This window comes from Sturnus vulgaris, chromosome 1 (genome assembly GCF_052056855.1).
Source record: "Sturnus vulgaris isolate bStuVul1 chromosome 1, bStuVul1.hap1, whole genome shotgun sequence".
NCBI lineage: Eukaryota > Metazoa > Chordata > Aves > Passeriformes > Sturnidae > Sturnus > Sturnus vulgaris.
In genome coordinates this window covers 151,187,074-151,626,863 of record NC_142243.1, presented here as the reverse complement: position 1 = coordinate 151,626,863, position 439,790 = coordinate 151,187,074, and the positions used below count along the sequence as shown (strand labels likewise).

The following is a 439,790-nucleotide window of genomic DNA, read 5'->3' as shown; positions in this document are numbered from 1 at the left end:
GGTTCTTTGGTTACATGAAGGACCATGCCAGTGGCTTTACCATTCTCAAAAAAACTCATAATGGATCAAGATTAGAGTTTAGGATTATAAATACTTTATTTCAAGAGAAAAAGTGAAGACTGAAGGCCTAAGACTTTTTGATTTAGAAAATAAAGCTAAGAAATAAAGCTAAGAAAAGGTTGGAGAAGAGTTAAAAGGGATATTTTTCATGAAGACAGATGATTTCTTTGTTCTCCTTAGCATTTAATTCTCCTTCTCCCTTGGGTGTGACCTCTTCCATCTTAGTATCAACAATCCACTGCATTAATATGATGTTTGCTCCTTTTTCTAGATGATTTATGAAAGTACTCAATCTTCAATTCCCTAATTAAAGTTGACCTTGATAACGACAGACTAGATGGACATCAGGGAATGGAAAGCAAGTAGGAGGAAATTCTACTTGGTGAGGGTTTCAGGGTAGGAGAAGTTTACATGATGAAAATTGAATATCTGAAGTAAGGGAAAGTGCTGAAGTTCCTGAAAATTTGGTGATGTGTTACAATCCACCAGAAACCAAACAGCTTAGCCTATGTCTAGCAAAGATGTGAACACATCATGGTCCACTGTTTATCAGACAGGAATATCTGGGATTCCACACCCTGAATCTGCCAGAAAGATGAATGCAAGTTTTCCAGTGAATATCAGTTTACCTAGAAGTGTGGTCTTATAATACACAGTGCTTGTGAATAGTAATGAAAAGGCTCTTAATTTAGATGACCACATTCAGGAAATTAAAATAGGATTTGTGAGTAAAGAATGGTCTTTGCCCAGAAAGCCAGACAATTGTATTGGATTTGCCATTTGACACTTTTTCATCTGAAATTTTTATTACATAGACACAAAATGGTACAATTTGTAACCAGACTAAGAGTAACTAGAGTAATGCTGAGATAAAATCATTGATTTGAAGGATGCCATGGAAAATAAAAGAATCATATTTATCAGGGAACACACTAGAGAGGAAGGATATGAGACTTTTAGCCCTCATATTCAAGGAGAAGTGCACGTGGCCTCAAGTTGTGCCAGGAGAGGTTTAGATATTAGAAAAAACTGCTTCCCTGAAAGGGCTGTCAACCACTGGAAGCAGCTGCCCAGTCACCATTCCTGAAAGTATTTAAGGGATGTGTAGGTGGCTCTCAGGGACATGGTTTAGAGGTGAGATAACAGTTGGACTAAATGTTCTTAAAGTTTTTTTCCAATGTAAAGCAATCTATGATTCTGTGATCTTATGGTTGGTATTTTTAGTCTGCTACTATAATTTTGAAAATATTGCCTGCTGTTCTTAAAAGCAAAAAACACCTAATAAAGCTTAATATCTTGGGGAAAGTTATTAGAAGTCTTGAACTCCAAAAGCTGATGCATCAGTACCAGATAAGAAAGTGAACAGATTATGCCTGGATTGAGTGATAATAATTTTTAAAAAAATCTTAAGAATTAATCAGATGATTTTGTGGCAATGAAATAGTACAATCAATCTCCAGCAAAACTTCTGCAGAGTGCTGACACAGGTTCTGTAGCCTCAGGTCAGCCTTGGTTTGCTCAGTTGCAGATTCCATCTGGCTAGCAAGTTTCCTAGCTCGAATCATAAATCATTAAAAAGTTATTCTGTTATTCCAAGCACTGATGTTCCAGTTTGTTGATGCTCTTCCCATGCAAGGGCACAGCACAGCTAAACAGGTCATCGTTTGACTTATGCAGCACTTCTGTGAGGCTGGTGAAACGTTCAGAATCACTAATGCCCATTTTCTGTCCACTGGCAATGACCTCTCTGTGAGAGGCTCAGAAAAGCACAGCTTGTGCTGAGAGGTACCACTAGGAGAAGCTGGAATCTCTGCTGTTGCTTGGTAGTGTTGTGGATGAAGACAGTGTTATCTGTTAGTTAAGCATGAAACGTTCAGGGTGACCATATCTCTGATATTTTATCTTTTCCACCCATTCCCAGCAGGCATTGAAGATGTGTACTGGAATTTCCTGGAGACATCCTGCATTCTTGCAGCCTCCCTTTTCTGGTAAGTGCTTCATTAAGTGCTTCATTAATGGCCTCCATTGTAGTGGTTCTGTACACCAATGACATCTCCCTCATGGAAATTCCCAGATATGTGTAGGAATACAAGTGGAACAAGGGAAACAGAAGCAATGACACTGTAACAGCATCATGAAAAGCAGACTTGAATGAATGTACTGGACATCTGACCAGTGCTCATTACCAGAGAACCCCTCTACCATGTCCTAATGTGCTGAAAATTCATCAAGATGATTTTTGATGGGGTGGAAGATGAGGGAGGTGAGCACACAAGTTGTCATGCACAACCTTCAACCTTCACAATGTTTTTAACTAATTTGCCAGAGCTTTACTTGCAGGTGCTGGTGTTAATTGATGCTGTTTCTACAGATGATTCAGTGGGCTGTTGTTCAGGGCCAGATGGCTGCTGGGGAACATGGAGGGATGAGAAGGAAATGTCAGGGTTGTACACACAACAGAGAGTAAGATGGGTCTCATGTCATAAAAATGGGTCCAAACAAATAAAGAACTCTATCTTCCTGGCACGCCTAGTAAATAGGGCTGAGTTGTTTGGTACGGTTGAGTTGTAGAAGGCAGCAGACAAACCTTGAACATACATCAGTAGTGCAAAGTTTCCTAAACAAGGGGAATGGAGTGACTTTCAGCCGTGATATATTTGGAGAAACCAGTGAGTGACTAATGGATGAGTAACTGCATGCTGGCTTAATTACAATGGATTTGTGCGTGTTGATTCTTTGTGGAGACCTTTAATATGTGCCTTAATCTTTCAACCTACTTCTGAGCCTCCCCTTTGACTGTTCAGATCCTCCCTCTACCTCTAGCATGTACTCTGAAGTACATGCAAATAGCAAGCAGGAAACACCCTGGGCCATGAGAGGGACAAGCTTGGCTAAATCTGTAATATGTCCCTCAATAAAATTCAGAGTAAGTGACTTTGTCAAGCTCCTTCCTCTTTCTGCTTTGTTTCAAACACAACCACATCAGCTGCATTTTGCATCTTGTCTCTGGGGCAAGCTGCATCCTTAAGTCACTCCCTGGAGATAAAAAAATGAGTAATGCCACAAAGAGAGCTGGGACTGCAGAGGAAATCTGAAAGTAAATGGAAAATGTTAATGGGTGGCTGCAAAGCTGCAGTACCTGCTTCAAGTGTAGGACATTAGGCAGCACTGAAAATCCCCAGCTCAGAGTGGCATGCTGTCAGCCCATGCACTTCAGAGGACCAGTTTTCTCTTGCATCATATTTTTAAACAGTAAATCACAGTGTATAAAGCTGACTCTGCCATCAAATCAAGAGTCAGATAATCCAGCTATTCACTTCGAAGGAAGCCTCCTTGATAATTAACATAAATAAAGTCTTTGAGGCTTGTAGGTGTCAGAGCCAAGGCTCAAGGGAGAAAGTGATAAAGGCAGGCAACTGTGGATGGCAAAACAGGAGGATCATTAAAAGGGTTGGAAACAGACCTGTCATACTTAATTTTGTTGGCAATTTGGTTATTAAAGGAATTAAAGTTTGAGGATGTTAGAGAATAAATGGCTTGTTTTACAGTGCTGTGAAGGAAGCTGCAGACTCCAGTATGTCATACTCATCTCTTTTCAGAAGTCTGGAGGAAAGGCTGTCCTGTTGGTGACTGTAGTTTGCTCACTAGGCTTTATCTTTGGAAGTGAAAATTGTCTTATCAATGGCTCAGATTTTTTTGTTCTTCCTCCACCACACTACTTCTGTGTCATATAAATAACACCTGGGACTAGTTTGAGCACCAGTGAAATTCCTGAAAATCCTGAGGAATATAATCAGTGATATTTTTCTGGGGAAAAATGATAGAGCAGGTTATAGAGACTGATTCCATGGTGGTAGAGGGTAGTGGGGCAGTGCAGGGTTAGGGCACCTGAAGCAGAGAGAGGAAATGGGGGACTTGTCCCTCACTCAGACCTGTTGGCCTCTCCTCTCCACTTGTAAAGTGATGGTGATGTACACAGACAGGATCTGGGTGAGGTACTCCAGTTTGGGAACACCAGTTTGGATGACACCTACTTGCAAGAGCACCTCTAATCAGGAAGGATGTTTGTAAATATCTCCTGCAGCTGCGGATTTGTAATGAAAGGAGAAGCAGCTGTTTCAGTCCCTCTGAGGACTTTAGTGCCTATACAACCCTCCCAGCATGAATACCTGAGATGATTGTTCTTTTTTGGGGTGCTTGGAGACACCATGGATAGAGAAAGATGTCACTGTGACCTTCAAATATCATGTGAGAAACAGTCAAAATTGACATTTTTTGGCCTTTAAATATTGCCTGATGATTTGTGAGCCCTAGATGGCAGACAAGAAGATTTTTCCTTTTTCCCACCTTCTTGAAATTATGAAACACCACCCAAGGGCTCTGGATATAGTCAAAAAACAAACAAGACAGAAGAGTTAATGCAGCTGAATGTAACCAGCCTTAGTAGCAGGAAAGAAAACCCACAAAGAAGGGCTCCAGCTCACAGGTGTCTGTCAGTCTCCAAGCTCTGTCTCATCTGGCTTTGGAAGCAATCCAATTCAAGGGCAAAACTGGCAGAATGTGCTTGGGAAGGTGCCCAGAAGCAAACAGGCTGGTGCCAGCACCATCACCAAGGCGTGGCAGGGAGGTGTCAGGCTAGGCTGAGGCACAAGTGTACCAGGGAGGATCAGGTAAGAGTTTGTCTGGCTTCTCTTTTACTTTTTTCTCTCTTTCATTCCTTTATTTTCAAAGAAATCCTAGGAATCATTAAAAGCAAAAATAGAAGTTTTTTGACCTAAAATCCCAAAGGGAATTGATTTTTTTTTCCTGCTTTGAGAAAGATTGCTGGTGCTGGCATTATACAATAAACTTCTCTCAGAAGCATTGCTATGCCTGTGAGGAGTAGAGTTTTCCTAGAAGAAAAGTTATTTCATTTTTTTTTTCATTCAATGTATTTTAAATTTCCTTTCTTTAATTTTTTCTTGGTGTACTTCAAACTTTTTCCAGGGATTGCTGCACATCGGGTACTATGGGAGAAAATAGCAGCTTTTTTAAGTCACGAGTTAATTATTTAATATTTTAACAGTAGAAAAACCCTTATCTTTTAGAGAGAGAATTATGCCATTTTTTGTGAAGCTTTTTTCTGTTAAGCTTCTGAAAATGGACAGAAGATGGAAAACTTGAAACCGAAACCTATGAAGCAAGGAAAAGTTCTGCAGTGTATTTCTATGTCGAACTGTCTCTGTTTTCCTCTCCATGACACACATCATGGTGTGAATTTTCATGAGGCAATTTCGTTAATTCAGAGTGACATCATCCCAGAGCTCTACTCTCAATCCATTCCTTGGAGGACTTTGGGTGACCTCTCCTTTTATAAACCCGAACTTACCTGGAGTGAAGGTCTGTCAAACTGTCCTTCATCCAGCAAGAGGACTTCAAAAGGGTTTATGGCTGCTCTGCATAGTGGAAGAGCTGACACCTTCATTACAAGGTGGCTGTAACCATTAGGTAACCTTATCAGAAAAGCTAATTTATAAATGCTCTGATAATGGTGACAAATGTTAATGTTCCACTTTTTTCTGAATGCTACAGAATACTGAACGGAGAGACGTCTGAAAATTGTTTTCTGTCTGAGATTTCACTCTGCCATGGAAGTCTTTTCCAGGACAAGAGAGCAATCCTGAAACTATTAATAGCAAAAAGAAAGGAGTGTAATATAAGCAGAAACAAGGATGGCTCAGAAACAAGAGACATCATCCTCTCAAATGTCTGTAAAGACATTCTAAGGTCTGATTTAGGTTGTCTTGGTTTCACTTAAACTTCTTTTCTTTAGTGGTTTTTACCAGCTTGATGTATCTGAAGCCTGGATTCAGCCCATGGGAAACATAAAGCTCAAACCCATAGGTGGGGCTTAGGCATGAAAGTCAAGGCTGGCAGACATCAGGCCTTGTGCAAATATTGGTGGAGAAAGTAATTGGAGGTTCAGTCCCCAAATACCATGACCCATATGGGACAGGCATATGAGAACTGCTTTTCTAACATGGTGCAAAATTATCACAGAAGGAACTTCACTGTGGACCCCAAAATCTGTGGCAATGATGTGAAAAAATAAGACAGTCCTTGCCATACAGGTTCTAGGGATATGTGAATCATCATAAATGCAGGGACAGAACATGAAACAGTATCTCCAGTTGTAAAATCTGATTGCAGTTTTATCAATGCAAACTTCTCAGCTTGAAGGATGAGAAACATAAATTTAGTGGTGGAAGTTATTGGCCTCAAGCAGGGGAAGAGAGGAGAGGATGGGACCAGGCAGATCACAGGTGTTGAGGATCAGAAGCTTTCATGCACACAGGAAATGATTGTGGTATGGAGTGTGCTAATTCAGAGGGAGAAGTTCAGATATGCACATAGTGAGAAAATTAAAGATACAATTCCTCATGGATCCTTTGACACCGCAAATTAATATTTATTTTATTGCAGCCATTCTGTGTGAGCTAAATTGATTTTACCAGAAAGTCTCCAACAGACATTCCACTGACTTTCCTCTAGGCAATGAAGGACAGTGACATGAAAACCTTTGAAGGTAGATGCAGGAAAGTGATTCTCATTTGAGGTGAGACTTTGGTTCAGATTCATCTTTGAAATGAAAAAAAGGCTTTTTAAAGTCTTTTAGTCAGAGAAGGCAGGGTAGAGAAAGCAAATAAATATTGATGAAGAATGAAACTGAGCATATAACACCACATTCATTAGGTTGCTCTTTCCTGAGCTTCTGGAATGTTTTATGCATTTTAAATTAACCAGTTTAGCAGAGGCCAGGTTAATTCCTACCACCTGGAAATGTGCACATATGTATGTATGTATTGAAGGTCTTTCTGGAAGCAGGAGGTATTCATCCAGTGTATAATTTGCTCTGTAAATTTTAATTTTAAATTGAAAAATGTCTCATAAATAATGATTTGAAGCCTCAAGAACATGAGGCCAACAGTGATGTAGAAAAACATGAGGAAAACAGACGTACTCACATGCAGAGAGAAACAACCACAACAAGGTCTATGGAATGAATTAATTAATGAACCTTATGGCAACGTTGTTGTACCACTTATGTCCCAGTCTGCAGAGAAAATAATCCATTAAAAGTTTCCTGTTGAGTTCTCTGACAATTTTTATGGCAAATTTCTGTTGAAAGAAGTTCTAAACATTTTTTTCCACAGATATGCTTTTATGTCAGCTTTGACAGTGACTCCTTCTGTTGCCTTAGGAAAATTCCATCCATTGACCAAAACTTTGAGCGTTTCTGGGGTTGGTTTGCTGCCTTTGTGAAGGCTGTCATATTTATGGAATAAAGTGGTTGGGTTGTGCTCAAAGTGTGTACAATGGGAAGTTATCCATGAGACTCCTTGTGCCCACAGCTGTCTTTGTTCCTTGATAAATGAGGGCTGCACCTGCTGTTCATGGTTAATCTCAGGGTCAGTGCTCCAAGCTCATACACATCAAAGCTCCTTGGGTCTCTCTGTTCCTTTGTGGGTTTCTTGGAGTTATTGGTCTGGTTGTGGCTCAGGCTTTACCTCCTTTGGAGCCTGTTCCAAACCACCTTGTTTGGTTAAGGGGGTCAAGTGCCTCCATCTGAGGTCTGCTCAACTGATAGTACACATTTACAGTCTGTTTTGATATTATCCAAGCCTAATAAAAAATCAGAGTATTTTCTGATCAGCTTTCCAGTAAGAATTAATTTAGGTTCTAGATGCAAACTGTGACAATGTTAGAAGCCCTTGGATGTTTTACCAGTTTTACTGCTAGCATTACTGTTGGCACATCACTCCCCACATGGTTGTGAAACCAAGCTGAAGTCAGTTCTGACAGAGCCCAGCTCGTTGCTTTCACCTTGAAATGAAAGTCAAGTTGGAAAACTGCTGAAACCAGCTGTTTGTTGCAGCTTTTTCACAGTGCCTGATTGCTTCCTGGATGTGTGTGATGCTGGAGTTGGCACGCTGGCATGATCCTGCCTCCTCAGCATCAGGCCTGGGGGGAGCACAGCAAAATTTAACATGAAAGAGATACCACCACTTATGTCCTGTGGTATCTCAGGCTGCTGTTTGCCTTCACTCTGTTTTTGGTCTGTTTCGAGCAATGAAGCAATCCCTAAAAATAAAGGGGATTTGCCTGTGCCCAGAATTGCTGCCTGTTGCAGTTACCATGGCTGGCTCCTGATGATTTCAGATTCATGTAGCTTTGTCACTCTCTACAACTCCCTGGCAGGAGGTTGTAGCCAGTTGGGGGTTGGCCTCTTCTCCCAGACAACCAGTGAAAGGACAAGAGGAAATGTCCCCAGGCTGTGCCAAGGGAGGTTCAGGTTGGGCATCAGAAAGAATTTTTTCACTGAGATTATGAAGCGTTGGCATGAGCTGCCCAGGCAAGTGGTGTGGTTGGTCACCCTAAAAATGACTGGACATGTCACTTAGTGCTGTGTTTTGGGCTGGATGATGCTGGAGATCTCTTCCATCCTTAATGGTTCTGTGATTCTAAGATTCTTTGAAAAGCTACACAAAGCTGCTGTGCACACTGCCTTTTGCTCTGACTCGTTTCCTTCTGTTGGCATTTAGGAGGTCCGTGTGCTTTCCATTAGAAGAGAGGTGTTTGATACCAGAATGTTGGGATATCCTGCATTGTACAATCACTCTCATTTCTCCTATATTATACACAAAAGGAAATTAACCCTTTGGCATGAAATGATAATAGTCACCACAAAGAGCACAGAGATCTCACAATGTTAAAAGTACAACCATTTAAAGATGAGATTCCAGCTGAAAGCTGAAAGCTTCATGTGTTTAAGTCCCATTTTAATTCAGATGTGTTTCCTGACTTTCATGAATATCTGTGTTATTTATAAGCTTTTGCTAAATACTGTTGATGAAAACTTTTCAATCTGTGCACTGTTTGCAAACTGTTCCTTTCAAATCATCACTATTCATCATATGTGTAAGCTCACGTGGTCTGGTTCTTTGCAACCTGCTTGGATGCCTGAGACACATTCATAAGAAAATAATGAGCACTATTTCTTCAGTGCAATCTGTTTAGCATTCAGAAACATTTTCAGACTGGGAGACAGTTCTCCAATTCAGAACTAAGAAGGAGTAGAAGGAGACCTGTTGAAAAGAAGTGCTCTAAGTTAGAATCTAAATTAGATTCAATTATTCTGAAATATATTCATGAATATTTTACTTAATCAAAAGTATGCAGTGAAATATTTAAAAAGGTACGCCTGACCCAAGATAGAAATAACTTCAGTGTTCAGTATGAATAATGGCAGAGACTTTATGTGGTTGGATTTCTTTCTGCACTCGTGTTATGCCCTTGGACAATACCAGCATTTTTCATTATTGCAATACCTGACACCACAGAGATGCATAATCTTTACCAGTGAATGTGCTTGAAGACCCCAAAATCCAACAGCAACAAAACATGTGGGTGTCTTTCTCATTTTCTCACTTATGTTAGGCTTAAAATAAAGATTAGCCTGACCAGGTCCAAATTTTCCCCAACTATTCTTTCACAGAATACCAGAACTGGAACCAGGTTCCTTGATTCCCAACACCATGCTCTGAATTAGTTTTAAATGGCACCTTCTAAAAGTTATTAATTTCTATAAAAATCACTATAAAATATGAGGGGTTTTATTATTAGAAATGATAATTTTCTTAAGACTTACAATGATGTAATTGAGTTTTGTTAATTTTCATTATCTTTCAGTATTTAATTTCATTCATAAATTGCACAAATGCTTTTGACAATAATTTTGTAATGGCAATAATGTGGAATACCAAACATACTTTTTTTGTAGAAATTTAAATTTACTCAATTATCAAAAGAACTGCATTTATGCAGCGCTTTTGCAATTTTTTTACCGAAAGCTGTCTTTGCAGAAATTCTATAACAAAAAAAAAAAGGGAAAAGGATTTCAGAAGGGAAGCATTACTTTTTGATAGTTGCTTGAAAAGAAGAAAGAGATTATAGTGCCAGAAAATGAGAGTTGTGTAGTGCTGAGGTTTCAAAAATGATGTGGAGATCGTATTGAAGAAGATGACACAGAGTACAGAAGACACATAGCTGAAGAGTGGAAGCTGGACAGAAAATATGCTTTGGTATGGTAATCTCTTGAAATCCTCAAAAAGTGAATCAGGGCTCTATTTTAATAGAGTATGAATGATTTATACATATCTCACAACCTACTCTCAAAAAACATAAGCAACAAAACCTAAAACGTTTTTAACCTTTTGACACGATCAACTCCACATAACATCTCTGCTGTGAAACTTTAATGTTCTTTCAGGCTTATCTCCATCTGCAAAATGATTATGGCAAGTACCTGAACCTCTTTAGCAAGTCTTACAACAGCTCTTTTTATTTGTTCTGCTTTGTGGTTTCTGCAAGTAAAGTACACAGTCAGCACCATTTAAGGGGGCCGTTTGAAGTTGGATGCCTTGCACTTTTTTTTTGGTGGCAATAACTATATATACCCTAGTAAATAGAAGATATAAAAGCAGAAGTGTAAGTGGAAAACCTTGATCTATGCAGGCTTCTGAGAAGCACTTAGGCATTAAATCAGGAGGGAATAGTGTGGAAATCCTGCGTATTCTTTCACTGTTCATTTCCTCAGTACCTAAAAATATTCCTCTGCTTCACCATTAAGCCAGGTGTGATGAGGGCAAGCACGAAAGGCAGAGGTTGCTCTTCTTTTTCAGAATGAAAATATCCAAATAAATCAGTATGTACTGACATACATAACCGAGGATCTGGGTTGTGTTCAAGGAAGCTGTGAGCTGGGGGTGGTTTCTTGGAAGTGGAAGAGGATTTGTGTAGCTTTGGAGAAGAAGTGCTATTTTGGGAAGTGGCTCTTTCAACTGCAAGGAGCAGAGAATTTGGAGACTCTCATTGCTCCAATAAAACTCAGTATCCAATAATTAGCAAATCCTTGTTAGCAGGATTTTTCTCTGAATGTGTTCTGCATGTTTGTGTCTTCTGTGTTATTCATGTACAGATGAAGACTATGAAGATTATTCTTTTTTTTTATTCCTTTTTTTTCAGTGAAACAAGTTAATCAGTACTATTTTTAAAATTTATTTTTCCCCTTCACTGTTCTCTCTCAGCTTCAGTTGATAGGTTTCCAATCCTGCTTTCTCATGTCCTGTAAATAAAACAAAGGGATGAGAGTTGGAATATTTCTGATGCACTTATATAAGATGCACAGGGAACAAATTCCAAAGGACACAATCACAGATGTCCTCAGTATGGAAGACTACATTTTTTTGGCTTAAGTTCCAGAATTAATGACTGTGCAGTTAGTTATTGTTAAAATTGGATTTACTGCCAAGTTTGTTAAAAAGCACCAGTAATTAATACTGAAAATATTTTCTTCTCATATAAGCTAATGCAGTCATATCTTGGGAGTCAACTTGCATCATGATTTGATTGCTATAGCCCAGATTTTATTGGCATCTTTAGTTATTCTGTTCAAATAATTGTCTTAGTGTTTTCATTTGATCAGTTAAATTTTTAGTTACTGAAAAAAAAAAAGTTATTCTGATGCCAAGTAGATGTATTACAGAAACTGATAATTTAGTGAAATGACTGTTCTGGATGATAAGCATAGCTTGGAGAGAAAAGCTAAGGACCACAACAGTCAAAGATGCTCTTTGGAGTAAAATGAGGCTCCTTCACCACAGAATAATGAAAGAAATGGGACTCGTTATTCAAAGAAACCCTTCCTATTATGAGAGAGGAAATTATTACATTTTTATCAGATGCTAACAAGGAAAAAATGTCTCCTTTTCAACCTAGTTTCTTGGGAAATTATAAAAATTATAGACCCAGAGAACCATAGACTATTCTGAGTTAGAAGCGACCCACAAGGATCATCCAAATCCAATTCCCAGCCCTGCACAGGACAATCCCCAAGAGTCACACCATGTGCCTGAGAGCATTGTCCAAACATTTCTTGAGCTCAGTCAGGTTTGGTGCTGTGACCACTTCCCTGGGGAGCCTGTTCCAGTGCCCAGACACCCTTTGGGAAGAACCTTTCCCTAATATCCCACCTAAGCCATCATTGTCAGGACTGGACTCCTTGGATTCCTGTCTGTGGTCACCAGAGAGGAGAGATCAGTGCTGCTGCTCCTCTTTTTGGTAGAGAGCTCTTGAGTGCTACAAGGTCTCCCCTCAGTCTCCTTTTCTCCAGGCTGAACAGAGCAACTGACCTCAGCCTCTCCTCATGAGCCTTCCCCTCAAGGCTTTTCACCACCTTTGTAGCCTTGCTTTGGATGCTAAAGGAGGCAAATGTGGTCTGCAGGGCTGTTAACAAAAACTCGTGTTGGGATATGCAGAGAAAGCCACAGGAGGACTCAACTCAAGCTCAGACAAGATTATAACGAAGGTAGAAACTGTAGATCCCCTCCTCCTTTCTCTGTCTGCTCACATGAGGACGACAAGACTCTTGCTTGACAGAAACCCTTGCTACATCCTGAGCAGGGGCACGTGGCATCATCAGCTTTAAACTGATAGATTTTGTAACTGAGTTTCAGTGTTCTTTTCTTTTCTTTTCTTTTCTTTTCTTTTCTTTTCTTTTCTTTTCTTTTCTTTTCTTTTCTTTTCTTTTCTTTTCTTTTCTTTTCTTTTCTTTTTTCTTTTTTCTTTCTTTTCTTTTCTTTTCTTTTCTTTTCTTTTCTTTTCTTTTCTTTTCTTTTCTTTTCTTTTCTTTTCTTTTCTTTTCTTTTCTTTTCTTTTCTTTTCTTTTCTTTTCTTTTCTTTTCTTTTCTTTTCTTTTCTTTTCTTTTCTTTTCTTTTCTTTTCTTTTCTTTTCTTTTCCTTTCCTTTCCTTTCCTTTCCTTTCCTTTCCTTTCCTTTCCTTTCCTTTCCTTTCCTTTCCTTTCCTTTCCTTTCCTTTCCTTTCCTTTCCTTTCCTTTCCTTTCCTTTCCTTTCCTTTCCTTTCCTTTCCTTTCCTTTCCTTTCCTTTCCTTTCCTTTCCTTTCCTTTCCTTTCCTTTCCTTGTTGCTATTATTGAAAAACTGGGTGATTTTATGACTGTCTAAAGTAAGGGTAAGACTTAAGATCCCAAGTCCATCTGTCTGTGGTCTAATAACTCCCAAGAGTCAGCCAAAACTCTTTATTGAACCTCATCTTTGGATTTGAATTGTATAGCTGTGTTTCTCTTCTTGCTAAAACTTTGATGAATCTCCCTTCAACAGCTGCATGGAAGAAATATTTGATGGAAGGCTCAATTTCAAACTGATGCAATAGACTCCAAACTATCTTTCCAGAACCAAGGTCTTGCTAATTGCCCTATAGCTTCTTCTTAATGTCTGCAAATAAAACATTTACACAGGTTTCAAATTGCTTCTCTTGAAAGCTGGATATTAATTAACTTTGTTCCCATGAAAGCACTTTAAGCATCTTTGCCCACTCACTTTCTTATTTGTTTATGCACTTGCACTATAAAAATAGTTCATTAAAAGAAAAATGGAAATCATGTTCAGATGCAGAATACAGTCTCCTCAGTTACTGAGCTTGAAATGCTGCCATAAAAAGCAATGCTTTCTGATGAGACACATTTTGTAATGTTTAATGAAAGGTAAAATGAAAACTTAAAAAAATGATAGATCATAAAAAATCCCATACTTAACGCAGCACAAGGGAGAGAGATTCATGATTCTGGTGCATGCACATCTAGGAAGGGATTTCTGTGGCATATCTGCTCTAACTCAATCGACTTTGCAAAATCTGTTTTAGGTGCAGAGTAGCAGTGATTCAATTTTATTTCTTCTTCATGTACCACTCAATTCTCTCCCTTTTGTAATTTTTATATACATATACACGTGATGTGTGTCATGTACATATGTGGTTGTCATATTCAAGTAGCCAGCAAGACTGAGCCTTCTCTGTCCCAGCATCCTCTAAATTTCTACAGATGTGGTTTTTTCCTTGGATTTTGTTTTTTCTTTTGATTCTTTGTTTATTTAGCTAATGACTATGGTTTTATTTGAGATCCATAGAGTAGGGCATCTCACAGATCCCATGGCCAAGATGGGTAAAAGATGTTTGAAGTAATTCAAAACTTGATTTGACAGGAACAACCTGGTCTTTGAGTAGGAGGTTGGATTAGAGACCTTCAGAGGTCCTTCCCAAATCAAATTATTCTGTGATTCTGTGATACTTTATTTTCTGTAGGCCAGGGACAATGCTGGTATAAAGTTGTTACCAAAAGTATGTTACCTGTTTGATTTAGTTTGAAGGTGAAGAACTCAGCAACCTTTGCCCCAAATGCAAAGGAAAGAAAATAAACTCTTCTGTAGGAAAGACATGAATGGATTGTCTCAATCCTTATAATTTAAAATTAATAAGGAGACGGTGAGATTTAAATTGTTCAAAAGATATTAAGTGAGTGGACTTCAGAGACAACTGATTGATGATAAAAGGAGGCAATAATAAGATTATGAATAGTGTAGTAGTTCTTTTTGCTCAGAAAGTCTTTTGGTGAAACTGAGTGAAGTGTGAGGGCAAGATTTTGGATCTAGGTTAGCAGACTTATTATTTGGCTGTGAAAGATATATATCCAATCTTGTTTTGGATGACTAGTGACAAATTCAGTCATTCTCTCTTATTCCAGTCACCAGAACAGAAAAACATTTCAACAAAAATCGTCTGCTCAACTAAATGAATTGAGCTGTGTCACACTGGGAAGGCCAGAGTTCCTATGTCATATTTATCAACTTTTTTTCTCTAGTATCATATGTAAAAAATCCAGGTACTTTTTCTAAGTCACTATAGGCTCCACATTAAAATTTTTCTCTGAAAAATTCAATGCATAATTAACTAAAACTATTGCAAAAGCATTTCTATGAATTTACCTATTAAATAAACATGGTCTGGTAGTCTCAAAGGCCAGATTCTTTCCAGAAGAGAACCTCAGGGAGACACTGAGGGAGAAGTCTGGATACAAAACTATGAAGGGGAGGTAAAGATTTTTAAAGGAACTAACAGGTCTAGAAAATTATTGCAATGGAATATGAGAACTTTATAATTTATAATTAAAAGTTATAGCTTATACTTTATAATTAAAAAAAGAATCATTACATTAAGAAGAATATACAGCTATTCAAAGCTAATTCTTACAGCTCATTGCATCTGTTGTTTTCACCAGAGATAAAAAAAATACAATCACATCAGCAGAAGTAAAAGTGATGACAAAATGACTGGGGTTCATTATCAATGTAGAGAAGTATTGGATTAAAATATAAAAGGATTTCTTCTCGTGAAGACTAGAAAAACTGCCACAGGATGAAAAACTGGCACAGGATGAAATCTGGAGAAAGGATTTGAAGTTTTAAAGGTCTGTTGTAAAACCAAGTCTTCTCGGCAGAAAACAAAAGAGAGGGAAGATGCACACCTTTAACTGGCTCCCAAAGATTGTGACCCACCAGAACCAGGCTGCCAGTAGAAAATATACTGGGATGTTTTAGGTGGAATTTCTCCATATCCAGAGGGAAATTTTAGCACCATTGCAACTGACCTGGAATACAATTTATATCTCTCATAAGAATTATTCAAGAGGGCTGCTAAATTTAGATTATGGTTACTAGAATGGAAAAATAGAGATCCTATATTAAAAAAAAATAAAATTAAAAGCATCCCTTCTTCTGACTAGCATAATTAAAGCTAGAAGGGGATGTAATTATTGCTTATAAATATCTACAACCAGGTAAATTCCAGGAAGAGATAGAAGCCAAAGGACAAGTAGAGTACAAATTGACCATAAATATGGTTAGACAGGGAATTAGAAGCAGCCTTGGAGGAAGGAGATTAATGCAGATCAGCTGTTCTCTTGGAATAGTAGGTACAGATCACATAACTAATTTTGGAGTTTGATAAATGCATGACTAGTGTGATATGACATGACTTCCTGTGGTGATTGAGGGCTGGAACTGATTACCCAGGAGATCAGTTCCTAAGTGGATAATTGGTGGAGGGAAGAGGGAAAAAGCCAAGCAGCACATAGAATTGGGACCTGGATAGAGAGAAAGCCGAAGGCTGGAATTAATTTACCCATTTTGGAGGTAGATATATGGCTTAAGAGAGTCTTTTATGTTCACCCAGTAGACAACAAAGAGGAATCAGCACTTTCAAAGGGCAATCCATTCCACCAAAACAGCAGCATATAAAACCAGGGTATTTATCCAGTGCCACCTGCTCTAGGTGAACCTGCTTAACAAGAGGCTTGGTCTAGGTCATCTCTGAGGTCTTTTTCAACCCCAGCCGTTCTGTGATTCTATGATCCTGTGAGTTATCTTGTGAAGAGAAGGATCTTTTCCTAAGTCCTTCTTTGTTGAAAAAAGCAAGAACATAAAAGGCAATCTTACAAGCCTAGATTTTCAGTGGCTGTAGTTAGTTGAAATGAATCTTGCCATATCTAAAGAAGAATGTGTGAATAAATGGGGAGATATAGAGGGAGATGTGAGAAATTCTTCCACAGAGAGGAAAATGAGGGCAGTGATTTAACCTAATTTCTGTAGTTTTATAATAACCTTGATATTTATTCAACATATAAGTTACATGTGCAAGTGATTTCCTTGGCAATAGAAGTGAATTGATAATGACAGTGTGTGCCTCAGAGAAGTCCTGTTAAAGATATGTGTTGGAAGAGTTGAAAGGTGAGCACTTCATCTAAGTTTATGAAAATCATTCTTTTCTAATTTTCTGTCAATGTTTCTTAAAGCTACAAAGCTGCTGCTACCTAATTTTCAACTAATTTAGTCTGAGGAGAAATGGAAGCTTATATATATATATATTAAGAAATTAAGTTTTGAACCAACTAACTGTCCTCTACCACATTTACTATAAATCCACACTTGTTTCTTATGTTAATCTGGGTGCTAAATTCTTCAAAAATCTGCAGTTTCTCCTCTGGTGTATTAATAGAATTATGGGTTGTATTGGAGGAGACCTTAAGGATCATCTAGTTCAAATCTCTGGGATATTTGAAGGGGGTCTGTGACGCTACCACAGAGAGAGCGAGAGACTCACATCTGACTCCAAGGATGTCAGCAGGAACAGAGAGCTTTATTTTCATTACATGTCTATTTAAAGAAATCTAACAGTGAGCATGGATTGGACACTGATGGTAAGACCTCTTGACTCCATTGGTTCCATCACAATGTCAATCAATGCTCGCTTCCTCCAAAGAGAAATGCGAAACAATTGTTGTTTAGAAGAAAGTGTGAGAAGAATGTATCAACAATCAGAAGGCCAGAAACACCAGGGCAACAGGGGTCTACAAGAGGCATGAAAAGGGACTTCTGACCTGGGCATATAGGGGTAGAAAAAGAGATGATGTATTTAAACTGAAAAAGAATAGGTTCAGATTGGACATTAGGGAAAAAATCCTATTGTGAGCATGGTGAGACACAGGAAAATGTCCACATAAGCTGAGGATGGATAAACTGGCCAGGCTGGATGGGGCTTTGAGCAACCTGGTCTAGTGGAAGGTCATCCTGCCCATGGGCAGGATGGTTGGAACTGGATGTTTTTTAAGGTCCTTTCCAATCCAAACCACTCTGTGATTATTCTGTGATTCTTATAGCCCTTAACATCTCTGGCCAGAATTCCTTCTATAACAGCATTACTGTTTCTAACCTAGTCCCTGGCTGCTTGGAAAATTTCTCAGTATTCTTTCCAGATTGCCTGTACTCACTTCAACCCTCTGCAGGCTCCGTGTTTGTGTTTGTGTTTGTGTTTGTGTCTGTGTTTGTGTTTGTTAAGGAGTATCTCGTTGATCCATACAGGTGTCCTGGCATTTTTTTCCCAACTTCTTCATCAGGATGTGCTGCTCCCAAGTTTGGACAAGGTGATCCTTAAATGCTCATGAGCTTTCTTGGGCTCCTCTTCCCTCCAGGGTTTTATTCCATGGTACTCTACTAAGCAGATTCCTGAAGAGGCCCAAGTCTGCTCCCCAGAGGTCCATGGCAGTGAGCTTGTGCACCCTCCATGCTGCCCTAAGGGTCTTGAACTCCCCAATTTCATGATCACTGCAGCCAGGGCTGCCCTTAAGCTTCACATTCCCCACCAGCCCCTCCAGTGCAGTCCAGTAACCTCCTGCACTGCTTATGCCCTACTGTGTTGTCCCTCCAACAGATATCAGAGTGTTTGAAGTCCCCCATGAGGTCTGGGGCTTGTGAACATCAGACTATTCCTACATCTACTTGATCTTCCTGTTTGGGTGGCCTGTAGCAGATCCCACTATAATGTCACCTGTCCCTGCCTTCCCTTTACTCCTGATCCATAGGCTCTCATCCATCCCCAGGAGAGCTCCATGTACTCCAGCATGAACTCCATGCCCTTATTGGCATAGAGGGCAGCACTGCCTCCTCATCTGCCCTGTCTGTTCCTCCTAAAGAGCCTGTATCCTTCCATCCTCACACTCCATTGTCACGGGAGCCATCCCACCATGTCCCTGTGGTGCCAATAGGATCACAGCCCTACAGGCTTGTGCACAGCTCTACCCCTTTTGTTCATTCCCTGTGCCAGCTCACTGGCTGGAGTGGCTGGAATTCCTTTGTGCTGCTCTTCAGGGGCTCTGCTGTTGACCTCTGCAGTCTCTGGGAATCTCCTGCTGGCACTGGCATCCAACTGGTGGGATGGATTGAGGCCCTTTTCCCCTACCCTATTAGAGGCAATTACTACAATACAGAGAGTGCACTTATAACAGTGATTTGCAATTTCCTCCAAACTACACACACATCAAAGCTTGTGAGACACATGAATGAGTAATTTCAAATGCATGCCAAATTGGGCAAAAAGACAAGGGGCAAGATCAATAGCAAATACCAAACAAATGGAAAATGTTTCTTTCTTATGTAAAGGAACAGTGATTCTTAGCAGAGATCATTAAATGTTGCATTGTTCCTGCCATGCCATGCAGATGAAAGAATTCTATTTGATTTCTGCAGGGAGTTGTTTGTCTGGGAGTATTCTTTTCTTAGCTGTGACCAAAAGCCAGTTCAAAGTTACTTTGAAAATATCTGGCACACAAGCACACACATGCATGACCTTTGTCTTTTTGATTCTTCTAGAGGTCACACACTTCACCTGCATATTCCTACCTCTCACGCTGACCTAATGCAAACCATTACAATGGAAGAACTACTGATATCTCCAGGCTGAAATACTGATATCAGCTGTTACCTTCTCCCAAGGCAGATGCTCATAGCAGTGGTTCTCTCTTGTGTCAGGTGTCAGAAGGCAACAAACAAAACTTCTACCATTGCCTTTTACAGCTGCCCTCACTTTGTCACAAACTCTGTGTAGTCCCAGCTGTAGTGATACAATCCCTCATTGTTGAGTGGGCTTTTCTCACCAAGAAGGTTAAAAATCACAAATTTCATGTTCTGGCCATCACAAGGGACGCCTCACCTATATCACCCTTCCAGTGAAGAAAATGTGGGGATTTTGTCATTTTAGAGATGAAGGAATCCAATAGAGATGTACAAGGTAGTGTTGCTACCTCCACTCACGTTACTGTTTCCATTTCCCTCGTAAGCAATAATTGATGGATAGAATCAACATAGAACTCATTCTTATGCCCCGTGTTTCAAGCACTCACAATACAGCAGGTAACACACAGGGTTATCTCAGCCAGAGTTACTTGTCCTTAAAGAAGTGGATGTCCAGCTGGCTTCCTAGCAATTGGCCATTACAAGGGAATATTCACTGCATTGAATTTACTGAGCCTGGGCAAAGTTGGCTTGGTTGGGTTAGTTTGTTGGCACATTTGCATTCTGCAGCAGACAGAGGTTTGTTTTAATTACTTTGAAGTGTTGCATGCACACAAATCATTACCAACCATTTGCTTGTAACACAGACACACAAGGGGAAGAGCTTCTGCCAAGCCAGTATGACTGGGCCAGTATTTTACTGTGATTGATACCTTGCAACTGAAAAATCAGAGGGCTTTATTGCTATTTTGATTGTTTTTGGCCTCCCAACTGCCCCTACTATTCTGGCTTATATATTTGACCTGAACATCTGCAACAGAATGAGAAAATCAGAGGACTCCCGTTACACAAGCCACCCTCCATCCAGCACTGGAGCTGCATTGTATTTGAAATGTTTAGAGCAAAGGAAGACAGATTAAGTAGAGTTACTATAAAAAAAAAATACAGCTGGTGTTTAAAGTATTCCTAAAGCTTTGCAGAGTGGTCATTAATACCTAGTTAGAGTAATGGAATATCTTAGGTTGGAAAAGACTTTTAGGAACATCAAGTCCAGCTGCTAAGCTAGCATTGCCAAACCAGCTACTAAACCATGTCCATAAGTGCCACATTTACATATCTTTTAAATAGCTCCAGGGATTGTCACTCAGGCATCTTCCTAGGCAGCCTCTTCCAATGCTTGACAACACTTTCAGGGATGAAATTTTTTCCAATATCCAATTGATAGCTCCCCTGTCAACTTGATCTCAACTCCTTTTTCCCTATCACTTGTTACTTGGGAGAAGAGGCCGACACCCACCTGACTACTGCCTCATTTCAGGAGATTGTAGAGTGCAATAAAATCCCCCATGAGTATCCTTTTCTTCAGGCTAAACATTCTCAGCACACTCAGATTCTCTCTGATCCTTTCCCAGCTCTGTTGCCCTTCTTTGGACATGCTCCAGCACCTCAAAGTCTTTCTTGAACTGAAGGGCTCAGAAGTGAGCTCAGGATTTAAGACGTGGCCTCACCAATTCCAATCCAGGGAGGTGATCACTGGTCCTGCTGGTTCCAGTGTTGCTGATACAAACCAGGATGCCATTGCCCTTCTTGACCACCTGGGAACACTGCTGGTTGGAGATACTTGTGAATGGACAGTGCCTGGGGCAACCACCAGTAATAACTGATATATAAATAGAGTCTGTGTTCAGACATCTCATCTGCAGTCATGCCAGTTGTACAGATTAAAGTGTTGTACCCACTCAGAGCAATGTAAGTGGTTCTGACTTCTTTCTTGATAGATGAGACATAAAAGTTGGCTGACACAAACAGGAGGACTAGATGGAATGGAAAAGGAAAAGCTTTTGCCTGTCACAATCTGTAATAATACAGCTCAGCTGTGTGCTCCATTTTCAGTCTGTTGGTAGCAGAAAGCAACACCAGCTCCAGTTTACTGCATAGGCAATCTCTGATGTGATAGCCATGAATTTCACAGCCTCATACAGTTTTTTTCTCACAGCCTGCCTTTTTGTAGGATTTGAGCCACTTTGGAGAGTGATTGAGGCCAGACTTAGTGCAGAAGCTGAGGAGATGGAGTCATTTGGGCTGGACCACTTCATCGTTTTTGGTGAGATGGAAATGGTCAGACTTAGCACTGCATAATGGATTATTGCATTGGAACTGTGTTAGCTGACTGTGTGCATCCTCTTAATCCTTTGCATTTTGTCTTTGCTAGAATCCAGGTTTGGTTAAATCACTGCTTGGTAAGAGCATGAACAGACTGTAGCTGCAGGCAGGAAATGTGTTGTACCAAATCTGGCTGGCAGAGGAGCTGCTCTGTTCTGGAGCAGCAGCAGAATTATCCAGAGCACCCAAAGTGAATCAAGACGTTGTGTTTGGGCAAATTAATTTTATTCTCAAAGTAACTGAGTCACAGCAAAATTCCTTAGCTTGCTTGAAGCACGCCACAGCATGTAAGACGTGAGGGTTCATAGGAGAATTTTGATTACCTAGTGGTGGTTAGAGAGCAGCCAGAACATGGTGGGGCATGAGTATCTGGAGACATCTTGTATGTTATGATGTTTAATGTGATGTACAGCATGTTTCAAAATGTAAACTCTCAAATCAAACCTTGATGTGTCTGGCTATTTCAGATCTTAAATCTTTAGAAGATTTATCTTTGGCCTCTCACCATATTTTAGCACTTCAAGCTTACTTTTCCTCATTGTCCTAGCAACTTTCAATGATGTGACAGGCATGAAAACTCACAATTAGTTCTGTGTAAGTCTTTCCACTAATTCCAATAAAAATGTAAATCACCATTAGCAATTTCTTTGCATGGTTATATATGAAAAAGAAGAGAATGGTACTGCTGTTTTAATAGCCTAGAATGAAAATAAGGGTCTACTATGCTGATCAGAGGTTTAAAATAAATGTACCTGCTCTAAAATCTAGGCAGCAGTTCACTGTACAAGTATGATATTTAGTCACAGCAGGGTGGTCAGGCTTCTGGGGATGTTATAGCTGTGTGAAGGCTAAAAATAGAGATGAGTTAGTACCAAAGTACCAACCTGCTTTTTCAGTGATGTGTACTCAAATGTTAAGCACCTTAACCTAGTGCCTTAGAGACATGTAGCTTGAATATTTATTATATGCAAAGTGGTAACAACATTTCATGTAGTGAATGTCTGTGCTAGAGCATTAGCTGGTGGTAGAGCTCTTGTTCACCTGGGGAAACAAACTCTCTAGATCAGTTTGAGCTGGGTTTATGTACTCATGCAATCTGCCTGTCCTTGGGTGGCCTCCAAGCTGTGTGCAGAGCTTGAGGGGAGAATGGATGGGAAGCTTGGAAGAGGGAGGGCTGAGGTTGGCTGAGATCATTCCCAAACTTGCTTTTCATCAAGCAGGAGCAGGATAGCCACAATGTGCTCCTGCACAGGGACAGCCATGCCTTTAGGCTCTGATCTGCCTCCTGCAGCCATTACCTCTGTGTGCAGCTTCTGGCAGGACCACAGGCTTGCAGGAATTGCAGGAGAGATATCCTGAAGGGCTGGAGCTGATTGCAATAATAATCCTCCTTTAAGGAAGACAGAAGTACATTTGCCCCCTCTTCTCTGAGGCAATCTTTAAACCTCTGTGTGCTCTTCTCCCCACCGTGGTAGCAGAACGTTTGGGCTGCCTGACTGTAATTAGCACTTTGCTGCCAATACAAAGTGAGGAGCAGCACTTTGTTGATGGCTCATGAAATTATGTGGGATAGAGCAGAGCAATGTAGGTGGTTCTGACTGGAGCTGCCAGGACCAACTAGCAAAATTACTCTTTCTGCAGAAAATGAGGAAAGGGGAGTTTATTCCATGTTAAAAAGCAAATTACAAAACCTAAATTGCTCTTTTTTGGAGCCTTCATCTGGTATGTTCGGGTGAAAACAGAATTATACGTGTTCTGTCTGGAAAGAAATAATTTCATTTTACCACTCCACTTTTTATGAGAGCAGGAGATAGGACCTGATTTGGGAATATCTTGAGGAAACTGCCGGGCCTTGGACAGATATTATGGGTCCCCATATTTATGCAATGGGAACCCCAAGGAATGTGCTTTAGGAGTAGCTTTTTGTGTCTTTCCAGAGGCACTACTGGAGTTTCAGAAATACTAATACTACTTACTACTTGTGGGACCTGAGTTCAACACATGTACTGGGGAAGGAAAGTGCTGGATTCATTTCTGCAGTGATCATCACCTTTTGTGTTTGCTTTGGCAGACCTTTCAGGGAATAAACACATCACTACCTTGTCACAGGATGACATTTTTCTCCCAATATTGACACTTAAGAGGCACTTTACCATTTTCAAAGAACCACAAACGTATTTAACTTGAGCCTGAATGTCAGTTTTTCTGCCTGGTCTTTAGATGGATCTGGGTTTATTTGTTGCTTACTACCTAATTTTTTACATTTCTGTGATATGTCTTGTTGAGGAAAGGGAGCTTTTGTGTCTTCAACTGCATTTCAAAGTGAAGGTTTATGATACCCAGTTGCATCTTTTTTGTGCCTGTTACCTTTGTCCCATCTCTTGATGAGGACTACAACATGGTACCTGCAGGTTGATTCTGTTTTGGTGTTGGGCTTGCTCCATTCTGTCCAGAGTTTCCTACAGATCCTAATAAATCCCTACCTTTCTTCCCACAGCTTCTTTCAGCTCGGCATTGGGACTTTGTTTCTATTCATGTGTGGCTGACACTGGATATGGTTAGAGGATGTTTCTGTGGAGTCCTGCTCTATAATTCTTACCAGCTACTTAGAGTTTGCTTTCAAAACAACATTTTCTCCCCTCCCATAATTTGTGAGCCTTTACAGATTAGAATAGAATAGAATAGAATAGAATAGAATAGAATAGAATAGAATAGGACTGTTTCACTCATAAGTGGGGGACCTACAATAATCATCTAGTCCATCTGCAAATATTATCCCTGATCCAGCCTGCCTGCTAATGTAGTGAAACATATAGGAATGTAAGCAGGAAAATGAAACTTCCTATTGGATTTCCACCTTTATTCTGGTTCACTATGAGGTCTCCTGTGATGGTTTTTCAGTTTGTTTGTTCCCTCCACCTCATCCTTTTTACCTCTGTGGATTGGGGCAGAGAGGAAGGGAGAGGAGTATTTATCATGAGTAATGAACAGTTCTGAAAACTCATCCCAGTTGGGAATGATACACCAACAGCCATGCAATGTTCCAAAAGCATCACTGGAGAGACGTGAGTGCTGTGGCTGACTCTGAACTCTAATCTTCTCTATTGACCTGCACTGACTTGATTGCTGCCTAACTTAGATGGTTGAAAACATTCTGCTCTTGTTAAGCATTACAATGGATGCCCAAGTAATAATTTTATATATGGCCCTTTCTTCCACAGCAATAAGTGGGTATTTTAGAATTCCTGTGTCTAATGGATGTTATTAGGATACCATAAGGTGCTTTGCTGCCTCTCTTAGAGGAGCTGTATAATAGCTGAGATTGATGTGTGTTGACAAAAGAGATCATACCCTGAATTATTATTCATATTACAGTGAGATGTAGAGTGCTCAGATCCATTGTATTAAATCATGCATGAAGTTAAAACAAGAAAAGATTGATGCTTTTTGCAGTCTTGGAATAAAACAAGCAAAGGATAAAACAAAGACAGGAGGAATGTTACCTGGTGATCATGAGATAATCGTGGTCACTGTGATTACTGGGCTGTTGAAAGAGTGTCCTCATTTTTCACGTCAGAAACTATTTGCAGGAATTATGTAGCAGAAATTTTAACATAAAGAATTAAAATGGAGTTCTTCTGTATTCACAGGGAACACTTCATGAAAGGGAAGTATCTAAATTTGTTGAATAAATTATTCACTTGGAAGTAATTGGCAGCCTGACTTTTTCTGATGTCCTTCACAGCACTGAGGTATGAGCTCAAAGACAATCAGGAGCAAATTTAAGCTTAGCTGAAGTACAGCAATCTCCACTTAAATTGGGTGTTTCAGTGAATCTTCCAGCAGGACCTCTCTCACATCATTGTGATGGCACTGGAACTTCATTACTTCTCAAATTAACTTTTTTTCATGAACAGAGAAACAATAAAGACTAGCTTCCAGTGGACTAGTAAGGAGAAGTGTATTCCTTAATTTTTAGTAAGAGTGAGACCAGGTTGCAATGACTGGTAGGTGGGGTCTCATTCAAAGGCTTTCTAGACAGTCAGGCAATTGAGACACAAATTTGAGCTTGTATTCACTTACAGAGCACATCGTCTTTAGCTGTGTTTTCTCGAGAAATCAGACAGAAAGTGTCAAAATCTCCCCACCATTTCTTCCAGTCCTTGCAATTTTATTCCTCTCCTGTGCATACGTGGTAGTGATTTGAGTGGCTGAATTTCCTAAATTCTTTGTAAGCTTTCTTACAATGAGAAGTATACATTTCATGCCTTGTACTCACATTTGTCCTGTGTTTTTTGCCACATGCTTCTTCTTGAATTTAGTGTCTGAAGAGTAGCAATATAAAGAAGAAAAGAATAAGAGGATCAAGGTCTAACCTCAAGTTCTAAATAGATTTCAAAGGAAAGGATGAATGAAGGGTGAATAAAGGGTGAGAAATGAAGAAAGCAATCTGGATTTGAGGTCAGGATTTTGTCAAGTTGCCCAGTAGTTTTCTTATGGGAAAACTGGGCATCAACAGTGTAGTGTATTTCCTAAAGTTTTTGACTGTAAATTATCACAATAATTGTAGAAATGGAGATGGCTGTAGTATTTAAAGGGCTTGCAGAGAACTAACTGGTTGCAATGACAATGGTTGGAGTTATTAACAGAGTTCCTTGTGGAATATGGGGTTATATTGGTTAAAGTTCTTGAGGGCTATGCTCACAAAGGCCCTGTGGAAAAGGCACAGCTGCAGGCAGGAGGGTTGGAAGTTGGCAGAGGAATGAGAGGCGATTATGAGTGAGGAGAGTCAGTGACAGCTGGAGTGAGACTGGGGTTGGCCGCAGGAACGCATGGACAGCGTATGAACGAGAACGGATGGAGGGATGGGATGTGTGGACAGCAGCACAGGAGCTGAGCCAGCCAGTGGGGCCCTTCTTCTGCTCAGTTCTGTTAGGCTTTGGTGTGGTTTCAGTTATGTCCAGTGGAAATTAAAGGTATAAAGATATAAAGAGGAGCGATTTCTGCAATAAAGATATTTCCTTCAGATGCACAAGGCGGTCCGTGGTGCTTTGTTCCACATTGCTACAGTTCCTCAAAGATATTTACTGAGACTAAGTGCTGGTGAGAGCCAGGGAAAACAGCAGTTTGAGTTTTCCCAAGCTACTCAAAGGAAAACAGAAAAGAAAGAATTAATAACAGTTTAGCACTCGGTGTTGTAGACAAAAAAAGTGTGTGAAGAACGTGATGTTTTAGTAAAAACATGTTTACAAGAAGTGTTACCTTCCTTAAACCAAAGAGTTTATCCTATCCTTAGTTCAGCAAACCAGTCTATAAAAATGTGCCTACTCCTGCAATAAATCACTTCTTCTGCTTTCTAGATGAAGCCTGTGTTGCTGTATTTTTCTGCTGCTCTCTAGCCTTACAGCGACAACTAGGCCCGCTTGATATTTTCTCAGCTGGGAGAGAAGATAACCAAGGCATGGCTCAAACACTATTTTTGGGTGACAGGTTCCACTCGTTGTGCTGCTTCTGATCAGCACAAAGCCGGTGGTGAAGGACTTCAGCTTTTTTTAGGGAGGCAGAACTGGGCACAAGGGCTGTGTGTGTCACAGGCTATTCCATATCAGTGTCAAATGTGCATTCTGCAAAGCTCCTGCTTGTTGGAACCCTGGAAACTGGGAGTTTTGAACTTTCTGTGCTGACCAGCACTGACCCCCAGAAGAACATTGCATTTGACCTGAGGACATGGAGAAGGCTTCCAAAATTGAGTGACAGAACTAGAATCACTGGTGTGTAGTTTGAACGGAAGAATGCAATATCACATAGTGAAAAATTTAGAATTTAGGGTTTTAGAATATAGTAATAGGTATAAAGCAAGATGGAGGTTTTAGGGCCAAGGTTTCTTTCTTCTTCATCTTCTTCTTCATAAGTGTAGGTGGTACTTTTGTGATTGGATAAAGAATTCCTCATTGCAGGTCATAGATGTTTGGTTATTGGATCAAAATTAAAAATAATTTAGGTATTAGTTCTTAATTGGACAGTTAGGCCTTAAAAGATCTTGTAACAAGAGAGATAATTCACCATTTTAGCTCATTAGCTAGAAATGCTGTAGCACCCACTGTAACTTAGGTAAGAATTAATAAACATTTACGTCCGAAAAAGAAATTCCATCTCAGGAGCTTTTAATCCGGACTCTGGCAGAAATAAAAAAAGATAAAATGTGATATCTGCTTGTTTTGACTACCCCTCATCAGAGGCATTTAATAACTGTAAGGGCATATGTATAAACAGAACTAGGAATTGGTAGATATTCCTGCGACAGACCTCCATTTACAGGTTTAGTGAACATTTCACCATGTTTGTCACACTGAATTAATTATCGATAGCCCTTCCTTTTATGTTCCATCCCAATTAAGGGAGTCAGTCCAGAAGAGAGACATGCATAGAAGAAGAATAGGCCTTCTCATTTATGTGAGAATAATGCAAGAAGTTTGATTAATGTGAATTTAAATTGTGTATGAAAATGGCTTGTTCCCACTGCTGCTTGCATTCAAAATGGTTTGTGGCAACACTCATTTTTACCTCTCATTGATGTCTATCCTTTAATTTGACCATTTATTTTACCTTGCCGTTACAGATCAGGTCTAGATTTTGGCTTCAAATATTTCCTATTAGAGAAAAATCTATTTAAAGCTGTTGTGCTTTACTAGTTCATGTGAACCATTGTAAAACTGCTTCCTCAGTCCACATTAAGTGTGGAATGCTGTATAAGTTGCACTAAAGCAGGAGCTCTGGCATGTGCTGTCACTTCCACTAGACATTCTCTGCCTTTCCCTTGTGTAATGCTTTTCAGTGTAGTGCTTGAAATCTGGAACAGAGTAGCTGAAATAAAAGGTTTATTATGGCATTTTGGGAATTATTGCTGTTTTCTGCATCTTCAGTTCCTCCCTTTGGGCCCTTTTCCTTTTGTGCTGTTTTTCCTTTGTTGTTTGAAAGGACTGGTGTTTATGTACACAGTCATGTCTTCTCAAGTGTGCTTGGGGAAGGAACTTCCACCAGCTCCCTTGAGAGTGTGGAAGAGGAGTCCTCCTCTCCAAGCAGTGACTTTCAGAAAGTGGCTGGAAATTTCCCTAAGGTCGCCTTGTTCATCCTTGCCCACAAGAGTTTTAATGCTCTAAAATCTACCTCTGAAATATGACAATCCCTGGCTGACTTTCCTTTTTGCAGATTACCTTTTCTATAAATATTACTTCTCTCATCCCAGATCTCCTCCCATTAACAGCTATTAATGTCTTAATAATGCTGGCATTCACTAGGAAAATGCACTTCTGTCACATTCTCACATTCAGATCAGAATGGATCTTTTCTTTTTAACTTCAGATAAATGATTTTTTTTTTCCAGGAGATGCTTGCTATTCAGAGATTGTATTTCACACTGCAATTGAAAGGGATTTAATGATCCATTTATAATAATTAGAGCTGTCGTGTTTTTGTTCTTAATATATTTTGTGAATGACTAACTGCAGCACCTCCCATCTGGCCCCTGTAATGCTTGATGGGGCTCTTTCCTCCACCAGGTCTGGAAAGTTCCATAAAAAGAGTAATTTCAAATAATGAAAGTTATAAGGGTGATGTGTAAGTCTTTATATATAGACACACCTATTCAAATCATTTGTCATGCCATGGAATTTCTGGAATAAAACTATCAAAATGAAAAGCATTATGCTGTCTTCCACAGTTCAGTGTTTTATTTACTCTCTGACCTTATTTTTCAATAACATTTTAGGTCTACCAGACCTAACACAACTAGAAATTGTAGCCTCAGGCTGCATTTGCCAGTCAAATAGCATGACTGTGTTATACCAGGGGAGTCTATAATGGTATAATAGCTTCATAGCCAGAATAAAATGTAATTAATCATCTATTAAGAACTGGAAAATAACTGTAATTGGTCACCCTGTATAGCAGGAGCTGGTTAGGCAGAGAATTAATGAGTTTAATGGTAAGTCATTTCTTTCACCACTTTACCTACACATCTTACTGTAGTCATTTACTCATACATTTATTCATCTTTTCATTCATTCATTTATGCTCTCAGTATCAGCTAAGCATCAGTCTCTTGATCTTGAAATCCTTGCTTTCTTTTATTTCTGGAAGTTTTCAACATGTTACATGGGCTTGTATTTTGATGCTTCGATAAATGGAATATGAATGTGCTAATGGAAGAATAACCCTTTACCTGATTAATCACACTCTAAAATTCAAAGGAAAGAATAATTAGACAAGGATGCCAGTGTAAAAGATGAATGCCAAATGGCTTTATCTGCACCTAAGGCATGCCAAACCCTGATGGTTGCCTTCTTGATAAAAGAAAGTCTATTTCCTTCTTTTGGATTTCAGTAGTGATTGAACTGATTGTGTCAAATTTCTCTAATGAAGCAAGAAATACTGGGAACTGACACAGGCATTATAAAATGTTCAAGGAATTGGAGACACTGGAGATGAATGTGGGTTGTGTGAAAAGGAGAAGTAACTTGTTTCAAAAGGGAGGTTGATCCATTTCCAGAACAGATTCCAGAATGGATTAGATGATGTGTGTGTCCTGCTGCAGGAGGTTTGTGCATCTGGAGACTGAAGAGATCCTTCCAAGGCCTGTCTTACTGAGGAGGGAGTGAAGGAGGTGACATATTTGGTCACAGAGCAAGAGGAGAACTTCAACAGTAGCCTCTTGAACACAACTGTGGAGGTGAGGTTTTAGTAGACAAAAAGAAAACTTTTCTGAGATAAGGGACAGGTACACCTGGACATCTGCTAGTTGTGTGGATTCTGAAGAAAGGTGTCCTGGAGGAATTTCCAGAGCAGATGCAAAAGCTTTCAATAATTTAGCTCAGATCTAACAAGAAAACCAACACTCAGATATTTTGATGCTGTAGCAAGTGCTCAACATGCATATTAATTTGGAGTGTTGCTGGATCCTTCAGATACTGGCTGGGACACAAAGAATAACCACAATGCAAACAATGAGAGGCACCAGCAGACTTTATTAGAATGTTCAGGCACTGTCTTACATTCAGCCAATCTGAAGCAGATGAGCATAAATTGAATTTCATGCTAACTTGCTTTGGGCAATGAGCACCCGAATTTTTAATTAATTTTTAGAGAATTAAGGTAACTTTTTTTTTCCCAACAAAAATAGCATTATTAATCTGCTCCACAGCCAGCATATATGACAGGCAATGCTGATGGTGTCATTAATGATATTGGTGTAAAAACTCCATGGTGGCTGTGAAGGTTGGCAAAACCACTAATAACTAAGTAGCTTGATATAGAAAAAATTGCTAAAAACACCAGAATTGAAGGACTTAGAAACAAATAGATGGGGATGGGAGGAAAACTACTGAAGCTGGAAAGAAGAATGAAACTCTATACTGTGAAGGTGGTTGAATACAAAACCAGTTTGCACACAGAGGTGGTTGAGTCTCTATCCATGGAGATATTGAACCCTCAATTGGACATGTCCTTATGTGACCTGCTTTAGCTGTCCCCACTCTGAGCAGATTGATTGGACAAGATGATCTCCAGAGGTTCCTCTCACCTTCCAACTTCAACTGATCTGTGTGATTTTCTATGAAATTATGGTTGCATAGAAACCTTCACTTCTGATATTTGCTCATTTTTCAGTTCTTGATTTTGTAGCACTCTAGGTATTCTACTGTCATGGGTACATGTGCATGTATAGCAATGGGGAATGTGGACATGAACACATATATATATGAAAAAAAATAGTGAGTGCAGTATAACATCTGACGTGTAATTTGCTCGTCAGGCTTGACTGCCAGCCCTGTGAAGATTACTTTTTTCCCCTTAGGACAGAGTGTGGAGAAAAGCTCTGATTTAGGAAGAAGAAAACAAAAGTTCCTTCCAATGTCTGATTTCTGACCTTCAGCACAATCTTGCAAAATCCTCTGAGTTTACACTGTGTTTTGATAACACTGGAAAATCAACATCTATGCATGGAGTAAGGTATCCACACCAGCAGGAAATGCCCAAGTACCTGGTATTGACTCATTCCTATGCTCTGTTCATGAGAAGAGCAAGGAATCACTCTAAAACAAAGCCATGTTGGTCCATTCACCATGTCAGGATATGCCTGAGGAAAGGTTTTCTTTTTGGCAGAGGTCATGAGATAAGGGCTGAGGCAAGAAGGCAAGCACAGCCCCATGTATTTGTGTGTAGGGTGTTTGGGTTGCTCTAGCCTGTCCTTGTATCCACCTTCCTCAGCAAGATAGATCCACAGGGAACTGAGCAAATGGCTGTCTCAAAAAGGGAACTAACTAGGCAAATAACTTTTCAAAGATAGACAGCTGAGAGATGTCCTGTAAGCTCCATCACCTTTTCTCTTCTACGAGAACCTGTTCAAATCTAGACTGGATCAACGTTGACCAACTTCATCTGGGGAGAAAATGAATGCATGACTAGGTCCTGCTTGAAAGGAGACTCTGTGTCCATACAGAGATTGTTGCTCTCATCTTTCATTCCGACCAATCTTTACCTGACCACAGTGAAAGATTGGTGTGCAGAGCATGGACTGTGGGGCTGCAGTCCAGTCTATGCATTTTGTTCTTTGGGTTATAGGAAAAAAAAGTATGAAATGCATTTACTGAAGTAGTCAAGCGGCATAAAAATATAAGGGAAGAGAAATGTGGTTTGTATCTTCTGATTTTTTCTGTATTTTTCTGGTGAACTTTGAAAAAATGGAATGTATTGAAAAAAGATGAATATTTTTTATCTTCAGAGATGTGAAAAATATTAAAAGGAATGATAAGCATGTCCAGAAGTAAAAAAAAAAAAAAAAAAAAAAAAGAAGCTTAAGCAAAGTTAAAAAAAACGTGAACAGAAGTCCTTTTAATATTAGTTTATTAGTTTTTTTTAAACTGGGGCCAGGGGAAGCCAAGTATTTTTCAGGTACACAAAATAAATAGAATTTTTAGCTCATATAGTTGAGAATGCTGCATGAATAAGGGGCACAACGCTGCTAGAACATGGGATCTGAGTGCCTAAGCCACAAAGGAGATAAGGAATAAACAGCAGCATCTGCAGACCGGCTCAGTGCCATGGAAAGAGAGACAATCCTGAATTTGAATGGGGAACCAGATTGCAGAAAGAGCCTCATCTGGTCTTCTGCAAACATTGAACTCTCAAAAACCAACAGAGCTGTGAGTTCCCATTTGGTTTTATTGTCATTCCCAGTGAATAGGGGGAGCAAAAATGGCAAGAGAGGGAACAAGGATGGTACAGAGAGCTTTTAGAAAGTACTTAGAGGGCTTTGGAGTTAGATGAGAAGGGAGTCTGAAAAGAAATAGAGCAAAGTGTATCTCATCAACTGACAGAAGGTTTCACAGAATCATAGAAGAGAGAAATGCAGAGAGAGGAAGGATGTGCAGCTTGTTCTGGTGAAGCTGTGGAGCCTAAGCTGGCTGCCTGGGAAAGCAGTGCTACCTGTTCACAATATTGCAGCATTTTACACACGAACAAAACCAGAAGGAATAATATTTTCCAATTTCAAATACTGGGTGTCCAAAGAGACATCTAAGGAGAGTTGTTATATTATGTTATATTGAACTAGTCATCATTAACAACCAGACTGATTTAAAACTGTTAGCAAGGATGTGGCAAGGAGCTAGGACAGTGTGAAATGTGAGTCAAGATTACAGTTTTCACAAAGATAAAGGAGAATAAAACTTTATGGCACACTAAGCAAGGGCCGTGAAAGAAAAAGCATGGGGTGAGGATAGGGAGGGTAGACCTTGAATCAGGAGAGGTGTCTGAGAAGCCCTTGAAAGAGAGAATAGTAAAAAAAAAATTAGGAGTGGCTGTCTATATCAAAGGAAGTCTACAATCATATATGCAGAAATGAAAAAATAAAATCTGAATTCTGTCCTTGTGTAATAATGTTCCAAAATACATAGTAAAATAATAGCATTAAAAGCAAAGAAAATGTGAAAGAGTAAAGCATTGAGTGAATATTCATTAAAAGAAAAAAAAAATCTTTTGCCATTAGAGATTTGCACAGAGTTGGGCTGTTGTGCTCCTGCTGTAGTTGCTGCAGTTCTTGGACTGAAGTCCAAAACAAAAGCACAAAAGGAAGATCCAGCCAAACTACAGCTGGCAGATTATTGCAGATTCCTGGCAAACTGCTGTGAATGTGCCTCACTTGCATTTTCTTTACAACCTTCACCAGCAGCTACTTCAGCCTCTCCAGTAATGAAGTTGTGACTCTCTCATTTACACCTATTGAAGCTGTTCCATTTTAACATAAATAATTATTCATTGGAGCAGGAATTAGGAGGAAGTGACCAGCATCCCAGGTGAATGCCCAAACTACTGTATTATGGAGAAATTCCCATTTTCTCTTTCTCATTAGGTCTTAATTGAGCTATGCAAAGCAGAGCAGTGTCAACAGAAGTAAATGAAATGGCTCTGTCCCAAATAACCACAAAAAGCACTGAGGAGGGCACCTCCAGAGAAGGTGAAAAGCCTTTATACATTCATTTGAAGCAGAGCTTTAACACTTAAGATGTAGCCACATGAGTACAGAGTTTTCTTGAGTCAAGTTTCTTCATTTACACCTGGGGCACAAATTGGTTAAATTACAAATTTACTCATCCATAGCAAATAAAAATATCTGTGGGAAGGGCTGCCTTCTGTCACAGAATGTCTTTCATTCTTAAGAATTTCTAAGAAAGAGAGAGAGAGTATAATTCATGGAGACTTTCCAGCCACCTGCAGAAGTATCAGCAACTTCTGTTTGCTGACTCTTTTTCACAGATGAAGAATATAGGTTTAAAAAGAAACAAAATAGCAGGATACAAGTTAGTCAGATTGATACTGCTTTAAATATCAATGTTTCATGTGCCAGTTGTACCTCCAGTGCTTTGGTACATTGCCTGGAGAACTGTGAATACCTTTGCAAAAGATAAACCAAAGAGCACAACAAATAAGGTAGTTTGTACATTTAGGGTAGTTAACTAAATAAGGTCGTGTAAAACTTACATTAACATGCAGCCGTTCATCAACATTTTGAGGAGAATCAGATGTAAAATCACTATTGCTGTGAAAGCCAACTCTCTGGGAGCATGGCTCAGTGAGAGATTGGTACAGAGTGCATCTATCAGATGGCACAGCTGAGAAAAAGGCCCTGGGGGTTCTGGCCACAGTGGCCAAACATGGGTGTGCCCAGGTGGGCAAGGATGCCAGTGGTCTCCTGGCTTCTGTGTCAGCAGTAGTGTGGCCAGCAGGAGCAGGGCAGTGATTGTCCCTCTGTGCTGGGCACTGGGGAGGCCACAGCTCGAGTGCTGTGTGCCCCTCACTGCAGGAAAGATTTTGAAGGGCTGCTGCATGTCCAGAGAAGGGCAATGGACCTGGGGAAGGGTCTGCAGAGTCAGTCCTGTGAGGAGGAGCTGAGGCAGCTGGGGGTGTTTATTCTGGAGAAAAGGATGCTCAGGGGAGATTTTACTGCTCTCTACAGCTCCCAGTCAATCTCTGTCCCAGGCAGACAGTGACAGGCAGAAGGAGAGGAAAAGGCCTCAAGCTGTGCCTTGGGGAAGGTTCAGGTTTGATATCAGATTTTTTTTTTTTTCACTGAAAGGGTTGTCAAACATTGGAACGGGGAGGTGGTGGAGATACCATCCCTGGATGTGTTCAAGAAACAGCTGGACACGGCTTTAATGTTATTTATTGCTTAGTTGAGTTGGTGGTGTTTAGTGAAAAGTCAGACTTGATGATCTTTTCCAACCAGAATGATTCTATGATTTTATGATGGTCAGGATTGATGACATTGTTTGTACATACCTCCAGTACTTCAACGTCTGTCAGATTCCTGTGCCTTTCTTTCCCCTTTTTATCCTGAGTGCAACTCAGAGATGCTGGATGTTTGTTGTCAGATCAGCTTCAATTTGGCAGCCTTTAAAGAACATGAGACAAAGAAACCTGCATTTTTCCTATAAAAGCCATCAACCAAGTACATACTGGAATTTGCCTGATGATCAGGGTAGAAAAACAGTATTTTTCAGAAGGTTACCTTGATTTTTAAAATGGATTTGTTGTTGCACATACCTCCTACACTTTCATTTTCAGTTTCTCATAACAGCCTTACAAAGCTTTCATCAGCCTTCCACTGATGTGTTCATTTAGAGCTGCCCCATGTGGTGTAGATGCTTTTTCCAGACAATGCCAGTGACAAAAAATCAGATTTGATGATGAAGGCAGTCAAGCAAAGCTTTTGCAGTAGCTTGTTACTTCTGGGTTATGGTACAGAAGAATTGATAGCAAACCCACATTTTTGGATAAAAGGAATACTTTTCTCAGAGAAAAAACACAATGATTTTATGCATTTGATACTTTTTGTTGATTTTGAACACATGATACCCAACAAAACAATTGCCCTGAGCCCACTAAGTAGTTAATGCTGAGGGCTACAGAAATCAGTTGGTTAGGTGGTATCATGCAGGAGGAGTGAAAAGTTTTGCCTTCTGAAAAATGAGAAGACCTGGGAGTGCTCTGTCAGTATGGCAAGTCTCTTTGCTAGAGAAAGTTCTTGCATGCCACAGTATCAGGATATTGCTGGCTGTGTGACAAGCTTTGGAAATAGTTTTAAACGTTGTCCAGAGCTGACTGCTGCATGCAAATTTATGTAATGCACTCAAGAACGTGCTGTCAAAGACATGGCATGTGTCCCTCTTCCATGACGAGCAGCATCCTACACACTGGAGTAGGACAAAGGAACTTTTCCATTCTGCACCATGATGTGGTGGGTGAAAAGGCACTTAGATTGCCTGAAGTGAAAAGCTTTTAGTTGTCTTTCTTTCTTCATCTACTGAAGCATTTGCTAGCTTAGTCTGTTTATGGTCACGCTTTCTATGAATTTTTCATTATAAACAGCTAAAGGTTTAGTAAATAATTAATTGCTTCTATAAGCATCTTACAGACACAAGCACCTGGATAAGAAGCACTTTTTAATTATGAAAAACTGTAGAATGGGCAACATATTGGGCTGCTGGGCTTTCTAAAAGCTAATTTCAGAATGCTTATTAAAAGATAAGTTATAAATTAACCCTTTATGGGTAATCTTCAAGAAATAAAATGAGCATTACAAGGGTTTGGGGTAATTCCTCTATGTATCTTCTTTGTCTGACCACGAAAATAGCTGAAAAGGTTCTGGTTTGTAGCCAATTTCAGATCAAAGTATGAGCTCTGAGCTGTCCTGGAACTGAGAGTCCTGTGAAAATTTGCACTGGAGCTCTTTGGAGTTGTGCATCCTTTGGAGGTTCTGGGGGTGGCACAGTTGGAATCTTGGTCTGGAGAGAAAGGAGCAGCTCTGGCCTTCCCACAGCACTGCATCACCCAGAAAATGAGAAGCTGAAACAATCCTTGCCCCTGTCTGTGCTCCCTCACTGCAACCAGCTCCACTGAGCCATGCTTGCCTATGAAACCTGGGAATTGTCCTAAATAAACAAAAATCTCGTGACAGCAAAGTGAGTGCAAAGAATTAGATCACAGGAGGAAAAAAAGAAAGTTCTCTTAAAAGAGCAACCCAAACCTATCCCAACTAGAGGTCTGTCCCAAAAATGTTTCTGCCAGAACCCAGGTCTTTGATTGACATAGACTTAGACAAATACTCAGTTCACTCCTCAATCCCATTCAAAGGGGCATGTGGTGAACTCAGTACAAAACATAAGATTGCTGCCAAACTTTTTAAAAAGTGTTTAAAAAGTAAAATATTTTCATGACATAGATAAATAGCACATCACTTATGTAAACTGAGGGTTTCACACAATAATTTCAAAGTCTGCCTGTATTATTGTAAACCTATTCCATGATAACCATTTGTTTCTATGTTAAAACCAAACCATGAAATTGTTTAGAACCATTTAGAAACAAAGCTGTCCTGCCTGTCTCACTCACCCAAATGCATCAAACTGGAAAGCACAAAGAATACCAAATCAAACCCACTTTGAGATCTAGCCCAAAATCCCTTCTGCCATAACAAAATCTTGGCTAGACAGAGATTTAATTTAGCACCAATGCTAAGGTCACCTCCTTGCTCACATTCAGAGAAGGAATTCAGCACAGGCACACCCATGGGAAAAGGACAGTAGCTTTTTCCAGTGATTCTTTAACTCTCTGGTGAGGCTCTGGCACAGGCTGCCCAGAGAAGCTGTGGCCACCTCATTCCTGGAAGTGTTTCTGGCCAGGCTGGATGGGGTTTTTAAGCAACCTGGTCTAGTGGAAGGTGTCCCTGCCCGTGGCAGGGTGTTGGAATGAGAAGATCTTTAAGGTCCCTTCCAACTCAAAACATTCTGTGTTTGTCTCCACTGTAAGCCAGGGTTTCTCTCAAGTGGAATTCCTAAGCTTCTGTGGCTACATGGAAGGGGCAGGGATTAGAACCTCTTTCTGGTGTCTTTGATTGTGAGATCAAAGCTGTAGGTTGTGGAAAACCAAGGTGTCCTTGCATGTTTTGAGTGCCTGCAGTGGCTTCAGCCTCATCTTGTGGACTCGATATTTCTTTTACAATCAATCTTCTTCATACGTTGATAAATGGAGGCTGTTTGAGAATCTAAGGGGAAAAATGTATAAAAAAGGAGAAAGGCTTCTCTCACATGTCTGAAAAATAGCTTCACAGTCCAACAGCCTCCTCTCCCTCCTCCATGCTCCTTCCCTGCCTCTCAGCACATTGCCTGGCTGCATTATTCCCGGTTCAGCTCCCTGCTCCCCTGCACCTTACCAGTCACCTTGAGCAAAGTCAAGCGGCTGCAGAAGTCACGCAGGCAGGTCAGTACCTGGGCTCTCTGCACTCAGGGGACAGATCCTGCACACAGGCTTGGCTTGGGCTGCTGTGTTGGTGCTTCCCTCAGCATCTCTCCTGCCCGAGCTAAAAAACACGGGGTCAGATTGATGGGGATATCAGAAGTGCATTTTCCCAGAGGTCAACTAAATCCTGGTAATGTTGCAATGCTGCAGTGCACTCCTGCTAATCCAATCAAAGAGCACAGTGGTTTGGGCCCTATCAAATGTAGTTCGAGGTAAGCATGTGAAACGTGGCTGCTCCTCAGCTGTTGGCAGCTTTCCTAAGTGCTGAGGATCAGATCAGAGCAAGAAAAAAGCCTCCCATCTCAAAAAAGAAACTTTCACACAGACACACACTTGGAAAAAAGATGATACTTAGGTTCAGCTTTATTTGCCAGGCTTTTGTTTTCCTCTTTCTGATTTTAAAGCCTATTTGTTTTAGCTCCTTATTATTTATAAAATTCTAATAGATTTGTTGTTTTATTTTAATTGTTGAAATCATGTCTGGAGTGGAAACTTCTGGTTTGTTCTCAGGTGTGAGCAGACTGAATATATTGGGGAAATTCAAGACCTTTTTAAAATACTCAAACTGAGTGTACAGAAAGGTGATATGTCAGAAAACATTGCTCATTTCTGAAAATCTTAGGTCTTTGCCTTTGAAAATGGTGCTAATAACACCAAGGCTGTGGGTTCAGTCCCCATCCAAACCATTCACTTAAGAGTTGAACTCTCACTGTGGGGCCCTTCCAGCTTAGAATCTTCTGTGATTCAGTAAAGACATTGATCTTCAAAATATAGGATCAAGGAATACAAGACTCTGTATAATTAATCTGCTATTGGTTAAGTACTGTAATATTTCTTCTATATGAATTGAATGCATCGAACAGTAAATGCACCAACAAAAATTCACACAATTATTGACCTGGTTTATTCCATATTAAATATTAATTGCAGCTTCTTCATCATGTCCTATTGAAGTTTCCTGGCTGTGTGAGAGATAAATACATATTTATCTTTTACATAATGCCATGCAGAGAGAACACATCATTGATGGACACACTTGTTATTTCTCATGCCAAACACTCAAATAAAAGCGAATTAAAAGTACCCTATAGACCTATCTGCTACCCAATTTAACCCCACCCAAAAGAGAATTTTTTGGCTTTGGAGAGTGGCATCTCTTCTCTTTGCATGTTCTGGTCCCCAGTGGAACACCTTGCAGTGAGGTCATGTCTCTGTGGCTGAATTTTCAGGATTAGGCTTGCTATGAGCAGGGTGTAGTGGACCTTTCTCAGGTGGTTCCAGGATATGGTGAATTGTTAATTACCTGTGAGGGGATTACCCAGGACACAGATTAACTCTACTGTGGCTGCAAACCACTGAGGCCAGACCTGCCTGAGCTGGCTCAGATCTGCAGCCAGCAGGACTGTGCTGGCTCTGTGCAGTGGATGTTTGTAGGTCTGAGTTCCCCTGGGATGTCCAGCTGCTTCAGGAAGGTTAAGCTTTAGCCTAATTTGTTTTTTTGCTTGTGTGTTACCTTGCAGAATAAGGATACTATTGCAAATCACTGTCATGGTAATGAATTAATAGTATTGAAATCCAGCTAAACCTAACTTATTAATATAAAACCTGCTTTGAAGGAAAATTAAGCCCTGAGCTAATTATTTAAGACTTGATTCTTTCTGTTTCAGAATCTTGATATCAGTTTTCTCATGCATTTAATATTCTCATCTCCTGGTTTGAAAGCACTTTCCAGGTTTCTGCAGTGTTTTTGCACTGGTGTGGTGTATAAGAAGTGAATCAGCTCCTCTCTGATTTATTTGACATTCCCAACTCCGCCTGAGCAAGTGTTTCTTTGGAATCTGGTAGCTCTGAGTAAACTATGTTCTTGCCAGTGTTTACTGAAGGGATTTGTTGACTGGGAAATGAAGCTATTTCTTTCACATTGATTGTAACTCTTGCCAGCCACTGTTTTGAACTGTGTTGTGTTTTCTGAAGAGCTCATTACCCTGGCCAAGCCTTTTGCTTCACTCAAGTGCAGCAAGTCTGCTGTGTTCATCTCAGTTATTTCATAGAATATCCTGAATTGGAAGGGTCCAACAAGGTTAATTGTTATGGTTTTTTGTTAGCTTGTTATTCAATACTTTTAATTTTCTTCAGAACTATAGAAGAGTTGACCATGAAAGCTCTGGTTATCCCAGGGCTAAACCTGAATGGCCCTAGAGCAGTGGATAATACAGCAATCCTCATTGTCCATGCAGACGTGATGCCTTTTGAGCACACCCAGGCACTCTCATGGCTGTTCCAATGCAATGATCATAGAATCATAGATCAGAAAGGTTGGAAAAGATGTCCAAGATCATCAAATCCAACCATCCAGACTAGATCTCCCATCTTCTGGTCTGTTGCACTCCCCCAGTGCTGGCTCAGCTGCAGGAGTCCTGGGGAACCAGGGATCAGTCTTGTGGTCCAGCTGAACAACCATGGTGGTGGCAAAGGGCATGAAGCTGGAAAAGCAAATGTTAATTCATTAAGGGCAATGCAAAGCACTTGTGTTAGGCAGGAGCCCAGGATTAGTCTTCAAACCAGACTCCCCCTCTCTTCCATGCATGGTTAACAAAACACAATATGTGCTGCTAGGAGAGCAGCTACATTAGACGTTACAATTGATTTTATCTTTCCCTAAAGTCTGACTCTATCAAGGAGTGAACCCACATGTCCCAAAATCTGAGCAATCTGAGGGAAGCTGATTTCAGCAAAGCTTGTTTGTTTGGAGCTGTCTTTTCAAAGAATGGTCTCTTTGGTGACATTTAGTTTTCTAAGTATACTCCAGAATGAAAGATGGGCTTTTCAGGGAAGGAAAGCATTTAAAACTAAATTTTCCCCTGACATATTCCATTCTTTGCCTGGGGTAAGATACAAGAGCAGGCACGGCAAGTCAGAAGTCCCCTCTCATTTTTTAAAGAACAGATATTATGGTAACACAACCTCTGGTTTATTCTTGGGAGGAAGTAGCTGGGCCAGCTTTAAAGTACTGCAATAGCCATTCATGCACATGATTTAAATTATCCTGTTCTGCTGACAAGATGAAACCTACAGGAAATGGGTTTTACTTGCTCCTTAAGTAGATAATTTGGGGAGGAGACGGGACGTGAAATGAGGGAATCTGACAGGAACAGCAGTTGAGATGGTGACAAACTTCAGAAAAAATACGTTTAGTAGGCATTCAGAAAGAAGGAATTCTTTACTTACAGAGTAAAGATTACATTTGCAGATAATATCCCTTGAATGCTGTTTTTTGTTTTGTGTTATTTTCTGACAATTTTGTGTGTGAAAACTTCCTTATCTGCTCCCATTTTTACTAATTCTTTGAGCCACAGGGTACGAAAAAGGTGACAGACTTGAATTCAAGGAATAAAGGATGAGTGTGGTGCAGAAATCACCCATTTCTCAAGGCCAGATACAATACAGTATCTAAAAGATTCGAGGAGTATCCAAAGCATGCAGAGTGAGGAGGGGTCTGTCTTCCCTGTGCTCAGCATGCAGCTGTCCAGAGCAAGCGAGAAGATGCTGACAAAAGGGACTTTAAAACCTTGGCTATGCACTGCTTGATTTAGAGCTGCAGAGAGGCACCTCTGTTCCCTCTGAATCCAGCCTTCAGCCATCCCTTGAGTGTTACAGCTCCTTCCTGGCTTTTCATTGTGTTCAGCCAGGTCATGTCTTTCTGGTTTCTCCATTTTCATTTCCCTCTCAAGTGCAGAAATAGAGTTTTTAGACATGAGGGAGAAAGAAGGGAAAGGATCTTTCTTCACCCAGGGATGAGGGGCTGGAAGAATATTTATTCTTGCACAAGTCAGGATAAAGCACATATTTATCTCATCTGTGATCTGTATTTGTCTAACCTGTTCTTTAAAAGCTCTATAGGAGGAACTCTCCAAATTTTCTGAGGAATTTCTACTGCCCTTCATTAGCACAATCTATCAGTCTAATGTGAAACATTGACTCTGCAAATTTTTCTTCCTTGGCAGGCCGTTTCCATAACCTTATGTGGGCTGGGAAACCATTGATATATCTCTCTTTAACATTGATAGATCATATCATGATTTCCTAAGCAAAAGAAAGCCAGTTTTCCCACAGGCCATTTTTAAACTTGCTATCCTTGCTATTTTCCTCTGGACTCTCTCCAGTCTTTCTACATCTTAGTGGATGCCCAATCCTAGACACAACACTCCAGCTGAGGTCTTACCACCAAGATAAAGCAGAATAATCCTAATTACCTCCTGTGTCTTCCATATGTCAATCCAGTCAGGGATGAGATGTGCCTTTTCTGCTGCAGCAGCACATTGTTGAGTTCCTGTTTAGTGCTCAGCTCTCCCCTTGACTTCTTTTCTGCAGCACTGCTGCTTTACCAGTTATTTCTTATTTTACATTGGAATTCTCCTTCCTAAGCAGAACACTTATTTATTGATTTTTGTTTATAGCAGAGCAATTCCTCAATATGCCAAGACCATTTTTGTTTGTCATCCTGCCCTCTGGGGTCCCTGCAAGACCTCTCAGCTTGGCTTTATCAGCAAATTTTATGTGTCTTCTCTATTATATCATCCAAAGTATTTCAGGTAATATTGAATGAGCCCCATGCATGAAAGACCCCCAGAGGAGCCCTTGTAATGCTGAGTTATAAATGCAGCAATTTATAGTTGAAATGCTGCGTTTACCTGAATCCAAGACAAGCCTGTGATCTCAGCATCACGCTTGTGCACAGGGTTCATTAAAGAGAAAGGTTTAATGACTGGACACAACTCATTAACTTCACCAGGGCCACAGCCAGTTCCTGTGTACAGAGGGAGAGAGACAAGGGAGGTTGGAGTTTGGGGTTTTTTTGCATCTTCTCATTGGAAAGAAAGAAATTATATGTTCTCATCTAAGGCAAAAGATGATAAATATCTCTTCTTTAATAGAGGGGTGAGGCTCCTTCAGCTGCCTCACATTTATCAGTGGGAAAAGGCCAGGTTTTGTGAAGCAGGTAATGCATGGCAGCTTCATGTCCTGCTGTCTGTTCTCAAAACAGCTAAGATAGACTGACTAAACAAATTTTGAATGCTTGACATTCTCAGGGCAGAAAAAATATTATCAGGAGTGTGGATAAATATGTTCACAATGATGAAAAAAAACATTTTAGAAATATTCTCTATCCCGTCTTCCTCTCAACTGCTTGTAGGACGTTCCATGAGACTGTAAGAAAGCCTCAGTGAAGTCAGCTGAGAACATATCTACCACTGCCTTCTCATCCAACACTTGTGCTGCCTTGTCAAGGAGGAAATTTGGTTGATCTGACATGATATATTATTTTCAAATCCCTGATGGCTGTTTTCTGTCAACTGTTTTTTACCAAAGTGCCTGTAGATTTTTTCAGTGACTCCTAGAGGCAGCCTGAGGATAAAGGTGAGGATGACTGGCCTCATGGTTTTGGATTCTCTTTATGTTCTCTCCTTTCTCTGCCTCAGTGCTCTGGCCTCTCCTGTGTCTTCCTCAAGTCTTCAGAGGTGATTGCAAGTGGTTCACAGATTATTTTGGTGAACTCCTTCAAAAATCCTTTGAATTACATGACACCTTATGAATTTCAATAACTCTATCTTATCTACATACTCTTTAACCTACTAATTTTCTGTTGAGCTTTGTCCTCTTATCGTCTTTTTAAAATTAACTGGCTTAAGTAGCTGTTCATAATTTTTTTAACATAGTCTGCAGCAAAGCATTGAATTCTTCAGTCTTCTTTGGATCATGTACTATTTATTCTCATTCCCTGTAATGTAATAGATCAGTAATTTCCTATGGTTTTTCCTACTTTCAATGTATTTTTTAGACCTTTTTGTGTTACTCTTTATGATCCTTTCAACCCTCAACCCATTGAATCTCAAACCCTCACTGAGGTTTTTATCCCTCATCCTTAATGATAGATTTTTTTCCCTTTTGTGTCATTATTTCTTTTTCTTAGTTTATTTTCGGGCCCTAAAGTACTCCTGATGCAGTTGTAATGGCTTCTCACTGTGCTCTCTGTCCTTCCCCTGTATCAAGATAGGCTGCTATTGTGCCTTTAATACACTCTCTTACTGTAACTGCCAGCTCTTCTGCCCTTCTTTATCCCTTAAATTATCTTCCCAAGAGACCCTTTAGATGAGTTCCCCAGGCTTGCTAAAATTTGCTATTTTAATTTTTTTTCTTTTTTGGAAATCCATTATCCTTACTCTTTTTTCTTGGACACTTTTTTCTTAGAATAGTGACTTACAGCCTTTTCACCTTTCAACTCCCTTTTCAGGTTCTTTTCCACTTCCTCTCTACTAGACATAACCAAATCCAAAATACTTTGTCTCCTTATAATTTCCTTTACTGTTCCATATGTTCCTGATTCATTTCAAGGATGTTACAGATAGTTTGAACCCACCATGCTCTCCCAGTAAATATTTGGGCACTTGATACTCCTTATTGACACTACAAGCTCTCCCTCAGGCATTCAGTTCACACAAGTTGAATCTCCTTCCCTTACTCTCTCTCACACATGGAGACAGCAGCAAACATGCAGCACTTCTGAACTCTCTGGGAAATGCACACGTTCTGGCACAAAATACAAAACCCTCTTTCCTTCCTGTCCTTCCAGAATGTGCTGTCCCCACTGTAAATATATTCCAGTTTTCTTGGTCATACCACTGAAGGATGGGACTTTCTTGGGGCAACACCTCACGTACAGCAGATGTGTTTGAAGTTCCAGGACTGGAGTTAAGATGCCAAAAAATCTTCTGCCTCAGATGGTGGTCCTCCCAGCCCAATAACCTGCATCTACCCATGGTCATGGAAGATGCCTAATGAAAGAATACCAAAATAAAGGAAGAATAGGCTGATGTGGCCCTATTTCTGTAGCATTTTCCTCCACCTTCAGGCAGATGCCAGCTTGGGTTTTCCAATGCTACTTTGAGTTTAACAGGCCCTGATAGTCCTTTCTTCCACACAGTGCCTAATTGCTTCTTGAACCTACTTATAAATTCCAGAGCATCTTATTGTGATGAATTTCATGACTTAATTATGCACCGTGTGAGCAAGCACTTCTTTGTGTAAATCTCCTGGCTGATGATCTCATCTGGTACTCACCAGTTCTTGTGTAATGACTCCATGCTGAGTCAAATTCTGTTGTCTCCACATTTCTTGGTTTTCAAGGCTAAAGACTGTCATGGATCAGAGCTGTTATCTACCTTTGATCACCTCTCTTGACTTTTTCTTTAGTAATTCAGATTCTTCTGTACCTTTCTTAGATGGGATAACCACAAACACATACACTGCATTGGCAATACAAGTAGCAAAGCTGTTTGTTTTGGGTGTTTTTTCTAGACCCACCATCCTATTTTATTTTATGTTTTTTAATATTTATTGACACAGAAATTTATTTTTTTTTCAGTTTCTCTCCCAATGTCATAAGATCATTCTACAATGTCTTGCAATTTTTATGACAGCATGTGACACCACATCTGCAGTAAAGTTTGTTGTCCTATTGCTAAAGATTTTTCATCTCTAGTCAACTGCTGTCTCTATTGATTGTGCAGTTTTGTCTCTATTGATTATGTGGTTATTCTGGAGCCTCATATCTACTGACTTTATTATTTTAAATTTTTTTTTAATCAAACAATCTAAAAAATTGATTGGGAACATATGCTACTTGTAGGCACTGTAGACCTGTGATCAAAATTCTTGAAGTGCTTTTCTAGAACCCCTCAAATAATCCCTGTGAAGTAGAAGAGATTGGTTTTATGTGTGGCCACTCAAGAGCTGCTCAAGGCTGGTGCTTTCAGTAATCTGCAGCCTCACATAGCTCTGACTTGCATAAGATGCACTTAGTGATGGAAAAGTCTTTTTTCTTTAAAAGTTCATGTAGTTAGTGTAAAGGACACTAACAACAAGGAAATTATTATCTTTGCTTTGAGGAACCGGGGCATTTTTTGCAGCTGTGGTTGCAAGCAAATATTTAGCAAGTGGGAGGCACTACAGAGCAAGTCCCTTTATCCATCACATTACCCTAATAATTAAATTGTCAGCCAGGGAAGTCAGGCATTAATAGGAAAAAAAGATATGCAATCAAACAGTGGCAAAAAAATTGTGACTACTCCTCTAGTTAAGCCTATAATTTTAAAAAATCATTATGTTTGCATAAGGCATTGCTTAGAACACAGATTTTTAAAAAATGGGTTTTTAAAATAATTTTTGTGTTTTGAAATAACAAGAAGTTATTTAACCACTCTCCATTGTTCCTGTGACCCTGGGAAACAATTATCCTAAGAATTACTGGTAATTTCTTTACTGTGGTTTATTTCCAAAATTAACTCCAGGGGTGTTTCCTAGAATCTCCGGGCACCTTTTCCTCCAGGATGTAAATCCACCTGATTGTCTGCTTCTCCTGAAGTGTCCCTGTGGGATCATTCTCCTGGGTGTTAGATTATAGGGAGAAGTCACCCAGCTGCTCTGATCCGTTTGTGGTGAGACATAGACTGCTGTCCTCTGTATTTTTTTTTCTGAATATTGGGTTTTACAAGGGTTTTTTCCTGCTTTCTGTTTCCACTGCTTGTGGTTCAGATGTAGTGAAATGGGTGGCTTGGAAAGAGTCACAGAGTCTCAGTACAAGATTATGAAAAATATAACGGTGAAGTGAGATATTTGCCCCTGGATGGTGGCTCTGCCCTAACTCAAAAGGCATCATCTCTCCAAAAGATAGCTTTCTTTTAATTCTCTCACATTAGCTTTCAGGATCTGTCCTGATAAATGTTGCCTGCCTGTAAGGATGGACTTTGGGATAAGAATAGTTTACCTCTGGGGAAGAGACAAACCCCACCCATTGACATTTACCTGGGATTGGTAGAGACAGGGAGCACCATCCTGCTTGGCCAAAAGCTCTTTAACCCAGAAATCTCAATGGTGTATCTGATCCAGATGAAACCACTGGCCACAGAAGGCTGAATGGTATTTGTGAATTCACCTCTAAAGAAAAAGTCAAAATTATCATCAATCCTTGAAATAGTCATGAGAAGATAATAATATCTGCTTCTATATTTTGACCCATATTTTTCTACACTTGGACTAATAGAAGACTAGAGCACACACCACACACTGTGAATAGCTGGAGAAGGCTGATTTCTTTATGTTAGTACTTTCTTTAATGACTCCCTGTGGTAAACGACATTGTGGCTGTCATCGCCTTTGTCCTCTTCCAACCAGGCCCAGACAGAGAGGAGTGCAAGGCTTTAGTATCCCATTACCAATTTCCTGAGCAACAGAATGCCAAGTTCCAATTTGTGTTCTAATTTTAACTACAGTATAGATTTTTAAATAAGTTTCAAGCTTCCTATTAACATGATCTGTCTGCTCCTTTGGTGCTCTCTCATCCCATTCTGATCGACCCATGAATGGGCTCCCTGTATTATTCATTGTACACTAAATTAAGCTTTTAGTGTTAAAGGCTTTCAAGTGTAGCTTTCTTTCTGTAGAACTCATTACCTGTGTCAATACACAAAGCAAAAGCACTTGATAGATTTAAAATATCCAGTATCTTCCCTTTTTTACAGCTGTTATTATGACTCAGGAGCATCTGTTATTCTGCTAATATTCCTGATTGTCCTGATATTAATTTCATTACACAGCAAGTGTGCACTATAGAGTTCCCAAGCGTCTTTGTATCACATGAACTTTAATTAGACTTTAGTTTTTCTTGAAAAGGGTTAGGCAAATGAAAGTTATCACAGCTGGTCATGACTTTATATACCTTCAGAAACTAGGAAACTTGTTTTCATCACCTGTGGAAATTCAGGAATAGTAGCATAGAAAAACCACCAAAAAAAAGCAAAAATGAAGTGAAGAATTCAATGGTATACTGCTGAGTTTTGTTATTGTCCTTGAATTTAGATTTTGTGGGGAAACATTTGAATAAGTGTATAATAGATTCTTAGCTTCATTTCCCTTCACTGCTCACTGAGGCACCCCACAGAAGGTGTCACTCACAGATGTGTGACCCTCCCATCTCTGTGGCAGGAAGAATCAGAATTATCTTGATTATATGATTATTAACCACTCAGGCAAGACTTCCTGAAAATGACAAGAAAGGTTACTTCTCTCAAAGCTGTTGTTCCAAGCCTGCTCAGAGCTGTGACTAGTAATACCCAACATTTTCTTTCCAGCTCCTTCAGTGTAAAAATTACATGTCCATGCTTCCTAGGTGCAGTGTCCTGTCCCTTTACAATGCTACCACTATGGGACATACATTAAACTGAATCACTGAACCCAAAATTTTTAAAGCCTTGATTATTTTATACAGGTAGGCTAAGTGCAGTGATTTGGCTTCAACGTACTCCTCTGTTCCCATTGCCCAAAGAACCAATTTCCAGCAAAGCCTCACAAACCATTTTAGCAGCTCAGCAGAAGCTGTGGAGTCGAAAACTGCCATGGGGAAGAAAAGGCCAGCAGGGCTCAAAAGGGGACTGAGAAGATGCTAAATTCTCTGCTCTGGGAAAGAAAAATTAATGGAACAACACCCTCACACACGTCCCTGTGAGTGAGGTTTTCTTTACAGGCACAGCATGCAAGGGTTATGGACATTTGGGGGTTTGCTTCATTTTCAAAGAAAGCTGAGATACAAAAGGGCAGCTTGCAGAGCAAATGAACACAAGCAGTTATCTCAGAACTTCAGTCTGCTGTGATCCAAAACTAAGCCCTCCTGGGTTTTCTGCCAAGCCATTTCATTCTGTTAGTCCAGGAATAAACTCCTACTGTACAAATAATGGACAGCCAATGTCTTGTTTAATTGACCTTGTTGTAAATGCCAAGGAACCAAGCAGAAATTGAGCTGCTGCATGTCAGAGGGGACCAGGGCATGGGAAGGGCAGAGCTGGTATTTAGACTCAAAGTATGAATGAACAGGAAAAGCAAACCATCTTCCTCATCTCAGCTACTGATGTGAATTCCTTTTTTGTGAAAGAAGGAAGGACCATGGAAAAAAAGGTGCACTAAGGATGTCTATGTAAGGTGGTTAAAGAATACAAATCTTCAAGTTTATGCCTCTGGGTCACGGCTTTTTGTCTCACTAGTGTCTGTGATCAGACACTTTTGCAGTGGATTAGTTTTTTCCAGAAAGGCACATACAAGTTCTTTCTTCACAAAGATGGAATTTGTCATAGAGACAGAGATGTCAGGGTTTGCCTCCTCCCAGAAAATTCAAGTCCCTTCCATTTTTCCAAGTTAATAGCTCCTCTAAGACATTGAAATGGTTAAAGCAAAGGCCAACTTCCTTTTTATCTTTATTTTTTTTATTTTTTTTTTTTAACAAATAAAACTTGGAGAAAGAAAACATTAGGGGCTTAATATCTGCATTGTTTGGGAGTTGATAGTCAGATTCCAGGAGCTTAAATAGATGACCTAAGAGAGGATGTAGGTGTAATGCATTCTGTAGTACTGGGTAATGTATTCTGAGCCTCTTGGCTCCAGGGGAGAGAATGCTAAAAAAAAACAAAATCCAAAAAAACAAACCACAATCAAAACCCCAAACAAAGCCCAGAAAAAATCCTGGTGGGGAGAGAAGTGATTTCAGCACTGTTGCTGTTGATCAGCCCCTCCTTGCTTGTCCCCATCTTCACTCCTGTACCAAGGTGAAAACAAAAAATCCATAAGCCAGGAGTAGTGTCAGCGTGGAACATCTTCCAGGCTGCCTTTGTCTGCTTGCTAATAATGAAAGTCTATTTATAGCTCAGTGCAGAGCAGGGAAAGTGTGCTGTGGGTGACAATGTGATATGGATTTCACAGTCCATCAGTTTAGATTTCAAGTCTGCAGTCCTCTCTCGAACTAATTGAGAAGTCAGACACTGTTTTGGGATGTTACAGCAATGCAAAATAGGGCGCTTGGTGCTTGTTTTGCGAGCATTTGGGGTCAGGTTGACTGGGGTGACATCAGAGCACTCTCAGATCAGTCAGGATTTTCACAGTGGCCTGAGAAAACCCATCTCAGAGAGAGGGTTTGCATGCTGATCATCAATGTGCTTGTGGGCTTAATATCTGTCATAGCCCATCACTCCATGTTAATAACCAGTAGAAGTCCCAGATTAAATTGCAGCTGGCCCTGGGACCAGGCCCTGCAGAAACAGTGGGAGCACAGTTGCATCCATGCAGCAGAACCCCCAAACCTCTTCCTTCTGCCCCTCCTGGACCTGGCCATTACCAGTGCCCCATCCCCTCAGCTGTTTCTGGGGTTTCACAGTGAAAATGTGCCAAACACAAAACAACAACAAAAGGAAAGGGGAGGAGATGCTTTGGCACAGCCCAGCTTCATCATTCCCCCTTTGCTGTACTGGCATAGTTGAAGGGTGGCATCAGGACATAAATGTGGCTACTGGGAGAGAGATGTGGTTACCCTCAGGGAGGAAAGGGGAAAGCTGGGAGCTGGTGAGCAGCAGATTGCACCTGTGGCATTGTCTTGAAAAATAGCTCCTGCTCCAGAAGAGCAGCTTCTGAAGTTGAAAAAAATTGGAAACAGTAATAGAGGCAAAGAGGCTGAGTTGTTTTCCTGGCAGAGTGAGAAACAGAACTTGTGTCTTTTCCTACATAGTCAAGTCTGTCATTTTGATCCACTGATGAATGGATCATACCACCACCTTATAGGAGCAGAAATACACTTGGCCTTTCTGTGGAGGTGCAGAAGAAATGATCTATAGGGTCTGTGCCCCCTCTCATGTAGGGCCACAGTGAACCATTTCCCAAAATGTGCCCAGCCTGCTGTGACCATTGGTGTGGCCATGTGGGTGGGTCTCATCACATCTGCAGCTTCATTACTGTCCCAATGCCACAAGGCTGATTGTACTCAAAGCAGTGCAAATGGAGCCAGATGAACAGAAAAAGGAAATACTCAGCTTGGATACTCCATGGTCCTGAATAACTCTGAAACTGCTGGAAACAAACTGCTGTCTCTTTGTGGTGCTGGAATTTGGGTGCTTCTTCTTATTTCTCTTGCTACAAGTCCAGTCCTTTGGGCTAAATTCCATACAGCTGCCTCTTTCTAGACATGTTTTCTTCCAGAGCTGTAAGACAAATGTCTGGATGAGGCACTCCTGGCTGGTTCCTAGGCTTTTACCATTGCCGTTTCAGCTGGCAGCCACACAGAAGATGCCAAGAATCACAGGTCACAGTGCCTTTGCTTATGTCCAGGCACTGAATACCACTCAACTCTGGCAGCTCTAAGATGTGGTGTCTATGGAGTGAATGCAGTGCTTAATTTTAAGCCTACAGGTTTCAGAGTTTTAGGATTTGCTTTTCAGGCTTTTCCCTCTTGAAAATCTGTCTGATGTTATTTTAGGCAGACCATATGCTGTCTTAGGGCAGGGAGAAAGACTACATGACCTTCTGAATTTTGCCCCCTTTTTCTGACAAGAAAGATGATGATAAGTCTCAGTAGTTTCACAAAAGAAGAATCTGTCTTAAAGCACTGCAAAAGCTTTATTTAAGGATTACTTCCAAACTGGTTTGCTTTTCACTAATTCTTTAAACACAAGGTATCACAAGCTCAGTTAACCATTTATGACTGCAGCAATTGCTGATCTCAACTTCATGGTCAACTCTTGAGGAATTTTAGGGTCCAATGGGATCCTGTCTGTAATTCAGTCTACTTGACATAGTCCCAATATCTGAGAATAAAAAATTCTTGGGTCTGGGAAAAGCAAGAAAATTGTTGCTTAGCCTCTTGACATTCCTAGCTTTCTCCTCCTGCTCAAACACACCCACACAGAGTAATTTTTCTGCCTTGGGAGGAACTGCTCTACAGCCAGTAGAGTTATGAGTTTGATGAATTTATAAGGCCAGTAACTGATAAAGCCTCTGCACCTTGGATGGTGTTTGATGAAGAAGACTGTGACTTGCATCCAATAAGGGGAAAATTCGGGATTATCCTTGCATCCTTGCTGTCTATGGCTTGCCATGAAGACATTAAGAAAGGAAAAAGGATAGCTAATTTAGTCAGTGAGGCTAAAAATACACTCTTAGAAAATGTAAGAAGCAAATTCCCAAACTGCTACATGTTCTGATAAGAAGTCTAAATACAGAACGTTGTCCTTTGTCAAAAGCAGTTTGTTTCTTCCCTTTGCTGAGCAGCCTTTGGGTTCTGCTTTTGCACTGGGTAAAATGAGACCTGGATCACCTGGTGATGACTGTACCATGCCCTTTCTGCTGAAGAGCAAACAGCCTGCTGCATGTGAAAAGTACAGCAGCACGGTTTTATCAGCTAAAAAATCTGCAGTTAGCAGGAGCAAGGTGAATAACTGTATGGATTATTCCAGAACTGGGAGGATGTTGTGATAATCCTCAAGCATGTGACATTAAGAGTCAAATTTTGCCAACATCAAGTACAAGATTCATCATTTGCATTGACTCTTCTCTGTAGTTACAACTGCTATTTGATCAAAGTAACTTGGTCTTGTTCCAAGACTGATTTGATATTCAGAACCCTCTGCATATCTCTCCATAAAAACAGTTGTTTGAGTGCATCACATGATAATAAACACTCCTGATTTCTTTATTCAGGCCTTGAAACTCCAGCCCATCACACTTTTCCACACAGCAACATCAGAACACTTGCGTCCCTTCTTTTGAAGTCTGCATCCAGAGAGTCTTCAGAGGCCACCAGTACCATCTGCATGTTTTACATATAGATACCTCCTCATAAACAGAATTCTCTTGTGCACTTTGATTTTAATTAACAGGCTGTCACTGGGACAATCAGTCTAGAGCATCAACAAAGAGCTTGTTAGAGCCATCAGACAGATACAGGGCTGGGCAGTGTGTACAGAAATCAAGTGTAGAGCCAGGCTGGTACAAAGACAGAGCACAGTGCAGAGCACAAATGTGACAAAGGTCTCAGAGCCACTGCAGTAGGACACTGTGCTAAAAAGCTCTGTTCATAGGTCTATCACTGTCACTTTTGGAATTACTCTGAGCTCTATCAGCTCAGACACTATAAGAAAACCCAGAGCTCGAGCAAGAATTTATGGATTCCATAGGAGATTGTTTCCCAGCCAAAACTATCGGTGATAGTGCACAAAGTGGGGCAAACAGAGGTGGGGGTAGTAATTTTTTGGCTTTGTCAATTTGTTTCTTCCTCTGTATGTCTTGGAGGATGTCAGTGCCTTATTGCTACAATGCACAGATGCTTTGGCTGCTCCATAAGTGTTTCTCTTGTTATAAATAAACTCCTACTCCTAAGAGATGTGTCATGGGGAGGCAGAAGCATGCTTATGGGGGAGAAAAAATAGGCAAGGACTTCTGATGATGTTTTTGGTAAGTTTTTTGAAAGCTGTGTGTTGCAGAGTCGTGTGGAAATGGTGATCTGATGTACTTAGCACAGGGAAGATGTGTTGGCTCAGCCTCATCAAGGATAAAATAACTTCTTTAATCTACTCAGGATCTTGCTTTTTATTGTATTTTGCAATCTGCCAGTGATGAGGGGTGAAGGGGAGAGAGGTGAGGGGAAACCTGGGAGAGCTGGCAGTAATAACAGATCCAAGCTTTGACAGACTCTGGTGGAATAACTTAATTAACTAATGGCCTGCATAGAGCTGTAATGGGATCCGAAAACAGAAAGCTTTTAAGCAAAACTTAAAGCCAACAGCATCAATAATGGTGAGTGGAGGGCACTTTACTCCCTGTGTTTTTTTCTGTAAGAATGGTGACACAGCCCCTCACCTACTCTCTATCCCTAAAGGCGTTTCTCCATCTAGTGTCCCTGGGCAACAATTACAGCCAGTTTGAGCCCAGTGTCCCCTTCCTGCTCCCATATGGCTCTGAGATTTCCTCATAAACACACAGAAGCATTGAGCAGAGAGAAAGAAGATGGCTCTATGGAGCTGGTCTGGGCTGCAGACACCTCTGGGAATGGTTCCACTCACTGGCTGCTTCTCTGGCATTTGGGGGTGATTTGCTTTGTCTTGTTATCATGGAGCACATGTAAATTTTGATCTTTCACTTTTCCTCATCCCTTTGAAACTCCTGCTCTCTCAAGTCTGACTATTTGGAGCTGCTTTGCCAAGTTGATCTGAAAGTCAGGGTTTCAGGCTGCTGGAACACACCCTTGCCTCCATGCATTTATTTTAAAGGGGGATTTAGTGTATGGAACTGCCTGCTGCTCCCCAGCATATCCTGCAAACTTCCCTCAGCATTATCCCAGCCCCTAGGGTACACCTGTGTTCATGCACACTGCTGAGAAGTCCAATGACATCTTTCAGGCAAAATCATGTCTAAACCAGGTAGGCCAGCAGAACTTGTCATGTCACCTTCAGTACTTTTCCTCTCTGCTGAGCTTTTAATGTGAGTAATTATGCCACAGTCTTTATCTGCACCACTATTATTAATTTTTTCGCCTCTCCTCCAAGCACAGAACCCCTGAGGCCCTGCAGCATGCACATATGGTGACACATACCTCTGTTCCAACAAGGTAGGTGGTCAGGCTGTTCTTCCTCTTCTCCTTAATTTTCTCCTACATCCATTCCTCTTTTTTGAAAACTGAAAGTTTCAAGCTTGTTATCACATTTCCCTCTCAGCACCAGCTTTTTCTGCGAGGTCAAGCGCAGTTCGTTCTGCAGGCCTGTGGGAACTTGCTGGGCATCAGCAACAGCAGTGGCAGAAAGAAAGTGTGGACAGATGGCTTTGGGCCGAATCTCCTGCCTGTCAATGGCTGGCAGCTCCTCTGATTTCTGTGGTGCTTCAGGGAGGGCAGGGCACTGCCAGATTCTGCGCTCAGTCTTGCTGATTGCACCTGCCAGGAACAACATATGGTCCTTGGTGCTTCCAGAGAGCCTTGAACAGGAGATGGTTGCAGGTCCCCACTGCCACTCGAGGCTTGTCTGCTCCTGCTGGCTGGCACCAGCTGAAACACCTCACAAAAAACTGCCTTGGAGTGCCCCAAAGGGCATCCCACAGTCAGCCCAAAAGGCAGTGAAGTCATCAGGGAATCAAAAATACCGAGGCTTCACTTTGTCCTACTTGACACCACTTCATCAAACATACTCAACATCACTTCATTTTGGGAGCCAGACTGTGTTTCTGATGGACATGTGACACCTGAGGATGATGTGCTTTCTGTGCCTGCAGATGAGAAGAGGAAAGCCATGGTAGAGCATGATCAGGGCAGTACCATTTCCTTGCAGAATGCCATTCACCTCCTACTTTGGGACAAGTATTCCTGCTGAGTGTCTGTCAGTTTTACACATCAAATCAGGAAAGAAAGCTCTTTGTCCCATTAGGATGCAAGAAGACTATTAGATTGGTTCACAGTGCATGAATCCCAGCAAAATAGCCATGCCTTGGAGCTTCAGGAGCTCCAGATCCTTACCCTGGGATAGGTTAGGATACTCTCAGCTGTGTTACAAAAAACTCATTTTTAAATGTGGGGAGGCTTTGTCCCTTGCATGGCTTGGCAGATGTCCTTGGAGGCTAAACTTCTGTCCATCTGGGTGCAGCACAAAAATAATACTTTGTTATTCCATGAAAATGATCTGGTTCTGTAGTCCGCTCATGGGAAGAATAAATCTACCAAATTAATGGAATTTTGATTCCAAAGTTTCATTCCACAGCTGATCACAAGACAGCAATGTCCATAACACAACCACAGGGACAGATACTCTGTGAAGGAATAGCAGCCTCAGAGGACAGCTCTGCTGAGGTTGGTTCATATTGCACACAACCCTACAATAGCAAGAACTGAACAGCTTCATAATGTGGATAAAACTTGCATCAATCAAAAGTGTGACTGTGGCTCTGGCACATACCTAAAAGAGCATTTGATTGAATAGCATCAAGGAGTTTAGCATGAGATGACTCCAGAGCCCCAGGGGGATTGAGTTATGACTATGGTGTAATTAGTACCTAAGTTATCTGATTTAGAGTTTGCTCACATACCTGTCTCCTGCTGTACTCCCCATGTCTGTGTGGACTGCATATCTCCATCAAATGAAGTCGTGTGGCATCCTGGGATTAATCTCTCTAAAACCTACTGGGAAGACAGTAAGATACTCTTTACATTTCTGGCTGGGATGAACAGAGTTGTCAGTATGATACCTTCAGTTCTCTAGTCCTGAATCTGCTTTATCATGTAATTTACTCTCTGCAAAATAGTTAAAACTCCTGATTTACTTTCCAATTTTTGCTTGTGTTAGGCAGGGCACCTGCCTTTCTGTACTGAGATGCAGAACTTAGCACAATATGGCTCAGATCTCAGGTGGATGAAGACATTTCAGCATAAGATATTTCAGCATAAAGAGATGATGACAGTAATTGTCTGGATCAGAGCGATGGAGACCCTTTGTGATAGTCAATAAAATTTCCACATGCCCTCGGGTTGTCATTAGGCAAACAGCTTTGAAAGCAGCAAGGAACCTAGCCATTCTAGAAAACCCAAAAATCATTAAAAAGATTAGTAAACAGTTAATCACAATTTCCCAATGAAAGGTGAAATGCTAATTATTTCCCCCTAATTACGCTAAAATCTTCAGAGGATTCAAATATTGGCATGACCTATAGTTTACTGAGACCCAGATGACACCCACGTACCACCTAATTAGCAATGACTTCCCACAGAAGGCACTTCTTTGAAGTATTAAATTTTCCACATGCTTTTCCATATTAACACTGCAAAAATAACCTTCCTTACTTGCTACAATAGGGGATGAGTCAGACACATCATTGCTTAGCATCAGAAACCTTCCTGGACCAGAATAATCCTTGTAACACTTGCTAATGAGTGAAAGAGGAGGGGGCTTGTTCTCATCTCCCTGTCAATGGGAGCTAAGTGTGCGTAGGGAGGAGAGAACACAATTAAAATCATTGGAATAATTTGCATTAGATACATATTTTAATGAATACATACTAACCATCAGGGAATAATTACCTGATTTTATTAGCAACCAGGTCATACTTTGGTCCACAGCCCTGCACCCACAAGCTATGACTTACCTTGGTTTCCAAAAGGCAGCAATGCTATCCAAAGATATTCAAGGTGAGCCCACTCTCCTGGGGAAAGCAGGGCAGAAAATGAACCACCAGTGTCAGACCTTTGTGTGTCCCTCAGCTCAACTCTTATTTTCTTTCTGCCCTAGTAGGAGACAAGAAAAGTGGAACATCACAGACACAGAGGTCATGCTTTGGATTCACAGCCTTATGGAGCAGCATCTTCTTTTCCCATGTGAAGCCTACAGAAAGGAAACAGGGGAGTCAGTTTGTGTTCTCCCAGTATTTGTCATCTCCACAAGTTGTTCAATTTTGTCTAGGATTTAGTCACCAATGAACAATGTGAACAAATCATTCTCATGACAGCACAGAAATACAGAGACTCTTATGCATGCTTGGGAAGCAGGGGGTAAACAGGTGAAACTGGAAATCCAACTGTGTGGAAACATACATGTCTTTGCTGAAGGCATTTTTTAATATAAAGAAGATTGACATTTCTTGCAGGTTTGTGTTCTTGGTTGCAGCTACCGGTAAAGAAAAATCTCTTGGTGTATTAGACACTGCCTGGGGAACTAGCAGGAGAGAGAAAAAGTATGAGTGAAATAGGCTAATACAGAAAGTTTGTGCTTACCTCCCCGAGCTCTTTTTTGTCTTCCCAAATCTGGTTAATACAGGCAATAAATAAAGCTACAAGGAGAAGACACTTCACTTACACAGCTTTTGGCTTTCCAAAGTTACAGTCTGACAGAGAAAGTGCTTCATGTTTGCACTGTCTGCTAATCCCAGCGGCACTACAGGACACGGCACAGCAGCCAGTGCAACTGGGATCCTCTGTGCAAACATTTCCCTTCTGCAGGGGACCTTGGTGAGGTGAGGTAAACACAGCAGGAATTCGTTCTGAAATATTATTGTCCTATAACCTGATATAGAGTAGATTCATCTGCCTTAAATAAGATCATCACAGGTAAAACTCCACTGGAGGGGAATGGGAAGTTTGAACAACAAAGTAGATTGTAGTTCAGTGTGGGATCTAGCCTTGGTTTCTCATATAAAGAAACAATACATGTAGAACCCATTCCAGGATGACAAAAAAGAAAGAAAGAAAAAAAAAAAAAAAGCTGAGTCTCATGGTGAGTAATTTTTAAGTTCCAGACATTGGAATCCAAAATACATATTATCTAAAAGTTAAAAAAAATATTGATCATTCTTCTGGGTTTTGTTGCATTTGCTTGACATTATCTCAACCCACCTGAAAGTTCTTGCACTTTTACCTTTCAGTTCTGTCCCCCATTGCAAGGAGCAGAGCACTGAATGTGTACCTGTGTGGTGCTCAGCTGCTCACTGAGGTTAAATCCCAACATCTAAAAGATAAATCTCTGGGCTGTGGCATCCTGGGCAGCCCAGAACCACCACTCAAATCAGGTCACTAAAGACTGAGATCCTTCAAGTGACATTTCATAGAATCACAGAATGGCTGAAATGAAGAAAGACCTCTTGAGATCTCCTTCAACTCCTCTGGTGGAGCAGGTGCTCAGGACTGTGTCTGGTTTGGTTTTGAATATCTCTAAGGATGAAGACTGCACAACATCTTCAGACAGCCTGTCCCTCTTTCCTTTCTGACTGCCCTCACAGTGAAAAAGTCTTCTCTTATGCACTTTCTTTCCGTATGAAATGTGCATGAGCTCCTCTGTCATAAAGCTGGTGAGTACCTAAATTCTTATGGGATATCACAGGGAGAAAAGCATGTAGATCAGTAAAAACAGATTCCTCTGCTGCTTGGTGGCTGCTTATTTTAGTCCTAATCTTGTAAATAGTTCCTCATGTGGTAACTGGAAGTCATTTGCTCTGTCAGGTTTCTCTAGCTAGATGTGCACTCTTTTGTAGGAAATAGAGAACCCGCACTTTTAGGTAACAATCTACTAAATCCATTATTAATACACATTAAAAAATTATATTCTCAAGAAAATGTGATTTGATAGAAATGGAATCCTACCATCAAGGATAAACAACAGCACATTGGGGCTGGCACATCCTTTACCCCAAAGCAAAGCAGAAGCAGAAAAATAAACCATATTTCACCTTATATTTGAGAGGCACTTGATGCTGGCAGTTGTTATAGATTTTACTTAACATGGACATACCATGCTGCTGTGAAGAAGGAAACAAGGATTATCCAGGATTATGGATTATAAACTAATATTGGTCCTGGAGAGCCTGTCCCAGAGACAGGAAACCTCTTAGATATTTTTCAACCAGTGACTATGGTTTCTTCACTGGGCTAATATTTCTTCAACAGATTGCCCTGGGCAGAGCTGGGTTCAGTAGACATTTTCCTCTACCTGAAAATCTTAGGATAGCACAGTCCATTTCAGCAAACCTGCTGCAGTTTAGAGTCAGTAATGAAGGTGATAAAGGATGCATTTTTTACACTTTTTTACATATTAGGCAAATGGATTATTGGATGTGTTATCAGTTTTGCTCTGTAGCTTGCACAGTCCTATTTTATTGAGTAATTTACATGACATATAGGAGTTGTATTCCAATAGATATTATTTGAAGCTATTTTTCATGTTCTTTGACTTCCTCTTTTATCTTCCATCAGCAGAAATGCTTACACCTCTTATACACAACATCCACTCACTTATTTCAATTTACCCCTCACGCTAAACAAAGTACTTAAAGAAAGAAACAATTGTTTTGAATAATTAGCATCATTAATCCTTGCCTGTTGATACCCGAATTGTCATTGCAGCCCATAAAATTTCTTAGATTGCAGCTTTCATGCAATGCATCACAAAACACTTTACAAATAATAGCTTAATGAAACATGAGAGAACAACAAATCATCACCAGAGCAAAAGGACATGTCATAAAATCTTTTTTGAACAATGCAAGTGCTATCAAACAATTTAAAACCAGATACAGCCTATGCTCCATGTACTTCTCAGCAGAAGGAGATTCTGTACATGAGGTGCATAACAAGTAAGAGCTTTTGCAGGATCAAGCAAACTTTTCTGTGGCAGATTTTCCTCTGGTCTAAAAGGATGCTCATAGATTTAAGGGCGAAGATTGTACTTCCATGTAGGATTTATTTTCTAAGAAATATATTATTTATTCATATCTGAATTTAAGCAGGACAGGAATTTATATTTTAACCATGTACCTAGCTAAAATCCTTATATGTGGCCTTTAGTTTAAATCTGAGCACATAATTTCCAAAGTGGGGGAAGCAATTTTCAATTTCTGAGTGTCCTGGTGGAGCCTTAATGCAAAATAATCTGGGAACTGTACAGTCAAGGACATCCTACCTGAATGTGTAGAATATATCGCTGATCTTCTAAATTTCAGGGAGTTATTTACAACCAATGGAAGAAAACATGAAGCACTTGTTCTTCTAGATCTTAAAAAAACAAGAGAGAAGGCAGAAAGTGACATAAACCTGCTCTTTCTATCTGTTACCTTGTGTGAAGGCAGATCTGAACCACAGTCATAGATGAGTTGTTTCTTTGAGTTTCTCTGCTTTGTTGAAAGAGGTGAAGCAGCCAAGATTCAGTGACAATTACACCCTGGCTAAGCCAAAACTACACCAGGATCCCTGATCCATTCTATTGGATAAAATACTGATGTCGTGTATCTTTTTTATGGGAAGAAAGTTACAAAGGGTTTTAAAATCTGAAAGATTTCTCTCCGGAAATAACTGAAAAATGCTTTTGATTTACAAGGCATGCTGAAAATACTTCCCAGAGGCTGCAGACTGGTATAACTGTGGACAACCTTGACAAATAGTCCCACAAAGAATTGCAGTAGTATCTGTTAAAAAATGCATGGATAGTATTTCCAAGTCCCACATTAGACATCAGTAGCCACCACTGAGCAATCTGCCTTCAATAAGATAAAGGCAGTGGGAAGGAGAGATGCTCAGAATGATCTCGTTTGTCTTCCCCATTCCCTGTTTAGGTGTGATGGAGTCTGGCTTTCCTGGGAATGGCTGAACACCTGCCTGCCCATGGGAAGTGGTGAATTAATTACTTATTTTGCTTTGCTTGTACATGAAGCTTTTCCTTTACCTATTAAGCTGTATTTACCTCAACCCACGAGTTTTCTCACTTTTACCCTCCCGATTCTCTTCTCCATCTCACTGTGGAGGAGTGAGGGAGCAGCTGAGAGGGGCTGAGTTGCCAGCTGGGGTTAAACCAGAACATTATGACATGGAACTGGCTCCTCATCAAAATTATGTAACTTAAATGGGAAAGCAGCAAGAGAGGGCATGGGTTCTAAGTCAAGAACATGTGGGAGTTCTGCTGAAACAGGGTTTTCTTGGTGTTCTAAAGCAACTTCTATCAGCACTATTAACCTGAAATTACTGTGGAGGAGCTGGAGTTGGTTATGAAACTTGGTGCAACAGATGTCAATTTAATTGACTTTTCTGTGAAACTGGTGGATGATTTTATCAACATTCCAGGACACAATCTTCTTCTTAAATTCCAAGGAATTGCAGGACACAGAATATGCCAGAAATATGCCAGCACAACACATCAGTAACACAAGATGGAGAACAAGCACCCTATAACCATGAGTGGGCTCAAGTACATTCAGCAGTGTGATATAATCTGGAGCTGCTGCTGTTCTCCAGAAGGGGTGGAGGATATGGGGGTAGCTGTGACATAACTAACATAAACAGATTTTCTACTTTTATAGGTTGCTATTGTGCTCTACACTCACACTGGATACACTCAAGTTTATCCACTTGAATTTCAGAAATAATGCCTCATTACAAGCATAAAAGTAAGGCAACAGGAGATTAAAAGCATTTTAACAAAGTCAAGGACAATGAACACAAGGAGTTGATCTATGATATGGAGAAAATTCTCCCTTTCCCCCCCACTTTGGGTTTGAAAAACACTGTATATATGTGTCCTTCCATTGAGTACCACATCAATTAAAATATTTTATATTCTTTTCAAATTACTTTTTAAAATACATGAGATTCAACATCATCATAAAAAAAGTTTTGAAATAAAGAAAAAGAAACCCTCTTTGTAATTAAAGTATTTATGAAATGATTTGAAGAGCAACACACTGGAATCACAAGGGTGTGGTATAGGCACCTAAATCCTATCCAGCACCTACTTTATATTGTAAACAGAAATTTTCTGGTGTTGATTCTTATCTTTTACAGGACAGGGAAAAAGGAATTAATATTGAATAAAAACTTCTTGTTTTCCTCTCTGGAGTGAAAAGGCCATTGAATCTTCTGTGTGACAGGCAGCAGCCGTCTTTCCTTTTACTCGCAGCAACTGGATGTCACATCACTTCAGGGGATTAGACTCATTATGAACTTGTACACAGAACTGAGAAAATAACCTCATCTATCGTGTAACAATCCCAATAATTATCTGTGCACCCAAAGCACTTCCCTTCCACCCACTTCTGCAGATGTTTCTGCATTTGAAAATACCAGCAAATTCCTATCTTTGCAGAACAGCACAGGTCAGCTTAGAGCACTGGCTCATCAAGCTTAATATTCTCTTTGTTTTAGGGGTCAAGTGTAGATTTTAAGGTGAAAGAGTGACAAATAATCCATATGACAACAGGGAAATTTCCTCCTGCCTTCTCTACCCATTGACTTACATGTGAAAACAGGACAGGAAAATGAAAAACAGCTGGGTACTAACACGACTTCTCTAAAGCAGGCACCATGCAAGTCACTCTGCTGGCACAGCTCATTCTCCATCACCACTGGAATGATCAATGGATCATTTCTTTTTCCCTGTCCTGTAAAAGATAAGGATCAACACCAGCAAATTTCTGTTTACAAGATAAAGTAGGTGCTGGATATGATAGGATTTAGGTGCCTATACCACACCCTTGTGATTCCAGTGTGTTGCTCTTCAAATCATTTCATAAATACTTTAATTACAAAGAGGGTTTCTTTTTCTTTATTTCAAGACGTTTTTGTTGTTGATGATGATGATGTTGAATCGCATATATTTTAAAAAGTAATTTGAAAATAATATAAAATGTTTTAATTGATGTGGTACTCAATGGAAGGACACACCTGTGACAAGCAACTGGAAATGGGTCAGAATATTGACATATCTGGGCTGGTTTGCTGGCATGTGACCCCCAAATATACCATTCTCCTTCTGGAGACAATCATGACTGGTGCATTCCTCACCTTAACCATGGCAAAAGCTAAAAATGGGTCAGAAAACCCTGAAATCTCCTCAAAGCTCTTACATCCAGGGAAACACACTTTTCCTTGTGAAAGGGGGGCTTGACCCAATAATCCTGGCTTTGTAGTGGCACTGCTACATGCCTGCAAAGCCTGGGGAGTGCCTTGCCAGCCTCTGAAACAAATCCTGGGATGTCAGAGAAATCCTTACCCAGGCAAAGGTCTCATTGACATCGATGCCCACTTAGTCAAAGATGGTGCTTCACTGGGATATGGGAGATGTAAAAATATCTTTATTCTGCTCTATCCAGCCAGCTTTGGGGTGACTGTTGAAAGGGAAGTAAAAATTTATGCAAATATTAAATAGGGAAACAAAATTAGAAAAAAGAAAATATATATGATACTTAACAAGCAAATGCCTGTCTTTATGAGAAATCTCAGACTGTTTACTTGAAAATAGAAAATTTGTTGTTCTCTTAAATAATTTTATATTTACTTGTTAACACCTAGTTAAAGTTCCAGAGGACTTAGTTTATCCTCTTTGTGTCTGACACATACAACAGCTATGCAAATAATTGGCAGCATACAGATGTTTATCTACATTAAAACCACCTGAGAATTAAAACTTCTGCACTATGAATTTCTCCAGAATCAACAATATTTTTAATTCCCACTTTCCTCTTCCATCCAATGTACTGAGGCCATCACATGTTTTTAACATTGGTTTAGAACTGCCCTGTTCATATCTGCAGAATAATGAACCCAAAGTTTCATGGACTCACATCAGACAAAGTATCTTCACAAAGAATACCCCATGGATGCTAATAAAAATCAATAAACCATATTGAAATTAATAAATTGTGAAGGGCGGGGTTTATAATCCTGTTTGTACACTGCATATGTCAAGAAGACATCTTCCAACATCTACAGCCTCTCCCGAGAGGGTTTGGCTGGGCTTATGTGGCACTTTTCAGTGAGATCAGTCAGGAGTGAATATAAAGTCTGGTCTCACTAGAAGAAGTCAGGGGCAGTTTTAAGTAAGCAGAATGCAATTGAATGTGATTATATTGCTATGAGTAGCATAGATATAGATATTCACATCTATTTGGGGAAAAAAAAAAAGCCTCAAATGGGTGTTAAAAGCTACCAGTCCTGGCAATGGACATGAAATGTGTCTCGGTACTTATTTAAAATACATATATGGGAAAGAGAGAGAGAGTGCTATTACAGGCAGGAACTGGGGGGGCTTTTTTTAGCTCTGGCATTAATTTTTCACCCTGTGTTCCTTCTTTTCAATTTCTAGGAAAAAAAAGAAACAGATATAACCATGCAAATGTCCCTGTGCTCTGCCTCCGGCTATAAGCTTAAGAATTAAAAGCTTAACAACGCTGAGTTGTAGACAACACCCCTTCAATACTTTCTGGCTCAGTGGCTCTGTGAAGACCTCTTTGAAGGTGCAGCTCTTCAAAAAGACTCTGAGGCAGCACAACTGAAATGTTTGCAGCTAAATATAGAAATGCACTTGCTTTGAGTGTGGCTGGTTTGCTTCAGGTACACCTTTGGAGCTGCATTTATAGATACAGTATGGATTTTAAGGAGAAAAAGTGAGGGGTAGGAGCAAGAAAGCAAAGAATTAGACACTAAGAGTGCCTGTTGAGGGGGAAAAGGCTCTGACTAGTAAAGCTGGGCTACAAGTCAACAATTTGATGTGGCCATGGAAAGGAAAACACATGATAAGACATAATAGTCAGAAGAGAGGATTAATTCACCATAGTCAGATGCAAACCCTATGACTTAAAGCACTCGTTAACTACTGTCTGAAAACACTGTATACAGCTCTCCACACCAAATTTGAAGGAATACATCTTCAGAGCAGAAAGTGTAGAGGAATAATAGGAATTATTATGTGGGAAGGAAGGCAGAGGTCAGTGGAAGGTGGGGCTGGGGTCTGATAGAATCAAGTCTCAGGGCAATAGTCATTGATGGAGCAATCTTATTATTTTAAACTATTCCTACCCCTTTTTCCCACTGGAAAATAGCCCTTTTCAGATAGTAGCAAACAGGGGTGATACTTCTCTGTATGATTTTTCTTTTTGGGGAAGCCTTGTACTCTTAGTTGTGATTGTGTCTAGGTCTGGCAGCAGATATTTTAAGGCAGGTGAAAAAAGTGAAGCTGCTTCAGGCACTCACATTGCTCACCACTATTTCTTATCAGATCCCCTTCTGTCTGCAGCAGCAGAGTTTTCAATCTGCTGAGGGGAAGAAAAAAGGATGAGGCAGGTGACCTCCAAGAGAAATGAAAAACAGAATTTCTGGGCATTTTTTTCTTTAATGGAGAAACCTTGACAAATCAGAGACATGGGCAATCACCAAACACATGATGTTCAACAGGGGAAGTGGCAGATTCTGCAGCTGGGATGGGAAGCCCTGGATGTACAGACAGACTGGGGAATGAGAGACTGGGAAGCAGCTGTGGGATGGGATCTGGGGATCCTGGCCAGTGGAAAGTTGAACATGAGGCAGCAGTGCCCTGGCAGCCAGAAGGCTCAGCCCTGTCCTGGGGGCATCAGGCACAGCATCACCAACCTGGCAAGGGAGGGAATTGTCCTGCTCTGCTCTGCACTGGGGTGGCCTCACCTTGAATATTGTGTGTGTGGGTTTGGGTGCCTCAGTATAAAAAACGTGTAAAGCTGTTAGAGAGTATCCATCCAAAGGAGGGTAGTGAAGATGGTGAAGGGTCTGGAGGTGAAGCCACTTGAGGGATGACTGAGGACACTCGGTCTGTTCTGCCTGGAGGAGATGGAGGGCAGACCTCATTGCAGTTACAGCTTCTTTGTGAGGGGAAGAGGAGGGGCAGGCACTGATGTCTTTGTGGTGACAGTGACAGAACCCGAGGGAATGGCCTGAAGTTGTGTTGAGGGGGTTGAGGTTGGATATTAAGAAAATGTTCTTCCTCCCGAGGTGGCTGGGCACTGAACAGGCTCCCCAGGGCAGAGGTCACAGGCCAAGCCTGACAGAGCTCAGTGAGAATTTGGACAGCACTCTCAGCCATGGTGTGACTCTCGGGACTGTCCTGTGCAGGGCCAGGAACTGGAGTCGATGGTCCTTGTGGGTCCTTTCCAACTTGGCATATTCTGTGTTTCTGTGATTCAGTGTTGTCCTGGGGCACATGTGGGACCAGTAGTATCAAAAACAGACATAAGCACTTGCCTAATATCACACGGAATTGGGTTCCTGGCTTCTTTGACTGGTATTTACACTCAAACTTAAGAAACTCAAGAGCCCAAACTCAAGAGACCTCACAGAGTTACAGCAATGAGCCACAAGTTTGGCAGTGGGTCTGTGGGTTTCTGAATGCATCTCCTCTGCAGTACAATGAGCCCTTCACCCAGATCTCCTAATGATCTGTATCCCATTTTGGATGGTAACTGTGCAGAAGCAGGACCCATTCAGATGTGCAAACCACCCTTCACATCATTATGCCATTTGGCACCTTGCTCTGGTTCAGAGCTGACACATCCTGCCTGCACCTTGCTGGTGGTTTTGTGTCTCTGTGTGATATGCACTATAACCTCCTTTACAGCAACCTTGTGTCATTCCTATTCACACCCACATATTCTCAAAGAATGGTTAAAACCTCTGAAAGTGCAGAGAATTTGCTGTAAAGGAGTAAATAACAGACGACTTGGCTCGTCACACTCTTCCCATAAAAGAATAGGGGCCATCAGGTGAGGATCATGGGAAACGCTGAAATCAATGGGAAATGATTCTTCATGGAATGATAGGAGACCTGCACAATTCCCCAGAAGGGGTGTTTGTGTGCAAATCTGCATGGGTTCAAGGGAAAAATGCTTGGAAGAAATAATAGAATTAGAATTAGAATTAGAATTAGAATTAGAATTAGAATTAGAATTAGAATTAGAATTAGAATTGGAATTGGAATTGGAATTGAAATTGGAATTAGAATAGAATAGAATAGAGGAAAGGAAAGGAAAGGAAAGGAAAGGAAAGGAAAGGAAAGGAAAGGAAAGGAAAGGAAAGGAAAGGAAAGGAAAGGAAAGGAAAGGAAAGGAAAGGAAAGGAAAGGAAAGGAAAGGAAAGGAAAGGAAAGGAAAGGAAAGGAAAGGAAAGGAAAGGAAAGGAAAGGAAAGGAAAGGAACTGTTAGAGCACAAAGGAGACAATGCTTGCTCTTAGCATTCTTTAGTCATCTGTTAGCAAAAATGATTTTCTATGCAAATTAATTCCCCTTATCAAGGAACAAGTGGGAGCCAGGACAGTGGTGATCAGGGAATGAGGTGGAATCAGGGAATCAGCCTCTGTGTCTGTGTGTCTGTCCTGCCACTGCTGGCTAGGCCCTTTCCATGAACAGTTTGGCTGTCCATATGTCCTTCAATTTCCTTGTGTTTCTGTGTGTAGGTTGAAACGTGACACTTCAAGGACTATTAAGGAGTGTTTTTACTAAACAGTGTACTTTGTGTCTGGGTGGTTGTTTGGGTTATTTTTTTTTGGTTGCTTCACTTCTTTAGTTTATTTTGGTATTTGTTATGAACAAAAAGTTCCATTACAGTTAGTTGCCTTGGCTACTAATGATTTTCTTTAATCATATATATCTCCTTATATTTAAACATAGCACCTAATCTATCTGTTTAGTGTTGCTTAATGTGACAAGGCCCTAAGCCACAGTGAGCTGCTGGTTGCAGCTTTGATTACACTAATGGCATCTCCAGTTTGCTCTTGGGGAAGTGATAGTTTTTCTGGGAGCAATATTTAGCAAAGGAACTTGATGAGATCACACTGAACCTCACACTCTATTGGCAGTGCAGCATGGGAGGAATTATTCTGGATTTACTCTGTGATTAAAGAACTGAGGGGAGCTATGTCTGTTTCCAGGTGTCTGATACACCTGGAGCTCACAAGGTTATGGGTTTCTGCTACAAGTTACAAACAACAGGAAAAAGGAGATGGTCAGCAGTGTTGGCACCCCACAGTGCCAGCCACCCAGAGTGTCTCCAAGCAGATCCTGATACCTGGATAAACAGTGCAGTCATTTCCAAGGGGAAAGCAAGTTAGATGACAAGATATGTGTGTTCACCGTGATTAAATCCATGTCACACCAAATGTCTGTAACCAGGCCATTGTTCCTGAGTCCTCTGGCCAGGCCAGAGGTTTTAGCAAATGATCAATTCTCTGTCTTAGAGCTGTGTACTCAAGGGAACAAGTATTAATGTGATTAATGTCCAGGTTAACTTAGTGTCAGTTATGGAAAGGAAAGATCACAAAGGAGTTATGGCCTGATATATTCAGTGGAAGAGAGACTAAGGGAAGAGTTTGTGTATGCAGGCACCTGAAGTTAGATTTCTACCTTGGTGAAGTGACACTGTAGCCCCAGAAGGGAGACACAGATGTTGTTCCAGCTGAAGTCAGTAGGAGCCAGGGAGTCTTGGTGCCTTAGAAAATGAAACCGTTTAGTCTTAGTAAAGGGAGGTGAAAACAAATGAGACAGCATCTTTTCTTCAAAAGAGCGCGACAAAAGTTGCTCAGCTGGTGCCTGGGCCCTCCTGCCAGCAGCACCTGTGTCACCAGCTCTGTGCCTTGGCTTTGTGCAGCCCCAGCTTCACATCATTTGAAGAAAAGTGTGAAAATCTTTCTGTGCAGTTTTTGTCTGCTGGGTGAAATTATTTCCACTAGAGTAGGCAGGAGCAATGTAAAGGCTTTCCTACCTATGTGACATTTCTGTATCACTAATACAACTCATTCATCATGCTTAGGAATAAACACAACATGTTGGTGAACAGAAGCAGAGACTGCAACAACCAGACCCTGGAGTGTGTTCAAGACTGGATATCTGCTGTTTCAGGTAAGACTTGGTTTTCTATCTGTCCCCTCCAGAGCAGGTTTGGGGAAATCGTACATCCAGGTAGAAGCAAAACCTTGAGGGTAGAGGCTTCATATCTGCTCCTCCTGTTTTTCTGTCTTCACTCCTTATTCAATAGGGACAGCAAGGCCTTCTCTCTGGGCAATTTGGTTCAAGGCCAGGTTGGATGGGGCTTTGAGCAACCTGGTCAAGTAGGTGCTGCTCTTGCCCCCATTGGAAGCTGGAATTAAATGATATTTAGGGTCCTTTTGTAACCCAAACCATTCTATGGTTCGATGATTTGGGTGCCTACAGTCAGCTAGGACAAAACCAGGACCAAAGCATATGTCAGTCTTTATCCTGCGGCATAAATATGTTTCTTCTCTGAACTGCTATGAAATGTAAATGCACATAATTGCTTTTAAATAAATGTTTTTGTGCAGGTATAAAGGAAACCTTAATGCCTGCAGCATTGCACTTGTGATGAGCAGCCCTTTCAATAATTAAACAACAATTTATATATGTACCCAAGGAAAGAGGGCTAGTAATAAGTTAGTGACAAGCTTTTAGGGGATTAATATATGAACATTACGTTAAACATGCTTTAATTTTAAAAACACTCAGGCTGCATCTTTCTATGGAGCATGTTATTAAAATTGACATGATTGACTATTAACTACAGTACAGAAGTACACTCATGTCATAATTCATGCTTTATTATCCAACTACAGGTAAGTACATAAAAATTCAATGTACTGTATTGCATCTTATTTAGATCGCTGTTGCAGTGAAATATAAAGTATCACTGATAGATTTGCTCCAGTAGTAATTCTACAGTAAATTATAAACAAACTCAATGAAGCAAATCTCTTGCAATTTATTTAACATGATATTTTTCATTTATATTCAAGGTTCATTTTTGCAAATATTCTACATCTTTCAAAGAGAAAAAAAACCCAACCAACCTAACACTTAATCTCTTAGGAGTACTGGATTAAATAGTTACTGACCTAGAACCTCTGCATTTAAATAAGCTTTATAGAGTGCCCTTCATCTATTGTGTTTAAAGATAAAGACTACATGAGAGCACACATAAGAACCACCACAACAAAGGGCTGCCTGGTTCATGGCCCCAGGGAAGTTTAGAGAAAGGATATTTCAAACACAACCAGTACCAAGGGAGTCTTTTCCTCCTCGTGTGTAGCAGTCAATACCCTGACTGACTTCACCCAGATCATTGTACTTAGCAGCTTCATGTATCCCCTGTAAATATCTGTAAACCCCATATGGACATTTTCCCAATTTTAGGTACAGCTATCTCCTGTGGCAATAAGTTGGTCGTTTGGTTATGAGGTTTCTGAAAAAGTACCTTCACTGGTTTGCTTTAAGTTAACTGCTTCTCTGTGAAACCTATTCCAATGCCTCACCACCCTTTGGATAAAGAATTACTTCCTAATATCCAATCTATATCTACCATCTTTCTGTTTAAAGCCAGTCCTCTTGTCTTATCTCTCTAAGCCCTTATCAAAAATCCCTTTCCATCTCTCTTGTGTCCTCTTTAGGCACTGCTAGGAAACTGTAAGATCTCCCCTAAACCTTTTCATCTCCAGGATGGACAATCTCAATTTTTCTTCTGTTAAATGTGCATTCTTGTATAATTCAAGTATTCCTCTTGCTGTTCCTGGAGTTCTTGGGAGTTTAAAGGAGATGATATGAGGGCAGGCTTTGGCACTGATTGTCCATGAAATAGTAGCAGTGCACTTACAGACAAAAAGAGGTTTTCTACAAAAAGAGCTGTACCAAATGGAAAGATGGCTATAGGCACAATTTTTCACCCATAAAGAGGTGATGTCTTTACCATATTCCTGCTTTAAATATCTAGATAATATAGTCTAGGTAAGAGCACCACAGTTACGTAGGGATTAAATGAGACCATGAATTTGCAAAAATTGTTGTCTCTAAAAACATGTCAGCTAAACAAAAACTTTTACAGATCAAAAGAAATATGAAGCTCCCACACACCCCTCCAACACCCTACAGAGGAACCTGAGAGATCAGCATCAATGGTTCATCTTGATGTAGATGAAGCAGCAAGATGATGTTTTGGGGCTACATTGATAAGAACTTTGTAAAACATGACCCACGAATCATCAACAGATACCATAAATGATTGTTGTCAACCCTGGCTGTTTGCAATAGCAATTTTACAAAAGAAATCCCGAGCTTATAACTAATGAGAAGTGCTGAACTGATAAGGTAAAGCCTGCTGTCCCATCTGTGGCTGTTGAGATTAGTTGTAAAGTCAGCTGCAGTGCTGTTTCCTGAGATCTGTGGAAGTTAAGTGCCAAAATCCCAGCAGAATTCCATTGCAAATAGGCATTCCAACTTCCTTGGTTGTCTGGAAAATCCCATTCCTGGACCTTTATAGCAGTACTACCTTTGGCTGATTTCTGTGTTAAGCTGAATGCAGAAATGAGCTGTGGACATTTATTTGAGAAAAGATATAAAAAAGCTTTCAAAAAAGTATGCAGACAACTAGTTAGTCTCTGTCCTTAGAGACATACTTTTAATGTTCATTTATTTATTTTAAAAATGTTCTTTTCTGTATGTACAGTAATATCATTATAACCCACTCGATTCAATTAGCAGCACCATGAAAAAGGGATGGAGGTTTTAGTTTGATTCAATTGTAAGCAAATGAAGCAATAATAAACTCCCAATTAGTACTGAGGAAAATAGGCTGAAAGATTTTTTCTTCCTAGCATTTCACTGTAAACAAAAATGTGTGGCTGGTATTCAAGAGGAAGGAAAATACAATTTGAAGACACTTTAAAAACTTCAGTGATTAATGTCATGCCAAGTGACTCATTAAAATTCCCATAAAAATATGACCGTGGAAAAGAATTCTCTTCTGAAGAAAAATCAAATGTAATTTAGAAGAGGGAAAGAGAAAAACAGGGGAAGAATTGCCAGCCAAAATCAAGCTAAACTCATTTGCCACAGAACATGTTTCAAGGGGTACGACCAGACCCTTGCTGAGGGGATCAGGCTGGCACTCAGGAGTTCACCAAGGTCCCAGTTTTGACACACACAATTCATGTGACATCTGTCAAATTGCTTATTGGTGTTCCAGTGTCTCAGGAATGAAGTGGAGATGATGACAATTCCCTTCTCTCACCTTTGGAAGGTGTTGCTGATTTTGTTTTTCTTTTGGTGGCAAATGTGTAGGAGATTCAGGACCAGGAGATTAGAACACCTTTCTTGTGGTTTGGTGGGGCAAAAAGTGGCTTGGCTGCAAGATATCAGAGGTGACAGAACCTCTTCCTGCCAACAACAGGTTTTGGTCATCAGATCCCCAAGTATCACATTCCTACTTCTATAATATGAGTTTTATTAATATTCCATATATTCACAAACCTGTCTTGTAGCATTACAGCTTGAACAGATGCTGGGCTGCTGACCTGCACTGCTGGTTGTCCTTCAGGGCTCTCTCCCCTTCCTGGCGTCACCACTGCCAGGGAGCACATGGCAGGACCAGGTTTTGTCAGGAGCCTGGCACTGATATATCCAGCTCTGAACACTCAGATGTTTGCATCACAGCCCCCAGCAGTTGGTAGAAGGTTTGACTTTCATCGTGTTGTTCAGCATACATGCTAATTTGTGTCTGACTTCAGCAGGCTCTATTCTATTTTTGAACCGAAAACATATCTTATTAAGGTGACAGGTGGTCTGGCACAGCAGAGACAGGTCTGCTGCTTGTGGCATAAAAACCCCCAAACAATAAAATTTTATCTTTATTTCAACTTTCCTCCTTGTTTTGTGAATCCTCCAGTCTTATTATCCTTGGAGAAATGGTGATCACATTTGATTTCCCAGTGGTTTGGTTTTTTAGGTTTTTTTGTTTGTTTCTGAAGAGAAAAAAGTCTGTTTTCTAAATGGTATCATGTACTGCAGATGTCCTGTGAGGATTCAATATGGGAGAAATGCTTATAGAATTCAGACTGCAAATAGGGAGGGGAGAAGGAGAGGGACCAAGTGCTATTTATAGCCTGCATTCAATTAATCTGGGCTACATATTGTGACTAATTGTGTCCAGTGGCAGTGGACCTTGGCACTTGGGCTGGAAAGCCTAAACTGGGCTATCCACAGTGCTCTTGAGCAGATACATCATGACCTTTGTATATCTAAACAGAGCAGCTTTCTCAGACTGCTGGATATGGCCCCAGGACTCTCAAGCTACAACTGACACCAGCCAAGGTCTGTTGTTGGCCACAGAGGTCAAGCACATGGCACAAACCAAGCTCTGAGACATGTGCCTGCCTCCAACATGATCCTGGCTGTGATGGTCCTTGCATCCTTCCTGGGCACTGGCTGGGAGAGCTTGTCACAGGCTGCAAGCCCACTGGGGTCATGATAAAAGTTGAAGTGCCAGGGATGATGGGAGCGCTGAAGCGCTCTGTAATATGAAAAGTCACTTAGCTGTCAGACCAGAAGAAGTGGCAGCTTAGATACTGATCTTGAGGCCAAATATGGTTGACACAAATAACTCATGCCCCTTGTAAAGTGAAATTTTCCTTCATTAAACATAGATGCATGCAGTGCAGTGTTCAGCGGTTTGCTCTTTTATATCCAGGCTCTGATTGTTTTATTTTTATCCTTTAAGAGAAATCAGATGTTAGAGAGGAAGCTATTCTTAGGCTGACTGTGCAAGTGATCAAGCCAAGCATATCCATATAAGACAGCTGCTGGCAAATGCCAGTCTCGGGTTGTGCTTTCATTGCAGAAGCAGCAGTGTGAGTGCTGGGCATGCAGACATGGCACCCTTGGGGAATAACAGAGGAGCTGTCATCGTGCTTGTGGTTCTCATCTCAGGTCCTTGGCAGTGTAGGAGTCTCTTTATACCAATAATTCATAAGAGAAAATGAATTCCTTGATGTCAGTGCCTCCTCTGCACACCCCTACTGTGGAGGCTGGCTGCACCCGCACTCTCCCCAAGGTGATAAATTGTGCCTGATGATGCTTCTTTGAATTAGTAAGAAGTCTCTGCTCAGTGCCAGGTTGGTGAGCACAGACCCAACAAAGAAAGTGGAGTCAACAACAGTCTGGTGGTGCTCAGGCTCTGTTCCCCACTTGTAATTGCCTAAGTCTCATCAAGGAAAAGTCTGTGACATGGTGGAGACTCACTGCTCTCTTCTCTGCTCTGCAGGAGCAAATCCCTTAGGATCTGGTGTGGGCTGCCGCCCAGAGAGGTGGGGAAATGAACTCTGTCAGTTTGTGGGTCTGAGATGGAATGAAACACTCATAAAAGGGCAGGCTTATGGTAGCAATAGTTCCAGGATCCCTCTGCTGCTCTGGGCTAGATGTTGTTTCCCTGTAATGAAATACAGAGATAATTGTTCCTGACTTACTGACTCCAACAGTTCCTTTTGCCTATTTGGGGTAAACTCCATCTTTTCTCAAGTGCCCATACTCTCTAGCCCAATGAACCTCTGTTCTCATTCTGAGATCAGGTTGGATGGGCTCTGAGCAGCCTGGTCTAGAAGAAAGTGTCCCTGTCCATGGCAGGGGGCTTGGAACAAGATGATTTTTAAGGTCTCTTGCAACCCAAACCATTCCAGGATTCTATCATTCTATGATTTGGGGTGTTTAAGTATTGCTGCACCAAGAAGAAATCCAACAACAAATATGAGAACCTGTCCCCAGGCACTGGGAATGGGCTTTGTTCAACATCTGGTTTCTGGTTGACCCACCCTGACCCACCCCAGGGCTGTGAGACCAAACACACCAAAAACCTTCTGCACTGCAGGGTGTCATGGGCCAGTCTGTCACTATGTGCATGGTGCAGCACGAGGGATGCTGTGGCTGCCCTGGGAGTCTCAACACTGGAGCAAACAATTGGTCCTCAGAGTTTATAAAAATAAAGTGTTGTTTGTTCTCTTGCTCCTGAAGAATGATTGAGGATATCATGCCCTGTTTCTGAGCTAATCATAACGAATCAAATCAGCCTAGGTGAAAATAATTAAAAATATTAGTGCTTCAGCAAGCCCACACAGGGCCATATAAAGGGTCTTATATATTTTCTTACTAGAAATTCCATTGCTTTGGCTGGGTTTTTTTATTAAACTCATTGTAGCAGCAAATCAGGCAGGTAAATGTGGTTGTAAATTTGCTCAGAGACATGTTTAGCTTATAAAATACAGACTACTAGCTGTGAAGATTTGCGGTATTTCAAAACCATTGCTACCTTTTCATAGATTTAAAGGATTCTAGTTTTATTGAAATCTCTTTTTTTTTTTTTCATCTGAAGATTTTCAGAGTCTCACCTCCATGGATTAAAATATTCTTCTAGAAACATGCAAAAACGGGAGGGAAAAAGAATGACAAAATAGGTAAAATAAAAGAGAATAAAGGAAAATCTGGAATCACTTGAGTTTCTTTATAGCTGAATGTTTAACAATGCGTGTTAAAAATGTCATTAGTGGTGAGCAGAGTTTCATTCTATCATCACTTCATTGCAAATGGTTAAACTGGGTTTGACTGTGCTCCAGTAACACTTGTTTGCTTTGTGTGGCTGAGTGGTGAAATACTGGAGCTCAGATAGTGCCCAGGAGGCAAGTGCTGTGCCAAGCCCAAATTACTGATGAAATTTGCTTTAAGGTTTGAGTGAGGAGGGATCCAAAGGCAGCAAACATGGGGAGCAGCAGCTCTGCAGTGCTGAAGTTCCCCAAATCTGAGTCCATAGGGCACAGCTGTGGTTGCACTGGTTTTGAGGACAGAAGGACAGCAGGACAGGAAATGAGTGAGGAGCCGAGGCCAATGGAGTCATCTTAGAGGGGAGAAGAGAATGAAGCCACAAAGATGATGACCAATCCATTCCTACTGCTCTTGTTTTACCACTGATTAAAAAAAAAAAAAAATTGAAAAAAATTTATTATAGAAATGACCAGACTCCTCTCCTCTAAGTTACATTTTTCCTTTGGGGACAGTAGCAAAAGAAAACCAACCAAAAAAAAAAAACCCAAAACAAAAAAAACCAACCAACCAACCAAACAAAAAAAAAGCAAAAAACAACAAAAAAAAACCCACCAAAGAATTGGGTTGGGTTTTCTCATCTTGGAGGAAGAGTCTGAAAATAGAAATTACTCTTGCTGCAGAAAGTACCAGAATTACTACTCCCCTTCCCAGGGTATATAGAGCAAGAGGTAAATGGCTTAAATCATAGAAAAATTTTAGATTATTAAAATGTTTTATAACAGTAAGGATAATAAAGAACTGGGAAAGATGGGAACAGTATGAACAAATACTGAGTGGGAACAGCTTATGTGCACCCAATCCTGCTTTAAGGAGGAGACACAGATTATACATGAGTTTGGTTTTATTTTCTATAACCAAATCTTCCTAATTTGCAAAACAGTTTGGTGTTTGGCTCCAAGGATTACCTTTAAAAGCACCAGACTAAGAGATTCTGGGCATTTTTGGTAATAGCTTCACAACTAACTACATTAATAGGAGTTAATAATTAATGTGTCTAGTCAGCTGACAACTTACTTATTGGCTTTGCCTCTGGAGGGTCTGATCCCATCACACACCAAGGTCTGGGTGCTGAGAATTAGTGACTCACCAAAGTCAACAAAAGTCAAGAGTCTTCATTTATGTCCCTGACCATGCCTTAATTTCCATTAAAATCCTTAAACACTTTATTTATGTCTAAAGATAATATCATATGAACCTCTTAAACTACTACCCTGCTGATGACACTTTTTGAAAATTGCCAGTAGAGATGTATTCTTGTCCCTTAACTGGATACAAAATTGTTTTAGATTAAATTGAATTAACCTCAGTTTCTTCACCCTAATGAATGCTATATTTAACCTGCTTTTCATCCAGCCAGAGGTTTACCCCTGTGCATGTGAATACTGATTATTCACATAACCAGTCCTGCTGAAGTCACTGGGTGACTTGTACGAGCCTTGCTTCCAGAAACAAACTTTCAGGCTCTTTTCCCTCCATAGTTTCAAAATGCAATCCTATTTTTGGATTCTCAGTCTACAACAACAAAAGAACGTGCTCTTGATTTTCAAAGGGACCATTGGTCGACTCACCATCCTTCTTCCTCCAGTGGTTCCTGGGGGTACTTATTTTGTATTGGATAAAAGCCAGAGATCATGAGCTTTTCAGTTCCTGGGACTTCCTGCATGGACAAGTTCCATCTTATCTTTCAGAAAGCCTGGGTAATATCTGCCATCTCTTGATCTGTAATGCAGGGAATTGGCAGAAATACCTTTATCTAATTGGATTGTCTGATTCTTCAGAGTCTGACTGATTTGGGTTTCTCTCTCTCTCTCTTTTCTTTTTTTTTTTTTTTTTTTTTTAAGTGTGAGCCTTGGTACCTAACTTTAACCACAGTCAGAGGGGCTCCAGGGGTTAAACTGCATCTTTCAATTTCCCATTGTTTTTTATTTAAAGTCTTCCTGTTTTTTCTGATGAGACTTCTGCTCGTTAAACTCACTTCTGCAACTACATTTCTCTGAGGTCTTTTACTGTTAGTTCTGGAAACCACATTCACAGGTGGAAATCATCCTCCCCCTCTATAACCATATCTACAAGGGAAAGTGCCAACATTTTATTTACTTCCTGAACTGGCTCTTTTGTCTAGTTAAATGAAGCCTTTTCCCATCACCTTGTAACCTGCACTGTGCATCTGCATGGTTTCACACAGATAATAAAAGCACTCATCTCCATTTATCCGAGCCCTGCTATAAATCTCCACGTCGTGGAGAGTGCAGCCTTTTGGCAGAAGCAAAATCACAGTGCAGCTGCTCACTGGAAAAGAGCATTACCTGCTGCCCACGTGCCTGTTCAGCAGGGGATGCTGAGAATCAGCTCCTTACCCAAAGCCACCTCTCTGCCCTGTGTCTAAAAACTTCTGAGATTCCTGTTAAGAGTCAGGCAGAAATTGTGAATTTATTTGAGACATTGAAAAAGAAGCTGAAAAGAGAAGGTTATTGATTTAGATTTTTACCTTTTGGTAAGAGTTTTGGTCTGGTTCCTCCCCTTCCCTCCACACATCCCCACAGGCCTGAGCTGCTGCCAAACCACTTCTCCATTGCTAAGGTTCTCCACTCTTTCTGATCTAGATGGCAAAGGCACATAAAGATGCCCTTAATGCCATATAAATTTGAATGAGTTTATTTTCTTTGCCCTGCTGAAAGGCCCTTTGGCAGCCTGAAAGGCTGAGCACTGGTCAGAGGTTTCTCCCTCAGAGCCCTGGTCTGGTGTTGGGGCACCCTTTGCACAGAAGGCAGGAAGATGGGGAGAAACACTCAAAAAGTTGAAGGATTTCCCCAGTCAGAATTACCAGGTTCAGAAAACTCAAGAAGTACTGCAGACCAGGAGAGTGAGGCTGGGCCTTCATATTCAGAACATACTGTAAATTTGTGCTCTATAGAGGAGCCTTTCCATGGGCACAGCATGTCTGTGATCTGTTTCAGTCTCTTTGATGCTTCCAGAGTATAAAACAAAATATTGTAATTACTCACAATGTTTTTCCCATTGGACACCATGGAGTCTGCTCTAGGCCACAAGAAGTATCTGATGCACCCAACCCTTTGATGCCACCCTGGAGTGCAGAGCCCTAGGAGAGGGTCATTCCCTATGGCTCTGCAAACTATTTTATGGAGTCACTGAAAAGATTTCCTAGCAGGGAACAGAAATCTTCTGACTCCCCATCCTGATTTAGCAACTGTCCACAGTACCTCTCTTTTCTGTGTATCCTCCAGCAACCTGGGCAGGTGGAAAATTCCTGGGAACTACAAAGTTACAGGAGTGAGGCACTTCTGTGGAAGGGAAAGGAGGGTGCTGTGCCCTTGATGGGCATCTGGCACACACTCCTGGGTGCCAGCAGTCAGTAAAATGTGGCAGCATTGCTCTGGTTTGAAAATGTCTGCTGTGCTCTGTGTCCTACATCTCACTCAGTCACCTCTCCTTTGCCTTGCCTGGAGAAAGCGTGTCAGCCACAAAATAAACACACACACAGCTCATAGCATCCCACTTTGCATTCCTGTAGCATCCTCCAGCAATCAAAAATTCACTTCCCCAGCCACAGGGGAATATTCATTCATTTCTGTCATGTTGCAGATGGGGAAAATGATGTGTGCAGAGGTGAAATGGAAAGCTGATCATGTGTCTTCCTCCTGCCAAGGGCTATGCAGGGAGTTATGTCTGAGCAAAGAGAAGGATCTGTTTGCCTTGCTGTGTGTGCACTCACAGCTCTTGCTCGTCCCTGCTCTGGCTGCTTCTTCCTGCATGTTGAACATGTTTGCCTCCAGCTTTTTGTTCCCCTCCCAGTTCTTCTTCCAACCCCATGCACCTGTACCATCTCTCACAGTATCTTCTATACAAAATTCAACTGTCCTGAACTCGTCTACTAGGTTCCCTTCAAAGTTTCACATTGGTATGCTGCATTAAATACATTAAAAAAACCCAACCAACCAACCAACCAACCAACCAACCAACCGTCTTGTTTTTTTTGCCAATATGCTAATAATGTTATAGTTTTGATTTGCTGAATTAAATATACTCATTTTCTGTTGTGAGACAGAACCAGGAGCAAAATCAAGGCAGGTCTAAAACTTAAAAAGGATATAAAAAACTTTATTAACTACACAGAGAAAGAGGAAAAAATCAAATTCAGAATAAGATCTTCAGACTACCCCTTCCTCCCCTCTCTTAGCTTTCATAACAACAAAACAAACATACAAAAAAACCTACTTCAGTCAGTTCCCAACTTAAATAGACTTTTTCAGTTTACTTTAAAAAGAGAAATTTCTTCTTGTCAGGCCAGAAGAACTTTTCCATAAGGAGAAAAAACCCCAGTTTTCTCGTGGTTTTACTTTTACAATTTGCATCTGCTGAGAAAAACTTGCAAGTTGTGAAGCTCCTCCCATCTTCACAGCTTTCCTAAAGCTGTGCTTATGGGCCATGTTAAACTAATGGGGTATTTGCTTTTAAAAATAAAATGAACTTTTTAAAATAAACTGTTCTAAAACAAAAATTCTCTTTATTTCTCTTTCTCTCTGTTCATGCTTCATCCTTAGAAATAAAAATTTCCTTTTTTCTTTGAGGCGAAGAATCCTTAACACAGGTGCTTTAGTCAACAATCTATTAAACCCAAAAACCAAAATCACCCCCAACCAAATTCCAACCCTGTTTCCCTTTAACATCTTTCTGTCCCTGCCATTGGAGTGATTCCATTTGGTACCAAAGGAAAATCTCCTGTGTTCAGCATCTCCAGCAAATCCAAAAGTGTGTGCACATCCAGTTGGGTGTTTACCACTCAAATGAAGAACATGAATGCCAGTGAAGGAGAGGGACTCTAAAACGCCCTGGCCTGTGGTGACCTTTGTCTCTTCTTCTAGATCATATTAAATATTAATTTACTTGAACATATAAGAGCAGGCACTTCCAGGCTCTTTGAAAATGTTAATACAATTAATTTGTCATCCTTCATTGCTAGAAATATTCTTATAGCTCTGGCTAATAAAGATCCCTCTGAGAAAGCAATACTTAGAATGTACCAGATGACAGGGCTGTGTTGTATGTATTAAATAGCTCCAAAGGGCATGCGTCCAGAAAAAGATGATTTTGCCAGAGAAAAACTGTATTTCCAACCCTCTAGTTTCCTTATGAAGAAACAACATCTTCAGCACAGGGCCAAGCAGCAAGACTGGGAAGGTCCTCTCTGTGTGGGAAGATGAGAGTGATCCCCACAGCAAAGACTGTGTTGCCCACTGGTGAAAAAGTTATTTAAGAGGACAACCTCTGCACTATGGACCTGGCATCTACCTATGTACTGCAGGACAACAGATGTGTTAAACTCTCTGCCACATCATGTTTTCCAAACCATCACTGGGAGATCTCTGCCCCACTGCAGCAAGTGAAAACCTCAGTTATAGGCCAGGACCCATCTGTGCCAGGTTTTGCAGAGCTCAGACTGTCCCAAGGGTTTATAGGAAGTGGCATTGCAGTCTGCAGGTGCTGCTGTAACACTGAGCTGGATAGTTCAGGGACTGTCCTCAGCTCATGGAATTTGGCAGAGCTGACCCCTAAGGAATTTGGTAGGGCCCTGGACAGACTCTGGGCACTGTGGATGTGTGATGGTTCTTTGGGACTAGCCAGTGTTACATGGCAAACACCTCTCTCCTGTTACTTCTCCACAAACCACCATAACATCACCAGCTCCATCCCATTTTGCTTTTGAGAGCTTAAAAGTTGACTACCAAGAATTATATGGTCACAGTTTTAAATTTAGTAAGGTTTCCTTTAGCATCTATAGTTGGAATCTCTATGAAAGCAGCAACCACAGCATTTTTCCATTAAGTTCAACGACCATCTAAAACCCTAAGTGAACTTCCAAGAGATAAGTCAGTGGCAAGGTACAGAGACCCAAAGGGCAATTAAACTCATCCTAAACTCTGAATCCCTTCTCTTTTTCTTGAGGACAGAGGGACACTTGGACAAATACCTTTCTAGACTTTTGAGACAGGTTGAATTGTTTTGCAGTTCACATTGCTCTTACAATCTGTAAGGCTGCAAGGGTGCAAAGCAGCTATAAAATGCCTACACTCCGGGGAAACCTCTCTATGTAGGCTCACAAATGGTTTTGCTTCTGATTAAACATCTCATCAAAAGTGAACTGCATCAGCTATTCTTGAGGGACTCTGCATTAGAAAAATTCTAGCCCTGATGCAACCTCAGCTGTTTCTCCTCAGCCAACCAGTCGCTGTACTTAAAGAAAAGAGATTGCAGCTCAAGCCTTCTCCAATCTAATTTTAAATTAATTGGCACATGGTCCCTTCTGGTCTCCACCCAGAACGCTCCCCATATCATGTCCTAATCACTGTCTGGCTGCTACTCCCTCATCTTCATTAGAGTGACACACCAGTATTCCTGCAGCCACCTTTTGCTGTCTGGTTTCAGGCAGTGACATTTAAGCTTTAATCTCAGAGTTAGTGGTCATTACTTTCGTCTTTAATCATCATGAGAGACTAATGAGAGGAGATAATCCTTGTATAAATCACTGTGTTACAAGAAAAGCAGTTGATTTTTTAGAAGACTTAAAACTCAGAAGACATTCTTGGTCAAATCCAGAAGTCTGTTTACAATAATTTGGACTGAGAAAGGAAGAAGTCAATTTGGTGTCCTGAATCCCCACAGCTAAACAATTAAACTTTTTAATAATACTTCATTTTTCTATAACAGCATCTTCTACCTGAATGTCTTCTATCTTTGTACAAGGTGCTTTTACTGGAGCCATTTACTGAAATGAATTTTATGTTTTCCCACTCCTGACTTGATTGATGCTCTCATCCTGTTTAACATGGAGAAGCAGAGGTTCTTCAGCAGGAGCACCAGGTAACACCAACACCCTGAACTCGGATCATGAGTTTATTTATCATATTTGTGCATGCTTACCCCAAAGCAGCCTGGCTTCTGGCTACTCAGGCACTACCTCTCTCTCAGTGCAGCATCCCGGGCCTGGGAGGCATTGGAGTGAGCAGCTTGCCTGGCATTTTTTGGGAAACTCTCCCCTGTGCTCACACCTTCCTTTGTGGTTTTTGGAAGAACCCAACGCTGTTCTTGAGATTTCTGGGTGCTAGAGAGCATGAAAAGCATTTCCTGTGCAGGAATACTCTAGATTTAATGTGCTTGAGTGTGTATGTGTGAAGATTTTAGAGGGTCCCATCCACTGTTTTTAGTAAACTGAGGCACAGAAGAGCATGGTTCCCTGTAACTAGCCTGTGCTCAGCAGAATGTCATAAGCATCTCTGTTTTAGGCAGGCAGAGGGGTTTAAAGCCATGGGCACCTCAGTTCAGAAACCCATTCCCATGATTTGCAGGAAAGGCAAAGGGAACTGTACAAATAACAAGGAATAGTTTTAGGGACTGTTAGTCACAGGCAGTAACCAACACTATGACAAAGACTTTGTCTCCTGCCCTCCCTCCTGCCAATCCCATGCTCCTTTTGTGCAGTAACCAAGCAGAAATCCTGAAGACAGCTCCTCCCTCTTTGGGAGCTGGTCTTTTCTTCTTTCTCTATTTCTTCAGCCAGCATTCAATCCCCCTTGGCACGTCCCAAGCCTCACTAGTGTCAGCATTGCATGAGCTTGATGGGAAAAAGACACTCCAAACTCTGAAGACTGAGAATCTAATTACTTCAAAAGTGTCTTTATGCCATTATATTCTCATTAAAATAGTAATTTATCACTCTTCATTGTACTCTTAATGATGCTTGAAAATAATGGGCTTGAATCAATATTGTGCCCAGTGCAAATGTGGTGGAAGAGCAGGGAGGATCTTAGCAAGGCTGATTGCATTTCCATTATTTTTGGCTGATCTGGTGTTTTGACAGAGTATCTGCATCCAGCACAAGCTCCTGCCTTGCAGGTTTACCCTGCTAAGGGGCTCAGTGAGCCTCAGGAGTTGCATGTCCAGTGATGGATATTGATGCATCTGGGGCACTTGAACTAAGGACATCTGCAGTGAAGAGTTCGTCTGTATATACTAAAATCCTCCTTTTTTGCATAGATTACCCTGCTACCTTGGTTGTTGAATAGATTTAAAAGCAGCAGCAGATCCTTTGAGCAGCTGTAATATCAGTGTAATATCAGTGTGGGGTTTCACACAAAGTTCATCTCCCAATTCCCTCTGCTTCTCTGTGTGCAGTGGAAGTGTCTCTAGAAGGTGGTGTCGAGTCAGAGTGCAGAGCAGCAGCTCACGAAAACCCAGGAATATTTCTGCACTAATGGCACTTTTCAATGCTCTGATTGCTTTGACTTTGAAACCTTCCTCTGGAGAATGGCTGGGAGAAAGCCCAGAGCAGCTTGAACCCCACAGAAGGTTCCACACAGCTTGGCACCAGAGTGGCTCCAGTCAGGGTCTGTGCAAGAAGCCCCTAAGCACTTTTGGAGAGTATTTTGCAAAGGCATGAGAAATTACAGAGATTTATTCTACTCTGGCACTAGTCCCATCTCTACCTGTAACTATACCTTTCAGAAGATTGATTAGGTTTTGCTTTTTAGTTTCCCATCCAGTCCAGTCACATCAGAGTATTTTCTTCCTTCTTTCCACTCCCTGAGTTTCATTTTTGATTCTGAGTGTGGCACTGCAATGCTAATGCTTCCCCTGATAGAAGGCTTGGAAAGAGAGGCAGCAGAAGTGGATGGTGGGGGAAGATCTGCTGGCAGAGATGCCAAAGCTTGGAATATGGAATACCAGAGGCCTCCTGACAGCATCCTATGGGAGAAGAGACACAGTTTTAGTTTATGATTCACAGACTGAGGAATAAAAGTGATATTGTCCTAACTATCTGGTCTGACCAGTCATCTTCCTTAGCTCCATCTCTGTCAGCCTGTAGAATGAGCCAAGGGCTATTTCTTGCTTCTGTGGGTGAGCAGCGTGGCCATGTCTAAACTGCTTGTTGGAAATATCCCTTGCTCCTGCTAGCTCCAAGGTCAGCACAACTTTGACTGGGAAAGAGCTGCCAAAATTGTGATGGACATCATGGCAACAGGTAAACAGGGATGGGCAAGTCTTTGCCAAGGCCATGTTCAGTTTAGCCCTGCAAATGTGGGATGGTTTGTTGGTCTTCAGCATCCTTTTTATGAGATCCAAACAAAGAGAACTTTTTTTTTTGCAAAAGAGAAAATTAGTGACATATTAAGTAAATCCTCTGACAGACACAGACCTTCACCTCACATTCAGCCTGGAGAAGGGGCCTTTACATCATGCTCAGGTGTTTTTTTTGTGTGTGTGAAAACCTCCAGATGGAAGGTGCCAAGAACCTTTGAATTCAGCTGTGTGGTGGTGGATAGTCTCCAAACCTGGGAAACTATCTGGGCAACCACGCTGCAGCTGGACATGGAGAATTTGAGTGTATAGGAAGGTAATCAAGGGTCTATACTGTACTTAAAATTTAATTTTTTTTAGATATGTGACTCCTAGTTCACCTATTCCTGATTTAGCTGACCTGTTTTTGCTTAAGGAAAAGTAATATTGGGGAAAAGATGAACAAATTAAAGACTTTAACTTATCCCTGCTCAACTTAAGTTCTGTCCATTACATGACCTGATGTGCTTTAGAAACTTTTCAGCTAAAATTTGGGTTTAGCCAAATGCTTCCTAGCAACACCAAGCCAGGTAAATGACACACAGGATGCTGCTGGGGCTTTGACTCAGCCAAATGAGAGTAAATTAGTTGCTCTGCTATTCATGTGTGCATCTTCCCCAAATTTCAGTTAACTGAATGCAGGGAACAGTGTTTTTTATTTATTTGTTTATTTATTTATTCAGTCCTTTAACACAATTTGTTGACCATTGCTAGACTCAGCTGTCTCCCATTTCATAACTAGCTGCAAAGGAGTATTCTGTACAAGCAAACCTACTTCTTCCCACATCCATGGTTAAAAAGCAAATGAACCTGTATATCCACATCTCCAAGAGGAAGGTTTTTTTTCCCATGTGAAATCTGATATCCTAGATTTTGAAGTACAGCTTCACTAAAGCTAGAAGAGAAGTTTTAGGAGGATGATGAAATATTTATTCCAGGTTCAGGCTTTAAAGTGTGAGTTATGGTTTCTGGAGTGTCCAGGGATACTTTGTGATGGTGAGTATTCAGGGTAAATGGGGTAGGGATATCTGCTTCATGATTTCTTATCTTACAGCCTGATTTCTGCCTTCTTATGGGAAATATCTTTGAGCATTATGGGAAAATGCATATTGATTAATTTCCCAATGTATAGCCAAGCTTGTCTGCATTCTCTATTTTTTCATTAGTCACTAACCATTTCTATTAGACAGAGCATAAGTTCCCAGATCATAAATTCAGGAGAGGAGGTGGTGTCCCTTCCTGCTCTGCAGTGGGATATAATGGCTTCTTTGCTGCAACAATAGAGAAAGCATTTAAAGTAATGTCCCTTATGGATAGTCTCCAGCACATGGAATGACTATTTTTTTTAACATCACTCAGTATATTTAGCAATGAAAGAGAGAAAATTTGAGCTCTTCTTTTAGGAAGACCATGGTTTAAATAAAGCCCAAAACCATAGTTTTTTTTTCCCTTGTTCTTTTTGTGCCTTGTCACTGGAGTCTGTGGAAGCCAAAAATGATCATATGCAATTGATGAGTCCTCCCTGTCCTGTGCACAGCTTAACCTCACCCTAAAAAAACACCTCTGCAGCATCACCTGCCTTCAGCAGATCCTGTGACTACTGTACACAGCTGCTGTTGTTTCTGACTGGAGTTACACTCCTGATGTCTCTGTGAACAGCAAAGCAAATACATATGGGAACAGCAGTGTATAGAATCCCTTCCCTGCCATGTTAAAGTAGTGGGAGCAGAGAAGGTAAAATATTTAGCCTCCAGATGTCTTTATTTGCCAAAATAAAATTTCTTGCTGTAAAATATCTATAAAATGTAATTAAAATTGCCATTTATTTTTCTCACTGTTGCTAACATTGCTGGCAAAATTGAGTCACTCAGTGCTGCCAAATATAGCATTCCAGGTGTAAAACACTCTCAGATGTTCATGACATTTTGCACGTAAATACTGAGTCATTGAGAATGATCTGGTACTATCCATATGCCTGATACAGAAATACTGCCATGAGTGGGAGATCAGTATACACACACAGCAGGATAATGTTTGAGAATGAAAAAAAATGTTTCTGCATAGTTTCTAATAGAGTTACAGGACTTTTCATGTACTGGTACTTCTCTCAAGACTTTTGTAGAGGAGGGTGACCACAACCTTCCATTCCCTTGTTTACTGCCCCATTTCTGAATAGCAAGATGGAGATTTCTTTGTCATAGTGTTTCTTTTTCTATTTTTTTTTAGTGTAGCTGTATGAGGGACTGGCAAACCTGAACTGCTGATGACATCTCAATATACAGAAGATAACTGTCCAGAGCCTGGTACCATTCTATTCCAGCCACCTTTTCAACCTGACTTTTGGCTGCTGCTGCACCAGGCAGCAATACAAGCTGTGTTTTCAGGCATCATAATTTCCTGGAAAAATGGATGTGTTTCTGGAAAGCATATGGAATGGTGCACCCTGCAATTATGCTAGCTCTGGAGAGAGGCAGTGCTTTCTGGAATATAAGCCACTGAGCTCTAATGAATAATTTGTGCCTGACAGAAATTAGTGTCCTCACCAGTCACAGGAGGAAAAAACATCCTCTCTTCCCACAAGTGTGTGAGTTTGGTGTCAGGCTTGTGCTGGACCATACACTCTGGACAGTTCTGTGCTTCAGTGAGACCCATGAGGGCCTTGGATCCAGCTCAGGCACCTGCACTGCCTTCTTGGTATTCCTGTCTTCCTTTATCCATGTGATGGTTGAACCTCCCATGCTCTCCCACTCTCCTATTCCTTTCTCATTTGAACCAGTGGTATTTCATCTGCAGACTTTGTCTTAGTCAATAAAGCAGTGGATGGCCAGGCACATTATACCTGTTTAGAATGGAAAAAAAGTGCTTAACTTCCTGTTTCCCTCCCTGTCAATACACTGAATTGTGCTGAAGCAACATCCCTGACCTCCTTGCTGTACAGTTTTCTTTGCTTTCTCCCTGCTTTCTTTTGCCACAGGGCATTTCTTCTTGTCACCATCTTTTGCATTGCATTGTGTACTCTGCATCTCCACATCACTTCTCCTTCTACCAATTCTTTATTTTTATTTTTTTACCAAGTTTCACTTTCTGTTTATTCCTCTTCTGCTTTCTCCTGCCCCTGAATTTCCCTGATGTCTTACCTTGTGTAGGACAACTTCACTAGAGGCATTTATAGGTGCTATCAAGACTTCACTAAATTGTAAGAAGGATGATAGAGTCTATGTAAAAGACCATTAAACTGGAAACATGATTTTCTTATTTTGGATGAAAGACAGGAGCACCCCTATTTCCCTGTTCAGTTCTGTGTTCTTATCTGTCTAACTCAACAAAATTAAATTATTAGAGAGGCTTGGAATACATTTATAAAATAAGTAGAATGAGAAGAGATGGATGAATGGAACTCACCTTTCTACACTACAGAAAAATTAAAATCTGACCACTACTAGCAGAATTTTGCATAACATCTTCTGGGGTAACATGTCCTTCAAGTTAAAAAAAATGTTGCCTGTTTTCCCTTTCCTTTTAGCTGGCCGATCTCTGTGCTCAGAACCACTCAGGTTTTCTTTCCCTCCACGGACACCAAGAGCAATGAATCAGAATTATCTTGATATCAACCTTTTAGACACTTGAAGGTGATTAACACACAGTCACAGACCAAATGATTTCATTCTTCCTTCATCATCCCTGTTTTCAGCACCTGAATCACTCCTGTTGCTCCGGGCTCCCTGCAAATTGCCAAACTCTTTCCCACAGAGCAGTGCTGAGCAGCAGGCACAGTTGTCTTGCTGGAGCCTCCCCCCGTCAGGTTCAGTGAATAATTCCCCCAGGGGCCCTAGAAAAATGATGATGTATAAGAAGTCCCTGAGTGCCATGTACCCTGTTTGCAGCAGTGTCACAGGGTTTGAGTACAGAATACAGGCACTCTGAAATCTGTTTCTGTGTACAAGTCTCTGGCATCTCCACAACAGTTCCCTGCAGGGACTCTCCAGGCTTGCATTAACAGCAAGTGCCTGATTTCACTCAAAAGTGAAACTGTGAACAAAGGTGGAATTCAGCCCAGATGAAGTCCTACCTTTTTGTGCCCACAGACAGCTGTCTGCCTGTCAGCAGGGTGTCTTAATTCAGCCACTCCAGAGGTGTGGCAAGGATTGAGTACCTATGGAAAGCCATCCAGGACTGTTGAAGCTACCTAGAGAATATCACCTCACCTCTGGACACCAGTCCCAGCAGGCAGGATTTTCATTAGGTTCTGTTTTGTGTCTCTGGGTGCAACTGAGCTGAATCCTGGTGTCTGCTGCAGGGTGAGCTGAATCTCTTGCCAGGAGCTGTGTTGACTAAGGAGCCATAGAGTCCTGTGGAGGTGTTTCTGCTACTGTGCAAGTTAGATTTCTGAAATCACATTTCATTTAGCTGATGGAGGTGCCTTCAGCACATGCCTTTACTGAAATCTGCTTCCCTTTGAGGTGCCCTTGATTCCTCTCCCTGTCAATCTGCAGTTTACAGATCACAGGGCATCACCCAAGTGCTAAAAATGTGCACAACCCCATGGACAATGAGCAATTCCCCCATTTGCTCTGCTCTGTCATTATATTGGATGGTTCCTCACAGGGTACCCAGGGCTCAGCTCCATTGTCCACACATGGAGGATAAGTGTGGTTTGAGCTGCCTCTGGATGTTTTTCTGTCCAGGAATATGTGCATGCTGTTTTCTCTGCGCACAAGGAAATGTTCTCCTTCCAAGAAATGCATCTGTTTCAGAGTTATTTATAATGCTGAGGCTGTATCATTCCCTTGGCACTACTGACTGGGTAAACAGGTACATCTCAAGGAAGCAGCACTGGTACTTTAATCACCATTACATTAACTCAGAGCTGCAATAACCTGGAAAATTAGGCTACAAATGTTAAAAGAAAAAGAAAAATCATTAAAATTTAAACTAAATGAAAAAGTTACAGTCTACCCAGAGGAGGCTGCTGAAAGTCATGTAGCTATATTTCTACAGTGTGAGAAGCTGGAGAAGTCACAACTTTAACAATAATGATGGAGCATATTTGTGGGAAATATCAAAGATTTGTGCTTCCCCCTACTAAGTAACATTCTCCTGTCTTCAGCTGGGTGGAACAAGTCTGTTTTTGACAAATCAGTGTTGGATGTTTCTTTATCACTTTCCTTGAGGTACCTATGTATCAACTGTGTCATTATTTGGTCCATTTTCTTTCCAAGCATCACAGTTAGGCTGACTCACCTGGATTTCACCTTTCTTTCCATGATATCATGGTTTGCTCTTTTTTTCTCTTCTGCTACTTTTCCTCCACAAGATCTTAAAGACAATCTCTTATCACGCAGTGTTTCCTTTTGGTAGTTACTGATATACCCTGCAGCACAGCTCTTCAGTCACCTATGGCTTGAAGGCACTCCACTTACTCAAATAATATTTAACTTACGCTGACCTGCACTTCTTTCTCTGCCCCATTAATTTCAATTAAGTTGATAATCTGATTGTAGATGGTTTTGGGTTTTTTCTTTTTCTCTTTTCTCTAGTCTGGTTGAAGAAAAAAGGCACTGTACCAAGTAAGAAAGATAAAGCCATCACATAGATTAAGCAGCTCAGATATATAGTTAGAGACTTAAATAGCAATAGCTGGTCATGAATTACAGGGAGAAATTCTCCCCAGCCTAGATTGTTCCATTCAGCTGGAAAGTGTTACTCTTCCAAAGCTAAAAATGACATAAAAGTCAAGGATGGTCTAAGACTTTAACAGTGCTTGAAAAGAAGGGAGGAGCTTGGATAAGTAAAAGCTAATGTGAGTTAGTACAAGGCTGGCACTTCCCCTGTCTCACAAAAAGTCAGGGAGACAAAGGTGTGGTGACAGAGTGAGATTTCTACCTCTAAAGGATGAAAGGATGTGAATTTATGAATATGAACTTAATACCCTTGCACTTAGCCTAACTGTGGTTGTCATACTTTGTTCTGAAAGCTTTGTACCTTAAAGGAATAAGTAAATAATGATTTGTGTTGAAAGCAGTGGCTTTTGTCACTGCAGATCTATGCAGCCAAAGGCAGGTAAAAGTCAATTTTACAGGGTCCAAGTACTTGATGGACCTATTTTAGCAGATAAAATGAGAACTTGCAGGCTCTAAGGAAGATTTTGGGCTGGAGAAGGATACCCAGAAAAGCAATGTCATTGTTTTCTTGGGAGTATTTTGGGGAGATGGGGAAGGAGTCAATCCCTTCACCCACTTACCATGGGACTGAAATCCAGGGACAACCCAGCTAAGAGCTTAGACTGATAAAATTGCATATGTGTAGGGTGAGTTCTCATGTAATGAACACTCTTTATGCAAGAAAGACAGAAACAGTGACCTTGCATCACTCTCTCTAATCGTACATCATTATAACTGGAAATCAGAGAATCACAAAAGGGGTTGAGTTGGAAGGAACATCAAGGATCATCTAGTTCCAAAATCCACAGTTGCTCAATTGTGCTTTGCTTCAGTGTGGATTAATCTTTTAGACACCAGATTGAATTCCTCATTAAGATACTTGAGGACTGATTAATTTGTTTCATAAAGACTCAAAGGTAATACTGAGGAAAATTGCACTTGAGGTTGGGATATCTCTGTATCTTTGATTATCCCTTTATTTACACTGTGGACTTCTTGAGGCAGAGACTGTCTAGGTGTAAATGCAAAACGACAGCAGTTTTGGCCCTGGAAAAGAATAGAATTGAAGTTTTAAAAAAGATTGTAAAAATTTTCATAAGCAGTAAATACTCCTCAGGTTTCAGAAGGATAATTTGCCTGTTTTTGAGCCTGTTTCATTATATGAATTTACTGTCCTTGTACTATGAGTCCTCAGTGCAATAGCCTCATCTTAAATCCTACAGAGATTATAAACTCTTCAGTGCAAGGGAGACTTTTATTAGAAACATAAACCAGCAAACATTCTACTGGAGCCAAGAATTTCTTCTCCTTACTTCATTATGTAAACAGCAACAATAATAACGATGAATTGACTAAAGACTGTACAACAAAAAATAAGTCAGACTAACAGGTTGAATTTAAAACTGATAACATGAATTTGATTATCATCACAAACTCCTTACAAAGACACAGATCAAGATGTGTCACAGTCTCCCAGGAAAAGTGTTAAGCCACCTGTCATTTGTGTTCTTTTTGGTCAGATTAGATAATATTCTGTATGGAACAATCAATCCTGTATTAGTCCAATGGGAATGGATAGTGATTTTCATCTGTAATTTCAATTTCAAAGATGGATAGAGTGTATTTCTTTGTATAGAAAGTGCAGAAGTTTGTGAAGGGAGTTTTATGCATCTCCTGAGACAGCAGATATTTGGCTGGAATTAGAAAAGCAGAGGGCAGGGGCAGGAGGGGAAAATGATGGTGATGCCAAGAGCTCTTTATATTCAACTACAGCTGGATCAATTGTTGGTCTGCTGTTGTCCTGATAACAGAATCGAGTTGGTAAGGGATCAGACCTTGGACATTTTGTCTAAACAACGTGAAAAACAACAAGTAATGAGGAATGAATGCAGAGGCTCAGGCTGAAGGAAGCAGAGGAGATGGGGAAAAAATAGTCTGGCCAAGAATGTAAATTGGATGAAAGAAAATAAGCAAAACCCAGTTGAAGCTAGGAGAAAACAGGTGAGAAACACAATCCCACCAAGGAAAAGCTCTAGAAACATAAAGCAGCCCTGCCAGGGGTGTTGAGACTGTCAGGAAGAAAAGCTGCAGTACAGATTTCTCAGGTCTTTTGAGATGGGCACAGAAAAGCTGTGCCCTGCTTACGTGGAGGTTAATCCATGCATTCTAGTGGAGTAAAAAATTATTGATGAAGAAGGTGGATGTCTGGTTTCAAGGACCAGAGACCAATTAATAAGAATAAATGCACTTTTCATCTCCAGAACATGCAGAAGATTGTGCCTGTTGATGAGCAGCTACAGTTTGAGATCTAACCAAAGACCTGATATGGATGCATCTTGTCCAGCTTGTCCAACCCTCCACAAAAGATAAGGAAAACAGCTCCAGCAGATAACTGCCATCACAGAAGACGTGTTTGAGAGAGTACTAAAAGAGAGCAAAATATCTGGATGTCAAACATAAGGCATTTATAGATCTTCAAGGATCCCCACACTGATTTAATTGCTGTTTGCACACTCATCAATAATGATTTGGAGGGAGATGTTTTTTGTGTCAGCTCATACAGTCCCAGAGTCCTCCTTCTGTGTGGCAAATTTGGAAGAGGATGGGCGCTTGTGAATACTTTCATATGAACATGATAAGGCACTCAGATGGAAAGGATGAGGGTTCAGCTTCAGTCCAGTGTGCCCTGGAGGCCACCAAACAGCATTTGAACATTTGCAGGAAAAAGAAGAAAGCTGGAACAAGTGAGCATCTGCTTGTGCTTGTTAGCTGGTTTAGTTAATGAGAACATAGATACTCTCCTTCCTCTAATTACTTAGCTCGAGTTGATATCTTAATATTAGCATTAAGGATAATTAGCAGCAAGTTATAGTTTCAAAAGACAACACAGTAACATGGCAAACAGAAGAAGGCCAAATTTGTACATCCTTTTACTTTCTCAAAACACAGAATGTGATGTGGTCCAGTGAGCCCACTGAAGGGGAAACTGTCATCTCTAAAATAAGACATCACCACACCAGTTAAAGCAGCACTGTAGGAGAATGGAAGCCTGGGGACAACAGCCCATCTCCTGAGTACATCACATACACTGTATCAGCATCAGAGAGTTTTGCAGGCATTTTGACTGCAAAAGACAGCATACTTTTAGAGCAGGGAGGAAGATATCCAGAGCTATGTTACCAAACTGCAGTATTAGGTCAGAAGAAGCCACAGCACAGGAAGATCAGAGTGGCATTGTGTCACAAGGCTCTGGGCTCAGCAGGGTCAGTCAGTCCCTATGCAGAAGGGAACAGCAAGGTCGTGCCCCACACCAAAGGCTGAGTGGAGGCATCCAGGGATTCATAAAGTGTTGCCTCTCCTTCTACATTCTGTAGGTGACCACACAAGAATACATAAAACCAAATATTATCACTAAATCAAGCATGCAAGAAGGTGCTTTGTGAATTTCTGCTGCCAAACTGCACAGTGCCCTGGAGCTCTGAGCTGTGCTGTGAATCACACAGGACAGGGATGTGGATGCAGCCCTGAGCAGCCTGCTCCACCTGACCCTGCCTGGAGCAGGGAGGCTGGACCTGATGGTCTCTAGAGGTCCTGTGATTCTGTAATTCTGAGTACGTTCATCAAAAAGTTCCTGGAAAACTTCCAAGTCACAAGCTTGGTTTATTATTTACTTATTCATTTGTCTGGTTTGGTCTGTGGCCTGGGAAGTCTCATTTAAGGATTTTTTTCATATCTAGACTTTTCTCTCATAAAAGGAGAAGAAATGTACCAAGAACTGGATAGGTCCAGGAAACCAAATTTAATTTTTGGAGTTCAAGAAGTGTTTGGACAATACTCCTGGGCACATGGTATGACTTTTAGGGTGCTCTTGTGCAGGGCTGGGAGCTGGATTGATAATTCTTCTGGGTCCCTTCCAACTCAGCTTATTCTTTGATTCTGTGATTCGGTGAATTCATATGCAGGTAGTGAGCCAAAGTACGTGATATTTAACCTTTCAGTTCAGTGAGAAGTTTCTTGGTCAAAGACTTTGGGAGCTGTTCTGTGTAACACTTTCAAATTTATGAATAGAAATGAAAGAAACTGCTGCAAAGTCAGTGTCTGCTTCATGGCAGCCTGCACCCACACAAAGACTGGAGTACTGTAGTGAGACAAAAACAGACAGAAGGAAGAGTTCGTTAAGAGGATTATGTGGTGAAATGTTCTTTTATTAGGTTTGTAATACAATGAAAGGTATAATTTACAAGGGCACGTAGTGACAGGAAAGGAGGGAATGGTTTAAACTGAAAGAAGGTAGGTTCAGATTAGAGATAAGGAAGAAATTCTTTACCATTAAAGTGGTGGGGCACTGGCACAGGTTGTCCAGCAAAGCTGTGGATGAAGTGCTCAAAGCCAGGCTGGATGGGGCTTGGAGCAACTTGGGACAGTGGAAAGTGTCCCTGCCCATGGCAGAGGGCTGGAACAGAGGATCTTTGAGGTCCCTTCCAACCCAACCCATGCCATGCTATGTTTTTTTTGATTCTATGATTTACTGACACACAGAAATGCAGGAAGAACCACATAATTGCAATGAGAGGCAGGTGGCTACCCAGGAAGTTGAGATCAATGCAAAAAGTACAAGAAAGCACGGCAGTGTAGCATAAATTTCTGTCAAACAAACCTTCCATTAATCCATTAGGTTAGAGAGGGTCTTTTGTGGTGATTAAAGGCTGCAGACATACCCTTGGAAAGTGGGGAGATTTTAAAATCCTCCTGCTCATCCTGTGACTGGGAGCTAAGCAGCAAGAGAGCAGCCAAGGAGCAGCCACCTGATGTGAGTTCAGTGATGCTTTGGTGCCACAGATGAGCTGATGGGAGCTGCCAGGGCTTATCAGATGGTTGGGGCCTACAAGTGGCAACATCCCAAGAAATGTCTTCTTCTAGAGCTTTCTGTGACAGGTCTTGACATATGTAGAGCAGGAAGACTTTGCAGCCTGGTTATTCTGATTTCTGCTGATACAAGTTGAAGCATAGGCTTTGCACTTTACTATCAAGGCTTAGTCAGTCCAGACTGGGGCTGGTTTGTCTTGCCCAGGCTGAGTGGATTTTAACTTTGTTTTTTTAGCAACAGTAATCGTCTAGCAGCCAAGCAATTATGGTCCATGTCTGTTTTAGATCAGCTTCAGTTCACAGTGATAAAAAAGTTAGAGTGCAAATTGAACAGCCTGTAAGTTTGAAATAAAATATGGTGTGAAAGATTGCAGGCATGGGATGATAACAGAGATCCCAAACTGTAAGCACAAATCTTAAAGATCAGTCAGTGGTCACTGCAGAAATGCAGCCCTATGTTGCTCAGGTTTTGGAGATAACAAAAAGGGAAAAGCTGCATAATGAGCATAATTAGAAAAAAAGAAGGTGTTAAGAAAACGTATAAAAATAAACCCTGGCAGACCAAAAACTGAGGAAGAGCAAAATATCAGCATCAACATCACACACCTCCCAAAGGAGAAGGTGAAGAAAACCCCACCACAAATATTATACTGCCTGTGACAGACACATTTCAGGGTATTGGCAACGTGTCACAAGCCACCTCCCATTCTTCCTGAGTAAGGATGAGAGGGTCAACCATAGGAGACAGACAGGCATTCAAAGAATGAGCACAAATATTAAAAAAAAAAAAAAAAAAAAAAAAAAAAAAGAGTTTTATTTTGGTTTAAATGATGAAATCTTTGACTGGATTAATAATGGATTCATAGAACTCCAAGTCCCTGTGAGGTATGCTCCCTCCTTGCCCATAGCAAGACTCTGAGTGTGACAGCTTAGAAGTCCATCATCAATTTATAAAAAGTACCAGTGAGCATTCTGAGCATTCTGAGCATTCTGGTTCTTTCCTTCTGGTTCTTTCTTCTCCAGTTCCCTTGGCCTCACACTGGAGATGAGTTAAGTTGTGGTCTGGAGAGAGATTGTATGGGAGATTAAATCTGATCTGTCTGTTCTGCACAATGGGGATATATTGTATGAAGTCATAGCCAGCAAAAATTTACCTGTGCAGACACTGTTGGTATTTCTGGCTACCTTCCTGTCTAATTTATTATTTACCACAAAAGTGTGAACTTTGGTGAGGGAGAGGGCCCTCTGCTTTTCCTCTTTACACCTGCTTTCAAGGTTCTCAACTTCTGTCTGCAGCAACATTTAGGCAGGAGCAAAATTCTTAAAAAAGCAGGAGAATAAGTGCCCCTTCCTTGTGCAAGCAGTTCACGAAGTCAAACCCACATAAAAAACTCTCAGTGACTTGAAAAGAGAATTTGTGTATACATCATAATTTTTAACATGATTACTGTTCATAGATGCAATAGGTCACCTAGACTTCTTTTGTGCAGACAGCAACAAATCTGTAATTCAACATTCAGTGTGCAACAGATGCAGCTGAAATTCTCATTTTCATGAGAATAGAGGACTCTGATCGGATTTGTTACTGATGTCTGTAAAGGTGCAAATGAAGGCAGAAAACAGAAGAGTTCTGCTCTGAAGAGCCTCTGCTTGTATAAGGATGTTGTTCGAAGGCAGTGAGATCTGAAGATGTCTCTGAAAATTATGCATGGTTTTCTCTATTGTATGAAAGCATCCCATAAGCTGATTATCCCATCTCCATTGTATTTCAGTCTTCAGTGCAATTTGTCTTTTGCTATTCCTCACATTTACTTTAGAACAAAATTGTATATAGTGTTTCTTTTGAAAAACTGATTTTTTTTTTTCTTTTTAAATTGTCTTGCAAAAGCCTTTTTTTCCCCCCACGTAATCTTCCGAGAGCCATACCCACTTGTGCCTGAGGCAATTTCTGAATATTTAGTTTTCAAAGGCAGGTGAAAAACCAGGACAGAGCACTGGCTTGAGAGCCTGAAATGTGTCTGAGCATTTGTTGCTCTGTGTGTGTCCACACAAGCATGAGCAAGAGAGTGAGTGTGTGGTTACCTCATGGGTTTACTGCTGATGTTTCTGAAACACCAGAGAGGAGTCAGCAAGAATCACGTAGCCAAAGGATCACAGAATGGTTTGGGTTGGAAGGGATCTTAAAGTTCATCTCATTCCAACCCTTCTGCCGTGGGCAGGGACACCTTCCACTAGACCAGGCTGCTCCTGGCTTTGAACACTTCCAGGGATGGGGCAGCCACAGCTTCTCTGTGCAGCCTGTGCCAGGGCTTCACCACTCTCACAGGAAAGAATTTCTTCATAATATCTTGTGCTGGTCGGGATCCAGCCCAACCCAGCACATAGCTAATCTAAACCTCTCTCCCATGTCTATCTGCCCATGAGAAAAGGTAGATCCTTCAGTAATCCTCTGCACTGACCCAGAGATGCTGACTGCTGCTTTCACAATGCTTTTCAGATATTTTTAAGCCTGTATTTTAAAAAAAGATATCATTTTAATTTACACAGCCATGTTAATCCAGACATTCATGGTAATTTACACAAGCTGGGGTTCCCAAAAGGTTTTGGTGAAAATGTATTGGCATATCTTAATTATTTTTGTTTGACTCCCAAGCCAGAGAGTCTGTTCCAAGCTTTGATTCAGGAGAATTTTAAACATTAATACAAAATGTTGAATTGCTTACTTTGCCCTGTGAGCTGCTCTCATTAGAAAGAACAATTGATTAAAATAACTGCTTAGGCATTTCCATCTTTCTTTTTGCTGTTGAAAACTCCCCACCTCAGCAATTCCCTGCCAAAGTATAAGCACATATCTCTCATCTGTTCACTTCAGTGTGAGTTAGTGAGCTCTGGACCAAAAAAACAGAAAAACACATCAGGGATGAAAAAGTACGTAATTTTAAATGAAAATATAAATCAATAGCCCATTTTCACAAGGATTGAAGAACTTGTCTTATGGACTGTTATCTGTGGAAAGGACCCCAGCAGAGTAAATAAAAAGTCCTGCAGCAAAGAACATAATCTCTTAAGCAACTAGTTTCCATAGTGCTGTGCTTTGCTCAAATCATCATGTTAACAGCAAAATGCAGTATTTTATTTGATTTTTATTTCCAGAAAACTCATATATCCCAGTTTTGTTGCTTTTTAAAAGTGACACTGGGACTGCTGAATCTTTACAGACATTAAACATCACTGTCTGGAAGGATCTGTTAAAACACAGCGTGGGAAGTCATTCTGGTCCTTCTGAGAGAGCAAAGCCCTGGGAGCCTCCAGGAGCATCCTCGTTGGAGGCAGGGCTGGCTCAGGACTGTGTTTTCCAACATTATCATGTGCCATCCAGAGCAGTCAGGATAAATTAGGTTTTTTTAAGAGCAAAAACAACAAAACACCAACAAACCCCGCCCCCCAAAAAAAACAAACCAAACCAAACCAAACAAAACAAACAAACAAAAAAACCCCACAAAAACCCCAAATCAAACCAAAACAGAAAAAAACCAAAAACAAACAAACAAAAATACTTTTATGACAAGAAAGAGGAAGAGTCCAAAGGGTTAGAAAAACACAGTCCACACCAGGCAGGGAGCTGGAAGGCAGCATCAGCTGGGCTGCCCAAATGGCTGCAATTAACCTCCTGTTGAGACTGGTGTGGATCACCTCCCCTCTGCTGCCTCCACATCCTCCCCCAGACTGCCTTTTCTGTTTGGGTTGTAAATGTTTGAGAGGCTGTTGTTCAGTGGTATTTAGACTGTGCCCAGCATGATGGGACCCAGGAGCTTTCACAAAGTCCTGGTGGCCAACTCGACCACGGGAAGGTTGGGGGCTGCATGCACTGATCCTGCATCAGCCAACAGCTGCACATTCATGCTATGAAACCGTTCTTGCTCTTTGTGTTTGGGTGTGTGAATTGCCTGAAGCTGGCCTTTAGAATTTAGTATATGGCTTTGAATTTTTCATTCCTGGATGAAAATGTCCAAGAACAAAAGTGAGTGTGTTCTCATTAGCCCTGATTTTCCCAGATTGATAAATAGACAGAAGGAACATGTACGTAAGCAAGTTACTCTTCAGAGTCATAATTTGAGGAATATTATGAGTCCTGTCTGTGCTGTCCCATGTTGTTTGGAGTGATGTGGTTTACTGTGGTTATTGCTAAAAGTCAAGGCTCATCTGCTGCTACTCAGAGATTCTTGCAGCTCCCTTGGCCTCCATATCTGTGGCAGAGTAATCTTCCTAACCAGTTGATGCCTGTGAGAGGCTACCTGGAGCAGAGGCTAGAGAGTGTTAAAGGAATAAAGCAGGTATTTGTAAAAAAGGCCTTAAACAAAAATCCTTGGGCAGTACAAGAGCCCGGCCAAGGCTACACCCAAGATGGACTCCAAGTCACGAGTTTTCACACTTTTATAAGTTTTGACATATTGGGGTTAATTGTCCAATTACACCTTCAGGTTATGCAGTCCCATCCTCCCAGATTGCTCTCCTCAATCTGCTGTTGTTTGCACTTTCTGGGCCTGAAGCTGCCATGGTGTCCTCGGTTCTGGGGCTGGAAAAGGATTGTTTTGTCTGACTGAACTGTGAGGAGAACTTGCTAACACTTTATATGAAGTTCAGAGTTATATACTAATGCAGTACAGAATCAGGAAAATATGAAAGCTAAAACTTAAGGCATCAGAGTGATAGATGAGGCAGGTGGGTACCATAGCCAGAAGGATGATATATCCTCTATTTATTTGCAGGGAAGATGATGGACCTTTCAGAATACATAGTGTATAGGGAAAATTGGATATTCACTTATCTCCTTGTAAACACTCCCCTACAAAACCAATAAAGTCTCTTCAGTTTAAGATCATGGACTCTTCAAACCAGAAGAGAGAGGGCACTGGTCTCTCCAGTGGCATCTGTGACAACAGACATTGTCCTTGGCTGTGTAACTGAATTCTCTCCATGCACAGTCCCATTGTGATCAGCAATCCGGGCCTGGCAGGTTGCACTTTGAATAGCTGGCTTCAGTATGGAAAAAAATGTACCCAAGCATATTTAATTTATTAGTGTATATTCAGCCTGATTAAATTCCAGAAAGTTTCTGAAGTTCTCATGTTTCCTTGCTGGATGTCTGCTACTGAATTTATCTGTTTCTGCTGGTGCTGAAAAAAGCCCAGATCCTGTAGCAGTTCAAGACAGAAACAAAAATAAATAGGCTCAGGAACCACTCTAAGGCTAGACCCACTGGTTGACAGCAATTGTGAATAGGTTTGCTTGCCGCAGTAGCATGATTTAGAAAACCATTGGAGACAAGACTGGTGCAAACATGACATTCATCAGTACATCTGAGGAGAGCCTGGAAATAAGCACTGACATTGCTGAGCATCTGTCAGTGGGTACATGGAGGCATTGGCCACATGGGAAACATCTGCATCTTCTCCAAATGCAGATCTGGGAAAAAAAATTAAAATTCTGAAGATCAGGCTTTTCTTTTAAAAAGACTCATGGGTTTGAGGCAGCACAGACCAAAGCATCTCTACTCTCAGGAGATCCATGTAATTCTGATGACCCTGACATGGGACTACATTATGTGAAAGCAAAGTCTGGAGGTGGCAGGACATGGAAAAGGGACAATGCAGAAGAGCTGGGCATATGTGATATACTGAAGGGCAGTTAAGCAACACCAAATAAATACAGCCAAAAAATACAGCAAACTGTGTCTGGTTTAAGGACTTGGAAGAACCAACCTAAACTCAGGTGCCCATCTTGCTGCAGCAGTGCTATCAAGTAGCAGGAGGGATTCACATCATGCCTTCACCTGGTGCTGTGTAATGACTGCTGGTGGTGAAAGATGAATAATTTAAGAAAAGATTTTCCATAGTGAATCACAGGGAACAGTAAATACTATACATAGCCTGATAAGTGGCAAACAGCAAGGTCTTGCAAAACAGTTTTGAAACAAGTGAAGAGATAACACGAACAGAGGCCTTGAATTAGACACTAGATGCTATGTTTGGCAATGTACCATAAGTTCTATGCAAGTTAGATAAATCAGCAAAAAATGTGTTCTTAAGATGAACTTAGGTCACTATAATGTGAAAACCACCCCTCTAGAGCTTAGTCTGTCCACTTCCAAGTGAGACCCTGACCCAATGAACACATACAATGAATTTAAAATGCACTGTGTATCTCTTAAATAATTTAAACCCTACCTGCATTATTGTCAGCTCCCAGATGTCTTAGTCTGGGTGATCTCATGGCTTTCATTCCTCACTCACATTGCCTTACTCCCTTTTGGCACAGAGCTTGGAGTGCTGTCACTAGAATTAGAGCTGTTACAACTTGCTGCACTTTCAGCATGATCTTAGAAAAGTTCTACTCCATGCAATGGGTGTTCATAATGTATCTGAGTAATATTTGATAAGGCTTGAAGCACCTTTCTCTCAACATTCCTCACTGTAGGCTATCATATTTCCCTGGACTTAGGCCACTCATCATCCCATGAAATTAGGATATAACATAAATGACTGGGCTTTCAGAAGCCAAACATACCCAGAAACCCCATCACTGGTTCTGCAAAAAATCAGACATTTTCTACTCAGATGTTGAAACATAAACGTGGGGCATTATTGTAGGAATCAACACCTTAATTGCAGGACACATAAAATGTGAGTATTTTGGGGCCATTTTCCCCTGTAAAAAGAGAACAAATACAAGGTAAAGGACAAGCAGGGCACAGAAGAATCAAAAAAGTGCAGGATGGGTGAAAGATAGATGGAGGAGGGGGATTCTTTAAAGATGGGCACTTAGAGTAAGAATACTCCTCTCTTTAAAGAAATGAGTAGAATACAACACATTCACATGTGGTTTTTTTGGGCATTGGAATCTGTTCAGTCCCTAGGTGCCTGCAGCAATGCTGACCCTAATCTCCCTCTTATCTCTCTGTAAGATTTCTAAGCCTTTCAGTTCTCCTGAGCAAACAAGGTACCTGGTCCCTTCTTTCTCTGCTGTAGCAGGTTGAGTGAACCCCTCTCGTCAGGAGGAGGAGGAGACGATTTTGGGAATGATAAAACAACGAGCAAAGCAAGAGCTGCCAGGGAGGCTGGTAAGTGTGGAAGTGATGAGCTTCTTATTGATTGCACAGGAGTCTTGCTTGGAGAGATGGCTGGAAATTTTTACCTTTGAAAATATTGCACTGAGAAAGCTGAGAAGACAGCGGGAACCAGTGCTGATAAGAGAGATCAATGCAGAGCATGGGTGGAATGAGGTTATTAATAAGTAATAGGATTCAACTTGGGAGCTAATGAAATAAAAAAAAGACATTTTCTAGTTGGGGCATCTCACAGGCACTTGATTGCTATAGCAATGGCAATGGAGAGATTAGGAACAATGAACTGTACAGCAAAAACGGGCTGAAAATCCCTCCTCGTGGAACATCTAGTTAAAAGAATGGCTAAAACCAAAACAGTTTTCTAGAAGAGATGTATTTCACCGTATTTAACAGGGGCTGTGAACAGGAACCTGTGATTTTTGGAGCATGTAAAAATTGAAAATTATGCTTGCAAAAAAATGACAGATAAGTTTGCAATCTCAATCCTTCTGGTTATTATGAACAGTGTGACAATTTCACACAGCTGGAAACTGGATGTTTAGCTTTACAGATTTCTTCATCTGCAGAGACTGTCTCCCACTATACAATATGATCTTTCAGCCTTTGTCATCTTTCCCTGAAGGACCACTTGGTATCATCTTGACAGGAAGAGGGATGTAGCTGTGAAAGATGTTGCTTCCCTCCACCTTCATTGAATCCCAACACAGCTGAAGGAGGGTAGACTTAGCCTGGATGTCAGGAAGATTAGATATTAGGAGAAATTCTTTACTATGAAAGTGGTGAGATGTAGGAACAGGTCACTCACAGACTGTGGACTCCCCTTATCCCTGGAAGTGTTCAGGGACAGGCTGGATGGGGCTCTGAGCAACCTGGTCTAGTGGAAGGTGTCCCTGTCCATGGCAGGGAGTTGGAAGAGGATGATCTTTAAAACCCTTTCCAAGCCATTCTATGAATCCTTGAATGTCTAGTCTTCCTATTCCGTCCTCTAGGGTGGGTGCAAAACTGAGGGGAGGTCTATTAAACTCTCTATCTTAAAGATGTATCTACAACTGTTCTGTATATTTTCTCATGACATTTCTTAGGATTTTTCTATAAGTAAAGCATGCTTTTAGCTTTCCATGATGTATTTGTCTTGAGATCTCCTGTATCTTCTGATAGATTACATAATTGCTACTAAAATAAACCAGCTTATCCCAACACATACAGAACTCTAAAGCCAAGCTGCTAATAATAACCACCATCAGATTTTCACTATCAGGGAAAGGATTCAGGAGAAGTTTAAGCCTGATTTGCCTAATTTCCTTAAGGAGATGTCCAAGATCAATGAATTGAACAAAGAAATTGATGGGACACAGATGAGAATACTGGTCTTATTTCTGCAATATGAAATTGCAGATAAGGAGGAAAATCCCCCAAGGAGATTATTACACACAGGGACTTTGTAAACTTGGGGTGCTACCTGGTGGTTTTCTAAGTGAGGAAAGCATTTCAGGTGCTTATTGGAGTAATGGGGAAAGAGCTGGCATTTGTATTCTAGTTTCAGTCATGCTGCTTTCCCAGCAACTGGGAGAGCACTCAAAAACCTGTGAGAGACCAGAGGTACAATGCTGAGAGGGAATCTGTGTGTGGCAGAGGGTGGAGGGCATGTTCCCTACCCAAACTACAAAACCTTCCACAGCTTGTGAGCATGAAGAAGCTCTTCAGGATTGTGCTGTGAGATGAAACTTGCACATCTAAGATGTGGGTGCTGGTGGCTTTGCAGGTGTGTGGAACCAGCCAAATTCTTGGGTACTCCAAAGACGATTTGTTGTGGTGCTGCTATCACAACATAGCCAATGACAATGGTCTTCTGGGAATGTTTTCTCACAAAGTGACAGAATAAGATCATTAGACAAGAACAGCTTCCCCCACCATCCAAACACTTTTCAGTCAGCATCTTATTTTTATGAGATGATGGTTTGATGTTAACCTTAAGACCACAGAGATATTTATTTAGTCTGCTTGCAATGTGGGAACCGCATTAAGACATATTATGCTCTTGAGTCTGAGCATTTGGAGATTAAGAACTGATCTGATATCTGCTAATTCCTTCCTTTTTTAATTTTTTTTTAAATTTTTTTTTAAATCTGTCATGATGGAGTGGACCAAATGTCCTGTGAGGCACCAAGAGTGCTTGATTTTTAATTATTTAAAGCAAGTTAGAGGTGTGGCTTAAGCCCAACATTGCTCTGGTATAGACAAGGGGAACTAAAATCCCTGTGTTTAATATACAATTTATACACACCTCCACTATACAGGGGGTTGTTCATTGCTCTAAAATGGCTGAAGATCACCTTAAATGATGCTGATAACCTTCCCTGATTCCCTTGGATATCTTGACCCTCGATTCAACAATTCCTGAGAGGGAGATGCTTAAAAACTACCCTGGCCATGGACTTAACTGAGGGTAATAAGATACACATTGTACCAACTATTTAATCAAGGCAGCAACACTCATATGGTCTAGTTGCCAAATGAGATGTCTAGACAGGGTAGTGGGCTGGGCAGGATGTGAAATGAGTAATAATTCAGGCCTGAAGCTTAAGGATGGAAATGATCAAGGTAATTAATGACAGTAGCCATGGAAAAATGCCTCCCTGTCACTATGGTACACAGTTGCTCAGGTGAGGAGCTCAGCCAGGGGATACAGTGCAGGGCCATGAAGGAGACAGAGAGCAGGAGCAGGACTCTCTGTATCTTGATCAGAAGATAATGTCAGGAAACAAATATTGTTTCAGTGAGGCCTCCTTTTCACAGGAATGATGTTCCTTCCTGACTCACTCTAGGCTTCTCCATGCCTCTACTCTTTTCTACCAGAAACACAATTATCAGGAAGGACAGCCAGCAGAAGACTCCATTGAGAGGGGGCCCTTTCCCCTGAAGATGTTCCCAGGGATGGGGAATGAAAAGCTACTCCTCCTCCACAGCTGGTGGGTTCACATGGGGCTTTTACAGCTGCTCTAGAGAAAAGTGTCCCTGCTCATGGCAGGGGATAGAAAGGTCCCTTCCAAACCCAAACCATTCTGTGACTCTATGATTGTGTGATTCTATGTATTTGTGCTTTTATCTCCTTTTCTGAGTTACTGATTGAATGTGCTAATAGCATCTAAAGCTATCGAGAGGAGCTGATATTTAGTTATTATTCAAGCCTATAAGAAAGGAAGGAAAATGTATCTGAAGATGATTAGAGAGCTCCCCTTCTGCCCCCTGACTCCCTAAGAATCTGCTGTTAATAGCTTTAACTTCCCTTCCCATTATGCTGTGATAGGATTTGCCTTTCAAAGCACTCTGACTAGATAAGACAGTCGGCTGCTGAATTAGAATAAGAAATACAGGCACACAAAAGATGTGTGGGTGTGCCAAGACACACGACCTTGATGGCTAAGGTAGCCCTCATCAGAGGAAACAAATTCCAAAAAGCATTCCAAATCTTACAGGGAGAAATTGCCTCCTTCTCAAGTAAATTGCAAGGATCAGGAGCAGGAGGTGTGGTGGGACAAAGCAAGAAAAGCTACAGACCTGAGGCTCAAGGTCCATGAGCTAAGAACAAGATGGGGTGCTAAACTGTGCTAAGAGAAAGCATCTTAGTGTTTGGGAGACAGTGCTGGTTTGGGTGACTTTCGAAGCTGAAAATAAAACTGTCGGTATAGACAGAGATATTTTTAACAGACCAAAGATGTTCATCCTACAGAAATTAATGAGTGCACAGTTCTACTGAGGAGGAAAACCCTGTGTTTCTTCAGAAAATCAGGAGGAAGCAAGACTCTACTGACACTTGAATTTGAAGCTTTGCATGGAATTTTGAACAGGGACAGGCTTCATATTAACTTTTCTTCACTTTTAAAAATGCTTGAATGGGTTGTTTGCACATATATAGTGAGTGAGCTTCACTGGATCCTCAGCTGAGGAACATATGGAATGCCCAAGAGGAATATGTGTGGGAAGTGTCCTTTTTCCTTAGCCACACATAAAATGGGGTGAAGACTATGTACAACTTGTAGAATTGTCCTGGTGAATTTGAAACAATCCTCATCTTGATTCTGCCTCTGTTGAAATCAAGGGCAGCATCATCATTGCTAATAAGCGACCAGAATCAAGGACTTCTGGGATCTGGAAGGATTTCCCAGGGTGGAGCTCTGTGTTACAGTACAGACATCTGACTTTGGATAGCAGTGAAGATTTCCTTGCTGCTTTACTTCTAAAACTCACCAAAGTGAACAGAAACATTTCCACCGAGAGTAATTTCTGAGCACAAGGGCATAACAAACCCAAATTTTTAGGAGGGTCTTCAAACCTATGGATAATATAATTACCTGGATTGGTGTTATGAACCATACTGGAAAAGCTCTAACTTTAAATTTTACTCTCCAGGAGAGCTGAAATTGTCTCCATGACCAGCTCACATGGCAAAAAAGTCCTTGTGCCTTTGAGGGACAGCAGCTTACCTGGAGAAGCACACAGCTGTCTTAGTCCTGGCATTGTGCTGGAAAGCTGCTATTTTTCCAGTATTTGTTTGTCCTGTGCAGTGAGATATATTTAACTTCCATGAGAAAAGCTGTTTTGCTTTACATCTTAACTCCTGAGTGCAAAGCAATTATAATAAGAAGGAGAAAAATAAATAAAAAAGTAGGCGAGGGGTACAGTCATCAAAATTCCTTTGGAGCTGGCAAGTTGAATTCAGAAATTCCACAATGAAATTAATAGATATTCCTCCCACATGAACACTTGGGCTAATGGGGGCATCTGCAAGTAAGGGTGTCCTGTTCATTGGCAAGGTCACTGGAATGTCACCAACACATAAAAATTCAGGTGCTTCCAGGCTTGGTGGATTAGGTGCTTATTCTAATAACTCAGTTCCTTGTATGTCAGGAGACAGAGTGGGGAGCCAGTGCTGCAGCTGCAAGCAGCTTTTGTTTGGTTTAAAGTTGGTTGTCTCTTGGCAAAGAGTTGAACACAGTCAGGGTGAGGCAAAGGGTCTGTTGGTATTCCAGATTAAGTAAAATCAGCTGCTAAGTGTTGAATCAAAAAAAGCAGCTCTTGGCTGATGGACTAGAAAAGACTTAAAAGCACAAGTCACAAGTGCCAAGATCTCATACCTCATGATTCAGAAGAAATAAAAACTGCTGCTCTATGGCATTCAGTGGTACATTAAGTGTCTCCAGGACAGCACCAGTGATCCATGTGGGCAGGATCAGCAAATTCTGCATGGGATATTTTAAGATTTTTGGTCCTAAAACAGGACCAGTTGCAATTCTTGCAATAACAGCTCTTTGACACATCAAAGAGAGGAAAGAAGAAATGTGAAGGAAAAAGTGAAGGATCCATTAACTCTTCAGTGACCTTTCAGTAATAAGCTAGGTAGCATAATACAGCTTAGATCCCTGGGCTCCTAAGGATGAGGAAGAATTGCTAGGTGAAATTTGATTAGATTAGAGATTTATTGGATTTTACAAACCCATCAGTATCCTAGCCAAATATCTCTGCTGAGGTATTTATACCCACAAAGCTGCATGGGTAAAAAAAACCCAAATGACATAACACAACAACTCTCTCATTTTCTTGATGCTGGGATCAGTAAATGATACAAGACCCTGAAACCTGATCCAAGAGCTTCTCAAAAGCTCCTGCACTTCTCAAAAATACTGGCTGAATGTTGTGCCTGAAACCAGACCAGAAAGTCAGTAAGCCCCCATGAACTCTGTACACCACAGGGACAAAATTTTGAAAGGGTTTTTGGCTCCTCATTGCACTCTGCTTAGCCCATAACAGGAGCATATGGATGGAAGCCTGAGTGTAATGCAGTTATTAGGCTAAGTTTAATTATGGCATCTCTACCCCACCAGAGAACCTACCTGGTTTTATTACAGACTCTAAGTTGCAGGTGACACAAAATTGCCCAGTGGTCTGTAGTTACCTTAAGGAGAAAATGGAGTAAGAATTTAATTCTCAGTAGCTCATGGATAAACTATCTCCAGTTTTCTTCAGCTGAGACAAACTGATTGGGGAAGGTCCTACAACATAACTTGTCTGCCAAAGCTCTGCCCTTGTGCTTGAGCCACTCCAGAAGAACTCCTCAATAGAGATATATGAAAAAACCTTATATTTGTGTTTAGATTATCTTATTCAAATTGAGGAAACAGCTGGAAATTGCTGCTCTGATTGATTCCATTTGAATCTTTAGAGAAATGCTTTACCCCACAGATCCAAAATGGAATCTCTTTTGTGGCAAATGTAAAGTGAAATAATGCTAAGAGCAGCCAGACACAGTGAAGTCATTAAATCTTCCACACCCCAAATCAGCCTGGTTTTGAGAGGTTTAAATTATGCACAGCAGGTAATCCCATCCTTTAAATCAAAGGAAATGCCTTCATTTACTCGAAACTTGGTGTAAAATAGTAAAATTTAAGAAAATAGTGTCTGGGAAGGTTGGGATCTCCCTGACTAGATTTTTGAGGGGATGTTCTCTAGCCATAGAGGTTTTTTATTGGTTGTTGATAATTTTTTGTGGTTTTGTTCAGTGAACCGTGGTTCTGATTTTGGCAATATCACCATGTTATCATGCTTTATTTGATTGAGTAGACTTGAATGGACTTTGCTCCTATGGTAACAAACTTCTAGCTGGAATTGTTCTTAGCTTTTTGAAAGTGCTATTAGCCATTGTTCCCAGTGGCCTGGTTCTCTCTGTGACTTTGGCTTTCCAAGACTGAATCTCAAAAATGTCAAGGTTACAGTGGGCAAAGGGAAAGTGAGTGACGGGGAAAATGAGATCAAGCCTTTTTCCATCTTTTCCCTAATCCTGGCCTAGACTGAAGCAAGCCCAGCAGCAAGAGGCTGCTGTACATCCTGGTACATCCTGCCAGCCTCAGTGGTCCCTTGTGGAGGAGGGTGTCAGCAGGATCTTTGTGCCCACCCTGGTCCCTCTGTGTGGCACCATGGTGAGCAGAGCTCTCGCCGTGCCAGCTGCTGCTCCTCACAGACTTTATCTCTGTGCCTGCATCAGCCACCCAGGTGGAGTTACAGCTAAGATTTTGGCAGTATCTGCAACTCTGAGCCTGTGTTTAAGGTCACATTTCTGTAGCTGTGCTTGCCTTCATTTAATCTTGTTTGCTCTGACGTCAATGCAAATGCAGCAGCAAGCCCAGGCTGTTAGATGCTCTCTCTATTATTATGTTTTTTTTCTCTTTTCAATCACTACTGGCTTCTAAAGATTGAGTTAAAATTACTATGGGGAGGGGTGGGTTGTTTTAGCAGTGCAGCAGCTATTGTGTTGGCATATTCTACCCAAATACAGAGTATCTGCATTTAATAATTCTGTTCAATTGATTCTTGTTATAACAGCCAAAAAGCTGAGTTCACTGTGAGCTGTGTGTGCCTGTATCCTGGTGTGATTCAGCCCTGAATGCTTATGTATTAGCCTTGCCTATTTTATACATAAACAATTTACTACCTTCATATGAATTAAATTTTCATGACACAGATTAATGAATTCTGCCCACCATCACATCCTACAGCAGTCTCCAAATGGTGCAGGGATCCACATGTCATTGAAATGTAGCCCTTCCCAGATCAGAGCACAGAAACTGAACAACATTGCAGCACTTTAGGACCACTGGGCAGAGTGGAATACACCAGACACTGTCCTGCTGAAGCCAGAGGTAAATTTGGGTTAGAGGTTAGAGCGATTTTCTCAAGCAGTGCAGCAGATTTAACAGACTCTCAATTCCTAAAAAATATCTAAAGGACATCCCTTGATTGTGAGGCTCAGAGATATTCAGTGACTTGTCTCTGGCTGTGGACTAAGTCCATACAAAAGGTAGAACAGTTCCTACATTCCCTGCCTGCCCACTGCAATCCTTCTAAAGCAGCCTCTGTTTGAAGAGCAAAAGGCAGAAGAGCCAAATAATAGGCTTGAGGATAAAAAACGTGACATCAAAATCCTTCAACATCCATGTCATTAATGGATCAGAGGATGGGCTGTCGTTGATTCTTCTGGCCTTAAATGCTACAGCATTCAACAAGGAAATGATAAGTTTTCAGGGAATTGGAAAGCTGCGGCCTTTCAGGTCATGTTTAATCATTTTTTCATGAAGAATCTCTATTTGTAAGATCCCTGCTGTCAAAGCATCAGTGGATTAGCAAAGCTAGAAGGTAATTCTGCTTTAACATCAATACTGGTATAACACTATATGCTACCACATTCTAATAGGAACTTGTGAAAAATTTAAGGAGTGAGAGTCTGAAGTGAGTAATAGCCGTAGGATGTGGATAAGAAAATTATCACAAAGGGAAGAATTCAGGGCCCATCCCAGCCATTAAAGAGCTGGAGTCTCCTTTGCAGGCTCCAGAGCACTGCTGGCTCCCTGATCTGAGCTTCTCTCCTTTGCCTTTAGTCAGTGGAGCCACAAAGTCATCGAAGTGGGACAGGATCTCGTGGAGGATGTCACCTCTCAGTCTAAGTACCTGCTGTCTGAAGTACCTGCTGTCAGAGACTGTGAGCTGGTCATTATCCAGCACTGTGGAGGGTGCCTTGGGCATCCACCTCAGACTGGATTTTAGCAGCTGAAGGGGGCAGAGCTGGCTCCTGTCCATTGTTCACAGCCTTCAAATAATCCCCAATGCCTCCCCAAAGCCTTTCCTACTATAGACAATCCACAGTTCTGATGAAACTCAACCTGAAGCAACCCATTGGGAGCATGTCCTAGTGAAAACGAGACAATTCTGGGCTAGAAACAACCTTAAACCTTTCTGTTAGAGATAAAAATGTGTTTTTATCTCTTTTGTGGAGATAAAAATGTGTTGCAGCAAAGGGTAAGAAAGTGAGAGAGGAGCTTTTAGCCTCATAACTGGACATTCTAGAAGATTTTGGCAGTGAAGCCAATTGTATTAAATTGTCCTTGTCAAAGGGTGCATTCAAAGCTGCCCTTACTACCAGACCATGCAGTCATGTCATTTTTTCACTTCTAGCCTGATTGGCCAAGAGAAAGCAAAAATAGGAACAATTTTAGTAGGACAAATGAACCCCCAGTTCTGTGGGGAGATGGGATATGTGGACTTGAGGGTCTCTAAAGAAGTGAATTTTCTACCCCATATGTTTAAGAAAAGCAGTGGCACTGCTGACACCTCCTTTTCAGAAGACAGGGATGCTCATTCTTCTGTTCTGAATGAAATATTGCCTGGCAGAGCTGAGAAAAGGTGCTTGTCTCCCTGGGTATTTCTGAGTGCAATGGATGAGTGGCACCCAGAGAAGAGGCAGATTGAGTGATGGCAGAGCTGCTCTCCCTGACTCCGAGGTGCTGCCCTCTGTTATCAGTGGGATAAGGCAGGGGAACACATCAATTCCTAGGCATGAGCTCCCACTGCAGCAGAGAGCTCCATCTCTCTGGATTTTACAGTGCCAAACCCTAAATTAAGAAAAAGAAAATACAGCAAGGGAAGAGCTCAATCTCTTTGTCTGCAGGTTCTGCTCGTGCTGTGATCTTTGTGGGCATATAACATAAGCAGGAGCTGGTAGTTAGCAGGAAATGCTTCATTTTTCATTTCTGCTTCTCTTCCCTCACAGCAGTGAGAAGATTTAGGTTGTTCTGTGATGTCAGACACACACCCCCTGGTCAGCAGTGGTCCAGCTGCATGGACAGGCCTTTGCTTCTCACACAGGCTTGTTGGGATGGCAGGGGTTTGGAGATGCTCAGAACTTCGGGAAATCAATCTCCTTATTCTAACAATTGACACTAAGATTTTTCAAGCTGAAGCTGGAATTTTGAGTTACAGTCTAGATCCTTAAATAAGTTGGCTGAATTTTAGGAGTCAAATCCAGTGCTACTGTTGAAAAACAGGCAATTTATTTATATCTTAAGTCTGGATTTAGAAGTCTTACATTAGTTGCTCATTTTTTATAAATTTTTGTTGTGATCTAAATAAGGAACAATGTCCCTATTTACAGGTGGAAGTTGGAAAAGTTAGTTTACATGACTTACCTGTCATTAGGGCTGGAGTTCTGCATTTCCCCTCCTTTCCTTCAATAAGAAGCTTCCCAAAACTGAAGTTGCTCAGTAAAGCTTGGGAGGCATATGGGAAATCTGGAGACTCCATGGTTTGGAAATGGAGTGTGCCTGCAAGGGACAATCTGCTGTGGGTTTCCTGGAACTCAGACTCAGTCCTCACGAATTCCAGGAGGAGCTATTGAAATAATAATAACATTAGGAATAAGAGTGTGCCAGATTGTATAAAATTGGGTAATTTCTCTTAAGATCCACCAAATTTTATGAACAAATTTGAAATGTTTTCACAAAGCATTCTTTCAGGTTAATTATTGCAAATACTAGGTTATGCCCCAAGCCTTCACTCACCTGCAAAATAAAACTCAAAATGAAAGAACAACTCGTCTACAAGCAAAACTTGACATAATTTTCAAGTAATCACAGATTTTTTTGGGCTTTGGTTATTCAACAGGTACCACATTTTATAGAGCAATTGTTTTCTGAAAATTAGGTTATCTGGAATTGAACCTCTTTTGGAAAGTAATGTAGCTTCATTTCCCCTGTTGCTGAGTAATTGATACTCTCTAGTGCCCTATGGTTCAGGAGAGGGAGTCATTACAAATTTCCAGGTGAAAAACACAGTCACAGAGGGAAAAACATCTTCCCTGCCATCCCATGAGCAACTTGTGGTGGAAAAGAGATTTTTAAACCAGTTCCCTGATAATCAGCTGGTTTTCAGGGCACTCAAATCTCTTTTCTTTATTCTGTTTGGAAACTCTTCCTGCTGCCACTGCTGTTTTAAGATACCAGTGGTGCAAAGCGAGTTGTGGCAGAATGAGACATTATCTCTGGATCCTGCACTGAGGAAACACAGCAAGAATTTATTTGTATGAAGCTCCTGTAGTCACCTTGGTACCTGTTTGTTCTGGCATCCAAGACAGCCAGGTGTGATGTTAGCACTGTGTTCAGTACTGATGATTATGAACACGGTTATGTTTTATCTTTCTCAGCCCTCTGACCTCCTCAGACTCACTGGCTCACAGACAATATAACATTCTTAAATTTTTTTAGCAAAGCAAAAGATGATTTAAGTTCCTGACATTGCAGGTGTGATAATGATGCCATCTGACAAAGTGCAAGGCTGCATATTTAAGGCTTTTCTGGGAATTATTCAGGTGCTGGCTCTGTTTTCTGCATTGTTCATTCATGATGAACTGAGCTATTTGCTGTACATACATAATCTGCAGTGCAAGCAAAGCCATTCATCCCTAGATGTTTAAACTGAATTGTTTCTCTCCCCTGATGAATGACAGCATGTGTAATGGATCTCCACATGCCAGAGGGGTTTTCAGTGGCAGAGCTTCAGGCATCACATGGAGAATTAAAGCACACTGAAGGCTTGGTGTTTATTTTGGAACTGAACTAAAATAAAATCCACTCTGGGAGAAGCTTTCAGCCAGATAAGCTAGAGGATTTGATCTGTGAACTTCCTTTCTTAGGTATTTCTGTCCTCCCCTTTGAACTGCAGCAATCAGTTGATACACGTGATGATGGGAAGGAAAAGCATCAGAATTGTGTAACATCTGCTTATCACTACAGATTATCCTGTAGCAATGAGATTAAAGCTTCTTGTTATGTAGGAAGAGTTTGGGATTTAGAGTGGTGGTTTTGTGTGTGTGTGTGTGTGTGTGTGAGCTTGTTTGCTTTCTTTTTTAACTCTTATGAAATGTACTATCAATTTGGTTTCATTGAGCAAGGAGAGGAAACCTCATGAGGGTGACTAAGAAAACAGGGATTTTGAAAGGAAGTGAAGATTCATAGGATGGTTTGGGTTGGAAGTGACCTTCAAGAAAAGATAATTCCAACCCCTCTGCCATGGGTAAGGACAACTTTGCTAGACCAGATTTCTCAAAGCTCCATCCAACCTGACCTTGAAAACTTTCAGATTTTTAAAGGATTCCCTTTAATCATGATATATCTATAATCATGTATGCTACCAACCAAATATTACCTCCTGGCAAGTATATCCACGAGAGGACTGAATTGGTGAAGTATTTGGGAGCCATATGGGGAAGTGACGTGCTTAAAGTAGTGGTTTGGAGCTCAAGCCCTGCAGAGCTTTGTGACAGCACAACAACCTGCTTCTTTTCCCTGCTGACAGATTGACTCCCTGGCTAAAGTCCAGCTGGTTGTCAGGTTCTCTAAACTCATGCTATGTGCTTGGCTTGCTTTGGTTCCCCATTTTGGCCAGGTGTGTGCCAATAGGAAACCTCAGGGTGCCTGAGGCTGCTTTGAATCTGTCTGATTTCATCAGATGTAGAACAATACAGGTGAGGACCAATACTGGAAAGGAACCTCAACTCAATGCCTTCTCTTTATCCAGTCATCAAGTTGGTATACAAGGTTTCTGTAAGACTCTTCCAAATCTCACTTTTAGCCTACAATCAAGTGTTTATTGCCCTGCAATGAGCAGACTCCTGAAATCAAAATGAGTTTAAAATAGTAGAAGCACCTGTCTCTAGGGACTTAAGTCTGAATACTAAGATAGCTTTAGAGGGACATGAGATTCCTGTTTAAAAGGGACACCAAGTTTCCTAGATCTGAAACCATTCCATGCCAATTTGCCATTTGGGTATATTGTAAATTTAGTTAAATAGTGGTAATGTACTATGGCACTTCTATTTCTTCTGTCCCATTACTGTGCAGTTTATATCAGAATGATCAGCAAGCTGAGACCAGGAAGAAAAGGGTTTAAATTACATGAAGGCTGTGGTTTCTAAATAAAGGCTGGTGGTCCCTTTGATAATACCACTATCATAATACTTTGATCCAGAGGACCTGAAGCAGTCATTCTTTACATAGGTCTCTCATTGACTGCAAAGGGAATTTTGGGCACAGAGCAATTACCTACACAAGATTGGGCCAATTACTTAATTAAATTTTAAGTGGGAGTATATACTAGCAGATGGACATTTCTGGAAGGTACTGAGTAATGTGTGCATGGGAACAGAGGACGTAGCTTATCTTGCACATTGGCCTTGGATGGGGTTTAAGTGTATTAACATTAAGACTCCAATCAGATTTAGGTAGTGTGTAAGATTTCTCCAAGCCTTCTTAACACGTCTGAATTTTCCTCAGAAGAGTGCAGCAGAGAATGAACCAATCACTATTGTCTGAAACCAGCATGAGAACAAAAAATGGTCATGGGTAGAAAGACACATCATCTACGCAGGTTGTTCTATAGGCCTGGCTAGGTGGCTGGGTTTTAGATGAGTACTAGATTTTTAAAGGCAAGTAAAAGTCTTTTTAACCAAAATCTTTTCCAAAATGATAATGCATTGATACTACGTTGTTTGCCTTTTCCTTTCCCCTTCCATATCTCCATTTTCATTAGAGCTTTCATTCTGTCCCATTGCTTTATATGCCTATATTTTAGTACAAGGGCTTATTTATGTTTATTTTATTTCACTTCACATTTACAGAGCCATGAACAGCCTTAAATGTTTTCCTGGAAACAGAAAGAAATGGAAAGGGCAAGATGAGTATCATTTTTATTCACAATGATACTAAGCTTGGGCATTTTAAAAAAAATCCCACCAATAACAGTGAATAGGAATTAGTAAAACAGACTTAATTAGATGAGATGAAAGGAACTCATGTTCTTTATGGAGGTGGAAAATCAGGTTAATATTATAATTTAATAAAATATCTTTGTGATAATAAGGGCTAGAAATCTGAGATTGAGATACAGCCAAGAATATTGTTTATGTCTCTCCCATAAAATGTATAGTGTGTACAAAGACCAGAGTGGGAATGCAAAAGTTACCTTAGGGAAGAAGAGTTCCTTGTTGGGCAGAAGCAAGGACAGACCCCATTTCTGATGCTGCCCATGAGTCTGTCACTGCCTGTGCAGGATGGAAAGTTGAACAGCAAAGACCTGTTTGCCATGAGATTCTTATATCATTGACGATAATGATTATTGGTTATTGATTCTTATATTATTTCCCAACCATGCCATAAAGTTTCTCTGAACAAGGGCAAGTAAATAACTTCAGGTTGGCCCCATCTGCCATTTAGCAGTGTCTTTAGTTAATACCCCAGAAAGTGAGTTTTTGAAACTGAACAATATCCACAGTATCCTGAACAAATCTTAGCACGTTTCAGGGTATTTTCCATTGACACAAGCAAAATCATTATCAGTTTGTTGGTCTCTTTTTTATGGAAAAGTACCTCCTGAAACTAGGCAGAATTTTGGTGGAAATGAAGGAACTTACTCTGCCCTGTAAAGCACATGTCAGTATATGCAAAAGTCCAGATCACAGAATGTCAGAGGAAAAGAGAAGGACCCATGCCTGAACCTGGACTAGCAGCTTCCCCAGACTAACATTTATCCTCTGGTATTTTCCATCTTCTTTAGAGGCCCTAAACTTGCTTTAAATCAGTGAGTGCAATGTGCAGTCTGGCCCTACTCACTGCCTAGAAAGGACACAATATTTGGGACAGAGTAGGAAGAGGAATGAATGTTTGAGTTGCACTGGTGACAGACATGGAGGAGACAAGCCCTGATTCCTCAGCTGTCAGGCTAATTTATTCTCTAGATATGGAAACAAAATTTGCCCTTTATTTTGGATTACCCTGGGGCAAGTCAGTTTAAGGAGCACAGTGATTAGGATTTAAGGTTAAGAGGAGTACACATCATGGGACACCAAGTTTTCACTCTTTTCAAACTTCCAAACATTGCATAAAAACATAACTGAGGATTAAAACAATATAAGAGAGTGATCTCCACATATATTTGTTTCCTTTCAGAGTGCCCCAATGGCTGAAGAAAATCCCAAGTATAACTGCACTGTCAGTGAAGTCACGATTGTGAACTTGCAGCCTGAGAAAAATCCAGTTCTCCTCCTGGCAGGAGGGAAGCCAGGAAGTGATCCTAGAAACCTTGGTTTCCAGCCTCCTTCTCCAAGGATTTCAGAGAAGAAGCTATGCCAGGGAGAGAAAAAATTGTGTCCAGAAAAGGTGAAAAATGAGGGAGCTTTGTCTCCCAGCCTGCATCGTGCAAATGAGTTGTATGGCACAGAGAGCATTACCCTGAAGAGACCAGTGAAGTTGGCTCCTCTGGAGATCCCTGTGGAAGTAAAAGAAGCCCAGCTCCAACAGATTATGAGCATCCAGAGAGAAGCCCAAATGGCTGCCCAGAAGCTGATGGTGATCAACTCCATCCACAATGAACCCCATGTGAAACGGGTAAAGAATCTGGCTCAGGGGGAGCTGGGAAACCTCCAAAAGATAAAGCTGAATGAGAAGGCTGCTCTGGAGAACAAAGATGATCTCCTACCCCCTAAAAGCAGCAAACCCCTTGGAGAAATCCAAATTATTTTGCCTTCAGAGACAACCTCTAAGTCGACTAAACAGGCAGGTGCTGAGGAGGCTCCCAGGACACTCTGCAAGCCACCAATCCCCCTTGTCCAGGTGTCTGATGTGCAGGGCGAGTCCAGCAGCCCTGACAGCATCCCTGATCCCGGCCAAAACGCTTCTAGGCGCCGATTCAGATTAAAACACGTGAAAGAGCAGCAGGAAGACACCGGGAAAAACAAACCCTTAAAGGCCACAGAGCCAAGTGTGGGAGAAGGCACGAAGCAAACTGCAGGTCAGAGGACACAAAAAACCCTCAGTGATGCCAGCAAGCTCATTGAAAACGTGTCCAAAAAGCAGAAGGAACGAGGAGCAAAGCAAAGGGAAATGGATGAAGCCTCTATAGTGAGGAGGCACTCTCTTCGAAGGATGGCCTTGGGAGACATCATCCAGGTGGATGATGACTGAGTGTCACAGCACAGATACCCAGCAAGGTGGTTTAGACTGACTGCTTAGATAGAAGTCTTCAGAAGAGGGTGTGGAGACATTACTAATCCACCAAGTAAAAATAAGGTGGTGCTGTTGAACAACTCTGTCATTTCTGAGGTGCTCAAACAAGTGGCTCAGAGAAAATAAGCTTCTACTCTGCTCAACACTAGAAAGGCCTTGGAAATCCTGAGCCCAGAACGGAGTATAACTTTTCAAGACTCATGGACCATGCAGAAGAATCTTGATGTGGACTGGGTGGAGGGATCAAGATGAAAACAGGAACCTAGAAAATACTGTGTCTGGGGTTTCTGCTCCTGAGAATACTGCCCTTGCACTCACAGCTGTGGCAAGTTTGTTTCAGAAAGACAAGATTAAAATTCTTCATATATACTGTTGGCAGAACAAAAAATAATTGGTGTAAGCTTAGAAAGAGACATTCAAGTCAGAAAAGGAGAAAAACTTTTAAGGACAACAAACACTGAAGAATATTATTTACCAAGATGGGAATCTCTGTCACTGAAATTTTTAATAATGCATTAGGCAAACACCTGCCAAGGATGTTTTCAGATGAATTAATCCTTCATTCACACACAAGGGCTGGATGATCTGTAATGTCCTTCAATCTCAATTTTCTCATATTGTATGGTTTATCTTTTCAGTTGTCCACTTGCAGGACTACTAACTAAGCAATGTAGTGCAAAAAGGTACAATAAATGCAGCTTTTTACTTTGCACTGATTCTTCTTCCTTGTCTTTCAGCTCATGCCAAGATATTCGTGAATTCTTCAAAAAGCAGCAGAGGCTTATTTCTCTTGGTTTCTTCAGGCTTCCATTTGCTGTTTCACAATTTCTTGGTAGATGGAGAAACAGCTCATCCAAATATTTTTTGTGTTGCCTTTTTTACCTTTTCACCTTCGGTCGCTTTTTAAGATCTTAGTCATCTTTTAAAGATTGAATTTGGGGTTTACGTGAAATATGGAATAAACCAAGCGTATGAAGTTTCGACCTAGTCCCCCTTAGAATCTTTTTAGGGAGCAGAACCTATTTCATGGGGTTTAAGATATGTATTATGACAATTTGGCAGAGATTCTAACATGGTGTAACTATTATTAGTAAGATTAACATGCAATAAAAACTGTTTTAGAAATGATTTTTACAGCAAGAATTAGGATGTTCAATGATAGTTCACTTCTTTGGTTTCTTGGTTTGTTTTTGTTAAAGGTGGACAAATTATCTTAGAACCTGAGACTTAAAAAGAAATGATGGTGAGACTTGCCATTAAAAACTCAGGAGTTGGTAAAAATACATGGATGTCTAGGAAAACAGAAGATGGGTAGAAGCAGCAGAACTCAGCCTTTAAAGATTCTGGTGTTGGTGGGAGATGAGAAAAGAAGACAGAGCAGACAAGGGCTTGAAAAATATTTAAGTATTCTTCTGCATTCCAACAATATCAGAAAATGTTAAACTTTTTTTGGATTATTTCCTGATTGCTCTCTTAGTAAGAGAAACTCCACAAGCCAGAGATTCTTTTGGAATTTGTTCTTGAGTGTTTCTTGCTGAAGAGAAAGCAGACATTGCCAGGATTGAAACTCTGCCCAGGCCTGTCACAGCAGCAGTAGCTGTATTTATACAAATCAGTCACCCTGTGACTTGTCACCACCTTTATCTGTCAATTTTCTGTGCTGAGAATACCTGGGGAATGAGGGCTCACAACTATGCAGACCAGATAATTCAAGGTGAATAAGGACTTTTGTAGTAGTTGAACACATAACTTGGAATTAAAAAGAGATGTTAAGTCAGGAATTTAAAAAAAATATGAGAGGTATGTCCTCCTTGTGATAGCTGGGCAGTCAGGAGAAATAATAATTTAACTAATAAACTCAACTGCATCTCTGACTCACTGTAGCTACTAAATTGTGAATGTGAAACTGCAATTCCCATGTGTTCTGTTGGCATCTAACATGTTCTCAGCTAGAAAGTATTCCAGACAGCATTAATGGGATATCCAAAGAAGATGCTACTAAGATTTGCAGTTTTCAGTAGAAGAGGGATGGCATGAGAGAGCAGCTGACTTAGGCTGGGCCTGGCTCACCTCAGAAGCTGCTGCCTTTTGTTAAGCCATGATGTAAGAAGGTCCCTCAAATGGGTGTCTGAGGCCACCTGGTTGAGTCTCCTGCCTTGGAAATACAGTGACAACTCAACCAGGATGGACAACTCCTCCACCTGTCTGTGGGATGGCCCCTACAGGTGTCAGAATGACTTTCTATTCCTCTACTCTTTTACTGAGCTCTTTTAATGCAAGTAAATGCTTTAAAACAAATTTTTAAGGAACAAGTGATTAGGTGATGCTTTAAAAAATGTCAGCCAATGAGACTGAAAAGAACTTAAAGGTCCCAACTTTCTCCTGTGGCTGCAATGACAAATTATTGTTGGATGCACTGGTAGAAGACTTTTGATTGGGAAAAGGGACTAAAAACTTCTCTATCTCCAGCATAGCAAGGTCATTGAGGAAATGGTATCTCCAGGACTCAATATCCAACTTTACATGGAATTTCATGCTCTTTGTCCAATGCTTCAAAGAGCATCTTCACTTACCGGAAAAATGTCAGGGGACTAATCTGAATTCTGGGAAATTTACCTTCCACGAGACAGGCAAGAAGTTTGAGCTGTAGTTTGTAGAACGTTCTTAAGGAGAAGGACAAAATATAAGATATAAATAATTTAGCAGAAGCTGAATCTTGAGAAATTGATGTAAGAATTGGGTTCAGCATTTTAACTCCAGCTGCTGTCCAATTTAAATGCATTCTGCCCTGACTCTTTGCACTGCCTAGACCTCCCCCCACCCTCTTATGCTGGCACTGCTTCTCAAACAGCAGCACAATGATGTGAAACAGTGAATTTAACATTGAAAATTCCCCCCAAAGATGAGTGTTCTACTGGGATCTACATCAGGCTGGATTTAGTGAGTTGTTTCAGTGGTGCTTGAGTCAGCATGAAGGAGATGAGGACAGGGAAGCACACATTAATTCTCTTCACTGGTTGGGCTTCTGTCATGCTGAAGTGTATCTAAATTAGACTCTAAAGGCAGTAAACTACTGCGTTGAAGTGCCAAGGGTCACAGTGGGCTCTGTGACGTGCTACAAATACTTGGAAAACCTGGCTCCATCCTCAGACTTCTGAGACTGAAGAATAATCGTGGCTTTGCCTTAGAAATGCCTGTCCAGTGTTGGCTGCTCCCCTCCCTGATCCAGATCCCTTCTGGATCTGTTCATTCTTCTGCTTGCCTGTGGTTTTAAATCTATTCAGTGTGAAAAGTGATGAAAGTCATGTTTTCCATAACATCAAACTGGATCAGTGTGGGAGCACCAGGGGACCTCTGGTACTTACACAAACATGATACCAGGATGCTCCCAGAGTATTGCCCTTTTCTAGTAAAATAGGTGTGATTCAATGCTACCTAATGCTTGCTAGTGTGTGAAGTGAGAAATGAAAAAGCAGTGCTGTGCACACATAACATTCTGAGGCCAAATGCCATTTCAGAAGAATCCCATTGGAAAGGCAAGATTAGGGCAAAGAAGGCCATGTTTTTTCAACTTTGGCCATGTCAAGGTGGGTATCATGGAAGGGGAACTAAGCTCTGCTCCCAGTTAAATGTTGTACATGGAATATCAGTTGCTTGAATCAAATCAGTTGCTCTGTCTTCAGACTGACATCAGAAAATGACTCAGGAACTTCAAACCAGTATTTGAACTGTGGATGATGCAATCAGTGACATTTAATTGATCTGTAAATATGTTCTCAAATATTGAGTATAAAGGAAAAAAAATGTAGCAACTTAGTAATGAGGGGATCCATTCTTACACAAATAAATTTAATAAATGAATAAATGTGCTTTAGAGATTCACATCCATGTCTCTGTTCAGTAGGTTTTTCCAAGAGAAAACCTCTTTGATTGCATATTCTATTGCTCTTGCTTACAATGTTTGTGCAACTCAGGAACCCAGTGGGTGATTTCATTTGTGTAGTGCAAAACCAGTTTCTATCCCTTTCCCCTAGGCTGTAAAAAAGCAGGACACAAAGATGGTCTCCACTCCAGAGACTTTTTAGCCTCAATGTAAAATGAAGAGGTAGTGGGCAGACACAACAAACAGTGACAAGTGGCATAGTGAGAGCGTTTTCATATCAGTCATGAGCAAGTTACAGACTAATGTCACAATCACCTAATTTAGGAATAGCACATGTTTCATAAACAGCACCTTCCACCCCCACAGAGTCTTACAGGCCTCACAGAACAGCAGGATAACACTTGCTGGGATGAGAAAAAAAGGGTAAATTCTTGATTAATTCATCCACCTCTAGAGCCAGACATGGTCCCTCACTGGAAGTGTGAAGAGATAACTGGATCCCAGAGATAACTGGACCCCAGTCACGACTTGTAACAGATGGGCACACCATGAAATTGCCAAATTTGGATGTCTTGGATGTCCCCTACTACATGTAGAAATGTCCCTGAAGACACTGCCTGTGTATTTGTTTGCAGTTCTTTCTCCTTTCAGTCAGCAACAGGATAACTCAGTCCTGGATGGAGGGAAAACAACAGAGAAGAGATTCAGAAAAGATTCAGAAAGCTTTTAGAGGTGAGAACATGAAAGAGCACACTTCTTTATAAAAAAAAGGATTTTTAAAAATCTTTATTATTGGTTATTATTGGATTCTCTTTGTAATTGCCTTTACATTTTATGGGATTGCCATATGGATTTTATGGAGGTTTACAGGAAATGACAACACAGTTGCCAGTCTGGAGGAGTCTGATTCAGGCCCACTAATAATGAATCAAAGACACTGCACCAGGTTCTGTCCATGCACTTCTCTGGGGTGAATCACAGGGAGCAGGATCCCACTCTGGAATCTGTGATCCTGCTGGCACTGACTGACTTCCAGTTTAAGAAGACATAGGGTTCTTTCCAGAAGAGCTCAGTAACTAGAAGCAGGAGGGGAAAACCTGCTATTGAGACAAAAACCTTCTAAATTGAGATTTCTAGTTATCAGTGTGGGGCTGGGATACAACAAACACTGGCTCTGATTGCTCCTGTAACCTGTGCACACTAAACTAAGGAGAACAGCCTTACAATTTCAGGAACGAGCTGGCACTGGGTTTGCCTTTGAGATCCATGTGCTAATGCTCTCAGGATGCTTGTACCAACAGGTGGCCTTAATTTTCAGTGCGTGAGAGACATGATTTTAAACATAATATCTTCCTCTGAATATTCACCGAGGCCCTGGTGGTGACATGCTTTCAGGCAATTGCAGCAGGAATGTCAATAAAAGGAGCAGTGCTCAAAAATCATTAGCAGGGAGTACTTTCAACTTTGTTCCTTGAATACATTGTCTTCTACCCAGGCAGCTTGCTGACACTTCTATCTCTTGAAATTTATTGTAACAGTGGAAGTTGAAATTGGCTCAGTTAAAATAAAGGATGTGTGGAGCCACCAGCTAAACCTAGAAGCAAACCCAAACGAGCTGTTAGAGGTACAAAACACACAGTGCCTTTTTACTCCTCAAATTTATTTTCCTGCTAATTCTTGGTGAAAAGAGGGACAGAAGCTATGAAAGGCCCTCTAAGTGTTCCTGGTCCGGTAAGGAACAGAAAACAGCATGCAAGCATCAGCCACGTTTTCAGAGCAAGAAGTCCAGTAAAGTTGAGATGAGCAAAGAGTACAAGAAGCCTTGGTGTAATAACCAAGGCTATTTGTGTGGCTTGTAGTTGATGGGAATCAATCAGCAGCACTTGAGTGAATTTCTAAGGTAACCTTTTTATTTAGGCCTCCTGCAGTCACACTTATCCAGCTCCTGACAGACACCTGACAGGGGTTTATTCTGGATATACTGCACTGTACGTTAGAGATGAGTCAAATACACAGGGAGAGATAGCTCAGACTGGAGGCACTAAAACACCTGAAAAGCAAACCCCAGAATGTCCTAGGTGGGATTCACTCAGGTTGTGTGAGCTCCATCCTCTCTACAACACCAGCTTCAGGTGACTTGGCTGACTTACCTGGCTTGTGGTTGTTTCATCTAGGCTGCATATTTTAAAATGTAGGTGCAGACTTAGCATGAGAATATGGGGGAAAAATTACTGCAAAGTTGTTGCTTGATGATTAATTACTCAGTGGAGAAGGAAGTGTGGTATTCTTGTTGATAATTTGCTGCAAAATCAACGTTTGGGTGGAGCTTTTTACTGTTTATTTGCATTTCTATTTTGTCCACTGAGGTAAGGAAAGGAAAATCCCTTACCAATTACTGCCAAGGGCAAAATAGATTTGAAACAGGAAAACAAACAAACAAACGAACAAACAACATAAAAATAGATTCTGACAGTGAGACAAAGGCACAAATATTCAAACAACACCTTCTCTCCTCCCAGGGGTCCTTCCCAGTCCCCCTCCTCCCCTTCTCTCCTGTCTCCTCTGCCACATGGGGCACAGGGGTGGGGACAGGGCTGCAGTCAGTCCCTCTCAGCCCCTCTGGGACACTCCTCCCTCCTCCCTGCCCCAGGCTGGGCCCTCTCCTGGGCTGCAGCTTCTCAGGAACAGCTGCTCCCCTCGGGGCTCTCCACGGCAGCAGCTCCTGGGGATGTCAGGTACACCCAGAACACTCCAGAGCTGTTCCAGGATGTCCACGTGGATGTTAAGGGATCATGCTGTGTATTTACTGTCTCCTCAGATGCCACTTCTTAGCTGTGTCTTTTGCCATCTATGAAAAGTCCCAGTGGCCACACCAATGCCACTGGATGCACAGAGAGAATTCCTGACACTCTTCCCTAAATACAATTTCCAGTGATAATTCATGGTCTATTCAGAGAATCACAAAACCATTTAGGTCAGAAAAGACCTTGAAGCTAATCCAACACAACATCAACCCAGACCTGCCAAGTCCACCATTACACCTTGTCCCTAAGTGCCACATGTACCCAACCAGCAGAGCAACCTCTGCATCAGGGCCAGAAGGAAACAAAGCCAAGCACTTTAATAACTTCTTGGTCCCAACAAACCAAGACTGCTGTATTAGGAACAGAGGTGTGGAAGATTTTTTTTTTGTTTTTCCTCTTGATATTGAGCATGCATTTTTATGCTTCTAATTCAATTAATGCTTTTCCATCATCACGTTTCCTCTGTCCATGTTTTTTTCATTTTAGAGATGTGTCAGAAGAAGGTAATGAAAATGTAAGCAAGCCAGCATTGTGTGGGTGGGAAGCAAACTTTGGTGTTAAGTTAAAAATCACAGTTTGAGGTCTGGGTGCACTTCCAAAGGTAATTCACTTGGTAAATCAACCAGTTTGTCCTATCATCAAGCTGTCATTTCTAAGCAGTGCTGCAGCAGGTTACTGCCAGAGCCTATTAAGCAAGTCATTATTATTTCAGCCCCATTAGCTAACGGGATACACCTCTCTGCCCAAGGAAAGATGTTAATCAGCTTTGCCTTGAAGCACTATATTCAGCCTTTTGCTTCTGAGATATCACTTCCTACAGCATTACTAAAAGTCAACTCGAAGTTAGGGGTAAAGGGCAGAGTGTTCAGGGATGAGATAACATGAGCCCTTCTCCACCTGACTCTGGTGGCAAGTAGAAAAGACAGGCAAGGGAGCAGGAGCTACAGATTCCATCATGAAAAGGATAAAAGCACAGTCCTAGTTTCCAAGCTAAACATGGTGACCAGTTTGTTCCACCTGCCTCCCTCCTCTTTCAGTCACTTTTGCAAACTGAATACATGCACTGAAGTCATTTGGGTGATTTTAAACTTTGATAATTTCCCCGCTGGTCTTAGTAAGAGAGACACACACACACAGAGACACACACTCTCTCTCTCTCTACAGGTTCCACACATGCCCAGACACACAGACCACGGCAGAAAGAGATTACTCTTTTTTTTTTGGTCAACATCCCCACAAACACATCCAGTACTCATAGAAACATGAACAAAGATGGTTCAATCCTCTCCTCCCCTCTAGCTGATCAGGATTGAAGGCTGCTATTGAAATACACATCCACAATGTGGATCTCACCAGCTGCCACCTCCCTCCTACTCAATGAGCAGCCTCTGAACCTCAGAGTTCTCCAGGTGCTGGCACCAAATCTCTCATCCCAGTCACCAACCAACTCACCTGGAAGCTCACTGGTACTGAGATGTGAATTTAGAATAGAGAGGACAGCTGGAAGTAGGATTTCATGAGGATGTAGGACAGATTGTATTGCACTGTCAACTCATCAGTCACATGGCAGCACATATCCAGCTCCTTTCTCCTTTATTTCCTGACTTTTTTCTCCCTAGTTCAACTTAGTACCTCCCTTTGCTTACTTTCAATTCTTCCCCTAATCATCCCATAATTAATTTTGCACATTTACATAATCCCCTTAAGGTCTTACATCCTAAATTTTACAAAATCTTGAAATGCTCTTCCCATGTTAAATCCTGTACCCCTTTATGCAAACAACCTGTTCAGGTGGCTCGGCTTTCTGTGGGCAGAATGTCGGTGGCTGTCTCCTCTTGGTGGGCTCCATTCCAGGGAGATGTTCTAGTCCTTCTCCTTCGAAGATCTGCTCATCACTCTGGTGTCATTGGTCAGGTTTTCAACATGCAGATAGATGCTGTATCTGTGCTTAACATTTTGTGCTCCATTTGCTCATCATAAATATTTTCACCTCCATCAGCATTTAGCATCTGTCTAATGGTCTATTTTTAAGGTATCTGTGCATAGTTTCCCAATTTTTTTTTTTACCAATTTGCTTATTTTTCATGAAGTTTGAAGAAAAAAAAGGGGGTTTTAGTTTTTCAAACATCAGCAAGTGGCTGTGTCCTGCAGGGTTATTGCAGCAGCACTCCAGTAGATGGCTGGCTTCTGTCAGGAATAAAACTTTCCCAAGGAAAATGCATCATGCAGCAGCACATTTGCAGGAAAGAGCAGAGATTTATTTCCTTCGGCTATTGATCAATACAGCAGCTCTCTTTTCACTCTGGATTCATTAATGAAAACAACCCTGTGGATCTCAAGGAGGACAAATATGACAAAGCAAAGCAAAGCAAATTGCTGACATGAAAAGATTCACAATGCTCTAAAGAAAAGCCACTAAAACTGGTTCAACTCTTCTTTTTAAGGACTGGTACTGCTAATCACAGAACCACAGCATCTGCTGGGTACAAAGGGACACACAGGATCATCGAGTCCAGCTCCTGGCCCTGCACAGAACCATTCCCAACAATCCCACCATGTGCCTGAGAGTGTTGTCCAAACACTTCTTTTTACTCTGTCAGGCTTGGGGCTGTGACCCCTCGGGAGCCTGTTCCAGTGCCCAAACACCCTTTAGGGGAAGAACCTTTTCCTAATATCCATCCTGCACCTCCTGGACACAACTTCATGCCATTTCCTCAAGTCCTGTCACTGTCACCAGAGAGAAGAGATCAGTGCCTGCCCCTCCTCTTCCCCTCACAAGGAATTGTAACTGCAATGAGATCTCCCCTCAGTCTCCTCTTCTGGAGGCTGAACAGACCAAGTTCATGTTCTTAACAATTTTCTGGAAAAATTATTTTTATGTCATGCTAAAATAAGTGCTGCTCCCCTTCCCTAGAACCAAAGGGAAAAGGTTGAGTGTATCTCAGCAAACAGATTTGATTTGTCTCAGTAGAAGGAAAGATTAAATAAGAATGGTCGAGATGATCTTATAGTTCTTGAGCATTTAGACACGTGAGTTAAAGTGAGTGTGCTCAACAGTAAAGAAAGCAAACCTTCAGAAACTGGAAGCTGTTGGACTCAGGTTGCTCCAAACACAAATGTGCTCTGAAATCTTTCAGTCTCATTGCATGCAAAAGTAGGTAACCACCAATTCTTCCTAACTCTTGAAATAAAATGGGGAAAAAGAGCTCTGAGTCCAAGTGTCATAAAGGACATACCTGGAAACCCATCCAGAACTGACTCACTGGTACCATCACTGCTGTCTCTGCAATAACTAAGCTGACAAACAATTTGATGTTTGCCACTGCAGTCAATAAAGGGACAAAGTTATAACCAGGGAGCCACAGCTGTGTGGTGAATCACAGAAAATCACAGGGTTTAATGGACTTTTAGAGACTCCCACCTAGTCCATGTTTCTGCTCCATACAAATCTGTTCTAGTAAAGCTTTTTCAAATTCTAACTCCCACCCCCCCTCAATCTATATTTTCAAGAATAAATATTTCATGACTATTTCTTTCTGTTTTTACTCTGACAGTTTATCTCCCTTGAGACAGCTGAAACCCACTGCTTGTTGACCTAACCCAGATGGGTATGCAGGAAAATCTACTGCCTTTCTCCTTTCAGCAACCTCCTACATATTTCAGGATTTCTGCCATGTCCACCCTCAATTTCCTCTTTGCTAGGCTAAACAATCCATTCCTTTCAATCTGTTTGCTTAGGTTATGTTTTCCTAACTTTTGAGCATTCATCCAGCTCTCTGAATAATGCCCAGCTCAGCCACTTTATTCTTGTAATTTGGAGCCCAAAGCAGGACACAGCCTTGAGTGTTGTAAAAAGCTGATGTTTAGGAGTCCTGGATAAACAACTCTGAGTCTGCAAATGAAAGCACCTGTTCTGCCACATGGCTGTTGTCACTAAAACATGGACTTTTTTTTTTTTTTTTTAAGTGTAATGCTCTCTCCAGGTGAAGAGGTGAAGGGATTAAACCTATCTGCCTGTATTCCAAGTAACTCTCTAGGAATTTTGATTTGGAATGTGAACAAACCCATGAAAGCAGATTGAAAAATGTACTCTGAAAAGTATTTTGAAGGCTCTCTTTCACATCCTAACTGCACCTCAGGAAAAAACAGACTCATAGGTCCTCCAAGGGGGTATTTTCTGTCTGATGGTTGTCATCTTTGATAAAGATAGTCCCATTAACCTCATAGACAATAGCTGTGGGTTGCTGTGGGCATGGAAAAGTGTTTTAATCCTATGAGAGGGAGAGATTGGCTAATGTTTTAAAATCTGATAGATTATGTTCTCTTTTAAAAGCCTGGTATAATCCTCACTCGTGCAGCTTTGTCAGGTTCTCAGACTGATAAATTTCGAGATCCAGAAGTCTGTGACGTCCCATTAAAACAATTTATTTACCTTCTTTAAGAAGTAATGGACGAGCAGATACAGGGGAAGTGACATAATGATACTTTATGACTTATACTGGCTTTTGGTAAGGCCTGATGTGACATTTTAAGATATATACAAGGAGTAAAAGATGACAGGTGGATGACAGATTGGAAAATCACTCCCAAAAGTATTAGTCAGTTTGAATGGAGATGCTGAGTAGGCTTATAGCAGAGTCTCTACTGAATCCACAGTTACTGATATATCTTCATTAAAGACTTTGATGAATGAAGAGAGTGAATTTTAGTAAATGTGCAGCTACCACCAGGGGGAAAAAAGTTGAGAAAAAATTATTTCTATTTATTTAGGTCTATTTATGAATGGATGACTATGTGCAGCTACTGACATAGACTTATATACAGAGACTCATTAGAGAGGTGTGGAAAAAGCAGCAAGGCTGGAAAAAGCTTTTGAGGATATGAAATGAGGGGCAACTCAATAATGCTCTTCAGGAGAAATATTTTAGTGTGGCATGTTGTGATAGGTCTAGGAGTAATAGTTTAAAATTAAGTACTAAAATAATTTCTGATGTCAATCATTACCCAGGTTAGACAGACTTCCACTGGGATGGTCTGACTTAGCAAGTTCTCTTTGTGGGCAAACCCAGCCCATGAGGCACTTTTATCTATTCACAGTCTTACTCCTGCAGAAGACTATTTGAGCAGTAAATGTCATGTGAGCAACTTAAAGACATTTCTTGAGCTAGAGCAGCTGTCTGAGACCATCACTCACATGCAGTGACACTGTGCCACCAGGGAGGTTCCAGAACTCTGAGTCACCTGTGAAGGCAGCTGAGGCCAGATGACACAGATATGGGATGGAGTAGAGAGACAATTCTAGAGGAATCCTAACTTTCTATAGAGTAATTAGTTCAGAAATAAATCACTTGCCAAGCGAGATTTTCCTTACACTTTTCCTTATCCATGTAAGCCAGGTTTTCTGTTCAGACAAATCATCAAGTGCCAGATTGTGCCACTTTGCCACCCAACTTCCTGCTAAATGGAAGCACCTTATGAAGCTGTTTATTTCCTCAAACCTTGGTCACACTAAACCACAGATAATGTCATCAGGGACTTAAAGCTGTAACTTTACTGGAGCTGAACAGAAGCTTTGCTCCTTGAGTTGTATGGATTTCAGTCACCCATTCACATGGAATTTATGGTTGCTCTAAAATACAAGGAAATGGACAATGAACAAATGGAAGCTTCAAAATCTCTAAGACTCTTTGGTCTCAGTGTCCTGGTGGGATGCACATTTTCTGTACAGTGTACTGAGTTCTGCACACCCTCGCTGGTGGCACTCAGGGAAGGAAGCTCATGGATGCACTGTGTAGCATTGCCACTCCTGGGAGTTTAAATGACACTGCAGACTCCTCCTGTGGCTGTGTTAAAGAGAATGTAACTGTGCTGCTGTGCTCACTGAAGGCATCTTGGTCACACCTACAATCATCACAAGATGTAACACCTACTCCTCAGTTTGGGAGAGGAGCTCTCAGCATTGACAGAAGAAAGAGAATGTCTCAGGTTCCCTTTGATACTATGAGTTAGATCCTACAGAGGAGACATTTTTGAAGCTGTACTGAACAATTCACCAAAATTAATGAATCAGTTTTTGGCTCCATTGTAATATTTCTTTTCATCACTAGTGAAAAAATTATAAGAAACCCACAAAGAATGTGTTGTGATGGGGCTTTTCACCAGACCCACAAAACTGTTGGATCAGTAAAAAGAACACAACAAGCTGAAAAGACCAGGCAGAGATTAATGTCCTGTCTGATGAAACAAGAGCAATTCTTTAACTGCTCTGACATTTGGGAGGGCAAAGATATGGTAAAGGTCAAATCTGCTTTCCCATTTCTCAACTGCACTTACTGATCATGATTGATTGTTGTGTCTGGTGCTTACCACATTTGTTGCTACCAGAAAAGAGTCTGGCCTTGCCCAAGTAGTTCCCAAGTGCAGTCCCTTCCTTCATGCATATCATGACAGTATACTGGGAAAACCTGAAGGTCAGACAGTTATTCTGTGCATGAGGTAGCTTAAAGGACTTGGTAAAAATTGCATTTCATAAAGAAATCTAGAAAGAAGATCAGATTGCATCACAAAGTTTTGCCCTGACATAAACTTTAATCAAAAATCCTTAAAATCAAAATTTTCACGTTAAAAATACTGACTGAGAAAGGGAATTTGAGGTTTTTCATTTTATGTTGATGCTCCTAAGTTTCTTTCCTTGTTTTATTATTTCTACTTCTTTGTTTCATAGGACAATTTAATCAATCTTCTCATACACACATCTGTAGTTCAAAACACTGGTGTCCAATCCAGAAAATCACTGCTGTCTTCTTTTTCCTGTTGTCTGACTATTTATCCTCCTCCATAACTTCTTGGACTTGTCTTGTTGTACCTTTTTTTTGTAGTGACTGCCAGTGGGGATATGCATGTCCCCTAACAAAACTACCTTCCTTTTCCACCCACCTCTAAGGTGCATTTTATATCTAATTTACTGCAGGTAACTCCCAGATGTAGATTTCCAGCAACAGGCAGCAGAATTCTACTGCAGAAAAAAAAATCTCATTCTGGAAAGTATTAATGGGCAGAAGGATCAATTATTCCATTGCAATTAAAGCCTGTGAGATTTCATTTGGAATGCTGGATGTTGTTTTGGGCCAAGATTCTGAAGTCTCTGTGTTTGCTCTTATTGCAACTTCATCACTGCCCGCATGAAAAAACAAGAATGGGTAATGGCTTTAGCAATGTAGGGAGTGTTCTCATCACACCTTTCACCTGGGTCCCAGTGAGGCAGCAGAATTTGCTGAGCAGTGAGTGCAGAGGGGTCAAAGACCTGGTGAAGGGGGTGAAGCAAAAGTCTGATGAGGAGCAGCTGAGGGAGGGTGTTTGTTTGGGAAAGGAGGCTCAGGAGGAACCTTATCACCCTCTACAATACCTGAGAGGGGGGTGGGGACAGGTGAGGGGCAGTCTCTGCTCCCAAGTAACAAGCAAGAGTTTGAGAGGAAATAGCCTCAAGTTGTGCCAGGGAAGGTTTAGATTGGATATTAGGAAAAATCTCTTCCCAGAAAGTGTTCTGAAGCTTTGAAACAGGCTGCTTAGGGAGGCTGTTGAGTCACCACCCATGGAGGTACTTAAGACACTCGTCGATGTGTCACTCAGGGACAAGGATTAATGGTGGAGTTGGTGCCCTGGGTTAATTATTGGACTCGGTGCTCCTAAGGGTCTTTGCAATTCCGTGATTCAGTGACACCTCCCTGAGGGAGTGCAGCTTATCAGATCTCAAAGGAACAACATCCCATAATTTACCTGCTGAACTCGTATTTTGCTTTGAGCAGTACCTGTGCTTTTTCAGTCTGCATTTCAGGGAAAAGTTCTATATCAAGTTTGGGAAGATGCAAAGGTTTCTGAGAACAATAAAAGACATCAGGAACACCAGAAGCAGATTGTCTTTTTAATATATGCCACTTTCCTGGAAAGCAACTACACCTGGTCAGCAAAAGTTGGGAAATGATGCCTGCCTGTTTTTCAGGCTCTCCCTGCACTGCAAATGGCAGCCTTTTACTTTACTTGGAGCTTCCTGCAATGCTCAGAGCTTCACAGTCATCAGAAGTCACCTGTGGAGTCTCTCTGGAGCTGGTGTGACCAGATCTTGTCCTAGAAAACTAACTGAATAACAAGAAGGTTAAATCATCTAATAATAATAAATCATTAATGTTGGAAGAGAGATCAATCAACTGTACATTGAAACAGAAAACCTTAAGGCCTTTGAAGGAGGAAACAAAACTGCAGATGAAATTCCTTATCACTAAGTATAAAATGTGTATACAGAATGATAAATTTTGACCCAGTTGTTAGAAGATGTTGAGATTACAGTAGGTAGGTCCACAAACTATTCAGTAGCAGTAAAAACAGGAATATGTTGCAATTATGAGGAAAAGAACTGAGACCAAAGCAGTAAAAACTAAGTCACTGCATGTGCACATCATGACAGGAACAAATTATAACTCCTGCCCCTGTTGCTTCCCAAACAATTTCCCACCTTTAATACAAATAAACTGAAATTTGCAAAGGCACAGAGAAGAGTGGCAGGGATAATTAGAATTTTGAGGAGGTTTTCACATGAAGGTCAAGCAAATGAGCTATACCTCATCCTGCAAGAAATAAAGACTGAAAAGGACTATGATAGAGGCTTAATTAAATCATGGATGATATGGAGAGTCAGAACAAAAAAGGATTGTATTCTAGCCTAATAAGGGTATTAAGGGTCATCAAGTAAAATGAATAAATGCCAAATATGTAGAAGGAGTTGTTCTTTTGCACAATGTGGCAAAGTTTTGAAACTTGCTGCAGGATCAGCTTGTGTTAATTCAAAAAGGAATTATGTATTTTACGAGGGAAAATTACTGGAGCGAGGGAGATTATTCTGGAGAGCTTTATTGTAGATCACTCTGTTTTTCTCTAGGAGTGTCTTATTAGCTATTAATGAAGTCAAGATTAGGGACTAAGTGCAATAATGGTCTAACTCTGTAGAGCTCTTCTTATAGTCTTCCAATTTCTATATCACATAGAGCATCCCACAGTCTCCAAAATCAACCATTAAAATCATTCTTGTGGCTTGCCACTCTGCTAAGTGACCCCACCACCCTGCCCTAAGGTGTCTGACATTCACTCTGAGAAATTCAAGCTTCTTTAAGTGCTGCTTCAGAAATCTGTTCCTTCTCCTTCCAGATTTTCCATCTGCTCATATTTTACATTATGTCTGAAGACCAAACTTGCACTGTCGATCACTCAGCTATGTGGTGTATTTATATGGACAGAAAAATCTTCAAAATTGCTCTTCTCCCTGCTTTCACCTCAAGCCATCCCTCCTTTCTGATAGGAAAAACCTAAAAAACAAATTTTTTTTATGCCTCTTTTCTTTCAAAGTGTCTCTTTTTTATTTTCCCAAGACTTATTAAATTATGTCATCTAATGTATTAATATTTCTTTAGAGGCACCAAAAAGAAATACATCAATATTTTAAATTGGACAATGCATTTCATATTCATAGGGGTTTTTTGACCATGTTGCTCAATCTGTAAATTCACAGCAGCTAAGTGCAAATGTTACCATCAACATTGACACTGACTTTTCTCTGTATTTTGAAGTCCAATGGAAAGGAAAAAATAAGCTCTGCCTAGTAAATATACTATTCATGAGTTATGGATATCCATGCAATAAATTTGTCTATTATTTCCCTTTGACCACATCACCAGCTTGATGTCCTTTAACCTTTCTTCCCAGAATAATTGCAATATTTCAAACCTAGGAAAAATACCATTCAGTTGCCATTTAAAATAAGTTTTCCTGTTTGCGAATTTCTTCTTCATCTCTCAAATTTAATCCTTTAAAATTTCCTTCTATATTTGTCTTGGCTTGAGGCCATGAATAAGCCATATTCAGCCTAGGTCATTATTTTTGTCTTCTGTATATAAAAATCTGCAGAACTTTATTTTCTGGAAGTCATAGGAGAAGAAATTTTACTTTATCTTTGGTTAAAATGTGATTTTTTTCCTCTCAATGGGATACAAAATATAACTTATGGACCTAGGAGCTACCAAGATGCAAAATTGTTCCCAGTGGTAAGTTATTTCTGCATTGAAAATATTATTTTGCATTGAAAATATATGGAGAAAAACGTTTCAGAAATATTTCTGGGCTTTTAAAATGGCTTCACATAGGAGGGCAGAGAAGGGTGTTGTGAGAATGGGAAATTGTGATGCAGAGGATAAACAGCACCAGCCTCCAACCATTTAACAACATATAATCTGACAGGCTAATAGAGTGCAAAAAGGGAATGGATGATTAGCACTTGCTTGGGCTGCCCAGTTTCTTTGTATTTTGAGTTCTCCCCTCATCTCAGCTGTGCACAGTGAAAGGTTTTTCACCCACAGCACCACTCCCCCTCGTGTCTCCTTTGTATCTGACATGCACAGGCTCCCATATCTGATTTACTGCTGCCATGCTGTGGGTGACTTCAGTTCCAGATCTCCAGTGTGGCTCTAGAATTAGCCAGGGATGCCCAGAACATGAAGAAATTTTACTGGTGTGGAGCTGTTGCAGGATACATCAAACACTACAAGCTGGAGAGCAAACAATTTCAGACCAACAGCTTGAAAAGGGTCTTCTAGCACAAATAAGAGCCACAGTGCTGACTGTGCTATCAGAATAAATTTCTGTTCCTGTAGGTGTTGTTACAAGGTCATGAGTGATGTCAAGATCATAGTCACAGAATCCTAGAATGGCTTGGATTGTAAGGGACCTTAAAGACAATTTAGTTCCAACCCCCTGCCATGGACAGGGACACCTTCCACCACTAGACCAGGCTGCTCAGAGCCCCATCCAACCTGACCTTGAAGGCCAGGACACAAGGACATGGAACTGGTGAATTATCTCCTCCAAAAATATCAATCTTTTATATGTGCATAAATATATTTATGCACATATAAATATGTCATAAATATATTCCTTCTTTTCTTCTTCTGGGTCTCTTTTCCCAGGTAAAAGTGGAAGGATCAGAGGAAAACAAAAATCAAGTTGTATCAGAGTAAGTTGTGATTGGACATTAAGAAAACTTTCTTCCCTCAAAGAGTTGCCAAGCATTGGAAGAGGCTGTCCAGGGTGGTGGAGTCACCATCCCTGGTGGCACTTAAAAGTCATGTAGGTGTGACACTTGGGGACATGGTTTAGTGGTGAACTTGACAGTGCTTGGTTAATGGTTGGACTTTATCTTAAAGAGCTGTTCCAGCCTAAATTATTCTATTATTCTATAATTCTTTAATTCTTGCTCCTGCTCTGCTTGTCTCTAATTAAAGAATAATTTTATTGCAAAGCAATAAAAGCTTCAAAGAAATAGACTATATATGTAAAAGTGAAATTATCTAGAGAGGCAGTGTATAGTCTGTATCTTTTCATTCAGTCTGCATTACATTCTCAAGAAGAAAGAAAAAAACGTCATTCTGCTCATGTTTAAAGGTGAAGTGCAGACAACAAAGGATTGGTGATGTTCAGCATTGAGTTCTGTCCTGAGCATATGTGAGGCTTTTGAGTTCAGTGAGATGGGTGTTTGTAAATGAATTAGGAGGACTGTGGAATTCCAGATTCTTTGATGATTGTCAAAATATTAAAAGCTAATTGTAGGAGGGGAGGGAAGGTGTTTCACTGCACTGAGATGGAGGCAATGTATTTAGGTTTTACTTTCAGCAGCCCCAGCCCTGCCCACTTTGCCTGGCCTCAGTGAAATTCCAGGAAAGAGGCATCGATGCTGATTTACTGTCGTACAAGGAAATGTGCAGAGCACTCCAGGCCCTCAGCTGGAGTTCAATAAAGGGGAAGAAAACTGTTCCATGCTAGTCCTTCAGACAAGCTTCATTTTGCAATTCATTGACTATTTGAGCCACTGAGTCACAGACATTTTCAGAAGCAAGCCTTTCACTGTATCAATCATTAAAAGTGTTTTGATTTCAAATGTGATGTGAGTTACTGTCATCTCCAGAACTCAGCATTACAGAAGTTTATACTCTATAAATGGAGAGGAGAAAAAGCCTTTAATTGTAGACCTGGTAATGTCAGGTCATCAGTCAGGAAATGTCATCAGTCATGAGCTGGACTCAGCCTTCCTAGTGGGTCCCTTCCAGTGCAGAATATTGTGATTGTGTCATTCTCTAATGTCACCAGTGATCAGATTTCAGATTTCAGAAGCTACTAAATCTACCAGTAGTCCTAATTTGCAATAAATAAATAGGACCTATGTAAGGATGTGATAACTTTGTCCTCTTTGATACTGATATAACTAACAAGAATTAAATTATATGTTTGGTTTGTGCATTGCTTTTGCAGACTATTGTAGAGGGACCCATGTGATATATCCCATTTATTACATATAGAGAAGTTTGATCCACTATGCATCCTCTTCATATGTCAGCCCAATGAAAGGCTTAAAACAGTTATGTTCTACAAAATGAGTTTCAAAAGGAAACCATAAGGAAAGATTTCTCCTTTTGTCTACCATATCATTTTCTGCCCCACATTACATGGAGGAGACAAAAGCGGTCTTATAAAATAATAATTTTTTTTATATGGTTAAGTATAAACTTATAAAAATCAAAGATTAAAATTTTATAAAATGTGATTTTTATCTTAAAAATTATTCAAAAAATTATAAAATGTGAAAAAATAATCAGAATTTGGTGCCTGAGAGATGGATAAACAAACACTGTGCTTTAGAGAGATGGAGAACTATGAGACTACCCTTAGCTAAGTCAGGAAATAATAAATACTTATAACAATTATTTGTGTGAGTTATCATTGTTCTTACAACCATTTTATATTAAATAAGATGTAAGCGTAGCTGCAGTTATCAATACAGGAACAAATTATATGTGACTCAAGAGTCAATTGTTTTTTCTGAAGAGTAGGAAAGAAATATTGAAAGTTTTTCTCATGTGATGGCAGATTTTTCCATTTTTCTTACCATTTCCCTTTACTCTTGAAGGTGTTATTCCAAAACTTACTGTAGGATTAGAAAAAAATTTGTTTTTAAATTAACTTTATGAGCCTTTTCTTCACTAAACTATGAGGATTCCATAATTCATGACTTTGTAATTTGCAACACTGGATGAAAAGCTGCATGCAATGCTCATCCAACAGAAATCGTGTATGTATCAGGATTTAGGAATTACAAATCCTGTAATTCACTTACAATAAAAAAGTAAGATAAGAACAAGATCAAAAAAGAATACTCTCATGATACGTGAGTCCTATAAAACCTATAGAAACTGAAGTGTGACATGCAGCACAACAATACAAAATACATTCTTCTGCAGAATTTGGTCTTTTCCTTTCATTGCTCTCAATGGGTTTTTGGCATAGAAAATTCTACACTGCAGGGAAGAGAATATTTCTTTGCTAGGTAGACTTTTTCTTAAGAGAGACCATTTGGATCTGCTTCATGCCTTGAAATGTAAGCCTTTAGGGACTATAATACAGAATGTGTGCAAGACAATGTATATAAAGATAAAAAAGGCACAAGAGTGTTCTCCAGTGATGCAAATCCTTGTTTCTTAAGAATTTATGAGTTGCCAGCACACAGCTACTGGTCTGAGCCTTGACAGCATCAGAATTTTCAGGGAATTTGTGTAAGAAACCTGCCAGAGCCCTGAGACATCATTAATTGGACAGAAGATAAAGCCAGTTGTATCTGTGATCAAACTGGATGTTAGAGCAAGCAAAGGCACTGTGATTTGCAGACTGCATAATTCCTGGGAGTGAACTATTGCAGGATATGTTGCCACAAAACATTTGTACGTAATATTTACCTGGAATCAAACATGGCTGGTAAATTTACCAAAGAAGAAAGGAGTGTGAGCAGTTCAAGTCACACACCATGTCTTTGTGAGGAAATCCCTGTGCAGCAATCACAAACCGAGACACCATTCTCGGGGAGCATTGTGGAATGATTACTGTTTTCCTACACACCTGCTGAGGCTTCCATTCCTGGGGATAAGATATCAGGCTACACAGACCTTCTTCTCCATGCAGTACATCCATCTTTTATATTCCTAACCCCAGGGTTAGGTTCCTAACCCCAGGGTGAAAATGGAAATCAAAGGCTCACAATCAGAACAGAAAGAACTGAAAAATGTGGGAAAATTGAGTTATGTACCTGCACATCGATGTTTGTCACAATCCTCTGAGCTGCTGATTCAGGGCTATTTCCAACAGAAATTCTAATAAGACAGCATCTTGAATTTCGATTTACATGTTTATGCTTCTTCCAGACCATTGGAGACAAAGTAACTGCAAAGAGAAATGATTCTGTTAATCACCTTGATACACTGTAAAGAGAAGCAACAACTTTAACAACTGAGCTTGCTGTAAGAACGTTGACAGATGATAATTATGTGCAGTAGATGAAATACTAACTGCTGCAAGATCTAAATACAAACCAGGCCACTGCTACAGACCGAGGGAGGATATTAAGTTTTCTTCATTGTACACAGCACTCATCTGCCATACAGCACTTGGTTTAATCTCTTACAACAGATCAAGCTAATGTGACAGCCAGAAGGTGCTTGTTTGAGACAAAATATTCTTGGGAAGGTGAAGCATTAGGGAGAAAACCACCAGCATCCCATAGGCTCGACATATTTACATCAGGTAAAGATAATATTTAATAAAGTACTGGGTTGGAAAGTGAGGCAGTCTGAAGAAGAAGTTATGCAGAAAGCCAGCATAAAAAACATAGCACTGTATTACGGGAAAAGTTTTGCTTTGCTTGCTTCAGTCTGGAGCTGAGCAACCCCCTGCCCTCCCTTTTCTTTTTATAGAAACATTAAGGTTTAAAAAGACCTCTAAAATTGAGTCAAGCCACTAACTCAGCATCACCAGATGCACCACTAAACCATGTCCATAAGCACCACACCAACAGGTTTGTGAACACTCCCAGGAATGGTGATTCCATCACGTCCGTGGGCAGCCTGTTCCAATACCTGCCCACCCTTTTGATGCCATTTATAAGGACTGGGATCAATTGGAGACAGAGAATTCCCTCTCAGATTTATAGATGCATATTCATCATTAAATATTTCATCTGGTTTTTTTTGTAGACCAATAATTCTAGCTGATTCTGATGGCAGAGATGTGAATAAACCATGCAACCACTCCAAAATCTGGGCAGAGGTCAGCAAAGACTGAGAGTCCTCAAGAAACCTTTTACCTTCCTGCACTTATGAATATTTTCTTTCATGCCTCTGAACAGATTGTCTAATAACCTGTGCCTAAAATTCAATTCTGTCAAGATATTTTTAACAGCCACACATTGAACACAAACCTCAAGTCCCGATTCAGTAAATACAGAAAAGTGCTTTGGTGACTCAGGCTCTAACTTGTATTGAGGTAGAGATCCCTGCAGGAAACCTGAAAGGGAAAAGCAAAGGTCATGATTTTTCGATATCCACATAGAAGTTGAAGAATATGTTATGTCCAAGGAATGGAGGAACAAAGAGATTAATTAACAGGTCTCTTAAAAAATGCCAAGGATGTCCATGAGTTGGTCTTAATAACATATAAAAGATAACAAAATTACACTTTGTCTCATTGGCAGTAGCAGGTATGAGACTGGGCTGAGTAAAAATAAAATCACTAGCAAGAGGAGTAAGAGAAGACACTGCAGACCTGCCTTTCCAACTACCTGACAGGGTAGAAATCTGCTCCATTTCAGCACATTTCAACTTAATATATGTATAATATTGAATGCATGTTTCCAGAAAATTCTGAAGTTTAGCAAATTGAATTCTGTCAATGATTTATCTTTTCGAAGTGGAAAACTGTGTGGACAGGTATCTGCAGTGCTCCTTCAGCTTGAGGGTGAGCTGTAACACAACAGAAAGGGGCTGTTGTCTGGGTCTGTTGCTACCACGTAGTAGACAGACAAAAAGACCCATCAAATCTGCAATCTGCCATCACAGCTATGTGGGTTTTCACAGATCTGAGCAGCCACAAACCTGCTGACACCTAAAGCCTCAGTCCCGCTCTGGGAACTTACAACAGACACAGGAACATCTTTACAACCTGCTGTGGATCCTGACCCACTGATCGGCTCTGGATGCAACTGTGCCCATGATAGAATCAGAATGCTTTGGGTTAGAAGGCACCTTAGAGATCATCCAGTTCCAACCCTTGTCATGAGCAGGACACCTTCCACCATCCCAGGGTGCTCCAAGCTCTGTCCAACCTGGCCATGGACACTGCCAGGAATGGGGCACCCACCACTTTTCTGGGCAACCTGAGAAAACCTGTTTACAGCCATGCTAAAAAAAATGTATGGACACTGATGACATGCTTTGTGTATCCTTTGGGCTCTTTGAGAGCTTCGGTTTGGGACAGACATCAGTTCCCCCCCGGTGGACACCCACCCCGAAGGGACAGCTGTGAAAGGCTCTGCCGGGGCAGAAACTCCGGGCTGCGGCAGCAGAGGGACCGGGGATGTGTCTGGAGGGGGGGATGAAGGAAGAGTGGCTCCAGCTCGCAAGTCAGAGCTGAAATTCAAGCAAAAATATCCCAGCTGAAGGCTTTTTATTTAGCCAGTGATCTCAGGGAGGAGGTAAAAGCAGAAACCACCTGTTTGCTGGGACAGAACGGGAGTTTCCTCCCTACACGGCGGGGACTCGGAGCACATTTTCGAGGAGCACATTTCTCTGCCCCTCGAGCCGGGACCCCCAGTCCCCTTCCCCCGAGCCCGTCCCTCATCGCTCCCACCCCCCTGTTCCCCAGCCCACACCCCCGGACGGGTCAGTCCCGGCCCCATCCCCGGCTCCATCCCCGGCTCTCCCCGCCCAGCGCTTCCCCTCCCCTCGCTCCTTAAACCCGAGCCCGCCCTGCCCGGCTCTTCTCGGCCCCTCTCCGGCACCGCCGCCGGCCCGGTCCGGCCCGGCTCCCCCTGCCCTCCGCTCCATCCCTCTCCTCTCTTCTCGTGCCCGGAGGATGCAGCGTTCTGCCAATCCCCATCACTGACACGTCCCTGTGTGCGGTGGCTCGGGGGTGTGTGTCTGTCCGTGTGTCTGTCCGTGTGTCTGTCCGTGCGCTCCCGCCCATCCCCGCCGGGCTGACAGCTCCGGGTCAGCAGCCGGGCTCCAGGTACCGCTGCGGGTGGTGCCGTGTCTGTGCAGGTAAGAGGACATCGTCGGGTTTGCAAACCTGGCACCCGGGGCACAGCAACTGAACACAACCTCTGCTTTTTATTTTCATCTCTTCCACCAGCAGGGAGGGGCATCAAATTCAGAGGACTAATTTTTTTTTTTTTTTTTTTAACTATTCAAATATGCAGGAACAGGGTCTGCCTATTGCAAAGGACATATAAGAGGAACTGTGTTCCACTATTCTTAAGCTGGATTTATTTATTTCTCATTTAGTTAACAAAGTTTTCAGGCCAGCATCTGCTAGGTGAGTTGGTCACCTGAATCAGGTCTGGTGAACCCTCAAATTGGTATTGGCAGATGCAGGAAACTTCACTGCAGGTGATAAAGCAGCAGCTGAGGGATGTGTAATGGCTTCACTGAGGAAAGCCATCAACAGGAGGTTGACAGATGTCAAGATTACACTATAATCACTATTTTTAGGATTGGCTCTCCTAACATAAATACCTCGGGAGTTTGATGACCTTACACCTCCTTGTATTCCGTCTTTGTGTTGGTGCAGTTTCTATCAGTATGTGGGAATATATTGCCGTGTTAACAAGATCTTTTCTCCATATTTATTACAAATGTGCTGTGCATCACCTTCTAGCTGTAGCCTCTAAACCTTCCTCTAAAGTGCCTAATTCATCAGTTCCTTCTCTTCTGAGTTTTTACATAGCTGGAGTTCTTCAAAGTGTAGTGACTGCTGGCACTTCACAGCATTAGCATGCACGTGGTGCTGTGCCTGTTTGTACGTATTTTGATTAAAACCTTAAAATAACACAGCCCATCTGTGCAGTGTGGACACTAATGGGATCATTCTCAGGAAGATGCACCTGCAAAATGTATCTGTGTTACTCAATATGCTCAATTAGCAACCAGAATTACTTTAGGTGCATGCCTGAATCACCTTTTTCTGTTTGATGAATGACTGTTTAGACATCTGTTTTGAGGGAGTTTGTATAGACACAAATTGATAAAATAATAGGGAGAAGTGTTGCCAAATAGGTCAGGCAGGCAATTGAAAGGTTTGTTCCACTTCAAAAGCTATGTGACTTCTTTTTTTTTTTTTTTTTTCTTTTTTTTTTCTTAAAGAGTAGGAATTTAGTGGTTTTAACTAAATTTTCAATCCTATCAACTATTATATATACTTCCCATTAAGATGCTGCTATTCTGAATATACAAATACGATTGTCTGGACAGCTGGGACAGTGTCCTGAGTAACTTCCAGTTAGACATATCCAATACATGCAAATAGATTTTATATCAATGAAGTGTTTATAGACTATTATTGCAACAGAAACTCCTGCATGTGTGTTGTAGATTAACTGTGCATCCTCAATAAGTGTCTTGTGTTCTACTGCTTCTAGTAAAAGGCATCGTTGGATGTTTTGGCATCTTTTCTGGTGAAATGGAGAGGAGTCCAATTCTGAGCTTAGGAATGGCAGCCCACTAACTGATGAATGTCATCTGGTTTTGTGGAGAATTACTCCAAGTAACTTGCAGTAAGGCAGTCCTCTGCACGTTGTGGAGCAAAGGGAGGAACCCGGGTCTTTTGTCTTTTAAACCAGCAGATGACAGTGCCTCTCTCTCCTGGGATCAGTTTGGGGCCAAATCTTGTTCGTTTTAACAGAAAAGAATATTCTCTCTGATTTGAGTGATTGTCTCTTGAATTTGAGTGAGACCTGTGCCATGAATGAGTTTGGGTTGGAATAGCACATGGGATGGAGGACTCATTGCAGGGGAAGTATCTGACTCATGTTACTCTGACTCATGTTACTATGGTGGAAGAAAACCTCCCCAACGGGGACCTAAGAGAGGAAGAATGAGGTGGAAGGATTAATTTAATTTTTTGGTTTGTGGGAAGGTTTTTATGAGCTCAGAGACCCAGACAATGTGTGGGTGAGCATGTCTATAGCACCTACACATATACATAAGTATTTTCTTACTTCTTCTTGCATTTCATACAGTTTTAAGGCAAACATCTTGGCTACATGCCAGAGCTAGCTTTTGATTCTGGAGATTATGATACTGAAAATAATAGGAATAAAAGAACACTTTTGTTTCCAGCATGTGATAGCTTTCTTGCTAAAATATATTCCTGAGATTTGTTCCATAATTATCTTGGCTTCAAAGGATATTTCAATTTTTCATACTGTAACACTTTCTTCTAAAACTTGTTTTGATTAATAACTGCTGGGTGATCACAAATCCTCCTGTTTAAAGACCATTATTGAATTCTTCCCATTTCTCACAATGAGGAACAAAACCTTTAAAAAAACCTCACATTATATCAACATCGTGTCTGTACCACCACACCTGAATGAGAGAGGTGGTACTTGGCTATTTCAGCTCTTCAGGCAATGCCAAATTCCCCAGTCATTCTTACATGAACTTTAATTATGTATTGTCTCCTATGACACTGAAATATCTCTTTCCAGGCTTCCCAACCCTATTTTCCATTGCAAGGAAATGTAGTGGTTCATTTTTGTTTCTAAAGCTGCCTCTTTAGAAAAGACTGATTTTCAGACTGAGTCTAAAAACAGGAATTTTGGGTCCTTACTGGGTGCTGGACACTTTGTATTCGGCACTACGAATTATTACAAAGATGTTTTGGAGCCTAAGAACTCAAGTTTAGGGAGTGAGGAAAGGAAGAGACAGCATCTACAGAAATCACTGAACTGTAACTGAGGAATTTGGAACATTTTTTTTTAAATTCTGGTAGCATATGTAGGTACAGCAGGAAAAAACCAAGAAAATAGACTTATTGGAAATTGGTCCTCTTTGGACACAAACTCATTCTGGCAATTTTCTTCATCAGGGATTTCATTTTATTTGGTGTTTTCCTCGAGGCGTCTTCCCGTTGCTGCTGGAAGTTTAGTGATTCCCTTCAGTGGAAATCACATCAGGCTTCTGAAGCTGGCAGGAGCAAAGGTTGGCTGAGATGACTGTCCCAGCTCCGTGAGCACAGCCAAGCAGCAGAATGTCTTCTGCAGGAAGAAACTTCAGCAAAGATCTCCTGGTGTGTTTTTGTGAGACTTGCAGGTCTTAAGTCTTGAAATTATTTCTCAAGGTACATTCAGACTTGCATTCTCCTTTGCAAGCGAGTATGAAAACTTGTAAGTCAATAATCATAACATTTCTTTTACAGTTTTTAATTTCAATTTCTGTTTAAAATATAATGCTAAGTTTTAGGTTTTTTTCAGTGGAGAGAAGATCTTAGTCCTAATGTTCTTGACTTATAAATGTCAAGAGTCAGTAAATTACATGTGAAGTCAAGGATTTTTAACTCAAAATTGTAGCCCACTGATGTGTAGTCAGGAACCACAGACTGAGGACGTTGCACTGACAGCCTTTGGCAAGTCACTGAATCTGTGAACAGTCAGTTCTTCCAGCTGTGAATAAAAGATAATATGAGAAGGAGGTTTTGCATTAATTGGGACCTTAAGTTCCTAAAAATAGCCCAGAAAAGTCAGAAGGTTTATGTAAATTCAAAGCATCCCGATTTCTTATTAATTGAATAATATATTCTCTAACAGTTGGCAAGATTTCTAGAATTTGAGGGTTGAAGAGAAATTAGCTTGAGCTGATTTTTTGAAAAGTATAGAATCAGAGAATAATAGAACTGTTTAGTTTGGAAAAGACCCCCTTAGACCATCAAGTCCAGCCATTAACCCTTCACTGTCATGTCTCCCAATAAACCCTGCCCCCAAGTGCCACATGCATTTTAAATACCTCCAGAATGGTGACTCCACAGCTTCCCTGGGCAGCTTCTTCCAATGCTTGACAACCCTTCCAGTGAAGAAATCCTTCATAATCTCCAATCTAAGCCTCCCCTGGTGCAACTTGAGGCCATTTCCTCTTGTCCACCCCTGTCATGTGGGAGAAGAAACCAGGCTCCTCACAGGTCTTCTGTTCAGAGATAATAATGGAGCACCAAGACCCCTACAGCCCTCATTTTCTGTCTCAGGACTTTTCCTTCACATGATCTCCTTTGCCCTTGCTGGTGCAGGCTGCCAGGGGTTGTGATCAGCAATTACAAACCCTGGGCTGGCAATCACAGCAGAGGAGCTGGGGGCCAAGGTGGGGGGATCATCCCCTGATTTCTTCTCCCTGCTTTACTCCTGATGTCCAGCTCCACCAACTAGGCTGAAAGAATTTATCACGTGAAAGTGAGTCACGAAACAGGAGGGATAGCTCTGCTTGTGGGACAAATTGCTTATTCCTTTCTACTCTTAATATGAGGGTGGGAGTGGGCTGATAATATTTATTTTTCAGCATCACTAAAAGGTGAATTGATTAGCTCCTACTTCACCCGGAAAGAAAATGTATGCACACACTATTACTGCCCTGAGGAAACTGTTTCAGTGTTGACAGTAGGTGGGTACATCACTACTAGGGACTTGTGTTATATCTTAGGGATTTAATCTGGAGTGGAGGAAAAAAAAAACAACCCTTCTCTCTAATAACCATTAATGATATACAACAGATATGTTGTTTGGTGGACAAATAATTTCACAAATCAGGTGGTGCAAGCAGTGAGATATCTTTTGATTCCTTGTGCTGCTAGCTGCAACCTAAAAAAAAAATGGTTTAGGAGATCATAGTGGGCTGAGTTGATATTCTTTATTATATTGAGGTTTTCATGGCAAATACTTGCTATCTTTGTGTGCACTAACAAGGGTATTAGATTTAGAAGACTTCTTTCTGTAAAGCAGAATGAATTATCTCTAAAAACTTCCCATTTCTCTCCCAGTATGGAGGAAATTCAGCAGTGAAGACTGGGCAGGTACCTGTGAGCTCTGGCACTCACTTGCAAACTCTGCAGAAAAAGGCAAAGCAGCCTGTCCTGGGAGCCCACGGAGGAGTCACAAATCCCACCCCAGGGGGTGTGGGGCTGCAGAAATGGCCAAAAAGTTCCAAACCTGAACCTGATGTGATCATGTGTCACAAAGCTTCTCCAAGCTGTGTTAGCCTTGGTTTTTCATTAGGAATGAATGGAACTGAGTTATGGTTCGTGTTTTGCAAGTGCTGTCAGTCCTGATTATGCAGTGGTGTAGATTTCCTCTGCTTAGGGAGTGCTGTTATCACAGAGCTCATCTACTATGCAGTAGATGTAAGTTATCCTTCTCCAGCTCATCAAAATCTATTTACTTTGCATTGATTCAGTTCCTTAGAAATTAATCCTTGATTCTTTGCAGAACAGAAAGATCCCTTGAGTTTGGCTTAAGCAACTTGATTTGATTATTGTTATGTCCTGAATATTGATTCTTAAGTGATTTTAATAAGAGATGTCAAAACCAGCATATTTCACCTCACATTTGAGGGCAAGTTTAAAGCATTGACAGATCTAAATATTTTTGGACGGATGGTCTTTGTTCTAAAGTCAGCCAACACTTGGTTGTGGTTTGACTGTTTATTGCCCAAGTGCAATTTTTTCAGTGCTTAACCATGTTGAAGTATATGCCTATTGTCAGCACCCAGGTAATTCCTTCCAGACCAACCTGGTTAGCATTGATTACCATAGGAAGAATTATTCTGCATATTGATTGCAAAGATTTTCTTTAAGCTGTAAAGTTTAGAAGTACTGGGGGATTTCTGTTGGCTCCATGCTTAGTGTAAAACTAATTACCTCTTGTATGACAGAACTCCATTAATTCCAATTTCACCAGCAGATAAAGGCTACAAATAATCTGCATGGACTGTCTTGATTGCCAGTACAATTCTTAGTGATGAAACAACACCTGATACATATTCTACAGCACTTCTTGTACTGGGCATTCCTGAAAACCTTGATCCATTTCAGTGGCAGGACTGTTTTTCTTCACTGTAAGTTAAATACCTTAATGAATCTACAAGGAAAGGAACACATGGTTTTCAATCCATTCTAATGGTTGATAAAAAAATGTTTTTCAGGGCTTCTCTTTGCAAAATATACCAGAAAATCTGCAGCAAACCCCACTGACTAGGTCTAGACAGGGTGGTCAGGCACAGTGCTATTAAATTCTGACTGGGAAATTAATTCAGCACTGGCCAACAGGCAGCAAGGCACAGGTCTTCTGTAGCACCTGGAATTTTTCTGTTCCTGTGTGAGCACTGACAAAGCTCAGATCTGCCTCATTTCCATGATCTGCAGCAGAGCAGCCCAGGATGCTCATCTGAACACAGGTCCTGATGGTGCAGCTCTGCAATGGAAGTCACTTCATATTCCTGCAGCAAGAGAAGCAAAAAACCCATTCCTTTTGTAAAGGACAGTGCTCTAACATAGATAAATCTGCTCAGCTGCCGTGGGAGGCTGGGGCAGGAGTGAGCTGCTCATTCCTCACAGATGGGCTGACAATCCTTGCTCAAGTCTGATATTTCATAAACTACCTCGAGTTGTTTCAAGGCCATTTCCCTTGTCTTGCTTTGCTGCTTAGTTATGGTACCACCTCTAGAGTGTTTCTGAGAGTGGTTTTTCTGTTTTCTGGAGGCTTTTCTTAATTATATGGATAAGTACTTGGATGATTGATTCCTGAAATTAAAACAGTTTACAACTGGGCTCATATTGTCTTCTTTCTTAGCCATCCCTTAGGTTTATTACTGTACATTTTCTGTTCAGCTTGTACTCAAGCTATTAGTGTATATTTGACTACTTTTTTCTTCTTTTAAATTTGCTGTTCTGCCTTTGCTTATTTTTATTGCTGCCTTTGATTTTTTTTCTCCTTTTCAGTAGATATTTCTACTGCCATATTTTCTTCACTGAGCATCCTTTTCACTTCCCTTAGCAGCTGTTCCCAGACTATGGGCCATGACCCCAGGCAGGCTGTGGCAGTTACGAGTGGGCTACAAAATTAAGTTGCTAATTTTGGACGTGGTGACACAGGGAAGTCAAAGAGCTGTTGGTTTCCTTCAGCAGTTTTCTGAGCTGACTGATAACGTGTAGGAAAACAGATAAAGCATCAAGTACCCTTATACCAGATTCCACTGGTATGATAAACAATTTAAACCTATTTACTCTTGCTTCAATTTCTCCTCATTTCCATGTCGATGGTTCTGCTCCCTGTGCCTCTCCCAGAGAATGTTTTTGAAGGCAATAACCTCTAAGGCAGGTCCTGCCCAGCCAAGGAAGCCACAGAGGGTGCACTGACTTCTTTTGGAGAGTTCTGGGAAGTCTGTCCCCCTCGTTGAAAGAGTTGCTGGCAGTTTTGTAGATTTTCAGGATTCAGAAGAGAAAAAAAAAACAAACAAAACCAACCAAACAAAAACCAACAAAGCAAACAAAAAACAGCACACAAACAAACAACAAAACCCACAAACCGAAAACAAAATAGATTAAGAAAAATCCACCAGAAATAAGCAGGAACAACTTTGGTTTAACCATGTCAGGTTTTCTCTTTGCTCTATGCCTTTTTACGTCTCTTCATTAATGACTTGCAGATGCATCATATCATCATAAGGGTTCAATTCCCTTAAATAATTGCAATGGCCCATGGCATGGATGGACATAAGATGGGATGAAAAGCTGTGCCCCTAGTTTGTGCAGCATTTAACCACTCTTGGGTCTGTCTGCCTCAAGCAGAGAGGCTGAGTGTGTGTGGAGATGGGCCTTTCCTGCCCAAGATGTCATGCTGGGTCATCTCACCTAGTTTTACATATCTGGTTTTGATCCTCACTTTTAGCCAGAGATCTCTTGCTGTCTTAAAAATGGTGGAAAAAATACAAAATTTTTCAGGTTAACTTGTCTGACCTGTTTGAAATAAATTACTCCCTAGAAGTGTCTATCTTTATGGATTATAGAGGGCTGGGCAGGTGGTTTACTCAGATATAGACAACTACACTGTAAAACTCTGTATTTGGTCACATGAAACCTCATAATTTCAATAAGGCACAGCAGAATCTTGGCAGGACTGGTTCCCCACAGCAGCCTGGAGTGGCCATGGCTGTTGACCCAATATCAGTGGCATCTCTGTCGATAAATTGAAAAGTTTTGTATTGATTAAAAAAGCTGTTTGGGTGAGCAGGACGGTCTGGAATAGCTGTAGAAGGGTGATGTGACTATTTTGTCCCAGATATCAGGTTTAGGATCTTTCAGGATATGTGTGATGTGACAGTGATGTCATATAGCTGAATGTCAGACATGCAAAGATGATAGAGGGAGCATAAGGCTGTTGGACTGCACATTATCTTTAAAAATCTTTTCTTTCTCTTGTCCAGGGCCCATGGAAGAGGAGGGATTATACTGACTTTGGGAAATACCAGCCTTTGGGTTGAGCTAGTGCAACTTTAAGATAATTCTGACATGGAGCCAGTGTTTCTCCTTCATTGAAACCCAAATAATTGGTGGAACATGGCAGGCAATAATTTCCTGTGAAATGGACACTTGCATAAATGATCATTTCACTTATTCCTGTTACAAATAGGACAAGGTTTGTTAATTCTGATTTGTCATTAAAAAGCTCCACAGAGCATGGATTTTTTCTTTTGTTAGTCCTATGCTGTCTGCAAAAACTTGGCCTATATCGACTCGAGTGTCTCAATTAAAAATTGGCCTTTATCTATGGAGTCTCTCAATTAAATAGCAGTATTATGAATACTCTTGATTCATGCCTAGGTGGGAGGATCTGTGCCATTGTGCAAACAGCTTTTCTGCCTCATTACCAGCTCTTCTTGTTTGGCTAACTTGTTTGCCTGATCAGATGATAAGTGCTAATCCCTTCCCTGTTCTGTGACATGATGCTGAACTGGATGGCTGCAAAGCTCACTGGAGAGTTTTTCTCCTTCAACACCATCAGGAAGAATGGGAGATTTGAGGAGGCTATTAGCCCCTCTGGATCTTTAATGCTGTATGCTCATGGGATTAGTGAAATCCTGTCTATTACAAGGTAAATCTTCCCACACGAGGATCAAGTGTGGTCAACAGGGCAGCCTTTGCTCCTGTCCCAGCTGAGATAATGTGGGACAGGGAGCCCTTGCTTTTGGTGCAAGTCTTGGACAGCTGAACTCAGCTTAATTTTGGCTCTGTCACAGTAATTTTGTACAAAATTAACCATAGAAACCACAGAATGGTTTGGGTTGGGGGAAACCTCAAAGACCATTTTGTTCCCAACCCCTGCCATGGTCAGGGACATCTTCCAAGTTGCTCCAAACTCCATCCAGCCTGTCCCTGTACACTTCCAGGGATGGGGCATCCACAACTTCTTCATCTGAAATCCACCCAAGTCCTGATTGTCCTGATTCCCATCTAAAAAAATGGCATTTTAAGGTGACAGATGAGGACTCTGGTTATAACCCTATTTGTCTCACCACCTGCCTGCATTTTTTATTCATTGTCTAACTTTCTTAGTGAAAAACTCCATCTTGGTAGCTTCTCACATTGCTTGGGAGGTGAGACAAGGGCAAGAGCAGCATCCAGACTCCTGAGCAGTGTACAAGTGACTGAGAGGGTTCTTGTAGGTTTTACACCAGGTCCCTGCTGTCCTGCAGGATTTTAAAGAGTGTCAGTGATCAGCATTTCATGCTTCTGGAATTGCTGCTGTTTCAAGTGTGTTGCCTGCAGTCAAGAGCAGAGTCTTCTTCTCAAGAATTTGAATGATTATTGGGTTAATAATCATTTAAACCACCTAATTCACATCTAAGCAGCATTTTCACAAGTGCTAGGACTTATGCAATCTTTTCTTTCATAGGAGATAGTTCTTCTTAGCTTATGATTTATCAAAAAAGACAAGCTCGTGGCCTTCTTTGAGAAGTCAAACTGAATCACAAAACACTCTGAATTTCATCCCCTGGAACACAAAATCACAGAAAGTGCAAAGAATGGGAGTTAAAAGCTAAAAATTGCAGACGGATCTTGTAAGGTGTTAGATACCAGGGGCAAACTTTTAAAAGTTGGTGCTACTATTTTCCAGGAGAATGGAGAAATATGATGCCTATTTCTTATTAAATAAAAAAAAAAAAATATTAGTCTGATACCTGAAGGAGAGTAAAAGTTTACATCTTCCATTAGTGGTCACAGAATATCTGAGCTGGAAGGGGCCCACAAGGATCACTGAGTCCTGCTCTTAAGTGAATGGCCCACACAGGAACCAAACCCACAACTTTGGTAGTGTCAGCACCTGGCTCTGGCCAGCTGAGCTCATCCCAGAACAATTTAGAATGCTGCCACCTGGAATTAATAAAATAAAATATTAATTAATAATATAGAAATAAATTTATAATAAAATAAATTCTGGGATAAAACCCTGGAGAATGCAGGCATCGATCCTGCTGCCTCTCACCTGCTCTGCCATCTGAGCTGATTCCCCACCACTGCTGCCACTGTTTTAGGAAAGTTTTAGGGTGAACCATTGCAAATGCAGCTCCCTTTGGTGACCATGCACAAAACGTGGCAGGTATGTCTAGTTCAGTGCCTGCTTCGTGCTTGCAGGGGTCCCAAAATTCAAACTTTTCATGAGAAAACATGTTGATAAAAATAAGTAATTTTCTCTATGGGTGGGTGTTCAGGGATTACTTTATATTCAACTCTGTATTTAAGGCTCAAAGATTCTTTTACTAAGGTCCTTCATTTTATCACCTGATTCTGGGGAAAGGCCTCTGACCTTGTTCACACTGATGCTTTCTTAGACAGTAAAAATCAATTCTTTTAGATTTGTTTTAAACAATCTACAAGTAGAACAGGAGCTAGTACAAAAAAAAAAAAAAAAAGAATTTAATCTTTCCCATGGGCTTAATGCTTTCTGGGAATAAATCCATGAAGCCTAAGAAGAATTCTGTCACTAGCAATTATTTACTGTGATTTAAGGTTTCATCAGTGTCTTTGATGTTATACAGACTTAAGTGGAAAATGACTCCCAATTTATTGATGCTCTTATTGTGTTGTCTGTATTTAGGGACAGATTCTGTCCTTCCAATAAAAATTTATGGAGTACTTTAATCTGCTAAGAGGTGCTGAGAGACCAGTGGGACAGCCTGAACATTGATCCTTTTGTGAGTTGTGCTACTAAATCAGCAGAGCCAGCACAGACTAAATCACATATCTCAGAGTGTGATATTTTAAAAAAACGATTGTCTGTGCTGGCTTCCACTGATGTGATGAATTCAGATAGAATACTTGAACTATTAAAAATGCATAATTATAAAAATTTGTAACTTCTAAAATGCATATATTTTTTAATGCTTTCAATAATTGTCAAAACCTTTGATTTAAAATTATGATTTGGTTTTTCTTAAATTGTATAGGACAATATTGTAAAAAAATAATGCCTTCAGACTGCTCTCTGTGACAAACCAGGTGAGCTGGAACATTTCTGGCCATATCCTTCCTAGGCAATTTAATCAGGAAATACTTGAAATCACAGGCTAGAAGCCACTGACCTGCAAGTGCCAGGCAGCAATCTGAAATAAATGGGTATCAGCAAACACCAGTGAATCCCCCAGTCCACGGGTGCTGATGCTGGGACCAGGACAGGCTCTGGTGGATCTGCCAGCAGAGGAAAGGGCTGGAAGCAGTGCCCAAGTGTTCCCCCAGCCAGGCAGGAGCTGAGGGCAGCAATCATGGGAGGCACCATGGCCAGGGTAGCCCTTCCTTACCATCCTCCCCTTCTGCTTTTGTGGTGGCTCTGAGGCTACTTTGGTCCCTGGGAGGGGTAGAGAAGTTCCCAAGTTCTGCCCACATCCTGCCCGTCCCTGCCTGTTTACTTGCAGGGCTGGAGCCTGCAGGAAAAGCATTCCTAAAGGCAATCCTCAGCTGCAGGACACAGCTCAGCAGTAAGGTAGGTCTAAACGTGCCTCAGAGACACGTGGAGGGAAAAATACTTTTCCCGCCCCTCATTCTTTTCCTAAAACCAGAAACGAGATGATATCATCCATTCCTAGATTAAATCTCTGAATTTCCCCTAGAAATGTTCCCTTTGCTGTGAGATTCACACTATGCAAAGGCAATGCTCCTATTTATAACTTGTGGCTGAAGAGAAGTCTCTCATTAAGTAGAAAACCATCTTGGAGTAACTGTTAAAAGGATTTCAGTGCTTCGGTAACATTTATTTTAAGAGCTTGTCCTCTGCAGAAAGGTGGGTCAGTCTCAGCATCAGGGTTTGTGCAGCTTTATTCCTACTTTGCACTTGTGTATGTCCCTTGGAATTTAGGTTTGCTGGGATTTTTTTTTTTTTGTAGTTGTTGGTTTTGTTATCGTTTTTTCTTTTTGATTTACACTAATAGAGTCGCAGCTGCACATCAGGATGGAGCCAGGCTCTGAGATATGAGAGATTTGCCTCAACAAAAAAATAATTGGTTCCTGCAATTTGGAATCTGATGAAACTGAAGCGTGTTAAGGTTGAATACTTAGCCTGCTCTTGCATGATCTTTCCAATAACTCATGTTCCTTTGAAGTCACTTCATTGTCCTGACTTTGCTGGGTTTGAATTGTTGCCAGTGAAACTGAGTCCTCCTGGTGTAATTCATAGGCAGGAATCATAAAGCTGACACTCTTGCACATTGGTATGTGGGGAAAAAAATAATCTTTTTGCCCCTAGGATGTTATTAGGAACAAGATGACAACTTGTGAATATTTTCCAGGTATCATAATGCTTTCATATATTGGAATGTTGAATAACATCAGTGATAACATCACAGCAATCTGTGACATAGTGTTTCTGTAGCCCTGAATTGCAACTCTGTTCTAGCTTTTGGTGAACATCAAAAGTTTTAATGCTGAAACTTTTATTATAGATTTTAATACTATTTATGTATTTCAATACTTTGAACCTTACAAGGACTTTACTCATGAAGAACACAAAAACAGGGAAAACTGTGTTCTTATGGATATCCAGTGGCATTCCTGTGGATATAACTAAATACTTTTAAAAAGTAATAGACTGGCTTTTATGAATAGCATCCCAAAGCAAATCTTATGGGAAAAAATCTAACAGTCTATGAAGGATTTATTTGTGCATTTTGTTTTATTTACCATGGTGAACATTTCATAAATAGTGTAGTTACAGGCAAGGTAGACAAGCTGCTTCATGAGAATAAATGAATCAATACATCAAACTAATGCAGTGGTGTGGAAAAACACCAAGCAGCCTATTGTCAGTGAGAAGGGACTTGGGAGTGTGAGACAGGATGTGCTTTTCTGCAATAAACATTTTTCCAAAGACTTCAGAAGTGGAAGTTCAATATAAAGACTGAAGATCTGCATTATGCTCTCAATTTTTTGTTTTGTACACCTTAGAGGGAAATAAAATTCTGCCTTCTCAAAAGGGAGGCCAAATGTGAGGAGACAGTGCTGCTCTCTCTCAGACTTGAGAGTCAAAGCTATGGTTCATGTGGATGGGAGCACCAGAGACAAGAGTTAAGCCCACACCAGTTCTCTGCTCAGAGGTTTGATTGTAATACAGGGAACCAGCAGTGCTCTCATCTGTCTCACACAGACATTTCAAATGTGGGGAAATCCCTTTCAACAGATAGATGTCAAACCTGCCAGCTGTACTGTATGGTGCCAGTCGTACAGAGAAGACTGTGCCATGGAAAGGCATCATTTATGTGAGATGAATTAAGTACAGTGGCTCACCAAAGCTTTCGTAGCCCATGTAATGTTGAAGGTTTGTACCTTTACAGCACTTGCTAGTGAGTAAATGCAGCAAGACCAGAATTCCCATGCAGCAAACCATAGAATACCAGAGTGGTTTGGGTTGGAAGAGACCTCCAAGATCCTCTGTTTCCAATCCCCTCCCATGGACCTTCCACTCCACCAGGTTGCTCAAAGTCCCATCCAAGCTGGAAGAATTCCTGGGATGGGGCAGCCACAGCTTCTCTGGGCAACCTGTGCCAGGGCCTCACCACCCTCCCAGGAAAGAATGTCTTCCTAATACCTGATCTAAATCTCCTCTTCAGCTTAAGGCCATAGCCCCTTGTCCTGTCATTACATGCCTTTGTAAAAGTTTATCTCTCCAGGCCTAGCAAATTAGGGTTCTTATAGATTATTTCCTTTCCCATCCCCTTTATAGTGTTTTGGGGAATACACCAGTTATTGCTCACGGTGTAATTCTCTTGGATGTCCGATTTGCCTGAGAGATGTAAGTATTTGTGCTGGTATGGCATTTCACTGGAAATGAAAGCCACAGTTCAGCAGTTTAGATTTAAGCCTGTTGAATTTTTGAAAGAAAATTCCTTCCCTGAATCTGGGAGTAACCTCAGCAACCCACATGCCGTGCATGCCAAGTGGGAGAGGGTGTGTGGAAGCTGAATGGGGAGCAGGAGAGCATCAAAAAGCCTGGAAATTGAATACATAGATAACGGCTGAAAAACGCACTTTCTTACGTGGCTTTAAAAAGTCTTTCTCAATAAAAATACCGTGAATGCAGTTGCTATAGCTACCAGCAAGGTTTTGTGCAGAACTTCTCGAGGTACTTGCTGTGCAGTTGTACAGAAGTTTTTCTCAGTCTGAGGATTCAGTATCACCTTGTATTTAATTTTTCTCCATCTAACCAGGCACTGCTAAGCACCAGCTGTGTTTTCAGTTTCTGTACAAAGCAGAAGACAAGGAGCTTAAACATTTTTATTTTCTTTTTGTCTTTATTGTGCAAGCGAAACATTGTTGATGGAGCTGAGCTAATGTGCTATTTAATTTCTTTCTTTTTTCTCTGTTTGGGAGAGAGAGAGAGAGATAGGCCAAAAATCAGCCAATAGCATTTTGGGCTTTCATGTTTACCTTAGTACAGAAAAAAAAAAATTCTTTCATGATTAACCACCAGTCGAGCAATTTGTTCTGGGCCCTAGAAGTCAGGAAAAGGTTTCAGATTAAAACATGACACTGCAAACAGAAGAGAAATGCATTCATTTTAGAGATCAAGTGCATCAGGTGATGGTAGCTGAGCACTCAAACAGCTTTCTAGTCCTACTGAGGGAATGTTGTCTCATAAATCCAAACCAGTAGTTCTATAGATCAGGAAAAGTACTGCAACTTTGTACAAGGTATAGGTGACATACTGGAATTGTTAAGAATAATTTTGGACTTGTGTTGGCTGGGAAGTTAGACTGCACGTTATTATCTCTTTCAGCTGTACTCATCTATAAATAAGCATTGGTCTCTGAATACATTGACATGAATATGACAAACTTTCACACATCAAATTAGATCTCATATGTATATGGAAAACAAGTTATAACACCTGTTTTAGCTCTTAAAGAACAGACTGTCAGTCTTGCTAACAAAGACAAAACAGCAAAACAAGCACAATCACATCCTTTTCTTCTTTTTTTTTTTTTTTTTTTTTAAATTTGGTAACACATAGATTAAAACAGTTACTCTTTAGACAGCAACTGTGTTGGAAACATTTGCTTATCTGAATGTTATGTCAATTCATGTGCATGTCTGCCCATGGCAATGTATTAGTACTTTGGTATTTTCCTTGGCATCAAGAGGAAAAGAAAGCAAAGTACCTTCTTGCTCCTGAGTGGAGCAGGAAGCCCAGTGCCAGAAGAGATGTAGAAAGGCCAAAGGGCTCAGGGCATTCTGTACCCTTTTTGTGCCCTTTATTTTTCTGGTGAGGGCTCCTGAGCCTCCCTGCAGGCAGCAAAGCATCACCTGCTGGCATTTGGGTCAGCTGAGCCTCAGGGCTGGCTCCACCCAATCCAATTCATGGATAGAGAAAACTCAGAGTGAAGTTTAAGCCTTTACACAATCCAGGAGTGCCCCATAGTTTTGGTTCCCATATTTGTTATAATTCACCCAGAAACTAGACTAAACTCTGCACAGAATGTTCTTCAGCTCTCCCTGTGGAAACTAGTGTTAAAATTCAAAAAGACATTGCTTTTCCTAGCTCCATTTTGGTTCTTCTTCCCAAACCTTCTTTTCTTGGACAATTTCATCACTCAGGTCAGGGGATCTGTTTAGAAGTCAAGATCAGCTTCTTCTGTTCCCATTAGGCAAAGACTTTGCCCTCAAGTCAATTAATCCTCTGCCTCTGAACTTGAAAATGTTTCCTATCATTACCTTTACCATCTTTATCTGTTGCTGATTTTGGCTGAATTTCTTATGTCACCTTGACCAGATACACATCTGCTGAAATATTGGTATCTGTTGGGAAACCAATATCTAAATCTTTGCTCTTTGCCTAAGCTTCTTTTACTGTGTCTGGGGAAAATAAGCACTTCTTGTGAGAAGTTAATTTATTTTACTCTTCCTCATAAGAAAGAAATAAAATCAATCTGGATATGGATTTTTTCTTTCTCCTTTGGAGCTTAGTATAAAACCATATAAAGTGTTAGTTAGACACCTACAGCCTAAACTTATATGAGATAAATCCTAGACAGAGCTCTGCTATGTCTTACGAGAAAGAGTACAGTCTGAGACTATTTGAAACTAAGCTTTAAAGTCCAGGAAGGCACAGATTTAATTTGTTTTAAGTTCTAGCACTGCTGTCTAAGTAGGTATCTCTTTTCCATTTCTACAACTTTTCCATGTCCTTTCTTCTCCACCAAATTTTCTAATTTTGCTTTTGTTATTATTTTCCTGAAAGCACTCTACATCCTTATCTATTTCAAAATATCCTCTCCCCAGCTATCAAATAAAATCATTGATACCTATATTACCTATGCAATGCCTCTCTCTTCTTTTAAGGAAAAAATTCAGGATATTGCATATGGAGAGGTAGAGAAAAGGGAATTAAGTAATTTTTGGAGTTTCAGGTCTTTTGAAGACAGTTTGAGGCACTTCCTCCTACAGTTATTTGTGAAAATTTAAAACATGAAGAAAGTATAATGTTAGGAAGACCTGAGTGTGATGTTGTTTCATGTTTCATTCATATGATCTGTAAATTCCCTTTTTTCTTTCATGACCCATTCCCTTTTTGCTTTCTCTTTTTCCACTGCTGTTTCTGAAACTTGTGTGAAGAATGAAAAGGAAGGAAGCAGAGTGGAGAGGATGGGACAGGGTGAGAGTTGAAACAGCCCAAAACCCTTCCAGCTAACGTCAGAATTATTGATCTGACACTGTCACACCCCTTGCCATAAGCACAGACAGGCAGACCCAGCTGTGGTTCAGGGGTAGCTGAACATCTCTCATCTCATCTCTCCTCAGCTCCTCAGTGACAGCCCTCTTGTCTCTGTCAGAGCTGTGTGTGGGCTGTAGAGCACAAGCTTTTGTATCTTATCCTTTCTGTGTGAGTGACACTGGTGAAGAGAGCCCTTCCTGTTAGAAAATAGGGATAATTTACATGTTTTCTCCAGCTACATCTTTTCCTGTTTAATTTACAGCTGTCAGACCCTTATTTGCTGTACTACTCTTCAGTGTCTTCAGATCATCTTCTGTTTTCATAGAATCATAAAATGGTTTGCGTTGGAGGGGACCTTCAAGGTCACCTAGTCCTGACCTCCCTGCCATGGGTCTGGACACCTTCCACTGGACTGGGTTTCTCCAAGCCCCATCTAACCTGGCCTTGAACACTTCCAGGGATAGGATATCCACAACTTCTCTGAACAACCTGTGCCAGTGCCTCACCACTTTCAAAGTAAAGAATTTCTCCCTAATATCCAATCTAAACCTGCCCTCTCTCAGTTTAAATCCATTATCCCTTGTTCTTTCACTACATTATCCTTGACAAAATCCCCCCTTCAGCTCTTTAGGTACTGGAAGGCTGCTATAATGTCTTCCTAGGGCCATCTCTTTTCCAGGCTGAACAATTCCAATTATCTCAGCCTTTCCTCATGGAGAGGTTCTCCATCCCTCTAATCCTCTCCATGGCCCCCTATGAACTCTCTCCTACAGGTCAATGTCCTTCTAGTGTTACTCTAAGTGGAGCAGAAGAGCAGAATAACCTTCCTTGGCCTGCTGGCCACTCTGCTTTTGATGCAGACCAGGATATAGTTGAGTTTTTGGGCTGCAAGTGCACATTGCTGTCTCATGTCCATCTCTTTATCCACCAGCATGCTCAGTTCCTTCTTGGCAGGGCTGCTCTCAATCCTTTCATCCCATCTTATTTAGTTTTCCATCTTACAGCTCTGGGGGCAGAAATGACAGTAAAAGTGACAAGGCAGGATTTTCCTGCAGGTCTCCTTCTGCTGGGATCATGGTAAAGTCATGGAAGGATTCACAGTCAGTGATTTCCTGTGTGTCACATTCAGAAATAGAGAGGGGTAAAGTGTGGTTTTTGTCTCAGTCTTGTACTTAGGATCTCTGACACTTGATAAACTCTGCTTCTGCTTGACTCCCCTGTGTTCCCCTAACCTGCCTGTCTGTCCCATGCTGATGGTGGCCACAGTGGTGGGCAGAGATGGCTGAGACATCAAAGATCCAACTTGTCTTCACTCAAAACTGCCCTGCACTGAAGAATGCAGTGCATTTTCATGCTTTCTTTTCTCTCATTTTATAGGAGTCTGTGTTGATGGCGAAGACATTCACAATGCAGAACTTTGTGGTCAGAGGAGATGATTCTTCCTGCCTCCTCTTAGCCCAGCTCCTTTCATAAGAAAGAGAAACCTTTCAGGTCTGAGCCAAATTGAGACTAGAGGCAGTCATTTCCAAGATTTTCAGTCTTAAATTCTCCACACAACCTCCCCACCCTGCAGACACCTAAGCTGGGTAAGGTGTTTAACCTTAGGGTTCTGCTGTTGGGGCTTCAAAGACTTACCTCTGCCTTAAATGATTTGAGTTATACAACTATGAGAAATTAAATGGCAGTCCTACATCAGTTCCAGTACCATCTTTTGTTTTGGGTCAGTTCTCAAAATACAATGTCAACTAACTGTGAATTGCTTTCTGCCCGGGGGCCCTGCTGCAACAAGGAGGTAAAGACTGGCCTGTTTCTAGAATACCTGGAGAGAAGGGGTTCCTTGCAAGCTGCCTATATCTGTTCAATTGTCCTTTTTCACTCCAGTGTTTTAAAAGAGAAATGGCCATGCTTGTTCTCAGTGAAGGAGAGCATGGAGATTCTCAGCTTGGTTGGGTTTCAGACAGTGGATACACAGTGGGAGTGCTGGATGGAGAGGGAAAGGTTCAGAGCTGAGGATGCAGCCCTGCTATCTGTGCCTCCACAAGTAATGACAGATATCTCTTATTTTCATGGCCTTTATTCACAGGTCATTCACTTTTCCTGGTGTGTTGGTGTCCACAGTAGAGTTCTGGGTTTCATTACAAAGGTCAAGGCCATGCAAATTAGACTATGAAAAAGCTCTGCAGTACAAAATCTCTTAATCAAATGCACTTGTTTCTGAACAAACTTCCATTATATTAAATGTCCATCATATTTTTGGAGCATATGGAGGAGGAACTCACCCACGTGGTTCAAGAAGGAGGCATTCACATTCCTGTATTTGGGAAATTTTCTGTCATTTGGATAGTTCAGCAAAAATGTTGGGAAGTGGTAGGTGAGTGTGTGGTACATCTCCAATTAGCATGGCCCTGTTAATAACCCTGAGAGTGACAGACAATGGGTATGAGCTCATTTCTGGAGTTTGTAGGGATTCTGGTTATCCAGGCCATTATCATAAGGCGTAGAGCATGGAATGCAAAGCAATTCTTCCTTGCCCCAGTTAAGAGTTCTGGGAAATGCGTTCAGCAGGCTCCTCTTTGTTAGAAAGTATGTTGCCTATTTTCCAAATAGATTTAGGCTGTTACCCCATCCCAATTCCTCTGCTCACTAACTATATAAAGCCATTACATATGGGTCTTTTTACTGACATAATCCTCGACTGTACTAAAAAAGAAAATATTACATTTCATTCCAAGAGCTGTAAGAACTTCCATGAGGATATAAAAAGCAGGAAATTGGCCCTGTAAGAGTGGAGTACTCTCATATTGAATAGCCTTCAGGGGCTCCGTGTTGAAGGCTTCTTCCTAATAGCTAATGTAGGTTGGAACAGTTCAGCCTCTGCTTGAGAGGAAATGGGATTTGTAGGACTTTGCCAGTACAGGTTTACAGGGCTTAGGCCAAAGGACTGGTGTTCTGTGACCCTGTACAAAATCAACATGCTCCATATATACTGCACTAAGGAGTCTGAACATGCAGTACTGAGGAAAAATCTCAGGGTTCTCCACTCCATCACAAACTGTTCCTACCATAATGTTTCTGGACATCATTTGTCTTTGTCTTGTTTGTATCACTCCTCTTTAATCTGGACACCCTGCAGAGAGATGTGGAGGTTAATTTAAATGTATGAAGCTCTGGGAATAATGTTATTTATTATCTCAAACATCCAGTGTGTCTTGTATTATCCTCAGGTGATGAATTTTCCATTTCCAGGATGTCTGCATGCTGCAAACCCTGCTTCAGCAACAGCATTGGAGATATTTCAGCATTGTGCTGGGTTTAAAACAAGAAGACAAAAAAATATGGGCAAAGTTTTCTAAGCCTTGTGCAATATAGTCATTATTAGGATGGGTGAGCTGTGCACCTGCTACTTGGTAATGTAGTTTGGAGTGCGTTTTCCCCCAAGAGCATTACTAAATTTTAAATGTATCTAATAATATTATTGTGTTAATATCCACAAGATTCAAATAAATTTGCACCCCAAAAGATGAGCCACTGCAGAGGCAGAATATGGACCAACATGGTTTTGTAATTGACTTGCAGTCTATGTGTCTTGTATTATATATTTGAGAATCTTTTGAGGGTAGAAGATGATAGTGCAAATTAGATTATGAAAAGTCAACTGACCTCCAAGCATCCTGTTTTGTTGCTAGTTCCCTGGTCCATGCTAAAGAGGTGCAGGCTACAGCTTTACAGAGGAAAGTAAGTAACAATTAAGGGGAAAAATTGGCTCAAATAAAATGCAGCCCTGAGACACTACTTTGCTATAAAAATTTAAAAAAAAAAATCTAGAAATATTGAACCAAGGCTTCAGTTTCAAGTTAAAGATATTCTTCGTGCCTTTGCCAGTGAATAAATAAACATGGTGAGAGAAGCTGTCAGTACAAGTGCTACAGGTGCTGGTGCCTCGTTCTTGGGCAAACTGTTTTCAGGCATTGTTTTCCCAGATCAGATATGCAAAGCTTCCTCTTATCAGCTCTTCTAATCCCTTCCACCTCACACATACTCTGAGACACTTCCCGTGGGTTTTTTCCCTGATAACTCTTTCAGTCAGGATTGCCAACATGCTTGAGTAACTGTGTTTTATACAGAACCAGCCTTTTAGATGTAGATCTTATTTTTAAATTCGAACTCCTTGTTAGCTGAAGTGGGAAGAGGTCACCCTTTATGGACTTGGCTGGTCCATAAACACATTTATTCATAGGGTGCAGTGGAGATTTTCCTGACAGTCTGGTCAATGATGCCAAAGGAGAGTCTGTCACACAGATTTTGATAGCAGGTTACCTTGGGGTTTTCTTAGATAATCACTAGAAAGATTTTTAAGCTTGATATGCAAAAGTACAATTTAAATCTAGAGTCACTTCCTCTGGGCAAAACACTGAACAGTTATACTTGGGGATATTGCATCAAGGTTTCAGCCTGCAGACACTGAGTGGCTGCAGCAGGCAAAAATACTCTGCAAAGTCCTCTTCTAGCAGTGAGGGTGTTTTAGAATAGCAGCGATTTGGCAGACAACCAGTAAGGGCTTGTTTTAAAGCGTCAGTGGTAAATGCATTTATGAGGGGTCAATTTGTGGAATGCATGATCCAAGCATAGGTTAAGGAGTCAAGAGTAGCTGAATTCTAATTCTGACCTTCTCTCAGGGCTCCTTGTGTGTGCACATGCAGCACCACAGAGGTTAAAGGAACATTTCTCAGGCTGCAAATTGGGAAATGCCCATGTTGAGTTAATCCTTGGAGTGTGCTGCATGGCCCTCTAGGACTCTTGGTTACACTCCTTTTTAGGATTTTTTTTTTCCATTCAACTTCTCTTTTGTTCTCTCTCCTGGATAGGTACCTGTCACTTAGGGAACAGCTATGTATTATTTTTCCCCTCCTAAATCATCAGTATGTACTTTATTTCTCGCACAATCAAACACTTCCATTTGCAGCAATATTAATCATTCATGGGCCTGGGCAGTTCCAGCACCAAGTACTTTGGGGCAGTAATAGAGTTCAGCTAAGGCAAACAAATCAATGGGATGGAGTGTTCTGCTGTTCTTTCCCACTGCCCTATTTCATCTCCCATAAAGCTGATAGACTGCTTTGGCTCACGTTCATGTTAACCATTGCTCTGCACCTGATCAGTTTTTTAGGGATTGGGATAGAAGTTGCCCTTAAAATGTGATATAGCCCAGAGAAAATGTGGATGCCCCATCCCTGGAAGTGTTCAAGGCCAGGCTGGATGGGACACTGGCATCCTGGTCTAGTGGAAGGTGTCCCTGCCCATGGCAGGGGTTGGAATGAGATGAAGTTCCCTCCCAATCCAAACAATTCTGTGATTCTATCATTGCAAATGAAGAGAAGAAATGTCCCACCCCCTGCAGCCTCACCAGCACTCAGAGCAGATGTTGAAGAGTTTTTTGCTAGCAGGGTGCATGAATGGCTTCATCTAACATACTGTGGGTCTGCTGACAGTCTCCTCCTTGATTTCAGCAGACTTTGGCTCAGTAAGTACCTCAGGAACAGCTCTGGTGTTAGCAGAGAATTTTCTGCTCTATTATTCACATGGGTTTTTAAAGAATGTCCACTGAAATCAATGTCCCTCTTTTCATTAACTACAGTTGGCTTTGGATCAGGCCTGGGAAGATGCACATCTTCCAGAAATGCCATCGGATGATTTCTTTAACAATCATTGAACAAAGATATACGAGTGCATGGGATGATCAGCAGGGAAGAAAGTCCCATCTCTCTTTTATACAGTTGGCTTCCTGCTCATATCAGCAATAATTTAGATAATTAAATTGCTTAGTTCAGTAGTTGGAAGAGGCACAATCAACAAGCTGACTCTACTAAGATGTCAGATGTATTAGTGTGCTGGGTTTTATATTTGTTTTTCTTTTTTGTGTGCGTGTGAAAAGCTGTATAATTGGACACTGTCTTTTTCACCCCCGGCTAACCTCTTCTTCAGAGGAGCATACCAAAGACATTTAAAATCACATTATGAATGCCAGCATAGTTACAACATTTATATGGCATATGGTGATGTTCAGTGGCAGCAGACGAATGGATGAAATCAAGCACAATAATAGAATCAGCCCCCCTTGAATTTAACAGTAAGACAAACAGTTCAGTGGTATAATTCAGTAAAATGCAAGTCAGAGCTCAAATGTTTTAATGAGGAGTCTAAAATACATAACTAGGCATACTTTAAACATTGAACTTTGATTCAGTGGTCTTTGAACTTTTGCTCACATGAGATATAAAAAGTTTTATTAAATCACACTCCTTAAATGCTCATCTTACTGTGACTCCAGGTTTATTTTGTTTTGCTTTATGAATATTTGTGGCTGAATCACTCCTCTGAAGAATGAGGGAGATCACAGAAAGTGTTCTGTGTTGTTCCATCTCTAACTCACGTGGGTTTTGCTGTTTGTGGCATCTCTCAAACCAGGACAGAAGAGCAGTGTCTGGAGAGGCTGAGATGGGGTATATCCAGAGCCAGTGCAAATTGCTTCTCCCAGAAGTGCAGTCAAGTTTTCTTCTCTGCCACATTCTCTGTGTCTGTCCCCCTCCGTGTCTTTTCCTTTTATTTTTTCAAGATGCCGCTCCTAAACAAACAATTTTGCTTCTTATTTTCCACAAAGAAGTTTTTCATCCTTGTTTTCTGAATCTCAGTGCTGAAGTCTGAGTTCTCCTTTGGCTCTTTTTTTTTTTTTTTTAATTGATGTTTTTTGCCCTGCATTCCTCAAAGAGTATTTACTTTTTGTTCAAATTTACATTTACTTATTGTTCAAAACTAGAGAGACCTTACCATGGATTCTAACTGACCTAAAACTCTGCAGTAACCCCCCCAAAAAGCCATTCTGAAGATGAAAGTTATATAGAACTCATGCCTATCTTTTGCATATTGTTTGTTCAGCTGTGAGATGGTATGAATAGCTTTATGCTGTGCTTGTATTTTGGGTATAGAGGGCTCACTCTAACATTCACCAGCTTCTCAGCCAGGATGCCATTCCCACATCATGTTTGCATGTAGCCAGAAGTATTCACTTCTTTTTTTCTCATTAAACTATTAAAAATGGAGCCTCAGACACAGAGTCCACAGTTCAGTAATAAACTCGGACGTGATAGGATTTGTCAGTTCTTTTTGCAATATCCCTTAATGCATCACGAGGGAATCCCAAAGTGATGTTTGTGAAATAAAAAGAAAGTGGGAGGTATTTTTGAATTATGTACGTTGACTTAGGCCTCTTTGAGCAAAATTATTCCCACATGATAGGCTGAACTAAAAATAAAAATAAATCCATGTTGGTTGTTTGGAAATAGGGTTAAATAAAGATAATTTCTTAGTCTTGGATCACTCTGAAACCTAGACTGTCCCAATTTTGGCTCCTTTTTGACCATTTATCCTGGAAAGGGAAATAAATTGTGATCAGCTGCTGCAATTTCAAATTGGGCTCAGTATCAAAGGGGATGACTGAGGTGGGAAAGAAACATAACATTTTTAGCCCATTGCTAAAAATATTTTATTTCCAACCTTTCTTCTAACACCTCTGAAGATTTTGTTGCCATGACATGAGTCCTGTGAATGTGAATGGGGCAATTTTCTGTCACTGGTATATTTGTACATAAAGTAGTTGCAAGTTAAGAGACTTGGTTCAATTCTTTGTGCTATAAAAGTGGATAAAATGATGTATTTTGGCCTGAATGCAAGAATAATATTGAACCATAAACGCATATTAAAGTCACCACAAATTATGATTATAGATTTTAAGCAGATGTTCTGATTTGATTTGTGGCTTTTCTTTTCCACTATTTTTAGCCTAAATGGCTGTTCTGAGACACCTTGCAGCATTCAAAATGCAGAAGTGAGTTCTTGAAGTGTTTTGGCAAAGAGGGGAGACGAAAGAGGCCTCAGAGACAGAGCCCTCAGGCCAGGCCATGGGGAAATTCTTCTTCTGGGGCAGAATCCCACAGGTACCAAGGGAGCCCCATCCACCAAGCTGCATCTGCTGCTCTCAGAGCCAGGGCTGTTCTGCTGACTGACACCAGCTGGTGCTCTGCTCCTTTTATCCTGGCCTCATGTGGGTTAGCAGCTGGCCAAGACTGTTTTTAAGAATGTATTTATAAAACTTCACAGCCGTGCAAGCCCAGCTACAGAGAAAGGACGTGTTGAGCTCGGCGCTGGAAGTGCAGGATGTCACTTGGCAGATCTGATTTCCCAGCTCTTGCTGCTGCCACCAACCTGCTGTCCCATCACTTGTACCCAAAAACAACGTTTCCTAAAAAAATCCAGGGGAGCAAAAACCTTGGGCTGAAGGCTCCCACAGATATTTTAAGTAATGCCTGTCTTGATCCCTCTGCAGGCGGCTGCCTGATTGGTATTTCAATAACGTTCTTATTTAGAAGGAAATTCTAACTCCTGTAGGGCACAGTGGTATTTTCATGCCTTTTTTACCCTGCAGCCTTTTCCAGCTGGCTCAAACCTGAACACCTCACTGTCTGGTAGGGACATCGTCTGGCTGAGGTGTAAACTACAGCATCTGATTTTGTACTTAGGATTTGTACATGAATAAATATGATTTTTTAAAAAATCTTTCTTGTATTTATGTTGCACTGCTGGCAGATACTTCCAAATTGTATTTGCAGTGAAGGGTTTGTTATATGTATTCCTTTTCTCCTTGTCTGCATATGATATGGACTTCTGAAAATAACCTGTTTTTTTTTATCTTTTGGAAAGAGCCTGTATTTTTTTTTGTGGGGATAAGGATTTATAGTGACATCTTGACAACTTCATAAGGTTTTTCCTCTTTTTAATTTCCTAAACCAGCACGACATGCTGAGATACATGGTAGAGATAGGCCCAACATCTGACTGATCAAAATGGGTTTTGAACAAATGCTGACGCCACCATTCTTCCTGTCTGTGATTCCCACAGAAGCTTATTGCTTTGAAAATACCCTAGAAGGAATAATTGACCCTGCAGCAATGAACTACATCAGACAGTGTCCCCTTCATGACTTCTACCCAGCCATCAACAGTGAGAAGCAGACGTGCATGTTAAAAGACTGAGAAGGCACAACTTCCCCAAGAAAATGGACAAAGAAATCATTAGAATGCTTAAAGAGGAAAAGAAGGAATCAGGAGATGGGAAGAAGTTTTTGAAAATAATGCCTCAGGCAGTGAGAGCTGCAGAGTGGAAGCTGGTTTCTACCTTCTATATGTGCAAACAGTAGATCAAACTTCAATGACTTTATGATATAATAAAAAAATAATAAAACAAGAGCAGTAACAGATTTTTTTAAAAAGTGTCGATCTAGTGTTAGAAAATACAGCTTAACTTTTAACAGCTCAGCCACTTTGCCTGGCTTTTCAGAATACCTTCTGACTTCAGTGACTCCACTCAAAGTCAACTCAAACCAAAGACCTTACACTGAAGATAACCCTGAGCTTTTGCACATCTTTAAGCCAAATAGTGGAAAGACATGTTTTGAAACTGCTGAGTTTGCTCCTACAAAGCAGGACTGATGGCAACAAATATATATACATGAAAACAGTGATGTATTTTTAGCATTTGTCATTTTTGGGGCTCCAGAACTGAAAGCAGTGATGGGTGAAGTGGCAACGGGTTGTGTGTGATTTGTAGTGGTTTGTATCTGGGCTCTGTGTTGTGTATCTCCTAATGATGAATGCGTGGGAGGGCCAGGTCAGGAATGGTTTCCACTCCAGTGCGCTGATTGTGTAGTTGGCAGTGGGCTCAATTAAAGTATAATAATCTGGTAATCTCTCTCCTGTTTCCATTCAGCTGCTTCACAGTGAATAGAGCCAGTGAACGAGTATAGCTTTTGAAAAGTAGGTGAACTCCTGCCTCTTTGTCTGAGCAGTTTATGTCTAGTCAAGTAAAATGACAGGCAGAAGAGGCGACTCTCCAAAACATTGCTCTCATGACTTGCATCACTCCTGCCGTTTGTGTTGCTGTGAGATAACACTTGCTCTTTATTTCCCTTTCTAGGCTGCGGGTTGGATTTCCAGCAAGCTTCACACTCCGGAGAAGAGAGGAGCTGATGTGAGAGAGGAGATGTGGATATGTCCATGATGGGAAGATGCTGTGTGTCCCATCTCTTGGTTCTTCTCACTCTGGTGTTCAGCGGGGACAGAACTGAGGCACAGAGAGCAGGTACGAGTTCAGTTTTCTGCCTCGTGCCCTGGAGCTGCTGGGGCCATCAGTTCTGGGAGCAAATCTATAAACAACCCAGGACATTTACTGCTGGAAATACACAAAACAGACCTTAGGGATGGAGAAAGCTCAGGGGTCAAGGCTGTGATTTACCTGGGGTCTTTTGTTCTGTTTTAGGATTAGAAAATTTAGCTCAGCTACCCACAACAAGAAGAGCAGCTCACCACGGTTTGCTCTGGATGGGCTCCATCTCCCCCACACTGGCATGGAGATCACTTCTTCCATTGCCTCCTGTGGGTGTCAGAGGACACCTGGTCAATCTGCCTGGCTGTGACTTTCCTGTGAGCTGAACAGGGCCAGGGCACTGTTCATACCCTCCCTTGGGTCAAGATATTTGAAGGATATGTTGATGTGGTGCTTAGGGACATGGTTTAGTGATGGGCTTAACAACGTTGGGGTAATGGTTGAACTTCATGATCTTAGAAGGCTTTTTCAACCTAAATGACTCTAGAATTCTATGTTTCTCTACTGTCTAGTTGTTAGCATGGTCTCTGGCCCAGCTTTTGGCCTGGGCTCAGGAACACTCTCCCCCAAATGCCACTGAGTGCATAGAGGATGGTGTAGCTGAGGGACTGTTCTTACAGGGATTCTTGACAAGGACATGTTTTTTGTGTGGCATCAGTGATGTCACACCTCAAATTAAAAATTGTTCTAGACCCTTACAATTTTTATATAAGAGTCCATTTTGAGATGGAGGTTTTCTGTCTCTTTTTCTAAGAAAGCTGCTATTCTATGTAGGCTTGGGTAATTTATGAGAAAAGGCTTTTTTCTTTCAGTTTAAGGAATAGCTGCTTTACAGCCTTCTTATGTGATCTCTCCATGGGTTTTTGGGTGAACGTTACCAGGAATAAATACTTAGTAACCAAAAAAAGGGAAATCTCACTTTTTTACCCTGCTTCTGGACCTGTCACAGGCAGAATATAGTGAAGCCATTTATATGTTCATTCTGTGCTTACTTTAAATAATTTTAGGCTTATGGCTTGTTTGTGAACTATTTTTAAAGGAAATATTGCAAAACAGTTGGTTCAGTGTCTGAGTATATGAACACAACTCCTTGAATCATGCTCCCAGAGAGCATTTTGCAATTACAAAACTGAAATTTTACTTTCTATGAGTTATCTCCCATATTCCCTTAACATGAACTGAATTGTTTCTGCCAGTAAAAAGTACTGTTATGGCATTCTTGGAAAACAATCAATTTTGTCTGGCAGTGGACATTAGAGTGCTAAAAATGCAGATTAATATTTACTAAAAGCATTTCTGTTGCATTTCATCTCACTGCCAGGAGGTTTGTAAGCAAAGAATCACCAACGCAGAAAAAAAAAGATCCTGAAAGACCATCTTTTTCCTCCCTGCAATACTGCCTTGAATAGGCATCACTTTTTAAACCTTAACTCCCTCTTGTTTTAAGGCTCATTGCCCTTGAACACAGACAGGATTCATTCTGTCTGTTCTGTTTGTTTTGAAATTGCTGTTGTCTCACCTGCTGAGAGTCATTAAAATAAGTAGCAGGAAGGTCTGTACCTTGTGGGTTTTGCTCTCTAGTTAGTCTCACCTAATTAACATTCTTTCAGGCAGAATAGATTAATAAAATAATGAATTTAGGAAGGAGGTGAGGAAGTGTAAGCTACTTTCTTACTTTTTACTGTGAATCTTTTATATTCTCCCAAAATCAAGCAGCACCACACTTGAGAGTCCAGCTGATATACACAGATGTAATGTAACTCGCATGCCATAATATAAAATGATATAAACCATCACCTCCACTCCCAGATTGCCTTCAAGAGAGTTTTCCCAGACAGACTTTTCTTGCACTGGAGTTAGAGACAAGCACTCCCTCACGCACAAAATGCCACCACAGAACAATCCCACATGCAGGTTTTGGCTGGGATACAGTTAATTTTCCTCACAGTAGCTGCTCTGGGACTGTGCTTTGGATTTGTGCTGGAAGCAGTGTGGATGACACAGGGATGTTTTTGTTACTGCTGAGCAGAGCTCACACTGAGCCAAGGCCTTTTTTATTCCTCCTCACACCAGCCAGGAGGCTGGAGGAGGACAAGAAATTGGGATGGGACAAAGTTGCAGCCCCAAATGACCAAAGGGATATCCCAAACCACGTAGTGTCATGCTCAGAAATAAAACTGTGGGGGGACACTTGGCTGGACACAGTCCTGCCTGGGGACTGTGAGTCAGTCAGTGGTGAGCAACTCTTTTCATTTGCATCACTTCTCTTTCTTGGGTTTTATTTATATCTCTCTGTTATTTTTCTTTTCATTACAGCATATTTTATTTTATTTTATTTTATTTTATTTTATTTTATTTTATTTTATTTTATTTTATTTTATTTTATTTTAATTTTTTAAACTTTCTTCTCTCAATCCATGAGTTTTCCCCCTTTCACCTTCTAATTCTCTTCCTCCCAGTCCTGCTGAGGGCAGTGAGTGAGGGGCTGTGTGGTGTTTAGTTGCCAGCTGGGGTTAAACCACAGCAACAGGTTGTTTCCACAGAAATCCCATGTGGATGTACTGATCCCAATTCCATGTGCAGAAGTTGTTCCCACAGGCCCTGCAGCATCTGGGATGTGCTGGGATGTGCTCTGCTACAGAAGTCAACACAGCAGCAGGTGATGCTCATTTCTCATCACCTGCCACACTCCAGGGTTCACATTCAATCACTCTCATGGTCATCATACAATGCCTTGGGCACTGAACTACTCTTTTATAATGCTTTTACTCTTTTCTGAAGGCAAATCCTCTCTCTGTAGCTGAGCTACCCATTCCCTCCTTTCCAGTGCTGTGGGTTGTTCTGGAATTCTTCCATTCTAGGCAGGGTCACAATCCTGGGATAAGCAAAAGAGCCAGAGCTAATTTGTGTCAAAATCTGAGTGTGGGAGAAGACTTTTTGACCTTCCTGTAGGTTCAAATGCTAGAATTCAGTAGGAAATATGTAATTTCACCACTAGTTCAAACATGCAGTTGTACTTTTTGGAGCCATGAGACAAGAACTGATGGAGAAGTAATGGTTGGTGACTGTGTCCAAGCTGACTTTGTAGAGACTGACTTTTCAGTCTTAAAACTCATAATTTATTAGGGATTGTGTTCTATAATAATGGCTTCAATAAATATAAGTATATATATGTATATACACATTTTTTCCAGTTGGGGCATTATGTTGATAAATCGTGGGCATCAGTGGCAGTTTTATGGATCTACTGCTTCCTGACTTGCATGTACCCAGAAACAGCTAAAAAACATCTCCTAAGGGATCTACTTTTTTTGGCAAGTGTCTGACAAATATACAGCCAGTCTGGATTGATACAGAGTAAGCAAGTTGCAATTAAAATAGCTTTGTGCTTTGGATTATACAGCCTCATAGTGCAAATATCTTGGTAGGAAGCAAAGGGATGGTTGTGGGGATAAGTGAACTTTTCCCTTACAATGCAGCTTCCCTTTGTTGTTGAGGAATACATTCCAAAATTCAATAAGTCATACTTTAGTCAATAGTCAGTGGCAGAAAGCCTCAAATTTGAAATAATTTTGTTCTAGACCTGCTATACGAACATATCATGCTGGGCAAAAGAACTGCTTCTAGCCAAACATAAATGAAGTATAACATTAATGCCAGAGGTGACACGAAAGCTTCATTACTCAGGGTCAGGACTGGCATAGGCAAGGTCAGGACAGGGCTTTTGATCTGTCCAGGTCATTTCAGAGCACTGCCTGAGCAAAGGCACTGCAATGAAGCCAGAGAAAAATATCTTCATGTACTTGCAGGGGTGTAGCTGAAGGACTGAGCAGAGGTAGTTAGAAGCAAAGGAAAGGAAAGGGTTTGCATTTCAAAGTGAAGTCTGTGCTGCTCTGTAGATGTCCTGAAACTGATGAGGTGAATCACAAGGAAGAAGGGCTGGGAATCTGCTCGTCCTCTGCAGGACAGGGAAAGGGTTTGCTGCCTCCTCCAAACTGCTCACTAGGGAGCTGTGTCTAGGGAATATTTGGTATATCTGGGTCTCTGCATTCATCTCCCCTTGACGATGTTTTCTGCCACTCTTGCAGGTTGCAAGAGTGTTCACTACGACCTTGTCTTCCTCTTGGATGCCTCCTCCAGCGTTGGAAAAGAAGATTTTGAGAAAGTTCGTCAGTGGGTGTCTAATTTGGTGGAAACTTTTGAGATTGGCCCGGACAAAACCCGTGTGGGTGTGGTGCGATACAGCGACCGTCCCACCACAGAGTTCGACCTGGGAAAGCACAAAACCCGCGAGGAAATCAAAGAGGCTGCACGAAAGATTCAGTACTATGGGGGTAACACAAACACTGGAGATGCTCTCAGGTACATCACCACCTACAGTTTTTCCAAAGAAGCTGGTGGGAGGCTTAGTGATCGAACTGTTAAGAAAGTGGCTATCCTTTTGACTGATGGAAGGAGCCAGGATTTTGTCTTGGATCCAGCCACTGCAGCCCATCAGGCTGGGATTAGGATTTTTGCTGTGGGTGTTGGAGAAGCCTTAAAAGAGGAACTTGATGAGATTGCTTCAGAGCCCAAGTCTGCTCACGTGTTTCACGTCTCTGATTACAACGCCATCGATAAAATTCGGGGGAAGCTGAGGCGGCGTCTCTGTGAGAGTAAGTAAAGCTTTCCTTTCTGCAGAATTAGAATAGGTTCAGTTAGCATATAGATATGAAAAGCTGTGATTGTTTTCTTTCGTGCTTATTCTTCTTTATTTTGGTGTCTTCTACTCAGTTCCAGTCTGTAAGAGATCACTGTTCAAGGCCTGGTTGGGTGGAGCTTTGAGCAACCTGATCTAGTGGAGTACTGCTCATGGCAGGGATTTGGAATTAGGTGATCTTTAATGTCCCTTCCAACCCAAACTGTTCTCTGATGTTATGATTCTATGATTTTACTACAGGAGATGTGGTGGCTTTTTCTGGCAAGTCAATATTAATTATAGATCAGCTTCCAGAGTAAACCACAAATTCCCTTTTGGCTGTGATATAGTTCAATTACTTTATAATAATTTGGACTACTGAATATGAGCAGTGACATCTTATTTATACCCAGATTTTGGTTTACTTTGTGTAGGACCCCTTCCCCCATTATTTTCTGGCATTGTACTGTGAGGAGAATGCTCTGGGTGCTATTGGAAATGATCCTTAAGGAAGCAAAAAGATGTTTGTGCTTTTCTGCCTTTCAACATCTCAACTCTACAGACAACTGGTGCTCTCTAGTGCTCTGGCTGCCAACAGCATAAGCATTGGTGATGTTTTGAATGACTTTTAATGGAGAAAAGAGTGGGGGATTTGCACTGCATAAATGACCCTGATTTTCCAGCTCCTTGGTGAAGAGGATGGGAATGGCATTGTGGCTGGTATCTCCCAGCACTTTTACAGGAACTACAACCACACAGCCTGTTCTCCTTCCACCACTGATAAATCACTCTCTTGTTCTTAGTGACTACATGAAAGATGCCTGGTTTTGCTGCTTTTTGCAGTGTGTGTTGTGATTACTGTGAACAGGCCTTGTATCTAATGTGAAAATCTCTTATTGCTTTCTGTAACCTCCTTTTGTAAGAAAAAAGATCTGGGATTATGTAGGGTCCTGAAAGAGTGACAAGTGCAAGCAGGCAGAGTTAGTTGACATTACCCAGCAATATCAAGCTGTTACTGCTTTTTTAGCCTAAACATAAATGGGAAATGGATGGTGTAATCCCAATACAAATGGAAGACATGGGGAATAATGACTGTAATGCAGACTGAATGAGCTTGTTTTTTTTCTGTGAAAATCTCGTGCAATCATACACACAATTGGGCTCTAATAGAATATGGTAAACCCTTCTGATTGGCACACTTGACCAACCCAAACAATTTCCTGTTGCAGCTGCTGAACACCAAAAATGTGATTTTCCTTTGTAATTCTGTTACTTTCCTTTTCCAAAGCAATCATTTACTCTGCTTTGTACCTGGGTCATCATTTGTTGCCTGCTTAAAAAAATCTTTTACCTGCCTGTCAGAGTACAATACCATCTGTCTGTGGCTTTCTGAGCCCATCCTGTGTCCACACGGGCCATAACACTTCTCATTCGATTGCAAAGGATCACCAGGAACATCCTTCATCCTGGACACGATGACAGCCACTCCAAGGTGTTTGCTTCTACCTGCACTGGTGAGCTCAGTGAGGAATGGGGGCTGTGGTCAGTTCATCACACTTCTCTGCTGCTCCTTCCTCCTAGAGGGGAGGACTCCTCATAGTCTTTCCCTGCTCTGGCATGAGCTCCTTCCTCCACATGTCCACAGGAGTTTTCTCCAGCATGGGCTGGATCACAACCTCCTTCAGGCATCCCCCTGCTCTGGTGTGGGGTCCTGCAGGGGCTGCAGGGGAATCTCTGCTCCCCCATGGACCCCCATGGGCTGCAGCTCACCATGGGCTGTGCAGGGGAACCTCTGCTCCAGCACCTGAAGGATCTCCTGAGCCTCCTTCTGTACTGGTGTCTGCAGGGCTCTTCCTCTCTCACAGTCTCACTTCTCACCTTTGACTGCAATTTCTCCTGCACAGTAACTTTTTGTCCTCAAATACACAATCCCAGAGTCTTCCCAACATTTTTTTCTTCCTACATTTAAAACAGGGAAAATACTCTTTGGCAGAATCAGTGTTATCATACTTACTTAATTTATTGTTTTACATGCAGAAGGCTATTAAGAGGCATGATGTTTAGATCAGGTCTAAAAAACCATGAAAATCTTGCTGAAACAGAGGATGAGGTAATGAGAGCACCTGCAGCAGAAATATTCTGTTAGAGATCAGTTAATTGTTTTGTTATCTGCATGTGTGAGGTAGAACTGTTTTGGGGGGTGAGAGAATGGAGATGGAGAACAGGACCAAGTGATTTCTTGTGCATGTACCACTTTTAAATTCCATGTTAATGCAGTAGGAACAGGAAAGGAGTTCACTGTGATGGCTTGGCCTTCGACATGTTTAGAAGATCAAACTTTTAACAACTATTGCAGTTAACTCTCAGTGGTTTTAATGACAGTTCTGCATAAAACACGAACATACAAACCACGGGGTGGGTGGAAAACGTGACCAGGGCACTTGCCAAGCTGCTGTTCATTTTGTGCACATTCTGAGACAGAAGCATATATTGCCACAGCCAGGCTCTGGCTTTAATAGAAATAATCCTGTGTAAGCTCCAGGTAGACAGATGAATCAAAGGGTAGAAATGGGAGGAAGTTTTTTCTGTACTGACCACTGATGGGTCCTCCGGTCCTGGTACTGCTACTGAAATGTGAACTGCTGCAAATGCTGGATTTTATGCCAGCAGCTGTTCAGAATCTCTTGTCTCAGGTCTCCCTGGACATCTGGCCTAGACTCTGTCATTCCATCTTGCTATATTTGACTGAATTTATTGCTAAGAAGATGTCACTGAGTGCATTAATAGCATTTTAGCTCTCATTTGGTCTTGTGGCAGTAAGCATAACATAATCAAAAAATAACATGTCTGCCCAGTAGGACATTGTGGCAGGGGGAGATATTTTTGCCACACATCTCCATTACCTTCTGGACTATAGTTGGCTGGCAAGAATGGGTGATGCTTTCACAAAAAAGCAGGAGAGATACATTCTGCTAAAATTCCAGAGATGCTACATGCTTCCTAAATACAGTTCCTGCTTTTATGATGTAGGGATAACAGCAGCCAGCTATGGAATATTTAAAAATATACTAGACCAAAGGACTGTCATCACATGAATCTCAGATACTTTGCAAACAGGAGATGAGGCTGAATTGTTTCAATAATTGTTTGGTACCAATGGTTTGTCATTGATTTCAGTTGATTTAGTGGGGTCTGTGATAAGATATGAAAAGCAATCACATGTCCAGACGATTCCCATCATTTATATTTCTATTTTTACACGTCTTTGTTGACTTTGAGTAGTCTATGAAGTGCATAAAATATAAGACATATGCTACCACTATTCTGTTACTGATGATGAAGGGCTTCCAGCCTTCAAAGCAACACCTTGAACATCCGTCAAAAAGTCTGAAAGCTTCAGAAATGTCTTTTTTATTCGGTTGCCTTTGCCCAGGTTCATGATGTATTCACAGAAGAGAATAGGAAGCTGTTTCTTCTTGGCCTTTAGTGTTAAAAATACCTCATGCACAGAGACCATGACAAAGGGTAGGCATCTGAATTGCCATATCTTGGCTGGCACTTTCTGACATAAGTACAGTCAAATCTCACAGAAATACTGAAATATTGGAACATATCAAGACCTAAGGATATATTGCACATTTTGCTGCTTAAGAAGATGTCCAGATTAAGTGCAGGTACTAAGAATTTGACCATCACTTGAAAATCTAGTGACTTTCAGATGGCTTTGGAAGTCTGTTAAAAGTTCAGCAGACAACTGCTGCTTTTTGAAAAGCTGCAGCTGGGCAGTGACCCAGCTGATGTCACCTCTGATATGTCCTGCTGCTTCTTGATGCTGCACTCCCACAGCTGTTGTGGAGCCCTTCTCAAACTGTAACAACTCTGTCTTCCAGCAATCATTCATGGTACAGGATGATCACTCATCCTTTCATCACCACATTTGCTGGTTAATTGCAGTTTCCCGTGAAGACATGAAAGGTCTGACAGAATTTCCAACTGATTTATCCTTTATTTGAAACTAAGGGAAAAAATCCTTTTCATGGATGTGAGGAGACAAAATGTTTGTTTAGTGGTGATATTCTGCCATTTAGTTGAAAGACTATCTGGCATCTTTTGGCTCCAGGAAGCACAGCAGAGATATTCATATATTCTTTTTCTCTTACAGAACTTTTTATTTTCAAATAAAATGTCTGAAACTCTCATATCTAATTTTCCACTTGGTCCAGTTATTACCAGCTTAGAGAGAAATGGTTCCAGAGCTGATGTCTTTGAACTGTGTGAATGAGCTGTGGCTGCTGGCTGTACCCCAATTTCTCCACAGATCATGCAGAAGTGACTGGTTTCCCAGCTGATAACTACAGTTCTGTTCTGGCACTGTGTAAACTCCACATCATTTAAATGCTGCATGTCCAAAGAAGGGCATCAAAGCTGGTGAAGGGTCTTTATCATGAGTCCTTTGAGTAGTGGCTGAGGGAGCTGGGAGTGTTTAGCCTGGAGGAAAGCAGGCTGAGTTGGAATCTTATCACTCTCTACAACTCTCTGAAAGAATAATGCCTTAAGTTTTTAGCTTTTATATTTTTTAGATCCTGTACTGCATTAGTGTATAACTCTGAACTCCATGTAGAGTGTTATTGAGTTCTCTTCACATTTTGGTCAGACAAAACACGACCTCTAGGCCTGAGATCCAAGGACATCCTCAGCCTCAGGCCCCCAAAATTATAAACAAAAGTGAACTGGGACAAAGAGCAAACTGGGGGAATATGACTTCATTACCTGAAGTTGTAATTGGAGGATTAACCCTGATATGAAAATAGACCAAACTTACATCTGTCTGAAAAACTCATGACCATCATCCATCTTGGGTGTAGCCTCTATAAGGCTTTTTCACTGCCCAGGGTTTATCTACTGAAGGCCTTTAATAAAGACCTCTTTTATTTTCAAACTCTGTCCAGCCTGTGTTCTAGACAGCCATTCCAAGGCATCATAGCCAGGTGGGGATTTGTCTCTTCTCCTGGGTAAAAAGCAATAAGACAAGAGCAAATGGCCTCAAGTTTCACCAGGGGAGGTTTAGATTGGATATGAAGAAAAAATTTCTTTACTGAAAGGATTGTCAAGCAGTGGAAGAGGCTCTCCAGGGAAGTGGTGGAGTCACCATCCCTGCAGGTATTTAAAAGATGTGTAGGTGTAACACTGGGGGACATGGTTTAGTGATGGACCTGGCAGTGCTGGGTTGATGGTTGGACTCAATGCTCTTAAGGGTTTTTTCCAGCCTAAACAACTCAGTGATTCTAAATAAATTCTTATTTTGCTTGGTACTCTGAAATGAATAGGTTTATTCTGAGATTTGCAACAGAGCTGTTTTATGACCAGCCTCACTTCTAAAAAAGAAAATCTTATTCTTCCTAACTTCCTTCTCCCATCTGCCAGCACATGCATTTATGTGGCCCCACCATGAACTATAGCAGGAAGCCAATGAATATTTTTGTTCCCTTTCCCAGGTTAGTTTTTACTTAGATTTATTTCACCATGCTGTCCCAGGGGAGGAACTGCCACAAGGTGAGAGCAGCTAACTAGGAGCAGAAGGTCTGGATTGTGTCCTTTGGTGCAGTGCTAGCTCATATCAGCTTGATGAACATCAGTTAAGGACTTCAGAAAACTGAGGAAAGTCCTTCATGTGCTCCCCATGCAGACCTGAGCCTGTGGTCTGGTGTGCTCTGGTTTATGCTGGGCATGATGTGGATTGCTGAGCAGGTTTTTCCCATTCAAACTCCACTTCTAGGCTTCAGCACAACTTGCTTGCCTTAAATAAACAGCTCGCCTAACAAAAATATCCCACTGCACGTGGATCTCTTCAGGATCCTGTCCCATTTTCCTTAAACAGCCTTTCCAGTAGACACAATTGTTGCTGTTTTACTGCAGCCCCAGCTCCTGTTCAGGGAGGGAGGGCAGAGTTCTCCCTCCTCAGACTCACTGTGTCTGGCTGGGAGCATCTTGCTGGAGCTGTTGGTGGGAGGGATGAGCAAGCTTGCCACCATCTTCACTTAGACACAGACTGTCTGCCAGTGCCTCCAGGCAGCACTTTGATATTTCTGTGCACACGGGTAGCTTTTCTCCTCCAGAATGGATGTTAACTCTGTTAGAGCTTCAGAGAGTGATTTATTGATTTATTTTCATTCTCTTGTAGTTTGGAAAAAGCAATGTCTTAGACATTGCCTTCAGGATGAGGATATTTCAGCATCTGTGTCCTGATTTCTTCTTTATGCTGAGGGAGAAAAGATATGAATCCAAAAGTCATCCAAAACCCAGAGTTTTAGAAATAAGTGTATGACAGAAAATGGTTTTACTTCTTTTCTTCGATGCAGTTTGTGAGAAAAGGAGTCTGTTCCAAACCTGCAACTTCATGCAGACCACTGAGAATATTAATATGGGACTCTGAAGATAGGAATATAATAAAATGAGATCAATTAAACCTTTTGCACTTGCCTTTCTTATCTCTAGCTTCTTTCTTTAGCAGTTACAGACAAATAGTAGCATCATAAACCACAGGCAATCACTTTATGTAAAGCAGTGAATCTCTGAACTGCCAACAAAATCATTTCTGAAATCACAAAATCTGACTGGATGATAACATCTCCCCTAGATTGTAATAGGTTTTCTTGCATTTCAGACAAGAAAGCTTTCTGAACAATGTTTGATGTACAGTAAAAATAATTGTAAAGGCAAAGACTCAGATAAAAGTAAGTCCCAGATTCAGAAAGAAATATTGAGACAATCAAAAAAACCATGGGTCTCAGAGCCTTATGAAAAAGTAATGTGTTGTTTGGAGAAAAAAAAAAAAAGAGGGGAGGAAGGTGACTATGGAAGGCATTTCTAAATAATGTAGACATGAAGGAGAAATACAGAAATAAGAGCAGGCAAAAAGCTGGAACATATTCCTATGTGCTGGAAGTAGCTGGTTTTTCAACCCTGTCTGCAGCCTGCATTGATTTTTCAGGAGCTGTGGATGCTCAGCACTTTCAATTTTCAGCTGGGGAGCCCAATACTTCTCCAGCTGCAATCAGAAGGAGTTTTTCTGTCTCCAGTGGAGTCCAAATGATGGGGTAAAAGAGATAACTCATCCTTGGGGCAGCACTGTCTCTCTTGGTGTTTGATGGACTGCTGAGGAATTCTCAGCAGAAAGAATAACCTCTGAAGATGACCAGATGCTCAGCAGGAAACAAGGGCAAGGCACTCAAAAATCTCAGAGTCTTTAGGTTTAGTTAGAGGCTTTTCTGCCCAAGATAAACACAGCAATGAGGAGAAAACTCTTGACATGTGGCCTTCACAATCCAAAATACTTTAAATTTCAGCAGATTTGTACAGTCAGGGCTTTCTTCCTCCTTCATTTACAACCCCTAAACTGGCCTCAAACTGAAAGGACACCAGTTACTTGAAGTCTTAGTGTTCTAAGCCTGCTTTGTGGTTAATTTTTATGCTTTATGTGACTATTCACATCCAAATCTAATGGTAACTCCCAGCAAAATCTATAAATGGAGTAGATCATTGTCTGCTGTGGTTAGGTGCACCTGCACATTAAAGATTTCCTCTGCTCTCTCTCTCTCTATTTGGGGATGTAGTTCTTAGGATAGGGAAAGTCCAGAGAGGTGTTATGGAGATTTATTCCCAGTTCTCCTGATGGTAGAATTTACAGGAAATGATAGAAAAGGTTGAATCTCTATCAGAGCATGCAAAATCCATGCACTGTATTAAATGTATCACAAGATATTATACTCCTAAAACCCAGTGGGTTTCCTGAAACCCCCAGCTCCTTATAAAATGATTAATTCTGTAAACCCACTATAGCAATGGTGAGCTTGGTCTCTCAGGCTGGTGGGATTTTTGTGTTTTTTTGCTCCTGGCTCCATAAATTCCAGCCTCAAAGTCATGTGAGGAGTAACTGCAATGAGAGCTGCAGATCCCGTGATTCAGCCTAATGAGGGAGTTTGGCGGTACCATGGGAGATCTTGGATTTCAAAGGATGCAGTGGTTGCTGCTCATGGGCTGCCTGCGACACCTGGGAACAGGTTTGGCACAAAAACTCAGCTTTCTCTTCAAACAGATTAACCAGAAAATTTGTGACCTTTCATGGTACTGAAGTGTATCAACTGATAATTGAACTAATCTTAGAAACAATTTCACAGGCAGAACAGAACTAATAAACTGTATTCAGAGCTAGATACATTGACACATTAACACCTGGAACAAAATGGGTAGGACCACCTACTTTTAAGATCTGGGATGAAACCATTGCTTCCACTCCTGTGTTCAGCTGAGCTGTCTTTAGAAGCCTGTGTTATTTATTTCTGTGACCAAAACAAAGCTGGGAATTTCAGTTTTAATGGCTTATTTTGAAGCTGTAGGTAGATCATAAAATCATAGAATGGCCTGGGATGGAAGGGATCATCTCATTACAATCCCCTTGTCATGGACAAGGACACCTCCCACTAGACCAGGTTCAGGACTCCATCCAACCTGGCCTTGAATGCTTCCAGGGATGGGGCATCAGATGGATGAACAGATCTGTGACACCTGTAAACCTTGCATAGTCTCTGCAACAGAGGTATTCATGTTATTACTAGAGTTCAAACTCAAATGATACAATGATTTTCATTCTTACCACTTGGTAATATGAAGTGGTGCATCCTCTCTACTGTGGAAGTTTGTATATTCTGCTGAATTTCAACTTTTTGCCTTACCTTGCCTTGCCTTGCCTAATAAACTAAGCAAACAAACAGAATTGGATTCTAATGTACCAGTCTGTTAAGAATATTTTTTCCTCAGTGGTAGAGCTTCTGTGGTTTAACTGGTGGGCTATTTTTGTTAGCAAATTGTAGGGTGAGGGATTCAATCCCATCAAGTTCCCTACAAGTTACACCCAAATACCAAATTCTTTTTCAAATCAGTAGGCTTGTTTATGATGCAAAACAAAAGCAGTGGGACTTCTCTAACACCTTGGAGAACTGCTTTTTGATAAAGTTAAGTTAATGAAGTTCTTTAAAATGAAATTAAGAGATTATTGCAAACTCTACTGTATTAATGTACTTAAAAATGGTGGAGAATAGTTCTAAGTTCTGCATAAAATGCTTTGTGGCATGCTGTATATTTTGTGAACTGTGAGTACTGCTGCTAATCCTGGCCAGAAGTAGGGAAGGTGTCTTTCAAGTGAAGTAGTTCAATCGGATAAGGTGATTTTTGTCACTTGCTATCCTTGTCTGTTGAACATCAGGATCATGGGGCATCAGGTTCCTAAACTCCATTCATTTCCTTAGGGAGTAATAGTCAACATTCAGTGTCAGTTTGGCTATAACTTCATCTGTACTCTAGGAAACACAGGAATTTATTTATAAAATGCACATATATATGTATATATTTGAGTTTGTGCATAGACCTATGTTTGTTTCTCTATGTATAAACTCTGAAAAACAAATCTGTGTCCTTTCAGCCTTTCAGACTGAAGTATCAGTCTTTTTCTACAGTGAGGCAGATAAAGCTATAACATGTTAAACCTCTAGAGAGGATGAAATACAGGAATTTTTACTGCAGAGTGACTACACACAATCAAGCCAATCCACCACCTCTGGGTGAGACTTTACTTAGCTACATTGTCATAAGAATCACTGTGCTTTGTCCCTCCAGGGTTTTTCAGCAAATTGATAGCATATATTAATTCTGTTTATATATTAGTTCTACATGTACTGTAAAAACCTCTCTGATTTGGCACTGAAGATGCAACACCTCTGTCAGAGGTTGCAATATTAATGTGACACAGGTGGGATGGTGCAGCAGAATTTTAGTCACTAGTGGTAAAACTTTGTGGCAAATGACTCTAATAGCTTAGATCAAAGGGTGTTTCAGAGTTGAAGATTGATGTTGGACCAGAACTGAAAACCATAAGTAGAATTAACAATTAGGTGTCTTTGGCAAGATTCATATAATCTAACTGCAACAAGCTGAAAAGTATTTGTCTGTGCTCTTTTGATAGTCAGTGGAAAGGAGTGGACATCTCAAGAGAATGTTTCATTCATTTTGAGGATGACTGAGACAGGTGACATGATTCAACCTTGGAGTGCCTCTCTCTTTTCATTCACTTTTGAGAGAGCTCAATGGATTCTTTGCTTTAACAACCAAAAGCAAAAGAGTTGAACCTTTCCCTGCCACATTCTGGGAATACAATAGTGTTTGTTTCCTTATGCCAGTGAATTCAGTCTGCTGGAATTGATATTACTGATGGATATTCAGGTCTCTGGATATAATTTACGTTACTGATGGATATTCAACGTTGTGGCAAGCTCAGGTGGATGTGCTGCATTTCCCACCCAGCTCCCTGATGCTGCAGGGTTTGTGCAGTCGAAGGAGACAACGTCAGTTCAGAGAGCTGTTATCAAGTATTGCCATATGCTTAGGGTCAAACACTGTACTGCCAAATTTATTAAATCCCTAAGGGACTACTCCAGTGAGAAGAATGGTTCCCTCTCCCTTATTTAGGCTTCTGCCTAAATCTTGTGATAAATTGGTTCTTGAAGTTAACTGTGCTGTGATATTACCTGCTGCAGTCTGTTGACTCATTTATAGCAAGGAGATAATGCTTTAAAGAACAAATAATGGCTGCAATACAATTAAGAGTAACAGAGACAGCTTTTTTAATTACTATTATTGAAAGATACCTTTGTTGCTAATAGCTTTTTTGTTGTTGTTGTTAATTGAAGCGTGAATCCACTCATGCTTAATGATCTTTTCAGTTCTCACTGTGACAAAGTCAGACCCCAAACCAAACTGTACTTTGCTGGAACCAAAATGGAAAGGATGCCAGCTCAGACCAGCTTGAATGTAAACCAAACCCATGTTGCTGGTGCATCCTGGTTGTCTTCTCATAGACAGAAGCTAAAAATTCACTTGGAGGACGTGGTGAACAAACCCAGTGGAAGAACTGCTGTGGTAAATTCATCTTGCTATAAATGGGATTGAAAAGCTGACTTTGAGCCAGTGGAGTTCTGAGTATGGGTTAAGGTAATTAAACAATCATTCTTATCTTATTATTATCTTATAGAAAAAACAGAAATGGCTTTAAACTGAAAGAGATAAAATTTGGATTAGATAGTTGGAACACTTTGAGGGTGGTGAGGCACTGGAACAGGTTCCAATGGTACAGGACTTTGGTGTAGCAGAAGGTGTCCCTGCCCATGGCGGGTTTGGAACTGAATGATCATTTAGGTACCTTCCAAACCAAACCATTCTATGACTCTATGATTTATTCAAATTTTCCTTAAATTCACTCTGGGTGCCTTTTGCAGAAATGTCCATGTGAATGGCACCTCTGCAGTAGAGTGCTGGTTTTGGCTGGCATGCAGTTAATTTTTCTCACAGTAGCTGGTGTGGAGATATGTTTTAGATTTCTACTGAACACAGTGTTGACAATGTAGAGATGTTTTTGTTATTGTTGAGCAGGGCTTGTCTGATGGCATACAGCATGCCTTGTCTCAAATATTTTGACTTGTATATAAACATAACACATATAAGAAGGATCATGTTAGGGAAGGGATGTGCTCAGGACTAACAATCCCTCGGGGACTGAAATGATGCAGACCAGCCTTTGAGTCACAGATTTCTGAAACCTCAGTGCTCTCTGCTGCAGCACACTGCACAGACCAGGCACTGTGGAAAGGTCACTTGGGTGTCTAGACTAGGAAACTGGACATCCATTTTTAACTCCTGACACCATATTTCCCTATATATTTTGACAGTGTCCAGCCCCAAGAGTTTCCCCTTGAGAGAGGGCAGATGTTGGTCATCATGTTCCTTCCCTAGTCCATCTTATTGACAACCTGCAGTCATCACTCCCACTCCAGAGAAATAACCCCACTTCTACACCTGTGGCTCTACTGGAGCTCATGGCTCTAATGAAAGGGGCAACAGAGTATAAAAATAGAAGAAAATCATAATTATCCTTGCTTATAATGAATAGGACATGAGTCTTAGTTGAACTGTGAGTCTAAAATACTCACAAAATATAACAAAATGTACTGGAAAATTTACTGTGTTAGTTTATTCAGGGACGTATATAACTATTCCTCCAAGCTCTCAGAGCTCTGTGCTGCAATAGTGAGTCATGCATGTTGATCTTTAACAAAGTTGCTTAAGGACAAGTGTAACATTTGCAGAACTGCGAATCTTTCAAAAATTCAACATCATTTATGCTGGCTGTTCTGATTTCTATTAGCAAGCATAGAAGCAGATGCCTGTCTAAGCTACCTGCTTGATAAACTGTTCTTTGTAGTGACCTTGATAGTATCCTGTAGAATTAATTTCCTGGGCTAATATTATATTTATAATTTATTTATCACCAGCTGAGTATTTACGTGCTCACAGCTTTACAAGCTGTAAGACACTGTGGCTTCATGCAATGTAAGATGGTACACAGGAATCTCTTTAATGTATGACTGGCTCAGAATCAAGGATTTTTATCATCTATAATTAGGAGTTTATCCCAGTGGGTGGGATTTTTTTTTTCATTGTAAATCCTTTTGCATACTATTATTTAGTTAAAAATACTGTCCTGTGTGCTTGCTGACAGCACAAGAAGACAGAATAGGAACTCTAAATAAATGGAATTAGTGGATGGGTTGTTACACCCTCCTACCACATTCATCTCTGCAAACTATTTTTGAGTTGATTATAAGTAATCTGGCTTTGGAGGTCGATATTTTTATTTGTTCTAGGGGGCCTGTAATAAAAAAAAGTCTCTCAGCTTTTTACTTTGATTTCCATGGGTACATGCCTTGACCATAAAATGCTAAGTGTTACTGAAATGTTGAAAAATATCTCTTAGTCTCACAGGATCAAGAAAATTCTTTCTTGTTCAGATCCTAGAGGAGGTTGTTTCCTTTTTCTTTTTTTTTTTTAATCTCTATTTTGGAGCTTAGAGTAGTTTCTCTCCTCTGTGTTTATGTATATCTTACTGTTAATTTTCCACGAACTAGTAGTGTGCAAGATAATAAATGTTTAATTAACCAAACATCTGAAAAAGTATTAGACTGACTTCTCACGACTTTATACAGCTATTTGCATACATTCTGAGTTATTTCTAGTGAATCCAATGGTTTTGTTAAGCTCACACAGCACTAAAAGACCTCAGAAATAAACCTTGGCTGAACAGATTTACATGTGGTGCAAATCCCTTCCTTGTGGGGTGCTCTGAAGATTTTCCATGAGAGCTTTGATGCACTCAAGTGTAATGAAGATGCACTTTGGGTCACAGAGATCCAACCTTTTAGTCCTAAAACTCCTAAAACAGGAGCTGGTAGCTCCTGTGCTACCAGCAGGGAAGTATGTGAAACAGAAGCAGAAATTCTTAGGAGATGGTTCCTCCCTGGCTCTATGCAGAGGTTTTACCTGTGGGGCTGGGGGTGTCCCTGCACCTTCTTAGTGTGCTCAGCACAGCCCAGCTCTCAGGAGGGACCTGGCCTGGCTCTGCAGGTTTCTGGATGCTGTTTTTTTTTTTTCATGTGTGTTCCCTGCTCCCTGACAGGCACCTCCAGCGTGGTGCCAGGCTGAGGCTGTGTTGGTGCAGTTCAGGAACGGTGCATGAGACTGTAATTGTGAGAGGCTCACCCTTTCATCTTCTGTTCTTTCCTTTTTTCTTCTCAATAATTGTCTCCTCTTCACCACAAAATGCACAGGAGAAGAACAGCTTTTCAGGAAAAGTGTTTTCTACCCGTAACTCTGTGGTGGAGTGAGAGGCAGAAATGCCAAGGAGAGCAAGTAAATTGATGTCAGTAAGTTCACAGTCACAGAAGTTGTTTTGTCTGTGTTTTCTCTTCCCCCTCCACCCCTCATTATAGAGTAAGCTTCCAAGTAACCTGCTATCACCAGAACACAGGGCACTGAAGGCACCAAGGGCCCTCTCCCCTTCATTTGCTCTGTCCCAGGGGCTTGTGACTTTTCTCCTGTGGTTAGATGTGACTTCAAACTGAGCAGGGGATGAATTGTTGATCAAGTCAGTGGAAGGGGCTGGCTGCTCATCTCATTGTGGATTTCTGGTGAAGAATGGTCACTGATGGGGGACTCCACAACTCCCATGGACTCAAGCATCCCCCACATTCTATCCTTTAAATAAGTCTCTTTTGGAGTACAAGCATTCTTTATTTTCTTCTCTTCTAGACTCAGTTCTTTTTATAGCATCTGCCTTTTTTATAATGTATGTACATGCACACACATCCATATATATAATTGGAAGTGAATGGAGTGATTTTCTCTGTTAACACAAATAAAATCTAGGGAATGGAAACCACAGGGGTGGATAAACATGCTATTCATACTGGGTGGATCTGTGCTCCCACGGGGGGAGGTGAGTGTCCTAATTTCAGAATAGTACAGACTGAGTTTTCATTAAATCAATAGATGTTTAATTATATAATTTTGAATGGGAAAGTGGAGAGTGTAGACATATCTGCAATTAATCTATAATTATATAGTAATTTCTGTAGTTTTGTTGGGTTTTTGGTGGTTTGTATTTTGGTTTTTTTTTGACACATTGATGATTTTCCTGGGGTTGGTGGGAACCATGAAAAAACAGCTGAAGCCCCTGTAGAGAAACATTACCTGTGTGTTCTCCTGCTCTTGGGCTGAGCTTTTCATCCCATTTTAGTCTGGAATTCCAGGCTGGATGGTAAGTTTGATTCTCCCTACACTTCTGGGTTTGTAGGTGAGGAGGAGCTGTGCTAGGGTGACAGCATGAAGAAATGGTTAATGTTGACTTTCACCAAGGAAAACAACACAGTGCTTACTCCCCCGTGAGTCTGCCAAGCAACATTTAACCTTCCCTGCTGGATTCACTCATTCTGCTATGGCAGCTCTTTTTAATGAAGGTGGAGAATAAAGTGATTAATTCCAGCTGTGGGAGGTGGATCCTCTCTTGGTTAAAATGGGCCAGCTCAGGGAGTGGTTCTAGTAAGGTACACCATGGCAACATTAACACAAAAGCACTTATGTTTAGAAGTTCATTATAGAATTATAGAATGGGTTGGAAGGGACATTAAAGATCATCTATTTCCAGCTTCCTGCCATGGACAAGGATATCTTTCACTGGATCAGGTAGCTTAGAGATCCATCCAGCCAAGCCTTGAACTCTGCCAGGGATGGGACATCCAAAACCTCTCTGGTCAGCCCATCCCAGTGCTTCACCACCTTTAGAGTAAAAAAAGCCCAATACATTTCTAATATCTAACTTAAACCTTGAAGCCATTTCCCCTTATTCTGTCACTCCAGGTTCTTGTAAAAAGTCTCTCTCCATCTCTCAGGTGTTGAAAGGCTGCAATCAGGTCACCCCAAAGCCTTCTCTTTACCTCCTGAATAATCCAAATTCTCTCCACCTTTCCACCTTGGACAGATGTCCCATCCCTCTAATCAACTCGGTGGCTTCCTCTGGACTTGCTCCCACAGGCTGATGTCCTATCTACATGTATAAAGAGGTTAATGCAAATAATAGATTGAATGTACATGTGCAGCTTTTTTATTTTTGGCTGGACACATACTGTGTGATGGAAACTTGGGCTTGCTTGGTATTTGTGCAAGATGTCAAGAGAACCATGACACTGAATCTTATCTTTAAATTACTCTTTCATATGGACTTGTACATAACCTTGCACTGACTAAGAAAATTCATGCCACATTAAATTCTGGCAATGATCTAAACACCCAAACCACCTGTGGAAGAATATATGAGGAGATACGACCATCAGTTCTCATCTGGCCTTTGGAGAAGTATAGAGACATGGAAATAGAGGGCACATCATCAGTGTTAAAAGTTGTTGCACTGATTGCCTGAATCCCTTCAGCAAGACAAAAGTGGAAACTAGAAGCTTCTCTTTAAGGGGCATGTAAGATTCACTTTTTTCTAACTGAGCTTAGTTAATGCCTGAAAAAAGATCACCTATGGGGCTGGTAGAGTGTGCCCTGGCTTATTTAAAATGCAGGCTGATGCCTTTTTTAGAGATGAGGTCTTGTTCATCTCAACCTCAAGCTGCTGGCTTTAAAAGTATTTTCTTCTGGGAAAGATTCTTTTCCAAAAGAGCAGATATTGCTGTGGAATATGAGATGTCTGATGTTGTATGCAAGAGGCCTTGACACTGGCTATAGTTTTCTGTAGCTGTAAAATTTGTGAGTCTGGCAAAGAGATGGAAAAAAAATCTTCGTTGAGAGATCACCAATATATTTTCCTTGTGCTTTCTTCCAGCAGAAAATCCACCAGAACCTCTCTATTAGACCCTGAGCCTTCAGACCTTGGAGGAGGGATATTTAATCTCTAAATGTCTACATATATAGGAATGTTTGCAGCATCTGGGTCCTGGCATGGGTGGAAGATAGGAAGAAAAATAAAATGGCAAACGTGGCCTTTGATTAGAAGACAAACTGTGCTCTAATGGAGGTGATTAGAGACAAACTGTAGACTTTGTTTAGCCATAAGGCAATAGAGTGATTTTCTTGTGTAGTGGCCTGGAAGGTTGCCAAGCTGTTTCTCAGTAACTAATCCCGAGTCAGTTATGGGCACAGAAAACAACACCACATATCCAGCAGTTTCCAGGGGAAGGGGTCAGACACTGATGGTGGTGATCCCTGCAGGGAGCAAGTTTTCAATTTCCCAGCAGGAGCACCGGGTCCGTATCACTCTCCCCAACCCATCTGCTTCCCAGAAAGGCAGTGGGGGAGCAATTCCAGAGAAGCTGGCCTTGGATCATTATAAAGACAGTCAGTTCTTTGAGAAGCTAATGATGTGATGGCTAGTGAATGGGTGGGAAAACACAGATCCAAGATGGATCAAGTGTAACTATTAAAGGATTCAGGATTTCCTTGTCTTACTTCTTATCTCATGTGAAAATTTCCTCTTTCTGTAACACTCTATAAAAGAATGTCCTACCAAAGAATTGCACCTGTGTGGGCCTTTGTAAGATGGAGTCACTGTCAGAAGGCATCCTGGCCATGACAGCCACCAGTATGAGCTTAAGGCAACATCCTGTGAAGCTGACAGTACCAGTGTTACGAGTGACCACTGGCACATTCTCAGCATGAACTTGTCTCCTTTGTGCTCTACTGTTATTATGGAATCACAGAATTATAAAAGTGAGAAAAGCCCTCTGAGATCATTGAGTTCAGCTCTTAACCCATCACTGCCATGGCCAGCACCAAACTTTGTCCCTCAGTGCTCCATCTACACATTTTTTTGTGTGCTCCCAGGGATGATGATTCCACCATTTCCCTCAGCACCCTGTTCCAATGCCTGACCACTCTTTCAGTGAAGAAATTGTTCCCAATATCCAATCCCTGGTGCAACTTGAGGCCATTTCCTCTTGTCCTCTTTGCTTGTTACTTGGGAGAAGAGACCAACCCCCAGCTGGATACAACCTGAGCGTCCTTTTCTCCAGGCTGAACATCCCCAGCATCCTCAGCTGTTTTTTTATCAAACTTGTGCTCCAGACCCTTCCCCAGCTTCATAGCCCTTCTCTGGACATGCTCCAGCAATTCTGTAATCAATACTTGAGTAACTCAGCCAAATAACTGCTGGTTCTGGGTATCTCCATGTGAGCTCTGGGATGGAGGGACCCCCTTTGAACACCCCAGCTTTCTCTGTGGATGCTTGTGCTGAGCATCAGTGATGGAGGGCCTGATTCTTCATGTGCACACACAGTGCAGCCAGGAGAAATGCCACCCAGAGGGAAGTCCTGTGTCAGCACAGGTCCTTGGAAGCCACACCACTGCCAGTAAAAGTCCTGGGCCCTGGCACTGTCCCACCACAGCCCATGGGACCCTTGGTGAGATGGGTTCACTCTGTGCTAATGAGCTCTTTCTAAACAATGACCTGACATGGTTCAGGGAATAGCAGAGCCCCAGGCCAAGAGCCTTTCCCTAATGGGCAGTGGGAATGTGGCATCCCAATTTTGGGTGGATGGCAGTAGGGAGAATAGTTTGGCTCTGCCTTCCTGCCCTCCTGGCCAAAGAATGAGTTTGGTTTGTATAGAAATATGGAAGTGCTGAGCATTGTAAAGCAGACAGGATGTTTGAATGTGGAAGCATTGGTCCATACTACACTACACATGCTACATTTTGGGGTGGGTGGGAGTTTCCTCAGCTAGTCATAAATGCTGTTGCCATTTTTTGTGTAGTGGCACAGCTATCAGGTTTGTAAGCAGTTATTAGGCAAATCACATTCTTCATGGTGTTTTTTTTTTTTTTTCCTATCTGAATTTAGGGTTTGGTACAGTGACCTGTGAAATCTCATCTGAGATGTTGCTGGGATGAGAAGCTCAGTGACATAAAGAAGATCTGGCCTCTTAGCCAAAACCAAGAATGTGATCACAGAGTCAGAGAATCACTGAATTGTTTGGGTTGGAGGGGAAATTATAAGGTCAACTAGTTCTAACCCCCTGCTAGGGCTAGAGATGCCTTTGACTCTATCAGGTTGCTTGAAGCCCCATTCCACCTGGCCTTGAACACTTCCAGGGATGGGGCAGCCACAGGTTTTCTGGGTGACCTGCACTAATGGCTCATCACCTTTATAATAAAGAATTTCTTCCAAATCCTCATATCTAATGTAAATCTACTCTTTTCAGTTTGACGCCATTTCCCCTTGACCTGACACTACCTGCTCCTGTAAAGAGTTCCCCTCCAGCTTTCTTGTATTATATATGAAGGTTTCTCACTGCTTACCAAGCCAAAGCTGTCTTTGACCCCTCCACATGGAGAACTTGAGGCAGCTGCCTCTCCTGTTTTCTGCTTTTACTTCTGTGTGATTTATCTAGATTTATCTCTGATCACCTGAATGGCTGCACATCCTCAGACTGAGTTTTGGGGGCTCACAGCTGTAGCAGGACACATTTGTTTGATAGCAGGCCTTGGCCATTAGGCACAGAGCTGACTTTGAGGTTACCAGTGCTGTGCTTTTAGCTTTGTTTCTTTGTGATCAGTAACAGCAGCAAATGGGTGTACACTAAACAAAACACACAGCTACATTCCTCACTCATTTACATTAATCTAAATCCAGATTAATTTCACTTTAATGAATGAGCAACTAAGCAAGAGAGTTGGCCTATCACCATACTTTGTACTAATTAGTATTTTTCTTACCAGTGCCTGCAGAAAGGCCAATCTGTTTTGTATTCTGAGCTGAAAAACACCCTCTGTGGTAATTTTCATCGCCAGCATGTATGTCATTCCTCTGGGCTTCTGCAGCCTCTTAGAAAAACCTGTTGCAAGGCAAAATAATTTCACCAAGCTTCTGGTGCTCAGCAAGCGTGGGGCACGGAGGGCTGGACATGCTCTCTGCCATGGGCACTTTCCTGGAATTCACGCTGGCCCCCATTTGCTCATAGCTGGGTTTTGTGATAGCTGCTTTCCATGCAGAACAGCTCAGCTTTTGTGGCATCCCAGCAGAGCAGCGGGAGTGGCAGCTGTGCTCTGCCTTTGTTGGAGGGGTGGGCGCTTGCCCCCAGTTATTCAGAGCCTCAATTAAAGGAGGCAAACCGTGGTTATTAGTTGTGCTCACTGGGGCAGAGCACAATGAGGTGGGCTCGGTGTGCAAGGGAACCCCCCTGGATGGCTCAGGCAGCCCAGGCCTCCCAAAGACCCAAAAGGGGGAAATGGGGAGGGGAAAAGGACAAAGCTCTGGGTGCTGGTGCAGGGACACTGGGGCTGAACGTGTCCAAGGCAGCCCTGCTCTCCGGAGGGGACGAGGGCGAGGCGTGGGAATGGTGCCGGTGCCAGCAGATCCTGGCACTGGAGCCTTTGTTCACCGGCTCTCTGCTGAGCTGATGGATCCCATTTCCATTGCCCCGGAGGAGAAGGTGGCAAGGGGCCAGCTGGTCCACGCTGGGACTTATGCAGTGTGCTTTAGAGTTATTTAAAGGTTCTTTTTAAGAAATGGATTAACTTCCTCAGCTCTGTTTTTCCATCTTCTGCTTTCCCCTCTCATGTGTGTTCTGCATAATTTTTATAATGAACTTGCTTTTACCACTTTAGGCTTTTGGCCACTCTAACTAATAGCAACTATACAGAATATTTATAATCTTATCAGAAAAAAGCTTTAATGTGTCTAACCTTTTTTTTTGCAGCAGACTTCACTGCTCCTTCCTTCACACAGAAAGTCCCAGCCCAGCATGTGCCCTGACACAGTTCTGCAAGCACAAAATCTTTCTCCCATGAGCCTCACCTAGAAACAATTTCTTCTTCAGGTCAGCACCTAAAATATCCACTCCCAAAGTCAGTAGCTTGGCAGGCCAGGCCAGATAAACTTTCACAAGACTTCACCACATTCACTTAAGGCTCGAGTCTCCCTTTAAGAGGGAGCAAAAGGCAGCTGGGAACTTCCACAGGATTGCAGTTCCTATGAGAACATTAGCTCCTCTTCCAGTTCTCCCTCTGCATGGATAATATATAAGTCAAACCTTGCTGAATAGGCAACTTCCCCAGGAAGTTAAGCTGAAATATTTTTCCATCTTCTTTGAAGGACAGAAGCTGTGATCCAGGTGGAATAACAGCTCTAATTGTTCTCTCCTCTCTTTGTGTGCAGAGACACGTGGATGTCCCAGACAAGCTCTGTCCCAGCTTTTGTTTTGCTTTGTGCTCAGCACACTCTCTTGAAAAGTCTGGGAAATGACTCCTAAAGAGCTCCAAGAATTACTTTTTGAGCCATCAAAAATACAGGTTATAATCTACCTTTCTACCAATGCAGGGAGGATTACCTAGGAAAAGAGGTTGGATATCAGGAAAACATTCTTTATTGAAAGACTGTTTAAGCATTGGAACAGACTTCCCAGGGAAGTGGTGGAGTCACCATCCCTGAAAATGTTAAAAAAATTAGTGGACTTTGTGACATGGTGGTTAAAATGTTGGAATCAATGATCTTGGAGTTCTTCACCAATCTTAAAGATTCTGTGATTCAGTTCTTCTATAGGACAGGGTTAAAAAAACATTTAAAAAGTAGAGTCTGGCTGATTCTCAATGCCTGTGTGGCTCTTTGGTGCAATGAGAGCATCTTCACTTTAGCACTTTTTTAGCACTTTTTTTTGGCACTTTTTTTGGCATTTTTTTTTCACAAAGGTGAAACCCCCAAAGTGACTGTGCAGAAGAGAATCCTAGTGGATCCCTATGCCAAATGATGCAGAACTGACTGTGAAATTCTGTTTCCCATCTATGCAGCCCCACCTGATGCAGCAATGCCTAACACATCCTCTGCAAAAGCATCACTTAGGGAGGCGGAAAAAAAACTACAAGAGGAAAGAAATTAATTGGTATTTGGCCTAAATTAGAAAAGCAGGTTTCAGAGGTCCTTGGAAAAAAAATAGGGATGTGTAAATAAATGCATTTTAAAAACCCCAAACCTGTTGGCTGTGCATTAAAATGTGAAGTGACCTTGCAAAAACACCTTGTGAGGATCAGTTGTACTACAGAAAACTTGCTGAGCTGCTGCTGAGGCATCTGATACAATACAGCAAATCTCCTTTCCTGAGGCCACAAGAGGTTTTTCTGAAACCCCTTTCCTTCTCAGGCTGGAGAGGAGCATGCACAATGAGCACAATGCTGAATGTTGTCCTTCAGGACTCATCAGAAGCTCTCAAGCTAATACACTGTATTTCCACCTGCAACATTTTATTTCAGATTTAAATGTCAGTTCCAAATCTCTCATTCCTAACTGACAGCAGGTAAAATTATCCACCTCCCATGCCATATACCCCTAAGTGCAGGGGCTAGCAGACATTGTGTTTTGTAGGAAAAGAAACCTCTCAGATTTGAATGGGAGCTCTTAATTAAATGCCTGTTGTAGGGAAAATGGTAATTTATCAAGATCAAAACTTCTGGGCAGAATCAATATAGATGAGTTTTTGATTATGGAGAAGGATTGGGAAAAAAATCTTTTATTTTGAACTTGGAGGTTTTTGTAAAGTGGAGAAGTTCTGGTTTTAGTTCAAAATATCAATTACTTAATATGTTTTTAAAAAATCGATGCAAACCATGTTCTCCTTTGGAGAGTCAGTGTGCTCAGCTCCCTGGAGAGGGACAATGGGGACAGGTACCACTGGGCTGACTTTGCAGATCCTCTGGAAACACAGATTCTCTCATGCTGGGATGTACCTTTTGTGGCTGTACAGCTGAAGGTTTTACAGCATTAACTCATCCTGGCATGTCTGTGGGGAGGCTTGGGTTGTGCTGCTGGCACAACAGCAGCACAATGTGATTCCAGGTACGTGAATAAGACAGCACAGGTGTATTGCACAGTGTGGCAGCCCTGTATTAATACAGAGGGCTTGATAAATGTTTTTTTTCCTGGCACAGATAAGCTTTTAGTGGCGATTGAAGATCTCAGTAGTCAGAGGTGGCAGGGCTATAGATGCTGATTGATACCCACCTGCTTTCTCCCTCTTGACTCCTTTCTTTTTTTGTGTTCCAGTTTGATTCTTTCCCTTTTCCCTCCTTGCACAGTTGTCTTGTCTGAAATATCTTCTTATCCCTCCTTAAAAATGAGTGGTTGACATTTTTGAGCAGGGGAAACTGTCGAGGGAAAGAAAGGGGAAATTGGCGTTTGAATTAGGAGCACCTGGCTGGAGTAACACAGCCCAGGTTGTGCCTGCTTTTATTTATTACTCACAAACCCTTATTTTCCAGGCTCCATTTGTCACATCCTTTGTTTAGCAGAGTGTGGAGGGGGCAGATGCCCTCAAAACCTCTTCTGGTCTCCTTTTGGTTGCTTTTAGGCTTCTGAAGAGAGATTGCTGAAATGCCCATGGGAAGGAAACACGCAGATTTTATGCAAACCTCCTTAGAAAGTTTGGGCCTGGTGGCATGTTTGGAACTGACAGGTGGATGAAGCTCTTTGGATAAAATTAACGTAGGACTGAAGTTATCTTTCAAAATTTAAGTCAGAAGTGAACCCAGTGCTTTCAACCTGTCTATTTTTAGATGTTTCTGAAAGCTCTAAAACCCAGATTGTCTCCTAAAGGTCTTTAAGTATGTTAAGACCTTTACAGATATCAATGGTCTGTTTAAACTCTTTGGAGATAGAGAAGCAAGCACTGGGCGTGCTTCTGCCATCCTGCACTCATTTTGAGTAATGTCTTTTTCCTGCTGGACTCTGTAGCACCCTGGAAGGCAGAGACAGAGCTCTGAGAGCTTGTGGTGACACCTGATCTTGGGCAAGCCCTTTTCCCCACATGATCAATCATCCTCAAACTGTTTCCATTGGTGTCCCCAAGGTTTAACCCCACGAAGATTATCAGATGGATGTCTTGCTCTTAAAGGATCTCTTCTGAGGAGCTGTGCCACCACAGAAGTGTCTCACTGCTTTCTCTGGCTGGTCTTGGGGCTGGCACATGCCTGCCACTACTTTCTGCCTCTGTGTTTCCATGCTCTGCCCAGGAAAGGACAAATTCAGCAGGATGTGTTCACTAACCAGGCAAACTTCTGTGGTGCATCCATAAAAAAGCATCATTCAGCCAGGTTGTTATTTTAACCTGGTTTCTTCTAAGAGGAAACTAAAGTCACTTACTTTTCTTAAACCCTCTCCATTTTGCAAAGGTGATGTTAGAATTTTTTTACAAAACAAAACCAAACTCTTAGCCAGAGTCATGTCTTGTATTTAAATATAAATTTCTTTGCTTTCCTCTTATGATATATTTATACTACTGCTGGTCAGAGTCCCAAAGCCACAGCTACAGTATCCCCCAAAAATATCTACATGGAAGGAGATACTGTTCAATTTGAAGTTGTATAATTGCACCAGAAGAGTAATGGCAGTCAGAGTCTCTCTTAACTCATCCTTGAGCTATAGTTCTCTCTTGGAAGTTATTTGAGAACAGCTTGTGCATATTTATTGATCAGCTGAAAAGCCATGTGCTTTGAAACAAGTTGCTTCTAATTAATTCACTTTTGGAACTACTGTGAGGGAACAGAACGCCTTACCTGGATTTCTCATTATTACCCTGGACAAGTAATTGCTTTTACAGAAATTTAACAAATAAAATAATATTTGTGGTCTGCCCAGGATCTGCTTTTTAAAAAAATCAATTATAAACTGTGACTTGGCATCTCAGCTTTCTGGCAGTGCTCAGATGAGGAGACTCCACGCTCTTGTCTCCGTGTTGTGGCACATGGGAGGATAATGGACAGACTGTCTTGTCCCTCCAGCCAGCACTGGGAACTGATGGCTTCAGCAGATCTGTGGCTGCACTGCTCCATTGGGCTCATCTGGGGAATGTGCCTTTGGTGAATGCTGAGTGCAAGTGAGATTGATGGGGTTTTATGGCAGAAATACTGTATTGTTCCTATTCACTGAGAACCAACCTACCAGAGCTTCACACCGAGTTTATTTTTAATCATCCCAGTCATTTCAATTACAGGACTAACACAGAACTGCTATTTTAAAACCAAATTAAGAAACCCACCTCTCCTGTGTTGATAGCATTTTACAACATTTGAGTCCATCCTAAAATCAGTAATTGCTGTAAGAGACTTTGAATTTTTTGCTACTGCTGCTACCAGCTCCCCATTGTGAAATTTGCTGCTGGCAGAATTTTGCATCCATGTTACTTGTTTAATAGCACAGGAAAAAAAAAATAAGAGAGATCTGCTTGTGAAATGCTTTTCCTGTTTTTATAACCAACATTTGCATGTGTGATACTGATCTTTATAAGTTTTTAAAGGAGTGTAAAGCACAGATGTTTTAGCTTGGGTCTTCTTACACAGCACAGAAATTTCACTGTTCAGTACACAGGTGGATACTGGAATTGATCCATGTCCAATGGTGCAAAATCCAATAATATAAAAACTTTATTTTCTAAAACTTAATGAGTGAGAAGAGGAGAGAGAATGATGGAATTTTTTTTGGCAGTTCTGTAGCTGTGAGCTGGTCAGCAGGTGAGACAATCTACCTGGAGGCATTTCTGTTCCATCCACAGACTACTCATTCCCATCTGCATCCCTAGAGAGGCCCTAGGGGCTGATCTCTTCTTTCTGCACTCTTGGGATCCTCACTTTGGCAGGTGGGGTGGCTTTGTCTCCCCACAGCCAGGTGAGCAATACCTGTGATCTTTGCTCTTCATCTGGGACACAAGGCCAAGCAGGAAACTTTTTTAGCCTTTTTTAGCACCCTGCTCTCTCCAGCCTCTGAGGTACAGGCAGCAAACACTTAAAATTGTTCCAAAGAGCCCAGCAGCTGCATCAGGAGTGACGTGTTCCATCTGTGCCAACAGAGCAGCCACTGGGGAAGGGGTGGTTGCTGTGACTGCTGGCTCCTGGAGGATGTGCTCCAGCTCAACTCCATGCTGTCACCCTGTTAAATATTTTATATTTTATAGGCCACCAGCGTGAAGACATGATCATGGCAATTTATCTGCTAAGGCAATGGTTGGCCACTCAGGAGAAACCCTGTAGCACACTTGAATCAAGGACACTTAGCATGGTGAAGCTTCACCTCTTACCCAAAATGAGAGAAGGAGGTGGACTCGTGCCCCAGAGCAGCAATCAGCTCCTGGCCTGGATGGAGAGCAGCTGCTAATTGCTTTCCTCAAAACCTTGTGCTGTTTGCAGACAAGCTCCTTGGCACACAGTCTCTGTGTTTGTTTAGGGGCAGACACAAGCAAATTAGCTTGGAAGTGCCAAGGCCTGATGCTATTTTCATAGTTCCCAGAGTGCCACTTATTCCCTGTGGGAGCATGTGCAAATTAATTCTGTATGCTGCTCGCTTAAATGGTGCTAATTGCATCAGTCCTCTTGACAATATACTTCTGCTGCCAGTCATACTACGAGTTTCTTGCATTTGTGTGGGTGCATTAGAGAGGGAGAGGTTCTCTGAGCATCCTGCAGTGCAGGTATCCTTTGGAAAGATGAGTCCTCACCAGGATTCAGGAACATCTCTAGAAAATTTTAAAGAGCATCTGAAGCTGAGCTAAGGGTTAGATGATGGGTTCAGCCTAGAGATGGGACTGATGGGCTATAAAGGGTTCCCTGGCCTGGTGGAGGTGTGTAGTTGTCACTTCTTTCTTGTGTCCTGTTGGGGTAGGAGTACCTGTAGTAGCATTGGCTCTTTTGGAATTGAGATCCAGAGCACTGGACAGAGAGAAATTAAAAACAAAATAGGCAATTGATAGTAACGAAAGGAGAAGAGAGAGATGCTTGGATCCAGGGTGAGAAGATGGTATAAATGCATAGTGCAGCCTGCCACATTGTGAGGAAAACAATATTTTTCACATCCCTCTGATGTGAAGCTCCAGTGTAAGTGAGGCAGGACATGAAGAAAAGTGTAGAAGAATTTAACCTTTTTTTTTTTAATTTACTTTTTCACCTTCAAAAGAACTTCAAGTGTTTTGCAAATGCCAGAAGTCCCTGCATTCCTGCTGTCCCTATTTAAACAGGATATAGTATTCCTTGGCTGTACACACAGCCCCCATCCCACTTTTCCATTTGCACTGAATGCATTTAAGGATTGGTGACCTGTAAAATCAACTAGCTTTGTTGCTCAAGAGGTTCCTTTTGATCTATATTGGAGAACTCTTAGCAAAGGATGGTATTTATGGGATGTATGTAGACCAATAACTGTAAATATGGCCAGAAGCATTCCTGAGCAGGGGAATGCACTCATTTGCCCTGGGATCTAGCACGTTTTTCCCCAGGCAAGCTGACACTCCACTGGAACATTTTTGGGGCCCAGATGGGTACTTCCAACATGCCAGGGAGTGTTCATGGCCAGCAGCCCTCTCTTTTTGGAGGCTAAGACCATTTGCTAGCATAGATAAGGGCTTGAACATGCCTTGGCCTCAGTGCCCAGGAATGCACCCAACCATGCTTGTTTTAATTGGATGGATGTAACTCGGGTGCCTTTGATAGATGTCTAATTTGGGCACTGTGTGTTCCTAGACTTCCCCTAGAAACAATGGGAAGGGAGTAGCTTTTTCAGGGCTACATCGGGGCACATAAATTGGGTTTCTGCTCTGAATTGTTCTTTGAAGGAGACCTGTTTCTCCATTCAACAGAAAGAGCCTTTCAAAGAAGAGTGTCCTCTTGCCTGGGACCTTAAATGTGTGCTGCATGAGAGTTCTCTGGGGTATAACACCCTGCAGTAATTTTGGTTACTCTCTGGGTAGAACACACCATCTACTGAGCAGTGCCAGCACTGAATGGATGGTCACACAGAAATTCACTTTTTCTGGCTACTGTGCTGGAAAAGGGGAGGGAGCTCAGTGGACACAGATAGCCAGAGTCCCACTGAAGTCACTTGGGACTTTCTCAGCAGACAGGGGAACCTGGGGAGCAGTTCAGCTGGGCACTGGTGCATTTTCAGAATAATGTTTTAGTGGAAAAAATGTGACAGTTTTATGAGGAGTAGGATGAGTTGTGGCTGTGTTTTCTCCACCTGAAAGCTGTGCTGTGGTGAAGGTTTGCTATTCCCTTTTCATTTCATCATGAGCATTTATGAGCTCTAAAAGAGAGCTGGAGAGGGTTTTTTTGGCAAAGGTTTGTAGTGATAGAAAAAGGGTAATAGTTTTAAATTGGAAGAGGCAGGTTTATATTAGATGTCATGAAGAAATTCTTCACTGTAAGGGTGGTGAGGTACTGGAACATGCTGGCTAGAGAAGCTGTGGCTGCTGGATCCCTGGAAGCTCAAGGCCAGGTTGGATGGGGCCCTGAGAAACTTGGTCTTGTGAAAGGTGTCCTTGCCCATGGCAGAGGGATTGGAAACAGAGCATCTTTAAGGTCCCTTCCAGCCCAAAGCACTCCATGATGCTCTGATTCTATCACTGACAGCCTTTGTGTGACAACAAATATGGAAACTCATCCAGTATCAATGTAGGCATTGTTTGAAGGAAAAAAGACAGAATCGACCTTGGCTTCAGCAGCCACAAACAGATGATTTTCCTGGCACCGATGGACTTCAAACTCCGTGGTATGAAGATTCAGTGTGATTTCAGAAAGGAAAGGAGAATTGCATAAGGCATTAAACTGCAAGGTGTAATCATATAATTGCTGTGATGCTCTGTTGTACCTACACCTTGCTACAAATTATAATGTTAGTACAGACGCTATTGCAGTATCATTACACTGTCAGCGCTGCCTGCCACTGTAGCTGAAAAAAATGCCCCATTTTTCCTTATAAATTTGTTTCCATGGTGGGTGGCACTTTATGGATTGGTTCATTTGCAGGGAAAGAATATCTGAAACAAACATTTGCCAAAAAATTTTCAGTTAATATGAGCCGAGAGTGGAGGTATTCTTTCAAAAGAAGCATTTTTAAAAGAATGAGGGGGAAAACTCCTTAAATTTGGAGGCTATGAAATGGTCTATGTGCAATGTTTTATGAAAGAAAAGAACAAATAAAGGTAGTACTATATATAGGAGTCATCAAGTGACTGCAGGGAATTAAATGTGCTGGAGGAACTGCTGCACAGAGAACCGCCTGCCTAATTAAAGAACAGAGCTAATGGGCTCTGAGAAAGCTCCTCTGAGCAGCTACTTTCATGAAATATTCTTGACTTTAACAAAAAATTTTCTCACCAGGACCCTTCCCCTTTAAGTTAAATCTTCAATGGGAAAACTATTTCAATGTAGAAAAAATTTGCAATGCTATCTACGTAAGAATATGAAACCCACCCACCCCTTAACCTAAATTCTTCTTTCTTACCAGGCTGTCTGGTCTAAAGTTTTGGGAGACAGGTTTTAGAGAAGCCTGCATTTGCCCTGCATTGCCTTATTCATGGATAGGATTACAAGGGGCTAAACTTCAATGTCTGTGGATGAAACAACTCAAATATTTGGGTTGAGAGTATCACACCTTTTGAGAGAAACTAGAGAATTTCTCTTGTGGGAATGGAATAATGATGGAGATTCGGAGTGTCTGAATCTCTGCCAATGCACTGGGTGCTGCTGAGATTCTGAATCCCAAAATTCTGAGTCTAGAAAGAAAAAAACCAAGAAGAAACATGGTAATAAATAATGTTTGCTTTAACCTTCTTGTGTTTCTATTCTCACCTCTCTACTTCATTCTTGTGGAACTTGACAGCTACACATGTTCAGCATTCATTATACACAAGTCCCCAGAGGAGCTCTTGGCAGCTGAGGGCTTGCTTATCCTTGAAAGAATTAAAATGAAAATTAAGAAACTGTTTCAGAGAGTGCTATGGACACAAGGACGTTTAGCTGGCAATGGGGATTTGTGTTTGTCACTTTACAGGGAAGGTTTCTCTGTAGAAAGCCCTGAGGGGCAGCAGAATCACACCATTCCTGGCCAGGAATTGTTACAACAGACACAATACAGCCCTTCCCTTCCCTTCCCTTCCCTTCCCTTCCCTTCCCTTCCCTTCCCTTCCCTTCCCTTCCCTTCCCTTCCCTTCCCTTCCCTTCCCTTCCCTTCCCTTCCCTTCCCTTCCCTTCCCTTCCCTTCCCTTCCCTTCCCTTCCCTTCCCTTCCCTTCCCTTCCCTTCCCTTCCCTTCCCTTCCCCACACACCTGCCTTTCTCTCCACTCCTTTCTCATTCTCTTTTGTTTTCCCCTTTGTTTTCTATCCTGTTTCCTTGAATTTCTTTTGAAATGCCTTGGAGGCAAAGAGACTCAAACAATCAGATCACTCTTCTTTTCCAAACTTGCAGTCCTATTGTTACATTTTAATGACAATAGGTTATTTAATGTTATTTTAGTGCTAGTGAATGTTCCTGAGCCAACACGTCCTTCTGACATGTCTCTTTGCAGAACATGTACTCTGTAGGACATACATTATCTCTTGCTTTTAAAATGTTTGAGAGCTTTAGGATTTTTTTTCATGGGGAAGGTTCTAAAAAAATGATGTTTTAAAAGCCAGATTAAAGTCCTTCCTCATCAAACAGACCTCAGTGTGATTTGCTTACAGAAAAGGGGGTATCTGCAGTTAAATTACTTTCAGAAAAGCTTCCTTCAGCAAGAAGCTTGTACAAACCAAGGACACAGAGGGTTCCTGGGCTGCCAGTGCACATGGACACATGGACAGCTCCTGTCCAGCCTCTCACCCACCTGCACCCCCAGGTCCTTCTGGGCAGGGCTGCTCTCAGTCCCTGCATTCCCCAGCCTGCATGGTTGCCCCAACCCAAGTGCAGCACCAGCACCTGCTCTTGTTTAACCTGGCGAGATTTCCATGAGCCACTTCTCGAGCTTGTCCAGGTCCCTCTGGATGGCCCCATCCTTCAGCTGTGTCAACAGCATCACTCAGCTTGGTGTCATCTGCAAATCTGCATACACAGAGCTTCCTCATCCCTCTAATTATGGGCATTTGAAATTATGATAATGTAAGGCTATTAGAAATTGGAAAATGGTCCATATGTATAGCTATAGAGCAATTTTCCTGATCTCACTCACAAAAAAGTGATATTTGATGTTGAAGCCAGTGAGTATTACAGAACAGGAATTATTATGTATCCCTATTCAAGAATTATAATTTTATGAGAAAGAGGTCATCTCTAACAAAACTAATTTTCTTCTGCAGAGTTACAGTCTGGTTGATATGGTAACTACCTCGATAAAATACATTTGTTCTTTAATAAAGTACATTTTTACTTAGGCATTGTTACTATGTATTGAATTGCATTTGCATTAAAAAGTAGCACTCTACAATGGATTAAAAGCTGACTGATCTCAAGTAGCAGGTGTCAGTGGAAAGTCATCATTCCTATTGCAACTGTAAAGGGATATTTAGCACTTATGGTGCTATTAAAAATTTCTATGAAACCCATGGATATAAATTGAAAATCTTTGCTGATAAAAATTTTGGATAAAGCAAATGATTGACAGAATATTATATAAGGTTGCAGACAAGAAAGAAGTTTTAAACAATACATATTTAAATACCACTGCAAACAGAGGATCTAACAAGGAGCAGAGACAGAAAGCTCAGGGCAGTCAGCTGTACTTTCTCTTCTGTAAATCTGTAAAGATTTACAAATTAGCAGAGCCTTAGCTGCAGTGCAGATTTTGTTACTGTCTCTGTCATTTTCAGTGGGTGCTCATTGCTGCAAATCTTCTGAGCATCACAATTGTTTGCTCAGAGTTTTGCCTGGCAGTAGCAGAAAAAAATGGGCATAAATGCTCTTTGACACTAAAATGTTCACCTGTGTCAGGGCTTTCACAGAAAGGCTCCAACAGAAGGAGGGCAGCTTTTGTCTTGCCTTCCCAACAATGCAGCCCTGGGTGTGGCAATGAGACCTAGTGGCTCCTTGGGAATGATGGATGTGCTGTCAGTCCAGCACTGTGCTCCCCTGGACATATAGAGCTGTGCTAATAACTGGGATGGGAAAGTACCAACCTCGTGTCAGCCTCTGTGAATTATTTTGTGTCTGGAAAGTCACTGGGAAGTGAGCATTGCAATAAACTTCTTTCCCTTGGAGCTATTTATGCTCATTCCTTACACGCAGGCAGGCAGGGAGGAGCCAAAAGGAGCACAGGACGTTTGTAAAATAAAGGCAAAAGTGAGGCTACAGTTCTTTAAGAGGTAATAAAAGACTGTCCCTATCACTATCTGCCCATGTGAAGGGCCCCTTCTACACTTTTTAAAAGCTCCTTTTAATTAGTGGAAGGTGCTCTAAGGTCTTCCTGAAGCTTCCCCTTCTCCAGGCTGAACAACCCCAGCTCTCTCAGCCTGTTTTCACAGGAGAGGTGCTCCAGGCCTCAGATCATCTTTATGGCCCTCCTCTGGACCTGCTCCAATAAGTCCAATATTATACATATAATGATATATATTTATTATTGTTGTTGTTACTATGGTTAATGTTGTTTTTGTTATAGTTATCATATTGAACATATGCAGACCCAATATCTCTACCAGTTCTCCTCATTAAACTGATCCCTTGAGCTACCTGCCCCCATTGTTCACAAGTGTGCAATAACCTATCGATCTGGGAAAAAGAGGCATAAATAAAAGTTATTTCAAAGGTTTGGCAGGAAAGGGGTGGATATGTAGGCAGCTCTCTGTGGAAAAGCATTTATCTGCAATTGTGTTGACACTAATTGCGAGCATGAGAAATGGCTGACAAAGGCTGGGTATTTTCATGACTTTTTAAAACCTATGTGTAGGGATGAATACTCTTCAAAGTTTTAGTCATTTAACTCCAACTTCTGCTCGAACAAAATTCAGGGAGGTTTTCCAGAGTAGGAGCTGTCCTTTCTGAAAAGTTTGGGCAGCACCCCAATGCCAGCTGGCCTTTCAGAACTTCCAGCCAAGCTGAGAGTGGAAGCACATTCTGTATTTTCTTAAGTTTTTTATGACTTTCATGCAGATTTATGGACAGGAGAAAGACACAAACCCAGAGTGTTGTCCCAACTGATGGAAAGGCTCAGTTCATCTATTCTATCTTCCTGTCTGGTCAGGCAGAAAAAAGTAGCTCAAAACCAGACATAGTGTGCTGGGTGTCTTGTCCATCATGAAGCTGGCTATAGTGGAGAGGAAGGGTATTTAGGATGTGCAAAGCCTGGGATGGAATTATTGCTCAAGTGCCATGTGCAAGTTCTGAACAAAACCCAGACCATCAGCCTTTGTTAGTTCTGCAGCTTCTGAAATGATGTGTTTCCTTGAGGTAATTTTGTACTGGTTCCTTTGCTTTTCAGATGTCCTGTGTCCAAATGTCCACGTGGAAGGAGATCGGTTCAAACACACCAATGGGGGCACTGATGAGATTCCAGGTAAACAAACACACTTTTCTTCTGTCCCTCTGGGAACTGAAATACTATAACTGTACATTTCTTATGCAATGCTTTGATTCATTACACCTTTCCTAGATGGAATTTTCTTATTCCAATACATGTTCAGGGGTGAAGAAGTGTATTAGAAACTGTGAGGCTCCAAATGAGTTATCTGTTGACAGCCAACACCAAATTAATCACAAACTTTATTTTAATATGGCATCAAATTAAAAAGCCAGTGGAGCTTAGTGGAGTAGCTAGAGGAGTGCTATAAGTCTTGGAGATCACTTTTTTCTTACCACTGCACATTTAGTGAGTTTTAATGTCCATTTATTTGATCTGTGATTGTTGTGGAAATCTAAGCACAGTGGTAATTACCACTGGAGAAAGGTTTATGTGTGCATTTATATAAATAAAAGATTTTCTGAAGCACTGGTGAGAGATCAAGGGGAAATACAGTCTGGTGAAAACTGATTTTCTGTGAGGTCTGATACATCTTTTCAGCCAGCTGAATGACTTAATGTCAGACATTTGCAGGGACTGTGCCTCTTTTCTAACCTCCCAAGACTCCTTGAGCTGTTGGCAGAGAAAAGATGCCCATCAAGGATGCATTGGGAATATTTGTGACTGACCCAAGGATATAGGTCACTGCAGTGGGAGGCTGAAGGTTCTTCTGCAGCTTGATTATGAGTAGAAATGCTCAGTGTTTGACAGCTTTGCTACTCACTAGGAAGTTTTTTCACTGCCTGCACAAAATATCAGCTCCAACTGTGGTGTCTGTGGACAGCTTATTTTGGCTGCAGTCTGATTACATCTGAGCTTGTGATAATGGGTGGTAACATCTTATGTGATCACAAGACCCAGGCAGATTAGCACCAAACACCTATTTTGAAATGCTGTTTGTTGCTGGGTCTTGCATTAACCTGTCCTGAAGGTCCTCCAATCTCTGGGCTGGGCAAACTTTAAAGCAACTCAGCCCTACTGATTCTGAATGAACATATCTGCAGTGGAAGCTGCTGCTCAAAATGAGTAGGAGGATTGTGTCCCTTCTCAGATGATCACCTTCTATGTGATTCTTCACAGAAGAATGGAGCTACAAGTGGATTCCTATCTCCAGTTCATGTTTATCTGAATTTTGATTCAAGTGCCAACTAATGGACTCTATGTTTTTATTTGACTTCTAAAATATATCTTTTGTTGAGCAATGTACAGGACAGGAATCCCAATCCAAATCTGGCACAAAAGTTTTGGGTAGGGTGAGGTGTACATGCCTATATGCAGAAATATTTATATATATATTTATATATATAATATAGACACTTAGGCTCTTCTGTAATATTTTTGAGGTATTTTTTCCTTTTATCTTCAAGTCTCACTTCCCTCGAAGAAAGAAGTCAATATTCAGCATGTTAACATAAAAGATGACTTTGCTGTCTTAGATCTGTACGTTAGTTCAGGTTGGAAGGGTCCTATGGAAATCATCTAGCCCAACCTTACATTCAAAATATGGTCTCCTTTGAAATTGGGCCCATTTTAAAGCTAGTTCAGATGTCTCAGGACCTTGTGTAATTGAGTTTTCAGTTTCTCCAAAGATGGATACTTCACAGATACTCTAGGTAACTGTTCCAGTTTGGTCAGTATCACAGTGTTTGTTTGTTGTTTTTTTTGGGGGGGTTCTTTTTTTTTTTTGGTCAGGCTGATCATTCAGGGCTGTCATTTATTTGACCTAAGGGATAATTGTCCACTGTTAATGTTTAGTGTTGCATTCAGTGTCTTAACAACAGATTAGTTACAGTATTTAATTGAAAGTGACAAATTTCAGTCCCTCACCAACAATACAGAGGATTGTAGAAGGCTCCTGATTGCTCCAATATGTAGGAAAAGTATTTATTTCTCATCTTGTTACTGGTGATCAGGAAAATGTGTGCCTCTTTCCTGGAGAAAATTTTTTTGGGTCTGCTAAGGATTGTTGTGCTGCTGGAGATGGATCATGTAAGATCAAAGTGCTGTTCCACTCCTTGTGTGCTCCTTACTTACTCCATAGCACTTTCTGAAGACTCTGGGCTCCTGGATCTGATTCCAACAGAAAAGCATTGTCTTTTTCCAGCTACACTGGAAAGTTTCAGTTGTCCCACTGTGCTGTGCTTCCCATTCCAAAAGGGATGTGTTGTGCTGAACAGCTTTTGTGTTCTACCCCACAAGGGACTGCACTTCAGCTTTGAGGCACAGCCAGTGTGCTGCTCCCTCAGCTCTGGGATGCCTGTGGGTGACAGCACTGATGGGGAGTCTGCTCCTCTGCCACCCAGCTCCTCCCATGTACAGGGATTTTAACTTAACACCTGTGCCTTGTGCTGCTCTAGGAACCAGAAGTGATCCTTGCCCAACAGGCTCCTGTGATAAATGTGATTCGTGCTAAGTAAATTGTAACTATATTAGCAAAATTGTACTCATATCAATAGAAAATAATTGTTACAAAGCAAAAAAAGGAAATGGTGAGACAAAGCAGATGGAATCCTCCAGATGTTAGATGGGAGTAGTAAAAGGATGTAGGTTTGATAAGCAGCATCTAGAAATAAAAAGTTTCTACCTTGGAAAGGGCCAAATTGGGATGATTCCAGGCATGGAACTTGAATAAGATTTTATTGTGGGAACATATATTTAGCTACATAACTCAAGCTTAGTGTGCTTGCACTACCTGCAAGGTTACACAGTGGACACTGATGAAGACAGAGAGCTTTCATCGAAAATAAGACCCCCCAAAAGATGAGGGACCCCTAACTACTAATACAGCATGTGCAACACAACATAGTGACATAGATTTTAGGAATAGAAACTAGGAGGACATTCCAGAAAATTCTGTATTAGCACATAGTATATAAGTGGGATTTTAGGATTGATTGTTTGGTACAAGAGGAAGGGCGAGCCCTTCCCTGTACCCCCAGTCGGTTTTGCTTATGCTTTATACCAACCTCAATTTTACTAAATTATTCACTGCCAAATTTTGTATATACTCAAATATATGTATCTAATATACTTTGCTTGTATTAATTGATATACAATTGTTGCTATTAAAAAAATTGCTGTTCAGTTTAATCCCATTGTTTGATAAATTGGACAAATAGAATGACATTCGTAACACTCCTAACACTGAATTTCAGAGCTGTATCTTCCACAAACTTGTTTATAGATGGATACAGAGCACAATCTCATGGAGTAGAAGCTGCAGTAAAACTCATTTTGAGGACAGAGAAAATGGTATTTAAAATCTTCTTAGATTTAATGCATTTTTCCTCTTTCAGAGAGAGACAAGACCTCAGAACTGAGGGACAAGACCTCAGAACTGAGGGTCAGAGTGGCAAAAATCTTTCTGAGTTTGTTTTTTATTAATTTTTTTAAAATTTTTCTTTCTTATATTTTTATTGGGTGAAATGCAGAAGGCACAGACAATCAGACAATTGTTTCACACAAGACATCACCAATTCCAGCCCCTTCTTGTCTACCCTACCTGCATACAAGTTATATCATGTCCTGCTACATTTCGTTCTGTGTTTGCATTTAAGTGGAGGAATTGAGTCACTCTGTATCAGCAGAAGTAAAAATAGAAGCTAAAACATAAAATGAGATATAAAAGGAGGAACTCTGTGAGATAAAGGGAAACAGTGGTGGGGCTGAGGTGGAAGATTCATGGGATTTCGTTAAGTCAGAGGCTGAGAATAGGAGTGAGGGTAGTGAGAGTGGCTCCATGAAGAATCAAATAACTGCATCAAAAAACCCCATTGTGATCTGGAGTAGAGCCAATACTCTAAACTCGTATTTTCCTTTTAAAAGACAGATGCTCTCTTTTCCTTAGACAAACAGGACTAAGTAAATCTCATCTATCTGCTTTTGTTGAATACTGCATTGAAAGTCACTGCTAAAGTGAAAAAGAGTAGAGATTAATAAATGTAAAGTGAACCAGAAACTGCCTGGCCAGGAGACAATCATGAAATTTCTAGGAAAGGGAGTAACAAGTTAGAGTGTAGGCAGTGGTGAAGACCCTCAGGGTCTAGTTTTAGGTCTAATCTCCCCTTGAGTTTCCACTCTATAGATTGGGATAAATGGCTCCAAAACCCAGGGATTATTTTCCAACTAACTTAGTTTAAAATGCCAAGTTTTGCTGGGTATGGATCAGTATCAGGACTATAAATTCCTCCTGTGGGAACTGACGGGGTCTTAGCAGATGTTTGTACATAACAGTCCTGTAGAGCTGGGAAAATGCAAAGGTCATTACTGGTCAAGGTAGAGAAGGGAAGAATTCCTGGACAGGGCTTTCAGTTACTGCTCATCTAGGAAAGTTTGCTCAGACCTCCTTAGCTCAGGGAAGATGGATTCAGCCTTGAGGAGCTCTTAGTGTGTTCAGGAGCCAGAGACAGGCAATTAAAATCCTGGCTTTGGTTAATCTTGCAGTGTGCAGGTAGAAAGGGGAGATAATATTGCTCTCTGTTAGTAGATCTGGAGAACAGCAGGAGGGAGACAGGGGAACCACTTAAGCTGAAGGACAAAGGCAGCAACAGGAAATGACGATCAGCTGTTTGAGAAAATCATTCAGGACGTCAGAAGAAGACTTGAAGCTGTCAGAGATAGGAAGCACTGGGACAAGAGGTGAAGTGGTACTAATGGAGACAAACAATTACTGATGGATAGTCCTGAGTCCTCGCAGAGCAGAGGTTTGGATTCTATGACCCTCTGGTCTCAAAGTATTGAAATAAGAAATCTCCAGCTCTAGCACTTAGGAAGGGCTGCTACAGTGAAATATGATTGCATGAGCAAGAATACATAGGCAGCTTTACTACTGATAAAATTTTGTCAGTGAAGTGAAGCAGCATTTGCTTAACAGTACGTAATATGAATTCAGAAAATGACACTGAATATGTTGCTGAATGCATTAGAAATCAACAGGGAATTTTGAAAGAAAGCAAGGAATCTACTTAGAATATCACTTCATCTTCCAGGAAGTCTGATATTTTAAACTAATGCTTAATAATGGTTTAAACAAAGTCCTTAGAGCATTCTTGTGAGTACTATGTTTCAGTAGAGTTTTTTTAAAGAGTTGAGTTTTTTAAGAGTTGAGTTTTTTAAAAGAGGGTTTAACTAATCTGCCCTAAAATGCTCAATAACAGCCCCCTCCCCCCCATTTAATACCTCTTATTATTGTTGAATTGTCATTTTCATTCCATCAGCATTTAAGAAAGGGTCACGACCAAGCAGGAAAACACGATAGTATTTTGCATACTGCAGATGTGACCTTTGTATATTTTTAGGAGCTATAATATTCCATCAAAATACATACTAATATTATTTTAAATGAATTATACTTCTTGAGGTTTTAAGACTTCACATTTGAATTATTTGTATTTTAGACTAGACCTGCTGGACATGGGATCTGGTTGCTGAAACCTGGATGATCCCTAGAATTAAGAATGAGCTGAACTCTAGTCCTGAACATTACCAGAGGAGATAATACTCCTCAGCAGATACTGGCTGCTGCTTTCAGGGGACTCTGCCATGGAGGTAAAGAGAGGCCTGAAATGTTTTCCACAGGGTGCTAAGAAAAATAAACCCTGGGGAAGGACAATTCCAACCAGTACATGGCATCCAACATCCCACGCTGGATGGTGTTAATGGGGCAAGGGAGGAACATGAAAGCCCTGAGTTTAACTCCTAAGTAGTCACACAGTTGTGTGTGTGAACCACAGCAGAAACTGCATTATGGGTTGTACCACAGACTGTCCTCAACCTCCAACTCTCTTCCCTATCTCCAAAACCTCCATGTGAAAATGACCAAAATTCCAAAACATTTATGACCTGTGTGTTTTTCTGTGACTCTTTAGAGGGTGTTTGGGCATTTTACGATGAAGGCACTGGTTGTAAAACTAGGCACTGGTGTAAAACTAGTCCCCTACAATTACAGACTGCAGTGGCTGTGTTTAGCTGTCAGTGTGTCTCCAGTTCTTGTGGTTTGCAGCACAAGGTTCACATTCCAGAGATGCTAGTGACTCACTAGCTAATTACAATATCCCTGGGACTATTTCTATTTTCCCACTAAAGCACATGGTAGTATGAGAAAACTGGAGTGTCCAGGCTGCTGGACCTGCAGAACGAGCGCATTAGACAATATTCTCTGGGGGAAAAAAGTGTATTTGTGGTGCCTGTGTGACAGGCATTGTGCCCTCCCTTTGCGCTTGGCAGTCTCCTTGGGAAGCCCCCAAGAGGGCAGTGAATAGTGCATGCGGAGCTGCAGAGGTTTTTGAGGAATCACTGCCTTGGGACAGTAGATGCACAGACACAGTGGTCACCAGCAGAGACTGCCCATGTGCAGTGCTGCTGGATCTGGCTGCTCCTGCAGACACCAGCACTCTCCTCCCCATCCTCGGGGTTATGGACACACAGGCAGGACTGGAAGCACCTGGGACATTTGTGAGAGATGGGGCAGAAGGATGAAGCTTTGCTGTGCCATGGCACAGTCACTTTGCTCTAGTGTTTTTCAGTGACACATCACTAGGCAGTGCTAATGGGATTGGGCTCAGGGCTTCCTATTTCCTCCTGCCCCCACGTTTTCTCTTGGAAGTCCCCCAGAAAATGTGAAACTGGTCTGAGGTGAATTTGAAACTGAGTTCCTGACATACAGATGTCTGACAGTAGAAGCTGTAACTCCTGAGAAGCAGACAGGGAAAGGAAGAGCTGACCTGTAGTCACAGGAGTTGTGTGAGTCTCCTGTGAACAGGAGAAAATGGCTGGACTTGTGCTGTGGATGTGTCCTCTGGGCTGGAGGACGAGATACCTGCAGTGCAGGTGACCTTGTTGAGGTCCTGTTGGCTCACTTTTAGGAGTCTATGTACAAGTCTTATGAAGAGCAGCTGGGAGAGCTGGGGGTGTTTAGCCTGGAGAAAAGGAGGCTCAGGAGGGACCTTATTGCTCTCTACAACTCCCTGAGAGGAGGGTGCAGTGAGCTGGGGCTCACTCTCTCATGCCAGGTAACAAGTGACCACAGGAAATGGCCTCAAGGTGTTCCAGGGGAAGATTTGTTTGGATATTAAGGAAAATATCTTCACTGACAGGATGATCAAGCACTGGAACAGGCTGACCAGGGAACTGGTGGATCACCATCCCTGGAAGGATTCAAAAGATATGTAGATGTGGCACTTGGGGACATGGCTTGGTGATGAGCCTGGCACTGTTGGGTTAATGGTTGGACTTAATCTTAGAGATCCTTTCAACCTTAATAATTCTGTGACTCTACCATTCTACTGTGCAATAGTTAATATTATAGCCTAGATCACTGCATTTAAAAAGTCTTTGAAGGTTTTCAGAGGTTGACAAATGGTTCACTTGTGTTCAAAGGCATTTTAATATCCAGTACCTCAAAAAAACACAGCAGGTAAAGCAGGCCAATAATTACCAATAAATCACCTGTGACTTCTAAGCATAACCACTGCAGTCCTGTGGGCTGGCTCTAACCTGTGCATGCCCGGTGTCCAGACCCACCAGTTATCCAACATGGGGGCCTTGGCTTCTTTAGAGCTTGTGTGCCAAGGAATTTCCCTTCTACAGAAAACTAAAGAATTGGCGAGTGAAAATATACAGTCACCCCAACAGGGAGCAGGGAGTCACCAAAGTGTGCATCAGGATCAGGAGAGAAATACTAGAGCATCCTCTAAAGTATGCACAACCAGGCTGACACCAACAGAGCTGGGGTGAGTTCTTTGAATTAGAAAAAAAACATGTTTTAATTTTATCTTTTGTCTTAATATGGTCAGAGACGTAGCTGTTACTCAAGCCCATGGATCTCAATGAATTCCTGACACAGTGAATGACCTGACAACATCAGGTCTGTGCTGGAGCAGGTAGCCTGATTGAACTTCTCAAAAATGTCAGAAAATATGGAGAAGGAAAGCTGAATTTACTTTAAAATGTAAAGTAAACTGGTAACAGACAGGTAACAGGTAACAGCAGAGAAGCCTGGTGAAAGCCTTTCTCTGGTCTGAGTCCCAGCAGCAACAAATTCTGACATCTGCATTCACAAAGAAGGTTTAACAAGGGTTAATCACGCACATGAAAGTGATTCTTTGACTGGTAGTATTTGCTTTCTCCCAGAAGTTAAACAATCCAGGTAATTTTCTTATTTCAGTGCATTTGAGATTGATGAAAAGGAAATAAATTCAATTTTGATTGTTCATAGCCCAAGAAACAACCAATCATTTGGCTATAAAAAGACTAATAGGTTGTCCTTTGATATAACTGTGATATACTTTTATATATTTCTCAGTCCAAATATTTTAGATTAATTCTCCTTCAGAAATCATCCCATCGATTTTTCATCAGAGTAAGCTTTCTGGTTATTGTGGACACGTGAGAGGAAGAAGGCATATACAGAATCTTAAGAAAATACTCCTAATTCTTGGAGTTAAATTAGTCTGTCTGATGAGAATTCTCTCTGATGACCACTGTGGCCAGGTTTTGGGGTGCTGGTAGGTCTGATCTGATTTCTACTGTTTACCTGACATAAGCAGCCATGACAGTCTCCTAAAGAGTAGTTTCTACGTGCTTTTAGGTTTAGGCCTTGTTCATCACACCTAAAATTAATGGGAATATTTTTATTTTCATTAACAGCTTATTGGTTGAGTTTTCTTATATAGACCAGACAGCATTGCAAGGAGAATCTAGCAGGTTTTAGTAAGATGTTTTTCCTTACATATATTTTCTTACTTGCTTGTACCAAGATCCTCCCTTCCTCACTGCTATCCCCAAGGGATGACTTTCCAGATGTGCCATTTTATGGTTTTCTGGAGGAACACAGAGCACCTTGACACCTGAGGAACTCAAAAGAGGCCTTCAAAATAGAGGAACTAATTAAAACCAGAACCCAATACAAATAGTCTCAGGTAAATTCAGCTGGTGCAAGCCTGGCACACAAAGGACATCAAAGGAATAATGAGCTTCTGTTTAATCCTGTAAATCACTGGAGCAGGAAGGAGCTGAAAGAGGGCCTATGGCACCAAGCCAAGTGTCCATTACTGAGAAAATGGAGATGACTTCAACACAAGAAAAGCCTTCAGTAATGAGGCTGTGTCTTCTAAGCATAGCCACTGCAGTCCTGTGGGCTGGCTGTCCTTAGAAGTCACAAAGAGTTCAGTGTGAAAACCAGCTTTCAGTGTTGTTCAATATGCCACTTGCAACTGTTTGAAAACTGGAGGCAAAATGGTAAGAGAGAAGCAGGGGACAGATGCAGATAAACAGAACAGTGCATCAGATAAAGTGGTGTGTTATTAACATGGGATCAGGTGTTGAAAGGTGCTGCCTCAGAGGCAGCTGCTGTATGCATGAATTTATTTCCTGTTTTTACAGCAGGATGAGAGTTAGATTACAGCAGCCTTTACACAAGGTGGAGTGGCTAGAATTGTGTATTCACTTACTTCTGGTTTTTTAATTCTCTCTCATACTGTGTCTCTGGCATTATTTTCTTACTGGTTTATATTAGTTTTATCTTTCCTGAAGTGTTATCTTTTCTTTCCTGTGTAAAGATACCAAGTGCTGTATTTTTCACCTCTGTTTTGGCTGAAACTTTAGACTGAGGTTTCTGAAAGAGCAGCCCCATATTTCAGTCCAGCTGCCTGCTCATCTGCCTCACTGCCTCTGGAAAATTAATCCTATTTGAAATATAACTCCATTGTATACCCAAGTAAGGTTTCTGCTCCTCATAATCCCTAATGTGGATTGGTGCTAGAGCTGAGATCAAACTCCTTTTTGTGGTCTGCATGGGACTCTTGTGGCTTGTTCCCTTCTTGGGGCCAAGGAAAAGTAGAAATTGTGTCTTCCAGTGCTGTGATGGAGAGTAATCAAACCAGGATCAGTAAACCAACAGCCTGAGTGATGGCATCATGTACCAGGGGTAAATCCAATATATAAATTTGATAAAATTGAGACTATCTAAAATGTGCTCCAAGCCTATTATTGAGTATGACCTAGGAGGTATTAGGCTTGCTGGAAGATACCTCTTTCATGCTGGTATAAGACCTGTTCCATCTTTTTGGCAAAACTTGGTCTTTAGCCTAAGCTCTTAGCTGCTCTTCCTACTGGAATTTGGGGATCTGGTGAGATGAAAGTTGGGTCAGCATGAAGTGCTGCTTGAATCCCAGCTGGAACATCAGTGGAAAAAAAAAGTTAATAGCAAGAACCTCTTTAAAGCACTCTTGAGGCCCTTAATCTATAGATTCTGGAAAGTTTTATAGTTCCAAAATTCCCTTGCACGCTTCTTATAAAATATAGCCAACTAATTTTTTTAATGACCTGTTCAACCCATTTAGTCATCACTGCATACTTCATGCAGGGCTTGTGGGCAGCCAATAAATCTCTGGTTTGCTCCTCCAGAGGTGCAGTCCTTAAGTCAGGGAACCACTGCTGACTGATGATGCTGAATCAAACCTCTGGGAGACCTGAATGTGGTGTGAATTACCCATGCAAAAATAAGCTGCTCCTTTTCCCATCTTTGCTGGAGAGGTAGAATACAGTGAAATAAACAGGGCAAGAAGACAGAACTCTTATCCTTCATAAATCTTTGGAAATAATTTCTTCTGACAGTCAGATAGTTGGAAAACATTTTTTTACAAACATTTGCAATGGCACAGGTCTAAACAATGTGAGCTGCAAGACTCATGCACCTGCTCTTGTGCAATGCATTTGACACTGTGCTGCATGACATGCTTGTCTCTGAATTGGGGAGATATGGATTGAACAGATGGACCATAAGGAATGGGAGGGGTTGACATTCAAATTGTCATGCTCAATGGCTCGATGTCCAAGAGGAAACCAGTGGCAAGTGGTGTTCCTTGGGGTTGGTATTGGGACTGACACTGTTTGACATTATTTTAGTGACATGGACAGTGGGACTGAGGCACCCTCAGCTTTGTTTGCCAAGCACACCAAGCTGTGAGTGCAGTCACACACTGGAAGGAAGGGATGGCATCCAGAGGGACCTGGTGAGGCTGGAGAGGTGAACTCATGAAGTTCAGCAAGGCAAAGGACAGAGTCCTACACATGAATCAGAGCAATCTCAAGACCAAATCTGGGCAGAGAATGTATTGATTGCAGTCCTTGAGGAGAAGGATTTGGGGGTGCTAGTGGATGAGAAGCTCAACATGTCTTGGCCATGAGCACTTGCAGCCCAAAATGCCAGCCGTGTCCTGGGCTGCATCCAAAGCCCTGTGGGCAGCAGGTTGAGGGAGGGGATTCTGCTCCTCTATCCTGTCCTCGTGAGACCCCATCTGGAGTGCTGCATCCAGCTATGGGATACCCAACATAAGGACATGGAACTGTTGGAGAAAGTCCAGAGGAGGCCACAAAGATGCTTAGAGGGCTGGAACACCTCTGCTGTGAAGACAGGCTGAGATCTGGGGATGCTCAGCCAGGAGAAGGGAGGGGGCCAGGGACACCTTGCAGCCTTCAGTACATAAAGGAAAGATGGAGAGAGACATTTTAAAAACGCATGTGGTGAACAGACAGGGGGAAATGGCTTCAAACAGGAACATCTAGGCTTAGATTAGATGTGGTTGAAGACCCTTTGAGATGGACACTTCAGTGAGATCTTAAAAATATGCCTAAAACCTGGTACTCGCTCAGCTCTTGATGGGGTTTCTTTTCCTGTGGAAGAAGAAATGTCAGGAACAGCAAAAATACTGTAGCAGATAAGGGTTACTACAACAATGACACCAACACATGCTGAATAAAGTAAATGGTCTCTCCTTTGGGATTTGGACACTTCTACTCCAGCCCTGAACTGAGACACATCTTGGCTGTCCAAAACTGGTTGCTTTCAGCACAGAGCTCTGTGGAAGACACAGATGCCAAATGTTTAGATACAGGGGAAAGAAAATAACTTCATCTACACTCTGCCTTGACATAACTGATTGCTAGACCTATCTCATTAAATACACCATGCAACCTTATAGCATATTTTTTCCTCTTGTTTAGACTATATATTAGTGCAGAAACAAACTAGGGTAACAAAAACAAGGGCTCCTTACAGTGGCAATAACCTTGCAGACCATACTGGAAGAGTTAAAAGGGACACTGAGGACATGAGGCTCTTCCTTGTGGGCACAGGCAATTTGTGAAAATTTAACTTTCAAGAGATGTTAGACAAGTTCATGTATTTGCTGAAAGACTCCCAAGTGTTACTGCTTCTCATAGGAATTCATACACTGCTCTGGTGTACAGAAAAGTTCAGTGCCATTGACCATCCTCCAGTAAAAGGAGCATGAGCTATTTTATCACAGATTGCTGTTCTCAGAAGTGTCAGTGAACCAGCAGGTGATGACAACTTCCCTGATCATGGCTATTGGTGATACTTCATCAGTGCATTGACAAGGCTGGTAATTCAGCTGGGAGTTTGAGCAAGACCAGAGGAAGGAGAATTTCCTGCAAAAGCTGCTTTGTTTGATATTAGTGCTCGTGGCTGGCAATCCACTGTGGTAAATATATTCCAGACACCACGCTTGTGGCTGTGTGGTGTCCAGTGCCTTTCCTGATCCCTTTCTTAACCACTTTCCACATTCCTGTCCAGGTTGTTGTCTCACCAAAAACTTTCACAATTAGAAGTGACCCAGTTGTTTCCCCTATGGGTGTTATCTTGAGATCCTTGGGAGCACAAAGCAAGAGACTTTTTTCAGAAAGCTGCTTTGGGCAAAATAAGAAGTCAATGACTCTGTCCTGCTTTGAGAAGCCTTTCCAAATGTGCTCGCTGCTGTGTTTTCTGGCTATTAAAACTTACATTTTTTGCTCTCTTTTTCTGTTTTTTTTTTTTTTTTGGTTTTCTTGCCCCGAAGACAGGAGAGTCAGGAAAATCTCAACCTGCCCAACAGCTTCCACCATGCTGCCCATACTAGATCCTTAATGGAGCCAGGCAGAAATACAGCCTATATTCAGGGCAACCAATCATGGCCCCTTTAGTTGGGTCTTCAGATAATAATCCTGAAAAAAATGTTGTGGGATCATGGGATGAGTACAGAGCTGTTGGATCACCCTTTGGCTGTGCTTTAAGGTGTTGGGTGCACTGTGGACATTTTTCCTGTAAAAGAGAATCTGGCTGCATGTTACATTTAGATGATGCATAAATTGTCCAGTGCCAAGTTTTGCCATCTTCTCCCTGCAACAGAAAGATCTGGGTGTGTTTTCTGATTCTGGAAAACAAGCTGCTTCCTGTAAGGGGGTTATAACTCTCAGGTAGTGAGACATTCAGCTGATTTGATCAGCAGAGCAGGGCATAAGAAATTACTTTTCAAGCCAAGTATGCTGTTACAAATCTGAGCTCCTCTTTCAGCTCACTATTTTAATTTTAATATGGGCTAGGGTCTGCTGGCTTTCAGGAGATGTAATCATGTTAGAGGGTTTCAGTGGCCCCATATTGTTTTAGAAGCTCAAAGTAAAAGGCTTAAGATCAAAGAGCATCTTATTAAATACCATGTTTATGGCATTACTGATTAAGCAGTTTATGAGCCAATTGGGAAACCACACCTGCCCTGCTACACAAAAAGCCACCTTTTAAATCAAAGCAGCTGAGAACAGGAAAATCTTGTCCTTTCACCCTGTGCTTGGGCATGGTGCAAGAGGTAACAGCATCTTTGCCCTTGATACATCAGGCAGGACTGTTCTTTCCCATTCAGTTGTAGAGAGAACTGGGAAGTTACATGTGGTATCTCATTTTCCATATGCCACTAACAATATGGTGCCTCCTTGGTGGTGGGAAAACCAAAGAACAGACTATTTCTGCTGTAACTCCAGCACAGAAATGCTCTTTGACACATTGAATTCTTTGGGGAAAGATCTCCTTGAGCAGTTTTTACTGCACTGTTACTGAACAAAAACTGCCAGGTGAAATGTCCTGCTCAGGTGTTGCAGAAATGATCACAGCATTGCTTATTTTTTACATTAATGTTGCAATTCAAGACTAAAAGTCAAAATTAAAAGTTTCATGCTGTCTTCATCACAATCTCAGTTCCATTCCTAAAGTCAAGGGACATAAACCATGCAAAGGGCTTCCAGGCACATGAAGTAAACAAAATGATAGTAGTAATATTAGTACTAACAATACTACTAGTAGTGGTAATAGTGATGATAATAATATATTTGCTTGTCCTTCAGCTGAAACAATCTTAGAAGTTCCTTCAATTCACAAATTCATTTAGAGGTTGGCCTAAGTGTTTTATTTCCAGTTCCACTTGGGTAATCTGCCTTGAGCACTTTCTCAGATCAAATAACAATATTTTGGTTTTGTTTCTTTGTTCTTCAGAAGGTTTTTGAAAATCATAGCTGGTTAATCAAGTTGAATTTAAAAATATGCAACCCTTATGCAATTCTGATGGCAAATAAGGCAACGTGAATATAAATTATGTGGGATTTGTTAACATATTTGTCCTCTTTCCTCTATCTGCTTTACTGCCTGCACAAAATGGATAGCATTCCCTGTAAGCAGAATACATCTCAGACAACTTCAGTACTCTGAAAATTCCTTTCTGTATGAGCTCCCTTTCTGCTGAAAGGAAGGAGGCAATCCTTCAGGGGTTCAGCATCTCTTTAAGATGATTTGTCTTAATGACTCCTAAATTTCTCTGCTGACTCACAAGGAAACTGAGGAAACCTGCATCCATCATATGTCTCCTTTTCAGACAGCTAAAATTAGCTGAGATGCATCTCATTCTTGGCAGAGTTCTTAATTTTTTAGTGTTTGGCCTGATGACAAAATTTCTGTAATTCTATTGAAATCTTTCAGAAACTGAAGTATCCCTTACTTTTAAGGGCTTTGGTTGTAAATGGAGTACCCGAGAGTGGAAGTTATCTCACTAGTTGGGCAATATTTAAATTTGGCACAGAATAAATTAATAGTGTGATTAAAATAAAAAACCCTTTGCTTTTGAGTGGGGACTGACACACCTAAGGACTTAACTTTCCCCTGGATCTATATTACATATTTCAAAGAGCATCCTCATACATCAATTAATTAAAAATAGAGAAAGCAATTTTTAAATTGCCCATCCATAGTCTGAATAAAAGAAAAAAAATCCTATTATGATTTACTTTTGTGCTTTACCCAATCTTAAATGTAAATGGAATCATGTTGTGAGAGTGTGACTTATTTTCATTACACCAAATTCTATTTGCAAAATAGTTTTGATAGTCGTGTTTATGTTTCATGGTGCTATTCAGGATTTTAAAAGTGCATTTTGATAGGAAATTCAGGAGAAAGAGATTGGTTGAATGTGGCTCTTGTTCCCACTGGAAAAGCACACTAGTGTGCACAGCTTCAGAGCTGCTCAAGATATGAATGTTCATTGGAGTTGTCAGAGATAACGAGCACAGCTCTGGGTCTGAGATAATGACGGGAAAACTTCACAGCACCATCTTGTCACTGTATTTTGCACTTGTGCACTTTCAGCAAGGGAGCTTTACAAGATGTGTGAAGGAAGCAGGATTTCACAACTTGAAGCCTCTGGTGATACAAGGATGCCACCTGGGCAGCATTTCAGCCTTCACCACCCACAGCTCCGCTCCCTAGAGACCCAGGGACCTACCAAAGACACAATCGTCCCTGTGTCCTGGAGGGAAAATCACTGAAATTGTCAGAGACACATAGGACATGGTGACAAAGGGCTTCTCCCCACAATCCTTTGCTATTTTATGTTAATGTACCCCCATTCCATGTTCCCCATTGGCCCAGACCCCTTCTACCCTTATATGGTTATTCCCCAGAATGTTCTCCCTTTCCCTGATCCCCATGGGCCCCAGTTTGCATTGTTCCACCCCTGTTTCCCTGTTGGTTTTCCTGGTCCCTTTCCCTGCCTATGCACCACCTTCCCCTGTTTCCGTTGGTCCCTGACACCCTGCTCCACCCCACTTTCCCCATATTTAAACTCAAAACCTTTCCATACTCCTTCTTTTTTGTCCCTGGACCCCTTTGGTGTGTGGCTGCAGTAAACCCCATTGGAACTCCACCCAAAAGACCCTTCCCGTGTTTCATTCTCCACCCTTTCCAGCCATGGTAGAGAGTTTTTGTGTGCTCATGTGTGGCTGTGTGCTCCAGCCTGCTTGATCTCCCACTGCTGGAGATGCTTCAGGAATGCAGCAGCAGCTCACAGCACCACACAGCACTGCACTTCTCCTGTGAAGGGTTAACAATTCCCTTTCCCAGTCAGAGGGGTCTCCTCTTGCCAGTTCCTTCCTGGGTTCCTGTGGTGGGTGTGGATGAGGGATATGTACTCCCTGGTGGAACGAGCTCCATGGACAAGCCATGGTGTTGTTTGTGACAGCCAGGAGGGAGCTCTCCTGTTCTGGTGGGGTCTGTTTGCCCTGATTTACAGCTGCAATCGTGGCTGATTGCAGTGTGTCAGAGGACTGTATCACTGCAGAGGTGATTATGAGGTGCAGCCATGAGGCCCTGGAGCACTTTAAATGCTTTATTTGCCCTCCCGAATGCCCAGTAATAGCTGAGAACAGAGTGGACAAAAAGGAAAAGCTGTTGACAGCCAGGAAAGTTACTGTAATACTAAAGGCCTCAACTTGGCACCAGACAGCCATTTCTGTCTTTGCAAATAATTACGATTATATTTCCTTAGAAGAAGCAATTTCTTCAGAAAAAGGTGCAGAAAATGATGGAAGATTTATATTTTATTTGCTGTTTGCTATTTCGATTTGCCTAGGTACTGGCCCACACAGGTTTTTGCACCTAGTTATTCATATAAATGTGAAGAATAATATCATTAGATTGGTGCCTTTTACTGTTGATGCTGTTTTCAAGCTCTGCAGTGCCTTTTCAGCCTGAAAGGTTCAGGAGGACAACTAAGAAACTCAAGAATCTTCAGACTTAGTTTCATCACATAAAAATGTTTATCTATCCTATAAAGGTTTAAAGAGCTTACTAACTGAACAAAGTTGAAAGAACTACTATAGTTTAAAAGTAATTTATCCAAATAAACTACACTTATGTCATTGGGTTTGTGTGCTGGAATTAGAAAACCAGGAGTTTATATGTGTAATTGTGCATATGTGAGGGGGAGAAGATGCTGGAGTAGCCAACAGCCAACAGTTTAGTAAAATTAAAACACATATTCTCTGCTCAGTTGATCACAACCTTTGACTGTGCCTTTGCCTCTAACTCCAGTGTGTTTCATTCTGGCAGTGGCTGATTGTTTGGATTTGCACCTTGTGGAGCTGGTTTGGAGCTAAAAGCAGGATGTTTGCATCCACACAGTTCTGCACCTCCAGGAACTGGATGCATTCATGGCACCAGTGTACCCCCACTGTCTCTCACAGCATTTGGGACTTTGTGTCACAAAACTTTGTGTTCCTTGAAGCTGAGACCATGTCTGTGTAGACTCAGTTGTGGGTTAAGATTTAAGCTTGAGCTAAATCTTTAGTTTAAGATTGAACTAAAAAATACCTTGTTAGAACAAAGTCAGAAGCTTTAGGCAATTGTCTTTCACCAAGACTAATAGCTCATGATAATGATAAGTTGATTGGACCGAGTTTGTTAAAATGATACAAAAAGTGTATGTGGTCAAGTTTCTTGGACAAGTAGTTTTCAGGAAAGACCTGGACCATTGGAGTGGATACACAGTGGAAGTCCATGAAAAAAATGAGAGGGCTGGAACATCTCTGCTGTGAAGAAATTTTGAGAAAGTTGGGGATGCTCGCCTGGAGAAGCAAAGGCTCCAGGGGGATTTTCTCATGGCCTTTCAATATCTGAAAGGGTCTTGCAAGACAGAAAGAGACCTTTTATCAAGGTCTATAGTGACAGGGAAAGGGGCAACAGTTTTAAACTGAAAGATGATAGATTTTGACTGGAGACAAAGAATGAAATTTTTACAATGAGGGTGGGGAGACACTAGGCCAGGTTGCCCAGAGGAGCTGTGGACTCCCCATTCCTGGAAATGCTCAAGTCCAGGCTGGATGGGGCCATAAGAAACCTGATCTAAGGGAAGGTGTCCCTGCCCATGGCAGAGGGGTTGGAACTCTATAGATGATCTTTGAAAGTCCCTTCCCACCCAAAACATTCTGTGTTTTCTCTTGTTCTATGAATAAATGTTTCTTCACCTCTGCATTTTTCTGCATGGGAGTTAATGAATTATGCAGCATTTTCAGGATATTGTGGCAATGCAAAAATTAGCTACTGATTTCTGAAAAACTCTGTTCAAACCTGTGACAGCTTGAATTTAAGCTTGGTTTTGAGATTTTGAGATTTTGAGATGAGAGGATTAGATCATATCAGAATTTTTTTCTGGCTTTTCCCAATAAGAACAAGGCTAATTTCTGAAGTTCTTTTTGTAGGCTAAGAGATCCATGTAAATACAGTTGGGGGCATGTCCCACTGCCTGATTAATGTATTTTATTTATATTTCTGTAACGGATAGGATTTGACCTGATGGATTCATTCAGTGTGAAGCAGATTTTTGGAATGAAAGAAGATGGGGTTCAGAGTGCTTATGTACGGCTTGGAAGCTTTCCTGTTGTTCAGAAAACTGAGTGAGTACTCTGGGTTTTCACTTTATTTTCATCTGAACTGTTGCCTTACATTACTTGGTTCCTCTAGGTTAACTCTGTAGCAGTTATCTGGTACCTACAGGTATATTTCTGCTTTGAGCAGCTGTTTCAGTTCAGCTGGCACAGAATATGCAGAGTGTGGTCAGGAACCTCAGCAGTAACTACAGGCTCCATCCTGGAAGAATATGAGCTGTGTTTGGTGAATCTCAGTGCTTCTGAGGAGCAGTATCAAGACATTCACAAAAGAACTTATGGCTACATAAAACAGCTTCTAAAGGGAATATTTGGTAACACTCCCATTGAGGTAGAAATTTGCTAAACACAAGAGATCACTTGCTGGTAGATGCTGTGACCAGTTAGCCAATATGGATTCTGGCCTTTTAGAAGAATGAGCAGTTTTTAATCCTGTCTCAATATGGAGTCAGTCCTCGGAGTCTTTTATGACCTAAGGCTGCCAGTTGTGTCACAGTCTATCACAAGTGTTTCTTTGGGTTGTCACTTGAGCCCTGCTAGCATTAGCCTTGAAAAGACTGAGTGCATAATTCCACTGAGTAACTACGAGCCATAGATTGAATTGTCATCATTAACATTTTTGCAGTAAATTGCTCAGTGCTGGTTTGAACTTCAGCTTTAAAAAAATCAATAATACTTCTTTTCCTTCTTATGGATGAGGGGTGTTATTTTTTTATTCTGTTTTTAGCTCTTTTTCTCAGCTCACTGCATTTTTGAGATTGTCCTATGAATTACATTTGCTTGATTTCACAATATATTTTTTTTCCTCCTGGAACCAACAGGATTGATGTTCTCTTTTCTCCTCCACTTCTTTCTCCATGTTAATACAATTTAAAAAAAATAAGAATATGATATACTGGGAGGAAAACTGTTTTCTCTAGAATCCATAAATGATAGCAAGTCTAAGGGGAAATAGACTCATGATCAGTGATCTGATTCAATGCAGACAGCTAAAGACATCTTAGGTTTGGTTTATATATATAACTGGTCTGAGTGTGGATGGGAATAAACCATAAACCTATTTCACTTGGATGGTAAGAAACCTATTTCATTTGTCTCACTGTGATCTTTGGGTTCTGGGTGATACTCTGACAAATAGAGTAATTCTTGGAGTATAAGCAGGAACTGTCAAGTATGAGCTGGTAAGCTTCATATCACAGAGCTCAGTCACCACTGCTGCTGTGTCCAGCCTTATTTTCCATAATTCAGTGGATGGAAATGGAGTGAATGAAAGTTTGAAGATCTGTGAAGCAAGTGTGATGATGAGAAAGCCAAGAACTGCAGTGTAGACAGGTAAAATTAAGAAGCAGCCAACAACTGAAGGGATCATTCTCTGTAAGAACCTCTGGGAAATCAAAGCTTAGTAAAGGGTCTTTGAATAAAGGTCAGACAGAAAGCCAATGGCTATTTGACATCAAAAACCAGCAGGGAAGGAAGGCATGCTTTTAAGGATGAACCTAATTAACCACTGGAGAAAGTTAGCACAGATTACAGAGAGTTGTCCATTTGAATCCCTTTTCCAAAGTAAGGATTGAAGAACTTTGTTGTTTCTGTTGTTGTTTTCTCAGAAAGACTGAGGGAGTGAAGCCAGACCAACCAGCTATGACGGCTTTCCATCTGCTCAGATTATACCCATTTATTTGTTGTTGCTGTTGCCCTTAAAATAAGCAGAATATTTTATCATCCAGGACAATTAGAAGTAAAACATCCTTAATTAGTAGATTGAAATGAATAAAATTCCTTTTGAATTATTCTGAAACACGGAATTCAAGGAGGACTTTCACATTTTCAGTTTTTTGTATTGTAACTTCCACACTCCTGTGGTTTGGGAATGAACCCAAATGAATATAGCATCATGAAAGGTGTTTGCATATTTGGTTCATTTCAGCATTTGTATGCCAGGACTTTGAGATGCTGCATATAGGGTCATTGCTCACAGAAAATGAAATCTTGTAAAGCTGCACAAAACTGATAACTGGAATAATAAACCAAACAAAAACATCTGTTGTGGCTCACAGATAACCTCCAGCAATGTTTAGCAACTGACAGCAACATCTCATAATTAGATACAAAATCAGTAACTGAGGAATATATGTAATTCACTTCATTATCTGCTTAAAGGATTTGTATTCTTTTATACAAGCAATAGTACTTTTACAAAGTGCCAGATTAGCTGTCTGGGAAATGTGCCTACTCGTCTTCTGATCTGTAACCTGCAACTATCAACTTTCTTCTTTTTTGTGGTGAGGCATCATCTGTGAGCAAACAAACCCAACAACCAGACCTTGGCTTCAGTCAAGGACCTGATTACTGACAGACTCACAGGTCTCTGTAGCTGTCTGAGGACTGGCCCCAAAATCTGGCTGGTGATTTTCCCCACTCCTCATGTGACTGGGGCTGTCCTGTTGTTTGTTCATTGCTCCTCAGTGGATCTTCTGGCCAAAACTGTGCTGTAGACTTCTGGTTTTGGATGCTCAGGCTTGTTTTTCATTATTGGTGTCTTGCCTAATGACAAGATTTTATCTCACTCTTTTGTTCTGTCATCTGCCTGCATCTCCTAGTTGTGACTCTGGAGCCTTCCTGCTGGCCATATCCATCCTCATTTTTCCCTTCCTTGGTCTGGTTCCAGCCTGACTTGATCATGATCTTAGCTACCACCTCACAGAATTACCTGATGCTTGGCCAAGCTTCTGGTCATGATCTGTTTGCTTTTATATTGGCACAGTGTTGTACCAGTACAGAGTCTTGGTTTGTTTAGGGCATGATACCTTTGTGTGTTTTTCTGTGTCTCCTGACATCAGCTTTGACTTCAGTCATCTGAAGCTCATCTCCATGAGCTCCTGCCCTGGTCTCATCATTTTTTCCCCTTCCAAGAAAAGAAGTTGTACAAAAAGCCATCAGAGATTCCCACACTGAACATGGAACCTCTTGAAAGGTTCATATTTTCTTACTTTGCCCAAACAAGTATTTCATATTAAGAAAAGCAGGGATAAAAATCTTGTTCAGCTTAGAGAGGGGAAGACTCAGTGAGGGAAGATCTTACCCATGTGTATAAATATCTGATGGGGGGAAGCAAAGAAGACAGAGCCAGAATCTTCTTAGTCATATTCATTGACAGGACAAGAAGGAATAGGAACAATTTAAATCAATAAAATCTAAACACAAGGAAAACCTTCTTTAGATGAGAAGATCTCAAGAGGATCCTCACTGTCTCCTATTTCTAACAAGGTAAAAGAGATAAAGCCTGATGGAGGTAGAATGACTGAAGGCTTTTTTGGTTTTGTAGAGTAAAGGACTGTAGGGAGAGCTGAGAAACCCAGAAAGGACTGCAGCAAACAGGAGAACAAGTTGTTCACATGGCTTCTTATGGAAAAAAAAAGTTGTTTTGGGAAAATTAAACAACAGCAAGTGAGATTTATAATAGATTCCTTTTTCTTTTACAGCCTGTAGGACAGAGAAAGACAAGAAGAAATTACCTAAAGAGGATATATCTATTCCATCACTGAGGTTTCTGCAGTAGAAAAAGATGCCAAGGATGTATGAGACACATCCTTCTATAGCCTTTTCCTTTTCCTTTTCCTTTTTTCTTGATTTTTTTTCTCCTGTCATTCTTAAGAGCCTCTGTTGATGTGAAGCATATTTAAATGAATTGTCTTTCTCCAACTTGATTTTGCAGGTTTTATGGGTTACATTTCATATTAGTGGGCTTAGCTGTTGTAAAATTGGTCAAATTGCTCAAGAACATAAATACAGTCTTCCTCACCAAATGTAAAAACCGTATTAAATGTTGTTGCATTCAGTCTCTGAAATGAGAACTGATAATAAATTTTTTTCCATAGTGTTATTATAGATGTAGGATCTCATGCTTATTGTCACAGATGAAAGCTCTTATTGCAAATTAAGCTTGTGTGAGAAGGTTGCTATATATTAAAAACTAGCAATGGTTAAGAGTTTTCTGCTTTCTTACTAATTTTTTTTCCTTGTACAAGTTGTGATTCACCTGACCTTGTAGTTGAGTTGACTCTAAGACCAACCTGCAGCACTGGGGGATTCTTTTGTCTTGAAGTTTTATAAGGGCCTTTTCTGCAATCTATCCTGTTGTCAGAATTATAGATCAAGGAGCTGGCAGAATACTCCCTGTAGGTACCAGGCATCCAGCAAAGTTCCACAATATCGATCATCAGTTCAATTCAGCCTTGTGTGAAAGAAGAACATAAAACATTTCTGGGGACAGCAACTCCTGCTCTTGGATCCCCGAGTAAAGCTGAACTTCTTGATGCAGATAATTTTTAAGTGAGGAAATAAGTTAAAACTGCTAATAAAAGTTTTTGTTATTTATGTAGCAGTGCAGTTCTGTAAAAGATACAGGGACCAGTGACTTCAGAAACAGCTTTCATCACATCTTCAAAGCAATGAGAGTGTCTTCAGATTTGCTTTTGGCATGAAATCTTTCTCTGTTGGGAACCTGCAGCTGGTTCCTCAGCAGCTTTAAAAATCAGTTGAGGATGGCAGGTAATGGGTCATTATGGCTTTTTGTCAGATTAAATCTGCCTGATGGGCTGTTTGTCAGCCTTGTGTGATGAGGTGTGGCCAGATTCACTGGGATGTTTAGGCACCTAACTCCCAGTTTTTTCTGTGGGTATTAAACATCTGAAAATCCTTTTTGAAATTAAGCTTACATAATGATATTCCTGTTCCCAGCTCAGAGCTGTCCAAAACCATAAAATTGTTAAGTCTGGAGAAGCCCTATAAGATCACCAAATCCAAATGTTATGCTGCACTTCCATGTTCACCACTAAACCATGTCCCCAAGTGCCACATCCACACTTCTCTATGAACATTTCCAGGGATGGTAAATCCACCACTTCCCTGGGTAGACTGTTCCAATGCTTGATCACCTTTACAGTAAAGAATTTTTTTTCTAATATCTAGTTTAAGGCAACCCTCCTTCCAGATCCTACTTCTGTTCACTTCCAGGTGCTCCTTCTGGCCCTTCTCATAGATTTGCTAACTTCCAGGTAACCAAGGCTTGCCTGGTTAAAATAACTAGTACCAAGAAGTAAGACAGCCTTGCCTGCTCTCCTGAATTTCTTAGGATTTCTTAAGGATTTCTTAAGGATTTCTTAAGGGAGCTAGTGGGAGCCTGGTTCAGTTTTCTTTTGTGTTGGAAGAATTCAGAGTCTCTGTGTCCCCAGAGGGAGAACCAACTTATAATGGTTCATATCCTACTGGAGCACTTTATACATCAAAAGCCACATTAATGGATGAAACCAGAGTGTTCTGGATTTATAGCTTGGGTGTACAGACAGGAGATTCAATGCACAGGTTAAAATATGATCGAATATTTTGGCATTAGGAAAGACTGGATCTCCACCTTTGCTGCAACTGCAAAGCAGTATTCTGGAAATTTTGAGGACTTTTTGATTTTAATGCAGTTAAAGACTTGGACTGTGCCAGTTTCTGCATAGTGATGGATTGTGTTGACTATTCATTAGGACAACATTTCATAGTTTTTTCTTCATTAATTGCTGCCATTATGTTTTGTTTTGTATTGAGTGCTTATGCCTGACTGCTCAGATGTCCTGAAGCAAAGACATGATATTTATGAAGGGTTTATTTGGGAATGATCATAGGAACAAGTTGGCTTGGGAGTGAAGAACAACGTTAAATGTGACTCTTTGGGTGGGGAAAGAGATGGCTTAGAGGCATTACAAGCAAAGTTTGAAAAATCATGGATGGCATAAAAGATAGAGAAATAATAGGTTAATTGTTTTTTCTCTGATAAGAATTGAGTCAGGTCCCAAACAACGAGGAGGAGGCTCATTGTGCCATGGGTAGCAGTGGGTGATTCCTTGTCAAGGGATGTTATGAATGTCATAACTTTACCTGAGTTCAAGGGAAGGATGCAGAAGTCTATATGAGATAAATCCATAAAAAGCTATTGATATTGAAATTGCATTTGTCTCTGAATTAGAATCCTGGATTCAAAATATCCAGAGGTATGAGAGAGATGTTTTTGCTGTTCATTCTCATTCTTAGGCATCCAGTACTGGCTAGTAACAAAAAAATAGTGATAATGGATTACTTATCCCTTTTGTCCTGCCCTGCATCCCAATGTTATGACAGGTTTTTATGATGGAGTAGAGAAAAACAGTATTGGATTTGGTTACTTCATGTGTTTGGTTACATGCAGGGTTACATGCTGAGTATGATATGTTTGCAATGTTTGATTTGAGAAACTTCTGGTATCTGGGGCTGCCAGCTAAGGAACATCTTCTTGGAAGGACATGAGCTGTATTGGGGCAGATATTATAATATTTGTTGCTATAATTTGGTACATTTAGAGGGTTTGGAGTGTTCCTGGCCATTCTCAGAAGTCACAGGTCTCCAGTGCATCTGCAGCAGAACAGAATTATTTACAGGTTTCATGAACAGAAGCATGATGGATACTCAACTGCAGATTTCCATTATGTTTTACCCAATTTGAGAGCTTCACTATTGGAATGGCAAAAGGGCTCCATAAAGACAGAATCTGGAGGGCACAAGCTCATGTCCATCTCTCTTCAGGATTCCAAATAAAGCAAATTTTTTAGGAATATAATGATACTTTTAGAAAGCATTGCTGGGACATGGTGAGAGTTTTAGAAGTTCTGCTCTTCACTGCTAAGCCTGATATATTGCTCTCTTTCCCCTCCCCATGCCAGAGATGTATTTCCACAAGGCCTACCTGATGAATATGCCTTTGTAACTACTTTCAAATTCCGGAAGGCTTCCAGGAAGGAAGACTGGTATATCTGGCAGATTATTGACAAGTATGGCATACCACAGGTAAGAGGCTCTTTTGCAGACAGCAGGAACAGCCTTTTATTTCTATTTTTTCGACCATGAGCCAGTTTTCTTGTCTTAATCTCCCACTACATTTTCTTATGAACTGGTAAAAATCCTGTTTTTCAGTGGATTTTGCTGCAAATATTTTACCTTTAATTCAAACTCCAAATAAATGTTTGTATATACCTTGGGTGCTATTAGGATGCAGAAAGGGGGACAAAAAAATACAATCCTTGCTCTTGAAACTACTGTTGAGCTTTCAGTTGTTTTGTTCAGGTAGTTCTGCTTAGGGAAAATATTTTGCCTTTTTGGGAGAAGGCTGTCACATGGATGTTGTACAGAGCAGTGAGTTGTGTCAGGTTTTGCACAGCCTTCTAGGTAACTTGTAAATGCATTATGGGTTCCTGCTCTGGATGTAACACCTGTTATAGCTCCATAACCCTGAGTCCTGGCTGCTGCACAATTTGATCTAATAACTTTTTATTTAAGTACTCTCAGGTTCTTAGAAAAAAATACTATGAGTGTATACTAAAGGGCTGTCAGTCCCTACACAACATGTTCTTAGCAGCTTGGTAGATTTTAGGTTTTCAAGGGTGCTTGAGGAGGGAGTGGTTTGGGCTGTACATTTTTCTGCTCAGCACCAAATATAGTGATGAAGGCAATTACCCAGGACTCTAAAGTGGGCTGTCAGCATAGGCTCACATAGCTGTGTAATTCAGTATTGCTGCTTTGGGACTGGTATTTAGAAGAACTTGGGGAACTTTCACTGAAGTATAGGTGCAGTTTGAACAATTAGATAACTGGGTTTGAGACAGTGGTAAAAGGTTTATATGAAAGTTATTATTGGTGGCAACTTTGTTAAATGAGAAGTGATTTACTGTGCCACATGAATTCCTAGTTGCTGCAGAGTGAGAATGTGTCTGTCACTCAGTATTTCTTGCAAGAAGTTGAAGACTTTGAACTGCTTAGATGTGAAGAGAGAAACACATTCAATATTTCCAGTAATAATTTCAAAAGTGCCTTAGATTATGGTGCCAGAAGTACTTTAGAGCCCCATTAGCCCCTTTTCATGTGAAGTTGGTGGTGGTTTGGCCACTCCCTTGGAGTCCTGCTCAGCTCATAGATGCAGACACTGCTGAGCCAGCACTGATCCGAGCTGGCATTCCCAGCCAGCACAGAGCTCAGCTGCACAGAGAAGCTGGGTCAGATGTGGAGTCAGCCCACCCTGGGCTCCTCACACCCCTCACAGCCCAAAACGCCTTGTTGTTCTGCAGCTTGTGGACACACCACTCCTGGCTCTGCCTGCTCCATTCGCTGCTGCTTGCTGGTAACTGCCTGACTTTGGTAAAAGAAGATACCAATTTTTAAATTAACCCAAAGTTGGATGTCTTTAAATACCTATTTTTGCCTGCTCTATAGCTTGCAGTGCATAGGATGGGTGCAGTTTTATATTCAAAGCACCTGAAATAAAGTTTGGGCAGTGCCACAGCTCAGCAGACTGGTTTTATATGAGGTATTTTTCCATATCTCATGGGACAATTGAGGACATGTGACAGGAGTAAAGAGGCTGCTGGGAAGCAGTGGAGGAGTACACAGAGTAGAGGGATCCAAACCAGGTTCAGCTTTGGGGAGGTGACCATGACCTGTGCTCCTACCCAGCCGTGGCAGCCAGGTGGCCTGTGCTGAGACCATGCCAGGGGCTGTACTCACAGGAGGAGGCTTTAGCTGGTCTAAAAGCCTGTGGAGCCCCATCTTATTCAACAGCACAGGTGCAGGTTCCCCTTCCATATCTCCCACAAAATTCCATCCTCTGCTCTTTGCCTGTGCCATCCCTGGCTTTGGGGTGTTGGTGATGATGGAAAGCAGTCAGGAGGAAGGAGAAGGCTTTGTTCCTCAGCAGAACCCCTCCTGTTTTCTCGCAGGTCTCGATCAGACTGGATGGAGAGAACAAAGCTGTGGAGTACAATGCTGTGGGGCTCACCAAGGACGCTGTCAGGGTGGTTTTCAGGAGTGCAAGGGTCAGTGACCTGTTCGACCGCAACTGGCACAAAATCGCCCTCAGCATCCAGTCCAAGGCTGTCTCACTCTACATTGACTGCAAGCTGGTGCAAGTGCTGCCCATTGAAGACAGGGAAAACATTGACATTCAAGGAAAGACTGTGATTGGCAAACGCTTGTATGACAGTGTCCCCATTGATGTAAGTACTGCACTTGCTGATTAGAGCTGGGTAAAGGTTCAGCTTTGGGTTTGCAGCCTGTGAATGAGTGGGGGTTTGGGGGTTATGTTGTAATTGACCCTGTTCCTGAGGCAGCATTGCTGAAATGTTACCAGTGTTACATAGCTAAGACAGATTGGCCCCTTATGATGTACAGGACTTGCTGTATTTTTATGTGAGACTGTATCTCCATAACAGAGATTAAAAATGAGACATTTATTTCATCTTTCTGTCTAGTCCCAGAATGTGCTACAGTTAGAAACAGAGACAAAATTGTACACAAATATAATCAAACTGGGTACTGAACTACACAGAAAGCAGTTCTCTATCTGATCTTGGTATTATGAATCTTTCTACATGTGATAGAAAGAGATGGGGGAAAAGGGAAGCTTGTTAACTTAAGAGAGTTGTGATATTATTCTCCAATCCTCAGATATTAAATGGGCCATAGTACAAATGAAACAAAGTCAAGACACACATGGTGATTGTCTAGCAGCAGTGTTATCCTGGTATAATTTATGTGTGCTGGTTTGGTATTTCACACTAGTATAATCTTTCTTAGCTGTGCAAAATGGACGGGACGTGCATATCAAATGTGTTCATAACATTTCTCACGCAGGAGTAAATGGTCAGAAGATGCAAGGCACAACAGGAGGAAAACGGACCCTGTGTCTAGATGAAATTCTAAGAAGGATAGACGTGGCCAGGATGTGTCTTCTCAGACAGAAATTTGGCCAGAACATAGGGATTAGCATGAAAACCTGCACCAGAATTTGAATAGGCATTTTCAGAGTCTTATTATCTCCGCTCTTGTAGCATGCTGAGATATTGGTCTGTTATTGATAGGGAAAGATAGAGATTGACTACAGGATCTAAAGAACCACTCTGAAATTAGCACCATCTGGTTTTTGCTGGTGTTTGCCTGCTCTGTTTGTGTCCAAGCAAAAGGACACAGGGTCTTTAATAATTCACAGTGTGTGAGACTGGTGCCTCCCTTTGTCTCCCAGTTTGATCTTCAGCGGATGGTGATTTACTGTGACTCCCGGCACGCCGAGCTGGAGACCTGCTGTGACATTCCCTCTGGACCAGTAAGCTCCTTTTTCTCATTTATTCATTTTCACATGAACACTCCTCACTGAAATCTATTACATAAATCAGGGAATATGCGGCAGTGTGGGACTATAATTTTGCTTAATAAGGGTGATTGAAACCTAACTGTGTAATTGGCAGTGTAGCAGCACCAGAGGAGGACCACTCAGAGGGATGAGTATGAGGAATTGGAAGTTTCCAAGTTCCTCTTTCCTTGTCAAACTGTCAGGGGAAACAAAACCCCTGAAGTGATGATAGAACAACAGAAATGCAGCATGAAATATTCAACATGTTTCCCACTGGTTTTATTTGGAAACAGCTAAAAAAAGTGCCAGTTGCAGCTTATTTTCCTGTGCCAAACTCTCGCTAGAAACTTCCACCCTCCTTTCACTCTTCGCTCAGTCTTGGTTAAAGAGGTTCATTGTTCATTTTGCCACATTTTTCCCTATTGCTTGGGTGAATGGCTTTTGTGGGATTTCATTTCTCAAGAGGACACATTTGGCTGTGTTTTACACAGTAGTGCCTATGGGATTTGTCTAAAGTGGGTGGAAGGGGAAACTTTTCCAGCATCAAAGGCTTTGTCCTGACCTTGGGTGTTTGGGTGCAGTGCCAGGTCATGGTCCTGACGGAAGCACCTCCCCTGGAAGTGAGGCCCACTGTTGGCAGTGAGCAAGTTGGACATCTCAAGATTTTCAACTGCTCCTGTCCTCCTGGACAAAAGGTGAGTGTTGAGATAAGTGTGTTTCATTTGGGACATCTATAGAGATGAAGAAGTTTCCCCAGGTGTTTTCCCTTTTCCTAATTCAGTGATTCTGGTCATGCTGGCAGTCCTGGTAAATGATTATTCTTACCTAGTTCAGTTATGTGTATCCTTCTTCAAATAAAATAAAACAGATTCTGAAGGTAAATGTGGCCACATTGAAAAAAATCTCATGGCTTTTAAAAGTAATGTGCTTGCTTTTTCTGTCTCTGACTGGGACCTCTGAGAATCCAGTTTTGTTGTCATTGCTCCTGAGGGCATGCCAGCTTTATTATCTTCTCTGCTTAAACCTGCAAACATTTTTGTTGTCCTCAGTAGTTGTAGGATTGGGCCCCTTTCTTGAATATAAAATGAGAAGATAAGTTTGATTAATCATGTCTTTTTTGTCTTAGGGGGAGAGGGGTCCACTTGGCTTTGAAGGTCCCAAAGGTCAAAAGGTCAGTAATAGGTACTAGTTCATTTGTTTAATGAAAACAGCAACAGCTAGACAATTTCAGAGTAAACTGAGGATTTGAAGATTTTGAGAAATGAGAGTCAATTTAGTATATGATTACATTCAGAAAGTTTTGGATGAGCTTGGGACTCATCCCAAGCAGAAGTTTTTTTGATCTCTTATCTTTATTTTACGCTTGCATTTAGGCTTCTCTCTTGCTGCTTTATGTCATTCTTAGAGTAAATGAGTTGCAAAATCCTTCCCTGCAGCTTCTAAACTGGCATTTTTGCAAGTTACTGTAATTCACTAGGTCATGCACAACTTCCATGGTAAGTCACCTGGAAAACGAGGTGCTGCTGCCATGCTGTGCCTTTACTGCTCAGCAGTAATAAATGTGCATACTTTAGGTAGCAGCCTTCCAGTCACACTCCAGAAAATTTCTTGAGACTGGGGGTAAAGGACCAGTCACAATCTGTTATCCTTAGCGAGATTGTCTGAGTCATGATATTAAATATAGGCCACTTCCCTCAGAACTCTTCTTTCTGGATAAAAGGGTAGAGAGTGATTGTGATGTCTGCTTCAAGTTTCACAGCGCAGTCTTTATATCACCCTGCCTGTTCTGCAAGCCACTTCGATATACACGTGTGTGCATTCAGCATAAACACATTTTCCTTCTGTGCCTGGCTACAGATAGAGCTGTGAGGCAATAGACTCAAAGGGAGCACTTGTACAGGAAGAAAACAGAGTCATAACATTGCCAGAGAGGTGAAAGTTGGTGGTGTTGGTGGTTCCCAGTTTTACTATCTGAAAAGATGTTTGGGGGGAAAGTTATATTCAAAATTATTTCCATCTGAATCACGTCTCCAAACTGAGTCATTGAATTCATACCTGTTTGGTGAATAACTGAGTTGCATTCCACCAAAAGTCACTCAGTTATTATGAAAGACTGGGAGGGAAAAGGAAAAATCTCTGGGTCTTGGAAGGTCAAAAATCTTCAGAGATGTGCTGTCTTTTGGCAAAGCTTGGTCTGCTGTCTGCAGGGAGAAGTTTTGGAGATAAGAATATGCCATTTGGAGGCTGGGATAAGAGAACATGGGCTCATTACTGCTCAAATGTGCCTGTGCAGAAAAAGGTGCTTCCATTTATGCTTCCATATATAGATAAATAGGAGCTTTCTATTTTAATCCGTGACAGCTTAAATAGTGATGGGCTATTTTAAGGAATGGCGAAGCCATGACTGTTGTGAGGAGGTTGCAGAAAAGACAATGATGATAGTGATAAAAGGGCCCTGCAGAATATCCCCTGCTTTGCCAAGGTCTGTGTGCTGGTGAGGGTCCCAGTGTGTCACATGGGTCAGTCCTGGGGTGCAGGACACACTGGTGGAATACAGAGGAGTGTGTCTGCAAGCACAGCATCAGCAGGTTTTCTGGAGCAGACCCCAAAAGGACTGCCCCACTCCTGCAGATGTGAATGACTTTTCCCTGGCTGTAGTGGTTTGAGACTTGTACACAGACAAGGCAGGACTGTGCCACAGTCTCAAGGACCTGGGGATGATGCCATTTAAATATGGGGTCTGACAACTATTTAGTATAAATGTGATGATTTGAAACAAATTATTTAGCTTTTCTATCTTCTAAATAAGGTGAATAGTAGAGTTTTCTCCCTTGCAATGATGTTGGGATTCAATACCATATACCACTCGTGACAGCAGTTCTAACACTGCTATTGCAAAGGACCAGCTTGTCACAGTCCTTGCTCTATGTTCAAGAACGAATTTTAGCTCTCCTTCTCTCTCTCTGCAACATTACTGAGCTACCCAGGCTAAAATCATGGCCTTGGCAAGGAATTCAATGCTTATTTGCAGCTTCCCAACATTACCACCTGGTGTTTAATAAAGAAAAATGAAGATAATGTGATTCTGATCTTCCCTAAGTTTTCAAAGGCAGGGATAAACAGGAGAGCTTGCAGTTATCAAAGAAATGGAAAAAAATTCTGGCAGATAAACACCTCTGCCTCAATCACCCTTGCTGCCAAAGTGAGGGTAATGGAAGGAGACACAGTTGATGTGTTTTGGAATGAGATACGGTAAAGGATCGTATTGGGAAACAGATAGGCAGGAAATAGTTGTGGCAGAACTGGCTAATATGTCTGAGGCTGGGTCCTATTGATAAATTTTAGAAGCTAATGACAACCCAGTCTGATTTATTTTCCTTCCACAGTCCCTCTGTGTTGTTTGCAGGCAGCCAGGGTGGCTGGTTGGGGCACTGGGATGATCAACAGGCTTCTTCTCTCTTCCAGCACTGCAATTCATCCAAATGTAGAGAAAATCCTTTCTCTGTGAGATGTGTTTTTCTCCACAAAGAAATTACAATTCTTACCTGCCATTGTGAAGTTTGTGAAGTCCAGTGTATTAGACAAACTCTAGCAGGATGTATCTTTTCCTCCAAATTAGAAAGGCTTTGTACATTCAGTGACTTAAAAGAGATGGTCACATAAAGATTTTTATGAATTTGACCACAGCCTTCTTAATGTGCTACTTACTCTGTGAATTTTCTTTTTTTTTTGGCAAAAAATAAAGCAGGAAGTTAAAGAAAGAATTTTAATATTTCTTATTTCCTATGTGTTCAAAAGCATTTCTTCACCTGAGGAAAATAAAGGATGATCCTGGCAAATGTTTTTAGGTCCTGGTGCTGCTAAGCACATTTTTTTTGAGGTGGTACAGGCCAGGATAAATTAGATAGAGACAGAAAATGAAATCCTGCTGTGGTCCATGTAGGGAGATTTAAGGAGAGCAGGGGTCATCAGACTTACTGATGCTCTGGTACTGGAGGGTGCTGCTCCAGGTCAGAGACTTTTTCAGCTTGATGTTAAGTGTGTACTGAAGTCCACAGTGCCTGATTTCCCTATGAGCCAAAGACGATGGGAGGCACAAACAGATGAGCAAATTGTATTTGTAAGTGAGAGCTGGGGTGCTCAGCACAGCATGTTTCTGGTTTGTACATTTTGGGTGAGAATCAGGAAGGAGCTAGACGGGTGTTTGGGCAGAGCCCTCTGCTCCCCAGCAGCTCGCAGTGCTAGAAGAATTGAAGGAATTGGTGGTAAGACAGCACAGCCTTAAACTCGTCCAAATAGTGGATATATCCTCCGCTGGTCCTTCCTCTAGTTTTGTGACTGCAGAGTGGCGTGTGAAAATGATTTACAGGTATTTTTTCTGCACTTGTTGGGTTTGGCACTGCTTTAAGTTCTGTATCTGATAAATATTTATGTAATTTTGGATCTTCATCGATTCTTTATCCCTTTTACCCTTGTCCTTTTTAGGAGGAAAGTGAAGAAAAAGTTTTGCTTGGTTTTTGATCGACCATTTTTCTCTTTTTCTCTCTATGCATATCCTTCTCCAGTTAGAACTTTTCCAGTCATCCTAAATTGTATCTTTCCAATGTCTCTTTTCTATGTTAATTTCCAATTGTTAATTGGAACAAGCAGGAAGAATGACTGTGTGTGTTGCACACTTGTGGGAGGGAAGTGAAAGGTTAGCTGATACTGAAAATTCAGTGTGACTGAAAACAAGGGGATTGAATTACAAAAAAAACCCAAAACCAAAAAACAAAACAAAAAAACCCCACCGAAAACAAAGCTCTAAAATCTTAACAATATTTTCAGATTATTTTTTGCACATTTTAGGCATGTACTCTCTTAAGTCTTCTGCAAGGCACCTTTCCAAGTAATTCCTCTCTTAATAAAAAATAAGGATTTCTGAAGTACTTCACAGGAGAAAACTCTCTGCCTTGCCAGTGCACTCCAAAGGACCTGTATTTTCATATGAAAAATAGAATAGAAAATCAATCTGAAAACTTGGATGCTCAAGGCATGCAATTAGGTACACCTAGTCCTTAGGGCAGGAGCTGAAATCTTGGCTGTGGAGACTGGTGGAACCAAAAGTGCTCATAATTTCAGTCAAACCCTTGTTGCATCACTTTCCTTCTTTGTCTAAGAAAGGAATGAATTAACTATGTGATATTAACACATTTTCTACTTCAAGGGAGAAAGAGGCATCCCAGGGCTTCCTGGACTCCGAGGAGAAAAAGGAGAGTCAGTAAGTAAGAAATACCCAATGGTTTTGCTAAAAGAGATGAAAATGTAAGTAGTTATTTTCTCCTTTATGGTGAGAACCTACTTAGAGCATTGTGTGCCCTGGTCAAAGCTGTTCCCTCTGCTGGACCTGAATCCCAGGAGGAATCTGATCTTCGTGGCACTCACTGGCCTCTCTTAGAGAGGGAAAAATGGAGGTTTCATCCCTGGGTACAGCTGATAACTAAAATATTGACCTTCTCATTAAATATGTTACTTGGATGCTTGATTACCACAGCTGCACATCTGCTGGGGGACAATATGAGGCAACTGAACACAAAGAGGATGCAAATCTCTCTCAACTTTTTACATTCAGATGCCCAAGACACAGCCTTCCCCAGCTGTAATTAATGCAAATGCCAGGCTGAGTTTTTAGGCAAAAAAATCTTTAACCCTAAATAAAATCCATTCCAGTAAGTGTTGTTGGCAACTTTGTTTTTGGAAATGTAGCATCATGCTCTTCCATGAATAAAAAATAAGATGTTTTCTGGCTGCAGTAGCAGAATTTGGGATAAGTTTTTAGTTTAATTTGTCACTGAATTATTATCAAGGAATTATGCCCAAAGAAAGTTGCTTTCCCTATAGTAGTTGTGAAGTGACTTGTATGTCTATATATAAAGAGAGATAGATCTTGGATGCAAAACAAGGAAAACATGAAATATGTATTTGTAGTGTTGTTTGATATGCTTGTTTTCAAATGTACGTTTTCCCCTCTTTTTTTTTTTTTCATTTTTAGGGCAAAGCCTATGGCATAGGAGAAAAAGGAGAAAAGGTAAGATTTAATCTTTCACTGGTTCAACAAATGAGTTGCTTGCTGTTGCCTTCTGTGGTTCAGAGGTTGCTTTTGGAGTGCATAGGACACAAAAGATGTGACACAGTTTGATCTTTGTGGGGAACCTTTATGCTTCCTTCTGCAGACATGCTTTTGAGTGTTCATTGCTTTTTCTTTTGAGTTTCTTCTTGCATTGGCCATGGAAAATCTTATCAAATTGAAATAATGATCTTTGTGTAAGCAGCAGTGAGTTTATGGAGGATAATGCACTAAAGAAATTGTCTGGAAGGATGAAAAACAGAAGGAAAGCATAATTTTGAGTTTATTGAATTTTTCAGCAGGATTAAATTTGGCTTATGAGAAGTTTGTCAGTCTTTCTTCCAATTAGATCTTTTCATTAAAAAACTGAATGAAAAAAGCTGGAAGTTTTTACTTCAGATATTAGGCAGGACAGAGAATTAAGACTTGGAGGTTAAAACTGAGGATAGGGAATAACCACTGAATATTTATTTCTGTGTTGTCTATTTTGGAAAACTCTTTCATTGGTGATCAACAGTGGGAAACAAGTAGCGGGACTGGATTTATTTGCATTTAAAAAAGATGGTGATTTTGAGGCAATTCTGGCTACAAACTTTCCATTCTGCACAAAAAATGAGTCTTGATGCCTAGACTTCAGAAGAGAATTAGCTCTTTCTGTCTGTAGCTCCATATCACACCTGGCTGAGGGTGTTTTCCTTATGATCAAAATGAAATTTCAAATCACAAGGAGCAATGGAAAAAGATTGACAGGATAGGATTTGGACATATTAAGGAAGAAGTCATGGTTCGCATTGAAAATGAGACGAAGAATTTATTGAGATGTTTTTCAGGCAATCTGTGGCTACTCAATTGCTCAGAGAATTTCAAACAATATTGGATTGTGATTGGAAAGGAAGAATGCTGCACTAGAGAGAGCATGGCATTTATGCCCGTTGCAGCTTCTCATTTGCTCTTTCTGTGACTATGACATATTGATTGTGTGTGGTGGTAATTCATCATGTGAAATTACAATCGAAATGCCGGTTGCTCATGGCAGGAAATATTATTGAGCCAGGCTAGAGACATGGGGGTCATAAAGAACACATTTCTGCATTCATTTTCCTGCAGTCCTCCCACTGGCAGACACTATTTAGCCTTTGAGACTCAGGATTCAGCCTTTGGAAACCAGCTCGTGTTTGGCAGGTGGTGAGAGCCAGCAGTGTGGTGGGAATCATGATGTTTATGGTATTAGTTGTGCTGTGGTTGAAGCAAGTTCTTGTTTTCTTAAGTTTTGAACTCTGCAGAAAAAGTCAGAAAATATCATTCCATCTGTATTATTTTCATGCAGAGACAAATAGGTTTGCAGGTCTGGAGAGGGAAAAGTAGAGAGATGTCACAGTACATACAGAACTTCTTCAGCTGAAGTAGCCAGACAGCACTGAGCAACCAAACAAATGTGTAGGCTCGGGGGATGCTGAGTTTATGGTCAGCTTGTTGTGTTTATTTGGTACCTCTGCCAGCTGGGGCAGCTTGTTCTCATCTGTGGAGGGAGGGTTTATGGGACCCAGGGTGTTTGTGCCCCATGTGCACCCAATGGCTCAGTGTCAGTGCTGCTGCTGATGCAGAGTGAAGATTTATCAGCTGCATGTTGCTGGCTTGATTAAAAAGAGAGCCTTGGGATAGAGAATCATAAAATCATAGACTATCTCAAGTTGGAAGGAATCCATATGGATCATCTAATTCAACTCCCTGCTCCTTCCAGGACTACTCAAACTAAACTGTGTAACTAAGAGCACAATTCAGATGCTTCTTGAGCTCTGACAGGCTTGGTGCCATGACCATGCCCCTGCCCAGTCTGTTCCAGTGCCCAAGAAGTACCAGAACCACAGGGAGCAGGGCTGCAATGCCACCATCAAAGTAGAATAACTTATGAAATTAAAATCTGAAGGAGAGGATTCGTGTGTCTCCTTTGTTTGCCTGCTGTGCTGCAATGGCTGCATGAACAGGAATTCTTGTTTCTCCCTGTTGGCTGTGGCAGTTTTGTTTCCTTGATTTTTATGGGTATGAGCCAGTGCTGGAAAGCTGGATCAGAGAAGCTGGACTTTACTAACAGCTGCAGTCTCTGTGGTTGTTGCTGTGCATGTGCTGTGGGATCCTTTAAAAGGATGAGGCTCACATCCTAAATGTTGATGGAACAAAGTGGTCTCACCTTTGAAAAGACTGAGATGACAAGATTAAAATTACCCCCTTACTATAGCCTTGCTCTCTAGCTATGCCAGTGCCAGACACCTGTCAGACCATGCTGTTGCCAAGTACTGTTTGTAGGGCATTTATGTGAGGTCTAAGGCATTTGTCAGAGGGAAAATACTGTGCTTTTCCAGAAGGACATGAGAGATACTGGCCTTGTTTCTTCAGGTCATCACCTTAGTTATATCACCAAGTTAAAGCTAAAAGGATGCTTGTATTAGCATATATAACATGTCAAGCACATCAGTAGTGGTAAACACCAAGATAATAGCAGCTGTGGCTAAAAACCCAATTCATGTTGACATGAGCAACTTTGTGTGACTTTTAAACCCAGGAAACTCACTGTGATGGTTCATGTAGAAGCCTGGCATGTTCTGCCAGGCCTAAATAGCTCAGAGTGATGGAGGATGCTTTGTATGTACAGAAACGTGTATGCAGCCAACTTGTTGTGCACAGATATAAAAAAAGAAAATACCATACTGCATCTACAGGTACCCTTGTAAACCACTCTCAAGTGGATTTCCTGGAGAAGTGGGATTCACCTATTGCTGCTCTGTATTGGATCTTAAATTTCCATTGTTGACTGTCATCTTTCAGCCCTTGAAGTTCTTAATCCCTTTCACATTAGATGTAATCTGTCATATTTCTGTTCATAAATCTGTGTCCCTTTACTGTGTGTTCATTCACTTTTGCAGATGCTTCTGTTGTTGAACTGATCATTATACATGGGTAAATATCCAATTCTGTAACATCATCACCATGAAAGGGAATGCTTTAGCTTTATTCTGGAGGCTATTCAAGTGGCTATCTGCTAAACCAGATGGTCTGATCCTGGAAAGGTTGTAACTCATATCTTCAAATCTCTATTGATTCAAGAGGAGCAGGGGCAGGAGAGGAGGGAGGGCAGAAGGAGCAGCTGGAGAACATTTCTGAGGAAGATTCAAGCAAAATGGAGTTTCACTAACTTGATCAAAGTCAGAGAATTCATGTCTGACAAGGGAGTTGCTGTAGAGAGGGAGGTCTGCATTCCTGGGGCACAGCCCTTCTAATGCCTCCGTGCAAAATTTAACTTTCAAAAACTTGTGCCTTTGTCTTGCAAAGTACTGGGCATTATGCAATGGTGCTGAGACACCCTTCCAGCATCCCAAAGGCCAAGAGCAGTGAAAAGGCTCTGCAGGCAGGAAGGTGCTTGGAAATATGATGACTTTAGGGGGAATAAGATGCAAATCTGTCAAATTTTGAGTGGTATGGAGATATTAGTGGGAAATTACTTTTCACTCTTTCTTCTGTTATAAAACTGAAGGAGAAGCAAACCAAGCTACCTGATGGCAAGTATAAAATGAACAAAACGAAGTTGCTTTTCATCCAGCAGGTATTGAAACACCTCTTTGCAGACTGTTCTGGAGGTTAAAATTTTGTATTTGAAACAGTACATGTGATTAGAGAGAGACATGTAAACCTCTAGTGAGTACAAAGACATTCTCTGCTTCAGGATGTCACTGGAGCTCTGCAAACTCTGATTGGTGACAGGAGAGAAGGTTTGAGAAATCTCCCATGAGGAAAACTGAGGCAGATGGGCCAGGAGCTCACTGTGCCTTTATCTTGACTGCTGGTAGCTGTTCTTAGACTTTCGTACAACTCTCGAATATTCCTAAGACATTTGTTGCCCAGAAAGGGACAGAACTTTCCATAGTTTGTTCAGGGTTTAGGCCAACACTATTCACACCTGTTGAAGAAGAGTAGGAAGCATGAAAAAGGGGTCACAAAACAAGTGGATTAAGTGATCACTACCATGATTTTTCCACAGGAAACCAATTAGTCAGAGGAAAAAAAACCTCTAACTCCAACCCCCAGTCTTTTGCAGAGGTGGTGGATGAAGTTTCCATTATGTTTTGCACTGGGTCTTCCCTCACTAATGAGTTTCCAAGAGTATCCAAGCTTTCCTTTTGTGCTTTATCTGTTTCCCTTCATGCTAATAATCACACAGGCAGCAATGACTATGAAAAACAACTTTAGTAGATTAAGTCTGTATTCTTCTAGAAATTTTTTTCATGGTAATGACTCTGATAAAAATGCATAAGGATTATTATAGTATTTCTAAGGAGAATGAAATCTCTGAAGTGGCTTGGCTTATTAGAGATGCAGTGACTGCAAGGCCAAGCACAGAAAAGAAAAGCAGGCAGATAGTTCAGGCTCTGGCTAGACTGTAGGACATCCAGACTTGGAACTTGGCTCTAATGACCTTGAGCAAAGCAGCAAGTCTTTGTTCCCCTAAAATTAAGCTGAAGAGCCTCTTTCCCTCTAGGTCTGTGTATCTTGCCCACTAGATTCTTCAAACAAAGGCTTTTCTTCCCCTTCCCTTCTCCTCCAAATTGGAGTTATTGCCATTTTTAGGGCTTCCGGAAAAGCTGTGGAAATCTACTCTGCTAGATCCAGTGTCTCCACGCAGAGCCCTGTTCTCTGTCTGCCCCGAGGCAGCTGAATATACCAAAGGCCTGACCTGAAAGCCCTGTTGCTTTTTTACCCCTGTGCTGTGCTGCCAGCAGGACTTACCAAATTAGCACGAGCACTGTGCCTTTAGATCAGGGCTGGCCAGCATCCAGCAACTTGGGACACAAGAAAATGAGTGCAGTTCTGCTTGCAAAAAATGCTGCAGGCATAGCTGGAGTCTGGTGCTGCAGGCTGGTTCGATGGAGAAAGAAGGCTTTCATCTGTATATTTTTAAGGGATGCATTTTGGGACCAGGAGGATGGTGTGTGTGATTTGCTGGCAGGTAAAGGTTCAGGCTGGCAAGGATATTTTAGACCCAAGGGCCAGAAGTGAAAGCTTGAAAACGGCTTCAGTACAAAGGAGGGAGGAACAACCAGCTTGAACTTCTAATAGCAGGATGTGTTCTCTGAGCTCTTCAATTACGTGGGGCCTGAGCTTACATGAACCAAGAAATAGTCCCTGTTCCTGCAACTTCCAAATAAAACTAATTATCATTTCAAGAGGTATGTTTTTCCTTTTCATTGCTGAAACAATGAGCCCCGTGCAGGGAAGATGCTCCGGTGAGGTTACAGAATTTTCTTGGGCTGCTGTGGTGTTCAGGTAGCCCACCCAAGTCTCCAGACTCCCAAATGCCACCCAGTTTACTCAGGACTGGTGAGCTGAAGGGTTTCCCCAGAGGGGCTAAGGCAGAAGCAAGGCTGCAGGAGCCTTGGTGCACCAGCATCCGTGCTGGCTCCTTCAGTGAGCACATCTTGACAGTAACAAAATGGGAAAACATCTCCAAGTTTAGAGATAATATTGAGCTGAAATTTGAAGACAAAACAAAACCCCCAATGCCCTGTCACTGATGTTCCTTGGAGACAGTGTCTATGGAAACATTGCCTCCTCAGGGTTGTGTTCTCATGTTAGTGTTCAGGGCTTCTTATTTTATTGCAGAATAAAAGGTAATGTGAGTAAAACTGACCTGGTAAGGCAAAGTGAAAGTACAATCTGCAGGGATTTATATATATATATATATATATATATATATATATATATATATATATATATATATATGTTTTGAGTTTGTTTTTGGTTTGGTTTTTTTTAATTTTTTTTTGGTTCTGGAACTATTCTTTGGCTCAGGAACTATTCTTAGCTACTGAGTGCTGGTTAAGAGCACTTAACCTCTCAGTGCAGCACTTAAACATTTCTATAATAATACCTCATCTACTTCATAAGGCTGTCATGCAGTTCACTGGAGTTGTTCATATCTGGGATTTCTTCTCAGAATCCTCATATTAAAAGGTGAGTTCTAATAATGTTATTATCTGCCTTACTCAGTATGTTCCAAATCCTCTTGTGTGTGTGGCCAGTTTTGGTCTGCATGCTGAGTATTTTTGTGTCCCCTTAACTGTAGTTAAAGCACATTCTGCAGAGCTAAATAACCATGGTTTGATGGAGTTCTTTTTCTTAACCATAATTAGAGGGTTTTAGATAAATTCTCTGGGTTTCTGTGACCCAGAATAACAGCTGCAGATTGCAATAAACAACTCAAAGCTCACATACTTATTGTGATTGTGACAGTTTAATTCTTAGCAGTGTAAGAGTGCTAGTAACTGGGTTCCTTTTTTTTTCCTCTTACATAAACTTAGAAAACGTATTTTTTTTCAGCATTGCCCCCTGGCTGGCAGGTACATTGCTGGTATGCAAGGACATCTACTGGCAGCCAGAAGTTTGCAAAGTGTGCAGCACTTGTTTCTTTAGAGGATTTCTCTGCCAAGATCCACTGGCAGTGAGGAAAGGAAGCATGTGAGAGAGATTTGCCAGCTCCATGTTTCTTCTGAAAATAAACTGGGAGGAGGGGTTAGGAAAAAACAGATTGTCTTGATTCTGTAATTGATAAATCTTGTTGGAATGCAGGATGCTCCTGAGAGTGATATTGTAGTGGGTAGGTATGGATTATCTGCCTGTTAGGTGGGAAATAAAACAGCTTTCCCAGCAGTCTGGAGCACACCCTCTGAAGTGCAGCTCGTAGCCTAAGGAATCACAGTGAGCTGAAGCCTTACACAAAATAAATTGCTATCACTGGTCCATCAAAGGTATCCTAAGCACTCCCTGCCCTTCTCCCTGCTGCTTAATCTCCCTGATCAAAGCTGTTGCTGGGCTGTGCTTGGTTTTGTGATGGCTGAGAAAGTGCAGGTGCCTTGTTCATGGGTTCCCTGAAGGGTCAGGTAAGGGCAGCTGAGACAGGGCAGCACTGGGTTTATGCTGTTCTTAACTTGTGCAAGTGCAACTCTGGACGCCTTTAATTTCCTGTTCTGGGTCTCTCAACCTTTTTCCTAAGTACTGCCTTGAGATTTTGTGTCTCCCAAAGCCCACAAGGCCTTCTGTCTCCGGCATTGACAGGAATATGGTGTTTTGGGTCTCAGACCCTATTGAGTAATATATGTACACAGAGTACTAAGTGCCAGATGAGGAAAATGTGAAGTTTTTTCATGACAAAATTTGCTTTCCTGCTGAACCAATGTGTGGACCCTTAGTGGTTGGTATTTCCAGGATATCTGATACATTTGGTATTGGGAGTAGGTTTGGGTCTCTGGAGACTGCTTTTTTTCTGTCCTTGTTACTGGCTCCAAGGAAGATCTTGACCAGAGCTTTTCCCCTTCCTGTACCCAGTGTCCAAGTACAATGAGAAGGATCATGACCTTTGTCATAACCTCTGAGAATGAAAAAGACCTAGGGAGCAGCACCACTTCATAAAGAAATAGCATATTATCATAGAATAGTTTGGGTTGGAAGGGACTTTAAAGATCATCTAGTTCCAACCCCTGTGTCTGGCTGGATCAAAGAGATTTATTGCTTTGGCAAGGACTGAGCAGCCTCAGGTGTGTTTGGCACTGAACAGCAGTACATCACTGCAAGTTATAAGTAGGTGGTGATAAGACTTTAGGCAGATGTTCTCTTCAGTTTGGGTGTGACATTTAAAGAGAGGTGAGGAGAGATGTTGCTCTTGCAAAGAGCAATGAGAGGAATGATCAGCGATGTGGCAAATTTACCCAGCAGGGAGAGATTGAAAGGAAGGGACTCTTCAAGGAAGAGAGGAATCATGGACTAGATGGTGCAGTTAATCCTGAGGAAAAGCTTTGTGCATATTTCAGTGAGGCACCAGAAGATAGACTAAGGTGTGAATGTGGAAGATCAGGAGCAGAAGATGGTTAAGAGCAGATCAACACCAGAGTTTGGAGTGCTCTGACACATTTCCTCTGCCCTAAACGAGCTCTTCTTGGAGCTGTTGAAATTGTTGAGGAGTACGTGGATATCTGAAGCATCAGAAACTTCACAGAAGCAGAGCAAATGGAATTTATAGATTATTCTTGCAAGAAAAAGTATCAACCAGTATGTGTCAAATCATCCACAAGACCAGAACTGTTTTCAGTGTACTTTTTATAGATGTAAGAACTTAATTCATCAGTGCCATTATACATGACTGGAATATTTTTTCTGTTTCAATGAACATTTCCCTCTCGTACTTGGAAAACTGTTTGTCTGGTCCTGAGTTATGTCAGGTGCTGACAAGGAGCATCAACTTGTGCTTCAAGGCAAAGAAGTTTCGGGAGCAGAGTTATATTTTTTATATTTTAAGGTTTCTAATAAATGTGTCTTTAATGAACTTTTGGGATCTATTAGTCTTCTTCAAACCCAACTCTTTGTAGCCCATATATTTGTCAGGTTATTCCTCTGTGCAGTGGGATTATAGTATTGATTGTTTCCAATTATATTTTACCTCCTATTCATTATGTTCAGTCATAAATAGCTCTGCAAACTCTTGACTCTTTCTTAATTTGAACGTTTCAGCAATTGATTGAGCAACTCCAGCTGTTGAACAGGAGTATTTTAGACAGAAGAGCTCCTTCTTGTACTCCCCTGTGCTCTTTGCTGCAGAGGTTCTTTCTTTAGTCACATTCTCCACTTGGCTCAGCCTGGGCTGGAGATGAAGCAGAAGTTCAGGAGTTGTCAGGGGTGTCTGACCAGCCCAGCCTCTCAGCAATCACCTACTTAGGGAGTGAAGGAGTGTCGTGGTGAGATAATATGAAGCTGATGGACAGGATTCTGGGCACCAGTGACAACTTTTAAGTCTTTAGGATGTTTCTATGTTATTCTGAACTCTACACTGACCTTGATTACTGTAGAGCTGTGCCAGAGTGAGCTCTGATGCATCTTTTCTCCTGCAGTACCAAGTTTATAGGTGACCATGTGTCAAATTAGCTACAAGCCAGCTGTTGCTTTACCTATTTTTATGAAAATGTGGAGTATCAGGTTTCTTGAGAGAAAGATGCTTGTTGAAATCTTTGAAAAATGGGGCATCTGCTCTCTCCAGAAGAAACCTGATCATAAAATGGAGGGTCAGAAAGACCCTTCTGGTCTCAGGGGGGATCCATGACATTAATTGTAAGATTCAAGGGTTTAGAGAGCTTTTGCAAATGAGTATCTTCTGGAGAAGTACCTTTTGGGGACAATTGAATTCTATGTAATGGATTAAATAAAATCTTTCATATGTTTGAAATACAAAAACTGCCAATAATTACTATTTAAACAGTTGTTTGCACTGGGCTGGACTTCCTGATAGTCCTGCAGAACCTATGACTTCTACTGACCTCTGTGTATCATGTCCACATTACCATTTTGTTTATTAAATCAAAATATAATACAGAGACCCAGAAGAGAAGGTTTTCTTCATTTCTTTCTGCTTCTTTACTACAGCAAAGTCCAAGTTGAGACAAATGTCCTATTTTATGTGGAAGCAGAAGATTAGGCCAGCTTTGGTGTCAAATTTGCCAAGATATTAATAGGGCTTTAGCATCATTAAGCTAATAGAATCCTGCATCTGGGCACGGGAGAATGGCAGTCATTTGTGCTGCCTGTCTGGTCAGCAGCTTCTGAAAATGGAGCTAGGTGACACATATCCACTGCAGCTCTGCCTCTCAGTTGATCTGCACATTATCTGTGGCTTTTAATGAAACCCTGGTCTTTCCCCTGCCTCTCTTAAGAAAAACCCACAAAGAAACCCCACCTCAAAATGTACAGTATATTTCAATAAAATATTTAGTATGTCATTGGTTGGTTCCCTTGAATGGAGAAACCCTGAAGAGAAAGACACTGTGTTCTTCCAGGCCATGAGGTCTCCTGGAAATGTTCTAGGACATCTGAACCTTAGGACCCAACTCAACATTTCTTCTGTCCTCCAATTTCATGTGATTTATCAAACACTGATAGCAATTCAGTGTGTAACTGTGGATCAGCAGTAGGACAGCTACCCATCATCTTCTCGTTAATTCTTCATGAACATCTAGCTGCCAAGTTATTTGCTGGCCAAAGAGCCAGGAGAAATAATAAATTTATGGTTAAGGCACTGACCTGGGTGACAGGAAATCTGAGTGAGTTTCTGTCTTTGCCCCAGACTCTGGGACCTTTTGTCTGTCCTCTGCTTTGCTGTACCTACAACTGATCTCCCTCATGAGGTGACAGCAATATTACAGTTGCTGTAACCAACCCCCATCTCATTTCACAGGGATGCTGTGAAGTTAATTAACAAAGGAGAGAAGGGGGTGTTAATGGTGAAGTGCCACCACTCCACAGCTCAATTTTACTTCTGTTTCCATTTCATCTTGACCAATTGTTCTGTTTCTCTTCAAATCTTGCTAATTTTTAGCTCTAGACCCCCTAGTTTGTGCAGCTGCCAACATGCTCAGTGTGTGATTCATGGGTTCTGCTTGGCAGATTTTTTGCAGATCTCCCAATGACACCTCCATTGACATTTTATGACGGGGTTAGAAGATTTAATTTCATACCAAGATTATAAAAGTGGTACTTTTGTGTGAGATGTAGGCCAGTTTGGAAGATAAAATAAATAAAATGTATGGAATTTGTCTTAGAATGATGTGTCTTCTGTTTTCTGGCCTGTATGCTGAAGGAAGAGATCAGTGATTTATTTGAATTTGACAGGCAAATGAGAATCTCACCATGTGTTTTGGACTGACTCCAGCCCCCCCCGCCTTTTTTTTTTTTGTTTTGTTTTTGTTTAGTTTGCTCTATTCTCATTAACATAGGCCACAACCCAGAGCTTCAAATAAAATATGTCATTATAGGCCACAGCTGTTCTCAAGTTAGAAGAAATATTTGTAAACTTGGCAGCTGCTTGAGGAGCTGCAAATGGAGGAAAGAAAAACATTTAAATTTGAGTGGATTGCTTAAAAACATCACTGAAGAATATTTCCTTTATGTCCTTCTGATGTCTTGCTAGGATCAGGTAATACTGAATTATTCTATCTCTACATCTCTGCTTATACCTCCAGATTCCTTCCTTCTCTGTTTTAGGACTCTTCAGAAAAAAATTGTTAGGAGATTGGATATGGCAAAATCTGTGCACTAGTTTTTCCCCCTCTAATGAAATCTATCATCTAGCAATTAAGGTTATTTTTTCTGTAATTTCATCATTATCTCTATTCAAACATAGCAGGATCTACATGGGATGTTGTACTGGCTTTGGCCAGTGGAGTTAATTTGGAATTAAGTGGAGTTAATTTTCTTCCCAGTGGCTGATATGGGGCTGTGTTTTGGATTTGTGTTGATAATACAGAGACGTTTTTGTTATTGCTGAGCAGGTCCTACACAGAGCCAAGGCCTTTTCTGCTTTTCATACAGCCACACTGGGGAGGAAATTGGGGGAGCAGGGGAGGCTGGGAGGAGACACAGCCAGAACAGGTGACCCAAAGTGACCAAAGGGATATTCCAGACCATGTCACATCACGCTCAGTATATAAAGTGAGGGGAGGAAGGAGGAAGGGGGGGGACATTTGGAGTGATGGTGTTTTTATTCCCATGTAACCATTGCCTGTGATGGAGCCCTGCTCTCCTGGAGATGGCAGAACACCTGCCTGCCCATGGGAAGAAGGGAATTAATTCCTTGATTTGATTTGCTTGTGTGCTTGGCTTTTGCTTTCCCTATTAAACTGTCTTTATGTCCACCCATGAATTTTCCAGCTTTTACCTTCTGATTCTCTCCCTGATCCTGCTGGTGGGGGAGTGAGAGAGAGGCTCTGTGGGGCTTGGCTGCTGGCTGGGCTTAAACCGTGGCAAATGTGGGTAAAATCTGGTCACAGACCAAAAAGATATGGTATTCCATAAACTGTGGGTTAGTGGGGCTGACTGTAGCCCAAGTGAGGTGAATTTTTGCATGATCTACAACAAATTAAGGTCCATGTGCAGATGGAGGGATCACCAACCTGGAGCCAGCATGGTCTGGTAAATGCAGAGGATGCTGGTGTCTCAGGAAGACATCCTTCCTCAAATATAGAAATGGAATAATTCTGCTGATGTACACAAACTAACAAAGGAACCTCTCTGCGTGTATCTGTCCTTACCCAGATCACCTATTTTTTTTCTTTTTGGCTGAAGCTGAGAGGAGTATTTTTATTCTTCATCACCCCAGTCTGCAGCGGCTGAGAGTTGCCTGTGCTTTGAAGTTCCTCATGATGTGGCATTTCCTTTGGTCCATTGACTCTGGACAGCCCACAAGCTCATGTGAGCCCTGCTCTGAGAGCCTCTGGAAGAACAGAAGTAGTGGTTACCCTTTGCTCTGTATCCATTGTGTGGCTCTGAATGCTTCCATTTAAAAGCAAATATTAAAAAAAAATTCAAAATTCTATCCTTTTTACTGAATTCTGGTTAAACTTTTTGTTTTCAGTATGGCTCAGAAAATCTTCCTAATTTTCTTGCAGAACTGTTATCAATTCTTTGAGGAATGAAAGATGGAGTTTTCAGAGTGACTTTTCTAGTGCTTAGAAATCCTCAGAACTTGCAGTATTTCATTTTTTAAGAACTTCCTAAGACAAGCTTATATGTTACTGCTAATGCCATATTTGTTACTGCAAAATACCTCACAGGTACCACTACCTGCACATTCAAGTTTTTCTCCACAAAACTATTGATGAAAAATGCAAAAGGTCACCCCATCTAAAATGTAAAACTACTCCAGAAAATACAGGCTAAGCCTAAAGGGTGATGCCTTAGAAGCCATAGTCAGTTCCCCTCTTTATCAGTAGCCTCTTCTTCTTTTGCTGGTGCTTCTCATTTCCCAATTCCTTCTTACCTTCCTATTCTGGTCTTGATGCTTCTCCAGAAAAGGACAGCCTTTGAATTTCAGATATTCATAAAATAGATGGGTGACAATAGGATTGCACGGCATAAACAGCTACGTGTGGTTTACATGTCACCACCTGATTCCCATTGTGTTGAAGCCAACACAGGAAGTGCAGCCAATCTCTGGGAATACAGGATTATTTTAATCCCTCTCAGTGGCACAACTGGGTTTGGCCCTTGTGCAAAGAATGTGATGGACTTTTGTGCCCCAGAGCTCGATGCCAGCTGCCAGAGCCTACCTCTTCTCCCAGTGTGCTTCATCCCAGAGCACTTGCAGACAGTTATAGCAGTTATTCCACTGCCCTGTGCACTCTGCCTCTGCTATTTCTTTTTCTTATTCACACAATGCTTGCAATTTTAAACGGTCAAGCAAATGGAACAGACTGCCCAGGGAGGTTAAGGAATGACTCTTCCTGTAAGTGCTGAAAACACAGGCAGGTGGTTTAGTGGTGGACTTGGCCATGCTGGATAAATGGTTGGACTTGACCTGGGACGTCTTTTCTGCTCTTAATGATTCCACTGGAAATCAGCAGAAGGAGCAGAAATAGGAGCTCTTCCTACTCTGTAGCCTTTCAGTGGTGGTTCCCCAGAGGATGTTAAACCTGTCTCTAGAGTCTAGGTCTTGTGCAATTTTCTCCTTGGAGAAAAACTGGAAAAGCTGGTGGATACTCTCCTGTCCTTCATGAATATTTCTGTGAGCACTGTGCTTCAAACCTACTGAGTGCTCCTAGGATTAATTTGTTCAGCTTTGCCAAACAGTTGTTATTTCATGGCAGAAAAAACCAAAAACGAATGAGCCAAGAAAAGAAGCTAATTAAGTGGACCTTATGCAAACTCCTTTTGCTTTGCATAGGAAAGACACAAATTGTTCTCCTACCTGTGTGACACACTTTGCCATGGAACAGCAGTTTCTTCAAGTTATATTGACCTCTTAGAGCAAATTATTTCCTCAAAAATCACGTTTGCTATTTGATGGGTTTTCTGTCTCATTAGAGAGCCATTCAAATCTAGCAGAGCTGATTTTTACCACCAGCTGCATTGCAAATTCTGGAGTGCTTTGTGAAGGTTCTGTTAGCAAGAAATGTGATTATAAAGGTAAAGACTTTAATTTGCATATACAGGACAGATACTTTTCAGATACTATATTTTGTTCACTTTTCAGTACCAAATACACCTATAAATAAATAAGGCTGGGTTTTGACACTGTCTATTGTCAAAAGAGGGAACCTTGCCATAGGAATACATCCATCTAAGTCTGCTAGACCAGACTTAGAGAAAAAAAGTCACAAATAAGATTGCAAGTGGTAGAATTTGGCCTGAATTTATATACATATTTAGGTACTACTTATGTGTATGCAGACAACTTGGATATATATACATCAATTTCTTAGCCAATTTAGTGCTCTTGCAAAAGGATTTTTCTGTGAGGTTTTACAAAAGCAGATGGGGAAAAAGCTCCCAGTCTTTTGTCCTAATAAGAGTAGCTAGAGGGAAAAAAAAAAATCCTACATCTGAATTTTTCCAAAATTTTCCATGTCCATTTTCATGCCATTGATTTCAATTAAAAAAAAAAATCTATTCCATTGGGAACTTGGCATTGTAGTAAGTTGGCCATGCCAAACTTCAAGTCCTTATACCTTGGAATATGGCAACAGGAGGGTTTCTCAGGGAAGTGTTGCTATGCTTCAAATACTTTTTGTTTTTAAACATGGCTAGGTCACTAACATTTTTCTTAGAAAACTGCTGGATCTGGATGGTAATTGCAAAAAGGAAGGGATGCAATGCACTGGAATGGAAAACTGAAAGTGAACCTGTTCAAATATGGGCAAGTTACAGGTGACTGAGCACAGCATTGTTACAGTGAGGGTGAAAAGCTGGACTCAATTCTCAAGATATGACAACTGTACTGTCTAAAGTACACAGATTTACCACAGAATGATATGGCATTTGGTATGAGGTATTTTTTCCATTGGTGTTGTAGGGTGAAGAAGGCTTTCCTGGCTTTCCTGGACTGAAAGGGGACAAAGGAGAAAAAGTAAGTCCAAATCTTTATTAATTACACTCTGAAAAGTTTAAGAGTTTATAAAGCTGTTGTGGAAGTCTAATGGAAACTGACTCTCCTCTAAGTCTTTTGTTTCACCTCTGTATTATATTTTGTTTCATTTTGTGTAAGCAAGGTGCTCAGAAAAGGAGACTGTGATATTGTACTGTTTTTCATCAAAGTGCAGCCTAAAGTTTTTAAACCTATTGATGATGCTCAGCCATATTTGAGAAATGTGTGGAGAGCTCAAAGGCATGAGCTTTGACTAAACTTTGTAAAACTCCAAAATACATAAATGTAATAGAACAGGAACTCAGTGCTAATACACACAGAAATACTAGAGTATCTTTAAAATGAGTCATAGAAGGCCAAAGATTACTATGCCTTTACTTGCACTGAATATAAATAACTTTTGGACTGTGGTGGCCTTTAGCTGCTTACTGTGTCATCATCTTAAAAAAAACCCGAAAATTAAATCCAGTACTGAGCTAATTCTGTTGACTAGTATTTACTTTGGACACAGTTGTTGGAAATCTCTTAAACAAATCCTCATTTGCAGGAGGAATTTTAGGAATTCACACTTTTTCCACCTCTTATAAAATAGCAAATGTTCCAGATCACAAGGCAAGATGCCCCTCCAAGTAACACCCATCAAACCAGCCCTGTACAATCACAGCCTACAGTGGCAGCTTGCAGTGCCTGTGTCTGCTTCTCACTTGAGCCTTTTTTAATAACACACCTGAGACAAAACCACTGCAGTGCCTAGAAGTGAAAACACTAAGCCAGTTCCTCACTGTGTGTTGACTTGTCTGTTGTTTGCTCCACTCTCCATTTGTTCTTTAAATTGCCAGCTGCAGGCAGCAAACGTGCTTTATCTTCACATTTTTTTGCTGTTCCTGTTAGTTGGGGAGCTACCAATCTCAGCATATTTAGTTCCATTCATCCTGGTGCATAGGAAGATTTTAAATGGTAAAATTTTGAATTAAAGTGGTGTTTGACATTCTATTTCTTTGTTTTCTACACTTTTGCATATTTACAGCTCTGGGACACACTTCCCAGTGGCCAAGGTCATTTCTGAGGACAGCTTGAGTATATTAAGTCTTCTTTTCTGTTTGCTTTTAGGCATACTACTTATGTATAATACAGCTTTGCCTAGAGGCTTCTGAGCTTTGGGATGAATGCGGTATAATCACAGAGGAAAAAAAAATTAGAAATGCAATTTTTGAGACAATGGAATGGTGAAGAGAGATGCAAAGAGAAGATGATATTATAATATTACCATGACTCAATTGTTATGTGTCTAATTAGCTCCAGAGCTTTTATATTAATTTATTCTTAAATGAGTTAAGTGGACAAGAGTGCCTAGTTCCTCATTAGAAGCTCATCAATCGTCCCCAGTGTGTTAATGTCAGCAGCAGCTCCTCCAGAAACTGTAAATAATAAATGTTTGTGTTCAAATGTTTCTCCTCATTTCTTGTTCCTCTCTAGATGTGCTGCTTATGTCACTGCACCAGCAGGGGTATTAATGCTGTGCTGATGAAAACTCTTGTTGTTGTTACAGGGTTCCCTGGGCTCACCTGGTCCCCCTGGGAGGGATGGAGCAAAAGGAGAAGCTGTAAGCCTTTCTGTTCCTCCCATGTAATCCTGCTTTTCAGCTCGAGGCAGGCACTGGGAATCAATATGCCTTGAGTGGAACATGTCTGGGGGAATTGTGTGGCCATTTTAGGAGCAGCAAAAACAAATGGCAGGAGGTTAACAGCCCTGAAACTCTCATTCACACATTTGCAGCCAGGGCAGGTGTCCTATAGATTAACCATTGCTGGAGGCCCCAGGGCAGCTGTTATCATTCATTAAGGAGGGAGAGGGAGCAGCCTGTGATTTGGGACCTGCTAGTAAATAGCTGCAGCTGCAGTGCCTGGCCACTTGTTTTATGGCTGGCAAGGAGTCCTTAGCTAGTAGAGATGGCAAAGGTGCAAGGGACCATCTTATGGTTCCACAACAGGCATGGGCTGGAGAAACTGGAGTCTTGGTCACAGAAGACCTCAACTCCTCCTGTGCACTGATAAAACTAAGAGAAGAGGAGGAGGGCATGGTTAGTTCAAGGAAGTATGTAGAGCACCAAATACTGCCTGTAAGAGGACTACAGTTGAAACACAAAACTACAAATATGTTTTCCAGTATGTCACAGAAGTGTGTTTTAGAGCGTTACATCCTTTCCCGTGCTTGATCACCATCCCTTAGAAATATCTTCAACCTGATGTTGAACCTTCACAATGTCATTTACTGTCCCTTTGTGGCAGTCACTTGGTGGCAATTGAAGGAGAAAGGATTCTCTGGAGGGCAGGTATACACAACAGGAGTGACACACAGCAAAAAAGCTCTTTTCCTTACATCCTGTTTCTTCTTTGTTCCACGACTGTCCTACTTTGGAAAAACTGTGACAATTTTTCAATATTGCTTGCAGAACTGCTGCAACTTCCTCACATCACACATGGCACAGGATTGGACAGTGTCATACTTGTACTCGCAAAATTCCTTATAAGATGTGTTTATATACTGCAAGGTGACAACTCAAGACCAAATGCATTATGCTGACTCCAAGGAATCCATCTTTGCACACTGTAATCAGTGCAAGCTGTTCACAACTTAGGGAACTCATTTTTTATCACTTGGTTGTGTTTTGAGAGTAGATGAAGAGCTGCTTCAGTTTTCATTTTCTTTCCACTTTCATTTTTGTGAGGAAAACACATTGTAAACTTTGAGATCTCTGTATAATGGCATTCAGGACTGTCAATATTTCTAACTGCATGTACTGACTAGTTTGAGATATCCTAGCCTTTATGTATAAAAGATTTGTGTTTACCAGCAACATTTCTGTTACTTGCAGGGTGAACCAGGACGGCCAGGAGCATTTGGACTGCCTGGGCCAGCAGGTCCAAAGGTAAACTTTCCTTTTCTTCTTTACATGGGCAGGCATGTATATATATATTTTTTCCACTGACTTTTTATGTGGCTTGAATTTCTTCTTGTTGAAGACATTTGATATTGGTGAATGAAGAAACTCAAAATGCTAATTTTCATCAGGGGTCTGCTAAGGTATTAGCAATTAAGCAAATTGTGTAAAAAGAAGAAATAACTTTTGTTCAATCAACAGCGTAGCTGGAGAAGGTGAAGAAAACGTTTTGGGGCACAAAAGCCTTGTGTCATGTCTTCAGTAGCTTTCCCAACTCTCACTAAGATGCAGATGAGAATTATTATCCCGACTCTATGACTTGAAAAAAAGATCATGTAGAGATCCTATCCTGAATGTTTCTGCCTATTTTCGGAGCTTCAGTTTTGCACCATTGAACAGTGCCTGAATGGTACAGAACTTGAGCCAGTGTTTATATCACTGGGTTTGCTTCAAACAAGGTGCTCCTGAATGCAAATCTGGTGAGACTTAGCTGAGCATCAGAAATGTGAATTTTGAAACAGCAGTTCTTTAACCTCCTGTCAAAAGTCTCATCTCTCCTTGCTTTGTTCCCTGTTTATTGAGGGGATGAATACCCCTCAGGTGGTTTCAGCCTTGTTGTTATAATACAAAACGTAGATGGTGTATTGTGACAAGTATGCTTTTAGGGGTATCACACACAGCAAGTTCAGCTCATCCTGTGAAAGGTGCTGCAAGGACAACAATCTGATTGGCCTGAATTAACTTCACTCAGTTCTGTTCCTGTACAAGCCAAGACCTTTGAATATCTCATCCTTCTGGAAGAGCCATTTCTAGTCAGCTAAATCTTGCACTGATGCCATTATTCTCAAATAGGAGTTAAGTACCTCTGCACCTTTCCAGGTGTAGCCTTGACTGTCACTTGGCTGCCTCTGAGAGGACTTGATGAGGCAGGTCATACACAGGTCCTTTGCATTCCTCAGCTATGCAGAGCCCTGTCTCCAAAATATCCCTGTGTTTTTGCACAGAGGGAAATTCACCCTTTCCCAAAGTCCCATCAGGAGGGCATCAGAACTCATGAGGAGTTTGTAGATTAGCAGAAATACTTGGCAGCCATCCCAGGATTCTCTGTGGAAACCGTATTGGCTTCAGCAGGGGATAAATGACACATGCAAAACAGGGCTGGGCTGAGCTGAGTGAAGGCACACTGAAAATTTTGCCCTTCAGTAGGATTTGGATCTTGGATGAAATGAACTGAATTTATCACTTACAAATGCTTTTTAGCTGCATCTTTCCTATCAAGTAAATACACACATATTTTCTCTCCTGCATATCTCATGTAGTGGAATTTCAAGCCAGCAGCTTATGTGATGCTCTTTGTTGTATGGACTTCTTCACACTTGCTTTGCAAAGCTTTTATAAACCAAGTTAAACTGAGGCACCTGCATTTTCCTCAAGGTGGACTTGATCCTGCTCCATAGTTCCCACCAGGTTCTTCAGGAACATGCAATTCAGCCAGTTAATTCAGCTCAGTTAATGAGGCAATGCTGAATAGAAGGAGTTCAGATCTATGGGCAGAGCAGGACAGGTGCTGGTGGGGCTGCACCTAAAGACATCTGACTGGACAGTGTCAGGTGCTCCCAGGGGAGACATGAGCTTGGCCAACACCAGCCTCTCACAGTGCCTAAATATAAAATTATTCGGTGTTTTCACAGTGGCTTTCATTTACCTCAATGGATGCATTGGCTGTGTGCAATGTCCTTGAGCTGGATTCTGGCCTGAGCTATTTTAAGAAATAACCCTGACTTGCTGACAGGGCTTTAAAATCTAAAATAAGAATCCACACTTCTTTACTCTTTGGTGTAAAGCCTGAGCACCTCATCAACATTGAACAAGGTGTATGAGGATGGGTAAAGCTGGCAATTAGAGAGGTCACATCTCTAATTACTGGTGTAATGATTATTTAGGGTTTTTCTGCCGGATCACTTATTTTTGTCATCAGCATCAATACAACAGCTCTGGACTCTACCCCAGGCTCCATGGAGAAACCTTGCAGTTTCTCTGGTTGGTTGGGTAGTGATTCTTCCTGTCTCAATCCATCTTCATTAGCACTGAGCCAGGCAAGCCCACTGTGTTCTCAGCAATGATACCTGTGCCCCAGGAAATTCAGCCCCTTGTTTATCTCCTTGGCTTAGGAGCCTTTTGCTTCAGTGGGAATTGCTGGCACTAAGAAGTTGGCTTGTACTTTTTACAGACCCCATTAATTGTGTGAAGCTTCCAGTAGCACAGATAAGAGTCCTCCAGGCTTCTGGTAATGGAATTTCAGTCCAAAGAGTTACAGAAATGGCTGCTGAGCCCATTAGGGTTCATGTATAGGTACAGGAATGAAATGGCCTTGGTATGTCATCCCTGGTTTTGTTGATTTTGCTTCTCAGTGATGTCTTCAGGGGAGATTGTTCCTAGCTCAGTGTCTTCAGCATAAAACTGTAGGGTTTGGAGTGGGTTTTCTCTTTTTCATCAAACTTGAAGGGTAAACTTCTCTGTTCTCCAAGAAGGATGTATGATCTTGCTGGCTACAAACTAGACAAAAAAGAGTTATCAAAGTCAGCCTTGTGCTAAGGTGTTGGAGCTTCTGGTTACAGATGTCATGGTAGTCTGAGATGGCAAGAAATATTCACAGGTCAGTGGGAAAAACTCCCACAAAAATATGTGGGACCTGGCAGGTTAATTTAAATGGAATAAGTGGGTCAAGAGAAAAAGGGCTGTATCTCAGATTGTTCATTGTATGATGTTATAGCAGAGAAATAAAGTTTGGATTTTTGAGATCAGACCCTTTAGCCTGCAATATCCTGCAGCAAATATTCAGCCTTTTTCCTTCTTTTTTTCCCCCTCTCTGTATCTCTAATAAAAGGATAAAGAGGTTTTTGTGGTTGTCATTGCTGTGGCAAAGACATAGCTATAGCATTCCCATCTGAACTGACAGTTATCTGCACTTAATAGAAAAAGCAGAGGGAGAGGGGGGGAAAAAAAAATCAATCCTTTGAAATAAAAAGTATTAGGTAAGAGTTTCATTTTGACAAATTTCCTTCTTGCTTGCTCGAGCTGTCGAAGGTCTCACGCTTCTCTGGTTTACCAGACATGATCTCAGCACAGGCCTTGAGTGGGTTCAGCACATCTCATCCAGACAAAACCAGTTTCTCTGTAACTTCTGCTGCGTGTTACAACCACGTTTTATGTAACAGGACTGACTTGGACTTCTGTAATTCGGACAACTTGGAGCAGGATTCTGTTTCTCTTGGGATTTTGCCTAGACTTTGGTAGCAGTATTTTTCTGCAGGCTGAAGGAGAGATTTAGGTGCATGCCTGCAGCTCTCCCTCTGCTATTGGAGAACTTGCAATGCTTCCTGACCTTGCAGAGATTTTCACGTCTGATCCCAGAGCCACGTTTGCTTGTGCTTGAACCCTACCCTTTTTAAAAAAGCCTCAGTTCTACTAATAATTGCAATCACGTCTTACATTTTTAATTTTATTATCTTTTTAATATGAAACTTCTATTAATACAAAATGTAGTAATTATTTTTAAATTATTGCCCTATCTGTTTTGAAGCTTATCCATTACAGGCACCCAATTAGGGTTAGACAGGAGTTAGATGAGAGTGGTGGCAAAGGGGACGTGATGTAAGTAAGAAAATAATCAGTCAAATAGGTGATGTAAAATGCCAAACCAGTTCTCTAGGCCAACTTGCCAGGCCCAGGCTGTCTCCATAGGACAGCTCTGAGGGCTGAGCCTGTTCAGCTGGGGATCCAGATAATTTTCAGGCATTGTAAGACACATAAAGGCACACTGTGAGTACTCTATTACAGTGTACTTTCTCCAGGGTGAGTCAGTACACAACCAGCTGAAGGACTGATGAAATTTACCTGATCCTTTTGAATTTTTTCTTATCAGTAAAAATAAACTTTGGAAAATTTACTTCTGATCTGTTTCTTTGCATTTATTCTTCAAAACATATAACATTTTGAAGACTCTGGTCACTTTGCAGCAACGTATACCTTTGCTTTGTTCCATTAACACTGTGTTCAGGAGCCCCAACAGGTGTTGTGTACAACTGACATTGCCAAACCTTCTGAAAAAACCTGTAGAGAAACCTGTATGGGACAGTTTGCCTTTGTAGGTTAAGTCAGAAAGCAGAAAGATAAAACTTGCTAATGTCAGAGGGGACAGAGGAAAATATTGGAGTGTCATTTTTGGTAAGTAGTTGGAAAGTAAGACATTACTCCTGTATTAGCACTGAGAGAGTCAAGAAGCCTCAATATGAGCCTGGAAAAGCAACTTGCTTTTCTGACTAACTACTTTTATTCTTGTCTTTTATGTGAAAGAGTTTCTGGTGGTTTACTGAATCTCAATTCCTTGCCAGGGATCCGAGGGAAAACAGGGTCCTCCAGGCATTAAAGGCTACGTAGGTGCACCGGTAAGTCCTGGCTCTTGTTCAACTTCTAATGGTCTAGAAACTAACTTTACTTTTTCAGTGTATTCTGCCCAGATATATTTTTTTATTATTAATCAGTCTATAGTCTGTTTGGCTACTTATCTGCACTATGTCCAAGTGGTGAAATTTTCTTGACTTCACTGAGTTTTGTATGTCTGCTTTAAATGAGAACAGACCTGTAGCCAGTAGAGAGGTGTCAGCAGAAATGAACTGATTACTGAGATAACAGATGGTGATTTTGTGATGCTCCCATTGTAATGCAATTGTTTTAGTCTGTGATGATGCACCATTTATATGGTGCTTGAAAACTTCACCAAGAAAAAACACCACCTCTCAGCAAATTTCCAGTCATATTTTGAAAGCACTTAGGGAATAGCCTTTGGGCTCAGGGAACAAGCCTGCATTGAATGAACAGACAGCAAGACCAAAATAAATTAGATTCTGTCCAGTTAGCACCTCTGTCTTGTGGTCTCAGCTTGGTAAGCAGCCTTTAAACTGGTGTTGGAAAGGCTGACTGGATTTTCAGAGATTTGATGATCCAGATGGGTTCACCTCCCATAGGCTGGGGATGAAAGGATTGTGAGCTGCCCTGCCAAGAAGTACTTGGGGTGCTGGTGGATGAAAAGTTGGACTTGAACTGACAGTGTGCACTCACTGCCCAAAAGCACCATGGGCAGCAGGTGAGGGAAATGATTCTGCTCCTCTGCTCTGACCCCACCTGCAGTGCTACATCCATCACTGGGGTCCCAGCACAGGGAAGATCCATGGACCTCTGAGTGTGGGTCCAGAACAGGGTCATGGAGGTGGTAGGAAGGCTGTAGCACCTCTCCTGTGACATACGGCTGAGAGTTGAGGTTGTTCAGTCTGGAGAAGGCTCTGAAGAGATCTTAATGTGGCCTTTCAATATTTAAAAGATGCCAAATTTTTTAGTAAGACCTCCTGTGATATGACAAGGGATAATGGTTTTAAAGTAAAACGGGTTAGATTTACATTTGATATAAGGCAGCAAGCTTTTACTACAAGGATGGTGAGACTCTGGAACAGGCTGTCTGGTGAGATGGTGGATGCCTCATTCTTGGAAACATTCAAGGCCAGCTTGGACTGGGCTCTGAGCAACCTGCTCTAGTATAAAATAGCCCTGCTCATTTAGATGATTATGCAAATCATCATGAGGGCCAAATATACCCAGGCATGGAGCTCTGGTTAGCTTGGAGGTAAGACTCCACTATAGTGTAAAATAAACTGAAGTTTCAATTATTACAGCAAGAAGCACTACAAACTTTGGCAGTTTTAGAGAGGTCACTACTGTCTGAGCATATTTGTCTCTCTATAGCTATTAGCTGATTGCTCAGTTTCTACAATACAGGTAAAATGCAAGGTGTTTGCTGAGCCAAGGGAAGGTGAAATCCCTTTGTACCCACGGAGTCAATTGTCTGTGCTAATGCCACATGAAATGAAGCTCTAGCAATGTTTCTGGTGTAGCTGGGAGGAGATGAATTATGCAGTCCTGAGGAACACTGGCATTGCATTCACAGCACAAAAATGTGCTGGGCCCCCAGGACAGAGTGCATCTAACCTTTGCCAGTTCTCCAGGCTACCTGCTGTCTGTCTGGCTACCACATCCAAACCCACCAGGAACAGGAATTCTTGCTTGTTTATGCAATAGGTTTTCTCATCAGTATTGTCCTTTACCAAAATTCTCATTGTTTACAAGAAACTTGAAAAATGCAGAGCATTGGTTGTGTTCCAGACCATCTGCAGCTGTGGTGTGTTCCCTGTCCCTCCACTCTGCTGTTGGCAGGAGGGTCGTGTGTCTGCAGGCAATATAATATTACAGATGTTCTTGGGCTCACAAGTGGTCCCTGCTCTGTGAGTCTGCTTAGATCATGCCTGCGGCCAACTTCGAGGACTGGCAACACAGAAGATGTCCTTGAGGTTCACTTGAATAGATTGTGCAGATGTGCACACTGATTTGGTGACTAATTAGAGGACGTAACTATGTCTCTACTTGGATTTAGCTTTATAATCTTTGCTTGTTTGGTTTTTTTAGGGTCTACAAGGAGAAAGAGGAGAAAAGGGAACACGAGGAGACAAGGTATTCCTGCTGCATGATAGGAAAAGCTTTTCCTTTGTCCATTAGGTAAGGTGGACTACCAGGCCAGCAGCTCTGGAGAGGGATGGAGTTTCCTCACTGCACTGCACTTCCAAGTGCTCTCCACCTCCCATGGCTGTGCAGGAGGGTTTACAGATCTATGCTGTCTACTAAGCACACATTTAGGAACTTCTTGTATGTGTAGCCAGGGATGGAGGAGAGAGAGGAGGAGAGGAGCAGAGGATGCCAGTGTGGAGATCTGAAGGAGTGTCCACATTGTGTGCACAACCTGAGAGCTGAGAATGGTCACTGACTGCCACTGACCACGTCTGCATCCAGCATTTTCCCAGCTCTTTATAGTTTTTCACATCATCCAACTTCCATAAACTCACTAGTAGTAAATACCAGATAATTTGTACTATGTCAGAGGCTTCAACCAAATGGAGTTGCTTCCCAGTTCCACGTTTTTTCCTGAACATGAAGAGCTGTTTCACAGAGTACAGGTCACTCTGGGATTTGAATCATGTTTCAAGGAAAATCATGTCTCAAGGAAAAGACCAAATGCTTATTATAACTGGAATGGGCGTTTAAAAGCAGAGCTGGGCAGACACAAAGCCTTAGGTATTTCAGTTTGCTCATTTCAGTGTTCAGAGAGACCTCAGATGTGCACCCACTTCTTCTGTAGACCTGCTTGGCAGTGTTCAGGGCCCCCCAAAAATGTCTTGCTATGTTCTGTCAAAAATGACAAAAATGTTCTGTCTTGCTAATGACTCAAGCCAGTCCTGACACAGATTTATCTCAGGGAGGGTCTGGCATCTTTGCCTGTGTTTGTGTAAAAGAGGGATCATCTTGCTGGCATAGCTCTGTTCCTATTTTTCAGTCTCCATCTTCTTCTGGAGAGGAAACCCAGTGATTTAACACCAAACTTTTACTGGGAAAAATTATCAGTAGATCCTTAGTGTGAGATATTGTGTTTCTCTTTACCAATGTCCTTTCTGCTGTTTATGATAAAGTGGTCATGATCATATTTTGTATTACCTGTCCTCGTTATTGCAGCTATAGCAAATGGCTGGATTGTATTTTATCTTCATCATGCTTTTCCTTCAGCCCTTTGCAGGACTGGATAGGTGTCCTGTGTCTAGGCAGTGCCTCTGCTGCTTTTCCAGAGGCAACATTGTCTAATCTGCTGGAATATTTGGCTCCTGGAAGAAAATCCATCTTTCTGACATCACTGTGATGGGAGAGGAAGCTGGAGCTGTGTGTGGGCAGGCAACTGACTAAGTAGAGGAAGATTAAAGTGGGGAAGAAATGAATTAGGTTTTGTTTCATTAGAAGGATCTGCTCAGAGGTGCCCCCCCATCCTTTTTTTCTTTTTTTTTTTTTTTTCCCTGAAGCAGCCAAATCTCTGCTACAATAATTGTGCTTTGATTTTTTCCCAGGTTTTAATGATGGTCTCAGTGCACCCACTGCCAGTGCTTTAACTTTTACCAGTCAGTACTACTGTGAAAACAGTGGGTGTAAATTCGGTGGGCCAAATATTTTCTTGTCTGCTCTTCAGTCTGTAACCTGAATACTGACACCTACGCAACCTATGTTTCTTTGTGCCTGAAAAGGGAGCACTTAATTCATGCACTGAGTATTGTTTTATCAAGTCTCCCTCCTTGCTACCAAAATAGCCCTAAGTATCCCATCCATCTTGCTGCATTATTCACATATCCTGGGACCTCAGATGTAAATGTTGAGGTTTTATAGTGAGATTGCTAAATGCAGTAGTACGGGTTATACCTGCACTTTAGGAAAAACACTGCATCATATGAGGGATATCCCCTGCCCTTTTGCATCCAATGAGCTCATTGTAGACCCCAGGACAGACTATAGAGAAAATTATGATGCACTGCCCTGCTAACATGAGCCATGTCTGTATGTGATACTTTTCATTCTAATTCAGGCATGTGTAATACAAATATAAACAAAATACAAATAATGCAAAACTTATATAAAACTTAATACAAAACTTATTTCTGGGCTAAACAGACAAATGGGGATACAATTCAACATGACAAACTCACCCCAGGACATTATGTCCAGCAGTTCAGTGTGACAAAGAGCAATGCTTTTGTTCATAATCCTGTGTCCATCTTGTAAACCTTGTCTGTTTTATTGAGAGGGGATTGTGTAAGAAGGCAACAGGACTGGTCTGCTGCTGCCAGATCCCTCTGCAGTAGGTTTTTTCCTCCTTCAGCCTTTCCAAGGCCTACAGACTCCTGGGTAATCATTTTCCCAACAAATCATTCGATTTTCTAAATGGTAGAGGTCAGAGTGCAGCACTGAAGTTTTGGCAGAATTGTCATTTCCCCTCATTGCTTGTGAATCTTCACCATTTTGTTCCACTGGTTAAAAGAAGAAAAAGCAGTAGAACACAGGAGAAAGAAATGGAATCTTAAAGTGAAAATTTGAGAATGAAATTTTAATGTGTTTGTTCTCTCTGTTGGAAGAAAAGTACTTTTCACTGAGTAGCCTTATTTAAAGAATGGAAAAATAATAAAAAATATTTATAATGACAGATTTTTCTGAAGAAACAGCAGAAAACACAATCGTTTGGAGTGTTTTCAAACAAGTTTTTTTTTGTATTTGCTTGTATAAATAATACATTTGCCTTTCCCAGCCCCCATTGGTAGCAGTAAGAACATCGACACTTTTCTGTTTTGGCAGCTAAATCAGCATGTGTGAAGTACTCACTGCTGCAGTGTATTGATGTTAAAAATTCTCCTGGGAATGCACTGCACATTTTGTCAGCAATATACCAGGTTGTTGCTGAAAGTCTTAAATTCAGGATATTTGTAGTTCAGGCAGCACAAAGGAAAGCATTAATGTGGAAAGTATCACCTCCAAAGCAAGTGGATCTGGGTGTCTGACACTGGTTTTCAGCTGCTTTCTGGAGGATATGGGTCTCTGTAATTTCATTCCTTGAATACAAAATTTGAAATAACACTTATGTTAGAAGATTGATTGACTTTCTAAGGAGGAAAAAGTAAATAGTGATTAGCAAATCCATTTCTGACTTGGCAAATCAATGTAGTTTACAAAAGAAGCTAATTAAATCCAATGCCATAAGTATGGGTTTGCAGGTGATAACAGTGGTCTAACAGAGTTTAAGATAAATAAAACCACTAAAAAATAGCAAAAAACTATTAGTTTTCTATCACTGCTTGTACTTGTAGAACTTGTTTTTACATGCACATTCACATTAATATTGGCACTGTGTGTATGTGTTTGATAGTTTATATTCAGCTGTGTTTGAAGGATCCAAACAAAATCTGTGTTTAATTTTTCAGAGATTTAAGGACTTTAGAGAGTACAAGAAAGTCTGTTTCTAGGGCTTTTAAACTAAAGAGATTGAATGGTCAAAGGCCACCATCAGTAGGATAAAAGTGAAGTTCAGCAGAGGTATGTAAGTGATCCAGTTATCTCTATCAAGAACCTTGATTATAAAATATGAAATATGTTGAGCTTGAATATGGAAGTACAGTAGAGATCAGGGTGAGAATTCAAAATTAACCTGTAAACACAATCCCCCAAAGCAGAAGATGACATTGAGAAGGGGCAGCTATAGGATGTTTCATACACATAGGATAATAAATTGCAGATATGGATGAGGAACAACTGATCAAGAAGCTGTCTTGTGGAAGGGGGGTAGGTGTAAATATTATTCTAGGATTAAAACATGAAAACATATTCCTGCTCAAGGGTAGCCTCAGGTGTATTGAGTTTCATGTACCTAGCTACAGTGAAGATGTGGAAAAACTGGACACTGCACAAAGGGGAGCAGTAAAAATGATCAGAGGACTGACAAACATGCCCATGAAGAAAAGTTGAAAGTATTATGGTTGTTTAGTCTAGTGAAGTTTGAAAGGGAAGTTTTGTAAATCTTCAACTACCTAACAGATCATTGTAAAGATGTAGGATACACTTCCCTCTGTGAGGGGCTAGGGAAAGACTTACTAGTCTGGAACTGCAGCAAAAAAAAAAAAAAAATAGGTTTAGGTACAGGGGGAAAACCCCATATCTTCAAGTAATAAAAATAAAGTAGTGAAATCCATTGCATATAGGCTTTGTAGACTGTCCAGCTCTGGAGACATATAGGAACAAATTAATTGTTCCCCCAGGTTACAGAAAGGAAAGGTGAAAAATGAAAGATTTTTCTTTATTGGGTAAAACCGACCCATTGATGGATTGCTTTCTTAGTTCTGTAAGAGCTGTTCTGGGCTGATGATCCCCTGGTGCACATTGTCCAGTTTACACAAACCCACCTCAGCAGGAAGAAGAAGGATGCCAACAAGGAAAGCTAGCACACACCTGCTTCTGGCTGCAGCAACTTTTCATGGCACAGACATAGGAACTTCAGCTATTTTCTCTATGTGACTGGCTGGAAGTTCTCTCCTTATTCATTATTCTTGGAGCAGATAATATGGACATCATCTTCAGGGCAGTGACCTAAACAGCACAGATTTAAATTATAGTATTTCTTTCTCTTCTTTTTGCAGGGAGACAGAGGCCTGGATGGATTCCCTGGAAAGCCAGGAGTGGAGGGGAAACAGGTCTGTGGCAAATAATAACTGGAAGTGTTTCTTTGGAAAGAGTGGAAATTGACTCTAAAACTGAGACTTATCCAGGGTGGTTGCTGAATCATCACAGTACCCAATCATATCCCTATTCTGAGGATCTTTGTTGGCACAGTTTTCTTTTCTAGTTAGTTTGTTTGTAGAATTAAACTAGAATGCAACTTACAGGAAATGCCAGTCGTTTAAAGGTGATAGTTAAATTGTTTGTCTTAATTTTCATTAAATGTGTAAGAAAGCACTGACAAAAATCCAGTTGTTTAAGCCCATAAAAGAAAAGGAAGAGAACTGGATTTAACATATTGGGTTTGTTTCCAATAAAAAAAGGATTGGAACTATTTACATTTTTAAAACAAAAAGAAAACAGAGAATGGCCTAGAAGGCCAGTACATTTCTGCTGATCAGACACACACTGCTTTGTCTAAAACCACTATCTGTAGATTCCACAAGACTGTTTTCATTACCCAGGGAATGATACCTAATGAGAGGCATCCTTTTCTTCCAGGGACCTTCTGGTCTAAATAGCAAAGGACAGAATAAGCAGCAGAGGCCAGAAGTGATTTGCCAAAAGCCATGCAGCTAATCACTGCCACCCTTGAGCCTGATGCCTCCAGGGTGCAGCATCTGCATCCTGCTCTGTTCCACAGCCACAGTTTACCTTGTACCAAAAAGTGTGTGTCTAGTTAGTGTTTATCACTATCCTTGCAAGATGGAAATGTTTTCCGGTGTTACAGATGAATAAAGAACTGGTTTATACTTGCAGCAAATGTAGATGATGTAGGAAATTGCAGAGAGATATGAAGATCCTTTTTGTTTACTACTTCAAAGGAACAATTTCTCCAAGTGAAACCCTGTTACAAAAGTTGGGTTTTCTGAAGCATTTCTTCTTTTTTCATGTCTGGACACTTAGAAGGGAGTAAATCTTCATGCCTGAATTTTATACTAAATTTTGTGTTTGACACTGATATATGCACTGAACTGCCATTCTTCTGAGTCAGCTGAGACTGGATTGGTGTTACTGTGACTGCTGTAGCATCTCCATTTCCTCTCTGTGAAGCAGAGTCAAAACAGCCTCATGTGTTCTATTAGCTCTTCTCCAGTGCAATAGGATAGCGCTGTTTGTGCTGCCAGTACCTGCAGCCTTATATTTCTCCTGCACTTTAGAAATAAAGAGTTTTATCTCAACTTTACCTCTTTATAGGGCCCTCCTGGCAGCCCTGGCCTTCCTGGTGCTAGTGGGACCAAAGGAGACAAGGTAAGTTGGCATGGAATGCACAAAGTGGATTTAGAAACACATTTGTTAATTCTTCCTTGGGCCCTCAGTGCTGGAAATATCAGGGCTGTTGGCCTAATATTTATCTCGTTTGTATATAACTAAGTTTATATATATTTCAATCTTTCACTTTTCTGATATGTCTTCAATCTGAAATGGGCGTGAGTGTTAAAATGTTTCTGGTTATGGCTTCTCTGCTCTTAATTTAATGCTCATAGTGAGAGTAGAAGGAAATAGAGTGTAGTTTGGGTCAGGAAATCTTCCTCATCTAAGAAATGTTGGTAGAAATGTCAATATGTTTGTGTAGAAGCTGTTTTTCTGACCCAGGAGAAATAGAATTGCCTCAAAAAATGACAACAAAATGCCTCTGAGCCTCCTACCTGCAAAATAATTATTCACTGCTCTCAGTAGCAATTTTGACCTTGTTATTTTTCAGAGTTGTTAGAGTATTCAAGGCAGCCTTATGTTTCCCTCTGTGTTAGAGATGATGATGTAGTTTTGGTATTTCCGACCCAGCTCTTAGGCAGGAGTGGAAAGGCATGGCCAGTTCTGGATTTCTTTCTCTTTTTCTCCTCCAGATTAAGTCAGTGACCCTTATTCAAGAATGCAAGGATTGGAAGCAATTCCCATTATTCTCTTCCTGCAGTACTGACTAGTCTTGAGCTCATAACACTTCATCCGTATTTTTGAACCAGCTGCAACTAGTGCTTCCAAAAGATATTTGTCTCCTTAGTCTGATATTTTCAGAGTGGCTAGTGCGTGTCTCTTCACTACTTCTCGCATAATATGGGCTCTTTTTAAAATAGGTCTGTTTGGATGCGGCCCTGGGCAACCTGATGTAGGGGGAGGCATGTCTGCTCAGAGCACAGGGTTAGAATCAGATATTTTGGATTAATGGGCGAAGTCCAATGGAATCAGGTTCAACAAGGAAAAGTTCCTGGTTGTAAACTTTGGCCAAAAAAATCCCCTGCAGTGCTCCAGGCTGGAGGCAGAGCGGCTGGAAAGTTGCCCAGGGTGAAAGGCCCTGGGGGTGCTGGCTGACAGTGGCCAAATGGGACCCAGTGTGTGCCCAGGTGGGCAAGGAGGCTAGTGGCCTCCTGGCATTCTGTGTCAGCACTAGTGTGGCCAGAGGACCAGGGCAGTGATTATCCCTTTGTGCTGGGCACTGGGGAGGCCACACCTTGAGTGCTGTGTGCACGTGTGCCCCTGTTAAGAGGCGCTTAGGGAAAGACATCTCTGCCCCAATTAGGGTGCCAGTCAGACCATCTACCAATGTCAACAACAGGGATTTTATTTAACAATAAAGGGGAGGAAGAGATACAGAAAGGAATAGGGAAGTGGGGACAGAGCTGGTAGGAGAAAGATGAAGCAGAAGACAGTCCAAGTTGCTTGGTTGCAGTGGTGTTCCATGGGTCCTTCTTCATGATGTGCTAGTCTGTACTGGGAATTTCCATGGTTCTTGTGGAAGTGAGGGCCCCAGGCCATTCTTCAGGAGCTAACACTTTCCTCCCATTCATGCTGCAGGGATCCAGAGAGGTGTCTTCCTGTTTTCTGATTTTCCATGTAAAAGAAAGATGGACATGCCTTCGTTTACCTGCAATGCTGAGGGCCCAAGGAGCATTTCTCAGCTCCTAATGCAGCCTTGGGGATAGGGTGCAGCTGCAATCTCAATGCAGCCCAGGCCTAAAGTCAGCTTCTGAGGGATTCTACAAGGCAGCGCTGCCATCCTTTCCCAGCCGGCTCTTCCTGACCAGGCTGCCTTGCTCTTGGCTAGGGGGTGATGGGCTGGGGCCAGCAGCAGGACCTACCTTTGGACAATGGTTGCCTCAGGGTGATCAGTCATCTGTGCCCCTGGGCCCACAGATCTTTGTCCAGGCCAGAAGCTCCTGCCTCTCCCTCTTTCAACAGGGCAAGCAATGTACCCTGGGGGTTGGTGTCCTGCTCCATTGTAGCTCCTGTTTCTGGGACCTCTTCCTGCTCCCACTCTGGCTCTTTTGGAGGAGTGTCCCAGCACTGTGAGTTGTCAGAGACAGACTGTTGCTCTACCAACTGGACCGGAGACAGGACCTCAGAGGAATTTCTTGTCTCTCCTGTGGCATCTTTAGTCAAGCCAAGAGCACTGGGCATCACCTGGGGCTCTGCATTTGCCTCTTGACAGTCAGCTGACCGCTCCTGGGTGCAGATGGATGTGATGAACCTCTCTTCATGCAGGCACAGGGCAAGGTCTCCACAGGTGTTGCCACCGTGCTCTTCTTGCACCTCAGAGAGCTCCTCCGTCTCGCTGTGTCCCAGGGGCTTCCAGGCAGGCTGGGTCCCTGTGCGCAGCGGCACGCCACCTGCATTGCGCAGGGGTTGCAGGCGATGGCCCTGCCCTGCTGCTGACCCTTGCCAGAGCCTTCCAGCTGAGCTGTCCAGGGAAGGTGTTACCAGGGCCCTGTCAGCAGCCAGAGTGCCCCATGGAGAAGGTGGCACAAGCACTCGGTAGCGGCTGGTGATGGGGCCTGCAGACAGTGCTCTGCGTCTGGGAGAAGACCCAGAGGCTGCTGGGTCTGCTGGCAGAGGAGGCAGCTTGACCCTTGCCGAGGCTGCTCTTGGCATTTGTTCTTTACATGGAGGTGTCACTGTCAATGGACAGCCATAGAGAGGTGGCAAGTCTGACACAGACAACCTTTGTGGCCGTGTGACTGGGCCGCTGTGGGGCAGTGAGCGCCTTCCCTCCAGGCTGGCCTCCTGTGCGTAATGTCCTGGGGTGCTCCATGAGGTGACCGGTCTAGGGAGCATTACATCTATGTGGAGGGGTGTGATAGTTGTCCAGGTGACTTGCTGAGCTGCCTGTGGCTGCTTGTAGGTCACCTGTGGGAAGCAGGGGAAGGCGTGAGATGGTGGCAGCTGTACAAGCATGGTGTACCCCCTGTGTACTTGCAAGCCCAGCCCTGTCCCCAAGGGGGATGCTGGCCACAGCAGCCAGGCTGGGCTGGGTTCCCAGCTGCACTCACTGTCTCTGGGGCATTGCTGCACTTCAGCTCCTCCCCAGCACAAGGCCTGGTGCCAGGCCTGGCTGGCTGTGTCTGCCCCCAGCCCTCCCCCATGTCCCACTGCAGCCTCTCCCTCCATCCCCATCCCTCACCTGTCGCCGCTTGGACAGCAGTGGCTGCCCCTCACGGGAATGACAGTGGGCATTCGCCTCCTGTCTCTTCGACATTTTGGCAGTGCTCTGACGAACACTGGCCAAGGGCACCCACAAGAGCTGCTTCCTCCTGAGGAGCTGCTGCCTCGTGAGAGAGCTGCTGCCTCCTCAGAGAACCGCTCTCCTGGGAGTGCCAACGTGAGGGGTTTGGCCCTATAAGAGTCCTCTGGGTCACTGCACAGATCTGTGTCACAATCGCCTATGGGCACAATGCCACCATAAGTCACAAAGGCCTGGTGGGCACCACCACCCCCTTGTTTCAGAGGCCTGGCCTTTTCCATGGACATGCCCTTCTCCAAGACTTCTGGAGCTTTCCATGGAGGCACCCCTTGTCATAAAGATGTTGTTTAGGCCTTTGCCCTTTGCCTACACCTGTTCCTCTCCCAATAATCTGCTGCTCTCCCTTTTCCCATCTTGTCTGTTTCTCTACTCAACATTCCCAACAAAGCCCTGTGCCCTGCCAAACTGCTTTTCCCAGCCAACCCGCCATGTGTCCCACCATCATGTAGAAAGATAATCAAGAAGGCAAAAGCTCTGTTAGCACTTCATCTGGTCACTGTAAAAGATAAAAGTGTTTGTTTACAATTATTAACAACAAAGGGGTGACAAGGAAAATATCTATTCTCTGTTAGATGTGTATATGTGGGGACAAAGAGTAAGGTAAAGACAGGTACTGAATGCCTCCTTTGCCTCAGTTATTGACAGGCAGATCAGTTCTCCAGAGGACTTGCAGACAAGGACAGGGAGAAGACCAGAGCCCCTGTAATCCTGGTAGAAGTCTTTAGTGACCTGCAGAGCCATTGAGACACTGACAAGTCTATGGTGGAGGCCAGGAGTCTCCCAAGGGTGCTGAAGAAGCCAGTGGCACATCCCGCAAAGTTGCTGTGCCATCCTTTATTATCAGTCCTGGACAGTCACGAGGTCCCACATGGCTGGAGGTGCCAATGTGACACCCATGCCTAAGCAAGGCCACAGGGAGGATGCTGGGATCTGCAGGTCTGTCAGCCTGACCTCTGGACCCAGCAACATTCTGGAGCAGATCATGGTGAGGGCGATCACGCAGCCCATCGAGGACAGCTGAGGGATCAGGCCCAGGTTGATCAGTGTGGGTTTAGGAAAGGCAGGTCCTGCCTGAGCATCCTGATGTCCTTCGAGGAGCAAGCGACCCACCTCGGGTATGAGGGAGAAGCTAAGGGTGGAGTCTCCCTGGACTTGATCTCCCTTTGACTTTTGTCTCCCTCAGCAGAATCCTGGAAAAGCCATCAGCCCAGGGCAGTCAGGTGCACTCTTTACTGGCTTCAGATCTGTCAGGATGGTTGGGCACAGACAGTGGCTGTGAGTGATGCTGCATCCAGTTGGCATTTGGTCACTGGCTGTTTTCCCTGGATCCAATCCTGTTCAGTGTCTGTCCTGCTGATGTGGACAAGGGAGTCGAGGGTACCTTCAGAAGTCAATTTGTGACAACGTCAAGTTGGGTGAGAGTGTCGATGTGCCGGAGGGTAGGAAGGCTCAGCTGGTGGATGTGAACAGGCTGGATAGATGGTGCAACGCTGAGTGCCTGAAGAGCCAGGCCTGGGGCCCTGCCCTCATGTCCCAAAATCCCCTGCATGTTCCAGGTTGGGGACAGAGTGGCTGAAAAGTTTCCCAGAGGGAAAGGCCCTGAGAGTGCCTTGGGTGACAATGGCCAAATGTGACCTAGCGTGTGCCCAGGTGGGCAAGGAGGCCAGTGGCCTCCTGACATTCTGTGTCAGCACTAGTGTGGCCAGTGGGACCAGGGCGGTGATTGTCCCTCTGTGCTGGGCACTGGGTAGAAGTCTTGCATTCAGTTCTGGGCTCCTCATCAAAAGAAAGAGATTGAGGTGCCAGAGTGTTGCCAGAGAAAGGCAGCACAGTTGATGAAGGATCTAAAGGGTAAGTCCTATAAAGAGTTGCTGTGGCAGCTGGATTTATGCTGGGGAAAAGGAGGCTCGGGGGGCTTATTGCTCTTTGTACCTCCCCAATAACTGGTTATAGCCAGGTTGGGATTGGTCTCTATTCCCAGGCAACCAGTGACTGGACAAGTGAAAATGGCCTCAAGTTATGCCAGGGAACATTCATGTTGGACAGCAGGAAGAATTTGTTAACTGAAAGGTTTATCAGGCATTGGAAGGTTCTGTCCAGGGAGGTGGTGGAGTTACCATCTCTGGAAGTGTTCAGTGAACAACTGAATGTGACACTCAGTGCTCTGGTCTTGTTGCCATGGTGGTGTTCAGTCAAAGGTTAGACTCAATGGCCTTGGAAGTCTTTTCAACCTTAATGTTTCAGTGACTCTATCTTTAAGACCCCTTCCAACCCAAAGCATTCTATGACGCTCTGAATAAAAAACAAAGAGTAATTGAACTTAAGAGAAAAAAATATGAAAAATGCTGGGTCATTCAGAGACCTACATGAGTAATGGAATAAATAAAATGTGGAAGGAAGCTTTGTGATAAATTTAACACCAGTCTGTGCCTAAAGTAAAGGATTAACCTTCCGTATGCACAGTCTTAAAGCATAATAAATGGCGGACATTGCTGGAGAAAAATGAACTAGAACAAATTGATAGCGTAGATGGAAATAAATCATGGAAAGAGGGTGTAGCATCCCAGTGTCCTGCAACCACTATGGCTTGATTTGCTCTATAAAATGACTTGGGGAAAATGGTACCATTTGTCACTTTTTTTTTGCAGTTATTTTGCATACTAACAAACAATAGCATTTTGACCTCCTAATTATCTGTCCCCTTGGGGATCTGTTGCAGAGATCTAAGCATCACACAGTTTGTTTGTGTGGTAAGTGCACAGAGAAAATACAAATTTTTCTGAAGCGCAAATCTAATGTCATTGTGAATCCAATGCATCATTAATTTTAGTCACTGAATGTCATTATAATGTATGTAAAAATCACAGTAACACAGACCAAAACCAGTTTCTGCATGTATTTATCTGCAGAACAGAGAAAACAAAATTGAGATTGTGCATCCAGATATATTAATTATGAGATGATATTGAAAATAAGAATGTACAACAACAGTTAGAAAACATGCTCAGGATGTTGCTTTTATTTTACACTGTTGTTTATTGTGCCATGTTGTGTTCTACGGATATTTTTTCATTTCTTTTGTGTTTCCCTGCAGGGTGAACCAGGTCTTCCAGGACTGCCTGGCACTTCAGTAAGAACTGTTTTTCAGCTTTCCCAAAGTTTGTAACATTATTGGATGAGAAGAGAAAGTGGAAATGCAGGGTGGGAGGATCTCACAGAGAGATGTTCTTAAATACTTTTGGTTTTGGTTTTTTTTTTTTTTAAGAAGTTTTAAAAGGTAAATACTTTTGAAGAAGGAATGTGACAGGTTCCAGTGAGGAGATGCTCTGACACAATTTTGGGATACTGTGAAATGTGAAGACCAGGACTTGAGGCAATGAAAGCACTGCCTCAAGTGCATCAGACAGAACAAGACTGTGACAGGATTGTTTGGTTTCTGACAGTTGAGTTGATTCCACGTGGCCTTTGGTACATAGAGCCTATGAAAGTTAAAAAAGCAAATGAAATTTCAGTATTGAGTCACTGAGTGTCTTTTACATGGACTGAGCATAAGAGTTGGGGCAGAAGAAAAAGGCAGTTTCTGATGAGAGGGAATGATTTTTCCTTGGCTTATATCTGGAAAAGTCCTGGAAATATAAAACTAGGACTTGATGTGCTGAAATCAGGAAAGCACTCATGAAAAAATTAAACAGAAAGCAGAAGAGTGGGGTTGATCTTTCCTGTGGCACTAGATTTCCATTGTGCATCCTCTGCCTTCAGCAGTGCCTGCACTGATGCTAGAGACATCTCCAGCAGAGATGTAAGGATGTCCAGGCACTAGTATTGTCTGTATGAAGAGGTCATCTCTGAGTGAATGGAGAATGATTTAACACTAAGTATGCAAAAGAGAGATCTAGAACTGAGTTTAGTATGGGCTGATAACAAAACAGTTAGGAAGTATCCCTTTAACTTTCAGAGAAAAAAAAATTAAAATTAGGAAATGGCACTCTTCAACAAAAGACAAGAATGAGAGGCTCCCTGGTAATCATGGGAAAGTCAGCAAGCAATTCCCTTACTCAGAATGTGGTAGAAAGTAAAGGAATTAGAAAAAGAAAACTATGAAAAAAACCAGCCTATTTGGGTAAGAACATTCTGTTGTCCTGCTCAAATGTGGTATTAATGATGGGACAGCAATTACCAAGACATTTTGAAAGATGTGTATAACACCTGAAAATGAGTTTAACTGATGGGGCATATCTCTAGCCAGACTGCTTGTTATGTGATTCCTTCTGCACTCAATAGATCTTTGTGATTTAGAATAAAACAAGACCTGGGGAATTTACTAACTTGTTTATATAATGAGATCATTAAGTTCTTACTGTTTATACAGCCACCCAAATCACTTCACAGGTGAGAGAAAATCTTGTGTCAGTCTGATCTGTTTAAATAGAAAGCATCTCCCAGCCTGCAGAAGGATTTGAGAAGCTATAGGAGTTACCATGCAACTCGAAGGAACAGCAAGGGGAGGAGAATACCCTGTAGGGGCCCATCATACCTCTGGCACCTTCTGCCTTGTATTTACTCTTTCCATCCTTTATGAATCTGCATTTCTATTGCAGGTGCATACTGAAGGCCTAAAAGGAGAGGAAGTAAGAAAGACTCAATATCTCTTCTTTCATTGCAAGGATATTTTAATGTAATTCTGTTGCCTGTTAGGTTAGATTTTACTTTAAAATGGTAATTTAAAGGGAAGCTGAATGGAAGCATTATTAGGACATTGAGAAATAAATTTTCCTATTCACAGTGGAGAAAATAACCAAGAAAGGAAAAAGGGCAATGTCATTTTCAGATGTAGTGAATCTTGCATCAATGAGAAGTATGAATTGTAGAGTCAGCTATGCAATTATTTAAGGACAGGTATATGTTAACATTAGACTGTATTTGAGTTTTTTGCCTAGTTTGTCTCTGAACCTGGGCACTCAGATGGGGATGACATATCTGTTGTGTCAGTCTGTTAGTCCTAGGTATAAAATTAATATGTATCTTTAAATTTTTATTTTTTGTTGGAGATCCATAATTTGCATTTAGCTGTTACTCAATACAATTGTATGCATCATGTAAATGATACTTTAAAGCCCTTCAGAGCTCTATAGGCTTGGGGGAAATGCTGATGGAAGCTGCTTATGCAAAAACTGTTCTTCACTACCAAACTCAGAATGTTTTAGTAGAATATCCAGAATATCTCAGTGTCTTCAGCAGAGTTGCTGCCTTTGAAAAACAGAGAACCAGATATGCATAAGTGCCTGTTGAGTGTGGGTGGACCAGTCTGTCTGCAGTCTATTGAGTGCTGATAATTTGAGTAGCCAGAAATTAAGGAGAAAACCAGCTGGTCCCTGCATTGGTTCTTCAGGAGTTGTGGGGAAAGTGGTGGTATAGGTCCTGTAAAGACAGACAGCATGTCTAATGTGCCCAAGCACATTTTCTTAAAAATATTTTAACACTTTTTTTAAAAAAAACCCAAACATTCCTGTAGGGAAAGCCTGGGCCACGAGGACCACAAGGCCAACCTGGACTTCCTGGACCTCCAGTAAGTTGTTTCTCTCACTACTTGCAATTTCAGAAGCTGAAACTCAGGCTGGAGTGAGGCATATGAAAATCTTCTACATTATTCAGGCTCTAAAATATTTAAATAGTACCCACAGCCTCCAGTGTTCTTCACTGCTGAGAAGAGCTGTTGTGTTGTGGATGACCCATCTGAACTCTACAAATGTGACAACCAGGACATGGGCAGACTGTGCCTTAAGGCTGTTGTCATGCAGAACCTGACTGTTTTTTCTGTTTCTAATGTCCTGAAGAGCTGTATGGGCATTCAGCACATCTCAGAGAGGCACTGACTGATAACTTCTGAGCTGTCATGTCATGAAGGACAGGGAATAGTTGCAGTCAAAGGGCTTGCCTGAAATGTTTTCTGGATAAAAAATAAGAATTGAGTATATGTGTTTATAGCTCAACACAATTTTTACTATGGTTTGTACATGCTAATATTCTTACTTCTGACTTAAATAGTAGCTTATTCTAGTTCTATTTTATGACCCAGCTCTGCAGGATGTCTCAGTTCAGACTGTCACTGCTGCCTCATTTTCAAACATTCTGTATTTCCTCTCTTTTGAATTGCTTATTGTGTTTCACTGTTGATTGGTTTTTGTAGAATTGATGGCATTGTGAAGATGTGTTACTTAGGTAAATCTGTTTTGAATTATGTAATTTAAATATAGTTGTGTGCTCTGTATTTAATCAGGGCATTGTCACTTTATCTTGTTTACTCATTCTCTTCTGCTCACAGGACAACATAATTATCAGGTACAATTTGTCTAGGTAGCCATGCAATAATGGTAGCACACAAAACAGCTAGGAAGTTGTATATAGTTCACTAGTTTCTCTTATTCTGTTAACTTTCTAAATATTTTCACTTAAAGGGAGAGCCTGGTCTGGAAGGCAAGCCTGGAGTCCCTGGTTTGCCAGGTCAAAGGGTGAGTTGCTTTTTTATTTAATCCGAGTCTCAGGAGGCTCAGCACAGCTTTGTTCAATAAGGTTTGCTACTTTCACCCACCTTACACATGTTTGTCTACTTATATAAGAATCCTGAGGCCTAGGATTCCTATATTCCTTATTTATGGTCCAGGAACTTTCAGTACCTCTTGGAGTCAACAGGTTGAATGCAGTGCAGTTTCTTTCCTTCCATGTGCTCTCCTGTATTTATCTCTGCTTCTTACTGCTAAGGGGTTGCTTGATCTGACTTCGAGTGTGCATAATCACTACTAATGTGGTCAGTTTGAAATTTCAGAGAAATTTTGTTGTCCTGGAAGTCAAATGAGTGTAAAGGTGCTTGAAATACTTATTATTTTCTGTTCTGTTTGGTCAGTACTCAAAAAGAGGGTCCCCAAAAATGGTAGCTGGTGTACCATTCTCTGCCAGGAGCACAGTTTTCCTATGTATGAAAAAATACTGGATTTTTTTTCTGACATGGAATTATGTCTTCACATATTTAAGCACTGCTAAAAGACATATTTCCTAGTGGGCCTGATGTTATTACACTCATATTCTGAACCTGCTTTTCCTTGCTTGAGACTGTTCATAGGAAGAATGTTTCACTAGAGAACACGGAATCAGAATATCCTGAGTTGGAAGGCACCATCAGGATCATCAAGTCCAAGTCGCAGCCCTGCACAGAGCACCCCAAGATTGTTCCTGAGATTATTGTTCAAATGCTTCTTGAACTCTGGCAGGCTTGGTGCTGTAATCGCTGCCCTGTTCCAGTGCTCAGCCACACTCTGTGTGAAAAACCTTTTCCTGCTATCCAGGAACCTAAACCTCCTCCAACTCAGCTTCATGCCATTTCCTCAAGTCCTGTCACAGGTCACCAGAGAGAAGAGATCAGTGCCTGGCCCTCCTCTTCCCCTCACAAGGAAGCTGTAACTGCAATAAGGTCTGCCCTCCATCTCCTCCAGGCTGAACAGACAAAATGTCCTCAGCCACTCCTCCTAAGGCCATTCTTTTTTGCAGAACTGGATCTGGTGGGTGGAGATGGGGGTGTGGCTTCACTTGCAGATACAAGAGTATAACATAAAACCATGGGACATATAAGGACATGTAAGGGCATGTCCAGATATGTTCCTAGTTCTTGTTCATCTAGTGATTGGACCTTTGCTGTCAGAGACCTCTATGTATTGTTAGTCACTTCCCCAGGTCTTGGATGTGTGCCTGCAAGCAGTGTGGATTTTTTGTTACATTAAAAGCCTTTATGTTTTGAGGCCACTCCATCATTCCTGTCTCTCTATATTTATGCCACAGACTTCCCGGCTGGACCGGTCCCAGTATTGCTGCCCTCCTCTGGACACTCTCTAATACCTTTATACATTTCTTATATTCTGGCACCCAAACCTGTCCCCAGGACTCGAGGTGGGGCCACCCCAGAGCAGAGCAGGACAATCCCCTCCCTCCCCTCCCTTGCCAGGTTGGTGATGCTGTGCCTGGTGCCCCCAAGACAGGGTTGACCCTTCTGGCTGCCAGGGCACTGCTGGCTCATGTTCAACTTTCCACTGACCAGGATCCCCAGGTCCCGTCCCACAGCTGCTTTCCAGCCTCTCATTCCCCAGTCTGTCTGTACATCCAGAGTTGCCCCATCCCACGTGCAGGATTCACACAATTCACACCAATTCACTATGGATTTACACCAATCACCATACAATTGGTCATTGCACAGTCCATTTGTCAAGGTCTCTCTTCAGGGCCTCTTTGCCCTCAAGGGTGTCAACAAATAAGAGTGGAACTGAGATACCTGCTTAGCGTTTTTGGAGGCAGTCACTTGGGTCTCAGTACTGCTGTTTAATGGGTCACTTTTTAAAGCACAGAGACTTGATGATAGCTCACTCCTTAAAGGAGGTCATGGGGTATGCCTGCAGTGCTTTGAGTCAACAGCAGCACTGTTATCAGCCTCTGTGAGAACCTGTGAGGAGGGTGACGAGCAAACAGTACAGGGAAAAAATATGTATCTGCTAAGAGGTTTTCTGCAGACTGTCCATTGGATTGCATGCTATTAAATTTAGCTGTAAGCATGAATTTTAGGAATCTTCTCCTTGGGGCGATAGTGCATGCAGCCTTTAGTCAGTGCCCCAGTGGAAAAGGGCATTTACTTGCTTTCTTGTAATTTCCCAGACGTTAGAAAGTATCACTTTAGCAAATAGCTCTGCAGTGCTTTGCTTTTAAGTTGGTAACTTAGGAATTGTTCTGGTTTTAAAGCCTGCTGTGAAACGTTGTTTCTTGAGTAAGATTAACGGAGCATATTAGCTGGGTAAAGGACAGTGATCTGTCAGGATTTGCAACAGGACAGAAAATGCTCCTGTTAATGATCATTTGATTATAGATGCCATTTGATCTGTTCTGTCTTTGAATTTTTCCCTAGACTCTGTTGTGTCTAGCTAGTTAGACTTCTCCTAAGGGTCTTTATTAGTCATCAAGCATCTTAGATTAATAGATACATTTTTTTAATTAAAGGCCATTATTCAATGACTGAATTAATGAGATGAATCAAAGTAATGGGCTTGGTGGATCTACACAGATCCCATCTGGGGGCAGGAGGTTACAGTTCCAACCTGAACCAAGCAACTGGATTGTGTTCATTTTATTAGTCAGAAGTGCCTGGCACCTGATGTCTGCATTTTGACAATGACACCCTCACATCAGGAGTACACTCTGAAGAAAAATGTTTTGCTATTCTCATGTGACCTGTAAGACCTTTGAGTGACAGACAATACTGTCCTGATTTTATTAAAACTGCCTGAAAGAGAACTCTTAGAGTCTGCTTTCACTTTTTAGGGTTGTTTTGTGGTTTTCTTCCCTCTACCTGTCCTTCTTTTTCTTCTGTCAAATTGAAAAGAATTGAAGTACTTTGGTTCTTCTGTTAAGTCTTCAATACTTGATTTATTGAAATATTTGTTGGAAATAAAACCAATTTTTTTCTTGAGAGACACAAAGGTGCAGATATATGACATGCTCCTGGAAAGTGCAGATCTAGGGCCAGTACAGACTAAACATAGGGTTCTTCCGGAGGGTACTCAATAATTTTGATTTCAAGAATTTGCCTCTTTTTTAAATGTTACAAGTTCATTCAAGTGATTGAAATTTCAGAAGGAGACCAAGAGAAAACCTTTATCCTGCAGCAGTCATGAGGTAGGAGCTATCTGGACTGAAGCTTTAAAATTACATTGATAAAATCTGTCCAAGTTCAAGGTACAATCAATACAAGAGTTTTATGGGGTAGTAAGAATAATCTTATGAAAAGAAAATTAATGGAAAATATATTTCTAATATAGTAGCATTTTGTGAATATACTTCTCCATGTTTAAGACTCAATGTACATAATTCAGGCAGATAATAATAGTTAAGACTCCTGAGTTCAGGGTACACCCTCCACCCAGAGGAGCAGTGTTCAGATCACATGTCAGTGCAGGAAAGGTTTGTCCCTCACAGCTGTCCTGGAAGAGATAAAGTTAGCAGATCTCTGCAGGGCTGCTGAGCTCCTCCTGTGTTTGATGGTGGAAGAAATACAGATATTTGACTTTCCATTCTTGACCCATCTCTCACCTGACTGGATTGTTGCATATGATTTTCCTGTCCTGGCCAGTCACAACTTGAATTTGGAAGTCAACACTATTTCAACTCTTAGTTCTCTGTGTATGAACTGCCCTGGATTTGAACCACCTTAGGCTCCCAGGATCCAAGAGAAGGAGAGAGCTGACTGGTAACTCCAGGATGAAATGTTTAAATAATCCAGGACAGAGAGGAGAGTAAGTTTGCCTAGTGTATTAAGTAGGCTTTTTGGAAGGAGCCAGTCTCAAGGTGTGGTCTATCTGATCTCAAAGTCCCGAAGTCCTTGTAACCCTTTACTTTGCCACAATTGCCCCAATAATCACCCATGATCTGGCCAACCCTGGTGATATTTTCATCCTCAAGCTATGGAGATGCTCTCACTTCAAAATTTACTGGTTTTATCTAATGCATATGGAGACTACAAAAGGCTGGTGCCTTCAGGGAGCTCAAACATTGATTAACACTGCTGGATTTCTTCTGCTTTCTCTAGTAATGCAGAGGTAAAAAGACCAGATTAAATGGGTAATCCTAGTATCCCATCTAGGCTACAGGGGAAACAATTGGCATCTATACTAACAGCCATATTCATTCACAACTAAAGATGTTTTCTGTGTACGTTGTACCAAATCCACCTCTGTTCCCGGGCCACACCTCAGAGAAAAACACGCTAAGAAAATATATGGGTATTCTGGCTATTGTACAGCCAGATGGGAAAGAGTCTTGGGCTATGGTACCTTTCAGAATTTCACCTCCAGAAGAGTGGAAACAACATTTTTCCTTGGTTTCCTGTCTTCTGTATAGTAGATATCTTTCTGATGGATGGTTGTGTTCACATTTATTTGTGGATGTTTGAAATGTTCAGATGACTTTGCCTGTGCTGGCAAAGTTCAGCCATGCAGAAATCAAACTGTAAGCAAGTTAACAAAAGAAAGGAAAAAGGATTGATACCATAGACTAAATTTGGAGTGAAACTGTAATTGTCAGTGAGGTAAATACATGAATTTCCAATAAAACACACGTTTTTAACTGTGCTTTTGTTCAAATTGCTGATAATGGCAAATAGGATATATGTCATATTGTCAACGGATACAAAATCTTACAGACTTACCTGATTCTTATTGTAGGTAACAGAGCATAATTCTTGGATTTCTCTGTCATTTTATTAGGTAGTGTAACATTTCACTGAATTTTGCTTTCAGGTATAATTTCTCCCAGCAATTATTTCTGTCCTTTACAGACAGACTATAATGCTTTGGAGAAAATCTGTTGGAGTTGGATTTCAGCTAACCTCCAAGGGGCCCACAAGTCCCCTTCACAATGGGAAACCTCTCTCAGTCTATTTGTATAATTATGTGCTGCTTTAAGGGATTTCTTAATGTTTTGAAAAGCACTGAAGTTTCTCAGCATTATACCCAAGGAAGGAATCTCTCATTGCTGCCACAGATCCGTGTTCCTGGGCATTGGTCTGGAGACAGAGCAGTTGGTTGGTGGGACATAAAGGAATCAGTAACACTGTTTATTTTCATGGACACAATTAAGGATGCTTCCTATGTGCCTGGTGCTAAATCCACCTCTGTTCCTGGGACCAAGCCTCAGAAAAAAACACTCCAACATCACTGTTATGAGGAAAACTGAGGGAGCTGGGCCTGTTCAGCCTGGAGAAGTGAAGACTGAGAGGGGATGTTGTCAAGGTCTCAGTGTCTGCAGAGAGGACTCAGAGCCTGGACCAGGCTCTGCTTGGTGTGCCCAGCAATGGGACAAGAGGCAACAGGCAGAAACCGATGCACAGGAATTTCCACCTGACTATGAAGAAGAACTTTTTAAGTGAAGTGCTGAGCACTGGAGTCTCCCTCACTGGAGATATTGTCTGGACCCAGTCTTGTGCCTGTGCTCTGGGATGGTCCTGCCTGAACAGGGAGGTTGGACCAGATGACCTGCTGTGGTGCCTTCCAACATGACCTCTTCTGTGATTCCATGATTCTGTGGTTCTGTGATTCTCTGTTCTGGCCTCAGTGTTGTAACTCTGGAAGTTGCCACCTTGGCTTGTAGCTCCCACATGGACAGGAAGCTGGAGGTGGCTCATCTCCCGTGTCTGGCCCCACACACCACATCCTGTATGCTTTATACATAAGCTTACTTACTTATTTAAATGAGTATTTTAACAGTGTCCTTTGCATGGTCACCTTGGCAGTGGGCAAAGTGATCATCTTTAACAAGAAAACATATGTTCAATCATGTGGTGACATGAGTCCTTCAAATTAAAAATGAGCTCTTGTTGGCTTTGACAAGAACAGAAATTATGAACTTTGGAAAAGTAGAAGGAACATTTATAAATAGTGGGTGTTCTGGAGTATATAATTCAAATTTTTATTAATATTGAGTCCTGGAAATGATTACAAATTCCTTCTGATACCTGAGGACCCTATAATCACTCCTTTAATATTCTTCTAAATTCTTCTGTATATGACTGCTGATTTTCATTGTTTTGTAGTGGAGGGCTGTTGGGGATTTTTTTTATGAGGAAAATAATTAAAATAACTGATTCTGACATACCAGCTAATAAATTTCAGTCACAGTTGAGGAAAATATTATGAAAACTTGTTTTGGTTTTGAAGGTTTAGATTTTTCATTCGTTTAAATCAGCAGAAAGCTGTTGTTCGTAGATGATGTTTCTGCACATCTTTCAATGAAGAAAAAATAAAAGGAAAATTTTATATATGATCCCTCACATTATCAGGGACATTAAACTTCATTAGTTGTATTTTCCTTCTAAAAAGAAAAGCAGTCTGAATGCGAAGTAGAAATGAGGGAGGAAAAAGTCTGTCTCTCAGATATTTACATGACTCCTCTTGTACCCTCCTACTATATTAGTAACAGCCTCAGAAATATTAATGATTCAGTGTCTGTTACATATGAGGGAAGAAGAGATCATTTTTATAAAATATGTGACTTGCCTAAAGTAACACAGCAAGTCGCCTGTTGGGTTAAGAAACAAATCCAACCTCTGCCTTAACTCCAGTGCTTACTCAATCCTTTCTTCCTCATTTTTCTAATGTAGGATTTTTTCCTTTTCAATTATTTGAGATCAAACCCATGGGGACACAGAGCTCCAGCATCCGTACAGGTGACCTTGTCTCAGGGTTGTACTCCAGCTCTAGGCTTGCCCTTGCCTTGCACCAGTGGAATTCTTTGGTTCCTTTGAAGGGATATTTTTTACTTGCAGAGGAGTCAGTATGCCACCTTTACTTAGAAATGCCTCATGGATTCCTGTTTCCCAGCCTAGAGGACTGTGGATTTTTTCTATTCAACCATGCACTAGATTTCCTAATTATTTTATTTCTTAATGCACGAAGCAGTGCAAGGGACCAGAGGGACATGCTTTACCTCTCAGCCCATGTTTACACTTGGCACCTCCCTTGGCTGTATCTTGGCACCATGGTTTCCTTACTTCTCTGTAGGGGGAAGACAGGTGGGACTGCAGAGTGTAGGAGATGCCACGATATGTGTGAGAACATTATGTGATGTATGAGAACACAAGTGAGTTGAGAACTCTCAAATCTATGACTGTTGTCACAGTTTGGGAGATACAGGACTGTCAGAGACAACTGGGGTTTCATTTCCAAATGGTGGCATCTTCATTTCTAGTTTTTGTGTTTCATGTACCCACATTACGTTGATTTACCAGTTTGGAGGTGAAAGACATTGGATAATCAATAGCAGTCTTTGGTCTGCTCTCTAACATGTGCTTCTCTGTTAAACATGCAGGGTAAAAAAGGGGAACCAGGATTCCCAGGAATCAATGGTCTGATTGGCCCTCAGGTAAGTGATGATTTCTTCATTCTCCTATAATACATGTAAAACCAGATTTAGTGGCAACAGGGATCATGGAACCCATAGTGCAGTGTGTATGGTCTTCTTTATACTGTATTTTAAGTTCATGTTTCTCCTTTTAAGACCCAAATAATTTATCTTGTTGAGATTGAGAGATGTCTGTCTGACAGCAATTAATTTTACCTTTCAGAGTTTTTCAACATCTTTGAACCGGGACATGTGTGTTGTATGGGATTTCCCCATTGCTTGTGCTTAGAGCAGCATCATTCCAGAGAGAAATCACTGAATTGTGTTTTGTGAGGAAGGAGGGTATCTGAAGTTAATGACCCCTTAATTCATTCTTTTTAAAGCTCTTGGCAAATTAAAGCTCCAAATTGCATGATAACATTGTGGTTTATGTTAAGAATTGTCAGAGAGGATTTAGCTCCACCATGGATCAGCCCATTTGGCCCTGTGTTATAACAACACTGACACCTCTGACTTAGTTTACTGCTAACTGAAAATTCTGCAGACCTGAATCACTTTGAAGGGTCACCCTTGCAATAAGAAAAATATCCATGGAAATGTCCTAAGCAAGAAAGGTGCAACCTCACATTGAGCTGACCACTCAGAATAAAATTGAGATTTCATTTGTTCCCCTTTCAATAGTAAATTAACAATCTGGATTTTGGCTTTAGGATTATGTTTCAATATGTTGCTGAAGTTTGGGGAAGAATGACGAGCTTCTATTGCTACAGCTGTTGGTGATGCATTGAACAAGCAGCACACTGCTAGACAGCAGATACTGATTGCTCATGTATTTGCTCTAGCAATTTATGCCCTTGTAACCAGGAGAAATGATCCAGAAGTGGTTTGTGTGACAGGAGTTTTGTAAAGAGTTGCTCACACGTCTGTGGAGAATGTCAGAGAGGTAATCCAAGGGCTTGAGGCCCCATGCAGATGAAATCCCTTGTGTGCAGCAGGGAACCTCACCCTGCAAAACACCACTTGATACTGGTTTACATATTTTAAGACTTTTTTCCTTTGGTACACTATCTAATTTGCATGTATTTCAGCAGCAGCCTGCAAGAATGAAGACAGCGGATTTAAAAATAAAATGGATTTAAAGGAGTTTAGAATCATAAAATATTCTGAGTTTGAAGGAACCCATAAAGATCATCAAGTCCAACTCCTGGCCTTGCATAGGACACCCCAAGAATCCCTTCCTATGCCTGAGAGCATACAAGAACGTTTCTTGAATTCTTGGATTATTGAGTTCAACACCCTGCTTTTGTTATTTTTCTTAGGTTGGTTGGTTGTTGTGGTTTTTTTTTCCTTCATTTTGGAGGAAGATTTTTATCCATGTATTATTTTTAAGATACCTGACAGTATCCATTCAAACAATGTCACACTTACTTAGCTCACGTTCCCTGCAAATTATATATATATATATATATATATAATGTATGTGTTAGCAATTTTATAAATGTATCTGCAAAAATTGCTGACATAGGATTAAGCAATTTTTCTTTTTTTGCACACGTTAAATACTGCTAGCAAATTTTATGTTAATTAAAACTGCACAAAATGCTTGCCCCATCAAGAGATACTTAAATTGACTCTTCCTCCAAGCTAACTGCATGAAAGGTAAAATATTGTTCCTATTCCTGTAGAGGCACTCTGTTCTGGACATATTACTGCAAATTTACATATTTCTCTTTAAAGAAAATGCTTACATTACTTTGTGACAAAACTACTTTTCAGCCTAACAGCACTTTTTGTGGCATTAGATTTTTAAAGCATTTTATCAGCATTTTCTTTTCTTTTTTTTTTTTTCTCTTAATTAGACTATGCCACAAAAATGCCCAGGAAGAAAAGTGGTTTTCTTATACTGTAGTTACATGGATATTCATTCAAGTTATGTGTGGAAACCTATGTCAGCTGTTCCTTTGCAGTCCCCATGGGGCTGAGGGACAACTGATTTCAGCTGGCTGCTCAAAAACTAGATTAGGACATGAAAATAGACTCCCTTTCCTCTTCAATTTTAAATGTATGTCTACTTTTGTTTTCTGACCTGATTCCCTACATTGATACCTGTATGGACAAGAGGAAAGAATTGATACAGGAGCTTTAGAAGGCTCATTGTTGCTGAAGGACATAGGAAAGAAGTAATTATTGGGCTTTGTCAAGAAAAAATTGTTGGTATCATGCTCAGTCCAACTGAGAAGCCACAGAAGACCAGGCAGCTGTGCAAGGGAACTGACTTAAGGGCTACTCTTGTGGGTCCCTTCCAACTCAGGAAATTCTGTGATTCTGTGGTCCAGTGATGAACTGCAGCTGAAGTAAGTCAATCCAAGTCTCAAGGACCATTCAAGAGATAATTAAAATGTCAGACCCTAAAGCAGCACCTAGGAGGCAACTTCACTGCTAGACTGGGGATGTTTTGTAACAATAGGTTATCTTTGTCTCTCTTTGTACACACCAACTCAAACCAAATTATAATATAAAAATATTTTAAAATATTTCTTTTTCCTTCCAAATCAGCTGTGGTGGTGAACCTGTCCATCTGCTTATTTGTTTCATGTTGTCTGATAAGCACCTTTAAAAATGAGCATTTATTTTCCAGTCATCTTTACAAATGGTGCATCTTACAACATCAATAAGCCATTGAATAGAAACTCTGGATATTTTTTCCCCTCTGGACTTAAACAATTTTCTGGCAGCAAGGACACAGACACCTGAACTTATAAAGTGTTTATGTTGATATTATTTATTTGTACTATTTTTGTGTCCAGGCACCTTAATCATAGGCCCAACTTTTATTGCAGTAGGATGTTCAAATGCAGACTGAAAAATTAACATTTCTGTAAAGAACTTTCAGCAGAAATAGTTGGCTCAGGCACTCTTGAGTTGCATCACTGAGTTACTAGGGCTGGGGTTTGCCTCCAAATGCAAACAGTCTTTGGGTTAAGAATGGGGATGCAGATGCCTGCTCCTGTTGATGAAGATCCAGTTAATATCATCAGTGGATCCTGAAGCTCTAGTGTAACAGACACCTACAAATGGGCCACTGAGCCACTCCTGAGGCTCCCTGAGCTGAGTGGGTACTTGCTGGCCACCTGTGAGACAGCAAAACCCATCAAAAGTCTTTGAGATTTAAAGAAAAAGGCCATACCTCTGCCTTGCAATACCTCTGGGTTTTCACTGAGGCTTGCCTTGTGCTAGATAAGCTGGTGGTGTAAGACCTGAGAGGAAGACCAGTACAAGCTGTACCTGTTATGGTCCTGGCTGGCAGTGATTTAATTAGTATAGACTTGCCTGTGGGGTGTGAGCTCAAGCCTAGCTCTTCTTAAGTAATTCAGGAAATAAATGATCTCCTCTGAAATGCACAGTGTCTTTAATGTCCTTTTTATAATACAAGTTAATACTACAAAATGTAAGAAAAGGATGTGTGTGCCTCAGCTGCAAAGCTCAGATTGAATTCAAACTTTGCCAGTGCTGCTTGGAATTGGAAGATATTGCTCAGAGCAATCCTTAATAAGATCTATACCTTTAAAAAATAAATTTAAAAAGTCTTCACCTGTGAGAATTACTAATAGTGCTGAAACAAAAGACATTAAAGGAGGATTTTTTACTTGTTTTTTCTCATTTGCTGCACTGACTCAGTAAACCAACTCCAAGCAAACACATGGGGAAATAAATCTTCCTCTGTAGACAAAAGAGATCATGTCCATAGCTTACACTAAGTGATTAAACAAACACTGCCTTTCACTGGAAGCAGGAAACTCTCCTAGAGAGACTGCTATGTACAAAGTCAACTTTTTCTGTACTTTTAAAGAACTGAAAAGACAGTTCTGAGAATTTTTTGTTGATAGAACTTTTCTTTTAAATTTAATGTTGGTACTCCTGTTCCAATGCCACCTGAGGAAATGAATGGAGACTGGATCTGTGTTTGAATTATGGTACTGTCACTGATGCTGACTATTGGACATGCATTGTAGACAAATGCTCAGATCTGTTGGCTCTTCAGGCTTTGATTTTTAGTGTCATCAGCAACAACTTTTTTTATATGTTCTCTTACATTTGTATTGATTTGTGAGGCAGGATTTAAGCAGAAAGAGAAATACAGTGCTCTAATGCAGCTTTACAGAAAGTATCTCAGTAATAATTTCCATTTGAGATTGGATATAAGGAAAAATGAATTCACTGAAAGGGTTGTCAAGCACTGGATCAGGCTGCCCAGGGAAGTGGCAGAATCACTGTCTCTGGAGCTAGTTAAAAGAAGTGGCACTTGGAGATGTGGTTTGGCAGTGGCTGTGACAGCCCTGGGTTGATGGTTGGACTCGAGGATCTTAGAGATCGTTTCCAACCATAATGATTCTCTGATTGTGTAATTCTGTAATTCCAATTCGCAGCAGAAGTGGCTGAGGTGAGAAATGAAAGGTAGGAGCTGATCCTGGAATCCACTCAAATGCTGTGGAGGAGAAGTGGAGCACTGGATTAGCATGGGACATAGTGAGACACATGGACTACTCCACAAAACTGGCTGCAACAGATTCATTTCTGATGGGAAAGTAAATAAAGACAGCAAAAAGCCAATAGGAAGGGTCTGTAAGGTCCTTCTAAGAGGTGAAATTGTGGAGAATGTCTCTGTCTATGAAGTGGAGAAAGGAAGAGAGAGTGGAAGAGAAAAGGCTGTCGGTCCCTCAGTTACTCATTTTGCTCCCATTTTGGCAGCAGACAGAATGCTCCTGGCATGTCCCTTCTTCTTGTTTGTAAACCCGACATGCTGCATTAACAGCCCAGACCAGAATCTGTTTTAATATGGGTTAAGGGCTTATGTAAACCTTTGTCATCCAGAATCCAGAAAACAGCATGGAATAATACATAGAAAATATGTCTGTGTAGGCTTTGCCTTCAGGTGTCTGGGAAAGCCATCAGACTTCAGTTTTCTTTGTGGAATGACATTTGTTCACCTCCCTTTAAGACTTAGTCATCCCTTCTTTCATGGAAAAGAGATTTAGGCCAAGCAGCTTACTGATGGAGTTGCAGACAAAGGCTTCTGCTCCTTCTCAGAGCCTCCTTAGGGAGTGCACAACCTAAATCTTAAAATCTCTGCTTTTCCCAGCCCATCTTCCAGCAAGGTACACACTGGAAGAGGAGAGCACTGAAGAGTGGATTCTGGAGGACAGACACAGCTGTGTCTCCAGTATGAGCAGTGTCAGATTTCTTTCCTGAGCACTGTCACTGCATTACATTGTCTAAGGAAGGGGTCTGGATGAAACACCAGCCTGAAAAAAATCCATCCTCCACAACGTTTTTAAAGATATCCCATCCCAAAGAACACACGCCTATACACAATATTTAGACTTTAGATTTTAATGAACATTTGAAATATTTTTGTTTCAGAACAACAGTTTGAAAATATTCTGGTCTAAACATTTTAATAAAAAATTCCATGTTTTGCATTTGTTTTCCGAAGTCAGTTTGCGTAGATCTGTTTTAAAATCAAATTTGCATGTATCAGTTTTTGCTTCAACACGTACAAAGCACACATCAGAAGGTCTGTCAGCCAGAAAAAAAATGCACTCTGTGATTATTTTCTTCTGGTTCAGGGTTTTAACAGGACAACGCTGTGGTCTGGATTTGGGATAGGGACTCTCATCTGTATAATTCATCAAATAATCTTTGAAAAAGGTGTTTGTATAAATCAGGTGCTTTAATCTGGATTCATTTAAAAATGGAAGCAAAGAAAACAGATGGTGAGAGATTTTTTGGGGTAAATATTACACACAGTCCTACTGCTGTAGTTTTATGGTATTGGTTTTTTAAAACCATAAACAGATTGTCAGTTTGGTGAATTCTAATATTTAAAAATAATATTACTTGCTCTGAATTATACTCAGAAGTCAGGAGAAGGGCTACAATATGAGATGTTGATATACAAGTGAAACAGAAATTCTCTGCAGAGTAGTAAAAAGGAAGTGCTCTATAAAGAATATTTATGATGTATTTCTGCCATTTTATTTCACTTTGTCCCATCACTTGCTGTAGCACAAGCTGGAGAAAGCAGGAAACCCAGTAGGATAGTCAATGCACTGCTGTGTGCAGTCAGCTGGAGCAGGCTGCCAGCACCCTGTGCATCCTCCAAGAGATACTGCTGGCCATTCCATAAAACTGTTCTTTCTGTGTCCACCTCAGAGAAGATTTTTTATCAGAAGAGCTCCCCATTAGTGGGTGTAGCATTTGTTGGTACAACACATGAACACATGATGAGGCTACTCTAAACCAGTTTGGGCATGATATCCTGGGTAATTATCTTCTGCAGGACAATGAAATTGAATTATTAGTGGCAATTTAGGAAAAGGATCAGTGGGATTTGATTTCAGGACTTATAGTTGCATAAGGTTATTGTAGTCTAGCATATCGAGAGTTTAAGAGAGTGATTAGAAATTGTTTTGGATAGTGAAAATACCAAGACTTACTGGGAGAAAGATTTGGGATGAGGAGAATGTAGCACTTCACATTTTAGGGATTACACTGGTTGCTGACAGATGCTGGAGTAAGACTGCTTTCATATCAAATTGGCCCCTGCCAATTCACTTTTTGTAGTAACACATCCTACCTGAGACTACCTGGACTGAGGCTGGGTCCTGACTGGAGTTTTTCACCTCAAGATAGAAGTTCCCTGTTGTGGGGCTAGGGAGGGTATGTGTTTCCTGGTGGGAGACAGTTCATTTACTGACAGAGAGAATGAATTAAATTATTAGGAAGGAACTGATGGAATTGTCAAGGAAAGCCTGCAAAGGTAAATTTACATTGGTCCAATCCGAATCAGTTTGTTGTCTTTCTAAAGTTTTACCTTCTTTCCCAATACTCACCTTGTTCTTCATGGAAACCCCTTCTTGGAGCCCCATACCGTCTGTAGGGCCTCTCAGCAATGCCTTGTGGAGGTGGAGTAGGGCCAAGAATTTCCATGTCCTTGGTGTCTCTTTGCTCCATCCAGCTGTGTCTGCACACAGTTTTGTCTATGTGTTGGGCTTATTTGGACTGTTGAGTCTTTTCTTTGAATGGTGAAGCCTTTTTAAGTGAAGGATGGTCTTGGACCAAGTGTCTCCTGATGGGTGTAGTATCTTTAACTGCAGGATCCAACTGCAGGACTCCCCAGGAATTAAATCATCAACATCAGTGTGTCTGAAGGCACATATTTATTGGAGATGTGTTCACATTTGAGGCACTTTACAAATGAGAGTGTTGTTGACAGGATAACTCCATGTCTGTTCCGAGTTGCAATGAGGCAAGTGCACCTACAGGATTCTTTTCTGGTCTCTTTGCCCCATCTATTGGGGAGAGATTGTCTTAGCTCCTGGCTGAAGTTTACAAATATATTTTATAAGATCACTTACCTGTCATCTCTGCCAAACCATGCCTCAAATGGGTCCTCTTCTTCTCCCTTTTTTACATCATTTTCTTCTCATCATCTACATTTTTCATTGAAAACACATGCTAGTGTTGATCTATGACTTATAATACCTTTATATTGAACAATGACAGGGAAAATGCTGTCTGTCCATTTTATGTCTTCTATCAGTTGCTCAGTTTCAAATCTTTACGGAGGTTTTGGGTGGGGTGGCTTGTTTTTTCAAGTACAATCACACCAGAACTCCCCTTATGCTGAAAATTGAAAATTAATGAGATTGTCATGTTAGAAAGACAGAAAGAGGCAGTCAGGGTAAAATTTCAGCTCAGTCGTATATCCATTTCTCACACTGTTTGCTCAGGTCCTGATCCAAAAAATACATGAACACGTTTCCTTCTCAGCATAGGAGAAATCGTGTCTTGTCTACAGGGGAAGCTGGCAGTAACAGACACCTTTGTATCTCAAGCAACATACTAAGATTTGTCAAGGCTGGAAACAAAGGTTTCTCATAGGAAACCAAATTTAACACTTTTCTTGATGCATAAAAACAGGTATCTCTTTAGATCAGGTGACTATTGAAGGAATGTTTCTCCTAAGAGAAGCACCTGTAAGAATGTTACGATATTTCCAAATGAATGTGTTAATCAAACTATGAGCTTGTGAGGATTTTTTACTACCTACCAGTTTGATGTCGAGCAACAAAATGGTGGCACATTTTATTTTAAAACACTTGAGCCATTGCAGCATTTCTCCACACTGGATTCGTTTTTTACCCCACCATCTCAAAAAAACCAAGCTCAAACCACAAGCCTGTTCCATTAATTGATTACTTTCATGAACTTTTATTTTGCAGAAGTAAATTATTCACTTTTAAACAACATGAATCAAGGTTAACTTTGACTGGATGCTCCAAGGAATCCCACTGGTCACGCTTTGTGTTGTAGGTTGCTGCTGATGACCTTCAACTCCTCCTCCTCCTCTTGTAATGGAGTGAAGGATGGAGTTCCCCTTGTGGCAATGGCAGCAGTGACTTTAAGAAGAAGATAATGTTCTACCTGTGTTCATGGCCTCTTGCTTTGGCATCTTGCACTTTTTGGACAGAAGTTGAGCAAATAAAGCTCAGTGCTTTTGTTTGTTTCCTACAGGGCCCCTATTACACAGGGGAGGACCTGAGGCTTTCAGCTAATACCAGAGAATTTGATAAACTGGTTTTGTTTCCTCTCTTGCAGGGACCTCCAGGACCCCCAGGCATTGCTGGACCCCTGGGACCACCTGGACCACCGGTAAGAAAGCTTGAGGGATTTTGTTTTATATGAAAGAAAAGAAAAAACAGCTGGAGAAAATTTTAGGTCATGGCTTTCAGAGGAAACAGAGTTAAGGCCTCTGGCAATGTGTGTTTTCTCTTGTATTTTCTGTACTGCAAAGCCACAGCTGGTCCTCGAGCACAGCTTCTCCCTGCTGAGCCTTGGAACCACACTGGAGCTTCCTGGGGATCATTCAGTGTCTCCAGGGCTGCCCATGGCAGTGACCTGACTGCAGTGGAAGGGAAAACTGCACTTCAATTGAAAGAAGCAATCCAGTGAGATTCCTGCAAAGAACAGAAAATACTGATTTATTTTTTCCTTCTGATTTCATTTCTCAGGGACTGCCAGGAGAGATTGGAGTTTCTGGTAAAACTGGACCACCTGGACCAGCTGTAAGTTTTGAGGAACTGTTTCCCTCACCCCAAAGCTCTTCATTACTTCAGACAGTTTAACTCACAAGTCTGCTTTGTTTCCCACATCTTGTCTGCACACAAAGTTTTGAAAGAGGCTCCAATACCGTCACTTTTAATCCAGAAATTAACTTCGGATACTTTTTGTGAATAAGAATTTTACCAGGTGCAGCCCCGCTATTCTGATGCAATTGGATCGTGGTATTTTCTGTATTTGATACCTTTCAAAATTCCTTTTGCATTTGACACAATATTGTTTTTCCAAACCTGGAATTTCCCGAATCAGGCCAAATAATTCATGATTAAAATCTCAGATTTAGCAGAGTGTAGCAATTTCTGTTGGTCTTAAGTCATAAAAGCTGAATTATTAAATTCTTAGTACAGAATTGCCACCTACAGCCTGCAATGTGTGTGGATGACACTCGGAAAAGGGAAGAAAACGTTATCTTATTATTTTAAATGCATTATAGGAAGTAATTTTAATTCTTATCTTGCTGAACCACTCTGTCATTATGTGCTATATAATTTAATTTTGGGTGTCTGTCTGCTATATAAAAAATTACTAAAATTTAAAAGGAGAAATAGATGTTAAAAAATATTTATAGCTATAGATAATAAGGATTTATACATATACTAAGTTAAAATGTAAGTAAGATACATAAAAAATTAAAGATCCTCAGCACAAAAAAGCGCTGTATTGGAGTTTCTCTGTAACAATGCTGACATCCAGTGGTCATTCACTAAAATTGGCATACAGGAAGAAAAGGAAGATCAAATATGTACCATGTGACAATTTTTGTGTCTTTTGAGACACAGTTGGAAAAAAAAAATCAAACCAAAATACATAAGGGGGTTTTCCTTTTCTTAAACTTAGATGGGTGGCAGGAGGGATGAACTGAGCATACTTGTACTGAGTTTGCTGGTAGCAATTTAAAGAACTGGCACTTATATTTTCCTCTTGTTTAGGGGCTGCCTGGCAAAGATGGGCTTCCAGGGCTTCCAGGGCTTCCAGGTCAAAAGGCAAGTGACACCACAGACACTGGGATTAAGCTGCTTACCTGAGCAGATCATAGGGATGAGCAAGCACGGGAAGCAGGAAAAATGCAGATAGGCATTGCTAACAGTCAGGAAATCCCGTGACTCTGGCAAGTCAAGGCATGTAAGAAAGGCACAAAGAAGAACAACAAAGAAGTGTAGCAGGCTCCAAAAATGTTCCTTTCTTTCCTGCCTGAAGCCATCCCCCTGAGCCTTCTCTAGGTCTGTGTGGCAGAAAGTTGGTTCTTTATTATTTCCTACTTCTTATGCCCTATTTGAAAGCTTCTCCAAATTATGGATTGGGAAGGTGAGTTGTCTCCTCCATTGTCTCTGCATTGGAAAAAGTGAGATAATAAATATAGAAATAGGAGACACTTGACTTCTTATCCCCCTGCAAATAAGGATCAAAGAAATGTACCACGTTTTGACTATGAAGGCTAAACTAGGTTTTGGGAATGATTTATATTAAAGAAAACAGCTCATAACTATTTACTGCCTTGGGTTGCATTGGGAGAAATTTTCTCGCTTTTGATACTTGATCCCAGGTCTAGCAGAGTCCCCAGCTCCCATTTATTGAGGAACAAAAATGAGGAATTTGCAGCCCATACCATATTTCTGATTTTAAATAAAATTTCAATTTTATCCACACATTTGTATTGTACTTCCCAGCTATGTAGCTATTTCAACCACTGCAGTCTCTGCTGTCCATGCTGATGAACGTCTACATTGGAAGATCACTTTGAAAAGTATTTACATAGTGGACCTGTAACCAAGGCCCCAGTTCCTAATTTGTTAATTTTTTTTTAACACTTACTGACTTTCTAGCCCCATACAATTTAAAGAAACTCAATGGAGGTGTTGTTTGTTTGGTTTTTTTTTTGTTGTTTTTTTTTTTTTTCTCAAGTGATTCACTATGGACTTCTTTAATGTAACAGTGATTGTGTTATTGCAGAAATTCTCCAATAGGATGCTGCAGGTGTGATCACAAATGGCAGTATAATGGAAAAACATTACAATAAGTATATTCTCATTTGACTCCATTTGCACCCTCAGGCTGACCTTGAGGAGCTGAGTTAAATATTCCTCACCATTGACTGCAAATGTGCTGCACAAACACCAGAGGAGTTTGTGTATTGACCTCTTGTGTTCCCTGCAGGGAGAACGGGGGGAAAAGGGTGAGGAAGGCTTTCCTGGAAAAGTTGGCCCTAAGGTAAGGGACTGTATTTCATAGTCTGCTGTATCCACCGAGTCAACCAAGGTGTGATTTTGGAAGGTCTTATACTGCATTCAGGAGAGTAAGTTTCCTCTGAAATTGGAGACATAAGGGGATGAGTACAATGACTTTCATGGTGTTCCAAAATATCAACCTTTGTTTGATGCTCCTTTCTCAAGCCAAAACGTGTAGAGAGATCTAATCCAGACCTGTGTTGGCTCCCTAGAGTCTGTGTTCCCAAGCCATCAAAAAGGCAATTTCAGAGGGATCTCACAGCCTGCCAGAGCCTGAGTTCTTTAGGTGCACATCTGTGCTGTGCCAGGTGTGGGGAACTGCCCCAGGGTAAGATTTCCTGGAGGCAAAACCTCAAGAGCCAGTGGGTCTTCAATGTGGTCTATGTCTACAGTTGGGTAAAGGAGGCAAGGGAAGCTCTCAGCTTCTGAGGTTCCAAAGAACTCATTACAGCTGAAGGCTTCAGAGACAAAAACTCCTGAGCACTGCTGTGCCCGGGATTAAATATGGGGGCAGATCAGGGGGTGGGTCCAAATAATTGACCAAGAAAGGGTCCGTAGGGGAGGAGTGGAGGGCAGGGTCTTACAGGGTCACAATCAATGAGGGGAGCAGGGGGGAGGAGAAAGGGTCACATGGACTAATGGGGCATCGAGTAATAGGGAATTTCCAAAGAGGTGGAACAACCAGGGATTGGCCAAGGGTAAGACTGAAAAGTGCTGGAACAAGGGGCAGGGTTACAATGACGGACAGGGAAGGTTTTGGAACAAGGAGCAGAGTTACAATGATGGACAGGGAAGGTTCTGGAACAAGGGGCTGGGAATGCCAAACAAGGTAGTTTTAGGGGTGGAAACAACTTAGGGACAAACCAACTGGGGAAAACATAGGGGTACATAGGACCAAACCATTATAATGATAAATAAAATAAAATAAAATAAAATAAAATAAAATAAAATAAAATAAAATAAAATAAAATAAAATAAACATGCACTGCAACATAGGCAGAACAACAAGAACCAGTAGGGACCACATTTTGCTAATAAGAAAGTGTTCTTATCAAAGGGTCAAGTCCTTACAGTGTTATAGAGTTGCTTTTGTTTTTCCAGGGTGAACCAGGAAGCCGTGGCCAACCTGGTGAGCAGGTGAGCAGGAAAAACAGTCTTAACAGCAAACCCTACCTGTGAAAACAACAGCAAGTGACCACATGAGACAACAAAGCCATTTGCCAATGGCAAGACCTTTGCTTGTCATTTGCATCTGTGATTGAAGGTGCAACAGTTGTATGGATGAGACTTATGGTTGATCTTAGAGGTCTTTTGCAACCTTAATTATTCCATGATTGATGAAATAAGGCTAAAAGTCTGATGCACAAATTGAGGTTTATTGGGAAAAGGCACTCATTAAGATAATAACAGTTACCCCACCCTGTGAGTCTAGACCGTACTGCTGTTATTCCAAAAGTCCTTATAATCTGCCTGATAGGTAGCACTCAGTTCCCAGGAAAGTTTCCTTACCTGGTGTCCCAAGTAAGGGGAAATCACCACACCATAAGCAAATGATACCTCAGGAGTGTTTTCCAAGGGAGGAGTGATTTCTGAACCCTTCCTTGATGTCATTTCACTGTAGCTGGGCAAACAAAATACCAAGCTTGAAGTTTCCAGGCAGGCTTGGTCCAAGTGCAACAAAGGCCCAGCCCCAACCAGAGCACTGTCCCTTGGTCTGAATCATCTCCCCACACAGGGCTTTTTTGAATTTTAATACCACCTTCCAAGACACTTGCCCCCCTCTCCACAGTGTGGTGTTCTCCATGTTTCATAAATGTTCTCTTTCCTGTTGTAAGTTGATAGTGCTGTCCCTGAAAGGACTTCATATATTCTCTGAATTTTGACATTAAGTTGCTAATAGCAGGTATATGAATGCTGTTTCTTCATTCAGTTGTACAGATGGTGCAGAAACCATTCTACAGTACATTTCTGTGATTACAGATGAGGACATTATGTTGGCCTATGCCAGATATTTTACTGAAATCAATATACATCAGAAAAATGCTTTCTTCTTATCCGCTTAGTTTTCCTGTCTAAGGAGGGACATAGATGGGTTTGATATTAGTTTTTAACAAATCCACATAGGCTGCTTTAAATTACCTTTTTGTCCTTGAACTCATACAAACTCACTGATGTTTTGCTTCATGATCTTTTCAAGGACCAAATTTACACCATGTTTTTATTTTCCCTCTAAATTCTTCTCTGTCTCCTTCAATGCTAGATGCACTGATTGATCTATAAATCTCTGGAATTGCTGGGATCTCATTGTCATTTCCATTCCTGGAAGTGTCCAAGGCCAGATTGGAGCGACCTGGTTGAGGGGAAGGTGTCCCTGTCCATGGCAGGGGGATGGAACTAGAAGATCTTAAGGGTCCCTTTCTATGATTCCATGATAGCCAGGATCCCACAGTGGGTCTGAGAAAGCACCACTCCATCTGTCACCAAATGCCACTTACTTTAAAATTCTTACATCACCTGGATGTTTTGTCATCTTCAGTTACCCCACAGCATCTTGTTTCTCTCCTGATTTTGTCTACAGACCCATTGCACTTCTACCATGATAATCTTTTGTTCTCTCTATACCTAAGATAATCTCTTTAGAGCAGAGATTACCTTTTCTTAGTCCAGTATTTGTACAAGACTTAGTGAATTTGGGTTCTGTTCATGACTGATCTCCTTCATGATATTGCACTATAAATTCAGATAGAAAAAATTTATAAATAGGAAACCATGTAGTTATTTTCAGATTACAAACTGGGTCAACTGGGAGCTAAATTTGAGAATACTTGGTATATTTAGGAGAAACCACATGACACAGAGATCATATTTACTCCAATAACAAGTATTATAAAGCAGAAACTCGAAGGTAATGTTCAAACAGAAATAAATCCAAATGTGCACTCAGATAATTCTAGATTTATTCATCAGATGACATCTGTACTGTTCAGATTAATACACTGCAGTTTTTGCATTTCCAGACTACACCAGATCATTAAAGATGAAAAATAAGATTTTATTTGTTTTTCTGCTTTCATGTGCTTGCTTGGTCCTGCTACAGAGTGGTATGAAGGAAATATGTCCTAAATTCTGTGCCATCAGTTAACAGGCAAAAACCAGAGAAGTCTTAATTACTGCTTTAAGTAATGGTTTATAAAAACTAATAAATTACTTAATAATCAAACTAATCTCATTCTCTCTCAGCAAACTACATCTACAATCAATCTCATGAGAAAACTCAGGCAGAGTCTGTCTTACAGCATTCAGATTTCACACACTTTGTTTTATTTTCAGGGTGAAGCGGGTTTTCCTGGTCCTAGGGGCTTACCTGGACTGAGAGGAGAAAAAGGAGACCGGGTGAGTGACTTTGAGTGACAAATTGATCGTCTTTTTGCCATTTAACATCAGGAGGACGTATCTTGAGTCCCTAGATTATGATGTCCTTTGGTGTGATGGCTGTGGTGAGCAGCTGACTGGCAAGCTGCGAGGTTACCAAGAACCCAGAAGTCACTGCCTAGTGACTGTTCTAATTAACAGAGAGGTGCTAATGAGCAGTGTCTATCCTAAATGTGAAGAATTGTGCCATGCTGCTTATGAGGCAGCAGGAAAGATTAGGATTCTAGAGATTAGATTGCACTTTAGAACTTCCTTTCAGTATTACTTGCCTGATTTAAGGACACTTAGAATTCTTGATAACAGCAAAAAAATTACTTCTCTGCCTCGCTCACTGAGCCCTGGAAAAGGCTTCAGATCACTGAATTATTTTCTGATGGCTTAACTTCTATCCAAGTTCTGGTGTCTACTGCTTCCTCTGGGTAGCTGCAGAACTCTGGAGATGTCTTTATACCAGCAAATATTTGGGTCAGGGGCCTGGCAGTAAATTTAGGCACATAAGTGAGGTTTGAAATCTTTGTAACTGATGACATGCTTGAATGTGATCAAGAAGGATCTAAAATCAACTGAGGTTTTTCCATGCAGTTTACTCCATTATATGCCTTGTAGAGCACAGGATACAGAATATATTCATGGCAAGGGGTTGAAATGAAACGATCTTTATGGTTCCTTCCAACCCAAACCAAAAATAGTAAAATGAATATTCAGTCTGGGCCTTAACTGCTGTTTTCCTGCCTCTCCTTTCCAACTGGAAGAAAACCCTCTGTTTTTTTATAACTGCATCAGGCAATAAGATCTTCTACAAGCAGCTTATTTTAGGGTTGGTGCTTTGAAAATACAGGGAATTTTTGAAGCCATCTTCAAAATGTTATATTTTTAATTGCTTCCTCTACATCCTTGAAGACAGGTAAGGTAACTGAGAGCGTAAAATATTTAAGTGAGGCTGATGCATTCAAATCAAAATTTGCATATTTCTTGCTTTCCTTTCCCTGCTTTTAGGGAGAAAAAGGAAGAGACGGTCTCCCAGCAATGAAAGGTGAAAGAGGAGAAAAAGTAAGTCATGAAATGAGCATGATCTTCCTTAGATAAGAGAGGATAATAGAGAAAGGGGCAGAAACAAGTAATAGAGGAGGCTGTCTGAGGAAGACTAGAAAATATGGAAGATTTTAATCTTAACTTTACAGAGAAGCAGCAGAAATAGCTATGTGTGGGATGGAGACAATAATTTATTGAGCAATGAAATCTGATGAAATTAAGGACAATTTCATTAATTCAAGGACATTTTTCTTTTGTTTTTGTTTTTTTTAAATTTTATTTTATTTTGTTAAAAATTTTCACTTTTTTCAGTTTTATAATTGGCTGATGTAAATGAGCCTGTAACTAAAATCTAAAAATTTTCTGTGCTTGTCTGTGGAGGATAAAACAATAACTTAAGGAACAATCCAGGCTTCTGCCATCACAACACTATTAATTATAGTGAAGGTGAGAGAAGTAAACAAAGATAACATCCACCAAAATTTACATTCAACTGTTGTGAATATGAATATGAAGAAGAAGTACTGACCTTGAAGATGCTCATGGGTGTAAAGTGGAAAAACTGCCCTCATTACAGAGGCAGTAGCATTCAGGATGTGGGTTCTTTCATCAGCCCTCAGTTTATTGGTGACTTTCAGGAGATGGGAATTCTTTCATGGGTGGTGCACTGACATCAATGAGGCACCTGAACCTCCTGTACCTGGGAGGTTAACGAGTTTTGTTGGCACTTCTTGGCCTACGGGAAGGTCAGTGCCAGTGATCAGGAGATCCTCCAGCAACAGTGTAGTTTTAACTCAAAACTGAGTGGGGGACAACTGGACAACTTAGGGGAGAACGGGATTTAGCAGCTTAAATGTTTTCTGAAAAACAGATTCTATTTTTTTTTTAATCAATGAAAGAGGTTCAGCTAAAGCATATTTTTCAATCAAGACTTTTGGTGAACTTTAATTTGAAAAGCAAACTCCATATCCTAAACTAGATGGGGCAACTTTAGAAATTCATTAACCTGTGAAGTCAGGTCAGTGATAAAACCATAGAGGGATGAAGACAACAGAATGAGAATCCTGCTTGTAACAAAGCAAGGACAGCAAAAATTCTGTCCAGAAGTGTCTCTTGAGCTGGGGAGTTGGGTTACATCTCATCAAGTAATGCTGCATCTTCTAAATGATAATGCTGAGTTTTATTTGGTAATCTTTTTATTTAATTGGTTGCATTTTTTTCCTCTCTGCAGGGTGATACAGGTTCCCCTGGACCTCCAGGCTTACCTGGAACAGTAAGTAAGATTGTGTTTGATGCTGTAACAATGTTCAAGACATCATTGCACTTCCTCCACATAAATTCCTCAGAAACAACTTTCAAATTTCTTACTTCTCTGCACTTTGGGACCTATTTACTCTGAGATTATCTCCTTTTGTTTCAGAGAAGTAATAACAAGGTGCATTTGGTCTTTTTATTTTTATTTTTTTGGTGAGGTTGTACATTCCTCTGCCTCTTTGCAAAAACAGACCAAGAATACATAAATTTACTGCTTTCAAAATGAAGCTGCGAAGTTACTTTGGGGAGCCTGAGTGTAATTACAATAAAGTTCACTAGCAGTTAAATCAGCACCCACTGTATATAAATACACAAACCTCAGAGTTCCCTCTAAGAAAACCTGAGTAAGGAGCTTGGAATAAGCACCATCAGTGCAAATGCAGGATTTATGCCAGTCACAGATACTCCAAGACATGGCACACATTTTCATATCAGCTCTGCTCACCACAGCTGGATACAGCTGGATACATGCCTCATTCACAGATTATGGAAAAAATTTGAATCAAGGTCTGTTGGTGAAAATCAAGAGCCTAAAGACTTTGACACAGCGATGGAGAAAGTGTAATTTATTCCCTGCCATTAATTGGGCCTCAGTTTATGCCAGAGCACATCATGGTGCTTTGTAGAAAGGCTCCACATGTATCAGACAAGAATGACACAGTCACAACACCAAAGATGAATCTGTGTTAGTAAAGGCAGAGAAAGCAGCTCACAAACAAAATACAACATGGCTGGACATGGAGATGTGCACCACTGCTCAAGCTTCCTGTGTTTGTAGGGAGAAAAAATTTCTATTTGTCATGGTTTAGGAATGGTATTCCCCAGTTTAGCATCCCTGACACCCCGAGACACTCAGGTCACCCTCTGGTCACTCATTTCTCCTTCTCCCCTCTTCCATCCATGTGTGGCCAGAGAGGAGAACTGGATGCACAAAGGGCAAAGATTTTGGGTTGAGATAAGACCAATTTATGGAAAAATCAATAAGATAAGAAAACAAACAATAACATCAACAATATTAATAATGAAAGTGGACAAAAGAGGGAGTATGGAGCTTGACCTGACTGCAGCCATGCTACCCAAAATACTCCCTCCAGTCAGGACCAGCATTATCCCACTTCTCCATCTGGCTCGCTCACTCCAATGGAAAGGGACATCCTTTTCTTCTCCAAAGTGAAAGAAAGAACCCTTTCTTCCGCCCTGGCAGTGGCATAAGGTGGTATTGAATAACACAATGTCTTGGCCATGCTCCCTCCCACTGATCTAGGCTGGAACCAGGACACTGTTTCAGCTGTTAAAAGTAGGTAATGCTTTTGACATATCTTCATGTCATCAAGGTCTATTTTTTCCTTCAAAATTGTATCAGCTTTGAGAAAAGGCACTGTCTTTTTCTACAAAACTTTATAATTTCTTTTTGTGGCTAGTCCTTCAGAATGACTGTGTATTCCCATTGAGATTTCATGTACATGGTACAAAGCAGAGGGAGAACATAGCAAGCTCAATCATGGTATCAGGAAATGTAATAATACAGAAGATGGCTCTAAGTGGAAAAGTGAGCTGGAGATTGCTAGCAGTAAAATTGCTATAAAGTTTAAAGATTGATTGTTTTTTCATCATGGTGGCACACACAAGATATTGTTGAGTTTATGTTCATATTTCAGATATTCTGGGAGATGTAAGATATTTGTGGGCTTCTCTCCAAACACCCAGATGTTACAATGAGTTGCTCTTTTATCAACCTACTTAGGGATGTATGCAATGTGCCATCTGTAATGACAGAAGTATATGTAAACTATTGCATTTTAAGGAAAATAGGCTATCCTGTTTTTAACACTCTGGTTTCTGTTCCAGACAGCCTTCTTCACCCCACACCCCAGGATTCCTGTAAGTAACATCTCTAAAAACTATGGTCTCTGGCTTATCCCCTCTTGTATCTGATAGACACACAACCCTTAGTGTTTTTTTATTTGTTTATTTAACTGCTTTCAGTAAAGAACCCAGATTGAGTCTGGTTCTGGGCATCCTCATCCCTGTAACCAGCTATGATGAGAAGTCCAAAGCTGTGCTGGTAAGATCAGCAGTCAAGCCAGCTGTGGCTGGGACAGAGCTGCATGCTATCCCAGCTTCTTAAACCGAGTTTAAAATGAAGATTTAGTTACCATTTGCAGCACCTAGTGGGAAATAAATGACATAACATAATCTGTGAATAAGTCTGTTATAGATCAGGAGGTTTCATGGATGGCAGAGGTAGGCTGTAATAGTGCCATTAGAAAGAAAACATACATACCAGGATCTTCAGAGGCTGAGGAAGGAAATAAGGATGTGAAGTAGTACTGGAAAAAGAGACAAGATTTCTTTGGCTTGCTTTTCCCCTTTGCTCAAAGGTTACACTTATATATATCTATGCACTCCTAAGAAACATGCAGAACAATGACGTGATCTTTGTAGTGCTAGAGTCACAGAAGGAGTTTTTTCTTTTGCTTTGAGTACATTGCTCTTGTAAATAAGCTGCAAGACAGTAAGAAATAAAAGACTTGAAGTGTGTGAGCTGTTCCATTTTCTGGGATTTCTCCATGTGCAAGACAACTGTGGTGACACCTGCCACAGCACTGCTCTGCACATAGCACTGGAGAGGGAGGAGAAGGAAAGGTAAGAATACTTACCTTGGATGTGCAGGTGTACAAATTAAAGTGTCAGAAGGAGGTGATGAGCCTTAGGAGAGTGTCATGGGTAATGTTACAGAGGTGGCAGGACCAGCAGGGTGCTGACAGTTGTCATGTGCTCTCCAAAACCAATCCTTGCCATTGCTTCCCACTGAGTGTGTGTTGTGTTGTACCAGGGAGATATTTCACACACATTTAGGCTAGTCGGTTAGGATCATGAAAAATGCTTGGAGATGGGGCAAGAGAACCACAGTGGTGGTCGGGTATAATGGCTGGAAAGAGGCAAAAACAGTAAAAAAAGAGGTGGCTCCTCACTTTGCCTTCTGTTTCCCACTGTGGCTGGGCACAGCTGAACCCCTGCTGCACTTCTTTCCTTTAAGCAGCACAGGAATTACTGAGGCATAATTGAGACTACAGGAGGACACTGCTGAGGGCAGGTCATGGAAGCTGTAAGTCCTCTTCTGGGCCAGGCTGCTGGCAGCTGGCAGCTGCCACTGTGTCATTTCTGTGCACTGAGGTGTAGGTAAGAAGTGGGTGGCAATGGATTCAGAGCAGCTGCCAGTGGCCAGCAACAGCAGGCACTGTTAACAGCCTTGGCAGAGAGTCATGGATTTGGCAAACTTGCAAGGAGTGGCAGGCAGATTTGCTGGTGGGTTGTGTTTACAAAAGCCAGTTGTGTCCTGGGCTGCAGCAATGGCCAGCAGGTCGAGGGAGGTGATTCTACCCCTCTGCTCTGGTGAGATTCTACCCCGCCTGGAGTGCTGCATCCAGCTCTGGAGCCCCCAAAACAAGGACACCTTGGATCTCTTGGAGCAAATCCAGAGGAGCCTACAAAGATGATCAGAGGCTTTAAACTGTCAGAGGGCAGATTTAGATTAGATATTTGGAAGTAGTTCTTTACTGTGAGAGTTCTAAGACACTGGCAGAGGTTGTCCACAGAATCTGTGGGTGCCCCATGCCTGGAAATGTTCAAGGCTGCGTTGGATGGGGCTTTGAGCAACCTGATCTAGTGGGTGGCATCCTTTCCAATGGCAGAGGAGTTGGAATTAGATGATTTCAAGGTCCCTTCCACCCAAAACCATTGTATGAATCTAAAAAAAATCCTTCCTCTGCTCATGTGTGTGGCTGTTAGATTTGGCACTAGTGTACAAGTCAAGTATCAAGGAAAAAGTGGAAGAAAGGAAAATCTTAAAAACTTTCCCCCTTTACTGTGAAGTTACTTTTTCCCATTGCAATTTGGTTTTCCCTGGTAATATATATCCTTATTCCTACTCAGTAACACCTTCCCTGCCTACAAACGTACTGACCTATGTCTATGCTTTATCGTTGTGCTCTCTCAAATGAGTTTCAGAATTTGAAATGTCATTACACAAAACAACTTCCAGGCACAAACATCCAGGTTTGCAGCTTTAGACCCTTTGCTTGAGCTGCTTTACCTGATCCTTATGTCTTTGTGAAGGACACTAGATGGCATCAGGCACTGCCTAGTTATGTCGATCTAATGGGATGCTACTTGTAGAGTAAAATTCTATCCATTATTTATCACAGATGATAATATTTATTCATAATGCATAATAAATACAAGCATAAGTAATATTTATGCAGCTACACTTATTTTGTCTGTTAGAGAATCATTTGAAAATGGACTGTGAATTCCCAGGTGTTGCAGAAATGATTGGCAAATAGCAGACATAAATAAAATTTAAGCTGATTTGTCTGGCTCTGCATTTTGGCTGATCACTATTCCTTGCTTGTGTGTGTAGCGTAAATCACTGATGTTCTTACTCTTCCTTGATTGCATAATTGAAACACTTGGTATGATAAATAATGAATAAGTAATGATTGCTGTTGCCTGAATACATACGTTCATAACAATATACAAATGTGAGTATTCGTGTAATGCCTGGTTTATTCCAGCTAGTTCCATAATAGTGTGCTTTCCTTTTCAATTTATAAAAAGCAGAAATATGGATTTATTGATTATTGCTCTAGACCACAGAACAAAGCTGATGAACTTCTGTCTGAATGCATATTCAATTTACTGTAAGGAGGAAGAACAGGAATAAATTAATCTTATTAGGCAGTGATGGTGGTGCATGAAAAAATGTACTGACATTGCAGGAGGGAGAGGAAGCTGCATAAATGTATGGAGATGTTAATAGAAGTAGAGAACAGGAATAGCTGTGCAGTGCATACCTCTGGAAATGCTCCAGATGATCACCGAACACTTCTCTTTTATGGATGGAATAGGAAACTGTTTTTATCTGGGATCACTGTGGGATGACATTAGGGCTGTGGTCCTACAGAGAAGTTGGGCAGTGGCACTGGTGCTTTTGATATTGGTCACATCATGTGGCCTTTTAAAATGTTAGAGATTAATTTTTTGATATGGGCTATATTCTTAGCTAGTCTTCTGCATGAGGGCAAAATGCTCTTTTAAGCTGAATATTTTTTCAGTTAGTATCAGAACAGACCAAGAAGTCTAGACAGTGATCTCCATGTCTTACTGTGGCATTCAGTTTTGATTCATTGACCTCAAAGTCCTTTGAAGAAGCTACTTGTATCAGAAATGGGTAATTGAAAGAGCCCACTTACTAAACAGAACTAGTGTGAGTTCCAGCCCTGGAAATAGCTTTTATTTCTCTCTTTGTCTTATTGTTTTATATCAGGGTGAACCTGGACCAAAAGGGGACAAAGGAGATCGAGGAGTGAGTGGAGAACCTGTAAGTACAGCCAAGTGTTTATTAATTGGCTTTGAACTTTAGCAAGGAGAGGACATGAGAGGGGCCAGTTTTGGAAGGAGAGGGTGGGACATGCTCCTTCAGTAGTTGGGATGCTTCTCTCATCAGAAATAGCCACAGTGGTGCTTGTCTTTGTACTGCCTGTAGAGGAAGCTACATGACTACTGGAGTTTAAGCACTTTATCTTCTGGTCCTTAGTAGCTGAAAAGAGAACTATGGGATTTGCTAGACAAGCTTGACTGGCAGTAATTTATGTGCAGGATTTATTAAGGGATTTTGAAGTGATGTGGCCCAGCTTAATTGTGCATTTGGGTACTGCATTTGTATTCTGGACCCTCTTGTTCTGGATGGAGCTCCCAGAAGAGACAGAGTCCTGTGCAATGACAGCCTCTGTAAAAATCACACTTCCTTCTCTCAGTGGCAGGAGCTCTTTTACCTCTCCCTCTGTTTTGCAGGGATTACCTGGGGTCCCAGGTGAGCAAGGTGTGCCAGGACCTGCAGGACTACAGGTAAGAGGGACTTTGAAGAAAATCTTTGACATGACTAGAGTGGAGTGCACTCAAGTCCTATATCACTGAAAATAATCCTTCTCCTATGCACCAGCAGCCCATTTCTTTTTTCTCACTGCCATAAGCTCAGGGAATTCTGTAGAGGTATTTACTTCTGTGGGACTGCAGGACAACAGGAGGAAAATAGCTCAGAAATTCAGTATCTTTGTAGCATGGCCAATATTCTCTGAGAGACTTCCTCCAGCTTCATGGTCCTTCAAGAGGGCATCTTGTACTGCTGCTACCAAACCACAGGTCTTGCAGATAAGTCACTGCAGTACATTTTCAAAACATTGCAGAGCAGTCAGATTCAACCCTAGCTCATCTGACCTGGAACAAGTGATGGCTTGTCTGAAATGATTCTATGGTCTCAACCATCTTCAGAAAATCTATTGGGTCACACAAAACTATTTCAAATCAACACTGAGGTGTTTCCATTCAACATGGGTAGGTGCTCACTCTGCCATCATATGTGTTATGCCCAACCTATATAATCAGCAATACTTGGGCATCAGCACCTTAAACAGGTTAACAGCAATCTGAGCATTCAAAAAAAAAAAAAAAAAAACAAAACAACAAAACAAACAAAATCAATTAAAAAAAAAACCAAAGTAAAACAAACAAAACTAAACCGCTGGAAACTCAAGAAAAAACCACAGTAATGACATGCAACTTTTAACTAACATCTGCTAAATGGGGGACAGTTCAGTGAGTAGACTTTGTCCTGCAAAAATTCTTCAGAAAGGGCTCTCTGATATGTGTGATTAGAACAAAACCTCTGCATGGGGGTCTATTTTTACCATTTCTAGATGACTGGTGTTTATATTGCAGGACTGTAGCCAAGTCTTCTGTGAAGGGAGACTATCAAAGTTCATCTGGAAATTAAGTAGTTGGTAGGCCTGAGGATATGAAGGAGCTTCACCCAGATGAATACCTGCAAGTTTCAGCATCCTGTGCTGAGAAACAGTATCTGAGCTGATCAGTCATAGTAACTCTTCTTAAGTCTCAGGGTTTTATTTTTTTAATTTCCTTTTCTTGCTGCATAGAGAACTGGGAGCTGTTTCCTAAGCCCCTAACTCCTCTGTGAATTGGTTAACAAAAACCATTGCCTGGTACACATTCAGGCATCTTGAAGCCTTTTTGTCTGTCAAGAGGTCTCCTTCCATGTGTAATCAGCTGGTATCTCTCCTTTCTGCCCAGGGTGCAAAGGGGGAGAAAGGAGCCCGAGGAGAGGCTGGAGCCCCTGGAGAGACTGTGAGTACCTGCTTCCCTTGCAGCATTTTCCCCTGACAGTAACACACTAAAGGGGCACTGACATCAACATCTTATGGATTTGCAGTCCCAGGCTACTCGGGCACAGGGAACATCCCAATCCACAGCTGGAAGAGGCTGTTTGTGGGCAAACAGCACCATCTGCACCAAACAAATCAATGCCCCATTCAGCCCTGCTCAAGACTGTGCATCTTTTCCTGCTCAAATCTCTCCCTGACTAACAAAACACCCTTTTCTGAGTGTGACTGCACTGCAATGTCAGCCCAGCTCAGGCAGCCAGCTGGAGCAGGGAGCTCACTGCTCATTAGCAGTAGGAATTGTGCTTTGACATCATGGTTGCTTTTAGGTTTCACTGTCAATTCTGTTTTTTTTAACACTGGCTCATCCAGAAGAATCATCCCACATCTCTTTATGAGGCATTTGTTGTAGGAACTGCTGCTCTTGTCTGTCTGTGTGCTTAGGAACAGCAAAGGATTCCAGTCCAGCTTTATTATTGTGAGAGCATGTAAGACCTTTGCAGCTGAATAAAAGGCCAAAGATTTTATTTGCAAGCAAAGAAGGAAGAAACACTGAAGACCTGTTTGAAATAATGATTGAGAGAGGGAATGACTGCAGTTAAGAGAAGGAAGCATTAAGAAATCCAAATGATGCATTTTAGACCACTGAAATTTCTTCTTCCACCTTTGTGTTTATGGTTTTCTCTCTTGGGCTTGTGCATAGGCATTGTCCCTAAGGAGTGCTTTGACCCTAAACCTATTTTCATGTGTCTTTCACTCTTGGTTGAAGGACCCTTCAGTATTTTGGAGTGGAGGGGGGAAAAAAATAGCAAAAACCATCCCACTTCTATGAAAACCCGTCACTTGGTTTTATTTCTTTATATAACCTGGTGGTCAGAGGATATTAATGATATGGAAATGCAGGTATTCGCAGGCACCTTCTCTTTTCTTGGCATCCTTTCACAGACTGCTCCTGCTCTGAGTGTTTCTGTTGGCTCATAGAGCAGTGATTGTAAACAACACAGAAATGAGGAAACCTTTAAACCTCTACTGTGACCAAAGGCTGGGAGGATTGAGGTGTTTCAGCCTGGAGAAGAGAGTGCTTCAGGGAGATCTTAGAGCCCCTTTCAGTGCCTAAAGAGGAAATACAGCTGAGCTGGAGAGGGACTTTCTACAAGGGCATGGAGTGGTAGGACAAGGGGGGATGGCTTCAAACTGAGAGTAGGTTTAGGTTAGAATTAGGAAGAAATTGCTTCCTGTGAAGGGGGTGAAGCACTGGCACAGGCTGCCCAGAACAAGCTGGTCTAGTGGGAAGGTGTCTGTTTATAACAGAGGGTTTGGAACCAGATGACATTTAAGGTCCCTTCCAACCCAAATCCATGATTCTATGAAACCTCTAAATATAGCCTGATAACCCCAAACATACATCTCTATGGGAACATAAATTCCCAAATATATGTCCATTAATGTCTCCCATGAAATTTTGGGCATGCACATAGACTTTTTCATACTACAAAGCTTTGACTTGCAAATACAGCTCAAAACTGTACACTGTGGATGGTTTAGGCTATTTCACCTGTTTAGTGCAAAAGAATGTTTTCAGGTTTTGTTCCCCACAGCAGAGAAAGGTAGAACTGTCAACAAAGCATATTTTGTTGACCTAAATATTTTTTATGATAAATCAACATTCTTTCCTTGGTTGTGCTGATGTTTCTGACCCAGACTTTTCTTCCTGTATCTGAGCTAGATTTAGGATTTCTTTTGATAGAAGGTAGCTTTAAGGTCCCAAAGAGAGCCTTCATCCATTTTGTATTGTTTCATTATTCTTTACACTAAAAAAGTTTCAAACAAACATGCTATTTTTTGCCTTTTTGATGTACAACACCTTGTCTAACATGAAATTCAATCTCACTTGGAACATCTTGTTCCTATGGTGATACAACTTGTAATTTATATATGCACACACACTCAGACAAACTTCATTTTGGTTAAAACAGGGTTTGAGTGGACCAGCAGGGCCCCCAGGTCCAAGAGGCTTGCCAGGAAATGTGGTAAGTATGCACCAGTGTATTTGTTTTCCCATCTGTGCCCTGATTTCTTTATTTAATGTGTTTAGTTTTCCCTTCCATGGGGATTACTATGAAGTTCAAAAGGTTATGTTTCATTAAACTTGTTTCTTATGACTGAATTGAAAGATCTGGAGGCACCTGGGAATGGTGTATCCATGAACTATCTTATATTCATTTTATCAAGGAGAAGAACAGAGCTGCTTCATTCCTCACTAATTTGTCAATAGCAATTTTTGCTGCCAACTCTTCAAGAGAAAAAATTCAATGTTTATTGTATATTTTGTTTTTTTTTCTTTGCCTTTTTTTCATTTGTCCTCTCCTTTTGTAAACAAGATTTCTTGATATAAAAATAGCATGATAAACCCCCACTTTTGTTATGAAGGCATGTAGGCATTTGAGCCTACAGACCCTTGAAATCAATCCAGTGTCCCCCTTACATGGGGGTTCATCATCACTATTAATTTGTGCATGATAAAACTTTCCATGTTTCTTTAAAAAATCTTTGGGTTAACTCTACTCCCAGCACCACTAGGGTAATTTTCTTTCTAGTTCCTGGGGTTTCACTGGGCTTAGACTGGAGTAGGTGAAAAACAGCATTTGGACCTCAGGATATGATGTATTCAGGCACAGGGGTTTAGAACACAGTGCTGTTAGAACCAGAGTTTATTACCTGGGCAATCCAAGAAAACCTAAATTGCCCTTCTACTAATTGTTAAGATACATTTGATTTAATTGTATTAATGTAGTGATTTAATTTCAAACTGAAAGGTGATATTGAAAATGAAGAACTTTTCAATTTCATATTCCATTAAGCAAACTTCTATACCAGTAATACCAATATATTACCTATAAAAGCCAATATAGATGGAAATAATTTTTACTGGTGCAGAAAGGAAAATAATTATCACATCCATTCTGAGGTCAATCCAATCTAAATGGTGCCAAGACATGATTTCACATCTTAAAATGGAGCACCATTCTAAAATATGTTTTGGTGGGTTAGGAAGTTACAGTATTTAATTTAGAGCTCTAAATCATCTATATTTTGACACAGAGTCCTTTGAGCCCTGCCAAGATGTTAAAAGGATTGAAAACTGAAATAGAGGAAGAAATGAACACAGCTACATTTCCTAGTGTTGGGAGGCTTTTGGCTTCTCTGATACAGAGGTGGTGATTGGGAGTTGTTGGTAGCATATTAGGAACTGCTGAGAATTTCACAAAATGAAATAAATAGTTGCTGGTAGAATGCACAAATCTGGTACTAGCTCAGTTTCTGCATTTTCTGTTCAGCTATTTTTTATATTGAAAAAGAAATTCCTTCCTAAAGGACCTGTTATACAGCTCTTCTGTGGTGTTCTCTGGATTACAGGTTTTCTGTACTGGGAAATGTATAGCTGATACTGATCCTTGAGATAAACTGTACTGAACCCACAGGTCTGCCCCTTTGTTTAAAGTCCAATACTGCCTACAAAAAAAACTTCCAAGCTTTAAAGTTCTTTCTCTCCAGGGTGTGCCTGGAGGCCCTGGACTCCCAGGAAAGGCAGGAGAAAAGGGGGAAAAGGTGAGTTGGTTCTTTGATGGGTTTGTTTCTTCTTTTTCTTGAGCATTTTAAGTAATAGGACAGATGCTGTCTGAACTGGGAAATTATTTCATAGGTTCGTGGATGGTTAAGAAGACACATGGGTTCATGAATTCGTCTTGTCTGAGCTGCTCTATTACATGTGCTGTAAGGTTTTCACCCAGTTACAACTTTGCAATTCACCTAATAAACCACTGAGCTATGACTGGATATAGTGAAGTCACTGCTACTGGTCTCTTGCTGTCCTCATTACCTGACAAGAGCGGGTATTTGGTGTTTTAAGAAAATCCTATTCATCACTGTAATCCAGAGCTGGAAGAAAAACTGGCTTGCTGTCCCCTTTCATGAGCTTTCTGAAGTCAGGGGGTTGTGTTTGGTCATGCACCCCAGAGTGCCCAGTATGCTGGAGTCCTGATCTTTGTTTTCTGGAGCGGGAATGATTAATCAGAAACATGACTCCCTATATCCATGTATTTGGGGCTTAAAAGGGAATGAATCCCACCTCCGACAGTAAAATCGTCTTCAAAATTACTGAGCTCTACCTCAGGGTCATGTGAGGACCAAGGGCTCTCTCATTCAGTGCTGCAGGAAGAGTGATGCACTTCACTCACAAGAAAGAAGCAACAGTATATTTTATTGATATAAGACACCAAGTTAACAAAGTTCAATGGTAAATGCCACAGTGGTTTAAAGCGATTCAATGCAATGTACACTTGATTATTTACTGCATTACAGGGACAGACAGAACTGCCAGGGAGACCCTTCCATTGAGTCATAAAGTTCAAAAAGGATGCCTTTATGTTCTAAATTCCTTCTCAGAGAGGAATGTAGATGTGGTTGCATCCAGAGTTAGTCCCAAACCAGATCAATATTTTGTCTAAAGCATTATGTGTATGCAACAAATCCTTTATATAACTTAGCCAAGTTTTCAAAGGTTCAAATTAATTTATTGTCATTTTGTTTGCTGAGTATCTGACATGATAAGGTGATAATTGAGGGGTAACCTTGCGAGGTATCCATGCTCAAGGGGAGATCTGGGCTGTCCACTGTTCTGGGGGTAAGATGGTTGGCTCATATTTCCAGGCTGGCTACAAATGCTAGTTTCTCCCAAATTTATGAAGATATTGACCAGCACTGTGGTTAGGTGAGCACATTGCCCAAGCTAGCCCTTGCCTGTAGGGTTGTTATCTGCCTCCCCTGAACCCACAGTGAGGCAGATGCAGCCATCACAAGCAGGTGCTCCTGCTGCTGCTGGATGTCCCTTGGGCAGGGTTATGGGAAGCAAAGATCAGGCTGGGATCAGGGCACATTCCAACATTTCTCAGTGTCACAGCAGGGATAACCAATTCTGACAAGTTCAGGTTGGGGTGTGCTCCATTGAGAGAGCACACTGCCATATACAGCCGGTTCCTAAAGTATTTTGAAGTCTTCTTTTACTTTCCTTAATGGAAATTACAAATGCCTTGAGATTACTGAAGGAAAAGAGTTCTCATTAAAGAGGATTTCCTGTGATAGCAAAAGAAATCCAGATGAGACAGCTAGGAAAAAATCCATGTCTTTCAGTTCCAATGAAAGACCTGAGATGGTAATTGTAGTATTCTAATGAGTTCTGATGGCTTCTCTTCTACAGGGTGATCCTGGAAAAGAAGGAAAAGTGGGTTTACCTGGGTCACCTGGTGAGCCAGGGCGTCCTGGAGAGCCAGGATTGCCTGGGAAGGGTAAAGATGGAGAAAGAGTAAGTACTGCTGGCAAGCTTTGTGCTTGACTAGTTCAATGTGAGACAGGCAAGCATAACTTCTGCAGGAGAGCATGGATTTACCTGAGTCCATGGAAGGCCTGCCTGTGGAAAATGCTCCAGATCCCATCTGTGGATAAAAAAAGTCAGAACTGAAGATATATTTCTGAGATTTACATTGAAAACAGAAACCTCCACAAGGAGTAACCATTGTCTTTGTGACTAGTACAAAAATTATTAGCTTGATGAAAATTCCCTAAAAGCTTTTAATTCTTGTCCAATTAGCAGATTGTTACATGTTGTCAGAAAAATATTGCCATGGTGGTGTGAGCTCAGGAGGGCAGTGGTGGGAGAATTGCTGCCTTGACTATAGCAAAGTCCAGGCTCTTGTTTTGCTGGATGGTGACTGTTTTCTTGGTTTGCTTTTGTCACTTTAGGGGGAAAGAGGACCACCAGGCTTGCCAGGACCCTTTGGACATAAGGTGAGCATGGACTTCATTGTGGACTGCTCATCTTAATCACTTGAACAGCAGAAAAGAACACGGTGCAAACATGATCTGTTTTCCACTGGAAAATAGAGTTTGCAAAGCTCTGACTCAAAAATGTACTTCTAGCCTTCTAGGATGTTCCTTTCTTTATTATTCCAGCATCTCTGAGGATGTAAATACTCAGATATTAATTAGCTGTGTTCACTCCCCACATTTAAAATACCTTCTAGCACTATAACAATTCAGCACAGATGGAGGTCTCAGTGCACACTTTTCCAGGTCAACTGTGACTGGGACCCTTTAATCCACACAACCAGGGAGACACAGCATGGCTCAGGGGTGATCTACTCTCAGGATCACCCATCAGCCCACAGAGAACTTTTCCCTAGCACTCCTTCCCTTCACCTCTCTGCAAGGACAATGTGAATTATTTTCTAGTAGAACCAAGTAGTCCTGTTTTCCCCTAGCAAAGACCAGCTAGTTGAAGAGATTGATGACACTAACTTCTGCTGAAAGTAACGTTTAGTCCCTTATAAGTACATAAAAAAGAGAGAAAGGAATAAAACAGCAAAAATCTTTGATTCTGGGAGGACCTGGATTGTGCTTGAACATTTAATCACATTTAAGAGGACATTTCAGAAATTGTCCTCTTCAAGAAATGACCATGTTCTGCTCCAGACTGGAAGAAGAATCAGATGTTGAAACAGATTCTGTAAATTACATAAGCAGGATTATAGCAGTATGAGACCCAATCCATCTATGTCCCATATTTTTGAAATAACCAAAGTGCTATTTTTTTTTAATTCTGATGCATTTTGTACAAATGCATTGTAGTCTTTTCTATTTATCTTTGACAGTTCAGAACACAGACCTACACCCACACAGACACACACTAATAGACTGAGAATTAATATAAAAGTCAGAAAAAAAACATTAAAAGAAATCTTATTAAGTATTCTATTCAATAGCAGCAGAAGATGATAAAAGTCTTAATTGTGTGAGGGAAAATACTATTGAAAGTTTTGAATTAAAATTATCTTTTTGAATAAAATATCTGATAAGGGACGTGTGGAGTGTTTGAACTAATCAGAATACATTTTTTCTCACTGGCCTTGCAGTATTATTTCTTTGTAGTAAAAAATTAGCTAAAGAAGAAAGCAAGAAAGGAGAAAAATAGGAGATATTGCAGATTTAAATTTGAGTGGGCAGAATCCACAGGTAACAATTTTTCTATCATGCTTCTATATAGCTAGAAATAATGTCATAATAAATAGCATAAGTAAGATTCATTTTTATAAATCTACTTCCAACATGGGACCAAATCTCACAACTGCAATGCAATCCATAAAAATCTTATTGATTTCTCCCTATAACTAAAAAACAGATGTTAAATTAAAGTCTTCCAGCTGAATTCTTTCTTAGCCCTCTGTCTGTATTGTACATTGAACAATGTCAAGCTGTTTTCTGTGCTATTCAGGTTTTACTTTGAAAATTCTGTTTTTTAGAAGGGAAGACTCTCCTTTTCTAGTAGAGTGCTCAAGAGAGAGTGGTAGAAGCTTTGACTTATATTTTACCAAAATAATGTCATATACTTCTGTGAGTAGGCCTATTTTGGTAAAGGAAAGGAGAATATTAGGATGGAATAAAACTTCCTTAATCCTATCTTCCCCAGATAAATGATCTATGTTCAGAAATTTTTGTGCCTAAGCCTTCTACCATAGAAGCACAGGGAGAGAAAAGTGATTTGTGGTGCTTAGTGCTTCCCCAAGCCAAGGACAGTGGCTGCTACCCTGATGAAATCTCTGTTTCTGGATGTGGCTCTTGGGGGTCTGGTTTGGGGTGATTAAGGTGGTGCTGGGCTGGTGGCTGGACTAGCTGGTCTTGAAGGTCTCTTCCAGCTTTGGTAATTCTGTGAAATGCTGGAAATTTGATGCAGTGCACTCAAATAAATGAATGCACTTGCAAAGATTGTGTTTCCACTCAGTTATGTGATGTGGGGCACACTGAGCCTGCAGAGGTGGGCTGGGGGAAAGGGACACTTCATTGGCATGATGAGATGATGAGACAGTGACTGTGCCATGTCCCCATGCTGCCACAAGCAGAATCTGTCCCTCTGTGGGCAGGATCGGGACCAGATGTACTCATGTGACATTCTGTTGTACAACCTGCTTGTACTTCAACACATTTTCTCATCAGTGCACAAAGCTTTTAACTCTTCCCTTTATTTCAGGGTGAGAGGGGAGCTCCTGGCCTCCCTGGACAGCCAGGAGACAGAGGAGCACCAGGAATCGGCCTGCCTGGACCCCCTGTGAGTAGCAGGTCCTGCTGCAACCTGTAACAAGGTGGAAAATCAGGATTTTTGGGAAATGCCTGTGCTCAGCTGTGCAGAGAGTCTGTGGGACATTTTGCCTTCTGAAGGTGCAGGTTCCAGACTGGTCCAGAGGCTGCCATTTGTAGCTCACATGTCACATGTCTGTTACAAGGGCTAAAAGTGCTGTAGGATTCACTGGTGTCACTGTCACTTCTGAACTTGTGCATCCTGCACACTGGCTGTGAATATGAGTGGAGATCTGTGCCAAGGCAGCAGCTCTGGTCTCCTGCACAGATATACCCTTGCTGTTGTGTAGCCCCTGTTGGAAGGGATGAGTGTGGCACACATGCCCACATCGGTGACATAGCAACAACAGCAAAATACAGATTGCTTAAACTGCTGTGTTCCAAGAGGGCCATCATCCCCATAAATTCATGCAAATATTTGGCAGGTTTGACCTCATCCAGCTCTGCCCTCCTGAATATCAGTTGGCCACATGGTAAATATGGTAGTCTGCTTGGAAAATTTGGATTTTCCTGTTGCTGGGCTTTGATGACTCCAGTACTCGTTATGGACTAGAAAGGCAGGGGGGATTTGGCAGTGCTCTGGCAGTAGTCCTGCTCAGAGACCTCCAGCTATGCACTGAATTTGCTAGTGAAATATGCTTAGGAGGAAGCCAATGCTATTTCTGGCTGTAATTGCTAGAGGACATCTGAGCCTTGCATTCTTTTTCAACACCTCAAAGATGTCATGATCCTGGACCAATCATTCAGTGTTTGGTTATCAGTGCCCTGTTTATCTAGATATAAATGTGCCAATTAGTACAGAAAGTTGGCTTGGAATGATAAGTCGTATTGCTGGGTAATGAATTGAAAAATGTGGCTTTTTGAGGTGTATATCCACTTAATATTTGCTTTTGCCATACTGAATTCTATCTGAGTTAAAGCAGACAGGATGGGTGCTGTTCCACACTGTGACTGTATCATGGCTTTTATGATCCTCATAGGGTTGCCAATGACTGCAGGTTTCCTGGGTGTCCTTCATTATGATTTATCTAAGGAACAGTGATGTTCTTGCACTTCTCAATGTTCAGCCATTAATTAAATTAAAATTAAATAACAAAATGAGTATCTGGCTTGTTTGAAAATCACTAGTTAGTAGATAGTCTTTAATTACAGATTTTTAGATTCAGTCCAGGGCTACATGAGTTCATGTCTGCATCCTGATGTACACAGAATGACAAAGCTGTTCTTCATTGGGGATCTAGCATCCTCATCTCCATGAACACAAATGACTAAAGACTTGACTCCAAATGCAGACATCTCTTGTCTCACACCAGAAGATTGTTTTTTTCGATGTCTTCATTATTTGCCCACTGTCAGGATGTGTAGCCACCTACACACCACACTGTTCTCAAATGATATGTTTTATTTATTTAATTTGCTTTACTAAATGTTTCTTTTAAAAACGAATAAGAAACAACAAAACAACAACCAAACGACTATTGCAAAGTTGTTTGTTTTTCCACTGTATATTTATCATAACCTCAGCTCCAGTACAAAAACTGGAATTGGGAAAAAAACCCCTCTGTATAACCTTGAATCTAGCAGACTGTCAGAAAAAGTGAATTCCACAGTAAAAAAAAATTAAAAAAAATCAGTGGAGTTGCTTCAGTGCATATTACACACTGAATTAAAGACGTCAGCCTCTACTCATTTTAGCGATGTGACAAAATTGTGTTTATAATACTTCAGCTTCAGAGCTGAGAGCCAACAACTCTTTTTAATTGGAATCCTCACCCTGTTTCCTCCTGTGCCCTTCACCTCTCTCAGACTGTGCTCCCTGCACAAAAAATATATGTAGATAATGTTTTTTTTTACCTTCTCTGCTGAAGTATTGAGTTACAATTTACATAACACTGAGCCATAAACTTGAGCATTAGCAGAGTGTGTTATTTCCAACAGAGTAGGAGACAGCTTGGACAATTGGGGTGAATTCATATATTTAGGCTGAAGTTGCCTAATGGATGGATGCACAGTATAAGTAGAAAGGTTTCAATCTTGCCCTGCCTTGCCTTGTTGGTATTAATTAAATTATGTATTTAGCCATTTCTTTAACGTGCACAAAAGTGTCTTCTTTCATGGAGACATTGTGAGGATTAGTGAGTTGCTGTGCCTGCAATAGAAAGCAAAAAGAGAAGAGTTATAGTGGTAGCCAGTTTATTCAAGCCTTGTTTTGGGTGTGTTTGGAATACCAGATCAATTCACCCGTGCTAGATATGGTCCTGCCTCACTTCTGTGGTGTTCCTATAGAAGTGGGTACCTGCCAGTGGCTCAGTCTACTCAACTGCACATTTTGAGTTGCATCCCCAAACAAACAGCATGCACAAGCCCACTGCCCCCCCTGCTTTCACCTAATTAAAGAATACAGAAGTCCCATGGGATGTTTTTCCCTCTGTAAGAGGTAGATGAATGTAGTGGTCTTCAGAACCTGGGGGACTTGTCCTGTCCCAGCCCAAGGGATGTGTGGATGTGATTCTGTGTGTGTGGTTCTGTGTCCCCAGACCCAGCCAGGAGCAGGGATTGTCCATGGGCACAGGCACTGCACACACATCCACGCTCATGAGTGCTGCACTCACAGTCCAGTGAGAGAATAATGCCTTAATGCAGGACCCACCCTGCTCAGCAAAGGGGGAATGGGAATTTTAACTGTTTTGATTGCTGTGTCTTTTCTGTTTTAGGGCCCTGCAGGACCCCCAGGAGACAAAGGATCACTGGTACAGTATGTCTTTCTAGCTATGCCCAAATTCTTTGGGAAGGAGAAAACCACAGTAATTATGTTTTCACCAGTCATTTCATAAGGGCACATGTAATTACTTTGGTTTTGCTCGAGGAATGGTCACAGGGTGACTGACCTCAAAGGGAACTTCTCCTGTGTATTACCAGGTACTTGTCTGCTATACTGAGTTATGAGAAAGAGCCATGGTCTGGTGAAAACTTTTCCTTATGTGTCAATAGTCCTACAAGAGAAATAATGAGTGACTTGTTTCCCACTTCATTCAAGAAATTATTTCAAGGCACATAATTCAGAGCACATTGCTTATAGCCAAGGCCTCAAAGGTTTAAAAGAAACTATTTTAAACATTTTCTTATTTAAATCTTCAGTATTCACCAAACACGCTTTAGTCCGTCAAAATTCAGTTTTTCAAGGATGCAATCCATTGGTGTGGCACAAAAAACTGTGCATCATGGTCTCAGTAGACATTGATTTGAATTTCCAGCACAACAGCCAGACCTAGCCAGTGTGATAGCCTGGAACTGAGGAGGTGGACCTTCTTTTCTCCTCCACTGTCCTGTGCTCAGTCATATTTTCTCCCTGATCAAAAACCTCCCTCCTGTAGAGAGTCATTATTATCTCTCCAATGAATGTATGGGAAACTTGACTTTAGTGATGCTCATGAAGTCCCTTGAGGCACAGAAATGACTGATACCAGTATAGTGCAATGTGATGTGTAATTATAGTTTTTCTTAAACTCTCTCATAGTTGTGTGAGTGCTAGTTAATTTTTCCACGAAGAACTATTAGGTGAAGGATTTCTTCTCTTCAGCTAAGAAACACCTCATAAATGCTACTCACATTACTGGGTTTGTCTGTTCTCTCTCTACCAGGGTCCCCGTGGTGTACCTGGTATCCCTGGACCACAGGGGCCTCCTGGTCAGGATGTAAGTAAAATAAAAGTGTAAGTGCTCAAGAAATTTGTCAGTGCTTGGATCTAATTTCCTTAAAAAATTTTGCTGATAATCAACTGCAGTCACTGAATGTTACTAGGATTGTCCAAGGGACATGATTTGCAGAAGTGGAGCTCTTAAAACTTAGGATGTCAAAGAGGAAAATAGCTGGAATAAGGAGGATTGCTTCAAGGAAAGTGAGGGACTTCACCATTGAACCATTTTGAAATGACACTGGAGAAGGAACTTTGCAGCACACACTGGGAAAAGATCCCACACTGGAAAGGGATGGTGGTTAGGCTGTCTAGGAAGTTCTTAGAATCCACTGAGATAAGTACCCTTTCTGTTAAAACAGGGCCACAGCTGTTAAGAAGTTCTGTGAGTTCATTTTGCTGCTGCTATTGTGCATGTTTGAGGACATTTTAACCTCTTGGTGCATTGTTCTCCTGCTGTCTCAGTGGTGAGTCATGGAACTAAGGAAGAGAGGAACGTGGCAGACTCCCAGCTGGAAAGCTGGCCCCTCTCTCTGCCTGGTTCCTCTTCAGTGCTGCATCAGAAAGAGAAGAATCTTTTTCCTCTGTGATGTGGAAACCAGTCCTCTGAAAAAGGCTCTGAAGATTTTGAAAGGCTTGATCTTTGGGTTTAAGGGAACACTGTGGGGAGGGGGAAATGACCTCCTGTAACTCTCCTTCTCAGTGCTGCTCCGTGATGCTGTCATATCTGAAATGGGTACCAGCTCTCACCAACTCCACAGCAAGCACTTTTCAACCCTAGTGTGGCTTTACTGACATCCATCAGGTGGCCCAAAGGGGGTACTTTCCTGTGGAAAGAAGGTCTTGTTTTCTTCCCGCCTACTTATTGCCCAGAGAAGCTGTGGATGCCCCATCCCTGGAAGTGTTCAAGGCCAGGCTGGAGGGGGCTCTGAGCAATCTGGGATAGTGGAAAGTGTCCCTGCCCATGGCACAGATTTGGAACTGGATGATCTTTATAGTCCTTTCCAACTCAAACCACTCAAAGATTCTATGACTCTATTCTTTGTCACAAGGCAAATGATGAAGCCAGGGTTTTCTTCCACAGCCCATGAATGGTGCCTCGTGTCCCTGAGCAGCCAGAGATTTGGGATTGATTGTGTCCTGCTGCCTGTCCCTAGGTCTCATCACCTTGCCTCAGATGTTTGAAATTTGAAATTAAGGTGTTTTGAACAGGAGATAGGATAGATGGGTTTATTAGGGCTATGCTATGTGAGGAGAGTGCCTGAGGCAGCTTTTTGGAATCTCTTTCTGGCTCTGCTCAGATCAGCTTTGGATGGTCAACTCTTGGAGATGCAGTACTAAGGTCCTTACATTTTTCTTTTCCCTGCAGAAAATTAATCCAAACACAGCCATTCCCCAGGCTACTTACGAAACACATTCTCTATTACACTCACTACTTTAATTGCAGTCAATATGTCCTTTAGAACCTTTCTGTATTGCCTGATCACTTGTTAAGCCATTCTATCTGTGTTTCAGGAGGTATAATTGGAGGTACAGGGCACATTCCAACATTTCTTGGTGTGTCAGCAGGGATAACCTATTTTGACAAGATCACGCATTTGCAGTTTCCTGATCTCTGTTTAACTAGCATAAGGAACTTTTTGTTCTGCTTCTGCACTCTTGTATGCCAATGCAATGTTCCTGTATCCTTTGAAACATGCCCATTTTTGTACTCTGCTGTGTTCAACAGGATATTATTGGATAGGAAAGCTCCAATTTGAATTGCTAATATGAATTTGCTGTGCAGCTCCCTAGCCATGCAGCATCAATTGCCTGAATGACTTGCCTCAGTGTCTTATACTTTGCTGTGGCCTTTGCAAATGTATTCCATGTTTTTTTGTGAGACTGAAAAATTCTTTTAAATCACATTTACATACATCAAGTTACTCTCTAAATTATTTTTCCAGTTGCAAACTCATCAGATGCTTGTGGAAGTGCCTGCTATCAGTGCATTCTCTGATATAGCAAATCAGATTTACAACTGCATTTGGGGAGGTAAAAGAGAGCTTTGGCCAGAATTCTCTCCCACTGGTGAATAAATTGGGTTTTTTACATGACTACATTCTAGATTTTTTTCTGTTCCCCTAAAGGCAATATGTCATTACTTTTTTGGGACAGCCCAAAGTCACCTTTTGAAATACCTGTTGGCTACTCAATCAAATACCAAGAGTTCTCAAGACGCTGTCTTGTATTAAAATTTAGGTTTTGAAAATATTTGCCTAGATTTACAGTACAACTGTGCTGCCTTGGCCTTGTTCTGTTCCTCTTAGCAAAAGCCTTGCTATTTGTTTGTCCTCTAGAGTTCATTATGTCCATAAATCCCTATGAATTATCTTTTTCTGTGACAAAGCTGGGACTTGTTGTCTTCTTCCATATATAAATTTTCTTGTCTTTAAATTTGCATTTTTGTTTCTGGTTAACAAAAGCTCCAATTCTTAAAGCCTTAAAGTGTGCTTTTTTTAGGTTTTTATTTCTCCAATAGTATGACTAATTTTTTCCATAACAGAACTACTACACTTTGTGCCTACTTTAAGGACCTTAGTCACTTAAAAAAATTACTTTCTCTTGCTTTTAGGGGAAAAAATCCAAATCACATTTCAATCTGGCAATAGTCATGTATCAAGCATTAAAATAGTGTAGCCTTAAGTACCTTCTGTCAGAGAAGTTGGCCAATCTCCTGGTCTGAGAGCAATAAAATGTATTTCTACATGTTGAATGATGTTATATGCAGTGCTGTATCCTCCAGCTGCTGCAGACCAGGCCCCTCCTGACTGGTTAGATTAGATACATAGAAGAAATTCTTAACTGTGCAGGTAGTGAAGCACTGGAGCAGAATGCCCAGAGAAGCTGTGGCTGTGGCTGCCCCATCCCTGGAGTGGGGCTTGGAGCAACCTGGTCCAGTGGAAAGTGTCCTGGCCCATGGCAGGGGCTTGGAATGAGAAGGACTTTAAGGTCCCTTCCTACCCAAACCATCCCATGATTCTATGAAAAGGTTTATTAGAAGATATGAAATGACAGGACAAACCATGGTGAGCAGGTGCAGGGCTCAGCCAAACAAATGCACCAGCCAGCTCTGGCTTACACACAACCACACCTTTTATTCCCTTTTTTGTCTACCCCCCTGTTTGTTTGTTACTGTCTCTCCCTGTGCACAGCTCCTCATGCATCTCCCCAGCTCTATCAGTCCCTCAGCCCTCCCAGTTCAGGGTCCCCCAGTTTACAATCTTACCACTTGCAAGGTCCAGGTTGATCTCCCAGAAAGTGCAGTCTGTGGTTTTTGATAACCTATCAGCTACTGTGAGTGACGAGATCTGCTTCATCTTAGGTCTGTGTCTTGGAAAATTTAGTTTCTGCTTTCCTCCTTTTCCCTTAATTTCCCAGTTGACAAGGTCCTGGATGAGGTAATCTTGCTGCAAACCTCCTCATATTTCCACATGCCTTGATCAATTAGTGTGAATGTCCAGGTTTGTTTCCCATCACTGCCATCCCTTTTTTGTTGGTCAGGTTTGTGTCCTTGACGTTCTAATTTATGACTTTTTACTTCTCTTCCTTTGTTGAATTCAAAAAGGTCCTTGACCAGGTAGTTTTAAAGGAGCAGACACTCTCTGGCCAGCCACCCTTACACTTAATGTTTTGGGAATCATCTTTTCTCCCCTAACTGTCTGCTAGGAGACAAAATGTTTCTGTTCAACACATCTATTTAGTGTCCTTAGATTAGGAGAGATATTCTCTTATCCTCCTATTAGCAGTGAGGGCACCTGTTTAATAGGATCTTTCTGTATTTTGATTATGATAATTTTAATTAACATAAACATTGAATTAATCACTTTTTGATTAAGTTAATTATTTATGGTAACTAAGTTCCAGCATTACTGAGAAGTTAATCTTCCCCGGCTTTTGCTTTCATAATTGCAAAACCTTTGTGGATGCATAAATTACTGCCAATGGATTTGCAAAGCAGAGTTTGCTATTCTGAGGTTGATTTCCCCATTCAGTTAGAAGGACAGTTCCAAGGAGCCTTTGTGTTTGTTTCAAAGTACTTACACCCCAAACCAGAGTACACTTATTAACCCCCCTATTGTCTCTTCATTGCTGCAATGTATAACTGATTTAAGGTATTGCATTTCAGTCTTGTAATAGAATTATCCCAATTTTCAGTCTTGTAATAGAACTATCCCACCATATGTCTGTGTGACTTACACACTTCCCTTATACACTTATATACATAAGACTTACAGACTTTCTTTATCTTTGAGCATTTTCACATGCATCACTTACCTGAGCATCATTTTCCCCATCATAGGATTTTGCCTGTTAACTGCACCACCATTTAATTTCTTCTTAGTTACTGAATCACAGAATATTCTGAATTGGAAGGGACCCACAAAGTTCACTGAGTCCAAGTCTGAAGTGAATGGGCTATGAGGGGATCAAACCCACAACCTTGGCATAATTAGCACCATTTGCCAACCAACTAAGCTAAATACTGTTTTTTAGCATTATCAGCAGCACAGTTTCCATCAGTTCCCATTTAAAGACCTTTCCTGTGTGTCAGATTTTGCAGACTGACACTGTGGACATTGTGCCTCACACCTCCTCATGGCTGACACCTTTTCCCTGTACTGGCATGCTGTACCACTCACTGGATGTTCTGCTTTGTGCCAGCTGTTCTTGGCTGCAAACTCCTGAAAGTGTTCAAGCTTTATGAGCTTCCCAACACTGGCTGTTATTTGGGTCTGTGCATTTTCCCACATCATGTTAGCAGCATTTCTTTTCATTGCCATGCAGGCTTTTGGTCAGACTAATTTCCTTTTTTCTGAATTTTCTGGCTTTCTCTTTTCCAGTTCCCTCCCCTATTAGCTTGTCAGATGCAGTTTTAATTTCCATGTCTTCATTCTAGAATTTTCATTCTGCTTTGTGCAATCTGAAACTGCATCAAGGGAGGTTTATGTTGGATATTAGGAAAAAGTTCTTCATCCACATATTAGCCAGACACTGGAACAGGATCCCCAGGCAAGTGGTCACAGCACCAAGACTGACAAAGTTCAAGGAGTGTTTGGACAATGCTCTCAGGCACTTGATGTGATTCTTGGGATTGTCCTGTGCAAGACGAGGAGCTGGAATTGATTTTTTGTGGGTCTCTTACAACCCAGGCTATTCTGTGATTCTATATTTGCAGCTTGTCCTTTTTTTTTGTCAGCCTTTTCTAACTCCAGGCCTCTACAGATCAGCAACATTTCCTCTGCTTTTGGCTCTGCTTCCATTGGTCTGTTCTCTAATAATGCACTGTGCTGAAGTGCCATCACCTACATCTGGTTTGTTCAGTTTGGCTCATAAAAGCATTCTTCAATGGGCATTCTCTTCTCTGTTTGCAGTCTTGTGCCTTTCAGTTGTTTGACTTTGACTTGGATTCAGGGGTTTTTTTCAGGTTTGTCAGCCACGGCACAGAGCTTAATCTCTTTTCCTGTCTCATTTCCACCCTTTTAGAGATGTCACCAGCTCCACATCATACAGTATGCAAGGAAATAGGTTCATCCCTTCTGTCTCAAGGCAATCTGATACCATGTGGACATGATAGCTATGCTTAATCCTTTCCAAGGATTTCCATTTTATTCACTCTCTTCTTGTGTGTCTTTTCACATAATTAAGAAGTCTTTTCCTATATTCTTTTTTTAAAAGATCTTTAAATACTCAAATTACACCACTAGTGCCATGTTCATATTTCAGATCCCAAAGCAGAAGGCTGTCAGCGAGCCCTATGGCATGTATTTATAGCTGTGCTACTAGTCAGCATGAAAGACATTTCTGAACTGTCTTTTCTATGTTGCTTTCTGATCCAGGATTATTCTCATGGCTTAAGTTTTTGTTTTGCATCACACTTTTTAAAGCAAGTGAGTCTTTCTGAACAAAGTAGGTCTGGGAATAAAAGATCTATGTAATTGTTATTTAGCCATCCCTCTTCCAATTTGCAGAAGTGGCTGAGAACCACAGTGGAGAGGATGCCAAAAGCATGACCTGACAGCCTCAGAAAGGGAAGGGACTTTGGGAACACACAGGCCTCTGGATTGACCTTGAAATTCTGTGGAAGAAGGAAAGCTATAAATGACTAAAATATTTACTTATATTTACTCAATTCCTCAGAAGAACATCTGGGGAGAATTGTGAGCTAAACATCTTCAGACATTATCTTCTCTTTGTTCTCACCAGTAGAAAGTTTAGTTCCTCAGGAAGAAAGAGTTCATCCATGAACTTCAGTACTACTTCAACTCCACTTTAGGTCCGCTTCAGTTTCTGTTTAATTTTCATCTCTTAGAAAGTCAAGGTAATTGAAGGGTTGTTGCTTACCCAGAAGCATTTAATGTGAATATAGAAAAAGATAATAAATATATTTTCCCATTTTTTTCTCTCCTCTAGCAAGACATACAGGATTTAAGTACTGAGACTCAAGGATGAAATTCAAGTTTGCCCTATAGCTAAAATTGTGGTGTATCATGATACACAGGTGCTCTTCAGTCATTAATCCCCATGTCTCCATCTGGTTATCTGTGTTAATAATACAATGAACTGATTGCCAGAATGGGCTAACCTGACACAAGGTGGCAGAAAGAACATCCAGTGCCCTTCCTGGCTAAGCATTTGACCAAATTTTAAAGGAACTTTCCATATGGAAATATTAGATAGGCTCAAAGAATATCTCCTGCTGAGCCTAGACTTATTGAAAGCCACTACTTGTACCTTGATCAGCATCCAAATGTTGGTGCAGCCCAGAAAACCAATCCAGTCCTGGGCTGTATAAAAACCAGTGTGGCCAGCAGGTCAAGGGAGGAGATTCTGCCCCTCTACTGTGCTCTGGTCAGACCCCACCTGCAGAGCTGTGTCCAGCTCAGGTCCCACAGCACAGGAAGGACATGGACCTCTTGGAGTGAGTCCAGAGGAGGCCACAAAGGCAATTGAAGGGATGGAGAACTCTATTACAAGGAGAGAATTGGGATTGTTCAGCCTGGAAAAGTGAAGGCTTCAGAGTGACCTATTTGTGGTCTTCCAGTACCTGAAGGGAGCCTTGAAGAAGGATGGAGAGGGACTTTTGACAAGGTGTGAGAACTGTAGGTAACCAAGACAGCCAAAATCCAGAGCTGAAGTGTAAAGAGTAGATTTATTCCACAATGGCAGAATGGGGACACATGCACTGCTGAATTTATTCCATCCTAACAGGGGCAGCATGTGCTCAGGGTAACCTCCAAGCTTCTTATCTCTCCTTCGCCCAGCAGGGAGGCCCCAGCCTATGACAAATGCCTTTGAAGTTTTTTACAGCATTCTGTTATCTTCTACAAATCCTTCACTTTTTAGGACAGACAGAAAACAATCCAAAGAAAACACAACACATGAAATTTTCCACACTAAATATCCCTAGTATCCTCCAGCTGCAAGGTCATCTTGAGTAAAAACAACTCTATTTTTCCCTCCTTATCAAATCTACTTTCAACCTTTTTCTCGCCACACAAGGAGAATGACAGTAAAAGGGGTAATGGCTTCCAACTGAAGAGAGTAGGTTTAAATTAAATCTATGGAAGCAGTTCTTTACTGTGAGGTTGGTGAAACACTGGCACAGGTTGCCCAGAAAAACTGTGGATGCCCCATCCCTGGAAGTGTTCAAGACCAGGTTGGATGGGGCTCTGAGCAACCTGGGATAGTGGAAGGTGTCCCTGCCCATGGCATGGGGATGAATTTAGGTGGTCTTGAAGATCCCTTCCAACCCAAACCATTTTATGATTCTATGAACATCCTGGGTGGCAAATCTGGAACCATCTCAGAGAAAAACCCATGCAGAACTTCTGCAGAATCAACAAAGCTGAACACAAATAAGATGCTTTTAGATGGTCAGTTGAAACTGTTTCTTTAGAAACAAAAATGATCAGGTAGGATAGTTTTTGTATGTGATAAATTTTGTATGCTCTTTAAGGTTCTCAGTATGAATAGAACATGCATTTGCTTGAGTGATGACACAGGGCGATGGACCAGGTGGATACAGGAATTCAGTAGGAAATGGTGTGGGAAAATGTCACCAAGTATCTAAAAACACCACTGCAAGGATCTTCACAATACAGATTTCTGTCACCATCTGAACAGTGACCAATTGTCTTGTTCAAAAGATTTGTTTTTCCAAGTGAGCATTACTTTATGCAAAGTTTTTACAAAAATCTCTAGACACGATTTTTGTTTTGTTTTTAGCAAACTTAATTCCTTGTTAATGATATGTAAGAGGTGCCCACTGAGGGATGGAAGTTGTCCCTTTTCCTAACCCTACCTTTTTGGACATAAAATTCTGAGAATACTGGTAATTTCTATGCCTTCATCTCATGAAAACTGATACTACTACACCTCAACAAACAAAAAAACCAACCAATCAACCAACCAGATTTTGCTTGTTTACAGGTGCCTTCAGAAATTTAAAGCTTCATCCTTCACACTAGTAAAGTTCATAGTGTTTCCTATGATCAGAAGACAAGCTAAAGCGATTCCAGTCTCTGTGTGACTCAAAAGAATTTAGCAAGGGCTTGAGAGAATATTCAAATTGCAGATATTTGGAGGAGTTCGTTGTTTGTCTCATGCAAGGAGCAGTGCTGCTCAGCAGCAGAAAGTAAAATGTGTGCTAGTCCAGATCAGTCAGCAAAGTGCAATAGCAGCCAGGGGCTTATCATACAATAATTTCACATTTTTTTTCTTTTTCTTGATCTATAGGGTGTACCTGGAAATCCAGGGGAAAGAGGACCTCCTGGAAAACCTGTATGTAACTTCACTTCTGTATTACATCTTCCTTTAAACTCAGTTTCCACCTGTACACCTTGCCTTAGAAGTGTACTTGTGTGCTTTTCCTCTTTTTCCCAGCAGAGCAGTAGGAAAAAGACTAAAACCCACTAAAGGATTAATGAAGGCTTTGGAATGATGTGAAAATAACTGAATATTCTGCATGTAGATAAAAATCAAAATTTTAAAGGCACTTCCTTAGCATCATTTTGCAGTATGCTCAGCAAGAGCTCATCTCAGGTGTGATGAAGATCATTGGGAGGGTAGGGTGGGAACTACAAGTTTGGCCCAGTGAGTCCTAGACAGGACAAAGGAAACCAGTGAGAATCCATGATCATGTTCAGGAAAAATTCTCATGCATTGATGCCTCTTAAAATTGCCTGAAATAATGAATTTCTCATTCCATAGGGTTCCCCACCCCTGCTCACTCCAGAGGACATAAATCTCCTAGTAAAGGTAATCAGCCTTTAATGAGAGTGGGAGTTTATCTCTCTGTTTGATTCAGACCTGACTGATGTTCTGTGATGGGAAAGTGTCTGAACTACAAGTGCAAAATGTGTCTTTAAACACTCTTTCAAAGCTCAAGACTTGCACATTTCCTACTTACACTGGTATTGGGACATGAGCTCACAGTGGAGATCAAAATCCCTTCCCCAGCAGTGAAATGACCTACAAAGTTCTCTATGAATCTTTGAGACTTTCTCAGCTCTTTTTGAAGCATGCATTCCCAAGGAGAAATAAACATTACCAAGTTGCATTATCTAAAACAGAAAATGGAAACCATTTTAATAAAATGCTGGATTTTTCACATACATCTTCAACAGTGACTGGAGTAATTTTGGGTAACTGTGGGTGCAAATTTAGTTTGCATTATTAATCTAAAAGGATGCAGGTAATTACCCCAGAAGTACCTGTTCTTCAAAAGTGATAATCTGTCTGACTTTACTCTCCATGTTGAGAATTTTCTGAGAAATTAGTCAGTCTTTGATAGATGTTGACTGAAAAATCTTTATAGATTTACATGGGCTGAGTTGTGAGTTTTTAAGCTGTCTTAAACCTGGCAAGAAATCTTTTCTTATTGGTTAAAGAAAACTAAAACATTTCCTTCTTTTACCAACCACATAAACCAAAAGACCCTTTTAAGATTGCTGTTGTGAAATTACTCTTCCCTTCAGAGCTATCTTTTTTTTGTGGAGCCCAGTATTGTTCTGGAGGTTTCACTGTAAGGTATTGTTTGGGATTTTTGGTCTGGACAAGAGCAAGAGACTCATTCTTGGGTACAAGATGTCACTTGGATGACATTTCATTTTTTTCTTTGCTTATATTATGGTTAAACAAGTTTGTGCATTTTTACTGCTTGGTATTTTTTCACTCCATGCTTGGTACAGAAAGCAGCACCTTGAAATCTCAGATTAAATTGGGGCTCTGCTGTTATGGGTGTTTCTCAAGCACTTACATTGTAAGTAGATAAATGTGCATGTAGGCACTGAGACTCAGAAAGACAATTTGCCCCCCAGTTTTGCAACAGATCATTGACAGCTGGGTGTTGTAGCAGGGGCTCCTGACTCTCAACTTTATGATATGTTTTGTATTATGCTCTTATGGGCAGGATTCCCTCCCCTTTTACTGAAGGGAGTCTGCCTTTGAAATGGAAATGTCATACACTTTCAATTTACTGAGGATACTTGGAATGTAAAGACTGCTGAGACCATGCTTCAAAGAGGTTTGGAAGGAGGGAGGTAGTGGTTCTCCCTGATAAAATTTGTCCAGGACACTGTGACATTCACTTGGTCCTCACAAACTCCATTGGATGAGTTGTCCTTAGCCAAGCTGGCTGCTAAATAATTTCCCCTGCAAAACTCTTTTTGATTTTGTGTTGCACCTGATTTTTCCCTGGAAACCTGCCCTCTAAGCAGTAGCACAGATCTTTCAGGACTGGAGCAGACACAGGCTTCTAGTGGTCTTGCAGATTGAAAGCAATGTTTTTCTTGATAGTCTTGCTAGTCTCCCTGATATCCCCATCAGGAAGAGCTTTTCCTTGGTTTCCTGATCCTGGATGACCAATTAGGACCTAGAACTGATAGGAAACTTCCCATGGAAGTATGTGTGAGCTTAGCTGCTGAATCTCACTCTGCTTCATGCTGCCCTCATTGTGGTTCTTTAAGGCAAACTCACCCCAATACTGAGGTAAAACAGCAAAAGTTTAAGAATTATACCAGCACCACAGTGCTGCATTCATAGTGTGTGTCCATAGGGCCTGCTAAGTGCCTGCAGCCTATTGCTGATGTGTTTTTCCATGTTCTCTCCCAGGATGTGTGCAGTGAGTGCCCTCCTGGCCCGCCAGGACTGCCAGGCATCCCAGGTTTCAAAGGGGATAAAGGTCTCCGAGGACCGCCAGGTAGAGATGGCCAGGATGGGAAAACGGTAAGAGAGCTGAGGGAGTGAGCATGCCTTGGATCTGCTGTGACCTTGTTTTTCTATTAATATGGTCTATGGTTTCTTATAAGATGGTTAATTTTTTTTAATTATTTTTTTTTCACCAACAACCTACTGAATCTTTTTTAGAGGCCCATGGAGTCAAAGAACTAAACTAGTGTTTACCTCTACCTCTTGTGCATTGCAGGGGATTGCTGGTCCCAGAGGTCCTCCAGGCCCACCTGGGCTCGATGGCCCAAAGGTTGGTTGGTTTTCTTCAGCTGTCTAATGGAAATTTATTTGTCACTAGTCACAAATTAGTCACCCTAATTATTTTGGAAACATGTTACCCAAAGAAACTATGAACACCCCAGCTCTGGAAAAGTTAAAGGCTAAGGCTAAGGATGGGGTTTTGAACAGCTTGGTTTAGTGGAAGGTGTCCCTGCTCATGGCATGAAGGATTGTTTCACTTCAGTAGTGTCTTCTGTCATCCCTTTGTTCACACACAGGCAGGCAGACACGTCTAAAGCACCTGATTCTTGATGCTGAATTTCATTACATTGATGGATAGACTTGAGAGTAAGTTTCAATTTAAATTAGGTGAGAAGGAAATTAAAGCCTCAGCAGTAGCCACCATGCCTGTTTCTCTCCTTTTTGAATCTTACGTGCTGGAACCACCTAAATTAAGGCTGCAATGGGCTGCTGGGCTCCAAACACACCATCTGCCCTGGTGGTCTTACCCAAAAACTCCAAATATTTCCTGAAACATGTTACAGGGAAAAGTTCTTGTTTTAGCTATATTTAGCTATATTTAGAAGCTTCTGCTTTGTGGTCTAGGACATAGGTCAACATAAAACTTACCTTGTTTGAAGTATTCCAATAATATCACATTTCAAACATTTCCCATAAAGAGAGCTGTCACCAGTCTGCTCATGATGCTAGTGCCTGTCCACAATTAAAACCTTTACAATTGATGTGAAATAAATCAAAACAAATCAGTGGAGGGAGAGATAAGATGATTTAATGGCCAACGTTTCCTCCACACATCCTTTCACTACTGACTTACTGTCTAAAATAGCTCCTGCTCTTTTAACATCTTTGTATTTGCACTTGTTAGAGTGCAGGACAAGCTAATAGAGCTTCATTAATTAATTTCATATCTTGAAATTAAAAGTATGGTGGGAAGAGCAGCACAATCTCAAAAGTAAACATAGAGCTGGTCAAAATGAAAGTATGTTCTAAGATAAAATTTACAAGAGAATTAATGACCCATAAAGCCAATAACTGGCAGAAATGCCAAGCAATTTGAGATATACCACATCTGCTGCTTTCTTATATGTCATGAGAAAGCAGAGATTTAGGCAGCAAGAATGGATAGTTAGGTGAAATACCAGGATAAATTTCAAACTGTACATGTGCATAAAGTCAAATCAAGTAACTGATAAGTAGTCTACCTTGAATTCAATAAAAAGAGTTCTCAAGAAAAAAATATTGTAAGACCCCTGGGAAGGAGCAAACACAGTCTTTGTGACTCTTTTCTACATATCTTTGGAGGATCTTTGCAGTGGAAGACCCAAATTGCTCTGCACTTTTGAGTCTGTGGTGTGGTCCTTACCAACACCAACACCATCCAAGCTATTAGGTCCTGCTCTGAAAGAAAAGCAGTAAAACTGCAGATCTTTGCTCATGAGCAGCTTGATTCCTTCTGGCCATATGAATTAAAGCTCTTTTATTAATAAATAGCAACCCTCTTTCTCCCCCTTGTCTCCTAGCTCTCATGTAGTAAGCCAGTGTATTATTTCCATGGCCAGCAATTCATTATTGCTCTGTGCATTGCTCACACCTTGTTCACCATTACCTCAGCAATTTTCACTGTCTTGTCTCACTGTAAGCACTGATAATGCAGACATGCACACGTGAGTTTGTTGTCTCTGTCCTGTGTCCCTAGAACAGAGAAAGAGGGGAGCACTTCCTGGGTATGAATTTTCTGGCTGCACCTTAGAAATGCTGGTTTTATTGCTGTTATCCCTGAAGGGTGTGGGCATCTTTGTTGGGCCAGATGATTCTTTATGTAGATGTGATTTAGTGAAGTGCCTAACAGCCTGCCTGGTCTTTAAGGATGTGTAATTCCTCTTTATGCCTATGATAATAAAACATTAAAAACCAGCTATGCTGGGTCCACTCAAAGGCCATTTTCCACATATATTCCTGGCTCCAGCACTGGTAGTGAAAGTCTAGAGAAAAATTTAAGAGGGGACAAGGAGGGCTCAGCCCTGATTCTTGAGTTTTATTCTTGAATGTCCAAGTGCTTTATGAGAGAGGTCAAAAAGCTGTCACAACACTGAATCTCATTGACTTTCAATGGCTGTTTTTTTATTACCAGGGTGCTAAAGGAGACCGTGGTATGACTGGGGAAGTAGGAGAAAAAGGTGAACAGGTAAAAACAGAGTGTGCTTTTCAGCAGTGCTGTCACTGTGATTGTTCCTTCATCACTAACTCCTATGATGCCTGTGAAAGAGGCATGCCTTCTCAGAGGCAGAGCAGGAAGATGGGAGCTCTTCATCACTGACAAACCACAAATAGGCTCTGCCAAAGACTGGTACCATAGCAATTCTCCACAGACTTCCATCCTCATCTCCAATAAAAACCTCCCAGTATCATCTGTTTCCTCACCTCTGGACTGAGCACATTAAATTCTCTACATTACCTAGCCCTTACTCATTTCCTTGGATAATCCCTAGATGATTTCCAGGAGTTCAGGTGTCTTTGTGTTGAAAAGGACAGTGTGTCTATTTGTCTTAGATGATGAATGTAAGGAGCACCTCTTTTAGGAGGGACTGAGATGCTACAGAAAAGATGAGAATGGTTTAAATTAGAGTAAACTTTCATAGTTAATTTTGCCAAGGGCTGAGTCACTGGTTTAAGGTGCAAATCAGCATCTCTTCAATGACTTTTTTAGGACATTTTAAACAAGGCTTAGTTTTCCAACTGACCTTCTGTCTTGTGCAATTCCACAATATCTGCTCTCATCCTCTATTAGCATAGACTAAAATATACATGGGAAGACGTACATCTGAAATTTAACCATGTTATATCTGAAATGCACACTTTGAAAACCAAGGTTTCACTTTAAAAAGCCCCCTACAACCAGCTCTCTGTAACTGACTCATTTTGGTGTTACCTCACAATAATCACCAGTTAACTTTTATACAAATAGATATGTGATTAATGCATAAAGAAAGTCTCTGTTTTCATTCTGCAGGGTCACCCTGGAATGCCTGGCTTCTCAGGGGCTCCTGGAAACCCTGGTCCACCTGTAAGTTCCTCTGCTGCAAAGATGCTCCTACAGTTTCTTGCTAATAAAGGGTGTTGCAAGCTCCATGTGGTGGAAAGGACCATTCCCATCTGTCTGTGCATTGAATTTGCATTTTCCAGTGGGTTCTTAATGATCCCCTGAGTGTGATAGAGTTCCCTACTCACGGTAATAGCTATTAAATACATTGGCCACTTTCCACTGATTGCTTCAACTCATTCTGTAAATTGTTGCTAAGCTTCAGTTGCTCTCTTTATACAACACAAAGCTGATGATGAAAACTCTTCCATAGGGACTATTTAGTACATGTATAGGTGCTTTCCTGTAAGTGGAATATTATTAGTCTAGAACTAGCAGATCTAAGAGCATTTTAGTTCTCAATTTTATGCAGTAGTATGAGACTGGACTTTCTCAAATTTTCATGTTGTGTGAGTTACTTTTGAATTAAAAGGCCTTTTACACATCCCTCTCCATCAGAGTCCTTCTCATTCTTAATTCTGCTCTGTCCATGAATAAAAGTATGCTTCTTTATATTTATAAAGGGGTGATAGTGCAGAATCAGGGCTGAAATCACTTGGCTCTCTTGCTGGTGATATCTCTGCTTTACTCCCTTCAAGTTTGGAGATTTTTTTCTGAGTCAAGGACTTTTCTTTCCAAACCACCTTTCATTGCCCAGAGTCATCACTGCTCGTATTGCTGCTTACAGTGCAGTTTGGCTCTGCTGTGCTGAGGGTATTCCACCTTCATCTTTCTGGGGATCAGCACAGTCTGAATTCACATTGCACTGTCTAAATGACAGGACATACCAGAAAAGGGGGGTTAGATTAAAATTCCATATTCAGATGGTAGCAGTGCCTAAAGAATGCTGGATGCTTTGCTGCTGAGGCAACACACAGACTTGCTTTGTGGCATTTGAGGTCCCATGAGCATTATTTTAGGAGCAGTTAATAATAGACACATTTGCTTTGTCTCTATTAACCTAATACTGCTACAACTACAGAGCTGTACCAGTGGGATTAAAACACTTAAAATTGTCCTATGAGACCTCCTGAACAGACTCACAAACAAAGGAAAAGTGCAAAGTAAAACTGAGCCTGTCAAAACAGAGCAAAATGTGATGTCCCTTAGATAATTTTGTTCTTCAGCTTTTGCTGACTTTTCCCTCTGTCTACATTGACTCATGGCTCCAGGAGTTTGCCTGCCACAGAGTGTGCTTCATAATTTCTGTTCTCCCATAACTGCTGTTCTTCAGTAAGTCATTTTTGTCGTGATTGGCTTTTTCCTAATTGTCCCCTATTTTCAGAAGGAAGATCCAAGATCAAACTCAAATATCTGACTATTTCTGGCTTTGGAGGCTGATTGAGTGCAGAGGTTGGCACAGCTTTTCAGTAATGAATGAAGAAATGGAATGAATGTTGAGCTGAATGATTAAATAAAGCTCCAGAGTTGCCAGCTATGGTAGGGAATGTGTTGACAAATATATAAAATACATTAATCATTCATGTTGTTTCTGCTTGATTTTTTTTAGGGATCAGATGGGGCACCAGGACCAATAGGACCAGCAGGAAACCCAGGAGACGTGGTAAGCTCCAAACTCTGTGCTTGACTGCTGGCTTCACCTAGGTTTGGGTTTGTGAAGTAAAGCTCAGCTGGCATCCATGTAATGTCCTTTGAAAACTCCCCTAAAAAATCAGCCTGCAATGCAACCTCCACAAATAACCACAGGTTACTGTTCTGGCACTTCTTTTACTCAACAAATGGAATTCCAAGTTAGCCAAAGGATAGTCCAGCCCATGGGACCTCTATGGAGATTTTTGTATCTTTTATCTCTCTGTTCTTGCTATTAACATCTCAGCCTCCAGAACAGGATTTCTAAATCTGTTTGGATGATTCATGACCTAAGGCTAATATCTGAACTCTGTGTGGGGATTATCAAAACATAGCCAGCAACCTGTTGAAGGATGTCACAGCAAAGACTGCTGAGATGCTGGAGTCTGGCACTATTTCCTGGCACCATCAAAAATACCAGTACAGGTATAACCTTGGAGGAGCCCATGAAGAGTTTTGGCATTGCTGTTTCATTTTAAGGGTTTCAGATGCTACCTTATGGTAAATGCATCAGAGCACTCTGGGAGAGACTGGTAATCTGATTGATGCTAACTTCAGTTTGAAAAGTTAAAAATGAACCTTCCCTGAAGAATACCTGCTGTTGAGTTGGAAGAATTTAAAACTGTGTAATTCCATAATGAATTTCTAGTGCAAGGTTTCCTAAGGGACCAGGTGCCTTTTGCAGAGCCATTTCACAGCCTGAACTTTATCATAAGTAAACAGTGATGGTCCTTCTGATAGCTTTTATGAAATCAGTGAGCATTGTCAGAGAGGCCAGAGACAAGATGGACAGGCCATCTGAAATTCCTTTTCAAATGGATGATAAGACTATGACACTGTGAAAGACTTGGAATGATATTGTCCAGTCCTGTGGGGTAAGGGGGTTTCTTGGGATGGTCAGCAAGGCACTTCTGGTAACTACTCATTTAAAAGGTATGAAATACACATCTGCTTCTTGGCAGGACACCTCATATAGGAAGTTAAGGATGAAATATTAAATATAGTTAAGCTTCAGAAAAAAACAGATTACCAATGATTTCAGTGGTTTTTCAATTTGTAAGAACTCATAGATAATAGTGATTTTTTAATGTGAAAAGAGAGTCATCTATTCTAAACTAGAAGGTGTTCAAGAAAACCTCATAGACTGCGTGACATGGGCTACAAGACTGATAGCATTGAAAACACATAATCACAGAAGATTATATGCAGGTGCTTTATTGAAGAGCTCTGGGAATCAGGGATGCAGACCCAAATTTGACATGGATCCAAGATGAACATGTCTCTATACCCTTTTCGTTTTATAACTATGTATTAATTGTTAAACCCATATTGTTCTACTGTATACATTGATCTTATCCAAACATGAATTCTTGTCATTTTCATTAGCCCCCCCCAAATATTCTTTCTTATGATTCTTGTTATGATTACATCATGTCTCATGATTCTTTTTACGATTAAACAATAATCATATTCAATTACCAAACAATCGTTACATTTAACAATCATATCATTTATCATATGATGATTATGCAGGTATAGCTTCACCTGATCTAGAAAAAACAAAGCTCAATATTTGTTCCCAGGGCCAAGTTCTCTTTCCCAGGCCTACCAGACCCAATCTTCCTTTCCACCCCCCTGAATCTATTGTATGCAGTTCCTTTGATTTTTAGAAACATTTTAACCCTATGCTATCAAGACCATCTTCTCAGAATTGTCCCCTGTCAGACTCTACATGTGATAAATCTTCATCTGATAGAAGCCTCCAAGGAGCTTTCCTGACCCTCAGTGTTTTTACTTTCTTTCCAGGGCAAAGATGGTCCCCCAGGTCCACAGGGCCCACCAGGGCTGCCTGGACTTCCAGTGAGTGTGATTAACCTCCTTCTAATTCAGTACATTAAATTATTCCTGCACACATAGGTATGTAAAACAAAGAGGTGATGCTTCTGAGGTGCTTTGAGAGCCATGTATGCTCATGCAGGTCTGTCATGCTCGTGCAATGTCCTTGTTTTAGGACAGTGTGGATGCTGTATTTGATCACTTTAAAGCAAAGTGTTAATTGCCATGAAAATCAGGACTTTTCCTTGCCTGTCTTCTCACTGGAAGAAATACTTTTATACAGAGCACAAAAATCAACTTATAACTCCAGTGTAAGGGCAAAAGGATTCAGAGACTAGGACACTGACTTTATCTGAATCCACAGTCAAAATGATTCCTTTGCATTGACTCAGGTTCAAGTGCACCTTGGGCATAGACTCCTCTCTTCTGGAAAATTTAACAGTATGACATTTTGGGAGTTTTTTAATCTGTCATAAGGATAGAGCCAGAGATAATTCTACTGTCAAGTAGCCTACCTGAATAAAGATAATGGCATTATAATGATTTATAACAGTTGGTTTTAGAATCCTTATTTAAGATTGTTGGAGTGCTCGCCTTGCTGGAAAGGGCAATATTGCCGTATTGGAAAGGGAAGGAGGTTATGCTGTTACAAGGGTGTGGCAGAGAGAGATTATGACTGAGCTGTAGAAGTAGAGAGGGCTTGGAGATTTAGGCAAACATGAGCATGTCATGATAAGCAGAGTTTTCACACTGACAGAACCCCCACCAATCTTCCTTATCAATTCCTTTTACCCTGTTTTGTATTTCATTTAACAGGGCATTGCTGGGAATGATGGCAAAGATGGCAAACCAGGATCTCTGGGGGAGCCGGTAATGTGATTTAAAACTGTTTGGCTCAGGCAATCAGAAGCTGCATCCAGTTGTTGTTTTGTGGAGCTGCCTATCTATGGTCTCCTTAGGGGGAACAAGGAACCTGTTTGCACATCTGTTTTAACAGCAGAAGGACTGTATTGTCTTGAGTGATTTACAGGCATGATACATGAGCAATCTTGAAAAGAAACTGGGTTCTTTTACTTTTACAACTACCATAAATACACTAAAACTTCGTGACTCCACTTTTACAGCTGTCTTAAACACTGCAGAGAAAGCAGGTTGTCTTGTAACATTAAACCTAGCAATCCATCCTTTTTATAGAAGTTTATGGGGCATAAAAAGTTTAGAGGAGGAGTCTTTAAACAAGCTTTTTTTCTGGATTGCTTTGAGACAGTTCTGTTGCCCAGAATTAGAGAGTTTATATTTGATTTTCTCTGATTAGTCTATACTTGCATCGGCTGAGGGAAAAAAGCTGAGCCACGAAGTTGTCAGCTAAAAGGCAATGTTAGTAAATTTGGCAATGAATGTTACTTCTAGAAACTGTGTGTGTTACATGAAGAATGTGCTTCAAGTATCAGGTATTGCCAGCCTCTTTCTGTGACTTGTCAAATGGGACTTAGTGGTTCTGGGAACAGCCAAGTTCCCAGGCATTAGGACAACTGCTAAGTAGAGGAGTGCTTGTCACAGAAGCTGCAGATAGTTTGTGTTTGCACCAAACCACACCATTTCTATGTGCAGATGCTGGTTTTGCATGTGCTGCTTAGGTATTGGTGCAGCTCTGACACTGCAAATGTGAACCAGTCCAGAGCTGTAAAGTGCCTCAGGATCTCAGAGTGCAGGTGGCAGTGCAGGTCGAGGTGTGTTTGGGAATGCGTGTCACTGCTTGCAAACTCAAACTCTACTGGACAAACCCTGGGCACTCACAGTTCTCAGTGATGTTATGTCTAAGGGAGAGGAATGGGAAGTTTTCAACGGCAGTGAGATGGACCTAGGGCTCTCTCTAACATGAGCATTATTGTTTCCCACAGGGAAAGCCTGGAGAACAAGGGCTCCCAGGCCGAGAAGGTGCCAGAGGATTGCCGGTGGGTGCTGCTCTGAAGGGTTCCACCCACTCAACCCTCTGTACTGTAGTGAGGGAGCAGTTCTTGGGCAAATGGGGTTCTTCATGATTCTTCAAACATATAACCAGCTGTGGCATTGTGACTAAATAAAATACATAAACAGGCAACAAAAATAGAACACAGACATTTCTGAATCTTTCACAAGTGGAGAAGAGTAAATGTCTTATCTAGAAATTAAAGCATGTAATCTCATGACACCCCTCCACCAGAAGTCACACCTGTAGCCCTTGTGTTCTGTTACATGTCCTGTGAAAGAGTGGGGACAGTAAAGTTTAGGGTTAAATAATATAGTGGCTGATAAACAGACCACAGGCTTCATTTTACAGCTTAAGGAGCTATGGAAAGCTTTTCCTGTGATGTGGTCCTGCCTAATTATTCCCTGGGACACAGCTGCTCCATGCTGACCAGACTCTAGTAACTTTTGGCAAAACTGGAAAAGTTATTAAATAAACATTCAAGCTAGAGTTTTCTTAGTGTTTCTTGCATCAGGGTGATGGATAATTATTGATTTCATTCCCTTGTGTAGGGTTTCAAAGGACAGAGAGGAGATACAGGTCCCCCGGGTCCCCGGGTAAGTAACAGCTACCTCATGCACAATCCTTTGGAGAAAGATTTTGGGAATTGAAGTTGCCCTTCTGAGGTAGTAGGTAAAAATGATGACGGTGTTTCATGTGGCTGTTTTCAGCTATGGGTCACATCTGTGGCACAAAAATGACAGCAGCTGTCTTCATTCCCTCTGCTAAACTTCTCATTCTCGGGAAGGTGAGGCAGCTGATAGAGCTGAATCCTCTCATGCTCTCTTTGAGATAGTCCTTTGTGAAGAAGCCTCAAGGATGCCTCCAAACCAGATCCTTCTGGTAAAAATGTTGGCAAAGTGAAGACCTCTACTGCACTTTTTGGACAAGTACTAGCTCTCCTCCACAAGTGCTGAAGTAGTACAAAAAAGTTCAAGTACTGAACTTACAGAAAAGGGAACAGAAATGTCCCTTTGACTTAGTTGCCTGTGGGTCATAAAATCCAAACCTCAAGTCCTGCATGAAAAGTTGTTCTCCACTCTGGAGCTCCTTGGTGTAAAAGGGGGAATACAAAACTGAATGTTCTTCCACCTAATTCTTGCCTTTTTTACAGGGAAATAAAATTCTCTGCTTACAGAAGCTTATGTGAAAAATCCAGTGCTGGAGTTCCTCATCTCTTCCTCATTATAATAGCTTCTGTATCATGAATGTGTCGGTGGTTTTCAGTGCCTGCAGTAGCAGTAGCAAATAATTTGCTGGAAAGCAGAGCAATGTCTTGTGCATCACTTACAGGAGATGTTTCTGAGTTATTTTTATAAGCTGCATGTCATATAAGATGAACGAGGCTCTTGTTGGCTTCAAAAAAGTTTTCAGTGAGCTCAGTCACATATTGCAGAAACCCCATACCACATATAGTGGTGACACTGGTCTGAATTTGACCTTGAGCTGATCTCTCTTCCCTTTTTGCTGAATTGCAGGGGGAGCCAGGTGTGATGGGTCCTGCTGGTCGTGAGGGGCCACCAGGGAAGGATGTAAGTGCACGATTTTGAGCAGAAATGAACCTCCTTCTCCCTGACAAATGAAAATTTTAATTCACAGCGACCCTGACCTGAAACAGCTGCAGAAACTTCAGTGAAGGGTGAATTACTGCAGGGAATGATTTGTGCAAAGATCATTAGGGGAAACAAAGAATTAGAGGGCCTTTTTCACTGCTCAGCTGCTGGAACAAAAATGTCAGATATATCTTTGGGTAAGCAGAGAAAGCAGCATTGTGTGAAACTCAGGCTGTGCTTGGTAGCCATGGACCTGTCTTCTGGCACCCATCTCTGAGCAGTGCTTGGCTCTGCAGGTCCCATCAGGACAGGCTCTGTCACGCTTCCTCTGCCACAGCTGTACCTGACTGAGTGTGCTGCTCCACTGAAGTCTGTGGAATACCTATGGAATTAGTTGCTGCAGCTCAGAGGAAAGGAAGATGGTACAAACAGTTCCTCTGGCATGATTAGTGTCAAGTGCAGTCAGTAACAAAGTCCTGGGAGAGTGCAGCTGACGTGGGATCCTGCAGCAGCTGCTGAGAAATGTTCCAAGCAGCTGATGTGCCACTGCCATGGGACCTGAAAAAGCAGCTTCTTGTTTGCACCCCTCTGTGTCACTGGAAACTGGTGTGCTGTAAATGGTACCTACAAAGCAAAATGTAAGGCAGACCAAAAGGAACCCCTCAGAGGAGATGGAAGCAGCTCTGAAGCCTCCCTGGAGAGGAATAGACTTGTCAGTTCTTGAGAAATTTCAGATAATCTCTGTCATTAAGAAATACAGCTTTAAAATAATCTGATAATAACCTGATAGTGGTTTCTGCCTGTAATCAGGCGTCATTTAGTGGTAGGTGTTTAAAATTCAAAGGTTTGGTTTTCCTCATAAATAACTGAAAGGAGGCAGTGAGACTCCTTTAATCCTGTTTCCCCTAATACGGGAGAACAGTGATTTTAGCAGGAACATTTTAAAATGTTTGTTCACTTGCCTCCATGTCAGATCTTTCTCACTCACCAGAATACTTTTCTTCCTTTCAGGGTGATCCAGGTCCCATAGGACCACAGGGCCCTCGAGGACTCCGAGGGCAGCCAGTGAGTTTTCTCTTCTGACAAGCCATTTCTAGACGTCCATAATATTTCATAGAATGGTTTGGTTTGGAAGGAACATTAAAGAGAATGTAGTTCTAACCCCTGCCATGGAAAGGGATGCCACCCACTAGAGCAGCTTTCTTGCCCAGCCTTGAAAATTTCCAGGAATGGGGCATTGTGTGTGGTGGGAATGTTCTGCAGTCCAGAACTCTGGCTTGAAAGAAGAGAGTTTAAGAAGATTCGGACAAAGTTTGATTCAAACATTGTGCCTTTCAGAAAGACAAATAAGAAAGATATTGCTAGAAACTGATAAAGACTTGTAATAGTGCAAGGGACTGATGGTTGCTGACTCCATGGGAAGAACAGTTCAATGGATTCTGTCAGGACTGCAGAGTCAGAAATACTCATATTTCATATTCATACTCATATTTCAGTCCTGCCTCTGGGATCCTACTCACTTCTCACATGGTCTCAGTTTTCAAAGGCAGACACTCCCTGTGGGTGCCCAGGCTGAGTTATGTGGGGGTCCAGTTGTGATACTATTCACCTGTACTATTTTATTACAGCTTCACTGGAGGAATAGAAATCTAGTTGACATTTCCAAAAGTCTCATTTGGGATGACTCAGGAATTACTTTTATTAATTTCATGGGGTTTAAAATTCTGTCTTAGAAATTAGTCCTTATCACATCTGAATCGAGATCTCTGTTGCTGAACCGAGGCACATCTTTAGTGTGTTGCAATGAGTGAGTTCCTTCTTGAAAGACCTGGTAGTGAGACAGATTCTACAGCATGATTAGGGAAAAAATGCTGACTCTGCAATGCCAGGATTTAGAGCAGCAGGACCCTCCAAATTGGGGAGGTTGGGGTTTAGATTAGACTGCAAGAACATATGGAGACGTCCTGTGTTCTACCTCATAATTTATCTCATTATTCCTGAAGTGTTGGCATCACTCACTATCATGTCATGCCCCTGCATAACACTAGCAATAAGTAAAAAATATTTGGAGAGAAATTCCTCTTGTTCCTCTTGTTTTTCCTCTTCTTTGTTTCTTATCTAAAAAGGAGTGTGAGGCATGATTTTGAATATTGACAGTACAAGGGCTGGTTTTTATGGTCAACTCCAGTCCAGGGGAGAACATCTCTGCATATTGAGTTGAGAGGAGTGTAAAACTTCATCTCACCAAACTTTGTGGATGATTAGCTCAGCTGCTTTCTTAAGGAACGGTGAGAAACAGATCCTTTTAAAGAATGATTTGGCTCATTCTGAATTGTCTGGTGTCAGGTAAGTATCAAGGTTTAGAACAAGTGTTTCTATCCATTCCCAAAAAAGGAGAAGCCTGAGATGATTAAAAAGAGTCTTGTCTGAACAGAGGTGACTTGGAGCAGCCAGAGGAGGTGGCTCCATCCATTCAGAAGGATGCTGCGTATGATAAGGACAAGGGTGAAGGAAAGGAGAAGGAGAAGTGCTGGTTTGGTCCTCCTCAGGCCTGGGGATTTGGGTCCACATATCAATTTTTTTCCTGAGATCAGGGATGCAGAAGCTGTGAGGTCAATTGGAAATAAGATACTTCACAGTCTGTCAGAAGAGAAATAAATCCCTCCTGGTGTAGGCGTAGCTGGATATTTCTAGTTTTTGCTAAAATCACTATCATCGTTTTTGCCTTACATCACTAACCTTTTTTCTTTTGACACAGGGCAAGAATGGAGTACCTGGATCTGCGGGAGAACCTGGCCCAGCTGGCATCCCAGTAAGTACCACAAAGGGAAACTTGTGCAGCCAGGAGAGGTGACTGATGAAGTGTAGGTGGAGTGGATTATGTGTAGCTGGTTACCATCCCTGAGGTTTCCATGTCTGAAGATGGGTGATATGAAAATCATTGGCTGGCCACAACTTTGAAGGGAGTTTGGCTATGTTCCTAGAATTGAGATGCTAGCTGGGTCATCACTTTTCCCAGTGAAAGTTAAGTGTTCACAGCAAATGGAAATGATTGATTGCCTAGCATGGGAAAAAGATTGGCATGCCTCATCTTCACCAGTAGATTTAATTTTGCCAAGCAGAGAGCGTGCAGCCAGCAGAGAGTTGTCACAAGGAAGGAGAGGGCCTCGGGGAGTTGGCAGGCTGCCATTGAGGAATAGTGGCAGCAGAAAAATCCTCACAGGCACTTGAGGGAAGAGCAGACAGCGGGCAGTAAACCAGGATCAGGAAGCATAATGAAACTCCCCTGCGGCCATCCTGTGGGGAAGAACAGCTTGGAAATGAAGAGCTGTTAGAAGGACAGTGAAGAGCTGGTGATTTGGCTGGGGTTTTTTTTGTGTTTTTTCCTCTGTTCTGCTGCTGAAAATCATCCAGAATTCAGCAAATCCATGCAAATATTCCCTGTGCCCAGTAGCATCTATCGCAATACAGGACTCCTCCCTTTCTTTGCCCATGAAGACAGTAAAGCTTTGCTGGATAGCAAAACGAAGGCAGAGCAGGAGGAATGAGAAAAGCTGCAGCAGGACTTCACTCTTTGTGACCCTTGCAAAGTCATAAAGCCACCCCAGCCTCGCCACAGACTTGTCCCTGATCAAGCATCTGCAGAGATGTGTCAGGGAAGCAAATACCACCTTTCTGTGTGGGGAGGTAGGACAGGGTGGTGCTGTCTGACAGTCTTTCTGCATCAAAAAATAAGTGCCACAGGCTCTTTGTCCTTGACATAAGCTCTTCTTACCTTCCTGGGACTGTTGCCATTGCTTCTTGCCCCATAGATCCTTGCTCTTGCCTTTTCAAACTTCTTTTCTTCTTTTCGTTACACCCACCCTTGTTCCCAATTCCTGTCACTGCTTTTTTACCTTCTGGGTCTTTATCAGGTCACTGTGGCTTTGGGATGCCTTGTGAATGCCAAGTGGGGATTATTATTTTAATCATCATAATGTTATCACAGTACCTATATTTTGTGACCCAGGGACTCACCGGGCAGCTTCCTGCACAAACAGCACCACAGCAGCATTTGCTCCAGAGGATTTTGAGTCCAAAAATAACATAGGAGATTGAAAAGGGATAAAGTCAGATGGATGAGGAAGGGGAAACAATGAGACAGTGTTGGTCAGCAGAACAGACAGTCATCTCATCATTATCTTTCTCTGTCATTAAAATGAATCCTCTCCTTCTCATAAAGGTTATTATGGGAAGTGTCTCCTTGTGCTGTACATAAATCCATTTATTTTGAAATGCACTAATTTCCTTCACAGTGTGGTGTGACAAGCCAATATTTTATATTTCTATTTTGAAAAAAAGGAAGGTGAGGAAGGTTATCATGGCAATAAGGATGGGTTTTTTTTCCACATTCACCATTGCTGACTTGTAATCACAAGGTAAAACCTGCCAGGAGCCTTCTCCTTTTGCATTTGCTGTTTGCCAATGCCCATCACAATTCACACTTGCTCATGCTTAAGCCCACACACAGCAACGTAGTTCAGCCCCTGAAGTCTCCAGGGCAAGTTGCACACCCCAAATCCATGTGTTTTGTGCCTGTCAGGCTCATTGGTGCTCACTTTGCCTGAGTTCTACTCTAAGAAGAAAAAGGGCTATGTTCTGAACAAAAGGAAAAAAAAAAAGTAAGGGACAAAGTTCTGAAACTGAAGGTTAAACTAAGAGTTAAAACCACATCAGAAGTGTATATGAAACATTTCTGTATCCTGAACTGTCATTTCAACTGCCCTGATCTGCTAGAGAAAAGGGATAGCTTGACAGACTATCACAAGAGATAAGTGAAAGACAGATATTTTATAAATCGAACCTGGAAATAAAGGCAAAGGAGAAGCCCTGTAGCTGTCTGTTGGTTGTATTCTTGGATTTGAGCAGTGTGACCACCTGCACTGTTTACCTGTCATCACCCATCACAGCATTTCCACTCTCAACACCCCTTATAAACATTGTGACACTGCAACAACCATGGAACACACCTCCTGCCCCTCTCATAGTAATCCCTTCCTTTTTATCTTCTCCCAAGGACCCTGCATAGCTTATTATAAGGAAATCACAGTGCCTGCAACCTGCTTTTCTAAAAGACTTTGTTCTTCCTTGTCAGTTTTGGGAGTCCTGCTGCTAAACTGAAATTTCCCAGTTCCAGTATATCTCTAAATGAATGCTCTGAGAAAGAGGTGTTGGGGAAAGTTCTGCAAGTGTCTGTCTTATTTCTGTCCTAAGGGTCCCAAAGGAAATAAAGGAGAAACGGGCAGCCCAGGACTCCCTGGCTTTATAGGACCCAGAGGACCACCTGTAAGTATGTCTGGGGATGGATTAGATCCTCTCTTTACCTGTTTTTAAATGTTAGACAGGAAAATGGAACATGGCCATGTTCAGTTAGGTAAAAAAAAAAAAAAAAAAAAAAAAAAAAAAAAAAAAAAAAAAAAGGGCATAAGCAGGAGATCTGACAAATCCAGAAGCCATATAATTTTGCTTCCAAAGGAAACTGGACTGGAAAAATAGCATTTTTCATATGGGTGAACAACCACAATTTCATATATGGAGCTGGTACCTGCCAGTCAGCCCTGATAATGTGTACATTAATCAGACTGCTTCAATAGTCTTCCTAATACAGACATGGGGTATTTAAGTTCTCAGACTACACCTCTGCAGGAACTTTAGATGGACTAAATAGGGAAATTGTGAGTGCTGATAATATTACAGGTATTTCTGATATTTGCTATTCTGAAGGAAATTTCTTTGTTGCCAGCAACAGAGGTACATTGCAATTAATGCATTCGTATGACTCCCAAAGTGATCTTAAATAATAAATAATAAACCTATACTCATGATAATAGCACAGCCTCAAAATCCAATATCTTTAGACCTTTCAAGGTGACTAAAAGATGATAAATTCCACTAGAAGGATGGAAAAAGTGAATGATAGGTATTTTTTTTTATTATTTCTAGATTTGTTGTGACAAAAAATGAGATTTAAAAGATTTTTGTGTGTCTTTAGCAGAGCTGAATCTTCTGCTGGATGGTTCTTTTTTCCTTATGTATTTTTTAATATTTTGTTTTATAATTTGAAAGTGAGCTTTTGGATGAAAAGAGGAGAAAGAAATATTTCTAATTAATTTTAAGCAGCAAACATGAGGCCATTTAAAACTGAAGTGCCCCTAAGGAAACTCAAGTGAATTTAATGCAGCCTAATTTGAATCACACAACTCTGACTAGTTCCATTCCTCATGGATCCATGCATGGATGCTAACACAGCTGAAGATGTTATGTTTCCAGGAGAACATACCACCTGTATGCATGTTATAGATATAATCATGTATGTTGGCTGCAAACAGATTTAGCAAGATTATTTTTTCTATACATGATATGGGAAAGTGGCCAGAATTTCAGCAACAGCTAGTTTAATGTTCATTTTGCTTTATCTGCAGTTCAGGACAGCAGTCATATTTCTTCCCATTGAAATACTAAAATGGAAACTGTATTGTCTAATTATCACATTATAAATGCAAAGAAAATAATTGACATAGATATATATAAATAATTCTACGAGAGTGCTTATTCAAACTATGATTATTTAATATGGTTCTGAAAGACAGGTGAGCACTTTGGCTTAAAATTCCCTTATCCTCTCTATGTGTTTTTCCAGCTGGTGTAATACAAGATGGTACTTCAACCTACAAAATGTACTTCATTTACATCTTCAGACACTTATGGGTATAATACTGGTGCTCCTTAAGTTAAATAAGACCATATAAAGTGTATGAAGCTTTGAGAAATGTTGGTAAGAAAAAGGAAAAAAAATTTTGAAAGCAGGAACACATTTTCAGTGAAACTTCTGCCCTCAGCTGGTTTGTTAGAAATTACTTCCTGTTATTTATATTTACCTGGGATGCAAATCCACTAAAAAATGCTTTCCAAATAGTAGGATGTGTCTATCCAGAAATGACCAATAGCAGTAGGATAAGGAAAAATCATGCAAACCTGCTACTGTGTAGAAGAAAACTTGTGTTATTAACACAAAGCTAGACATGGTTATTAGGTGGAGTCTTTCTTCCAGCTCCTCCAGTGTGATGCTAAATCCACTTTCTGTGTGTCTTAGGGAGAACCAGGAGAGAAAGGTCCTCCTGGAAAAGAGGTGAGTAAAACTCCCAGTTGTTTCAATATAGGGCTGGTGTCATGGGGAAAAAAATTGTCAAAGGTGTTACCAGGATTCCAACAAATTGTTTTTCTTTTTAATAGAATGGTTTGGATTATAAGGGATCTTAAATATCATCTTTTTCCACCCACCCTGCCAGAGGCAGAGATACCTTGCACTAGACCAGGTTGCACAGCACCCAATTCAACCTGACCTTGAACCATTCCAGGGATGGGACATTCACAACTTCTCTGGACAACCTGCTCCAGTGCCTCACCACCCTCATAGTGAAACATTTCTACCAAATATCACCCTCTCTGATTGTGAAGCCATTTCTTGTTGTCCCCCAACAAAAAAATTCATCCCCATTTTTCTTATAAACACCCTTTCAGTGCTGGAAGGGACTCTAAGGTTCCCCCAGAACCTTCTCTCCTTCAGTCTGAACAATCCCAGCTCTCTCAGTCTGAATCCACAGCAGAGGTGCTCCAGCACTCTGAGCATCTTTGTGGCCTCATCTGAACTTGCTCCAACAGGTTCATGTCCTTGCTTACATTCTGGCACCAGAACTAGACACAGCACTCTAGGTGGGGTCTCACCAAAGGGGAGTGGAGGAGAAGAATCACCTCCCTCAACCTACTAGTCATGGGGGTTTTATGTTTGTTTGATTTTTTGTTTTGTTTTTTCTGTTTCTTTGGGTTTTTTTTTCTTTCTTTTTTTTTTTTTAATTGTTTTGCTTTGTTTTGTTTTTGTTTTCTCTTTTAATGTTGATAACTGAGAGCAAAAGGGAAAGCTGTCAGGAAACTGTGGGGTTGTCATGGAAATAAATTTTCCTGGGGTCACAGGAATCATTACAAAGGCATATTTCATTAGTTACTCCTTTTACAGATGGTTCTTTTATATTTACCTTTATTTTGTTGCAGGGCACGCCAGGGAAACAGGGTGCAATTGGCTCCAAAGGAGAGAGGGTAAGTTGCAGAATATTCCTAGTTAATTCATTATGTTGAAATAAAAAGAGCTATTTTGAGTTAGGGGCTGGAGGCAGAGGTCGTTCAAACCTGAAATCAGTGCTTCCCTGTCTCCCAGGTCTCTCTTTAATCATTCTCCATCCCTAATAATTTGTGGATCATTTGTAGTGCACCAGATTTTGTACTCAGCAACTTTGCCAGCTCAGCTGTGAGTGTTCCTCTGTGTTTGGAAATCAGAAGTCTGCCTCTTACTTTGTGCTGGTAATGTCCTCCTTTTCACTTAGGGCGAGCCTGGCATCAAAGGTGAAAAAGGCCCTCAAGGAGAAAAAGGTCCTCCAGGTGATCCCGGGATGCCTGGTCATAAGGGCCACCCAGGACTGATGGGTCCCCACGGGCCTCCAGGAGACACTGGGCAAGTTGGACCTCCCGGTCCTCCAGGACAGCCAGGATTTCCAGGACCAAGGGTAAGATTGCCAGAGAAAGGCTCTGTACAGTAATTTTCCTGCCACAGGAATCAGAAAAGTGCCTCAGAGTACATTGAGGCTGACAGAAACTGGAGCAGGAGCGTGTTATAATGGGGAGGTTGTGCTTTTAGCTCCTGATACCCATAAAGGGGAGCTGTAGCACATCTCAGGGAATCATGGAATCACAGAATGGTTTGGGTTAGAAGAAACCTTAAAGACCATCTAGTTCCAGCCCCCTGCCATGGACAGGAACACTTTCCGCTAGACCAGGTTGCTCCTAGCTCTGTCCAACCTGGCCTTGGACACTTCCATGGATAGAAATTGGGAAAGGCTTGTGGGGGTGTTGACTTGCACTTCAGGGGAGCTAAATAATCCAGACTCATAGTCAGCGTGGCCAGTTGCTGACACCTTTTACCCCTAAATGCCTAAATCAGGTCCTGTGATGGTGGCCATGGTGTCTAAAAAAGATTCTTTCTATAAGGGCAGTAATGTGTAGCACTTCATACAAAGGACTAACACCTTCCTCTCCTGCTGGTTGTTATGAGAGACAAAATGCTGAGCTGTGGAAAGGTCACTTCTCTATTCCTGGAAATCCTGTAGTCAGCTCATCAGAATTCATCAAATACTATTTTTGTTTAATATTCTCCCTCTTTTTTTTTTCCCTCCCCACTGTTGGGAAACAATCTCACTTCTGAGAATGCCTGTGAGTCGTTTATGTTGCAGAATGAGAAAAACTACCAACAGCAGAGAAGCCACTGTGCCCATCCTGAGGATGAATTGGAGATCATCTCAGAGGAGAATAAGCAGAGAATAATCTCTCTTGTAAAAACTGACTAAATTTTAGACAAAGCATTTCTTTGTGTGCGAAATCAAGTAATGATTATGGAAATTTAATTTAACTAATAAGGCTAAAATTTGAAAAGATAATTTGTAAGCCTTAATTTAAAGTATGTTCCACAATTATGTTTACTTAATGGGATATATACTGACAGCCATCAAAAATGCTTAGTACTTCATGACAAAATTGTTTGTTACCAGCGACACATCTTTTTCTCATGCAAAATTTGTGTCAGGAAGGAGGCAGCAAATAGATCAACTTTGTACTTATCAGCAATGCTGTTGATTAAAAGCGAACTGCCACTTAGCTATTTAATAAAATCTCTTTTTTTTAATGAAGAATAACTTCTGATTCAGAAGAGCTCACTAGGTTTTCATAAATATAGAGGACACAAATTGCATCCTTGTATGTTAAAAGAATAAGTGTGAGGGAAAAGCAACACTTTTGGAAGCAGCTGATACACAAAAGAATGCAGTCTTTAGGTTGATCAGAAGTATTTTTATAACTGACAGAAATGCAAAGAAAATTTTAGCCAAAAAAAGGTGTATTTCAAGTGGAACTTCTCACTTTCTGATTTATAAAAGATAATATTTGATCTTGCTGCTTGAAAATGGTTTACAGTTTAAATGTAGCTAGAATTTTCTTTTGAGTTTTTGCAAACGCAAGAGCCTGGCTACCCTAAAACCTTTTCTTTAAAAATTATTTACTTGGAAAGCCACAATCTAAAAAATTCTTCCACCTATCCAAAATGCTTTCATAATTTTTTTAGTTGCATCATCCGGAGCTGTTGTTCACATTACTTTGAGTTTTCACCGCTATTACAGTGGTACAACAACAGCACAAAAGAACTAAGAGAAAGGATGAAAGATACTGTGCCTCGGGGGCTGGGTACAGGGCCAAGGCCAGGCAGTCACATCCCCTGTCTCCCTTCAACAGCCTGAAATCAAGCAAAAACTTGTACTGGTTTGGAAGAATAATGCATATGCATAAACTGGATTCTGTTTCCTGAGATAAGGCTTGTTGGCAAGGAATGCATCCAATATGACTGTTTTTAGCAAGTCCAGATAGCCAGCATTAGAACCTTTGGGGCACATGTACATCTCTCTGTAAGGAAACGTGCCATGATGAAAAAATCATGGGATTTCCACTGTGATCTGGTAGGGCAGAGATGTCTTCTGATGTGATTTCTACAACTTTTCCTATGAATGCATAGGAAGAAAACTTTCTTAAAGATGGAGATGGGAACAGTGCTGCAACCAGTGCCCTCAGACCAGACTCCCTGCTTAAACCACTGAGCCCATGGTTTGGCAGCAGGCTGGAAACTGAGAATGATTTTGACTCCATCTCCCACAGAACAGGCCTGGATAAGCCGTCATCCCCTGGCTTCTGGAGGGGCACTCATTGCTGGGTTAAGAACTGTAAGGATGGTCATGTCCAGACAGTGGTGGGGAATGGTGCCACATGCAGTTGGTGTCTGGTCACTTGTGGTGTCCCCTCTGCCCCGTCCTGTTCAGTGTCTGTCCTGCTGATGTGGCCAAGGGCATCAAGGGTACCTTCAGTAGTAAATTCGTGATGACACCAAGGTGGATGGGAGTGTTGATGGGCTGGAGGGTAGGAAGGATCTCCAGGTGGATGTGGACAGGCAGGATTGATGGTGTGAGGCCAGAGGAGGGAGGTTCAAGAAGAGCCAGGCCTGAGTCCTGCTCTTGTGTCCCAAGAATCCCCTGCAGTGCCCCAGGCTGGGGGCAGAGTGGCTGGAAGGCTGCCCAGCAGAAAAGGCCCTGGGGGTGCTGGCCAACAGTGGCCAAATATAAGCTGACATGTGCCCAGGTGGGCAAGGAGGCCAGTGGCATTCTGGCCTTCTGTGTCAGCAGTAGGGTGGCCAGCAGGAGCAGGCAGTGATTGTCCCTCTGGGAAGAGACAAGATGAGGGGGGTGAGATGGAAAAAAAGGGAAAAGAGGCAGGGAGGGAGAGATGAAGCAGAAGACAACACAAGATGCTGGGCTCTAGCAAGGTCCTGTCAGCCTTTCCTGCACTGTGGGTCCCAGTAGTTTGTGGAGGTGTTGGTGTTCCTGGGTTAACACCTTTCTCCAGTTCATCTTGCAGGTATGCAGAGAAGCGTTTTCCTATCTTCCTTGTGAAAAGAGAATGGGCATACCTTCCTTTGCCTGCAATGCTAAGGCCCAAGGAGTATTTCTCAGCTCCTAATGCAGCCTGGGGGACACACACCCCAGTGCAGCCTGGGCCTAAAGTCAGTTCTTCTCAGATTCTACAAGGCAGCGCTGCCATCCTTCCCCAGCTGGCTCTCGCTGACCAGGCTGTCTTGCTCTTGGCTAGGGGGTGATGGACTGGGGCCAGCAGCAGGACCTACATTTGGACAATGGTTGCCTCAGGGTGATCAGTCATCTTTGGGGAATCTGCCTGATGCTGGCACTGGGCTCACTCCTCTGGCTGCCCCCTGAGGCAGCTGAAGGAGAAAAGCCGGCGCAGAGCCCGCCGGGCTGTCTTGGCCATAGAGCGCCATGGCCGTGGGGCCGGGGGCTGTGGGACGGCTGCGCTGCCAGCGGGGCCAGCAGGAATACTGCGTGCCAGGGCCTGGGAAGGCACTGGGCAAGCCCCTGCCAAAGCCCCAGCCCCACAGGGCTTTTCCTGGGGAGGGGCAGCCTGGGCATGGCCAACCTGCATGTCTGCTACCTCGGCCTGGTCTGTGGGAACAGCACAAACCACAGCCTTATTATTTGTGTCATTGGGCAACGCCGTGGGGAGAGGCTCTCTGTGCCCCTTGTCACAAGGATCAATGTCCAGTGGAGAAGCTGGTGGCTCTGCTTCTTCATCTTGCAGTGTGAGAGAAAGCATGCTTCTGTCATGCTGTTCTCCTCTTCTACAGTGTCTCTGTCAGGGAGCTCTTCTTCTTCCAACACTGCCAGTAGCTGGTCTATCCGAGCATCCTGGACGGAGCGTCCTTGTTGTTAAGGAGAGACCACAGCTCTTCAAATGGTTCAGGATGCATGAGCTGTGAGTGGTGTTCGGTCTCTCCTGCACAGTCTTTGGTCCAGCTGCAAATGCTGTGCAGCACCAAGGGGCTTTCTTGATCCTGGGAGGAGAGGATGTCCTCCTCCAACTTCAGCTCCTCTGCCTCAATACTCAGAAGTTGCACTGAAGCATCCTTGACCCTTGCCGAGGCTGCTCTTGGCATTTCAGGCCTGAGCTGCCACGGAGGTGTCACTGTCAATGGAGGGCCGTGGAGAGGTGGCAAGTCTGACATGGACAGTCTTGCTGGCCGTGTGACTGTGCTGCTGTGGGGCAGTGAATGCCTGCCCTCCAGGCTGGCCTCTTGTCTTCCAAGTCCTGAGGACTTCCAAGGTCTCCATGAGGTGTCCTTTCTGGGAACCAGTCTGTCCCCGTGAAGGGGAGTGATGGTCACCCATGTGACCTCTGCTGCTGCCTGTGGCAGCCTCTGGGGCTCCTGTGGAAAGCAGGAGGAGGCGTGGGATGGAGGCGACTGTGGGGGCATGGTGTCCCTCTGCATGGTGGCAAGCCCAGGCCTGGCCCCAAGGCAGGTGCTGACCATTGCAGCCAGGCCGGGCTGGGTTCCCAGCTGTGCCTGCTGTCTCTGGGCTATTCCTTCACCCAGGCCGGCCTAGCACAAGCTCCTCCCCAGAACAAGGCCTGGTGCCAGGCCTGGCTGGCTGTGTCTGCCCCCAGCCCTCCCCCAGGTCCCACTGCAGCCTCTCCCTCCATCCCCATCCCTGACCAGTCTCTGCTTAGACAGCAGTGGCTGCCCCTCACGGGAATGACAGTGGGCATTTGCCTTCTGTCTCTTCGACATTTTGGCGGTGCTCTGACGAACACTGGCCAAAGGCCCGTGAGAGCTGCTTCCTCCTGAGGAGCTGCTGCCTCCTCAGAGAACTGCTCTCCTGGGAGTGACAACTGAGGGGTTTGGCCCTAAAAGAGCCCTCTGGGTCACTGCAGGGCCCAGTGTCACAATGGCATCTAGGCACGTTGCAACCAGGGTTCACAAAGGCCTGGTGGGCACGGTCACCCCTTGTCACAGAGAGACATGGAGACCCCCTTGGTCACAAAGGCATTTTTTTGACCTTTGCCCCTCAATTTTACCTATGCCTGTCCCTTTCCCAATGGCCTACAGCCTCTCTTTTTCCACCTTCTGTATTCCTCTCCTAAACATCCCCAAAGGAGCCTTGTGCCCTGCCAAACTGCTTCTCCCACCCAGCCCACCATGTATCCCACCCCTTGACCCTATGTCATTTAGAAAGATAATCAGGAAGGCAAAAGCTCTGTTAGCACTTCATCTGGCCACTACTGTAAAAGACAATTTAAAGTGTTTGTTTACAAAGATTAATAACAAAGGAGTTACAAGGAAAGTCTCCATTCTCTATTGGATATGTGTGGTGTGTATTTTGGGTACCAAGGATGAGGTAAAGGCAGAGGTACTGAATGCCTCCTTTGCCTCAGTTATTGACAGACAGATCAATTCTCCAGAGGACAAGCAGTCCCCTGAGCCAGCAGACAAGGACAGGGAGGAGACCAGGGCCCCTGAAATCCATGAAGAAATCATTAGTGACCTGCAGAGCCACTGAGACACTGACAAGTCTGTGGCACTGGCCAGGAGTCCCCCAAGGGTGCTCAGGGAGCTGGCGGAAGAGCTCGCTAAGCAACTCTCTGTCCTTTATTATCATTCCTGGCCAGTCAGGATATCCGAGATGACTGGAGGTGCCAATGTGACACCCATGCCCAAACAGGGCTGCAGGGAAGATGAAGGGAACTGCAGGCCTGTCAGCCTGACCTCGGGGCCCAGCAAGGCTCTGGAGCAGATCATGGTGAGGGAGATCAGATGGCCCATAGAAGAGAGCAGAGGGATCAGGCCCTGGCAGTGTGGGTTTAGGAAAGGCAGGTCCTGCCTGATCAAAATGATGTCCTTGGGTGACTCGCCGCAGGGCTGAGTGAAAAGTGGTGGATGGAATCTCCCTGGAGTTGAGCCAAGCCTTTGACTCCATCTCCCACAGCACAGTCCCAGAAAATTCCTCAGCCCAGGACTTGTGGAGGGGCACTCATTGCTGGGTAAAGAACTGTCAGGATGGATGGGCACAGAGAGTGGTGGGGAATGGCACTGCATGCAGTTGGTGTCCGTTCAGTGTCCATCCTGCTGATGTGGCCAAGGATATTGAGGGTACCTTCAGTAGTAAATTTGTGATGACACCAACTGGGGTGGGAGTGTTGATGTGCTGGCAGGTAGGAAGGATCTCCAGGTGGATGTGGACAGGGTGGATGGATGGTGAGAGGCCAGCAGGATGAGATTCAAGGAGGCTATGGACTGTATCCTGCCCTCGTGCCCCAACAAGACCCTGCAGTGCTCCAGGCTGGGGGCAGAGTGGCTGGAAAGCTGCCCAGAGGGAAAAGCCCTGGGGTGCCTTGGCTGACAGCAGCCAAATGTGAGCAGGTGTGTGCCCAGGTGGGCAAGGAAGCCAGTGGCATTCTGGCCTTCTGTGTCAGCAGTAGTGTGGCAGGACCTGGATGATGATTGTACCTCTGTGCTGGGCACTGGGGAGGCCACACCTTATATTCTGTGTCCAGTTCTGGGCCTCTCAATTCAGGAAGGACATTAAGGTTGTGGAGCAGTTCCAGAGAAGGGAACAGAGATGGTGAAAAGTCTGGAGCCCAACTCCTGTGAAGACTGAGAATGGTGGTGTTGCTCAGGTTGGAGAAAGGGAGGCTCAGGGGAAATGTTCTTGCTCTATAACTGCCTAAGAGGAGGATTTACCCACATGGGGTTCGGTCTCTTCTCTTAGACAGCTACTGATAGGACAAGAGGATACAGTCTTAAACTATGCCAATGAGATTTGTTTTGGACACTACAAATAATTTCTTCACAGAAGGGATACTTAGATATTGGAATGGGCTGCCCAGGGAAGTGGTGGACATCACTGTCCCTGGGGATGTTTAAGGAAAGACTGGATGTGTCACCCAGTGCCATGGTTTACTTGACATAGTGGTGTTCAGTCAAAGGCTGGACTTCATGATCTCAGAGGACTTTTCCAGCCCAGTTGAATCTGTGATTGTTTTGAGTCCCTTTACATTGCTCTTTTAGGCAGACTCTGAAGCCCTCTGTGGCCTGCTGAGCCCTTTGTGGAGGGCTTAGTTTGCACATCATAGAACCACTGAGTGTTTTGGGTTGAAGGGATCATAATTATCCTCTAGTTACAACCACCCACCCATCATAAGCAGGGATGCCACCCTCTAGATGAGGGTGCTCCAAAGCCCACCCAACTTGCCTTGGACACTTCCAGGGGTGGTGCATCTGCAGTTTCTCAGGGCAACCCATTCCAGTGCCTCACCACCCTCCCAGTAAAGAATTTCTTCCTAACATCTAATCTAAATCGTTCCTCTTTTAGTTTAAAACTGTTCCCCCTTGTCTTATAACTATCTGATCCCTTGACTGTGGTTATCTAGTCTCATCACTATGATTCTGACTCTTTAGGGAGAACCCCCATCTCTAGAGACTTTGAGGAGACTCATCCAAGACGAGTTATCCAAGCAGCTAGATGGTAAGCAATCAGTACCAAGAAGCCAAAAGATGGATCTGAGAGTATGAAAGATGCTTTGCATAGCTGTGCTGGCACCTGAACCTCTCCTGGAAGGTAGTATTGCAGCAAGCTTGCTTGGAAGATGTGTGAAATGAAACGTGCTTTACAGTTCCCCAGCAATAGCAGAGAAAGTAATCAGAGTAGATTGTAAATTTTCTTTTGAGGTCCCAGCTGGAGAAGAAACGTTCTTGATTTTTGCCTGTGACTTTTGATACTCATCAGTTTAAGAAGAGAGGCTGGAGGGGATATAGGCTGCTGTTTCTCTCAAAGTATGTGAATTGCAGACCACTACTGATCCCATTGACAGTGAGATGCAGAGCTGTAGTCCTTGTCTCACAGCTCTTGACCCTGCTGGCACACAGCTGCAGGCATTTTGTTCTAAAGATCACAGGTGAATGGGATGATTATTTGACAGATTTTATTTACACACTCTCAGTCTTCAATATATCCACACCAGTCTGAAAGTATTTAAGATCAATGAAAAGAAGATAGAACACTCTTCTCCTTATGTTCTGTAGGATGTTTATGTGATGCTGAGTGTTTTATGAGCTCTCAAGGTTGTCATGGTGTAACCCCAGCCATCAGCCAAGGCCCACTCAGCTGCTCACTCACTCCCCCACCTGCAGGATCAGGGAGAATCAGAAGAGTAAAACCTGGAAAACTCATGAGTTGAGATAAAGACAGTTTAATAGGGAAAGCAAAAGCTGCACCCAGAAGCAAAACAAAGCAAGGAATTAATTCCCTGCTTCCTATGGGCAGGCAGGTGTTCTGCCATCTCCAGGAGAGCAGGGCTCCATCACAAGTAATGGTTACATGGGAATAAAAACACCATCACTCCAAATGTCCCCCCCTTCCTCCTTCCTCCCCTCACTTTATATACTGAGCGTGATGTGACATGGTCTGGAATATCCCTTTGGTCACTTTGGGTCACCTGTTCTGGCTGTGTCTCCTCCCAGCCTCCCCTGCTCCCCCAGTTTCCTCCCCAGTGTGGCTGTATGAAAAGCAGAAAAGGCCTTGGCTCTGTGTAGGCCCTGCTCAGCAATAACAAAAACATCTCTGTATTATCAACACAAATCCAAAACACAGCCCCATATCAGCCACTGGGAAGAAAATTAACTCCTCTCCAGCCAAAACCAGCATGTTTGTTCAGGGTCTTAGCACTGAAATGGCAGGCAGTATGTGCCTGCCTGGAACAGCCTGGAGCTAAAAAAGCTTTCTCCCTGCAGACCAGCCATGTAGCATCTCTGTGTAACAGAAGCAGTAGGAAAAGGCTCTCCTTTTTAGAGCAGCAGTGGTCCCAGTTTGATAGAAATCCATCATCTGCAGAACTAAAAGAAGGGACATTTCAGATTCTTGGAGAACAAGGAGTAGAAGATGGATGACAGAAAAGTTTATGGTAAAGTATGAAATTTAGGAGAAATTTAAGGCTACCAAGAAATGACATTTGAGTAATTTAGAGAGGATCAGAGTCACAATTATGGGGGGACAAAAAATGAGTGGCCCTGGAACATTGATCTGTGATGGACAGTACTTGGACTTTACTGGGCCCCTGGTTCTGGCTCTCCATCTCTTGGAGCATAGTCCTTCTAGTCTAACAAACCCATTTCTCTTTCTTCACAGCAAAGTTACCCTATATCCTGGCTCAGATACAGCCTGCACAGGTAAAAGCATACCATGGCAGACCAGGACCTCCTGGTCCCCCTGGGAAGGAAGGACTCCCAGGAAGAACTGGCCCTCCAGGAGAGCCTGGCCGGCCTGGACGGACTGGGTCTGAAGGGCCACCTGGACCAATTGGTCCCAAAGGTAAGTGAAATTTGGTGTGTTGGGGCAGTCCAATAAAAAGATGTCCACTCCACTTTGGCATCCACCTTTCCTTTTAGTAGCTTATAAATTGTCCTCAAAATGCAGGTGTTGAAAGCAACCTCAGTCAGTTGAACCAGAGGTGTTGAATATAACCAGCAATTTCTGGTGTGTTCCATCTCTGGCAGAACTAGAGTGGGGCATGTCTTCATTCCCATTTAATGTCCCCTCTCAGAGGATTGGCCACAATTAGGAACTGTTTTTACCAAATATATTGGCTTCAGTGTGGGTGAAAGACCTATAGTAGTCTTTAGTTCTATAGACTACACTCATCAGCTCTTTTTTTTTTTTTTCCTCTCTACAGGAGAAAGAGGAACAAAGGGTGAGAAAGGGGACACTGGCATTGGCCAACGAGGGGAAATGGGTCCTCCAGGAATTCCAGGTGTGTTATTCAGAACACCCCACAAAACACATCACTTAAAACTACTACCAGGATACAGGTCTCTGCTGTACTAGAGATGGTCAGGATGACAGAAAAACAGCATAAAGGATTTTTGTAGGATATGGCCCAAAGGGAAGAACTATATCACTAACATCATATCTAGCCACCTTTATTTCCTCAGCCTGATGAATGAGTACAATGAACCATCTCAGTTACAGCTAAGTTAACTGACCTTTGGGTCAAATCTAAAGTGAAGCTTTAATTATTAGATGAACTGTCAAGTGTTTTCTCTGTCCTTGGAAGAGTCTTCCCGTGACCAAACTGAACCCAGAGGTTCAGGCAACTTCAGATGTTATAAAAGGTCATATTGAACGCCTGTGTCTTGGGGATACAGCTTCTGCTTTCCTGTTACTGACAAAGTAGCAGCAAATACAGTTTGTCTGCAGTCTGAAATCAGGAACGATTGATCACTTTTGCCTTCACTGCTTTCTTGGGGAAGGAACTATGGGTAGCCCTCATAACCCAATGATCTGCATTTGGCAGACTTGCCTTGCATTGCCTTCAAATAACAGTGTGCCCACTATGCTCTGCACCAGTGAGTTAACTCTCCAGGCTGGCTCTTGTCTCCATTTCCCATTCTCAGGTCCTCTCTGAGAGGTCCCTATGTCATTAGCTGTCTCATGCAGCTCCATGACTTCAGCATAGAAGATAGGAGACAGAGGAAGAGCAGCCATATGGGAGCTGAGCCAAGGTTGCCATAGGGAGTAGAAATCTTTATTTCAGAGAAGACACTCTGGTTATATCCTTGAGATACATCCTAGCCAAATCCAAGCCTATGGAAGCTGCTGTCTGCATCCCAGTTTGGTAGCAAATCTATCTCCTATGACATTACACTACTGAGAACTGCATGCTGGAGGTGTCACTCTGGTGCCAACTCACCAAGGGCGTTTTGTTTTTGTTTCAGGCCTCCCAGGGGAGCCTGGTTATGCCAAAGACGGAATGCCAGGACCTCCTGGCCCTCAAGGTGAAGCTGGTGTGCCAGGTCTGGCAGGTCCCCAGGGACCCCCGGGAGCCAATGGACAGTGTGACCCCTCTCAGTGTGCTTACTATGCAAGCCTGGCTGCCCGACCCTCCAATGTCAAGGGGCCATAGCGTGCAGGGAGCACCCCCAGACTTGTCTTGAAAACTTGAATTCCTCACACCTGCCAAGAGCTCTCCAATGTCTTCAGCTGTGTTTCTTTCGCGGGAGGCCTTCTAAAGCCAACAAATGCTGCCGGTCGGTCAGATTATTTTTATGAATTATAATTATTATTATTATCTTTGATGTGATATGTGAACTTATTTTTTTTGTTTTCTTTAACATCAGGGCATATTAAAATGCTAAAAATAAGTGGTTTTTTTTCCTCTTTTGAAAAGCATATAATAGCAATGTGTTGTATGACTGTTTATGCAAAACCATTCCAATGCCAAATTTTTTATCTGTTATCTGATTGATCCTTTCCAAAGCTTTATCCCTCACCCTTTCAACTAAAATAAAATCCTGCAGCCTGGGGCATTAACTGTGACACACAGGCACAGGACTGTTGGTGCTATTTGCCATCCACTTGGAGGGGAGGAAGATAAAGTCATACCAAAGCTGGAAAAGATATGTCCAGTGCATCCAACTCCCAATGGACAATTTTGAACAGCTAGTGTGTGCTTTCCAGAAGATCCCTGTTAAAATTAATATTCTTCTGCTGATAAATGAATCAATATTCTATAGGAGCTACTTTTTCATGGAGTCATGTGGGATTTCATAGTAAAGGCCTGAAGGGATGACATAGAAGATGTAAATCTCTCTGTACTGGAGAGTTTTATTCCAAGAAATGGAGCTTACTTGCCTCTGTCAGGGAGATGCCTTTTCAAGGTTATCCGCTGTCAGGTCAAGGATGCCAAATCCCTTGTGCACTGTCAGCACATGCACAGCTCCCTACCACTGCTTCACCCAAAAATCAGCCAGAGCAGCATAGAAAGTCCCCGGGTATTAACAACTCAGGAAGCCAACTGTGACCCAATTCACTGTTTTCATTGATCCATTATGACAATAACTTAGCAAGTTGTGTTACTTAGAGGGCTGATGCTTAGTGCAGGCTGGTCTAGGAGGATGCTGGTCATTGATGAAAGGATCAGAACAAAGTGATGTTGAGAAATATGGGAGAAATTGTGTTTGAGGATGAAAGCAACAAGCCAGACAGTGGCCATTTCTCCCTATCAGCTAATTGCCAAAATCAACCTGAGAATTCAAAGACAAAGTAAAAAGGGGATGGAGTCTGAAAAGACCTTCACAATAGGTCATTTGTGAGCTTAACCCTCTGACCAAGCCGTGCTCACCCACTAAGTGCAGATCTGAGAAGTGATCAGACCTCGGATATGTGCCAGCCAGCAAAGCAGCTGCATTTTCAAACCTCTTATGCACAAAGCAGTTTGTAGTGAGAGATGGGAGTAATGGACCTGACACAGGCACCAAGTGCTGAATGTGTTTGGGAATCTCATCTGCTCTTTTGGAGACAGAAAAGAGGTACCCTGCCCTGCTGACACATCCACCATATGGCATGGTGCTTCCAAACTGGCCAGCTGAAGCAGAAGCCACAGCTGTCAATAACCAGCCCAGAATCAGACCCTGAGGCTAAAGCCCAGAGATAAGCATTTGCCAGCCTTGGAGTCTTTTCTCATCCAGTAGCAGATAAAATTTGCCTCTGCATTACTGAAAAATGAAATTAAATAACAAGTACAAATGCCAGGGTTAAACAAAGTCTTTACTGTGTAGCTCTCAATGGTGCTATTTTTGCTATTTCCTATGCAAATAAACTCTTTGATTTGATTTTACTGTGTTTCTTGCTATGGAAAGACCAATCAAAGTGAAAATATGACGTGAAAAGCTTGCCACTTTCAAGTAACTCTCAATGGTATATCTGTTACTGTGCTGCATCTTGGGTGCTACATCTTGCTGGATTTTAGTATTAAGCAAACATGTTGATCACATATTTAACAGAAACATTTTTCTTATCCCATGCTGAGATTTCATCCCTCCAGTGGTGAGGCAGAACAGGGTCTCTGTTTGGGAGCATCTCCTAACATGGGATGAGATACTGTTTTGGGTAAATGTGGTGGTAATTGTAAGGGTGTTATGGAGGTCAAACACATTAACTGGGTCATGCAAATGTGACATTTAATTCCTGTCATGATGATGACTCAATTTCTACAGGCTCTCTCTCATCATGTCTGATGTGCCATGCGTGTCATAGAATTCAGTACATTCTAGTGCACCATGAGAAGGGATTAAACAAATTTCAGGGTCTTTAACTGGGTCTTTAACTCCTGTGAGGTCATAGAATCATAGAATAATTTGGGTTGGAAGGGAACTCTAAGGGTCATCTAGTGCAATCCACAGTAGGTGAGACGGTGAAGTGACATCCAGTTGAAGGAGATTAAAGGGCTTTTTTTGATAACCCTTTTCATTTGAACGTCTGTGGGAGCCATTTCCAAGAATCTGCATTAGGAACACAAAGGGTACACTTGCATCTTTAATAGCAATAGAAAAATCTGCATGAATTAGACACAGATTTCATTTCTGAGCATTTAACACCCGTAAAAGGGGATGCAGCCTAATTCCCTTTGCTCCAGCATATTCCCTAGCATATGGTTATCTGTTCAGTCTGTTCCCAGAGACACCCCAGACTGTCTCTGTGCCCTGAATTCAGTGGGTGCCATTTCCCTGCTTTTTCTTAAACCTTGTTTTCTCTCCACCCAGTTAAATGACATTTACCAGGCAGAATCTGTTGTTAGTGAGCAGAGTACAAGACATGAGCTGCAGACTCAGATCAAGACCTGTGCTTATACTCACCCAGATTTTAGTCATCAAAGGGAGGTTTCTATAGCTGCCACCTCTTACACAAGCAAGCCCTACAGGAATGTGCCTGAAAGGACGCCTGCAATAACAGGTAAGAAAGGAAGGTGTATTTGGAGGATTTCAAAAACTGACACAGTTTTTGCTTCAGCCTGTTTGTATTTGCAGTCTTTGGAAAGGTGGCCTGAGATTACTTTCCAAAGTAGGTCTGCCATCTGGGAAGCCAGAAAACCTGCAAGTACAGCCCTAGGCATGGTCAGAAGCTGCCCTCCAGAAAATGCAGGTGCCTCTGTGCCTGAGCAGGTGACCGTGTGTGTATTGTCTGTCCAGCACTGTGCAAGGTGAGCACATGGGCAGGAGGTGGCAGGTAGGGCAGGGACAGTGCTGGTGGCTCTCTCCTAACCACCCCTGAGCAAGGGAAAGTTGTGGCTTTGGCATCTTAGTGTTCCTGTCTCTGCAATCAAGAGTGTGATAAATCACCATACAGTCTGTTCACTGTGTCTGAGGTTTAAACCTGGGAATAGGCTGATTTTCTGTTGGATATTTTTTTGGCCCTGTGGCAATGTACTGCTAAAATTGCATTAGAGAGCCAGACAATATATTATTCAGATTTTTAAAAGGTACACATGGGATTTATGGCACCACTGTCAGTTGCTCTTTTTTTCCTGTTTTTCAAAAATCATGTGTAAATTTCTGTAATTATAGCAAACAGACCATTATTTAATTCAAATTTTTGCCTGTCAAATAAATTACAAAGATAGGACAAAGCAACAGGTTCATTTGAGGGATTTTTTTTTTTTTGTGTTAAATTATTTAACAATTTCTACTTGTTTTTGAAACAGTTTTGAATTAGCTGCTTCTTGGAAGCTGTATCAAATGCCTGTAGGTTTTGATTTTTTTTTCTTTCCAGAGAGATATAAATAAAATACTGTGGCAGCTAAGCCCAAACTCTGTGCTCTGACCACAGAACTGGATATGAGATGAACATAGATTTTACATCCTGGGCAATTATAAAAAAAAAGTTTTAAAACTATATTAAAAAAAAAATATATAGTCTTCTGTTGGTTCAGTCTTTTAATGTTGAAACTGGCCAAGCTCTGCCCTGTTAAAGATTGCATTTGACAGCTTCTGGAGCAGGACTTGGTGCCTAGGAATGGCTGGGTGTCATTATCCACAATATATGGGGCCAGGGACACTGACAGGGACTGGCGGGTATGATGTAGGACCTAAGGGAGCCTTTCCAGAGCTTCAGTGGCTGACCCCAGGGGAGAGCACATCAAATAGTGAAAAATGTCTGTGTCTGGGTGCCTCGATCCCATGCTCAGTCTCTCACTGTGGCATTCAGAGTCACAGAACATAGAACCTAGAATATCCATAGTTGGAAGGGATCCACAAGGATCATCAAAGTTCAACTCCTTGACTTTAAGGAGTCAGGCTGTGGTACCTGCATTTTAGTGGCTCCAATGAGAGTTGTAGAGCCTGGAGATCCATTCAGTTTATCCTAAAGTATTCAGCTGCAGCACTCTGAGCAATGTTGCCTACATTAACTGTATCTCCACAGAAAAGAGATCTGGTAGCTGTCTTTATCTTCCACCATCAGTAACTCACATCCCTCCTGAGCTGGAGTGGGGATATCCATGTTACAGGTGATGGCAGGTTGGGTAATCTGTGACCAGCAGCCAGGCAGCTCAGGAGGAGAGGGGCAAGGTTATGGCAGGAACTTGTACTGTCCTTGGGCAATGAAAACTTTCTTTAAATTACTGCACTAACTCAACAGTTACAACATAGACTGAAAAAAATCTACTTTCAGCTCTGTGAGCTGGAGCCCAGTGCTGATGAGGGTTAAGGTGGCTTCTCCATGGCATGGCAGGAAGAGCAGCATAGGGATGCAGCCAGTCTGGAATTGAAGGCAGGCTCCTGCCCCAGTCTGCAGCCCTGGCAGGGGTGAGCATCCACCAGAGACCACCAAGAGTCCTCCTTGCTGCTGCTTGTGCAGAGCTGCTGGAGGAAGAGTCTCTTGATCAGCCACCCAGTTGCCTCCTACATAGTAAATTTGGTAGCTGAAGCCCTTAGGGCAATATGGGTCCATCAGGGTTTGGATTTTTCTTTCAACACCTTTGTAAATGGTGAAGTTGAATCAAGAAAAAGCCTGCTTAATTTTCTTGATTTGTTTTAAACCTGGAAGTCGTATACATAATAGATACTTGTCTTCTGACTTGTGAAATGGGAACAAGTGCTTAGAAAATCATGAAGATGTGATGAAGAGGAGACTGCTTTTGATAGTTGCTTTACAAAGCAGATTTTTATTGTAAGGGTTAACATATAAATATCTTGCAGGGCTTGGCTCCACAATATCGATGCTGGCAACGTTGTTGAAGTTTGTCTGAACTGAGAATGAGACCATCCTGCTGGGTTTTTAGATTATGTGTTGAAAATGTAGGCTCTTTCTTGCTACTTTACATTTTGTGACATAAACTTTATGTAGAAAGCACAAGGGGACAATTAGGAACATTAATCATACTCCCAATATTCCTATCAGCCTCAGGAAGAAGGATGTCCTGCAAGATGGAGCAGAGAAGAACCTGCCACGTTCATAAAGGAAAACACAGGGTCAAACTCCAGGTCTGAAAAAGTGCAGCAAGAGAACAGTGCCAAAAATCACAGAAACTTCTTTCTGACCATAGCTTTGTCTCTGCATGACATGCTGTCTGAAAGACTCGGGTTTGGATTTGAAGAGAAAAGCATGTTCAAACAGAAGGCAGCACATGCAGCAATTTGGTTTATTTCACAGGACAGATGTATTTGACAATGTGTTCTTAGAGACACATTTTTCCCCTTAGCAATGTGGGGGATGGATTTCACCCAAGTCTGAAATTATTGTCAGTGCAATAACTTCTTCAGCACCTTTTTGATGGGAGCTGAGTCTTATTTTTATAGTTATTTGTGAGGAGTGTTGGAAAGCAACCTTCCTCTGCAAGTGAAAAATCTAATTTTTCTTTGGCTGCTGCATTTGTGTCTGATGTACAGATATTTCTAAGTTATTGTACCCATTCATGCTTATGAAAAATTATTAGACTCTCTCAAGTTCTTTTACATGAATCTTTTTCTGGAAGGTTTCAAGGCCAGATTGGATGGGGACCTGAGCAATCTGGTCTAGTGGATGGCATCCCTACTCATGGCAAAGGGGTTGTATGATTCTGTCCCAGGAGCCTAAAATGCCTAAGAAGCCTCACAGGCAAGTGATATGGTTTTCTCTTACAGATGCTGAAAATTTATCTGGAAGAAATCCAGGGCTTGATTTCAATATGATTATGGCGTTTGCACTCTGAATCCAAGTCAAGGGTGACAGGTGGTATATGCCTGGCCTTAAAATGTTTATTTCAGGGTGAAAACCAATTAAAAAGCACTAGAATCTAGAATATAAGAGAGAGAGTTGAACAAGAATCCCCAAATCCTCTTGCCAGCATTGTCTGAATAGACAGCTACTACCACTCATCCCCCATCTGTGCAGCCACACACTCCTCTGGTACTGGAACACAGGTTCCAGCAAATTCAGGACCATCCTGACTTGAGATGATCAGAACTGAGAAGGCTGGGAAAACAAAGCTGACATGCAAGACCCGACCTTCACAAGAGCTGACCTGGTAGACCTGCTTAGGCTACACCTCTAACACATTGTCTTCTTCCTCTAATGGTCTGTGGGGTGCTGTGGAGACCTCTCCCCTTGAGAAGCATTTGAAATGGCTGTCCTGAGCAGTTCTTTAGCTGAAAGGCTTAAGGATTAGAGGAAGATGTAAAAGAGGTTGGCTTTCTCAGCCTGATGCTTCAAACCCACAATTTTCTCCTTCCAGAAAAATGCCTTGCTCTCTACATCACATGCTGTGCTGAGTGGCTTGGGATAAACCTGGCATTTTACACATCTACAAAACCTTTGACAGCAAGGAATAAAAATTTGCTTTTAAAAATGCCAGAGCGTTTTTGTGCTGCCAGTGCAACACAAGAAAAATGGTATCTTCATGGTGTAGGGGTTCACACACCTAGCAGGAGGGAGGAGGACCTCCAGGATTCAAAACTGATCCTTTATTGTGTTTGCCAAATGTTAAAGGCACAAACTGACCTGAGGACAAGATATGTTCATGGTTCCCAGTTCCCAGGCCACCAGCTGTTACTGTCTTCTTCTTGTCCCATTTACCATGTTCTTGTCCCATTTATCATGTGCCTTATCTACTCTGCCTTGCTGCTTCCATTGCAATCCCACTCAATGCAAATTCTTGAGGCAAAGGCACCTTTGATGCTTCCAGAAGGAGAGAGTTACACACAAGCAGAGATTTGAACATATCTGCTGAAAAGCAGAGGCACTTTTCCCTGTCTGACCACTGCTCACTGGCTGTAGCTGTGAGAGGCCATGTCACAGCCCAGGAGCTGGGTTTGTGTGCTCTACACAGCAGGAGGGAAAACACCTGATCGTGTGAGAATACTAAATGTTTACTCAGTGGGATGTATCTGAGCAACTCAAACACTCTGCGTGTGTGTTGGTAACGTGCCCAGCAGAGCATAAAGCTGACAGAGAACCTTGATCCACCAAAAACCTCAGAAGTTGCTTGTGGAGAGTGCAAGTAATTGTGACTGACTGACTCCATTCAACAGCAACTGTTCTGGTGGGACATGGACGCAGTCACCTCTCCCAGATGTGCCTGTCCAGGTCCTGATCTACTCTGGAGGTACCTTACAGAGCATGATCCGAAATATGAAGGGAAGAAGAAACTCAAGATCTCTGGCAGAGAGCTGCTGTCAGTTCCCGTACAGGTCTTTGGTTTGGACCAGCTGCAGGTGCTGGAGATGAGCCCAGAACGAGAGAGCTGCCTGAGGTACAGGATGGAGCTGCTTCCCCAGGAGATTGGCCATCTGAGGAACCTCACCTGCCTCTATGTGGACTCCAACAACTTGAAGACAATCCCTGCTGAAATTGGCACTTTGAGCCACTTGGAGAGGCTCACTCTGAGCAACAACAGCCTGAGCTCACTGCCCGCAGAGATGGGGGCACTCCAAAGGCTGCACAGCCTCCACCTTGCCAACAACAACTTCACTGAGTTGCCTGCACCCCTCTGCCAGCTGAAGAGCCTCACCTTTCTGGATGTGAGCGACAACAAAATAGATACCATCACCTCCAGCATTCGGCATCTGGAGAAACTGGAAACGTTGCTGTTGCTCTTTAACTCACTGGAGAGCCTTCCTGAGGATATCTGCCTTCTAAGGAATCTGCACACACTTTGGTTGGGAAACAACCATCTACGGTGCCTTCCAGCAGCCTTTGGGGAGCTGGTGAACCTGGACTGGGGATACAACTACTGCTCATGCAATTTTGAGGGGAATCCACTGGAGAGTCCTCCCCCTGAAGTCTGCAGCAGAGGCCCTGAAGGGATCAGAGACTATTTCTCATCACTTTGTAGGATTTGGAGAGACTAAACCACTGTTGTCAGCCCTCTTGAAGTGACTGTGATGGATTTATCCTGTGCAAATCATCTGCACAAGCAAAATGTGTTTCAGAAAGGTCTTTTGAAATCACTCTGTGGAGCTCAAAAAGCTTCCTCTCTGCTGTAAGGTGATTTCTCTGGCAGTCTTCTTCTTCTTTTTGTTATTTTTAAATTTTTTTTTTTAACTAGTATTGAACAGTGGTGCACACCTTTTAAAAACTCATCCAGAGACAACTGTAATCTTTTTTTCATGTTTATAGTTGCATAAGCTTTTCTCAGGAAATGTTGCAGACAAACATCCAGTCTGAGAAAACAAGCAAGTCTGAAATTATAGAGTCAGGTAAACAACTGGTATGTAAATAGCAATAATCTGTGCTCTTTGTTTGCACACTGGGTTGGGGCTTTAGTCTGGATTGGAAGTAAGTGCAAGCTGAGATTTCTGGAAGCTTTTAAGGTCATACTAATTTGTGAATTTGACTTTATTCAGGTAGCCCAGAATCTCATCATTTCCCCTGGTATTTTGCATGAAACACAGAGGTTGAATCAGCTCAGGCTTCTGTCTGGCTCTGGATGAAAAGCAACCTGTATCCATGTCCCACAAGATACTGTGAAAACAATGTCTCCATTCCTTTGGCAGGACATGGTGTATTTTTCCTGAAGAGCAACGTCAGCTGGCTCTGCAGAGTACACAGTCAAGGCTGTCACCCTCTCTGGAGGCAGCATGGACCTGGGCTTGATGTGCCAGCCCATCCAGAGCAGACCTCAGAGAGACCTCAGAGAGACCTCAAACCTCACTCAGCTCCTTGGAGCTTGGTGATGCACAGGGGTAGCCCAGATTTAGAGCAGACAGCACTAGCAGAAAAAGTTTCCACTTTCACTGAGTCTGGGAAAGTCTTTAGAGCTATTAAAATATGAGTATGAAACTTCCTGCAAGGGAACATTCTGAGAATCCTGTCATAATCATAAAAGGCTTCATCAGTGTTATATTATGGAAATTTGCTGAGACTCCTTTCTGTTTAATTTTGCTCTCTCTTCACCCTATCATCAACATTTTCCTCGCACCTCTCTTTAACTTTGCTCTTCGTGGGTGTTTTCTCTGTGGCTACTCCATCTGACATTTGTGTTTCATTATTTTCTCATCATCAAAAGACTCTCATTCCCTTATAAATCCTTTTCTTTCCCCTCTGTATCCTTTGTTTCCTACTTCTCCTTTGGCCAGGGAAAGATGCAGTTTTCTGTATTGCCTGGAAGGAAGGGCTGAGTCAGGCCTGGTGCGAGCTGAGCATGTTCTTACAGCATTCAGAGAAAAAGGGAGAAAGGCAGAGACATTGATGCACAGGTCATTAATTCTCTTGTTCAGTGTCCTGTCGTTTTCTTCTCCTTATAGCAAAGATCAGCACAAGGAGATCTGAATCAATGCTGAATTTTTTCTGGGTGACAGAAGCACAACTCCAGATATGTTTAACAAACGGATTTTTACATTGCTCTGTCCCTGACCTCTGTGAATTTTTCAAACCAGCTGTGACTTTTTGGTGTCATGGTAACCAGATTCATTATATCAGTGGGCTATCACATAGAGATAAATGAGTGCATGGCAGTAATGGGCACACAATTACATCACACCAGTTCATTCCATTTTCCTGCAGCTGATTATTTCTAAGAAATGTGACATAGGAAAGAAGGGAGTAAAGGGACTACAGTGCCTTGCTCAGTTGGCTCTTTCTGTGGCAGAATGGAGAACTGGAGCTGAAAGAGCAAGACAATGAACTCCAAGTCTTTTGCAATTCTGGGTTTTTTTCAGAGGACATTTGGGACAGTGTGTGAAGTAGCTCCTGAAACTGATGCCAACTCAGGCAGAGGCTGTATCAAGGTGTCAACGTTGAAGATGTTGAATGACTGTCTTGTTCCTGTTCCTGTCATTGATGCATTCTCCAGACTCATACAGGTCTTATTTCCCCACTATTTCTGCTATTTCCCCATTTCTGTCACCCCATTCAATATGTGCAGGCATTGGGCCTTGCTAAAGCCTGCCTGGTATAAGACATGAGGTTAAAGGCAGTGTGAGCAGTGGGGCCCAAGTAAAGACAAGGTTATCATCCTAATTTTGGACATGTGTGGGAATTAAATTCTAGTGACTGTGATCTTTTTAGAGGATTGAGTCTAACACGCAAAATCCTACCAGAGCATCATCTTACACAGGTGCTAAGAGGGACAAATTTCTCATGTCCTGTGTCAAACCCTTCAGATTCAATGTTGCTGTTTTTCTTCTACATCGTACAGGGTTTGGGCTTGAGGCTCCATTTCAAATTCTGACTATCCTTCCCTTCTGCATCTTGGTTGGTGATTCCTGAAAGGCAAGCTGACTTCAGCTTCTTTGGGCACTACATAGCAACTCAAAGCTTTCACTTTTGGTTTTAGCCAATCAGGATTCACAGGTTTTGTTTAACTAACCCTCTCCCCAAAACCCACAAACATAATTTGTGAAGCCTGATTGTGTCTGCTAATAATATACCTGTCATAGCTAGGAGTGAATGGAGCTAAAAAGGGGGCTTAACGAATACAAAAAAGAAAAAAAAAATCTCTAAAAAACAGTGGCAATATTTCTATTATAATTCTCTAGTCTGTTGGGAAGAGAAATTCTGTGAAACTAATGCAAGTGAGGGCACTTTGACCATGCCATCAAGTTGCTTGAGCAGATTGAATATGTTACTGAGATAGGTCGTGACACCTTGTTTTCTGTTTCCCCTTCCTTTCCCTTTGTCCTGATTGCTTCCAAAATCCCACTTCCCAAAGTAGAAAACCCAATAGTTCATATTCTTTGCAGTATTCTGGCATCTGTGTTAATGACATAGTTATGCAGAGCAATAAGTAGATCCTGGTGTTGTCATTAAGATGGCATTAAAATCTAATCTCAAACTGCTTATCTTGTATTTGTTGTACTTTATGTATTGTTGCTAAGCATCCTCCTTTGCCGTGCTCATTAAAACTTCAAGTGTTAATATCAGAAAATGGTAAACTGCTAGGATATAGGCCCCTGGTGAAGAAGCATGGATATAATCCATACTCAGGGATAGGGGGAAGGAGAGAGAGGGGAAATTGGTAAACCTGTCATTCAGTGTTGATGTGAGTTTTGCTTGTATTTCCCTTTGCCCTGTCTTGCACTGCAAACAGCCTGGCCTAGGAGAGCATCATCCCCTGGAATCACACAGGACTTCCATCTGAAAACTTCGAACTCTTGCAGCAGAGCAGTAATGAAATGTAAAAGCAGTGAGTGGAAATAGCTCTGAATAGAAATTCAGGGAAATATTATATATAAGGGTAGAGGGCTTTTTAATTTAACATACAAGTACATAACACTTCACAGGCTGGTAGCTCGAGCTGGACAAGTTCTGACTACAGATAAGCTGCATATTTTTAATGCTTGAGAGTTCACCTCAGGACACGGCAGATTGTCTACCCCCTGAAATCTGAAAACCCCACAGTCTCACTCACCTGAAGGTATGACTGTATAGCACTTGCCTTATTTTATGCAAAGTGAAATTTACAAAGGCTCCTTCTGTCTTTGAAGTATATGTTTACAATCTATGACTACCATAAATCTAAAAGATTAGATCCCAGCATTTACTTATTTCTCCCTCAATTTGCCTTTACATGAAATTCAGCATTAGTTTTTAATGGCTATGAGCAGTACTTAAAAAGTTGAAGGCTCCTAAGTTTCATGATCAGGGCTCTTGTGGCCAGTGATGGAGTCTCTGAGCTGGCAAAACAAAAATGAAAAAGCAGTTGCTGTTCTCCTCATGCCTGTTGGAGTCAGCAGCAGATTTCCAAGCTCACAAATGAAAGACTGATCCTAAATTCACCTTGAGTAGACTTTAACACCAACCAGTTTTCCAATTCTTTGAAAGGTGTTGAGGTTGATCAATCGGACATACTGCATAGTAGCAGACTTCAAAGGAAACGTGACTTTGCAGACTGCCAGAAAACAAAGGACACTGCATGTACTGCCCTACATGGATGACAAATATATTTGGTATCAGAGAGTGGTAGCTTGTGAATGTGCGCTTGTTGGGGAAAAGGTCATCCCATCAAGAGAGGCCACTGTTCCTGCTGGCTGCATGGACCCCAACACCACCTGCCTTTCTGTCTTCCTCTGGGCTCTGCAGCCTCATCTCAGAACACGAGAGTCCAACTTCAGAAATGACATTTTCAGGTGATGCAGCACTGAGTCACTGCAAGAGGCTCAGGTCTGACATGAATCCAGAAGATTGACAGGTTTAGTAATCATTGAATGCAAATAACTCCTCACTGCCAGAGGAGCCACATTCAATGGAACATGTTTTCCTACACTTGGGCAATGGTACTACAGGAGAAGAAAAGCAATCTATCATGGGCAACTGCCATATTGTTCAGCACATTAAATTGCAATGAAAGCCTAAATAGCATATCTAATGAAGATCACTCCATCCATGCAAAGTATGAGTTTTGACTCCCCAGAGTGTTCTGCCCATGAACCAAGAGACAATGGTGCTTAAATAAATGTGACATCCAAGCCATGAATTTCTTATGTTTAATAAAGATCTCAGCAGTCATCAATAAGCTTTTTATTTTTCAGCCGCCCTATGGACACTATAAAATGTGTTGCCATTCTCACTTCCATGCAAACAACTTGCTTTGAACAGTTCAGGCAGCAAGAGGGGGAGAGACTGATGCCACAAGCAAAGCCCAGATGGAATAACCCACACTGAGATTTTGTGCTGAAACTCAGTGGGTTTTGCCAGACTTGAGACAGAGCCAGTCTGGAGCTCACTGCTGCTGAGATTCCCAACGAGATCCCACTTCCAGTCATTTCGTGTGTGAAATTTATGAGGACTTGCTTTCAGCAGGACACAGTGAGTCCTGCATCAAAGGTATTGATCCAGCTGAGGTCAGGCTATTAGCACAAAGCCGTGTCTAAAAGAAATCTTCCAAATGCTTTGCAAATCTCACTGCTGAAAAATTCAAACTGAAACTTCTAATTGTAAAGAAAGCTGCTTTTTGTTTGTTTTGTTTCCTATTCCTTGGAGACTTAGAAAAAGATTATTGTACTCTTGTTTGCAACAAGCCTTTTAAATACATGAAGCTTGTTGAAGAGCTTCTTGTGAGACTTACTAAAGTTAAATAAACACTGAGCCTGCAATTCTTTCTGCTCTGGCCATGTTTTTTACATCTCAGGTAGTCCTCTTCTCCTCTGGACTGTTGCTGCACACCTTTTTACTGAGCTGACACATTCAAAATGGAATATGACATGGTATCTGAAGTCTTTCTAGTGACAAAGGAAGACATCTTTTATGTTATAACCCTGTTTGTTCACTCCTGCGTGTGGCAGTTTCTTAACTTTTTAACAAGGAATTCACCTTGTCATCTACTGCAATTCCATAATTTGCTACAGAGCTGCTATTAGCAAGTTTTGGTATTTGTGTATAGTGTAAGCTGAAGTTTGTGGCCTTGCACTTGTCCCTGCTGAATTTCAGCTTTCCCTTTCCCACCCCAAATGTTATACAATTCTTCCAAATAATTCTGAATTCAAACCCTGTCCTCAGTGCTTACGATGTCTCTGAGCATTATGCCATCTGAAAATTTAATAACCATACTTTCTTTTCTATCATCTAATTCATTAATGAAAGCATATGCCAGGACCGTATGCAGAAGAGACCTGGCTGAACTCCATTTCTGCATCCTTCCCCTCTGACAAAGCACCATTGATAACCTTTCTGATACGTTATCAAGCCAGCTTTGCACCCAATCGATCACAGTCTCATCTAGACCAGGCTGCCAGGGCTCACTTATGAGAATGCCACATGCAGCCCTTTTGAAAACCTTAGTAAAGGGGTAAGATTTGTGACAGCTACTTCTCCTTTATTCTTAAGGCCTGTTACATTGCTAAAAGTGGAGATTAGATCAGTTCAACACAATTTATTCTTGACAAATCCACACGGGCTACTTGTCCTTGCTGCTACATGAAGCAGCTGTTTCACGTTTCAAGCTGTGACTTGTTATCTTCCAAGGGCTTATGAAATGTGCATTTGTTCCAGAATCTGTGCAAGTCTCATAGGCAGGTGAGGATCATTTTCCATCCCTATCTCCCAACAAGAAATTATCTTTAATGCAACAGCCACTTGCTGTTTCAACCTCAGGTGAAAAATTCAGGGCTGGTGAGGGACCAGGACTGCAGCAGAGCTCAGTAGAGCACAAGCACATCCAGGCTGGAAGGATTTGGTAGGGGCTGATCCATGTCATGGCCAGTCCTGATACACTCTGGGTGGCCCCACAGTGGGAGTGGAGGCAGTTTGGGGAATGCAGCTCAGAAACATGTGGGGTAACACTAATTTCCATTTGACTACTTGGCTGCTCTGCAGAGAACTTCAGCCTGGTCATGACTCAGGGAAAAGGCAGTCACTGGGAGGGGGAAAAGACACAGGTCTTGAGGTACCTAACCCATTTTGGTTTTGTCCTGTCAGCTGGGAGCTCTCCTTGACTTTTTCCCTGTGTTCTATTTTTAAATTGATGTCCTTAGTCCTATTTGTCAGACTCAGAACGGGCCTGAGCAGCATGAAATTTCTCAGAAGGCAGCAGGAAAGTGAGAGTTTTGATCCTGAAGTAACTAATTTCAGTAGCTAACAGCATGTGTCTATGTGTGTTCCCTGGGCAGCTGTGTCGACTGGACAATATCTGCACCCTTCCACCTGTAAAAAGGCTCAGATCAGCTCAGACAACTTCTTTTGATGTAGTTGAAAGGAGGATTCCTTTTTATTCTCAACACTAGCACTGCCTGTTAGGAGGATGTCCCAGACACTGGGTCCGTATATTCGCAGGAAGAATAACAGGGAAAAAAGTTATCTCACATGGTCTAAATATCTGCCAGACTGATTGCTCCTGCATCATTTTCACACATAAAATAGTGTTGCACTTCAGCTATTTGTAAACATCCACACAGTGATAACAACAGGGTTCTGTGTCTAGATGCTATTGACAAAGTTTTCTTTTCAGGTAGGCCTTACCCAGATTGAATAACTGATTTGTTCCTAGAGCACTCATGAACCTAAATTATCCCTTATTATTTTTTTTTTCCCAACTATGAGGTTAAAGCACTTTGGACATGCTCTTGATTCACTCTTCTGTTTGGTGGTGTCTGGGTTTGCACAACTGTGAAGGGAATATGGGACTGAGAGTTAGAACTTCTCTGTAGACTCTTTTTGAGCTGGTAACTCTCAAAAAGCTGCCTGCTCTTCCAAGGACTTAGACTTAATGACCCTACTTGTTCTTTCTAGTTCTGTGTTCACAGTTGTCTCTTACTAGATGATATTGCTTGTTGGGGACATGCTAAACTGATGCTCTTATCAAAACTTTTTCTGTTTGAAATGTTATTTTTCTTTAGTTTTGCATTCTTTTCTTTGTATTTGTACAGAGTGACCAGTTCTGCACAGTTCTGCCACATTCTGCACTGTCATATACACTGGGAATTTTTTGTTGTTGTTTCCTAGAAAACTTTTGATGATCTGACTGAATGAAACTATAAAATAAAATAAGTTATATGATAAGTTATACGTGTATGTGTATATAAGGATTCTGCATCCTCATTCAGCAGAGGCATTAGGCAGATGCCCTGTCCCGATCTCAGTTCTTTGCCCTGTTTTAATATTCAAAGCACTTTATAGACTCTTCTGGACGTCATTGTGTTCATGCCAGACCTTCAGAGAGAAAGGATAATAATGGTCTGACATTATACAGGAAAAATAACATTTGCTTTATTTGAATTAGGTAGATTGTCATTGGAAATGTCTTGCATTTCAGACTGGTAGAAAGAGCATAAGCCAAAATTATTTTTCTGTCTAGAGAACATCACATAGGATATTCTGCAATTAATTTTCAAAATCAAATGTGCTTTTCAGTTTAAAAATCTTCCCTTGCCCCTTCCCAAATAAATTTAAATAAGAACAGTGCTTTATTTCAGAATTATCAAACATTTGTCAGTAACCCAAACCATTTTGTGATTCTTCAATTTTACATGGGCACCTTCTACCTCCTGCCCAGGCTGCAGCTCCTGGCCAAGTTTCTTCTCTGCCCATGCCACATCATCTTGAAAACTTTTCTCTTCCAGGCATGTTTAGTTATTCTAAGGAAGGTACAAGCTTCTCCCTTCTTGGTGTTTTTACCTGGCCAAGTTGGTGCATCCACAGAAAAAGGAAATCAGCAGGATGGCCTTCATACTTCTCACTACAGCCTTTGAAAAGAAAACACATAAACAACATGTGAGTTTTTCTCTGAGTGTGAAATTCTGAATCCCTTCACTTTTTTACAGCCCCCTCCACTCCAGCAGGTTTTGCTCTAAAGATAGTGTTTGTTTTTCAATTAAAATAAATTCATTTTTGAGCTAATATGTTAATTAAAACTAAACATATTTGGGACTGAATTACAAGTCTCTGTTGGATAAAGGACACCCCAGTACTGAAAGGGAAAGATGCAAAGTCGTTGAGTATGAAAGTGCAAGTTTGATCTATAGTGAAGTCTGCTTTTGCTCCACTTGCTTCTGTACAACTGCAGCAATTTAGTGCACTTGACCTTTACTGTGAGATTTGGAAAGGAAATGTTTGATATTCTACTCTATTTTCAAGAAACCTATGAGGCAGATAAGTAATACTGCTGCCTTTTCCAGATTGTTCCCTGAATAATTTCTTTGATACACAGTCAGAATTCAGAGACCTTGATTTCTTGCTCAACGAACTTAAGAAGTAAGAAACTGGCACTGAACACAGTGAATTTTGACATCACAAGTCCTTACACTCCAGTTTTCAATAGGTGCAAATCTGCCTACCCTGAGTGTTAGCATTCTGGCTTTGTTTCCTCTGTAGTTTGTATGACTTGGGACTCAGTTATAATTTTCACATGGAAATACCTCTACAGGAATCCCATCAAAAACCCACGCAGAGTCAGCAGCACAGAAATGAGTCTTTTCTTCCCTGTTCACTACTGGCTGTTATATGAAGTGGATGAATCATGGATGAGAATGACATTGATTTAATTCTTTACATGTTCATTTTACTCTTGAATTTCAATACACATCTCTAAATACCTGCACAGAGCATTCCAGCATTAATTCTGTCTTTTTAAAAGACAGAGTTGGAATGGTATTTCCAATTCCATTAAAGCTTTGCAGGACCATCACTATATTAGAGCACTATAACATATCTGCACAGTAGTATCCATAAACAATTGGATGAAGCTCCTATATTGGGAACTGCACTAAGAGAGTGCTGCAAAACTGCATATACAATGTTTTAGGCCATGATTCAGAACTAGGGTATGATGGTGAACACAGAGGGGAAAGGACTGGCTTTTAGGAAGGAACCTTTTGAGGGTAGCATCCAGATCTTTAGGAAGCTGAGTTCCATCCATGCAGTGAAGTATGTAATTCCAGAATCCAGTCTGTGGCACTGGCCACTTTGTATGGTCAAGACTGACAGAATAACATCTCATTATTAATGAAGAACACAAGCTTTCTCTTTAACCCTCCCACTCACTTCCTCTTCAGTGATATTTACTGAGTAAATCCCAGGTGCATTTTTCCCCCCACTATAATTTTGTGTCTTATTTCCTTCCTTGCCTACTTTCTCACTGTGAGTCCATGAGGCAAAGTGCAACCAACAGCAACCCAGGCAGTGGAGTTTCAGACTGGATTCTGCTGCACCTATTGAAGGATGCTTAACTTCTGTACACAAATAGCTTTTCCAAAATGGTCTCCAAAATGAAAATGAGATTTCACAACAGCAGGTGTTCTTGTGCTTCTGTATTACTGCTTTTTTTTTTCCTAATACAAGAGAATTTTATGCAGTGTTCAGTATATATTATATTGGGAATTCATAAACTCCCCACAGATAACAATGCTAGAGATAGCAGCAGGGATCAAGAGCTACAGGATATTTGTGTGGAGAAATTCTATAAATGAAAAAGTGCCATGAAAATGCAAGGCATGAATACATTGCAGCCTCCTCAGCTTTCAGACCTGTCAAAGGTCTCAGTAAATGCAATTGCATCAGTCACATGCTTTCTTCATGCCATGTTAACAGAACAGAAGGAAGACATAGAGTGGCTGATAAACTCCTTAGTCCAGATTTAATTCAGCCATTCACATGTGGAAAATAAAATACAAAAAACAATAAATTACATACAGAAGTATTTCTTGCTGCCTTTATGGTGAATTATCACAACAGTAAGTATTCTGGGTCATTTTGTATCTGCTTCAATAACTGAACAGAAAAACACACTCTTGCCTCCAGAAATTAAAATCAACTTAGTACAAGACTGGTCAATGAGCATTCATGTTCACACTTGTCTGTCTGGGCTAATGCCAAGGGATTTGAGAAAACAGCAAGTGGAGAGAAGATATCAGATTGCAGGGATTGCTGTTAAGTCTCTGCTTACTGGACCAAGGCTTGAAAAGTCATCAGGTAACATGGTGAAGAACAAGTCCAGCATAGCGAGGGTCACAGGATGCTTTTCTTTACAAAGGAAGAGGAGTGATGTGCTGAATTAGGTACAGAGGAAGACAGGGCAATGGCATTACAGAGGCTGCTTGATTTAGCTGCTGTTCACTCGCCCATCAAAGGAGTCTCAGACTGATTCTGTATGCTGGCCCACAACAGCATCTCATTTTATATAGATTTTTCTGGCTGCTGACTGTTTTTATCAATATCTCTAGAACAACAACAAAAAAGAGCCAAGTCAGTAAGATCGTGTGCAAGTTGTTGAAGAAGCTTAAATCCTTTGGGTTAGCAGCAGTAGTTTCTATCCATTTTTTATATAATGCCTGTGGAAGTTGTCCGTGAGCACCAGAAAGCGTTTTCAGAAAAGATTGCTTTTATCTGGTTGACAGTCTTCTATTTATAGTTGGCAAATATTTCATGGTTCAGGTTTATGAGCACACTGTAGACTTTGGTATAATGACTTTAGCTTAAGCCACTTACAGTCATGCAGCAGGTTGCACATGAGGCTTTTTGCTGGGGGAAGCAATAGAGGATGCAGCACTTACCATCATCTCAAAAATTCAGAGCTGCTAGCCACAAAGTCCAATAATGAAGAAAAAAATGTGTACTTTTTTCTGTAAATCAGAAAGTTAAGCTTAATACTTTGATTTGTCAATGAGTTTAAAAAAAAATTCAGAAGTAAGATAGCCAAAAGCTGTGAGTCCCTTTGCTTTAATACATTTAAGTATAATGCCAAGGAAAAGGATCTCAAGCAGAAAGTCAACAGTCTGCATCTCAGACTGTGGGTGCTGGCTGACTCTAATCATTGATAAAGATGCAGCTATCTTTGTGCTCTGTCCTGTGGGATGCCTTACCCAGAGTACCATAATGCTGTTGGACAGATCTGGAAAACAATGACATTACAACATTGTGTTCTTCCCTGGATGCAAAGCAATACTGCACTTGTGTGCCAGTCACACTGCTGGGGGAAAATAAAAAAAAAATGCCCTAAAATTTAAGCAATGAGGAGGGGATCTTTTTCAAAGCTGAGACAAGAATAAGGATGTGAGTTTTCAGTGCTTCCCACTCAATTGCAGGGGTTTGCATGATATCCTTAGTAGTGTGCAGGGAATACCTTTTCCCAAAGAGATTAAGCTGTGCCAGCATCTGTCATTCAGATCAGTCCATTATTTACAACATGGGAGCTGTCAAGTTAGATCCTAGACATGTTCCCTGCAGGCTTAAGCCTTGTACCCCAGGCAAGCACACACAGAGTGGCACTGACATCCCACGGGAGTCCGGATCTGCCTGAGATTGATTACAAGATCCTTTTAGAGCAGACTGTGAGAGATAATAAGGAGAATCATCATGGCAACGTGGCAATGTTTGGAATGTGTATCTTACATGTGCCTTGCACTCTGTATAGTATGTCCATTTCTTTGTGAAACTTTCTTTGGGCTATTAATTTGTGTTGAAATAACCCCAAATATAGAGCCATACTAACATTTTTAAGGGTGGATACATAAAGCTTGTGAGTGTTTGCCAAGATGAAGAGTACCATAACCTGTAGTGTCTCTTGTTGCTGGAGTCTATTTAAGAACCATGGAGACAGGAATTTTTACCCTATTTCATTATCTCGGACACACACATGCACTTTACCACACAGTATTTGCATTCATAGGCTTCATTTTCCCTTCCCTGCAGGGAGGTTGCTGCTGGTCTGGGATATTTGGGAAGGAAGTCATGTCAGTCTGCACTGAGCTGGTGCTCACATGTACAGCCCTTGGGCTCACCTTAGTGGTGAGGTCCCTGAGTGTCCCCTTGGACTTAGCCTCATGCATCTGTCCCACCTCCAAGGCCTCCCTCCACTCTCAGGCTCTTTTCTCCAGTCAGGATCTTCACCTTCTGCTTTCCAGGTCCCCAGCTTCTTCTCAAAAACACTTATTCTTTTCAGGTATAAATCTCCTTTCCAGACTGGGAGCCCTCAGTTTTCCCAGCCTGAATGATCTAGGTGCAGAACTACAGAAAGTGATCAGCCTCCTCTCTGGTGGTCCTTCTTCATAACTCTTTACTGATAGGAGGATTCAGGATGTGCCTTTTCTGTTAGACCAGAGCTAATAAAAATTTACAGCCAGCCTCTACTGCTGCAGCAAACAGGTTTCTGCTTGAGAGCTCAGTTTGATCTCAAACATTTTCCAGAAACATAGAATCATGGAATGGTTTTCATTGGAAGTGACTGGAATCACTAGCTGAGAAGTGTGGTCACTTAGGATGTTTAAGCAGTCTTAAAATGTTGTCTCCAGAAAGTATTACTGCTACTTCAAAAATAGTACCATTTTTGAAATTTCTGTGTATGACTTAATAGTAAAGTGCATCCACTTCTTTCATCTTAAAAGCTGCTGAAATTTGATACTTCCATAAATCCACGAAAAATGAATCAAAACCAAGCAGCCTTCTTTACACCAGCATATTTTTTTCCCTTTTTCACCCTTTTTGTTGGAGACACAAATTATCACAGTCACTGTTTTGCCCCATGATCTGTGTTTTCAGCTACAGAACTGAGGTCTCTGACCATAATCCACTCGTTGTCAGAAGGTTGAGCCCAGAGCAGGTCCTGTCCCATACACACCTGGAGAGCAGAAAACTGAGGCAAAAGCAGAAATCCTTGCTGATTTTGACTTTGATTATAAGCTCCCATAGGCAGAACAGAGTACCATCTCTTCCATTTATTTCCACGTATAGGAGCCTTGAAAACGATTAATTAATAATGGTTTCCAATGTATTGTGTAAAAACTTTAGAATTGTTTTTACTGTCAGATTGTTGTGATGTATAGGGTGAGATTTCTGGCATGGAGTGGTTGGTCTCTGCCCTGTCCTCACTCTTCATTAGTAACAGAGGCCAAATTGTTCAGTGTGAAAGTAAACATTTCAAAGTTCATAGCTCAGCAGCTGGTGAGTCACTCCCGAGCCAAGGGGAATGTCAATGAGAAGAGATGCTCTGTGAGAGGTGATTAGTTTCTGTAGAGAGATTCAGTGATTCATTATCAGGTCTGGCTGCATTTTAATTGCAGAGGTTAGAAAACTGTGTTTTGACCTAGGGATTAATAGAGAGAATAACATATTTTTGATGGCTGGAATGTCTTAGCTAAAACTTTTGCTAAAATCTGCTTGTAGCCATTAGCTGTACTTGTCTTCCTTGTCTTTATGTGTATCTGTGCACTGGCATTTAGAAGATGAGTCTTGTGCAGGGATTGCACTGGAAAGCTGTAGGAACAGAACAGAACGGTGGTCTCTGACCAAAAAAGGTATTATCAATGTAGAGCATTGAAAAAAAATCTAGATAACCAGGGATGTACAGGCCATGGGGAAGTACAAGCAGCAAAGAAATCAATACAGATCACACGGAAATCTCTGAAAGAGGCAAGGATTTGAGAAGCAGTCATGTGGGTCACACAAGGGTAAACTAAGAGGAGGTCAGATGGAATGAGTGGAATTACACTGGCAGAGCAGAGAGAAGACTGACTTTTCATTTATTTAGGCAAGAAAAGCAATTTTTTGCTTTTAACAATAAGGGCTAAGAACAAATAATAGGATTCTCTCTCCTTGAGAAGTCAGTGGAAACAGAGGAGGAGAAAGAACTTTGTGTGCTTGATTGAAGGAAAGTCTTTATCATAACTGAGCCAGTCGATCCAGATAGGGTTAAGATTATGCAAGATTTGTCCTCATTTCTGTTACTTGCAACATTGCCAAATTTTAATTATCCTGGCTGAATTTTTTATGCTGGGTGTGTGCCTAAAACTGAAGGGTGTGTATGTGCCTCTGTGTGCTTTACTATTTCAGTCATTCTGAAACCTGAGAAGAGAAGAAAGATATTTTTTTTCCCATGTGAAACAAAGACGCCAACCTACTTTATTTCCTCAAGAGGCCCTAATGCACAGAGTACCTGAAAATCCAGTTAATATTAATACCACAGATGTGTCTTTTGGCTAGCTGGAAATGGATATTCAAGTTTGTAAATTCTAGAAAACATGGTAGAAGCACACAGCTCCCAGGACCACCATAAACAGGGGTAGCACCTGCAGTTCCCACACATTGAGCAGGACCTTCTTTTCATGGACCCTATCACAGGATTATCACAGGATTATCTCAGACCCAAGGTCTTCCATGTGGATATCAACATCCACATCAGTTACATGAAGGTTCATCAGGTGTTAACAGAGAGGAGAGGAGAGGAGAGGAGAGGAGAGGAGAGGAGAGGAGAGGAGAGGAGAGGAGAGGAGAGGAGAGGAGAGGAGAGGAGAGGAGAGGAGAGGAGAGGAGAGGAGAGGAGAGGAGAGGAGAGGAGAGGAGAGGAGAGGAGAGGAGAGGAGAGGAGAGGAGAGGAGAGGAGAGGAGAGGAGAGGAGAGGAGAGGAGAGGAGAGGAGAGGAGAGGAGAGGAGAGGAGAGGAGAGATGAACTGTTCTCTGGGCTTGATTGACTGATTGGCCAAATCTCTGTTGACTTCAGGGAAAGTTGGACACCTACATGCTGACATCTATATGTAGGTACTTGAATCTGGAATTCAATCCCATCCTTCCTATCTCTGGAAAACTGGAGATAAAGGGTGTTGACAGCAGAAGGTGTTGACAGAGAATGAGTGATGACAACAGAAAGCCTGTGGCTTGTGTTCAGGACTGCTTTTTGTGTAGGGACCACGATGAAGGAAAGGAGATTCTGGCTAAAGCCAAGAGTGGAGGGTTGCAAGCCAACAAATCAGAGGGCAAATTCAAAGGACCCCAGATAAAAAGAGACATCAGACTGTAAGGAAAGACAGAATGGGCAGGCAACAAAGCGGATTAAAACAGAGTCAGTAGCAGAGGACTATTTTTATTGAAGGAAACTACTTTCTGGATAGAAGGACCGGAGCAGCTTTTTTTTTTTTTTTTTTTTTTTCCCACAAGAAAAGCAAAATAAGGCTCAAAGGATGCCCTTGTATAGCATGCAACAGAAACAAATTCCTAAACTTGAGAATATCTATGTCATAACCTCATTTCTTCATAAAACAAGGAGCAGATGGAGGAGAAAATAACTTTTAGAATTGTGGTTTTCATTAAAAGCAAAACAGAAAAGATATCAACAACAAAACATTAAAAAGTCTTAAAACTTCTTGAATACTCTCCATAGCCATGCAACACATGGTGCTCCCAGCTGGCAATGATCCTCTGCAGGGTCTTGTATAGATGAAGTTCAGATCAGAGGCTGGGAAACAGCACAGCTCTGAGCAACTCATTCACTTATCTCTCCATCATGTTTACATCCAGAGTGAATCTTTGGACAATCCACATTTCTTTCTTAGTCTTTTGAAAAGAAATAAATTAATTTATTAACTAGTTGTTACAACACAGCAAAACATAAGCAATTATTTTGCTGAATTACAGCAAATCTTACATAATATTTTTGCAAGCCCCATAGCACTTATCCAAAACTTAACTTCACATAGCTTTGCAGGACCTTTACAAATTTCTCTTTCAGGCTGTCTGTAGTTCATTCCAAATGTGAGAAAGTTACTGAGAAGGGCTTCAGCTTGTGTTTTTAGACTTGTGTTGTCACATAGAGGGATTTTATAATTTTGTATTTTGTAATGCCCAGGAGCCCTGGTCATGGATCATTGGATCATTGCTTTAACAGCTGTACAAACACAGGCACAATGAGCTCTCCTTCCTTGTGAACAGCATCCCTTCCCCTTTAATAAGATGTAGTTTTGTTGAAGTCAAGTCTGTTGGATCCCAGAAATCTGGAGTTTTTGAGCTTTCTGTGCTTTCAGGCACAGATCCCCTGGAAAACACTGCTTTTGACCTGAGGCCTTGGAGATGGCTTCTAAATATGAGTGGTGAAGTAGAAATCATGAGTATGTAGTGAATTAGAAATGTTTTCATAGGGTGATGGGTTTTAAATTTGGGTTTTTATACTATAGTAATAGGTATAGGACAAGATGGAGATTTTTGGGCGTTGTCCCTTTCTTTGTTCATCTTTCTTCTTCCTCTTCTTCATGGATTTCAGGTAGTAGTTTCTGGTTGGTCAGTCAGTGTCACTCTAAGGGTCATGGGAATGTAGTTATTGGGTCAAAAGTATAAATAATATAGGTGTTGATTCTCTGTTGAGCTGTTTAGCCCTAAAAGACCTTGTAGCAGTTGCCTCTGTAGCCATTTTCTTTACTTCTAGCAAAGAGCTGGAAGTGCTGTCATACTTTCCATACTTTCTGATAAGATATAATAAACATCCAAGCCCAAACACGAGAAAAACTGTTTCCACCATGTTTCTGAGTGAAGACAGACGAGACTGATAGGCAAACCACTAATTGGTGGTGCAAAGCCCCTGCACTGCTGCCCACAAGGTCAAACTCTGTTGTCAGCTACCCTGGAGTATATCTAAATCCACTTTGTTGTTATTTCAACAAAAACACAGAGTACACAGCCTGGTTTTTGCTTCAAAGTAAATGCCCTTCATCAGTGTGAAATTGCCTCCTACAGCAGAAACCTATCTCTGAGCTGTGCTGCTTAATCCGCCAGGCGCTGACAGCAAATGCACCGAGTGCCAGCACTGCCAACTGGCAGCTGAGTCCTTGGGTGGATTAAACCAATTATTGCTGCTCTTTGTCTTCCTGCTTCGTGCTCTCCCCTGACTTCCCAGGTCTTTCTGTTTACACATGATTTTCTATGAATGCTATAGAGTTTTGTTGTCTCAGTGAAAGGATGTTCACTGTGGCTTCAGTTCTCCTGCATATGCTGTTGGTGTTGTGCAGACTGATCAGACAGAGGTTCTGGTGCACTGGAAGATGCCTTGAGTGTGGTTTTCTGCTTTCCTTCCTCTTTAAAAACCTATTGTTAGGTTGTTTTTTTTTTTGCTTCTGAAGGCTGAACCACCCAGTGATTACCCTCATTTGGATTATCCTGCTTCTCTGTGTGTTCCCAGAATCAGGTCCATGGTGGTGCTGCTGAAGGGGCATGTGGAGGTTGATTTCTGTGAAGGTTTCAGGTCTTCTTTTCCCCTCTGGTGTAGAAAAAGGAGTGTTTCCTAGTGAGGGACTGGGGAGTGTGGTCCAGATGGCAATGGTGTGTGCACAGCACAATGCAGCTTCACCATCTCCTCCTAATGATCCATTCACTGTAGACCTTCAGTGGGCAGAAAAATCTTCCCAGTGACACTCAGAGATGGTTTAAATATTTTAATATCTGACCAAAACCTGGGTTGACAGAACTATTCTGAAGACTGAAAAATTATCTGTTTTACATGGTAATTTATATTGAAAGATACTGGGGGCATTCTTCTCACAAATGAAAAAAACAATAATGATGCTGGGACTGTGCTCTACTTTGAATGAATATTTTTGCACTGGACTGTGCATAACTAGTTTATTAAAAAAAAATAAATAAATCCAGTATTCCATTCTATGTTCATTTCCTATCTTCAAGGCATTTATTCTGTAAGCATTCAGTTACACAACCTGTGGCTGAACTAGAGAGTATTTTCAGTGCTACACCAATCTGATGTCTCTAGATCTTCAGCAAATAGATTTAATCATGTTTATAGGTACACTTAGCTGGAAAGACCAAGAAAGTTACTCCTCCAGCTCTACAGCCTGACGGTCTTCCAGAGCTCCTTGCCAAATGGAATATTTTAACATTGATGAATACTTGTGATTTAACATGAGCCATACCAGGTCTTCTAGAAGCAGTAGCAAAAACATGTTCCTGAAAAACCAGAACATCCATGAATATTCCACCTACGCATGTCCTGTGTGTCTTTGACATGCAAATAGAAAACTGAGGATTCATAGCAGACACAAATCCCACAGCAACATGAGAACTAATATTTGACACCTCTGAAAAATTATTATTATTTTTCACAGCCAAATGATTTTATCAAATATTCTCCAGTGGATAAATCAAAGATTGGAGGGTTGGTTTAGAACTGATTCTGTACCATCAGTGCTACAGCATGGCCTCAGGATATGTCTTCATCCTAGCTCCTCCTTTTCTTTTTTCTAGATCAAAGTTGTTTGACATATACTGCACTGAGTCAATAAGCCCTGCTGTGATTTCATGTCTTTTGTATATGTGGCAGTAAAATGGGTGAAAAACTGCCTGATTCAGGATTTTTCATCAAATATTAAGACTTCTCAAGAGAATGTCCTACGAACAACTGGTATATCCCACACATATGTAGTGTCTTATAGTCTTGTTAATGAGAGCAAAAATTGAGCAACAAAGCTCCCATGACAGAGAACCAGGGGACTCAAAATTCATGATGGACGCTTTAACTTTACAGTTTCTATTTGTCTTGTCTCCATCTTAACCCAAATGACCACCTCTGTGGAAAAGGTGGCAGACCAGGTGATGTCACAGCTAAACCCACAAATTCAGCTGTCATCCCTTTCAGCTCATGCTCAGTATTTCACTAGAGAATCACAGAGGGGCTTGGGTTGGAAGGGACCATAAAGATCACCTCGTTTCACCCCCCTGCCATGGGCAGGGACAACTTCCACTAGATGAGGCTGGTAAAAACCTCATCCAACATGAACACTTCCAGGGATTGTACATCCACAGCTTTTCCAGGCAGCCTGTGCCAGGGCCTCACCGATCTCACCCTATTTGAAGACCCCTGTATGAAGCACTTTAGTCTGCCACAACCTCTCAGAAGGAGATGCTGATCTAATCCTGTGTCTGGACTGCACATAAACTGCAGAACAGAGAAAAGTCAATGAAGGAAACCAAGGAGCTGTCAAAGTGAAGGTACTGAGCTGGCTGGTGAACTTTTCATCAGTAGCCTAATGAATGACAACAATTTGCAGCTGTTCGTCAACATTTACAGGTGAGACCTCAGTGCAAAACATCTGAAAGATTTCCTCCAGGTATAGTAATTAGAGCATAATTAGAACCATTTACAGAGGAAACATAGTGTTCCCTCCCTGAGAGAATGGAGATCTCTCCTCCCTGTCCTACAGCTCGGCTGCATCCATCAGTGCAGGGGCCAGGCTTCACACTGCATTTCTTTCCTATTTCTGAGTAATTGTTTAAGGCCTCTGCTGCACAGAGAAAATAGAAACATAAAAAATCTGGGAACACAAGATTGACATCTCTCAGCCACTCCCTTTGCCAGGTGCTGAGCATCTCCCTTTGATCTACCTCAGCAGGGAAGAGGCAGCAAGTTTACCACCTGTTCCAACTTGAGACCTTGTTAAATCATTTGAGTTCACTGTTTCCTGTAAATATATATATAATAAGAGTTTCTAAAGGAAATCCTATTAACAGTGTTAGCAGCTGAAACCAGAGGACCTCTTCCATCTCACCAAGTACAGCCTCCTAGAACTTTGTTTTTCCCCTGTGAAGGTGGATTTTTCACCTTGATCTCCTTATGTGGGTCATAATGTCTGAAGAAGACATCCTCTATATTTTATGTATTGCTTTGGTCTTTGTATTGGAGGAGATGGGTTTTTTTACTAATCCAAAATCTTCATCTTCAGTCTGAAAAAGTTTCTATACTTCCAGCTGTGGAAGAGCAGAGATATTCCTGGTATTAGCTAAGAGCTGGTTATGTTTCCATTCTCACTATAAGCACTTGCTTGTTTGAGGGTATTGATCCTACACAATTCTGTTGATGACATTTGCTAAATCCCTTTAAGTGCTCAGCAATAAGAGCAGCTCACTCAGCACCAAGAGTAGCCTGGGAGTTTTGCTGGGTGCCTTTTGATGATTAAATGGCTTTCAATGGAAAACTATCCCTTTTATCAAAGTTTTTCCTCACCTCAAATATAAGGCAAAAACCTTCTGGAATCTATTTCAGGGCATCCTGGAACAGATTGTTCTTGCCCTTATCTAATTTTCTCTTGAAAAATTGTCTCAGATTTTCATTTTCCCTCAACCTTCCTTCCCTTCATTTAAACTGTGTGAACTAAGTCTTTACATTTCCTCCCCATGTCATCCCTTGCAGGCCTTTTGTCACCTGTGCTGTGGATGCTGCTTTATTTCAAGTAATTTTAAAACTTCACTACTTCAGTTTTTTCGAGCCTGAGCAAAACACTGGCATGGCAGACATCATTAGCAAGATTAGGTCAAAACGATCCTTTCAGAAGTGGATGTTGCAGACAGAAGCACTCAGTTCCCTACATTCTTCAAAACAGGTATGACTTGAACATCAGAAGAGGAAGTTACATAAGGTGTTTTCCTTCTCCAACATGTTGCTTTTTCAAATGCATAGCCCTGCCAGGCATGCTAAACAACATGCACAGAACAGTATTGATTAGCATGTCATTAGTTTCACAAGCAGACCTTGGGTATGCTGTGAGTAAGCCTGGAGATGCTAATGACAGCTGTGAATAGAATGAAGATGGACTCTGATCAAACATCAGCTCTCAGCAGCTTCTTTAGAACAGCTCAGGTGTACAGCTGGCTGTAAATGTGAGCCTGTACTCAATAGGAGACACTGTGGCAGCCTGATTAAAATCTGTGCTGATCTGGAGCAACCCTACTGAATTTAATGTACATAGAATCATAGAATTATTTAGATTGAAGAGGACCTTTAAGATCATTGAGTCCAACTATTGACCAAGCACTGCCAACTCAAGCACTAAACCATGTCCCAAGGACCACATTTACACAGCTTTTAAATATCTCGTGGGTTGGTGATTCCATTATTTCCATGGACAGCTTGTTCCACTGCTCAACAACTTTTTGGTGAAGAAATTTTTCCCTAATATCCAATCCAAACCTCCCCTTGTGCAACTTGAGGCTGTTTCCTCTTTTCCTATTGATTGTTACTTGGGATTAGAGGACAACCCTACCTGGCCACAAACTCCCTTCAGGTAGTTTGAGAGAGCAAAAAAGTCCATTCTGAGCCTGTTTTTCTCTAGAATAAACACCCCCAGCTCCCTCAGCTGCTCCTCATCAGTCTTATGCTCCAGACCCTTCCCCAACTCTGTTGCCCTTCTTTGGTGTCAGCTGAGATTGTTTGGTTGAAGGATCCCTTTCCAATCCCACTGTCTTCTCTCTCCTTATCCTTCCCTGTGCTTGGCTCTTGTAGGGCAGGACTTCTCCTAACCAGATTGGATGCACTACCTTCACTTCTGCTTTGAAATTTTCTGTAACAGGGAAGACCAGAATGCTGGAGTAAATAGGACTCAGCAGAGAACATTTATTAGGCCAGGGAATAAGGCTGTAAGAGAGCAGACCTGAGAAAACACATCCATTTGTTCTCCCTCAGCCACAATCCTCCTCTGAAAAGCAGCACACAGATCAAGAAGGTTAGCACAGAGGAAAAAGCAGGAAACAGAAAGTTGCACTCCAAGAAAATAATTTTTGCTCTTTCCATGGTGGCAACCCAAGATTAAAGTATTTCAGGAATATCTACAACGAAAATGATGGTAATATTTCAGGTTCAGCCAAAGATGGCAAATTTTTTTATGGTGTTTTGTACTAATTCTGTGGCAATTCATGTTCCTGAGAGGCAATGACAAGTCCTGCTCTGCTATGGGGCAGTTCCAGCATGTCAGCTGTCATGACAGGGGAAATGTATGCTGAGAAGCAGCAGTCCTTCTTCCTACCTACCATTAAAAAAAAAAAAAAAAAAAAGGTGATAATTAGGTGTCTTTAGGAGGTCTGGGTTAACATCAGGTATCTTTTACATAGGCTGCTGGGAAGTTTTTATTAGGAACAGATTTAGTTCATGACTAATCTGAACCATATTTAAACCATGACCTCACTTATTCATTAATTTCTATCTCAATAGGATGCACTGGAGTGAGAAAAATCATCCGTGTGCTATTTCTTCACATCACTTGTTTATATCTGCAATCATCTTTTTCACTGGAAAGTATCAGCCTACAAACAAAAATTGCTAGACCTGAAAAGAAATCCCAGCTGTAAATCTGAGTATTGTGGGGCCATAGCACATTTGTTCCCCTGGAAGAATTTTTTTTCCCTTTTAGGTGTAATCATGCAGGAAGTTTAACATGAAAACCAACAAAAGAAAATCCTTATTGATTTATTCAACACTATAAAGGTGTAACAGCAAAGCAAGAAGATATCCCTGAAGTGCCTTTTAAAGATGTGCACTGCATAGCAAATGGATTTTAAAGTGAAACTCTGGAAAAAGTAATTAATTCAAAGTTTGTTCATGATGCCTGAAACAAAAATACATAAAAGAAGAGAAAGTGGGGGAAAAAACATTTATGCAGGTATTCCAGTGTAAAAACTTCCTGCTGAGGAGAAATGGAAGAAATCAGAAATGGTTATATCCACAATGCGAAACAGAATTTTATTATAGTTCGTGAATTTACAGGAGTTTATATCCTTGAATCTCAACTGTAAAAATTAATGACTCGCCTAAAAGTCCAGAGTCATACTGCCAGCTTTCAGATACTTACCTGAAACCACTGCATGTGTGTGTTTGGCAAATGCTTCTTCTATACAGAGACAGAATCTTCTTTAGAGCAATTCATCCCATCCTGAGGTCTGGAGGACCCTGGCTCTCCCCACTGGCTGCCCAGGCTCCTTAGAGAATAAATCCGTGTTTTTGTACCTGTTGGATAGAGTCTCGACCTCACCATTACTCTGGGTATTATTTTTTCAAAGTTCACATATTAATCCCATATATAAAGACAGTGGCTGTTAACTGGAAGTATTAATCTGATACAGGCAAAGTATGTTCATTTCAAGCCTTGATATAAAAGTTACTCAAATAGCTCACAGAGTCTTAAAATCACATATTTTCTAATGCAAATAGAGTCACTGGAGCAACTTATAAAAGGGAAAAAAAACCCATGAGACTGGCAATCTTTCAAACAAAACACCTAGCTTTATCTATTTGGCTTGGTTGGTGGTAAGAACAGGTGAGTTAGGTAAGCAGTGATTATCAGCCCCTGTGTGATTATAATTCCACCAGTGTTTGAATGGGATGTGATGGCACATGGGCATAGCACCACAGAGGAGCAGCAAAGCTGGATCCCTACTCTGGCAGCATCCTGCTCATCATGTCACAGCAAGAGGTGGATGCCATCCCTTGGAGGAAACCTGGGAGCAACACTGTACTTCAGTTAATGCCTTATAAGTCTGGAGGAAACACAGCAGAAACTGTTTTGGTTTTGAGATGTTAATGAGACAGTTAAATGGGATGGAACATAAATTATCAGTCTGCTTAAAAGATCTTGTTTCTGGTGTGTAGAGGAAGATTAAATGATCAAAGGGAGCTCAGTGAGAGCAATATGCCCAGATTAGCTGCAGCCGGGTGAATGTGCAAAAGGAAACCTGTGGTAGCCAAAGAGCAGAAATGAGATGAGGGAGGTTTTTTACATCTGTGCACAGCCAAGGTAGTGGAAATACCGTTTGAGAAAGTTTTGTTAAAGAAAGAACATACATAGAAAGAAGAATTTCCCTCCTGGCCAAAATTAAAAAGTAACAACCCTAAGTAACAACCAGCTGAGTGCAGTTCTGTGTCAGAGGCAGGATGGAAAGAACAATCTATCAATGTTAGATCATAGGTTTAGCTGGGTTCATTATGAAAAATGAATGATAATCAGCTTGCAGGATAAAACCTCAATAAAGCATACTTCTTAACACCATATCCAGCTTTTCTGGTGCACAGCTGAGAAGCTGCTTTTACTCCCACTTTCCCAGGACAGTCACATGGAACAACTAGCCAGTAAATACCACATCAAATGGGCAGTGGCATAAATAGCTGTTCATGATAGAACAGTATTTTCACTTTCCTCAGATTTAAGGCAACTAGTGCAGAGACCTATTTCTGTTGAGAGCATATGGCTACTTGAAATAAATCACAAAGGAAGAGAGACCAGATCTGGAAAACTGATGATGAACAGAGACAAGGGAACAGAAGGACTTTGGTAAGTAAACCTTGCTACCTGCTTGCTTTGGTGTGCCTCCTCAGTGAATTTCTGCTCAGCTGCTTTTACTTTGGAAGTACCAAGGTTGCAGACACTGAGTTTCAGGAGGCAAATTCCTAAGGCTCCCTACTCTTCTCTTGATGTGTTTAGAAGTGTCCCAGTTTTGTAAATCCTAATTTATTTTAATGTTTAACCAAATCAACTCCTTGATCATCTCCCTGTATCTCTGTCTGTTAGGCTTTTGGAGTATCCCTTACAATCTGTCCTGGAGCAGGACACATAAAGGTGTTATAACATCCTTTCATCCAACACATCAGTACTTAGAGCACTCACAGAGGTTTGAGAGATTTAACTCCTTCTTCTGCCTAAAGGGAACATAGAATCAGAAATCCAAATATGAGGCAAAGACCTTAAGCACCTGGTATTGCTCACAAAAGCACTTTGAAGTAGCTCCCCTTCTGTAGTTTATTGAAACAGTTTCATTTTTATTTAAATAGTGATAAATTCCTTAGGTTAAAAGAGAGTAAGTATGATCATTTTGCTTAATGGTAAATCTCCCCTTGGGACAAAGAAGGGAAAACATTTCTATCCTTTGTTTTGCTGAGCACCTAAAGGAGAAAATATAAATTAACGAAGTGTTGGGGGCAGGTGGAGGGTGTTCTGTGTAGTCACTGAGTTCACATGTTTTTTAGAGTCTATCTCCAAAATTCCATCTTCAAAATAAGCTTCACACCACTTCCAAAGCTGCTCTCAGTATTTCATGGAACAAAAACCCTTTGGGCAGATTGAGGCTAGGAGATGTGGATTAAGATCAACTGAAGCAGGGCAAGGGCACTAATCTTCAGAGTCTGCCATGTGACTGTGAATAGTTTATTCACTGAATTTCTGAATGAAAGACATCACTGTGACTGCTCCAGCTGTCCTTTGTAAGAAGCCTGGATACAGAAAATACAGTTTGAAGTGCTTACGTTTCCCTTGTGTTTTCTCCATTACAACCTCTTTGGTAACACTGGGAGAGGAATTGCTAACTTTTGTGTCCTCCCTGGGTTAGATATCATTTAGACGTTCAGCTGCTGATGACCCCTCAAAGCAAAAAGCTGTTTACAGGATACAAAGGACGCAGTGACTTAAGTGCCTGGAGCCACTCCTGTTATTTCTGGGGCATCATGGATAAAATAGGAGCAAAAGAAGGAATTTTCAGCTTGTGATTTTTGAGGGCTCTCATCCTGAAATCCTGTTGACTCACAGTACAGCATGTGCAAGCACAGATCATGTTGCTGGGAATTTTATGTATCTTATGTCCAACAAAATCCTGGAATGTGTAGGTAGCTGGAAGGACACACCTGGTCTGTTCAGCCCAACCCAGCAGTGAATACTAGGAAAGCTCAAATCAGTGTTGTTTTAGATGAGCCTGCAGAAGGTTTCTGGCATAGATGCAGTTGCTCTGATACCCGTGTGTGTAAATACACATGGCTGCACCTGCAGTACAAAGGTAACAGTACTTGTAGTGTTCATGGACAAAAGAAAGGGATCAGAGACGGTTTTGTTATCTTGAGCTCCTGCAGGAGGAAGGAATTAGCGACTGGCAAATACAGCTGGATGAGGCTAGCAACAGCTTCTGTTAATCAAGTGTAGGGACACCTTAGCCATCAAAATGGATCCGATGTAACTAATGGTGGGTGAATCAACTGCAGGACACAATTTTAAAGAGAAAAAATGGAAAAGGTAAACAAGAGGAAGCCATGTGTGGTCCAAGAGTCATTCTAGACTAATTTCTACTGCAGCAGTGTAACCTGCTGTGCTCCCCCACACCACAATGTCAGTGATAAATATGTTTTTATCTATCTCTTGCTTCTGCAGTAGGCTCAAATCCACAAGATATGCAGGAGAAAATGACAAAATTAATTAACCAGACCTACTAAAGAAACATTCCATTTGAAAATAAAGTTTGATCTTTATAATGTTTAATAGCAGCTAGAAAACGAATCTACTTAAAGTTCAAGCACTAAAGTTAGCTGTGCTCAAGTTTGTGCGTTTCACTGAGGTTTCTAATTTTTGCAGTAAAAAAGTTGCATGCTTTTTTTTTTTTTTTTTTTTTTTTCTCGTCCTAGCAGGAAATTAGTTGTTGATCTAGCTTTGGGCATACAATTGATTTCTCACTATACTGGTGTGCCTATCACCCTGTGCTAATTGGCACCCTAAGGACTCAAATTAAAGAGGGAGGAGGTTTATTTGTCATCCATGGGAGCAGTTTCCCCAGAATCAGACCAGACCTTGCTGGCAGGGCAGCACGATCAAGGCAGGCTGTGTACAATGCCTATGCTGTAACCTGTTTTGAAGAGCTACAAGGTGGGTCCTCAGGGATTCAGTACATTAATTTGCCCTGCCCTAAATTGACTCCAATCTGTTTCAAGGTATTATTGATCTGAATGTTAAAGTCATTAGCCTCAGCATTTAGCTGAGGATATGAAGAACTACACTGAAGTTAACATCACGTGGTCAAAGATACTTGTGAGACAGAAACCACTTCTGGAGTTCCCATGAATTGATCCAAAAAAAAGATAATATCTCTGCATTGAGTCCTTGGTTCTCACACGTCACACTTGTTCTATATACAGTCATGTCTCCATGGTAAGCTGCTTTAATTTTTTCTTTTTATTTTTTTTACCAAGTCAGTAGCAAGCTAATGGGAAACCAGGAAGGTGAGAAGTTTCGAAGAGAAGCTATTTTAAAGAGAAGCTAGAAATTCTTACATGAGAGGCCAACAGGAGATAATTGGATCCAGTTTATCTTCTACTCTGGGCTTTGGGCTGACAAATAGGCATATACAATTGCTCCTGGAAATGTATTTTGAATTAATGAGTAGCAATGTGTCCTGAGCACCTGCAGTTCTTGGGTACTCTGGGCACAAGGACAGTATGGTTTGGGGCTCAGAAATTCCAATTAGCCCAAGAGAAGCTGAGGCCCAGCCCCATTCATTTGAAACCAGGGGTAGGATGGAAATGTTAGAATTAGCAATTGAAGGATGTGAATAATCGGCTCTGTGAGCTGGGACTTGTTCAGAGCCCGTAAAATTTGGAAATTCTCTTAAGGCCTACACATGAGATTTAGCATCCTTTCTTCATGTTTCGTCAGGGTGAATTATTTTAATTAAAAAATTAAATAATCAATAAAAATAACTGTGGATGCTTCTGATATCTAAGTAGATGTTCTATCCCATTTAAAATTCTTCAGTTTTTGGCCTCATCCCCATCCTACAGCAATTAATTACAGTTTAATCACATGGGTGAATTAAAAATGACATTCCTTTGATCTGCCTTTCATTCTTTACCTCTTAATTTCTTTGAACAACTATCTGGACACATGAGAAAGGAAGAATCTTCTCCAGAGCATTCATTAGCCTATATTATTTTACCACATCCCGTCCCAGCCATCTGCTTTCTTAAATACAAAATCGCAGCCTTTCAGGGGTTAGAATTTAGACTAGTCTGCAATGTCCTTTGAAAAAAATGGAACACTCACATGGAAAATCTTTTTCCTATGAACAGCAACTGCTGTTACACTCAGCTGTGAGCTCCTGCACGTATTTGCATGCTACCTCACTTTAATCTTCATGATTCTCACTCGTCTGGGTCATTTGGTTGGAAGGGATGTAGGTGCTGACTGACAGCAGCACTGAGGCTGAGCTTGTCTCAGATTTTGATGTTGGCTCTCATTGCCTCATCTGCTCATTGCAGTTTGCTATATCTCAGGCTTCTCCAGGAGCAGAGATGTGAGTGTCCTGGTTATTTGATTTTGTGTGTAGGGATCTTCTCTGATACAGACCTCTACTCCATTGCAGTGCCCACACCAAAATCAACCAAAAATCTTAAGCAGAGAAGGTGATTTAACTGTTTCTCTCCTTCCTGGCTCCCCTCCCACATGACTGGTAAAATCCTGAACAAAGCCTGTGACACAGGTTCACACACACAACTGGAAGTTCTCAAGGCCAGGTTGGATGGAGCTCTGAGCACCCTGCTCTGTGAAAGGTGTCCCTGCCCATGTCAGGGGATCTGAACAAGGTGATCTTTGAGATCCCTTCAAACCCAAACCATTCTGTGATTCTGAGTCTGTGATTCAACTTCTATTACATAGGTGAAGGTTTGAAACTATGCAGGTGTATTCCCGATGAAAGGATACTATTCTGGGTTGGAGTATTGAGCTGTCACCAGCTGATTTGGGACTGTGAGTGGAATTCCTGTGGCCCTGCAGCTGTGGGATGCAGAGCACCAGTGATGTGCTTTCCTTTGAAAGCAGATGTTGTGGGTCTGGGCTGTGCCTGCTGAAGGATCACGAACATAAGAAAGAGACTATGGCTGCTTTCCTAAAAAGGGAGAGCTCTTCTACACTCTTCCCAGGTGTCATGTTAGATGGAGAGCCATGCTTCAGCCCTCAATTACACAGCTATGAAGAATAGGATGTGCAAATACTCTAAGACAATTGGGAGTCTGAGACCTTGCTTAATGAAATTAGGGTAGAGATAACTGCCTATAAATATACTTGGAAGAAAAGAAAGGTAGCACCACAGAGGGAACTGAGGTAGTTAAGCCAAGTAATAATGCACATTAGTAAATAAATGTTGGAAGTTAGAAGGATTCTTTTTTTTTAAAACAGTGAAAGAACACACAGGTAACCCTCTCTGAAGTGATCCAGAAGAGCATACTAAGGAAGAAATTAAATCCTGCAGGGGGACAGAAATTGACAAATTTATCTTCTCTGTCCTTCTGTTTGTTAAAAAAAATCAACAAGCCAGTCTGCTGTGACTGAAACCTGAAAAGCTAGGACAGAGATAATGAGGAGGGGACAGGAACGCTTGAAAATTGTTCCAGGAGTAAAAATAAAGAGCTAAAGATTAAAAAAAAAAAAAAAAAAAAAAAAAGAAAAATTGAAATTCGTTTCTTTGGAAACACGACCTGCCCTCACAGCAGGGAGCAGGAAGGAAAAGCTCAGCACCTGAGACTGGAAAATGCAGGAGAAACACAACAAATGGCAAGTCCTGACAAGAGGCGCTGGCGTGGTTCTGTGCAGAGGGCAAAAGGAAAAGTCACATTGCCCGGGAGCAGAGCAGCTGATAGCATCAGTGTTTGCACATCACCTCATTAACAGCAGCAGGTCCTTGCCAGGTGCTGTGTTTGAGGGCTGGAGAGAAGGGCTGGGCACAGCCCTGTCACCACGGTGCTATTTTTATCCGTAAACAGAAGATTTCTGAATTAGAAAGAACTTTGGCCGGCAAAAGGTATCACAACCCTTTGGTTTCAGGAAACATAGCAGCTCTCCTGATTCAGCTGCAACCAGCAGCCCTGATGCTCGTTTTATTCCCCCAAACTGCTGCATGTGGTTGAAAATGCAAAAAAAAAAATATTACAAAAGACACCAAAAGCCCACAATATCGCTTCATTCTTGGTTTTGGGTTTTCGGGGTTTTTTTTTTGCCTTTCTAGAGGAATTAATCACTTACAGCTCCAGCTTCAGGTCTTAGACTCTCAGTTTCTCAAATATCAGGTCTGGCACACAAACAGAAAACAGAATACTTCTGTTCCACATAAGAGAAAGAAGAAAAAAACCCGACAAATACACCTGAATGCCATTTTTCCAGATCTAACTCAGGCTGACAGTCACCGTGGTCATTTATATGTTTTACCAGAATCTCATTATTGCAAAATGTAGTTACCTCAAAACAAAATTTTATTCAGCTGCTATCCTCATCGTTCTGATTTCAGAAGAAGGAACAAAACAAATCCAAGCTTCAAAATGATGCACAGAAACAAAATGCTTTGACGTGAGCCAGCACCTGCAGCAGGACGAGCTCACCTAATGCTGCCAGTGATGCTGTGGGTGTAGATGAATATGTATGCACATGTTTGGGATCCTAGTCCTTCCCACCACTTAACATAATCTAGATTGTGGTGGAGCTTCTCCTATAAACACTCTGCCTCCTAAGGCACGTATTTTTATTTTTAAAGAGACGCCACCCAGAAGAGCAAGCTTGCTGAAACTGGTAAGTTATTTGAACTAGGAAGGGATGAAGATAGACAGAAACAGATTTAGTAAGGAAAAAGTTATTTTGCATTTGAATAGGATAAAGGAATAAAGTAAGGCTTGGAAATAGATGTTGCCGATCAATATTGTTCTCTGTGCAAGGAGACATCTCAAATCTCCAAGCTGTCTGTCAGTCTTGACGTTAGCTCATTATTGTGCAAAATTTTGCTTATTGTCTTCCTGTAATTGAAATGCATTCAAGACTCCTCTTTGAGTGAGGTGTCAAGATCAGCTGTCAAAAGCTGACAAAAAGGAGGTGAAATACCACATAATCTGTAACTTCATTAATGTATTGTCTCCCATAATGATGGCATTGTTTTCTTACCATCCTATTGTTTTAGTTGTCTAGTTGAGACAAAGGTAACAGTGTAAGATATTTGCTGATAAATAAGGGTTGTATGAAGTTTCCAAAATATTATTTCTTCTGCATGTGAAAATTGAGATGTTAGTCTGTGAGCTTTCCTTGAGGACCTTGGTATATTAGTATCCATAATGAGGCGTGATGTAATAAAGCCTTGTTGAAACAAATTATTCAAACAAAATGAAAAGAATAATTTGTTTGTTTATTTGCTGATTCCCTGCTTGACTTTCCAGCTCAGTGGCTTGTGTAAAGTTGCCCTGTAAGTTATGGGTTTGTACACAGTTGTATTATGCTAATCATAGAAATGGAATTAGACTTTCTAATATGAGACTATTCAGATTTGTTTGGGGTTTGTTTTCCCTCTTCCTGAGAAAATGATTTATATGTCTGCTGCTTCTGGAGTCGCAGAAGTTATTCCAGAGAGTAGCTGGAAAAGTAGGATTGCTGTAGTGGTAGATTGTTGTAGTGAAGAGCTAAGGGAGGAATAATGATGCAGTCTGTGGAAGTGTAGGCTGTCTGTCTTGGTTGTTGAGATTTTTTAGGGTGTTGTTGTATGGCTCATTTGATTTTCCTGGAGTGATGCTGGGACAGCCATGGCAGAATCATTTCCAGAAGGAACAGAATTGTGAGCAGGTACTCAGGTGGTTGTACAGGCTGTGTGTGTCAACAATGCTCACAGAAGAACAGGATGTGGGCAGAGGGATGGGTGGCATCCAAAACAGACCATTAAATATATTTTTTATTGTGGAGGGGTGTCCCACAAGAGAAAGATGACCAACTCAGCTCCCAGGGAAAGCATCTGCTCACCTTCCCCCGCAGCAGAATGACTAAACTTGACATCCTGTTTGACTCACCTGAACTCTCTGTGGAGCTTTTGCATACCCTTTATCTGCTTGGCTGGAGTTGGGAGGTTCACTTATTCTGGGTGAGCTCCTTGCTGCTGTGAGCTCAGGTAACTTTTTCCACAGACCCTTCAATGTGCATAGCTCTTGTTTGTTGGACTTGGCACACACCCTTCTAATCAAGGCAGGGAGAACTTGCTGGAGTGTCTGTGGTGGTTTAAAAACAGTGAAATGTGTGTGAAAGGAGACACTTCAAAGCATGTTTGAACTGATAAATGTTTTGAATGCTTACTGATGTTATACTCCACAGACACTGCCAGAGATGAAAGGACATGGTAAGAGCTACTGAAGGAAGGTAGAAGGTTGTGGGTGCCCTCCTGGGCGTTTGGGATGTCCATTAGTGATTGATGGGATCACTGGGATACTCTAGCAGTTCCAATCTTGCCTTGCTCCTTTTAGCCCTCCTCTGGAGATCAGACCTTCCCTAATAAGGTATTCTTTAGCCCTGCCATGTCTCCTGCTGATATTTATTTACAGAATCATTAAGTACTATTTTCCATGGTTAGTTTGATTGGGGACTGCTCAGCTCTGATAGAAGATTGTATTAAAGCTCATATAATCCCTGCCTGGCTTATTTGTTTGCAGGATAATTCTCCAGTCATGTTAACTTAATAAGACATCTTCTAATATTCTGCTCCTCCTGTGTTTCTATGATCCTGGTGGAAGGCTCTGCTGGGAAACTCAGCCAGCCTGTAGGAAAAGAGACTGCTTCAACCCCCAAATTCTTGAACTTCTTTCAGACCTTCTGCCATTTCCCTGTAACACTCAAATCAGTGGAATGAACTCTGGCATTAGAAAGGTCCAGGTGCTTCCTCGGGATGAGATCTAAACTAAGCACCTGGATAATTTTCTTTATTGCTTTTTTTTTTTTTCTATTTTATTTTTATTCAGAATATGCACTAGATAAGAATTATGGGATGAAATCCTGGGATTTGAAGACTTTTTATTGACTCTGGTAGTGGCAAATAATGCTATTTCTCAGGCTCCTCACTTGGGTGTTGATTGTTCTGCTGTCTGAGTTATTCATGCAGAGCTGGATATGACACAAGGCCTGTGGGAGCCCTGGTCTCCTCTGGAGTAACAGCTGGAGGCCAGCAGGGAAGCCTGGTGCATCTTCAGTGGCACCAGACATCCTCACATAGGCAGCTCTATCCCGCCATGGGTCAGAACCCCTCTGACGTAAAATCACTCCCTCTTTCGCCATAGAAGAATCTTTTATTAAAGCAAGTTCTATCTAAATTTAATAGCTGATATTTTAGATTGCATACACTGTTGAAGAACAGTGCTTCTGATATCCACTGCTGTGGGGACTAACAACTGACACAGGTCTTCTGGAAAAACAAAAGTGTATTAAGATGTGAGGTTTTAATACCCTGATTGGAGTAAAATGTGTTGTGTTCCAGTACTAAAAGGGGCTTACAAAAAGGAGGGAGAAGAACTTTTTACATAGGCAGGTAGCGATAGGATGAGAGGCTGGTTTAAAACTAGAAGAGGAGAGATTGCAGTTAAGTGTTAGGAGAAAGTTCTTTACTCTGAGGACAAGGCACTGGCTCAGGTTACCCAGAGAAGCTGTGGATGCCCCATCCCTGGAAATGTTCAAGGCCAGGTTGGATGGGACCCTGAGCAGCCTGACCTGGTGAGTGTCATCAGGGATTTGGAACTAGATGATCCTTAAGGTTCCTTCCAACCCAAACCATTCTGTATGTTATCAGACATTTCTGTGCGTGCCTTTTCAATTTAAAATAGCAAGCAACCATATAACCAGAAGACTGTAAAATTCCTTTCTTTTCCGAAGTTTCAGAAAAGAAAAAAAAAAAAACAAACACAAACACATGGAAAATAATATCAATAAGGTAGGGGAAGCAGCTGAAACCCTGTGGGGTCCCAGGGACTATATTTTAGATGCTTTCTTGCATAAGCATCTTGTAATGCAAGGTTGGGCTGTGTTGTCATGGAGACTTTCAGGTTACCTCATCATTCTGCCAGAAAAGACAAATTTCCGAGTGGCTGTCATTGTACTAATTTAGTCACGAGACCTGACTTCCCAGTGGCTTTATGCCTTCAGTCCTCATCCTTGTTTACAGTAAATCTTATTTATGTCATTGCAGGCATAAGAGTGGTTGCATGTTCATTTATGATTCGTCTTCATGTGAATTCACAGTGCACAACACAATAAATTAGTGTGAAGAGGGATTTATGGCCAGGCTGAGAAAAGCCTGCAGAAAGACTTCAGTCTGAGGAAGGGAGAAATTTGCACTGCCATCATCAGAAACCTGGTGGACTGTTTGCTCTGTCAGGTGGCACTGACTGCCCAGAGCTTGGGGAAGAATCATCCAGACACTGCATATGTGATGTCTAAGCTAATACCTGGATAGCATCATTATTCCTCTCTGTGGTGATTCCAGGTTCAGTACTGTGACCAAAGGATCTCCAGCTGACACTGGAAATGATGAATTTGAATGCATTCTGTTGCAAAGTGGTTTGTATGTATTGGGCTTTTTCTTCTCTCTGCCTACCTCTTCTTCAGATGGCATTTACCCTGCAGTTAAGCAGCAAAATGGATTTTACACCTGGTGTGTGCAGGGTTGGCCTCAGGCAGCTGCCCACCTAAAAGGGTTTAAGAGAAAATCGACATCTAACTGCCACAAGCAGCTTCCAAGCAGGATTTTTGCTCTGACTTGTCTCTCCACTTTTCAACTCCCCTCACCTCAAGGTTGCTGTAACATCCACCCCAACCCTCATTTTTATGAATTCATCAATCCTTCCTCACTTCATCCCTGGCTTTCCCTGCTCCAGCTTCATACCCCCTCAAACCTCAGGATGCTCTTGCTTCTCTCTCTCTCTGTTTTGCCTGTCATCTCCCTTCTGCAGAAAGCCACGGAGGTTATCAGATGCTGCTGGTATTAGACAGTTATGAAGAATTTTCAGGGATGCCAGTCTATCTGTGCCCTTCCCTGGGAAGTATGTGTAGGTGGAGGTGACAAATGACATGAAGCCCTCACAAAACTATTTCAGACAGACAATGTGGGAAGAAAATGGACCTCTGGTTGTCTGGGTTGTTGTGTCCTGTCTGCTGTCCCTCAGATTTATTTCACCTTTGTAGGATATAATGATTAGGTGAAATCTATTTCGGGCTGATGTCCTGAAAGGACCGTTTGTCCCTACGACTGCTGCTTTTTGGTTGTTGTTGTTGTTTGTTTGTTGTTTTTTGGGTTTTTTTTGTTTTTTTTTTTGTTCGAGGGTTGCTTTTTTGTTGTTGTTTCTTTGTTGCTTTTTTCCCTGTCTTCAGCTAGAGGCAAATCAAAGGATGTTTCTGGACTGCTGTAAATGGTCAAATGGTCAGTGCACATCTTCATCTCATTTTTCCAAGTGAAATGATCTCAGGACTGATATAAGACACCCCTACCCTCCTGTTTCATGGAGCAAGGGAGTTACACTTTTTTTTTATCTACTTGATAAAAAATATCTTTGCTTTCTCCTTCTGAATAATGTTTTTTGTTTACATGTTAAAAGATTGAAGGGGAACCAAAAAACCCCAAATGACTGTAGAGAGATGAAAGGTTGTTCAATGGCCAAAGACTTTTCCCTTCATTTTTTGCCTTGTAGTCTTCTCTTTCAAGCATTTCATCATATTTTTAATCCTCTTTTGGATTTTTCCAGCACCCCAAACACACCATGATATAAGAGGGAAGCTGGGTTCTTTGTTGTTGGGTTGGTTGTGATTGCTGAGGTTGGAACAACACACAAATCTTCCTGTCCAAGGCTAAGGAAATAAGGGCACATTTTGCTTGCTGAAGAGATTATTCATTTTGTGAGTCTCCTTGTGGTTCCTTCTTAGCTTCATCTCATGGTGCTGGATGCTTTGGCAACACTGAGGGAAACATCCTTAATGTAAGGATCTAGGAAGACTCTGCCATTCTTGAATCTCAACTTGAGAATCTCTCAGGAACTGATAAAGTGCTGTTAACTCTTCTGGGGTCTGCTGCTGGTATTTCCATAGGTAGTTTCCCACGAGTTTGAAATGGCACCAAATTCTTAGAGGGGGTCACCTCCATGGGAAGGAGAGTCAGGTCTAAACTGTCACACTGATTGCTTCTGTAGATCACCTTGGCTTCTCCCAGCTTAAGTCAGCAGATACCTGTCAATTTACATTCCCTGGGAATAGATCCCAGAGAATGCCAAGCTCTGTTGAACAGCCTCATCCCATTCACCTTTACATCAGTGTTCAGCTTCAAGAATTACAGTGAGGTAGGGATGAGATAGAGAGGGAAGTATTTGATATCTGTCCTGACTTGCAAGTGTGTTGTGCTCTGAGAGCTCCTACAGAGGATGGATCCTTACATTTCTTCTCAAGAGTAACCAAAGAGCAACCCAAGTACTATGTGTTCTCTCAGTAGTAGGATGCAAAAGCTTTTATGTTTTTGTTTGTTTCTCTTTGTTTTGTTATTTTTTGGGTTTTTTTGTTGTTGTTTTTTGTTTCTTTGTTTTTTGTTTGTTTGGTTTTTTTTTGTTTTTGTTTTGTTTTGTTTTTGGTTTTGTTGTTTTGGGTTTTATTTTTTGTGATATATGCAGGGATTTTCCAGCAGAAGGTGTTTCAGTTGATGCTTTGCTGTCACATGTCTAAGCTGGTCCCAAAGCCAAAGAAACAGGTATACAGCAACAAGAGAAACCATAACGACTGGTAATGGTCTCACTGCAAGATCCTAGGCAGATTATTGAAGCCCTTTTGACACGATACTGTTGAAAAAAGTCTGCTGATTTTAAATGCTTTGAATTTCAAATGTGTTGCCGGTCCTTTGTCCCACTAAAATGCTTCTAGGTCTCAGGAAAGCTCAGCTGGGCTAAGTGCTTGATGGTTATTTTAAGCAATTTTCTGCATTTAGCAAGCTGCCATAAATCTTAGAAATAAGCATACACGTTTGTAAAATATGGACACGATGAAGCAGACTGCAGCTTTTCAGAAGTGACAGTAAAGCTGCCTCATGTGGCTATTTACCTGACCCTTGTTGGTCTTCTTCAAATGCAGCACATTAACCAAATTATTCTACTAATGCAAGGTGTACTTATGGAATAGGCAGAGATATTTCATAACCCCTAACACCATTCCTTTGCAAGCAGAGATAAAACTCACCTTCAAATGTATAAAATCCTGTAGCAATCTGTTTCTTTAAGAGATCTTTAAATCTCTTGTATGTAGTTATTGACTAGGATGTCCCGATTGCTTTTGCCTGCAAAGAGCTTGGAAAGAATGGATTAAATGATTTTGTTAATTGCCTGCCCTGCTTGGCTCAGATGGGTGCATATGTACCAGTTATATTTATTTGGCAGGTGTTCTTTTCCTCTCTCTCCTTTGGACTTGTTGTTCCCTGTTCTGTTACCCAATCAAGGCTTATAGAAAGAAAAGGAATAAATAAAATAAATTGGTATGATGCTTGAGCACTCTGTACCAGCACAGCAGTGTGGAAGGTACACAAGGAGCCCTGCACATCTGACCTCTCCTTCAGATGCTGCTGTACTCCTTGCTAGATAGGAAAGCTGAGGTGGAGAAATTAGGGCCACAATGATTAAAGGATTATTTCACACTCAGAGATACCTAAATGAAGAATTTAGTTAACATTTAGGGCATAAGTACTTGTGCAAAATTCATTAATCTGATATATGCTGTACTTCAGAGCATATCTCTTCTCATGGAAGAGAAGTTCTGTTGCCAAATTTTTAAAGACTGGGTGTCATAGTATGTGACAGAGAAGTGGCTCAGCTTATATGAGCAAAGAAGTCTGGGTTGGGCTAGAATTCAGAACTGTCTCTTGAGGAGTGAACAGGAAACTTCTACCAAGCAGATTGCCAGCTCTGCATTCATGTCATGGAATATGGCAATCAAAGCTAAAGATACCAGCCAAAGATGCTTAGAAACCCACTGTGAGCAGACACAAGTCTCGTGGCTCTCTTAATCCAACACTGCAAACCAGTGAGTTACCAAAAATCTCGAGCAGGGAAAAAAAAAAAAAAAGGACAAGTTCAGACAGGATTTGAGGAGTTTACTTCAGACACAAAGATTATGGTGAATGAGATGTGTGGATGAATCCCCAGATGAGCTCTGATTTTATTAGCCAGTGGTCTGAGACTTCACTACAGAGCATATGTAAGAGCAAGCACAGTGTTGACTTCTGTCTTTTCCTTCTTTGTCTATTCCAGGAATGAACATTTATCTGTAATTTATTGCGACAGGTGCTGTTCTGCCATAGATTGTGGCAGCCCAAGGAAAGTCTTAGAATTGCATGTAAAATACCAGCTTACAGCTCCACAGCCAGCTCTGCCAGCTCATGTGGGCGAGAGTTTGACCTTCTGTTTTGAGATGCCATTCTGGATACCAGAACAGAACACTTGGGCACTGTGATCATCCACAGCCTCTTCTGAGATGGAGAATAATCTTATACCCTTCTGTCCTTCAGTGAATGAAGCCAAGGGCCAGACACTCTGGCTTCTGTCACCTGAAATCCTGGGAAGATTGCCATAACACACTCTGTTTCATCTTCCTTTCTAGCAGTCAGCTTTACTGCTGCCTGACATAGCACACAAGACACTTCAAAGTCAGACAGCTCTCACGCAGTCACACTGGAGAAGTGGCAATGACATTTCTGTGGTCTCACTGATGCCCCTAACCTAATGATCAGTTTTTTGTGTGTCTGTGTAAGTAATTTTAAATACCTGATGCTATTATGAAACACCTACCTGCCAACCACAATGGGACATCATAAGGCTTAATTAAATGCTTGCAGTGTATTCTGCCATGCTGAGAAGCAAGGTACTGCAGAAGGCAAAATATTATTACAAATAAAAAAGTCTATCACAATCAGGAAAATGGGTAAAAAAATAAAAGCAGAGTCTAGCACAATCACTTTCTGTTGCACTCTGCCAGCACAGTGTAACTCATGAACTCAAAGAGATTCTCCCCAAAGGCAGGTCCTTCATTGACGCAAGAAGCTGTCTCACACAAAGCAAGAAAATTGTGAGTGTTAGGCAGATACAGAGTTGGAAATTTGGAATAATTCAGCCTCTTTTTTTTTGTTTTGTTTTGTTTTGTTTTGTTTTGTTTTGTTTTGTTTTTTGTGTTTTTGTGGTTCAAATGCTTACCTTGCTGTGCTCAAAATCTGAGTGATCCACTTAACCTCTCTCTCTAGCCGGGGCAAATAAATGAGTTCTTTTTCCACAATACCCCTGGCTAGTTTGGGGTCTTTTTCTTAGGGCAATATGAGTTTTCACTTAGGTTTTAACTCAAAAATTTTAGACTTTCAGTTGTATTTGTATATCTACGCTGTACATATCTAAATAGTCTGTGTCTAAAAATATGCATTCAGTCAGCCAACATGCTGTAGAAGGATTTTGTATAATGTATCTGAAGTGCCCCAGTATGTCAAAATATCTTCAAAAAAAGGTGAAATCTGGCTCATGCTGAGACCTTGAATTTATCATTATCTCAGCCACTGAGTCTGAAAATGGCTTGCACAGAGCTTGTCACCCAGGACATGAGGTGGATAACAGTATGCTGCTCAGATAGTGTTGGGGTTTTTTTCTGCTGATGAAGATCTTCAGTTGCTGTATATCATATCAGCAAAATGCTCAGCTTGCTGAGGATGAGACCCATGGATTCTGCTTGTTCATTCACTCTCCATGCTGTGACTTGTTTTGCATTTGATACCCTTCTCTGGGTAGAGCAACTGGCACTTATGTGTCACTAAGTGGTAGCCATAAAGAAAATCGGCTACGCTTGTCTCTGCTGTCACCAGAGGGGAGCAATCCTAAAGGCAAAAGAAGATAGTGTGAATCATAAGAGGAAAATAAAATTCCCATCTCCTTCTGCACAGTCTCCAGGCATCATTTGTACTCCAGCACAATCACAGCCAGTGGGAAAACTCTAGATATTATTACCACTCTTGTTTTTATTAGCAACAAACTGGAATTAGAGCTGTAAGTGGTGTTATCTGTCAGTGCTATCTGAGAACAGGTTATAGACATCATGATGGGACACTGGGGCAGATAAAGTGAGGATCATTTAAGGCATATCTCATGTTCTCTTTCTGGGACAGGAAAGCTTGTTTTGATCTTTAATATCTTTCAGTTTCAGAAGCTAACAGGTTCATGTTGCTCAGAAGGCATTAAATAAAGCTTTTTCCTGTCCAAAGGGGAGTTATGTAGCATAATTTTTTGGAAAGTTACTGCAGAGCTAGCAGATGGCAGTGGAGAAGGTAAAAGTGGTGCTGAAAGACTGGAATTGTTACAAGCAGCAGTGGGAAGAGGTAATGGCTGAAATGGTGGGGTCAGCTAGGGGAAAATAGACTTGGACTAGTTGGTAGAGTCAGAAAAACATTAAGATCTGATGTGTGACCAGTGATGTTGAGCTCCTGTTTGTCCAGCACAACCTTCCTGAAGGAGACTTGATTTTAATGGGGAAGCTTCCTGATGTTTACTGAAAACTAATCTTATTAAATTAGTTCTGATTGGGTTTTATTAGAATTTCAAAGCAAAACATCTGCCACTGTTGGCTCTGCCAGTAGTGAAGAGTTTTATAGGACAATAAAGCTACAAAAGCAATTAATATATGCACTAATACAGAAGCTGTAAATATTTTCAGTCCAGTCAAAGTATCTTAAATAGCACTTACAGCATTGCTCTTGGTGTTACTCCAAGAAGACAATCATAATTCATGTGAATAGGTGTTAAAAGCATTAGTGCTTTAAGAAGCATTTAGAATTACGATGATTTGTTCTTCTACCCTGGCCTTAATTTTCTGCTTTTTTTCACTAATATGTGTAATCTAATCCAGAGTACCCATCCAATAAAGTAAGGTACCAATAAAGTAAGGTACCCAACCAAATAAATCTTGCAGGTAAAAGGTAGGCTGGGGTGTCTCAATAGCTCAGCTCTCTCCTTCCTGCTTCTTCTTCCTGTCTTCATTTCTCCAGGGAGGAGATGGGACTGGGGCTGGGAATGATTTGCTATGGAAGCTGTGCCATGTCCTCCCACCTCTGCTTAGCCAAACACTCAGCTCACAGCAGAGCCAGCCCAAACCAGGTGAGCTGGAGGTACCTGCAGTTCTGTGCTTTCTGCTCCTCTGTCCTCATCTCCACTCACTCCAGGATCACCTACTCTTTCTGGAGAAGAAAACCAAGTGTGGAGAGAGTTGGTGCTCTGGGGAGAGGATGTAGATCAGGAGATGGACCTGATGAGACAGAGATGTGGGAGGAATTGGAATTGTGATGGGAATAGTGGACTGTCAGGGAGGTTTGCTCTAAAAAAACTGGGAAGTTTCTTTTTCCCACCTAGGATGTAGAAATATTCCAGTGGTATGCACCATGAGATTTTTCCAAGCACAGATAAATCTTTTTGTGAGAAATGCGTAAATAGACTTATTTTTCTTCTGGTCTGAGTGATTTTAGAAAGCAATCTTTTTTTGACAGATGTAGTAAACCAAATTTTAAGCTCTTTGATTCCTTTACTTCAAACATTTTTTTCTAAATCTATTTCCTCTTTATCTTTGTGTTCAGTCCAGCCTGTTCAAACACTAACTGAAATATATTTTATAAAGTGATGGACCTTATAAAAATGTGTTCCATGGTGTGTTGTGCATCCTGAATTTGGGACTGAACTGAAACTTAAACCATTTCAAGAAAAACTTGAGAGGTGTTCTTGAGAGTTCATTAGTAACAAAGTTCAACTAGCAGAGATTAAGATAGACACATTGAAAAGGGACAGAAATCAATGAATGCTGAGATACTTGTGTTTGGGAGGGATTTCTTTTAGAAGCAGCTATAATCAAGTGCTCTAATTTCAGAGTTGTCAATCTAAAGTGTTAAAAATTATCAGAGCCAAATTATCCTGGGTTCTTTTTCTATCTATTTTTTAGGGATTACGTTTGAAAAATTTTTCTCTAACAGTAAGTATTAAATATGTTATATGTGAACAGAATTTTCACTTCAAATCTCTGTTTCTACAGTGGGGTATTTTAAGAAAAATGGCGAATATTGTCAGATTCTAAAAGAATGTAGCTAAAGTGTGATAATAGCACTGTGGCTTGTTTGAATTTCAAGAAAATTATTACTAACTGAAGCTAAACTATATGTTTCATCAATTCCAGCTGTTAAGGATGCAGAGGAATAGCTCTCAAAGAGTATATGCATGTACAGCCACGTGCCCTGGAGAGCAGCTGTGTCACAGTAATGACCAACACACGTGCTGTGCCTGTGGTGAACTCAACCTGCATTTAAATGGCAATAATTGCTACAGATTTATCATGGTAGAAAAGCAAGTCAGAAGCTGAAAGCTTGGTTGAACATATGACTATGTGAACAAGTATGTGAATGAGGAAGATGGTCTTCTATACAGAGTTTGTCATTGTGATAAAGGCACCAGTTCAGAACTTGAAAAAATAAAAATTAAAAAGAAAAAAGCCATGTAAAAAGCTGCTTTTTTGATGGCTTCATATGAGTTTGACATGGCTATCTAATCTGTTCCAGACATCCTTTTATATTAAATGTCTCTGTAATGGAAGGTGATTTCCACATTTGCATTACTGCTATGAAGATTTAGTGTATAATCAATATGAGGTAAAAGCAAACTAATTATTAATGACCACGTTAATGAAAAAATAGCTAGGAAGATAGAGATTGCCGTTGTCCATTTATTTTGTGTGTTTAAATTCCAATGTATCATGTGGAACATTCTTGAGAGTTCTTTAGAAAAAAAAAGAATAAGAAAAAGAAAATTACTTGAGAGACTTGAATATGACTTGGGAGACTTACTTTCAGTCATTCTTAACTCAAACCCAGTCTCATTTCTTGAGTGAGGAAGAGGTTTTATTAGCTTATATCTGTGAGGCAGAAGAGTGTGGACATATCAAAAATAACTCCAAAAACTCAGTCCCCTTGTCTTTGTTAAAAAGTTTTTTAGGAAGAAATCATTATTAGAACCACATCATTCCCCTGAACAACATTATTTTGCAAAGCTCAAAGACTAAGAGAAATGCTGACTGAATAGTTTCTTCAGAGCTAAACTGTCTCAGGAAGTTGCCTGGAATGTCTTTTCCCCATGGAGTTTCTTCAGAACAGATTTTTGTGTTAGGTAACATATGTCTGCTTAGGATTGAACTTGGAGAAGCATCCAAAGGTCGCTTGGAGCAGGAAGAGCAGCAGTGGAGGAGATTGGGAGAGATGTATTGGCTGTGCATGCTGGCTTTCACCTTGAAATAACTTTCCTGTACAGCCCAGGATCTGACCATGCACAAAAGGAGGTTGTCTGGGAGAAATTTGCTTTTACCATTGCAGGCACAAGGAGGACACAGTTTTTCATGTCTTTGCATAGAATCATAGAATGGATTGGGTTGGAAGGGATCTTAAACATCTCTTTACATGGACAGGGGCACCTTCCACCAGAGCAGGTTGCTCAAAGCCCTGTCCAGCCTGGCCTTGGACACTTCCAGGGAGTATTCACAACTTCTCTGGACAACAACCTGCAACCTTCTGATTCATTGCATTGTGTGCTAAAGGTAGCAAGAACCACATTCGTTTCTATATTTATCAGAACTAAAAATGGGTTTTCTGTATCTTTAGGGCCTATTTGAAGTCATTCTGCTGCAGATGTATCCTTAGTAAAATAACTGGGAGTTTAACCTCGCCCTCAGACTAATAGCTTGCATGTGATATACTCTTTCACTCTGAAGAAGGAAGCATCTTGGCAGGGGGAAATCTTTTGAAAGAACTCATATTTCTTGCACAATTTTTTCATTGTGTTGCTCTGGCAGGGGTTCTTTTACTACCGTATCTCAAAGATCTTGAGAAAGTTAGTTCTGGCTGTGTCATGCTCAGTGCCTTGCCACAGGCGATATCCTGTGATAGCCTAAAATTCATAAACCTGTCATGCACCAGCCTAACACATCCAAGCATCATGGGAGTTCCAAGTCTGTGTGTGGGATAAAGAGCAGATCCAGCATGGGATTGTATCATTATACATTTATGTTGCAAGAACTCACACTAATAATGTACAGGTATCTAAGCACAAGGGTGTGAAAACCAAAACAGTTCTTGAAACTTTATTAAAAAAACAAAACAAAACAAAACAAAAAAATCCCATTTTCATAAACTTACAGAACATATTAGTCACCTTGCTGTAGAGCCTATTAATCTTTTGCATTGTGATTGTAAAGTCAGCTCCCTCCTTGAACCAAAGCTAAAAACCTTGTCACAGGTGAAAAAGCATCAGCTTTAACAATATGAGAAAAATTCATTTTGTATTGCCATCTGCTTCTGGGATGTGAAGAGGAAGGGGGTTGATGCTGTACAGCCTCTGCCTTTGTGGTTCAGTTAATCCTGCTGTGATAAAGTCCCACATCTGAAGTGGTGACTGTCAGTTCCTCTGCAACATTTCACATTGAAAAGCAGGTGAACAAAGGAAACACAAAGTCAGAAGCAAAATGAAAATGCAGAAATTTCAGTTGTAATTTTGCATGTCAGGTTCATGAGAAAATTGAACCTTCTCTGTTCTTATGCCCACTGCTGATTTTCTACCTTCTGGTGACTTTCATAGGAGACACAGTCCAGTATTGTGTGGAAAAATGGGAGTTTGCCTCATTTCTGTGTCATGGGCTTCTGTCATGACTCCTGGCTTGTCACTCAGGCCCTCCTGCTGAGGAAAATGGTTAATTACCTTTAACCAGATTGAGATTTCAACAGCAGATTTGTGTCAAAGGCTTCTTTGTCCAGAAAATAACAAGCCTGTATATCCATGCTTAACCAGGATGCCATGAGATGCAACTGCCCAGCTGCTGCCAGGGGAGAGATACAGCACAAGTCCCTGTTATGTGCACTTATCTTTCATATCTATACATACACATATATATTCCCATAAAAAAAGTGTATTTTCTTCTTCCATGAAATCTGAACTGATTTCTGAGACTGTAATCCTTTATTCTGAGACTGTTGTGAAAGATGCTTGGCACTGAGATTTGAAAAGTCAGAAGCTTCATTCTTCTCGAGGCAAGCAGATGGCATTTTGGTCAAAGACAGGGCAAAGATCTTGTGACAAAAAAGCTGAATTTGTATGCCATTACTTGAAGGTGTTGATCTTTAGTCTTCCTGAAAACTGCCACACAAACTGAGAAGAAAAGATCATGAACATTTATTTTTGAAAGCTCTTTGTGTGAAACACCAGACTTGGCTGGCCCAAATGCAATCTTAAATAGGGTCAGTACCATATCTCTTAGAAAATATTTGACCTAGTTCAAAGAGAGTTTGAAGAATTCAGAGGTAGGAACACATTAAAGAAAAAGGGTTTTCCTTGCTGCACTGAGTGAAAGGGTCTAACGTCATGGAGTAGCTAAGAATAGATGCTTGCATTGTTCCTGCTGGTCTTATCTTGGAAACCACATATGCCTGCAGTGGGAGATCTGTGACCTTTGCTAAACTTTGTTATTCTCTCTTAAATGTAGCCTGAGACTAGCTACTACTCTGTCATATTTGTTAATATTGCACTAAACGCCCATCAAAAAACTAAGTCTGTGTCAATGAAAAATATATTTTTAACAGATGACAGAATCCTTGTGTTAACTCTTGTAAAGGTTAAAAATGCAGTCTTTGATAATCCAAGTACACTAAACTTTAAAAGTAAATGTGAATGTTTGGATGAGTGTTGGCTTTGGACTGTCTGCCAGGTTTGTGTGCCCAGCACTGAAGACGTGCTTGCCACCAAGTCTAGGCTGGGAGATGGAACCTGCAGCAGGAGATGCTTTTGCCCAAACTGGAAAACATTTCAGCATTTTGGGAGTGCTGTGCCTCCTCTGGGAAGAGAGGGAGCTGGGAGGTATCCCAAAGTGCTGCTTGTCCTCATGGATTTCAGCCTCATGGCAGAAAACCTTCAGTGCCTTATGGTTTCTAGTGGTCATGGTGACTGTGGGATAAAGTCAGAAATGTTTCTAACTGGAGCTCAGGCACAGCTGGGCACTCTGTGCCTGGAAAAGGAGATTCCATATGACTGACCCTTTTAAATTATAGAGTGTGGCTCCTGGATAACATGAAACATGAAATGAAATAAAAATGAAATAGCAATACATATTGTTAAATTGACACTAGAGTTGACTCAGATAGAATTTGCAACTGAGGGCTGTGATTTAAACATCTTCGTGATGTGCTCTCTCTGCTCAAGAGACTGTTTCTACCTTAACCAAAAAAAAAACTCTCAAAACCAAAAACTGAACTGTATTATTTGTTTCTTTCACTGGAAGCACCTTTCTTAATTTATTTTAACCAGTTGGGGCCAGTTATTGTGCCTCTATAAGGATTGTGAAAGGCAATAAATATCTGCCATGCAGACAGCCATCTCAGCCATGACTGCTGATTTATTTTAAACAACTGCTTTGATTTTTTCCTTCAACATTTACTCTGTAGTAGGAGGTGACACTGTTGTCTTGTGCCATTAATGTTCTTCTCTTCCAGTGACACAGCCTGTTAATTAGAGAAAGAAGATAAATTCAGAGACAGGTGGAAATCAATAGATCTTGATTTTAAAAGATTATTTTCTTTGTTTCAGGCTTAAGCACCTTTATTTCAGTACAAAAATAAAAAGAAGTCTGTTTTTTATATTTGATAGCCAAGTTTCAATCCTACTAATGTTACAGTAGTGTTTAAACCATCTGACCTCTCAATGCCTCTTGGTCATGTTATTTTTTAGATTCTTTTTCTGGCTTAGAGATTTCCTCATGTTGCTTTACATTCTTTCAGTTTTCATCACAGTGATTATTTTTCTAAAGCTGCCTGATTTTTTTTTTCCTTTTTCCTCAGATTTTTGAGAAGTGCAGCAACAAATAATTTGATTTGACTCCAGTAGAAAACATGAAATTCTTCTGCAAGGTGCTTGAGGGTGTCTAGCTGTGTCAGGAATGTTATTTACTGCTCAGTGATCCTTTAGGCCAAGGGAGGATCTATCCCTTTAAAGCTATACCTGAGCACTAGTGTGGGAGCTGTGATGGGAGGAGGAAATACAGCAGCAGTGATCCAGAAATCATTGCTGCCTGGACTTATTCCTCCTTTTGGTTTGCCTCAGAGCCAGAATTAGCTGACCTCTTGGTCAGAGCACAGTTAAGGGTGATTGCAAGTGGGAGAAGGCACAGAGAGAAGAATTCTTGCCCTACTGTGAGGACTTGGTTGTGTGGATGATTTTCTTGGTGGATTGTGGCACATTTGAGTCTGACAAGTTTAGTGTGCACACAGAGACTCTCCAGGCAGGCTGTGGGCACCTGAAGGAGTGCACAGCAATTCTTTGTTGGCTAATGTACAGACACCTGTTTAATGAGCTGGAGGCTAAGCATTAATATGCTCAGCACAGAGCTCCTGTTGGCCAGGCACTCATCAATCAGGCGGGGAGGGCTCATCTCCACTGCTCCCCAGAACAGCCTGGCCCTTCTGCCCCATCTTCTGACTGACTGGTGTTTTAATTAGGGTCTCATACCTTTCTGGTGTGCATACTTCTTCCTTCTTGAATGCTAGCAGTGCTAGCTAATTAGTTACTCCTTTTCTGTCTTTGTTTTCACCTTTCTGGTCATGCATGGTTTTAATTCTTGGTTGTTCTCACCACGAGGATGGACATACTCACTACCACCTCCCAACACTTTTTGTAGGAACACAGAACCAAGGTTATGCAGCTGTTCTACACCAAGCTGGGTCTTGGTTCACAAATAGCTGAGTCCTTCAGCCAAGGGTAATTAGAAGGGGCAAAATCAGGAAAATATCAGGGCAAATCAAGAAAAAAGGGACAATTGGACACTTGTACATTAGAATGGGTAAATTCCTAAAAAATCTTCTACTAGCCCTCCAGACTGCAGCAGATTTTGGATAACTAAAAGAGAGTAGCTTTAGAGTAGGTACTACTCTAAGTGTGGAGAGGCACTTAAACAGGTTGTCCTGCAGATTCCCCATCCCTGGAAGTGTTCAAGGCCAGACTGGATGGGGCTCTGAGCAGCCTGGTCTAGAAGAAAGTGTCCCTACCCATGGCAGGGATTTGGAACTGAATGCTCTTTAAAGTCCCTTTTAACCCAAGCCATTCTAAGATTCTATAAAATTCTGTGATTTTACTTTACAGTATTTAAGAATAGGTTATGGAGAGATTTATAACCTGCTACTATTGGAGATGGAGAAAACAATATCAGTGAGCTCTAATTTGTTTTAACCTTTGTGTGTGTACACTGCTTTAGAGTCCATTCTTGCCACGATCAATTTGGTGATTTGCTAATAAACTGCTTTTAGGGTTGTATCTGTATACCCTGTGATCCATTTGAGTTGTTTCTGTTCACTCAGAGCTCTTTGAAATTGGTCCTTACAGACTTGGGGATTGGTTTCCAGCTGAAAAGGTAATGTTCAACTTGCACCTTTCTCCTATACCATCTGTCTCCTTGACAGCAATCTAAAATTGTCTTTGTGTTACACTTGGAGTAAATACTATGGATCTGATAGCTGTGTGCATAAATCCCTGCTGCTTTGCTGACTTGGATTTATGCTTGGAGTTACTGTATTGATTGCCTAAGATGACATCTGATTTGTTCTTTAAATTATATAAAAAACAAACAGAACTTGTCTCCAGCTGAAGGATGATCTCTGAATCTGTGCCTCCCTCCTCTTCCTCTCTGTGTTTTTGGTTCAACATGTATAGTTGGGAATGGGCTCACACTGTATGTGTTTAGCAACCATGCAGATATGATGCCTGGCAAAACAGCAGGTCCAATTGCACCCTTATCTTAGGTTTGGTGTTTTTTGTTTTTTATTTAATTTACTTTCGTTCTGATCTCTGGACCCTGATGTGAACAGCAGCTTAGTGCCTGATTCTTGGCTGCTCCTATGGCTATTTTAGTGTAGAAAGTTATACCCAGTGTAGCATGAATTAAAGAGGAATGCGGTCCACACTATTATAGAATGGCTTGGATTGGAAGGGACTTCAAAAACCATGTAATTCCAACCCCCTTGCCAAGGGCAGCGACAACTTCCATACCCATGGTAGGGAGATTGGAATTAGGGTTGCTACAGTGCTGTCAGAGTGGGACTCTTGGCTTCCAGAGAGCAGCCTGTATCAGCTCCAAAGCAGGAACTCCAATGCCAAGGAACACCATTTTCACAGTGGGAAACAGATGTCTCAATACCTGTAATCCTATTTCTGCATGTCAGAATTGGAAACCAAATTTTGTGGCTTTAAACGAGTCTGGTGAGTTGGCAAAAGGTTTAGATCTACCACATTGAGCTAAAATTCAAACTTTCTCATTGCTGCCCTGAGTCAACAAGTCTTAACAGGAGTGGAGAACCCAGAGCTGTAAAATGGGAAGTGGAGTTTCTACATAACAGACTAGAGATCTGATAATTTAAAATACATCGAGACTGAACTGTTTTTCCAAAGAAGTGAGGAGGATGCAATTAAACACTGAAGTTCTTGCTGACTTTCCTGTTTATGCCCTGGTCTGACAAACCACACATCTGAGGCTGTGTCAGGAGCTCCCTGCAGGAAAGCAGGAACCTCTCTGCAGACAGAGACCTTCTGTGAAACTAATCCAGGTGGGATAATTCTCCTTTTGGGTAATTCAGGGACTGTCTCACAGGTTCTGCTTGGGTGCAAAGAGGCAGCTGGACTTTAAATGTGTCAAGGTAATTTGACCTTCCATTAATGAAATCCCTACATACTCCTGGAGGCAGAATGTAGGCATGAACCAGGGCTTGGTGGAGCTGCCCTGAGACTGTTGAACAGTTTAGGATCTCTGTATTAGACTTTGTGAAATTGAGATTTTTTTGTTTGTTAAGAACAGGAAACAAGATAGTCGAAGACTGGACAAACACAGATTAAACCAGACTTTTCTAACAGGAAAGATACATTCTGAAAGGGGTGAAAAAGGCTATTGCTATGTGATGCACCCTGCAAAAGCATTCACAGATGGGATATTTTGATGAAGCAGCTGTCCTGTCCAAATGTAGCTGAAGCAGTTGGTTAGTTCCCACTGAGACCAGAGACACACTTGGCAGGATTCTAACAAAATGTTAATGTATTGTGAATGTATCTGCCAGCCAGCCATTTGAACTGTCACCACTCTTTGCTACAGGCTGCAGCACAGCAAGGGCAGGGCCACGGGCACTGAATTTCAAGGCATTTGTCAGAGCTGTCGTCTTGGTGCTGTCTCAGAGCAGAATGCAGCCAGCAGCCAAGTTTTGCTCAAAGGGAACATCCAACTGCATTAGTGTCAGCCTCTTTGCAGCATTGCAGGCTGTGCCTGTGCCTGGGTCATTCACTGTCTGAGGAGAAAGCTTCCTCACAGGGGAGCAGGGGAACCTGATGATTCTTATTTATTTATCTGTCTTTTTATATAAAGTTTTAAGCAACTTGTAAATCAGGAAGTTGTACTTTCTGAGCAGCAGTGATTTGGAGGAGAGAAGCAGCACAGTGTTAGACAGACTTCACTGGCTTGTGCTGTATAGCTATTAAAAGACTGGATCACAGCAGGAACTTGGGCTTGGTGAACGGATGCATCTTGGAGGGGTGGAGGGGACTGTGCCTCCCTAAAATAGGCACAGAATTTGATGCAGTTCTTCATGACACCCAAATTAGAATAGTGGTGGGTGTGTGCCTGACAGGTTGTCCCTGCTGAAGATGTTACTGTACCACTGTCATCCACAAAGATTGAAAATAGGTAGAAAACCTGGAGGCTAATTGTGTTTTTAAGAGATGCCTGGAATGGCTTAAAGCCTAGCAGAAGACCACTCGGGTCAGGTGGTGCCCTGTGCTGCAGCCAGATTTGCTGGCACTTCCAAAGGATGATTCCTCTGTTGAGATTTTACAGAAGTCCATGTAGACGTGTCTCCAGCTGAAGTCCATTGTGTACCCTAATCCATGCTCAGTCCTGCAGTGCTCTACAAGGAATTTCAACATTTAGTTTTGGTATGAACAGTTCCCACTGTTCCCAGAAATGAGGCTAATCTTGATGCATAGATCCATGCTCATTTCATCTGAGCTCTCTCAAGCAGCATTGCTGCATGGCACCATAGCATTTTCTGAGCACTTACCAAGAATGATTGCAATAATGATGCTGACTGCTGCTCAGACAGGTAAAGAAAGCATGTTTTGTTGCTATTATTGTGGCTATTGCTTCAAAGGTAGGATGTCTAGGGTGAAGTAAATGTGGTCAGAAGAGCAGAGGCTTTGCAAAGATTGAGCAGTTGAATTTTGATAGAATAATGGCTTACCTTTTCTAAAAATGAGACTTATACATATGTATTAGGATTGAAGAATCCATTTGTTGGAAGTATAATCAGGAAACTGAAATGACTGCAATACTAAGACTAACATATCTTCTGCAGTTACTAGTGCCAATATAACTAACCTCTTCTTTAATTAATGTTTGAATATAATTAAACAACAGCACAGTGTAAACTTAATGGTGAATTTATCATTGAGGAAACTTTCATTTCCTTGAAGGACAAGAGCAGAGATAGGTAGAATAAGAAATATATAAATCCTCTGAGATTATGGGAGTGTATTAATCTATATATTGCCTACCACACCTCCTTCTCTGAAACAACAGCACCAGAAGGTTGTTTTCATTTCCCCCTCTAAACAGAGTGAGCATCATTAAAGAGTTCAATGCAATTAATAAAGAAAGTAGTTTTATCTTAATCATTCTGTATCTTCACACAAAAAGTCCTTGTAGTGTCATATGAATTGCCAGTACAATATGGAATGAGAACCAATAGGCACAAAACACGAACAGTTAGGTCATGCAGCTTCTGAGATAGAAGTAGTAGTATATGGAAAATAAAAGCTGTGTTTACAATTCCTAGCAAATTCTTTTTTGTGAGTTTGTTGCTAGTGCACAGGAGACACCTCTCTGAAGGTCAAAATACCGTGACATTCAGGGTGTCTATTCAGAAACATAAACACATATTTATTTTAAAATGAAACATAGATCTTCTTTGACACAAAGTTGTCAAGTGTTCTGTATGTTTGGATTTGATTTTCAATCGAATCAGGTTCAGTTTACAATATACCAATGTTTATCAAGTGTGTGTTTCCATGAAAGGTCTTGTGTTTTTAATGAAGAAGATAGATAGATATACACTGCCAGAAAGCTCCCTGTGGTGAAACAGAATGGGATGTCATGAGAATGATTCAGGATGGATAAGAAAAGCGGGCTCAGAACTGTGGGAATAAAAGTTTGGGGAAGAAGATAAAGAGGTGATGTAGGCAAAAGGAAGACCATAAAAGTCACTAAAGTCACTAAAGAGACTGGATGACAAATATCAAACTTTGGAGAGATGATTCTTGCCTAAATGATTATTCCAAAGCTAATGAGCTGATATTTAAAACCCCAGAAAGAAGCAAAACCTGCAGTAGCTTCAGTGATGGAGAACACCTGGACAAATGCTTAAGATAGAAAATCCATGTCACCAGATACTGCAAAATAATCAGGAAATTTCTGATTGCCTCAGATAATCATATGTCTCAGACACTTGGAAAGCAACACAGAGGATATTCCACCATGGCTGTGGACGAAAAAGGATAAATTACAGACATTATTGGGGAAGAAATGGCCATTAATATATGAATGTAAATTTCATGCACAGAAATGCCTTTGATCCTAATCAATAACTATTTCACCCAGTTCCTGTCTGAGCTGCAATACACATCTTAGATGGAAATGTCAAGTGATGATGAAAGAAGGTTGGAAAAATAGTTGGAAGGCACATTTAATTTTTTTTAATACAGTTTTATTGAAATTTCTGCTCAAAATTGTATTTGATTTCTCTGATCTTGCCACACAAGTCTGTGAATTAATCTGCCAGACATGAATGAAAAATGCACCCCTTGTTAGATTTGGCTGCTGGACAGTCCCATGGAGATGTAACAGCAAAATTGGGCAACGGCCATTTCAGTTTTTGGGAACTGGCAGGTTTGGGAGACAGAAACAAATGCTGAGTGATTGCTTGTCATCAAAGAAAAGCCCAAACACGTTAAAGGGCTGAAAGGAGAGCAGATCCTGGAGGGACTGACCAGTGGTGATGTCTACAAGAAGACACAGGAGTTACAACACAAAACAACTGAACGATGGCCCAGTGCAGTAGCTGAAGGAATTGTCACAAGAGGGAAATAAAACCCATTCACCAGCAAATGGACACATCAAGATGATTGTCAATGGCACCAGGAGGAACCAGACTGCAAGGGCGCTGCTGCTTTGCTAAATAAAACAGTTTAGGCATCGATCTCCAGCCCAGAGGTCAAATGCCAAGGGGTTGCTCCACCTTCCCTCAGCTCCCACTGCCTTCAGGGAATGGCCCCTGGCAAGTCCTTGTCCTAAACCTGCCTGAAAAGCTGCTAATTGGCATTCTAAATACAACACAGCAAGCTTGTGCTAATTAAAAGCGAAGAATTACAGTTAACATTAAAGTCCATGTTTTTATGTACTAACACATCTCACCCAATGAAACCGGACATTGAGGATATTAAAAATGCAAAATGGGCTGTGCCATCAAAGTTTGAATGTAGGAAGAAGGGTTCATATATTCAAAGGGGGGGGGGGGTGGGGTGGGTGAAGATCATCTTCCTGCTGTACCTGGGAGATAGGCATGAATACAACAGGCATTGAATAAGGAGAAGAGAATTAGGCTGAAAATGAGCCAGTCAGAAACCCTGGAGTGATGGGGTCAAGAGGGCAAGCCAAAGAGATAGAGATCAAGGACAGGGGAGACAGCTCGGAGTCAGCAGCGCTGGAAGGAAATCAAGTGAATTTCTCTCTTATGGCCCGGGGTCCTTTTATATCATTTTTTCTGCAGTGCTAGCAGCAGCAATATTTGCTGTAGCAGATGTGGATTTAATTAATGTGCAGCATATTTCTTTCTCTGGGTCACTCTGAAACCTCGAATGGAGGGCAAGAGTGTGTACGGGGAATTGCTTGCAAATTCAGATGGGGTAAGGGGAGACTGTAGGGTCAGTCCTGGAAGTCGTGGGGTGAAGGAAGCAGAGATTGGTGCCTCTCACCCTCATCTCTCTGCTGAGGTCAAGAGTAGGGGTGAGACATGGTTGTTTTTTTCTGAAATTGGAGCTCTGGACACCACGGCCAGCACAGTCTTGAGGGACTTTTGCAGCAGCTCATTAACCTCCAGACTGTCACATTTGCATGGCTGTGTAGGTCACTACAGAATTTATTTTCTCCTCAGTTTTCCTGAACCCACAGAAGTCCACTTCCTCAGGAGGTGTTTCCCTAGAGAGTGCTCTGTAATAGCAAAGAGATCTCACAGAAATGGATTGAAGGGATGGTGTCAGCAGGAAAGGTCTGCTTTTTTTTCTGCACATCTCCTCCTCTCCTCTTGCAGACAAAAACTGCCACAATTGACATCTACATTTTTTGACAAAACTTCCACAATTGGCATCTAAAAATATGATTTTAAAAAATACTGAAAAGTTAAGACCCTGGGGGAAAATACTAAAATTTGTCTTTGTCAAATTTTGTGGGAGTAAAAGGTAAATTTTTAGAACAATATGAAAATTCTTATTTTGACAGATAGACATATGTCTGTTGAATGGGATTGCAAAAAAATTTAATGGAAAACTTGACTCTGTAGGAAAGGTTGGAGTGCACGGTGAGGTTGGAATAAGCATTTCTATTTCAATGCCATTCCTGCAGGGTGAGTGTCTGATCTCCATTGCAAAGAAACTCTGGAGGCAATTCCATTTCAGAAAGGCTGAAGTAGAGGTAGCTGGGCTTTCTCAAAAGGGGGTGAACCTTTCAAACATGTTTTTGGCTGATGCAAGATTGATGGAGTGTGGTCAGTTCATGTGTCACAAATGGAAAATATGAGCAGAACTGCAGAATTGCTAAACAGGCAGCTGAGAATAAACTGGTCAAGTGATACCAATAGCTGGAAACATTGGTAAAGGGGATGATTCAGGATGAAGGCTTGAGTCTGCAGAGGAGTTATCAGTGAAGATTTCTCTGATTCCTCTGCTTGTTACTGTCTGCATTCTTGACATCATTTTGCAGCTCACATTCCCTGCTGAGCCTACTTCTGCTTCAAAACTCTTCCATGATGACACCAGACTTTGGCCAGGACCTATAGATTGCCTGCTAGCCCAGATCTGTGGGTTCATAATCTGATGTGGTGGAAAGGAAGCTTTGCAAAGTCCATTTCCAAACTCCCCTGGGAGGCTCCAAAGAGTGACTGATTGCCTTCCATTGCCAGTAACTTCATAAGGCACATTCTGCTGTAGGTGGTTGGCATAGTAATTAGTTGGACTGAATTTGGGTTGGCTGATTTATAATAGGAGAAGACAAAAAAGTATTTTGGCTCCAGCTATGGGGTCATTAGTTTTTTTAATTCCCAAGGCAATGCAGAGCTGTCTCTGATAACTGATTTCCTGCTCCCTCTTTCCTTCTCTTTAGAAATATCTCATTTGTTAAGTGGCTGCCCCACTCTTGAAGCTCAGCCAGGTAGCAACAGAGAGATTATATTGAAGTGTTCATATTAAAAGAAAGTACTCAGAGCTAAAAGCACTGCCAAGGGTTTGTTCAAACTCAGCTTTAGGAGGTTGACTTCTCATGGACGATGGGTTGTCCCCCATTCAGAAGTCAAACATGAAGCAACATTTATGAAACCTAAAAATGTCTAGTGTCAGAACAGAGAAAGTCAGTCCTACTTCATAGCTAGAAATTAACTGTGTTAATTTTTAAAGACTTTGGGGACATGGTTTAATGCTGGTCTTGGCAGTTCTGGGTCAACAGTTGGACTCAATGATCTTAGAGGTCTTTTCCAACCTAAATGATTCTATGATTCTAAAAGTAATCTTTATAATGGGTTCATTCATTTATCTTATGGTTCTGCTATGGAAACTCCTCTCTAAGACTGGAAAATATTTTATATGAAGAGAGAGAGATGAATTATTATTACTTACCAAGATAGACAGACTTCCAGGCACAGAATTCCTTTTAAAAAAAGTTACTAAACATAAATTTGTGCCAAAGAGTTTCCTGCAGAGCTGTGAGGATACAAGAGGGCATGTGGATTGGAATGGCACACTGGACTCAACATAAAGATGAGGCTTTTTTATGGTTCAGCAAGGACCCTTAGTGAGTCTTCAGAGCATCACCCACACCCTGGGAAAGGAGTCCATGCCTTTCTATCACTTGCAATAACACTAAAGTGACCCAGCAATGCACTGTACAACCTGCTTGTCTTTGGCAATGCAAAGGTGCTTTGTCCTCACTGGCAAAAGTCCTGTAAGTCCTGGAGGATCAGATCAGGGAGGATGCCACAGAGCAAAAAGGGCTGTGTTCCTTTATTCCAAAAGGCCTTTTTACATGAGCAGTTGGCCTAAGAGGAAGTTCAAATACACCTTCAGTGTTCCATCCACTTTTCTTAATGGTTCATTCAGAGCTATTTTTTTCCCAGTAGGTGCATCAGCCCTGTTTTTTTCACTCCATGTGTTGAAGTATCAACCATTCACTAGACCCTCATGGTCAAACTGTGCAAGATCAAAGGTTCTACTGGCCCTGGGTTTGAAGTGGATATCCAAGGGAGAAAAAGGGATGAGTAAACTTGTGAAGTTCTTCCCTGAGTTTTCTCTCCCACTCTTCTACTACTTTCCCCTTCAGAGACTTCCTGAGTCACAATTTGTTGCTGTGCCTCCTCAGTGCATTTCTCTTCAATGGACTTACCTCACTTTGACACCATGCAGACTTGTGCACTCAAAATTACTCATTCTTTCTCTGCAGTGCCCAGTGCCCCTGTTCAGTCTTAATTCAACACTATCCTACCAAAAAAAAAAAAAAAAAAAAAAAAAAAAAATCAAACCAGGCCCTCAAACAAACTCCTCCCAGAAAGCTACAAACCAAAACCCCAAACCCCAAACCCCAAAACCACAATTCTTTGCACAGACAAGGTAAAACAACACGTTTCTAAACTGAAATCTATAAAAACCTGGATTGTTGCAACCCAGGAGGGATTTTCATGGAAAAAAAAATCTTTAGAACTGTAGGTGTTTTAAATCAACACCTTGGCAACTTCCAGGAGCTGTCTACCTAAGGAGTAGGAAGTGATATATTACAAAACAGCTATTGATGCTGTGTTCCCTTCCCCTGCTTCGTTTCTTGGAAGTGGAGGGCAAATGGTGACCAAGCTGGTGGTGAGAAAGGAGAGGGATGTTCCCTTAGCTCTCCTCATTTGGTTGTTTTAGAAAATAGTAAAGAGTAAGAATAAACCTTTTCCATCACAGAGAACGTCTGGAAGAGACTCCAGCACCACTCAGCTGCAAGCCAAGAAAGCAGAGGTTGGTGAAGCTTTGTCTTTTCCATTCTCAGTTGGTCCTACATGGCCAGAGATACCAAGGAAGATGGGATAAAATTTCTTAATTGGTAAGGAACTGTGGCAGTAGCAGATTAGTTTTTGTGGGATCAGATGGAATTATACCTTTCTGTCAAGTTTTACCAGTTTGACAGTTCCTTAGCAAAGTTTTAAGTAGGTCTGTGCTAGTTTCCCACATATATTTAACTGGGAATGTTCGAATTTTTCTGACACATATAGAGCATTACAAAAAAAACCCAACAAATATTATGAGTGAGAAGGAGGTAGTGGTAACATCTGATTGACTCCATGGCTTTTTTCACTGAAGAACTTGATTCCAGTGGAAGAGAATTTTATCTTGGTGAGCCCTCAAGAAAAGTATCAAGTAATCAAATGGGCTGAAAAAACCCCAGCATCTCCAAAATCCTTCTCCATTTTATTTCAAAGATTTTTGAATATTCTAGCATTCTTGAGAATTTTTAAATCGTTGCTTAATGTTCCTACTCTCTTGAGACCTCTTCTATTGCTTCTCACTGTCTTTCTAAACTCAAGCCTCTGGGATGCTGTGGTACTGTTCCAAAACAAAAGCATCCATACAAGCTGGTTTCACTCCATTAGCATGGAGATATCTTCTACCTGCTTTGCACCTTTTCCAGCCTTTCCATCTCTTCCATACTGTGTTGTTAGCTGGTGTGTCTCTGGGATTGTTTTTGTACATTTTAAATTGATCAAACTTCCTAAGTTTTTGTTGTCATATCACAGGATTATGTGAAATGCTCAAGAGACCAGCAAAGGCAGAATGAAACCTTCACATCCCATTTGGTCACTGCTCCTTACTGAGCTGCCTCTTCCCCTGAGTTGGAGTGCCACCAGTGTGGAACAGTGACTTTTCCTTTGTGGACTCTGAAATTGTAAGGGACCAGTTGTATCAGCTGAATGTTCACAAGTCCATGGAGCCTGATGGGATTTGTCCCAGAGTTTTGAGGGAGTTAGCAAATGTTATGGCATGAGCCATCTCCTTCATCTATGAAAGATCTTGGGAGTCTGGAGAGTCCTTGTTGACTGAAGACTTGCCAGTACTATTCCAATCTAAAAAAAGGCATGAGGAAAGACCCAGGGAACTACAGATGGGCTTTTCTAACCTCAGTTCCTGTAAAAAATTATGGAGAAGATGATACTGAGTACAGTTGAAAGGCATTTAAAGAATAATACAGTAATCAGGCACAGTCAACATGGGTTCATAAAAGGAAACTTATTTTAAAATAATTTGATATCTTTCTATGTTAGAGTCACCCTCCAAGTGGTTGAAGGGAAGGTTGTGTTTTGGGTTTTAGTGAAGCTTTTGATACTGTCACTCATAGCATCCTTGTGGATGAGTTGTCCAGCTGTGGGATGAGTGGGTTCATGGGGAATTGGCTGAAGGGCAGAGCTCAGAGGGTTGCAGTGAATGTGGCTAGGTGTGGCTGGTGGCTGGACACCAGAAATGTTTCTGAGTTCAAGCCTAGGTCCAGTCCTGTTCAATACCTCTGTCAATGATCCATATGCAGGAGCTGGATGTGCCACTAGCAAGTTTGTCTTCTCTCCTCAATTACACATAAAAGAAGAAAGTACATGACAGGTAAGTAGCTAAGATTGGTGATACCTCAAATCTCCAGGAAGCTGGTGAATCATATGTTGCTCTCTTCTGACCTCAGAGGTGTCTACTATATTGAATAAACCAATACTTCAACTGTGCCAACACCTGCAGTCAACACTTCCTGCCATTTTACTCAAACATTTGCACAGTACATTTGAATTTGAATTACTCTTTCCTATCTGTTTTGTTTTACTGAATTGCTAATGATGGCATAGCTGTTTGTAAAATGTATCAGGTGGAGGTATTGCTTGATTCTTTATAGTTTTCAAACTAGTGGTGTATGAACCACAGCTCTGTATTCAGTACACTCTCAGGAACAGGCTCTGGAAGATTTTGTCAGCCTTTACAGTGACCCAAAGGTACTGAGGGTGAATTCAAGGACAGCTAATGAGACCAGCACGTATCTGAAGGTTGGGTTACAGCTGTGGGGCTGGATTTCTTGGAGGTGTGTTTCTTGACCATTTTTAAGAGCTCTACACCTTCCGTAAGCCAAATAGTTTGGAATGTGCCTTTAATTATGTGAAGGAACAGTGAAGACTCCCCCCCAGAAAAAGCTGGAATCTTTGTCTTTGAAAAAAAATGAATATGGCTTCTCACCTTCTCTGGCAAAGACATCAAGGCAACTTTCTATTTCTGACATCTGTATTTACTGAATAGTAGAGTGAAGCTGTAATTCTTGAATTGAGAGTTTTATGTATTTTTCTCTTTCTTTATTTTTCTTTTCCTTGGTTTTCTAGAAGATATCAAATACTCTCAGTTTGCCATCATGCAGGGCTTAGCCCAGGAACTAATTTGCCTATCAGTCACTCAGCCAGCTCTATATTTGTGTTTTCAATGGAGACTTGATTGCATAGACTCAGTGTGGGGTAGATGGTGTCTGGCTCTCAGTGATATACTTGGAAGGATTCTGTATGTGAAAGTATATTCAGTGGGTGATGAAGTGAAAATGCATGATTTAATTCCATCCTTGTTTGATTCAATGTTTGAGTAAAATGGTAGGAAGTGTTGACTGCAGATCAACACGAGCTTTGCAATCCTGGAAAATTCCATGGGGAGAGCATCCATTCGATTGTCCTACTCTGTTTCATTGGGTGTAGAAGGACTTTGTTACAACAATAACTGTGTCTTTATGTTAAAAAAAACCCATGGCTTATTTTCCTTCTCTATCAATCAATGCTTAAAATTATTTTAGAGGGGAAAGTATGGCATTGGGTTTCTGTATCCAGGGTTTATTGTCTAACCAGAAGCAACAGACCTTGTTAGCTTTTCCCAGTGGAATGGAAACCTGATGATCTGTCGAATGCCTGCTAAAGTTTACACTGAACCAGTGTGCCTGAAAATGGCAAGGTTGGGACATGCTTGGTACTAAAACAAGATAGTGTATTATACTACTGCATATGCCTTTGCTTTTAACATCATTCTGGACCTTTTGGGGTTAAATTTTTCTTTTTAGTTCTCCTCTTTTGTTTTTCAAATGACTAAAAGGGAATTCTCTAGAGAGCCAACCTCACTTACTCCACATGACTCTTATTTATCAAGAAATTCAGGTGTTTTTCTATGTCCTGCAAAATAGAAATTTTCCTTGGAGGGAAAGACTTCAAGGTTAATTGGAAAAGCATAAAGTGTGACAATAGCCCATGTGACATAGACTTGTTAGAGTGAAGACTGTCATGGCAAAGTGGATTACTATTGTGTTTTCTGTGGCTTAGGAAGGAAAAAATTTGGGAAGATGTGAAGCCTCTGATCCATGAATAGCAAGGCTGTAAAGATTCATCCCACATATTTAACCCAACCCTTTCCAAAGGGCAGATGGCAGAATTGTCCACCATATTTGTTTCAGAGTCTGTTTTCCTGTAATTCTCCAAGTCTTACTTTTAGGGTTCAGATGTTATTAATTCCCATGCTTTTTCTTCTAAACCATGCAATGTTTGTGAAGTGCTTGATGGAAAATGAGGAATTTGAAGGAAAATAATAAGGTTTGCACATTTCTGGAAGTTTCCTTGAAGGCAGGAACTTGATGGCAAGATGAGAAAACATTTGAAAATGTTAGTAATTCTCACTAGCTCTGAATGAGGGGGGAAGTGCACAAAGTGAGGTGAAAGGTTAGTGTTCAAACTGATTTTGGCTAAGGAGGACAGGTAAGGAGTTACTGAGACAGAAAATAAGCCTATGGCAGGCCAGGAAAACTGCCTTTGAAATCTCATGCCAAGCATGCAGTGAACATGGCAGGACTGCATTCCTTAAGAGCAGGAAAAGGCTGCTCCTAGTCAGAGACTGATAAGAGGAGACAGTTTTAGGTATGTGCAGAGATAGCAAAATTCCTGTGCAATTAACCTGCCAACATATAGACTAAATATAAAGACCTAAATATTTGCATTTGATTTTAAGACCTTGCAAGATTAAGCCTTGTGTTGCAAGCAGAGAAATTGTTAAATCCGTAATTGATGAAGAAAGCAAAGGAGGTAAAACTTTTAGGGGGAGTTTTCCCATTATTCAGCAGAAGCTTTAGGGCTGCTGATGTATATTGTCACACTCTTAATTTAATATAAATCAGTACATACAGAAAACGGTTTCTAAATGTATTTTATGATTTTCAGGTTTTCAGAAAAAAAATTCTTGGAAGCGATTCTGAAAACAAACAAACAAAAAGTCATTAAATGTTTTCAAACATGAGATTTGTAATTAAAAACAGTAGAAACCAAACAACCCCCCTAATTCCCATATAATCAAACACAGCTTTTTACAGTAACTGTTTTTTCCTACCAGTTTAAATCAAGAGTAATTTTATTTGGGGAGAGCATGTAAAAGTAAAAGAAAAATGTTGGCTTTCACAAAACATTGTGTAGAAGTCATGGAATCCAGGGCACTAGGTTCAAGGCAAAGATCTTCTAATCAGTCAATAGAAGTGCTCTGTATGTCAGGAAAATAAAAAATACCTTGATACTTCTATTTCTTTCAAAGCAATTGGAACCAGACTATAACAAGAATGTTATAGAAGAAAAAACTAAAACTTGAAGTGATGGTGGTGAGGTTGCAAAGAATTCCCTGTAATGATCTCATTTAGAGACAGAAAGCCAAGATGACCTTCCCAAATGTTCCTCTGAAAGCTGAAATACCTGTGTGAACGATCCATAATGATTCTTTGAACATATTTTCAAGCAAGACACTGTTGTGGCATTAAGTCCCTTAAAAAGGAGCTCGGGGTTGAGAATGCAACTCAAAAAGTGTTTAATAGCTTTTTTATTATACCCATGCACATTGGCTGGCAGAATCTCCCAGATGGATTGTGTTCAAAGCTGCCACAGGCACATTTTGCAATTTAGCAGTGGCCTGAGCTGTACTGAGCAGTTTCCTCTGCAGTTGGCAGTGTTAAATGCTCTGCCATTACTCAGAAAAAGAAGCTTTTGTCTCTGAGATGATCAGGACAATCGCATTTTTGTAATGGGAATATGTTTACAATCACTTTGTTTTTCTTATCTCTGGCTCCTGTTGTGTTGAACTGATGGTTGTGTTAGCACTGACTCGAGAAGAATGCAGAAAGACCTGGGACAAAGGCATCAGCCTAGAGTGAGTTAGCTCAGGAAAGATAAGCCCAGGCAAAAATCCTGGTCCTGCCTCTGCTGGAAGAGCTGATTATGCTTGATATTTGAAGATCAGTCCTCTGGGTTGCAAACCTTTTCAGGAAAGCATTTACAGGTTCCATGAGGCTGAACGCTTAGGAGTCAGATGCTGGAGAAGTTTTGATAACAGAAGCAGATGAATTTTAGCAGTTTCCCCTTTCCCTTCCTCCTTTTCCTTTGCTATTCCATAAAGATTTGCTCTGGGAAGACTGACCAGTCTCCTTCTTATGGAATTGCAGATGTATCAATATTGGAATATTTGGGAGACTGTCTGAACCAAGGACACTCAGCTGCAGATGGTCTTTGCTTACCCAGCTCTCACTGACCTTTTGATGAGCTTGGTTTTGTGCTCTCACAGCAGGGCTCCAGAAACTGCAAGTGCTTATCTACTGTAAGAAAGATCAAAATCCTTGTAAGTCTTCTCTCTGAACATGATTTCAGAATCTTTATGAGAAGACTGTGTGAAGCATAATTAGTGATATATATTTTTGCAGCCAGAATGAAGGAAAAACAGCATGAGGAAAATATTGTGGCAGTGTTTGCATTCTGTTACTGTGAAAATTACATTTTTAAATGGGAAATTTAGAATTAAGATGATATCCTCTACCAATTTTATTTGGAACTTTTGAAACTTCTAATTAAAAAATATCTTAATTTTTTTTGTCTTTGATATTTCCCTGATCTACTTTTCTGCCACACCTCTGAAACCCTAACACATATAGGTTCATATTGTCTCAAACATTTGTACTTGTGTGCATTTTGTCTCTAGAAAATAACAGTAAAATATATATAGGGATTTAATATACTTACTGAAGTAGAGATGCAAATGAATAACCCAGATAACCTGAGAAGTTAAAAACATTAAAACCATAGAAAGACTTGCACTGGGAGGGATCTTAAAGATCAACTTGCTCCAACCCCCTGCAATGGAACACAGAACAGGTTGCTCAGAGCCTTGTCCAGCCTGACCTGGAGCATTTCCAGGGATGGGGCATCCACAGCTTCTCATGGCAACTTTAGGAAAAGGGATTCTGATTTTTACTGATGCTGGAACTGCAACATGAAGAATGATGCTTGTCACTTCAGGCTCTGGTTTGATAAAAGCAGAGAAACAAACACATGAGCTGCTGGTGAAAAGAGATAGTCAGACTTCTCTCCTGTTTATCATTCCATGGCTGGAGAATGTCCTGGTTCCCCTTTTCCATTGCCTCCCAAATCCTTTGCTCATACCTGTCCACAGATGGAAGATGATTGCTTTAATTTCTGTGGTATGTGGTTCCCCAGGTTTGTTTCAGACAATATCCTGTGGCTTTTGTGAGCTTCCACTTTGGATAACTCCTTGAATTCACTTGTGGCATCTTTATTTTCATATCTGCTGATGAAATGTGTTTTCTGGAAGGTTCCTTTGGGAGTTTTCCATTCCCTCGTTCTCATCTCACATTTTATTGTTGTTTTCTCTGCCCAATGAAATTTGATACCCAAGGACATCCAGTCGTCTGTGTTAATTTATTGTCTCTCAGTCCTGAATATCCCAACAACACCACAGACTATATTAGCATCTTTCAGCAACCTGGGCTTTAAACCTGAGTTCTGACAATTTGCATGTGTTTAACCATGTTATCTAAAAAGTGAGTAAGAAAAACTTTTACATTTTAGCAAGATCATACTGCTGATAATTTTTGTTTTTCTGCAGTGCCTGAAGGCTTAGGACAACTGTGATACTGTGTGCTTTCCAGACTGGCTTTCAGGCCATACTTGTAATAGGGATGTATTTGCCATTTAATTGGACTGATGAGGGAAAAAAAAAAAAAAAAAGAGTCAGAAGAGATTAAAGATTAAATTTTCATTTTCTTTCATATGAAAATTAATTTCTCTTGGTACTTTCTGGTGATGAGAAGGGCATGTTTCTGTCTAATTATGTAGCAGGACTTCCATAATTACAGTTTAGCTCTTCTGGCTTACATCAAAAACTATCCTTCCCTCCCATGGCTCTTAACTTTGCTTCTAATGGGCTTACAACCATGTTGGAGGGTTTATCTTTTCCCACACAGATAAATTCTGCTGAGCATGGGGTAAGACTCATTGCTAATGCCCTGCTGCAGAGATCTTTGGCACATACCAAAAGTCCAGTTCTAGGAATCTTCCATCCATTTTTTTTCCCATTGAAATATAACAAGTAATTAAAAATAAATTGTGATTTCTTTATTTTTTTTTAATGGAGATGTTTTGACTTACTCTGGAGAAGATCATGTCTGTGTTGATTTTGATTTTTAGCCTTGAGTAATTCCTCACAGTTTCTTTTCAGTTTCACAAATGAACTCCCTAACATCTCTAAAACGATCTCTGTTGCATCCTTATTATTTCTATTTTATACTTGAAAAGAAAGTTTAAAAAAAAATCAAATTTAGTACTATGCAGAGATGAAATAAAAACAGAAATCAAGACTAATTTTGTTCTCTACACCTGTCAGTTGGCCTTTGTTTCCCACCTTTCTCTCAGTGCTGTCTACAGGCACAGTCCAAAATACAAAACCTAAAAGGAGATTAGAAAAGACAAGATGGGGGAGGGAAATACTTCTTTTCTTCCCTTGGCTTCCATTATTCACATTGACCACTTATGAGTGGCA

At 41.4% G+C, this 439,790-nt stretch overlaps 3 protein-coding genes and 3 long non-coding RNA genes across 8 annotated transcripts; 3 read left to right on the top strand and 3 right to left on the bottom strand.

Moving 5' to 3' along the window:
- Positions 1-116,675: 116,675 nt before the first annotated feature.
- On the top strand, positions 116,676-119,200 carry LOC148225592 (uncharacterized). Its single transcript, XM_088168274.1, has one exon. It carries the CDS (start codon positions 117,477-117,479, stop codon positions 118,479-118,481), a length of 1,005 nt encoding a protein of 334 aa, XP_088024400.1. The 5' UTR covers positions 116,676-117,476; the 3' UTR covers positions 118,482-119,200.
- A 3,058-nt stretch (positions 119,201-122,258) lies between these two features.
- On the bottom strand, positions 122,259-129,402 carry LOC148225591 (uncharacterized). Its single transcript, XR_015804904.1, has 2 exons — positions 126,994-129,402; positions 122,259-123,079 (listed from the first exon to the last, which is right to left on the bottom strand). It is a non-coding gene; the product is annotated as an uncharacterized LOC148225591 (long non-coding RNA).
- Positions 129,403-133,147: 3,745 nt separating this feature from the next.
- Positions 133,148-141,915, bottom strand: LOC148225590 (uncharacterized). Of its 2 annotated transcripts, XR_015804899.1 has the most exons (4): positions 141,635-141,915; positions 140,551-140,636; positions 139,384-139,517; positions 133,148-133,346 (listed from the first exon to the last, which is right to left on the bottom strand). It is a non-coding gene; the product is annotated as an uncharacterized LOC148225590 (long non-coding RNA). The 2 variants fall into 2 exon arrangements; XR_015804894.1 differs by lacking the exon at positions 141,635-141,915 and having other exon boundaries at positions 140,551-141,628.
- Positions 141,916-142,275: 360 nt separating this feature from the next.
- Positions 142,276-366,876, top strand: COL22A1 (collagen type XXII alpha 1 chain). Of its 2 annotated transcripts, XM_088179716.1 has the most exons (65): positions 142,276-142,387; positions 169,390-169,554; positions 173,667-174,233; positions 206,893-206,967; positions 225,405-225,516; positions 232,251-232,374; positions 234,297-234,572; positions 235,598-235,678; positions 236,287-236,400; positions 236,832-236,876; positions 240,912-240,965; positions 241,737-241,772; positions 256,690-256,743; positions 258,311-258,364; positions 259,637-259,690; positions 264,097-264,150; positions 266,219-266,263; positions 270,805-270,858; positions 272,081-272,134; positions 278,494-278,529; positions 279,998-280,027; positions 280,912-280,965; positions 281,855-281,908; positions 289,293-289,346; positions 297,987-298,040; positions 298,400-298,453; positions 299,438-299,491; positions 300,663-300,716; positions 301,835-301,870; positions 304,064-304,126; positions 305,162-305,215; positions 306,429-306,470; positions 308,360-308,392; positions 311,841-311,894; positions 312,368-312,421; positions 313,661-313,714; positions 315,726-315,779; positions 317,305-317,358; positions 319,007-319,111; positions 319,549-319,593; positions 321,830-321,907; positions 324,651-324,686; positions 325,578-325,631; positions 334,409-334,453; positions 334,883-334,930; positions 336,785-336,898; positions 337,098-337,151; positions 339,273-339,326; positions 340,152-340,205; positions 341,731-341,784; positions 343,617-343,670; positions 344,463-344,516; positions 345,548-345,601; positions 346,167-346,211; positions 347,133-347,186; positions 348,219-348,272; positions 349,966-350,019; positions 352,461-352,532; positions 354,340-354,375; positions 355,296-355,340; positions 355,625-355,804; positions 363,139-363,205; positions 364,865-365,047; positions 365,409-365,486; positions 366,451-366,876. In XM_088179716.1, the coding sequence occupies exons 2-65, from the start codon at positions 169,464-169,466 to the stop codon at positions 366,636-366,638; spliced, it is 4,845 nt and encodes a 1,614-aa protein (XP_088035842.1). In that variant the 5' UTR covers positions 142,276-142,387; positions 169,390-169,463; the 3' UTR covers positions 366,639-366,876. The 2 variants fall into 2 exon arrangements, with proteins under 2 accessions (XP_088035842.1, XP_088035847.1); XM_088179721.1 differs by lacking the exons at positions 363,139-363,205; positions 365,409-365,486; positions 366,451-366,876 and having other exon boundaries at positions 364,865-365,042.
- LOC148225589 (uncharacterized) lies at positions 297,579-299,836 on the bottom strand. Its single transcript, XR_015808603.1, has 2 exons — positions 299,530-299,836; positions 297,579-298,345 (listed from the first exon to the last, which is right to left on the bottom strand). It is a non-coding gene; the product is annotated as an uncharacterized LOC148225589 (long non-coding RNA).
- Positions 366,877-373,909: 7,033 nt separating the features above from the next.
- LOC106858426 (uncharacterized) lies at positions 373,910-374,974 on the top strand. The gene has a single exon (XM_014885070.2). The coding sequence runs from the start codon at positions 374,038-374,040 to the stop codon at positions 374,836-374,838; it is 801 nt and encodes a 266-aa protein (XP_014740556.1). The 5' UTR covers positions 373,910-374,037; the 3' UTR covers positions 374,839-374,974.
- The last annotated feature ends 64,816 nt before the right edge of the window (positions 374,975-439,790 follow it).

Excerpts from the sequence above, each read along its gene's own strand:
- LOC148225592 (XM_088168274.1), top strand. The coding sequence starts at position 117,477 with ATGGCTGAAGAAAATCCCAAGTATAACTGCACTGTCAGTGAAGTCACG.
- COL22A1 (XM_088179716.1), top strand. The coding sequence starts at position 169,464 with ATGTCCATGATGGGAAGATGCTGTGTGTCCCATCTCTTGGTTCTTCTC. Across the intron at positions 278,530-279,997 it reads CAGGACTGCCTGGCACTTCA|GTGCATACTGAAGGCCTAAA; the intron begins GTAAGAACTGTT and ends TTTCTATTGCAG. Across the intron at positions 325,632-334,408 it reads AGGGGCCTCCTGGTCAGGAT|GGTGTACCTGGAAATCCAGG; the intron begins GTAAGTAAAATA and ends CTTGATCTATAG.
- LOC106858426 (XM_014885070.2), top strand. The coding sequence starts at position 374,038 with ATGGACGCAGTCACCTCTCCCAGATGTGCCTGTCCAGGTCCTGATCTA.